This window comes from Clupea harengus, chromosome 11, assembly GCF_900700415.2.
Source record: "Clupea harengus chromosome 11, Ch_v2.0.2, whole genome shotgun sequence".
NCBI classification, from domain to species: Eukaryota; Metazoa; Chordata; class Actinopteri; order Clupeiformes; family Clupeidae; genus Clupea; species Clupea harengus.
In genome coordinates this window covers 17660584-18159623 of record NC_045162.1, presented here as the reverse complement: position 1 = coordinate 18159623, position 499040 = coordinate 17660584, and the positions used below count along the sequence as shown (strand labels likewise).

The 499040-nt window shown below is 42.9% G+C and overlaps 25 protein-coding genes, 1 long non-coding RNA gene, 8 other non-coding genes and 3 pseudogenes across 60 annotated transcripts; 21 read left to right on the top strand and 16 right to left on the bottom strand.

Moving 5' to 3' along the window:
* Positions 1–1227: 1227 nt before the first annotated feature.
* Positions 1228–14134, top strand: pnp4b (purine nucleoside phosphorylase 4b). Of its 2 annotated transcripts, none has more exons than XM_031576435.2 (6): positions 1228–1391; positions 2030–2202; positions 5405–5508; positions 9780–9955; positions 10713–10903; positions 11970–14134. In XM_031576435.2, exons 1-6 carry the CDS (start codon positions 1243–1245, stop codon positions 12206–12208), a joined length of 1032 nt encoding a protein of 343 aa, XP_031432295.1. In that variant the 5' UTR covers positions 1228–1242; the 3' UTR covers positions 12209–14134. The 2 variants fall into 2 exon arrangements, with proteins under 2 accessions (XP_031432295.1, XP_012678369.1); XM_012822915.3 differs by having other exon boundaries at positions 1294–1395.
* Positions 14135–20563: 6429 nt separating this feature from the next.
* On the top strand, positions 20564–37386 carry calb1 (calbindin 1). Its single transcript, XM_012822850.3, has 11 exons — positions 20564–20841; positions 21214–21290; positions 29679–29753; positions 31506–31586; positions 31819–31875; positions 32835–32912; positions 33630–33685; positions 33801–33840; positions 33950–34003; positions 35577–35648; positions 36175–37386. The coding sequence occupies exons 1-11, from the start codon at positions 20763–20765 to the stop codon at positions 36286–36288; spliced, it is 783 nt and encodes a 260-aa protein (XP_012678304.1). The 5' UTR covers positions 20564–20762; the 3' UTR covers positions 36289–37386.
* Positions 37387–38414: 1028 nt separating this feature from the next.
* On the bottom strand, positions 38415–47790 carry decr1 (2,4-dienoyl CoA reductase 1, mitochondrial). Its single transcript, XM_012822886.3, has 10 exons — positions 47519–47790; positions 46854–47056; positions 46399–46456; positions 44738–44824; positions 44160–44307; positions 42491–42590; positions 40832–40904; positions 39912–40058; positions 39019–39081; positions 38415–38902 (listed from the first exon to the last, which is right to left on the bottom strand). Exons 1-10 carry the CDS (start codon positions 47597–47599, stop codon positions 38843–38845), a joined length of 1020 nt encoding a protein of 339 aa, XP_012678340.1. The 5' UTR covers positions 47600–47790; the 3' UTR covers positions 38415–38842.
* Positions 47791–48116: 326 nt separating this feature from the next.
* pmvk (phosphomevalonate kinase) lies at positions 48117–50237 on the top strand. 2 transcript variants are annotated; one of them, XM_031575880.2, is made up of 5 exons: positions 48117–48474; positions 48822–48885; positions 49231–49383; positions 49728–49893; positions 49992–50237. In XM_031575880.2, exons 1-5 carry the CDS (start codon positions 48386–48388, stop codon positions 50165–50167), a joined length of 648 nt encoding a protein of 215 aa, XP_031431740.1. In that variant the 5' UTR covers positions 48117–48385; the 3' UTR covers positions 50168–50237. The 2 variants fall into 2 exon arrangements, with proteins under 2 accessions (XP_031431740.1, XP_012678343.2); XM_012822889.3 differs by having other exon boundaries at positions 48138–48474; positions 49728–49857.
* A 695-nt stretch (positions 50238–50932) lies between these two features.
* Positions 50933–76295, bottom strand: LOC105896158 (tropomyosin alpha-3 chain). Of its 7 annotated transcripts, none has more exons than XM_031575878.2 (10): positions 72235–72439; positions 71631–71832; positions 68951–69084; positions 65491–65608; positions 65096–65166; positions 63344–63419; positions 61123–61185; positions 60913–60982; positions 60678–60756; positions 50933–52628 (listed from the first exon to the last, which is right to left on the bottom strand). In XM_031575878.2, exons 2-10 carry the CDS (start codon positions 71760–71762, stop codon positions 52454–52456), a joined length of 918 nt encoding a protein of 305 aa, XP_031431738.1. In that variant the 5' UTR covers positions 71763–71832; positions 72235–72439; the 3' UTR covers positions 50933–52453. The 7 variants fall into 7 exon arrangements, with proteins under 7 accessions (XP_031431738.1, XP_031431737.1, XP_012678333.1 ...); XM_031575877.2 differs by lacking the exon at positions 63344–63419 and adding an exon at positions 64606–64681 and having other exon boundaries at positions 72240–72438; XM_012822879.3 differs by lacking the exon at positions 63344–63419 and adding an exon at positions 64606–64681 and having other exon boundaries at positions 72235–72437.
* A 5753-nt stretch (positions 76296–82048) lies between these two features.
* Positions 82049–86928, bottom strand: LOC105896126 (annexin A2-like). 2 transcript variants are annotated; one of them, XM_031575876.2, is made up of 13 exons: positions 86787–86928; positions 86096–86176; positions 85876–85972; positions 85662–85750; positions 85382–85495; positions 84528–84618; positions 84166–84245; positions 84004–84063; positions 83793–83883; positions 83599–83694; positions 83446–83504; positions 83234–83344; positions 82049–83008 (listed from the first exon to the last, which is right to left on the bottom strand). In XM_031575876.2, exons 2-13 carry the CDS (start codon positions 86120–86122, stop codon positions 82946–82948), a joined length of 978 nt encoding a protein of 325 aa, XP_031431736.1. In that variant the 5' UTR covers positions 86123–86176; positions 86787–86928; the 3' UTR covers positions 82049–82945. The 2 variants fall into 2 exon arrangements, with proteins under 2 accessions (XP_031431736.1, XP_031431735.1); XM_031575875.2 differs by having other exon boundaries at positions 86096–86928.
* A 155-nt stretch (positions 86929–87083) lies between these two features.
* On the bottom strand, positions 87084–134402 carry arhgef2 (rho/rac guanine nucleotide exchange factor (GEF) 2). 5 transcript variants are annotated; one of them, XM_031575871.2, is made up of 27 exons: positions 134302–134402; positions 133655–133893; positions 131159–131339; positions 130535–130628; positions 129432–129471; positions 128726–128879; positions 109155–109317; positions 98389–98456; positions 97998–98061; positions 97286–97418; positions 96940–97049; positions 96565–96708; positions 96051–96298; positions 95604–95729; positions 94886–95003; positions 94246–94494; positions 93464–93540; positions 93197–93369; positions 92651–92718; positions 91976–92164; positions 91311–91409; positions 91149–91198; positions 91002–91046; positions 90649–90699; positions 89969–90352; positions 89304–89475; positions 87084–88672 (listed from the first exon to the last, which is right to left on the bottom strand). In XM_031575871.2, exons 1-27 carry the CDS (start codon positions 134335–134337, stop codon positions 88590–88592), a joined length of 3558 nt encoding a protein of 1185 aa, XP_031431731.1. In that variant the 5' UTR covers positions 134338–134402; the 3' UTR covers positions 87084–88589. The 5 variants fall into 5 exon arrangements, with proteins under 5 accessions (XP_031431731.1, XP_012678302.2, XP_031431732.1 ...); XM_012822848.3 differs by lacking the exons at positions 133655–133893; positions 134302–134402 and adding an exon at positions 132511–132615; XM_031575872.2 differs by lacking the exons at positions 133655–133893; positions 134302–134402 and adding an exon at positions 131625–131983.
* Positions 134403–136716: 2314 nt separating this feature from the next.
* LOC105896151 (death-associated protein kinase 2-like) lies at positions 136717–149981 on the bottom strand. Of its 5 annotated transcripts, XM_031575867.2 has the most exons (13): positions 148089–148293; positions 147331–147440; positions 145081–145179; positions 144264–144485; positions 142841–142979; positions 141873–142002; positions 141079–141127; positions 140719–140745; positions 140468–140620; positions 140222–140267; positions 139997–140086; positions 139607–139693; positions 136717–138861 (listed from the first exon to the last, which is right to left on the bottom strand). In XM_031575867.2, the coding sequence occupies exons 3-13, from the start codon at positions 145140–145142 to the stop codon at positions 138781–138783; spliced, it is 1086 nt and encodes a 361-aa protein (XP_031431727.1). In that variant the 5' UTR covers positions 145143–145179; positions 147331–147440; positions 148089–148293; the 3' UTR covers positions 136717–138780. The 5 variants fall into 5 exon arrangements, with proteins under 5 accessions (XP_031431727.1, XP_031431729.1, XP_031431730.1 ...); XM_031575869.2 differs by lacking the exons at positions 147331–147440; positions 148089–148293 and adding an exon at positions 149889–149981; XM_031575870.2 differs by lacking the exons at positions 147331–147440; positions 148089–148293 and adding an exon at positions 149314–149338.
* tmem79b (transmembrane protein 79b) lies at positions 149463–153473 on the top strand. The gene is made up of 5 exons (XM_012822868.3): positions 149463–149586; positions 150168–150997; positions 151347–151541; positions 151826–152048; positions 152737–153473. Exons 2-5 carry the CDS (start codon positions 150325–150327, stop codon positions 152936–152938), a joined length of 1293 nt encoding a protein of 430 aa, XP_012678322.1. The 5' UTR covers positions 149463–149586; positions 150168–150324; the 3' UTR covers positions 152939–153473.
* A 4120-nt stretch (positions 153474–157593) lies between these two features.
* LOC105896170 (chaperonin containing TCP1, subunit 3 (gamma)) lies at positions 157594–164877 on the bottom strand. Its single transcript, XM_012822901.3, has 14 exons — positions 164738–164877; positions 163812–163873; positions 163656–163706; positions 163477–163539; positions 163093–163189; positions 162687–162804; positions 162134–162320; positions 160873–161022; positions 160462–160594; positions 160288–160369; positions 159666–159846; positions 159023–159268; positions 158422–158553; positions 157594–158050 (listed from the first exon to the last, which is right to left on the bottom strand). The coding sequence occupies exons 1-14, from the start codon at positions 164763–164765 to the stop codon at positions 157961–157963; spliced, it is 1620 nt and encodes a 539-aa protein (XP_012678355.1). The 5' UTR covers positions 164766–164877; the 3' UTR covers positions 157594–157960.
* Positions 164878–174679: 9802 nt separating this feature from the next.
* LOC116222577 lies at positions 174680–174845 on the top strand. Its single transcript, XR_004164738.1, has one exon. It is a non-coding gene; the product is annotated as a U1 spliceosomal RNA (small nuclear RNA).
* Positions 174846–176990: 2145 nt separating this feature from the next.
* Positions 176991–177165, top strand: LOC116222564 (annotated as a pseudogene).
* A 3193-nt stretch (positions 177166–180358) lies between these two features.
* trnan-guu lies at positions 180359–180432 on the bottom strand. The gene has a single exon. It is a non-coding gene; the product is annotated as a tRNA-Asn (tRNA).
* A 119-nt stretch (positions 180433–180551) lies between these two features.
* trnak-cuu lies at positions 180552–180624 on the top strand. Its single transcript has one exon. It is a non-coding gene; the product is annotated as a tRNA-Lys (tRNA).
* A 7171-nt stretch (positions 180625–187795) lies between these two features.
* On the top strand, positions 187796–187961 carry LOC116222576. The gene has a single exon (XR_004164737.1). It is a non-coding gene; the product is annotated as a U1 spliceosomal RNA (small nuclear RNA).
* A 4733-nt stretch (positions 187962–192694) lies between these two features.
* Positions 192695–192767, top strand: trnak-cuu. Its single transcript has one exon. It is a non-coding gene; the product is annotated as a tRNA-Lys (tRNA).
* A 3389-nt stretch (positions 192768–196156) lies between these two features.
* LOC116222562 lies at positions 196157–196322 on the top strand. Its single transcript, XR_004164725.1, has one exon. It is a non-coding gene; the product is annotated as a U1 spliceosomal RNA (small nuclear RNA).
* A 7069-nt stretch (positions 196323–203391) lies between these two features.
* On the top strand, positions 203392–203558 carry LOC116222565 (annotated as a pseudogene).
* Positions 203559–207711: 4153 nt separating this feature from the next.
* LOC105896124 (semaphorin-4A-like) lies at positions 207712–216662 on the bottom strand. The gene is made up of 14 exons (XM_031575840.2): positions 216121–216662; positions 212984–213138; positions 212430–212495; positions 212147–212245; positions 211901–211994; positions 211663–211782; positions 211394–211521; positions 210912–211093; positions 210460–210595; positions 210121–210310; positions 209881–209996; positions 209427–209590; positions 209155–209225; positions 207712–208947 (listed from the first exon to the last, which is right to left on the bottom strand). Exons 1-14 carry the CDS (start codon positions 216230–216232, stop codon positions 208313–208315), a joined length of 2268 nt encoding a protein of 755 aa, XP_031431700.1. The 5' UTR covers positions 216233–216662; the 3' UTR covers positions 207712–208312.
* Positions 216663–216759: 97 nt separating this feature from the next.
* adam15 (ADAM metallopeptidase domain 15) lies at positions 216760–247776 on the bottom strand. Of its 3 annotated transcripts, XM_031575836.2 has the most exons (26): positions 246938–247776; positions 244964–245067; positions 239029–239105; positions 238599–238677; positions 238304–238380; positions 229647–229857; positions 229258–229323; positions 228934–229005; positions 228077–228246; positions 227735–227819; positions 227343–227491; positions 226821–226998; positions 226249–226341; positions 225615–225810; positions 224831–224939; positions 224184–224379; positions 223825–223902; positions 223532–223643; positions 222918–223080; positions 222353–222409; positions 221530–221635; positions 220492–220557; positions 220042–220122; positions 219297–219353; positions 218848–219017; positions 216760–218646 (listed from the first exon to the last, which is right to left on the bottom strand). In XM_031575836.2, exons 1-26 carry the CDS (start codon positions 247212–247214, stop codon positions 218577–218579), a joined length of 3099 nt encoding a protein of 1032 aa, XP_031431696.1. In that variant the 5' UTR covers positions 247215–247776; the 3' UTR covers positions 216760–218576. The 3 variants fall into 3 exon arrangements, with proteins under 3 accessions (XP_031431696.1, XP_031431697.1, XP_031431699.1); XM_031575837.2 differs by lacking the exon at positions 222353–222409 and having other exon boundaries at positions 246938–247775; XM_031575839.2 differs by lacking the exons at positions 219297–219353; positions 220042–220122; positions 220492–220557 and having other exon boundaries at positions 246938–247775.
* Positions 247777–248260: 484 nt separating this feature from the next.
* Positions 248261–254755, bottom strand: dcst1 (DC-STAMP domain containing 1). Its single transcript, XM_031576531.1, has 14 exons — positions 254695–254755; positions 254467–254595; positions 254109–254248; positions 253833–254004; positions 253568–253711; positions 253176–253297; positions 252632–252789; positions 252375–252474; positions 252025–252120; positions 251672–251798; positions 251240–251356; positions 250649–250791; positions 248825–248935; positions 248261–248503 (listed from the first exon to the last, which is right to left on the bottom strand). The coding sequence occupies exons 1-14, from the start codon at positions 254750–254752 to the stop codon at positions 248270–248272; spliced, it is 1851 nt and encodes a 616-aa protein (XP_031432391.1). The 5' UTR covers positions 254753–254755; the 3' UTR covers positions 248261–248269.
* A 747-nt stretch (positions 254756–255502) lies between these two features.
* On the top strand, positions 255503–262649 carry dcst2 (DC-STAMP domain containing 2). The gene is made up of 15 exons (XM_012822843.2): positions 255503–255776; positions 255879–256049; positions 256429–256530; positions 256683–256877; positions 258399–258464; positions 258632–258845; positions 259108–259265; positions 259505–259669; positions 259956–260123; positions 260544–260644; positions 261092–261222; positions 261332–261459; positions 261542–261635; positions 262018–262236; positions 262375–262649. Exons 1-15 carry the CDS (start codon positions 255503–255505, stop codon positions 262574–262576), a joined length of 2388 nt encoding a protein of 795 aa, XP_012678297.2. The 3' UTR covers positions 262577–262649.
* On the bottom strand, positions 257173–257244 carry trnaa-cgc. Its single transcript has one exon. It is a non-coding gene; the product is annotated as a tRNA-Ala (tRNA).
* Positions 262650–269777: 7128 nt separating the features above from the next.
* Positions 269778–280635, top strand: trim33l (tripartite motif containing 33, like). Of its 3 annotated transcripts, XM_031576242.2 has the most exons (19): positions 269778–270320; positions 270437–270537; positions 270706–270844; positions 270946–271063; positions 271252–271368; positions 271602–271716; positions 271951–272094; positions 273838–273949; positions 274050–274717; positions 274766–275368; positions 275627–275914; positions 276019–276094; positions 276308–276441; positions 276897–276983; positions 277444–277625; positions 278017–278122; positions 279088–279156; positions 279267–279404; positions 279846–280635. In XM_031576242.2, the coding sequence occupies exons 1-19, from the start codon at positions 270086–270088 to the stop codon at positions 280065–280067; spliced, it is 3654 nt and encodes a 1217-aa protein (XP_031432102.1). In that variant the 5' UTR covers positions 269778–270085; the 3' UTR covers positions 280068–280635. The 3 variants fall into 3 exon arrangements, with proteins under 3 accessions (XP_031432102.1, XP_031432103.1, XP_031432101.1); XM_031576243.2 differs by having other exon boundaries at positions 274050–275368; positions 275627–275785; XM_031576241.2 differs by having other exon boundaries at positions 274050–275368.
* A 71-nt stretch (positions 280636–280706) lies between these two features.
* Positions 280707–282909, top strand: zgc:171704 (uncharacterized protein LOC100124619 homolog). Its single transcript, XM_012822874.3, has 4 exons — positions 280707–281313; positions 281437–281490; positions 281630–281706; positions 281822–282909. The coding sequence occupies exons 1-4, from the start codon at positions 281187–281189 to the stop codon at positions 282233–282235; spliced, it is 672 nt and encodes a 223-aa protein (XP_012678328.2). The 5' UTR covers positions 280707–281186; the 3' UTR covers positions 282236–282909.
* A 3004-nt stretch (positions 282910–285913) lies between these two features.
* plin6 (perilipin 6) lies at positions 285914–295297 on the bottom strand. Its single transcript, XM_012822842.2, has 8 exons — positions 295268–295297; positions 294759–294957; positions 294021–294103; positions 293339–293555; positions 292258–292439; positions 288053–288124; positions 287613–287807; positions 285914–286699 (listed from the first exon to the last, which is right to left on the bottom strand). Exons 1-8 carry the CDS (start codon positions 295295–295297, stop codon positions 285914–285916), a joined length of 1764 nt encoding a protein of 587 aa, XP_012678296.2.
* Positions 295298–300338: 5041 nt separating this feature from the next.
* syt11b (synaptotagmin XIb) lies at positions 300339–315593 on the bottom strand. Its single transcript, XM_031575919.2, has 4 exons — positions 315209–315593; positions 306293–307245; positions 304295–304415; positions 300339–303878 (listed from the first exon to the last, which is right to left on the bottom strand). Exons 1-4 carry the CDS (start codon positions 315240–315242, stop codon positions 303568–303570), a joined length of 1419 nt encoding a protein of 472 aa, XP_031431779.1. The 5' UTR covers positions 315243–315593; the 3' UTR covers positions 300339–303567.
* A 174-nt stretch (positions 315594–315767) lies between these two features.
* smad10b (SMAD family member 10b) lies at positions 315768–326451 on the bottom strand. Of its 2 annotated transcripts, none has more exons than XM_031575918.2 (12): positions 325782–326451; positions 324851–325091; positions 322065–322239; positions 321786–321809; positions 321249–321449; positions 320833–321015; positions 320363–320467; positions 320127–320180; positions 319827–320010; positions 319384–319552; positions 318403–318541; positions 315768–318001 (listed from the first exon to the last, which is right to left on the bottom strand). In XM_031575918.2, exons 2-12 carry the CDS (start codon positions 325085–325087, stop codon positions 317790–317792), a joined length of 1683 nt encoding a protein of 560 aa, XP_031431778.1. In that variant the 5' UTR covers positions 325088–325091; positions 325782–326451; the 3' UTR covers positions 315768–317789. The 2 variants fall into 2 exon arrangements, with proteins under 2 accessions (XP_031431778.1, XP_031431777.1); XM_031575917.2 differs by having other exon boundaries at positions 325692–326448.
* A 121-nt stretch (positions 326452–326572) lies between these two features.
* Positions 326573–331397, top strand: chtopb (chromatin target of PRMT1b). Of its 2 annotated transcripts, none has more exons than XM_012822916.2 (6): positions 326573–326651; positions 327149–327243; positions 328100–328256; positions 328546–328804; positions 329030–329167; positions 330192–331397. In XM_012822916.2, exons 2-6 carry the CDS (start codon positions 327179–327181, stop codon positions 330434–330436), a joined length of 864 nt encoding a protein of 287 aa, XP_012678370.1. In that variant the 5' UTR covers positions 326573–326651; positions 327149–327178; the 3' UTR covers positions 330437–331397. The 2 variants fall into 2 exon arrangements, with proteins under 2 accessions (XP_012678370.1, XP_031432539.1); XM_031576679.2 differs by lacking the exon at positions 326573–326651 and adding an exon at positions 326682–326805.
* An 11014-nt stretch (positions 331398–342411) lies between these two features.
* On the top strand, positions 342412–405328 carry npr1b (natriuretic peptide receptor 1b). Of its 3 annotated transcripts, none has more exons than XM_012822839.3 (23): positions 342412–342867; positions 343256–343368; positions 344062–344891; positions 359128–359315; positions 362335–362448; positions 365974–366109; positions 388142–388236; positions 389598–389733; positions 390021–390105; positions 390293–390413; positions 390564–390638; positions 390723–390800; positions 391082–391186; positions 393432–393503; positions 394507–394666; positions 395111–395266; positions 400745–400913; positions 401373–401519; positions 401753–401876; positions 402141–402209; positions 402423–402597; positions 403118–403216; positions 403920–405328. In XM_012822839.3, the coding sequence occupies exons 3-23, from the start codon at positions 344117–344119 to the stop codon at positions 404069–404071; spliced, it is 3231 nt and encodes a 1076-aa protein (XP_012678293.1). In that variant the 5' UTR covers positions 342412–342867; positions 343256–343368; positions 344062–344116; the 3' UTR covers positions 404072–405328. The 3 variants fall into 3 exon arrangements, with proteins under 3 accessions (XP_012678293.1, XP_031431689.1, XP_031431688.1); XM_031575829.2 differs by having other exon boundaries at positions 342412–342920; positions 343260–343368; XM_031575828.2 differs by having other exon boundaries at positions 342412–342920.
* Positions 405329–407214: 1886 nt separating this feature from the next.
* On the top strand, positions 407215–428317 carry gon4lb (gon-4 like b). Of its 2 annotated transcripts, none has more exons than XM_012822838.3 (31): positions 407215–407737; positions 408386–408627; positions 408799–408894; positions 409241–409497; positions 410633–410707; positions 410819–410869; positions 410955–410993; positions 411096–411194; positions 411299–411421; positions 411589–411765; positions 411939–412161; positions 413354–413455; positions 413826–413866; positions 414229–414347; positions 417463–417664; positions 418593–418679; positions 419265–419439; positions 419813–419951; positions 420449–420599; positions 420799–420915; positions 421038–423287; positions 423524–423794; positions 424129–424292; positions 424406–424612; positions 424884–425027; positions 425323–425619; positions 425753–425863; positions 425987–426146; positions 426362–426671; positions 427053–427155; positions 427297–428317. In XM_012822838.3, exons 2-31 carry the CDS (start codon positions 408396–408398, stop codon positions 427414–427416), a joined length of 6642 nt encoding a protein of 2213 aa, XP_012678292.2. In that variant the 5' UTR covers positions 407215–407737; positions 408386–408395; the 3' UTR covers positions 427417–428317. The 2 variants fall into 2 exon arrangements, with proteins under 2 accessions (XP_012678292.2, XP_031431687.1); XM_031575827.2 differs by having other exon boundaries at positions 407216–407767.
* LOC105896182 (protein disulfide-isomerase A3-like) lies at positions 427467–433501 on the top strand. The gene is made up of 13 exons (XM_012822918.3): positions 427467–428757; positions 429438–429516; positions 429715–429832; positions 429925–430032; positions 430241–430370; positions 430621–430734; positions 430898–431023; positions 431365–431547; positions 431698–431806; positions 432216–432344; positions 432581–432660; positions 432751–432808; positions 432884–433501. Exons 1-13 carry the CDS (start codon positions 428342–428344, stop codon positions 432971–432973), a joined length of 1740 nt encoding a protein of 579 aa, XP_012678372.2. The 5' UTR covers positions 427467–428341; the 3' UTR covers positions 432974–433501.
* Positions 433502–435780: 2279 nt separating this feature from the next.
* Positions 435781–435989, bottom strand: LOC116222563 (annotated as a pseudogene).
* A 12454-nt stretch (positions 435990–448443) lies between these two features.
* LOC116222578 lies at positions 448444–448609 on the bottom strand. The gene has a single exon (XR_004164739.1). It is a non-coding gene; the product is annotated as a U1 spliceosomal RNA (small nuclear RNA).
* Positions 448610–461776: 13167 nt separating this feature from the next.
* Positions 461777–466095, top strand: si:dkey-7j14.6 (uncharacterized protein LOC556585 homolog). Its single transcript, XM_012822869.3, has 7 exons — positions 461777–461919; positions 462662–462860; positions 463247–463348; positions 463691–463747; positions 463846–464010; positions 464259–464378; positions 465202–466095. The coding sequence occupies exons 2-7, from the start codon at positions 462675–462677 to the stop codon at positions 465271–465273; spliced, it is 702 nt and encodes a 233-aa protein (XP_012678323.1). The 5' UTR covers positions 461777–461919; positions 462662–462674; the 3' UTR covers positions 465274–466095.
* Positions 466096–476868: 10773 nt separating this feature from the next.
* LOC122133246 lies at positions 476869–477509 on the top strand. The gene is made up of 3 exons (XR_006152649.1): positions 476869–476961; positions 477132–477176; positions 477395–477509. It is a non-coding gene; the product is annotated as an uncharacterized LOC122133246 (long non-coding RNA).
* An 8789-nt stretch (positions 477510–486298) lies between these two features.
* Positions 486299–490152, top strand: nudt17 (nudix (nucleoside diphosphate linked moiety X)-type motif 17). Its single transcript, XM_012822870.3, has 8 exons — positions 486299–486624; positions 486740–486859; positions 486949–487132; positions 487236–487261; positions 487406–487498; positions 488396–488494; positions 489299–489435; positions 489710–490152. The coding sequence occupies exons 1-8, from the start codon at positions 486550–486552 to the stop codon at positions 489870–489872; spliced, it is 897 nt and encodes a 298-aa protein (XP_012678324.1). The 5' UTR covers positions 486299–486549; the 3' UTR covers positions 489873–490152.
* Positions 490153–499040: the final 8888 nt, after the last annotated feature.

Genomic DNA, 499040 nt, shown 5'->3' with positions numbered 1-499040 from the left:
CATAAGGCTGTGCAAATTGAGGATTATTAGACATTTATGTAATCACCTGCTGTCGGCCGCTGTATGGATTAACCCATAATTACGCTGGAGCTGCCAAGGCAGGTGATTTTATATGAAATAATGAGCATAATGGCTGAGGAAAATGGCGTGGTCTCACTCCATACCATGCAGTATGTACTGCACAGGCTCCTGAAATCAGGGTCCCTTAGTGGCATTTTCATACACTTATACAAATAATGTTTCGAATGTGGGTCTGTCTTCTTTGTTTCCCTCTTTTTCATTTCTGTCATACTGTGTTGAGGTGTGGGATTGGGTTTACCAGGACTCCTGAATACAAGGGCAAGATTATTTGTAGCATAATTCACACAAAGGTAATTCAAAAAAAAAAAAAAAAGAAAAAAGATGCCTGTCTCACTTCATATTACGTGTACTCATTACAGTGCACTTACAGTACTATAGACAGTGTACTAATAAAGACCATATGCTCCTCATGTGAGTACATGTCATTACATATTTACATTATTAATTATTAACACTAACCTTAGAATAACATTACATGTAATATTACTATACCTCCTGTAAAAATATATTTAATAATTAATTAAGTAATATGTACATACTACCTAGGCACACTTCAAGTATAGTTACTAGGGTGCAACATTTCCATGATTCACATCTATGAGGAGATAACAATGGTGCCTCTGATGCGTAGCCTGGTCAAAAGAAGGGGGGGGGGGGGAATAATTGTAGTTTCAAGTTCTGGGCAGAAGACTATCTTCTGTAGCCCCGTCCACTGGTAACACTTACAAGAATGTGATCTTCCACCTCACAGCCTGGACATCCAGCCCCCAGCACTCTGGAAAACCAAGGGACTTATCAGACTTCCTCATGGACACAGTGATGTGGTGTGGCAATTCTGATGACTGGTTCAACAGAAGGGCAAAGGAGATAAACCTACTAAAGTTTATCTTGACATCAAGGTTTTCACAGATAGTATTGTAAAATGAGAGATGGGGGGGGGTTGTGAAAAACTATTGTTCATGGTCACACTGTCCATGGTCAACGCCAAGGACCAACTCATTCATTTTTGAAAACATAGAAATTCACTTGCGGTTGCAGACACATCTGTTTCTGTCTTTATGGTGTGCAGACACTTTGTCCCTTTGATTCAACTGATACCAGAGTTGTTTGATCAAGTTCAGGTGCGTTTTCCAAGAACCCCTTGCACACTGAACTCCACCAATGACATCACACCAGGCGTATGGTGCAGTCTGCGCAGCCTGTCACCCTCCCTTATCTATTCAGTCAGGACGCCCCTTTCTACTCTTTCTCAAAGGCATCTGGCTGGCTCAACACAGACGTTTTTGGCACCATGCACACCAAAGAGAAATGTTGGTAATGTACAAATATCTGTATTTTCTTTTCAAAGCACAGAGACAGACAGAACAGAACTCGACTAAATCTCCAAACTGAAGGTGTCCTCATGTGAATCCTGTAGTATAAAATAAGCAGTACATAGCAGAATAGCGTGTGTTCTCGTGTAGTTCTTGCTGCCAAAAGTATGTGTGTCTACCATTACAGAGATGCAGATTGCATTTCCTCAGATAGTAAAAGAAATTAAATGAACAGAAAAAAAGATGATATTGCTATATTTGGCAAATAATGTAATTTCTGTGGTCACAAAATCAAGCCTGAGGTAAACTCTCACAGTCAGCTTGATTTTCATCTTCATGCAATTTATAATATCAACTCCTATAAAACAAATAACAAATAAATGAAGTTAATCCATCACTATTGGCCTGAAGACTATGATTATACTTCTCTGGAACCAGACCAGACCAGGGAACTGTTACGCATTTTCCCCCACACCTTAGCAAGCCAAATCCAGTATCTACACCTTGTAGTAACTACAACTACAACTAAACCTACACAGTCTATTCAGCATTTAAACACACTTAAACTAGCACTGCAAAATCCCATTAATGTTTGATTTCAATGTCCGCTGATTGTGTGCTTCCCTGGCTCCCAGCTGCTGCTCGTTTGAGAACGTCAAGGAGACGACCGACTGGCTGCTGAGCCGGACGCGGCACCGGCCCAAGATCGCCGTGGTGTGTGGCTCGGGACTGGGCATCCTGGCAGACGGCGTCACCAACAAACAGACCTTCAGTTATGAGGACATCCCCAACTTCCCTGTTAGCACAGGTGAGACAGTGAGACATGTGCAAACTCCCAAGTCTTTAACTGGAGGCTCACAGTGTGTAATCTAATGCACTGCATTAGTGTCAAATGTACTTTGCACAGAGTAGAATGACAAAGTCTCCTGACCATGGTTGCCAGGTGTTGTTTTCTTTGATCTATTTGCGTTCTTGCTTCAAGTTTCACTTTAGACTTGAAATGTACAGAAACCTATGGAATTAACAACGGCCTTCAATCATACTTTGTGTTACTATACCTGATAAAACAAAGCGGGCCCTAGGCATCTTTTGTAATCTACAGGGCGTCTCCTTCTTGGAACTGTCTGATTTAGTGTCCTTGCTCCCTGTATCCCCTACTTTACCTGAAATACTCCCTCAGGGCTTTCAAAATGAATCAGTTATATTATTCTTGTCCTATTGAAGTCATAAATAGCCTTCAGCCATATCTGTTGTCATTAGACTCTCCAGACTGCTTTTCTCAGTATATATAATGGGGAAGAGACAAATAAAAATATGTTTACAGCCTTCAGTCATAATTAAGGCAGAACAGCAGATGTGTCGCACTAATATGTTGCAAGACTAATGAAAAAAATGCATTCAGGTGTGTGGGGATATTGGAGAGATTCTGTTTGGTTCTCCAGATTTCTTAGAATTCTAACTAAGGGCAGTTATTGTGTTTTGCCAGGTTCCGCCTGTGGCTGAGATACAGAGACTTAAAGCTTGTTGCTAAATGCACTGTATGTCCAACAAATTAAACTCCACCCAGGTTAAAATGAACTACGAATGAATAACTACTGGCCATGAATAAAATATCATGACCCGAGTAAAAATAGACCTGAATACCTGCCACAGGGCCTTCATATGATGAAATCCCACAGATTTTTAAATATTTACGATTCAGAGGTGAATGTATAATCACCAGAGGATCAAATGCAACTAATGATATTTGCCCTCCACATGACACAGGGGACTGTGCTATTTGTGCGTGTGTAGTATGTTTGTATATGTGTAGTACCAGTAAGTGACCACCAGTAAACATGACTGACTGTAAATGTATGTGATGTCCTTGTGTGTTCATGTGTGCTTGTTTGATTGCATTGTTTGTCTGTTTGTTTACGTGTGTGTGTGTGACTGTGTATGTGTGTGTGTGTGTGTGTGTCAAAAAGGTCATTTGGTCATAGTGTAATGTGTATCAAACTGATGATTTATTGCACCTATTTACTGAGTCAAAGAAAATAGGTGTTGGAGAGGTGAAGTGTAATCATCCTTTTAATTTCAGTTGGTGTTGCAATCTCCCATCCAATCCCATGGTTAATTCCACTTGTCAGTATTGGTTAATGGGACCTCCAAGCCCCTAGATGTAATGCCTTATAATTAGGAAGACTAATTGATACCTAGTTAAGTACTGACTCCCTTGAGCACTCTTCCTTTGGAAATGGGATGGGAACAGTAAGCTGCAAACTCACAGCAATTCTTCTGACATTTGACTGCCCCCCCCCCCCCCCCCCCCCTCACAAAGCTTAGTATTGCCTCAGTAGACCTACTTTACGGAATAATATATTAATTCTCACCTCTGTCACAGAGAACTTCCTGCTTGTGATTGATCTTAGCATTTTGCTATATGACATTTCTTTAAAATGTGAAGTCTGACTGAGCTTGGTGTATTGAAAGTGTTACAAACGAAACATAAATAAAGTCGAGATTCACTGTCTGGGACTGTACACCGCTACCTTCTCTCTCACTAATGCATTTGTTTTGCCACCCTGCTAAGTTGTACCAAAAATGACAAATTGGGACATGCTCATTAAAATGTTAATGTGCTCATTAATTTTAGAATGTTTTTTTTAATATATATAAAATAAATTTCACGGACAGAGTAATAACCGCTCTGTGATTATCCCAGTGCCATTTGTCAATGCTCACAGAAGAAAAGAGCGAGTGACTTAAGAAACACAGTCACAATTATTCAGAGCCCAGTCTCATTACTCTGCACATTTTAGAGCCCAAATAAATCTCTCTAGGCAGAACTCAAGGTTATATTAACATAATCTCCCTCTACACATCCTGGGAGAACCTAAGGTCCAACTTTGCAATAAGTCCCTTTCAAAGATCCTGAATAATACTAAAGAGCAGAGGGGGGCAAACTGCTGCAAAGATGGTTCTTACGTGGGTCGTTCCTGAAACGTTTTCCGTAAGAAAAGCACATAAGAAGGGCTCTCCAAAGCTTAAAAGGATACTTTACAACTAAGACTTATAAGAGAGCAAAAAAGACATTAAACAGAATATTCTTCATGAGAGATAGAGCCTTTAAAGATTCTGTTTTGGAGGCAAGCCAAACCAGCCCTGAAAGGTTCTACATCACACTCTTTTGAAAATGGGAGTTGTGTTGCTCAAATTCTCTGCATGGTCTTTTTAGCATTGTTTTTTTTTATATGGCAACGAGCGTTCTAATTGGCTAATGCGTAGTCATGCCAGCCGCGTATTGCCCTCCTCACCGGTCAATACGGATCCGTATTGCCCTCTGACTAAATTTTTTAAATGAGCGAAAGCGTTCAGTCTGAGTTTTACTATCCAGACGAAAATGAAAACATCAACAACCCTGAGGAAATTCAGAAGAAGCGAAGATTTGTTATTGAAAGTGATGATGAAGACTAGAAACTATAGTTTGAATCACTTGTTTTGTTACTTTTAAAATTAAAGCCATTTTAGCTGAGCCGTTTTTTCCCATCCCCATCCAAATATGAACCAGGCCCAACACGCCATTAGGCAGATTAGCCATGGCCTTGGACAGCTGCTGTGGTTCTCACCCTTGAGAGTGAGAGAGTGAGAGAGCGGAGAGTAAATACTCACTGCAAGGAAGAGTGGATCTGATAAAGCCCTCTGTGGAGACTGGGATCTCTCTCCATTCAGTGGGATCCTTTGTCTCAAGGTATTGAAGAAATAGGGGACTAGAAAGGGAGAGGACCATCTCTCATGTTATTATCATTGTTTGAGGAAAACTGAGTGGAGCACCAGTGATACACTGCAGAACACTTTGTTAGTTATCAGAGGGAAAGATAACTTGGGAGCTCCTCTGATGTGTTAACTTAATGTGTTAATCTGTGTATGTGTGTGTGTGTGTGTGTGTGTGTGTGTTTGTGTGTGTGCGTGTGCGTGTGCGTGTGTGTGGGTGGGTGTGTGTGTGTTTGCACATGTGTGTCCCTTTGTAGTTCCCGGTCATGAGGGGCGTCTGGTCTTTGGCTACGTGAAAGATAAGGCCTGTGTTTTCATGCAAGGCCGGGTTCATCTTTACGAGGGGTACACATTGTGTAAGGTAAGTCCAAACTATCATCAGGAGGGACTATTATCTGCGTCAGCTAGAGTTCATATCCCACACTTCATGCTGTTACCACCATGTCTGAGAAATTGTATTTTAAACAATAATATTGTTACAAAGATACTGCCCATGTGCTTTTGACACCACGGAGACACTCAAATATGCACACAGTTCTCTTTTATTTTCTTTGGCTTTTTCTTTCCTGAATAATGTATCTAATACATCAAGCCATTCATTCAGTGTGCTTTAAGTAAAGGGAAGGATTACATTTTCATTGGCCAGCTATATTTACTCCACAGGAGCATCTCCGCTAATAACATTTCCATCCCACCGTGCAGCTAGCACTACATCAATATGGTGCAGACGTCGAGCTGTAGAGTGCGCCTCTCATTTGTAATCCTTAGACATGCAGTGGTTGCTGAGTCGGGATGTTTGAGAAATTCACCTGGAGAGCAGGCTTTACTTATAGTAGCAATCAGCAGTCTCAGATAAAAAAGATGCCAGTAGCAGTGAATGGGGCTTGTTCTCCTCTCCTGTCTCTCACCCCTCGACTCGTCCCCCTTTCTCTCTCGACAAGGACAAAGGAACTGGTGTGAAACGGCTCCTATTTGTAAAGCAGGGAGTACCTGGAAACTGTAGCATACACCATTAGCCTGATCCATCACAGTTCAAGAGGGGGGGGGACTAAAAAAAAGAAACACACACACATGCAGAGAAGGAAAGGGAACAGTGCTTCAGCTTCTTAGTCCATGGGGAAATCTACGCCCTTAACCACACTCTGTTCATTTTGTGTTTTCCCATTTGGAGGCGTGAGCAGATGTATGCCAAATGAAAGTTCCTTCCCTGTTTTTGGCAACATGAAGGCCACAATATAGCCTATTTACAAGTCTGTCATGTCAAGGGAATAGTACAGCACAATACAGAGGTATACAAAGGTGTTTAGTGCCAGTGTAAAACTGAGTGAAATCATTCATTAAAACAATGTTTAAGCTTTCAAATCCATACAGGACTTGTCAGTCAGTGTCAATAAATCCTGCTGTCGGGTGGGAGCTCTTGGTGGCATTGGGATGCCGCTCTCGTCTGCCCTCTCTGCCCCCCTGCCAGCGCTGTTGTGAAAACAGCATAAATTCCGGCTGCTCTTGGCCTGTGTCACCCCTGCGGTCTGAGGTGGCGAGAACTCAAATTTACACACGTCTCCCCCCGGGGGAATCATTTATCTGTCGCACTGTGTGCCAAGGATCCACTTTGTCCCAAATTGCTGAGGACCCATATCTTCCTGTCGTGGCTCTATCTCTCTCTTTCTCTCTCTTCTGGTGGGGGTAGGGGCTGCTGTCAGGGTAATTGTGACGCTGACAACATGACACAGCACATTATGGTCAAACGTCACGGACGCCGCATGCCACCGGAGGTGATGCAAAGCCTTCTTCGCTCTCAGCGCGGGACCCTGCAATTCAATCTAGCCATGCTTTATCTTAATCAGCACTAATGATATCTTGGAGGGGATGGGGGGGGGGGGGGGGGGGGGTGGAGGTGGTGGTGGTGCAGGTTTGCTAAAGATACTCCGACTCTTTGTCTTTTGCTTTCTGTGCTCAGATCCTCATTCATCCATACCCCACCTGATTTTATCATTCTCAATACAGCACCGAGTGCTGAGAAAGCCACTGAATGAAACTTCCAGCTCAGGCCTGCAGAAACACACTGGGCTCGCCTGGGAAGGCCTTAAAGGAGCATGGAAGGCTGGGCATGTTTTATGCTCTAGTGTTTTCTTGTGTTCTAGTAATATGAGACACTGGGGTTGTTATGATGCAGCACCACTTGGCAAGGTCACGAAGCCATATTGGATCTTATATGGTGGATGGAAACAGATATAGAGAAAGTGTGCTGATGAAAAGGTCAGATGCTTTTGCAATGATCGTCACCCTCGCGGGGCCAAAAGCATTGCCGCTTTCTTCCCGGTGCAAACATCACAGACACTAAATTCAATACCCAATAATTATGTCCTTGTGTGTATGTAAGTCAATATAAATGTAGGTCTTCTCTCCCTTCCTCCCTCTCCTCCCTTCTGTCACACACACACACACACACACACACACACACACACACACACACACACACACACACATACACACACATAAACGTATTCATGCAAAATCGATGACATTTCAGTGCACGGCAGTATTGTTACGTTTTAAGCTGTAGATAATTTCATTCAGCCTTCAAAAGTTCACCCTTCATAGTTCTCCAAAGGCGCACCCCTCGCAGTTGAGCTGTGTCGTGCGCTATGCAGCTCTCCTCTCATTTCTAAGGGCTACGTAGATGTGCATGAGCGAGCCCATTCAGGCCGCAATGTCATCTCTCCTCTCCGCAGTCACCCGGTAACGCAAGGCATATCTAGCCCCACGACTGCTTTTGTGCTCGCTAGCTCATTTGTTGTGAATGTCTTGTTGGCATGGGAAGTAATATAGAGGTTAATTAGACAGTTTGCTTAGTTAGCCCCTCTATGACCCATGTTTTTTCATCCCTCCTCCATCTCTCTCTCTCTCTCTCTCAATCTCTCTCTTCTCCTGTTGGAATGCAAAGACAGGCTTCCTGCCCCAGGTGGGTCTTTATCAGACTGCTGGGTTCAATCTGATAGTCAGTGCGGCGCTAAAGAATTGCATCACAGCTCGGCTGCACTCACCCTCTCCCTCTCACTCTCTCTCTATCTCTCTCTCTCTCTCTCTCTTCGTGGGTGGAAGTGATGGTAGGTAGGGAGGGGTGAGATGAGTGCCTGATGGAGGAGAGTTATAGGTCATGCTTTCCTGATTGCATTTTTAGGCTGTGCAGGTTTTCACCCAAACTCCTCTCAGCATCTCAGCTGCAGCTCCATGCTTGTGTTCCTTGTGCCTTCACAGGGAAAAAGCCTTATGGCTGCTGCGGGGCGAGCAATAAAACTGAGCTGCTTGACACAGGCCAGGTGAGAGCGAGAGAAGAGAGGGAGAGCGAGATGAGGGTGACCACTGAAGTGTGGATTTCAGGTCTTGTATTTCCAGAATCATAACCCTGCTATAAAGCCGTCAGGGCCCGGCATAAATTTCGGTTCCCTCGGCTCACTGCACAAGCTTACGGTAAAATTGATCGCGGGAAGATCCAGTAAAACAGAGCAGAGTTCATGAATTCAGTGATTTGATTTTCTTCCATGTCATGTGCAGTGGTGCGTCGCCTCTTCTGCTCTTAAACGTGCAGCCATCTTTAACGAGCGCAAAGCTAACGACGGGGCTGGATGCGAGTGGGAGGGGTCCCGAGGCATGACTTCTTTGAGGCTTTGCTCCTCCGAGGATTCAATTCCCTCCAACCTCCCCTCTGTCAGCTAGGGTTTGAGTCAATTCTGACCCCAATCCTTTAGTTTTTTTTCTTTCTTTTTTTTCAAAAATGCTTTTTTTTCCACCACCTGTCTTCCCATCATGTTTCGCCTGTGTGGAGCTCTGACTGTGGGTTCCACCGGTGGCACCGGCCGTGGCGGTAGCTTCGCCGTGTTCTTCTCGGGTCCATCAGAGAGAGTGAGAGAGCGAGGAAGAGCGAGCGGGGCTGACAGACTGTGACATCCCTATTGAGCTGTGCTATACTGAGCCCGCTAGTTCATTGCTCATCTCCCCCTTCAGGGTGACACGTCCCGTAATGGGGCTTCTGTACAATCCTATATTTATCTCATTTACAGAGCCCCAGACCACTCCATCACCTGCTCACGGCCACAGCGGCTCACCAACACCCTCACCCACCAGTACTGTACGTGTGTGTATGTGTGTGTGTGTCAATTGGACGGAAGGGGAGAGAGATTTGACATGTGGGAGGGGTGTAGGTGAAGGCATGGTGGGTCTGTGTGTGTATCTGAAGATGGCTGGGGAGAACGTGTTTGGGATAAATATGGTCTGTGTATGAACATATGTTTCTGTGTTTGTGTTTCAGTGTGTGTCTGTGCAGCTGTGTGACTTGTATGAGAATGTGTGTGTATGGGCATCTATGGAGAGGGCATTTATGTGCATCGTTACAGTCCCTCACAAGCCCTTTGTGTGCCACCTTCTCTTCAAAACATCGCCATCTCACCCCTGCGCACCCCTGCTCCACACCCGCCTTCATTTCCCATCATGCTGTGGGCCTGCGCATGCTCATTAGGACAGTCCCCTGCCTGCCTGCCTGACTGACCATTCGCCTTGTCCCACTCTCATGTTCCGTCTCCCTCTTTCTTTCTCTTTCTCCTTTTCTCTTCCTCTTTCTCTCTCTTCCTGCAGGTCACGTACCCGGTGCGGATCTTCAAGCTGATGGGAGTGGAGACCATTATAGTAACAAATGCCTCAGGAGGCCTGTGTGAGGACTACAAAGTGGGAGATATTATGATCATTAAGGACCACATTAACTTGCCGGGCTTTGCTGGACAGCACCCACTGTGCGGCCCCAATGATGAACGGTAGGAAAAACAGAAAGGAAGAGTGAGAGAAAGAGAAGCAGAATCAAATATAGAGAATTTGTGTGGGTGCGCACCTCCTGTGAGTTAAAGAGAGGGAGTAAGGGACAGTGAGACAGAAAGAGTGATAGACAGAAAGAGTGATCGACAGAAAGAGTGACATACAGAGAGAGTGATAGACAGAGAGAGTGATAGACAGAAAGGGTGATCGACAGAGAGAGTGATAGACAGAGAGAGAGTGATAGACAGAAAGAGTGATAGACAGAAAGAGTGATCGACAGAGAGAGTGATAGACAGAGAGAGTGATAGACAGAAAGAGTGATCGACAAAGAGAGTGATAGACAGAAAGAGTGATAGACAGAGAGAGAGTGATAGACAGAAAGAGTGATAGACAGAGAAAGTGATAGACAGAAAGAGTGATAGACAGAGAGAGTGATAGACAGAGAGTGTGCATTGGCAATAGCAACAAAGAGGGGAGGCTTTTTCTCCAGAGAGCGAACATGTAACTGAATCATTATAGTACTGGTTTCTTCAGTTGGTAAGATGAAATAGAAAAAAGTGTATAGAATTTGACATACTTCACATGACGTCAGAATTCGATAATACAGAAATAAAGTCAGTGTTGCTATTTACAATGACACAGTACAGACAGTCACAAACACAACCATAAATTACTTTTAGAGTCTCTAACAAAACAGAGAGGCATTTACTCAGCTTTGAGAGTGTCTGCTTTCCTCATCCACTCCTTACTCTGTTTCAGGTTTGGGATCCGGTTCCCCTGCATGTCGGACGCCTACAGTAAAGACCTGAGGAAGCTGGCCCTGTCAGTGGGCAGTGACCTGGGCTACTCCAACTTCATCCGGGAGGGCGTCTACTGCATGGTGAGCGGGCCCAACTTTGAGACCATCGCAGAGGCCCGCATGCTGCACATCCTGGGGAGTGACTCAGTCGGTAAGAGCACACGAGGCACATCACATGCAGCTGCAGCAATTAGTTAAGTTTGCTCACGCCTGGCAAGGCAATGGGTGGCCCCAGTGTCTATTGACTGTCTGCTTTGAATGAAATATCATCACCAACAGTAACTGATTAAGAGCCAAAATGACCTCTTCACACTGCTTCTCTGGTGTGCAGTGATTAGCATCAGATACAACCAGCAAGTTCTGTTCATTCTTACATTTCCATTGACCTCTTGAGTTAAACAGACATAGCAATAGAGAGAGTCATCCATTTTAGGAGCGCTCTTTGGGAATTGAACCAATGGCCTTTGATTCTGTGAACATGAGCTGAGTAATAACAGAAGTGCGAACAGTCCTCTTTATTAAAGGGGCACTAAGTGGATGACCTGGGGGCCTGTCTGTTGTTTGTTCTGTAGGAAATGGCACCTTGACTACTGTTAACTGTGCTAAATGGTACCTCATTAATAAATTACGGTTTTAACATCAGGCCATTTTAATGGAGGTTACCCATGCTAATTACAGCAGCATTTGACTCGCTCGGAGATTGAGAATCTGGTTTGCAACCACTAATGTTTGTGCTTTAGATTACATTACACAAGAACTGGTTAAATATGAATGCACAGTTGCCGTCTTAATTGTTTCTACAACCAGTGGTAATCCAATTCAGAAACGAAAACACCTTTGTCACTGTGGTATTAAAACCTGACAGCAGTTTTACCGCCTCGCCTCGCCATCCACAGCCAACGGGTGTGGTGCGTAGGGAACAAACGCCGCCGAGGGATGTTGGCATTTTTCAGTTACATGCCTCCATCATGGATGTGATGGTGGCCAGCTCCCTGCAGGGAGGCAAGCGAGTCCTCCTCATTAAGTATTAACAGTGAGAACGGCAGCAACAGCGCTCGCTTATTAATGATGCAGTGCGGGCTCCTGCCGGCTCTTTTTCCACCACAGAGCTAATTGCCATTTAATTAAGAGCCCCTGCTTTTTTCTCCTACTCTCTCGCTCTCTGTCTCTCTCTTTCTCTCCCTCTCTCTCTCTCTCTTCTCCACCCCATCCCCCAGGCATGAGCACGGTTCCTGAGGTGACGGTGGCCAAGCACGCCGGCCTGCGGGTCCTTGGCATCTCGCTCATCACCAACAAGGTGTCGCTGGACTACAGCCGTGAGGAGAAGGCCAACCACGAGGAGGTCCTGGAGACTGGGCAAATGCGGGCCGAGATGCTGCAGAAGCTGCTGCAGACGCTCATCAGCCGCTACGACCAGCTCGACAGCAACCAGATGGAGAGCCTCAACAGCCATTAGAACAGCAGAGCATCTCCCTCCCCAAACCCTCAGGCACCTCACTTCAGCTTTAGACCTCTGCTGCCCATAAAAGAGTGTTGCAGAGTTCTTTTGACAAACTACGCTATACACCATTGAGTAAAATGAAACTCCAACCAGCTATGGTTGCGAGAGATCAGCTTTTTCTTTATGTTTGCCAACAGTACCTATAAAGTATATGGTGTGTGTGTGAGTGTGTGTGTGCGTGTTTGTGTGTGTGTGTGTGTGTATGCAGAGAGCATGTTGAGAGGGGATTAGGAGGATGTGATACAAAGTCAAAGGACCCCTGTTTTTCTTTTAACTTCCTGATTACCATGACCTCTCCTTGACCCATAGAGGCGACTGCCATCCTTTTGAAACGAAACCGCATCTTGTCTGAAGGCTTCTTCCATGTCCTCCCAGGATCTTTTTATGCTGACTGAATGGCTAATTAAGAGCTGTCTCAGAAGAGAAAGCTCCATCATTGTGCCACCGACATCACCTTTGGCCTTCCACAGAAGCCCCCGACCATTAAGGCAGAGCTTTGATCAGGCTCATAAAAGTCCACCAAAGCACCTCTGCATGAGCTCCCAGGGTTGAGGTATGTTCAAGGACCAAGGACTAACTTCTTCCTCCCTCTGTGAAGATATCTTAAAGCAATCTGTTTGCTCCAGTTTAACATCATGGTGGTGGTGCTGGTGGTTGTGTGTGTGTGTGTGTCTGAGTGTGCAGGTTTTTGTGTGTGTGTAAAAGCAGCCACCCATCTCGCCATCAACCCACACACCTGCACCTGTATTCTGCCACCCCATCAATCACCTGCCACCGGCTGCCTGCTGATTAGACCTTCCTCTGACTAGACTGGACAGTGGACACACACAGACACACATGCATACACACTCAGGCAAAGGTAGAGCTTTCCCCGCAAATGTATTTGAAACATATTTAGCGACCCATGTTTATTTCCTGAAGGGACAAAAAAGAGGAAAAAAACATGCATTAAGGGCATGAATGGTGCTCATTCTATAGAAGGAAAACCTTGACCTCAGGAGGTACAGTATATTTCTGACCTGATTAAAGATATTACAAGCTATTTCCTTAAAATGTGTATTGTCAGGACACCACCACTCTTTAATAAGAGAATAGAGTGGTTGTGAACTTACATAGCAGAGATATCAACATACACAACCCTTCAGCGAGGGAACGGCCATCCACTTTCCCAACACACATACCAAGGAGGGAGTGAAACTCGCAATTCAGTCAAGATCTGCGTAGTGGCATCAGTGAGCATTGTAATGACATGATTACCTAATTAGTGGCTAATTGAGTCCTGATTGTGGGTGATGATTAGACAGTGTGTGGAGTGTCCTTATAGAATACAATGTCATGTGAACCTCATCGGTTTCCCTAAAGACATGGAAGAAGAAATGGGGGCTGCTATTTTACAAGGGCATATCATTCCTGCATCTTCACTTTATTTCTGGGATACAGCAGGTGCAGGTGTGCAGATCATTTTAATCTCCTGATCTCACTGTAGATAATCAGAAAACATGACTTCAAGTAGTGATGAACTAGTGGTATGTAAACATGATGGAAGGCACATGGGAATACGTCAATCAAAACACACCAGGAAACAAAAATGATTCACGTTCTTCTGGTTTGGAACTTTCTCTGAAATGTGACTACGGCAAAGCACTTTGCTATGAATTTGATTGATTACTTTCTAATTGTATTCATTCATGGTTATCCAAGCATTACACGTCTCTCTGTATCTCCAGACATTTATTTCCCAGTGCATTCTCAACACATTCAAACAGCATTGGAACACAGTGTGATAAGTCAATCACAATTGATCAAAATCATTTTATGGTTGGTAAACAGCTTTTCATTGTTGATATTGTTCTTCAGTTAATTAAAGCAAGTTGACAATAATTTCAAATCGTGTTGTTTCATGGCAACATTAACAAGGATAATTAAAGAAAAAGATTACTGTTGCATCCTTAAAAACAACATGAACATAGCTGAGAGGGGGCTGCATGGCCTGAGATGAGAGATGGTTGTTGCCTTTAATCTATTTACCTTGGGGACATATGGAAATCTAAAAAATATAATGTTTGCCAAAGATAAATTAAGGAAAACTAATTTATGTATTTGAAATCTTTATCAAGTAGGCATCAATAGTGGTACTGTACAAAACAGACAATTGCCCTCATGCCATCCTATTTTAATTGACTTGCAAACATTAATTTAAAGCTAATCACAGATTCCATTAGCTGAGCACTGAACTCTCAGGGTCTGACTTAGCCCTCTTTTATTTTCTTCTAATGTCAATATCCAAAAGGTAAAGACACAGAATGACTGTGTAAAAAAAAAAAGCAATGGATGGCATCTTGCAACCTCAGCATGAAAGAAACGGTGCACCTTCTCTCAGCCTCAAAGTAAGACCTAACGTGGGCTGGAATAAATCCTTCATCGAAATGCCATCTGAACTTTGACCCCTTAAGCTGTGACAGCCCCACCAGGAAATTAAAGAAACTGCAAAGGCTCCTGTATCTTTCGCAGTGGTGCAAGCTTCTGAATCACTGGGGAAAATGAAAAGACCAATCCTCAGCAACTTACAGGCCTGTCATGAGTCAGTGTGCCCAATCGGTGGAACTTCAATATGTCCAGCCGAAACTGTTAAATGCTCTTTTGCAAATGACAAACCTCTACATTTTCTCAAGGCTCTCTACTTCCACATTCATCTACTGCTCCCACAAAAAAAAATAAAATATCAAAAGCACAGTCTGGAAACGATGACAAGGGTACTCAAAATGGTACAAGATAATTAGATAGGGATCCCAGGTTGGGGATTGAAAACTCCTGTTATGACTTAACCTGCTAAACAAAATGGTGAAGAGAACTTAATGTTATGGGAAGGTACAGTAGCTTTACAGATTGGAGAGATACCCATTCTGAACAGCTTTCACCACGGAGCAAATCCATACATTGAAACCCAACTAAAAACAACTTCAACGTTTTGGTTGAAATCTACTGATGTGGACAAAAACATGAAAGAGTGATTTATACCACATGCAATTCACATTACCATGAAACCCTTCAACCCAGTATATGATAGGTGGATATTACCTGTGCCTTTAATGCCCAGAGCAGTGGTTTATTTGCAATACACTCAGGCCTCAAGAGTATTATTGCCACTATATATTTGCCAATCTCTAAAAAATCAAAGACAGATAGTTTATTTCCCATTCATGTCCGTGGTTGCTGGAGCAGAACTTCAGGTTGTTATTCAGTTACAGTCCATGACAGTCAGTAATTAGTTCCGAGGACATTTCATCATTAATACTTGACTTTTGCTAAACACAAGTGACCGAGGAAAAATGCAATGATAGGATTCGGAAATTGCTAAAATAACATTGAAAGACCGATCAGTGGTTTATGACTGTTATGCCACTACTGGACCAACACATGATAAGTGAGAGTTCTAATCAGCCCTGTTATAAAGTTTCTGTGTAATGACAGAAAAAACAGATGGAGTAGATGTGGCTTGCATTCTGGAGAACACACACACTGCTCTTGAAAAAACTAGGACTGCAGAACAAGGACAGGGATAGTCACAGGCACCAGGAGGGGGATCTCATTCACCACTACGCCAGCGATTAAACATCATAATCACAAACACAAATGATTTGCAGCAGTGCAGAAATGTGCACTGAATCAGGCCCAAGAATCTTATCCAAATTCTACTTTGTTTTATATCGGCCTCTGGATGAGCAAACCAGATACAAATCTATCGGCCCATGTTGTTCATTCACATTCAACCCATGTATTTGCCGATGCCAGGGTGTAGAATTAATGGAGTGTCACCGCCTGATGTTTCAGGAAAATAGACCCAGATCAGCACGATGCAAAACATATTTGCCCAAATTTTTGTAAACTAAGCAGAAAGGCCAGGAAGTCCTATGAAACAAAGTTGTTTAACTCTTTGTGATCCAGTCGATGATGTGGATTTTTTTACAATTTGGAGAGCTATTTTGATTAATAATTCACATTACTTTACTGATGTATTTTATTGTTTATGTTTGTTGTTTATTGCCTCACATCACATCCCACCTAATCAAGGGAAGGATTTCACTATCCCCTTATAGGCTAGTAGTTGTACTTGAAGGTAATGCAGATACATTGCTAAGATCCACGCACATGAATGAAAGAGTTTCTTGCCCCCGTGCAGCAATTTCTTTGAAAACATTAATGTTCGCAAAGTGACTGGAGAGAATTTTGATTTAAAAAAAAAAATGAGAAATATTCACTGTACAGTCAATCCCTCTGATATAGTCCAGAGATTTTGTGTGAGATTACGCAGATCACAGGAAAACCGAGTCTTTGAAGATGCTAATAGCTCCTCTAAATCCATTTGTTTATGGACATGATGTTTCAGTTGTTTTGCTAACGACTGTTCCAAGTGTAATGGATGGTGTGGGAGCTGATGACTTCACGCTGGCGGTGTGTTTCATATTCTTCAACGGCTGGCTCCTTCCCCCCACCTGTGCCCACCACCACTCGTCTGCTAGCACACCAGGCTGTCAGGTTGGTTCACACCCTTACTGTCAGCCCTGTTTGTTTATCGTCACTCCAGAGGGTCAGGCCACCAAGGATCAGAGCCCCACACACAGTAAACAATACACACTGGAGCCTGCTATGAATGGGTTAGGGTTGTAAACGCTTAACGACAATGTAATATAATGTAAACAATTGTTTTAAAAGATGAATGTTCATTTGTGTTTCCTTTTTCCAGTTTTATAGATACAAACAAGAATGGACTTGACATAGAGTTGTTTTGACCTAGATTTGTCAACTGTGCGTACACATATTTTGACTGCAACAGGATGGTCACGAATAGCATATACAGAGAAATCTTTGCGGTCCTGAGAAAAATATTAGGAGTAAAATATAATCTTCAGAAAGTGAGGTAAAAAAAAACAATAATAATGTAAAGAAGCATCTAGATGAAAATTCTGCAGAGAAAATGTGATCGTTTCAGTTGGTCCATTTATCAAGTTCTCTTAGGGCTACCTGATAAAATTCACAAGCAGACAATAGATGGTTTCATTTACACTGAATGATTTTTCAGAATGCTTAGAATAATGGCATGCAGTCTTCCGCAGTTTGTTCAGTAATGTATCTTTTATCAGCCTTTTAATTTAATAATTGCTAAAGCTACACATTACCCATGGTTGCACAGGATTTTGCACAGGTTTCCTGTAAGTGATAATTGTATGAATAACAAAAATACTTTTATAAATCTACCTGCTATCTACCTCTAAGTATACTAAAATCTGGTACTAAAATTGCAGACATTTACATTTACATTTACATTTACATTTAGTCATTTAGCAGTCGCTTTTATCCAAAGCGACATACAAGGGAGGACTCAACCGTCTGGCAAAATCCCATCCTGTAAATTACCACCAGGATCTGCAATTTGTCACTCACATACTGTCTAGAACTCCGGAGGAAAAAAACAAACACACAAACACAAAAGACTTTGAATCTTGGCAAAGGCACAGGTGTAAAGAGGCTGGATCGGTCGCTGTGATTCATGGCAGACAGGCTGTAATAACATCACAGTTGCCGGGCGGACTGGGGACTGTCTGCCTGCCAGCCTACCTGTAGGGTGAGGGTGAGAGGCTGTGACACAGCCAAGCTCCATTTGTCTGAGACAGATCATCATTAAAAACATATGGTCTGCTATCACCATCCAGACAAAACAACAACTTAGCGGTAGACAGTTACAGACCTGCGAGTCAAAATAAGTGGATGAGAAGACAACAAACTGACATAAACAACATAACTTAACATACATAGCCTAACATGAACACCTCACATAACAAAATGCATCTAAACCCACACCGTGAACCTATCACATAGTCTTGTACGACAGGACAATTTTCTACTTGTGGGACTTGGATTGATTGGATTTAAGACTGATTGTAATGGTCTTCTTGCAGTTATACCTCTAGTGCTCCTGTTTCATGTGCCTTGTTGCATAAGCCAGAAGCAGGGTTCTTGTCACTCTATTACTCACAAGCCCCATCTATAATGGGTTACCTGCATGGTGCCATGATAGGCCCCATTGAGTAATTTGTGGAGCCTCTTGTAAGAAACCTGCCCTTGAAGAAACATGCTATTGCTTGATGGCTCTACTGCCAGTAGGCTCTTTTCCCTGACAGCCATGCAGAAGAGGTGATTAGGTCCAGACACATCTCCAGAGACAAGCTGGAGTCAAATCTTCATTTCTCAAACAGACAGACAGGGAGAGAAAAAGGCTACACTCATATTTCTGTAGATGAGGCGAATATAGCCTAGCTAGGCACTGCAAGTGTTTTCACTCCAAAATATATAAGGTCTGATTCCCAGTTGAAATCTTTGTCAGAAAGCTTTGGGCTTTGGGCAGCAAGTCAGAAGATGACTAAAAGAAAGCAATGTGTGTGGTGTGTGAAAACCAGCTAGAACAACACTGAAGACACAGAAGATTTGCATAACTGTTCAAATGGAATTGTTTTTAATAGTCATTAGGTGGATACATTTGCTGAAACCTGAGCAAGAAGGGGTATTGAAAGCTTGTCTTGGAGGAAATGATTTTGTGTCTTGCTGGAACTGGTTAGAGTGTGATATGTCAACTGCCTATACTCAGCCTGATACAGCCACTTACAGGCTCAGTTTTCCCTACATGACATAATAGAACAAGCTGACCAAATCCGTTTCAGTGTAATTTGGGAGAAAGACCATTGTTGATGATCCTGATCAAACCTTACCAACTGCTTCTAGCGCCAGAGAACACGACAAAGATTTGTGGGATTGCAACGCAAGGACAGTCAGTCCAGCCCTACTACCCTCACCCACTCAAGGTGATCCATCCTTGTTGCTAAATGGTTATGTCCACCAGCTTTATTACTAAACATAATTTCTATGTTCAGCAATGTTGCAAGTCGCATTTTCATTGTCTTCCAACTATAATGAGAAACTATCCAACTACAGATTGCCAAGGTTTTTTAGTTATTGTAGCGTTGTAGATATCATTTCTATCATTCATCTATTTTGACTCCAGAAGTCCAGAAGTCATTCATCTATTTTGACTCCAAAAGTCTTTGCTGTGTTTTTTCTCTTTCTGAACTCCAGTCCAGTAGCAGAGAAAAGGTTTTTCTCTAGAATAAATGTGGAAGAGATAAACTATCTTCTTAATAAATTTACCTCCAAAGGAGTGGTGACTCCACCGCATTGATTTATCTGTGTCTGCGCCGGAACCAAGATGAGGCGTATTGAGTGGACGCCCATTTCATTTGAAAGTGAAACGTGTCTGCACACTTATTTTTATCCTCAACAGACATCGAGGTTGACAGGATGGAACAATTACCACGCCACACAGTAGATTTGAGGGGAAGGGAATCCAATGGGGTACATAATTGTAAATGTACCAAAGTGTGTGTATCAGAAGCCCTACATATGACTGACTGTGGGTTTGACAAACTTCCATCTCAGGGACCTGAGAAACAACCACTGGAGAGTTTGAGTGATTAGCTTTTAACCTTCTCATTTTGTCCACCCTTGAAAGTTTGACAAAGTTTTCATTTTACATTCCAAGATTTTTTTAATCTGCTTATGAGTTTTAGCTCTTAGAAGCTCCCGAGGGCCACACATCTTCAGTGGTGAGGCTGTGAGTGGAGAGAGAGAGAGAGAGACCTTAAGAGGAAAACAGGATCCCATGCAGGCTATATGAGAGCTGTTACTGAGATGTAAGACATTATGACTGAAGAAATTTCTAAAAAAGCTGGAGAAAAATCATATGATCTTATGGTGTCAGTGTGGTTCTCAGGTTATAGGAACTTAATTTCTTATCCCTTTCCCTGTGCTGAAGAGGTAAATGTGTATGTGTGTGTGTGTGGAAGGGAGAGAGAGAGAGACAGAGAAAGAGAGAGAGCGGGAGAAAGAGAAGCCTTACAGTGCTTACATTTGAGTGTTACATTATTAACACACTGAATCCTAGAATCATACCCATGTCTGAAATAAGGTTTAAGTGTAATTCGTGGTTTATTCAGACTGACAGTTGCAATGTCTGTCTGTGAATGACTTGGCAGTTTTAGTGCAATGTTACATTGAATACCAGCTGTATTTGAGCTACTGTGAATGTCAAGTCGTGGTCTTGATGTAGGTTTTAGAAATACGCATAAGAAAAGGTCTCACGGGAAAATGTTTTTTTTTTTTTGCCTGTTGACCAAATTTGGTCCCTTGAGGCCGTGAGCTCATCCAAATGCATGTCACGTCCCTGTGCACCCCAGCGCGTATTTACGTGCGCCTGCGCTACCTGCGGCACACGGCGACGGAGGTGAGCTGTGCTCTTGGCTCCGCTTCCTTACGCTAGGGAAGGGCGGTGCTGGGAGATCTGACCGATAGTGCGCGGTTAAATACAGAGACCAACAGATCAAAGCGGCTTAGTCACAACAGAGCATCATCAAGTGCAGCTTCCAGCGACGACCTGCCCGTCAATACGCACGCTGCTAACATGGCAAACGCATACCTGCAGGGAGTTGAGATCTCCGCTTCACAGTTCCTGGATATCTTTCATCATTATGACAACGACGGTAATTTTTTCCAGGTTGTTTTGGAGTGTTTCAAAAAGTGGAGATGATTTTGTGAAAAAGCTGTGAGGTAAACACCTGATGAGGGAACATGTATTCCATCCGATTAAGACTGTTCCTAAAGTTTGTAAAGCAGATGGTAAATGATTATCATGTGTTAACATGCACTCGGCTATACAGTGACTCCTGAAGAAATCACTGAGTGAGCAGCGAAAGACGCGGGGGAACGATGTAGTGCCCATCTGGACCAATAATGGATTGATTGATGTTCCCGAAAATGTGAATGAAGTTGCCAGACTCCACCTGTTTTCATTTAATCTAAAAATGAATGAGTATTGCCTCGTTTGACTAATTTGGCGATTTACGTCTTTGCAGGTAATGGATATATCGAAGGAAAGGAGTTGCAGAACTTTATTAAAGAACTTCAGCAAGCCCGGAAACAAGCGGGACTCGTAAGTAACATCATCCTATTGGTTTCTAATGTTCTCTTGGATTTAGGTACCGTAATCCATGGGTATAGACCGAAAACGATATTTGTGGCATATTGACAAATGTAAATGGTATAATGCTTGCGTTATCGTTTTTGTCAATTAGAAAACTGTCTTTTATTCTTGAGCTACGAAACTATAGACTTTCGTGGGTAGTTTTGGCTACGCTACAGAAGTAAGAGAAGGAATCCGATCACCGTAATTTGCTCTTTGTGTTCGTATCTCAACTCTGTAGTGGTTGAAGGTCAGACCCACTCCCGGGTTAAAGCATCCCGTATAGCCTGTGCAATATGTTTTACAAGTGCATTATACTACTGTGAACATATGGTCACCTATGGGGGAGAGAACTGCGCATTTTCTGGTCAGTGACTTCATATGTGCACTTATTTTATGGGATTTTGATGGAGTTTTTTGTTAATGACTGATGGTGAACCCAAGAACTTGTTCGGTATGTCAACTTACAGCGAATGCCAATCCTTTCTATTCATTATTATAACATTATTATTATTCTATTCATTATTATCATTATATAACATATGTGAAAATTGACAGCAAATGGAAAATGCATCTTAAAAATCAATCAACTGAAGCCCAAGCCAGGATTAATGTGCATAGCATGGTCATCATGATTGATTAATGATATAATTAACAAAACAGTGTGCATGCAAAAGCTTGCAAAATGTCCTCTAAACGATCCTTCATCTCCTATTGTGTACACTCCTGGCTGCATATCGACAGAGAAATGAGAGAAAGGTCACGGAGGACGATACTTTTATCCTTTGCCATTTTTATAATTTGGAAGCTGCACATTCCTATTTATCTCTCTGGCATTCTAGAGACTGCTGCCCAGTTCACATCATAGCTGTCTTACTGAACAGATGCTACAGCGAGCTTTGCCATTTTATATTTGCCAAAGGTTAAACACTTATTTGGTGCTTTGTGTAAAAGCAATTAACAAGGTTCTCTGTGGTTTGACTGTAACACTGCAATCTATAAACAACACAAATGGAAAGTAATAGCACATCTGCCAAAACAAAGATGAAAAAGGGCCCTTTAATTAACCTGATGAGAAGACAACATATTGGGATTTAATTGCGGAAAAAAGAGATTAGGTGCTTAATAGTCACTGCATTATTATTCAACGCTGTAGTGTCGTAGCTGAGTTCCTCGAAGAAGACAAAGTCGTTTGCATTGGTTAGCCCCGAGCCTTTTCTCTGAAAGCATATTCAGCAGGAAACACTGCTATAGAAGGTCAGGAATGACAGACAGGTCTATTCTCTACATCATTAAGACACTGACTGTGCACAGACAACTCTAACTAACACAGGGACTAACACACACACACACACACACACACACACACACACACACACACACACACACACACACACACACACACACACACACACACACACACACACACACACACACATTACACAGCATTACCACAGAGCACACAGATGAAGTCATTCACGTTACACTGGACACAAAAGGAGGGCAATACACACAAAATTCTAATTTAGAACACAAATATCCACATCATTCTAGCACACAGCATGATAGGAATCAACTCGGAGTCTCTTTAATTACGTGCATGGAAGCTCCACTACCCCTAGCACATTACTCCCTCACCAAGCGGGTTAGCTGTCCCCAGCAACCCAAGCACTCGGTACACAAAGTCCCACAAGTGTTATGGAAGAAGAGAGGAAGAAGAGAACACCCCTGCGGAGCCTGAGTGGCTTGGCACGATGGAGCGATGGTATGAGTACCACCGCACCGATCCATTTGACCAGCCACACCCTTATGCACAGCATCTGACAGTCTTCTGATAACAGTACATGGACTGACCCATTGGCTTGTACATTTAGGGGAAACCCCCCTTTTTACACTCAGGACAGAAAACCTGTGCGGTCGGAGCAAAGTCCTCTCCCCAGCGTCTAGCCCCGGCATCAGCCTAAGCTTGCCTGGCTAGTTCGCACATGTTATAGAAATAATCCAAGCCAGGCCCACCCCTCTGGTTCTAAATCCACAGGGGTCCGGCGCATGGGCTATACATGAGGGCTACTGGGTTGCACTTCGTAGACTCCTGAAACACAGAGGTCTAGATAAGTGCTGACTGTAGTTGGGTGAAGGCAGCAGCGCAGTCCTCACTCACACTGAAATGCTTGCCCCTTCTGCGTAAGTCAGTGTAGCGGGCTGGCAATGGTGATGATGTCTCTGATAGTAGGACCCCAATCCCAGGAAGCTCTGCCGCTCTCCGGCATTGCAGGGAGTGGGTCAGTATCTCACCGCCGCTTTCACTGGGTTGGTGGACACCCCCGCCGCCACCAGAACAGATGACACTTCTTTGGGTGCAGAAGTAGACCAGCTCGGCAAATAGCATCAAATACGTCACTCAGGTTAGCCAGGGCACCTTCGAAGTCTGCAGAATGAACGAGGAGGTCATCTAAGTAGACCACACAGCAGACTCTCTTCATCAGTCGCTTGAAGGTGGGTGGTCCATTGCAGAGCCTGAACAGAAGCACGTTCAACTGCCACAGACCCTGGCCAGTGGTTTAGTCAATGGTGTCGTCGATGAGTCTTTGCGAGTGACTTTGTCGGTCTTTGCGAGCGACTTTGTCGGTCTTTGCGAGAGACAAAACAAAAAGGCCAGGTGCCATCTTTCTTCTTGCCCAGGGACTGCTGCTGGATTTGATGACGCCTGCCTCTGCCATCTCCTAGATCTTCTGTTCAGCAGCTGCTTGCTTAGCTAAGGGTCTTTGGTTCCCCTCCAGGCCCTCACAGCATTGGTATAGGTCATCGACAGCTTGTCTGGTCTCAGCTGTCGAAAACAGCGGTGGTGTAGATGACCCTTGGGCTGACAGCGTTGGCAAAGCAGACCCTCAGGCAGGCGACAGCGCCATGGAACAGCCCTGGGCTGGCAGCGGTGCAGCAGCTCCCCTTGGCTGGCAATGACCCTCCAGCAGCGATGTGGGGGCTTCTCGTCAGCTGGCGGAAGCAATGCAGTGGACCCCTGGGCTGGCTGCAGCAGCATGAAGGACCCCTGGGCCAGCAGCTTTGAAGTGATAGCCCCTCTGGTCGGCAGCAGCGGTGTGGAGAGCCTCTACGCCAACAGTTAATCTCTGCCAGTGGCAGAGCCACGGTTTCAGTGCTCAGACATAACTTGGCTCCAGACATATCCACCATGGCCCCCCACCTGGCCAACAGATCCAGCCCAATGATGTGTTTTGGCCAGCCAGAACGGGTGGTGGACCACTTTACCAGCAACCATCACCTACAGTGTCTTCTTCCCCTACATCTGTGCCCACTGTCCCGTGACTGTGGCTATGTGGAGCGTGGTTGCCTTCCAGCTTCAGCTCACTTGTTGTAGGCAGCGCTTCAGATGGTGCCCACCAGGGTCTTACAGGAGGTCACCTACGGGTCACAGTTTACATAAAGTCCATGCGCTTTACCTAGCCAGCCAAGCCACAGCTGTTTGTGTATGAGGGAGGAAGAGGCGTTTGTGGGGGGCATTCCCCCCCGCTGTGCCAACCCTCTTCAGTTGAATGGTGGTTGAGGTGACACACTCAGTGCTTTACGCCAGGAGACTGCAGGACATGTTCTGCTCGCTCTGCCTCAGCCAGGGCTGCTGCCAGGGACCAGGGTACACTGAGATGAATGTGCTCCAGATGTTGCTTTGGCTGCAAACCCTGGACGAATGCCGGGAGCGCAAGTTCTTCCTGCTTGCTGTCATCGAAGTTAGGGTAGCCTTGCCAGGCATACAGGCGAAGATCAGCCGCATATGTGCCCAGACTCTCCTTCTCGCTTCGGCGATGGCCGACTAGCTTATCTTGGGCAGCACCTGGGCTCCCATCTCCTCTGCCGACCAGGTGTTTAACCTGCCAGCTGGACCTGGATGAGGTATGTCTTGAGCGGCTCTCTCCGTTGTAGCGGAGAAGCTTCATTGTTGCTCATCACGGTGATCCTACTGCCGCGGAATCGACTCCCAGTTGAGTTGCAGTGCCATTGGTCCTGAAGCCCCCAGGGCGTCTGCCTCCTCCGTCCTCCGCAGGCATGCTGGTGTACCTGGTTCCCGGTCCCGGTTCATAGTCTTTATGATGGGTCGAACCAGATGAGCATTCGCCTTTGTATGCATGCCAGTTTAACTCTTAGTGGTCAGGATAATGTAGGCGTCCACGCGAGGAAATTAGATTTGGAGAGGAAGCTTTCCTGGGTTGCATCACTAACACAGAGAGCCAAACATAGGTTCTAATACTGCTTCACTGTCAACATAACAGAGACTAAGGAGCGTTCACCTGTAATTAACCTTAGATTCCATTAAAATACTGCCAGTGAAGAACCTTTACAATTCAAAGATATTTGGCAGTTGGGATGCTGAATCAATTTCACTCCTTCTCTTGCACCTAGTGCCCCCGGAGTGAGATATGATCTATTTAATTTAGTGCTGATAACTATCCCTGAAAAAGAACGACTAGATGAAGGCATAAAATACCCTTTAACCTCCAGTCCCAGATCTTTTAAAATGACCAACGATTGACTGTTGACCAGAAATGAAAGTGCCGTTTTGATACCAAGTAATCAAAGCACAAAGCAAATTACATACATTGATTACATTTCAGCAGATCATTTTGGGACCAGCTGATGTTGTTGTTTATCCCTAAACAGCTGTTGTCTGACATCCATATTGCTTTTATTGATCCATTCAAGGAAAGATGGACATGATGTTAGAGAAATGTATGAGCTGGGGTGGACCAGTGCTCAGATGGGAATTGGTTATTTGACAAAGCTTCCAGAAATCGATGCAGTCACATTTAATGGACATAGCAGGGATGTTTTCATTTAAAATATTAAAAATATACAGTGCTCTGGACCTATCTGATTACTCTCTAGAGGGTGATTGAAGCAAATACCTTCCATAGATATATGACAAAATGCTTTATGATGATGTAACATATTTTTAAGATGGCACAATAACTGAAACAGCATGTATTTTATAGGAAGGTTTTGCTCATCAATGAAGAACCATTTCAGTTCACCATTCCACTCTGAACCATTCAGTGCCTCCCCAAGGTATTAGTTACATGCCTTTCATTTAGGCTCTAAGATTTTCTCCTAGAATTAATTTTAAAAGGCGTAAAATTGATCAGAGACATTTGAGAAGCCAACTCTAATGAGATTCAACAGTGCTGTGTACATTGAGAGGGAGAGTGTTCTTAGTATTTTGGGAACAGAACATCCACCTTTCACAAAATGTGTCACACAAAGACAATTCATTGGAAAAACTAAGCCTGAAGTGGTCCATATAGACCCAAGTGTTCAGCATTTTGGTCTCTGGATGTCGGATGGAAGCCTACGTAATTTTTTAGAACCTGTTGATGAAAACAATGAAACTCCCTTATTATTTGGAGATTAAATTGGCACATACTAAATATTAACATAATAACATACTAATAATCTAATGAATACAAATTAAACATGGAGACAACTAAACAATGTATTCAGTGTAAACTCATTTGGTTTCAAGAAAAGGTAAAGGATTTGTATACTAGCTGTAGCCTAGGCTATTAAACTTGTTCACCCCAGCTTTGCAAAGCTTGTTCTCAAAATTGGCATTCATGTGACATCAGAAACATGGGGATCTTGAGCAGGGGCGGATCTAGAAAATGTTTTTTTTTAGGCTGGCATGAGGATCTTAAGGAGTAGCAAAATCAAAGTTTTGTTTTCTATGCATGTGAACACACACTTAGTAGTAGGGTAACCCATATGCAATAGGATATATAACATTAAAATACATAATAATAAACATTATCACAGTAAGGGTAAGCAATTAGATCCAAAACTGTCGATACCCATAGCTGTGCCCATCCCCTAGACGTGAAAAGAAGTGTACCTTTTTATCTAAACGATGTAACAGGAAAAAAAAGAAATTCTGGTTTAACTCGCAATGGTGAAGTAGTGGACCATGGCCTTTATGTCAATCTATTTCCATGGGGATTTTACAGTTTAAAACGCACACTTGTCAAGCATTTTTAGATGAAAAGGGCCTCAGAAATCCATGGTTTAATGCATAGATTTCCTATCATTGACACTACTCAGGACGTGGTGAAGGCTTTGGGGGACGGAGCTCAGATGGAAGCTTCACGGAGAACGAAACGTGACTGGATAAAATCAGCTTTCTCCCCTCACAGTTTAGTGGGACTACAAAGCGACTGTGTTTTGTGACTTGCTTTATATTTACCGTTGTGACACTCAGACATCAAACATCACTAAAATACATACCTTAAAAAAAGGATCACAACTCAAAACTGGGGGAGCATTAGGGGTGGCAAGACATTGCCGTTATGGTGGCAGATGCCACCCTGTACCTCCACAGTAGATCCGCCCCTGACCTCGTGGCCTTTGGTGGCAGGGCTATCCATCAGCTCATAGGTTGGTGCTGGGTGCTGGCAGGATTGACACACAGTGTCAGAAAAGTAGGCCTGTTCAAACACATATACCTTAGAGAAAATATTTGCATTGTTTCTTATGGAAACTATGTGACTTATGGGAAACTAAACTTGTCTGTTTGTGTCCATTTTCATAATTTGTGATCTCGCTTCTATCAATCAAAATGAACTATTCAGCCTTGAGCTAATTTTAGATCTGGAATGAACCAAAGCCTATGTAAGCATAGTAAGGTACTAAAATATAGTAATTAATTAAGATATATTAAGAATAATTTTCAACTGTTATGCAAAGCACCTTCATCAACAGGGCGTTGTACTTGCAGGTAAAGCTGTTTGGTATTGGGTTTCAAAGAAACACATTTTACCAGCAACTGATTCTCTGAACTCTGAAAATATGCAGCATAGAAAGGAGAGAACTATTCAGAAAGAACAGATTTGCAGACAACTTTATGGTGCTCTCAAATTCCATAATTTGCCATTAAAATTTGGCCCACCTTTGTGGAGATGGGGGAAATTTTCAGTCTGGTATAATTCGGAGAGTATCTTTATGAGCCGTCACGGAGACCTGCTTCAGAAAGGTGGGCCAGAAGCTTTAGAGCATTTGTGAAGCCTGTTTTTCATGAGATCCTTAGTCAGCCTCAGAGTGACTCAGCACACACAGAATAGAGTGATCTGGATGTAGAGCTGTCTGACATAGCTAATTATACTACCAGACAAAAGATTTTTTATTTTGGGGATGTGTGTCTGAGCAGGTGCTTAGCAGCACAAGAGCACCGCAGGGGACTGGACTCTCACCTTTCCTCTTCACCCTGTATACCTCAGACTTCCAATACAACTCAGAGCCCTGTCAGCTGCAGACAGACAACAACCACTTTCTCTTAAATGTGGCAAAGACAAAGGAGATGGTGGTGGATTTTAGGAGGACTGGCACTAAGCTGAACACCATATCCATCCTGCGAGAAGAGATGGAGGTGATGGTGGGCTAGATGTGTTCACCTTGACAACAGACTGGACTGGACTGAGGCTGTCTATAGGAAGGGACAGAGCAGACTCTAATTCTTGAGGAAACTTAGGTCCTTCAATCAATCAATTAATCAATCTATCTATCTATCTATCTATCTATCTATCTATCTATCTATCTATCTATCTATCTATCTATCTATCTATCTGTCGATAAATCTAAGTTCAGATCTCTGGATCATATATAGCACGATGGTTATGTATTGAGGTGTTCTGACTTGACACTTGCTGAATAGCAGCATTAGTCCAGTATGTATTTCCACATGTGACAGGACATGACCTGTCAGGCCTGACTCTCCTAAAGAGTGTCACAATGCTTCACTTCAGCGCCACAGATTTGCATTACATCACCTGTGTCACCTGACAGGCCTGCCATGCTTGCAAATCAGCTGTTGCCATCTGTAGGCTACGTGTGTAGTAGTGATGCAGACCGACTGACCGTCACTCAGACCTCGATCAGGGATGCGTTTCCTGACGGCGTATTATGCTACAAACACGATAGCAAGGTGGGAATTGTTCAAATTCTAGTCTTTATCTCTACAATAGTAGTTGCACAACAACTCTTTGGCGAATGTACAATGCGCAATGAGCAATATTATGAAGATGATAAGGCTACTTCACGCACTGGTTTTTAGTTTGCATCGAATAATAGTTTCATAATCAGCTGCATGCCATTTCAATTTGGGTTTATTTCATGGTGCATTGTCCACTGCTGTAATCTCTTAGTTTCCCTGAGGCTGTAATTGAGAGAAGCGCCTGATAAATGGCGGGACACTCTCAGGTGGCCAACAAGCCTTTCAGACAACTTTCAAAACAGGCAGCCGCGACTGCCTGATAAGCGCGATTGGCTCTGCTTTGACGTTTTGTCTGTCTTTTCTTCACACAGGAGTTAACAGACCAGATGAAGGCTTTTGTGGAGGAGTATGAGAAAAACACTGATGGAAAAATTGGGATTGTTGAGGTAAGAATTGTATTGATACACAAACTCTCTTGCAACTCTGACAGCCACATCAATTCTGGATTGAATATTCAGTCATCCTTGCCAACAAACCCTTTCTTTCTTTCACTCTCTCTTTCATGCCCTTTCATATCTCAGCGCACTTCTTCTTCAAGCATCCAGCAACTTTGACCAATTCCAGCACTACGTGGACTGGCCTTGACAATATGAAAAATGGCCTTTCCCCATTTAGGAATGCTTGTGGTAATTAGTAAGACACACCATTTATGTCAGCTATAATCAGGTAGAGGACTTTTCATGGCCTTTAACTAAGTTATATAATATAACATATTAGTTGCAATAAGTGCAGTAGCCATTTTACAACTGGGCAAAAATGCACATAAACTGCTGGATAATATCTCGATGAGTAATTGGGTTTGAAGTAGGAAATGACTTTCACAAAGTCTGTGAAAATATGTGCAATCTATCCCAGTATCATCTCCACAATTCACTTGGGGTGTTGTTCTTAACAATTCTCACATCCAAAACATCGGCAAGAAAAATAATCACAGATTATACCCACCTCCACAGGCAATCCATAACATGAATATGTTAATGGCAGTTCTCCACAGAGAGCATTGGCTGAGTTTTTAATCCTGATGCTGAGGAAACTGGCTTACATCTTATTCTGACACCGGGCCTGCTGATAGAATGCCTTTGGGTTGAAAAATCAATTACTGCAGCTGTCGGGTGAGGCAGGGCAGTCACCTTAGAGATCTGCCATCTCAGAGAGGACATTTTGATATCATGCCCATTTAAAACATTGCCTGACATTTCAAATGACAATGCCTTTTCCCATTCAGCTGAGAAGCTGTGAGAAGAGTGTTTTTTAAGTGACATAACGTGATCTGTTAAATGGTTGCTGTTTGAAAAAAGGAGGGGCACTTTTATGACACTAGAAAATATCTCTCAAGACAATCCCAGTGCTTTTTGTTGGGTTAACTTCCACAGCTTGTGGAGGGCATACATTTAAAGGCTAGGGACATGTAATGTAAATTGAGAGGAATAACCTGAGGTGATTGAGGACTATAACAATGGTGGAAGCTGTTTCCTTAAACTGCTGAAGCCGTGTTTTACTCGAATGAAATTAGGACAGGCTAAATTTCTTCATTAAAAAAAAAAACCTCAATCTCAAACACTGGGGATTTTTGCGTATTGATGAATGTGCTTGTTAGCATACGTGGATTTATGTATATCAAATTAAAGTAGAACTTTGCACAGCCTAAGCAAAATCACATCAAGTTTCTATGTATCTAATGATTAAATTCCTGAGCAAAGGTAAAATGAAAAACAAAATGAGTGGGCAACTGAAGAAGTGATTTGTCCTGAGTCACTGACCATTGAGGACGAACAGCAGACCAACCCATGCCTGTGGGAAATAATCAAATTATTTACAAGATGTTGATGACTGCAGAGAATAGGACCCTTGGTACATTAACTCCTAGTAATTGCAATGTCTTACGATGGCTGCATCGGAATTCTTTCAAGGAATGTAACACCAGAGGAAATGAATCTGTAGCCTACATTACTGTGACTAATTGTTTTGTTTACAGTAGAGAAGAAAGAAAAGGTCATTCATATCTTTGCAAGAATTTGCAAAAGGAGATACAAAATAGTTATAAGATTAATATTTCATGGATAATTTGTGATCCTAAATGATTATTCCATCCCATGTAATTGTTGTATTGCTTGTATTTTTTTCTCTCTTTGCCACAGCTAGTGCAAATATTGCCTACAGAGGAAAACTTCTTACTATTTTTCCGGCAACAGCTGAGGTCCTGCGCAGAATTCATGCAGGTACTTTCTTCCACTGACATTTTATTGTTGTAATGACCAGGAATGCGCTGTTTGTGTGCCTTCTAAAGTGTTGGATATAAGCCCTGTTATGCTCGCAGTTAACTGAGAGAATCAATCATATTAATGTATTGGACTGGATGTAAACTCAATGATTACACTATATAATCTGGGGATATAAATCACCACAAACTATAACATGACCCTCGTTGTGTGACCCCCCCCCCCCCCACAGGCCTGGAGGAATTACGACGCCGACCACAGTGGCTACATCGAGGCTGATGAACTCAAGGTGAGCTAAATTTGTTCCACAGCTCGCCTGGACAAGAAAAAGCCTGGTGGCTTTATGATGACTCATTATCAGTGATGGGTGGTCTGACTCCTTCTGAGTCTACGAGTCGATAACACTATGGAGTAAAATCCCCCTTTTCTCATCTTGAAGCTGAAGCTTGAAGCTGTGCATCGAAGCGCTCTCTTGCCGTCACACTTCTAGGCTAGTGTGACACTTGTGACCTTTCTGAAGTGGCTGTGGAAGCAGAAGGATACGATTAAGGTTGGAGTGCAATGCCCCATGGGTAATTCAGGGCCAGCAGAGGAAAAAATGCTAAACAAAGTTCTTGGCTAGACCACCTCTATCTCACTGCTTTAAAGACTCAGTTTACCAGCTGGTATGGAAATGAGGTTTTTGTTCAGTTAAACTGGAGTTGAAGTGCAACGTGTCCCGTAAGTCGCCCCAGAGGCGGAGCAGCTCTCCAGCACCATGACGGACATATGCACACCTCACGGGGGCCATAGTGAAAATTTAAATTAACGACTCAAAATTTAGCTGTTGAACAGCTGTCAGATTTTCAGTCAGTGAGTTGATAATGAAGGCAATCTGTCACCACCAAGCTCTTTCTCCTTGCATGAAGGATTTCACTGATGGGTTTACAGCTGGTTTAAAAGGTCGCCAGCAAGTTGACCACACAAACAGGAGGAGGCAAGATTCACGGTCACAGTTACAGTTATTTGTGGTCACGCTCGAAGTTGCGCGAGTCACACTCAAAATTGCTATGTGAGTTTCTGAATAACCAGGGATTACTTTTAGCTGTATGGCCACTGACTATATATCCAAATTAAGATGATTTCGGACTAAGTTCTGATTTTAGCTTTTTTTTTTACGTTGCGACTGTTACTGTTATGATCTGAGGCTCATCACAAAACCTGACATTTTTTCAGCTGTGACGATGTGTTTATTTTCTCTCACTGTAGAGCTTCTTAAAAGATCTGCTTCAGAGAGCTAAGAAACCCTACGATGAGAAGAAGCTGGACGAGTACACACTAACCACGGTAAGGACACAGCGCCCACCGGCTCAGCGTCACTCACCGTGTCACTCTTTATATCCACACGTCCACCGGCGCATGGTCAGATCGATTCTCCTCAATCCTCTGTCTGTCTCCAAAGCTGCCACAGCTCACCAAAGTGATGCGCCTTTGAAATCACTTTAACAGCCAGGCTTATCAGAGATACGCGGCCAACAAAAAAAAGCCCTCTTCCATCTCTGCGATAGCTGTGGTTGACAGAGCAGAGCCAGAGCAGGGCAGGGTAGTGTAGGGCCACTCACAAGTGCACTTCTCTTGTGCATTCAAGACATGGCTGTATGGTACAGTGATTACAACAGACAGCCTTGACGATTGAGAATACAGTTACAGGCTGTGCATTTTCAAGGTCTCCAGCCAAATTACTAATGACTTGTCAGTTAGCTCCAAAATTAGGGTTTGATGAGTAAAAAGTCTGAAAGTGATATGCAAATGCATCTGAAATTTGACAGTAGTTAAATATAAAACTTAAATAAAAACTTAAAACCACTAGGAATTTTGAAATACTTGCTGAGCACATTACCATATTTTGATTTTAGGTCTTAAAAAGGAATAGGGAATGACGGACCAGTATAATTTGCTTGTATGAACACAAGGTAACCAAAGATGGTGTGCATTAAGAGGTGGCACTACAGGTTGACTGACTGCTGGGTATATTCTTTTAACAATGTATTGTTTCTATTTCAGCTGAAAATATTTGATTCCAACAACGATGGGAAGTTATGTCTTGCTGAGATGGCAAGGTTGGTCTGCGGTTAAAGCCTATTTAAAGCACCCATCTGTGTGAGACCAAACACCAACTTTACAGTGCAGATACTCATGGCGATTCTCTCATTTTCTCTTCCTCGTTTCCATCAGACTCCTGCCAGATCAGGAGAACTTCTTACTCAAGTTTCAGGTAATTTAAGTGGCTATGAGCAAAAAGGACAATTCTGCTGAAAACACAGAAACAAGAAATGACCTTGACTGTTCAGTTTGCTGAAGATTCTGCTTCTCCTCCCCTACAGGGTGTGAAGATGGACAGAAAAGAGTTCAACAAGATATTTGAGTTATACGATAAGGTATGCTACGTTCTTCTTTCCCAGCCCTGTTCAGGTTATATGCTCATACTATAAAAAGAACATTCTGCCTTTCATCGAACCCACCAGTACATTTTCAATCCCTATTGATTGTAGCCTCTCTCAGAAGCCATAGATCAGGTAGTGGGCCTTAAGAGATTTGCGAGCTGATTGCCCCCTTCAGCGTCTCTATTTACCAAACGCACAGTAGGCAGCCTCTGATTGGTATGCAGAGAGGAGGCGCCGTCTAGATATCACCGTGGTTGAATTGGAGCTCTTGGATGCGGCTCGGGTGTAATATACTGCCGTGTCCCTGAATGGGGGGGCCATTTCTTTGCCTCCGATGACAGCGGCCTCTGATGTGTGCTGATAGGCAAGGGTTTGGGTTGCACAAATGCACATCCGGCACGCAGGCTTCTGGAGGTCTCGCCTGTGCTATCCGGGGATTCAGACAGGCAATTTGGCTAGAGACATAGCTCATAGACATATGCTCATTAGCAGAGCTAGAATGCGATGCAGGGAGGGAGTGAAATGGCTGGCTACCCAGTCCCAGATTTAACATGCATCTGTTTTGTATTTTTGTGTTTTTGGCTGTTGCTTTTGTTTTGGCGTCCATTGAGTGCACTGTTCCCCTTTGTCACAGTCAGGTTTCATGCTTCTAATGAGCTCCTAATTTGTTTGTGTGGTTGTGGGATAAGATGGCTGCAAATGACATTCCGCCCCTTCTGACTGTGTGCTGTCCGTGTGAGAATACATTCTATAGGTCAGCCTATTAGGTCCGCAATGAACCATAGATCTCATCTGCACTGTTGGTGATTGTTTTGCATTGTGATCTGCTGACATAAAATGCAGGCCAGATGCGTCTGTAGTTTGATTGGCTGCTTGTGTTCCACGTGAGCACCCTGAGATTTGGCATGTCATTGCTTTGACTCTGTATGCAGAACCGATCATCAATGCCTCTCTGCCTTGACGAAACCCGTTGAGAATTTCTCATTTCCAAGATGAGATTAAAGGGGAAACCATTATGAAATGGCATGGCATCTTGTTTCCTGTTTGTTTGACACATCTGTGCTTGGAACATATTAGTGGGTCGCCATCATCCCCCCATTTGTTAAGCCTTTGGTCTTTGTTTTATTGTATGATGCATATTGCTGTCTGCATTGGCTAAGTCGTATGTGTGTGTGTGTGTGTGTATTTACAACAATGGCGCAAACATAATCCTCAGATTGGTAGGTGTACTCAATTTTCGCCCTGGCAAATGTTTTCACAGATGCTACACACAGAACTGTGAGTGGCAGGAATCTAAATTCTCTTGAGACTCTGAGATGTCGAGGCATACAGCATTAGAGGACAGCCACCCAGAGTAGTTTTCTGAGGTCTAATTGAAGCAGCCAAAGTAAGACTTCAAGGGACCTAGTATAAAGTTACTATGAGTAAGCAAATATCAATGTCAAGTTGAGTTTTGCACAACCGCTGTGCTCAGAGTTGGATATCAGTTTAGATCAACTTAGATATGCACTGAAAGATTTTGATGTTTGTTCTGTTATCCTTATCCTCTGAACTCTGCTGTTTCCAGGACAGAAATGGCTACATGGATGAAAATGAGCTTGACGCACTGCTGAAAGACCTGTGTGAAAAAAATAAAAGGGTAAGTGTTCAAATCTCTTGGACCCCTGCCCTCAACAGGGAAAACAGCTTGTCTGCTTTTAAACCATATCCATTCTTCGCCAAGCGAACAACACTGAACCATCATAGAAATGGGTTGGATAACAAACCTTAATATCTCTGGAAGTAGCCTAATAAATGCATGTGAACATCAGTCAGTTATCCAACCCCCCCCACCCCTTCACTCACTCCTCATACTCAGATACTTCTGGTCATCTTAGGAAAGACTTACTTTGGCCTCTGATTTTATGTAAGCCTTCTGAAGACCTAATACTATCCAGTTCACTGGCTCTAGCATATGTATGGCTATTTATAGTGGAGCCTGTTCTGATTCTGCGTATAGTTGTAACTGAAGATCCAAAACATTCACTGTTACCTTCTGAAAGCCTGAACAATCTCACAGCACCCATGTAATGACAAAGTCAAGTGTTCATTTGAAAAAGCACTTTGACAGCTGTGTCTGTGATGCCACAGGGAATAACATGAAAAATTTCTCCTCTGTCTGACAGGTGCTCGAAGTCAGCAAAATCCCCACATATAAGATTGCCATCATGGCCCTGTCCGATGGAGGCAAGCTGTACAGAGCGGAGTTGGCGCTTGTCCTGTGCGCTGACGAGGTCTGAGACAGACACCTACCCCCCCATCCACCCCCTTCTTCCCTTGTGCCCCCCTCTCCACAGCAATCTCTCCCTCCACCATCTGCAGACCCCCCATTCCAACCTCCCCGTTCCAAACGAACAGCCCCTTCCGCTCACTCGTGACGTGCGTGCCAGTAGCTATAGCTCTAGGGTGTTATTTATTTATTTATGTTGTCTTTATTTACAGGAAAACCAATGTAAATTTTACTGACGCGAAGTGTACTGTACGTAGAGAGGCATCTGATCAAAGACTGGTAGCAAAACTTTTCAACCTGTCGTTTCTATACTGTTTGTACAGCTTTTTGTAATGATGAGATTGATGCATTAATCAAGGACATGCACCCTACATAGCCACCCTGTATATGCCACGATATGGTGTCACGGCACCCTGCCGAGATCCGCAACAAACCAACCACCAAGCAAAATAATGATAACGATTACAGTAACATTATACTAACGTTCCTCGTTGCTAATAACGTTCCTCTGTAGCCAAAGCAATAACGTGTAACTGAGGGGATGAGCTCTGAATGAACCTGTCAAGAACTAAATCTGCTGGATTCTTTAAGACAAGTTAATTAGTTTTCTTTTGCAGTGCATGATGGTTGCTGCTGTTACAAAGTCCATTAAGGTACTGGTGAAACTACAGTATAAGCTCATGTCTACGAAACGCATTTGCCCCCTTTTGATCTGTTAGCCAAACAATGTCAGATCAAACTTTTTTGCACTGTAAAGAATGACATGCTCCACTATGCTAAACACCTGACACACTGTGTAAGAGGTCATTAAACGAAATTGAAACACTACCTAAAGGGGAAAAAAAAAAAAAAACAGCGGTGTGTAGTCGTGTGTTTCCGTCTCCATCCCACCTTACAAGTTCACAACACAATTAAATGCATTCTATGAACACCCTGACTTGTGCTTAATGTTTTTGGGTAACTCTCACAACTCGCCCCAGTTCCCCACTATGACAGCAGCACATCTTTCGGAAGATCACCACACACCCCACATAGCTATGACTGATGGCACAAAAGAAAGCATTATGAAACATCCCTCGAGTTCAAATAAAGCCATTTCAAAACTGTGGATGTGTGTTTACAGCTACTTTGCCAGTAAGAACAGATCTTGTCCCGAGGTTGAAAATGGGGCTGTTTCCTGCAAGACAAAGTGCTGTCAATGCAGCGCGAGCGAGAAGAGCCCCACGATCTTTATCATATAATTGAGCAGCTGCAGACCTCAAAGTTTTTAGACAACAGCACTGCCTTATCTTGGACTGTCCACAGTGGTGTGTACTGCATGGGATTAGCTCTCAGTGTGTGCGTGTGTGAAGTGTGTGTGTGTGTGTGTGTGTGTGAGTGAGTATAGGTGTAAATGATGCATCTGCTGCATCTGACAAGAGAATACTACTCTTGGGAACATCACCCCCTACACCTGATAAACTGTGCAAGGATTTCCACCCAAAATAAAGAGTGAACAATGACGGGACCAAAGTCAAGGCGGCTGCATCAGCAGGTAAGGTACTCGGCAGCTCTCTGTGTGGTTGTTATTGTGGAGATGTAAACACCACAAGTCAATGGGTATTCCGGTATTCAGCGCACAGATGCAGCACAACTTGTCCAGTGAGTGCAATACACTGGGGTCACTGAACCAACAGCGTCAAGGGGCTTTGTGAGGAGGTCAAAGGGATGCCTCCTCCTCCTCCCTCTACAAGAGGCAGCCCATCAATGGTGCATGCCATCACACAGTATCAAGTGGCCCCTGTTCAAAGGTGGCGGATGAAAATGGAAACAGACAAGCTGAAGTGGAACGAGGCAATGCAGCGGAACAGCCTGAGGGATCCCTGACTGGGGTGATAAGAAAGCAGGGGGCAGAGGAGGAAAAAAAGGAGGGCAAAAGAAAAGGCTATATATGGATTTGAAGAAAAAGGGTCAAATGGAAGTGTAGGATCTAATACTGATGTACAGTTATATCTGAATATCAGCACACTACATATTTCAGTACACTACATATTTCAGTAAAACTGGATCAAGGGGTATCACTAGGACGCCTTGAATTTGACACAATACATGACAGAAGCATTATTTAGTCTTATGTACAAATTAAAATGCTACAAATGGGTTTTTAAATGGTGTATTCTCATAGACCACATTTATTCTGTTTCAGGTTATGAGCAAAATAATGTTTGTATGGCACTTTTGTTCAAGACATTAAAAAACATTAGTAACAATAAGGCCTCAAAATTCACCACTCCCACATCTAACCGTACTTCAGGGCATTCCATTACATACCAGAATATGTTATAGTGCTGCGGATGATCAAAAGGCCACTGGCACTGTGCAAGGCAATCTCAGAAATAAAGGCAAATCTCGTAGACTATTCAGGAATAAAAAAAAATAAAAAAATTGATACGGTTTGGGGAGGCACTGATGCCTCAAAACTGTTAGAGAGGCTGACTCCAGAGGGAATAGTTTACCTACAAAACCAAAACAACAACAAAAGACTGAAGACACAGAGACAGTACTGCCATTAACAGTCAAATCCCTTAGGAGCCTTTAGTTTTTCGGATCAGGGTCTCCATCATAGCCCACTGCTCCTTGGTGACCTGCAGGAGAACAAACGGAGATGTAACATGACGTAAAACCATTCAATTTCACAGCAAAAGAGCTCATTCAAAAAAAGGGAGCTTTTGGCAAAACAGAGAGCATTTCCAGTTCTTACCGTTCTGAGTTCATTGAACTCCCCGGCCATGGACACATACTCTCCTCCATCTATCCGAATGATCTGTGCAGTGAATGAATGAATAAGGACTTTGTCAAGATTCAAGACGGAGGAGTGATATGAAATGTTCTGTCTCCAAGGCTGCTGTGGTGAAATGTCAAAGACCTCCATCTATCAGCAGGCAAGAATGTCCTTGTCCTGAGATAGTTTTATGGCTAATACAGCACCACTGAGCTGAAAAGTTTAGTTGTTTAAACACAAAGGGGCCTTGCAACATTTTCAGTGAGAAATATCAGGACACAGACAGCTTAAGCCTAGAAGTGTATAATTCTCCCTTGCATTTAAAAAATATGAACAAATAATGTATGTTTGTGTGTGTGTGTGTGTGTGTGTGTGTGTGTGTGTGTGTGTGTGTGTGCGTGTGCGTGTGCGTGTGCGTGTGCACACTGGTAAGCAAATGAGCAAGCCAGAGGGAGGGAGAGAGAGTGAGAGGGAGGGAGAGAAAGAAACAGAGAAAGCGAGGGAGAGAGAAAATTACTGAGAAAGAAATACACTACATCAACCAATGCCCAAGAGCCGTTAGTGCACTTATTTTGTGAGCAAGTCTGTGTGCTCCATGTGCATACTGTAATAACCTCCACATGACGCCCCTGAGATCGGAGCAGCACATGTTTCTGAGGCCAGCTGTTGAAGAGGTGAGGAGAGAGGTGGCAGCACTGCCCTTGCTCTCCCCTCCCTGCGCCTGAAACCGGAGCGCTCCTCTGGGGCAGACTCAGGGCCCTGGCCCCTGTGCCTCCCCGCCCTGCCTTGGAGCAGAGGAGAGCCCCACCACTCCCAAGGTCAAAACACACACACACACACACACACACACACACACACACACACAGACTCACCGCTCCAGACACCCAGCTGGCGTAGTCACTGCAGAGGTAGGCGGCGAGGTTGGCAATCTCTCCCGGCATTCCCAAGCGGCCAACCGGAATCCTGCCAAGCATCGACTCCTCGAAAATTCCGGTGGGATCCAGGCGGCTGAACGCACCCTTCAGAAGGACGGTGTACAGTTAGGTGTGGGTGAGAGAACGCTTTGGTGCACCCAGAGGCTAAATGTAAAGACTGTGTTTGCCAGCAACCTACCCTCGGTATATTTTCTGCAGTGCAGTTTGTAAATAGAAAAAAAGAACCATGCAGAGATTGACTGCTGATTAAAAATGGCATTATATTAATTAAGCAGCACTGACAATGCGACTCTCAAAATTAACCCTCTTCCATGGCCCTCAGAAGAGGCTTAGCAGAATCAGGTGACCTAAGGTTAAATCCTGGCATAGTATAGGAGCACAACACAATTTGTGAATGGAAAGCCAGGCTGACAGTGATTCATATAGGATGAGTGTGTTTCATGCAGGGCCCTACCCACTACTTTCACTCTGACTGCACAAGCTCATACAATAACAGCGCTCCCATATTTTAGCTCCTGTCGTGTGAGTGAGTCAGCTGATTGCACTTGAAAGATGGAATGAATACTTAAGCCCTCATGACACATACTTCTTCTGCATTCTGCACACTTCTGTGCTCTAAAATGGGAATACCCACCAGTGCTAAGATTTGGGTCAGAAATATAAGTAATCAGTTGCATGTGACAATAATACAATAGCTATAAAATGGCCATGGTTAGGATTGGATTGAGATATCACACTGAGCAGAATCTTATCACCAAGCCCCCGCACCCCACCACCGCCAACCCCATTGTATCAGTCCTCATTTGCAACAGAAGGAAATGAAGGGGAAAACAGGAAGCTTTGGTGTGATAACCTACCTTGGTCCTAATTGGTCCGGGCTGAATCACGTTGAACCTCATGCCGTAGCGTCCCCACTCGGCGGCCAGTGACCTGCGGCACAAACAAACACATCCTTCCTCAGACTGGGCGCGAGCGAGCGGGTAGGCATGCAGGCCAACGGCCAGTCCCGCGGTGAACCTCGCGCTCTTGCCCCTTTCTCATTAAACTCTCCTGATGGGGTTAACACTCTGGCTCCGGGTACAATTATGTCCAAGAGAGTGCCAGCGTTTGGCCCTTGTTTTCATGCTGTTTATTCCAACAACACAAACCAAGTGCCGGATGCATGGCGGGTAAGGAAGGAATAAGCGGGGGGGTTGGGGGGAGAGGGGCTTTAAGGGTCATTCCAAATCACTCAAAGAAAAAGAGCAGTAGAAAGGCGTGGGCAGGGAGGGGGTACTGCAGATTGATTTGTTCCTAGTCAGCATCAAGGATCTAATGCATACTAAATGAGCAAAATACCGGTCTAAAAATAGAACGTGCACGGAGAACGGCTGTGAAATAAATAAAAAGCTAAATCTGGGGGCCAGTTTCGCTGCCGAGCCCTGATTGCAATATAGATGTAACATTTAAAAAGAAAACTGTGGGGTCATTTTTTCAGGTGAACAATCTTGCACAAAAGCCAAGAGTTCCATTAGTGGAAAATGGATAGAGACAGATAGTGATCCCTAGACAAAAAGGAGTCTTGCACTTAGAATATAAATGGATCAGTCAGCTTTACCTCTGCAAATTCTCTACATATGCTTGAGGGAAAGTACTCCCCAACACATAGCTGGTTCTGTCTAAAGGCAAACCAGAAAACTGCCTACTACCTCCAGTATAGTCGGAGAGCCTCACGTGAGGCCATGCCACACACACAGTTTAGAGGTGGCCTCGGTGTGTTTTACGCCCGTGTCTGTGTGTGTCTGTCCGTTTCTCCTGCCCTGGCCTCTCCCCTCATTAACCATCTGTCTGAGGGAAGAGGTAGGAGCACAGTGACCCATTTATCACAGTAATGCCTTTTTTCATGTGCCTGTAAAAAGTGAGGTGTCTTACAAGGGGAGAGGGGGCGAGGGACACCAACTCACACACCGCTGTTCAAACACATTTCATGTCACAAAACAGCAAACTGGACTGACCACAGGTATGCATCTCAGGCAGAACCATAAACTTGGATTGGGATTTATATATTGCAAATTTGATATCAATCAGATGTATTAACTATGCTCGTGAACTGTCTTTGAGAGTATCCTTTATAGAACATTTATATCACATTTCGAGGAATATCTGATTTTTAATTTTTTTTTAATTGAAGGCGTCAGTCAGAATTCATGTTTTCTAATGAGAGGCCTGTCCACATAAAGGGAAAATGAAAACTGTCCTGTCCGTTGATGTAATTCTGCACATTCCATCCATCTTAATTATGGGCAACTTTCCCAGGGAGATCAAGACAGAGGCTCCACATTTAAGATGTAAATTAAAAGTGCTGGTACACTCATTAATGCTAATAAATGCCCTCCTTGAAAAATACATTAAGATAGCGTGATGGGTGATTTGACATGGGTGGGACCTTTTGTAACGTCTTCAAATGGGGACTGCACAGAGGCGATTACAATTTCTGTGTTTCTTTTGAGTAATATGCTTGCAGATGCTAGACATACTTGCACATAGCTTCCACACCGGCCTTGGCACAGGCACTGGGGACCACAAAGCCAGAGCCACTCTCCGCATAGATAGTGGTGATGGCCAAGAACGCAGCTCCTGGGAAAGAAGTAAGCAAACAAATCAATCAATAAGTAATCAAATCAAGTGTTGTTCAACCTCCTAGCTTCATTTGACCAGAGCAAATTGATGAGTCCATCAGTGACTCAAAAATCAGCCTCAGCCTAAACTCAAACGAATAACGGACAAACGTACTTGCAATTATAATCGTACCAAGCCTTTTCCAGACATGAGAATTAAAGGACATCATTCATTTAAATACAGCTTCACAGAGTGCTGCCACCAATGGCTAGACATGCGGCACAATCAATGAAACAAACATAAAAGGAGGGTAACCGCTCTACGGAAGCCTCTTAATTGCCCTACGGCTGAAAAGGCAAATGAGAGACACCGGCCCTTTATGTCTGTTATGTTCCCTCACAAAGGCCTGATTGCAATTTTATTAATAACTGTTTTCTGGGGAAGTGGAAAAGGTCACTACAATCAAAGGATGGATAGGCCCTCTGCAAGAACAACACCGAGTGAGAGGAGTTGAAGAGGAGGCCATTGGGGGGTGGGGCAACACTGGTGCTGGGGCCTAAAGCGAAACTGCATGGTGTGTTGTCTTTGAGCAGCCTGCTCTATGGTTTATGTAGAGCCGTCCCTTTGACTGTGCATGGCTAGTGTGGGATGAAGCACGCAACCCACAGAGAGCCTTGGGCGCTGGACAATAAGACCTGCATTACCACATACAGTGACTGCGGCGCCTTAAGGTCAAAGGAACACAAGGATGAATGATGTGTCGACTGAAAGGGTATGCAGAGTACACTGGTGCAGATCTCTATGACTGGTAGGGATGTAAAATGGCTCCATTGCTTTGTTGACTATGTGGTTTCCTATAAAAACCAAAATCTCATGGTTGCAATTAGTGTATTGCTGATGTTCCTACCACATCATATACACTGTATAACACTGATGAATACATACATTATCTTAATTACCAAACAGTGGCTGGTACAAATACAATATGAGTGAAAAGGTTACAGGGTTAGCTGGTACAACAGCATGCTTTTGGGAGCAGTTTTCAATGGATCAAGCATACCATTTCATTTTCAGCGCAGAAGAGTGTGCCTGCCACCCTGTGGTCTTAATACTACAGCACACCAACTGGGTTTGTTTGAGTTTCATTTGGAGTCTGTGAAATTACTCTCATTGTTCACAGACTATGGCGTCTCTTTAAAGAGACAGTATGCAATAATTTGCCACTTTTTTGCCATGTTTCTATTAGCAACTAGTAACATCTTCAAATGAATTGTCATGATATATGATAAAGTGAAGTACAGATAAACAAACCTGCCATTCCAACTAGACACCTAGGCTATGCGCTATGCAGTCACTCTCATTTTTTTTACTGACTACAGAATATGCACTTTACATGTGCCAGTGCAACACCTTCTCTTTGATTAGTAGCCTAAGAGGCCCACAGAAAACCTGCCAGCTGATTCTGACAAACTTAAATAAATGGTTAGGATTGCCAAGAAAACATGGAAAAGATGAAAACCTCAGGCAAGTTCATCTATCCTTTGAATGTGGGGGAGAGAGAAGGCAAATCAACATTTAAGAGATCACCTTTTTCAGCTTTAATAAGGCGCTTCCCGATTTCAAGAGTCACGTAGGCCGTGCCATTCAGCACAATGTCTGTGACGGTCCTAAAGGCATTAGCAGACAGCTTCTCTGAGGGAGAGATGAAATTACCAGCGGCATTGTTGATTACCACCTGTGGAATGGAAAAATCAGACAGACAACTATTAATGGACTCAAGAATAAAATGCACAAGTATGCAGTGGTTTTACCAGCATGAACATATGTGAGGTTTCATTAAATACATGATCAGAGATTCATAATTCAGGTTTCCATTCTTGTAAGTGCTTTAGAGTTTTAAACAATGTCAAGTAGAGTAGATTTATTTTTCGTGTGTCAACTCAAAGCAGCTTTGATATATTACCTACCAATACACCATGTAGCAAAGGTTATAGTACGTAAATTAAGTTGTTATATTTTTATAGAAAGAAACCTCTGCCAAATTGCATACCAGAAACATTGAAACATACATAATGAATCTTTTAGCAATGATACCTCAGAAAACACAGTGAAGTGACAGATCTGTGATGAGGCCTTTACAGTGCAGGCTGAATGTTTGTACCTACATCAGGGAGACCCACGTCATTGACAAACTTGGTCACAGCAGCCTCTACAGACGCTGGATCCCTCACATCACACTGTACTGCGTGGACCTGTTGGAGAAATACTGGCTGAGTGATTCAAAGGTTCAATATACAGTATATCGATACATATATATTTAGTGTATCAGGACATCATGTCCACCCCTGGGAAAAGCTTAAGATACAGACTGATTCATCTCTATAGCAGGTGGAATCAGCAGGGACCACACAATTCAATCAGGATCAAAATGTATCTGTATTCTCTGATCATCAAGGTTAATCAATAGCCAAAATGATTGTGATTCTGCAATACACTTAGATATCTTTATTTAAAGTAACACTATGGAGTTTCTGAAGCTGCCAGGTAGGGGGCTACTTTCTGCTGGACTATTCAGTAACTTATTTGCGGTCTTGCTTTGTCTTGTGTTGCACTTGCTTGATGTTTGACTGTGTTAGGAAAGTTGTTGACTTGCTAGTTTGTCATAAACAAAGTAAGCAAATTTCAACAGGTTTCGCTAAGTTTAGCTGCTAGCAAGACATCTCGTTAGCGATGTTAGCAAGCTTATTATAACACGCTTGGACATTGATGCTAGTAATAAGTGCTCTCGCGTCGGCTTCTTTGTAATGTTATTGTGATAGCTATGTTGGCTAGCTTGCCAACAACTTTCCTAACACAGTCAAACATCAAGCAAGTGCAACACAAGACAAAGCAAGACCGCAAATAAGTTACTGAATAGTCCAGCAGAAAGTAGTCCCTTACCTGGCGGCTCCAGAAACTCCATAGTGTTACTTTAAGCAATTTCAGATGTGATACAGTAACATAAACAAACAAAGCATCAAACAATCAATCAGCAAAGTATTGAAATGAAGACCTCTTAATGAGGGTTGTTATTTAGCTTATAAATAAGTTCAATGTGCATTCTAAATGTTATTTGCAAAGTTGCTAATTTAACAGTTTAAAAGTCAATTCTAGATGTCTGATGCAATTCTAAGTGATATTGGCAAAATAACTAGCCTGGATACCAGACCGAATTTAGCCCCGCCCACACATTTTTTGGTTGGGAAGTTCGGTCTGGCATTACTCCATTGAGGAGAAATTATCTGCGGCTCGATATCGGCCGTACCAATCAAATTGTTAAGGCGGGCTTTATACGATGATGGACAGATGATCAACAGTAACGTAACCAACCACGTCACCAACACACGAGTTGAATTCGTTTTCAACAAACATGGCTGCCGCTGGAGAGCTGAAATGTATAGATTTGAGTCCATTTAGACATTGACAGTGCATTCATTTTGAAAGAGGAACAGAGAAACGCGATTAAGGCATTTGTCAATCGAAAAGATGTTTTTGCCTTCCTTCCTACGGGATCCGGTAAAAGTGTAATGTATCAGCTGGCCCTGGTCACATACTAGTTGTTCTGATTGGTTGTAGGTAACCAATTGAGCGAAGAGGCATTTTTTCTCCTGGTTCGGTTGAAACACGCCCCATAATCACAGCCCAATGGAGCGATATCAGACTCATATTCTGACTAGAATTATGAGTATGACATCGTCAGGCTACAAAATAACACAAACCCATCCCCTAACAGACCTTGGAGTACTGGTCAGCAAATGCTGATATTTTTCATATACATTATTATTACCTTGTTGCCAGTCTGTGCTGAAATTTCTGCAGCAGCCTTTTCCAAAACGTCAAGCTTTCTAAAAACAAAATAAGATGCTTTAGCATTTGCCACAAGTTGTTCTTCTCCTACACTGAACATCATGAGTTCTCCAAAATTGTATGAGGGCATGTGGCAGGAAGTGTCTGTAATATTTCAGCTTGAGATAAGTAGAGAGCATTTTCAGGCAGTGTGCTGATATGAATCACCCTGTTCATCAAACAAATGGGTTACTCCCTGATTCATTCTGAGTGACTAAGTGAACCAGCACACAGTCAGGAAACTATAACAACTCAAAACATAAAAAAGCATTGAGAAGTTTATCCGTCTATCTCTGTGTGCTCTAATTTAAGCAATGCCTAGGTAAATCTTTCATAACTGATCAAGATGTTTAATAGGCACCTTTGACCGTATGACACGAAATCACTGATGCTGACCTGCTTGCAATGACACACTCAGCACCCAAGCTTGATAAGGTGGTCGTCATGCCTCGACCTAAACCCGTCCCTCCGCCTGTGATGAAGGCCACTTTGTTTTTGAATGTCCCTGGGAGCAGCATCGCCCCCTCGGATGGGGGAAAGAACACAGCTTGTGGAGGCGGGGAACTCTTGCACAGTACATAAGTCCCATTACTAAAGGCCTGAATGAAAATTAATGGAAGTTATTATTTCGCAGTGAAAAAATGTAATACATGCAATTAATGGGAGTTACTTATACCAATTTTATTTTATATCAGCCAAACAGGGCAATGTCTATACCAGACTTCTGTTCTAGAATACAATGTTTAAAAGGTTACTAAAGGTAAGTATGGTCAGCTTCCTAGATGGACACCTGCAAGTAATAATCATCTTTTTCGTTGCAGCTGTGACGTCAAACTGCTCACACATAAGAATGCACAAGACTGTGAGTTGTTCGCAACTTATGCTAATAATGCATGCATTGCATTAGCTAGCTGGCATTTTTCCATGTTCAGTTTCCTATCTGGCTAGCCATCTCTCACAACCCAAAGCAAGGTTACCACTAGGTTAACACTACCACCAGCTACCGGTTCACCACGTCTTTAAACACAAATGCAAAACTCTCAGGTACAAAACAATCTTACCCGTAAATGTGTGAGTACTTTGATTGGTAGGGTTACATTGCGTTTGTAAACTCCTAAGCGCCCGAGCAATGGATATGCCATGTTTTCAAAGTTACGTGAACTTTGACCCAGTACGAGGGTGAAGTGGTGAACTATTACCTACAAAACAGTGACTAAAAGGAAATCTCACCCTACAACTCCGCCAACAAATCATTTAACTATCTATGACAGATACAGAGGGGATACGCTGGCGAAGCTATGGTGGTGGCAAAAGTTCCACTTCAGTTTCTTCACAAATAATGTGTGTAGTGACATAACACGACGACTTTAAGACGCCGCCACCATTACTACAGATCAAAGGGAGAGTTATGGTGCCTCGGATTCATTTCTTCAACGTATACGCTTTAGTTTGATTGAATTGTATTATTGTTTTAGCCTCAGCTATTCTGTATCAAACAAAATGATTACGCAATTCTGATATATTTGTGTTTGCAGCCACATTTCAATTAGGTAAGTATAAACCACCCCCATTTCCACATTCCATGATCAAGCACGCCGTGGTCAGACGCTCATCCGATGATACCGTAAACACATGTAGACAAGGAACTACAGATAACATGCAAAGGTTTTCCGAGGACTTCCCCCCATTACGCCATAATCTACTGTGGCGACTTTATGGCAAATTAAATATTCAAGCTCATGTAGTACCGACACTGATGTAAACGGATCACTTAGTTCAACAAGTGCTTGGGTTTATGTATTTTATTTTTGCGCATTTTTTCGGTACACTAAGGTAAATATGTCAGTGGTGCCATCCGTTTGTATGAAAATGCCTAGTGAACATGCGGAAAAGTAGTTCTGCGAACATTGACTGCAAAGAAAGCAGTGATGTCCACCACAAAACCTGAATTGATACTTATATTTAGTGGTAAACGTAAATCCGGAAAGGACTATGTAACCGACAGAATTCAGGAAAGGTGAGGTCCTATGGTCTTTCTCTCTAATGAGATTTACTTTCACCCATTGCTTGAATCTTGTCAACAACTCATGTGCCATGTTTCTGGAATTAGATCTACCATAATGTAGCCTAATTCTGACAGAACAGTGATAGTCTTCAATTGTTCCCATGCGTAGTAGGCTACGTTGGAGAAATGTTACGTAGAAATGCACACATTTGTCTGAAACCAGAAAATAATAGATGTATTGACAGCAATGTTAGGAAACATGTATTTAGGTTTTAGAAATGAATAATTATTCCATATTGACAACAAACAACACAAATCCCTTCAAAGCTAAGCACAATGTATAATTTGCTTTCAACCAGGCTGGGTGCTAATGTATGTTGCATCCTGCGTCTCTCTGGGCCCCTGAAAGAACAATATGCAAAGGTAAATTAAAAGATCATCTCACATCAAGTCAGATTACTAGCTCTGCAATTAAACGCAACATAATGTTCTCTTGAATTAAGGTGTGACAATAATAGTGGTGTTAATTGTTTGGAATGTTTGTTGTTGTTGCACCTCTCAATGTGAAGTGTAAATCACCCATTATCCTGGACATTGGTATGTAGGATATAATATGGAAATGGTCATATAGCTACAGTCTACAAGGTGTAATTGCTGGAGTATGTTCTGAAAATATAAAAATACCTTAGGCATTAGTGTATACTTTTTGGCGGTGTCATCAAATTCAATGCAATCTAAGAGCCTTTCCTTTGATGGTCCTCATATTAGGATCATGGGTTGGACTACAGTGAGCTGCTGGGAGCTGGTCAGTATAAGGAAAAGTACAGAGCCGACATGATTCGGTGGGGGGAGAGGAAGAGGGAGGAGGATCATGGGTTCTTCTGCCGGTTGGCCATCAGACAGGCCAAACAGCCTGTGTGGGTAAGATGTTGATGATTTATCTTTAGTCTTCATCCCTGAAAATAGATGTGCTCTGAATTTCGTTGTAACCAACATGTACACTTTACTTACATGTTTTGGATTCTCTACATATGTTCAGTGTTAGGAGCCCAAAATGCTGCAATGTTAATAAAACAACATAAATCATGTACCTCTTCTTCCATGCGAAGGTTTGTTTGTCGTCAAAAGGGGTTGAAAGTGTTTGTTGCGACTTTAAAACTAAAGTGGGATCCAAGTGGAACCTCATGTTCTTGTGTGAAGATGAAAAAACAGATCTGAGAGATGTTTGAAGAGTCTACCTTCATCACACCATCTCCCCTCCCCAGATTATCAGTGATGCTCGGCGCTTGTCAGACCTGCAGTGGTTCTGGAGGGAGTTTCCTCAGCAGTGTCGCTGTGTGCGTGTGGAGGCCTCAGAGCAAACCAGATTACAGAGGGGGTGGATGTTCTCCCCAGGTGACCCAATTCCAACCAAGTGCACATGCCCAATCCGTGAATAATTTCATATTACCATACCAACTACACATTTGTAAGAGATCTTGCAACTGCACTGACGCCCCCCACCCAACCCCCATCCATTGTTTCCACAGGTATAGATGATGCAGAGTCTGAATGTGGTCTTGATCAGGGAGTGCAGTTTGACTGGATAATTAACAATGATGGAGATGCTGGCCTTCTGGAGGAGCAGCTGAAAGAACTGTTTGTGCTGGCTGAGGACAAATCTGGAGACAATGCTGGACAAAGAACTCTGACAATTAGTGGTTGAAAATGTTAATGATAGTTTCACAGTATATTTTTACCGATAGAAAATACAATAAATGTTCTTTTAATATTAAGTATTTTTCCTGTTTTCTCTTTTGTACATACGTATTTCAACTGACATTACCTTCATGGTCAGATGGTCATTGAGACAGTGGACTGCCTATGTGACCTAAACTGCATTTGCTCCAAATGAGAGAATTACTCAACTCTATGATCCACCCCCTGAAATAACACATAGGACATTGTACAAGCCAAGAAAGGAACTGTTAGTCCAAGGCTTTCAGAGTAAGGATGATGCTGTTACTTTCATACTGGGCACCATGATGTAATTAGTGTTAGTGAGAGGCAGGGATGTGTGGTCCAAATTAAACTACAAACAGGTCAGCAAAGCCCCAATTAGAGCATCCTCTTGACAACATACTGCTACCGCCATCCTCCACTGCACCACAAAGAGGACTTGTAATTACAGAAGAATCCACTAGATGTCCACTCACAGCCACCAGCTCTGAGCCCTTCATGTGGGATCTATTTGTGATAACCTTAAAACCTGAAATCACACGAAAGAACCTCGTGGAATCCATTACAAGGACAAAAGGACACTTATACCTTTGTACAGAGCAGGAAGAACAGTTCACTTTGCGTAAAATAGGTTAAGGTGACGTCATTCACATCATTACAAATATATCGGGGTTGTCTTTGCAATCATGTTAGTTTACCAGTGTTCAAAGATACAAAAGTCTTAACAAAAGAATACAACTAGGGTGGAAAGTCAAATTCAATCATTGTCCTTTATTGTTTTTTTTTAAAAAAGAATCTTATGTCCATGTTTTGAGTCATGATTGTTACAATGAAATACTGTTGATAACAAAATGTTTACATCTTGAAACTCCAGGATAAGTTCCAGTTAAAATGTTATTGATAAACTTTATTTCTCATTTAATTCACTTTAAAGATTTGCAGTTCTTTTGACTTGCAAAGACAGGGAAAAAAAAAAAACTTAGAGTGGCATTGTGAGATGTTTGGATCGCTCCCTCCAAGTTTGTATATCTCCCCTTACTCTCCACAGCGGCCTCATGGCTTCCAGTTTAGCAGTGGAATGTGATTCTCATCACCCCTTTTTATCTCCCACCCTCAAGCAGTTTCACCAAAAACAAAACAAAAAACATCTTACAACTTAACCAATACAGCAGAGGGGTAAAGGCTGGTAAACAGAACACTATGGAATTTACCACCCCTTGACCTCACCAGATATAATGATATACAATCCCAAAAAGTTAAGACTACAATGGAACCATGCACATTCTCCTGATCTTACAAGCAGTTGGGGGAATTCAATGAAACCGTTCAATGCTGCTTAGATAGCATAAATGACCCTTTGTGGGACATGGCTCAATATCTAGAAAAAAAGGTTTAAACCCAAACAGAAGACGTCTCCCTTATACAAGAAATGATATGCCAACCCCCCTTTCATTTCTATTTAAACAACGCTTAACTAAAGTAATACAATTATGGTCCCATTGTAATTGGCACAGTTAAGATATTGGTAATAAAATGGTGCTCCTTTAAGTAGGGGTGCATTAATGTTTTAATTGCATTAATGTTTTAATTGCATTAATGTTCTTTTTTTTTTTTCAAAGGACAACAGGTGCAGGAACTTAAAGCAAAAGGAAATTCAATAACAGGTTGCGCAATGAGTAAGCGGGGGAAGGACAATAGGGGTTGTGTTCCAAGATCCCGAATGGTCCCGTTGAAAAGCCTGCGCGGAGACCAGATAAGAGAAATGGGTCGCTCCATTTCAGTTGTCTCCACTCTGCCTGCTCTGCAAGTCTCCCTTCCCAGAGGACGCACTCTGCTCCAATTTTAGGCTCAGACGCAGAAAAACCCTCCAAACGCAATCTAAGACTGCGGGAGTGAAGACATGAAGTAGTGCTCTGGCAATATGAGATGATCCACTGTGTAACACCATAATCCTGATGGACTGCAAATTGCACACTTCGGCTGGAATGTATCAAAATCTGAAGTCTCACCGTGTGAGAGACGTTTAAGACACTGGTGCTTCAGGATATATGAATATATTGCCCTTTTTGGAAGGGAAGAGATAGATATATTTATATACTAGCGCACACATAAAAATAAAGCTAGAGGCAACACAAAGCAAAGAAAACTTCACATGCTGAGGACTGCATTGAGATCTTAGAACACAAAAATATGTGGACCCAGATAAGGACCGGAGCAAGTGCTACCTCCACCAAATACAATACCAGCCAGTTCTTACGAACCCCAACGCAAGTCATCCAGCACAGAGAGAGAGAAAGGGAGGGGTCAATGGGGTTGTAGAGAGGAGGGGAAGGGCCAGAGGCTCCAGTGGTAGCGCCAAGGGGCTTAGAAGCTGTTGAGGTCTTGCAGGGTTTGATCCAGGGTGGCATGGATCTTGACATTCTCTTCCTTGGCATTGGCCAGCCTCTCTTAAAAATAAAAAGATAGAAAGCAGAACATGAGACATTGTTTCCATACAGTCAACATTTATTTAAAAAAAAAAAAAAAAAAAAAAAAAAAAAATGCATTTCCACAATAAAATAGTTTGTCCTTTTTTTATTTGTCTTGTAGGTCACTTTGGACAAAAGCGTAGTTTAAAACATAGTAGTTAAATACTACAAGCAAGGCTTGAGGGCCATCTGTTGGAGCAGACCTGGGCAAAGTGCGGCCCAAGGGCAATTAACGGCCCTTTGGCTGTCCCTTTGCGGCCCGCGGAGGTCAATTGTAAATTAGGAATCAAACGTAAAAACTGTACTTATTATACGGCTCTTCAGAATGTTCCAAAACGTTCCTTTGATTTGAATGGGCCATCCCAACGTTCGCAGGTCTGTAATTTCTTTATATTCACTGCTGCGAAAAATGTATGACTGCGGTCATTGGCAACGGGTTTTGTGCTTATAATTCACATCTTTCATATCATTCCGCAACGCAAGTAGTCCGGTCATTTAACGTAACTGAAAGTCATTGAAACTTGAAGTCAGAAGGTGGGTTGCTGAGTTGCTTCGCATTTGCGTGAAGAACTAAACGGCAACAAAATCATTAAAGAGAGTTATTTTGGAGAAATGTCTTCTATTGTTTTGGCAAGTAACCGTATAATAAGCGGGATGTTTTTTTTTATTTCCGTAGGCCTACATTCGTGCGTGTGTGCGTCACTGCGACCATTTGCGCTGATAAAAATTGATATTACTATTAATTTGTATACTATTGCATTGCAAGCTTGCTCTCGTGTGTGTGTGTGTGTGCGCCATGTGTATTGATCGTCTGGGAACACCTTTAATACTGCAAAAACATGCTCATTTTCAAAATCGTTTTGGTGAATGTTGATTAAATAATGTTGGCGTTTTTACTATGCCTGCACCAATTTTTTTGATAGCCTAAATGTAACATCTACTCTTACCAGTAGCAGTTAATCAAAACCATACAATGTAATGTTTTTTTTATAAAGAGATACAACTTATATTGAGCAGAATTGAGTTCAGCCTATTGGTCCGGCCCTCCACAACAGTCCCACTATCTCATGTGGCCCCTTGGGGAAATTAATTGCCCACCCCTGTGTTGGAGTATTCTTGTAGATTTTGCAAGCAGGGTTTCCTGGTTGCTACAGTTGTCTAGTTGCTATGCCAGTTACTACCTAGTTAAGGAAACTTAAAAAGTGTTTCATTTGCATGAAGTGATAGCTAGTTATCTCCTTAATTTAATTTATAAAATTATAATAGGAAAAGGCAGAAACCCGTGGGGTGCCTGTGCAGTTTTTAACACAAGTTCATATTCACACGTAACCATGCGTTCATATTAACACACGCTAGCAACTACCAACTGATGGTTCCCCAAGCTAGAGATAGCTAGGATAGTTCATAGCTAGGTTAACTGGCATTAGACTTGCAATGTTCTACACCTCTTGCGAAAGTGCACGCCCTGCAGCATCCTGTTGAATAGGCTACAGTCGGGTGGGAATACAGAACAATAGTTACTTTATTATGTGGAAATTTGTTATCTATTCCATGTTTTACCTGATACATTGATCGGATTGGAATGTGAAAGAGGGAGAGAGAGAGAGAGACTCACACACTTTAACGGCGTGTGATACTAACTACCAGGCAAAACAAATGCATTCCTGTGTATAGACCGCAACCGAGTATTAACAGGAATTTTACAAAATCAATGTACAAAACGCGGTTAATAGTTGGGAAAATACAATAATCAATACATTTTATGTAGGTATTATTGCAGTCTGTTGGTGAATTTTTGTATATTCGCTTAGACAAAGTCAAATGTGTGTTATGAAGACAGATGGGTGATGAATGCAGTATTATTAGAGGGAAACTGCGCTAGTTAAACGGAGTTGGCAGTGAGCACAAAAAGCCAGCTGCCTTCACTTTAACGTTTCGGTCATAGCATTATCACTGCACACTTTTTGCGATAGGACGATGCACATATCCTAACCATATTATATTCTAAGATTATCAGATGCTTTTCTGTTTACAGGAGTCGTGCTTTTTCCACATCCTGGTCATCCATAACGAATAATGTAGCACCACAAAACATATTCAGTTTGTCACTACACATACTGGAAAGAGTGCGGTTGAACATATTTGCAGTCGGCCGTTTTAATTATATTTAAAAATTCGCTGAGTTATTGGAGGTTCAGAGGATTTATTGATGTGTAGGTTCAACGCATCACATAGCCCTACACGTCATCACCAACTTGTTGAATGTTTCTATTGGCTGTTAGAAGTTACTGCCCTGAAGTCAGACACATTCCAGCATAGGTATAATGCTTCTCCAGGCTTAGCGTTATGGGCATTTAACATAGTTGTGATGACTAAATCACTCAACTTAACATTTCCACTAATTATTTAATATCATAACAAGTTGGTGTCTATAAGGCTAGGTTTGAACAAACGCTTTGACGTAAACGTGCCATTCTCGAACCTCATTAGTCAGCTTGCATATTACAAACCAATACGACAGTGGTACATTGTGATTAACTGAATGTGTCCTAAAGACTACATATGAGGGCAAGCCTAATCACTTACGTTAAGTCTGTGTAAATATCCAAATCATGGATAATTACCTGAATAGACCGATATGAATGTAACGGTGTTGTTAATTTTTTGTATATTGATAAAAACAGACATTAAAGGATTATATTTACATTACTCCATGTTGCACCCTAGTGGTCAGATCCTACATTGGGTACCTTGCTATAAGAAATACGTTTAAAACATTCAAACATTAACATGAATGAAGATGAGAATGTAAATAAATAATGGTTTTCACGCAATGTCAAAAACACCTATGTACCATGTTGTCAAGATAGCTAAAGTTAGCATGCTAAGCGGCCATCGTTACTTGGGCCTCGATCCTGATACCACTGTACTTCAAGAGGCAATAGTGAATCACTGTAGCGAAAACAGAAAGTAAGCTTGGCTATCCTGTAGTTGGTAGCAAGCCCATTGGTTAACATTAATGGTTAGCCTATCAGCTAGTTTAAAAGCTAAACAATGCTTGAATGAAGACCTACAGGGCTCCATTTGCCTCAACTTAGTTAAGTAATAATAATAATGTATTGTCCGGAGGTCATTATCCAAAATTATTATACGGCTCTTCAGAATGTTCCAAAAAGTACCATTGATTTGAATGGGCCATCCCAACGTTCGCAGGTGAATATTGTCACATAAATATCAATCAATCAATGTCGATGGAGACACAAATGGTCACTTGGATATCTTCCAAATAAATGTTTTTATGCTACATACAGCCTTTAGCTCCTGAATCTTGGCCCATCATTTTGGAGGTACGGGACGACAAATCTAGTGATACACTGCCCCCAATTTTCTGGGAATTTGGAGCTTTAGGTGAGCGTACCGATATTGTAGATGTTTAAGAGGTAATCTCAGAATCCTCTTCTGCAAGTCCGGTTTTTGGATGCATGTTGCCAAGCCTTTTATGTGTTATTTGTGATGGTGAGAAGATCAACACTAATGAAGTCTTAAATGCACAGATTCTTCTTTTTCATTTTACAAAGCTTTTCCTTTCAGCTTTTTTGGAAGATTACTTTTTCTTTGACCAAAATTATTATTTTTTTTTTTAAATTCAGATGCCAAACACATCTGGATCATCTACATTTAAAGCAAGTGGAGAACTGGTCTACATTTCACTTATCAAACAAGTACTTCATAAGAGCTGCCACTACATTTGGACTGGGGGTGGATCTCCAGAGGGCGGGTTGAGCATTCATTCAGGCTTCCAAGCCACAAAAGCATTTGTGACAAAGGAATTTATGACAAACTCGGCCACATTGTTGTGGCTGCCTCACGTTCTACAAGGGGCCTCTATCATTCTGACAGCCGGTATGAGCTGGTCAACAAATCAATGGAGAGTATATTTAAAAGGCATGAGGAGTACATCAGTGTACTTCAATACAATTTTAAAGTATGTGCGGCACCTCAACGATTTATGTAAAAATTAATCTGCTGTATGAGGACATATGTCGACCTGTGCAAAGCATCTAGACTTTATGCTGGCCTTACATATGCTTTAGAAGAGGAATTCAATGAGGGCTTAATAGAAAGAGGAGTGGCAGCAACCCTAATGTGGTCAATCTAATTTACATATAATAAGATTCCAATGACCGATTTCCCTTGTAGAGATCTTGCTAAGGGTTTCTGGTAGTAAACAACCTCTAATCAAAATTCTTGTCTGAAAATAGACTCAGGATCATGTACAGACTAGGTGCCATATCTTTCAGCTCAAATTCCAGAACATCAGATAATACAACCGTCTGAAACGCCTGAAAAAACCTGCCAACCACACACCTTTTCAAATCATAGCCTTTGGCTTTGTGATCAGTCTGAGTCACACTATACTCAGAACAGCGCCAAACTCCCTCTGTAGGAAACAGAGCTGACATTCAGCTTCATCAAAGCTATCTGAAGGCATTGTAAAACATCCGTCACTAATATGCAAGTGACTTGCATTGCAAACAGGTGCACAAGCCTTTGTCAAGCCTTTATTTACAGTATCTGCCCATTGTTATAGCAGGGACAGATCAACATCAGGTTCATCTGAGATCTGTTTGACAGAAAAGCCTCCATATTGTGGGAATGTAGATTTGGTATATAAGCATAAGGAAAAGGGCTTACTGAAAATTCCCTCAACTGCTCCTAAAACTAGGATCTGAAGCGAGTAAAGGATTAAACTCAACTATATCTCTAAACCCCAAATATCTTTATCTCTGCAACACCAAAGTGTACGCAGGTCTAGCATGTTGCAAACTTCACTTTCTAAAGAGAAAACCGTCTGCTGGACATGACGTCACAACTAAGATATAAATACACGGATCTGAAAATGGACGAGCTTATACTGTGTATGTTCCCAGTCAAATGGAATGCAACATGAAAAGCTAATCTATAGGAAATGTATGTGTAAACACTTGTGCTGACAAAAAAAATGACTGATGGGGGAATCATCGTTACACATTAGTCATATAGCTCATGTCAAATCAAGGTGCTCGTCTCCATGGCAACATTGGCTGGAAAATGCATATTCAACAAACCAAAGTGTCCACAACTAAAAGCCCTACTGTAATGCACAAACCCAACCTCTGAAAGAATGCCATGTGAAGCACATGTAGGCTTTTTCCTCCCCAAAAACAGGAATCTAGGTTATGCATTTGGAATGCTTGTGTTACACAATATTCCAATCAATCAAACAAACATGTCAACTGTAAGTGCACAATTGTTTAACCCCTCATTCTGGTCAGGTTCAGGAGCACTATTGGCAGGTTGCATATTGTAACTTCCTCAATACTGATCAAGCACATTTTTGCATTTAGATGTGTACTCACTACATACGTTTAGCCTAGATAACTGAACATCATGGAATGGACAAGATTGATAACTGAATGGCTCTGTTTAAGCACAGTCGTGATTATGAGGAACTAGTCCTTTAACCTGCAGGTCTTCAGTTAGAAACCAGCCACCTCAGCAACAGCACAGGACCAGGGCGGTGTAGAGTTCAGTGCTCGTCCTCATACTCCAGATTAGAGTGAAAACGCTGCTAATAGACGCTTTTAATAAGCAACATCATACCGAATGAAACATTAACTTACTTCCCTGACCAATTATTCATTTTCAAACTTTTCATTTTAAGACATGAGGTTGAAGATAGTCACGGGATTAGAATGTATGCAGCATACCCAGGTGAATGACCATGTGAATAGCAGATGTAGCATGGTGACAGGCAATGAGTGTGAATTATGGAGACAATGTGGAGTGGAATGAGTTTTTTTTGAAGAAAGGAAGACAAGCCAGACAGTGAACACAAATGACACAGCTTAAGCCTTCTTTCCTGTTCTTCTTTCTCCTTCATTACATGATCGAAACAGGCAGTTGTGGTAAACACAGCGTATGGCGTGTATGGGGGTTGGGGAGGGGGGGGGGGAGCAGAGCAGTGCAACAACAGACACACATCCCAGACTAAAATGGGACAATGACAAGACGGTGACCCAGAAACTCTGCCAACCAACTACCTCTGTGCCAGAGATAGGAGATCGACGAGAGAGAAAGAAAGAAAAAGAGTGACGAAAGAGAAAGTGGTTTGAACAGATTCCACATGAAGGTGAGGTGATAAGCAATGGTGATGAAGGGCGATGGAGAATGATTCTTCCTCTCTAGACATGTTTGTTCAGGTATGAGTTGCAAACGAAAAAGGGAAGGCGAGAGAGATAGAGAGAGCGAGAGAGAGAGGCAGAGAGCGAGAGGCAGAGAGCGAGAGGCAGAGGAGCGAGAGGCAGACTGCAGCAGAAGTTCAGGCAGATCGAAATGGAAGTCTCATAGCCACAGCGCATACAGGGTTCCAAATACTTAAGTGCCAATTTATCTGAAATAGAGAGAGGGATGCAGAACTCTTAGCATCATAATTGACATAATACAAATAATAAATAGGATTACTTTAATTATCATTAGCAGAAGAAAAAAAAAAAACTAAAATGCACCACAAACCTTGCTCATGCATGCAAAACCAAAACCACTGACTGAAACCTCATGCAAACATGCAGTTCAACGCTTTTGGTAAATGGACCATTTGCTCCAATACATGGAGCAGTCTGTGTTCAGCAGCCTCACATCAAAACACGTTTGTTTAAGTGAATTAGTTAAACTTTTAAGGCATTTCCAGAACCACCAGCGGTTTATAGTACTCTGTGCTTCTAGGCTTCATTTAATGGCACTCTAAAAGCCTGTACATGCTGATTGAGGTTAGCCTTGGGCCTGTTAATTTGGAAATCTAACCCTCGTGGATGAGCCACACCCACATCAAAATGTCTAGAATGCTACCCTCGCCTTCTTGTCAACGTTCCTTCATGTGCCTAGTTTTGTCAGACAAAGAGGAATATAATTTGAGTGACAGAAACCTGCAACATCAATACATCTGTGACCCTATTCCTTACAAGCTCAGAGAGGAAGGAAGTCACGTGAGTACCTTCAACTCTAAGAAAAATACTGACATTACTTTGTCCATGTTCTATTTAATATGCAGTCTATAGGGGCATTGGTTCTGCGGGCCATTAACAGTTATGTGCAACAATGTACGGCCCCTCGCGGTTGCTCAGTCCTGTTAATATGCCCACTAGGACATATTTCAGAGGCCTTTAGAACATAGCACATCATGCCAGTGCAGCCAGAGGCAGTTGGTGTTCCTAATAATAGTGACTTATGTTCAAGGCACAAGCGGTTTCAACCTAGGCATCCGAGTGCCATTACAAAGAGAGATTGTGATGCAACCCTTATGCCTAAGATTGTTGGTTGCAAAAAATGGAATGTTGGAAAAATGAACACATACTGCACAGGAGGCATAGAAGAAGCATATCATAACTGTACAAGTCACCATGGATATGCAGGGGGAGAAAAAAAAAAAGTGTGCGTGGGAGAGCAGTGTGCTCTACACACAAGTGGAAAAAAGGGGCTGCAGAGTGGATCCTTGTGAGTTCTCGTGCGAGGACGAGTGGGAGTGAGTGTGCACGGCCACCACACTGTGCATTGACCCACGTTACACGTTTGGTTGGCTCTCAGCGATCATATCTGTGGCTGGTGAGCTCGTGTTGTTGCGCATGTTATGGGGTTGCCATGCCAACGGCCTACCACGGTGAAGTTCGCGTGAAGATAAAGGAACGCTCTTGGTATGGAAGACTCATCGCACAGACAATATCGTCCCATTCTAACCCTAATCTGGTCATGTTTTTTTTATGTGCAAGGAATTAGGGTCATACACATGCAAACAAACCCACCACTCCTGATGAATTGGAATGACAATACTTCAAAATGCAAGGCACAGGGTCGGTTTAGAGCCTCATTCAGATCATAACTGTCAAAGTCATGGCTCAAAATGAATTAGTCGCTCTCAAACCACAAGATTCAGTCAAAGCACTGCAACGCACTGCACACACACAAGAGGTCACACTCCAGTGGCGTATTTACATGGAGGTCATGTCATTGAGAGCATGGTCCAGCTCCTCGCTAACGGCCTTGTACTTCAGTTTCTGGGCATAGAGCTCGTCTGTGGGTGTACAAAGCATTGGGGTAAGGTAGGATGAGAGAGGGGTGATAAGAGGTAATGGACAACAACTGATCTGGGGTGATACAAGAGCTTAATCTGTCAATCCATCAATGAGGGAGAGAGAAAAGACTGGTTCTGGGGACAGATATGACATACCTTCCAGATCGTCAATGGTCTTCTCCAGCTTGGCCACGGATCTCTCAGCAAACTCAGCACGGGTCTCAGCCTGCGGATAGAAGGGTGAAGGGGGGTTAGTGGGATGAGCTGTGCACACTGGAGTAATCAGACACAGGTGGTGTCAGGATGCCCCCAGGGAAATGGCCAAAAGGGAGGGTAGAGGAGGGGGGTGGGGTAGAGTGGCCTCACCTCCTTGAGTTTGTCCGTCAGGATCTTAATCTCCTCTTCATACTTGTCCTCTTTCTGGGAGTACTGTTGGTGGGATGGGAAAGATGTATGCAATCAGAGAATGGCATGTTCTAATGCAAAAAAAAAAAAAAGGTACACTACAACACAGTAAAATATTACTAAGCGAAATGGTGCGATAATGTAGCCAGACATTAGAGAAAGCTGGTCATAAGGCGAGGTTTCTGGCTCGAGCCCACAGCCTGGTTTGCAAGGCCCCAAACAGCCGGAACATTTTCCTCTTTATTCAATAACTGTGGGCCAGGCCCCCGCCACGCACACCATGATTAACAGCACATGTGTGCCCAAAATGAGGAACAGAAACCCAGTCACAACAACAGAACAGACTCAGAGGGGGGGGAATAAAGAAAAAAAAGAAAATGAGGAAGGGCTAAAAGGACCAGTGCTGTTTAAATAAACGGCACTGTGCCCAACAACCAGCTCCGGCTGAATCAAATAAGGCAGAAACTGATTCTAACGAATCACAAAGTTTGCGGTCTCTAAGCAACCCCCAGCCTCAACTTGGCATCTCTTTACAAAAAGGAAGTGCAGTGATCTTTCGAAATAAAACGTTGAAGCTCCTTACACTTGTAGCAACTAGAAGAAAAGCCTTAGTAAACAAGGCAGTAAATCAAGGTTTCTGCCTGTTTTACCGCAGCAGAGGAGGCCAACTGAGGCGGAGTGTGTCAGAATGTGTGCTGGAGGGGCAGGGTGACATCAGCCGGCAGGCCTGAACGGGGCCCTTTCTCTTCATGAGGAGCAGAGTAGAGCATAAGTGCGCAGTGGAGCTGACGTCACTCACTCCGGGGCATGAGCCAGCGCTCCCCTACAGCTGTGTTAACTTGCGCGCGCGCGCGCGCTCTCACACACACACACACACACACACACACACACACACACACACACACACACACACACACACACACACACACACACACACACACACACACACACACACACACACACACACACACAGCAGTTAGGCCAAACTAGACACTCTGTTGCGCACACACAGCTGTGCTCAGCAGGCTGCGCTACCCCACCCATGTGGGACAGGAGATAAGGCCGGGTCTTTTTAGGAGTAGGGCGGGGCACAGAGCGGAGCTCGTCTGAGCGTGTTTCAATGCGCTCCAGCAGCTTCTAATTATGTCACAGGCCAAACCAGCCGTAAACATGACTATACAAAAAAAAAAAAAAAACCTACAGTTCTACTTAGTGCCGTTTCGCCTATGCTTCTGCCTCAGCCTAAACACACCACCACATGGAAGGTCAACTTCAGTTTAACAGTTAACCTTTGATCTGACCCCTATTGACACCTTCTCCAAAACAGATGTTTTTCTTCTTTTTTAACTCTGTCCAGACACACTTAAGGCTGACGAAAGAATGTTCCGGCATCAGGTGCAAACAGGTTCTGGTGCATGTTTGGACGTTGAGCTCCATAAAAGGCAGTCGCAGAGAAACTGCTGGGGGCCTTTCACAAACCATCAGAATGGAAAGGGCTGGAGCGAATGGCATCCGAATATTGTGACACCACACAGAGGCATTCCAATGGAGGCTTTAAGTAATACTTTGTTACTCAGTTGGTTTAGCTTTCATGTATTGGTGTTTACACTGTCACAGTCTGTCACTGTCACAGTAAAAAAAAGAAATGGTTCCCACAATTTATGAAGCTGTTACTAATTTAGAGGGCTTAAGGCCATCACTTAACAGCTCCTATGGAAACAATTATAAAGAGTCTGAGGCAAATTCCCCCAGCAGAGTCGTTCTGGCGCTAGGGAAACCATGGGTAAACATATCTAGAGAAAGAATAACGCCATCAAAACAACTTGCATGCACATGAAGATAAAACTTAATTCAGTTCTTACTATTCAAGAACTCATGCACTGAAACACAGGATATACTGAATACCTTTATACACAATTCACTGAGATTCAGAACATTTATATTGGCCAGTTCTGGGGAGACAAAGGTCTGGGTTTATGCACCTAAACTCTGAGGCTTGACCGACACACAGAAAATGCCACTAGTGGCAATAAAATGACTCAACTTCCACAGCTCCATCACATGTGGTGGAACAAGCCCCATATGGCGCTATGACTGAGACATGAGTCTCCTCAGAACTGGCTGTCCCAAAGCGAAACCCCTACCCAAAGGCATGCAGGATGCACGTCCCCTCCCCCGTTACCTTCTCAGCCTGGGCCTCCAGGGATTTTAAGTTATTGGTGACATTTCTCAGCTCCTCCTCCAACTCGGCACATTTGCTGCATTTGATTTTGTTTAATTACATTTTTTTTTTTTTTTGTTGTTGTTAGTTTAGCAGGAGGGAAGGGGGATGATGGGTGAGGTACCAAGGGGAATGAGGGAATAATGAGAGAAAAGAAGAGAAAGATAAAGTAAGGGGATGGGGGGGTGAGTGAAGTCAGTCGTTTGGTGGTGGTGGTGGTGGTGGTGGGGGGGGGGGGGGGGTCAAGGAGGGAGACAAAAGAGACAGAAATTTACAATGAGAAAAAACAGGAGAGAAAGGCATAACCTTTGACCCTGTGCATTGTTGGAAAATGCTGGAAACCATCCAGATTGGGCATCAACATAAAACACCACACACTAAAATGTAATAAACAAAAATATGATTCAAATCAACATAGGTGGTTTAGGATAGTGGATCGTTTGTGATGTGATGGAAAAGAAATAAATTAGCAACATGACTTTCTTGACAAGGCCAAATATGGGAATCACATGCAAAATGGTTGGTTAGGAAGTACGAGTGTGATTTGAGTATGCAGCAGGGGAGGTGGGTTAGGGAAAGGGGTCAAAGCGAAAGCAGAATGTGTATGCAGCCAGCCAAACAGCCAGATAGCCCCGAGTGGTGGTTGGAACTGAAACAGCCACCCCAACGTGGCTTAAGTTTCTTGGTGCAAACCTGCATCACATGCATTGCAAAGGCATAGGGAGAGGGTCTACATGCCTAGACCCCCAACCCCCTCAAAACAACACAAGAGCATTTCTCAGTCTTTTGAATCAGACCAAGGCCCAGTCACTTCAACAGAGAAACTCCAAGTCAGAATGACCACGGCACTTCCACTTCATCTGTGGAGATATAGGGCCCAGACTTCTCATCTCGCTCACAGTATCCAATCGCTTCAGCAACAGCTATCCATGCCAATGAAATCACAGCGTGCCATCCAGCACCAGCTTTCTCTAACCCAGTGAGTCAGTCCAGCTCCTCGGAACCCACAGCACTGCATGGCTCAGGGCCCTCCCAGCTCCAGCATCACCTGAACCCAGACCCCCTGATGAGCTGAGTCAGGCATGCTGGGAGGGCTAACCAAGGTCAGGTTTAAGCCATGAACAAGGCAGTGCTGTGGGTTCAGGGAAGCAAGATTTCCCCCGAACCCAGCTGTGCAGGCCCTTGCTGGCCTGCGGCAAGGACGTCGGTCTAGAGGACGGTACCTTGTCCTCTGCGGCCTGCAGACTCTTGAGCGCCTGGTCGTAACTCCTCAGCTGCTCGTCCAGCCTCCGTCTCGTGCTGTTAGTGTTGGGAGGGGAGTCGAAAGAAGGAAGGGGAGGAGGTCATGTGACAGAAGCGCATGCAGAGAGAGGGATGGGACTGGAGGTCAGGGGTGAGGTTTCAGACATGCACATACAACAGCCACTGCAGAGTACTGCCACTCCAGACCAGAAGCTGCAAATGGAGGCTTGGCTCGCTTCGCTTTGCTTTTTGAAGTGCGGTTAAAAAGATGGTGGTGTTGCAAAATGTTAATTAGAAGGTAGAGGTCCCTAGTAGATGTGTACAAAAATTATATGTTTGTGTGAGTGTGTAAAGAAACAAATTCCTACAAAATCAATCTTTTCTTAAAAGGGTAAATTCCTTCTACATCATCAATTAGTTTTTATGAAAGTGACTTTAGTGTGTTTGTAAGGGACACGGGGGCTGACTCACGCTTCAGCCAGCTCTGCCCTTTCCTCCGTGCGCTCCAGGTCTCCCTCGATGATCACCAGCTTACGAGCCATCTGTACACAAACACACGCAGTAAGAAGGTGAGAAGGGGGTTGTGTTGCTGGTCCGGGAGATCTGACCAAAGTACACAGCAGTGTGTGTGTGTGTGTGTGTGTGTGTTAGGAGAGAATGTCAAGTGTAAACGGTGTTTATGTGTGTGATGTCAATGAGAGGGGGAATATGTGAGATAAGGAGAAAAGCAGAGGAAGGAAAAGAGCTGGCGAGCAAGCCAGCAAAGGTATGAGCTTAGCTCTGGCCAAAACAAACCCTCTCCCATCTGTTCCAGGGTTGGCAGCGAGGGATCAGGCCTGGGGGGTGGGGGGTGTGGAGGAACTCACCTCCTCGTATTTGCGGTCAGCCTCCTCAGCAATGTGCTTGGCCTCCTTCAGCTGGATTTCCTGCAGCTCCATCTTCTCCTCATCCTTCGCGGCCCTGTTCTCAATGACCTTCATGCCTCTGGAGGAGACGAACACAGTTCAGAGTCACAACAATGACGTGTTGATGATTCTAGATGGCATGATTATCATTTCTTAACCATCACAAATATCCATCTTTGAGGGCCCCTTCCTAATAAAGCTTACACTATATGTAGAAGTTCAATTTAGAGCCCTTAGTTTATTTTGGCGGGCTTATGCAGAGCCTTTCTGCAAGTGTGAAGTGGAAGACCGAACACTATACATCACTAAAACACCACAATGATATGGTTCACTGTGACTTAAAACAAAACAGAAATCGAACTGAAACCAAACCTATCTTATGTGCTTTACTGTTAATATCATTGTTAATCTAGTGGTCAGGGATAGACAGCCAGAAGGAATTTCCTCTTTTTCCAAGTATTGCAGCCTATAGGGGGGTGATTCTAAGTGTCACAAGACTATCATATCGTCTCAGGAGGAATTGGAAAACAGCTTTGTTTCTAGGTGGAGCGCTCTCCCTGTTTACCCACCAAGGGATGCCAATCAGACGCACACCTGCTAGTACGGTCACCTCGTGGTCCGACGAAGCTGTACGGGTGCTTACGCAAATGCTAATCTCCTAAAGTCCGAGATCAACCTACCAAACCGTGGCACATCAGCTAAATACACTCACACCGTCTTCTGTGCAACAATCTCCATGACCATGAAGTGGCGAGGAGTGCAGTCTCAGGTTGTGAGACAACAAGTGACCAACAGGCTATATCAGTCCCTGAAACCCAGAGGCTCCATGTCTTATTTCTCCTTTCGCAGCAGTGCAATTCTTGATTTGAGAACCTTTAACTAGAACACTGAGAACAGATAGGCTTAACTAAACACATGTAAACCATCTCAAGTTCTTGCGGACACCAGAGAAGTTTGAAAGAGTGACTGATACCAGTGTGTTATATTTTTGGCATTTCTTTCCATTTCATGTGATTCTACCAGCAGATTTAGCAACTGCCAAAGATTGGGTCCTCAGAACTACAAGCGATGCTTTTTCTGTAACCCAATCACTGCTTACGTCAGAGTCCCCTAATGCAAACCAGATTTGTTTTGTGGTGGTGGTCGGGGGCAGGGGGCCCTTACTCTGGCCAAGGCCCAGTCAAGGGCTAGATAGTGCAGCGTCTTGTGAGATCAGCCTAACTAGAGCTAATACACACCATTCCACAGAATTAAAGGAGGGCTGGTTCACTACACAGCACAGAAGGCATGAAGGATTTCTGCAGTCACGATAAAAAAAAAGACACAAAGTGGACCTAAACAAAAAGCTCAGGTCACAGATACTGGTCCTAGTATAGATCAGGCATGAAAACGGGTCAGGGGTGAAAAAGATGAGAAGGATATTACCCCTCTAGGAGGGTCCGGGGGCATGCTCCCCCGTAAGAAACATTTTAATATTCCATATTTTAAAGCATCAATCTGATGCATTTTGAGATGCTTTTTTTGCCAACCTGGGGAGAGCTGGAGAAACTTAACTTCAGCCATGAGTCCAAAATTATTATGGCCTCCTTACTAAGTATTATGCACTGATGTCACTGGGTCTAACATACAGTATAAGAGGCACAATGAGGTAAGGGCACCACAAATGGCTTAATGCATAGCCCCCACAAGAGATGGTGGACATGCTGTAACTTAACTTGTCTACTCTTCCATCATGATTGACAGCCAATACAATGTTATGTAATTCAGACTTTAATTAGAGCTGTCAATAGAGACAAAAAAATTAACTAATTAATCTCACATTTTGAAATTCATTAATCTCAATTAATCGCGATTTAAAGTTGGTTTGACTTCTAAAGACTAAATCTTATAAATTAACGAGTAATCACTTTCAGACAGCGTGTATTTTAGACACTGTTGTTTAATTGTATTTTTTTTTTTTTAACACAAAACTACACGCAGAACTGTGTTTTCAAAGAGGCTCAGGCCTATAACTCATACCTATAAAGTGCCAGCCAGGTACAGACTGTGCGCCGCGCAGGGTAGATGTTAAAATGGAAGTAGCCTAGCAGCTGCCAACATAATACGGGCACTATCAGTGCCTAAAGTGGTCAGTCTGCCACTTATCTCCCATCTGTTTGAGACGTCGATGAATTCCTCTGCACAGTCCTCCGCTGTATGCCGCGAATGTTTTTTTTTTTTTTACTTCCAATGCAAAAGATCTCAATTTCCATACATTGTCAATAAAATGAACTGTGACACCCAGGTAATTGTCATTTCTGACTGACGTCCAGTTGTCACCAGTAAGGGCGACGCTGGCAGCTTGTTCGAGGAGCTGAATTTTTCGTGCTCTCTCGCCGTCATACAACGGTAAATCGTAAGAATTGTCCCCTGAAGCAATTCGAATCACCTCAGACAGCCCACCGTCCTCAACTATGTTGATGGGCCGACAGTCACCGGCAATCTAAACTGCCTAAGCGTTGGTAACCTTTTCACGGACTGGTCTAGTTATTTTCCTAGTGAAGTCGTGGATTGTGGGTTGGCGACCATCTAACCTGGGACTGCTTTCTGTCGGGTGCTTTGCATTAAGGTGATAGCTAAATTCAGCTTGACAAATGCTACATACAACTTTAGTTTTGTCGGTTGTTCCGTCATTTTCACTCTTAAACAGAAACTTTCCGCCCAACAATCCCTCTGCTCTCTCCATCTTCAACTACCGTCTCGGTCTCTCCTATTCCTGACTGCAGGCACGCGGCGGTTTCGTGCCATGTGTCAATGCACATCGGAAGTAAACAAAGTTGCGTTAACTGCCTTAAAATATTTTATCGCATTAATCTCGGCCTCAATAATCTCATAGATTAACGCGTTAACTTTGACAGCCCTAATTTTAATACATTTTATTGGCAAAGATAACAATTTACATTACAGTTCGTAATACTCTCAGAACCAGATAATTTTTTCTTCTTTGCCTGAACCACCAGTGTCTTCATGGCCCGCTTTCGCTGTTTTGCCACGTCTCAGCCTCGACCTTTTCTCTTCTTCAGCATGCGTGCTTTCAGCTTCTGATAGTGGTCTGCAACTTCGCGTTAATATTTCCATGCACTAGCGCCCCCCCCCCCCCCCCCAAAACCATTTCTCATCGAATCTACACGATTCACGTAGGTCACCTATTTTGGTTTCAAAACGGCGAATTTCGCCGAAAGGTGAAGGATTTTCATGCCTGATAGATACACATCTGATACATTTCTGAACTAGCCCTCTGTGTTTGGAGTGTGAGCAGCATTTTGTTGTGGTTGAATCCCAGGAAGTAGGCGGGCCACCCCTGCTTGGAAGAATACATGATTGGCTTTGGCTATAAGCCAGCATGCCTGGGGAGGAGGTGTGTGTGAGTGTGTGAGCGTACCTCTCGCTCTCATCTGCAGCCTTCTCTGCCTCCTCGAGCTTCTGCAGAGCAGTGGCCAGCCTCTCCTGGGCTCTGTCCAGCTCCTCCTCAACCAGCTGGATACGCCTGTTCAGGGAGGCCACCTCCGCCTCAGCCTGTGCCAGGGAGAGAGGAAGAGTCAGTGTGAGCCAGGCAGAGGAAGAGAGGCGGGGGTAAAGATAGTACAGGAAGGAAAGACAGGGAGAAACAGCAAGAGCAGTGGATAGAGAGAGGGAAAGAGAAAGAAAGAGAGAGAGAATCGGCCAGCAAGGGAAGTCAAAAGAGACAGTGGGAACCAGGACAGTATTGAGAGACAGAGGATTGTGTGTGAGAGGGGGCTAAATTGAGTCTGAAGAAAGGATTGCTAAGTCCTAGTGTAACTAATACCAGTCACAACTCATCCATGTCATAGCTGGCTTCACAGAGGGCTTAGCACTGGGTGAATCCCCCCGCTGACTGATCCGGGGGGGGGGGGGGGGGGGGGGGGAATCAGGCAGACATGCCAGCGGCCTCTCGCAACCTGATTGGCACTAATTGGGGACACTTCAGCTTTGTGTGCGTGAGTGGGTGTCTGCGCTAACATATCTGAGAGCAAATCAAATTCCTCAGTGTGTGGTGTGGAGAACCAGGGGAGGGGAGAGTAGGGCGGGGGTTAAACAACTACAAATGTTTTTGAATGTTGGAATCACCGCTCTTCCCACTGCTCTCAGGACACGAGGGAATGTGTGTCAACGGAAAGAGAGGGAGAGACAGAACATGAAGACAATGTGTGGGTGTGGGTGGCACCAGGAGCCTGAGCACTGCACTAACACTAGGTTTAGACAAAGCACAGTGATGGCCAGATGGGTGTGGGAGAATTAGTTTGGAGACAGCACCGGTGCCATAAGCAGATGGGGCGGATCGCTATGCACATTAAGTAGGTCAAAAACAGAGCAATATGGACCCGAGCACATAAGAACAAGTGTGATGTGTGGTGGTAGTCAGGATGAAATCACAATAATAATAAAAAAAATGCTAAATGTACCATCTCCAAGACCAAGCTACTGACACTGATCATATATGGGGAAATGCCATTGGCTAGGGAGGGGTCAACCACACTGGCAGCCCACAGTGTGGGGCGCGAGGGTGGGCTCCATCGCCATAGAGATATGCAAATGCTCACCCCCTCAGTGAGGCAGCACAAGATCGCTGGCGCTCTTGAAATATCACACAACGCATCTGTTAGTCATTTCCACATTTCCTGTCCTCTCTTCGGGCTTTCACAAACCCAGTGTTGGATAACCACTTCAACCTTCCCGCCAATGACTGGTGTAATCCCTTGATAACATTTTTACAGTTCTTAAAAGTATCGGACCTAATTTAGAGACATGCATATTACATTAAGGTGACCTAACAAAATATCAATGGTTCTGTGGAGAAAACTATCCGGATACAAATATTTCTATGAAATGCAAAAGTTTCATATGTGTACCTTCCTCAAAACATCCTTATCTGCCATCATGTGCAACAATGAACTTCTTAGTTCACCGAATGAGTTGCAGCACAGGCAGTCTGAGTACAAGACAATTAGGAGCCTTTACAAACAGAACCCATCATGCACCATGAAGCAAATTAATTGCTGCTCATACAAAAGCTCCACTGCTTCAATGATTGCAACATACTGCAAACTTTATGCCACTTCATTTTTTTGTAACCGTCTCCAGGATGAAACGAGCAATCACAATCAGTTGGCAAGCACACTTCCTGTATCAGTAGAGCATGACTCGAAGGGGACAGGGGGACATCCTTCTCTCGTTGTCCATTCCCTCCCCCCTGAATGAGGAAGCCCACTCTTGCATACAACTCCATTGGTGGACTGACAGACCAACTCAAAAGAACTCCACTGACTGTCACTCAACAAACAATAGTCTATTGCAACCTCCTCTTGGTCCAGCAAAAAAAAAAATCCTTTTGATGTCCTTGAGACAAAACAGAATGGTGTCTTCACAGATGGCACCCCATAAGTTAATCTTTTCATGGTTTAAAATGAACATCTTTCCATGCATAAAAAAGGCACACATCTTAAATAAGACATCTCCTCTCCAAACAAGGCTACAGCAAGGGCAACTTGGCACAGCTGGACACCTGCGAAATTCTGTGAGCAGTTTGGACCAGTGGAATGGGGAAAATAGCCATTTCTGAACTCATTTGTGGGGCCACGGGAGAGTTATGCAGGGCGGTTGACATCTCAAAGATAATTTTCAGCGGTTACATCATAGGTGAGTATTACACTTGCAGTAGACCAGTCCGCCTCAACCAACCCGAGACACTTCCTACCGGACTGTTGCAATCGTAGTATGCCCAACAAACATCACCGCTATACCGTTCAACCAGCTATTTGAAAAGATGAAGTTACCTATGTTGCTGGGTAAGCTAACCGTCTTCACAATCAAAACAGTTTACTGTGCACGCGTTGATACCCTGCATCAAATGAAACATTGGCCATTTAACAAAACGAATGGTTCTTGTAAAGTAGCCAGAAAGGCGTTTAATGTCAAAAGTAATTTCGTGCAAGCTGCCTAGGTCACATTATCAAGCCAGCTGGCATATTCGGCGAAAGACGTATACGGCGTTCTCAGGAGTGCTAAATAAGTAGGTTACGTCACCGTGTAGTTTTTATTACCTGTTCTCTTGCTCGTTTCTCTTCTTCGACCTGTCTTTGCAAGATCTCAGCTCTCTCTTCGGCCTCATCCGCCTGTTGCTGCAAAACTTTAATCTTGCGCTTCACCGCCTCGACGCTGTTCATTCCGGCCATTTTACTTTTTTAATTCAACAGATCCAAGGAAGGGACGATGGTGTGTCTTTGATGATTCTTCAGTGCAGATCTACACCGGTAAAATTCAGGCAGATTAATATCCTCGTTAAAAAGACAGCTAACGTAAAGCTTGCTAAACTTCAATGGTCCAAACTATAAATCAAAGCTGTCTCTTGGGTATTCAATCTGTGCACTAGCTAGCTAACCGAATGACAAAGTCTAGCATAAAAACTGTCGAACTATCTGGAGAGACGGATAATTATGTTTTCAGTTATGTTACTGTCTGTGTCGTAATTAAGACCACATGTTCATGAATGAAAGTTATAAATTCTAGCCAACAGTTAAGTTAAGCAAACTAACGTTAGCGTCCCTTGAAAACTTGTTCAGGTAGCTAAATGGCTAGCGGGCGATGACTTAGCGTTCTGGCTATGCCAATGGTTAGCTAGTTACAAAATTAGTTTAAACTATTAACCTTACTACTTTCTAAATTGCAGGTTAGTACATCCGATTCTCCGGTAAAGTGACGCTGGCGAACTTGGTCAAAATCCTTGGACTGGAATGTGAGCAAACGGAATGTAAGCAGTACGAAGACGGCGTTTCAATCCCTCTCTCTCTCTTTCCCTCTCACGTCTCCCTCGCCTTGCCCTCTTGTCTTCCTCATTCAACCCACTTCCGGTCTACTCCGCCCAGTTTCAAACAGGAAAGGACGTATGCTCCCGCCACACGGAGTTAGGTCAGGTTTTCTTTTGGTTTTTCTACGATACGTTTATATTTTTGGATTAAATTATATCGTTGGATAATGAATTTTGCCAGTACAACTACGGGCATTCTCTCCGATAGTCCTGAGTATTGTGTCATACTGCTTCAGCATATTGGAGGAGAAGAATGCAAATGTAACATTGCAGTTAACCTGTTGCGTCTTTGTACATACAAGTATTGCTGACTTAAAGGAATATTACGTGAACGATCTGTAATAACAGATACAGATACAGATACAGATACACAATTTTTTTGGTTGTCATTGCTCAATCATGCAGAAGATGCTCACTGTGCCATGTGTCCTCCGTAGTTTAAACAGCAGGATAGGACATATTTGCGCATTAGTTTAAGCGAATGCAGATTAAGCCTTGAGTGCACACAAAAGCATCAAAATTAAAATTTTGCGAACGTAGGCTAATGGGGGGTTCGAAATATGTGCTTGGCGTACTTACATATATTTAGATTTTCAAAAGAAAGGTTTCATGGTCTCTAAACCATTTGAAATTACATTCATCTTTTAATTTAGTGCTATCGTGAAGATGGAGGATAAGAACTACTATACCTTCAATGAAATGTCAAAGATTACATTTTAATTCAAAATATATATTAATAAATATATTGATGACAGTTTGTGATATGCAGGTTATCCCCAGGAGATGTTATGTGTTATTGATAGTGTGATAAGTAGACTACTACAACACATGTTGCATGTTGTTCCTCTTATGCAGGCCCTGTGCTAAATATAGTGTTATCATTGCATTGTGTTTTCCTCAAGGTTGATAAAGATGCATGGTGATATCACATTCTGCATTAGATAATAAGATATCAAATTAATTAGGGGGAAAAAAAGAAAGAAAAAAATTTAAAATTGGGTTGTAGGAAATGACTAATGCTGCAATGGTATAAAATACCATATCACTTATTAGAGCGTTTAGGGCAAAATAAAGCACTGATGACATCTACTGTTCACATTTGGGAGTAGCAGTAGTCTTGGTCAAACTTCACTACAGAGTATGGTTCTTGCAAAACATATTGTTATCTTTATCTCACATAATCTGATCATAATTTTTTGTCTAATCAGTGTAACATTTGACCCAAATCACTATAGCCATTGGACTACATTACAAATACAGCAGTGGACAGAAGTCACACTGCTGTGACAACAGTGACAATAGCCGTCATGACAGATCCACTAATAGCCCTCAGTCTCAAGTACTGCACCTACAAAGCCAGCTGGCTGTGCAGCCTGGCACACTGTTCACACCAGAGTTCTTTCTGGTCTTAGGTGTGTCATTAGACTATGAGTGCCTGGACCATGCTGAGCGTGGTAAGGGTAGGCATTCCTGGAACAAATGTCAAAGATGTCAGGTGTGCCAATGGATTAAAGGTGAAAAGAAAGTCCCTTTTCATTAATTCAAAGTGCTGGAAAATATTTCCTTTTAATTTCCTCCATAAATCAAGAGATTTCGGATGCAGACATCAATGTCCTGAAGTATTATCTAGTGTTGGCGACAAAATTTGCATCCTTATGAGGATCCTTCCAAACTGTCTGTATGGTGGTGTCCCCAATACAAATGCTTTCTAAAAGATGATCCCACCTGCTATATTAAAAAAGTAGAAAAAAAGAGATTTCCATTGGATGTGTACTTCCCACAAAATGCCAAATCAATCTCAGTCTCATCTCTGCCTTGGACAGACATGGAGCAGAGCCTTAAACTGTCCTCGTTCTCATGGCTCATCTGTGAACATCACATTACACCCTCTGACGCACCCATTTCACTCTCCTGGTCAAAATGTCCCAGGCATTTTGGCATGTGCAAACTCTGCATGACTTCGCCATAACAAGGCAAACTATTACGGTAGCAGGTGTGGCTGCTATATCCAGTCAGCACAGTTCAGACACAAATCATTTAATCATTGTCACAGAGAGACACAGGAGAAGGGGCCATAGAATGTGAGTCACAGCTCATGATGCAGTATTGTCTCTGATTTATCGGAGCTGTCATCCTCAAAAGGAGGACCTGGGCTTCTCATCTTGCAAAGGGAGACCCAGTACAAGGTCTCTCAGGGTAGTTGTCAATGAATGGATAAAATGGTTGAGAAGCTTTGTGTGCGAAACCAAAGTTGAAAATGTAACTTTGAATGGAGAGAAAAAGTGTGTGTGAGCAATCAGTGCTATTGTAAGTTGTATTTCAATGTTCTAAGGCCCCTAATGTCTTACAGCTAACTCCTGATAGAAAGAGCTTCCCATTCAGCATTGTAAGAGTCTTTTGTTTTTACGAAGATCACGTTGGTTTATTGAACTGGTTGGAAAGCTTTGTCTGTTGAACACTCAGGTTGTCAACATAAAGTATATCCTGTGTGTGGAGATGCATTAAATGCATCTATCGTGTGTGAGTGGTATTCCATTTTTCTTGATAATTCTATTACTTGTCAGCTGAGTGTAGACCTGTGTGTGTGTGTGTGTGTGTGTGTGTGTGTGTGTGTGTGTGCGCGTACATGTATGATAGAGAGGGAGGGTAGAAAGATGATGACAATGGTAAGTTACTCACATCAGCGGCCTTCTTATCTGCCATCTCCAGCTTCTCAGTGGCATCCTTCAGGGCCGTAGAGTACTTGTCTAGCTCGTCCTCTGTGCCTTTCAGCTTCTTCTGCATGACAAGCACCTCATCCTCATGCTGCAGAGAAGAACAGCACAGGACAGGACACAGCAAACATTCACAGAGGAAAAAGGAGAGAAAGTGAAAGAAAGAGAGAACACAATGAAACCAGGGAAGAGAAAAAAGGATCGGATTGGATACATTGGATCAATACATTTGTTTTTATTTGTGTGAGTGACCAGTTACACACGTATGGTCTGATACAAAACAGTCAGACCAATTTTGGCCACACAGGACACCTGCGAAGAAGAGACATGACAGTATTCTGTGTCATCACCAGATGAGTATAAATACTCCCCCCCCCCCCAACCTCACAGCCCAAGGCCCTGCTGTGTCAAATAATTCATAGCCTTTGTGTCTGACGGTTTTAACACTGATGCGACCACAACCTGCGGACAGCTGACTCTGTATAAGGTCCATGCTTGGTCTTATAATAGATTTACAGGGCATGCTTTAGGATAGTTCCATGCCATTGTGAAATACTGCCTCAGATTCAGTGAGACCTTTACCTGGTATGAATACATATATTTATATATTTAGCCTTTAAAGAAAATAATTTGGTATTAGTAATGAATCAATTGGGTTATTCGTGTAATTACCTGCATCCCTTAGTCTAAAGTCCACTACATCTACATAGAGTTTGTAATGTAGTCCATATTATAAAATGGCCACTATGTTTTAATCCAGAATAAAAAAATAAGCCGATACTGGTCATGGTTCCATCATCTTACCTCATCATTAATGAAATCCACACCTGGCAATGTGCCATACCATGGAACTTCTACTACAGCAAAATATACTTTTTTGATTATGAAATATATATGAATAGCAATACAGCAGAAACACTTTTACCATACACCTCATACTGTTTACCATACACTTCCGAGTGTTCTGGTAGACAGACCCACCTTCTTTGTCATTTCCTCTGAACCACTCCTGTCCACCTCTGCCTGCCCAGATTGTTCTAACGCGTTCTCCTTATCCATCTTGAGCATTAACATCTTCTTTTTGATGGCCTCCATCTTGGCAGATTTGGGTTGGACTTTCTGGAGCGAAAAGAGAGGAAACCACTATACCAGCAGAGGTAAGGAGAAAAGACAGCACGCTGGTCCCACCAAGACAGAGAGGGAAGAAGGGGAGAGAAGGACAGAAGGACACAGATGGATAGAAAGAGAGAGTCCAAACTCAGACTGGCATGCCACAGGAGTTTTTATATTTGACAGGGGCAGTTGGCCACTCCCAGAACGACTTTGGTGTCTGACCTCATTGTTCACTGCTCTGGATCCTATGCCATGCCAATCATATCCTAATGGTTATGAGTCTTATACTTACATATGCTGTTCAAACGTGCAGTCAGCAATTCAATACAGCTCTTGTCAAATTCAGTTTGAGTGCCGTCCGTAAAAAAAAATGGTATTCGTATACAGTCCTGGCCCTATAAATGGGAAACAAACATAATAGCTTGGACTAAGCTTTTAACAATTCCAACAACTTAACACGTTGCTTCAGGAGCATGGAAGGAAGGGTAATTTGATTTGCTGTTGAGCTCAAGTAATTACCTTTCGCCAGAGTAGTGGGCTTTACCTGTAAGTAACTGTAATGTAAACAAAAATATCAGAATACAAATCTTTATCACTGGTAATTGAAAGGATTTTTTCTTAAAAAACATACAATGCCTTTTAACACAATACAATTGGTATTGCATCTCAAGACCCTTAAGCAAGATGCTGCTGAAGAATCTCACAGCATATAGTGTTGTACAGGAATGATAAGACAAACACAGGTTCAAACAACAAATTGTGATTGAATGTTTTAGGCAAAAAAATGCTTTATTATTGAATTGATTTATTTTATTTAACATCTAGAGACTTTAGAAGTGAATTTACCAGTCTTACTTTAAGTATGTATTTTAATGTTAAGGTGATGGCATTACTGATTCCAAAAAGCCAAGAACTGGTGAGTGTACAGTATTCAGTATATGAATTACAACTATACATACAATTTGATACAACACAAGTACTGAATGGCAGTCCTCAAAGAGTAAAACTTTCAGCACAGGTCAGAAAGATTTTATAGACTACCTACAGTGCCGTACAGTAGCATACTGTACTTTAGTGATACATCTGGTGAATTTGTAACGAAACACACTTTATTTGGCAAAATGAAAAAAATATCTACTTTAACATGCATCACTGTTCAACAATGTTCATCATTCAATAATGTATATATGACTGAGACAAAATGGGAAACAGCAACGCAGTAACCAGTGTTCTACAGCGACTTTCTCCACAAGCCCCCATGATGCAGCAGCAGCTTGAGCCATCTTTGGGCCATTGTGCACGCATGAGTGCTATCTTTACACAACCTTCAAACTGAGTATGAGAGTAATGCTATTCTTTGGGCTTGGCACCGTCAAGGCCAGGCCACTGTCATGGCTGATTGGTTGGGGTGGGGAGTAGGGGGTGGGAGAGGTGAACACACTGAATGCCACCTGGGGATATTAATACTTGTCTCTTGGCTGACATTGTTCATTTGCCAGGCAAGAGGAAGGTGTGTGTGTGTATGTATATACTTTTTATTTAGAGATAAAAAGCAATGGTTTGGCTTGACTGATGCAGCATAGAACATTCATGTAAACATAAAAAAATGTGTGAAAAAGAAAAGTGTAGTGATTAAACATGATCAACACTGAAACTGGAGCCTTGTCAGCACTGGTCAACTGGTCCTTTGGTTAATCGTTTAAGACGTCTGTGAAAAGTGAACACACAAATAAAAATGAATTAGTACTTTGCATCTCTAACATTTACATATTCCAATAGTTTGGCAGCTTTTGTCAAAAACACTTATAGCAAAGTCAGGGCCAGAGTGCACTTCCTCTTGCAGTTATTGGCTGGGAAACACTAGAGGTATGGAGAGAACCATTTCTCACATTGTTTGTGAATGCAGGGACCATGATCCACATCCACGCAACAATTTACAAATGTGTTTTTCTATCCACAAATACAGAACTTACTCCCTACACCTGACTTATAAGTTATCATTTGAATAAACGTACTATGATTTGTACAAAGTAATGTAAAAATCCATCATACTTTGCATATGTATTTGTCATTAAATGTAATTTCTAAATCTGCGTGTGAAGTGTTGAATCCGCATTTGTGGATCATCCATTCATCTGAGCTTCAACTGACGTCATTTTGAGACATTCTTTTCACAAATAGGACTTGGTCCGCACAAATTTCCTGCCTGATAAAATCAGTTTAAAAAAAAGTCAACTTTTCATTGCTGATAAGGTAACACCTCTGACACACCCACCAAATGAGAGAAGACGTAGGCTGCGGTCGGATAGTCAAAAAATATATGTCCTATGTCCTTTCCTAACCACTTTTCCTTGACCTTGATGGAAAATGCCATGAGGTCAAGGAAACATGTAAAGCAGACCCGCTGGCTACATTAGCATTTGGCACAACAGAGAAAGGAAATAATGATGATAAATAATGGAATGAAATGTAAACCTGTGTCAATGTAAATACATATCACTGCAACAATTGGATATGGGTTGTTGATAGCAGGAAGGATGCTATCTGAGGGGAAGGGGTTCACATGCTAATGGTTCAGGTCTCAGTGAGTACACAGCCAGGGGTATGGGTTACAGAATCAGATGGGACTAAATTCATGTCTGTTATAATAGTAGAATAGCAATATTTGGTTCCATCAGTCCCCCATATGAGCATTTCTATGCTCACACAAGAATTACCATGTAATATCCAATTACAACAGGAAAACATCAATATACGGTTCCATCAGTCCCCCATATGAGCATTTCTATGTTCACACAAGAACTACTATGTAAACAACCCCCACCCATATGGAGATTCCTTTTGCCATGTATGTCTAACTGGATGGGCAGACTCTACCATAACAAGAAGTGCTGAATCAGGAACATTTTCCAGAGTGGTCTTCCAAGCACGTGGATGGAAGGTGGAAGTGTACGGGTGACCAAGAGCCATGTATCCATATTGATCATAGGTTTGTCAATAGTCATTCACTTTAGTGTGGATATGTGTATCTCTGGGGGAGGGTGGACAGTCCGTCACCTAAGCGGTCGGTAGGTCCGTTAAGTAGCAAGAGGTGATGCTGCTGTGTCATCAGTAATTGACGTCTCTTAAAAGTGATGAGTCATTTCTCATGTATGTTTGTCCTTGATTCCTCCATCCTCCTTGCATTCCTTCCTCGTTTCCTTCATGTTTTTATATAGGTAATTATTTGAGCTCAGTTTCCAATAAAAACACCCCAAATTGGCAAATTGTTGCAAAGTGTTGCTTTAAGGTAGACCATGATAATGCTATAACTTCATTACTGGGTCACTACTTGGGGTGGGCCCTGCACAGATTACTGGTATACGTTAGCTGGGAGAAAAGAGAGGAGCTACACATACATTCAGTGACTTAATATCTCTTGGTTCATTGACAGTCAATAGATATGTAATTAGATTAGATTCCAGTTAGCTGCGTCTGAAACCAATATACAGTAGCTTTAGAAATTGATGGTGACAGATGAAACTAATATGGTAATCAAAAGATGTAAGTGCCAACATGCAGGTGAAAGTAGACTGCTGGTAAACAAGTGAATATGACACTGATCAATTACTAAAAAATACCACAGATAAAACTCACCTCTGCCTCCAGTCGTCTCCTTTCCATTTCTGGAAGCATCGGCAGTGCAGAAGACAGCTTTGCTTTGGTCAAGTTCAGTTCCTTCTTTACCTCCGCCAATTCTCCCTCAGCCTGTAAAGACATGATACAGAGACCCGAGAGTTGGAAGGAGCATTTCAGCCTATTTCAGCCTATTTCAGCCTGTGTGACCAGTTCATCTTTTAGGCCCCCTTCCCCCAATTATACATTATGTTATTAGAAGAACACAAAATGATCTTTTGTTGTTTAAAATAGTTCTAAACGCAACACTTAATTCCTTATAGCGTACGGTTATATTTCTTTTAGCAAGTTTGGCAGCTACTCAGAATGTTTAAGGCCATATATTACAGAATATTTGCACATCCCTGAAGGCGAACGTTACGGTATCAATTGTCTTCTTTTTCTGTCCTGTGAGCCGTGCTTATTGGGCTACGTAGATTCACTCCACTGATTCTAAACTATCACCTATCCATACAAAAAATGTGTATGTAAATCATTTATACATTATTTTATATTCATATGCAACAAATTGGTGGTTTCATGGAAAGGTAATCCTAAGCAAAAAGACTCACCAGTATTTTTATAAATTATTTACATACACATTTTTTATATTTATATGCAACAAATTGGTGGTTTCATCGAAAGGTCATCCTAAGGGAAAGCAACACTCACCAGTTTTCGGGGCATTTTGGGAGAATTGTCATGCTGTTATTTTGACAATACACGGATCCTGACATGCAAACTACAGGAACTATAACGTTACGCCAACATCTGAATCAGCGTGAAGCGAATTTATTTTATTTAAAAATTAAAACCTACTGTTGCAATTGTACCTCACGTTATTCCCCACTGTGCATTTCAATATGCATAATCAATTCCAAGATAATAAGCATTATTATAATTATAATGGTTCTTATCACCCTTTCACGTAATCTTTTTTCTTCTTCAGCCATCCCCTTCCACATATTAGCTTTCTTCTCGGATTCGTCCACCTTCTCCTGTAAAGCTGTCATCTTTGCTTTCAACACACCTAGAGCCATCTTAATAGACGTGCTGCTAGAATGACCACGAAGCTCAGAGGTATGTCTCCCTAGCTTTGTTTTCGCAGTGGTTGAAAACTTTCTGGACGTTATAGTCAGGGCGGTATAAAAAAAAATAATAATGGCGAACTATATGGCAAGCCGTTTCAACATTTAAAAGCTAGACTGACTATAAATTGAAGATATCAATAATTCAATTATTCCAGTCAGAAAGAAAATGTCAATGACATTATTTCTATTCAAAATTGTCATTTCAGATATCCAGAACGTCAATCTTCTTAGGACAAATTACTTTTGCTTTTCATGTATATTGGGCTTGCGATTTCAGACATCCACAGTAGCATTTTTCATATCCACAACGAACATTCTGGATATCTGCAATAGAGTTCTTACTAGGAAAAAACAATGACTGTAACATGGCGTGGCGTCATGCACTTACATGACACTTACATTCATGAACACAAGTCGGTTGGCCATATTGGCAAAGTTGCAGCCAGTCTGCGTAGTAAACAGAAAATTGGACAGGTCTGCCCAGAACTGACCATATTTGGTGAAATCTCCGCTGTTTTCTTTCGCTAACTTCACTTTTGACTGAGCGTAAGCTGTCCATGCTCTTTACAGTGATTGGAAAACACTGCCACTTCAGATATCTACAATCCAGTTGTTACTAGTCATAATTAAAAAAAATTAGACATCCGAAGATGGCATAATGAAAAAACCATCCCAGATATCCCTAATGTCATTTTGAAGATCCAAAATACATTGTGACTAATACAAATGTAATTCCGGATATCCTAAATTGATATTTGGGAAGGGTAGGACTTCATAACACCAAAAGTTATGACTACCATTGACTATCCACAATTATGTTGTGAATATCCATAATAGCCCAAATCTCCAAGCCCAAATTATATATCATTATTAGTCAGAATGGCAGACATCCACAATCACATTCTAACTAGTAGAAATTGTATTTCAAGGTATCTAAAACTTTATTTTTCCTAGTCAATATCCTTAAATTAAAACGGCTTGTCACAAAAAGCCCCCCCCCCCCCCCCCACGAAGCAAACAGGAAATGGCTTAGATGCTCGGTTGTGCTGTTTGATTTGTGTAATTTTTCACATTAGTCTTGATTCGGTTTTTTGTAGATCTTTAATTAGTAAATCTTTAATGTATGATCTTCTTCTTCTGATCATTTATTCCAATTTGGTGCATTCACAGATACAACTGAAAGTTGAACTTTATTTTTGGAAACAAGTGCTGTGAGCAGCAGATGAAGTTAAAATGTGTTTTAGGAGATAAAAGGAGCGGCATTTGATGAAAAGATCCCTTTGACAACTATTAAACATGTGGGTGGATCTATTCTGTTTTGGGATGTTATAGTAGCCAATTGCACAGGAAACATCATATAAATGAAGGGAATTTAGGGTCCTCTAAATATCAGCAAATTCAGAATACAAATGTCACACATTAAGACAAGAAGCTGAAGCCTACAAGCTGTTGGCCTCTACAACTGGACAATGTTTCGAGTTATACCCCAAAGCACATAACAAAACAGCCAAAGAAAAGCAAACAGTAGCTTTTGGAATGGCCTGCAGTCCCCAAACTTAACAGCATAATTGAAAATATGGAGGTAAATGATGTGCATGCAAGACACCCTAAATGCTGAAGTGCTCTGCAGTGAATCATCTGAGTAGATACAAATTCATTTTAGCTGCCTACTAAAACAATTAGCAAGCTGTGATATCTGCCAAAGGAATGTCACTACGTAAGTCCTGACTTAGTATGGTGCCCACAGTTTTGCACATGCCACACTTACTGTTAGTTTTGTATTGTATTTTTTAAGTTAAAAAGTAACACAGCATTATAATTTGAAGGAATGTTTCTTCGCTGCAGGGGTTCTATTGACTTCTTTTCACGTCAAAAGTGAAAGCCATTCCCACAGAGTCGCCCAAACCTTTGCATACAACTGTACATATAAATGCGCTGTAAACAGGCTACTTATAGTCTGCATATTCGTCTCTCTTCCTCTACATGTCTTCTGATCGACACAAGGCCAACAGAGCTTGTTGCAGGTCCCCTTTAAACTCTTTCTGCAAAGTAAAGAAGAGATCAGGTCAGTAATGGTCAGTGTAAAAAAGAAATTGAAACAATAATGGTCAGCCATTTCCCCTTTTTCTGATGTGGGTTTAAAAGAGTGAGGCCAGACAGGATTTTACACTCTTAACCTCAGACATTCAATTTCAGGTTTGGTGCACCAATCCAACGTCCACAATGACACACGGTATTTAAAGTGGGTGAGAGAGAGAGAGAGACACCTGAATTGTGGAGTACAGAGAAGTGTTGGTGAGTTTTCTGAACTCTCTCCTCACACAAAGTAAGTCTTCCTCACTGCGGCCCACCATTATTCCACGCACTATGGTGCTTTTCTGCAAAAACAAAGCAGAGACCCACACAATGTATCTAAAATATTCTGACATTGGCCCAATTACATTAACTATGAAATTTTCCTTTATAAACTCTAGCTGACCTTCATGGAACCATGCAGACGCTGAGCCAGATACAGTGGAGTGTTCTGGATGCAACCCACTGGTGAAACACACAGGAGGAGGGATGAGATTCAATTAAATAAATCACACCCAGATACACACACACACTCACACACAGAGTTTGATTCACATACCTAGTGTTCGCAGACCAAGTTTGAAATCTCCTGAGAAGTGATTCTGGACCATTTTCTCCATAGTCTCTCCTTTTAGCATTTCCAGTCTTAGGAACACTGAGTGAAATGGCATACAAAGAACAACGACAGTGAGAGGTGGAGGAATGTATATGTGTAGTTGTAAGAAAAAACCTAAGGCTGATCAGGCAGCCTACCTCTGTTGAGATGGTCTGGGCCTCGTGTTGTTAATATCTGTATCCATGGAGCTGAATCCGTTTTTTTACCACTTATGGCTGCAGCAAGGGTCTTCACACACATACACGCACACGGACACACACACAGATTGGAGAAAAATTGAAAGATTACTACCTTTCTGCCTTTTTGTCAGAAGAGTACTATGATAAGTTGCAGGGAGGTCAGGCATACCTTTACATCCTCATCAATCAAGTGAATGTCTATCAATCCTTTTGTGTTTCTTTCCTCTTTCTACATGAGAGAAAACAGCACACATCTGTAAGGTACAATCCAGTGCACAACTGGGAAAACAAAGTACATTGAAATACCAGAAGACATAAAGCAATACAATACCATCACAAGGGCCATGACAAGCTTGCTAAAATCTTTGCTGGTCTCACTCTCCAAGTCATTCTCCAGATAACGTCCAAATGCTTTTTAAACAGATCACACAGACAACTTGTCAACAGATCATGTTTAAAGCTAAATTCTTCCCAATTCTCTCAAAACTGTTGAGGAATAATCTCCATAATAGTGATAGTTGTTTAATATAATATGTAAACTTACCTTGGCACCCCATTTATATCTACTTCTACAATATTATTCACTTATAAATTCACCAATGTATCTTTAAAGTTTTACATTTTATCTTTAGATTTGTCTATGTGTTTCCTAATTGGTGTGCACCCCCCGGCTCCCCGTCTCTTCTCTCTTACCTAGCTTGTAAGCCACCATGATGTCCTTTAGCTGCTGTCCTGTTCTGCTGCACAGGACCTCCAGTAGGCCCTCCTCGTCAGTGCCCATACCCTGCAAGCCATCAGAGGAACAAAATGAGCAACATACAATGTGAACTACATCTACCCAAAACTACATTGCATTCTACGACTCCACCTTCTTGTGCCCTGTAAAACATGTCATTATTTTAGTTACAGAATTTCTGCTTGGGTGATGCACCCTTGAGCAAAGTATTAACCTCAAGTGAAAAAAAATTGCATTTCATCCCGACCAGGAACCACTGCAACACCACAGTTATTCATCCATCAGACAAAGCAAACACAAAACAGTCTCTATTATTATGCAAATTCCCTGCATATGAAGCATTTGATAATACATAACATTAGGAGTTATTAGCTTCTGTGTAAGGATACTTGATTTAAAAGAATGCTTTATAGCTGTAATCATATGCTGTTCTCAAGCAAGACAAAGGATGTTCTAGTGATCAGTGTTAGTCTAGATACCGCAAAAGATGCTAATGACTAATAAAAGTCACATGGTACCATGAAGAAGTATATCATTTCCAGTCCTTTACTTCAGCTCTAAGCTAAACTTCTGCATATTGATAGATCTGTGAATATTTTGCCTCCAGGGAAGGTTGTTTTGCTGAAGTGTGGAAAAGTGCTTGAGTTTCTGACTGGCCTGTGCTTGTTCAGTCTCTGACAGAATAATTAGTTTCAGTTTGGATATCACTGAAACACTGCAGGAGCATAGACAACATGGTGGACAGATCCCACTTGAACACTAGTTCAGTTCACTTCTCTGTTTTTTGCTCATATCCCTGGTGTCCCCCTACCTCCATTGTCTGACGAAGGCGGTGGGCATCAAACTGAGCTGGGGTCATAATCAGAGCCAACATCAGGTCCTCTAGGGGTCCTGAAAGTGCTTTTTTCAGAACTGAGCTCAGGTCCTAGCAAGAGGGTCAAGATGTGATCAGAATACAGTAGATTTAATATTTTCACTGCAGCATACCAAAATGGGGAATGTGGAACTGCTCTCTTTGAGTGGGGATTAATGTTAAATTTAAAAGTAGAGTAAACGTGGACACTTTAGTACGCTTGGTACACTTTTGGTACCTTCTGGGAAACTTGTTGGAAGGCTTCGGCAACTTTTTGCCTCTGGGCATTATTTCGATTGGTCAGGATCCTCACCAAAGTGGCCACATCTGTTGGAAAGGCATTTGTTTTTTATTAAAAAAAACCCATCCCAAATGCTTACATGGCCAAATTCAGTATTCACACAGGAATAATTTACCACGCAATATGAGGATACAGTATTGTGAAAAAGCACCTTTTTTAACCAAGGCTGTTTGAAGGTCACGGGCATCCACATCAGGACTAAAGTCAGGGAAAGGACGGACAGTACCCAGGGTCCCCCACCACATTTCCTGCAACCACAGAGGAAACATGAAGGTACTGTTTGAATAGACATAGCCGGGCTAGGCAGCAGAACACAGTGATGTAGAGAACGGATGGGTTCTAATGAAAGAAGTGCATGATGGTCAACTTACATTCCCTGGGATTTTTTCGATGTCCATTCTTTTCAGTTTCTTTTGTGTTCTTCTCGGTTATAATGGAGGAAAGGAAGCTCACTTTTTAAGAAAACAGTAGTGCTGGAGTTACTAAATCAATATGTCACTTAGGACTGTGGAATATGTGTGAAAAATACTTCTGACATGTTTTCATAAATAAACATATCAAGGCTTTCACTTTACTGCCACCTACTGTGTAAAACGACCAGCAACAGTATAACTTGCCAATAAGTAATGCAAACTCATTTTGTTTTGAAAACAAACTACTAGGTATGTGTTCCGTATTTTGACAAGTCTTGTCAAGTTTAGGTCCGTTCCTCGAATATCTGTGGTTCCGATAGATCCGCTGTTGTCTGCTCACTATTCTAAGATACATAATCCTCTATATTCCTCTCACGATACATAATTTTAAACAATTAATCATGTGATTTAAAGCCTTGGTTTCTTTTAAATAGTCTGGAATGTTCCAATAGCAACAACCAATGTTTCTTTATATTAACCTATAGACAGTATGTCGACAATGCATTAAGACATAACGTCAACGGTAAATTGTCCATATATTTCAACGGCGTATACCTCAAATGTGTCCTTCCTTAGATGTCCAAACCGAGAATTCATACTCGTTTTCATTACGTTTTTTTTTCACACAATTTAGCCCTACCAAACTCACCTTGTTTTTCAGCTCCTCTCTTGGAAACCAACCAGATAGAGGACTAGACGTCTGTCACTGATGAACAGTTACGGAACTTACGTTTAACTCCTAACATAAGGGCGTGTTATGGATTCCCGTCGTCAAAAATTCCAACTGGCTTATCCCAGTGGACTTATCTCAACTACAGGATGGGCTGAACACACACTCAAACACCCCTCCCTCGTCGACTTCACTGCTTGCTCAATACCTTTATCCAGGAGATCAAAGACCAAAGACGGACAAAAGAAATTCCATGCATAGTCACATAGACACAGGTGAATTCTGTTTTCTCTTTATTATTATTATTTTAATTGAAAAGTGAGTTTAGGTAGCCTGGTTCTTTTGACAAATACCCTTTTGAATAAAAGTTTTCATATTTCCAACATAAAAAGGACTTTTAAGTCTGACTTGGTGCTGTGGTGCATGCAAGGGAAATGCCAGACAAGACAAATAATTTAAGCAATATTTATGAACAAGACATAAGAGCAAAGTTTGTAAGTCGATAAAAACAAAAATAAAAACAATAAAATTACATCACAGTTTAAAAATTCCACAAAATCTTTTTCCCCATGACAATTCAAATTTTTATACAGACAAAGACTTATATATAATATAATATAGAGTGGGAAACACTACTGTAGTTTCTCTTTTTTTGTATGCCATAAAGTAAGCATCTTACAAATACACTACTGTTGTGTCATCTCTACACTAGTAATTTCCAGTATAACAATGTCAAACATTTGACAGAACATTTAATTAGGGACATTCTGTTTACACGTATCCTCTTGACAAATTTGGTCTGGTTTTAAGACAGAGGATAACAGACTGGTTTCTCCAACAGTAGAAGAGACCAGGTTCTCACGTCAAAAATGAACAGTTTAAAAATACAGCGGAGCACCAACCTGCTACACTGACACAACACTAGTTAATGTTGAGGTTTGACATCAGCGCTTCAGATCTACTGTACACACTGAAATCAGTCAAGTTGGTTACGTCAAGTTTTCCTTGTGAAATTACTCCATTGCTTTTTTTTCCTCGTTGAAGACATGGCAATCGACTTTGGTTTATCTTAAGAACCCACACTCTGAATAGGTCTCTCCTTCATTTGAAAACCAAAGTCATTGCCCCTCCTATGACCTCCTCTTCAGATACAAATAACTGAAATATTTTGGTCATTGAAAAGCAAAGGAATTGTTTTCAAGTGTTTGTGGTTAAGAGGAGCTGGCGCCAGGAGTGGCCCCACATGAGATCTGGCATTTATATACAGTCCACTGCAGCATAAAGCTTCATTCCTGCATCCATGATGATTATTATGTCCACCACAGGCCAAATCCTACCCAGGAAGGGGTATTGACTCTTCACATAAAAACACTGCTGGGTAATGTTATCTAATGATTACATGAAGAGGACCTTTAAGTTCTGATGATTTTTTCCATCAGATGTCTAGCTGGATAGGAAATGTCTCCTTTACAAATTTCCCCCAAAATACATCCCTCTTTCCTTAAAGAAAACAGCAGTGAAAACATGGTGAAGATAAATTCATGGAATACGACGGAAGTCTGCTTTTAGACATCAAGAAATAACATGTTAATTAATAACGAACCAAAACACAACAAGTCAGCTATATTATACGATAGCATAGTGAGATACATAACATACATGGTTCCAGAATGGATAAAGCCATAGATACATTGATAGAGTCCTTTAGATATTTTGTATGGCGGTTGAGACTAGGTCCAGCCCTTGCGTCACCTCCATGGCTTTGAGGATCTGGGACTAACGTTAACTCTGAGACTCCCCAGGATTTCCCTCTGATTCCCGGGCCTCTGGTCCACATTCACTCTCCTCAGGAATGTCTTGAAGATCTGTGGAGTTGCACAGGACATATTGTTTTAATTAAAACACATGCTAACATATTATATAGCCAGGCACATCCCACCCTTGCCATTCAAACATATCTGTATCTCTGCGATGCTTTAGCGTCTCTAGGTGTGGTAGCTGTCTACAGTATGTACAGCTAGCTGTAGTGTCTTGCAATGCTTTCTTTGTTTGCTTTGGAGAAGAGAAACAGAAACGGTTAAACATTGGCAGAGTAATGTTGCCCACCCACTTAACATACAGAGGGCATAGTCACCGTGAACATTAGTATTTACTGCTCTAACACACCTTAGCTATAATCAGTGATACGTGAGGGTTGAAAGGTCACAAGAAGAGAATGAAAGCTGTTTGAAATTCAGCTGTGGATACATCAGCCTGCTTGTGGGTGGAGGAGACACTAAAACATTCACAATGGCTACCAAGGAATGTGGAAATGGGTTTTCTGGGAATTGTATTGTAGGTGGATGGTGGGAATATCATATATTGCACCATGATAAGAAGAGGCATAAAACATTTGTTTCTTGGACAGAATGCAGGTAGCTGTAGCAGTTGTAAGACTGTGGAAGAGTTACAGTGTAGCATCAAGTGCAGTGATGAGACATCCAAGGTTTTGCTAACCTCGGGGACTGTCAGACCGGGACGTGATCTGTATCTCCTCGTCCTCATCCTCGGAGTTCTCGTCATCCTCACTGCCCTCCTGAAGGCCGTCTAGCTGGTCGATGGGTTCCTGGGAGGCAAGCGGAGCGAGAGGGGCAGCATCTCCATTGCTGCTTCGTCGCTGGGTTGGAGCCTTGAGGCACACAAGGTCAAAAAGTCAAAGGTTACTAATGTCAATTGATGCAGATATCTCAGGCCTCATGCACAGATATGCCTAAAGGTGGTGATTATTGGTTAATTATCTTTGATCAAGCTATCTACATGGACTTAATTACATCGATTGAAACCATGCAATTGGAAATTGACCAAAATGGTTCTGATTATCATCCTTTACACACAGACACACACATACTGACAAATAAACACACACAGACAGACTAACACACACACACACACACACACACACACACACACACACACACACACACACTCTCTACTTTAAACCCAGTCTTTTGTAAGTGAAATTAAGTGTAAGTGAAAAGTGAAAAAAGACAAATATTGCAGCACAAATAGACTCTACCCTATCCCTCCACTCACACTCACACACACACACACACACACACACACACACACACACACACACACACACACATTCTTCAAATACTCCTGAAGTTCCCATGCCTCACCGTCTGTGGCGTTGTGGCTTCTGTCTCGTGCTGTCCTGTGACAACGGTGGCCGCTGCCCCATCCTGCGTGTCCCGGAGCTTCTGCTCCAGCTCGGCGCGGACCTTCTCGCTGTCCTTCAGCTTGGCTTCGGCTGAGCGCAGCCGCCCCACCTCCTCCTGCAGCATGCTGTTCTGCCGCTGGAGCAGGGCAAAGTCGCCACCAGAGGCGCTGCTGGACCCCGACCCAGGGCTGCTGGCGTCCATCCCGGTATCGCGAGACATGGAGCGGCTGAGCCGTGACGGCGGGCAGCCTGGCAGGGGCACCGGGGTGGTTGGGGTGGAGGTGGGCATGGAGCCTTCACGTAAGCAGAGCTCCAAGATGGAGTCCTGTCGGATGACTGCAGCCTGAGAGGGAGGAGGGGTGCAGGGAGGAGAGTGAGAAGGACAAGGAAGGTAAACTGTTGTGAATGTAGCCCTAATGAATCTAATGGTAGCCCTAATGGTCTTCCATATAAACAAATCACCTACATATTGCTGTTATTGAGTTGTTATGGTCGTTTAATTGGCTTATCTAAAGTTACCATTGAGAATGTAAAAAAACTGTATGATGGATTACTATTACATAAAGCATTTTTGTTATGGTTGTTATTCGCAGGAAGATGTACACAAGTTTGGCTCTGGGTGATGTCTTAGTCTCTCACCTGTAGTGTGTGTAGCTGCGTGCTTAGGTTTACCAGTCTTTGGCATACCTCCTGAAAGCCCAAAAAAGCCAAGTTAGAGTGAAACACAGCAGAGTGAAACCGCATTGATCCCTATGTTTTTGGATATTGAAAAGTTCTGAGAACTGAGATAGAAATCAGTTGTTTTTACTTATTTCACAAATGTTTAGTTAGCTCTAACTAGCCCTTCCACCAGAAAGTTCACTATGGCAGCAATTCTATTTCTGGTATTTAATTTCTAAGAGCAACATAAGTGTGTAGTTTCTCCAGGTGATCCAAATTGTAATCCAGTGATTTAAATTTGCATCTGCATGCTGGACATCAGGAGGACTTACCTCATTGGGTGTCCTGTTGTGCAGCTGGTTACCATTTCTGTCCTGCTGCAATAAACACACAGAGACATTAAAACCCCACAGGCAATGTTTACCCATGTACAAAATGAGTCTCTGAATGCAGAGCAAACTGTATGGTTAAGGTCATACCTTTGCGCTGTTCACATCATGTGTGCCATTGACTGAAATTGTCTCTCCATCTGAATAACACATTAGGGGAGAGGCATGTTAATAAAATACAAAATCCATTTGTCTATATGAACATCCATTCTTCTTGGTTCTATTCCTACAGAGGCAAGGCCGGGGACTTACTGCTCACTGGCGCCCCTGTGTGGTTCGGTTCACCATTGGAACTGCTTGAGTGAGGGAGCTCAATGGTAGAGCCTAGCAGCAACTCGCTCAATCTATCCACTGATAGGGAAACGACAAGAGGGAGGGAAGGAGAGGGTGTCAGAAAAATTCCACAAAATACACAAGCCATGTATTACTACACCTGCATTCAATGAGAGATCAAACATGTCTATTTTTTCCACTTCACAAGTCACATTTAATCTGCCAATAGTAAAATAATCTGAATGGTGTATTTTAGATTTAAAAGACAATAATGTTTGAGGATATCGTGGATCAGTATGTTCTTTTCACACTAACAGGCTTGCCTATTTCATGTTTGATGTGAACCTTAAACAAATAGCCTTTACAAATAAACCTACCACAGTTTGCTAAGAACGACAGATCTCTAATGAAAAAAATTCAAATATTTACTTTAGTCGGTCACCAGGATACTATAACTAAGCTCTTCATATTTATGTTACCAGGGTAACAAGGTGAGTTGCTCAGGGATATTATCACACCAGCGTACGATAGGAAGGAGATCTATTCACCTCAACCCTTCTCTATTTGCCCCCTTCTCTATCCCTCTCTCACACCATCTCTTTAACTCTCACCCCTTTCCATCACTCTCTTCTCCTGTCTCTTACCTTCGGCAATGGCGTCAGTGAGGATCTTCTCCGCTGGTGGCGCGTGGGGTGTGTCCGCCCTGAAGAGGTTTCTGTTGTTGTTGGGGACCGTGACCTCCTGGGTGCTGGTGACCTCGGCCAGGTCACCGAAGAGGGTCACCCGCTCCTGCAGGAGCTCCAACACCTCACGGTCTTTCTGCTGGATGTCAGCTGTTACAGAGGGACAGGGAAAAGAGAGAGAGGGAAATTCAGTACGTGTATAAAGAGGAACACAATTCTGTTTAAAAGTTGATCTATTTGAACTGTTTCCTACATTTTCAGAGAGACGAAGAGCAAGAGAGAGAGAGAAAATGCCTTAATTTGAGGGTGGAAATAGTCCATACATCTGAATGTAATACTAACCAGCCAGCATGCTCTCATTCACTTTCATTCATTTCTGGGTATTCCAAATTTAAGTGAATGAGTGTCTTAGGCAGTTTGTTTATTTTAGCAAGGGGAACACTAGGGCGTGCTGCCTCTAATCACAAGAACAATGCAAGTTTCATCTTTGAGTGTGACCCAGATAATTACAGACTCAAAGGGAGAGAGAGAGAGAGAGAAAAACAGGGAACTCAGAAAGGAATTAAGAGTTGAAGAAAAAATTGAGTAGAAGGGACAAGAGCACCATACACTGCGAGGGTTTCCCAGGGCACTGACCTCTAAGCCGGCGGAGTAAAGCCTTGTCCTCCGTCTCAATGAGGGGGAAGTCCTCTCTGGACGGGCAGCTGAGAGAGAGAGAGAGAGAGAACATGTGAAATTTTGAGCACTGGGCCCGAGGGGGCTTCTGGGCTTATGTGGGTAGTGTGGGTTTAATATTGAACATCTTGGTGTCTGGTAGTGTATGCTTTTCTATGCAGTGTATGTGTGTGGTGGTATGGATACAGCGGTAGGTCTGATGCCTGTCAAATATGTGAGGCACTTCCAGTTGCAGTTTCCTTTGAAGACAACGTTTATGTCTGTGGGTGTGCACAGATGTTTGTGTGTGTGTGTGTGTGTGTGTGTCTGTGTGAGTGAGCATGACGGTGGCCAGTGCTGTGCGGTGTGTAAACCCTCCCCGACCCTGACACCTTAAGATACGTGCTAGCGAAAGATGCTAGCACCCACGGGTTTCAGCCTCCTTGCTAGCGCGGCTGTTTGAGTTGGAGTCCGGTGTGGTACTGTGCTTGTCTACACAACACAGTGTACATAACCACACTTACTCACCAGCTGACTGTCTGCTGGATGATGCGCATCCAGCTCTTCCTGACGTCTTTGGATGCGGCGTGCAGTTCGTACATCTCTGGGGGGGTGGACCCACTGATGAGGAACATGCCTCGCTCCTGATTGGCTATGTCCCTAACGATCAGATTCTGCAGCGACAGCACTGCGGGCTTATCCTGAGAACAGACAGGGGGTTTTGTCATTAGTGCTACTGTTGTTGTTGTCACAGTTACCTGATACGTGGCGGGAAAGAGAGGGGTTGTGACTCACCAGACAGGGGAAGAAGTACTTCTGGTCTTTTTCTTGCATGAACACCAGGATGTCCGTCATCAGCAGGACTTGAACATCTACCAACACAACAACAGGTTTATTAATACACTGTTATAAATGGCAAGACACACAGTGAACACACTCACGCTTTTCCTTTCCAAAAAAGATGTTTGCCAAAGGCTCAAGACAGCACACACACACACACACAAAAGGCACACTTGCAGACACACATGCCATAATATGTAAACACACTCTCACCGACACAAACGTCCCCTTCCTGATTGCATTTGCCTATGCATTTCATCGTTCGTTGACACCTTTAACCACTTCAACATCAGATAACATAAGTGACTGGCTGTAATCCTGAGAGTGTGGATATGTGCAAGTGCCTCTTAGTGACATCTTATACCTGTGTCTACAACTACAGTGTGTTTGTCTTGTCTATGCATATGTCTATATGTCTGCCTAGGTGACTGTTTTTGTTGTGGTGTGGTATATGTTAATGTCTTCAGTTGTGGGGAAGTGTTATTGAAAGCTATCTCTATGTCTCTGTAACAGTGCCTATTTTTGTTGTTAACTCTGTCTCACTGGGTCACTGGAAGTGTCCATCTATTCACTACACTTGCACCTATCTCTGTATCCTGTCACCTTCCTCTGCCCAAGGCATTCCTCTGTGTTTCAGCATATACCTAATGATCCCTGTGCCCTCTGCTTATTGCTCATGCTTGTGTTCATGTCTCTTCAAGTCTCTTCGTCCCCTGAGCTCATCCCCCAAGTGTTACCTTTGAGCCGCGAGTTGGCCGTCTTCCACAGCAGCGTGCCCTCGTGCACCAGCCTGCGCCGGAGCAGCTCACTGCCGCGGAACACACCGCCGCCCCGCACCTCGGTTTCGGCACGGGGGTCCAGCCGGGCGCGGATCTCCTGCAACCGCTGCGTTTGCTCCAGCTCCTGCACCTGCTGGTCCACCGAGCTGAGCAGCTCCCGCAGCAGCGTCAGCCCCTGTGCCAGTGACTCCGACTCCTCCTCACTCCCTGTAGAGACGCAGTGGGACAGCACAGGGGTTACTTACTGTACTACTGCTATTTTATTATGCCTGTGATGTGACATGACTTGGTATGTCTGTGTTTTTAGGATACTGTGCTTTGGTTATTCGGTAATTCGGTAACATTTACTTCACTTAACAGAAATAGAGAGGCGTGGAGGTGATGAGTGGTACAGGAAAGATAGAGAGGAGAGACAGGATGCTTCGGTAGTATTAACACAAAATAAAAAACGACTGCCCAAAGTCTGTAGGAGGTAAACAAAGCATTTGATCTTGCAACGTATTTACATGAAGTCAAGCCGGGAAATACTTAAGCGATTTGAATGCACAATCTGTCACACTTCTTTAGCTGCTAAGAGCTCAGCAAGACCCTTGTTTACCTTTTGTGTTGTCCAGGATACGCTGAATGAGGACTGGGTACTTGGTGATGCGCTGTGTGACCAGCAGGATGCATTCTTGGACACCATGGCGACGCAACAGGGGTCCCCTGCTAATCCGCTGTAGAGGAAAGGAATCGCAGTAGAACCGGCCATGAGTGATGATGTCATAGGTTTCATCCATACACACATTACACAGAGTTTCTGTACTTCATTCAATCATTCACTTCATTTGCTTGTTCATCATGTACGCGTAACAGAAAAAGGGTGTAGAATGGTGTGAATTTCATGAACACACATACAGAAATCCTCAACTTTCCCAATTTCAAATATTATAGTTACACATCAGATACCAGACACCAGATACAGTGATGAGGTGAGATTTAATTTACATTTAGTCATTTAGCAGACGCTTTTATCCAAAGCGACGTACAAAGGACAAAACAATCAAGCTACGAGCAACAGAGACCTAGTGAAACAATAAATACTACTTTACATAAGGAATAAAAAGTGCAGGAATGTAACGACTGTGTGTGCGAGTTAAGCTCTAGTTAGAGGAGATAGCATTAGAGGAAAGATAAGGAGAGGTAGAGGAAGGAAGAGGAAGGGAGAGGAAGTACAAGTTAGGAAAGGAGGTGCTGGGTCTTCAAGAGCTTCACACCATTGTGTGTCTCTGTTACGGGTGTTTTACTCCTTCATCTCTCCCTCCTCTGTCTCTCACCCGTATGAACTGCTGGAATCTCTTGTCTCTGGCCAGGAGCTCCTTGTAGAGTTTGACAGCCTTTAGGTGGCGACTGCAGAACTCAGCATAGGACTTCCTCATTTCATCAGCATATTGGCCTGAGAACTGCAAGGGAACGCAGAGGAACAAAAGTGTGTGTGAGCGTGTGAGAGAATGCAGGCGTGTGTTGACCTGGGTGCTATGTGTTCGTGACTGTGAATATTATAATGTCTTTGCAAGTATTGTGTAGTTATTACTGATGGTTGTCATGTGTGCCAGCTCCTCCCTTCTTAAGCTTTTAATAGAATTCCTAGGTGTGTTTCTTTATGGTGTTAATCCATGTTTCCTTGTTCCACCAGTATGACTACGACATAATTCATAATGATGATGTGTGTGTGTGTGTGTGTGTGCCTGTGTGAGTGTGTTAGTGTTATTCCCCCTCTCTACCTGTTCCAACAGCACGTCTCCCAGCTGGTGGATGGTGAAGTTGGTGCTGCTGCCGGGGGCCAGGCTGTGGTTCTTCCTCATGAGCAGCTGTGAGACGAAGCGCTGGTGCAGGTCCAGCAGCCGGTCCAGGCAGGGGAAGATGGCATGCACCACGCCCGGCTCCAGCATCAGCTCCTCCAGCATGCCCCGCCGGAACAGCTCCATGATCCGCAGCGTCCGCACATGGTGCAGCTCTGTCTGGATCAGCTCTGGGAGGAGGAAGAGAGGTGAGAGAGGGTGAGAGAGAGAGAGAGAGAGAAAGCAAAATATGGAGAGGGAAGGGTTAGGTGAAGGGAGAGAGGGAGGAGGACATTCCACTTAGGACTGAATTATGATCAAATATGGCTCAACATCCCATAACTCTCTCCAGGGTCCAGGGTCAGGGTGACCAGGGTCATTTATAAAAACAGAGGGGAAGGATTAGGATAGATAGACACAGGGAAGACGGGAGTCAGAGGTGGTAGTCAGGGCTCACCGTAGATGACGTCCTGACGCTTGATAATATCTTTGCGGTGCGTCTGCAGGTAGGAGGAGTCGACGGCCATGCTCCAGGAGTCACCCACAAAGTCACGGCCCTCCTTCGCCAGTTCCTCCAGCACAGACGCGTAGTACGTCTCACCTGGGAGGGTCAGGAGAGGGGAGGATTGGAGAGAGCAGCTTTAACCTTCCCAACACATCATCTCTTACATTGAGTTGTCTTCACCCTCTCTCCATTTGTATCACATTCCCAGGATCTTTCTCTCTCCCAATTCACCTCTTTCAACTCCATCCTTCATCTCACTCCATCCCATCTTCCACCTAATTAATGAGTTTATGAATGCTTCCCTCTCTCTCTCTGTGCCTGTCTTACCCTCATCGTTCAGCGACTCCATGGACATGGCTCTGTTCCTGAAGTTCAGAGAGTCTGTGGACTGAGACAGGATCCTCCGCAGGCCCAGTGGGGAGTCATCATTCAAGTTCCTACACACACACACACACACACATAGATTTAAATCCAAAACGGTAATATTGTGCTGACACACACCTAGTCAAAGCAACGCTCCCTTCCTTATCTTCCATTTAATCATGATTGCTATTCATTGGAACTACGAGGAAAGCCCTTCCTTATGAGTTTCATCAGCATTCCTTTGGTGAGGAAGAGTGTAAGGGCGAGAAGAGAATGTATTGGTCAGCTGAACTGTGGCCAGTGGACTCACCCTGCGATGTTATTGGTGGAGACACTCTTGGAGAGTGAGAGTCCGGAGCGGACCCGTCGGGCTCCAAGCAGAGACTGCCTAATGCTTTCTGAGGGGTAGATGGCTGAGCTGGGCCTCTCCTTCATCATGGGAGCTGGAGAGGGACACAAATATGACTCGCTCGATTAACAATGACACCACAATTAGAACCACATCAGTCATCAATCCAGCAGCTATTATCAAGCAGCTGCACCACTGAATGTCTCTTGTTTTGTACAGATACAGATGATATTCTCACAGGTGCACAAATGGTCGGTTGTGAATGTCTGACAGGGCCAGTGATGTTTGCTGATGACACATATAGATAACAATGAAAGCCGCAAGCCAATAAAGACTAACTTATTTCTTTAGAAGGTAGTAAAGTCAACACAGGCTTTTCCTGTTCACTGATGAAATGGAACTGTCCAAACCCTCATCTGCTGGCAGGACTTCCCTGGAACATGGACCAGTTCCACCAGTTCCACAGCAGTGACAACAATACTAAACACTACTAAGTGAGACTCTACAAACTAAAAAACACAATAGACCGACACTGGCTGACAGTAGTGGCCTTTTATGACCAACAGGTGGTAGTGTAGAGTCTAACTGGCATGTACAGTTAACTACATAAACCTCTTGAGAGAGAGGAGAGAAAAAGAGCAGAGGGAAAACAGGGTGAAGGAGGAACACTCACTTTTGGAGCGCAGGGCGACGTTCTGGAGGGCTGAGCTGTTGCGCACCAGGGCCAACTTCTGTTGCTGTAAATAACAGGAGGAACAACAGCAGTTACCATCAATTTCAGCTACAGTAGCTGACAACATTACAGCCTAAACATGACTAAGATGTTAAATAACTGTGGCCGAACGCCCCCGAAAACCTGAACCTGTTTACGGTGATTGTGATATCCAAATTCTTTTTAAGCTTTTAAAAACATGTAGACTTAATTTGAGATAAAAAAAATAGGTGTGTAAACCAAAAACATCCATTTTTATTGTTAAGATATTTCAGCTTTATAGATGTTACAATTCCAATGAGATGTTGGACTCGGGCCCACATATACCATGTTGCCATGACACTCCACTTACCTTTTGTTTCATTTTGGCACAGTTGGGCAGTGTGTCTCGACAGCGGTTGTGGATGGTGACATTGCAGGCTGCGAAAAACAAAAGCACAGGGCAGGGCCAGTCAGCCTGCAGACTTTGGTTCCCAAAAACACCACGACCCAAACACACAAACGTATGCAAATGCAGTGGCGTTGGTTCACAGGAAGGGGACCATGCAAATTTAAGCTCTACGCCCTTTCTCAAAGAGGAAATTAATTCTATTCAACATCCTCGCTTCTGGATTAAATGTTGAACACAAAAACGTGTTTATTTGAGACCTTAGACATTCAAAAAGGGACATTCCTTGAACCTATAGGATAGTCATCTCAGTCCAAGGTTATCCTAACAAGAGCAGTGGGGAAGCAGGAGTGGAGAAGATACATACTGTTCTGTTCTATACTCTGTCTACTGATTCACTGTGTAAATAATATGACCCATGTTGATGCAAGAAAGCCAAGTGCACTCCTCCACCATCCCACAATTCCCTATTCAAACCCCCCATCCTCACCAGTATGGTATCAAATACAGCACATTAGCATGAACTGTATGGAGAGATTGGTGACGGATATCCCCACACTGCTCTTAGTGGGTTGAGTGGGTGCCTATGCTAATTCCCTGACTTATGAGTTCTTATAAGGTTCCTGGGCTAATTCTCCTCTAAGTGCCTGTGCCAGTGTTCTCCCAACAATCTGCGCTAACTAGGCCCCCCGCCCTTCACAAACGAACGCAGGGCCCCCACCCCCACCCCCTGTGGTGCTGCTGTCATCCCTCTTTCAGGAACAGCCTTCCTTTTCTGTCTGTCTCTCTCCATCTCCGACTCGCCCCCCTCCTTCACCCTCTCTTCTCCGCTGACAGCCCTCTCCATCCTCTCAGACCCCCCACTCTCATTTCTCCTCATTGTTAGATGGGCTACCCCTTCCTGTGAACTGTTTGGAAGGCAGGAAGTCCTCTTTAAACAGGGCCAAGATGAGGCAGGAGGTGAGTATATGTGTGTGTGGGGGTGGAGATGAGGTGGGTAGGGAGGTTCTGTTTGATGCCTGGTGGAACTGTGGGTTGGGGTCAAAGGAGGCGATCTGGGGAAGAGGGGGGTGAAGGAGAGAGGCCTTGTCTTTCATCCCTGCTATACAATGGCAGCATATAGCTCAGAATAGCTCATTTGTGGGTTCCTGTCTGCTCACTGTCTTGACTTTTTCATCTAAATACCTGTCAGTCAGTCATTTTTTAAATCATTTGAATGTGCTGTGGTGGGAAAGCAGGAAAATAAAGGTCATTTGAATTACATGAAGTAAATATTACTATGAATACTAAACAACACAGATAAAAAGACTTGCGCACTTTTTTTTTTACGCAAGACTTGAAATACCACCGGACCATCACCAAAGACCGGTTGTGAGCATGAATCATGAGGAAGATAACAACATGATTGCTGTGTCATGAGCTGAGTTTCTGAGGAACAGACAGATGCACTGATAAGATGACCGGGACAATGACGTCAAATCACAGGAAACACACCAACAGCTTTCAGCTTGCCTCAATCTGAATAACAACAATTATCCAGGCAGTGGTGTATAAAGTACCCAAAAGCCATACTTGAGTAAAAGTAAAGATACCTTACTGGAAAATGACTCAAGTAAAAGTAAAAGTAACCTTTTAGAATACTACTTGAGTAAAAGTCTTAAAGTATCTGATCTTTACTGTACTTAAGTATCAAAAGTAATTTTCTGACATTAAATGTACTTAAGTATTGAAAGTACAAGTACAAGTAAATGCTGTTAATAAAAAAGCAAAGGGTCAGAATTTTGAGAATTATGAAGTTTATTCCGACTAGAATGAGCATACTTATAAACTGGGCCTTATTTGAACACAATTTGAACACAATAGGAAATACTAAAGCAGCACCGAAAGTAACAACCCAGTCATACTTGAAACTGAAAAATGTTTTGTTCATCTTCAAACAAAACGTCCCTCTGCTGGTGGCATTAAATGAAGAGGTCATGGGGTTTTCTCATTTTTTGATTGAGACCTGTGTGCTTTTGCTTCGATTATTGTTGTGTCCCCTTCGTTGTTGATCTTAATGTTTTGGATATATCCTTCCACTGCATATTGCAGTCCATTTTGCCTTGATCTGGAGGATATCGCGGAGATATTACTCCAAAAAGAATCACTGACACTGACAGACAGTATAGTGCATGAACGAGTTCAAAAGATGTAGCAACAGTAACTAAGAGGACGGGGCTTTTGCGAACAGTGCGCATTAACGTGCGCTAGGACCACTGATTTGCCAAACCTGCTTGCAGTCTGTGTTCTACCCCAGTCCCCGACGTTGGTCTCGTCTTTTTTTCTAAAGATGATTTGATTTTGTAACGAGTAACGAAAGTTTCAGGGGAAATGTATCGGAGTAAAAGTATCAGTTTTCTTTGCAAAATGTAGCGAAGTAAAAGTAAAAGTAAACAGAAATATAAGTAGTAAAGTAAAGTACAGATATCCAAAAAAACGACTTAAGTACAGTAACGAAGTATTTCTACTTTGTTACTATACAACACTGTATCCAGGGTATTCAAATACTTTGCAATAACCAGGTTTTATACTCTTTAGTACTGCTACAGTTCAGGGGAGAGTTCAGTGTGTTGTGGTTGTGATGTCTGACTGCTTCAGTGCAATTCAGATAAGCTGTGATAAGACAGCAGGGACTATGTCAAACCTAGTCCATGCTCATGTGGATGTTGTGATGAGAAGCTGTGTGCAGAGCCTCTGTGCATATTTCTGTCAAACTGAGTGTGTGTGTGTGTGTGTGTGTGTGTGTGTGTTTGGATGTGTGTGTGTGTGAGCCAGTCCACAACTTTGCTCAACACAGGGATGTCTTTGTTCCCCTCCACAGCAGCCCCAGGCCAACACTTGTGAGCTCATGTGCGTGCTGACATACCCTCACACACAGACACACATGCATACACACACACACCTACTGACACACACACAGAGAGAGAGAGAGAGAGAGAGAGAAAGAGAGACAGAAAAATCACATTTTCGCTGTTTTAAAAGTCTTACACCCGAGCCATTTGAACTAAATTACACGCATGCTTCCAACGCAAGCTATAAGTGGACAAACAACCCTGCAGTATACTATTGGCGGCGTTTATTTCCTCCTAAAGATAGAATTTCCACTGCACTTAAGAGGGAAACACCCAGCTGAAGTGCATGTGCACATTTAGACCAGCTTTCATTAGAAACCTCAGAGAACCTTGGGTCCACATCAGGAACAAAGAGACTCCGCCAGTGCTCTCTCCAGAACATATAATGACAGACACACTGGTGACCTATTCTTGGCCTCAGACTCACAAACATGTAGCAAGAGAAACAGAGAGACAGAGAGAGAGCGAGAGAGAGAGAAAGAGAGAGAGAGAGAAATGCAAAGGAGAAATAAACACACACACACAGAAAGAGAGAGAGAGAAATAGTCTTTCCAATGCAGAGAAGAAACAGAGTTGAATACACAGACATACACACATACAGTGAGGAAGTGAGTGGGAGAGAGAGAGAGAGAGAGGGAGAGAGAGAGATAGAGAGAAATGCAAAGGAGAAATAAACACACACACACACAGAAAGAGAGAGAGAAAGAGAAATAGTCTTTCCAATGCAGAGAAGAAACAGAGTTGAATACAGACATACACACATACAGTGAGGAAGTGAGTGGGAGAGAGAGAGAGAGAGAGAGAGATGGAGAAAGAGAGAGAGAGATGGAGAAAGAGAGAGAGAGAGGGAGAAAGCACCTCCAACGCTAAACAAACAGGCCTTGCCCCGAATCACTAAACTAACATAACTGAGCCAGAGCTCAAACAATCACTGCCTTCACTGTGAGCTTGCTGTCTGCTCAGACACAACATAGAAACCAGACGTTGCTAATACTCCCTTTCTTCTAGACCTCATTAACCACCATTTCAGATAAGAACTGCTCTCAAAAAACAACACTAGATCTCTTAAATGCCACTTCAAGGCGCATCGACCCTATTCACTCCGGGAGAAATAGTGATGGGACTTTGTATTTATTAGGCATTGCATCTCTGCTGAAACAAGTGGGGGGGAGCGTGGATGACACAGGTGGCACAAGGAGTCCACTCTACAGCACAGGCGTGCTTGGAGCACCTAGGGCCCTCGCCATGTAACAAGCCGGTGTGACTCATGTTTAATGAGACAGAATTAACCCGAGCCATTCAGAGGCACAGCCATCACCAAAGCCCGGGGGACTCCTTTCCTAAAAAGCTGCTCTCATGAATCTCAGCCTCAAGTGCCAGCCAGGAAACTGACTTGCACTTGCTCTTCACGACACATGTTTCGGCACAATAGCTTTTTGTGTAACTGCTTTGCTCTTTTTTTTTTTTTTACTTTTCCTGGTTACTTGCATTGTTTATGATGATGCTCAGCAGGGATACATCCTTTGTAAGTCGCTTTGGATAAAAGCGTCTGCTAGATGACTAAATGTCTAAGTGTAAATGTACATCGATTAAATGGCAAAGAATCAGCACTGGGCAATAAACGTAAGGACTTGGATGGTTCTGCTATTGCTATCAGTCAGCGGGTTTCATGCCAGTGCATCACTGGCCTTTTCTTTTATTCATGAGTGCATTCAGTGGGTCATTCTCTTTACATGACACGCCATACTTCAGTAGACCTAGTGCAGGTCCAAGTGGAAAAACACTCAAAACTAGGTGCACCACAAAAACCATTAAATGGTTGATGTTTGTTGATTACAGAAGCAGTTGTACCAAACTGTCAATACCAGCATCACCATAAATCACATTCACTTCACACAGTCAACACATCTTATTCAGTCTCCAAACCATGGCTCACCTTGTTCTCTGCACCACTTAAACACCATGCCATTATTAACGCTTAACTGCTATATGAGGTTATGGTGGAATTGCATAGGATATCCTGCATAATCTGCATGTTAATATGAAGCTAAGGCCTCAGATTAGGTTAGAGGGGGGTAAACAACGGCCCAGTGGAAATTAATCTGACTGTTAATCAGTCTGGGAGATTATCTCCCATGTACTGACACAGCACAGTGGATCTGGCCGTGCATCGCACACAAAGATAAAGACACACGCACATACACAGACACGCACATACATATATATATATGTGCATGCTCACATACATATTGCTTGCGTGTATGGACCATTCTGCATCACTAAGGAATATTAAAATGATCCTGGCCATAGCATCCATGTTAGCCTAAAGCTTTTTTTGCATACACACACTCACATACACACATGCACACACACGTTCACACACACACAAACAGAGAGAGAGAGAGAGAGGTTTTAACACCTCAGAATCAATACGTCTTTATCATGATCCAAGCTCGGCTTGCCCAGGGGCTATGTGCTGGTGTACAACACTTACTTGTTCTCATGTCATTTGGGCCCATGGTCCTCCAGGGCCTGCTATGATCTGATTTACCTTCAGTGAGGGCATGCATAACATCATCCATTTGCAGATCAAGCCGCTAGTTGGTGTTGCAGGCGCTAATCCTCAGATCTATGCCAAGTGATGGATGAGCGTGTCACATCACATCACATTAAGACCAATCAGTGTCATTCCCTACATGAGGTCTCACTGGTGCTAATGCATGTTTATTATTCACCTCAGAGCCTCAGTCTAATGAAGAGCAGGCTCTATTGGATTGAATACTGAGCTTCTGACCACAGAAGTGATGTAAGACAGATCGAGTGTCTGCTATCTCGAGGTCAAGTTTGAAATCATTTAATCGTATGAAAATAACCAAGCCTTCCAACAACTATACACACTGGGCTGATATTCTGAGGTAAGGTTTTCTCTTAAGAAATTATGCACCAGATATGATCACAAACAAAACAGCTAAAGATATTATAAAATGCTTTTGAAGTTAGTAAATCTTGTGTTTTACCTCATAAGCAGTTCAATATTAAACCTGCCTATCTCCAGTCATTATCCATTGTCCATTACTTATGCATAATTATGCATGGCTCATATTCCATAAGAATCAGCCCAGGTTCAGGGGAGGGCCTTGACCCCCATTAAAACACCTCAGTGTCAGCTGCCTCGACATATGACCCTTTGCTTTTAACCATTCAAGCATGGGAGGGTCAAAATGTTAAGCATAACTCATCTATTATTTACATTTTTCAGAGCGGCCCTCTGTGTGTGTGGGCATGTGTGTGTGGTGTGTGTGTGTGTGTTTGTGTGTGTGTGTGTGTGTGGGTGGGTGTGTGCACTCAGTGTATTTAGTATGGGCCCCCAGGATATAGGTTTATGTATGTATGTAAGTCTCTGTAGTGTATGTGTGTGTGTGTGTGTCTATGTGTATGTGTGTCTCTCTGTGTGTGTGTGTGTGTGTGTGTGTGTGTGTGTGTGTGTGTGTGTGTGTGTGTGTGTGTGTGTGTGTGTGTGTGTGTGTGTGTGTGTATGCACGCACATGGTCAGTGTATTTGCCTGCAGCATGTGTGTGTGAGACAGACTGCTTGTTAATCTCTCACACTCACATCTCTATCCCCAGATGCACTAATTCCAGATTACAGTTGGAGGGGTTGGGGGTACTGGGGAGTGGATGGGTGAGTGTGTGTGTGTGTGTGTGTGTGTGGAGGGGGGGCGGACAGACAGCAGCTGTGGGGTGGGCACAGGAGGGCTTCATGGATAGTGCAAACAAAGGAGCCACATGCCAACCTAAGACTACGGCCTTTAGCACAGACTCCAGCCTAATCCCTGTGCTAGCAGCCTGTGCTCTGTAAGCAGTTTTCCAGGGATTTCATCCTCAGTTAATATCAAAACTGACACTGGACATTTCCAAATGGAGACACAGCAGAGGAAGACAAATGGGCACCGGCCAATCATATGGTTCATGGGACACCCAAGAGCAAAACACTTGAGCGTTCATGGGGCTAAAAAAGACATGAAACAAAGAAAGGGTTTTGAATCAGCCTTTGTCCAGTACAGTACAGAATGAAAGACACACACACACACACCTTTTTCTCTGTCCTGCCCACCCCCTCTCCTTTTTTTCTCTCTATCACTCTATTTCTCTAGCCTGGATACCAGACGAACTTAGCCCCGCCCACAACATTTTAGGTTGGGAAGTTCGGTCTGGTGTCGCTCCGTTGGGGAGAAACTATCTCCTCACAAAAATCTGTGAGGAGATAGATAGACCAATCAAATTGTCAGGGCGGGCTTTATACGATGATGGACAGATGATCAACCGTAACGTAATCAACCACGTCACCAAAGAGCTTTTGGGGTGAATTAGTTTTCAACAAACATGGCTGCCGTTGGAGAGCTGAAATGTGGAGATTCAAGTCTGTTTTAGAAAACATTGACAGCACATTCATTTTGAAAGAGGAACAGAGAAACGCGATCAAGGTATTTGTCGATCGAAAAGATGTTTTTGCCGTCCTTCCTACGGGATCCAGTAAAAGTTTAATGTATCAGCTGGCCCCATGGTCTACGTTATGGTCATACTACGCTGCTCTGATTGGTTCTAGATATATCCAATTGAGCGAAGAGGCATTTTTTTTCCTGGTTCGGTTGAAACACGCCCCATAATCACAGCCCAACGGAGCGGTATCAGACTCATATTCTGACTAGAATTATGAGTATGACATCGTCAGGCTACTATTTCTCCATCCCAGCAGCACTATCCAGCCTTATCGCTCTCTGTCCCTCTCTCTCACCTCCAGTGCCATCATCAATGATAATGTATTCATGCCCCACGTCGGTCCCAATGTCTCTGCTGCAGTTTAATTACCCCCTCGATTCTGAATCAATACCCTCTCACCCATGCCGGAGGCTACAGCTGTGCTTCCAAACACTCCCACAGAGTCGGTGCCCACTTACTCACTCTCTCTCTCTCTCTCTCTCTCTCTCTTCCGAACCAAAGGGTCTCCCCGATCGGCTCGTGGTTGGATGGGAAACCCCCCTCACCCCTCTGGCAACAGACATATGCGATTATAGCCCAATGTCGAATCCCTCCCCCACATCCTCTCCTCTCCTCTCCTCTCTCTTCTCTTCTCTGCTCTCGTCAATCCCTCCTCCTCTCCCCCTCTCGCCTGTACTGGCGCTCCTGGCTGGCTTGCTCATTTGAAAGCTGCACTTCAAAAGCATTGCAGGGTCAAGGTCAAGGGGTCAAGGTGAAAGCCTACCGGGCTGGTCGATGGCAAGACAAATCCGCCATGCCAGGTGAATCTGTCCGGGCCATTGTCTTGGAAGCACAGAAACGTATGATGCCATGAATAAAACTAAAAGGGCTTAACTGCTTTTTTCCCCCTACTTTGTCAAATTAGCTAATTTTTTTTAAGGGATAAAAGGCTCCCTATCTGCGACACATAGCTGGTGCCTTGTGTTCCACGTCACTAATTAAATCTCTTTCTTTCTCATTGTCTCAATCTGTTTGCCTCCTCCCTTGCTGTGCCTTCTCTCTCTCTCTCTCTCTCTTTTTTTTTCTTTCTGCGTCTCACCTTGGCTCTCCCTCCCTCTCATTAGCTGAAGTGGCATGTGCTTGACAGTGTGGAGGTGTTGAGTGTGATGGGAGGGTGCCTCTCTCACCCTGTAGTGTGCCTGAGCAGCAGAGAGGGAGGACAGTGAAGACACAAATCCATCCATCCCTCCCTCTTTCATTACTTTATCATATCTCTCTTCTCTTCTTCTAGCCCCTCATCCGTCTTCATCTCGACCATTGCTCTCTCTCTCTCTCTCTCTCTATCTTTCCTTCCACTCCATTATCCCCCTTTCTCATATTTCTGCTCCACATTCTCCTGATTGCATATTAATTCCAGCCATCACCCTCTTCGTTCCCCTCTCTTTATACACGTTTTATCCTCATCTTCCCATCTCAGCCTTTGTACTATTTTGCTGGCCTTGCCTTTCCTCCAGCAATGTCTATTGACATCTATTGATTCTTGTATAACTGTACAAGAACCCTGTAAACGCACATAATTATTTCTCGATCTTTCTTTCTTTCCCTCCCCCTCTATATCTTTCCTCCATCGATGTCTATGTCCTCATCCTCTTGCTTACATTCACACCTCCACCACACCGCCATTCTTGTCTCTCGGGCTCAGTCTTGCTATACAGTCTCCATCCATCTATGCGCCTTTCTATTTATTTTCCCCCCTCGTTCTCTTACTTCTACCCTCTAATGCTCCCCCTCCCCTCAGCTGTTCTGCCTGCTGCCCCATGGAGAGAGAGAGAGAGAGAGAGAAGAGAGAGGCATGCCCTCAGATCTGTCCTCCCCACACACTGCCACTATTGTCTGGGCAGGGCGGTGCGCGAGGGTGGGGGAGGCGTTGGAAGTCAGAAGCTTATTGATTTTCAAAGGTGTGGGGGGGGGGGGGGGGGACTGGAGGGGGGGGGGGTCATGGGTGGGTTAGAGCTGCAGTGAGCGGCTGCGGGAGGAATCCTTCCCTCCTGTTCGATCCCCTCCCTGCTCGACTCTCTCCTGCATGCTCATCTCTTTTCATATCTCTGTTGACTCTCCTTTTTCTCCCCTCTCTCTCTCTCTCTCTTTCTCCTTCACTTCCCCTCTCCTTTCCCTCACTATGTCTTTCCACTCCCTCATTTCCCCTAACAACATCAAACCTACCTAATCTTCCAAGGTTGAATCCCCCACGCATACCAACCACCCCTCTCTCTCTCACTCTCTCTCTCTCTTGCGCGGGCTATCGCCTTCATTCTTTTATACCACCCCCCCTTCGCACATTGATCGAGCACTTCCTCAGGGAGCCAAATCTGCTTTGCTGGGTAGAGTTGGACGATGACAAATGGCTCCGGTTTGCTGGCGCAGCGAGTTCCCATATGCGCCATAAATTCCCCCAGCAGCCACACGTTGCCAGATATAAAGCCACCAGCTCCACACGTTGCCAGACATTAAGCCACAAGCTCTCCCGCACAACCTCTGAATCTGATGAGTTCTCTGCACCAGCGCAGTGCTTTCTGTGAACTGCCTTTTGAGGACAAAGCATAATGCTTAGCTAGCATTGGTTCATTTCTTTTAAAGAATGAGCAGTGAAAAAGTGTTTCACCAAGATGGATGCCAAAACACACTCAGCCTGTGTTGTCTCTGAAAATACTACAATGAGATGCAAAGATGTCTCTGTAACAACGTTGTAAAGCATACTGGATTGTATGTCTTGGGTGTCTTAAGCCGCCATTTTTAGCAACATGCAATGAAAAAGCGCCGTGAGGTGTGGCATGCACTCCTGGGGTCTCCTACACAACAGCTGTTAGGCACTACAGCTGTTCAGAGAGATTTGTGCTTGTAGTTCAGTTCACTCTGCCAATGCTGTAGTGGAGTGCTAAGGACAAACAGGAGGGTGCTTATTGTGAATGGCTGCAAAGGACTGTGATGGGCGCTGACTGGAATCTTTTGAATTGGAAGAGGACCCCTTCTGCACATAAGGCAACGATCTAAATGTTTGTAGATGTGTTATAGGCCTTTAAGTAGGCTAAAAAGAAGTGTGGATATAAGTGTGTGTTAAGTTACAGCCTCAAAGTATGCAGAGATGTTTGTGGTCTCATCTTGAAAAACCGCTTTCTGTGTGTGTGTGTGTGTGTGTGTGTGTGTGTGTGTGTGTGTGTGTGTGTGTGTGTGTGTGTGTGTGTGTGTGTGTGTGTGTGTGTGTGTGTGTGTGTGTGTGTGTGTGTGTGTGTGTGTGTGTGTGTGTGTGTGTATGTTGCATATGAATGTCCCTCGGAATGTGCATGTGTTCACGTGCACTCACTGGGACAGCTGAGCGCCTCCTTGGCCGTGATGCTCTTGTTGCAGGCAGAGCAGAGGGTGGTGGCCGACACCGTGAGGGAGGTGAAGAGGTGGCCATTGCTGTAGCGCGCCTCCCTCTCGCGCGCCTCCTTCTCGCGCTCCTTCATGCGCTCCTTCTCTTTGTTCTGGGGAGAGAGAGATGAAAAGGTCAGAGGTGATGTCTCATGAAGAGAAACGCGGTGACTTCCTACACAACTTGAATTCCTTCACCCGGGTCAGCTCCAGGAAACGGTTTACTCCCATTTCGGACTGATTTCAAACAATAGAATGACATCACCAAGAGCAGGTTGTAGCGGAGAAGGCAGATTCAGGTTAACAGAGAAAACCGTAGAAAACTGTTACTAGTGCTGTAATATTTGCTCTTAAGATAGAAATACCAAGAGGACGCTTCTATATAGTGGAGTTTGATAATGTTGGATGGTCACACTGCATAGTAATGAGTTTTCATGATAGGTCATGACTGGCATATTGCCAGCGGTGTTTTTGAGATAATACTAATTAGCCACCCCAACCATATCAGGAATGTATGGATATCAAAAGCAATCTTCTTTAAGAGAGGTTAAATTGGCTAATTATGGCACAAGCATAGATCCAACTGTCAAGAGGGAAATCTGCCATGCATGTTGGCAGCCGCGAGCCCTTTGTTGAGCGCACACCTGGTGCACCTCCTCCCAGTCCAGCCTCAGCTAATAACACACGAAATACACGCAATGGTGAAAACAGAAGAAAATAAAACTAGTGCCACATTCTGCTGCACATCTCATAGATGGGGACCATTGACTGCATCAATCAAACTGACTGACAGACTCAATATTGTGTGACTGTGTCTTACACAGTTACACCGAGGTGTGTCTTATCTGACTGCTCGCAGCGAGGCTGGCTCACAAATCTGATTTGATTTGACTGTGCTGGCTGTGCGACTGCCTCCATAAAGCCATCTTCATTTATTTCGCCTTGCCATACCAACGTGCTGACTAAGCTAAAACACATCTTCAGCGCGTGTCTTGCATTTAGAAACGAAATCATCTGGATCTGAATTTTGACTGCTATCTTCTGAAAACCGCGCACGCCTTCCAATTGCAGGATCCAGCCGTTAGCCTGGCAGGTTCCCTTATCTCATCTGTGACACTTTTCGATCAGTTTGGGGGAGAGAAAAAAGAGTGCCAACTTGGAGGGACTCTTGCTGAGCTAGTCTGAAGTGCTGCTGGGGTTTAAAGCCGCTTTGTTCCCGGCCGCCTTTCAGTCGCTAACTAATCTCTCCTTTCAGGAACAACGAAAAACAGAAATGTTGAGATTTTTTTTCCTGAGGGTGTGTTCTAAATGAAGTTGCATAATCATTACTCACTCACTGCTGCCATTTGAATTCCTCTCTATCTTTTCTGGAAAGCTGCAGATGGGCTAAAAAACGTATCCAGGGCTGTCAAGCACCATGAGGGACGGGGTTTAAAGCTGTGCTTCACTGCACTACATTTTATGAACCTGCTAGAATAAACTGTTCTGCCCCTCCTCCCCCTTGAGAATTGTGTTTAAAAAAGACACAGATACTTGCTGTCACTTTAGCAGTGACACTGACAAGAGGGGGGACCCTCCCTAGAGATCAGCAGCATGGTTAAAATCCCATGGGGGTTCACTATAGTACATGATGCACAACCTGCTGTTACCTCTATGGAGGCGTACAAAAAGCGTGTGTGTGTGTGTGTTTTTGTGTGTGTGTGTGAGTGTGTGAGTGTGTGTGTGTGTGTGTGTGTGTGTGTGTGTGTGTGTGTGTGTGTGTGTGTGTGTGTGTGTGTGTGTGTGAGTGTTGGGGGACATTTCTTTCAGAAAACCAAAACAAAACCACCCTGTCCTATTGTTTGGGTGCCACTCCTGGTGAGTGTCTTGTGTATGATGTTTGAAAAGCCAAATGAAATTCAACCACCCCCACCACCATCCAACCGCCACCCGCTGGCCCTCTGGTCATGGAGCTCAAGGGGTAAAGCTGATCCATCCTTCCCATTAGATAACGGAACAAAAGAAGGAGTAAAGACGGGGATTTCCTTGAACAGGACAGCGTGGAGATGAGAGTGACAGGAGAAAACACTCAGAGATAACGACATGAGACCCCCAACCCCTAACCCTAACCCTTACCAATACTCAAACGCGCACACACAAACACACACACACACACACACGCATACACATACACATACACACACACACACACACACACACACACACACACACACAAACACAAACATACATACAGCCTGCAGGAAGACCTTGAGGGTTTGAGCCTCAATTTGCTAACAAGACACCATGGCTGAGCTAGTTGCCGTGGCATCTCATCTCCATGTGTGATCCTTCCGTTCAGGCATTTTAAAAGGCCTGCTCGTGAGCACTGCTAGTACACTGACAGACAACCAAGCTATCCAAGTGTGTGTCTCTCCCCCCCCCCCTCTTCATTCCTTCCCTCGTTCTTGCTCTCCTTTTCCTTCAGATTGTCTCTTTTTTCTGTCTGCCTTCTGTCTCTGTCTCTCTCTCTCTCTCAGTCCACTTATCCATCTATACTGGATTAAGGGGCAGGATTAATGTCATCTGACTTGAGCAATAAGTGGATAAATGAGGGGAGAAGAGGAATGCGCTGCACCAGCTTACAGCCAACGAGGGACTCAGCTGGGAGAGGCATGGCAGGGTGCAAGCCCCAAACTTGGCGCCGGTAGCAAATTACAAACACATGGGCCATAATGGGCGCATTAATGACAAGACGGGTGCCCGGTGGGGGATGCAGAGGAGTAAAGCTGCCATTACATGTATGGGATTAAGTAAATACTATTACTGGATGGGTCACGCTGAGTATTTTAACCAGAGAACCTGGTACTCGGAGTATGCCACGCTGCTGCTGTCTGCCTTCAGTGTGGGGGATGGTGGAAGACAACAAGGGACAGGAGGAAGGAGGGTCCTCCCTGCTCGGCATCTCCTGTCTTTGGCTGGCAGGCCGGTGGCATCCGGGATACGGCTCACACAGGCAAAACAAATCGACCTGTTTATTAAACTGGCACTCCATGCTGGCTATGCTGCGGCCCAGACGAGCTGTGACCTCATAATCATTCATTAATCAACTTGAAGGAAGGCAATGCCACTTGTTATCAGACTACAGTCCTGCTGCTGTAAGAGCCGTGCCCAACCAAAACCTCACGTTCACTCGCACTTGTGTAATACTCCTCTATCAAGTCATAATTGTCAATAAAACTTGTATAATGGCCTCACAAACATCCAAACACATTTATGCACACCACACACAAACACACTCACACCACACACACACACACACACACACACACACACACACACACACACACACACACACACACACACACATAGAGATAAAAAGTCCTGATATGGGTTAGGGCATTTCTTCCTCTTTCCCACAAGCTATAAACAAGAAGATAAAGATCTTCTGCCCCAATGAGGAGTAGGCTGTAATACAGTCAGACAGGTATCACTCATATCCCAGGGAAGACAACAAACAAGATCAAAGTCCCACTTTCATCCCAACTCCAAATTGCCTTAAAAACAAGTCCTCATAAATACGTCACACAGTCAGGGCAAAAGATTCACAAATAGCTGACACACCTGTGTGCAACCATGCCAGTGGTTCACTGAGGCCAGGGCTGAGGGCAGGCGGGGGAGAGGTGGTAAAGAAGTGCACAGAGGATAAATAAAATGGAGGCTTATATTTGTCATTTTAGGAGTGCAGCGTTCCGGAAATTTCGGTTTCGTCTGCAGACTCTTAAATCAGCTGTTTGTCTTGACTTTATTTGCAGATGTGAGCATGGTCGACACAAAAGTTAGTAGAACCCTTCCATACTGCATTATCCTCTCTCTCCTCTGTCCATGGGTATGACTGGGCTATTTCCCAATTTATATATACAGTTCAAAGATCAGTTTGAACTGATAGATACAATTACAGTTCAAGTACAGTACTGTAAAGAGGTTATGGGTCCATTCTGTTTGTTGTTAGTTACAACTAATATTGGTTTTGACTATAAACTTGTTTTGATTTGAATGGAAAAGCTCTGTAAAATGGTTTCCTCCTTGATATTGTTTAGTCTGCTGGGTGATATTTGGTCCTTTTTCATTGTTGATATGCAACACAGGAAGTCCACGAAAATAACTTCCTCCTTTGGCCTGGGGAGGTGGAGCCTGAAGTGCCAGCGGGAACAAAAGAGTGTGCATTGCAACACAAACCATAAAGGCAACAGAGGACATGAGCGTTGCTCAAATTCAGCTCTGGCTAGTCAATCCCCTGAAGTGTCTATTCCGACGTAAGTGTCGTAAGTCAAATATTGGAGTTCCTGAGTCGAATGCTCACTTTTAACCATCCACACTCCCTTCCACCGATAACTAATTAACCATGGCACTGACTGTTGACAAAGGGACAAGCTTGACCGACTTTAATTCCAGTTGAGTGGATTGCATTAACCCTGGGTGTGTCTGTTGTCCTTCAAAGTGCCTGAACAGACATCTGTGAGAACTCACACAGGCGGGGCGAATCACATGCTTTTACTCAGTTCACTGAACTGGAATCGGCCCGGTTACTAGCTAGACTGTATCATTTCACAATTAGCCCCACTCAGCCTCATGAAAAAGATGACACACATACACAGTGCTTGTAACTGTGTCAATAACTACAGACATCTGAGCACTCAAGCAATAAAGCAATACTGACACCAACAACACCTTTACTGATGCTTACTCCTCTCTGTCATCATCAGAAGTATAAAACATTAAGGAAAACATCAGGAAAGCGCAAAATGTCTCTATGGTACTAGTTATAAAGCTCACTAGCCTCCAAATGTTAGAACGCCTTGGCTAAATCGTGACTGGAGAGTCGGCGAGAGAGCGACCCTTTCAGCGTCGTTAAAAGCTGAAGCCCTCATTAAAGGGCATCAGCCTCGATTACTGAGCACTGCCCTGTCACTAGGCCAAGCAGACGGGCTGACAGAGGGTGGGAGGTTGCGCATGCAGACTCAAGGGGGGGTGGGGTGGGGTTAGGGGTTGGATAATATTAGTCTACTGGGATTTAAGAGTCTGTCTGAATGCCATCCAGTCAGTTTGCTCTCTCTCTCTCTTTCTGGGTCCTTAAGTCATAAAGAGCAGAGGAGTGACTGAACCCTCTCTGCTGTGACCCTGAGTGTCCACCTGACCGGCCTAATCACTTCTGAGAGCCAATCTGCTTCTTTCAGATTCCCAGTAAACACACGCACGTGAGGTGACCGGGGGGTAAACCCTAAAAACATCCTGCTGAGCACTAAGACAGAGATGCATTCACAGCTCTGGGTCGTTTAGGATTAAAAGCATTCAGAATAGCTAAACATAAACAAAAGCATAAACAATGATAATGACGATTGTGACTATTGTGCCTTGCTGATGCATCATTTATTTTTAGAGATGAAATGAGACTGTATTAACATTAAAAGATGCCAAGATACAGAAGCTTTTGTTTAGGCTGGACTCATTTTTGTTTGTTTGGTATGGGTCTGATTCCGAGATTGGGAGGAAGTGTTACGCGAGGCCAAGTGAAGTCATCACTGGTGACAACGAAAAACAGTCCCCTCCTCTTTATCCGAGAAGTGCCAATGAGAGGGAGAAGGTTGAAAGACAAACAAAAAAAGGAACAAAAAACAAACGGAGAGCTTTCAGGTGGGAAAAGAGAAGAGAGATCAGGGGACTGATTATCTCCCAGTTTTAGTCTTTGAGAGAGGAGAGAGAGATGGGAAGAGAGAGAGAGAGAGAGAGAGAGAGAGAGAGAGAGTGGAGGGAAGAAAAGAAAGGGATTGAAAGGGGCCTACAGCCACAGGAGGTGGGGGCAGACAGATGGAGAGAGAAACACGGCGAAAAGAGGAAACCCCAGAGAATGAACGTGGAGAAGAGACAAAAGATGGGAGAGAAAACAGAGAGAGGAAGAGATAGGAAGAGTGAAAAGGAGGATACCTGACAAAACGAAAGCGGAGCAGGCAACCTGACTTCAGAGGGGCCACAGAGAACAAAGGGGGGAGAGAGAGGCAGCACAAAAACAGGAAGACTATGGAAAGGGAACTAGGGCTGGGAGAAACTCAGGAGACAATGGCCTCCGGCAAAAAGAGCTATATGTGGAGCACACAGCCTTCTACAACTGTATTCACTAACCCCTTATCTCAAAACACAACAGTCCATAAAGCTCTCTGTGTGTTACAGTAACTGCCAGTACATATTAAAATGACTTAATTATGTGTTGGGCTGATCCCTCTCTAATTGCTCGTATTCAGCAGGACTGTCTATGCCATTTGTTTCGTTATGCATTCACTGCGTGCTGCTGAATGTATGCTACTGTACTTATTGTATGGTCTGAAATGTGTGTGTGTGTGTGTGTGTGTGTGTGTGTGTGTGTGTGTGTGTGTGTGTGTGTGTGCCTGTGTGTGTGTGTGTGTGTGTGCATCAATTGTGTTTGTGTGCTCATGTGTCTATTTATGCAGCCCTCCCACACACATCTATGTGTGAATGTGGGGCTGTGAGCATGTAGTCTGGGACAGATGGCGGGGGAGACATGAAGTTCAGTGACCCTCAGTGGTGGAGGTTTCCCATACAGATGGGCCGCCGGCACTAGCTGACGATGTGCCACTCGTTAGCACTCCCACAGAGATACAGCATGCCAGGTAGAAACCCCCTCTCACACAAACGCAGAACCCACACACACACACAATCCCCCCCCCCACACACACACAAGCACACAAACACACAACCCACACACACACAAACACACAACCCACACACACACCTACACTTATACTAGGGCCGAAATTTAAAGATAACCCCTTGCTAATCAAAACTCATTGTAATAAATTAGGTACGTCAGGTTGTGTAAAGCAAGCACACACATGTGTGAACACACAGCAAAACAGATGGGGATCTCTCACCAAAAACATGCACAAATGTACAAAAGCACAAACTGAGAAAACTACTCACACATACATACCTCCAGCATATGCTTCCTCTCACAAAAGACTCCCATGTGTAACAAATTGATTCATAAATAAATAAATACATACATAATGCCAAGGCCAACCATCCCAATTTGCTCCCCATTTATACCCTCTCATTCCATCTCTACCAGAGTCCAGTGCTTATATCAGCACTTGGCTTTCAGAGTCAGAGATTTTTTTCTGACTTGACAAAGACATACCAAAGGCAAAAATGTCCTCAGCTCACAGAGGGCTGCGGCTGCAAACTGGACCTTACTGTCACAATGCGTCATACTACTCTTCTACTAAAACAGACACTATTTCGTGGAAAGAGGCAGGCAATGGGGACAGTGGTCTGTGTTGTCAAGTCAAAGCTACAACAGCCTTCCCCTCAGAACTAGGGGTGGCCGTGAAGAGTGGAGTAGAGGAACCTGAGAAAATGTCTGTGATGTCACTTCTTCTTCCTTTCAGCCAGCATAGTATATATATTATATATACATATATATATATAGGACATTTCTATATATATTTTCTATATACTGTGTATAAACACTTCAGAATAAATGACTCCAACAGATCTGCAGACCAGGAAGCCCAGGAATGAGGCCTGTGAAAGTCATTACTATCTGTACGAGAAACGTAGCTGTGAAAGACACGCCCTAACCATTTTTGCCATTTAATTTGATAATATTGAGAAATAATGTATAAGAAATAGTGCATGATGGACATCATGTCAGAGAGGATGCACTGTTTATTAAACAAGTCAGCTCCATAACATGTCATTAGGCTGAGTTTCACAGATTGGATTCTACATTAGGTCATTTTTGAAAGACACACACACATCCACTATTGCTCGATTTCAGCTCTGTCACCTCTTAATTTCCGCTCACCTTCTCTTGCCCTATTGTCAAACCTTCTCCCCCATCTTACAGTCTATTCAGCTGTTGTGCCCCTCCACCATCGTCCATCACTGATAATGCTTCTCAAAGCTGTTTTAATGACCGAGTTGTTTACACAGGTGCACAGAGGGGCTAACTCACACCAGCGCTGCTGGTTTGTGCCCAGTTCTGCCACCCCCGTGACGCTAACCAGCAGGGATCCTTTATTGGAAGCTTTAGTGTGTGTGAGTGTGTGTGTGTGCGTGTGTGTGTCTGGGTTTATAGCATGCTGTGTGGGATTAATCTGGCCTGTCTTCTCGGTCTGTCAGTCAGACCTTTTTATCCGGTCCTAGAGGGGCCTGTGGGTGAGGTGCTCTCCATGGCCCCCGCCGCAACCTGACTCTCCCCCCTCTACTGTCTGCGTCTCCCTGGCTTATACACACCTTTCTCTTGGCCTCAATTCATGACTCTCGGGTTACAGCGCTGAAAAGGCTCACTGGGGACATTTTATTGTTTAGTGAATGTGAGCGAAACAGTGAGAGAGAAACAGAGAGAGAGAGAGAGAGAGAGAGAGAGAGAGAGAGAGAGATAAGGAGGGGGCAAAGACAGAGATGGGAAAGAGGTGTTAAACGGCAAGCTTATGAGCTAAAATGGCAATTAAGAGATAGTGGACAGACAAAGATGGGAAGAAGAGAGACATAAAGTGTGACATGGTGAGAAAACAGAGAAATGAAATTCTGAGTTACTGACTTAGGAAACCTCACCTCGGTTGCACTAAACTAATTGCCTTGGTTACCAATACATTACTTACAGTTCACAGACAAAAGAAAGTTAATGCCAGTAACAAGACAGCTGTAGCCTACTCATGCGGTCATCTGAGAAAGTAACCAGATTTCTACTGTCTCTTCACTTATCTATCAATACAACAGGGCAAGCCATTGTGAAGCCATTGTGAAGATTCACTTCTCTTACAGCTGTCTTGTTACAGAAGCACATAAACATAAGAATTTAATGAAAACAGCAGATATTTCATACTTTTACTAACAAAAAGACCTTCCAAAGAGCTTATAGCAACTTTATACAGGGATTGTAGCAGTACATTTTTTAAATATTGACAATTACCAGTCATTTAACACAGCACACTATTGTGCCAACCAAAAACGGTGTCAGCCAGTGGACAGAGATAAGACTCCAGGTCCAAATTTGGCCGTTGGCTATTTCTAACCATTTCTGTCAGTGTTGCCGTCTGTTACGTTTATAACATTGTTACCCAGCTCACACGTTGCCAAGGGTTCCGTGTTCTGTGTTCTACATCTGAGAGAACACCTGCGAGATCGCTGGGGGCCACTTGTCCACCTCTCCAGCCCCAGCTCAGGGTTGTGTGTGACACTGCATTTGTTTGTACAGTGCACAGGGTAGCCCACCAGATCATTAGTGCAACCCTGACATGAATTAAATGCCTGACGCCGTGGCTGATTGTGTTTTGTCTCCTTAGGTATTTATGGCTGTTGTCATTAACTACTCGTTTTAGGGGATGGTGGTCTCCATAAACCCGTTTGGGCCCTTTTGTCTGGCAGAGGTACCCCCATCTAGAGGTCCGTGTCCAGCACGCGTTAATGGCGAGCCCGGGCAGCACCCAGACTCTGAGCTTTTGTTCTGGATAGTTCCTGCCATCCAAGCACATAATGCAAACACAAAGGGCTGATTAAACACGCACACACTCTCTCAGACACACACATATGCACACTGACACAACTTCAGAGTGGATGCTGTCTTCCTTCACACACATGTGCACCAACACTCATTCACACATAAACCCACAGAAATACACACACACCTACACCTACACAGAAAGGGGAATTTTGATTCCACTGCCAAAAAAAGCAGAAACCTACTCATAGCCAGGAATGCAACCACTGAAAAAGTCTGAGTCACAGCAGACTCTTCAGACACCTACCCAAATGACTCCGCATTAACACTACACAGACATAATGTCACGTCAACATAGGTCAAAAGTCAAAATAGTGACAAACTCTAAACAAACTGTATTTTAAGGCAGGAACTTTTACACATAGTACCGCTACAAGGAAAAGGAACAATAAACTACTGCTGAATGCTAGAGCTGAAGGAGAGGGCATAAAGAGGGGCCTGTTCGATGGAGCTCTCCGACGGATCCTGCATCTCCAGTCCCATGCCTAGCCCCTAAGGCCCCGCGCACAATCCTCTCTCTGTCCTCCCCACTGGGCCTCTGGAGGACCTATTGTACACTGTGCCCTTAGGTAGGGTAAATAGTGCCTGCCCAAGAAAACCCCAAACGGACAAAAAAGAATGGGATGGCCTCGTTGTCTGGGACAAGGATGGCTAAAGAATGAAGGCTCTCTGTCAGCGAGGAGACCGTGTGCTAAGTCATTGTAGCAAATAGGCACAAAATAGGATAGCTGTTTTGTTCAGTGCTGGAGGTTATAAGTCAGTTCAGTCTCTGGTACACTGTATATGTAGCCTAATCCCTAGTCCTGCGCTGATATAGAAATTCCTAGCTGATACCATTTGCCGCTTATTGAGAAAGACCTACACCTCAGTTCTGTGATACTGCTTCTATTTTTCTTACATTTACACAAAATTACACACCATTTCATTTATTCTGGTAATTAGCAAATAATTACACTCACATAACTGTCGACTGATATAGGCAAATACAGAAAAAAAGCCTGACTTTAAGTGATGCATGAAAATAAAAATGTCTGACTGACACCGAACACTGATTCTGTGATTTTATGTTTTGCTGATACTGGTTGTTCTCTCTCCGTCTGTATCTGTATTCTACACATACACATTCACAGAAGCGTGTAATGAAGAGCCAAGAGGAGATTAAAGAATTCTTGAAAACCAGGAGATTTAAACCAAATGCCACTCTGCAGCTGCATAAGCAATCTGCTCCTGTGGTTGAGTTATAAGATTGTAAGAGACATGACCCATCACTCTCCTCAACAAACACTCAATGTAGAACTCTGGATGTGTGCTATGAGCCATATACTGTATATGAGAATGCATATCATGGCCACTACATAGATATGCCTACATGTAATGGTGTGTGTGTGTGTGTGTGTGAGAGAGAGAGAGATCAGAGAGAGAGAGAATATAGTATAGTAGAGTGTGCGTGACAAAGATAGTGTGCAAGTGTAAGACAGGATATAGTGAGTATACTCACATGCTTATGGCTTGTGTGTGTGTGTGTAAGTGTGTGTGTTTGTACAGTCCAGTATTGGCTCTGCTTGTTCTGGGGTTCACTGCCCAGGAATGTGCTATTAGCTTTGTAAAAACACGAGCAGATCCCAGACAGTTCACACACTGGGTCCTTCCAGTCCCTGAGTCACTTCACATTACCCAAAACACTTCCTCTGGCTCTGTATAGTCTCCCTCTCTCTACCCTGAGTGACCACAGGTCCAGTCATACACCCACACACACTCTCACAGTCTCACATAGCTCAGAAAGAGGTGAATCTGCATCGTCTTCCAGCTGTCAAACACATCAGCTTCAAGCAGATCTGTCCATTTCAAGCTCTCCCTTCCCAGCGACTGCTGTTTGTGCGTGCACTAGGCCTGTACCCACTCCACTATGACATCAAATATATAATTCTTGCTGAATCTGATTCACTAGTGAACTAGCACCACGGAAGTCATGGCCATACCCAAAAGGGGCCCGATGGTGCAATGCGAACTCTAATTACGGTCTGTTGTGTTACCGTAGAAACTATCACCTTCTGTACACTTCCTCTGGGCAGCTCGTACCAAAAACATTGACATAACTTCCCCACACAGAAAGCACACACACATATCATGATACGCTATCAGAGAACATACAAGGGCCTAGATCACAATCACAATGGCGCAATTATTTGTCATACAAATCTGAAATGTATAACATAAAGACATGCAACTAACGAAAACGGCGTTAGCCAACAGGCAAGTCGTAGTCTTGCAACGATGCAATCAGACTAGTATGACCATAATTAAATAGAACCTTTGTGCACCTGCCAAACCAGTCTGCACAAATCCCCCCCAACTCGCATCCACGAGCCATCGGCACTCACGCGCACAGTGCTACATTTACAATTACCAGATGAGAGTGGAATTGATCAATACACGTGCGACAAAGTTTCTGAGAATACAATGTAAAAACCGAAACATTGCAATATTGTACATTTACAACGAACGCCGGTTCGAACGTGGAATACGGAGCAGTCAAAGAAAGAGAAATGCATTGTGTGGTAGGCATCGAATTGGTATAGTCTACTTATATCATAAATGTATGCATCTGACCTTTCTAAAAGCCGTGAGGTACAAAGGGGACAGGGTACAACCCCTTCCCCCTACCAATTTCCTTCGAATCCTCTGGACAACGTGGTCGGCTTCAGAAAGCGGTTTCTGCTGCTACTGTGTCACACAATGAAGAGATCCCCCTCTCCCTCTCCCCCTCCCCTTTTTCCACGCCACGCTGTTCTATCGCTATACTGTAATCCACTATGGCATATGTAATGAGGGCTGCACCAGTGAATGTAGGGGAGCAACTATTCGAATGTATACCGAAAAAACGACAGATGTTCCAATCCGTATGGTGAGGGAGTTACAGAGACTAACAAAGTCAGAAGGACAGGAGAGTAAGAGTGCGTTGGTAGCCTACACACTATAGGCAAACAGCGAACGACCATACTCAGAAAGATAATTTTGCCGGTGAGGAGGATTTCCCTCATCTTAACATTTACTGTTATCCTCAAGAGGAAAGTCCACAAATTAAAAACCATGTAGTTAAGTTATTTAGTCTATTTAACATCAAGAATTATAAACACATAATGCATTACAGAAAAATAGTCTGTATTTACCCTTTGTTCCAAATAATTTAATTTAGAGCTAGACTTACCCGTAAATTGATTTCTTTCATCCTCTCTTGTCGCGTTTTTGGTAGTGGGTCCGTAACACGGGACATTCCGAGAAATGGATCAATAAAAAGTGATCCAGATGGGAATCCTTAGAAAAGTCTGCTTTTCAACGTAGGTAAAGCTTCTATCACATAAAAAGCCCAAAAATTAACATCCGTCTTCGGTAACAATTTAAATCACAAACCATGAATCCGTCAACTTTTCCCCTTTATTGTCACTGGTCCATTTGCCTCTAGAGAAATCGCTTGACTTTTTCAAACAGGAAACTCCAAGTAGATAGTTATTCTCCAGTGCCGCTTGATGTTAGGCCGCGCCCCGTGAGACCTTTTTCGTCCGTGTAATACTAACCTTCTTTCAGACTTGACCTATAGTGATCAAGTATCTCTCACTGCTGCCCGCCTGCTGAGTTGCTGCATGCGAATCTTATGTCCAATCATATTCGATACCCATTGCCTAATTTCCATAACCACGCCTACGCTTACACGTCTACGGCCGACGAGATAGCGGAACACCCATTTCCTCAGCACCGCCTACATACCGGTTTAAGAGAGGAAAACGCTTACCAAGTCTCGCGGTAAAGGACTAGAGGGATGTGAGCGGACTGTGAGATCCGTTATGTGGATTTGGAATGTGGCCATATATTGCGGTTGACTTCACCTTCATTTACATGGATGGAATTAATGTAACAGTTCCGAAACCAAATTTGACACAAAAGATTATTTTTTTTGTATTGCATACTGCCCTCTGAGCTAAACCAGGAGACAACGTGGCAATTCATGTTAGGCTATACTTTTCAATGCATCCGTCAAACAGTAGCCTATGGCATGTAAGAGCAGAAAATCCATACCAAATATCCATACCTATATCCATATCGATTTTTTTTTCATAAAAAAAAATGTAAAATCAGAGATGAAAGGAAAAATCGATGGCTACTAATAGGGCCTACAGTTTGTTTTATATTGAGAGAAAGATTTACACACACAAAGACACCACATCACTGTTTATGGTGATTAAGAGCTCTGTCTTAAAGTAGGGGTGTATGCGTGTGTGTGTCGCCTGTCTTTCAGAAGGTAATTTCCGTGGTACACCTAGAAAGGTAAAAAGGAGTGTCTGTTTGCACTGCCTGAGCTTTTCATTCACTATCACTGCTCCGCTCCCCCTCAGATGAACCTCCAGCTACATCCACATGCTTTGCTCGTTAAACAAAAATAAAGCCTCAATCTCAATTCCAACTCAATCTGTTTCTCTCTCTCTCTGACTCTTTGTGGTGTGTACGGGTTCCAAATACCACCACAACTATCCATCTCTCTCCTCATTGACCCCCTCACACATACACACACACACACACACACACACACACACACACACACACACACACACACACACACACACTCACAGTCAATTGTTTTATCAACCAGCCATTCTCAGTTTCCATCCATCATCTAACATAGAGGACAGCAATTACTGGCCTTGGAATTCAAACCGCTGACTAAACACCTCCAAGAAAAACACTTTCAGCACTCTGTCTCAATTTATTTGCCAAAAGTAAGGTCGCTAGCACTGTGGTCAACTTTAACCTCTGGCTTTGTAACATCCATGGATGATGATTGGTGATCTGTGCTTCTTGTCCCCCCTTCACTTGTGCCGTGAGTGGATGTTAGTGTTATTCTCTGGTGATTGCCCCCTACGGCAGCTGTAAAATTATTTCCTGCTGTGTCGTTCATTCTCTGACAATTTCCCACACTACTAGAGACTGCTTCAGCAAACACTTTAACCCAAAAAAGTAATGTGATATCTATATATCTACACATACACACATTGTTATTGGAGGTGCTGTTTTAGTATACTTGATCCATACTCGATCCATTGAAAGTATCTGAATGTCTTTTACACCATTTCATACAGTGCAGAGGTTTATATTTAGTTTCCCATTGGAGTCTGCTAACCATTTCTCTATGACTCTCTATGTTTACTTTACAACTAAAAAAGCACAACATGCATCAAAATAACTTTTAGAAGTCTACATGGCTTCCCCGCCCTATTCCCCTAGTAATTACAACCTGGTTCTCTCTGTTGATGTGCATGCTCGCCTGACATCAGACATACACAGCGGGGCACTAAAACACAATATTCACATACTGTATTTCTACAGTGGGAGAAAGAAAACATGCCAATGTGGTGCCATGTCTGAGCAGCCATTTTCTAGACACATTATACACACACAAAATCACATACAACCCCCTCAGACTCACCCACACATTTCACTAATGAGTTACTGTGCAGCTGGCCCCTTTCTTCTTCGCTTCATGTAGTCTCACACACACACAAGACACAAACACACACACACACACACACACACACACACACACATCAGTCAAAAAACAGATGCAGGTGTAAAGAGGCTAAGTGTGTGGGCTTGATCAGCCCCCTGCTGAAATCTAAGGCTCTACAAAGGGACTAACTTTGCCTCCCCTCTTCCGTTCACAGTGTCTACCAGACCCAGTCCAAGGTCAAGGTCACCTTTCCTCAACTCAAGAGGTTCCTGTCAACAGCTCATTCAGGTCATGTGGAAAAACCTGGAAGCTGTCAATGTGGGGGAACTCTATTCTGGTGAGGGCGCAAATAGAAGCACTGCAAATTTTAGCAAATAAACACACATCTCTCTTTCAGCCAGATAGAAAAAGTCAATAGCAAGACTGTAAATCGTTTTAAGAACATCCTTGCTTCTTGATAAAAAAGCTATGAGCTTTATTCATATTCTAGTGGATATGAAAGGTGCAAACTGGGGGCCACATTGATCTAGTGGCTGTGCTTTTCCCAAAGCATCCCAGTATGAGAGGACAATAATAGACATTGACACATCATTTAACAAAAACTGTGGCACTATACTGCTTTTGGGTGATGGGGCCCACAATGACAGCCATTTGGTTTGCTTCTGCCCTACATTTTTGTCTCTGCCCATTTATGTGCCGGAGCTTTAAGTGTTTTAACAGCACAGACATTTTACAAGGCTAGCAGAATCGTTGCTTAAGGGGATGACTACAAAGCTCTGGCAGTTGGTTCCAGTTTTTTTTAGGGTGTGAGAGTGCAGTGAGTTTGAAAGGTGTGTGGATTTCATCTGCATTCGTCAGAGGTGTCAAAAAGGTTCCCCAAGGGTTAATGAACTGTGAAAGCAGTCTGAGTAGAACAAGTAGGGTGTTAAAAAAACCATTGTTAGTTTTAATGTGCATGGCATCTGGTCACTGTGGAATGGGGTGATATTAGATAATGCACAGGTGTTAAGTGAGGCACAGGCCAGCTATTCAGTGCTGTCACCAAGCAGTGTGATCCTGATGCAGTGAAGCTACTGTTGTGAGGGGCCATTGTGAGGGAGACAGTATCTGACACTGAAGTGTGTGTGTGTGAGAGAGACAGAGAGTGTGTGAGAGACACACAAAGCAAAGAAAAGGAAGATTGAGAGCCAAGAGAAAAGGAGAACAAGAGAACAAACGAAAGGAATAATTCTTCATGGATTGGAGGGAAAAATAAAACGACAAGCCGTTTTCATGAACTGGTACCAGCTGTGATGAGAGGCAGTGGTGGTGGATGTCACAACCTATCACCATCACTGCCAGTCTGGTATGTTAGCAATGAGATAAGCAGAGTAGAACAGCAGAGAGAGAGAGAGAGAGAGAGAGAGAGAGGACTTCAAAACATTCACTTAAACTGTAAACATTTATTTGATGGCAGATGAGGAGAAAATTAAATAAACCTGAGCAAATTTGCTTAGTTAATATTCAATAGGCGCCCTATTCAGAGGCAAACTTTTATTAGTTTCCATGTCCACTGCTGTGACTGCCTCTGTTTGTCCACAACACTGTAGGGCAACAGCGCTGCATACTTCAGTCTACCTCCAGATGGCTTTTGGGTGGAAAACTAGGAAGGGGTGGAGGGAGGGTTAAGAGAAAGAGAGAGAGGGGGGTGCGGGGGGATGTTGGAGGCTCCGCTGATGCAATCCTGCCATCCGACAGAGAAACTGCCCAGCTGGGCCAGAGAGGAGTGCTGGAGTGGGGCTGGAGGAGGAGCGGACAGGAGAGGGGCGGGAAAAGCTGGGGGTGGGGTAATGGGTGGGGGTCTGTAGGAACTAAACTTCTGCCAGAAGCTATTAACTTTGGGTGGAACAAAACAAGCTCTCTCTATCTCTCTGTCTCTCTCTCTCTCTCTCTCTCACACACACACACACACACACACACACACACACACACACACACACACACACACACACACACACACACACAAACACACACACACACACACACACACACCGTGTGAACCATACATCAGTGTAAATTTTCTCAGGCTAGGTGGGAAGATAAGCTCTTATAACGCACTGGGCATCCAGTTTGACAAAGGAATATTTATGAAGACTACTGATGAGATTGTGTAACATAGACAGTAATGATTCAGATTAAGGAGTTACTTGAGTGAACCTGTTAGAATTCGCACACCAAAACACACTCACACACATGTCATCCAGATGTGTCTTGGCTGACCTGAGAGAGACTGTTTCGTAACCCCCCCCCCATCACATTCACTTGGTAATTCTTTAGTTAACACAACATGCCTTGAGAGCGCTTTGTCTATAATACATCAACAGTAAAGAAAATACAGTACAGATCACTTATCAAACTCCAATTTCAACAATCACCAAATTCCTAACATGTTCTTATCCCCAGCTATCACAGAAGATTAACAACATCACAAAACCTGTCTTCCCTACTTAATGTTAAAAACAATGCAGGCAGTAAGCCTCCTGGACCCAAAATGTATATTTCACTAAGTGACTTATATATTATGTTAAGCCTACTGTGCCTTTTTGGCAAGAAAGTATTTTGGTTTGTTGCATGGATGCCGGACTGTTCTGTTATCTTTTCCTCTTGTACTCTCTTACTTCTCCTTCTTAGCCAAAGCATACACACACAAACACACACACACACACATACACACAGACACATACACAGACACAGACACAGACACAGACACAGACACACACACACACACACACACACACACACACACACACACACACACACACACACACACACACACACACACACACACACACACACAGATACAGACACAGACACAGACACACACCGACACACACACACACACACACACACACAAACACACACACAAACACACACACACACAAACACACAGAGAAATGGTGCGTCTATAGCTGAGAGAACTCGGTACAGTTTGGTCCACCACACATCAAAACCCACAGACAGGGTGTGGATCTCAGCAGCCGTGGTAAGAGCACATAATGTGAAACACACACACAGATAGATGGACAAATAGAGATAGAGAGAGAGAGAGAGAGAGAGAGATATAGACACACACACACACACACACAGATAGATAGACAGATAGAGATAGAGATAGAGATAGAGATAGAGATAGATATAGAGATACAGATACAGATAGATAGAGAGAGAGAGAGAGAGAGGGAGAGAAGGACATACACACACAAACCTGAACATATACATACATCTGTCAATGTGCCTCACATACATCTATCAACAACACGCACACATTCACACACCACACAAGCACCGGATGGATGCTGTCATTAACCCAAAATAGACACATGGGGCGGGCAACTTTGCTCAAGCAGGCCAAGCCGCCGGGTGATGATGTCATTCCACAAACAAACTGTTGCGCTTCAGCAGCAGAAAACGAGCAGACAGAGGCGGCCTGACGGGCTCTCTCCTTCAGAAGGACAGCTGCAACCATCTGGAAAGGCACTGATAAGACACAACCAGCAACCCTCTTCCCTGGACAACAGATACCATTAAAGATCCCTTAATTCAGGAGGGATAATTAAAATGTTTGACCTTTAGCTGAGGACAAGGGGAAGCTGGTCATTATTTCCACCCTCAGGTCTTTCTGCTTGCCAAGACTTTTGTCAAGAAAATATACTGCTCTGCACCCAAAGGGATACTGATCTTGTCATTAGATGGGGCTACTTGATAATTGATCATGGGAAAGGGAATTAGCCTGTATCTCTGCTTCCCTGTGTCATGCATTTGTTTGAGTGCTGTTTTACAAAGACTGTTTGAGGAATAGTCCAGATGTGAATGGGCACAGTGCTTTTCCGCTTGTTATGCAGAGCAGGCGGGTGGTTTGGTGGCAGCGCCAAGAGCGTCTCTCAATGCACAGCTGCCCCCATCTGGCCAATCTGTGCTATTGCTAGCAAATAAATATCAATAGGGGCCTCATAATATTCCATAATCTCAATTGGAACTGATAACACTGGATTAATGAAAAGCAGCAGAATTATTTTGCCAACAATGCCTTGACTAGAAGTATTTTCCTCTAGCAAAGTCAGCTCTTTCTACTTGACACTACAGTGTGTGAACAACACCCAAAGATATCTCACTTCTGAAATGATACATTCATCAAAGTAGATTATCAGAGATCAGGGAGATTGATACATACAGATATGAGAGACACTGGGTATAAATAGAGAACCAGACCAAATGCAAACCTCGTCAGAAAAACAAGTTATAAAAAGAGTTATAATGAACTCAGAAAATACTGTGCAGCTTCCTCTTCAAAACACAAGTGGGCTAGCTCAGAGGAGGAAGTGATAATACCTTCTTTCTCCTTTCTCAGTCACACTCTCTGTTTCTCTCTGTCTATTTCTTTCTTACAATCACACACACTCACACTCACACTAAATCCTGCTGTTACCTTGCGATTCCCGGCCATCTTGCGCAGGAAGCTGAACGTTCGGCCAAGGGGGCTCCCGGTCTTGTCCCCCTTCTCCTCCCTGAGTCCGGCTTGGCCCTCCGTTCTCCCCTCTCTCCCCCACAACACAGAGCCCAGTTCACTGTCTGCATCCACACTAGACAAACACACAAACACATCAAATACATGAGCACACAAATACAAATAAACAGATTTTAACATTACAGTACAACATCCCTCAAGGTGAAGGTATACAATTCAGGTTTTCTATGCTCTCAGAGGATCATAGACTTATCTTCAGATTCTCAAATTACCTCTCATCCCATACACTGTAATGGCTACTTAAATAGCTAATTAACTACACCAAGAAGAAATTCATCTTCATCATATAACTGCAAAACCTACATTCTTTTACTCACAATAAAACATGACTTTGACTTTGACTTTGACTTTGACTTTTCCAGACCCTTGTTCTAAGAGTGAATGCAAATATGCGTGTCAAGAATCAAAAACTTAATTTGGACCACAGCTGCCATTTCCCACCAATCAGAACCACACACAATCTATAAACCACTGGACTCTTGCCCTACTCTTGCCCTACTCTTGCCCCTACTTAATACTAAAGTCAGTGGCGTAACTCTCAGCAGTTGTTATGCGTAGACCATTTTAAACAAAAGATCCCTTAGAGAAGACAAAACTGCTGACCTACCTCTGTGTGGATCCTCCAAACACAGATCGGAGAGAGGAGCCTGTGGAAAAGACAGAAACACCAACACTGAGGCGGTGGTTTCCAATGCAGGACAGAGAGAGCTGAACACAAACGTCAGGCCAAGTAAAAAAAAAACAGAAAGGCTCTCCCTCAGGCAACACAGGCTTTCAGGGCATCACCTCAGTCCTTGTACCTCAAACTCTAAGTCTGAGCAGGCCAAGAGGCACTCTTGCTTCTCACCAAATCATTAGTTGAAATAAGTACAAGAAAGAAATGAAAGAAATAAAACAGGTAAAAAACATTCAGCCAGAGGACAGATGAGAGAAACAGCTAGGTCTGTTTTCCCTGTTCTTTTGTCCGCTAACGACAGGCGCAGCCACAGCGAGAACAAACACAGGAAGAGCGCTTCCGCATAACTGCGCACATGCAGAGAACCGCACGCCAAGACACCCTCGCACACATCCTCAGATGTGTCACACACTCGGGCGCACACAGAAATGTGGCCCAGTTTGACAAACACCGCACAAACCCATGCTGTTAACATGCAAACCGATCTTGAAACACACACACACACTTACACACATATACAAGCCATAATCTAATTCACACTGATTAAAACACAACAAAAACCACAGACTCATGCCATGAAGACATACACAAACCTTGAATACACACACACACACACACACACACACACACATACACACACACACATACATTTGCATGCAATAGCCTTATTCACATACACTCACACAGACACATTCAAAGCATCAACAGACACTGTTCTGCACAGACTACTGAGGCGAGCACATGTACTAAAGAAGTGCAAACTTGAAGCAAATGGAGCTGTTTGTCCCAACACCCTAACCATAACCCACATTCCTCTCAGCCTGATGTCCTACTAGTCCACAAATCAGCATCTGACACATCTACTGCTAGCTTCCAGCCACTAAAGTTATTAAAGAGAGTGAGAGAGATAGAGAGCGTGAAAGAGTGAGAGGGAGAGGGAGAGAGAGAGTGATAACAGGCACACAAATGCTTCATTCTCACTGTTATGCCTGTTCTGGGCAGCTAGGCTACTGCGGGTGGGATGTAGTGAGTACCTGATGTGTGGTAATGAGGAGGCATCTGCTTGCTGGGAGACACACAGAGGGCAGGAGCTGAAGCACTGCAGCTCTGCATCTGAGACGCCTGCTCCTGAAACACACACAACACAGCACCCTTTGGAGTAATTACACAGCACCACACACACACACACAACACACACATCTGAGATTCAACCCAAACTACCTTGATTTAATCCAACCAAAATTACCCATTATATATATATAAACAAGCACTGTCACATTCATGTGAGGATACTCTCACTTATACAAAATGAATCAAAAGCATGCACAGGGTAAAATGAACTGCAACTTAAAATGTACTACCTTGTCACAACTCAGTAGAATTTCACGTCAGAGCAGGTGTAAAACTGAACACCTGAAGTCTCACTATCAGTTGCTGAAGCTGTCAAACAGTCACTAAAAGTTGCACTGACGCACACACATACAAAAACTGAAAAGCCCAATCTGAACCTGACAAGCACACACCCATATGTATGCAAATATTGCTCACACGGCTCTACACTATTATTTTATGTTATCTATCTATGACTCTCCTTATCAGCAGGCTGACTGGGGACACACCTCCTATTCCCTGCATTTGACCTTTGACCTTTATCTCACCTCCAATAGAGGGAAGATCTGTGGCTGAGAGCCCACCTCCTCCTCAGTGAGTGACAGAAGCGACTCCACCTGGTATTGGGTGATGGGGGCCCGACGGGGGTCCCTCCCCCCACCACGCACCCCCAGAGCCCCAAACAGCAACCTCTCCATCTCCTCTTGGTCCAGATTCTCCATACTCAGGCTACAGCACAGAAAGGTACAGAGAGGGAGAAATGCCAAGGAGGGCAAAGACAAGAAGATAGACAGAAATGACATGATGGGGGAAGGAGGGAGGAAGGAAAGAGAGGAGGAGAGAAGGAGAAAGAGATTAAACTAAGCACTCAAGGAGGAATTAGACATATGATGGAAAAACAATATGTGCCATATCAACCTGCAACCTATTTTGTCAGTGTATACAATTTACCTTGAGGGAAGATCTGGCTTAAACCTACTCTGTCCAACTCTTGTTAGAAAGTCCTTGACTCACCTGGAGTGATTACACTGACACAAACCACCCGGCGTTGGCGTAAAGGTACAACCACTCCAAACACGACCACCAGCGTGATCACTAATGCCAAAATCCCCAACATCCCAATAGTTGCAAATGGCAATAAAGCGAAGATAAACATCACAAAAAATCCCAGAGCATATCCTCCAATTAGAGCTAAAATCACCAGCATTGCTCTCAAAAAAATACATTTTAAAGTCACTTCCATTGTGCTAATTCAAGACTGCACTTCTGGTGAAGCACTAACAACCCAAAAGACATTCACTTCAGGAGATGCACAGTGAAGGCATACACTGACGGATGAGATGGGATTGGCCAGAGAGATGAGAGTACAATGGTAGCACACAGCCACCCATCACAATGAGCCTCAATGTTGCACTGCCAGTGTGTGTAGATCCTGAGTCAGAGCAAGACGAGAACACAATAGGGACCCACACTCCCCCCTCTATCTTTCAGCAATACGCACACAGACATGAGGAGAACTACAGAGAAATTCAGTGGCCCTGTTTGACTATGTCTTTCGCATATAAACACAAATGCTAATACAAGCGTCTTCTCTTTCTTTCTCTTTCTTTCTCTCTCTCTCTCTCTCTCTCACACACACAAACAAACACACACACACACTTCTTTTCTGACTTTTTCTGTCTTTCTCTCTCTCCTTTTGTACCCAACCAAACAGCAAAGTTGACATAACAACAGGGTTAATTCCACATTAATAAGACCGTAGTTACACTTTAATAAAGAAATACAATTTAGAGGAATTATCCATGCAGTGAGTTCAAATTCTCAGTGTCAGTTTCTGAAAAATTCAAACACTGAATTTATAAGATGAAGACTGAAAGCTAAAGAAGTAACTTGAACATACATTTCTCAAACCTGTACTTCACCCAAGCTCTCTGCACCAGCCCAGAGTCTCTCTTTCTTGTGACAAATACTTACAGTCAGCAGGTCTCAGCATTCAGCATTCACTTAGCGAATGTTTGAGAGAAAGTGAATGAGAGACCCACTCTACCCTGAGAGAGGAACTATGATACAGGAAGTAAGTGGTGACTTTAGGTGACAGCGACAGTGAGAGAGAGAGATAAAGAGAGAGAGGAGGCCTGAAGTGCCTTACTCTTCACAGGCAATACTGGCTGTCAAAGAGTAAGAGCAAGATAGAGAGAGAGAGAACAAAAGTGATTAGACAATCACGGAAAACAGAGGTCTTCCCGGGCCGGCTAAAACAGCAGTGATAAGAACAGAGGCATGGCAGCTCTGGTGATAAAGAGCTCTGACTGTTGCTGAGAGCACACAGCAGATAAAGTCCTATGAAAATATGCTCACAGTAAGAGCGAGAGAGAGTGCATGTGAGAGTTCATCACCACGCTCCCACAGCACAGTAAAAAGATGCAAGCTAATGTACGGTATAAATCTGTAACAGGAAACTGTACAGACTAAACATAACATAAACCTCACTAGTAGCTGAAAGTAACTGCTCTTATAAATGCCTTTGCAGCAATTAGAGCCATCAGTACTTCACCTAACCTTTCTTACCACCTCCATTGCTTCAGAAACATAGAAGGAAGGGGAGTAATTGTATTGGCTGTTGAGCTAAAACATCAACAACATTTTGCCAGAATCATGGACTACACCTTTAGCTAATGCTTGAGTAGCCGACACAGGACATTGCTGCCCATCTCTATGCCACTGTAGCATATATATTTATATATTTATCCCTGCACTTCTCGCACTCTCCACTTCTTCTTTGCACTACTGTTGTGCAACATTTCACAGCTACTGTATATAGCCATTCCGCCTTGTACATACTTTCTTAAACTTCTTAGACCTTTGCACTGTTGCACTGTTTGTTTTGTATTGTATTGTATTGTGTTGTATATTTTGTGTAAGCACACTGAGAGTCACTTTACCGAGTCAAATTCCTTGTTTGTGCAAACTTACTTGGCCAATAAAACCTGATTCTGATTCTGATTCTGATTCTGATGTCCCCCTTCTAACTCATGCCTATTTACCTGCGCTGATCCCATGGCATGTTCCCCAGCAGCACAGCTCCAGGTTGCCAACTATGCCTGCGCAGGGTGTCCATCTGCCCCGAGGATGATGCTTGAGGCCTCCTGAGTCTCACCCCTCCATCAGGGGGAGGAGGAGAGGGGCAGGGGGAGCAGGGCGGAGGAGCTGGGCAGGGCACGCAGCGGCCCACTGGCATGGGGGATCCTGGGATACGATAGGAGCTTGGAGGTGTGGTAATCATCTGTGGAAAGATAGGACAGGGAGTTTGGGAGAACTTGTAAAAATCCTAGTGATACTTGCATCACATTTAGTCATTTATTTTCATTTATCTATTAAGAGGCTTTTATTAAAGACAAATTATACAAAGAAATTCATTAGAACTTGAGTCTCTGGCACAGCCAATGATCTAATACCTTGTCTGTACCCTCATGTGTTCATGTGTGAGGAGGATAGGGCTGTCAGTGTGTACTCAGAAGCCTATTTTCAAAAGATTTACCTCAGTGCTTAATTGGGAGAAACATCCAGCTACTATGGCTGCCGTATATAATGTGAAACTAACATAGTGTCATCAGATACATTAAACTCTTAAAAACATAAAAACTCTTCTGGCTCTAAACGATTGCAAACTACCCCTCTGGAGAACCCTTACCATGTGTACCGTAGCAGGATTGTTCTCAGGACCCATTGGACGTTAGACTGATTGCTCCCTCTAGTGGCAGGAAGTCATTGTCACCGTTGCTTTTGAAGGGTCCCACCGAGTTTCCTGATAAAAACAAAAGACCTGTTGCTTATCTCTGTCACAGCATGCTTTTGTGGGTTAGCGAGGCATTTGCCATTCTCTGTATAAGCTTCCTGATTCAACTTCAAGATTTTGTTAAATAATGCTGTTATTCAGGTTTGTTCAGTGACAATGAACAGAGGTTGCAATTCATCCTGTCTTCTACGGAAACTAGATATAAGAATAGCCTCTGGCTATGAGTGAGAACAAGAAAGAAAGGGAGAGAGGCACCTAGACATAGTAGTGGAGACAGAAAATAGACAGAAAAAGAGGGGGAATTAGGAAAGGCAGAGAGGCCATGAGAGAGAAAGAAACATACGCCAAACCAGAGTACACTGTAAGTCCCCCACACCCAGTTGTACGCAGCACTATATGTTACGCTGTGAAAAGCCCATTAGGCCAGGTTACCTCAGATAAGGCAGATAGTTCCTCCAGCTCCGGATGGCACCAGAGGCCAGAGAGAGGCCCTGCACTGACAGACACATGGTCTCCATCACAGAGGAGACAGTGAGAGGGGGAGTGAACGACTTCATGGACATGGATTTCTCCTCCTGTGTTCGTACACGTGTGTATATGGGGTGTATGAGATGAATGCCTATGAGTGTATCCGCATGTGTGTGTGTGTGTGTGTGTGAGAGAGAAAGAGAGAGAGAGAGAAACAGAGACCGAGAGAGGATAAATTAGTTGATAGAGGTATGTGCATTCCTGCATGAATTACACTATTGGCCTCAACCTTGTGCTTATGAGTATAGCAGGATGTGTGTGCACGCATTTTACCATGTGCCTGAAAAAGCATGATACATGACACTTCATACCTTTGGGGATGAAATTATAGTGTGTATTTGGAAGTGCTATGTAAGGGGATGTCAGTGGAGGAGGGCTGGATGTGTATAACTTTGAGAGAATAAGGAAAGAATATCAAAACAAAGAAAAGAAAAGAAAAACAATAAAGAAAGACAGAAAGAAAGAAAAGAATGTAAGAAAGAAAAAAGAAAGATAGAAAGTTTGTGACTTCACTATTTCCAAGTTGGAACTGACCACAGATAAATATTAAAGATAAAAAGAAAATAATTTAAGAAAGAATGAGAGAATATGTGACTTGTCTTCACTATCTTCAAAGTGGAACTGACCACAGATAAATGTTAAAATACATGTGTCATTAAGATCACAAGCATGATCCTTAACCACTTAAGAACCCTCTCTGTAGTACACGTTTAGGATATCACTTTGCATCTCAGCGCAATCGACCATATGGCACCACTATCATTCATTCACAGATAGCACTGACCGTTAACTCTTCCTCAATAGGCCCTTTTTTCCTCTCAAAGTCGTTAAGAGACTATTTACATTTTAGTTATAAACATTCTGAACATTTTATTCAACATTTAGAGAAGATGGAGTACAGTACACACACATAACAGCTACATGAATAAACAAAAGACCAGCAACACAAAATGGCTGAGTTCCAAAACCAATGCTAAAAATTAAGGACAGGTTTCCTCAAGGTAAGACATCGATCATGTGTGTGCTGACACTGGACATTGCCTACGTTACAAGTTAAATAGGGAGGAAGCATTGGCTTAAAACTAGTTTCTTGCAGACATGCTTAAATTTAGACAAGGCCAGAGGCATACATTGTCTCTCCCTCCTCCCCCGACTTTTTCGCTATTGGGTCACAGACAACAAACCAGAAAGGAATGTAAACAGCGTGAGACGAACAGGTAGGACCGATGGCTTGTATATGACCCCACTCTAGGCGATGTCACTTCTCCGAATTGTGTATTAATCCCTACCTTCAAAAAAAGTTCACGGCTGTTGATATTTTGGTATTTTATTATTTCAGTCCGCATAGACCCATATCAGGCCAAAACGGTGTACTAAGCTTCAGCCATCAATGCAAACACACTTCGCATTCCAAGTTCTTATCATTATATGGCTCGTGTAGACCCAGCGCCTAACAGCTAACGTGTCATTACAAGGTTTCTGGAAATAGCCGTCCATTCCTTGACATCATAAACAAGGCGAAATCCAAACAGTTAGAGCAGCTCACATTTGTAGCTAAATATTCATACCAAATAGCCTATAGTACATGTCATTCTAATACTTTGTGACATTTCCCGTTGAAAAAATTAATAATCAACCTGAGTGAGAAATCTTGTGAGGAATCACCTATGTAGGAGTATGCCTATGTTTAAAAGGACCAAGTAACCCTCATTTTAATCTATTCATATTTGAACGGTTCTATAGCCTACTTGAGGTCAAGTCATTACACAGATATCAATCGCTGGAACAACAGAACAACTCACCTGTTCTGTGTTGCTACACCTGCAGTTTTTCTCCCCAGAGCTGCCAAAAGCCAATGGCACTGTGGGCTAATGTCTGACTTTGAATAAAAAGGAATTGACAGCGTCGTTTCGCTAACTTTATGATTTATTCCTGTATTAATTACACGCGTCTTTGCGCTGGTGACTTTCATTCGTGAAGCTCCGACCCGAAACCATTCCTCGGGTGCGTGTGTCATTTGATCTGGTCGCGGAAACCAGTTTAGTCTCTCGTGTGTGTATGCTTACTACCACTCCCACTCGAGTTACTTTTTCAAGTAGCCTACCTGACCGTATCCTGTTTCTTAAGTTTCGTTACACTGTCTGCGTTGGTGGATAATTGACTCACAGTAGCTGTATGAGTTCGTGTGTGCATATGTGTAAGGCGCACGCCTCAGTGCCAGTTACATTACAAAGGCTACACTTTCTCACAATATTAGACTATCAGTGACAACGCTTAAGTATTAATCACACATACCTCGTTGACAGGTACATTTTTAAATTATGAGATCACACTCACATTTGTCAAAGCTCCTTTTTTTGCGCAAGGCTGCGTCTGTTGTGAATCGCTCTATGGCAACGGCCTTCCTCCCGCGACTGCGCCGATCTGATGACTGAGTGCCTTTGAGGAGTGAGGTCTGAGGCGGGTCGTCAACTGGAGCACTTGCATGGGCAGCATACGGAATTTAGAGAGAGAGGGCTTCATTATTTCCCTTGTCTCCCTCTCCCTCAAAGAATGCTGACTCCTTGGATACCCTCGCCTGCCATGCCATTCCAAACCAGCATGTCACACTTCTGTCTCTCCTCCCTCAGAGGATCTTGTGCCAGTGTGTCCTTGTGCGAGTTCAGTTAACAACTACACCCACCCATCTGAAACCTAGAACTCGGCTGGAAAACATGTTCAAAACGCGTCCATGAAAATCCATGATGTGGTAAAGCTATATGTAGAAAAAGAGTATGTATGAGAATCTATTTAGTGATCCACGGGTTTTGTATACTGTAGCTTTCATACACAGTCAACAATGAACATACAGCTCCAGATTTTTTATGATGGACATTTATTCAGTCATTCGGTAATAAACTAAATTACACAGCAATACCAATACAAATGTTAATGATAAAAAAAAATAAAAAAATCACACATCGAAACTATCAACAAAAAACATCTGGAAAAGATGTTTTTTTTTTTTTTTTCAAACAAAAGTTTAAAATGTAACCAAGATACAGCTTAATCAAGAGTTCAATCAAGCCCCTTGTAAAACAGTCATATTTGTTGCAAAAGACAAATGTGCTGCATTGTAAAAAAAAAAACTTCTCTGTACTCTCAGCTTTGGTTTGATGTATAAGGCTGTCATATTACAGTGAGAGGTAGAAAGCATGATATACACTGAACACTATGTAAACAGCTTTCACTTCAAAACCCCACACTGTTGCCAAGGCAGAGCTTACAATCTCTGTTTCTACAAAATACATCTATCAAAAGGAATAACTTCAAATAACTCCTAAAATAAATAGTTTGCACTGAGCGTCTGGGGGGCTTCTGTGTGTGTGTGTGTGTGTGTGTGTGTGTGTGTGTGTGTGTGTGTGTGTGTGTGTGTGTGTGTGTGTGTGAGAGAGAGAGAGTTTGTGTGTGTGAGTGAATGTGTGGCAGTAGATTAAGCTGAAAACAATCAAAAATACTGCTATGGTTGATTTGCGGAATTAAATTCCCCAACCTTTTCTCGTCAGAAATAAGGTGCAGAAATTAGAAGCACAACAGTAGAACCTTCTTATCTCAAAACTGAATTCAACACCTGCATGGTTACCATAACTTCAGTGTGAACAACAGTGCTATACTCCATCAAAAAGCAGAAGTTATCACTCTCAAAATGTGTTCTGATAAATATGAATGGCAGTCTGTGTGTACTGTGTGGCACAGCCAGTGAACCTGCAGCAGTGGACACAGGTAGCTTATTCAGACCTCTACTGTCTCAGTTAACAGACTAGATGAGATCCTGTGAGGCCATGTGGCGCCATCTGTTGTCCATACTTAGGAGTTGCTGCTCAGCCTGCGGCGGAGGAGAGAAGCTGGCTTGGTCTCTGTATCCTCCTGGTCACTCTCACACCCCCTCTGTTAGGTAGACAGATTTTTTTAGTTATAAACAGGAAAATACATTTAATTCCTTGTGCTATTGGTTGGGGACTTCCCACAGCAGTACATGCAAGTACTCATCCCAACAACCTAGCCTAAGTATTATAACACAACAGGGTGCACTACAACCATCATACCAATATTTAACAACAACAACATTTCACTGGGCTAGTCAAGTGGGCACCTTCCTTCGTCAGTGTTTCGTTAAATTAGGCCCAGACCCAACCCCCCTCCACACTCATATATTATGGCATGCCACAGGCCACCCGGTAGGAAATAATAGTAAAACTCTTTAGACTTTTGTTCTCTTTGACATTTAAATAGTTTGTTGTTGTCTTTTATGTCTCCCAACATGTATTTCATTGCTATAAAAAACTGTTTTTGAAATGGACTACATCAATCAAATCCATCATAGATATTATGAAATATTTTGTGAAACCTCTCAGGAATGTTCTGGAGCAACTTTGTGCTAATAGGCTAAATCAGTTTAGTTAGCAGTGGGGTCTCATGCAAAAAGTGCTCTAGGATTAGGGTTGGCCCAAAAACCAACCAGTCATGTCTTAATGCTAATCAGTTTATTACATGACTGGAGTCAGTCTACTGTGGACTGCCTTGGTAGCAGTAAAAAAAAAAGCTGTAGTCATTTTGTTCCTTATTGGCTTCAACTGGCCACCTCAGAGCTACAGAAACAATTAGCTTCAAGGCTTAGAACTGGTGTTCTTACCAACTCCTCGTCAGCTTTGGCACTTGACTTGCACAGTAACTGCAAGCGACAAAACCTATTGCAAGCCCACACCATGTTATATGACATCTGTGGATGAAGAGAAGGACAGAATTAGAGATTTGGCAAAGAAAAGATGGCATAAAGATAATGAAACTGGATTAACAATGAGACATAACAATTGGATCCAGAAGATATAAGGAAATATCTGAGATCCAAAAAACTGTTGAATGTAATCTGTGCAACAGATGCAATTAGGAGTCAACATTATACAGTGTCATGTGCAACGTAGAACTGTTGTGTAATACCACATTTGTTCACCAGATGGCAGGCTTATCTCACACTCGTCTCAAAGGGGAACCCATTCCTACACCCAAAAGAATGGGACCTCACCTTCCATTTCCGCCTCGCGTTGAACTTCTTGAAGTTCTTCATGTTGATGGAGGAGCGACTCCGAGTGGCTGCCTGCTTTCGTGTCAGAGGCTAAGACAGAGGAAGCACATATGAAATGTAGGCCCAGTCATCGTAACAACAAACCATCTCTGCGAGTTCTAACACGCATACGAAGAGAGGACACTCACTCTCCCCTCCGCATCAGAAGAGATAAATCATCCTCACCTTGATCCAGGGGTGGATTAGGCATTCATCTGCTGTCATTCTCTCACTGCAGATATACACACAATACAATAAACACACCATCAAAGGCACTACATGTAGTTTTTGCTGTCACTGCAAAGTATGTTCGTTTTTCTCAGGGTTTGTCTTACATGTAAACCTTCACTCAATTATTTAATATGAGAGAGGAGGGAATCTAAATAACTAAGAGTACAATACAAGGCACACAGGAGCTACAAACACAGATACCTTGGGTTCTTGACCAGCAACTTCTCAATAAATTCTTTGGCCATGGCACTGGTGAGACTGAAGTACTGGTCTTCAAACTCATAGTTCATCGCCACAATGTTTCGTAGTGTCTCCTGATCAGTATCTCCTTGGAAGGGGGACATGCCACTCAGTCTGTGTGTGTGTGAAGAAAAATGAATACAACAAGATATGGTAAAGCTGTACAGCTATAGCGATTGACCACATGGTAGCTCAGGTGTTTGGATACTTACAAAATGTACGTTATCACTCCAAGGCTCCTGAAAAATAAGCAAAGGTTTGTAATGCTGTAACAGACTCCTTACTGAGCTCTAACTCTATTACATTTTCATGCTTAAGTTTATTTTTAAGGAAATAATATCATGTTTGCATGTGTACAAAGACACCTTTATGCTTCTCGTTTCACAGTTTTTGAGTCAGGGCAGTTTTAATACTTTGTCTAAAAATCAACACCAAACACCAAACTTTGAAGCAGAACACTCAAGCGAGGTCAAACCAATAGGAGAAGTGTGTGGGGGAAGGGGGAATGACACAATAGAGTGTGGTGGTGGGGGGTTCTATTGTGTGCTGCCTACGCTGTCTCGGAACCTTACCACATATCCGCTGCTGTGCTCAAGGCCTCATAGTTGATCACCTCAGGGGCTGCGGGAGGAAGTGAATACACACACAGTTCCTTCACATCACTTGTATAGCAAGACAACCCAAAAGCAGAAGCTAGGACAAAGGTCAGTCAGAGCTCAAATACTTTTCATTCAGACAGAACAAACTCTATGGTACCCACAATACACTTTTTGTCATACATATACAAACCTGAGTCGCCACCAATCTCAAGAACATGTTTCAAAATATTGACAAAAAGGCAGATATTCAGTTAGGGTGTTGCTGGGGTCAGATGTGCAACTAGCCATTGTGGGCGTTTGTATCTGCATAGTATCGCGGCGTTGTTGTGCGAGTCTCTATATCAGTATTAGCTGTGCTGTGATAGTGCTTTTTGCTTATCATGTTTGGACAGCGATAGAGCGCAACACACATGTCCATGCTAACCCCACTCTCTCGCCCTACCCCACATCCTGCTCAGTGTTCGACCACACACATCTCTATGACAACCTATGTTGGTTTCACAAACTAGACTGAGAAAAAAATACATCAAATGCATACACAAAAGGGGAAACTCACAAATACAGATACATGCATGTATCACCACCACTAACTGAACTACATGTTCACATAAATACACATATTTTCTGCTCCACTCCCCCACAGAAAAGCACATACATACCAAAGGCAACTCTCAAATCCAGACTTATGCACAGAATCCCATTCTCCCACCTCCTACATAAAAATCACTCTCACACAGAGAGAGAGAGAGAGAGAGAACTATAATTACCTATATATTGTGGGGTTCCACACATACTCTTATACTCCCCCCCTTGGGTGAAGTGATGTGCAAGGCCGAAATCGATGATCTTGATGTGGGGATGTTCCTGCTCCTTATCCAACAACATGATGTTCTCTGGCTACATACACATCACATAGAACAAATACAACAGTACAAAATGATGAGTGTGGGGGTATTATTGTAGCATAATCAGATATGTAAACATGTAAAAAACAAAAATTCTAAATGCGTCATGAGATTTGCAAGCGTCTTGAGATTTGTACATATGTACGTAGATACATCTGTAAATTGATTGAGATAACGTTACACAACTGTCCACCCACATTTGCTAATAATTCCACTACAATAACACTCCCAAATATGAGGCAGTGTTACTGAAGACAAGCAGTGATGTCACAACATGCAGCACCACTGGCACCCATGTTAAGTTGAACATCTGATGCAAATCAAGGACTCAGGCTATATAGTGACAAAAAAGAAACTACAAAGTCTTTACAGAGAGGACATATAAATCATGCAATCTTGACAGACTATGTTGCAAAATGTTTTCCTCTCAATAATCAAAAACATTTGGGGTAATGCCAGTGCTAGCTAACTACAGGGCTCAGTTGGAAATGTGATACAGATGGGTTTAAAATTCTTGCTAACAATGCTTTGAATGTTAGCAATGGTATGACTCCACGCTCTTAATACTTTCAACAGTATGAGATTGTGTAATAGTCACTTCCGTGACAGAGCACAAAAAGGAAAATTCTACAGTCTACCAGCTCTCCAATTTTCTACAAAAGTTGGGGGTCAGTCACAAAAACAAGACGTTGGTGATGTACTTGTAACTTACACTTGTATCTTGTAACTTCACATAAAAACAAAACATCTAAAACGGTTATCATATGTGACTCCATTCTAGTTTCTGTACATCATCACAGCGAGACAAGCAGAGGTGTGCATCCCCTCACCTTCAGGTCAAAATGGGCGATATGTTTGCCATGCATGAAGCCCACACCCTTTAAAATCTGCTTCATGAATTCGATTGCCTCATTCTCGGAAAGGTTCTCCTTTTCTGCGATGAAGTCAAACAGCTCGCCTCCACCGATCCTGCGTGGGATGAGAGAAGCCAGACAGGGAAGGAGGAACGTAAAGAAGCAGGGGTCAAGGGGGGAGGGAGAACGAGATAAATAAGGACTTTGAGAAACAGAAACTTGTGGCTTAGTGTCAAGTACACTATGTCCCACCATTATCTCGGGACGGTATTACATTCTTGAAAGAAAGACTGCAGACATCTCATAAACTGCATTGTATAAGCTGAGCGAAAGGATGGGACAGCTTCATAGATGTGTATCTCACAGTTATTTTCAATCTCTGGTTTCATAATATTTACCACAAAATTTCCAGTGGGTTGCTTTTTGGGTCTCAGTAGTAGAGAGAAAAAAGAAGAGAAAGAACAAGAAATACAGAATAGATCAGAGAGAAAACAAATTGTTTTAAACAGCTGCTCAGAGATCCTATTATAGATGTACTGTATTAGTTCTTGAATCTTCACAGCTTGAATCATCACAAACACGATTGATGACAAACCTTTCAAACTATTTCAAAACCTCAAGAGAAATTAAAATACAAAAGTCATGAGGTCATTAGAAATAGACACAAAGATGCCAGGAAGTCAGAAAGATTACGGGGGAGTCCCAAACAAGACTTGTCTGGAAACAGATCAATAAAGCCGAATCATTTTTCAGAGAATAAACTGAAAAAGTGGAATGGGAGGCCACATTTTAGTGAACTCAAGCCAATAGCATACCTTCACATTCTCTTAATCGTACAGTATGTAACGCACACCAACACAGGAGGCAGCCAAAAAAGAGATGCTCAGACAGAGGGACATTGAGGTCTAACCTCGAACCTTTAAATAGTCCGTCTGTCTTTCTCTGGTTACAGCGCTGGTGTGTGTCACCCCTGCAGCCTACAACAGATGCTCCCCCATGGAAACATGCACCCCTGGGTTGTTTCCCAGCCACAACTGTGACTAAGAGACAGCACCCTTGGCCATGTAATCCCCTCAATCACCTTCAGTATTAATCTAATATGTTCAGCTCAGATGGTGGCTTGCCGTGCAGGAAATCTAAATATAACTAAATGTAGACCCAGAATGCAGCATCACACAGTAACTCCCTTCTGTATGACCTGTCACTGCAGCATATGATGTCTCTATGACATATGTTTACTTCTGGTCCTAGTTTATTTTTTTTCAAGAGCATCTGTGATTATTTATATATGGAGTTACGGGTAAGTAATTACCAGGGCCCGGACTATATGAAGAAGAAGGAACATCAGTTAATTTGAATATGAAACACTCTCCACCCCAATCAGCCTCCGCACACTCACAGCTCCACGATGAGCACCACCTCAGCCTTGCTCTCGAACACATCCTTGAGGGCCATGATGTTGCTGTGCTGCAGGGCCTGCAGGATCTCCACCTCCCTCTCCACGCTCTTCCTCTCCAGGCCCAGGCGGCTACTCACGCTCCTCCGCAGCTTCAGGAACTTCCCCGCCCAGCTGGTGCCTGTCGCCAGCTCACGCACCAACCGCACCTGCCCATAGTGTCCGCTGGCAGGCCACCACAGAAAAGAGAAAAAAAGGAAGGCTTCAGTTTCACACTTGCATTTGTTCATTTGCTGAACATAGAAAAAAGACAAGGTCCTTACATTGGATAATTTAATAGAATGCTTTCAGTCAAACACAAAGGTAGAGAGGGCTAGGAACTAGTCTTTACATTAATTTGTTCATTTCATTTGTTGCCGTCGGTTGTTAGATTTGCAGTGTTTATGTTCTACTAATATCCAATCAGTTAGGGAGACTGAGCATGTATGCTTTTTTCAAAATAGGCTGCTATTCTGCTGTCCGATCTTGGATAACAGTTTTTTAAAGTCACATGTATTCTTGTTTACAGATATTAGCAAACGGATGAATTATGGCCTACAGATGCAACATGTGCAGATTTAAACTGATACACAAGGAGTAACCGTCCTGATGTTTGTTAGTGTGAACTTGTGTCTGACCACAGAACACAAAATGCAGAGCTCTTCAAGGAAGTGTGGCTCATGTCTTCTTATCCTGATCAAAAACACTCTTTGACTTTTGTTTATATATGGCAATAGTTTAGTGTGTATTTCTGAATGTTCTGTTTGTGTGTGTCACTGACCTGCCCAAAATATCTCCAATTTCATACAAGTCCTCCACGTTCTGAAGTTTAATCAGAGCCATGGCACTACTCCAGCTATCTCCACTCTAGCCACATGGACTGCAAAACACAAAGTGCATAACATTATTTACATGAGTACTTTTAATTCACTCTGCCCTACCATCACACACGCATGTATACACTCATACACAGGAGCCCAATCACACACAAATATCCACATGCTTGTCAATCCTGTCTAGAACAAACATTTATTCAGTGGTCCCTTTGGAATTCCATGTGATGATAAAAGCAGATTGAACCTAAATAAACGCCGCTGGGGAATTCTATTATAACTCAAACAACAGCTCAATGGACCCGCCTCAACCCCACTGTGCGAGCAGGAAGACTGCAAGTTCACGCCTAATTCACCAGCATGTCATTTTCATCCAGAGTTTCACACATTAGTCAGCTTCCGAGATCCTAGCGGAAAAATCAATTGGTTATTCCACTTTTCTTTTCTTGTCATTGCAGGTTTCATCTCATAGCTTCACAACTTCATACATTTTCCTTGAACAGTTCAGGAGAAACTGCATGCCATGGCCAGCTTGTGAGTGTGAGCAGTGTGAAACTCAAGAGTAAACGCCCACAACAGGGAAATGAAAAGGGAAACAATGGATGCTCTCAGTTCAAAAGGGTCACCAAGACACCAGCCACAGGAACAGGTGTGTTTGTAAGGCAGAAACCACAAAAGGCAAATATTATGCGTTTGTTAGTATGTACTTGTCTGAATATACTCTAAGAATGAGTGAATGTTTATTGTATATATATATATATATATGTGTGCGTGTACATGGAAGACTGTGTCATAATTGGGTGAGATTGAGTGTGCACATGTGTCTATGTGTAATGTGTAGGTGAGGGTGTGTGTGTGTCCACTGAAGTATGTGTGCGTGTCTGTATACATTAACCTTCTCCATTCCCTCCCCTCAGGCATCAGGGAGAGAAAAGGCAGCATCTGTATCAGTAAATATTTACTCAGGCCATTGGCAGAGCAGGAAGAATCCCCGTTTATCAGAAAACACCCTGACACGGCTGTCAGAGGAGCAGGGACACACACACACACACACTCACAAACATGCAACACACCATCACCATACACAACCCATGTCCCCGCAAAAGCAAGAGGGGAGAGAGAGAGAGAGCGAAAGAGAGGGAGGGGACAGAGAGAGAAAGTGAGGGGAAAAGATGGGGGAGAGAGATGAGTCCATAGCCAACATCATGCCTGTGGCATCAGCCAATTCCAGCAGACCAAAAAGGGGAAAAATAAGCAGGCAGTGTTGAGCATTCATTCTGTAGAATATTTAAAAAAAAATACTTTTAAAATAACTTGAAATTAAAAGAACACTAATAACTGGCAAAAGTTGAGATGGAGCAATTTGTCAAATAACTTGATGACTTATCTTGATGCAAAACTACAAAAGTAAACTTGTATATCCACGGCTTGGTTTTTACATCATTAACAGGACTGCGTATTTGTCATGTTATTCCCATACAATATGAACAACTAAAGCCAAAATATAATTTTGGAACGTGTGAGTGTGTGTGAGAGAGAGAGTCTATGTGTGTGTGTGTGTGTGTGTGTGTGTGTGTGTGTGTGTGTGTGTGTGTGTGTGTGTGTGTGTGTGTGTGTGTGTCTCTGTGTGTGCGCTTAAGAGTTTTCAACATGCCTGGTGTTGAAGGGGCTAAGATGCCATTTATGTCAAGGACAATGTGGTCAGTGGGATAGTATGTCCAGTTCATCCAACAGATTACCGGCAGAGAATCCAGAGGGGCCCAGAGAAAGAGAGCGAGAGCGAGAGACCGCAAAACAAGTCTGTAGTGATGATAGGACAATGGATTTAACAAAGGGCTATGCCTACTTACCATTCAGGTGTAATGTTCGCTGCAGAATAAGTAATTTATAACATTTGTGTAAGAGGAAGGCCTATAGTAGTTATAATAGTTCTCATTTTATATAAAGAAGCCTATACGATTTCTAACACAATTAAGCTCAAGTTTTGCGCATAAGAGCCAATAGAATATCAACCATATGACAAGGCTATAATTTATTATTTCATACGGTCTATGGCGAATCCTTTAAATATTCCGTATCCTACAATATTTGCGATTTCTGAGTGAGAAAATAAATGCTATTATTATGTATTTTTTGTACCAACATTTAACTTTTCTGCCTGGGATTTTTGAAAATGGTGTAGGCTATAAGCAACTCACCCAACTGTATAGGCTACTATAGTTGTTAATAATCCGTCCCCCGTTTGTTGCAGCTCCTTCATGGATAGGATTCCATAATCAATCACTTTGTTGTTACTCCCTCATGATATCTAAAAAACAATGAGAAACTGATGTTTGTTTTCCGATAATATTTCCAAACTATTTCCGTTTCCCAGTTCTACACGTGAGAAGTTTACAGGACCGGTCTAGCCTCTCCCTTTTCAGACTGTAGAATTGAAGCATCCCAAATACAGCCTACACATTCCACAGCAGAAGACACACACCCTTTGCTGGTTAGTCTTTGCGTCATGGGAACACATGCGAGGCGATGCCGTGGCCTTTTATGAATAGGTTACTTGGATTGGATGTCTAGATTATTACAATTAAAGTATTGACATTTGGGGAGAGAGAGACGGGGTGTTACTGACAAGGTTCTATAGAGAGAAAAGGGAGCAAAACATTTCCACCTGTCTTGAATGCATCTCAAACACTATAGCACATCATTAAATAAAAACACGATTAAACTAGCTATGAAAGAGAAGGCGTGAACCTATTTGTGCTGTGCTTCTTCTGAACAATCAGGAAGCGCCTTATTTTAACAACACGCAGTTCTGTCAATTATGAAACCACAAATGGTAGTTTGAGACAGTCTGGCTGCCATACGTCCATTAACTAAACTGACGATGGCAATCTTTCATAAATACAAATGAAATGATAGGAAAGAATTGCACAGTGGCCTCTTACGTAGGTTAGCCTACCTGTTGATTGCATTGAGGTTGCTGTGTGGAGAGATCTCCACGGCAGCTGTTCCGAGAACGGTGAAATGGATGAAGCTATGACCTAGGAGCGAGTTTGTCATTCCAAATCATGCCTGTGCCCCTGTTTTTTCATGCAGTTGAGGTCCACTAAGGCGGACTTGCTTTTGGTGTGTTTGCTAGCTAAAACTGCTTATCACTCAGACTCCCATAACTTTCAAGGGAACCTTGCGAACCCCGGTGGTCGCAGACCGTCACTGCATTTGTAATTAGAATCAGGTTGTATTTGCGCTATCACAATGGGCATTAGTTCATCTTCAACGCATGGTTGGTAAGAATTAGTCTGCCTTAACCCAACTTTCGTTTTCATGACGTTCTTCAATATTCAGTCAGAAAACGAATTCTTCAAGACTAGCCAACCTCTTATGTCACGTGGAATATGTTATGCAGGCCTACCTAAACTCATTACTTGAGGTGGGTTAACAAGTGGAACTCTTAAAGAGGGGAGGGGATACTGTTTTGTAGTTGTAGGGGAGCGGGGATGAAATACCTCTGAGTCAACAGACGCAGTTCAAACAATATGAGGCTTACCAGACAACACACTAGCACGTTGCCTTGTATAGTATTCTTTTGCGAGTATTCTTCAGTGTCCGTATAAATGGGTTTCCATCCAACTCATTCGCATATTTTAGGCATGAAAAATCGACTCAAATAAATGCGATTCCGTGCGCATTTCCATCCGCTGTGTTGTGCAAATCACTCCAATAATCAAGGAAAGAGTTATGAACAGCTGGGAGTTCAAAAATGTAATGAAAACATGTAATACAATCTCAACAAATGCGATTTCATGCGAATAAACCCCTGCGTCCCTATCAACTTTAATCGCATTGTAACCTATGTCAGTCAGGAGTTCATCTCCCCGTATGCAACCAAATGTAGTGAATTCATTTCTTACTCGATTTAGAAGTTTGTATGGGAATTTCAAGCGTTTCATCTCAGGATTTCCTATTCGAATGTTTGAAATTAGCATTAAAAGCTTGGATGGAAACCCAGCTTATGAATTCACGTCTGAGAGAGAACAGCTTTTACAGCAAGCCTATCAGGAAAACTAAAGTTTACATTTATTTTGTGTTTTGCAGTGCCAAGTAAGCATCTCTGAAGACATTAATCTGTCTATACTATTAGCGCACCACCATGTGAAAGCTGGCAATTCTCCTGTATGTATTACCTGTTTGGTCGTTATTCGGTCTATCATGGAATTTAATAGTTGTTAATGCCAATACATTGCCATTGACAATCAGTGTAAGGACAACGAGCAAAAACGGAGTAAAGCTATTTGGCGTGAATACGAATGCCCCTAGTGTGCAGTCGATGAAAAAGAAATCATTCCCTTTAAGAACACAGCCCTTTAACAATGATTTACCTGGCCACACCTGTCTGTCCACCCACAGACCTCTCGCAATAACAACAGCGTCAAACTCAACGTTGACAGGAGAGCTTGGTAAGAAACATTTACAATGTATACGTTATAGATAGGGTATTTAAATACATAGCCTATTTTAGTTGATATATTAGTATAGTTCAGTTTAACATTTAGTCAAAATGGCAGATATTTCACTTCCGTGTTACCAAAGTTCTGGGAACAACGTGCGTATTGGAAAGAAGAGGGCATTGTAAATTCAGGAATCCAAAGCAAAGACCGGACAAGGCAACTGAGGAATTACACGGCAATAATCGGATTTGTCGAAATAGTTTGAAGAAGTCTGAAACCATTTAAGCAGAAGAGAAAAAGAAAAGTCTTACTAAAAGCATTCATTAGGTTGTTTGCTGTTCCGAAGGGTCGATCATTAGGCTGGACCTTTCACAAAATTCTAACAAGTAATTTTGATTCCACAGGTGTTTCACCAGGTTTGGTTATTTGCGAGATATTCTTAATCAATCTAGGATGTAAGCCAGAGGCCAATTACTCATGTCATCTGGGTGGAAAGGGGTGTGCATTTTGAAAAATAATTCTGAAAAGGTGTAAAATATAAGTATGCTGTGTAACCCTAATTAACATTATTAATCATTATATCTTTCAAGGTACAAAAAGAAGACTAATTTACCAACAACAACGAATTAAAATAACAGTCAAGGAAATCTAAATGTCATCAGGAAAATACCTGTTGGGCATACAATATCGAGTGCAACTCGGGGGTCATTTAATTAATTTGTCTGATAATTAAAGTAATTACTGAATATGACAGATATCCTAGCAACAAATCTGGGGCCTACTGAGAAAGAGTCTCCAGAAACAACTGTAGAGCCCCAAACACCAGGATGGATGGCAGAAGGAAATGAGAAGCTAAAAGACGCTGAGAATGGTCTCGAGACCTCTCCTGAAGGGGAAGTCATGAGTTTTGCCTGTATGGAGCCCAGCACCCTACAATGGAGCTACCCTGGAGAGAAGGATGCTCTCAAAGAATTTGGGAGGTCTGTATCTCAGGAGATCGAAAGAGACAGAGGAGAAGGAAAGGAGGCCGACGGTGAGAGAGCGAGCATGCAGTCTGAGTGTTTGTCACTCAGGGGAGGGGAGAGCAGGACGGAGAGCGAGCGAGAGCTCAGGACGCGGGAGAAAAGGAAGACTGCAGATGGATGGCAGGAGCTGGAAAAGGAGAGGGAGAAGGAGAGGGAGGTAGAGTTGGAGCTGAGAGCACGACAGAAAGGATCTCACTTGGAGATTGAGATGGAGGAGGTCAACTCCTTGCCAGAGGAGGCAGCACGGGTTTTCAGCCCCAACAGGCTGTGTATTTCCAGTTTACCAGAGTCCCCCAGAGATTGGGAAGGTGCAGAGAAGAGCCCTTTCCTGGGGTCACATGGAGCTCCTCTGAATGGCTACTACCAAGACTGGGGACCAGAAGAATCACCAAAATGTAAACAACTATGTCAGTCATAATGTGTCATTTCTGGATCTATTCTAAAGTTTTATACAGCATCAATATCTTGAAACATTTAGTCATTATTCAGTCATAACTCCGGGTACCATAATGATCTGTCACAACCTCTATTTGACCATTTGAAAACATCTTACTTCCTAAAAGCCTGTTAAATGACTGATCTACTTTTGATTTCATTTGTAAAGATTTAGATGCTTGAAGTGTTGAAATTGTTGTGAAATAATACAACCATATTCAAGTGTATATTCATATTCATACTCAAGTGTCTATATGGACCTGCTGAGGGTAAAGGCACCTGTATGTGAAATGTTGCTTTATCCAACAGCGGGATGTGGTTGCTGCAGTCGTGATGCACTGAAACTTGCCGCCTCTGTGTTCTCGGGTGCCCTGCTGTTCCCTTTCCTGGTTTGGGGAGGATACGTCTTCCTCCCGTTCGATGCCCCTCTGCTGGAAACCGCACCCTTGAGGCTGGTCTACACACTCCGATGCTCAGTGTTTGGAGTTGTGCCCATTGTGCTGGGTGAGCAACTGAAGACTACTGGTCAAACCAGATCAGTTACTAGACTGGTTTTCTCTTCCTGGGTCACTCATAGTCAAGGAGGGATATGTGTAATCACTCTCTTGTTATTTGTGTTTAAGAAATAATGTCTTGATTGAGATTACTTGGCCTACCACTTTTTTGAATCTTTCTTTTTATGCTTGTGAATTCTGATTGGCAACTATATAAACACAAAATACTGAATTGCTTTTTGTGTAATGGCACTTTTCTCCTACACTCTTCTGCCCTCTGTCTCTCTCCCTCAGGATTGTTGGTGTTGGGGATATCACGTGTGCATTTTAATGTCTTAAGGCCCCAGTTTGAGAGTCAGACTGAGGTGAAGGAAGTGAGCGTGCACCGCCATTTCGTTGATGAATCTATCTCCTTGTTCCTACTGTACTTCATCCAGCTGGCTGTCTTGGCAGCTTATCTGAACCACGACCTACTCAAACTAGTGCCTCTGTTGACTATTGTTTTTACCTTTGGCAGGTAATCTCACTTGCTTCATAACTACGCCTATGACTATTTTCCAAAGGGTGTATGACAACAGATATCTTTTACTGATTGCAACAGGCACTATGTTGACTTAGTTACCAGACAGATTACACAATTGGTGGCTAATTATGGAAAAGACTGTTCTTGATTTAAACTATATTAGTAAGTGTCCATAATGGGAGCATTATATATTTTTTGTTGGTTAGGATATGTCTTTTCTATTACCCTCCGTTTTTGTTTTTGATGAAACAAATCTCTGAAAAATTTGTCTGCAGAGCATTTTATGTGCCCCTTGCTAATGAGCTTTTTGTAAACCAATTTGTAACTGTTTTTCACTCAAGATGGATTTTCGTCAAGGGGAGCACTAATACACAGAAAAATACAGTATATCAATTCTCCTTAAACTCAGTTGTGAACGGCACAGATTGCAACACTGCCAAGGTCAGGGGTTTGTACCCGAGAGCAGAAGTTTGGCAAAAGATAAACCTCTACAAAATGATCCAGAAACTTTAGGAACTCATTAGTTTGGCTTTTTAAGCAATTCCCTGAAGTTCTATGATTGTTAAACTCTTGAACCTTCAAGAGAATGTTTTATGTCGCTATGTATGCTGTTGTGTCTGATTAATGTGGTTAATCCCATGAAAAACTACTGACATTTCTCTGTTCTTTCCCCACCTGACAGGCTTTGCTACTGGGTGGCAGCAGCCCTTGGCAGTAGCCTCAGAGGGTTTGGTTTCGCTCTGTCCTTCTTGCCCATGGTCACCATGTTGGTGGCCAACATGTACTTCATCTTTGTGCTGGATGCTGAAGGCGGCCTCTTCGCCAAGGAGGCCCGTGCCGCCCAAGAGTCCCCTTCCACCTACCGGCAGAGATTCTGGGGTTGATCCGTTGCTCCAAAGGGGTTATGTTGCCAAATTGGGGTCCTTTCCATTCACTTTTTAAATTCAGATTACAAAGATCAAATTTTTTCTGAGCTGTTGAATGCCTCACTGTCAGTGATCACTGTCAGCATAATACGGCTCTGAATATGTTTATTATATGATGAACTAGACAAAATAACTACAATTTACATGATTGTGTTTTAATGACTTGCATCATGTTAGATTGACCTTTGGTGAACAATTACGCAGCCTTACTACTGCAGAAGATAAAGAAAACTAGTCTAACAGATTTTTTGATAGAGTGCCTTTCAGAAACATTTATGATTCTTGGAGATCGAAGGAGTAAGCATCCTTTTGAAGGTAGTAATGCTTAGTATTTAAGCTTCTTTGTATGTGAACTGGATTCCCTGTACTCCAAACCCAGTTTCTGCAGTAACTAGTAGATCTGTTTACTTTTCTCCTCTGCAATAGTTTTGATGTTTGTCATGCCTACATTGTTAATGTTTACATTTATAATAAACACACAATCCTAACTCTTTCTTAGACAGTTTCTCAGTTTTATTTCAGTGGTTCAAATACATAGCAAATTTAAGGACACCTAATCATATCTGCCAGTTATGTATTATTTAGTATACAATTAGACATTGATTATTATCAATGTCCCTGTGCAATGTAATGTCTATCTTTTTTTAATAAATATCTTTTCATACACTATAATACATGTATCGTGTGTTGTCATACACGTATTCTTATCCTTATGGTTAATGACCATACATAGGCATCTGCACTAAAGGATTTACTCGTATGTGCTCTTTCCTTCATAAGAACACTGAATAGCTCACAAGTATAGTTCGGATAACTCATGAATGGCAACATGAATCCAAACTTCGCCTCCGTGTTGAATAGATGAAGTCGAAGCGGAACCTGACGCCACAATTCAGGCAAGACAAACCAGTTTTCTCTACCTGTCGGAGGGCAAAAAGTCTGACGAGCCACCTGAGAGTCCATTAGGTAACGCACAACATTCAGCAGGCCTTGCCTGCTACAGGACGGCAGTCGAGTTTAAAAGACCACAGTGGTCAATCGACAACGACGACAGCCACCCAGGAATCACACATTTGTTTATTCATTTCGACTACAGAATGACAACTACACCGGGTAGACGGAAGCACAATGCATGTTTGTTTCGACTACGCGAGAACTGCCCGCTTCGGAAATTAAGGAAGAGCAAATGTCACGGTGAGTTGACTTGACAACTATTAAACTGTTTTTTTAGACGTAGACTAGAATTTGGTCCGTGAATTTGAACACAGAATTGGGATTCATTATAAAAGGTCTAATAACATGGCTTTAAATGTTGTAACTTACAACATTTAAAGCCATGTTATTCTAAGTTTACTTGAAGGGGCTGAGACAGAGAAAGTGCCTAGTGATATTGGGAAACTGTGTATTTGTAATGCCTTATGCCTTGTCAAGTGCAGAAGCGTTTTCATTTCTTGACAAAATATAAATAAATACGTTTCTAAGGTGGTGACTGGTTTCTGTGTAAGGACAAGGAGCGGTGCTACACCTACAGTTCTGAAAAAGAGAGCAGAAATACAACCTAAATCAACAAAGTCATAAATCACGAGTTCCACGTGAGAATACCTACAGGCAGTATATTACTATATACATACTGACTTGAGTAGCTACATAGCCGCTCCCATTCCATTCAGTGATCCTACGCAATGTATTGTGCTATGGTTTATCCTTAATGCAAGCAGTTAACAATAACAATGAAAGATGCTGTTCTCTGATCGTGGCTAAAATCACTTGACTTCACAGATGTACACAGCCAACCAACTCCTAATGGGGTACACAGCCACCCAACTCCTAATGGGGGGCATTGGACTGGATTTAATGATCAACCCAGCACTTCAGCAGGAATAACAGATGATAGTGCAATCAGTGTTATTTACGGGCAACAGCTATCGACTGTTCATTCTGACTGTGGCGCTCACAGGCTCCACATGAACTCAGGTGAACTAATATTCAATTTGTATTCCCCTTAGTTTTATAACATAGTAGGCTACTGAATGATTTTCTCAGCTCAGTGGGAACGTTATGATCTTGAGGTAGTGTTTCTCATTGACTTCCCTCTCCTTCAAATGGAAAAGATGCCATGGACACATACCCTGTGGTCCACCCTGGACCTAGCATCCCTGCTCTTCCAGCAGCACCACCCTCTGCCATGGCCCCTGCTGCCAGTAACGCTTGTATCGGTCAGCGCAATCCGTCAGAGGGCCCTAGTGATGCCAGCATGGGTAAGTCATTTAGGAAGTCTGCATACCTTCTGTGAATGTGAGAGGTTAGTCATCAAGTATCAACACTGAATTATACATAATCCATCTATTTGCAGCTCCCCCTTATTGTAATTGTACCCATGTCACTGAGAATATGCGCTGTACTGGAATGACCTATCTCCTCTCACTCGTACAGAACTTGACAGCAGTGTGGATCCTGAGACCGGGGAAAGGGCAATGGAGTGACCAGAGTTGTCAGGTGTATCTGGAGTAACTCCACAAGGGGACCTGCAGACAGAAGTTCCTACGCACTTACATGTACTACCGACATTTGGACTTAAGTCAAGTACTGTACTTTTTTACTATGTGGAGTGATCATGTACATAGATGGCGATTCTGCTGTTGGTTGAGGACACAGGGCAGCTACGATTTCTCCTCGAGACTCATTGAACATGTGGGTGGGACATGAAGCTGGCATAATGCTAAAGTGGTGGTCTGCTAATCTGTACAATTTGTCTAGGATATTATGGTTACTGGTGTTTTTTTTTTTTACAATTTAATTAATTTACTTACCACGTGGATTAGGAGAGGTTTATTAATGCTTATATTGTGATTTGCCAGCTATGGTTGCTGATAAGTGTGTTTATATTTTAAAGCCTTTGTGAATAACAACCATTAGCATTTGTACTGGGTAGCTTACTTATCACACCCTGCAACATATTTTCATGCTAGAAATCTAAAAGTCAAAATTGTAGATAACATTTGAAGTTAAGAATAACAATATTTGAATGAAATATAACCTTATGACTAGGCCATTGTAACATCCTGTAACAAATCCATGCCATGACATTTAAACAGCCTCCTACATACGCAGTTAGACTGGCGTTTGTTAACAAGGCACACAAAATAGATTGTAAGACACTGAAAAAAACGTTTCTAAACTCTGAAGTTTACACAGAAGAACTTATAGTGTCTAAATACTACAGCAAAATATGGCTCATCTGATATGGCCTCTTACATTGGGTCCTCAGGGTGGATATCAAATGAAAAGAGTGAAAATAGAGCTGAGATTTGGCTGCGGGGGAGACTTATCTCCTCTCTGAGCTTGAAACATTTGTAACAAGTTGACCAAAGCTAGTCCATAGAAATGTGAGGTGGGTGTTGTGCTGATGTGTTATTGCTGGGTGTTGAGTTGCTTCAGGTACTATATAGTACTCCACATCAACTTTCCAAGAGCACATTTTTAGAGAATCTTTTGAAATGGTTGTGTTTTTAATAAATGTGGTTTATGAATGAAATCAGGGCTTATTTCAGGGGTTCAGGATTTATTTCTTTGGTGGGGCACATGTTTGTTTGCAGAATAAGTTGTGCACAAGACGTTGTGCAGCATATTAAGCTCTGTGTAAGCTCTGATCTTCCAAATTTTACAGTGTTAACCAAACAAGGTCTCAAGACAGAAGCTACATGGTCAGAGAAATTAAGTTGGTCATCAATTATAACCCCCCCCCAAGTTTCCTGCAGTTTTAGTTAGGGTCAGTGTCAGTTAGGTTCTATTAGTAGTAGTCCGAGTTATTATGAGTAGTACCATGATACCTGTCTAACCATGTCAGTCACGTGGCATCATCAGGAACATAAACAACCATGCAATGGAGGTAAACATTGATCTGCAGACAGCTTCAGACTTAAAATACCCAGGAAGGACTGTCAAAGGAAGTTTTTAAAAACCTGTTTACATTCAGGTCAGTTTACTTTCAATTCAGTTTTTCCTCTCTATCACATCACAGTATTCTCTCCCTTTTTGTTAACTGCACAAACCAATTACATGGTCATGCTTTTGCACTGGAAATAAAACAATTAAATTCTTCAATTTTACACAAGTAAAAAAGAAAAAAGAAAAAAAGATTGAGGTTAAAAGCAGGCGAAATAAAACTACACTTAAAGAGGAAGTCTCCAACATTGTTGTTACAGGGGTTTAATTACGGAAAAGACCTAGAATGCAGTCACATAACTTGTTTTGTGGAAGCGTCTTGGGAACTTTCTAGTTTGTACTTCATTCCGAGGTTTATAGGTTGAGCTTTATCCCAATAAACTACCTGACACCAACCTACACCATTTTGAGTGAACCAGTAAACCCACTGTGTAGGACTCAAAGGATAGTGGTAGGGTAGTTGTTATATTACATTACTCTGCATGTTGGTCGCTCCGACTGCATCTAAAATATCCTGCCACAACACTGAAAAACCCTTAATAACAATGTTAACAGTCTGATGATCCCAGAGATTTCTATGATTCACAGCACTATACAGCAAATTGCATTGGGTCAGAAATAATTATGAACTTGTTCTGCAAATATGAGGAAAGAAAGTCAGAAAAATATTTGGTTTTGGTCATGTAACTTTATCACTGGCAGCAAATAAAAAGTAACAGTGCCATTTAACAGCCAATTTGAATTGAAGTAAACAGCCATGGAGTGAAGTCAGGATGAATATGACAAGGATGTTTATTCACAAGCCAAAGTTTCAGAGTCACCAAAAGCCCTTCTAACTAAGTCAGGCTTACATGTAAAAGACTAGCTCAGGGAGACACTGATTGGTTTATCAGAACAAAGAAAAATTGGGGAATACACGCAAGGAGACATCTTTTTACACGCTAATTTCTGTCTATACTTCACCCCTTATTCCCAGTCATCTTGGCCCAATCCTCCTCACCACACCACATCTTTGTGTAACCGTATACCCCTCCTCTACTCAGGGGCTCCCATCTGCTCGTCCCCATCCTTCTTTTTCTTGTGCCCAGACACAATGTCATCGATGCGCAGCAGCAAGATGGCCGTCTGAAACAAAGGAAAAGAGAAATGTAGTTTCTGGTGATTTTGCCTAGTTCTCTTGTTTGACCCTTAAGACCCTTTTCCACCGATTAAAGTAAAGAAAATTATGAAACCAACCATCTAAGTAAATGTGCCACCCATTAGGCCTTTAACATCATCGTTTGAGTAAGTGTAGTCAATTTAACTGTAGTTCCATAGATTGCTTCGGGTCTAAAACTGATGTAAAAATAACCCTGATGAATGCCAAATTTCCTTCGTTTCTAGCTGGGCAAGTACATTTTGTATGCGTGTGCAGTTAAAAATAAACCTAGGTCCTATGCCTTAGTGCCATGAGTAAGGATCTCATTTCACTAAAGCTGTATAGACAGCGGCCTTACCTCCACAGCGGTCTTGTAGGTCTGAGCCTTCACTGCCAGCGGTTCCACGATGCCGAGTTCAGTCATGTCTACGAGGGCGCCCGTCTCACCGTTTACACCCCATGATGCAAAGCCCTCCTGTGTGTGCTTCGCCTGCGGACAACAAAGAACAGTCTGAATCAGACAGGCCCAAAATGCCTTGCAGCAGAGCTCAAATTTGAGTCAATCATTTAACACCGTGCAGACAGCTTAATAAAGCTTTCCGCTGAGGGGCTTTCTTGACTGGGTTAAAAATTGATTAAAAATGGCAGCTATTCAAGCATGTACTGTTCAGCTAAAAAGCAAAAACTAAAGAAAATGACATGCAGTACAGGAATAATATAACAAACAGAACCCCCAGATGCACATACAGCACCTCCAATCACAAACAAGAGCAGTTCATGTTTTATTCAGTTGTGTGTTATCGGATGACATTAGGTTAAATTAGTGGAGCAGTCTTTCAACAATGCGAAAGTGATTGTTCAAGTAGTATCAAACGATTCAGGACATGAATAAACACAGACCTTCACTGAGAGAGCCATGTGTTAATACAGGTGCAAGACTGCTGGGACCCCTTTCTTACCCTGAGTGAGGTGAGCACTCTGATAGTGCTGGCCCCACAGTTCTGGATGAGTGTGCGGGGGATGACCTCCAGGGCCTGGGCCACGGCGCGGTAGGGCCACTGCTCCACCCCTGTGAGGGCCCGTGAGCGCTCCATCAGCTGGTGGGACACGGCCATCTCCACGGCGCCGCCGCCCGGCAGCAGGTAGGGTTCCAGGAGCACGTTCCTGCACACCTGCATGGCGTCCTGCAGGTTCCGCTCCACCTCCTGACCAAAGGGGATACCAACATCAGTCAGTCAGTCATGTTGGACATGAACACATTTGACATTAACTGCCGGTATCTGCCGTGCATAATGTCAGATCTGTATGGAGGCAGGGAATATTGAATAATGGAATCACCTGCACTAGTCTCAACCTGATCAAAGCCCTCAGGCTTAGACTTCGGACAGATAATCAATAATAAGACAGACATTTTGTAGCAGGAAAGCATAGGAGAAGGAACAGGAAACCATAGGAGATGGAACAGGAAACAAGTGCAACTGGAAACACTTTTTGTTATTTTACACTTCGCAGATTTTAAACTAGTCAACAATATGACTGCATGATTGATCGATCCTTACGAAGCAACTTGGCCATGATTTTAAAACCGCAGCATCGTCTTACCGCAAGGATTTCCTTGCTGGCTCCTCGGAGCAGGATTGTGCAGGCTTTCGGGTCTTTGCACTCTGTGACGAAGGTGAAGTACTCGTCTCCGATCTTCTTCACCTCAAAAAGCCCAGCCCCAGTTCCAACGTCCTCCTCCCGGAGTTCCTCTGTCCGGCTGGCAATGCGAGCTCCACACGCTCTGAGAACAACAAGCACTTGGTTTCACACTTCAGGATTCACATTGTCTAAACAACTATTTGGATAGAACACATCTTTAGAGTATACATCTGTAAAATAACTGTTCTGTGGGACGTGTACAGATGTGTGCTTCATATGTCATATGCATTGTCATCACACTAAAAACACTCCATGCAACAGGTAATAACACATTCTTCCATTATACATTCTCTCCTTGTTGTTCCAATTAGGCAAAAAAAGTCACTAACAGGTAAGCTAGATGGCATTCTACTATGTCTTGTTATAATCCATTACATCTCTATATTACAAGCTAAATGCATTGGGCTCTGTAAAGCACCTTGAGACAATTTTATTGTTTTGGCGCTATATAAATAAAATTGAATTCTCATAAATGTAAAACTCTTGTTGAAAGACAGCTGCAGAGTGCATGCGTGCTGTTCACCTGGCAATACGGTTGTTGTCGGTCTTCCTCACACGACGAATAGCGGTTATGTTGGCCTTTACCAGGTAGTGCTGAGCCAGGTCTAATATGGAGGGGAGAAAGAGAAAGCGAAGATGAAGAATATTTTTAGAATACTTTGAGACCTTTTTATTTTTTGCGAAGGAGAGGCCTTACCAGAAATGCCCTTCTCTGTGAAGATCAGGTCAGGTTTAAGACGAATGATGTCTTCACAGATCTGCTGGATGTACTCTTCCTCCATCTGCAGAATGCGGGCAAAGTCTTCCTCACGTGTGATTTCAATATCAGTCTGGAAAGAGAGAGAAGGGATGAGAACACATAAAGGATGGTTTAGGGGAGTTTATTAACATGGCTTATAAGAATGCCCATATAATTTCACTTACAACCATTAAAGAATCACAGTGGGAGGTATCCAACTCAAAGTAATATATAGATTCATAACTAAATATTTTTTTTCGTTTCACACACACCGTCCTAATGCACTTATATACCGGACACCCTAGCGCCACCTGCAGGCCAAATCCATATTTCTTTTTCAAAAGGAGTTCCCATATGGGATGCCCATACCTGGCTCTCTCCCTTCTTGTACTCCAAATTGCAGTCGAGGAGAATGATGCGAGGGTTTTTGATTAGGCGACGCATGCGGGGGTGTGTGATGTCCTTATTCACCATCACTCCTCTCAGCACACAGGAATCCTCAATGAATCCACCCGGGACCTGGTGTGAAAGAGAACACAAATGCAAAACAGATTGTCAGTGAATTTTCAAGGAGAATCGAAAAAAAAAGAGAAAAAAAAACCAGCAACCCTGTACAAACCAAGTAATATTTGGGAGTACTTACACAAACATACTACCATTATCAGTGCCTGAAACAATACATGACCAGGTGGAAATAATTCTCTACTGAAATTGTACAATACATTGTTATTAGGGCTGTCAGCGTTAACGCGTTAATCTATGCGATTAATGCGGCCGCGATTAACGCGATGAAATATTTTAACGCAATTAACGCGTTTTAATGCCTTTATTTGGAAAGTTTGAGAACCACTGCGGTAGTTGAAGATGGAGAGAGCTGAGGGATTGTTGGGCGGAAAGTTTCTGTTTAATAGGCAAAATTACAGAACAATCGACAAAACTAAAGTTGTATGTAGCATTTGTCAAATTGAATTTAGCTATCACAGAAGCAGCTCGTCTTTAAGTTATCACCTTAATGCAAAGCACCCGACAGAAAGCAGTCCCAGGTTAGATGGTCGCCAACCCACACTCTACGACTTCTCTAGTAAAATAACTAGACCAGTCCGTGAAAAGGTTACCAACGCTTTAGCAGTTTGGGTTGCCGGTGACTGTCGGACCATCAACATAGTTAAGGACGTTGGGCTGACTGAGGTGATTCGAATTGCTTCAGGAGACAACTCTTACGATTTACCGTCGAGGGGCACCATTGTGTCTCGCATACATTCCTTTTATGACGGCGAGAGAGCACGGAAAATTCAGCTCCTCGAGCAAGCTGCCACCGTCACCCTTACTGGTGACTACTGGACATCAGTCAGCAATGACAATTACCTGGGTGTCACAGCTCATTTGATTGACAATGTATGGAAATTGAGATATTTTTCATTGGAAGTAAAAAAAAAAAAAACAGACAAACAAACTTTTTATCGCGATTAATCTAGATTAATGAATTTCAAAATGTGAGATTAATAGTTAATTTTTTTTAATCTATTGACAGCCCTAATTATTATAGTTGCCTTATATAGTTAAGAGCGAAGAGTTTAACAATATAGTATTCACACTGTTAAAAACTTGCAAAGCCTGGAATAAGCCACACCTTCTCCACTTTGGCATACTTCTTGATGTCAATTTCCCTGCGGCCTCCCTCCGTCAGCTCAACAGTGCGTACGGCGTCCAAGGCAATGTTACAGGCCATATCAGCCCACTGGTTCAATGCTTTTGTGTTGACAGCAGAGTTGATTATCTTCAGCATCATTTCCCGGTTGTTCACATCCACTGGTGTGCTGTTTAATGCAACACAGAGACCATAACATTACACCACTAAAAAACAGCTCCCAACTCTGTATACGCATTAACAGACACACACAGACAGACAGACATCATCAATGAAGAACTCAAGAGATCACTCATGTTATATTATAAGTAGAGACAGACAGACAAATGGGCAGACAGATGGACAAAGGGACAGCCAGACAGACAAATAAACAGTCAGCTATACGGTGTGGGTGGGGTTTGATACAACATACGAATTGAGAACCGAGCTCCACACAGCGATTCAAACAGTCAGTGTGACACAGTCAAAACTGGATGGATGGATGGGAGATTTATTGATCCTGAATGAAATGTAGGAATATGTGACAATGCAATACCTGATCTCTTTGAGCATGCTGAGCATGTCATCCAGGGCTTGTCTATAAGCACTGATGACTATCGTGGGGTGCATCTGCTGCTCCAGAAACTGCTCAGCAACAGAGAGCATCTCACCAGCTATAGGTACAGAACACATGAGGCACGCATCATTCAGAGAACAACCGAAAATCACAAGCCAAGATACACGGGTCAGTGAGTGCATGCAGACACATATGAATCCAAGTTCAAAATAGATTCTCAGTGAACACCTTCCATACACAATGTGCTTTTGAGAGGACGTGGCCATCAAAACACAAAACCGTGGTGAAAAGAGATGTCAGCTTGAAGCCTGTCAGTTAAAAGCAGTCCGCACACAAGACAGTGTGCCATGAAGAACAACTGATGGGAGAGCCCTGGGAAGCTTACCTAGAATGATGACAGAGGTAGTACCATCTCCCACCTCCTCGTCCTGGGTCCGACTGATCTCAATCATAGACTTGGCTGCCGGGTGCTGTACCTGAATCTAAACAGCGGAAATGTACATCTGAATCTCCTGTCTAACATCAGCAATAACCATGAGTTCAAGTAAATCAATAGCAGAGCTAACAGACAAACACAGCACACATTTAAAATGACTAATACACCTTTGCCAAAGCTGGGGCTATCTTGGGGTTAAACATTTAAATGCAGATAAGTCACTTAACTATACATCAAGCTGTTTGGATAGAGGCATATGCCAACCAAATGCAAGTAATATAAAAATAAATCTGAGACACTGTCTGCTTAAACAATGTTCTAATGAATACATACCTCTCTGAGAATAGCATTACCATCATTGGTCATGACAATACCACCCATGGGATCCAAAAGCATCTGCAAAAACATACACCAGGATAAGAGACTACCCATTAAATGTCAAAAATAGTCCAAATATTAGTTTTTTTAACCTTGGCCTACGGGCTGGCAATACAGCTCAACTTAACACAAACCTTCATCATGGCTCTTGGTCCCAAACACGTCCTGATGACGTCAGCTATCATCTAAACATTGCAGACAAATATGTTAAGTTATTCCTTGATCATACTCAATACATAAACAAGAGTCTCAAAACTCGACCTCACATTCACACAGGACTACAATCTCACCTTAGCTGCGCTAATGTTCCCGGTCTGGACTTTCCGCCCAGACTCTCTTTTCATATTTTGACCTGTACAGAAAAAATAGCTTTAACTCCAGATACATTTACAGTTAGGTGACAATGCTATAATAAAGTAAGACAAAAACAAAAAAAAACACGTGCCAAATATTTCGAACTCTTCCCCCAGTAAGCTTAATCTAACTACTTGTTACCAAATCACTGACTTTCACTGATTTAACTCACCGAATTTAGTCGATTACCACCCAGTCATTATCAATGAATAATTCCACATTCAAAAAGACAAAATAACCACAGCATTTATTCTTTCAGTCAATCATCTTAACTGTTAGCTACTTGCTTAAGCTTGTTAGCTTATGAGCTTAGCAGTCAAGCTACTCAATGCAAGCTATGAAAATAAATGTTCTCTTGCAGCCACTTGTTATCATTCCAGGGCAAACAAAACCGTTACCGCTAGCTATACTCTACTCGCAAGAATAGACAGCTTTCTTCTTAATTATTCTCTTTAACGTACGTTAGCCATCAAGCTAACTTGTACATTTATGTGACAACGCCAAAGCTACCTCACCCAACCAGAGTTGTTCTATAGCTGCTAGGATGGCACGAGACTACTTTCCATCTTTGCCTTGAGACAAGCGTACAAGATAGCTGCCCATAGCTAGCAAGTTTCTGCACTAGTTTAACATAGGGCCCATTCAATGCTGCCAACTAGCAAACGTTAGCTTTCCTGGCTAGCTTTTGTGACAGCATGTTGGGGATGACAAGGAGAAACAGCTAGCAAGCTAGCCAAGTTAGCTGATGTTCCGCGTGCAAAGTGCGACACACACACATCAGAGGAACGAATTAGATCAAAACATAAAAACTTAATAGATAACAAGAAGGACATTCTGGAAAAAGATTATCCTTGGTACTCACTTAACACGAGAACCGGTCGGCCCATCATTTTTGCAGAGATCAAACTAACCGGCAACCAAAATCTACCACGGTGAAAGAAGGACCTGGAACGATTGTCTAGAAACTAGGCGTTGGCAAGACACACGTACCAATTAGAGCACAGGAACCTGTGATGTACAACAACGTACGCCAATCACAGAGACGACATCGTAACGTCACTTGCGCCTACCAGCGTGACACAGCACGAGCTGTGAATTGCACATCCTCGTCGTTTCCTCAGCCTCAGCAGCTTGCTTCAGAATCAGAATCAGAATTGTATTTATTGCCAAGTAGGTTTACACCTACCTGGAATTTGCTCTGGTGTATAGGTGCATACAGTAAACATAAAAACACAATAAATACTACACATAAGAAAAAAGTACTACACATAAGAAAAAAAACACAATATATAAGATACAAATATATATAAAAAAGTAAAGATAAAAGCAAAATACAAAACAGGAGTGCAATATGAATGTGCAATATGCAATGTGCAATGTAATGTGTGTTAATGTTACACAGACTTGAGGAATGGGGGCGGGATAAGAGTCCAAGTCAGGGCCTATAGCAGCTATGGAACAACTCTGGTCGGGCGTTGTTTATAAGGCCAACTGCAGCCGGGAAGAAGCTTGTCTTGTGGCGTGAGGTTTTGGTCCTGATGGACCGCAGCCTCCTGCCGGAGGGAAGTACCTCGAAGAGTTTGTGACCCGGGTGGGAGGGATCGGCCACAATCTTACCTGCACCCCTCAGGGTCCTAGAGGCGAACAGGTCCTATAGAGATGGCAGATTTCAGCCAATCACCTTCTCAGCAGAACGGATGATACTCTGCAGTCTGCCTTTATCATTGGCAGTGGCAGCAGCGTACCAGATGGTAATGGAAGAGGTGAGGATGGACTTGATGATGCAGGTGTAAAAGTGCACCATCATTGTCTTTGCCAGGTTGAACTTCTTCAGCTGCCGCAGGAAGTACATCCTCTGTTGAGCTATTTTGCTGAGGGAGCTGATGTTCAGCTCCCACTTTAGGTCCTGGGAGATGATGGTGCCCAGGAAGCGGAAGGACTCTGCAGTGTCGACTCTTAGGTTCCTGAGGAATCCAGGTGCTGGAGGATGAAGTGAAGGGCCATGTTTACTGCATCGTCTACAGACCTGTTGGCTCTGTAGGCAAACTGCAGGGGGTCCAGGAGAGTGTCAGTGATGGCTTTGAGGTGAAGCAGCACAAGGCGCTCAAATGCCTTCATCACCACAGAGGTCAGGGCGACAGGTCTGTAATCATTGAGTCCAGTGATCTTTGCTTTTTTCTGTGCTTGACTTCACTATGAACAGCACAACATAGCTTTTTTGTTGTAATATGCATTTACGTTACGTTTGAACAAATATAGCCAAGGGTGCAAAACTAAACTTTTCAAAGGAAGGTAAGCTAAATCCCTGGCTGATTAAGAGTTACACACAAGAGATGTGTCGGGTCTTTTGGATTCAGACGAGTCAGTGTGGTACCTTCCCAAACTGGGTGGACTACTCATGACACTGCTTTTGAGCTGTATCACTTCCCATTTCTAACATTGTGAAAAACACACATCAGCCGATCTATGGCACTGTGAGGATGGGACGGCTAAGGCTGAGTTTACAGACTTGACCTATCTGAGTAATGCAGGGCTCATGGTTGCACTCCTGTTGGTCTGGTGGCCACAGGTGCTCCTCACAGCCCTCTGGAGACATAATGTAGACAGACAATGCACCACCCTGATCCGGAAGCCACCCATGTTTTCGAGCACTGCAGACACAGGCACATACAAGTTAAAGTCTCGGAGCTGAACACCGGAATATTACAGTCAGTCACTGCAAATGCACACATTTCCACCCTTACATTGAACAGTCAGTCATGCAATGGATAAATACCTCCATACAAACATATCTAAAAATCTCTATTGCTAATAAGGACCCAAGAAGAATATTTGGTGTGGTCTTCATAACGGGTTACCGATCAGGTTAATGGCACCTCACTTCTGACACAACTCACTGCACTCCAATCAATGTGGTACCACTTGGCTCCAATTTGATCTGGCAGCTCCGCTTCCCAGGGAGTAGCACTCGTACTGGGCCATCACAGTGAAGCCGTTGTGAAAGCTCATCAGGCACGAAACTGACCTCTGCTGTGTCCCCTGGCCACAATCACTGAGGGAGACACCCTGAAGGGATGGGGACTACATGCTGGTGCGCTTACTGGGTATTTCCTATTGTGCATACAGAAATGATTGAGTAAGCAAAGAGAGAATAGGCGGTGAGAACATTACTGGAGTGTATACTAAAAGTGATGAATTGTTTTGGACTGTTTTGAACTGCCCACGCAGAAAAAAAAACGTATCTCTGCAAGACATGATGATCAGTTATGATAAACATGTAATGGTCTCACAGATTATAGAAAAAGGTTATACACTTAAAGTTGCAGTTGTATAGGAGTACATAAACAAAGTTTGTTACATCCATAGATTATGAAATAAAAATAGACCTTAAACTAACACTATGAAACAATTTGACACTTTTTGAGGTATGGTTTTATAGGCAACTAGTTTTGGTACCATCCTCAAATTAATTTTTATAGCATATGGTCATGGACAGATAAACATCTGTGTCTTTCACACTAGCCATCCAGGATATGCCCTGTGTAGTTCTGTGCACCTGGCTGGAATACCCTGCAAAAATGGAAAAAAGCTTTCACAGCATGACATTGCAGCTATACTGCAAAAAGCGGCCAGTTAGTGTGTTGGCAAGCTTCTACCAGTGTCAACTGGGCTGTTGGTGGTGTTTGCAAGGTTTTTGCATGCCTTTTAGGTAGTTAGCTTGCTAGTTTTGGAACAGAACTCCTTATTGCTGCTTTAAAGCTGGAGCAACACGCCTGACTCCAAGGCCCAGTGTACCATTTAATGTAGCTGCTGCATTGCCCACTGTTGCACACTTGACACTTATATTTTATTTTTATTTTTGCATCCATTGCATCCGGAAAGTATTCACAGCGCTTCACTTTTTCCACATTTTGTTATGCTACAGCCTTATGCTAAAATCATTTAAATTATTTTTTCCCCTCATCAATCTACACTCAATACCACATAATGACAAAGTGAAAACAGGATTTTTATTTTTTTTGGCAAATATGTTAAAAATAAAGAACGAAAATATAACACGTACATAAGTGTTCACAGCCTTTGCTCAATACTTTGTTGAAGCACATTTGGCAGCAATTACAGCCTCAAGTCTTTTTGAGTATGATGCTACAAGATTGGCACACCTATTTTTGGGCAGTTTCTCTAATTCTTCTTTGCAGGACCTCTCAAGCTCAATCAGGTTGGATAGGGAGCGTCGGTGCACAGCCATTTTCAGATCTCTCCAGAGATGTTCAATCGGGTTCAAATCTGGGCTCTGGATGGGCCACTCAAGGACATTCACAGAGTTGTCCCGAAGCCACTCCTTTGTTTTCTTGGCTGTGTGCTTAGGGTCGTTGTCCTGTTGAAAGATGAACCTTCGCCCCAGTCTGAGGTCCAGAGCGCATTGGAGCAGGTTTTCATCAAGGATGTCTCTGTACATTGCTGCATTCATCTTTCCCTCGATCCTGACTAGTCTCCCAGTTCCTGCCGCTGAAAAACATCCCCACAGCATGATGCTGCCACCACCATGCTTCACTGCAGGGATGGTATTGGCCAGGTGATGATGCTGCCTCCACCATGCTTCACTGCAGGGATGGTATTGGCCAGGTGATGATGCTGCCTCCACCATGCTTCACTGCAGGGATGGTATTGGCCAGGGGATGAGCGATGCCTGGTTCCTCCAAACATGACACTTGGCATTCAGGCCAAATAGTTCAATCTTTGTTTTATCAGACCAGAGAATTTTGTTTCTCGTGGTCTGAGAGTCCTTCAGGTGCCTTTTGGCAACTCCAGGCGGGCTGTCATGTGCCTTTTACTGAGAAGTGGCTTCCGTCTGGCCACTCTACCATACAAGCCTGTTTGGTGGAGTGCTGCAGAGATGTTTTTCAGAGGGGAAAAATGAATTTAATCAATTTTGGAATAAGGCTGTAACATAAAAAAATGTGGGGAAAGGGAAGCGCTGTGAATACTTTCAGGATGCACTGTATATTGTTGTTTTATGTCCTATGCTCAAACCAAATCAATCTCCTGTATGTGAATATACTTGGCCAATAAAATCATTCTGATTCTGATTGAGTCTCTGGGGGCACTCTGAGCCACAGCCTTCCAGTGGCAGAATGTTGATGTGATTCATAAGACCCGGGCTGTAAGAGTAGGCACACCCATCCCAAATTCGGCAAGGCACTTTGATAGAAAACAGGCCAGATACTGTATGTCACCTCTGTAAGAGTTCAATATGCTGCTATAGAAAATCTATACAATAGAAGTGACTAATTTCAGGTGTTCACAATGTATTACCCCACTGATATGATTGCTTTGTCATATGCATGAGGAAGTTTAATCACTCAAATTAACACAATGTCTTTACATGTTCTGTGATGTGTACTTGCCACTGTCAATAGAGACAGTTAGAGCTACAAATATCTGAGTCAAGTGAAGATGCCAAGCTGCTTGGCAATTGCTTGCAACTGCACCTCGTTGGCAACAGTGTTGCGTAGTTTCGCCACAGTGCATGTCTTCTGTCCCACTCCACAGGGAACTGAGCAAGCAAGCAATCTGCACCTCTGTAGGGGTACAGAAGTCCACAACCTCAGGGATGGTATTGCAAATGCAGCATCAATGTGCTGGCCTGTGCTGTGCAGCTGACTGAGGTCTTGACTGACATATTCAACCTGTCACTGGCCCAAGCAGCTGTCCCCACGTGCTTCAAAACCACCTCCATCGTGCCGGTGCCAAAGCACTCCAAGGCAGCGAGCCTTAATGACTTTCGCCCAGTTGCACTCACTCCAACCATCATGAAGTGCTTCGAGAGGCTGGTCCTGGCTCATCTTAAAACATGTCTACCACCCACACTGGACCCACTCTAATTCGCCTACCGCCAGAATAGGAGCACGGAGGATGCCATCTCCACGGCACTACACTCCGCCCTTTCCCACCTGGACAACAGTAACACCTACGCGAGACTGCTGTTCATAGACTTCAGCTCTGCATTTAACACCATAATCCCCTCCAAACTGATCACAAAACTCAGTGGTCTGGGCATCAACACCTCCCTCAGTAACTGGATTCTGGACTTCCTAACCAACAGACCCCAGTCTGTCAGGTTAGACAACAACACCTCCTCAACCCTCATCCTGAACTCTGGTGTCCCACAGGGCTGCGTGCTGAGCCCTCTCCTCTACTCCCTCTTCACCTACGACTGCACAGCTGTACATGGTTCTAATACCATTGTAAAGTTTGCAGACGACACAACGGTGATTGGCCTCATCAGCAACAACGATGAGTCGGCCTACAGGGAAGAGGTCCAGCACCTGGCAGAGTGGTGTGCCAACAACAACCTGGCTCTCAACACCATGAAAACCAAAGAGTTAATTGTGGACTTCAGGAGGACCAAAGGTGGCGCGCACACACCCCGATCTGTATCAACGGGACGGAGGTGGAGCGTGTTGCCAGCTTTAAATTCCTGGGTGTCCACATCTCCGAGGACCTCTCTTGGACCCTCAACACCTCAACCTTAGTCAAGAAGGCTCACCAGCGTCTCTTCTTCCTGAGGAGATTGAAGAAGGCCCATCTGTCTCCTCAGATTCTGGTGAACTTCTACCGCTGCACCAGTGAGAGCATCCTCACCAACTGCATCTCAGTCTGGTATGGCAGCTGCTCTGTTGCGGACCGCAAAACACTCCAGAGGGTAGTGAAAACTGGTTCCCCACTCCCCACCATCGAGGCTGTACAGCGCAAAAGATGTCTGCGGAAGGCGCACAGCATCGAGAAGGACAGCTCCCATCCCAACCACAGACTGTTTGCCCTCCTCCCCTTAGGGAGGCGCTACAGGGCGGCCCTCCGTTCCCGGACCAGCAGGCTCAGGAACAGCTTCTTCCCTGCGGCTGTCACCCTGCTGAACTCTGCACCACGGTGATAGCCCCCCCTGGCTACCCCCTCACACTCCTTCATACAGTGACTGTATTCCCCCCTCTACCCCGGCCTGACTGCCACACACCTCCCTCCAGCCACTGAACATTTGCACTAAAATTGTTCATTTGTTTATATCTATTTATTTAAAGTTGTTGTCCATATCCATATTCATCGTATTTATATCTTATCATGTCTCCTACCTCATTTATAACTTTATAACTTCTACTGCCACCTTCACCTGTACTTCACCTGCACTTTACATATATCTATATCACATCTGCACTTATCACCATTATGGTTGCTCATGTTCTTACTGTTCATACCACTTATATAATAAGATAATTTCCTCTATATGTAAATATACTTGGCCATTAAAAGAATTCTGATTCTGATTCTGATATCTTATATCATACTGTATATATCCCATTTATCTATATTTATATTACCATTATGCACATACTCTGCACTCTTCTGCTTTGCACTTCTGGTTAGATGCTAACTGCATTTCGTTGCCTCAGTACTCTGTGCAATGATAATAAAGTTGAATCTAATCTAATCTAATCTAATCAATGAATGTGAAGCAGTGACTATTGGCAGGCTTTGTTTGAAGTTAATAGTTAATGATTATATATAGGTAATAATTTGTTCTGTTATTCTAGAATAGCATGACTGGATATACGTCCACACTTTAATGATTTGTATGTGAAATGTGTAAAACAATTCCAGGGCTTATCAATGTCACCCCCTGCTATTACTGTAGAAAGGTCTGACGTACTTTCTATATTATTTCAGATGCATGTTGCCGGCTGACAAATAACTGCTTGGGGCTGTGGTTCGGCAGTAGTGTTCTGGACTGGACTGCAGACTGGGGTCTTGACTTTGATCCCGTCTTCACACCAGAGGCCAGAGGGCAACCCACAACTGTACATCAAGGGCACTGAAAATATCCATGGGGGACACACCTTTGTTTGGACACTGGCTCTTTAAGTGCTTCTCATTCACATGTATTGACAAGTCTCACACCTTGCAAACTGTGTCCTATAGACATGACTGTTTGCAGAAACAGATAATGGCTCTGCAATGGCTCAACCTTAGAGCAACAGTACACACTCCGGTACGTGACCATTATTCAGAATGAGTTAGAAATGCTGTCAATAATTTTTTCCCCATGGCCCTCACTCACTGTCAGCAAATGTAGACATGATCACATCGCCATGCTCAGTGCTGATTTAAATGGGACAGGATGCTGATGTACCCTTTTCTGTCAGCCTCTTGAATTTTCTTGTTTTTAGTTGAGGGCATCTTCAAGATCCTATACTTGGAGATAATGTTAACAAATGGTTATATACAATTGCAATTTTCACATTACTGTGCAGTGTGTTATGCATGTTAAAAAAACAAGCAGATTTTTTAAATATCTAAACTTTCTTTCTGCTTCCAAAATGTCTTGCTACCAGAATTTCACCTAAAATAAACACTAGAAGATAACTGCATGCCAGAGTACAAGTCGTGTGTAGTAGCCCAGAAATACTAAAATGGAAAGAAGTACTTTTTCTTTTCTTTAACTAGTCCTGAAGATGTAATCTGCCGCTGTGGTTGCTATGGGTCTTGGAGACGGGGAGGTCGCCGAAGTGTCTAGGACTAGGTGGTGGGCAGGTGTCTGATTGGCTAATTCTTGATGGCTCGTGAATTCTGCAGCCACACTTGGAAGAAAATGGCTTTCTGATTGGCCCATTCTTGGTCATTTTCGGTAGCGGATTGATACGTGATTGAATGTAATCACCAAGCTTGTCATCATTGAGTGATATTGCTCGACGTTGTTTTGTTGTGCATTTGCGTTGTAACAAAAGCATTTGGATCGAGCGGGTCAGTACACAGCGTTATGGAATACCAAGAAGATGCAGGCACCATTGCCACTTCCATGGAGTTTATGACATACTTCTCGAAGAGGTGCCAGTTGTGAAACTTTATTTTGGAGACAGGACACTGATTAGACTCATCGGCTCCTTTCTAGCTGGACAGGTAAGGTCTTTACTTCTTGTGGATGTTTTAGAAGGAGAGTTGGCAAAGGCCTCATTAGATGGGGTCACACATGCACAGACTGATGGCACGGTGGCTCAAGTGCTTGCACTGCCGCCTCACAGCAAGAAGGTCATGGGTTCGATTCCCACATAGGGCGCTGTTGGCTCCTTCAGTGCCCAGACCTTCAGTGCTCAGGTGGGCTATCTCCCAGGCCTTTCTGTGTGGAGTTTGCATGTTCTCCCCGTGTTCACAAGGGGTCTCCTCCACTAAGAACCCCAACAGAAAAACATGCAAAAAAAGAACAGAACACTCCTGTCCGTCCCTGACCGAGACGGACGGTTCAATTGGTCCCCGGGCGCTGAGAAGCTGCCCACTGCTCTTGGAGGATCCTGGAGGAGGGACGATCCGGGATGGGTTAAAGGCAGAAGTTGAATTCACGGCGACCTCAGGCGTGTGTGCGTGTGTGTGTGTGTGTGTGTGTCCTGTGTCGCCTACATATATATATGACACGTGTGTGTTGCAGTGAGTCGTTTGTGCAATAAAAAACTGACAGCAATCAGCCTTGTTTGTTTGATGTTATAAGTCTCTTAATACTTAGCCTGCGTAAAGCGCTGCTAATGAAACTTTATATATGTTATAATTTGTTAAAAGTACAGGTTTGCTTTATTAATGTATTGCTCTATTCAATTGTTATGTGATTGGATTCATACTTTCACTTATAGACGGAATTGCGACTAGAAAGAAAGTTATGTGCATGATGTAGACCTTAAATCTAAAGGCCTTATCTTGGCTGCTTCTTTCTCCTCCATTTTACAATTCCCATTCTCAGGTCGGGCACTAAAAAGCATCAGGCATGTGACGGGGAAAGGTGCTAATCAGTGATTTCTATCTGTCATATAATTATTTTCAAATCTTTTCAGGTCGACATTTCTAGATTGTATGTTAAATTCTAATATTTTGAGATACTGGGTTTTTGATTTCCATGGACTGTAAGCTATAATGATATTAGAATATATGAAGGTGTCACTTGGTATTAATGGGTGAGCCGACCACGACCTAGTATTTCCATATCTTGTTATACAATACGTTGTATATATTATCTGTAAACATCAGAAACGTTTCTAAACTGTCAAATATAGGCAACTCGTTGTGTTCCCTTCATCCTCGTCGCGGGCTGGAACCATTGTTTGGAATTGGATGTGAGGGTTCGTCGGAAGGTTTAAAAGCTGCACCAAACACGAGGCTTTTCCCGTTGTAGTCATTTAGAAATGCCAAATCATCTTTCAGAATACAACACTGCGTCTGTTTATTCACTATTTAAACAACTTAAACGTTTTTCATAAATATAATCGTAAGAAGCGTCCCAATATTTCACAGGCTCGCCTATTAAGACAGTTGCTGGACGTCTGAATGTAAACAATATACTATGCTGCTAGCTCGACCACGATCTGATCCTGACAACGTTTAAATGCATAATTAATGGTGGGCTGATGTGTTGATATAGCAATTGGTAGTTCTCTGGTAGTGCCTTTAAGTGTACAAATAGAGATGTATCCTTACATTTATGGTTCCGGGCATTTAGCTTTTTTATTTAGCTAAAATGATCAAATGGGTTGCTTTGTGTATAGCGTCATGGCTGATGGTACAACATGGTACACTCTTGTAGTGTGTGGTCTGTCTTACGTCTTATTCCCAGCACAATATGATTTGTGTATGGTCCAGTTAACATCCATTAAGTGCTTGTGAATATACGTACAACTAAACACCACAACCGGTAATACAGTCATAGTACCACCATCTGGGTGAAATGTATGGCAGTTAGTCTGGTACTCTCGCTTGACGTGAACAACTCATACTTACCTGGTAGGGGAGATACCATGATCAAGAAGGTGGTTCACCCTTGGCGAGGCTCGGCCATTGCACAACCGGCCGTTGCTGACCCGAGCGAATTTCTCAAATGTAGAAATCTCGACTGCATAATTTGTGGTAGTTGGGGACTGCGTTCGCGCTATCCCCTGACAGAATGTTTAAAGACAGAAATCGATCCTTTAACAGCGAGTTGTAGTCAATGGAGGGGAGCTTTAAGGATGTTACGTCCCTGGCATGTTTCGTTCCTGTACATCAGTTTTTGTATGAAATGCATTGATGCCAGGAGGTCATTTTGTTCTTCTGAGGTTTGAGTCCTATGCTACAAGCATGATGGCAGGGAACTTTGCTTATAGGAGTTGCTGTAATGCTAATGTAGCCAATTATAGTGTAATTTACATTGTTGAGATCCTAGTAGCTAGCAAGTATGTACACTCAAGAACATTCACAACTAAATATAGGAGTCATGAGGTGCCAATAAACCCTCTTAACCAAAGCCCCTCACTACGAGACATCCTGAAATGTGTATTTGATGCACTACTTTCATGCCTACATGTTGAGATTTTGGGCCCAAATGAGTCTGTCAACAACGTAACACAATGAGTGTCTGTCAATCACGTAACACAGATTCAGCAAGATATGGTAGGCATTAGACAATGATAGAGACTTGACTCATACGGCTCATTTCCAGCACTGGTTGTATTGAACTTGCTATCACATTTCAGTTATGCTCAAAAAGCTTCATTAATCAATATGATATGATTTGGATAGACATGAACTTCACGCAGTTGTTTATCCCCACTCCTGTTCGTTGCATGCATCGAACCGCTGGCACAGCTCTTGAGAAGGGATCAATGGATCACGGGCCTCAAGATCCCAGGTGGTCTCCAGGTAAGAAATGTTTTATACATGGACGACGTCACCCTTTTACTCAGACTTTTTATCGGTCCAAAGAGCTATGGAGGTTACCGAACGGTATGGAAGGGCCTCGGGCGCTAAGCTCAACAGGAGCAAGTCCGAGGCCCAGCTCTTTGGACCGTGGGGTGACGTCCCGACTGGACTTAATCTGGATTTTAAAACTGAAGACATCAAGATTTTAGGTATTAAATTTGACAAAGAGGGAGGGGGACGGGGAAACTGGACTGACAAGTTAGGGAAAGTTAGGCAGAGACTGGGCTACTGGGGACTTAGGGATTTGACTTTTGAGGGCAAAGTTTAAATTTACAAAGCGATGGTTTTACCCTTGTTTTTATTACTTTGCTCTCTTTTTAGTCCCCCTCGCTCCTTCCTCTTAGGTGTGGAGAGGGCGGTGTTTTACTTTCTGTGGGGGTCCAAGTGGGAGAGACTCAGAAGAGATACCGTGAAAAAGAGACCCGAAAACGGCGGGAAGGGGCTCCCAGACCCCCACCTGTTTTTAGGATCCAAATACACCGCCCTCCACATCAGATACGCGACGGCCCCATCCAGGGAGAATAAAACATCAGCCCTAGCCAGATTCTGGATGGGGTCGTACTTAAGGAAGTTGAGCATTTTAAAACCCAGTCTTACATGTCCAGTATCTTTTTATCTGCCCCCTCAGTATCTTTTTATCAAAAAGTTTTTAAAGCAATATGATCTGGAGGGGCAGAATGTCACTGTTTTAAGCAATTCTAAAATGCTTGTCTCCCTTGTGCAGGACTGGGAGAAGGTGAGCCCCGTTCCTGGCCTCCAATATGATCAGTATTTTGCATTTTACAAAGAAATATTGCACTTAGATTTTGATGACTTGTATAAATTGAACTTTGAAATTTGGTAAAGATTTCATTTTTATTGATTTCATTGTGAAAACCTTCAAGAAATATTTGTAAAAATACTCTTCAGAGAAGGGAAGGAAACACAATCTGAACAGGTTAATAATAATACGTTTTTCCTATAGTTTATTACTATGTTTCGGTAGTGACAATTTTTGGGAGAGGAAAAACATTCCAACACATTCTGAAAATACAATATAAAAATTGACGGTTCATTTACTAGATATGTGCACTTTAGATAATGTACAATATATATATGGACAAAGTTTTGGGAATAAAACATACAAATTTTCTAAATATTTCCAACCTGACTTTGCACCAATTCGGTAGAATGGCCCATACACAGAAACGCACACACAACCTGTTTTAATGTTTTATTCTAAAAAGACTTTTAAGAAGTCGAAAAAGTGTGCAAAAGAAATGAAGTGAAAAACCTGTAAAAAGGAATGTATAAAGTGAGATGAAACCAATGTAAAAATGAAATGGAAAGAACCGTATGGTGACAATAAACTTTTTTCGGAAGAAAAAATCTGTTCTTATCAGTTTAATATCTTATACGTCCCCTACGCGGGGACCATATATTAAATTGATTTTTGGAACTGAGAGATGGAATAGGGGCTTGCTCCGTCAACTCCACGCATCGACCTGGTATTGCAGTACCTCCAGGAACGGTGCACTCCCACCTAGGGAGAATAATCATGTGAAAAGGAAGTGTTTCGATCAGTAGGCTTAGGCCGTTTGAATAGAACAGAATTCGAAACAGCATGCAGGTAAGCCTCCGCTATAATTACGCCTTTCAACTCTTACGCAAACGCGCTTTATCTTCCCGGAGTACAGTTCACTACAACTTTTTTCCGGTTCACGGAAAGTACAAAACTCCAGAGACTACCTACCTACAGACTGCAAATATTTCATTATATATTGTCGTTGTCTTGAAATCGAGAACAGGCTTTGCAGCTTCAACCTTGACTGCTAATAACTTGCTCGCTGGCAGGGTATCTACCGTTTGTCAAAAATAGGTTTAAAACACTAGAATATATGGTGAAGCAATTGATCTTGGGCCTTGTAGTAGGAACCTGGAGGCCCATATATTGGCTATACTACTGTGTCCATCACGGGGCATACGTTTGAACAGTTAATGGCAATGATGGATAAGGACACAATGCTACTCCCTGCCTGTGAGCAGGGTGGTTGCTCAGCATTTTTTACTAGCCTACTCGATGCAGTTTCTTTCTGAGGTTTAAGTTTTTTTAATTCTCTTATCAAGGACACAATACATTCTGTATGGTATACTTAACCTTCGTTAAGTGGCTGTGAATGTGTTATTATGAAGGATGGAAGTGAAAAATTAACTGATAAAAATTAAGTTGATGATAAATGCATATGAATTGAAAAAGTTCAACCAATTCGATTAAAACGGTCATGAAATGTTTTGTTTTTTACAGGGGGAAAACCTAACAAAGTGTACATTTACACATGGCATTGTTACAGAAAATCAGTGTGGTCCAAATGTTTCCTTTCACCCCTCTTTGTTCATACTTCATCTTGTGTCTGAATATGTGTTTGTGGTGCTTCTTCCTGAAAGGGCTTTTCAGATCTGTGCCATCCCTTGATCCAGCAGCCTACGGTCAAGGGAAAGCCCCAGTGTTTCACCGTATGGTTTGTGGAATATGTATCTAGAATACAATCCCAGGTGTCTGCATTATCTCACCCCAACCACAGTACTGCAGATGCTCTCCCAGCTCTCAAGGAAGCGTGAGGATAATAGTGATGAGGTTTGTTGGTCAGAATGCCATAATCATACTCTCCTTTTACACATCATGAACTGGCTGGAATTGATTACACACATGGTACTGTACCCGGCCCCCTCACGGTCACCAGACAGGGCATTTACAGGCAAAGGTCCTACTATATGGGAGGGAACAGGGACAAGTTTGTAAACAGAATGTCACTGACACGCATGTAAAATCTTTTCTCATGCATGACTGTCATAAATGTCATCATACTGATGGGGTTTAACCCCCTCGTGGGCACGAACAAATGAATAGGAATTTTTTGGCTGTAGCAACATTGCGTAGACTAAACAATGATGTTTTTCAGATTCGTTTTGTATGCGAGTCAAAGCCACCAACTATTCTATCTATTATACTTGTGTTGGATGTCTGTGAAACTCCATCAAGAGTGAGTAGATGGCTGGATGGTGTAATTCTAAGATTACAGTTAAGTTTGAGGCCTACAATTATAACCTGAAGGACACAGTGCTAAATTCCAGAATGATACTCAGTTTAAAAGAAACATTTATGTAACAATTTAACCTAAAAATAACTGTTTCAAAATCATTTTGGTGATATACTGAGAGAAATTATTTGTATCTGTGTATTTTATGTGTGGGACTACAACCGTTGTGAACACCTGAAATTAGCCATTTGTATTGTATAGATTTTATATAGCAACATATTTAACACTTTACAGAGGTGACATATCTGACCCTGTTCTCTATCAAAAGTGCCTTGCCAAATTTGGGAAGGATGTCCCTACCCATGGAGTCCTGGGTCTTATGAATCACATCAACAGTTTGTAACTGGAAGGCTGTGGCTTAGGGCCTGTCGACACAGAACCTGGATTGCCTGAATCCGGAAAGAAATGTTGTCGGATCGGCCTCTCGTCCACACAAACCCGGCGGATTGGGTCACTGAATCTGCAACCTTGAATCCGGTCTCCAGAGTGGGTAGATTAGAACACGCTAGCGGATCTGTGTTCATGTGGACGCCCGATCCGCACACTTTCTAACCCGATGATGTCATTGCCCCATGCGAATGCCCCAAGCCCCACGCCTCGCAACCTCAGCCTGAACCCTTATTAACCCTGCTGCGTCACTTCATAACAGCAACAACGACAACAATGGCAAACTCCAGGCTTGTGTTCGTGCTGCAGCAGCTAATGAGTCTACTATAGGCTCACTGCTGAAATGTGTGTCCACTGAAAAAAAAAATCACTACAAAATCTTTTTATTTTTTATTGGATGTGCAAATGCAATATCAGAATAACTGTCCTAAGGACAAATAAGTGGTACTTAACAAATCAAGTATCAAAACTCAACACACAAAGGAATTAACTACATACAATACAAACTAAACAAAAGGAAGCATAGTGCATGGTCACTAAGCGACCACTTCAAAATTATCAGTTTCTCTGGTTTTACTATTTATTGGTAAGTGTTTGAGTAAAATTTACATTTTTGTTTTATTCTATAAACTACTGACAACATTTCTACCAAATTTCAAATACAAATATCGTCATTTAGAGCATTTATTTGCAGAAAAATGACAATTGGTCAAAATAACAAAAGAGATGCAGTGTTTCCAGATGTCGTATAATGCAAAGAAAACAAGTTCATATTCATTTTTAAACAACATAATACAAACAACACAATACTAATATTTTAACTTAGAGCTCAGAAATCAATATTTGGTAATTTACAATCACAGCTTTCATGTGTCTTGGCATGCTCTCCACCAGTCTTTCAATTTGCCGTTGGGTGACTTTATGCCACTCCTGGCACAAAAATTCAAGCAGCTCAGCTTTGTTTGATGGCTTTTGACCATCCATCTTCCTCTTGATCTCATTCCAGAGGTTTTTATTTGGATTCAGGCAGCTCAAATGTGAGGGTCTTTGAGGGTTGCTCTTTTTCGATCATTCTTCTCTGTTGACCCTTTGGCAAAAGCTCGATCTTGGTGGTTTCTTAGTTTTTGGCCATTCTTCTCTGTTAATTCTTTGGCAACAGCTCGATCTTGGTGGTTTCTCGTTTTTTGACCATTCTTCGCTTTTGGTGGTTGGTGGTTCAGTGGTAAAATTCTCGCAGAAAAGGATCGTGCCGTCCCTGGGTGGGCTTGAACCACCAACCTTTCGGTTAACAGCCGAACGCGCTAACCAATTGCGCCACAGAGACTGCGTAAGGCGGCGGAGGAATTCAACATACAACGTTCGACCTACAGGCAGACAGGAGTTTGGCCGTTTGGCCCGTGCATCGCTTTGCACTAAACCAACAGCATCCCACGGGCCGCAGAAGCCCGGCTAGCTCAGTCGGTAGAGCATGAGACTCTTAATCTCAGGGTCGTGGGTTCGAGCCCCACGTTGGGCGTTGTCTTTTCGCATTCGCCACGGTCAAAAAAGTCGTCTGTGCCAAAGACGCACTACTCCGAGAAATAGCACAAGGAGTCTCATGCAAGGCTCTGCCTGAGCAGGTGTCTGGTGATGAAAAGGAAGCATTTTACAGCCCAAGCCTCTGGAGAATGCGGGCATCGATCCCGCTACTTCTCGCATGCTAAGCGAGCGCTCTACCATTTGAGCTAATTCCCCTTGCCGGGGTATAGGTGCCCTGGGACACACTAGTTGGGAAAACACTTCGTGTGGAGATGCTCGCTTTTGCTCAGCATCTTTGATTCCCACCACCCATTGTAGCTCGCCATGCATTCTTTAGACGTGAATAACTCTCGACCTGGGCAAGATAGAAGCCCCATTCCAACGCCAATGGAATCCTCCAACAGAGGGGACACCAATGCACTATGATGAGTTGCAAAAATACTTTGGTACATAGATGAGGTGGCTCGTTTTTCGACCATTCTTCTCTGTTGACCCTTTGGCAACAGCTCGATCTTGGTGGTTGCTCGTTTTTCGACCATTCTTCTCTGTTGACACTTTAGAAACAGCTCGGTGGTTCTTGGTCGTTTCTCGTTTTCGGCCATTTTTCTCTGTATGTGGCGCGCATTGGTGGTTCAGTAGTAGAATTATCGGCTGCCGCGCGGGCCGTGTATTGTTGTAGGCGGATTACCGGACAATCGGGTTGAAGCATTTTCCTGGGTCCGTGCATTTAATTATTTATTTTAGATTCCCCAAGATAGAGGGTTCGTATCCCCATTGAGGTGTTATCGAATGTGAAATATATGAGTAGAAAGCATTGGAAATACTTGGGGATTCAAAAATAAGTACAACTTTCTATGTAAAATTCGTTTTTTTGGTAGTTTATATCAAATTTAAAGTAATGCTACTACTTTGAACATAGTACAATTAGTACTCCATCAGATTGTCAGTATCTTTGTAGAAATGTACTAATGTTTTTTAGTTCTTCCCTTGTTTGTCAAGTGTGTTTATCATTAATATCCCCTGTACTACTCCAATGAACTGAACCAGCAGACTTGGATTCATTCTTATGACACAGAACCTATTGTTGTAGATGGTATAATTAAGCTGAGAAAAAGCTATATTGTTTTCATTTAATCAGGACTAAAAGGCAGTGTGGAATATTTCAAAATAAGTTCCATTTTTATTAGTCATCATAGTTTTATTGACAACATCTGAAATAATTTATACTTGTCTCAGTATTTACACAAATGGAATAGCGTGGACTGTAATCAAAGATACATGTTTTAGAAATAATATGGATCATTTAAGGCCAATAATTAAATATAACTGCTTACAATGACAAAGGAAAATGACAAACAAACAGCTATTAACAATGACAAACTTTCCTTTAAAAAGAAGGAAACTTGATCAAAAGGGAGCATCTGCCTGGCTGGCCTGATGCATTGAGGTCAGTTTAACATACACACAGATAAAAGAAAGTCACATTTATAACAGACAAAATATATGTATAAAATAGGACCGCACATTTTATACAAATGTAAAAGTGTGGATTGTGATCATAAAGATAAGCATTTCAGAAATTATATGGAACATTTAAGGCCAGCATTCAAATATGACTTTTCACAATGACTAAATGAAAATGGCAAGCATAGACATACATCCTTGTGCTCCAAATGACTGTAAACAAGAGAGTACTATGTGCGTGTGTACAACAAATGTGAATGTGCACTCTCGCCATGGTGAAGACCTCAGCAGCAGGGGCAGAGCATGTGAGATTTCTGGAGCACAGTCCTTCATCAGTCTCATATCGAGACTTGGGCTGTCCACAGGCAAGACAGGTCTTTGTCTGTCTTCTCTTCTGTTCTGGCTGGTGCTACTGCTTCTCCTAGATGCCTTCCACAATTTTCTTAATGGAGTCTTGTGTCAGAGGTGTGGACAGGGCAGGTGCAGGTGCAAGTGGATTGACAATAGCTGGCCCCATACTGACCACAGGAACAGTATAGCCGTCTCACTCCCCTCTGTTAAAGAGTGCCACAGCTGCTGAGTCTCCAGAAGTTTTCCCTGGCTTGTGTTTAAAGACGAACAAGGTGTTAAGGAGTTTTACCAGTGGCTTCACATAGCTGGATATGTGCAACCTGGTCGAGGGGTGCAGCAAGCTGTTGGGATCTTTGGCAGACCGATGGACCATGTGCAGCATGCCATCAAACACATCTTTCATGGGTGGCGTCCAGCGTGTGTTGTCCAACACAGAAAAACGTCCACCTGTCTTGGGTGGGGGTCCAGTGCGGGCACTCCTCAGCGAGGACCTCAGCCGCAGGGGCAGGGCAGGGCATGTGAGAGTTCTGGAACACAAAAAAAGCAATAATAGTTCCTGAGTTAATCATGTTGTAACATTACGATATGATGCAAAAATGTACGTCCAAAACTTTATGTTAACTTACCAATTGCTGCTGGAGGTTCCTGGTGGTTGTCTGGCGGCATCTCCTGCTTTAGCAGTGCACCAGCAGAGAGTGGCTGGCCAACAGATTCTTGGAGGCAGACTTCAACTCAGCCATTACAGCTGGATCAAACACAGCAGGGAGGATGACAACTGGCTGCTTAAGGTCCACCAGCCGTTGGTAGTTCCACCGTGCCGCCCCGGTCATGCCCTGGGCCTGGAACAATTCAGTAGCCATCCACTTTCTTCTTGTGCACTGCTAAACTCTTCACACCTGGTTAGGCTGGAGCTATGGGAAAGTAAAATAAACCAGTAATTATTTTTATGGCACTGAAAGGAACACATTTGATTAGCAGGCAGGCACGCACAGCCACACGCAGGCAGGCAGGCAGGCAGGCAGGCATGCAGGCATGCACGCACAGGCACGGACACACAGACTTGCCAATTGCTGTTGGAGGTTCCTGGTGGTCTTCTGGCGGCATCTCCTGCTTTAGCAGTGCACCAGCAGAGAATGTCTGGCCAACGGATTCGTGGAGGCAGACTTCAACTCTTCACTACAGCTGGATCAAACACAGTAGGGAGGATGTCACCTGGCTGCTTAAGGTCCACTAGCCATTGACACACACACACACGCACTCCCTCCTCCACCCTGGCTTGGACTGCCACACACCCTCCTCCAGCCACTGAACATTTGCACTAGACTGTTACTTTTTTACTACTGTATTATCCCACTTATAGTGTATTCATATTTCTATCTATTTATATACTTATCCTGCTCATAGTGTTTTCACCATACTTGTCTCAGTACTTGTACTCTGTGCAATGACAATAAAGTTGAATCTAATCTCATCCAAAGATGCCTGTTGCGGGTTGACAAATAACTGCTTAACTGACTGTGGTTCAGCAGTAGTGTTCTGGACTGGACTGCGGACTGGGGTCTTGACTTTGATCCCGTCTTCACACCAGAGGCCAGAGGGCAACCCACAACACCACAGGTTGTCTGTAGCTACATCAAGGGCACTGGAAATATCCATGGGGGACACACCTTTGTTTGGACACTGGCTGTAGAGCAACAGTACACACTCCGGTAAATTACTTGACCATTATTCAGAATGAGTTTGAGACCTAAACATGACAATACAGGAGGTGGAAATACATGAATGCAAACGCCAAATACAGTACATTTCTGTTTCAAAGACTGTAGATTTACTCAAATAATAAATTGCTTGACATTGCAAGTTTACCAAAAACAAGTTGCTTCTCTTACTGTGAAGCACCACCTCAGTCCTGGTGATGTGAGGCATGATGACACTAAGTAATGCTGTCAATCATTTTTTCCCCATGGCCCTCACTCACTGTCAGCATGATCACATCGCCATGCTCAGTGCTGATTTAAATGGGACAGGATGCTGATGTACCCCTTTCTGTCAGCCTCTTGAATTTTCTTATTTTTAGTTGAGGGCATCTTCAAGATCCTGTACTTGGAGATAATGTTAACAAAGGGTTATATACAATTGCAATTTTCACATCACTGTGTAGTGTGTTATCAAAAAAACAAGCAGATTTTTTAAATATCTAAACTATCCCTTCTGCTTCCAAAATGTCTTGCTACCAGAATTTCACCTCAAATAAACACTAGAAGATAACTGCATGCCAGAGTATAAGTCGTGCAGTAGCCCAGAAATACTAAGATGAAAAAAAAGTACTTTTTCTTTTCTTTAACTAGTCCTGAAGATGTAATCTGCTGCTGTGGTTGCTATGGGTCTTGGGGACGGGGAGGTTGCCGAAGTGTCTAGGTGGTGGGCGGGTGTCTGATTGGCTAATTCTTGATGGCTCGTGAACTCTGCAGCCAATCTTGAAATGGCTTTCTGATTGGCCCATTCTTGGTCATTTTCGGTAGCGGATGGATACCTGATTGAATGTAATTACCAAGATTGTCATAATTGAGTGATATTGCTCGACATTGTTTTTTTTGTACATTTGCATTGTAACAAAAACATTTGGATCGAGCGGGTCAGTACACAGCGTTATGGAATACCAAGAAGACGCAGGCACCATTGCCATTTCCATACTTCTCGAAGAGGTGCCAGTTGTGAAACTTTATTTTGGAGACTGGACACTGATTAGACTCATCGGCTCCTTTCTAGCTGGACAGGTGAGGTCTTTACTTCTTGTGGGTGTTTTAGAAGGAGAGTGTGAGTTAAGCCTATGAGTGTTTTTGAAGGAGAGTTGGAATAGTCCAGGCAAACTAACCCCTTTTGGAGCCAAAAGTAGAATAAATTGTAAAAGAATTTTTTGAAGCTGAGATTATTTCTCTGAGGTGTCCAGAACATGTCCATACATGTCACCAGAGAAGTGTACAGTCACACCGGGAGTAGCACCTGTCCGACGCAGTTGAGTGGCGTCTTTTATTGATGGTTCTTCTTTGTAGCCATCAAAGACTATGATAGTAGTCTTACCATATTTCTGTGTGACATATCTGACTATACCGACGGGGGGTTATACCAAGCCAGGCAGTTTTCAGGTTAGAGGCTAGTCTAAAAGCAGCATTGCCATCACCCATTGGCAGTAGGATGATTGGATGAAGATTTGGCCGATGTATTTGTTATATGAATGGTGTTTCTGCCTATGCAAATTAGGACGTATTCAATAATTGTGGAGCTCATGTGCATATTCAAATTCATTTCAAAACAAACTTGTAATACAAAAAAAGTTACTTTTCATGTATACTTTTACTTTGTAAAGTTTTATTGTGGTAGGAGTAAAGGAAAAAATTAAGCCTATTTGGGTGTATTTTGGGCATATTCGATTAGTGTATAGCTCATTTGCATATTAAAATTAATTTTCAAAGAAACTTGTAATACAACATTTTTTACTTTCCATGGGTAGTTTCATTGTGTAAAGTTTAATTTTGATAGGAGCAAAGCCCCATTGGGGTGCAATGTTGCCTGGCCTTATTGGCACACATCTCGGATTGATGAGAATTTAACATATTTCCTCAACAAGGATTTCTTAGGACTTTTAGTATGTTGTTCTGGACACCTCAGAGAAATGATCTAAGCTGAAAAAAAATCTTTTACAATTTGTCTGTCGAAAAACGCTACTTTGCCTGGCCTAGAAGAGGCCTTATTAGATGGGGTCACACATGCACAGACTGATGTTATAAGTCTCCTCTTAATACTTAGCCTGTGTAAAGCGCTGCTAATGAGACTTACATATGTTATAATTTGTTAAAAGTACAGGTTTGCTTTATTAATGTATTGCTCTATTCAATTGTTATGTGTGATTTGGATTCTTACTTCACTTATAGACGGAATTGCGACTAGAAAGAAACTTATGTGCACTATGCAGACCTTAAATCTAAAGGCCTTATATTGGCTGCTTCTTTCGCCTCCATTTTATAATTCCCATTCTCAGGTCGGGCACTAAAAAGTATTATCCATGTGACGGGGAAAGGTGCTCTTCAGTGGTTTATATCTGTCATATAATTCACTTTCAAATCTTCTCAGGTCGACATTTCTATAATGTATGTTAAATTAATTAATATTTTGAGATACTGGGCTTTTGATTTCCTTGAGCTGTAAGCCATAATGATTCTAGAATATATGAAGGTGTCACTTTTTGTAATAAATTACGGGGAGAAAAAATATAGCTTGTAGCCATTTTCAGTAGCCACTTAATGAGTGAGGCGTTTACTTTTAAGGTTACCTTTTTTTTTATCGGTGACATTTCAGAAATTATCGCAAATTTATACTGGACAAAACTTCACTTTGTCAATTTTTCTCTCCAAAATATTTAGGTAATAAAACCAGCCTCGTGGGAATATTGCTTTGAAAAAACCTCTACTGCGTTTTGTTTGAAATAGTCTCAGCCTAGTAGCTGTAAAATGCAGTGTCTGGTGCTCCGTCCATTCCAGACCACGACCTAGTATTTCCATATCTTGTTATGCAACAATACGTTGTATATATTATCTGTAAACATCAGAAACGTTTCTAAACTGTGAAATGTAGATATACCGGTACGCACTTGTGTGCACTTCATCCTCGTCGCGGGCTGGAACCATTGTTTGGAATTGGATGCGAGGGTTTGTCGGAAGGTTAAAGAGCTGCACATAACACGAGGCTTTTCCCGTTGTAGTCACTTAGAAATGCCAAATCATCTTTCAGAATACAAAACTGCGTCTGTTTATTCACTATTTACACAACTTAAACGTTTTTCATAAATATGATCGTAAGAAGCATCCCAATCTTTCACAGGCTCGCCTATTAAGACAGTTGCTGGACGTCTGAATGTAAACAATATACTATGCTGCTAGCTCGACCACGATCTGATCCTGACAACGTTTAAATGCATAATTAATGGTGGGCTACATGTGTTGATATAGTAATATGTAGTTCTCTGGTAGTGCCTTTAGGTGTACACATAGAGATGTATCCTTACTTTTATGGTTCTGGGCTATTGAATCCTTTTTTTAGCTAATATGATCAAATGGGTTGCTCTGTGTATAGCGTGATGGCTGATGGTACAACATGGTACACTCTTGTAGTGTGCGGTCTGTTTTACGTCTTATTCCCAGCACAATATGATTTATGTATGGTCCAGTTAACATCCATTAAGTGCTTGTGAATATACGTACAACTAAACACCACAACCGGTAATACAGTCATAGTACCACCATCTGGGTGAAATGTATGGCAGTTAGTGTGGTACTCTCGCTTGACGTAAACAACTCATACTTACCTGGCAGGGGAGATACCATGATCAAGAAGGTGGTTCACCCTTGGCGAGGCTCGGCCATTGCACAACCGGCCGTTGCTGACCCGAGCGAATTTCTCAAATGTAGAAATCTCGACTGCATAATTTGTGGTAGTTGGGGACTGCGTTCGCGCTATCCCCTGAAATAATGTTGAAAGACAGAAAAAGATCTTGGAACAAAAAGTACTATATAGGGGGAAGCCTCTCACTATGAGATATCCTGAAATGTGTATATGATGCACTACTTGCATGCCTACATGTTGAGATTTTAGGCCCAAATGAGTGTCTGTCAACAACTGAAAGTTTCACAGATTCAGCAAGATAAGGTAATGTTAGAGACTTGACTCATGCGGCTCATTTCCAGCACTGGTTATATGGAACTTGCTGAAACATTTCAGTTATGCTCAAAAAGCTTCATTAATCAATATGATATGATATGGATAGACATGAACTTCATGCAGTTGTTTACCAAACATTTCAGACAGTAAATTGAAATTATTATTATTATTATTATTATTATAGGATCATTTTTTTTGTATTAAATATCTGCCATTCTAATCCCAAATATTTCTTGTCAAATTCTGTAAACTTTTCCTCACGGTCCCCTAGGTGTTTTGTTGTTTGTGTGCACTGAAAATAAAAAAACCTCTTGTGTTGGTCAAGTATTTTGAATTCTCTAATCAAGGACACTATAAATTCTGTATGGTATAGTTAACATTCATTAAGTGGCTGTGAATGTGTTATTATGAAGGATGGAAGTGAAAAATGAACTGTTAAAAATGAAGGTGATGAATGCATATGAATTTCATGAAGTTCAGCCAGTTCAATTAAAACAGTCATGAAATGTTTTGTTTTTTACAGGGGGGAAAACCCAACAAAGTGTACATTTACACATGGCATTATTACAGAAAATCAGAATGGTCTAAATGTTTCCTTTCCCCCTCTTTGTTCATACTTCATCTTGTGTCTGAATATGTGTTTGTGGTGCTTCTTCCTGAAAGGGCTTTTCAGGTCTGTGCCATCCCTTGATCCAGCAGCCTACGGTCAAGGGAAAGCTCCAGTGTTTCACTGTATGGTTTGTGGAATATGTATCTAGAATACAATCCCAGGTGTCTGCATTATCTCACCCCAACCACACTACTGCAGATGCTCTCCCAGCTCTCAAGGAAGCGTGAGGATAATAGTGATGAGGTTTGTTGGTCAGAATGCCATAATCATACTCTCCTTTTACACATCATGAACTGGCTGGAATTGATTACACACATGGTACTGTACCCAGCCCCCTCATGGTCACCAGACAAAGCATTTACAGGCAAAGGTCCTACTATATGGGAGGGAACAGGGACAAGTTTGTAAACAGAATGTCACTGACATGCATGTAAAATCTTTTCTCATGCATGACTGTCTAATTATCTAAACATAAATGTCATCCTACTGATGGGGTTTAACCCCCTCGTGGGCACGAACAAAGGAATAGGACTTTTTTGGCTGTAGCAATATTGCGTAGACTAAACAATGATGTTTTTCAGATTCGTTTTATATGTGAGTCGAAGCCACCAACTATTCTATCTATTATACTTGTGTTGGATGTATGTGAGACGCCATCAAGTGTGAGACGATGGCTGGATGGTGTCATTCTCAGATGTTTGGGGCCTACAATTATAACCTCAATTTTAACCTGAAGGACACAGTGCTAAATTCCATAATGATACTCAGTTTAAAAGAAACATTTATGTAACAATTTTACCTTAAAAAATAACCGTTTCAAAATCATTTTGGTGATATACTGAGAGAAAGTATTTGTATCTGTGTATTTCATGTGTGGGACTACAACCAGTCATGCTCCATGAATTGGTTGGCATGGCATGTTTAGTTTCTTCAGATAGTTGTTGACTGTCTGACACAATTTCTCTACATGTGGATGGGCAAATTCCACCTTTTTATTAAACTTGCTTGGCATCTTCAGTTGACTCGGATATTTGTAGCTCTGTCTTTACATTTCCTGTGTACTTAAAATACTGCAAAAAAAAAAGACTAAAGCACTGTCAATAAACGCATTGTGTTAACTCCTGCGGTTAAACTTCCTCATGCATATGGCATAGCAATAATATCAGTGGGGTAATGCGTTGTGAACACCTGATATTAGCCATTTGTATTGTATAGATTTCATATAGCAACCTATTTAACACTTTACAGAGGTGATGTATCTTGCCTGCTCTAGCAAAAGTGCCTTGCCAAATTTGGGAAGGATGTCCCTACCCATGGAGTCCTGGGTCTTATGAATCACATCAACAGTTTGACACTGGAAGGCTGTGGCTTAGGGCCTGGCCACACGGAACCTGGATTGCCTGAATCCGGAAAGAAATGTTTTCGGATCGGCCTCTCGTCCACACAAACTCGGCGGATTGGGTCACTGAATCTGCAACCTTTTGAATCCGGTCTCCAGAGTGGGTAGATTCGAATACGCTAGCGGCTCCGTGTTCATGGACGCCCAATCCGCACACTTTCTAACCCGATGATGTCATTGCCCCATGCGAATGCCCCAAGTCCCACGCCCCGCCTCGCAACCTCAGCCTGAACCCTTATTAACCCTGCTGCGTCACTTCATAACAGCAACAACGACAACAATGGCAAACTCCAGGCTTGTGTTCGTGCTGCAGCATCTAATGAGTCTACTAGGCTCACTGCTGAAATGTGTGTCCACTGAAAATAAACAAATGACTGCAACAGCTTCTAGTACTTTTTTTTATTGGATGTGCAAATGCAATATCAGAATAACTGTCCTAAGGACAAATAAGTGGTACTTAAAAAATCAAGTATCAAAACATAACACAGAAAGGAATTAACTAAATACAATACAAACTAAACAAAGCGAAGCATAGCGCATAGTCACTGCATCCTTTTGGACGCCTCAAGGCCAGATTTGCTCATTGCGAGTGTATGGGCTAAGTCTACACTTAAAGCCCAGAGGGATTGCTGACTGAGCACTTGATTGACGCGCTTGTTAGATGTAAAATAACGTTCCAACTTTGCGTTTTTTGTTATGAAACTTTATTTCCCACAGTAAGATCCAATCAATAAAGTTGTCCATACATCCAAACTTGCATCTCATTTACATGTAAAAGACCTTTGGTGGTACAAATCAAGCGGTCAAAAAGCTATATGCGCTCTCCCTTTGTCAAGCAACACCTCACCTGCATGACCTTTCCCACCTATATTGTGTGAGCCCAATTAAGGTGGAGCGCCATCTAGTGTCCCAACAAGATTAAAACATGAACCCCAAATGGCTCCTACAGCGAGGGCTTATGGACATCAATTTGAATGACCTGCCCCATGTAATTTACGCCCGCTTTGTTCTGCATCATTTCTGTGAGGTCAGTAAGGAGACTGTGGATGAACAATCTGTATTGGGAACAATACAAGGTGACAATGACCCGACACATAGGAAACTGATTTTTTTAAATAATTTAGACACACCACAGACGTGATACGAATCCATGACTGTGGAAATTCTAAGTTTCGGTTATATATACAGCTGCGGAAAGAATTAAGAGACCACTTCAAAATTATCAGATTCTCTGGTTTTACTATTTATTGGTATTTATTGGTAAGGTGGGCACGGTGGCTCAGTTGCTTGCACTGCTTGCACTGCAGCCTCACAGCAAGAAAGTCATGGGTTCGATTTCCGCATGGGGCACTGTTGTCTCTGGGGGGCAGGTCCTCCCCAGAGTGCACAGTGCTCAAGTGGGCCTTTCTCCCGGGCCTTTCTGTGTGGAGTTTGCATGTTCTCCCCGTGTTCACAAGGGGTTTCCTCCGCTAAGAACCCCAACAGAAAAACATGCAAACAGAACAATCCTGTCCGTCCCTGCCCGAGACGGACGGTGCACTTGGTCCCCGGGCGCTGAGAAGCTGCCCACTGCTCCTGGGGGATCCTGGAGGTGGGACGATCCGGGATGGGTTAAAGGCAGAGCAAAAATTCACGGCGACCTCAGGCCTGCGTGTGTGTCCTGGTCACCTCCATATATATAACACGTGAGTTGTGCGTGCAATAAAAAACTGACTGCAGTCAGCCTTGTTTGTAAGTGTTACATTACAATGTAAAATTACATTTTTGTTTTATTCTATAAACTACTGACAACATTTCTACCAAATTTCAAATAAAAATATCGTCATTTAGAGCATTTCTTTGCAGAAAAATGACAATTGGTCAAAAATAACAAAAAAGATGCAGTGTTTCCAGATGTTGTATAATGCAAAGAAAACAAGTTCATATACATTTTTAAACAACACAATACTAATGTTTTAATTAAGGAATAGTTCAGAAATCAATATTTGATGGAATAATTTACAATCACAGCTTTCATGTGTCTTGGCATGCTCTCCACCAGTCTTTCAATTTGCCGTTGGGTGACTTTATGCCACTTCTGGCACAAAAATTCAAGCAGCTCAGCTTTGTGTAATGACTTGTGACCATCCATCTTCCTCTTGATCACATTCCAGAGGTTTTCAATTGGATTCAGGCAGCTCAAATGTGTGGGTCTTTGAGGGTTGCTCTTTTTGGATCATTCTTCTCTGTTGACAAAAGCTCGATCTTGGTGGTTTCTTCGTTTTTGGCCATTCTTCTCTGTTGACCCTTTGGCAACAGCTCGATCTTGGTGGTTTCTCGTTTTTCGACCATTTTTCTCTGTTGGTGGTTCAGTGGTAAGATTCTCGCAGAAAAGGAGCATGTCGTCCCTGGGTGGGCTTGAACCACCAACCTTTCGGTTAACTGGCGCCGAACGCGCTAACCAATTGCGCCAAAGAGACTGCGCAAGGAGGCGGAGGGATTTAAGATTGGACCAATCGGAGACAGGAGTTTGGCCATTTGGCCGCATTAGCCCGGCTAGCTCAGTCGGTAGAGCATGAGACTCTTAATCTCAGGGTCGTGGGTTCGAGCCCCACGTTGGGCGTTGTCTTTTCGCATTCGCCATGGTCAAAAAAGTCGTCTGTGCCAAGGACGCACTACTCCGAGAAATAGCACAAGGAGCCTCATGCAAGGCTCTGCCTGAGCAGGTGTCTGGTGATGAAAAGGAAGCATTTTACAGCCCAAGCCTCTGGAGAATGCGGGCATCGATCCCGCTACTTCTCGCATGCTAAGCGAGCGCTCTTCCATTTGAGGTAATTGCCCTTGCCGGCGCACAAGTGCCCTGTGATACAGAACTTGGAAAACCAGTTCATTTTAAGTGAAGACGCTTGCTCAACATCTTTGATTGCCACCACCCATTGTAGCTCGCCATGCATTCCTTATACGTGAATAACTCTCGACCTGGGCAAGATAGAAGCCCCATTCCAACACCAATGGAATTATCCAACAGATGGGATTCCAATGCACTATGATGAGTTTGAAAAAATACTTTGGTACATAGATGAGGTGGCTCAAATGTGACCATTTGGGGGTTGCTCGTTTTTCAACCATTCTTCTCTGTTGACCCTTTGGCAACAGCTCAATCTTGGTGGTTGCTCGTTTTTCGACCATTCGTCTCTGTTGACCCTTTAGCAACGGTGGTTCTTTGCCGCTTCTCGTTTTCGGCGATTTTAGATTCCCAAAAGAGGACTCGTATCCCCATTGAGGTGTTAATGTGAAATATATGAGTAGAAAGCATTGGAAATACTTGGGGATTAAAAATGAATTACAACTTTCTATGTAAAATTAGTTTTTTGTAGTTTATATCAAATGTATAGTAATGCTAATACTTTGAACATAGTAAAATTACTAATCCATCAGATTGTCATTATCTTTGTTGAGCCACCACTCTCTCTACTGTAGAGGATGGAGGAGGAAAGTCTAACCAAACCAGACACTATCTGGTCTACAACAAGTGGAGTGTGTGAGAATGAGTGACAAAGAGTGTGTGTGTGTGTGTGTGAGAGAGAGAGTGTGTTTGTGTGTATGTGAGAGAGAGAGACAGAAAGTGAAAGAAAGAGTGTTAGTGTGCGCGTGTACACTCACTGGATCTGAAGCGGCGGCCAGGCATTTCAGGATGAGTCCGTCTTGAGCACCATGTGTTCCTCCGGGATGGGCTCTCAATCAAAGAGTCAATCAAAATGTCTTGCTACCAGAATTTTCACCTCAAATAAACACTAACTGCATGCCAGAGTACAAGTCTTGCAGTAGCCCAGAAATACTAAGATGGAAAAAAGTACTTTTTCTTTTCTTTAACTAGTCCTGAAGATGTAATCTGCTGCTGTGGTTGCTATGGGTCTTGGAGATGGGGAGGTTGCCGAAGTGTCTAGGTGGTGGGCAGGTGTCTGATTGGCTAATTCTTGATGGCTCGTGAACTCTGCAGCCAATCTTGAAATGGCTTTCTGATTGGCCCATTCTTGGTCATTTTCGGTAGCGGATGGACGTGATTGAATGTAATTACCAAGCTTGTCATAATTGAGTGATATTGCTTTGTTTTTTTTGTACATTTGCATTGTAACAAAAACATTTGGATCGAGCGGGTCATTACACAGCGTTATGGAATACCAAGAAGACGCAGGCACCATTGCCGTTTCCATGGAGTTTATGACATAGCCTATACTTCTCGAAGAGGTGCCAGTTGTGAAACTTTATTTTGGAGACTGGACACTGATTAGACTCATCGGCTCCTTTCTAGCTGGACAGGTGAGGTCTTTACTTCTTGTGGATGTTTTAGAAGGAGAGTTAGCAGAGGCCTCATTAGATGGGGTCACACATGCACAGACTGATGTTATATGTCTCTTAATAGCCTACTTAGCCTGCGTAAAGCGCTGCTAATGAAACTTTATATATGTTATAATTTGTTAAAAGTACAGGTTTGCTTTATTAATGTATTGCTCTATTCAATTGTTATGTTTGATTAGGATTCTTACTTTCACTTATAGACGGAATTGCGACTACAAAGAAAGTTATGTGCACGATGTAGACCTTAAATTTAAAGGCCTTATATTGGCTGCTTCTTTCGCCTCCATTTTATAATTCCCATTCTCAGGTCGGGCACTAAAAAGCTCTGATTAACTGTACGTGTCCACGGCACAAATTACATGCGTTAAATCGGATGCGTAAAGTCGCATGGGGGGCGTGGTCAGGAAAATCAAGTTTGGCTGGAGCAACGTTCAAGTAGCAAGTTCGGTTGCAGTGCTGCGCTAATGTTGCACATTAGCTTGTGAACTCCCCAAAAAATAATGATAGATGTTGCGGCAGTCAGTCATGGGCTGATTAATTAAATGTATAATTTGTTAATTTATTCTATCTGATTCATATAGGCATGTGGCGGGGGGGGGGTATATAGCTTGTAGCCATATTCAGTAGCCACTTAATGGGTGAGGCGTTATCTTTTTTTTTAATCGGTGAAATTTCAGAAATGATTGCAAATGTATACTGGACAAAACGTCACTTTGTCAATTTACCTACAAAATATTTAGGTAATAAAACCAAACCTTGTGGGAATATTGCTTTGTAAAAACCTCTACTGTGTTTTGTTTGAAATAGTCGCAGACTAGTATCTAAACGCAGTGTCCTGTGCTCCGTCCATTCCAGACCACCATATCTTCCATATCTTGTTATACAATACGTTGTATATATTATCTGTAAACATTAGAAACGTTTTTAAACTGTCAAATGTAGATATACGCACTTGTGTGCATAGACATATATAGATATGCTTGTGTGCACTTCATCCTCGTCGCGGGCTGGAACCGTTGTTTGGAATTGGATGCGAGAGGCTTTTCCCGTTGTAGTCATTTAGAAATGCCAAAACATCTTTCAGAATACAAACCTGCCTCTGTTTATTCACTATTTACACAATTTAAAAGTTTTTCATAAATATGATCGTTAGAAGCGTCCCAATCTTTCACAGGCTCGCCTATTAAAACAGTTGCTGGACGTCTGAATGTAAACAATATACTATGCTGCTAACTCGACAGCTATTTGATCCTCCTGACGATGTTTAAATACATAATTAATGGTCGGCCACATGTGTTGATATAGCAATTGGTAGTTCTCTGGTAGTGCCTTTAGGTGTACAAATAGAGATGTATCCTTACTTTTATGGTTCTGGGCTATTGAATCCTTTTTTTAGCTAATATGATCAAATGGGTTGCTCTGTGTATAGCGTGATGGCTGATGGTACAACATGGTACACTCTTGTAGTGTGTGGTCTGTTTTACGTCTTATTCCCAGCACAATATGATTCGTGTATGGTCCAGTTAACATCCATTAAGTGCTTGTGAATATACGTACAACTAAACACCACAACCGGTAATACAGTCATAGTACCACCATCTGGGTGAAATGTATGGCAGTTAGTCTGGTACTCTCGCTTGAGGTGAACAACTCATACTTACCTGGCAGGGGAAATACCAAGATCAAGAAGGTGGTTCACCCTTGGCGAGGCTCGGCCATTGCACAACCGGCCGTTGCTGACCCGAGCGAATTTCTCAAATGTAGAAATCTCGACTGCATAATTTGTGGTAGTTGGGGACTGCGTTCGCGCTATCCCCTGAAACGATGTTCAAAGACAAAAATGTAACTTACAGGTTTTCCCCATTGCTTTGACCCGTTTCACGAAACAGAAAATACATTCTCAAAACAACACGTTCAAACCTCCAAACAATTGTGCACTTGTTCACAACAGATTTTAATTTCTCATACCTTTAATCAAATTGCAATTGTATTAGTACATTCTTGTAAATAACAAGTACAATTGCCTACAGTTCGCACAAATTTCAAATGATTTAGCACATCTTTGCAAATGGTTAGGTTCAATTGCCTTCAGTTAGCCCAATTACCAATTGAATATATCTTGCTGGTCTAAACTGACTGTTGCTTCTCAGTCAAGTCGTTGGTCTCTGCAAAACATGTTGGCATAATTTCCTTATGTACATCATCACCTGCACAATAGTTCACTCCACTGTCAAAATCCTTCAGGCAAATAATACCATGGAAAACTTCATGGTATATGCTGTAATATGGATCTCTTGGATCATCGGCTTAATTTTCAGGTGCAACTAGAACTTTACTAATCAAGGGGGAGATTCACACATCCGATCACCGATCACACAGTAAGATTAGTTAGCTGACAGGTCCTATCCAGGAGTATAAATGCTTCCATCAAATAATGTAGAGCTTGACCAAGTTCAGTACAATTTATGAACATGGAAGCACCTGGCCAGGGAAACAACCAAGGGCAACTGCCTGCTCGAGGAAGAGGAGGAAGAGGAGCAAGGGTGGATGTCCCAGGCCAGCGTGGGGGCAACATCACCATGTGTACTGCCATTTCAGAGAATGGTGTAGTCACCCACATTCCCAGTCTTGGCCCATACAACACCCAGAAGCACCTGTTGTTCTTGGACCGCCTGCACTCTGATCTTATCCCTCTACATGAGGGGGGTTTGGTAGGGCCTCACTTGCCTACATTTGTCATTGTGTGGGACAATGTGTGAAAGAAATATGCTTATATAATTATTATCATGATATGTTTTAGTTTGATTTTAGTAGTGTTAAATATAAGACTAAGCTGTTTCCATTGTTCTGTGAGAGGAAGTATGAAACTGTGAGAAAAGGAGATTGGAATTCAGAGGTGTCATGAAATGTTTAGGTTAAGACTGATTTATTGTTGTAAGAGACAGAGTCAGGGTTTTTTGGGGGTAGGTAAACATTCTTATCTCTGGAACCAAGGACGAGATGGTACAAGATGGGAGTGTTTTCCTGCATGAACTGTGAACATTTTCTTTCCATAAAGTCTGTTACATTTGACCAGAGAGGCAGTGTATGTGGGAACAGCGGTCTGGAACCATGCACTCCTCTTTGCCAGAGTAAAAGTCAATTATTTATTATATTCTTGGTTGTGTGAGTCTTAATTCTGAGGTTAATACAGTCCTGATAAAGGGTGAGAAATTCCCTAACACAATGTTAGCTTCCACCGTGGGCCCGCTCATCAGGGAGTGGTTTACTGCCCATCCAAGGATGCTGATGGTGCTCTTATCACCTTACTCCCCATTCCTCAATCCTATCGAGGAGTTTTTTTTCTGCATGGAGGTGGAGGGTCTATGAGCATCGTCCTCTAAACCAGAGGTCCCTTCTCCAGTCAATGGATGCTGCTTGTGTCGATGTCACAGCAGATCAGTGTAAGGGATGGTTGCGGCATGCACAACGATTCCTCCCCCGTTGCATAGCAAGGGTGAACATCAGATGTGATGTTGATGAAAATCTGTGGCGAGACAGACAAGAGCGCGAGGATGAGCAGGAGAGTGAGGACGAAAACTAAACTCCAGCTTTGCTTTACTTTCCTACTGTATGTGTTGTTACAGTAGTGTAGGCTATACATCATTTTAGTTTTGATGTGCTTATTGTTTGACAGTATATTGTGCTGTACACATTTTCTGTTTCTGTTTGGCAATTACTGTAACAATTACTGTAACAATTTCCATGGCAGTATGAGTGCAATACTGTATGTGATGTGAAACCTTGTTGGCTCCTCTTGAATTCATCTTTTTTTGGTTTGATACACATAGTATTCTGGAAAGAAAACATCTACTACAGTAACCATTCAGTGTCAAAGGACTAAGCCAAGATTGAAATGTGCACATGAGGGATATTTCTATGGTCCACTGCCATACTGACAAAACATCTAAACGTTTTGACCTGCAGTGTTTAAACAATGCCAAAGGGACTTTTCATTTTGGGGGCACTGACTATTTGTATGAGAAAAGGAATTAGTTTTGACTGATGAGTTGTCTGTTTTGGGAGAGATATGACCTTTTGCAGGTGTGCCATAGTGTTTTACTAAACCATCTAGGTTATTTTGGCAAATGTATTTAAAGCTTTGAGAATGTCCTTTTTTTTTCGAGAGATGAGCCACAGCAATAGAGAAGGAACTTTTCATTTTGGGGGCACTGACTATTTATATGAGAAAATGATTTGGTTTTGAAGCTTGAGTTAACTGTTTTGGGTGTGATATGACCTTCTGAAGGTGATCTATGTAGTTGTGCTGAACCATATAGGCTATTTTGCCCAAAGCACTTAGAGCTTTGAGAATGTAATTTCTGTTTCAAGAATTGAGCCAAAGCAATGGAGGAAAACTGTAAGTCAAGAGTGGGTAGCAGTTGATGGCGTAGCGATTTTGTAGGGATGGTCTTGTCTGACATGTTGAGAGTTTAACAGTACCTCAATTGCTGATGAGGTATAGACTTGACATGCATTGCTACATGTACGTCATTTTTACGTTCTTCTAAGGTTTGAGTCCCATTCTATATGACAGCAGGGAACTTTGCTAATAGTAGTTGCTGTAATGATAATGTAGCCAATTATATAGTGCAATTTACATAGTTGAGATCCTAGTAGTTATGAAGTAGTAACACTCAAGAATATTTACAACTAAATGTATGAGTCAATAAACCCTCCTAACCAAAGCCCCTCACTACAAGACATCCTGAAATGTGTATTAGATGCAGTACTTTATTCCTACATGTTGAGATTTTGGGCCCAAATGGGTGTCTGTCAACAACAGAAAGTTTCACGTAGATAAGGTAGGCAGTAACAAAATAGACAATGTTAGAGACTTTGCTCATGGGCAGGACTGGTTATATTGAACTTGCTGAAACATTTCAGCTATGCTAAAAAAGCTTCATTAATCAATGTGATTTATTCCAGTTGCTTGGATGCTAAGCGCTTTATATGTATATACAAAGAATGTTATTTCCCCCGCCCCCAAGAATACTTTAGTGCACATACATTAGCAAAGTCACCCCCCCCCCCCGCCCCCTTTTATTATTATTATTGTTTTACTCAAATTACTATTTTATTGCCAGCTGTGTCTTAGACATGAGGCAGGGTTTACTTCAATTTTGAATTTTGGTTATACATGCATTGCTGCTAGTAAGTCATTTTGATGTTCTTCTAAGGTTTGAGTCCCATTCTACAAGCATGATGGCAGGGACTCTGCTTACAGGAGTTGCTGTAATGATAATGTAGCCAATTATGGTTGAGATCTTAGTAGCTAGCAAGTATGTACACTCAAGAACATTCACAACTAAATATAGGAGTCATGAGGTGCCAATAAACCCTCTTAACCAAAGCCCCTCACTACGAGACATCCTGAAATGTGTATTTGATGCACTTCTTTCATGCCTACATGTTGAGATTTTGGGCCCAAATGAGTGTCTGTCAACAATCGAAAGTTTCACGTATCACAGATTCAGCAAGATAAGGTAGGCAATAGACGATGTTAGAGACTTGACTCATGCGGCTCATTTCCAGCACTGGTTATATGGAACTTGCTGAAACATTTCAGTTATGCTCAAAAAGCTTCATTAATCAATATGATATGATATGGATAGACATGAACTTCATGCAGTTGTTTACCATTTACATTTCAGACAGTAAATTGAAATTATTATTATTATTATACGATCATTTTTTTGTATTAAAGGAGCAGTCTGCCATTCTAATCCAATTCTAGTCAAATTCAAGGCAAACTTTTCCTCACGGTCCCCTAGGTGTTTTGTTGTTTGTGTGCACTCAAAAAAAAAAACTCATCTCAACAGCCTTTCGCCAGAATCACAGACTGCACCTTGAACTAAAACCCAGCAGGTCCCTGTGCTTTGTCATTGCAATGTGGAGTAATCATGGAATTGGTTAATATGCTAACGTTGCAGTGCATGTTTCAAAAAGGATATGCAGTACCTATCCTGTTTCTCAACATACAGTAGGAATCCAGACTCGACTGATTTGAAGTTTTGGTTTTGGGAGTCAATTGTCTCAAACTTTATGGGGCCAGGGACCCCTCAAAGGGCAGAACATTTTCCGAGGACCCCCTCATAATCGCATCCAAAATTAAACCATATAGGCTTATAGCTATTTGTAATGTTATATGCTTTTGGACTCTTTTACTCTAAAATCATATAGTACTAATATCACAAGAGTTTTAGATAGTCATTTTATTACATTTGGCATTACTTGACAAGTATGTTGGATAGATTTTTAAATTATCTTTTTGTAAAATGTGCTTAGAAGCTAAATAATGTTTACCTTACATAAATACATATTGATGGAAAAACATTTTTTATCAAAGCAGATTGTAGGGTTTTCCAATACAACTCAGATTGTAGGGTTTTCCAACGGAGATGATTCTGAAGATTTATTTTTAACAAAGACATTAACAAACATGAAATATCCACCTAATGTTATCAAAAACTTGTATCCCCGACTGATACTCCGTATAAATCTCTGTACAAAAAATATGATTAACTCTTTTCAGTAGTGGTGTTGTCTGTGTGTGTGTGTGTGTGATCAATGAGAAGGGTATGCCTGTCTCTTAGCCCATGGTTTGTCCAGTCCAGTTTATTTACTCGGTCTTGTTGTCACTGAACGATGGCAACCTTTGAAAGTGAGATATCTGTTGAAAGTGAGATATCTTATACACGTATAGCGTTTTCTTTCTAGAGTTTCATTTTGACAATGACATTGAACTGGGCTACGTTCTTGTAGCCAATTTGAAAGCTAGATCAACGTCTTAAACGAGAATACATGCAATAGGGCCATCCGATATGCCCTCGGCTAACCTATCATTAAAAAAGGCCCTTCTGCAACTATAAACACGACCCGTAGGCTACTGATGGAAGATTAAATGCATCACTTGCAGATTATGGCAGTTAACATTACTAGCGTGAAAAATGCGGTTTAGTTACGTTAACCACACTGCATTCAGATCATTGTACTACGCATCGTCAAAATTCTGTGATGGGGATAATCGCTTGTCGCTAAACTAGGCTACTCGTGTTAGGGCTGAAACACACCAAACGCGTTTTTAAAACGCAAAGTGCGGCGGGCAAAACATTCGCAGGATCATCAGGCTGTTTTGCCCTGCGCCTAGGAAGCGGAGCTGCGTGCGCAACCTGCCTGGGCCGAGTGTGACATTGATGAGCGGTGCGCCTCCGCGCCTTGCGCTGGAAAGTTGAGAATAGTTCAACTTTTAAGCGCATCTAAAAAACGCTAGAAAGACGCAACGCGTGGCGGAGAAACGGCGCACACGCAAGGCGCGCCGTACCATGGGAAACAATGCATTTGCTAGCGTCCCGTTTTTAAAAACGCGTTTGGTGTGTTTCGGCCCTTAGGCTGTATATGGGTGACCTTGGGGGTGTTCATGTTTATAATCACATTTTCTAAGCTGTCGTTCTGAGAACTCTCTGAAAAGTTCAAGATGCATTTAAAACATTTTTATTTATTTTCATTCGCAAAAGGAGCCACTTGACTAGTTTATTACCTTGCAGATAGATGTGTGGTATGCCAAAGGCGAAAATCCAAAAAGTGCTGTATTTACATTGCAATGCCACTTTTATCCACTGGGGGGAGTGATCCCTATTTAATTAAATGTTAATCCTGAAACCATAGCCATTTGTAACAGCTTCTATATAATGCTTGTGTTTAACAGCCTTACATCCAGAGACATTATCCGTTAACTTCCCTTATAATTGCATTCATATTCATAGTTTCTTCATACGCGTATGTGATTGGTCGAGGGGTTGTCTCATGTAACGTCTCATTCATAACATTTGCTCTAAATGCCGAAACATGAAATGTTGTAGGGGATTTTCAAACGCTATAGGTTCTGCAATGTGAAGGAACACATTTTCCGGCGTCTTTGCCCAGAAAAATGTGTAAGTTATTAAGAATACCCTGATCGTGAAGATTAAGACGGCGAATCGGTTGCGTCTCTCATTGAGACAGTCGGCATCGCTTCTCGGCCTCTTAGCTAAGAGCACCTGAAGAAAAAAAAAATCTGTTTTGAAACTTCCGTCTTCCTTCTTTTCACATCAGATTTGCTCATATAGGCTATTGCTGACACTTTTAAAAACTGGTTTTTGAAAAATGGTCTGATGCAAATAGATTAAACAGTGATAGATTAAAGTGTGGCTTGTTAATGTCATCCCTTTCCTAACAGATAGATAGATACATTTGTATTAATCCCGTTAGGGAAATTCACGTGGAAAAGGAGCAAGGTAATAGGAAGAATTATTTTTTTTAAACTGGAGAGCTGTTATAACTGGCTGCCAAACTCACTGCGCCATGGCAACCCATTCAGTTATTAAATAATGCAGGTTGTGTCCGTTGTTCTGGCTGGTCTAATGATGCGATCACGTGGGGCAATCCGATTAGGTATGCGGATAGCGTGCAGACGAACACCAACCGCAACCGGATTTCGAGGTTACTCACTTTGGACCCCCGATTCGAGAGAGTGCGGATACAGTGTGCGGATACAGTGCGTTCGTCTGCACGATAGGGCTATCCGGAGACGGGGTTCTCCGGGTTCAGGCAAACTAGACTCCGTCTGCATTGGGCCTTAACCACTCACTGTTTTTACCACATAAACATGGTCTTTTACAAGCACTTCATGGACTTTTATATACACAGAAACGCACACACAACCTGTTTTAATGTATTTATGCTAAAAAGACTTTTAAGAAGGTGAAAAAGTGAAAAACCTGTAAAAAGAAAAGGAATGAAGAAAGTGAGATGAAACCAACGAAATGAAACCAATGTAAGAATGAAATAAAAAGAACCGTATGGTGACAATACATTTTTTCGAAAGAAAATATCTGTTCTTATCAGTTTAATATACCCTACCCGGGGACCATATATTAAATTGATTTTTGGAACTGGGAGATGGAATAGGGGCTTGATCCGTCCACTCCACGCATCGACCTGGTATTGCAGTACCTCCAGGAACGGTGCACTCCAGGGAGAATAATCATGTGAAAAGGAAGTGTTCCGATCAGTAGGCTGAGGTCGTTTGAATAGAATAGGGTACGAAACAGCATGCAGGTAAGCCACTACTATAATTTCGCTTCTGAACTCTTACGCAAACGCGTTTTGTCTTCACGGATAATTGTAGTACAGTTCTCTACAACTGTTTTGTACAAAACTCGAGACTGCATACCGTTACTATGTTTTTTACTCAATCACAACAGACGGCAAATATTTCATTATAAACATAGCACAAAAAGTAAGGACATTTAGTGTTTGGTAGATTATTTCCTTGTTGTAACAATGCTTCTTGGCAATACATCTTATACTGTTGGAAAGCCTGTTTATTTCCCTTTTAAATGGTACCACATTTGTAAGGAACTAGAAAGTACTCCGCGGCCCACTGATGTGCCAGTGATTCTCAAAGCATTTTACAGTCCCGTACCCTTCTTTTCATGTTTGTAACCGCCGCTGCCATGCCCCCTCCCCCGCACACATATTCTGCCTATAACACTTAAATATGTGAAATTATCAGGGTAGACAACTAACCGCCGCTGCCACGCCCCCTCCCCCCCCGCGCATGTATTCTGCCTATAGCACTTGTCAGTGTAATTTCGTCGCTAGATATCAGAATCAGAATCAGAATCATCTTTATTGGCCAAGTACATTTCCACATACAAGGAATTTTTCCTGGGTTTAATTGCTCTCAATGTACTTAAACTGAAAAATATGCATGCAACAGTTTAGGATAATAAATAAATATAATGTATAATATAATAATAAAATATAATAATCTGTCAACTGTTCACTAGAGTGACGGCAAGGGGGAAAAAACTGTTCCTGTGTCTGGTGGTTTTTGTGTACATAGTTCTGTAGCGCCTGCCAGAGGGGAGGAGCTGGAACAGATTATGTCCAGGGTGTGAGGGGTCTGCAATGATTTTCCCTGCCCGTTTCCTGGCTCTGGATGTGTACAGGTCCTGGATGGTGGGCAGGTCAGCACCAATAATCCTTTCTGCAGACCTGACTGTCCGTTGTAATCTGTTCCTGTCTAGTTTAGTGGCAGAACCGAACCAGACAGTAATGGATGAGCAGAGAACAGACTCAATGACTGCAGTGTAAAACTGGATCAGCAGCTCCTGAGGCAGGTTGTGCTTCCTGAGCTGGCGCAGGAAGTACATCCTCTGCTGGGCCTTTTTGAGGACTGTATTGATGTTTGGCTCCCACTTCAGGTTCTGGGAGATTGTGGAACCCAGAAACCTGAAGGATTCCACAGCAGACACAGTGCTGTTCAGTATGGTGGGGGGGGGGGGCAGTGATGGGGGGCTCCTCCTGAAGTCCACTATCATCTCCACAGTTTTGAGCGAGTTCAACTCCAGGTTGTAGCGACTACACCACAGGGCCAGATGTTCAACTTCCCTCCTGTATGCAGACTCATCTCCATCTCAGATGAGGCCGATGATTGTTGTGTCGTCTGCAAATTTCAGGAGCTGAACAGACGGGTCTCCTGAGGTGCAGTCATTTGTGTACAGAGAAAAGAGCAGTGGGGAGAGCACACATCCCTGGGGGGCACCAGTGCTGACTGTCCGGGTGCTGGATGTAATTTCACCCAGCCTCACCTGCTGCTTCCTATCTGTCAGGAAGTTCGTAATCCACTGACAGGTGGTGGCGGGCACAGTGAGCTGGGTGAGTTTGGTGAGGAGGACTTCTGGCATGATGGTGTTGAACGCCGAGCTGAAGTCCACAAACAGCATCCTTGCATACGTCCCTGGGGAGTCGAGGTGTTGCAGGATGTAGTGCAGTCCCATGTTTACTGCATCTTCCACTGACCTATTAGCCCGGTAGGCAAACTGCAGAGGGTCCAGCAGGGGGCCAGTGATGACCTTCAGGTGGGACAACACCAGTCTCTCAAAGGACTTCATGACCACAGACGTCAGGGCGACGGGCCTGTAGTCATTTAGTCCAGTGATGGAGGGTTTCTTGGGAACCGGGATGATGGTGGAGCGCTTGAAGCAGGAGGGGACTTCACACAGCTCCAGAGATCTGTTGAAGATCCGTGTGAAGATGGGGGCCAGCTGGTCAGCACAGACTTTCAGACAGGAGGGTGACACACCGTCTGGGCCTGGAGCCTTCCTGATCTTCTGTTTCTGAAAGAGCTGACACACATCTTCTTCACAGACCGTCAGTACTGGGGGGGAGTTAGGAGGGAGAGGGGAGGTGATAGCAGGGGGTGCAGTTTGTTGGGTGAAGTCTGAGTTGGAGCGGGGTGTGGATGTGGGGTGATCAAACCTGCAGTAAAACTCATTAAGATCGTCTGCTAGTTGAGGGTTCTCTGCAGTGTGGGGGGACGGTTTCCTGTAGTTGGTGATGTCCTGCAGGCCTCTCCACACTGACGCAGGATCATTGGATGAGAACCTGTTTTTAAGCTTTTCAGAGTAGCTCCTCTTTGCTACTCTGATCTCCTTCGTCAGTGTGTTCCTGGCCTGATTGTATAGGATCCTGTCCCCACTCCTGTAGGCCTCCTCTTTGGCCTTACGAAGCTGTCTGAGCTTTGCCGTAAACCAAGGTTTATGATATGGGTCTACATCAGTATTTTTGGCAATGCACCTTGGCTATTCAGACTATTTAGATTGACATAAATATGTCTTCAGTCCCAGGTATATTTATAAAGATAAAACAAGTCAATGGTGAACTGATCAACAGAGGCTCATGTCGCGGACCCCCTGCAATGCCGTCACGGACCACCAGGGGGCCACGGACCCCTGGTTGAAAACCCCTGATTTAGGGGATGAGCAGTAGAGCTGAGTATGTGGGTTGCACCAATGGAACATTTGCCTAATCTTCTGTTTTTTGGAATATGTATCTAGAATACAATCCCAGGTGTCTGCATTATCTCACCCCAACCACACTACTGCAGATGCTCACCCAGCTCTCAAGGAAGCGTGAGGATAATAGTGATGAGGTTTGTTGGTCAGAATGCCATAATCATACTCTCCTTTTACACATCATGAACTGGCTGGAATTGATTACACACATGGTACTGTACCCAGCCCCCTCATGGTCACCAGACAAAGCATTTACAGGCAAAGGTCCTACTATATGGGGGGGGGGGGCTGACTGCTGCTGCCTCCTCCCTGACTGCTTCCACCATGCTGCAGCCAGGTGTCCCAGCCTCTCCTGATGAGTCTGGGTTATGTAAATTCATAATTGTGTATAAAGAAATAAAATCACTGTATCTGCATTTTGTCCCACATCTGTTTTCAAAATGTGTCACTCATCAGTTTTTTCTTTCTCAGGCTGTGGATGACTCTGGCGTGCCAGGCATGGACCGAGTTGGCAGCATGGCAGAGTGGGGGAGCTGATGAACCAGCCCTCTCTGGCCCTCACCAACCAGCAGGTCAGGAAAATGGATTGTCTTACTACTTTCCCTCTGTGCCATGTCATACATATTCACACATATATTTTTGTCTTTTCTCACAGGCTGCTGTGTCTCTCTCTCTCTCTGTCCAGATGGGATCTCATCCTGAATGACTACAGAGGCAGGGCAGCGTGGAGGTGATGCAAGGACTGGACCTGCGACTGACCCTCTCCTCCCTGCTAATGTGTGCCCACTATCTGCACCCCCAACCAGGCCCAGTTCACCAGTTCACCTTCCCCTCCCAGTTTCACACTTTCTGTATATAGTTCTGTATATGTTTTCTGATATATATTATTATATATGTAGTATGCTATAGTTGTTGTTGTTTAATTGGTTATTGCAAATAAAAGTTTGTTTACAACAAAAATGTATATTTCTCCTTTGTTCTTTTGTGTTTTGTGAATAGAAGGATGTATTAACTGGAACTTAACTGGATTGCACAATAGCAGAGAACTGCTATTTAGGCGGGCCCTGCTAGAAAAGTTGCGCTAACGGAAGTTTAACCACCTCAACGGTCACGTGGTTCATGCACTGTCAAAGAGTATCAAACCAATTAATCAATGACTCCCTCTACACGGATAACGGGAGAAAATCAAATTGGTATCAGTAATGTGAAGAGATTGCACAGGTATGTGCTATAAATTATGGTAGATGCGTGAACCATAGCCTATTTTAAGAATAGGCTGTTCAGGTTAGGTTACTCTGTACAGTATTTTACCTCTGTCAGTCATTGTCGCATTCTCTTAAACATTTTTTATTAACTCTTGACAGACCATTGGCATGTGTCCATTTTAATTTACAGGATGTCAAATCGTTATAAATGTGCGTTCACAGTATCATAACATAACAAAATAATCAGATGTCGATTGCTTAAATTGTGAAGCTCAGCATATTTTAGAATTACAAATGCTATATGCAGTTCCATTATACCCACAGGAAAGAATGTACATTTTAAAAAAGTTTAAAATAGAAGAAATAATTGTCTAAAAAAATATATTTTACAATTGCTGTTCTCAATGGAATGGTCATCGTAAAAATAAACTACACCTGACAGAATGAAGTATCTCTAAGAGTAGTGAAAACAGCATGCTTCCCTGTGCCCCTTTTGTATTCAGTCCACAGTCTGTCTCAAGGGTTACAATTACAAGTAAAAAATGACGTAAATGCAATAAAATGCCTGAAACTGATAAACAATGTGTAGGCCTACTGTATACCTTTAGAAATGTGCAAGTAAGCAAGTAGAATCGCTATTCTTATTTCTATTGTTATATAAAACAAACCCTTTCATTCAGATGCCATTCCAGTTGCACTAACAATCCATACCCTCCGGATCCTCAAGGGTCAACTGTCCCCAGAGAGAGAGTTTTTTCTGGACCCAAACCTAACTGAACTCTGCGGAGGCTTCTCTGATGCCACAGGTAGAGCCCACCCAGCGTCAGCACACAGGCGGCCAGCAGGACTGAGACTGCCACCAGCTCTCCGTGGTAGCTTTTGACAGGTTTGAGAGGATTGCCATCATCAGTAATTTGAGCCTTGGATGAGTTCAGAGCTAGGTTCTCTATCTGCGTGGTGATGACATATCCCTGGCATGTACTGGAGTGGCTAGTCGTATGGCTTGTGCTGGGGCTCAGTCCAGGTGTCACTGATACACCCGTTTCTGTCGGAGTACCAGACTGTGAAGTGATGTATCTCTGTCCGCTGGTGGACCCGATCCCATGAGGAGTGACCCCCTGTTTCACTGAGAATATGGCCACTGTCTTCCCTAAGCCTTGCTCCACTGACACACAATGATAACGCCCGACAGTGAGTGAGCTGCCGATGAAGACGAGGCTGCCGTCTCCTGGCTGTAAGTAGATGGCTGGAGGCAGAAGACTGTCGTTCAAGAACCTCCAGGTCAGAAGTGACTGACTGGAAGGTTTGGCGCAACGTAGCCATGTCAGCCTGTTGAGTTCCTGGTAGAGTTCCACTACTGGAAAAGATGAATGAGAATGTAACTGTGAGACCCACATTATGATATCACTTAAGGTATGAGTCATGGGTCTCGCTATTTTGATGATCCATGACTCTAGCCTCAACATCCCCCGCTAAAAATGGACAATATATAAATACTGTAGTTGTTAAACTACAACAAAAGGATTTGAAACTCAATAAGAAATACAATATGAAACATTCATACCTTGGGGACCTTTCTCTGAATCAATGCCTTTACATTGCCCTTCTGTATTTCCATGTTCTACATCTTGCCGCCTGAAAAATGATGATAGGTTGCCATTTTTCTGATGTTACTTCAACAGATACTGTATGTATATAGTCCAGATATACCTTCTGTATGACAGGAAAGTGACAGGAATGTAGTGGATGCATTCAAAGAGTAGAATCTGAGACAAAACTGGTACAAATGTGGGCTTATGCAGGGAAGACAAAGATGTTAAGGTGATAGCTACTCACACATCAGATACGGTGGTGGAGACACTGTCACAGACTCCTGTAGTGGGAACCCAGCCACAGAAGGGATCTCTTGCCATCACACATTCAGCACAGGTTTGATAAAATGAGCAGTTACATACTGGCACCTGAGACACACCTTCTGGTGAGCCTACAAACACCATGCCCTGAAGACAAGAACAATATACGCCCATTAAAGGATGAATGTGACGATGTGATTGAGAAGCATTCTTTCAGAGGACCCAAGAAGACTGTTAAACACCTGACTTTACTTAAGCGTTTGGTACTTTCTGTGAAATAACAATGATAATAATAATAATAATACCAATAATGAAGATACGTATCACATAACCAGGAACAGAGTAGTTATTTTCATCAGTTTATCCGAAACCACAGATAAGGTCAAAGGATCCAGGGACTCAACAGGGAAAAATTCAAGGTATCAGCATAAACATACTGTGGATGTAGACAGAATGATGTTTTTCACTGTTTGTGGAGATCTGAAGACTTGAATCTCTTCTATGATGTGGGGACCCCTTTTGGACAACACCACCTTATGAAGGTATCCAGATTCTGAATGAATGGAAGAGAAGAGTTCAAAGAATGTACCAAGTATACGATGTAACATCAGAAATGATACAACACAACCAAATAATCTTTCAATATAGCAGAATCATGTCCTCGTGTTTATACACACCAGTGAGTAAGAAGAGGACAGTATAAGCTTGTCCACTGGCTGCCCGTGTCTGTTGACTCACTATACGACTATACATCTGGTCTGGAGATAAAAGAACCATTCTGTTGTCTACTGCCTGCACATTCTTCTGAGTCAGAAAAGTTTTCTTCACCAATTCCAAGCGCCCATTGTCATCATTAGACAAGCCACACTAAAAGAAAGAAACATCATATTCATATCATACTGAATGTATGTAATGTACATAGTATACAAAGTATACACTCAATATAATGTCAAATACATTTTATTATTTACCCTTGAATATCTGCTTAATATCTGTGTATGGTGTTGTGATCTCACCTCTCCAAACCGGAGACTTTTGTCAGGCTGTGAAGTATATCTATCTATGTTCCATGTCCTGTAGTTCCCTGAGAAGGCAGCCTTAATGTCCTGCAGCTTAAAAACACACACAGCAGACACTCCTGTGGCCAAGGACCTGGAAAGAAAGAGGGGGTTTGACCATTAAGTATAATATAAAATCTTTATTTAACTTTACTGTAGAATGTTTGACATTTAGAGCCAAGAGCATCATTATTTACTGAAGAAGATCAATAAATACTCATTCTCTTATCAGTTTTTTCCCCGTGGCAAACTAGAATGCAGAAGGACAGAACTCTCATTTTTCAAAACTCTAATTTGTGAAAGTCTGCTTTGCCCGGCACCAAAAATCTAAATGTGTGTGCGATATGTCAGTTTTACAACGGAAGATGATTACTGAATCATACACAAGTTGAGTTACTGAAAATAATGACCATTGAGAGCTGAAGATGCCATAGAAGGTGATGTCTTCTGAAGAGTCTCCCTCTAAAGGAGGCAGCTGCACGATGTCATGGAGGATATTAAATGGAAGCTCGTTTCCTTGCGGGCAGACCAGCTGAGCCTTAGCAAACGTGGTCCAGCGTTTCTGCAGGGTTAGCTTCCCACCAGCATCATCCTACCGCATAATGGACATAATGTTAAGAATCCATTTTAGACCTTCAACATCATGCAGTATGTGTTCACAATGAAACATAAACAGCTCCCTGAGGTATTTTAAAATCAACTACATGCACAAAATAGCAGCAAACACAAAGTGTTTCAATATTCTAGGATCTACTTCTCTAGGATCTCTAGAATTCCTGTGACAATGTAGGCTACTGGTTACCCCACACTTGACATGCTGTACACCTCATGTATCTTAGTTTGGGAAACGGCATTTCCACATCACCCAGGAGGGCAGACAACAGGCACCCACCTTGCAGACCTGGGCCACTCGAGACACGATCAGCTTGCTCATGAAGTGGTACTCATTACTAGTTTCAGTGAAGAAAAAGTAGACCTTCTCTTCACCAGGTATGGCAGTGGATTTGATAAAGGTTGGTTCTAGGATAGGGACCAGGACAAAGAGAGACAGAGAATGAGGATAGGACAAGTGATATTGAGAGCGCCATATATATGTGAGTGCGCTGTGCTCTGCCATCTGCAAGGAGGCTATGTGGCTGGCTTGGGGGTCTTCAAACGAACCTTCTAGAATTCTCATAGGGTGTTCAAGACTCACGTCCACACGTCCATTGCTTAGGAAACGTGACACACTTGGGGAACTCCCATGATAGTCTGAGGTTGTGGCTACGTACACCTCACCATCTGTGGGAGTCAATGTTGAAGTATGGTTAAAAATTCATGGACGATATTTGGGAAGATTTTGATGATCAGGAAACAGAGAAGTAGAATGCTTGATTTTGCTGTATCTTAATCTACCCACCAACTGAAATGGCTGTATTTCTTTCCACTGGGCTAAATGGACAGTGACCTTTGGCCTCTTCTGGTTTTCTAAGTTGCCTAAACGTTTCCATCTCCTGAGTGAAACAAACAGAGGGAGGGAGGTATACAGAACAAGAGAAGGGGGGACTGAGTGAGAGAGTGACACACAACAGGCAAATAAGATTTGTGAAATATGGACGGAAACATAATATTTTGACATTGTGTACGTTTAAATTAAGTGTCTCACAATAATTGTGTCATGTGGCTGGAAGGCATGGGTCCCACACACATAAAGGTGGGTGGCATTGAGGAACTGCAACACGCGGATGTAGTTGGGACATTTTACCTGAGAAGAAAACATAGTTTTGACCGTTTGTGTGGATAGATAGGTATGCCATCACACATTATATAATGTTTCCATGTACTATTTGAACAACATCAAGCGATTTCATCGACACATGATGCAAAACTAAGAGATCACATAAGTGAGTGAAAACACTAGCTAACACAAGAGTGAATGTGACAAATACCGTAGCTTTCTTGCTCCCTTGTCTGAGGCATTTATCAAGAGCAGTCTGAGATGGAGTCCAGTCAAGCTGAGGTTTTGAAGCAAAAGTGGTGGACAATGTAATCACATGCAAATAAGAACATGAATGCACTACTGACAGTGACAGAGCTTTTAGGTGAGAGAAGTGAGGTGAGTTAATGACTACGGTACCATACATTCCATTAGTAGTTAAAGCCGCAGTAAGGAGTTTTGGTCTAAAAGGGCTAACTACCATAGATGTTCATGGGGTGTTCCATCCCAGAACTCAGAACTATATAGTGGGGACTAATGGGAATGACAGATACGTTTATCTGACCTTTGCATGACCATACACCATGACAACGAAGTTGAAGATGATACCAAACCTAGTTGCCTATAGAAACTTAACTCAAAAAGTGGCAAATTGTTGCATAGTATTGCTTTAACAGTGTGATTTATAAAGCTTTGTTTTTGTGTAATTTGGATGAAAAGCTCACATTGCGGCAATACAGAGTTTATGGTTATTTAAATGACTATTTTTGTCCAATAGATACCCACCTTGTGTTTCAAAGTCAGAACACCAGGCTGGCTGACATTCAGTGAGAGAATAGCATTGCGTGCCCCTACATACAGAGTGGCCCCGTCGTCACTTAGCAACAGTGTGGTGGCATTTTCGACATCAGAGAAGTGAGCCGCGACTCTGACAGAACTTCCTGTGGCAGAGGAGTAACAGTTTTTCAGTCTCTCCGACAGGCGTAAGAAAAAATAACAAATATATGTAGCAGTCATCAGTAAACCCACAGCTGTTTGCCAAAGATAAATTCATGTTTACTTTTATTTATGAATAGCAAAAATCCAGGTTGAAAATGGAGAGACAAAAGCATCTCAATATATACAGTTCCTGTTTAGCACAGTATGTTTCAAACCACTCATGCTCTGCTGTGTTTTGTCACGCACATACATTCGTTGCATGCATGCAATCGGTTCAGAACTCTACAGCTATATTTATAGATCATTAAACCCCTGTCTATGTCTGTAAGAGGTGTCTTAGAGATGAGGCCTGTGGTTAAGCAGATCATTTTTTTGTTTCCAAGACCGACATAACCTCAAAGGCAACACACACACAAAAAGGCATATCAGTGGAGACATCATTTTACATATTTCATTGTAAGATTCTGCTGAAATGTTGCCTGAATTCTGATCTGACTTTATGGAATCTGCAGAGGGGTATTATTGCATGAATGTACTCCAGTGCCATGGTACACACTGGTTTAATACCACCCAAAATACATGAAAGAATCAGATGACACGAGTCAACAAGAAATTTCCACAAGAAGACGCTAATGTGATTGTACCGCAGCAGCAGCGTCGCAGCAGCGGCCATTGCATATCGTCACCTATGCAATTACCTGGACACTAACACTTTGCCCTACGAAATAAAGACTTGACTCTCCTACCACCTCTTGGGTGAACAATAAATCAGCTATTCTCTAACACCAATGACTCACTGACCCACACAGTCTGCTATTAAAACATGAATCAGTCAATGTACAGAATTAGTTGATGGTCTCCCTTCATTGTGTGCAATGCACCTTATTGAGATCTAAGAAGGACTTAATCACTTTGTTCCTCTGAAGAATGTCTGTTGTATTTGCCCTCTTTCCACAGCAAGAGATGGCATTTAAGATTCCTTTCATTAGTGGTATCTCGGTGGTGGAATGACCTACCTAGAGCTATCCGATCAAGTGACAGCCAAGGTACACAAGAAGTATCACAAAGTGTTTAAAGATTCACCTCTTAAAAACGTATCTGTCATATGTCATATTATTATAGCTAATGTTATTGTTAATTTTACTATAATGTGTATATATTTCCAATTTTATAGATGACTTTGGATCGTCATCTGAATACCATTTTCATCCTTTGTGTCTCACCACACAGAACAGATATAAGTTCAATAAGACGTGCATTTTGTGAAGGCTATCTTTTGGTGTGTTCTTGTAGATTTTGTTAAACACAAAATCAGTCGATTATTGAAGGGAGGCGCTCTTCTTTGAGTGCCCACTCCAGCATTACAGGGTAGTGCCAATCGACTATAGCCACTGCATAGGGTGCTACGTTAGTGACCAGAAGAAGAGAAAAGTAAAACACTGACTGAGCAAAGTAATTTCCTGTAGTTTCTTTACAGTTTTAAACAGATGCAGGTGAATCTCTGTAGGGATCCTTTCCATGTTGTCAGACCCTTACAATAACATTTACTAGCCCGTCAGGGGCTAAAAAAAGCAGTGTACTTTGATGTGCATGCATGCTTGATAGGATTCCATTGTATAGCTGTTTTGTAGTTGCCAGTTTTAGTATTCTAACTCAATACTGGACCAATTCAGAGCTATTTACTGATTGCAAACCAACACAAATGTGATATGCAAATCAAATTTCATAACTGGCTGGTGTTAATAATGCAAAATAAGGGCAGAAATAACTTTACCCATCTTTGTAAGCTGCTGTTTGCATTAGAGTGCTAATAGGGTCAAACTTCACAGCTAATTTACTGAAATAGTCCAGTGGCAGAAAATTAGCCTGTCTATCAAAAAGCTGGATATAAGCCAAGTACACTGCATTTGGGTGGACCTGTGAATCCTAGAATGGTGACAAAATAATAATAATAATAATAACAAAAATTAAGAAGAACAATATGTGTTGTACCTGTGGCACACACATAAATAAACAGAAAATAAACTGGATGGGTCCCAGAACTGGAGAAGACAGGCATCAATAGAAGGCAAGATATAGGTGTACAGGATCGTGCAAGCTGTCATGCTGTACAGGATCGTGCGAGCTGCCATGCTGTACAGGATCGTGCCAGCTGCCATCTTTACAGGATCGTGCGAGCTGCCATCTCTACAGGATCGTGCAAGCTGCCATGCTGTACAGGATCGTGCGAGCTGCCATCTTTACAGGATCGTGCGAGCTGCCATCTCTACAGGATCGTGCGAGCTGCCATGCTGTACAGGATCGTGCGAGCTGCCATCTCTACAGGATCGTGCGAGCACCATTGTGGTTTCAACCAGTCTTCTGAGAAACAGTCATAGTGAGAGGACCAAGAAGAACCCACTGAACTACACTTTTCAACAGACTATACTCCTAAAGAAGGGGGGTAAAATGGACAAAGTGGGCCATGATGTTTTTCAGAAAAATAGTAATAATTAACCATCAATCACACTCATTTTTAAAAATTAAAGTGTAAACGGACATCAGTTTTCAAGGTTTGGCAAAAACAATCTACAGCTCGAGATGTATGCACCAACACTGACCATTTCACATATCCTGCTATATGCTTTCATCATCCACAGATCAGGACGGAAGTCATTTGAGGTCACAGTTTTGAAAGAAATTAACCATTTCGCAGGGGAAGAAACATCAGTGTTAGCATGCAGTATCACCATACAATGCTGAACTGAAGCCAAAAATACTTGGACACATATCATGTGCACCCTCTGGATACAAAGTTGAAAGAAAAACAGCACGAGAAAGTTTCAAAGTAAAAAAGTTTCAAATATTTCCAAATAACTCAAACTCTCAGCCTGAATTCCTTCTTGTCCTCTTAGCTCCTTCATGTCGTACAGTGGAACAGTTAAATTTCAGTTGAAGTGGTAAACTAAATGCTTTAATCAACAAGAGACAAGATCTTGACTCACCGTTGTCATGAATGGAGAAAGAGGTACGAGGTGTTAACCAACCATGGGATACCATTACCCACATGAGCCCCACAAGGACTGCAACTACCCAGAGTCTGGCCATGTGCGCCATGCTGAACCAAACCCCCGTCCAGAAATCGAAATCAGCTCTTATGAGAAATAAACGGGGATAGCCAGCAAACTGAAAATCTCTAAGTTGCAATTCTGAAAAGTGGTGTTTCGTTGTTGCCTCAGATGCCTGACAATGTAGACCAGTGGCAAGCTTGTGTCATTTTCTCTGCAGTGCAGAGGTGTCAGCACAAGATGAGGAAGGAAAACAGTGGCACACTTCTCTGTAAGTCTAGAAACCACAGGCTGTTTGTTGGTTAAACGTGTTAGTGATAACTAAGTCTAACAATCTTCACATAATTCTTACTGAACTTTCAAGTCACATCATTTATGAATATTTAAGTTGAAGAATTTGAATTACATTTTAATGAAAAGCTAAAAACGTTCATACAAATAAAATATTTAGACACATTAAAGGGAAACAATTGGGTATATGCAAAATTCTAAACTGAATTATAGGTTTACACAGGTTTGGTGTTAACTGGGTTAATTTGTTCCTTTGAAATTTGCATTGATATTTAAGAGACTGTGAATTGTTCAGGTTGGTTTATTCACACATCCTTCATGAAACATGACATCATATCCTGCCAGAGTACAGTATTCTCTGTGGTCACTTCCATATTCTCTGAGAATGGTTTCCCAAAACGAGTGGCCTTCTGTGAAAGTATATCACACAGAATACGGTCATCTGTCTGGCAAACTATCTTGCTTTTAAACAAATGTCTGAACTTCAGACCGAGCCTTTAATGTCCATCTCTCCGTGTGTGTCCGTGTTAATCTTCATCTCACCCAACTGAGTTACCACACTATGACTCTTATTTCTTCATCTTTGTCTCAACATGAGAAAAAAGGAACAAATGACAAAGTGAAATCTCATGAAATACTGAAATCTCATGAAAGGTTTAGTGAGATCCTTCCTAAACAAGATTGATAAAACCACATATAATAGCCGAATAGCAGCCATGTTTGACCAAGGCTGCATGCACATTGAATTAAAAATGGATGGCAATAGTGGAGGACAAAATAGAGAAATGTATCTTCTTTTCCATGTTTGTTTTTTCACAACTGCACAGTGATAATCTGCTCTGACAACCAAGTGCAAAGAGTTTTTCTTTCCTTCATGACAGAGTTCTCAGTACATCTATCCCAAATGCTTATTACAACCTGAATTTAGCTGTGACTTTGTGGTTTGTATGATTGTGCCAAAACAGAAAAAAAAATAGATTTGTCAATATTTTTCTAAATAATTCAGAGAATCTTTCTTCCATAACAATCAAAAATCAATCCCAGAATGATCCTTACAAGAATGTAATATGGATACCAAGGAAGGGTGAACATTTGACACATTCTGAAATGAATGCATACAGAGCACAAACCAAAATGTCTCCAACTCTTTCACCGTGTTATTTGTAATGTACAACATCAGGCAAAATTAACAGATGACAAATGACTATATGTGAAAACGGAAGGCAACCATTTGCAAACTTGTGTAGAGACGTTCTTCAGAGAGACAAATTCACAGCCATTTCCTCTTGGGCTGCCATTCACACAGCCACTGACACGCTGCCTTGGGTCAGAATCTCTCAGATTTCCATGGCAACATTAACTTCAGTGCAGACATTCCAGTGTCTGGTTCCTGATGCAAGGGCAATCATGACACCTTTTATGCATTTATGTCTTTGTGAGAATTGTTTATGGCTAATTCAATGCGCCAGTGCATTAAGCGATCATAAATTTACCTGCATAGCCTAGGCCACTAAAGCACGTGTGAAAACAGTGAAAAGCTTAGCACAGCACGGTACTGTCAGAGTGATGTGAGTGCTGTAACTTCACATGACCACCAGTCAAAGATAGAAATGATAATGACCTGAGCTTACCCTAAAAAATGGGGCATTGCTGATAAAGTCACATAAAGTTGGAGCAGCTTGTATGTTTTTTCAACAAAACATTTCCTTATCTCTCATACTTTCACACCCACTGTCGATCAGAAACAGACAGAAAAAAATTGTTCTGCATTGGTTTTCACAAATGACTGTCATGTGACATGCGAAATCCCTTCAAAAAACATCCATGCTTTGACTGTTCACTCTTCCAGTGGGTCCACTTCAAAAGCTTGTCTGGGTTGTGCAAACAGACTCCTCTGCGCTTTTACACGCCATTAGGCAAGTTACTTATATGGCCAGGTTGCAAGAGGAAGCTATCGCGAGGAGGGAGGAAATGAGAAACATTTGGTTTCAGCGCAGTCTTAAGGCATCGCTTTTGCTGAACTCTCTCGTAGAATCAGTGCAGCGCAGGGTGGGTGAGCCCCTTCTCTCCCGTAGGAGGAGTCCATGTTCCCAGGTCCTTGGCTAAACTGGAGAAGCCAGGAAGTAGGGTTTCCTTGGCTGGGGTGCCCTCGTGGGGGGAAGAGGCGGATGCCTACGCAAGACAGAGAGAGGTGGGGAAATGGGATTGAAATATAGCTGAAAAATGTGCAAGCACACCCACACATACACGCGAAACCCACACACCCACACATACACGCGAAACCCACACACCCACACACGCACACATACAAGCACACACATGCACGCACACCCATAGACACACACAGTAGTTGTCAAATCAAGTACTCCATACCTAGTTGGGACTACACCAGCAGATGGTACACGCAGCCCATGGGTTGAGGGTGCAATCGATGCCCCTCCTGTCGCCAAACCTGGGGGGTGTCCGGGGGCGCCAGCAGGGAAGCTAGGTGGGTTCACTGGTAAAGGCTTCTTGGGCACTGGAGGCTTGGGAGGGGCTGGATTCTGAAACGGCACACAAAATACTTTGACCATACTGACCATACTGGTGTGAGACACCCGTAATATATTACATTTAGCATGAGACACCCTTCCAGCGTTCGAAGTCTTTAAATGTCTGTTCAGCGTTAGTCTGATGCTGGGCACACAAAACACTTCGACCATACTGACTAGCGTCAGCGTTAAGACTGGTGTGAAACTTGTGACTTCACACCATCACCCGTGAAAAGTCTTTAAATGTCTGTACAGCGTTAGTCTGACGCTGGGCTTCTGGTCCTGTGATACCTGGCTATTCGCTTGGACTGGATCGGGGGGGAGAGGCTTGTCTGGAGGTGCCGGTCGCTTCGAGGGCGAAAAAGAGAAGAAGTTGGTGAGACCGACCAATGGCTTTCCTCATCTCACCACATCCACAACACAACACCACACCAACCTCACCACATGCACACAGACACCCAGTAAGTCCCAGCATGCCCGAATCAACTCAACAAAATATAAATCACTGAGAATAAAAATCCCAGGAACGGTTTTCAAAAGACACGATCACACCAAAAAACACCAAAGGGCACCAATTTCTATTCCCAGCTTAATCACAAGCTTTGTTCTCTGATAGTTAGCATCTGCAGCAAGTGGAGATGAAGCAGGTTTAAGGACAGTGTATATGGTGTGCACTGAAGATCAAAATGTACAGAGATTTAAATTGAAATAGCATTGAGGAGCGCTACTGTGATGGTCTCCATTACATCCAGTAATGCACAGTGAATCACACCCGTGAAAACCTGTCTCATCTCCACATTCTGCTCTAGAGGCCGTCCCCATGCATCATCCAAACGCCTCTAGGGGAGTGAAATAGAAACATGGCCACAGATCACAGGGCACTGATCATGCAGGGCCACTAAATCAAGTCATGGGAGAACTACAACGGAATGCTAATGATTTGATGGATTGATTTAAGCAACAGACAAAATGTCAGGGTGACATGAAGGGGAATTATAAGCATGATGGTGGCTGTAAACTACTCGGCCCCGTGTACCTTGCGCTGAGTCTTCCCCTGAGAGAGAGGGGGATCAGGGGGAAGAGGTTTGTTGGGAGGGGTGGGTCGTTTTCTTGCCGACTGGGCAAGGGGAGGAGAGAGGGAGAGAAAGAAGCAAGAAGCAACATGGCATCAAGTTAGATCACATGGTCAACTGCACAACTGCACACAAGACCTCAAAGCCAGTTTTTCTACATAAATGGCGAATGTCAAAGTTCATCAAAAGGCTTTTTGACTGCTGTAAAGCACACACATACTGACAAACACACACACACCACTTCATGGTGACCAGCTTGTTCCTTCATGTCACATAACCACACCAACACAAAAATAATAAATGGAAAACCACAGCCACTGAAATTCAAAGAATCAACAGTTATCGCTAGTGAATCACTACAAACACATTTCCCATCCACTGGCCTGGGTTCTGAGCCAAGCCGGGGACTTTACCTGATTAGTCTTTACAACTGGGTCAGGGGGAAGTGGCTTATTAGGAGGAGCAGGCCTCTCTTGTACCTGAGTTAGGGTGAAATAGAGCAAGCAGAAAAGAAAACAGGTGGTCTTTTAAAGCAACGTGCAAAGTGAGTATCTTTTTTTTAACTTTTTTTGAGTGGTTGGTATCTACGTAGAGTGTGAAGTGAGTAGAGGCTATCAGGAACCCACATTTCCATTTCCACAGAAACCTATGATACGAATTTGGGGTATATTTATATGCTGTGTCTCTAGGCATGCAAGGCTTAAACACATGCGAACCGCAAGAGTTAGAAGAGGAACAGATGCTATACTGAGTGAAGAGCATGTGCTAGACATATTGAATAAGCTGGCTTTAGGCAGGATCAAGGGTACAAAAGGGTACAAAAACGTTGCTTCTCCTTCCCTAGAGTTGATTCCATAGTCTTTGCAATCGTGTTTAGTCTAGATACCTGTGCAGAGACACCCTGTTTGGATGTCATGGCAACATCAAAAATGGCACAAATAGAGACATACGACCACAAAACACAAAAAGTGCCCCAAGATACATCCTGTGCCTGGTAAGGTGGTAAGAGACACTGTGATAAAAATCACCAGCAACAATACAGCCAAAACAAAAGCATACAGAAAAACATGTGTAATGAATCTTGAGAATTTCCAGAAACAGACTAAACACATGTCCTTTCAATTTGTATTAATACAACGGTGTCAGCTGCCCACAGTAAACGGGGCCGATGTTTGATCCAGGACAAATCAGTCGGCAATTGCATGACCTACATTGTGTGGCAGAGAGTCTCACGCTCATTTGATGTATCATCATATGCCTAAAGACCCAAGCATTTAGCCTCAACTGCAAGTCTGCAAGTGACTCTCCAATTACCAGTTGACCAGACATGCCAATAGCGAAGAATCCAAAACTGGCTCCCAAAAATGTGATGGAAATAAGTGTTCATCGTCTTTTTGTTACTTTAACATCAGATACCATGCAGTCAGAGTACTGAGCAGTGGAAGTTGTACCTTATTGGTGGAAGTGAGAGGGATGTCATTCTGCTGCTTCGACTGGTTCCTCAGAGGCTGGACCTCTTCCCCCTTGTGGTCATCACTGCGCTCACCGGCTCGGGTCCTGGGAGAAAACACACCTATTACATCGGATACATCCAGCGCTAGTGGCACATGTATCAAGATATCAGAGACATGAATGCTATTACTAATGGTATTATATGAAACCAATGCTACAAAAGTCACACAGGTAGTAACATCAAGGCACTAGCACTTTTACAATGGAGAGAATTTTCCAGCACTAGTAATGCACTATTTCACTGCTAGCAGTGTCGTAGCAGGACTCACAGGAGTACTTGACAGATATGATAGTCAGATGTTCATTTAACCAGCAGTAGTACATACACAATGACAACTCACTGTCATGTGGCGCACTTCAAAATGGCGGTCAATGATTTGATGAGCAACAAGGAACAAGGACAAAAGGTAGGATGTTTCACTACAAATAACAATCAGACAAGATTCTGAGGAGCCACGGTAAATGTCCAATTAAGTGTGATTATGCAAATATGACCAGGGAAAGAAATTGAACCATGGAAAAGATTTCTTTTTACCACCAAGTGAACTCTTCAGAATGGTCAGAATCACATTTGGAATTGACTTTGGATTTCTACACAGACATTGACACACTCTTCAGTAAAATCAGTGACACACATGATTTTCTGGAGGACCAACACAAAAACAGAAAATGCTTGGGTGATGGAAGGAAACACAAGTCTGCATCTAAAACAAGAACTTAGATTAATGAGGGGTCATTCATCTCTTTTAACTATACCTTTACCTATACTTAGATGAGGGTTCTTCCAAATACATCTTGATATGGGCCACACTGCACACACTGTTTTTGAGGGCAGGATGAAATAAAATGTTTCCAAATTTATTTGCAAACCCTGTTGTTTAGTTGGCAAAAGAATACCAAAAATCTATAGTCTCAGTTTCCCAAGAGGATGTATAGCGATACCTAAACCAATAAGCCATTACTATCAGTCAGTTTAAATGTAAGCATGTGATACTTTAAACAACACAGATACATCCAGGAGGCAGTCCCGACTCTTGGTCATAAACTGAACAGCACTAACAAGGGCGAGGTTTACATTAAGGTCCCACTGACCACAAGTGTTAATTAGCATAACAATGCTTTGCTGTGGATAAAAGGATCAACAATCACTCTGAATAAGCGCATTTGCTAAATAACAACAAAAAAAACTTTTCCAGGGGATCACGCTGAGCCTTACGTTACTAAGACCGAGCCTGGCCTGGTCATTTGCCCTGATTGATAAGTTCTTCTTTAGTATGGTTCACACTGACACTAAGACCGATCCTGGCCTGGTCATTTGCTCTCTCACCGGCTTTGCTGGTGGGACTCTCCTTTCTGCAGTGGGCTGATGCCAAGGCACGACAGCTTGCGGCGGCAGCGCGGGATGTGCAGGGCGATGCACCACAGCATCAACGAGGCCGGCAGCACAAGCAGGAAGAACACCAGCAGGGCCACTTGCACCAGGTCAGAGTCTGAAGATAGAGATGGGGGGGGGGGGGCATGTTTTTAGGACTCACAAAAGGAGGCGGCTTATACTTACAGATCAAGGGAAAATAAACCTGTCTGGGCATGGTTTATAATCCCATGTAAAAAAATGACTGTTATTATTTCGAGTACTCTGTGGTAATGCCCTGACGCGTACATTATCCAAATAGTTCTTCACACAAATAGACTTTTTAAGTTTCAGGTGTTGCGTTGTAACATATTACTTGCTGACTTCAAGTTATACAGAGCAGCCATTACAAAAAGTGAACGGACTACTTGTGGAATGATACGAAAGACGTGAATTAGATTTGTGTCTTTTGATTTGTAAGTGAATAGGTGCAATATATCAGAGAAAACAAGGGGAAAGTCCTGTGTAGGTGGACACCATATGGCAGAGAAGCAGAGATTGTACAAAGACAGGTGGGTGTGGCTGAGCACCTTTAGGCTGTCTGGCAGGTCCGCTGTCCACACTGCCTCCTGAGCCTGAGTATTTACAGTCTGGAGGAGCCCAGCCTGTGTCGCAGTGGCAGTTCTTATTGCTGTTGCAGACCTGGTGAGAAACAACAGGAAGACAAAGAGAGAGAGAGAGAGAGAGAGAGAGAGAGAGAGAGAGAGAGAGAGAGGAAGACGGAAAGATGTTGTGGTTTTTCAACACCTCAATATAAGCTTGTCCTATTGTTATTGTGCACTGCATTGGAGATGGCAGTTGTACACCTGCAGTGAACTCTCACCCCATGACCATGGCATTTCCTCTTACACTCCTCCACTCCAAAAACAGACACATCCTGACAACGCTGGTCTACACATGCCTGAAAGAAAGGTTAGGGCATAGCGTTTACAGTAAGATCAAGCATAGCATTGACAGTATACAGTATACATATCTATACATATTTAAATATCTGTATCAGGGGATATTTACTTTAAAAGAACCTTTAAACTCTAAAATACAAAAACAATGCACACCCTGAAACAGTTTTAACAATTTAAAGGTATAACATGATTTAACAGGGGGTAAAAACTCAAATCAACTGTGTTTTATTTTTTTTAGAAAAGGCCAAAAAGCCAAATTATGCTGGGGTGGGATGCCTACCTTGCCTTGACCACAGGAGGTTCCCTGGGTTACCATGGCGGGGTCAGAAACATCGTCTCCGAGGTCAAAGAAGGTCCCGCGGCAGGTGAAGTCACTGTGGTTCAGGCGTACTTTAGTGGTGAGGATCTCTGCATTGGAGCCCAGCAGGGGGCGATCACTCCCACCCTTACATTGGATCCTCCCGCAAAGCACGTCTCTGTAAACCGTTCCAAGATATTAACTTACATTAAGAGTTTTTTTTTTACCCAGACAGGGCTATACGTGGACATGGTCTTTATGTATATCATACATGTATTATGTGTGGTGGCAGTGGAGTGCAAAAAAAAACTAAACGAAAAGAAAATGTGAAAACAACAGAAGTGCAGGTACACCGGTATACGGAAACTAATACGTCGTCGGACCACGGTGGTCCTCAAGTGCAGTTGCAACATCTGTGCCACCGCAACTATGCCATCTATATACAGCAATTAACATTGATAGTATCAGAAAAATGTGTCCCACTGAAAAAATGCTTAATAAAATTAAAGTTAGCTATAGCTGTCATGTCTTTTGATTTGTAAGTTTCAGACTTTACACAATAGCCTTGCAAACGCTCACTTACACAAGTTTTCAGTAATACAGAATGCATTAGCCCTATTGATACTTACGCACTGGGACATGGGATGTAGGAGCCATTGGCCATCTGGCCACAGTTGCCATACTTGCTGCCCTGTTTGTTGACAGAGGAGAAGCACACAGGTGGAGCTCGTGTGGCGTCTAAGGAAAAGGAAAACCATTCTTAGAGGATGCAGTAGTCCTAAAAGTACTGGAACACAACATTATGATGGGTTTCACAATTAAGGTTTGGTCATAAATGCTCATTGTTCCCCAATGACTTGTAAATGGGATAATTAATTAAGAGTAATCAAATACCAAGGTTATGTTCCCCACAGCACTAAGGCCAAAAATAATTCTGTATAATACATTCCTTAATTAGCCCATAAACTGTTTAATTACTTCATTGTACAAATACTTCAAATCGTTCTCAGCAAGACCATCATCCTACTCACAGGATGGGAATGCATTTGAGTCACCAGTGAGCTCATATGCTCTACCATTATACCTCTGGATCCCAACATGCATCTATTATGCATCTCAGCTTGGTTCTGATTACTGAGCTTGGAATTGTGTCATTATTATATGATTGAACCTATAGTCTTTCCATGCTTACACTTTCTTTTAAGTGTCTGACAGCTTCTCCAGCCACAGCTTTAACATGTGTGTGTGTGTTTGCGTGTGTAAGAGAGAGAGAGAGACAGCGAGGGATAGGAGGACGGAGAGGGATGAACAGAAAGAGAGAGAGAGAAAGAGACGTCCATCAATCTGGTCTCAGATTCTCTGATCAGTCCTATACTGATCTTTCCTCTATTGCAAAAAGCATGCGGTACTCACTGGGCCCCCAGAGCATCTGGCACTGAGCGTTGAGGCTGGCGCAGACGCCGCTGTAGCAAGAGGAGGTGGTGCCCTCGCAGGGCTCCCCGTTCTGCAGGAAGACGTTGGGGGGGCAGAAGGGCGAGTTGCCGGTGCAGTGCTCCGGGAGGTCACACTCCCCCAGGGGCTGCCGGCACACCCAGCCCGCCGTGCGTAGCTGCAAGAAGAGTAGAGGGGGCACAGGTGAGGGGGAGAGGGGGTGAGGGGGTGAGGGGGTGAGGGTACCAGGAGTGAGGAGGTTGCCAATGGGTGACCTAAATGATGGTGTCCTGGTAGAATGCATGCTAGGGCTCCTCTCAGGTATTTGCTTTCACTTTGCGCTGTTTCTTTGCACATAATGGATACACTGAAAACATAATTAGTACTAGCAATTGATCGGCAATAGTGTTTAAGCTATAAACCCAGTGAAGACATAGCTGAGAGTAATGGGCTGGCAGAGACTAGCTAGCAATGGGAAGGTTTGAGAAACTTCCAGAATCATTCCAGGAATGTGAGGTGATGACCACAAGAGGAGTTGGTAGCTTAAAGTACAGGTGAAATGAAATATGTGTTCATGAAATATCCATGAACAGACACACCTCTCAAGCACACTCACCTTGCAGTTCTCACAGCAGATGCCATCAGAGGAGCACTGAGCACCAGGCATCAGCTTACATGTGCTGGCATTGCAGCAAGGGTCATTACACTCCTGAAAACAAACAGTTGTGGGATAACGATTACAATGGAGGCCATACAGCTATGTGGACTTTGGCCTTTTTCACGCTGTTGACTCACGGCTTGCGTAGGCCTACGGTATGTCAGAAAGGAAAGCTGATAGACTTGCCCATTTATACAACTGCAGTGGTGCTAAACATCATACTTCATTTTGAAGATTGTGCCACATATCTTTGGCATTTTTGTCTGATACTGAGACTTGTGAAATATGGAATATGGTTTGCTATATACAAAGAATACAATAAACCACTTCTTAACTGGACTAACCACATGCAAAGTAACACACCCATAAAGTGTGAAACATGAGAATAGCTGAGTATTTGGCCCACAGATGCTTGAAATAAGGCATAATTGCTTTGTGCACAAAAGGAAAATATTACACCACCTGTTAACTGAATACATCACATGAACTGGGAAAGATAACAGCTGACAATTTGATTAAATCAAACTTACATCAAGAAGGCCGCAGTCACACTCCTCGCCCTTCTCCACGTATAGGTTGCCACAGCGTGGGCCGCCCAGGAGCATTTCAGGCTGAGGCACATTGAAGAGGCACATCCCTCCGCCGTGGAGCAGGCTGAGGGAGAGGTCCCTGGCACTGCAGCTGCTGAACAGCTGGCCTGGCATTAGGCTGGAGGGGAGAAAGCAGTCCGGTTTAGACCAGGAGGACAACATGGTTTCATCAAGTAGAGGTTAAACCATAAGTGACTTCTTTACAACCCCATGAACAGAAACCTTCTTTAGCAACACTATTGTGAACAGAGATAGAAGGTCTCAAGAACAAAGAGGCCACATTTTAGAAATAATGAATTGTTCTTCTTCTGAACAAAAAGAATAAAATCATGATCAAATGGAATTCTTTACAATTCATGAATGAAACCACCTAACTAAATAGAGGACCCTACAATATTCACACTGTATGTTAAGTTGAGGCGGCCTGTCGTTGCCGTTGGCATTCACTGAGTGGCTCCTCACCCTGTGGAGGGCTCCATGATGCAGCCTCCCATGCGAGGCTCATTCTGGCACTGGCAGCGCCGCTCCGCCGTGTCGTGGGTCATGCCCAGATTATGGCCCAGCTCATGTGCCACTGTGGAGGCCACGCCAAGCACACTGACCAGGTGGTCCTGGTTTAGAGAGAGAGAGAGAGAGAGAGAGAGAGAGAGAGAGGGAGAGGGAGGGAGAGAGAGAGAGAGAGGGAGGGAGAGAAAAAGAAATTAGTAAAAGAAAAAACAGAGAGGCACAGAGAGAATACATAATGGAGATGCAATAAATTAAATGAACCCTATATTCAATGTCCATTTCAAAATGTAGACATAAGTCATCTCTCAGTTCAAACAAGCATGGCACCCTCCCTCCACAGTACTCACCACATTGACCCCTCCAGATCTGTCCTTGGAACACATGGATGACTGGGATGCCATTCCCACTGTTGTCCCATCAAAGGAATCCCCCCTAAAAAGGCACAGCACCAGTCAGCCTAGGCAACCGCACACTGTCTGGTTATTAGACGTCACATTGCTGAACCGGCTCTAGATGAAAGATACTAACAGTAGCAAGTAACAGTAACACATTTGATTTGAAGGACCATAAAGGGAGCACAGAGAGAAAATGTACAACAATCTACAACATATTCTTTTCGATTTAAGAATCAACAAAACAGACATCTTCTAGACCTTCTTATTGGGTGCAAGGAGAAACACATCACTCACATGATCAGCTGAGCGTTGTCATGGCGTAATCTTGGAAGCAGCTCGCGTGTCCTCCACTCCAGGAAGCGATTGAGAGTTTCTGTGGGGCTCTTGTCCACCTGGATCCTATCCTGGTCGCTCCAGATCTCCAGGCCAAGAAGGGCCACACGCACATTCAGGGGTCTGTAGAACTGCAGGGGCATTGTAAAAAAGAGTACACTCATGATGGTAAAGGTTGAGAGAAGTATGGAAGGAATGTTATTCTGAGTAGGCTGCCACTGTGTAATGAACCTCATCTTTTAGTTCATTATCTTTTGGAATGCTTTCAGTACATTATGTGTTTCATCTTGATGGACTAAGTTGACCCACCACCTGTATCTGGTCAACCAAACACTATTTTTGTCATGTGACCCTAAATTTAGTTTGCATTCTCCGTTTTCATCTTGCTGTGGAAGAAAGAACCATGCTGATGAAGTGGTAAGTATATTTTTTTCACCAAAAAATGTTTTTAGCCTTTTTTGGCATATCAGGTCTCATATCAAATATAATTTATCACAGTTTAAAAAGTTTTATCAGATATGTTGATGAACCGGCAGAATGTAAAAACGTGGGGCAAGTTAAGCCAAGAGACCACTTTTTTATGGGACCCCTGTATTTTGTTATCTATATGAGATAGGCACTCTGCTAAGGTTTAAAATGATGGCACACATCCTGAACTTTTGCCGTATGCGGTAGTTTTATTTCCAACTCATATTCCCTTGGCTATAGGTTGACTTAAGTAAAAAACCTCCCCTACATATTGTTTAATGGAACACAAGCTCACAAGCAGGAACATGTCTCCTATATCATATAGGATGTAAAAAAACAGGACAGCATACCCAATCCACCTGGTTTGCCACATCCAGCATTCTATAGATTATGGTCTTGTTGTTCTTCTGGTAGTTCAGGAACTGCGTGACAAAACCATAGCATGACCCAATTATTACAAACACACCACAAACTAAAATTACAGATACATGCTCCTGCTAGACAGCCCCTCCACACATTTTCTATCTTCTGATATTCTATACAGCCTGTGCAGACTCTTTGATTAATGTTGCATGGCCCCAGACATGCGTGAGAGCAGTGATGATGGGAGTGATGAAGTGCTGGGCTTCATGTAAGCTGACACCTCATTTCACCCTCAGAGAGCTTCCTGTTACCTCTTTATGGTCTGCCACCAGCACCAGCTCAATGTACTTGGTCTCAGACAGGATGTCCCTCTTGTGCTGTGGGCGAGAGAAGCAAAGAATTAATAGAGCGGCCTGTGCTTGTGACCGACTGCATTACTATTATATTATATTGGATAAGCGAATAAACACACATATAATGCATATAATCACAAACATGCACACACAAACACATGCACGTACGCGGGCACAAACACACACACATATACATGTGTGCCTGCATGTGCACATATACAAAACCACACAGAAACTCATACACAAACCGGACATGCAACGGCACACACGAACACTCTTAAGTACCCTGAGACCATAAGAAAAGTACAAACGGTATTGCAACGCTTCCTTGAACACAAGCGCCTTACCCTGTGTACTTGTGGTGGGGCGTAGAGGGGGGGCACTGGGGTGTGCGAGACCCCGCAGCCCCCTGCTGAGGGGCCCCGCTGGTGGGCGGGGTAGAGCAGGTGCATCCCCTCCTCCTCAAGGCCTCCGCTCTGCTCCTCACTTTCATCCCACTCGCCGTCCTCCTCTGGCTGGAGCTCAAAGCTCAGGGTGGAGTTGATCACAATGACCCCCCTTTAGCGAAAAACAAAAACATAATCTGACTTGATGCACTGCATGACAACTTTTCATATTTGAGCTGATATTAATGGACGGTGCATTTCAAAGAACAGTTTATTCACAATAAAAGAGGAAGCTTTCTGAAATATAAATGATTAAATAGTTTTACCAAGTTTTCCAATGGAGTACATGCAGTATATAGGGTGTAAGACTACTTCCCCAAAACTATAAGATGGTTTGAAAAAAAAACTAATTGTAAACATAATCCCCTTAGTGTAGAATTGCATCTGAATAGACCCTTTACACACACAATAACTGCCAGTGTCTTGGAGAGTTTTGCTCAGTCATATTCTGAGGTATGTTTATCTGCTTCGTCAAAAGAATAGAATCCATTGAGTGAGGCTTTCTACTGAAAAAGCTGAATAAAGTGAGCTTAGAAAGAACCATTTCTACATCTACAGCTCTGTCCACAGCAATCAGCATCACAACATCTAGAGGGTATTTGAAGTTCACAGCTTAATATATCAACAACAAACAGAAGAGATATCCTGAAAGCTGACTCAGTAGAATGGCATCATCGGAGAGAGCAGAGGGAGCACTTCCTGTTTATTTAACAAAATAGAGAGTCGGGGTGCAGAAGCCTTAAGGGGAAGTATTCTGTACAAACATGTGCACTACTTCTATTTCTAGAAGTCAGCCAGACACAGCACAGCAAGTATTATTTGAAAGATTCTGGTAACCAACATGCCTTGCCCTATACTGCATCATAACCTACAGGGGTTAAACAATGAAACTAAAACCAATATGGTGTTTGAGGTTTTACGCCTTTATAAGCGTGGCCTGATGGCCAACCACTGATTTTACATTCCATCAGTCAGAGCAGAGTGTGAAGGTTGAATGAACAGCAATAGCACAGCTGTACATAAAATATTGCAATCCACACAACATAATGGGAGACAAATCAGAGTTCAAAAGAGGACAAATTGTTGCGTCTTGCTGTCAAGTCTTTGTGGTGTGTCGAGAGCCACAGTATCCAGGGTAATGTCAGCACACCACATGAAGGACGAACCACATCCAACAGGAGTTACTGTCGACGCAAGAGGAAGCTGTCTGAAAGGGATGTCCGGTTACTCACAATGTGAAACATGTATTGTTCTCTGATGAGGCCACATTCACTGTCTTTCCCACATCCGGAAGAGTTACAGTGTGGAGAAACCCCAAAGAGGCTTACCACCCAGACTGTTGCGAGTGAAGCACGGGGGTGGATCAGTGATGGTTTGGGCTGCAATATCATGGCATTCCCTAGGCCCACTACTTGTTCTAGATGGGCGCGTCACTGCCAAGGACTACCAAACTATTCTTGAGGACCATGTGCACCCAATGGTTCAAACATTGTTCCCTGAAGGTGGTGCCGTACCACTTTAAGTCCACACACTGGGAGAGGGTTTGGCTGTTTCAGTATCCTGCTCTCTGCCCAAGGCCCAATCTGAATTCTTTCTATGGGACTCTATCCGTGCTGCCCAAGTTGTTTTTCTAACGGAAAATTATCGGACGGCGTGTGTTATCGGCAAACGTTCGCGTTGTCATGTTAACCCATTATTAAACTGAACATATCGATTGTTAATCCATTATTAAACTAAGCATTTTGATTGTTTAACAGAATGGCCGATGTTTGACACTGTCCGATAACTGACATAGCTACGCTACATGGCATGATGACAGCTAAAATGAAACCAGGGCATGTGTTCCTTATCGCAGTTCACTGCGATATAACACAATGGTACATGACGAATGTCATGGCTACAAATCGAAGCATTTATCTATTCACGCCTGAAAGGCCGCGAGATCTGTCAGCGCGCGCTCCTGGCCCCGCCTGCCAGGAGTACTATAATACCATTACGCGCGCCCAGATCTGCCTCTTTTGAAACTTCGCAAGACGGAGTGAACATCTCTGAGTATATCTCAAACGCTTACCACAGTCAAAAGAGTTTTGTGTGCTTTCACTCTCTACGGGTTGGTGAGTTATCGGGTTCCTTAACCCTCACTAGCTCAGGGCGCCACGAAATTCATTGGCCTAATTCATTGGCTTAATTTCATTTTGAAAGTAGTTGCTGCTATCCTTGCTGCCTGGCTGGCTAAGTCTCTGACTAGCCTGCTAGCTTGCTAACAACGTGTTCGTTGCAGATAGTGTGCTTGTGTTTTAACATTCTTCTCTACTTTCAGATTGATAAAAGATGGCCAGACACTACCCCGACTGAGGTCACGTCCGTCCCAAGGGCGACCGCCACCGTCGGTGCGTGACCTGCCTAGGCAGGGACCACGCGGAGGGCGCCTTCTCAGGCGAAGCCCCTGTCTGTCCCATCTGTGCTAGCCTCCTGCTAGCTAAGGCTACCAGGCGCCTTGCGTTCTGGAAGCGCAAGGACGCCGAGGAGACTGCACTAGTTCCATCCGGGGCTGACGCCCCCGTAAGAATGAGTGCGTCTTCAGCCTTGGACTTGGTGAGCGTGAGCAGTCGCCTTGCGGCGGCAGCTCCGCTCCCGGGTCTCTCCCCGTCTCCGCCGCCTGTCAGCCCTGGGGCTGCGGGCAGCAAGGCGGAGGAGCTTCAACCAAGCGGTGTCCAGGCAATCCCCCACGATGCGCTCGAGCTGGACATCAGCCTGGATGATGATAGTCTGCTAGACTTCTCCGATGGGCACAGCTCAATCGCGGAAGCAATGCAGACGAGCCATGACGTCAGGTTGCGGGTGGAGACACCTCCTACCTCGTCTCGGCTCCTGGGCCAGTAGCTCCACGAGGTTGCGCTGAGAGCAGCCAGCTGCCTCGGGCTCCCTCTCCCTCCCCCTCCCAGTGTGCGGTCCTCGCTGCTGGACGGGGAGTTCTATGCTGGCCCCGCCACGTCAGTTCCCTCCAGCATCCCCTTCTTTGAGGAGGTGCACGAGGAACTGCAGGCGACATGGGCGATACCCTACTCGGGCCGAGCCCCGGTGCCGGGGTTCGCGCCCTACATGCAGCTCCACATGGCTAAGGAGAGGGGCTACCTCTCCTTTCCTCAGGTGGAGGATGCAGTAGCGGGCTACCTCTCGCCCGCATCCCCCACGATGCGTCTCGGCCAGAAGCCTCTCCTGCCCACGCGGGTGAGCAGACACCAGGCTCAGCTGGCAGAGAAGTCCTATTTGGCTGCAGGGCAGGCTGCCTGCACGACCAATGCGGCTGCATTGCTACAGCGCTACCAGGCAAAGCTCCTGACTGAGCTTGCCTTGTCGCTGGGGGAAGATCACCCGTCTGTGGCAGAACTCCGTCGCGCGACGGATCTGTCGCTCAGACTAACTCGGTGCACGGCACAGGCACTGGGGAGGGTGATGGGTGCCGCGGTGGCTACCCAGAGGTCTCTGTGGCTATCACTGGCTAAGCTGTCAGACAGAGAAAAAGCACCACTCCTCGACGCCCCGGTCTCTGTCCAGGGCGCCTTCGGGGAAGCAGTGGTCACAATGGCTGCCAAGTTCGAAGAACAGCAGAAGAGCAGAGAGGTATTCCAGGCTTGGATGCCTCGCTCTAGTGGCGCGGGTGAGACGTCCTCCTCAGGACACACCACACCCGCACCGGGCCGGAAGAGAAGCGGGTTCCGCTCGCCAGCGCCTCCAGCAAAGGTATCCACCGGGCGAGGCTGGCAGAGACATCCCTTCCGCCCTCCAGCGCAGCCTGCAGCACAACAACCAGCTGCGCGCCCTGCCCAGGGCGCAGCCCAGGCTCCGCGGCAGCACTCCGCTCGCCGCGGGCGAGGCAGAGGGAGACCTCAGGCTCCCTGACCGTGACAGTCAGCCACTCGTCACACAGGGGGGAGCGGTGGAGCCCACACCGCCTCCAAAGAAATCAGCCCGTCGCTCACATGTGGAAATCATGTCCAGCACGGTAAGCAGGTTTTCACAAGCACCACAATCATATGTCCTAACTCCTGTCCCAGATGGCGCAGTGCCCAGGCATGCTTGTGCAACTCCCCCCGCGATGCACACAGTGCAATCGCACCCCCAAATTTTTTTCGAAAACATGAGGGGGCAGCCCCAGATCTCGTCCCCCTCCCTAGGCGGAGTGGGTGTAGATCTAGGCTTAGACTCATTGACCATGAGCGGGTTAGTCCCCGACAAATTCAACTCAGAGCACAACCTCCCCGGTTGTGCAGAAAGTTGGCGCGCATGCGCAGTGTCACCATGGGTGCTAAAGACGGTCTCAAAGGGTTACGTTCTGCAGTTCGCCCGTTCCCCTCCGCCTTTCAGCAGAGTAATACAGTCTGTGATACAGCGAGAACAGTCTCACTTCCTACGGGAAGAGATTATCTCCCTGCTCAGAAAAAAGGCCATAAGCAGAGTTCCTTTCAAAGGAAGGAATGCAGGCTTCTACAGCCGTTACTTCCTCGTACCCAAAAGAGACGGGAATTATCGGCCTATATTAGATCTACGTGTGTTAAACAAAGCACTCATGCCGCTGCGGTTCAGAATGTTGACCCCACGCAGGCTTGTGCAGTTTATAAGGCCAAACGATTGGTTTATCACGATAGACTTAAAAGACGCTTATTTCCACATTCCGATCCACCACAGACATCGGAAATATCTGAGGTTTGCGTTCGGAGGAATAGCGTACCAATTCAACGCACTCCCATTCGGCCTGTCCCTAGCGCCGAGGGTATTCACAAAGTGCGTAGAGGCAGCTATCGCCCCATTACGTCTACGCGGCTTACGCGTGTACAACTATTTGGACGACTGGTTAATTGCTTCCCATTCAAAAGCTGCAGCAGTGCAGGATGGCCATCTAGTGGTGGCACACCTGTATCGACTGGGTTTTGTTGTAAACAGAGAGAAAAGCGTTCTCTGCCCCAGGCAAGTTACGCATTTTCTGGGTATGATCTTAGACTCCACCTCCATGGAGGTCAGGCTGTCTCAAGAACGGATAAGTGCCATCAAAGCATGCGTGCGCCAGTTCCGACGGGGACAGTCAGTCTCGTCGCTGCGCTGCCAACGCCTGTTAGGAATGATGGCGTCGGCCGCTATAGCGCTCCCGTTAGGGATGTTGCGTATGCGGCCATTCCAAATATGGTACCTGTCTATGAAGCTCAACGCAGTCACAGACAGGCATCGCAGAGTAGTGGTGTCCTCCAGATGCAGGAAAGCCCTGGCGATCTGGAGAACCCCCTGGTTTCTCGCCGCGTCAGGCACTATGGGCATAGTGTCGCGTCGCGTGGTGGTGACCACAGACGCTTCCACCAAAGGCTGGGGAGCGGTCTGCGAAGGGAGAGGCGTGAACGGTCTCTGGTCTGTGACAGAAGCCGCGTCTCACATAAATGTGTTAGAGCTGCGAACAGTAGTCCTAGCTCTACAACACTTTCTGCCCAGGCTGAGTGGTCAGCATGTACTAGTGAGGACGGACAACACTGCGACCTTGGCGTATATAAATCGCCAGGGCGGAGTGCGCTCCCCGTCATTACACCATTGGGCGACTCGCCTGCTCCTGTGGGCAGCGAGGCACGTCCTGTCCCTGAGGGCAGTTCATATACCAGGCCACCTCAACTATGGTGCAGACCTGTTATCGAGGGGCGATCCTCGAGCAGCAGACTGGTGCCTTCACCCACAAGTGATAGGTCAGATCTGGGTGCGTTTTTTCAAGGCGCAGGTGGACCTGTTCGCGAACAGGCAGAACACCTGCTGCCCGCTCTGGTTCTCGCTAGGGGGCGACGATCCCCCACTAGGCATAGATGCGCTGGGCCACCAGTGGCCAGCCCTACCCCTATATGCTTTTCCCCCGATCCCGCTCCTCCAGCAGGTGCTGTGCAGGATTGCGGGCGAGGGCAGGGAATTGATATTGATAGCCCCCCACTGGCCCAACCAGCCATGGGTGGCAGATCTGGTCAATATGTCAGTGCAGCAGCCTTGGGAGCTGCCTCTACGGAGAGACCTCCTAACGCAGGCGCACAGGACGGTGTGGCACCCCCATCCGGAGTGGTGGCGTCTCAAAGCCTGGCACCTGAAAGGTGCAGGCTCATAGCGTCAGGCTTGTCGGACGCGGTGGTGGCTACAATACAGAGTGCCCGAGCTGTATCAACACGGGCTCTGTATACGCTGAAGTGGCGCAGTTTTGAGCAGTGGTGTGCTGCGCGTCAGCACGACCCCGTTAACTGCGCGCTGGGCGTTATTCTCGAATTCCTACAGCAGTTGTTTGATGAGGGGAAGGCGGCTTCTACTCTCAAAGTGTACATGGCTGCCATTTCAGCCTGCCACGCAGGCATTAATGGCAGTTCTCCTGGCAGTCACCCGCTAGCGTCACGCTTTATGGCGGGGGTGAGACGGCTCAGGGTGCCAGAGAGACACCTCATACCCTCTTGGGATCTGCTAGTGGTGTTACGTGCTCTCACAGGGCCTCCATTCGAGCCCCTGGAGACAGTGGACATAAAGTTTGTCTCTTTAAAGACCGCGCTGCTGCTGGCGTTAACGTCTCCTCGCCTCCTCCTTTTGCGTCAGCAGAGGAGGAACGTTTGAATAAACTCTGTCCAGTGCGCGCTCTCCGCTGTTACGCAGAGCGCACTAGAGCTTTCAGACAGTCAGATCAGCTATTCGTGTGCTTCGGTGCACGCGCAAAAGGCAGACCTCTATCAAAACCGAGCCTCTCCCGTTGGATAGTAGAGGCTATCGTGTTGTCTTATAAGAGCTTGTCTTTAGATCCCCCGGAGAAGTTGCATGCGCACTCTACGCGGGGGGTCTCGTCTTCCTGGGCCTTACTAAAGGGCGTCTCAGTGGAAGATATTTGCAAAGCTGCAAGCTGGAGTTCTCGCCACACTTTCATTAGATTCTACATGTTAGATGTGGCTGAACCTAGTTTTCTTCATAGCGTTCTGCGGGCAAGCGATCTCTGAATCCCTTGGCCTGAGAACGATAGATATGATAAGTGTGTTCATTAGTGTCTACATGTTATGTTGCACATGAAACATCCCAGGGTTTTCTTACGGGCGCAGGATCACGGATCCCTGTCGCCTATGATAAAGGTGGCCCTGTTAAATTCTTGGTGTTCTGCAGGCGAGCGATCTCTGAATCCCCTGACCTGAGAACGATGTATATGATAAGTGTGTTCATCGGTGTCTACATGTTTGTTGCACATGAAACACTCCAGGGTGGTTTCCTACAGGCGCAGGATCGCGATCCTTGCCGCCTATGACAAAGGTTGCCCTGTTAATATGTTCACCGCCAGCGGCCGTATGAACCTCTATGAGGGCAAAGGCTTCAGTAGAGCTGGTGTGTGTAATTGGCTGCCACTGTATTATCACGCGGGAATGTATAGGGTCCCATTGTGTTATATCGCAGTGAACTGCGATAAGGAACGTCTCGGTTACTTACGTAACCTCGGTTCCTTAAGCAGGAACCAGATATAACAAGGTTGGCGTGTACAGTGTTACCTTGGATTGATTGTCTTGCTCAGTTTCTTTCCAAGGCAGATCTGGGCGCGCGTAATGGTATTATAGTACTCCTGGCAGGTGGGGCCAGGAGCGCGCGCTGACAGATCTCGCGGCCTTTCAGGCGTGAATAGATAAATGCTTCGATTTGTAGCCATGACATTCGTCATGTACCATATCTGGTTCCTGCTTAAGGAACCGAGGTTACGTAAGTAACCCGAGACGTTTCTAGGGTCGTGTAATAGGATTATTTTTATTTTTCTGTCTGCCAGGCTAAGGACATTCTGTGGACTTCACCCAGGTGGGCACACTCAACACTTCAAAATGGGTTCCCACAGGCACCCCTGTGTTGTTTTAAAAAGTGAGATTAGCAGTCAGCCGTAATGTTCTTGTTTTAATCCGGATTGCAGATGAAAGTGTGCCATGAGGTCTGCACACGCACTCCCGGCTCACGTTTCCATGAACAAGCTGGTCCCTAACCTGGCCCCTTGACAAAGGGATACGGTGCCTTTCATTCCAGTGTTTGGTCCTTAGGGCTAAGGTAAACCCAAGAAATAGGACAGACACATTCTTGCACTGAGGGCCAGCTTCACCAATTACATGACATAGTTTTGAGTGCATATGAGAGGGATATTGCCTGAATGCTTTCATTCAAACTCACACAGCACCTTTGGTATGTAATAAGAGGGAGCCTCAAGTGAATCTGTTGAAGTATTTGCAGAGTTTGTAAAATGTCCACGAACTGTATGAACCTAAAGTGAACTTACATCAACTTGCACTGACTTCATATTTAAGTGGAGTGGAGCGGAAAAGGGAGACACCTGACTAAACATTGCTATCATATCGCCCATATAAGGGCAAAAGAGAAGGAACTGCTCAGTAATGTACAAAGAACACCACAGCTTTGCATACTGAACCTGGTGAGGTAAATCTCTGGCAACTCAATCTTTTCACTGTGAAATTATGTGGCAATGGTCAGTCACTGTAATTGTTAAATGGCTTGACTTAATTTGCACAGCAAGTTCTTACCTGAGTCCAGCACAAGTACTGAGAGCCACACGGGACTGAGGAAACCCTTGCACAGAGCCATGGTAGTAACAGTGAGTCTGTGAGCAGAGGGACATGTGCCTTAGAGCTCGTTCAACATTTCTGACATTCTTTATAAACATCAGTGGTTTCACTGTAGCCCTCACTACTCTTTTGGCCTTCTTTTTCAAGCAGAAATTATTTTACAATTATTGTAAATATCTCAAACAAAATCAGTAAATAGCATAATATATAAATAATTTATAATATCTTAACCCCACACATAAATATGGCTCACCACAGGACTCTGTTCCATAGCAACCCCTGTTCCATTTGGGAGGTAGTAGAACACATTTGGTGGTTTGGGCAGAAGATTTCTGAGGGAGCAGAGAAAAGAGCAATCTTATGTAAAATCACAAGAATCAGTATTTAAACTTTTGGAGAATCAGATGGTGAGGGAAATAGACTGAGATCATGGGCAGTTCTGGTGAATGACCAAAGCTGACGTCTCAGGTTCAATCCCTACCGACTACATAATGCAGTATCAAAATGAACAGCTTCTCTGTGTTGTATGTTCTTCTAGAGGAGAGGCTCTACAATAACAGTCAGTGACAGATTTTATGTTCTCATTTCAATCAAAAGCACAGTGCTTTACTATTCGTCTAAAAGTAATGTCAGTAAAGTAAAGTTAGACCAAGTACCAGGTAAAGTCAGGTGTCTGTACTTACTGATTTTTCTCCAGGTCCAGCATGTAGATCCTGTTCCCAACCTCAAGGCCGCACTGGAGCCTCTCGGGGTGGCCATTCTGCATGGGCAAACACACTTGAGGTCAGTTACAGCTACAGTCCTAGGTTTTGTGCCATGTGCCAGGTCAGTCAGCTCTCCTGGCATTGTTGGCGAGGTCACTTGATTTGGCAACGGTACTTGATCGGTGATTAGACCAGTGGTTCCCAAAGTGTGGGGCGGGTCCCCGGGAGTGCGCTCAGTTACACCAAGGGGGACGCAGGTTGAGGGCTAAAAAACTGAACGAGAACTCTACCACGTCAAACTAAGTATGGCGGTTTTCCTCATTGACCAATGGGGGCCTGTCATGAAAAGTTTGCTAACCATTGGATTAAACAAACAAACAAAAAACCCACTTGGTCAGACAACAAACACTGTCTGTTTCATTGATGTGTTCAATCTAAACAGCTCTGCGGTCAAGGCTGTAACACTGTAATTAGACATTTCAGCCTGCTGAACTCTGTTTTAAACTGTTGTAAACTGTTGTTTTAACGTTGATTTTTAATTGTTTCTCAACATGTTGTTTTCACGATAAGAGTGCGAAAGATGATTGGCTTAGCAAATCAAAGCTTACTTGAACTAAACCAACTGTATTCTAAGCAGGTCATCACTGGGTCGTGGTTACATTTAGGCAAATACTTACAGAGGCCACGGCTCTGTGCTACAATATTTACCTTGTGATAAAACTGTACCGACAGTCTATCCATTCGTATTCAACTCTTAATTGGATTAACGACCAATCCGACTGGATGATCCTGTGACTGCCAAACAATCGTCTCCCAGACATAGCATTTCAGGACGCGGTTGCCTTGCACGATACCTCAAGTCTAAATGGGAGTTGTCAGGCTTGCAAGAGTAGTTGACGCCTAGGTGGTTCCTAAACTTGCATCCCTCGAAATCTCCATAGCCCAGCCTCCAACCGTAAGCACATTAACTGCCGTTGAGGCCACTTCTGCTGAACTAGCTGCTGACTGAGAATCTTTTGACCTCTTTAACTCTGGGTGGCATGGCAATAAGAACACATTTCCCTCCTTGTCTCTCCTCTCTCTCTCTTTAACCCCCTCCAACCCCCTCTATCCTGTGCTTTAGATTAAGTGGGCTAAAGCAGGAACTGGGCAAAGTGAGTCTTTCAGCTTCCCCCCCTAACACCCTCTACCCCTGCAGTTACGACTATAAGGATCCCAGGGTCTCCAACCAGCCCACAGCCTGGCCCTGCTTTCAACACCTCTTCCTGCTATTCTGCGCAGCCTGGCTGCCGTTGGGGGATGACAAAAGTGAAACGCGGAGGCTTCCTGCTACCCTGCTGCTGCTCCCGCCGCCGAAACGGCCGACAGTTTCCTGCTTCCTGGCTTCTGGGAACCGATCGGCATGCCTGGACAAAACCTCTTTTGGGAAGACAGACAGACAGACAAGAGTGAGGAAAGGGATGGCCTCTGCTGTGGCTGTGCTCTGCTGTGAGCTTTGTCTCTGAGCACAGGGAAGCAAGAGCAAACAGAGCAACACAAATGCTTTATGGCAGAGAGAGCGAGAGCATTCCGTTTGGGCCTCCCAATATCCCCAGAGCACAGTAAATCCACATGACCAGCAAACAGCTGCCAGAGAGGAGCCACGACAGACAGGAACACTTCAAGGAGAATGTCAGGAGGGGAAAAGTCAGCACAGAGTCAAGCATACCATCCATTACATTATCTGGCTTTTGCTGGGCCTCACAATGTCACTTAGTGGTAGGCAACAACACAAATCTATCAAGCGAGATCCCATAGGATAGTTCACTGTAGTTGGTGAGAAACAATTCCAAGCCACATCTAAGGAACCATGAAAGTAGTGACTGGTATAAGTAGAGACAGTACATTCAGAGAATAGTGCCCTTGATTGATGGTAGGACCACCGAGGCCTATTTGCAGCGTTTGGCTTTTTCACTTTATTGTTATCAGATGGCCTCAGTAAAAGATCTCCTGGGAGCACAACTGACTTGAACTGGGTGGGTCCCCATTTTTGAGCATGTTTCCATGACCGCGGAACACATCAAGTAAATGGGTGGACGTCTGGCTACAGCATTGGCAATTCAGCCTGAATAGTTAGGGAACCAAGGCAGGAGAAATGTGAGGCAGGAAGAGGGAGTCCCCTTTGACTGACTTGTCTTGAGGTTGAGGGAATGGTAACCAACTGACGTCAGCACAAACCAGCCTTTGCACATACCACAAAAGAAAATTACCCCTTCCAAATCTGACCCAAAGAAAAACAGCAAATACTGATAATTGAACAAGACGGACAAAACCTCAACGCAAACTTGACGTTCATCTGGAATTAAACAGCAAGTACAAAGGACAGGCTGCGCTCCAGAGCAGAGCAGAACACACAAGGCGTAGAGCTGTGTTTCCTAAGATGAATCTCTACAGCAAATATTTTCTAATCTCTCTCTAAAACCTAAAGCCACAGTTTTTAATTTAATTTCCCTGTCATCCAAACAGAAGGAGGGAGATTAACTCTGAATATATTTTTTGGCTTTTAACATTTAAATTTCTTATGTGTACATTTTCCCCCGATGGTAATTAAGCAAATCTGATTTGAGTGTAGGGGGGTGATGAGAATTAGGACAGAGAGGCAATAGTGAGACAGAGAGGGATGATGAAGAAAACAAACAAGAGAAGATCCAGAGAGAGGTGTGTGGGACTCGACATCACTGAAGAATGGCCCACCTTGTGCAACGTCTGGACTAACCACTTTCACATTATCACACTCAAACATCTGGCCAGATGTCAGCCCCTTCCCACCCTTGCTTCTGTGCTTTCCTCCGAACTTCTCCCTTCCCACTCTCTCCTTCCCCTATCCCACTTCTCTCTTTTTTTTTACCGCTTCTTCGTTTTCTTTTATTCCATGACTTTTAGTCCTTTTATCCTTCTTCCACACCCCTTTCATAGTCATCAACATCCTCAAATTCCCCTCAACTAAATATCACTGCATCCTTTCTTGTCCTTTCTTTTTTCCCTCTTCCTCTGCATCACTCCCTCCTCCCATCAATCCATCCTGTCTCCAAACCCCATCCCCCTTCCTTACATCTCACGTTCACTCCACCCCATTCCCTTTCTTTCACTCTCTCTCTCTCCTTCTGTGTCTGTATCTCTCACTCTCTCTTTCCCTCTCTCTCCACCTCACTTACTCAATGAGGTCATGTCCCTGATCATGTGCTTTTTCCAGTGAGATGAGCTCACTGCCAAAGGACTGCTGGGTGGGGTCCATTCACTCACGGCTGCCGTGGACAAGAAACGAGAAGAAAGAGCCGGAAGGGGAGGTGCAGGGGAATAACAGAATACAGGGGATGGGGTGTGGGGTGTGGGGCATAGACATATATACATATGTATATATGTCTATGGTGTGGGGTGTGGGTTAACAATTTCTTCCACACCGCACCTTTCGTCTCAATGCAATAGCATTCCCCTCCCTGATGAGGAAATACCTCCCAGAACAGACACAGCCCTGTTGATTCTCTTGTTAATTCATCTAAGGGTTGTTCCCATATGTTGATGGTTATTAGTAGTTACCCTGTCAAATTTCAAATATGTCCTTGTTTGTCTCATTCTTCTACTATTTCACAATCCTCAATCCAAGAATTCATGGCAATGTATTATCCAGTGATTTCAACCAAATGTAAGTCTCACTTTTGAAATTTCAACCAAGGCCATGACCATCGGCTTCTAGGAACCACTTTTACATCGAAGCTAAAAATGCCTAAGCTAGGGTGACATTTGTTATGCTGTGTAATTCAAGTCACGGCATTATCTGGTTAGAGAAAGTGCACCCCTGTGGTTTCAACTTAACCTCCCCCCCCAACATGAGATTTGCTTTCTCTGGGTGTTTTAAGGGGACCAGGCTGGGCGATTCTTATCCCCCTCCCTCTGCTTGTCTCTTCCATGAGCTGTTTCATCCTGAGGGGATGGGGGTGGGGTGGGGTGAGAGGGTGGACATGCCAGCTAAGTATGGAGGGAACCGTCCCCCGAATTAGATTAGAGAGCTGCTCCATAATCCGCCTTAACGTAGCATGCCCTGGTGCATCTCACACACCATCACATGTAAGTGTGTGTGTGTGTGTGAGAGAGAGGAAGAGAGAGACTATCTGTGTTTAAATGCATGTGTGCACACAGTCAGAACCATTCCCCATGTCTCACAGTTTGTGATCATATCTCATTTCCGTGATCTTAATGTTAGACAGTTTTACAGTCCACATGGTAAATGGCAGTTCAGTGTAGAAAAGGTGTACAGGCAAACATAGGGATTATGTTTGACAGATTGTGAGACTTGAAAATTACACTAGATCCCTTAGAAGGGCAGCCCCCGTGCAACAGCAGCAGTCACAGAGGTCTTTGATTGCGATGCCCTCTGGTCTTCTGATCTCAGAGGTTATCTGCTATGCTAAATCAAACAGGAACAAGACTGAATTCAACACCAGTAGTGCATGAATGGCGTAATCCACCCTCGAGGCCAACAACTACCACATAATATAAATAAACTTCAAACTTGCATCTCACTATTTTGTAAATCCTAGATACCAAATATCCAAAGTATTTACATTAATCACAGTGGTGTGTTGTCCTTATGGTGGTAGTATTTATATGACCATGTTTAATTTGGAGTGACCGTTGGTGTACTCAAGAGCGAGGTGAGGTCAAGACTTGGCTATAACCAGCATGATCTTTATCATTTGAATGCCTTGGACGGAGAAAGAGCTGCATGCTTTATTTAACAGATGGGTGTTGATGAGGGTGTAGGCAGCATATTTGCAGCACACGCCCATGCCATCCCCCACCTTTCCTTTCCTTTCTCCCACTCTCCCTTTTTTCAAAATAAAGCTAAAAACAGCTCTGTGTTGCTGGGCTCATTTGCTCTGATTAAATGCATATGTGGGCGAGACACACAGCCACAACAACATCCTCCATAACAAACTGTTAAGTGAGCACGGATGACTAAGAAGCCATGGAGAATCTATGGGAACCACGTCCTCCTCACAGTGCTCTGAGTGTGCTAAGCGCTAACACCAGTGAGTCAGCCTTGAAGCTATACAATCACTGCTGAGACACAGACATCTGTGAGATAGACCCAGTGCTTTTGCCAACAAGACCCACTAGCATGTGACTCTGTGATGTGAAGTTGGCCCTAATTACTAGTTCTGCTTGTATGACAGCTTAGCTTCCCTTTCTGAAGACTTAAAAAAAAATAGACAATATAGTGTGGCCCTCACACACATCCCCTGAATCCACCGTGATCTGGCTCAGTCACACATTTATTTTCTGCCTTCCTGAGTGTGAGTGTGTGTGTGTGTGTGTGTGTGTGTGTGTGTGAATGAAGGTGAGGAAAATGTGCCGCCGGCTTCCTTCTTTGCTCTCATGTAACGCAGGAAGGAAACGGGCCTCGCTGACATATTTCACTGGGGGCTTCCTGCAGAATAAGTATGATCTGAGAGTAGGGACAATCTGGCCACTCTGGAGGTATAGAGACACTTCCTCTGCAGCTGACAGGAGTTCTGAAATCACATCCTGAAGAATCCACCCCACCGCCCACCCCACTTTGCTTCTCCACCCAATGACACACCAGCCACTAGATTCATCATTTACATTGGTTCTGAATATCTCACTGAACCAACTGCTGAATTGGTTGAAGGATTTTAAGTACAACAAATCTACAGTCTCTCTCTCTCTCTCTCTCTCTTTTCAGATTCTTCACAACTGACATGCCGTACATGTGTGACAAACTAACTGATATTTTGGTCCAAACAATACTTGAAATCCCTGTGCAGGCAAAGTCTTTACTATTTCTGGAGATTTTTCTTAAGCTTTCTACAGTATTATCCACACTCAGAACCAGTATCTAGTCTTCTTTCCTTACCTGCAAAGCTTCTGTTAGACTCTTCCTGTGTCCGTTCACTATGGCAAAGGGTTTCGTCCTCTCCAGAGGCTTGCCTTTTCTTCCATGGTGATGGTCATCATTGTCTGGGATTTCGCAGGAAAAAAGGTTATTTTTAAGCGCTGCATATCAGTGACCATCAGAGGTGTAATGCTGTGACCTGGAAACATGAAGTCATTATTAAGGTCATTGGTCCCTGAAAGTGGCCACCTGCCCTTTGTTTTAGTTGGATATTGCTGCGCAGCCCTGGCAACCAGTGGCATGAAAGCCATTTGCACAGTTTCACTGCGGAAAACGTCATCATGACCGCATCACATGCCCTGGATTCCATCATGTTGTCACAGTCAGGTCCAGCATTCAGTTCAAATAAAAACTACACCCTCAACATCTAGGTGACTGATGAAGCTAAGCTGTTCTAAAATGTTAAGACATCTTATTCAGATGTCCTAAATGGCATTAATTCGAGGAATTTAGAGGGAGCAACATTAAAAAGTGGAAATCAGCTTCTAGCTGACAGAAAGACCATGGGATAGGATAGCCGTACAGCACTGACCTACTGCATACTTGGCTCAGTTACATACATCATTAATAAAGACATCTTGGCATGTGCCCAGAGACTATTAGCTGATCAAGTTGCTTAAGTGTGTGTGCATCAGACAGGCCAAGCTAAAGACTGAACAGAGTCTTTGGGCTAATACATGTCGGCATGCACTTGGATTGCTGTGTGTTAAAAGAAGGCAGCTGGCCACTGGACATGCCTAACAAAATGTGGTGGTCCGGTGGAGTTTTTTATTTAGCTTTTTACGTTTTCATTAACTGACTATCATATGCGATACATTTTGGGAAGCAGAAAAACCTTACCAGCAAGACAGCACATCCTTTGTCGAATGAAATGCAGTATTTAGCTAAAGTAGCAGAAATATGTTTGTTTGGCATGATTTGACAGTAATAACCCTGGGAACACTCGTGCCATTGTTGGAGCGGGCCAAACGCAGTGCTAATGGCTTCCCATTATCCAAAGCTGACGCAAGCTGTGACTTGACAGGGACCCAAAGGGCCCTGCGTAAACTGAACACCACTGTTACAGACCTGGAGTGAAACCACACAGGTCCCATAAGGTAAGAATAACAGGGTGTGGGGAACCTGAAGGAAACTCCATACAGGGCGTTTTTTTTCTTTCTTTCTCATGGAGAAAACTCCAAATAGTGCCTTTTCCCCGTGGGTGAAACCACAGGCTATGAATCTTAATGTGTCACTGACAGACTCCCAACAGACCAATAACAGATACATGCAAGGTGTCGGTGTCAGTGCCAGTGCCAGTGAAGAGACTGAGCAAGCCTCTCACACACATCTGTTCTTGGTCACAGCTGAACTAAGGCCACTCACTCAATCACAACGAAGTGTGTGTCACTGACAGTGTAACAGAGGGCAGCTGTTGTTATGGTTATGACTGGCTGTGAGTTGGTGAAAAAAAGCCTTGTTACAACTGTAAAATACACAATCACAACATACATTTCTGTCAGGGCGATTTTTACAGGCTGACTTGTAAGTTACTTATGATGAAGTCACTTCAAAATGAATATGCAAATCTAATGCAAATGGCACATATGGAGCAAAGACCTCAAACATTCTGGCCGCTCAGGGAGAATGCAAACACCATGTGGTGACCTGGTGTGTAAAGCACTGGCTAGGATTAGGCCACCTGAGGCAAATGTGGCCAGCAGCAGGCACTGGGCCGCCTGTCTTACAGGTAGGCTACTGATCCAGACAGTGTTCATTTAAATTAGGCTAAACTGTCTAGAGAAGTTACAATATAACTCATTACGCTGTTATTAGCAGTGTTACCAAGACATTTTGGGTGAAGTATCTTCATTTTGTATCTAGACAGACAGACAGGCACCATAAACAAATAACTCATGAGTACTTTCAAAGAGTTACAAATGTGTCTTGTCATACCTGAATGCAATGCATGGCTCGTTGCTGAACTTGTATTTCGCTGTGAAAGGGTCTCCTCTTTCGACTCTGTAAATATACTAGTGGAGGTGTCTGGAATTTCCACATGTACAGGCTGTAGCGCTTCAGTGTCATTGAAAAGTTCTAACCGGCTCTGCGCAGGTAACAGCACTGTCATGGATAGGGCACCTTTCAAAAAACCGCAAGGGCTACCCTGAAGTAATAACACAGTTAATAAGACACGAAGTGGGAGCACTACTGCGCAGGCACTAAGGCTCATAGTTGACGCTTTAGTGATAGAAACCAGTGTCTTCAAAGTGTCAATCTTCTGGTCCTGCTCTATGTCCACTCTAGACCCCACTGCGGGTGCTTGTCCGGACTCCTTATTCTACACAGGTGGAACTTCCATGGACTCGTTGAACCAACGTAGATGCGCCTGAGTCCTTCTGTGTTAGAGGCCAAGTGCAAAATAAGCTGTCCGCACAAAACAACGTCCACGAGGCAGCATACAACTGTACCTACCGGCTCTGTTCACACGAAATGTCACATTGTGTGGTCTGACATTAAAACCGCGTTTCGTCCGAGCATGGTTACACAGCTGACGCATACGACAATCCATTTGCTCGTCCAAACGACAATGAAGTTACTTTGTGTCCGATCCCATGTTCAGGTTCTCAGGTTGCCGAAGTTAAAATTAATTTCGATTCAAGCAACATCAGCTCTGCCAGTGATGTGAGGACTCGGTGAACACTGTTTACTCGGATGGTGTAACTGTATTTTGCTGCGTAGAAACCAACTAGGCGGGATTTCCTCTCGGCTTTTAACCCTTTGCCATCCTGGAGGTGGCGTCATGTTTCTGGTAGGTTTTACTTTAGGGTAGGGTATAATTTATCATTAGCCTACTCAAAAATATCGCAATAATTTTTTCAAGATAATGAATGAAAAAAAATGCAAACACATCATAGCAGCGTGTTTCTTATCCTTTGATAGATTTCTTGGCAGTTTTCCAGCAAACCAGCATCATCTTAAATTCATTTTGAGAGGTGCTTGAAGACATCCTGATGTGCAGAAGTTATGACTACACTGTGGACTGAACTCGGCCAATTGTAGGCTAGGCTTTGTTCAAGTGCAGGAAATTATCTATTGTTTTCATAACAATAAAACATTCTGATTGTTTACCTATTTAGATTTGATATACTGTTACAAAATAAACTTTTCACAGAATCGTATTAATCCATTAAAAGCCTTCAAACACATTTGAAATACTTCACATTCAATTGGAAATAATAAAACTGACAAGCACACAAAGGTAAAATTGTTCAGCTGTTAAAAACTTTAGTCAACATAATAAACATCTGTATCGTTGCCACTGTCCAATGGGTCATGCTGTCTGCATGGAGCACAGGCATAACAGAACTGGTCCAGGTCTCTCCAGCACTGAGGGCAGTAGACCACTCCACAACCAGGTCCAGGGCAGTCCATCCCCTGCCCTCTCCTCTGACGCTCTCCACACACACAGCACCACTTCAGGCCCAATCGCTTTATCTGGACAATCAGAACTGAGAATATCTGAGAAGAGGGAAGGGATGTAAAAACAGGAGGAGGGGGATGGAAATCAAACTTAGGAATAGCTTTTGGGGCTGTGTTGACCTTCCTGTGACACCTTTCCTGAGAACACTTTATGTCCTCACCTTTTCTGGAAAAGTTACACTTCCAAATCATTGGACACTGATTTACATAGTGAGAACCATGGTAGATGATCAATTCCATGATCTGACTATGATTTTCAAATCTTGTCTATTTTCACATCACTAGGCCACTGCACCACACCATTATGACTGGCAAGGCTTGCTGTACCAATGTATCACGTCAAAAGTTCTGGACACTCACAGACATCTGTGACCTTTGTGCAGTCATTAGCTTTCTGCGCTGGATATTGACAAACATCATGCGTTTCTGTATCTGCAGGTTGTAGAGGAACAGAATTCGCCTCTTCTCTCTCTGAGCATGAAGACATCCAACACACAGAGCACACAGAAATGGGCAGACATTAGATTTCAGAGAAATGTATGATGGTAAACAGTATGACAGTGATTAGCAGTACGCTCTATGTGACTGTTTATAACTTTACATAGGGTATCGGTGTCCCAGACAAAGTATTCTTTTCACCTTTTTGATTCCACTGACATTGACAGCCACATAATCTCCCTGAAGCAGGTTAAGACAGCTGCAACTGAACCAAAGCTAAAGGCCCACACTCTTGTGTGGCCCTCTTTGTGCATTTCAGCTGAGTTATTATCACACTTGAGCTATGGGTAATCCTCCACAGAGAACTGCATGAATGGAATACTGGTAAGAACAGTAATGACACACACGCTGATTCAGGACGAAGGCATGACAGAGGCGAGGGTAATTCCCCCCTGCCCCCCCCCCCACCCCCACCCCCGCCTTCAGAGAAAACACGTGCGCACACACACGCCGGCATACACCGGCAAGGTCTACACAGAATACAGTTGGCTTAATGCTATTACAGTAAGCCCTTCTCAGCTCAGTGCTACTTTGCTGGATGCTGAGGAAGAAAATGCATTTCTTACAGGATTGGAGAAATCCATCTCCCACCGTTCACCCCATAAATATATAAATTTAACCCAGAGGTGCATTGCTTGTTATGCAATAGTTAAAATATTATTTTGTGGTATTCTTGGCAGTGTTTCAAATGGAGGACTTAGTGGATTGTGTCTGTATAGAAGTATAAATCATTTTTCTTCATTTTGAGTAAGTTAGATTAAGTGGCCACTACAAAGTGTGCTCAATTGCTCAATACAAAGTGGATTTATCCGGAAAAAAAGTGGAAACTGCAGTTCCCAAATGTATGTCGAAGAAAATATCTGTGAGAAGAAAATCAAAATGAATCCTATGTTTGTTTTCTCATAGCTACAGTAAATCATATCTTCATAAAAAAAAATCATATTACACAACATTTTTTGACTGTTTTTGTTTGTTTTCATCAAGAGGGATGTAAAGGACTTTTCTGTATTTGTTCAGACTTTCCTGTGCCAGGACTAAAAAGGTTACACCATAATAAATATTCTGCTGTTGGAAAGGCGGGCTTGATAAACATGCGTTGACCGGGAAGCGTGCCAACATATCCATCTGAGAACGCAGCCGTTGCTTTTAACAACCTCTAACCAAAGGCACATCAAAAACATGCAAAACATTGCCACAGCAGCAGCATCTATTGTAATGTGTTGGAAAATGTCATCGCATCCTAAATGACAGGAAAGTAATTTTACTAAGTGGAATGAAATGTTTGTTTAGGGACAATGATGTTAAAATTTGTGATCTGTAAAATGGAGGCCACATCTGTGTTCATTCATATTTCATGTGGCCAGTTCTGTTAGCCATATATATATATGTACATACAATCATAGAGGGTGTAAGTTACAGGATCCTACAACAACACTGTCACTTTAGTGTGATCTAGCAGCCAGTCATTTTGAATCCATACACAGTCAATGAAGGTAACTCATTGATGGTAAAGCTGCAATTAACACCCCATATCAAATGTGAGCCCCATTTTTCCAACAGGAAGCAACAACATACATTGTATTATATATAATTTTGGTTAAAGGTGTTTGTTTTCATTTGGGATGAAAGCAATGTAATGTAAATGTAAATGACTATGTCACTGACATACGTACGTAACTCTCTCACCTTGGGGAAATAGAAGGCTGCGATGACCCGGCGCAGTCGGTTGCTGTACACCTGCAGGCAGCACATGAGGGCCATTATGAGGAGAGGGACAATACTCCACATGTACTCCTCCCAGGTCAAGGCATGAGGCTGGGGCAGACAGTCTGCGGACATGAGTACATTTCAGCACATCAGAGGGACACAAAATATGAAATGACATGACGCTGCACTGACACTGACCAAAACTGAATAATTAAGTCCACCTGTATGTGACTGAATTGCTGTTAGTATAGTGACTTAATAGATTTCATGAAATGGATCAGTATACATTTCAAGTCCTTTCCAGTCAACAAGTGACTAGAGAACGTTTTCTGAAAATACTATGCATTCATATCTGCTAATCTTATGTTGTGTTTCTGACACCAGCAGATGCAGTGACAGCTTGGCTGGCAATTCAATTGCTGAGTTTCACTGTCAAAACAGTGTCATTGGTTTTATTTATAATGGCAAATAACAGGATGTACAAAATTAGAACTCCACTGGACTCAGCTGATACAAATGGAGAGTCTGTTTTTAATATCCCATAAAAAGACATAACACAAGGCCACCTACGCTGGTTACTGGACTGCATATCCACACTGGAGGAGGTGTTGAAAGCGCCAATTGTTTTCCGCAGGATATTCGCCAGTATGGACTCCCCACCAACATCAATATCTATGTGGTGATGACCTGAGGGGGTTAAAATATCCCATTAGAAAAGAGTCATCTTTTATAATCTACATGCCAATTTATACTTTATTTTTCATATCTTTTCAAAAAAGGGATCTAGCCTGTTCTGTCATGTAGTAGATCCAGCTGGTAGTGTGTTGGAAAAGTGAGGATGTATGAATAATATATATGCACTCATAAACATAGTCTATTCCATATATTGTACTAATGTCAAGTCTATTCCATATATTGTAAAAATATCAAGTCTATTCCATATATTTTAATATTATCAAGTCTATTCCATATATTGTCAATCCAGAAACGAGCCCTACTCACTGGAGAAAGTATACTCTGTGAATGAGTGTCTACGGATGATGTCAAAGATATGATAAAGGATCCAGTCCACAGCCAGTAGCACACAGGTGAAGAGGGTGAGAGACAGCACCTGCAGCAAGCCAACCACCTGTAGAGAGAGTTATAGTCACTATCATTTACCATTCGTCAAAATGAAAAATGCTTGAATGCTTGAAAATGCTTGATAGGCCTGAAACTATATTTCTTCATATCTTCTAAATTATTAAGCATTTGAGAGGTTAGGCAGCAGTGATATGCAGGTGCTGTCATTCAAACAAACAAAAGTCAGACTGACTTTTAAAATTAAGAAAATGTGGAACTCTAAAGGGACAAACCACAAGCTTGAGCTCCGTTGGGTGGATGGAGAAGCTCCAGGGGTGGATGAAGTGTTTCTGCTCTGCCTTCTTCAGGGGTAAAATATACCTCTTACCCTAGAACAGCAGTTGAACTTCTCAAAAACCTTCAGTCATACAGACATGTTGCGCACATGCAGTGGTTTCCATATATGCAAACAAAATGAATGTATTACTTGGCCACTACATTTCTTTGACAATTACTATATCTTGACAAAAGTATACTTTCCTGGCTCAAAAGAATATGATGACACCAATGTGGAATATGGGACAAATAACTCAAAAGAATACGATGACATCAATCTAGAATATGGGACAAACAGCATCCTTACGGCTTTTCTCCTGCGTGCATCAATCTGCCTGAAGTATGTTGTAATGTAAATATTGTCGAAGCGAATATCCTGGCAGTACTGTCTTGCATATCCAAATGCACTTTGTGGATATTGAAAAACAGGAGAACATGAATGTTGCTGTGATTATAGTGTAAGCACAATTGAAAAAATCTTTTCATATGAACATTTATGCTGCAGTCGTCTCTTCATAATTATGGTAATTTAATTCAGCCATACAATAGAAACGTGAAACTTACGAAACAAACACAGCAATGACAGCAAAGGACAAAAGGACATGAACTAATTCCAACAGCTGGTCAACAACAGCCTTCTTCTCCTCAAATGTTTTGCTGAGTTCTGTGGAGAAATCCTCCTGAAGCATGGACAGGCCAAAAACCGATTGCTGCTCAACTTTCTATGCACAAAAAATATGGGAGAAGTGTTGGTAAATAACTGCGTGTTCTTTTATTTGATTTAGTAAAAATGATAAAGCATTGATATATCTATCTGATATCACAAGCAATTGTGTAGCCTTAATTATTTTGTTCAATATAAATATTATGACTATGTTACAGTTAAATATCTTACAATCTTAAATCCCAGGATGTGAAAACTATTCAGTAGCTTTTTGTTTGTCCCACAGTAATGTGCTGATGTAACGGTAATCTAGCCTCTCATCAACTGATGCTTATGGATTACATACAGGGGATTATGCAAGATAACACACAGTATGAACAACTAGAGGCAGGTAAGCAGATATACTGCATTCACAGTAGGTATGAGAGAGGAAATGGATTGGACCTGGAGGATCACATTAGTGGTGAACTCTGCTCCGAGTTTGTCTATGGACAAATTGAGCTTGTCAAAGGTCTGCCCAAAGTTTCCCTCCACAGGAATTTCATCTCTGCACCAAGGTGTCATGACTAAGGAGATAACAACAAACCTGATGTTAATCACCATGTGAAGAACTAGCACCAAACAGAAATAACCTACTGTTTTCCAAGGGTACAGGCAATATTCATGCAGTAAAAAAATGTGTGGAATTAATTTAACTGATTCATGGATATACAAATGGAATTTCATACAAATGAATAAATGATTGACATACTGTACTTCTGCAATTGTTAGGGAAGCTACAGTGAGACCTGATTCATGAGATGTATTATCAAAACAATCAACTTCTGGGCTCTTACCTTTCATGACATCACAGAGAATCTCAAATTTCATTGGCAGACAGAGCAGGTGGTTGATGAGAGGGACAGCAATGGTATTCATGCACTCTTGCCACTTGACGTCAAACCAGTCCCGGCAGCGTTCTATTCCCTGTTCCACCACATCTGCCACAACCACCATAATTGCAGTTGTTTAAATTGTCACAACATCCTGTACTTAAGACTTAAGGCAAATGATTGGTTACATGCCCATGTCATTATTACAGTGCTGAGCTCTGACACTCACAGTCACAGCGCATCATTGTTTTGGCGGCAAAGACTTCCTGAGTACTGTTGCCTGTGGTGACCAAATCCTGTTCAAAGTTGGTGTACCCATACCGTCCCATCACCTCATCTCTGATGCTCTGGAAGTTTCTAGTAATGTTCTTGGCTTCGCTCTGAAGCTCTCCAGTGTCGTCCTAAAATGAATGTAATGCTTTAACAGTGGATCAGTAACCAACTGGATAGTACATGAACAATGTGAGTAAAAGACAACAGCGGTTTTCTGTTTTATTACACATACCACAATCTCCTGGACAACTTGAACGAATGGGTCCATCACTACTCTCCACATAACTTTGCTGTGTTGAATCTGCAAGTCCATATTACAACCCATGGAGTAAGCCACATTCTGAATGTTGCGAGGAATGTTGGAGATGGGCCCTGTCAGAATGGAATTCATACACGCAGAGTTTTCAATAAGATCTTGAGTGATAACACTGAATAATGTTCAATGCAGATTTCACTCATGCAGTCTCCTGGCTCAAGACCTGTATAAACTATGAAACAAATCCAAGGGGATGAAAAAAAATAACAGGGATGCATTTTATTTCTTGAGCCTGCGCAATTACAGTAGGCTACACTTAAAATTCATAATTTACCCTGATAAAGACCAAAGAGGACAAACAGCATGAGATAAGCCCTTCCGTGAGAACCAAGGATGCTGGGGAACATCAGGAGGACTGAGCAACGGAAGCGTGTGGAAAACATTCCACCCAGAATGCACACACCTGAAAATTCACAATAAAGTTAGCCTTACTAAACCAGAATATAAGCCTGTGATATGTTTAGTGGTGTCTTACTATTTGAAAAAAGACTAGGCTACTCACCAACAAACACATAGCCAACAATTAATCTTTGACTGAGGGTCATCACAATGTTGTGCATCAGACCCAGATATAACCCTAAGAAAGAAATATTTGTGTGTTTAATCAAAATAGACGGCATCTCTTAAAATCTATGTACACTTTAAAGCATTCTTGCCTGCACCACTGACGATTCCAAAAATTGCACCAAACAGTTGCCGAGCCTGTGGAAACTCGTGAGCTGGACTGAACATGAACCTCAGAGCGAAGCCGGGAAGGATCCTCTCGCAGATTGTTTCGATGGCTGTCAGAAAAAATATCAATAAGAGAATGGGCCTAAATATAAACGTCATGTGCTATTCACGCTTACATGGTGTCTAAAAAGTGGTTGGCCTAAAAATAGCTGTACTGTAGCGGAGCAATGCATTCTCACTTGAGTGAGGTGGTTTTCGTTTTTTGGTTTGTAGAAGGTCAACCAGTGTGGATCCCATTGTATCTCAAGGTTTGCCAGTGTCAGGAAGAAGACATGAAGGAACACCACTGTATGGCTCAGAAACTTGAACCACGTACAGCAGGCACCTGAAAGCACTAGAAGCACATGCATCAGCGTTGGTGCTAGATTTGTGGTAGAATCTGTCGAATTGCTGATGGCGTCACAAACACTTTGCAGGTGTTCTGTTACTTTTAAGACAAAACTGTTTTGTTCCAGACTGCTCCACGCAACTGCAACACACCAATCCAATATGTAAAAAAAGATGTATGCTAATTTGTTCGTTGATTGATTGGCGATACAAGTCTGCACGTTTATCGAGCAACTGAGACGAACGGCATCATGGCTCTCAAGCCTAGAATAAAAGCTTACAGTCCGCGATACCGTGTATCTCACGAATCGCCATTCAAAAAAGTGAAGCGCAGTATTCGTAGTTTTTTGGTCGGCTTACTCATAGCCTCGGTTTATGGCATGATGGCGTTGTTTTTGCAAAATCACGGTCTGTTGTACAGCATTATCAGTACAGTAGTCATTGCTGCTCTTGCCGCATTTGGCATGGGCCTATCTAAGGGCATAAGGGCTAATGTCATGCTGATGCTGCCGACTCTGTGTTCAAGTACGTTTATAATCCTGCATGTTGTAATTAGGCTACTGTTTGTGGTTAATTCCAATTACAGTGTGCATTAAGAACCAAGAAATCATAATTTCACATTTTTAGAAAACGGGAAAAACATCTTGCTGTTCCTCGCCTTCTCGATGGTCGTCCAAGGCCCCATGAGCAACACGATGGAGAACTTTGACCGTGCGGCGGATAGTGTTGTGTGCGGAGCCGAGATGGCCATGAACCAAACTCAGGAACTGATGGAGCGCGCAGCGACACCTTTGCTCCGTGAGTCTCACATAAATGTGTACCTGTTCAGTTTGCAAAAGGCAGCCCTGCAATGTAGCCCACTTCATGGGTTTGAACTCAACGGTAGTCGGTAGATGGTAAGCGTTCTTAGACACCTTGAGTTGTGATCTTCAGCTGATGGTTTGTGGGCTGCTGAGCACATCATGAACAAACCAAATTTACAAACCAAACTAAATTACTTGGCTTCCGTGTTTGTAATTGGCACTTTGCGTTCAGATAGACAGTAAATATCATACAGGGTTGTTATTGTGCCTTTATTCTGTGTATCTGTTGGGTTGGGAATGAGGAGTATTTTCTATTTCTATTTTATTATTTACTTTTTAAATACACTTCTTGACATTTTTTTTCTTTTCTTTAGCTGTGTTAAAAAAGGTTAAGGAGGTGGCAAGGAATGCATACTCGCTGGCAGGAAGAGTGCAGAACTTTATTATGTCTCTCACTGAGTCAGTTCAGCACATCGGTGAGTCACAAAGAGTGGGCAGATAGATATTCATACTAGAGGGGCTTATTTGTTACATTTCAAGTGCTAAAATGTTGAAGTGCTTAAATCTGCATAGCCTATTTCTGAGAAAGAAAATATGTCATTGTACTAATGACTATCTGTTGTTTCAGCTCGAAGCCTGAGGAATGTGTTACATTTCCTAGCTGGAATTGGAGACGTTTGCAACGACAAACTCGGTACACCGTACAAGAGATGCAACCAGCTGTTTGACGAGGCTCGTGATGACTGCAGGGAGCAGCTCTCTGTGTTCGCCTTCCTATGCTACATCGTGGATGGCTTCAAGCCTCTTTGCCATCTTGCCAAAGGTCTGTTTTTAAATAATGAGTATCCCAGCCCTCCTGCCTCTAAAGAGTCCAAACATCTGCTTGATTTGGGTCTGCTATTGGTGTAACCCACCTCATGGAAATCATTGCACAATGTTTGTTAGTATTTCAATCAGATGTTCTCTGCTCTGCAAGCTCTGTTTTGTGCCTCTGATTCAGCAACTCATGGACGAAGTTGGTTGAAGAGTCCGAACATGTGTTTAGGTGATGAGTTAATTACCTGACAGACATAGCCAGCTTGAACCAGTTTTTCCTATTTAAAACGGCAAAGCCTGACTGGAGATGCCGGGGATTGAACCCGGGACCTCATACATGCGAAGCATGCGCTCTACCACTGAGCTACATCCCCTCTCACACAATAGGCTTTTGTTTTCTCTCTGTAGCCCAACCCCCTTACTATCTTTTCAAGATGGCTATGGAAATCCACCTTAGACATTGACTGCCACTGAAAACGTTTTAACTATCAAAAACACTCATTGTAACCAGCAGCAGCATGACTTTTGGATTAATGTTCCTGACATCAATAACCATTTTTACCACTTTAGAGGATAAAGATGCCATCAGTGTCCTCTAGAAGTTAAACGACATTTTAGGCCATGGTCTGGCCACAGAAAGTGTGTGAGCAGCACTTTCAGAGGGTTTCCATTGACAGTCCTGTGCTGGGTGCCCATGACTCACTCACTTCCTCCTTTAGAGCTGTGTTTTCTTTTCAAATGAATTATTGTTTGATATCCGCCTGTGCTCTCAGGTCAGCCTGACCAGCACTTTTCTGGCTTCTCAATCCAAACATGACCTCAGACTGGAGCCGGGGCCAGGCATGACATGAGAGAAATGATAAACTGAGATCTTAAATCATTTCACTGGAAGTGTTGTTGCCTACCTTTTACTAGTGTTGAGTGTAGTCATGCAATTTTTTTGTATTATATACTTAAGAATAATACCACTGAACCACAGGGAAAGATATATTATTTAAATAATCAGTGGCTTCCTGTTATGTTTTGTCAGAGCTAGAGGCTAGTCTAGCATTGAGAAAGCACTCATTTGAAAGTATATTATGGCCAAAAATGGGGAAAAGACCGCAGTCCACAATTTTTGCGAAAGGTTGTTCATGTTTGAGCTCAACAGCCAATCAAATTACACCCCTCCCTTCCGTACTGCTGAAGCACCAGGTTGATTGGCTGGGATTGTTTATGGCTCTATGTTTGTCTTATTTACAGAGCCAGGTCTGTGTATGAACACCAGAGTTTTTTTTTTTGCATAAAACACTGAACGGACAGCTAGAGAACCGTAAAGAGCAATTAGTTAAATTTGACAAAATGTGAATGGGATTAGAATTGTGGACCTCACCTGTAAAAGGAATAGTCATGATGTTGACTTTACATCACTTAGTTACTGTTATTAAATGTATTTAAATGTAATTCATTTATTGTGAGAAGTGAAATGTTTTTGGTGTGCTTTTTAGTTTTAGTGAGTCATGCACGATATGTCTTCCTTTTCACACAGCTGGTCAGTTTTTCTGCATCATCCCTTCATATATTGCAGATCACATCAAAACAAAGCTTGCTGACAGTAAGTAGGGCATTTCTGCTTTCAGATTGCATTAAACTATTTATTGAACAAAAGAGCCTTAATATTTCAACGTGTGGTCAATCTGTGTCATTACACACAGCATTTAAAGGCATTCTGATCATTATATAATGTAAAAAAAATACTTGTTGCCTTTGTTTATCCTCTAGTGACTGTGGAGGCATTTAAGAAACTAAGAAAACAGTTTGAGTTCAACATATCGGCCTCGATGCACTATGACGTGCAACTCAACAGCAGCCAGTCAATGCAAGAGGTGTCACAGAAAATCATGGAGGAAATCACAGAGGAACTATACCTCTTTCAGAAGCTTTCAGGCCTTCTGTCCTATCTGGGCCTCTTCCTTCTTGCTTACATTTACATTCAGTGAGTGGTTAGTTCAGCGTAAGCCTAGTGTAGGATAAAAGGCATTTATGCTAAATTAGGGGTAGCCAATCCCTCCCCTGACAGCCACACCTGGCTCTAATATTCTGATGCGCCCGAAGAACATTAGCTGAAACTGGTGTTATAATATGGCTGTAGCGCTGCAGGAAGAGAGAGCCCCTGCTGTTACGTGGCACTTTTGCCTACCCATAAAATGCCAGCTATGTTGTGTTTGCTCATTTGTTGAACATCTTGGTTTGTCAAGGGCGGTCATGTACAAAAACAGCTACCTGAAGCGCGACGACTTCGACAACAGCTACATCACGGAGCGGTTCGTCCAGCTGGACCAGAGGCGCTTGTGCGAGGGCAGGCCGACCCTGCTGCCCCTGAGCCAGAGAGAGGCTCTCGCTTACATCCAGCCACGTGAGTGTGCAGAAGGTGTCGGGTCAGCCACTCCAAAACACACAATAGGTTAGGAAAGAAGGGAAGGATGGGAGGAGAGAAACAGTAAAGGGGGAAGTGAGAAAGCCCTGATGGACGAAGCTGATAAAGTTCAGATCTAAACTCAGTGGGTCAGGGAGTAAACCTCTAAACCACTTTGGATGTGATGATACTGTTGTAATTTAGTCTCCACACAGTAACATTAATGATCTCTCTGGCAGTGTCTCTGCATCTGACTGGCAGAGAGAGAAGAGCAGCGATCACGAGCACGATCTCCGTCCTTCGGCACATTGCTGTGGGCTGCGCCATCATGGCTCTGGACCTCATTGTGTTCTGGGTGTTTGATACAATCCAGCATCTTGCCAAGGGAGAGATCGTTGCCAAAGGTAATGAGGTTGACGTGACTTAATAAAAGTCCAAGGTCTATTGTCTGATGAAACGCTGAGGACTACACTGGTGAGGCCTTTATCAACCTGTAAAGGTTAAGCTAAAGTGAAGATAATACATTTATCATCAAGAATGGCAGGCTAGCATATGTTCTATGTATGCGTTTTTCATCTACATATGTACATAATTCAAACATATGGACATTAGTATAAGATTTAGCAGTAGAACTGTGCAATTGTTTTTTTTTTCTTCTTTTTTTTCTTTAAATTACCACCTCTTCCTCAGCCCCTGTGATGGTCACAGTTGAAGTAAATGGCTCAGGCTACACATCAGACATCTTCAAGGATATTGTGGCCTCCTTTGACATTCTGCAGAGAGGCAACATCACCATACTAAGCAAAAAATGTCTCATGGAGCCCAGAGAGCCTGACTATACAGGATATGTGGTCATAGGTAGGCTCGCATTGGTATAGTATCAGCCGTACGCTGTATGCGCTTGTTGGCCATTTAGTTACTGTACAGCAGTGACATCTAGTGGTAGATATGGGTATCAATCTTTCACACACTTCAGAGTTTCAGACTGATTGATGACGAACATATGTAGTTTACACGGCAAAGGAAAATAAACTTAGTTCACATAGAGCGAATCAGAATGACAGATTCAAAATGTATGAGACTAAAGGAACCAAAACATAATATATGAAAATGAAAGTCAGTGTAGCTGTCCCAACTTCTCCAAAGGACATGAATCTGTTTAGTTTACACATCCAACTTTTTGGGTGGTGGCTTGTTTAGAAGTTGAGTTAGCAGCCGACAGATACTTAATGTTAAATGCATTGCATGGATTATCTTCCTGCTCGTCCTTTGTTACAGGAGCTCTTTATGGCCTCGCCCTTTTCATTGTTGTTGCTGGCAGCTATGTCAAACGTTTACGAAGGCTGATTTGTGCCAACTACCACCCCAAACGGGAGAGGGTAAGTCACCACTCAAATGCTCTTATCTACCCCACTCAACACCACTATTGTCAGTTATTTCAGTATGTTTAACCACTTAAAAACAAAAAAATATATAGTTTTTTGATTGTGTTCTGAGTGTAGATGTTCTTGCGACATGCTTTAATTTGAAGGAAATGCATGCAGTATGACTTCAGCTCCTCTGCGTTAATGCTAAAGACATGTATATGACTGGTTATTTTAGCAATGCTGGGAATCCATGCAATGCAGGTCAATGGTGCCATCGCCAATGACTGTGACACAGAGGTGTCTGTCTGAAAACACAAGACAGCATAGTTTCATTTTGAGTGTCAAGAGACTGTCATTTGTGTGTGTTTGTGTGTGTGTGTGTGTGTGTGTGTGTGTGTGTGTGTATGTGTGTGTGTGTGTGTGTGTGTGTGTGTGTTTTACCTCTTGCCTGTGGCACAGGAGAGGATCCATGCTTTGCATCAGCGTATCCTGACTCAGCGGTTGACTGTCCAAAAGAACTTGCTGAGGTTTGTGGCGAGGAGCAAGGAGGATGGACAGTCCAGTGGTTTCCTGAAAGCACTGGCCTTGGTGTAAGACTCAGACAAACAGGTCTTCTTAAGTCCTTGGTTGTCGTGTAAAGAGACTTTTCTACTTCTCAGTGGGCGTGTTGCCTCATGTTTGCCTTTTGTCTGCTCTCAGTCTCCCGGGTGGATCAAGGGTGGCCAGATTTTTGGGAGCCTTTGATCAGTCCTGCATGGCTTGTGGGAAGGTCTTGGAGGGCGAGGATGATCCTAACACCCACACCTGTTCTACCCCAAAGTGCAAAGGTATTTTAAAACACCTTCATAGGCCATTCACAACACAGACTATTTTAAGGGTACCATATTGAGAGGCCTATTTTCCTCCTAGGCCTGTACTGCCTCCAGTGCTTTAAGAGTATGGACAACATCTGTGCTGTGTGCATGAGGCCTCTGACATTCCAGGAAGACAGTGAGGAAGAGCTGTAAGTTATGGCAGGGAAGGCCAGATAAACTAACACAGTGGACTGTGTTGGGAGGAGATGAAAATCCAATATCAATATCAGCCTCAACCTGTTCTTTCTCACAACATCATCATTATCAATATACACATCATTAGTCAGTCAGTATGTAACCATTAAGTGTGTGCAGACAAACCAATCAAGATCATCTGTATCTACAAAAATGGCAATTTCTTTTAGATAAGGCTACCTAAATCCTTGTATTGGAATACTTTATGGACACCAAAATGATTTGGCTATTGTAATGACAGGAAAAGATCTGTAATTTTTTATTTGTTTGTTTATGTGTATGTGCATGCATACGGTTGTGTGTGTGGGTTTGTGTGTGTGTGTGTGTGTCCCTCAGAGACTCCAGTGATGATCAGCAGGTTAGCCTCTGGACCAGTGCTCTCACCTCTCCTCACATCAACCAGAGGAGAGACTGGAGGAGGCTGATGAAGAGGCGCATTTCCGTGGCAACAAGGAGACGATCGGTGACTGGCCAGCACAGGAGTAAAGAGCCGGAGGACACCGCTGAGAACAGTGACAGCAGTCCTGTCATCTTTGATTCTGATTCTGATACTAGGTATAAGAAACGGTTACTTAAACCTCACAAAGTAAATCAATATAGTTGATGTATTCTAATATGTATGCTGTCCTCTCTCTCTCTCTCTCTCTCTCTCTGTTTATGTGTTTATGTGTGCTTGTGTGTTCATGTCTTAAGTGAGCCAGACATGTCATACCAGCACCCAGAATCCAGCAAGTGGAACACCAAGTCTCTCCTCAACATTGTATCTGTTAAAGCTATGGAACCTCAGCAGAGGGACAGTGACACTCTTTCTCCCAATGCACACTCCATGAACAGAAGTCATTCTGAAGAAATGCACCTGGACACTGTTGTAGTACAAAGCTCTACTTCACAGTAGCACTTATAAGCTTGGTTGGTTTCATAATCCAGGACAAAGTATTCATTTGTTTGTAAATAAAGCCTATTTTTGAACGCCTGTCATAGACGTTTGAACAGTATTTGAACAGATTTGGACTTGAATTAAAGGGAAAACGGTTTACCTTTCATTTTCAGAGCTGCTGTGTTATCTAGTTTCAGCACAGACAGTTTGCTTCATCCGCAGAGTTTTAAAACAGAGCAAATTACATTTTTTGGAATGTACCCATAACAAATAGAATGTGGGTGAGCGAGTTTGGTTTTGGTTCATTATCCTGCATCGTACAGCAGCTTCAGGAATGCATGTTATGAGCCCACAGCGTCGTACGCGTCATTCCTTCAAGTTCAGGACAAGTGGTTTTGAACGCTTACAGTGGGCTTGAAATGTTCAACCACGTTAAGGGGTGTTTTCAGAAAATAATGTTCTCGAAATATTTAGCAAAAGCAGACATGGTAAACCCTAGGCCTATCAGTAGCACGAGTTTCCCGTCGTCTACTCCTTAATTTAGTGTGCCAACTCAGAACTTAGGATAATAAAAATAAGACAAACATTTAAATTCAAATCCGAGCTCTGGCTGTTGCGCAATTGCAAGTTGTAGCAATCGCTCTATTCTGTAGCGCATTTGCTTTGCATAGTTTCTTGCATTTCATTGACTGACGTGGAAGGTGGGATGGATCCAATTCTTTCAGTGGGAGGATTCAAGATCAGAGTTGGAAGGGCTGTTGAACGCCAAAGGGAAAGAGCCTGTAAAATATACTTCCTCAGAACTTTGAACAAGGTGGTGGTTGCTTCTCGACTTGGCAAAACGTATTCAAATGGCGACTAAGGTGGGTGCACTTTTGTTACTGTAACTTTTGGCGAGTGCGTGTTTGAGTGTGATGGATCATAGGGGAAATGTCTGTTTCAAGTATGCGGACCATGGAAAATGGTGTTAACAATTGATTTCAGGATGTTTTCAGGAACATTCAGTTCAACGTCCTGATGCGCCGATTTAACACATAAAACATAAACTCTACTACTCTCATCTCTTAATGCTAGGCAATTATTAGCCTACTCGTGCGATAAGTTGCTCCTATTGCGGTGTCGCATAACTTAAAATTTGGAACAGGTAACTTGTAATATTTCGCACATCTTCGATGAGTCAGAGAAAAACGTTCATGTCGCCATTCTTGACTACATGATCACCGATGAGTGTTAATTCTATTGTGTAATTCTTAAATATCTTGATGTGCATAGCCCAAGCTATTTGCACTGTGGCCGTCAGTGCGTATAAATGGAAAGCACGGGGAATCAATCAAATCCCTGCAGGCAAGTGCTTAAAGTGGGAGGCTAAGCTACTTGTGGCTTCTCGCGAAAATATAAAATGTATATAATAGACAGCACGAGATAGTACCTGAATAGAATAGAATGTGATATCTGGAACAACCGATTAAAGCATACAAATCCTACACCATACAATAACAGCCCGGGAGTTTAATTGATAGTAAATTAAACAATCAGACAGACATGATAGTCTCTTGCCCTAGTTTAAAGAAGGTAAGAAAATGACTGGCCAAACGGTTTTCTCAGGAACACCTTAAAAGTAAATACTGCACAGCAGTGTGTCAACAGATAGAAAGACACAGGTGTGGTGACTTCACATACGTCCTCCTGGTTTTATGCCTCTAAAGTATCAGTGAGTACGTTTTGTGTGTAAGTAGGTTGTAAGTGTTTTGTAAAAGCTTTACTATTCAAACAGAACAGTCTTCAGAGTGTTTTCAAGCTGTGAGAAGTTGTGAGTTGTGAGAAGCTAGTCGCATACACAAGAACAATTTACTATACAATCATTATGGCCATTTATATTGCACAATTAAAAAAAACTGTTTTGCACAGTAGTCTTTCAGGCAAAACAATGAAGTTTCCTTGTTTTGGGGATTTATATGAGTATGGATAGAAATGATTTACTCAAATTGAAATGGTCTACCTCTTCAGTACTCAGACTTGGAACAGGCCCTCTACACACTGGTCAGCAAGTTTCATGATGCCTCAGCTGATAACAGCCCCACCCTGAAAGTGGACGAGTTTCAGGGCCTTCTGAGCAGTCAGTTGCCAAACCTGGCCAAGGTAAGCACTGTCTCAAGTCTAGATGTATGTAATCATGGTGTGAGGACTATATTATGACTTTTTGTCTTTTTATAGGGCAGATAATGTATATGAAAAGTAGGTATTTTGGTTTAAAACAATGCAGTTATTGTAACATTCTATATTATATTGGTCTAGATATCTGTACAATTGTTTATTTTTTTTAATTAAAATGGTAATTTTCTTTACATCTACTGGTACTTTAGTAAGAGGGGTAGTGTAAAATGATCTACCAGACACCAATAGAACTGAGTATTAGAAGTTGAGGTTGTAAAGAAGTTGAAGTACCATACAGATCATGCCACAGAACATAACACCACACATTCAGAAAAATCATTGCATTCTTAAGACCTGTAGTAAACGGTTAGTGGGCATTCTTCCCTGTCCGCCATGATAAACATGGGTGTAATTTCATCATCTCAGACCACAGGTGACAACCAGGGCATGAGCACGATTCTGCAGGAGATGGGCGTGGAGGATGGAGGTGGAGTCAAGTTTTCAGACTTTTGGAAACTGATTGACAAACTGGCAACCACTCAGCTTGGCCTCCTTAGCCATGAGAAAACAGCTAAATGTATGAAGTGCATTCTGCTCTGAGCCTGGAAGTGATTTTATGCGTCTCTGAAACCGATCAGCCCCATGTTTAGTTATACCTGCCCAACCAGGTGAGGTGTTTTTAGTTTGGCACACCTGACCTGGCCACTAATTCCCTCATATCGATTCCACACTGCTATTCTTCACTCAGTTTCATAAAACCTTTGACATTTTCACCACTGTTCTCATAAAAAGGGACTCTGCATCTTGTTTTCCGAAATCCCTTAATGGCCTGACAGAACACTTTAAATGAGTGTGCAAGGGTTATGTCATCCTTTTATCTGGTGCTACAGTTAACATATTTGTGTTTCTACTATGACGTTTTTATGATGTATTAACAACAAAATTATGATTATAATAATAATAATAATAATAATAATGTACAACATGTATGAGTATGTATGACATATCCCTATGTGTGGTATGATTTTGTCATTTTAATAAAACTATTCCTTTTATTTAAATAGACTTTGTAATGGCTTTTGAAAATGTGTATACATTGCTGATGTTTAATTGTTTTTGTTTATTTTGTTGTTGGTAGACTGTGTTGAATTTTATATTTCAAGAGTTTGGTTATGTTCATTTTAGAATTTTATTTAGTGGGAGAGTTCTCAGAAGATTTGTTAGGTGAAAATTCACTCAGTTACCTCAGGACTCTGGAGTTGTAGATAAGTATATTTATTCAACAACAATTGTCGGGCTCACTCACCGCGAGAAGATGAGAGTGAAGCAATTTCACAAACATCGCACAGGGTTTATATACGTACATTAAGATTTATCTAACTCTGACGCCATAATTATACATGTCCACAGAAAATAGACACACATCTAAGGTCTCTCTGTGTTATCCCGGCTGCTTTCTGTCACACAAGCATTCAGTAAGAGATGGCAGGACAGGCACAGTTCGACCCTTCTTATCACCTCTGACCTCATCCAGACATGGACAGAAGGTTCCTTCTTTAATGCATGTAGCTTACACACATACGCAGACTAAGTGGCGTCAGCACTTAATAATCTAAGTTACACACAGAAACACAGAAAAGCCATGTTCCTGCTCACATAAGCACATGATTCATACAAAGTAATGAATTAATACAAAGCCATTGATTAACACATTCTTTGATCATGAACAGTGATCACAAAATTAATCCTATCAGAACTCTTCAAGCAATCACATCCACTTCCCTCATCTTTTCTTTTGAAATTTTAAATTTCATATGTGTGAATTTATTGCATCACTGGTAAGAAACCAGCTGCAATTCAATTCTTTTTTCAAAAGGCCACTTGTGAAATGTGCCAGACCAGTAGCCTCTTCTTTGCCATAAGGCAACAAAAAAAAAAAAAAACAGAAAGCTGCATGACATTACATTTTCTTAAATATACCCACAAAATATTTCAAATTGATTTGACAGTCTACTCGACAATGAAAAACATGTTTGAAGAAAAATGAGTAAACGTTTGTTGGCAAATGCCAAATTGCCATAATTTTTTTCTAATGGAAGGTGCTGCCTGATGTGCATTTAAGTGGTTATAGCTTTGGCTAAATCATTATTTGTTTAAATAGGCTGGAGCTGGATTTTGGGGTGCCACAATTTAGCAGTCAATACCAATACCAGTGAAATCCATGAGTCTCGATACCTAATTCAATACCATGGTTAAAAAAAAAGAATAAATTCCAACATACACTCCCTCATTAAAAACATTACAAGAACAGTGGCATGTAGCCTTCAAGGGCTTAATTACAATCAACTTTGTATGATGCCACAGCATGTCAATTGCAGTACACGGCCAAGACATGAAAACAAATATGGAAATAATAAATAGGCCTAAATAAAAATTATGAGATTTCAGGTATAGCTCAATGACTGTAAGAAAACAGCTAACGCTGCACACACACACAATGTAGGCTATTAGCACACACACACACACACACACACACACACACACACACTTCTATATACTGAGAGTACACGCAGGAATTTAAAAGACAGTCAAAATCTGGAAATATTTATTGATATATACAGTATATATCTATATATATATCAGTGTTCCGTGGTGCTAAGCGTTGTTCCTCTGGCTTTGCCATCAAACAGCTGACTAGCACACTTGTATGAGTATATGCTGCCCCCGTCAGGTCCGGAAGAATCGCAGCCTATGGTAGGTTACTGCAGAAAAAACAGTACTGTCATGTTTTTTTTTTTTTTTGGCATTAATTGGAAGTATCAATTCTTGTGACATCCCTAGCTGGGTTGTATGATGACAACCGTCAGATGAATCTCCAATCTTAAAAAAATCTGTGACTCAACTTTGTCATCATCCACAAACAAGGTTGGCTATATACTACTTCCAGATAGTACATCCTTATTGTACCCGAACACTGAATGAAGGGATGGATGAGACAAATGGTAAGGGTAGCCTAGGCCTATTAGGTTGTGAAGGAGTTGCAAGTCAGGGTTAAAAATCTAAATAAATAATGATTGACAATAATCAGTTATCCAGTGAATCTCATATTCATTTGTATTTTTGTATCTATCTTTTTAGTTAGACTTCTTCTCTCTGGTTAAAAGTGTCCTGCCATATGGATGGATGGATGGATGAATACTTTATTAATCCCGGGGGAAATTTAGGTAACATTTTATGAAAAACTGTGTTCAAAAGATAGCAGGAGGTCTGATAGAATGTGTGTTTTTATGACTTCTTGTCTCAGGTCATGTGTCCCACTGTTAATCTTTACACCCCCCAACCCCCCCCCCCCCCCCTTGTGACAAACATCTCTTCCAAGTGATCAGGGCAGCTTTGATTAGCCTAACATTTATTCGCGTGTAAGAGTGACCCCACTGATTAACATTCTCTCCTGTGAATAGATATTGTGGCCGTTCTTGTTTCAGAGTAGCTGTCTCATACATATTTATGTGGGGTTGGGGGTATTGGCTGACACCCCTTCCTTTGGTTTAGGATACTTAAACTTAAACTGTTTCATTGTCTATTAGAGATGCAGGCGGATCCTCATGTGAAACCATGCTCTCCCTTTGGTGTGCACCATTGTGAAGAATAAACCTTGTTCCTGATTGAAAAGCATCCTTCTGACTGAGTAATGAATCTCTGGTATAAGAAAATTAAAGTAGGATGATACAACTTGTCTCATGTTTTCGTTTTGTTTAAACAGGTAACTTATTTATTTCATAGATGATGCTGAGACTCATGGTTTGAATATTGCTTGTGGACTTGTAGGCTTTGTCCAGCTTTGTAAGACTGTTTTTACTTTAATACATTTTTACATTTTAACATATTATGTTTGTAAACAATATTTATTCATCATTATTTGATCAGTGGTCAACTATGTGTTTTTCTTTTAATTTCAGTGGATGGTGAAGAAAAAAAATGAAAGTAGCCAATTACAACTTTTCCCTCAAATGTATTTAACATTCAAATATCTGAAGATACATTTGAAATCGTTTCCCCTTTATTCAGCCCCTTCATCCCCCCAATATCTAATGTGCTCCCGCTTACAGTATGTGCTGCTGAGACATTTTTTCTGAAAAAGTACAAAGAAATACATTACCCCAGTAAAACATTTAATTCACATTTCTTAAACATATTTGTAGATGTTATTTACAAATATCTTAAAGTCTTCTTCTGAGGATGAAATGTAATGCTGCTATTGTCAAAAATCATCTTAAAATACATTTCAACAGTGTTTCCCCCTCATCCACACTGACACCACATTGTCAGCTAATGGCGATGCTCCTGCTGGTCGACTTTTTTTTTGGAGATGGGGAGCCTAAAAAGATTTCCACTTTTCCAGACATGCCCTTGTTGGAGCCCTAGCCCTGCTTTTCAAAGGCACATATCTTCATGTGGTTGTTTCTGTATGGCTGCTTGCCAAGGCCAATCAGAATTATCTTTCTACTGTTATATGATTCCTTAGTGTATTCCTATGGGTGTAAACCCCCGGTGTGGGCCATTCTATTCTGGGTTCCTGGTGGGCCCCTGAAATGTTAAGTGAAGATCAATTACTCATGTTGATGGCTGTTCAGCCTGCTCACCTCTTCTTCTATGTGTTTTAAGTGAGGCCTCTCATACTGATGAGTTAATCCATATTAATCTAGTCATAAAAAATATCCTACAAGGCCATCAGAGAAGGGTTCACCCACCTGGCAGGTACTTCTGCCTTACGCCATGTAGCCTGGAGTATTGCCTCTGGAAATATAGGACTCCTGTTCACTCAGGCATAAACTTCGACATTCGCTCCACAAATCAATTGGTTTCATTTGGGACTATTTTCATTGTAGCACTAATTCAGTTGTGCCCACCCTCCTCCTCTTTCAAACAACCAAAACAAATCCCCATAGGCCCAACCTTAATTCCACGCAGAAGTATCCGTCTGTGTGGTTCCTTAATATCTAAGTCAATCAAAATAACCTTTCCAAAATGGGCGTTCTCGTGGCCGTGACCGGAAGTTAGACTGTAGTTGCTCACGAAATGCTGTTTCCGTGAAGACGCGTCAGACTTTACAGGAATATGTCTAGCAGTGGTATGAACAACGAGTTAGGGAGTGCCTAGCTAGCCGGTGACTCTCAAAGTTTTTTTCTTTTAACCGTACAATCACAAGTTGTGACTTGTGACTTACGTAACCATATAGCTAATGCTTATAATAATCGATCAAAGAGATTCATTGCAAATGCAAGCTAAGATGTAGCGATAGCATCCATAGCTGAGTCTAACTTGGACTGCTAGTATTACGTTTTATGAAAACACCGTGGAATCCAAGAAACCATGTCCTTTGCCGGTGATCAGAAAAAGTTGGACAGCATTGGTGTTGTCCCAGTCGAACACGAGGTTTCGTCGCCGTTAGATGAACAAAGGAGATGTGTCTCTTTGGAAAACTGCTGTGTCTGTGATAAGCCATTACACTATAGTCGGTTACCACAACTCTTTCCATGTTTACATTCCGCTTGCAATACATGTCTGTCAAAACAGCATGTGGAGGTGAACAACAAAAAATCCATAGGTAGGTTATGTGTCAACTACCTTGTAATAGTGCCTTGTTAAATAAGAATGATGGTGATTGCCACATAGGGTTGACATTAAGGATAACTTGTTTTTGTTGTATGTCTTTCTCTGAAGAATGTCCCTCCTGCAAGAAGTCATTTGGTATCACAGAACTCACGGAAAATATCATCTTTAAGCAGTCTCATCCCTTGTCTGAGAAGGGTGATGTCTTTAAGGTGAGCAGTGTTGCCCTCCTATTGTCTCCCATTCATCAGAGAGGTCTCTGATCTACCCCGTTAAACCCCCTGCCCCATCCAACTCCAAGTGTTATCATTCCTTTGCTGACACTCGCTGAGTGTTATCTCTTTCACCATGGACTCTCCTTTTGTTGCCATTCTATGTAGTGTGGAGGATGTGATGAGCTCTCGATCAGTGGTTGGTGTAAGGACTGTGGGGAATTCCTGTGCTCTGATTGCGTGTCTGCCCATAACCGGGTCAAACTCACCCGGAGTCACACCATTGTACCACAAGAGCTATCCACAGGTGGCTATCATAACATCACCATCCTTGGAATTCAGTGTTTCCATTGTTACGACTGGGAAATTGGCTGACGCGAAGCGTGTTTAATGTTTTTCCTGCCACAGGTGCACATCCTACCCTGTACTGTCCCACTCATAGAGAAGAACCTCTGAAGTTCTTTTGTGTGACCTGCAATTGGTTGACTTGTCGGAACTGTCAGTTAGTTGACCACAGAAATCACAGGTATGGAGAAATGATTTATACAGTTGCATTTAAGCTTAGAGAGTGGTGCTAGAAAGTCTGCAAACCCCTTACAAATTTCTGAAAATGCAATTTTGAAGGGATGATAGATATTTGGAAAGACGAATGGAAAAATGTCTCCTCTGTGATTGAACAGTATTGAAACGTTCCCTGTCACGCTACATTCACAGCTACCAGATGATCAGTGAGGCCGTATCTGCTTCAGTGGAAAAGCTTCAGTCACTACAGGGGAAAGTGACCAAGCAGAAGCAGAGAGTGAAGCAGAGTCTCTTGGATTTGGATCAGAGGTAGTATTGTGTGGTTTTATTTGAAAGAAAACAGGGCTAAAGTAAGCCTCTGACAGATACCTTGTACTATATCTTGTTTTCTGTCATTACTCTGTGGTAGTTTGGTGATATTGCTGTTGACTCACAAGTGAGTCAGAGCCATTAAGCCTTAAGATATACCCTTGCTGGCGATGTGTTTGCATATTATTATTATTATATTATTATAACAGCATACGTACAAATGTTTCTCCCAGACTACGGAACATAATTGAGCTGAAGACTAACCTCAAGAAGAAACTTTCCCTGGTGGTGTCAAAGATCTATCGAGCCATGCTGATCAAGGCAGCCCAGGTCTTTGAGTCTGCCATGGTAATCATGCATTGCCACAAGTTACTCTTACTCTCACAACTCTTACTCTCTGATCACGCAAACACCTGCATGATCTTTATTATCCATATACATATGCAATGAGTATTGGGTCTGTTGGTCAGCAATCTGAATGCTCATTCTGTGTCCCTTCTACTTGTAGAGGAGGTTTTTTTGCTTATGCTCACATCCCGATATTTCTGATTGTTCGTTGCGGGTGGCTGTGCTTATGTGAAGGCAGTGTACGGGAGAGAGGAGAAAATTCTGTCCCTACGAAAGGCCAATCTGAGGAAAATGGAGGAGAGACAGGACTACATTGTGTCTTTTATTGAAAAAACTCTCAGCATGGAAGGCCACACTGGAGTGCTCCTCAAAAACAGGGTGAGTGTCATTTTCTACCAGCTTTGGGGGCGCATTTTTTTAAAAACAGTGCAGAGGATTCACGTTAACAAGTGGCACACGGACGAAACACAGAAAGCGCTTATGCACAAAAATATTCGGATTTATTGCATTTAGACATTTACATTTAGTCATTTAGCAGACACCAAAGCGACGTACAAGGGAGAGAACAATCAAGCTACGAGCAATGGAGACCTAATGGATCAATACTATTTTACATAAGAAATAGAAAGTGCAGGAATGTAACTGCTGTAAGTGCAAGTTAATAACTAGTAGAAGTGCAAGTTAAGTACTAGTAGAAGTGCAAGTTAGGAAGGGAGGTGCTCTCTGAAGAGTTGGGTCTTCAAGCGCTTCTTAAAGGTAGAGAGGGATGCCCCTGCTCTGGTAGTGCTAGGCAGCTCGTTCCACCAACGTGGAACTACAAATGACAATAGTCTAGATTGCTGTACTTGCACAGACGGCAGTGCTAAACGACGCTGATTAGACGAGCGCAGCATCCTGGGGGTAACATTTGCCCTTACAAGAGCATTTAAGTAGGTGGTAGCAGAACCAGCAATCACTCTGTAAGCAAGTATAAGTGACTTGGACTTAATGCGAGCAGCTACAGGCAGCCAGTGGAGCTCAATGAGTAGCGGATTTTCTAACACAGTGCGCACACACGTCCCACTCCGGTTTCCGTTTATAAATCGGAAACAAAGTCGACATTGGCGCACACGAGTGAGCGTCTTGTCCCACCCTTCTAACGCCCATAATTGCCTGTAAATAGTCAGTGAAACGCCCATTACATTCATCCAAACCGATTGCATGAATATTAAATATGAAATGTTTTGTGTGACATAAGCTGTACAATGAAAGACGTGGTCAATAAATAGTGTTATTTGATTCCATACCTTGTGGTCTTACAAAGTGCGTCAATCCAATTAGACACCCTAACACGTCTGGCATAAAGCGGCTAAAGGTTGGCTGAGAGATCCCTGACTTGTCAGCCAATTTCCTTTTAGAAAAGTGCTGGTTGACAGTAATCTGAGGGTTGGCAGAACTTGAAGTGGGACAGGCATGGCTTGGTTTCTGCGAGTGCTTCTCTGTAAAGTTGGGCCCACTACAACACAAAGATCCAAGAGAACAGCTTTTGGTAATCGGAACCGACTCATAAGCCACTCATCATCATTGGCCAATAAATCTTGCCGGTCTCTGAAAATTTGCTCTCTCCAAATTCTTCCATTCGCCATATCTTCCAACAGTGCCAAAGCAGCCATTGTGCATCATTACGCATTGCTATTGCCTGCCGTTTTATACTCACCCACGAATTTGTGAAAACAATATATGAAACTGCACTTGTAACAACAACAACTGCGGCATTGAAAATGGTATCAGTTTAACTGTAATTTGTCCTGCTGTTCACCTTATTATTTATGAAAATAATGCATAATTCATAACAGTGAAATGCAGGTATTGTTTAATAATTACAGATCCAATTAAATATGAATCCTGATTAAACTGTACAACATATCTAAGGGGTTCGGGTTACATATCATCCTAAATCATGTTTTGTGTGTTTGTGTGCGCTCTTTATTTATTATACGTGAGAAGTAATTTAAATAAGTGTTTCTCGAGTTTCATCCTGCCATCAGAGTCGGAACCTTCAGTGGAACTCCAAAGCTAGGACTACCTCGTATAATAACACTTGTTATCATTTATAAGATACATTTGTTCTTCCCCCCACAGATTGAAAGTCAGATAAAGGATCTCCTTTTCCAGAGTGTACTTCCTGCTCATTCCATGGTTGAATTAAATGTCAAGGTCAATCAGACGATCATGACATCAGTGGAAAATTTTGGTGAGTCTGGCTTTTACTAAATATTTGACTAAAATGCCTACACTGCTAAAAATGTTCATGACAAAGACAGTGAGTTTTAATGTGTTGGTTTGCTTTCCAGGAGGAATCTCACTCAAACAGGTCCCCTTTGCACGAAAACAGTCCAACCAGTCTGAATCCCTGCTTGAGAGTGTACCAGATCTACAGAATGTGCCCAGGAACTGCATTATCAACACATCGTCGTCCCCGGACTCCCTTACCCTAATGGCTCTACTTGGTCAATCCCCAAAGGGTCCCCACTCTCATCATAGTCAGTCTCACAACGCCCAAGGTGGTCTCCCTCAGTCTATGCCTGCCTCATCTAATGCTCCACAGCCTCAGTCTATGCCTGCCTCATCTAATGCTCCACAGCCTCAGTCTATGCCTGCCTCATCTAATGCTCCACAGTCTCAGTCTATGCCTGCCTCATCTAATGCTCCACAGTCTCAGTCTATGCCTGCCTCATCTAATGCTCCACAGTCTCAGTCTATGCCTGCTTCATCTGATGGCCTTCGGTCTTCTCTCGCTTCTTTGCCTCAGCCTCAACCCCACATTAATGGACATAACCTGCAGCAACATAATGCTGCTTTACTGTTACCTGTACCGACCACATCTTTCTACCAACATCAGGCTCAGACTGCCATGTCAGTTTTTCCATCACCTGTAACCTGTAGTCCTTCCCAGGCCTTGTGCACCCCCTTCAGCATCACGGAGCCATCAGTACCAGCACAGTCTGCACCACAAGTGCAGGCCCACTCTAGCCCATCAGTACCAGCACAGTCTGCACCACAAGTACAGGCCCACTCTAGCCCATCAGTACCAGCACAGTCTGCACCACAAGTACAGGCCCACTCTAGCCCATCAGTACCAGCACAGTCTGCAGGCAAGTGCAGGCCCATTCTAGCTCAGCTAGCTCCCAAACCAGCCATAGCCCACTCTAGCTCAGCCAGCTCCCAACCCTGCCATAGCTCATCTCACTCAAGTAAGCCTCACCCAACAGCATCTCCATTGAATCTATCCATTCCTCTGACTCATCCAAAACCCGCACAGCAACACTCTTTCACCAATCCCCCTCAAGCCTCGTCTGCTTCCACAGACTCAGGGAAAGCCCAGTCTCTACATTCTCCAATTCAGTCCAACACGCGCCAGTCCCCTCCCTCAGCATTGGTCCAGCAGATACTGATCTCCCAGTTTTCCAAAACGGCTTCCAATAAACCCTTGAGTGTTCAGCATCAGAGTACATTGAATTCGATTGCAGACCAAATCTCGCTGCTCCAACAAAGTTCTTCTTCTCACAACGTCAAACAACTTCCATCCAAAAAATGGAAATTCCATGGGTATCAACCCGCTCCTGGGCCCAAACAGACGTACCAACCCACGGACAGCGGCAGAATTGCTTCAGTAAGTTCAGTGATCTCTAGATTTGTTTAATGCAAGGGAAGGAAGTAAATGTATTTTGATGGTTATTTCCACTGTTTTGTTTCTAACCTGTAGACATGGATGATGGTTTGCCATGCCAGATATTCAGAAAGCATAATTTTTTATTCAGTGGAAAATATTTCAGATTTTGCCTGGATTTTCAAAACAAAATGCATCAAATTCTCTTTCTGTAAGAATGATTTTGATATCCTTTAATAATGATTTTTTTTCCTTTTTCAGGAATCAAGCCCAGCTGATTTGCCAGACCTTCAGAATAACAGCCATTTGAGCGACACTCAACCTTTGACCCTCCAGGGATCCACCAGTAAGACACAATGCCAAGAGGAGCCATCAGGACAGAGGGATACCCAGCCACAACTAACCAAGAAAGCCTTAAATGTACATAGTAACTGGCTCTGTGGACTTCCAAGTAGCTTTCGTGAAATATTGGGAGTTCCTCCACCTGAGGAGGTGGAGGACTCCCCTCAAACAGACCTTGTTACAACCGAAGATCTGCTAGAAATGCTAGTAAGGGACTATGTCCATTTTACTTGCTTGAATTAGTTTGTCTGACATATTAGGAATGGTAAATTACTGATGGTGACATTTAATATTGTTATTCTTATTGACAGGCTGGTGACACTGATTCAGTGACGTCTGACGAGGCTGTAAGCACAGTGGAAATAAAGAACTTTACACTTCCTGAGAGTAAGTTAGAATCAGATAACACTCTTTTTTTTATATAAACTGTATTCATGTGAAGACTGTTCTATGTGTAATCATTAGTGTCTTGGCATGCTTTTTCTCTATGGGATCTAAATCCACAAACTTCAGTGTTTTTCGTGCCAGTTTCTGTGAGTCACAGAGCAACATAAAATACCAATTTTCGTTTCCAATAACAAGTTTGATATTCACAAGCAGAGATGTTAAGCTGCCGAGTTGATCTGGTTCGACTGGACATAAAGTTGCCGCTTGCTGGACATCCGCTTCCTCAGTTCAGAGTTCGCACCGATGGATCTCATGAGATGATCTCACTACCGGGGATTAGAAACATGGTACGTCTCTCAGTAATACAAGTTTGAAGACATTAGGATTCATGTTTAGAATTCCTCTTTCAACGGGGCTTGAAGCTCTTTTGATTGGCCTTACTGATCTATGATTTCAGCTTGTAAAATAACATTTTTCACCTGGTTTGTTGAGGTTGTTAATCACCGTTATGCCAAGTGACTGATCAGTGATCGGTCAGACATACTCTGAGAAGACCCCGTGTGGTCCACCCTGAATCCAGTGCTAATCTTGAAATTCTAACACTGTATTTGTGCTGTAATTGAATCAACCTTGCTCAACTGAGCTAATCACTTGAATTTATTTGTGACTACCACACATTGCAGAATGTGATGCACCAGAAACTTTGGACGGACTTGCATGTGTATAGAGACAATACTCTAATAATATTAATAATTATGAATTCATATTATTAATATTTTCCCGTTATCCAACTGTATTCCAGGAGCTCTTGGAGAAACTCTCAGTCAACTCTGAGAACCCGAACTCCCCTCAGTCTGTTGGCTCTAAGGATATCAATCTCCACTGCGAGGTGTGTGACATGAACGGAGGCACCCTGATGTGTGTGACTTGTGGAAGGGGCTTCCACAGCATGTGCCATGTCCCGCTAATCACCACCCGGCTCTGGGGCTTGAAGCTCTTTTGATTGGCCTTACTGATCTATGATTTCAGCTTGTAAAATAACATTTTTCACCTGGTTTGTTGAGGTTGTTAATTTACCGTTATGCCAAGTGACTGATCAGTGATCGGTCAGACATACTCTGAGAAGACCCCTGTTGGTCCACCCTGAATCCAGTGCTAATCTTGAAATTCTAACACTGTATTTGTGCTGTAATTGAATCAACCTTGCTCAACTGAGCTAATCACTTGAATTTATTTGTGACTACCACACATTGCAGAATGTGATGCACCAGAAACTTTGGACGGACTTGCATGTGTAAAGAGACAATACCCTAATATTATTAATAATTATGAATTATAATGTATTCCAGGAGCTCTTGGAGAAACTCTCAGTCAACTCTGAGAACCCGAACTCCCCTAAGTCTGTTGGCTCTGAGGAGATCAATCTCCACTGCGAGGTGTGTGACATGAACGGAGGCACCCTGATGTGTGTGACTTGTGGAAGGGGCTTCCACAGCATGTGCCATGTCCCGCCAATCGTCACCCGGCTCTGGTGAGTGGGAGAATCAGCTCACTCAGCCGATGTCAGGTGGAACTTTTTAAACAGCAAGCTAGGGGGCTTTTGTTCTGCTATGTAGGTATAAGCTGGGTAGTTATTGTAGTAACCTGGCCAAAGACACGGACCACGAAGAATGATGTATCGAGTTTATATAGAATAGCAGATGTAGCAATACAGAATTACTTTACACTAGAGCTCCGCCTAGTGGTATAACAAAAGACTGATATCGTAAACATTACAAAAGTTATAATATATGTGTACACATGCAATTCAAATTAGAGGGTAGACATGATTCTCAGTTTCACTTCATTTAGCACCCACGGTTCCACATGGCTTTCGTGAGATATTTGACATTTCTCTTCTTCTCTCTGTCTGCGCACCTTAGCCGTTTCAGATGGAAGTGCTCCATATGCCAGGACCTGTGCGACTCAACAGACCCATTCAGGAAGGAGAGACGCTTGAAGCCCTGCCTGAGCTCACTGGACCAGAGGGTAGGGTGCACAGGGCCAGGCCATTTTAGATTGGAAAATAGATCATTATAAGTCTATGGAAAACATTCTTGCGTATTCGTCACATAGCAGGAACCTTATATTTTGCATTAATCAAGTAGACCTACTTTATTAATATAATCTTTACTTACACTCTGACTCGGTGAAGTGTCAGCTCTATAATGTGACTGCCTTACTTTGAATAAGCACTGCATTGAATTGGCTATTCGCCTTGTTTTCATATAATCGTCGTGATCTTTTGGACTAATTTGGCAATTGTTTGACAACATGCGGTTTAGAGACCAACAGAGGAACAAGCGTTGAAAAGTCTTAAAGATAGGGTGTTGGATAAACTATTCCTTATGGCTTTGAAAGTTGTGCTTGTACTTGGAGACAATTACCAGACTAATGTTTCCGACTGAGGAATGGGTGACTTCAAGTTCAAGAGGATTCACATTTACAAATGATTAGATTTGGTGTTCTTCTCTTTCTGAAACGGGTTACGGTATGTGCCACTGCCATCATCCATCCGGCTTGTAGCTGACAGCTTGCCAGGCATTGTTTTTGGCATCTTATAGCACCAAAGGATTTCTAATTTCTAGGTATCCAATCACGTTCAGTCATCATCACCTCAACTCACACGTACTGTGCCCCCCCCCCCCCCCCCCCCCCTCCCCTCGTTCTTTCTCGTAACCGCCAAACACATTTCAGGCACAAACATTTTCCTTGCTTTAAGCCCTGCACTCATCTGTTGGGTTTAACTTTATAGGAGTCAGTGGACCTCATTCACTAACGCACTTATAATCGGTAGACATTGAAAAAGTTGGTCTTTCTGCACAAAGTGGTGGTTTGACATTAGGCCACTGGCCTTGTGCTGTTCCGTGTATGGTTGTGTTACATTTTTTATCTCCATAGCACAGCCAGTATTTGATTGTAATTTCATTATATTCATTTTTTTTCTTTCGCAGAGATGTGAGCACCTCATACTTTCCCTTATGTGCAAGAAGTATAGCAGAATTCTTTACACCTCGAAACCGGTAGGCAACAGCATACACCCCATCTAAGTCTTCACACATGCACTTCTGCCTTTAAAACATATTCTGTGAAATAAACAAGACTTGCTTGTATGTTATTTTCTTTCGCACAGGAGTATACAGCGTTGTCTGTAGACTTTGATTTCATTCACGGACGGCTGCTGAGGAAAAGGTCCCCTCCGTACCGCACACCATCTGAGCTGGTTTCAGACGTCTGGGTGCTTTTGGATTCCCTTCAGTCCAGCTCTGAGGTTTGGCTTCGTCTAAGATTTTCTTTAGGATGACAACACCAGGCACTGATTTGATTGACATGTGTAGATTGTACAGGATTGTACAGGTGGCACTACAGGAGAATCCAAGTAACATAAACACAGTTATATATTGTACCTGTATTATTCCCTAAATAGGAAACAAGTGTGGTGAATGACAACATGACTAAAGCTACAGCAGTGGGTTATCCAATGTGCCCTGTTCATTCCCTTCTCAAAAAGGTAGCAATGGAGAGTAAGGGACATATTGGATTCTGTAACAGTGAGGTGAAAGAGATCAATATGATTTCAGCTCAGAAAGTTAGCCCACCTCTGACATTACTCTAACTATGCTGGTAAATCCAAATTGTTCTAAATTACAGCGATCACATTTTTTTGTGTTCTTTTTTAAACTCCTATCTATCATCCCTGCCCCTCTTACAGAAGACTGGTGATGTTCTCAAGATGCTGAAGACCTTTGAGAAGAGGGTCAACCAGGTGTTTGGAACCAGCCTCCACCATTCTCTTCTGACTCGACCCACTGTGAACAGAGAAAAATATCCGGACAAAACTAGAGGACAAATCAAGAGGGAAACGTTGAAAAGGGGAAATGACTCTTCAGAGGAAGGAATAGAGCCCGTTGTCAAAAAAACTCACCTGGACTAGACAGACACAGTAACGGCTCAATATATGTATGTATCAGACTGCAAAAAGGCACAAGTTGCTCTGTGTGACGAGGCAACAACTATAGTTCTACAGGCGTATCTCTAAAAGAAGAGATCTCTTGCAAGTGTTTAGGACAGCGGTGTTGATTGTGGACCTTCCAGTTACCAAACAGAGAGATGTAGACGGTAACTGGTAATAGAAACAATGGACACGTATGTGAATTTAAATTCTTGCACTGTATACACTGACACCTACCCTGCATTTATAATAATAAGTGAAGCTAGCAATTGTTGATAATGTGACATCTACACATGCCATGTTTAAGTACGACAGAGCAGGTTACATGTTTGCATGGATTCCACCTCAACAGTTTTAAATCTCTGTCTAAGCAACCAGTCCGTCTTTTTGTATTTCCTGGAATGGCAAATTGTATTGTTCATTTCTTGTACATTTTTTGTTAATATTGCTCATTTTAACTGCGAGAAATTGAATCACGTTCCTTCACAGATCAAAGTTCTGTTCACCTGTTAATAAATGGTCAAAATAGCCCAAGTTGGTCTCTTGAAAATGGCATCATTGTTTACATTTCCATTTACCGCTAGAGGACGCCAGTTTACCAACCTCTTTCCTTCCTACTCATTGTAAGAATTTCAATTCAGAGTTTTTTGTTGTTGTGTGTTTTCTAATATCCTCAACGTTATTTACTCCCTTTTAAGATATATGTATTTGCTCCCCGAGGTTTTCACGTATCCAAGTGGTTCAAAGACTGACCAAGATTGTTTTTAAACTTAATTCTCTAAGTTTTAATAGAGTTTTATAAAATGTCCTGAATATTTAAAATATGACACTGGTCCACTGTTGATAACTTGCATAATCACAACATTGTTCTTTTTAGGCCATGCCAAACTGACAAACACGCAGTTTTAAAATGAAAGTTCAAACATGTGTTCATAAACGGAGTGTGACACTGGGACTGCAAGCAAACCATGGAAAGGCTACACTTAGCACGGCCAAGTTAAGCTCCACCCACAGAACGTCTGCCCTGTCTAGTAGGCTATATAAACTGCAGTAACACTTCATCATATCCACTACAGCGTGCACGTACTGACAGAATTTTCAATGACAGGCCAAATGGTTGTCCAAGTCAAAAGTAACTCGAACCACTGCAGGAAGGCAATGGATGGCAATCAACAAAAGCTTGTTGCCAACATCCTGCTCCTTGGGGCAGAAAATGTTGGAAAATCAGGTGAGAATATCATACGTATGCTTAATAGTCAGGGAAAGACACAGTATGTTGATTTGTCATATTTACACGTTAATTAGCCTACGGATGGTTGGTGGTTTTGAAATCGATCTGTTTGTTTCACAGCTCTTACTGTGCGGTTTCTCACAAGGAGATTTATTGGTGAATACGGAGATATTGGTAAGTATTCTAAGCAACTCTAGGAATAAAAAACATCATCTGGGCAGATGTAGCCCATTTTATTTAGCAGAGGCATTTTCTACATGCTGCATGACGAATTAATTATACTGTACTTACTTACTTATCATCTTTCCCCCAGAATCAATATACAGTCATATTGACAAAATTGATGGCCGTGAAATTTCTTTCAACATATGGGACTCGTTGTATCCACAGGTAAGATGATGCGAAATGCCAGCACTCGTAGGCTATTTGTGTAGGCTATGTGATTGATTTAGTAGCCAAAGCCAGTTTGTGTTGAGCTCACTCGTTCCTCTTCTTATCCTCTCAGAACTGTGTCGCGCCCGAGTCTATCAGCGACAAACAGCTCCAGTGGGCAGACGGAGTGATTCTAGTGTACAGCATCTGCGACCGCTCAAGTTTCGAAGTGGTGCGGCAACAGGTGCATCTCATCAGGCAGTCGAGAAAGATGTCTGCTAATGCGCCGATTATTATCGTCGGAAACAAACGCGATCTTCAGCACCAACGAACAGTGTCCAGTGAGGAGGGTCGGCTCTTTGCCCTTTCTGCAGATTGCAGCTTCTTTGAGATATCTGCTGCCGAGACATACCATGGTGTGTTGCTTGTATTTCACGAACTGTTGGAACTCATCAAAGAGACGAGGGCACTCAAGAAAGCTGTTGTGAGTATTAGAGGGATTGTGAGGACCGTGTCTGCTGTATTTGGGAAGAAACGCGCTGAGTAGATATCAGTCAGTAATGTTTATTACAGAGAGTATAGATATAGGCCCCAGTTGGCCGGCAAAACTAAAACCGGTCGTCAAGAAAGCTTGGGCTGGCAGTGAGGGGGAGGGGGGGAGCAGATCATAAGGTAAAAGTAAGTTGGAAGTTTTCTGGTCACCTGACCGACAGAGCTGAAAAGTCCTCGGTTTACAGCGTGGTAAAACTGGCTATTGTTGAAGATTATGAGTAACTACGCTTGGAAGAGAGCTATGAAGGAGAGCTGTTGTTCAATGGGCACAGCAAGGTGCTTTATCGAGTGGACGTGATTTTAAGACATAGGCTATCATCTGATATTCCATGTGCGAAAAATCTGAAGACTGATTGACTTCTGAAAGTGCTGAAATCGTGACAACAAAAGAATTACTGTAGCCTAAGCTTTTCTCTATTGGTGCTATGCATCAGCATTTTGTGAATAAAGATTGCCTAAGAAGTTTTCTTTACGATGTCATTTGTCATGAACACACAATGGACATGGCTGTCATTGATGTATGCATAGCAGTTTTAGTGACTTTGTCATCAACATTTCTCTTGTTCAGTTATTGTAGCTGACCCTGTGACAAAGCAAAAGGGAGGATATGCCTTAGCATTTATGTATACAGGTCAATGTATAAATATACAACTGTAATGGGTTAAATGTAATAAATAACATTTCCTTATTCCACGACTTATGGTTGTCTCATTGATGAATTAATGGAGCATAGTGTTCACAGTAAAATAGATAATGAATTCAAAATTCTCCATCTGATGTGAAAGGGGTTCGACATTTTTATTTAATTTCTCATCCACACTAAAAAATCTTTCTTCATCAAGATGCTATTTTGAGGCCACTCTTAAAACAAACTTTTACAGATGATTTATATAAAATATAACCTTAATCTTAAGGCCCCGTCACACCATGACGTTCTGGTCAACGTTCTATGATCTTAGAGGAAACGTTGGTAATCGTCCATGGTCGCTGGTATTGCGCCAGAAGAGCTTTGTGTGAAAGCTGGTGAACGCTGTAATCGTCGGTGATCGGAGGAGAACGCTGGTCCAAAAAAAAAGTTTTGAACATGCACAAAAGTTCTCATGGAGATCAGCGTTCATCAACGTTTAATTTAAACGCTGGAGAACTTTCGTGGAACGTTTTATTAACTTTGCACGCGTTTGGCTATCGTAGTCAGTCGTTGGGTAGGGTAGACTGAGTACCTACAGTTGATGCACCCGAAATAACTTATGTGCGCAGCAATCCTGAGACGTGATTTTTAGTTTGGACATGCCTACTAACGTCCTCTTTGATCGAGGGAAATTTGAGCACCTAACCCATCTCTCGTAGGAAGATATTGGCGAAAGTTTTTTCCACCAAGGGAAGATCTTACATACAATTAATATGTTATTAACCATACGTGATCAACAAACGCAACTTACATCATTGCAAACGTTAGTCTGTGCACTATACATCTACATATCCAATGCTATCATGTCATGCAAGGTCATTGCATACTCTAGCGAAAAGCGGAGTGGAGGGTATTTGCTTGCTTGAGCCAGCATGAAGTAGATGTACTGAACTTGAACATAGCTGAGCACTGTTATAGCTGGTGCTGTTCCATGGCAGATGGATATGATATGAAGACTCTTGTGACATGGACAGTGTGTGTGGATGTGTTGATGTTTTCTAATAATAAACATTGTGAAACACAAATTCAGTGTCAAATTTAAATCATTTATTTTAATAACATAAAACCCCAGGAATAACGCCCGTTATTTCGTAAATCACAGTAATAATAACAGTAAATCTTCGTCCGAAGACATTGCTAGTGAAAGAGGCTTTGTATTCTTCTTACTTTCAGCAGCGCTAGTAGCAGAAGCCCCCCTCACACCTTTTCGTGGTCTTGGAGGCATGATGTTCACTGTTCAGATCAACTGAATCCACTATGATTTTCCAGCGTTTTATACCCGTTTGACCATAAAACCCACACGCCGCAAAACGCTTTTCTGTCATTATTCACACGTTAATTACACCTTTAACACGCTCTTCTAATGTTGACTTATCGTTTGTCGCGCTGGAGTGACACGTCAGCACACGTTTGTCGCGGACCAGTGACACGTCACTTGGTCGGTGTTACACACTCCTCATGCGTCAGTCCCACGCTAGTCATGTGTCAGTCCTACGCTAATCTTTTGTTAGTAACACGCCAGATGTGTCCACATCGCCCTAGAACGCTCGAAATTGAACGATTAGAAAGTTCAGAGAACGTTGACCAGAACGTCATGGTGTGACGGGGCCTTTACACTAAGAGACGTAATAAGACATTGTGGTAAAAGGTATGCAACAATAAAGCGCACAAATAGACTAACAGAAAGCTACAGAGTAACATAATTGTAAAGGCTTCTCACTGGGTGACTCACAGGCACACATCCCACTCCCCACCTCCACCTTGCAGAGGCCCAGACTGAAGAGCCCACATCAGTGCATCTTCCTCTGGGGGATTCACTCTGCTCTTGGCATCAAGGCTCCTCATCCCTATGGGTGCAGTGTCATTAACAGATCCCCTTCACTTTAGACCAATATACTTTCCATAGACTTTGGAAAAATAAACTACTAATTTAATACTTCTGTAAAAAGTAGGCAATAGTTCTATGCTCTAACTCTTGTCTCTGTACGTTCAAGACATGGAGTGAATACGTTATCTGTAGCATTGCCATACTATCAGTAGAACCCAATAGGGTAAGGGCAGTCAATGGTGCTAGCATGCCCATACTGAATTAGTTCAAGTCCTATAGTTTTTGTTGTTTTACCAAAATTCATCTTTTGTCAAAATTAACTTGCAAATACTAGCCAATACTAACTGCACTTACCAATAATCTTTTGCTAATACACAGATCTCTTTTCCCAAGTATCTCACACATTTCTTTCACACCTTTCACTGTTTCCTCTATGTAACATCTATTTTCTTTTCAAGGTCTCAGATTTATTTGTTTTGCCCATTTTCTGTCTTAAATGACTACCTAAGTGAACATGAGTGTTAGAACAAATGGTGCCTCACGGTCACTGTGAGTGCACAGCACAATGTGTATTTACAGCTTCGGATCTTATCATGACAGAATCTGCTGATAATAGCTTTAGATCTCAAACAGAGAGCCATGATGGGCAGCCTCAGACAGTTTTAGCTAAAGGAATGCAATGATGCGAGGCAGCATCTTCTACATTTGCAGAAACCTATTAAACAAGGTTAGTGATATAGAATACCCATTTCCCCTAAACTGCTCCCATAACTATGCATGAATACGTAACGTGTGGGGAATGTCGTAATCTATAACAAAGGTGCATTGGATTAAGGGCGTTTTAAAGCTTGTGTTTCTGACTATGCATTCAGATGCTGATTATATGCATAGTAATCTCACTACTTTAGATCTTTCAAAATGTTTTGCATTCTTATGATTCTGTTTCATAGTCATATGGCAAAATATTTTAGCATTTCACAATGTAATAACATCAAAATCAAGTTCCTCATTTGGAATTTACTATTTTAAATACTACTCTCTGCATCTGGGATTACATCTGGGATGCTCATGAAACTTGATAACTCTGAAAGGTATTGAAGCATGAGGGAGGCTTAATACTCTCCGGAGTCCCCCACCTGAGTCATGGACTACTCCACCTAAGTCATGGATTCCTCCACCTGAGTCATGGACTCCTCCACCTGAGTCATGGACTCATCTTGGTCTGGAGTGGAGCTCAGATACTTAAAGGCCGCGGAGGACTTGCGGCGGATCATATTGGGCGGGGGCAATGCCAGGGTTTCTAGCTCGGCCATGGACTCCTCCACCTGAGTCTTAGACTCCTCCACCTGAGTCATGGACTCATCTTGGTCTGGAGTGGAGCTCAGATACTTAAAGGCCGCGGAAGACTTGCGGCGGATCATATTGGATGGGGGCAATGCCAGGGTTTCTAGCTCGGTCATGGACTCCTCCACCTGAATCATGAACTCCTCCACCTGAGTCATGGACTCCTCCACTTGAGTCAGGGACTCATCCTGGTCTGGAGTGGAGCTCAGATACTCAAAGGCCCGTTTGCTCTGGGAGACCAACTGAATGATAGGCGCTAGGAGGACCTCTGCCGCGGAGGACTTGCGGCGGATCATATTGGGCGGGGGCAAAGCCAGGGTTTCTAGCTCGGGATGGCTGCCGTGCCTCAGGCTACCCCTGCGGCCATTGACCGGGAGGGGTGTGGAGGTGGGTGTGGACACTGCATTGGTCTGGGCAGAGGGGTCAGACGCAGGAATGGAGCACTTGCGAGAGCGCGCGTAGAAACTCCGGCGGCGCCGCGGACGGCCATCCATGGCCTTCAGGAAGAGGTTGTTGGAGGAGCCACAGCGTGCAGATTCCCCAGATGGCTCCTCCTGATTGAGGTAGTCCAGGAGCTCCGTCTCTGATGGCTCCTCCAGCTGTGGAGAGGAGAAGGGTGGAGACAGTGGTGGGGTAGTTATCAACAACATTACTTTTGTTCCAAAACTTGTGTTGAGTTTTGATCAGTTGAAAAATAAAACCTCATATTCTTATACTACTTGAATATATAGCAGAGGGATCCAAATAATCTTTTGATTTAGGGAAGTTGGCTGGTTTCTTTGTTCTTGAATTGCAAAAATATCCAAATTCAGAAATATTGGTCACTGAATAACAAAGCTTGTTTAAATTACCCCTAGTGTGAAATACTGTATGCAAGGCTTTAAGCTCTGTTCTGATCACTGGCTGTTATGGAGCTAAATGTATTCAGGCAAATTATATTCAGAGGACAGAAAGTACAGCAGCAGCTATGTTCCAAGCAGTCATTCAGAGTCTATTTTTACATCTTCTTATGTAAATGACCTACACTGCACTATAGTATTTTTTGGCAATTCAACCATGTCACTCTAACTATGATTGCTGAGCCTTTCCATATTCGTGTTATAATAATAATAATGGTATATAATAAGCCAACAACATTACGTACGACTACATTTGCTGATCTTAAAAACATGTTATGTCATCTCCGTATATAAGAAAAAGAAAAATAAGAAAAATCAGGGACCACAGCAAACCTTTCTACAAGTCACCAAAAGCGAAATAGCTCCCCAAAGTAACATCGGCCACTGACTGCAGTAGGAGCTTTGCTCTGCAGTATCCTCAATCTTAGTAGTGATGCTGTACCACCCCTTAAAGTCCATCCTTTTCTGTCTGAATCATTTGGACCAGGGTTTCAGTCTGCTGCTTCAGTGATACAGATACTCAAGAATATTTGATACGGAAGAATATTTAATATGACAGAGGCTTGGTTGTAGGGAATGTATATTGTGTCACACGTGTTGCGTGTCTTCTCACCATGTTGTAGAGGGGAGTGGTGTTGATCAGTAACTGGATGAGGACCCTGGTCAGCTCTTGCAGGTTGCTGACCACCTCCACCACCTGAGTAGGTAGAGCTTGGATCTGTTGCACAGGTGGCAGCTTCAGGAGGGTCTGGACCAGGGCAGACAGCTGATTCATTGCCAGGTCCCCTAGACTCCTCATCTGCTTCACCTGAAAGACAAAGTCCTTTTACTTAAAAAGCACCATCTAGTCCAATGTGGTGAGCATTCTTTTAGATATCCCATTGAAAAAAATATTGAGTTAGCTTCATTGATAGGTACGTTTTCTGGTAAAGAAACAAATAAATCCTAAATGTTCCTTTGCAATGACGTTGGTTACAAATCAATTGTTTCCTTGTTTACTTGCCGTTAATACCATTGCACATTTTTAAAATGCCACTGCACGAACCATTGTACCTGAGACATGTAGAAAGCCATCAGGTTCGGTAGCATCATGACCACCACCTCCATCATTTGAGTCAGCCCCACCTAAGAAAAGACAAACAACATGAAGATGTGTGACAGCAAGTTACTAGAAACTTAATGATGAAGACAGTGTGTCAGTGATCAGAGACCCATGGCAATGAATCCATTCACCTCAAGATACAGTCAATTATGTTCTCTCTCTTTTTCTACTTTCTATATTTCTTATTAAATCCCTACATACCCCCCACTTGATGTACCAACTACATCAGTATTGTGACAGTAATTATGACACAACCTGGTATTGTCAGGCATAGTGTTAGATGAGTGGGACATAACAACACAGACAAAAGCGATGGGTTTTTAGGACTACAGGCCCTCTGTCCTGAGTGATCCCACCAGTCTCTTCACAGAAGACCCAGTGACCCCTTCCCTTCCTCACTGTTTCTCTCTTCTGATCAACACTAATATGTTGGCACTGAAACCTGGGTATTCCCATAGGCTACAGAAAACAAGCCAAACCGCTACTTTGCACAGGGGTAGCTGTCATGTTTCCATTACCCCTTTAGACCTCAGCAGGGACACAAGTAAATGACCCGTGTAAATGAACAAGAACTGACAGCCTCGGCAAAACTAGTCATTAGCCTGAAAAAATATGAAGTGTTTTTCTCAATCTGAATATTCACATTGTTGTGCTGTTCGATGGTGAGAGGTTGGGGTGGGGGGTATAATTTAAAGCCATTCGAATGAAACTGGAAGTACCTGAGAAATAATTTTCACACTATGTAAAGGAATATCCACACATATGACTACCTGAATATGTGCGTTAAAAGTCATGTCTACCTGCTCAACAGTGAATTTTAAGCCTGTACCAGCACTGTTTAAAAACCACAAGGTCACGTGTAGATCTGAAGTAGAGCCAGCGCATCTTTAGGGGACTCAGCAACGTGAGCGTCAGCCCACGCTGCTTGTGTGATGGATTTTGCTCCAGAATGGCAAACGTGGCACACATATTTTACAGGCAGTCTCCAGGCCACCCCCCGTAGGCTCCATTTTTGTTTTTTAGGTGGAGGAAAAGTGGGTCAGCCAAAGTGAGACAGGGAGCCCGCAGTGCCCTCTGTATTCCTGTCCTGTCAAAACAAGAGGGCTCCCAGTCAAAAGAGGGGAGACAGGGGAGGCGAAACTGTATCTGAGTAAAACGTGACATGGTGCCATGGTGACTGCTGCCAGGTCCTGCCAAAGTGCAGCCAGAAGCCGGGCATGCCACCATGGAAACAATCACACTGGGAACACACAAACCGTCCCAGCGATGAACACCCACATTCTGATATTTCTACAAAGACAAGCATGATTAATGTATGTATGTACATTGTGTGTATGTTACTTGTCCTAACATACAGACACAGTCACAATCACCCACAAAGATGCAGACAAACACACACACACGTACACACACACACACACACACACACACATACAGACACACTGTAGAACACGCCCCCTGCCAAAACAGACATACACACACGGTAGCAGACGTCGCCAGCTCACGTTTTCTCTTCTGCTCACTCCCCCAGTCTCTCTGGGGTGTCTTCTGGCCTTTAATGAGGAGCTGTTTGATGTGAGCCGACCCTTATGGGTCTCACCGGTGGCCCACTCCCCTCCCGGCGACCCACCCCTCCCCTCCCTCACTGGACGACCGCTGTGCCACTCTAACGCGTTTATCTTCCAATTACCCACAGGCCAACTGCTGGGAAAATGGAGCCAGGTCTCTTTGAATGGGCTTGGTGGGCCTTCACACAAGCTTCATGCTTCCAGTTAGTGCTGCAAATGTATGGTTCATCTTTGTGGCACGTGAAAGAGAAAGTCTGGCCTTGAGATGTCCTCTCCTCCACTCTCTTTTGTGGAGATATTTGAAGGGTAGGCATATCACCTACGCTTGTTTCATCAGTTTTGCCCATAGTCCTGGCAAGTCTTAGTTTATATAAGAACATGATTATTCTCATTGCTGTTGAGGAAGGAAAAGTTCAGGACTGCTTTGCCTCCTACTTTTTACCAAATGTTTTGATAACTTTTTGCTACTCCTCAAAACGCCTTGCTTGTACATCATGATCAAGGAGTCAGAGATTCACTGAGATGTTGCACATTCTGGAAACTAACTGTAAGATTTTTGTTTGCTTGCCTTAAATGCTTGCTGTTCACTTCTGAAATAAAAACCATAATGATACAACATAGAACACTGAATTACATCTCTATTTTATTTAGAGTTAGAGTCTGTTACACAACTCAACAGATCTACCAAACATCACTTCAAACCAGAAACCACCCACTCTTAATCCCTCACATTCTCGACCTCCCTAGACTTCTATCTGTCCATCTCTACCGGACACCATCCTCCCTCTCTTATCTGACTGTCTGTGTTCTACAGCAGCAGCAGTGGGCTGTAATCGTCACGTAGTACCTCATCCCCCTGGGCGTACTGTAAACCAACCCAAACAGCTCTGCCCAAACAAACATGGATTCCTCTCCAGATTTAAAAGAATGTTTGCAAGAGATCAGAATGTACTGTGCACTTTGGTCACATTCACGCACACAAGAGTTAAAGGATGAGAGCATTTTATTTATCGTATTTATACTTCACTTCAAATCTGACATAATGATATGGTAATTAGCTAGTAGAGTGTGTTTATCAGGAAAAATAATAATATTCATTAATATGACTGACTTGTTTTCATCTCATTATCTCTGTAAATGCATAGCTGTCGGTCTGAAGTGGCAGTTCTCATAACATATATCATATCTTATGCATATGGACCTCAATATTGGCAGAAAAACAGTCTAAGCAGTATTTTGCATGGTGTTTTTCTTCAAATATCTAATAATACAACTAACCCTGCTTGGAAGTTTATAAGAATACTTTACAAGAGTTGAATGAACTCTTGGTTACGTACAACTTAGTATGGATTTCCGATTATACACCTGACCAACCATCTCTTGCTGTCTCCTTCTCTCAGTCTACATGTTTCTTTTTCCCCCCTCCATTTCTCTTTTCTCAATGTGTCTTTGTTTCTCTCTCTCTCTCTCTCTCTCTCTCTCACTCCTGTTCCTCTCTCACTGCCTCTCTATCACTCTGTATGAAACCGCAGAATCCCCAGGAGGCCCTTGCTCAAGGAACACCTAATGAGAGAGCCGTGCCTGTTGAAGGAGATCCCACTCTTGCTGCTCATGTAGGCAGGAAATCAAGGGAGTGCCAGAGGCCTTATGGGCCGCCCAACCATGGGGCAGAGCACGTAGCCCAGTTATTTTTTACTCGAAACCCAATAAGGCATGACAAGCAGAAAGTGGTGGAGGATGTTGTGATGTCTCAATCTGATGCTGCGATGTTTGGAGGAGTTCCATGGGGATTTGGAGGTAGACAGAACAGAAGGGGCCGGTAGTAGAACATTAGTCTGACGTTTAGATTGACAGGACTGTTGTAGGAGAAACGTCACACTCTGTTTGAAAATGTATTCGATTTTTAAAGATGTTTTATGCAATGAGATGATGCCTTACAAAATGTATTTTAAGGTATAAAGCCTACCTAAAATGAAATGTTTTAGGGAACTAATGAAACTTTAAAAGCAATAATTAATTCCATAAGGTTAACATAACCATGCCATACACAGGTCAATGCAGAGGCCCTGCTGTTGTGGTTTGGTATTTTTTCCAACTATATAGCAATGCCATTTTACCATAACTGGTAATTATCATGACAGCATGCCCACTAGTCCTGTTGTACATATTGAAAATGTCATAAAAGAGGTCCTTTGTTTTAATTTGGTTTTATCAAAATATGATAGGCCTGATCATCATCAAGACATTCTGCTCATAATATTGAAAGCTGCATAAATGTACCTGTCAGGACTAATTTGAAAGGACGTCAGAAAACGACCTTGAAGCTTTTCTTAAGTTCATCAAGGCGTTCACAGAATATGCAAGAAGCTCAAGAAAACGAAAGAGATCAGTGTATCAGCCAAAGTAAAATGTTCAGAAAAAAACTTTTTAAACACTTCTGCCAAAAGCTACTAGAACAAAAATGGTTAAAAAAGCTTATCCATGGTTCCATTAGCAAAAGCTTTCCCTCTAAGTAAACAAACGAAAGTGAACTGACTGAGACAAAAAAAAATGAGAAACTGGGATGAAGAAGACTACGGTTTCCTCACTGTGTCAGCAACGACCCCTAGTGGCAAGAGGACGCGGTACAGCTGCTCCCTCAATTTCAGGGCTCGGTGGTACAGTTGGAGACTCAGGTTTAGCAGAAGGCAGCGCACACGCGTCCACATCCCAGGTTCGTCATTGTCATCGCTGTCCTCATACTCCTGAGCCCTGATCTCGAATTCCTGCCCTGAAATACACAAGGACACACAGTAACGCTTTTTAAACAGTGCCTAGCAAAGCCAGCTCAAACTCTTATTCAGCATTGTCCCTCAGTGAGCAGCTCTGGTGAAACTTGTATAGGAGTAAAGGTGGTTGAGTGATGATAATTTCACCCTTAATAGTTTAAGCCCTGTCTTTGCTTATGTGCGCAGAGCATCTGTCTGTCACCTTGTCCATGACATGATCTACCACACTCTTATCTTCATGTGTCATTCCCTCCCACAAATGGATCTGAGTCATCTCAGGCTGGGAGTATTGGTGTACTCATTCATCTTTTCCTGTGGTAAGAAATGCTGGGCACTTTGGCATTGGACACACTGCATTATACTGATAATGCATGTGCATAATAAATCCCCCTTGACACAGCAAGCCGGCATCAGAGAAGCCCTCTGGTGGTTGGTTTTCCAATGTATTTGATCATTTAGAACATTCTTTATCTTCTTATCTTAAGAGGCTCACATTTTATAGAGTGTGCTTATCAGCACTGATTAGAATTAATGTTTAACCAATTAATTAAAAGTAAATGTGATATTAAAACTGACTGTACCGCAACCACAGATTACTCATTTATGGTCAACTCAAACCTCTCTGGAAACTGTGGACATAGCTCTCTATTTTAAGTATCTCATCAAGTTGGAACAAAATGTACCCGTCCCACTAGGGATTGATCAATGTGTGGGGCTGCATGCCAAGTCAGCTCTACGTTATTTCTGTTCCTAACAGAATGATTTCAAGTCTCAGACTGGGGTGTGCAAAGTTATGCTAATGCTACAGTCTGTGAATACATTTAGTGAACCACCTTAGTTTAGCTACCGCATACATTCTCTGTGAATTCTATGACTTTGAGTTTCCAATTTAGAGACTCACGCATGGTTGGGGGCAGAGGCAGGTAGTGAGAGACAGCCTCCTCGGTACGTGTGAGGACCTCGTCCAGACTTGAGGTCACAACCTGGCCCATTTCGGAGTTCTGCAGGGTTATCAGCAGGTCCCAAGTGGCATCCACAAGATTCTCCATCTCTTCAATTAGACGAGTCTGAACATCATCTACAGTCAGGTAAAAGCCGTCTTTCAGATGAGCCAATGCCTGTGAGAGATCGGAGAGATTCAGGGAAAGGCACAGTTACTTATGCTGTGAAATACTGGGAACAAGTTGTTAGTTGGAAGGGTAACTTCAAGGAACTGTGTCTGTATATGTGATAATGTTCATTGTTCACAGCATTCAGCAAACTGACTAGTTGAAAAAACAATAACCTGCAGCTTTACTACTGTAGAAATGAAACTCTACTGGAATGACATTGATGATCATATACTTTCTTAAACATTTGCAAACAGTTTGATAGTCTTCAGCTATTTTAGTTGGTCCGAAACTGATCTTACAGTGATTTCGCGACTTAAGGCAGTAGAGACTGGACCATCATTTACAATGACAGTGTTGGGTAACATGAATGTCTCTGATTGAAGATCATGTAAAATGGTTTGAGTCATCACAGTGGAGAGAACAGGGTGTTTCATTCCATTACCCAGAGGATAAGACATTGAGGACACCAACCTCCTCTGCTGACTGGTTCAGGACTGGAAAGTTTTTCTCCATATTGTCCAATCCCATACAAGCATAGTGGTTGACTGCATCAACTGTGACAGGAAGACAACCAGACAAGGAGTATGCTTGTAAACAACAAGTTTTGAAACAACAAGTATTTCGGAAAGGGCGAGTAAATTGCAGATAGTGCTCTATGGCCCAGGGTGTAGTGTCATCTAGCGGTGAGGTTGCAGATTGGTTGCAACCAACTGAATACCCCTCCCTTTCCAAATGTGTAGAAGAATGTATGTTAGGTGCCAGTAGACCGTATTGAAGAGCCATAAGTGATGAGGTTATTTTAGATAGATATTTAGAAATCGTATCTAATTATTTAGTCTGTCAAATTATAGGTCATAGGACATGGACTGTAAATTGTGAAGTTTTTCTATGTTAGTTGTTTAATGTTACACTTTTATTGGCAATCATTTTCAGCATCTGTGGGCTGATCCCAGTAACATCACCGAGGGTCTTTTGGGTCTAAATAACAAAGATATATTCCAGTTTTGGTGCATTAGTGAAAAATTACACTCCTAGTAGCAATTCGATTAGTAAATAAAAACAGTAAGTGTGCTGTTTTGTTTTGTTATTGTACTGAATATGTTACCTTTAGTAAGCTCAAATATCCATTGCTTGGGTTTTCATTTCAAATAAGTATACTGAAACCCTCCTACAATGACCCCCCTGTCATAAATGGCGGAGTAGACTCACTCTGCGGTTCGAGGCTCTGCATCAGGGGTCCGGCCCGCTGACGGGCAGTCAGGCGGAGGAAGTGCAGCCCGAGGCCAGACATGTCTCCCATGAAGCCCAGCAGAGGGTAGCGGTCTCTCAGCACCTCATACACAGAACTCACGTTCTGTAGAAAAGAGCTGACGAGGGGAAGGGCAGCTACCCGCTGCACTGCATTCCTCTGCAGAGGATAGAGAAAAAAACACTTCAATTTTACAGGAAAATCTCAATGTAATACACCATGCCATTGCATACTTTAACCAGTAGGTAGAATCAATTGGTGACTCATGCAAATATTTCTGAATACTACACCAAAAACACTGCAAACCTAAATGTCCACCATAAAGAGGTTTTGCTGGCTGAAAAGGGTTCTTGTCAGCTTAAAAAATTATAAAACTGATATCTTTGTAAAATATTTTACTTAAATTCTTCAATATCAGTGGAATTTGTGAATGGAATTTGACTCTGTGTTGCCCAGCTGGTCCACTCACCTCACTGTTCTGGTTGCTTGGATATGACATGACACCTTGCCTCTGAAAGAGTAAAGAAGTCAAAGGAGGACAGTGGTCCATTACATGGTGTTTAAGCCCATGTCTGACACTCATTCATGATACAAGGAAGATGTGAGGTCCTCTGAGAAACACCACTGGCTGTGAACCACATCTCCCATGAGGCAGTCAGCTGCTGAGCCATTACCATGCCTATTTGTGATTGACCATGACAGCATGGAAATCCAGTTAACTCGCAAGTCTGCTGACCTCCCATTTGGGTTCCGAACCGCAATATGACGCTAACGCTATTGGCATTCAAGACTGATAAGATATTCGCATTCAGATTTGTTAACTAAATGAGTATTTGTAGATACCACATATACAAAATTGCATAAATAATTCGCTTTATAAATGTAAATTCCTGATTTCTCCAGTAACAATTGTTTTTTCAGATATTTAAAACTAGCCATGTAATTCACATCTCCATTTGAAAGAGGAATTTGAAACATTGAATATCCAAACTTGTATTTTGGACTGCATCATTTTTAGACAGACCTGCATCAGTGCATCAGTGCATCACTGTTTTAGACAGTGATTTTGAAATATTTTTCATTTCAAATGAACGTGAAATCATGGAGAATCAGATGAAAGCATGCTACAAATGTCTATTATCACACTAAAGGCAGGCAATTTTACTAATTATTTATTTTGCACACATTGTTCAAGCAAATACAATGAACTCTTCTCCTAGTAGATGCTCTACTGGTGCCACAGTATGAGCGGTCATGAGACTCTCAGGACACATGGGATAGTTAATACATGTGCACACCTAAGACAGCTGGTAATGTTTCCATACCCAAAATAATGAATGCATGAATTAATATATATATTAATGAATTCATAATAATCTTACCTGCGAGATAAATGGAAAATGTGCAGGTTTAAAGAATCAGTCGCTTCAAGATGCTGTCAGGCTCTGTATGCTCTCTCCTCTTCTTATCAAACTTGTCTTCAGCGGCAGTGGATCTTTCTTAATTTGTATGGTGCCAGCACATGTGACGTGTGAGTCTAAGGCCACTTCTGATTCATAGGTGGAGCACAGCTAATTACACAGAGAAGAGCTCTGTTCTAGCACTTTTTATATACTGCGAGCATAATCATTTTCATAATCCTTAGAAATGCAAATGCTAAAATGTCATGATATCAAACTTAGAGGGGGAATTTTTTGTCTTGTCTGAGCCCTTTAACATACATTCAGTAACAACTGCATTGAGCTGTTTATGTTCTGTATGTCGTAATGACGTAATGCAGGCATATCTCATGAAAACGATTAATACAATTTAAGTGTTTACTCCATGATAAAGACTTACTCTGTGTTACTTTTCACTATTGACAGTGCATTGTACATTCATAAAGGGTTATAAAGTATTCATAATGCATCATAGCATATCCTGTATAAAGCATGTAAAGTGTTTTGATGCTCTAGTATAAGCCTTACTCAACTATTGTTATGAAAGCCTGTATGGAGTCACATATGGCTCCATAAAGAGCATTTGGTGAATAAACAGCCTTTGACATAAAGCAAAGATGTCATCTGTGCCATTGTGCATTCTGATACTTCAAGCTGTAATGGTTCATACTATGAGAGTGTAACACTTTACGAGTGCAGTCATTACTTTGTATGAATAGTTATATAGACTTATGTTAATCATTATCAGGCATATTAAGTAAAGTTTAATGTTATGTTACGTTATATACCTATGACACACAAGAATACCCCACCAACAACACCAGCCTTGTGGAATTAGGCCCACAACATCAAAGCAGTTTTTATTGGTTTATGTTGGTTTGTTGGTTTGAGTCCATTCAGTGAGTGGTAACAAATTCAGTCAAAGGTATGATATTCTGTTTCATTTTGGGAGAAAATTATTGGGTTGATTGTTTTCCTTTCATATACACAACTGAGCAGACAAGTCATCTTCACCAGTGTGTGTCATACTTTTATAACAGGCACAAGTTCTAGAAATGAATTCAAATCTTTAAATATTTCAACTTTCAAGTTAGTCATATATGACTGTATAATCATCTGCAAGAAATTCGATTTTCTAAGGCGTGACAGGGGAATTTTTCGACGTGGCATGGAATTCATAGGATGATTTGGGGTTTTCCTTTGAAAAAGGTCAAAGTATGACATCAGACAGTGGCAGATGGACAACAAACTGGAATATGACTTACAATAAATAATGCTAAAGAGAATATTCAGATAATGTCAATGTGGAACTTACAGTAAGTTTGTACCAGAATATCACGTAAAACATAATCACTGACTGCAGCCCAACATAATGCAAAACAATGAGATTATATCTCATTTGATAGTATAGGGTTATAGCAGGGGCACACTGTAAGAAGGTCCATTCATAACACAATGATCCTTTGGCAAAACTGGGGAAAAGGACCAATAAAGACACAGACAAGTCACATCAATTTCACACCCCATTCATGGAAAAAGATGATTTCCCCATTACACTGGCATATTTGCAGTCACTTGACTATAGCTCTTTTCATGAGGTCAGTCAGACACTCAACTACAGGCAAGGATTGGCCATTGGGAAATTCGGGAATGTTCTGTGTGGGCAGGTCTTGGGAGAGCCAGTCAGTTTTCTTTGTAACAGTATGAAGCCCAAGGCTAAAGCGACTATGGCTTTGATATAGCTTATACAAATTCTGGTCACTTGACAGCACATTTCTAGGCTGCTCTTTGTTGTCAGTCTGCCCCTGCCCAGCTAGATAACCTACTCATAAAACACTTTAATAATGTGTAATGATGTTCATAATGAATGTCCACAGCTGCTATTCAAAGCAAGTTCAGACCAGCAAAAACACTGGAAAACAAATGTGATTTCCTGTGTCTGTTCATTCTCCTCTTGTCAGATAGATGTGTCTGACTTTCAGCATCTTCTTCACCCACTTGTATATTGAATGTTACCAATATTATTTCACAGAGACATTATAGGAACTCTGATATTAAAGGAAATTGATCTGGGCAGCAAAAAGGCAAAAACTGGAATGCTGGCAACAACACCCCTAGTATGTAGCATGGCGTCCAAGGGGAACGAGCACACTGTCACCACTACAGACACCACCGTCTCAGACAGACCGATTGAATGCCGCTTTGATATCCCCCATCAGGACACCCCGCTAGCACTCCTAATACCACCATGGGGCCCGGGGGAGAACGTCCTCCAGGTTTTTCAGGTCTCTGCAGCAGTCAGCCCCCATAAGGCAGCAGGGCCGGACGCAGTGTCCCCTAGAGCTCTGAAAGCCTGCGCTACTGAGGTGGCAGATGTGTACAGACATCTTTATCACCTCGCTGGCTCAGGCTGTCGTCCCTCGTCACTTTAAACACTCGGCCATTGTACCAGTTCCTGAAAAAGCCACACACAACCTGCATGAACAGCTTCTGTCGTGGTGGTGCTCACATCAGTCGTCATGAAATCCCTCGAGAAACTGGTGGTGAGATTCATAGACTTTGTCATACCTGTGATGTCATACCTGTGACCACCGATCCCCTTCAGTTTGTCTACACTACAAATGTGGCAGATTAAGGGCTGCCCACTCCCACCTGCAACTGGACAGAAAGTGGGAAACGTGGGAAATACGATTTCAGCAGCACTGAACCGCAGCACTGGAATCTCCCAGGGCTGCAGCCTGAGCCCTAGACTCTTTCCCCTCTATACTCATGTTTGTCCACCCATAAACTCAGCTACATTTTCAAATTTGCAGATGACACAACCACCCTCTTATGGCTTATTAAGGGAAACAATGGATCGCACTGCAGGCAGCTGGTGGATGAGACACTTGCCTGTGGGGAGGAAAACAATCTCGTCCTCAATACTGACAAGACCAGAGGTATCACTGTCACTGTCACTGCTGAAGACCATTCAAACCGCAGAGAGGATAATTGGAACATAGCTCCCCCCCATGGACACTCTGATCGCCCACCGCTGCGGGGACAAACTGCGGCTATTCCCCGAGACTCGCATCACCCTGGCCACTCTCTGTATGACTGATGACCCTTCAGACACCAGCTGAGATACCAGAGAGCATTAGAACAAACAGGAAGTGCTTTCACGACAGTTTCTTCCCGGAGGCTATCAGACTACTTGCGACTGTCATTGAAGCTGGAAAGAAATACCCGGCCCCCAGTTAACTCACACACAGGCATACTTTTTTTTTTAAACTTTTTTTATACACACACACACACACACACACACACATGCTCTGTTGTTTTTGTGTTTCTTACTGATTGAGAGATCCACACAGGAATTCCGATGCTCTTACAAATTTGTACCTGAGCAAATGGCAAATGAAGTCTTGAATCTTGAGAAGCACTCAGTCTTGTAACAGCAAGTCACAAGTTCATAGTTTGGAGCTGGGAACAGACAGCGTTCATGTATGTGTGTATGAATGTATGTCTATATGCATGTCTGTGCATGTGTGTTTGTGTGTGTGTATGTGTGTGTGTATTGTCTCTACTTCCTGCATTCATTTTTTTTTCACTGTTTCTATCCTCTCTGAGTTGACATATTTTCTCCATCTAGAATGCACTTCTGCAGACTAACCACTAGGTGTCCTCTTGGTGCAGGTGTGTTTGCATCCGGCACTGTTAAGACCCTTACATCATATTTGGAAAGCAGCAATGAGGTCATGAAGAGTATTGTTACATAATTTCCAGGAGGCATGAGACACCATAGTAATTTCTCTGAATCAGCTCCTGTCAATCACATTATCATCCAACAAAGGATCCTTACAGCCAGAGGTGTGGAAGCATTAGTTTTTTATTTATTAATTCATTTTAAGCATTATTTTATTTTAATTCAGAGCAACATATCAAAGCTGACTTGTTTTCCAAGGCTGTACAAACCCAGTCAAAATGTAAATATTTAGAGCTTTATATATCATTTTATTCAGTAACGTTACAAGGCTTCAGTGATTGAAGAATTGTGTCCACTGTAGCTGTACATGCGAAATGGTGTGGTAAAAGTCAGAATAAATTATCAGGCGAATTCTGTAGTGTACCACTTTAACGTTTTATTTGCACATTCAATATGTGTTAACAAAACCAACAGACAGACTAGCATTAGTGTTATATTTTGCGTATTATTTCATGGCATTTTGCAGATTTGCAAAGGTCAATTTTTTCCCAGTTACTTCAGACTCACACTCCAAGTATATGCACAGTTTGCACAATTCAAAGTACTGTATAATTTACAACAATCCCTGGTCATGATCAGCACATTAATTAAATACAGCTTTCATTTGATTCCATTTTGTACATCTAACCACATAGTCCAAATCAGGTTGGTTAGAGTTCAAAATACAAAAAACAGCATTGGATGTGAAGGCTAGGCTCAGAGGAGTGAAGGGAGTTTAAGAGGGCGTTGACTTGGCAGGGAGTTAAGCTCATGTGTGTTATGAGAGCACTTAGCCTTCCAATGTGTCCAAATATCCCTTAGCACCACCTACAGCAGAAAGCTACAAGGAATCTGCCAACGCAGAAAACATCCATTCAGATAAAAAAAAAACAGCTTTCATTGTGGCAAAAAATGCTGATGTATGACACTAAGAAACACATGTAAATAATTGGCTCCCACGTGTGTCTCTGTGCACACAGACAAACAAACGAAATGTGCAGGGTTGGGTTATCAAGCTGAGGCTTTCTTAACACCTGGTAAATGATGATGAAACTGGTGGTGAAGTTCACAGGTGTTTCGCACTAAACTGTGCCACCTTCACAGGAGCCAACCGTCTTCACAGGACCCTACAGTTTTCACAGGAGCCTACAGTGCCTTGGCAAAAACAATACTATAATTCACACTACAGCACTGTTGACAGACTATGCGGATGTGTGCATACTTTTATCTATATGTGTGTCAGGGTGGCGTGTAAGGATGTGTCCGTGATGAGTAACAAAAGGAAGGCCTTTTCTATGTCCTCAGAGAACAGAGATGACACCATTTTTTCAGCATATATGTGTATTTTCTCTGCTTCCTGCGCAGATCGCAAATGTTTTGTTGTTTCACCGTTTCGTCCTCTCGTTCCTCTCTGAGTTAGCAGGAGGGGCCTCAGCTGTGTTCAGAGGCTCTGAGCGCTCGAGTGCTCTTGCTGCTCTCGCCATAGGAGATCCCCAGAAGCCTGTGGCCAATCTTACACACGTCATCTTGCAGACTGAAACTAATACAGCACAGGAGTTATGCAACATGTATTCTCATCTTTAATCCCAATAAGGTATACGTAACAGGTGTGATTATATAAAGACCAAGATGGGCGATGGGAGTGAGGAGAGGCAGACACTTGTCTATGAGAGAGAGAGAGAGCGAGAGAGGGAGAAAGAGAGAGGTCAAAGTGACTTCTTCCACGTCACAGCAGTGCTGTGGTGGTGGCCCACCTGTGTCTCATCCTTCTGGTGGGTGTGTGCCTTGCCAAACCCTAGCTCCGCTCTCCACTGCGCATCACCCTTGTGTCTGTCCCATCCACTGCAAGTCACACTGACTGACAGCAGGTAAAGGAGGCTATGAGGATGGGAACTTTCCACTGCAGTTCAGACTTAGTCATTTGAATGTTGCCATTACTGAACTAATACTGTCTTGAGACTGAGTAGAAAATAGCCACAGAGGGGGTTGGATGGATGGGTTCTAAGGGAAAATAAAATGCTAAGATGAGAAGAACTGATATGAATTCAAACCCACATACAGCAAGTCTTGACAAGATTTCCATGAGACATCCTGATAGTCGTCTATCATCCTGATCGTGAAATATAGAACAATTCAAAGGTTTTGCAAGGCAATGTTGGTGCACTAATTTCACTTTTTACAAAAAAGTCGAAACAAATACAAAAGGGCAACCTAAAAAAGTGGGAGGCCTTGACAAATTAGTGTAATCCTATACTGTACATGAAGAAATGCAGTCATTTCAGTCATGGGTGTCTGTCCTTCATTAAAATCCTCAATTGCGCCCCCTACAATCAGGACTATAGCTCATATGTAATAGTTTTTTATAAGCCGGTGAGATGGCTGTGTGAGGTGCAAGCCGTCGCGTCACAATGAGAAAGCACAGAAGACAGTGAGAGCTGCAGTTTAGTTATTCTGACCAAGACAGAGCAGTATTGGGTATGTTACAGTAGCTGAGCACAACCTTTTTCTACAAAAAAAACAGGGTTTGTTTATGGTAGCAATCCCAAGGCAGTCGCTGTCTAGTGGTATTATTGGTCAGAAAGTTCTGTTTTGAGTCTGATATTGAAGAGCCAGAGAAGCATGAGGGAAGGAGCTTGATTGGGGGCAATATGTCTGCTCAGAAATCGTCATCCCAACTCATTAGCAAGTCTTACAATGAAATAAATCTTCCAAAAGAAAAATAATTTGACATCACATTTTTAGAACGATTGCTGTACACCATCTGCCTGGTTTGCTATATTTGGTTGAACAAAAAAATATCACTCTATTTCAACAACAACACTTCTTTTTGCTCACTGGCTTTCTTTTCTTGTGGAAAAAAAACATCTGTTTCATTGATCTGACATGCGATACAACCAGTGCAAGGAGAGATTAGTGAATTCCGACGTTATACAATTATTAGAAAATGAAAAGCAAAACTTGGGCTTCGGTCCCCAAAACACCACCACCAAAAGATGATAACAGTCTTGTATTCATAGTCATATTTTGTTCTCCATGGTGACTATTCTTTTGTGACAGTGTAATTGTATATGTGTGTCACAACTTGTGTTTTTAGTGTGTCAGTATTTGTGTTCAAGTCCTTTTTGAATGGAAACTGATGTTTAGTTCCCTTTGTCCACTTTGTTTAGAAGAGTGAGATCACTCTCAGACAGAGGTCTTTTGCTTACATATGTCAGTGTGCATGAACTTCTGGTGTCCATGTATGTGCGTAAATGCATATGCATGTAGGAGTTTAAATGAGTGTTTGTGTGTATGAGCATTTGTGTATGGGTGTATATATGTGTGTGTATGTGCGACTGTGTTTGGGTGTGTATGTGAGACAGAGAGAGGAGATGAAGGCATCTCACCTGTACAGAGTTATTTTGCTTTCATATATGAACTTGCATGTGTGCATGTATTCTGTTTGTAAGTAGGCATGACGTTTGCATGTATGCATATCTGTCTGTGGGTTTGTTTGTGCATGTACGTTTAAGTGTATGTCGAAGACATGTTGGTGCGTGCATGCGTATGCGCGTGTACATCTGTGTGTGTGTGTGTATGTATGTATGTGTGTGTTCTCAGCCGGTTCTAGTACTCGCTCAGGCTGTGCCACTTGGACACCTCCCGGCGCGGGTTGCCGCAGACCTCATGCCAGTGGGCAGCGCCGGTCGGCAAGGAGCTCCGCGCCCCCAGGACCAGGCGGCCCACCACCTCGTTCTTAGTGGTGCGGTCGAAGTCCATGACCAGGAACTCCACGGAGATGTCGGGCAGCAGCTCGGCCGGCACGTCGTAGATGAAGGACTCGTTGAAGACGGGGTCCAGCGTGCCCTTCTTCACGTGGGTCTTTTTCTTGGCGATGCGCCGGCGACCGTAATACACGTTCACTTTCACGTACGGGTCTAGGGAGTACGGGGGTTGGGGGGGGATTGGGAATATGGAAAGGGAAAGGAGATAAAGAAGAGGGTAGGGAAGAAAAATGGGGATGGAAGGAGAAAAAAAGAGAGGAAAGAAGAGGAGAACGAGATGAGAAAGCAGCAACACACTAGGACACTCGCATAGTTAAACTGAAAGGATTGAGACAGCTTGCCTAATTGAATGCCTTTAGTTAACTGAAACCCGTGTGGTTTTAAACCTCTGAAGATTAAATCAAAGAGATCTCAACATTAAAAAATCTACATTAGTGACATACATGAATTTTTTTTTTAGTTTTTCTTTATACTTAAAAACAGCTAAAACTACCAGTGGTTTAGTCTACTGTATTATTAGAAATGTCCTGGCACAGAGTACATTAAATAGATATGACATTAACACTCACTGCCAGAGAGTCCGGTGATATCCATCTTGGGGAGGTGCTTGGCCTTGAGCACCACCACGCTGAGCCGGTGAGGGACAGGCTGGTAGGACAGAGACACCAGCAGCTCCCCGCGGCTCACACACTACACACACAAGACACAGGACATGGAATCAGTATGTATACTAACACGAGTACATATCTTCATCCTCCCTCTCTGTATCTTTCTCTCTCTCTCTCTCTCTCTCTCTCTCTCTCTCTCTGTCTAACATACACACACAATCAATACTTTTTTTTTTAAAGTATTAACATCAGCAAAGTCCATATCTATGGACTGTTGTATGCAATTCATTGCATGTATGCTGTAAGCAATATTGGATGTAATGCACGAATCACACCACAATACACACACACAGGGAGAGAGAGAGACACAGAGACAAAAACAAATATTTATTCTATACTACTGTATGCTATTACGCTATTATAAGCAACATCTATCATTTTGGCCACAGTGGATTGAGATTAACTTGACTCCAATGATGTCTTGTAGAGAAATTAATTACTGAAAAAAAATTAATGTAAAAAAATAAATGAATATAAATGAATCAGCATTCAAGCATTTCTACTTAGTGACATATCAAAACAGATCTTAATTGACTTCAGCCCAAACTGTTTCTAATTAAAATGACTTCATCTGCAGAGATTAATTTCTAAGATTCAGTCCCTGCTAATTGAATTCCACCCTTGAAAATACAGCAATGGCATCATGAAGGGCAGCCTTGCTGAGTAATACCACTATCACAAAGCACTTCCTAGCTAGAACACAGAGAAGTGAGTCAGACGCCATCGGATCCCATACTTTCTGTGAACCCACTCTTAACCGGTCCTCATTAGAGACCAGCGTTTATTAGAGGAGACAGCCTTGGTGGTGATATCATACGAAAGCCTGGCTGATTAGACGTACCCTTTTCATGAAAGTCCCTTTGTGCCAGAGATAACATGGGCCTTTAAGCATGTCTTCCTCTGGCCAGCTGCAAGTAAAGGCTTCAATGGCCCCTAAAATCAATATACACTGACCTTGCGGCTGGCCAACCCAATATACTGCATCTGAGAGATAGGGAGCTGTTTGTGTGTGTCCAGATGTTAAGGTGACTTGGCATTTTCACCGCCTCCACAAGATCAAGAAAGTAGGATAACACATCTATTTGTAGCGAGGCCCGGCAAAATCACTGAAAAATTGTGGACACTAGAATGTTAGCGTTGGCTAAATGTCATGTATTTAACTCGGCAGGCTTAAACACTATCCTCAAAAGTAATGGCAGCGAGGACAACATCACCTGGAGTGGATTCACCACATCTGCATCTCCACCAGCTGTATGTGATACATCTTATCAGTGGTGAAGTTAGGAGACCTCGAGACTGTTATTAGTTAGCCATAAGAATGTATGCAACTAAGGAGAAAAATCTGTTGTTTCTGTGAACGAGCTAGGTGATGTTTTATGTTTCAAACTTTCAATCTAAACTTCTCGCAAACTTCGAAACAACAGAATGGTGGACCAATATGCTTTTCAGTCATGGCCTTCATTCTCATTATCCTGAGAAAATCACACTGAGCCACACAGGGAATGACAGTGAGTGCCCATGACCATTGGCTGTGTAATGTAACAGCCCCCACCACTGAGTTATAGCATTGTTAACCACCCCCTCTCCTTTACTCTATCCAAATAAAGGTGGATTTTTTTCAGTCTGACTGGTAATGGACTGCATTTATATAGCACTTTTCAACTCATAGAGCACTCAAAGCACTTTACAGATGAATGCCTAAGACATCTACCCATTCATCCATCAATGGCAGAGGCTAATGTCTAAGTTGCCAACCTGCATCAGGAACTGTCTTGCTCAATGACACTTTGTTGAGTCGGGATCAAACTAGCAACCTTCCGATTGCTAAACAACTCCTCTACCTCCTGAACCACTATCACCCACTGGCTGGCACAAGTTGGCACCCACGGGCATCCTCACCTGCATGCTCCTCTTGCTGATGTATTGTGTGAGCTGCACTTTGCCCGTGCTGGGGTCAACGCCGGCCAGTGGCACCACGGCCTCGCCGATGACATCGTCGCGGGCGAATCTGTCAAAGCTGAGCACCAGGAAGTGCAGCGTGAGCTCGGGCAGGGCGCTGTACGGCACGCCGTAGAAGGTGAAAGTCTCGTCAAAGACGGGCTGGCGGGTGCGTCGGAGCACGCGGGTCTTGACGCGGTGCTTCTTCTCGGGCAGGATGGTCATCTTGACGTAAGGGTCAGCACTGTCGGCCCGCTCGTCCACAGCCGGGAGCCCGCGGGCCGCCTGGATGGTAACCACCAGGGCCTTCTTGGGGAAGTTGTAGTCCACGGCAAGGCTGAGCTCGCCCAGGCTTTGCAGCTCGTCTTCGGTGGCTGGGGTGAAAGGAGTGGCTGTGGCGCTGCTCTGGCCGCTGCTGCTGGTGCTGCTGGGGGCCGAGCCGCTCTCCAGGCAGCTGTAGTCGGCCCGGATGGGCAGGTCGCGCTCCATCCTTGGCGGGTGGCGGCTCACGCCCTCACACTGCCCGTCCTCTTCAGGCTGGTGGGTGTAGGGGACCTGCCCGTTTTCGGCCACTGCGGCTCCGTCGACCGCATCCACGACTGCTCCGCCCTGCTCCCCCTCGGTCGCCCCTTGACCCCCGCGCCCCCTCCATCCAGCTTTCCTGGCCAGTCGCACAACTCGCTTGTTGTTTGTCAGTGTCTCCGGGTAGATGCTGATGCCTTTCAGCATGTGGATAAACTTGTAGGGCGGGTCTGTCGAGGGGTTGTAGGGCTCTGATTGAATGCCGTGGAGCTTGTAGGCGCCCGTCAACCGGCGGCGCCGGCGCTGGCAGCACACCCAGAGGAAGACCAGTGTTACCACGGCGACCACCAAGACTCCTGCCCCAATGAAGCCTGCAAGCACTGGGGACATGTCTGAGAAGAGAGGGGACAGAGGAGACAACAGTTAATAACCTTAGCTACATAATCCACAATTACAGCCATTAGTCAATTTATTATTAATGTATTATTAATAATAAGGGGAAAGAAATATAGGGACAAAGTAATGAAGTCACATGGCACAGCAGGTGCTGGATTATTGTCCATATGGACAGTCTGTAGGGGGGGTGAGAGTCTTGGTTAGCTTCTCTGCAGAGGGGTGGTAATGAAGAGAACCACCTTGAATTCCCCCTCGAATGCCGACTGACATCCAGAACCTCAATGCACAGACCTAGGTGGAGCATCGCATTGTGCAGAGGTGGACTAAGCCAATGCCAAGATTGACTGCCGTGGTAAAAAATTCAGCCACTGTATATTGTAGGATCTCAATGACACCAGCAAGCAAAAGCTCTGTGAGACAGTGTGAATTTGGCCATGACGGCAGCACACAAGAGGCACACCACAGTTAGCTAACATGTCTCTCTACACAGCCCAGCAGTAAGTCAACCGACCGTTCAGCCACTGTAGGTGGCTAGACTAGAGTCTTCTACACTGTTATTTGAAGTCCATTATGGCCAATACACAATCAAAGACATAATAATTTGAACTTTTTTTAACAGATGTGTATAAAGTTGCTGATTGCCACACTACAATAGCTGCTCTCAATTGAAGGTTTTCACACTACTCAAAAACTATGGTGGAAAAATATAGGCTAGCATGGATGTCCACAAGTTCAGTTTTGCTACAAAATCTAGTTGATCCTATCACTGTCAATGTAAATTTAATCCACTGAATAGTGACAAGCCTGACCTTACAGGATGCTCAAGTGCTTTTGATAATTTTATATTTGTAGTTATCAATTATCATGCTTAAAATAGCCACTTTTGCAGCACTCTCTGCACTTTAATGTCCACATGAAGACTGGCTTTTGAACAATTTCAAAATAAAAGCCACAGAATACACACACTTGCAAATTCAGTGCCCACGTTTTTCCAGCTGCAAAGGTATTGGTGGTACACTGCATCTTTATATTTTTGTCATCTAAAATATTCTATACTTGTGTACACAGCCCATCCGTCAACATCGTCTTTCTTATATATAACTAATAAATTAGGCCTGATGCAATATGTCAGTCTGACACTGAATGTAAATCGGTGTGTTTGCCTGACTGCATATGTGTTTACATATATGTGCTCACCCAGAGATTTCTTTTAGAGCCAAAGGCCAGATCTTAAATAAAACAACAAAACCTCTCATAACTTCACCAAATTAAAGGATTGTAGGTGGTCTAAACAAGAAGGCTGAGGTACTGCAGTGACAAGATAAATGTTTACAGCCAAATGAAATAGCGACAGGCTGCTGCAAGTCTTTGGTCATGGTCACTAGCAGAGAATAGACTGTCTAGCTTACTGGATACAAACTGCATTGATGTGTACTTGTATTGCATTGTGTGATACATGTCTTATACTACTATATTTATTCAGATTTCAGATTGGGTATGTTTTCACTTTGCTGAGGCATTTCTGTACTGTATTTAGTGTGCGTATGTCTGTGCTCACGGCGAAAGATGCTACGGGAGTGAGTGGTTACTGGGAGTCAGTGAAGAAGTAGGGCGAGCTGAAGGCTGAGATAAGGACTTGTGAACAGCGTAAAGACGCAAGGAAAGGGAGGGGACGGGAGGGGACAGGAGGGGTGTCTCAGGTAGGTGGCCAGTGTCATAGGCAAGGACATGAAGAGTGTCAGTGTCATAAGCAAGGACATGAAGAGTTCAGCAATGCTCCTTTTAAATAGGACTCTGAGAATCTTAAGAACATCACATTCTTTCTATCATGTCCTCTAGGATCTTCCATTGCTGTAATTAGTGGAGCGAAACATGTTTTACAGACAAAACTAAAGACGTCGTAACATTCAACTTTCTCTCATATTAAATCTGAAAATATATCCTTATAGTACAAATCCATGGCACATCTACAGCACATCATATCAAGGGACAAGAAAAACACCTTCCTGAACCGCAAAAAAACCTGCAGAAAATCAAAACAGCATTGCAAAGACTTATTTTTGTCCTACAAACTGTCTATCCCCTGGCTTGTCTCAGGGCCCCTTCGCAGATGTGTGCTATTAGCAGCTCGTGAAGCGGACAGTATCCTGAGCCCTCCCACACAAACAGGCTGAATCATCAGCCCCTCCTGCGCGGCTCGCTGCTGCGGCCCCGTGGCATGGAGCCCGCAGCGTGACAGGAGCGCCTGCGAGACGTGAATCAGCACATCTGTGATGGGCGTACCGGGACGTCACTGTCTGTGTGGGCGCAGTGGCGGCATGAGAGATGGAGAGGCCATCCACTTTCACCTGCTTGTGGGTAAATGGTGCCTATATATGTATTTGTCCTGGTAGGAAGAATGGATTGGAAGGCAGGTTACTTCCTGTTGGAAGGGATGAGGGGTTGTCTATATATTGACAGTGGAGGTGGGTGGAGAGGTGACATGATTGATGAGAGGTTCAGTAGGTGCCTATGAGAGAGATAGGGTGGTGTCTACCTAGCCATCTAAGTGTGTGTGTGTGTATAAGTGTGTGTGTGAGTGTGTGTGTGTGTGTGTGTGTCTGTGTGTGTGTGTGTGTGGGGGGTGTGTGTGTGTGTGTGTGTGTGTGTGTGTGTGTGTGTGTGTGTGTGTGTGGGTATATAAGTATGTAGGTGGAACACTTTGCTTATGAGTGGGACAGGCAGAAACAGACGTGTCTCTAGGCGAAGTCTATGTGTAAGCATCATTACTGTCTGCAGGTAGGATAGGGCTGTGTGTCCTGTGTCTATATATAACAGCCTGGAGGTGGGTAGAAGGGAGAGGTGGCAGGTGGACTTTTCTTATCTGTGAGAGATAGACAGTTAGGGTACTGCCTGCAGAAGGTGTGAGGAAGGAGACTGTCCCTATCTCAGTGAGGAGAGTTAGACAGGTGGACAGACAGGCAAGTGAGTGACTGCTGTGAAGTGGTAGGAGATGAGGGAGGGAGAAGAGGTAGAGCTAGGAAGAGTTTTTGGTTGAGTGGGTTGTATGACACACAAGGAGATCTGATGTTGGAAATCACAGCACAGGCTAGTGCATTTCCAGAACTTTCCTTCACTGACCTTAAATTTGAACTGGTATTTTTTATGTGCATGTATGGATAAAGAGGCTTTGTTCCTGGGGCAGAGCTGTGTGTGTGTGTGTGTGTGTGTGTGTGTGTGTGTGTGTGTGTGTGTGTGTGTGTGTGTGTCTGTCTGTCTAAGGGGTGGAGGAGTGCTGGCAGGCCTGTGTTCTGGTTTGTGTGCCACCACTGAGGCATGATGGAAGAGCAGCTGAGCACACAATGCAGCATACCAAACAGCCTTGCCAGTCTGCAGCAGGGGAGAGACACACACCCATATGCACACACACACACACACACACACACACACACACACACACACACACACACACACACACACACACACACACACACACACACACACACACACACACACACACACACACACACACAAACACACACCCATATGCACACACACACAAGCAGACAGGATACACACACACACGTATATACGAGCAGACAGGACATACACACAAATGCATGCACACACACACACACACACACACACATAGACATATGCAGAAAAGACACACACACAGAGAGAGAGAGAGAGAGAGAGCAGATGTGGAGGACACATGAAACCTGACAGAACACACACTTGTACAAGAGCTGACAGGACACACACACTCACGGGACAGGGCACAGCAAAAATATGCTCCTTACTCCGAAATTCTACTCTGACAAGTATCATAACCAGCATAGAAACTCCAGGATATGCAGTATGCATCAGTGTAGGCATTTATTGCAGCTCTAGGATTACCCGCATAGCTCAGTAAAATATAACATAAAATGTCTGCATATGTCACTGTGTTTGTGGCCGCGCAGAGCTCACCAGCGACCTGAGGCAGGCTTGGTGCTCTCTGGGGCTGTGGTGGAGGCTGCTTGCTATGTACGCCCCCTCACTGTCACAGCAGTGACTTTTCTGCTGCGCTGATGAAAGACAGCGTAAATGTGCCAGCAGCATGTGTGGTGGGAGACTTTGGTTACGACTGTGGTGGGACCCTGGGCATAGCCTGGCTCTGCAGAAAAGGGCTGGTGATGTGTGTGTGTGTGTGTGTGTGTTTGTGTGTATGTGTGTGTGTGTGTGTGTGTGTGTGTGTGTGTGTGTGTGTGGGTGGGTGTGTGCATCTGTCTATACGTGCATCTGTGTGGTGTGTGTGCGTGTGTATGTGTGCATGTCCTTGTGTGTGTGTGTCCGCTGGATGTGCGTGAGTGTGTGTGTGTGTGTGCACGTGCGTCTGTCTGTGTGTGTGCATGTGTGCATTAATCTGTGTGTATGTGTGTGTGTGTGTGTGTGTGTGTGTGTGTGTGTGTGTGTGTGCATTCATGTGTGTGCGTCTACCTATGAGTGTGTGGCAGGGGGTTGGGGTTTGAGAGAACACCCCCCCCCCCCTCTCTACCATCCCCCTTGGAGTATATGCAAAGGCCTGAGATGAGATGCCATGGCTCTTATTTCCCGTGATGGCATCTCTGCCTGTCACAGTGCAGCTCAGTAACACACGGCTGTCATGGAATGATGAACTGTGGGTATGAGACACATTGGCTCACATTAAAGCATGTCTACAGGGCCTATAAAAAAACACACACACACACACGCTTGACTGAACACCATCTTACAACAGACCGGGGGTGCATTAGCATAACACAAAAAGGAAATAAGTAATATAGTCCGGGCAAAAAATGCTGCATACTTTCTAAATCATAGATTCATTTTACTTAGTCATATTATGGGATAAATTACAACTGGTACATTAAACCAAATAGCTTTATAGATGCTTGACTATACTATATTCATACTATTGCAACTAGATGTCAACGAGTCTAGTGAAATATGTCACGGCATGGTGGTGAGGTGATAGAAGGGTTCAGAGGTTAGGTTAAAGGTTGTAAGGTCAAGCAGTGTGTGTGAAAGGGAGGATGCTGAGGAAGAGAGACAAACATATACACTAAGGGTGTGTGTGTGATGTGCGAGCATCTCTCTCTCTCTCTCTCTCTCTCTCTCTCTCTCTCTCTCTCTCTCTCTCTCTCTCTCTCTGTATGTGTGTGTGTGTGTGTGTGTTTAGGATTGAGGAAGAGGCCAGTTGGCATCGGACCTTGAGCGACAAACAGACAAAGTCCCCTCAAGCTCACGGTTAACACCTACAGACACAGATAAACATAGTGAGAGAACCAAACCTGACATCTCATCCATCACCCATTTCTTCCAAAGAAAAAAACCCTCTCTCTTCATTGTGCCATGCTCTCTTTATGCTCTCTGCTGTCCGTGTTAGCTCTTGCCTAGCTCTGCATCCCTAGACAAAGAGACTGGCCTTCCGTCCTGTTATTGGTCACTGGCACCCTGCTCAGAATTCCAGCTGAATGATGTCACAATTTTGGAAAACAATCTGAGGGAACCAGCTGCTCCAGTTGCCTAGATACACCCCCCGGGGTTAAACCCCAGCCTTTACCCCAAACAAATGCACACACAGAGACTCTCTCTCTCTCTCTCTCTCTCTCTCTCCCTCTCTCTCTGTATCTGTCTCTTACTGAAATTCCCACACATTTCCAAGCTTGAATTCAAAACATCAGTCCATATCTTAAAATGAAATGCTGTTTCTGCACAAAAATGAACACAGTGTGCGATCCAATGTCATGTTCAGTGATGCTTGCAAATACACACAGTGACAGAAACGTGTTTGTTATTTTCAACTGAATATGAAAGTATGGTGATATATGCATTATACATCAATTGTGATGATGCAAAGCATCCAACCATAAAGCCAAGTTGTGAAATCCATCAGGTTCAAACATATGACCTGACTACATATTACATAATGTCTCCAATACTTTTCCCTTAGGCAGCCAATGAAGTGAGAGAAGAGGACTTGTTTGACTTGATTGAGATTCCTGCCTGCATTGCCTATTTAAAATCCTGAGTCCTGCTCATTCAGGTGGAAAGTTGGGCCAAATCTTAAATATTGCATGGTGCTCACAGTTATGATTTCAAAAAGTCTGAATGTCTACAACAACAGATCAAATATTGTACGTATAATTGTACACATACTCCAATGCCTTGTGCCCCTATTCCTCAAAAGGAAAAAAAAACAAAATTCCAAAATTTGGAATGCATCTACAAAACCAAATCAGAATATTAATATTTTCTACAAGGGTGCATGGAAATTGTAAATGTAGTTGTCTATGCCATGTGCTGCATTCAATTGCTGGACACTCATATGCTACTTGTAGAGTGATGTGTTTGACTGCCCCTCAGGGCCAATCACAGGATGTGGCCATATGGCTGGGGGCTCGCTCAAAACCAAATGCTTATGACACGTACCATGCATTATGTTGCTTTATATTAAAGCTGCTATGTAACGCAGATTATCTGGATGTCAATAGTTTGGTAATGGCATTTCTGCAATGTGCTATGTATACATTATGGTAGACATATACAGTTAAGTGCATTATGAGTCTCTTAAGGATTGAAGCCACTGCACATCGCAGTCATTATCAGACCCTCGTGACAGCTTAAAGCTGGGATGAGAGAGAGAATGGCTGACTGTTGTGGTCGCAACGGATTTCCAATCATGTTTACAAGAACACTCTCATCAAAGATAACATTATAGCCATGTTAAATCTGTACCCCAGTTATCACATAAAAGCTTACATTACAGCATGTGATCCTGTAACATCCATCATCAAGGTCCTCTACTGCAGCAAACATAGACTAACACAGACAGACCCAGAGAGGCACAGCACAGGCAAGGAAATATACAGTACACTGTAAGATTTACAGTGTAGACAACATTCTAAACATTTGTTCAAATACGGCCAGCAGAGATGACCAGTTAAGCTACAGGGGTCTCACTAATCGGCTTCACTTTAATGATGCGACGAACACTGACCAGCCACACAACAGAGCGTGATGCGTGACCTATTTTGTTCCATCACTCAGATCTCTAGTCCCGGAATTGTTCTGCTTGTATGCACATAATCAATCTGCTGTTAGATAGGAGCATGGCATCCAGATGTTGTGCTCTGGTGGAGTGACATAGGTTGGGGGTGAGTGGGGGTAGGGGGTGGCGGGGTGACATCCCTTGTTTCCTGAATAGGCTCTCACACCCCACCCAGACCAGAAGGATGAATCTATTCATGAGTTCATATTAATGATCATAGCTTATGTGACCGAAACTAGACAAAATGTCACTAACAATAATAAATACAGGCACCTTCATTGCAGGAACCCTCAGGAAAATCAAGCCAACCAGCTACTGTAGCGGTCTTCATTACCATGCTGTCATTTAAGGGCCTCTTTCCCCCTGTACATGATATTTAAAAGTGAAGTAAAACGCAGAGCTCCACCCGTTGTGCATACACTATGCTGGACAGCGACCAATTACACACAGAACCATTACGTATCGACCAATGTTTATCCAACTTTATCTGATAATAGACCGAAAACGCAATACCCTATTGATAAATGTTAGAGGGACAGCAGGGAGTGGACCGCGCATCCCACCCTTCTCCATGGGAGCGGTGTGCTTGTACGTTTTCAGGGAGCACAGGGTTTCTCGACCTCTCACCACACAACAAGCACAAAACAGAGATTCAATGCAATTTTGTGAACCCTGTTAAAAATGGCAAAAACCCAAGACGCTTGATTGCTGGGTTAGGCTGTAGTGTAGTAGCTTAATTCGGGTGATGAAACTGCCGTCAACAAAATTAACATGCCGATAGACCAATGCCATAAGGGTACTAAAACACACAATTCCTTACATAAAGGAATGACTTACACAAAATCACACGCTATTCACCGATAAAGACGACTAGGTTACGATGTAAAACCTGGCCTGTTACTTACCGTATGCTGCTCGGATTTCGGTGATCTCAGCCATTTTGAGAGACAAGGCGTTGATGTCTGTTGAAATAATCAAAATTGCGCCGCAGGCCACGGGATGTATCTTAGTCTTTGTTTTATTTCCCAATCTCGATACGTCTAATAGCTACATATCGTTAATTGTAAACGTTTTCTGGAATTGGATTTCGGCTCGGCCAGTCACGTTGGCGCTCCGTCCTGGCCTGGTGGTTGATGATGCTATGACGGCGGGTGCTCGGATGCAGCGACACACTGGTACTCTGTCAAACGCAGGGATTAGAACCGCCCATAGAAGTGTCAATAATGTACAACACGCCCTATTTCTCCGTGCCCGCTTTGCTAATGAGGCAAATGAACTTAGTTCCCACGGCTTTCTCATAGGACGCTTTGGCCATCAAGATGTCAAGGACAAACTCTTATTCTTTAAAACATAGATCTCTTTCAGAACCACAATTTTGTGGTTTACGTGAAGGCTTAATAAAATATTAGAAGTAGGCTCGAATACATCCGCTATGCCAAAATCATTTGTATTTTACAACACACATTTACCATCACTGATTTATTAAAAAGATGAAATAACACTGATTACATAAATTACAGTCCACACTCGTATGTAAGATTGGATAACACAACAATAATGGACAGACAGATAATCCGTAAAAAACACAATTTTTAAGGCATCATAATTCATTATTTTGGTCACCAAGCCATAACGACTCGTCGTCAATTGACATTTTCAATTACAAGGAAATAAATAAAGCCTTTGAAACAAGTTTGGGGAGGGTACATGAAGGTAGTATGTTGCTAATACCTACAAATACATTTTAAAGGCACCGTGTGATAAAAATACAGACACCATCCACGTCTGTAGCCTATGCACTAGGCTAATTATTCCTCGACAGAACAAAACGGTAAGTGCTGTTTAAGCACTGGCCAACATTAAAGGCTACAGAGCAATCTTGTGTTATAATGTCACTTGTTCAGATAAGGTCACGTCCAGATGGAGGAGTCGAGTAGGCCTACCAGTGCCCTCAACTGTCTGCTATGGGGATGACATATGAGATCATTCCAGAATAAGGCCGTTAAATTTGACTGGAATGGTCATCTGAATACCAGTGGCTATTGCATCTTTGGCCATTTAGCTTTAATGAGCCAATATCTATTACCATCAGGAAGGTTCTTTGGCAGTCAGTGGTGTTCAAGTACAACATGTAAGTACACATGTTCCATGAACTAAGAGAAAAGACCTCTACTAATATTACATTAGGCCATGATACATAATGACACAGGAATGGGCTTCAAATGCCTCTAGTTGTGACGGGAAGTTGTTTTATGTTGACTTTAGGATGTAAAAGTTGTATCTTCCCAATGAACAGACACACTTTAGGGCACATCTTAGAACCGTACGACAAGACAAACACTCATGTCAAGATCATACTAAATACTCTTTCATTGGGCTACAAGGGAAGAGAACCCCATATTGATAGCTGTTATGACATTTTCCCACAAGATCTCAAATGATTGTCTCTAATTTCACCCCAAATAATGGTACATTCTGAGGGAGAGGCATTCCTTCAGTTTCAGTAGGCTTGGTGCTTGCCAAGGTCATACAGTCAGTATCCAGCAGAAAGTACTGATAACATGTGTGCTTTCACTGGACTGTATGTGTCTTTGGATGAGAGAGTTTGCAACAACTAACATGATAATCAAACAACCAAGAGGTTAAGGACAACAGTCTGTGTCTCTGGCACATAACCAACCACTTTAATGCATATGGGGTGGGGTTTTTCCCCGTAATTTTTCTATTGTAGTCTATTTTCTCTTTTTCTTTTTAGTGTCTGTTGTGATCCCTCATGTATGGAATGTAAATCATTTTGTATAATGAATTTCTTTGACTTTTGTATTCTACTATGTATGTTTTAACTGCCAAATTAAATTTCCCGATCAAGAGTACTATGGAATACATTGACTTTACTTGAAAGTATGCATGAACCTGGAATGGACCTGAACAGCACTTAAAACCTCATGGATAAATGGATTCCAAGTCTGAGCAGTATGTTGTGTTGAGTGGACATGTCGAAATGTGATTATTTAGTCTGGACTCCTGATTGATCTGGTACACCTTGGGCTACCAGCATTCACCAGGAAAATCTCACCGCCACGGGTTATGGGTGACTGATCACTCTGGCCACCACGTGTGGAAACCTGACCATGCTGCTGCTGCTGCTGGCCCTGCGTTTCCACGGCAACAAGTCAGTTTCTCCACCAGGCAGCAGTAGACTAAATAGTGGGCAGGTCAATAGGTACTGTTTGCTGGATCTGCCTGTGGAAAAGAGTTTGTGTGTCTGAGAGTGTTGTGTGTGTGCTGTGTGTGTTGTGTGTGTGTTGTGTGTGTGTGTGTGTGTGTGTGTGTGTGTGTGTATGTGTGTGCGTGTGTGTGTTTCTTTGGTTGCATGAGTCATAAAGTCTGTGCAGCACCACGGTAGGGTGGGGCTGTTATTGCATACTGTACGCAAGGCAAGGAGGACAGGAGATGAGACAGGGGAAGATGGGAAGTGCTTCGCCCTCAGTTGGCAGGTCCTGGGTCAGCCAAGGGCATGGAGTGGAGCACCTCGTCCAGCAGCTGCAGCGCTCGATGCAGGTGGACCTCCACCCAGCAGGGGGTGTGCTTGATGCTCTGCCGGGGGTAGTCGGGCCCCCAGCCCTTCACGAAACTCAGCCGCAGGATACAGAGGCGTCGCAGGTCATCCACCCCAATACCTGCAGCTGCTGAGAGGCCTGGAGAAGGAGGGGCAAAGAGAGAGAGAGAGAGAGAGAGAGAGAGAGAGAGAGAGAGAGAGAGAGAGAGAGAGAGAGATGGGCAATTAGGTGAGATCTGAAATTGTGTTCATTAGAGGTAAGATGGAGTCGATAGTGGTACACACAAAGTAATTGCAATTTTATCAAGTTATATCATATTAGATTACAGTAAATTACAAGAGAGGTAGTTACTATTGATTACTTTTGGCTGATATACTATTGATTAATTGTGGCTGATAAATGAGCATAAACATTATTATTAAGTTGATTGAAGATGTATCAACTGCAGGTAGCTAAAGCTAAAGCTAAGTTTGAAAGTTTAGATAGAGATGGTTAGAGTTCTGATGGTGGAGAGGTGTTAAAGAACACTGGGGACTCACTGACGGCTGGGGCTATGCCCCCTACACTGCCAGGCCCTGGAATGTTGCCTGCCACGGCGGCGGCCTGGGCCGCTGCTGCTGCTTGGGCTGTGGCTGCCTGCTGCTGCATCTGCCTGTGGCACTGCCGTAGGTCAAACACCTGAGCCAGGGGAGACAAACAACACAGATAGAGAGAGAGATAGAGAGAGAGAGAGAGAGAGAGAGAAAGGGGGGTGTTACTGGATCTGCCTGTTGTTCTAATTCTGGTAAAACACCTGAGGAGGCAGTACAAGGTCCAACACATCTTTGCAACATTCTCTCTCCCTTTCAACATCAGAGATAACATCTACCATCTACAGAACTTGGAGATAATAACATCATAGGTACCTCCCTCTTTTTCTCTCTTCCCAGACATCCACATTTCTTTCTGATTCTTAGTGTCACCCTCTCCCTCTCAATCTCTCCCTACAGCTCCTTCACACTGCTGAGATCATATTCTGCAATACTGTAAACTGCCTTATGACTTATTCATAGATTTAAACTCTCCGTGACCGCCACTGTTGCCAATACGATCAGGTTTTGTGACAGGAGCCTAAAAGTTTTGGAAGTCCGCAAACTGACTAATATAAAAGTCTAGATACTTTACACAGTGTAGATGGAAAAGGTAAAGAAACTGTAGAAAATGACTGTTTGTGCCTTCAGTGTTTTACCTGTCTCGTTCTTCCGGTTTCTGACGTGGCACCCTATTCAGTGCCTGTAGTCTATTATCGAAGGGAAGGGCTCTCCTTTGAGTGCCTATTCCAGCACCACACATTAGGCCATGCATTCTAACGCAACACTGGACCAATTTCGATCATTTTTGTATCTAGTAAAAAATATGGACCCCATGTTGAAAAATCTGTTTCACTTCAATATCATTGTCTAAATGATTTTGCCTAAATAAGCCAGCATGATAGCCTTCATACAGATATGCTGCTTTGACACCCCAAAAGTTAGAATCACCTTGATATAAGCTCCTGGGTAAATCTTATGAACTGCATCACCCGGGGCTCGACCTGCTTCCCTGTCCAGGTAGTAGCTCTGCACGAAGACGGCATGGTCGCTCAGGCAACGCATCCAAACATCGCCCTCCCCACGACACTCCAGCTGCACCCCTTTCCCAATGTGTAGCCTGTGAAGGAGAGGAGGAGGAGCGATTACAGAAGAGAACAGACTTATTTCACATATACTTCCAGTGCCATTTCAACCACCACAGCACACACATCATACACTTCACTTAAAGTGACGATTCATCTTAAAATTGTGTGTGTGGCCTAATTGTATGTAAGCTACCATTACATCCTGGACAATAATTCATCTTGACACTTCTAGTTGAGAATCCTTAAAGGTAAAAAAATAAAAATAAATAAAAAACAGAAACGCAGTGCCAAGGTGCAAGGACTCACCGGGCCCTCTCACTAGCATCAGTGCGGTGGACGTTGCTAAGCTGGCCTAGACAGAAGCGGTCCCCTCCGGATGGATCCACGTAGCCATCCACGGTCACCACGGGGCAGTTTGCTGGAACTTTAAACATCTCCCCCACTTGAATGTCCATCTCAAAGTAGGAGATTGAGCACCAGAATTCTGGACCTGTTCAATGAGGCAGGTATTAATTTAGGATTTCTTTGCTACGACTAGGTATCAGAGGTGTGAGTGTGTCTTTGTGTCTAAGTGTGTGAATCTGAGTAAAATAGACTCTCAGTCACCTGGATGATTGGATACTGGCTGAGGAAATGAGGCAGGAGTGTGATGTTGGGACCCTAGAGGATGAATGATGAATGAAGAACAGTGAAAAAACATGATCCATGGAAACAAGAATAGATTTTAAAATCAAAAATAAATAATAAACATGAATACTGGTAAATATTGCCTTAAAACACAAAGAAAGCTGAGAGATCGCTCTTCAGAGTTCATCAGGTGATAGCTATGAAATCTTACATACAGAAGTGATGAGGTGGCTGCTGATGGGAAGACTGTGGGTGACTCCGTCCATTCTGCTGAGGTCCTACAGGTGTATAGGAGGCCGTACTGGAGCCTGTCCAGGTAGCTAAAAAAGTTAAATTAATTAAATGTCTCATCAAGCATTCAGGGGACGGAAAACCCTGTTACCTACTCCAATCTTTTCAGTGTACCTTTTTATGAGACATGGCATTATGTACATGAAACAGTCATATAGATTATTATAATTCCTATCCTTTTCAGTGCATTCCCTGGGAATGCAGTAGTCCTATTCACAGACCCAAAGCATGAAATTCTTTGCTCTAATGCAGTGTTCCATCACAATGTTCAGTGTACAGTAAATCAAAAGCAGGGATGAACCCAACACACTCAGTGCCGTCAGTTCCCCTGACAGCAGGACTGGGAAGCACTGCAGCCATGGAGCAAACAACCTGTCAGCAGCAGGACACTCACTGTGGAAGGAGCCCTGGGACTGGGAGTGTTTGGGGGTGCCGTAGTCGCTCTGACTGGAGGGGGTCTGCGGGGGGCCGTGGTTGGGGGTGGAGGGGGGAGGGGTGGAGGCCAGACTCCGGGGGGAGGCGATCTGTAACAGGCCCTCATTATGGCCCCCCTGCATGGACATCATCGGGCCGGTTGCTACGGAAACAAGCAAGCCAGATAATGCCATCAAACGAGGGCTTGAGACAAATGTACTTCAACTGTAGTCAATAGTCTTTACTGTTGAGTCAACTGTAAAGAAAGGGATACAGGTTCTAGGTGACAGCACCCACATTGTGGTGATAAAGAGTTTTTGTCTGGCTCTGTCTCCAGCATACGGGGTGATGGGGGGCTTTTTTGGACAGGTTTGGGGGGGGTGGGGAGGTTCCCACCTGGTGGTGAGTGGGGGATGTTGCCGTAGTGGCTGACGGGGGTAGGATGAGACGACTCTGCGTGTAGCTGCAGGGGGGGCAGCGGCTGGCGGTAGTGATCCGTGGAGTGGTGGTTGGACTGGGAGGGCATCCTGGAGGGAGGGATGTCCATCTGGATGCAGTCGTGGGTGTACTCCTCCTTGATTAGTCTCCCTGGGGGGCCTGAGATGGAGGAGTAAGGGTGGGGTGGGTAGTGGGGGGGGGGGTGGAATATTACCCAAAAACACAGCATGAAAATCCAAACATGAACCAGTGGCTTTCTTTCCTGTAAGCACACATTACTCTCCTGCACCTTGTTTTGCTCTCATGCTGATAGACAAGTCCTGGCAAGCACTGATCTGACTCTATGTTATTGGTGTTTTCTGCTTTGACTTGTTATGTGCACCAACCACAATAATCTCAATATATCAAATAAACTATGGATCGGTTACTACTGAATTAGAAAGATCATTACAAATATGCCATATAAAATTAAAATGAAATCTAAAGTGCCCTTACCAGTGTTTTGTATACTGAGTCCCACTTCAGGTTGAAGGAGTTGGATTGCAATGAGATAGTGACAAAAGGAAATGTTAGTTCTGCCCTGAATCACAACATACTAATTACTGCTGGAAAGGCAACACCTAACTTCAACGTGACAAATGACAGTCTTGGTTAAACCCCTGTCGCACTTTTGCAGTATAACATAATTGGACTCTATTTGTCAAGACTGTTCATGACTGCATTGTGAGCATGCTTGTTTTTTCTGCATAGCACCAGAGAAGAAAAGACACATACCTATGCCAGGTGACACAACCCTTTCATAATGGTAGGGGTTCACACAGACATTGTCATATTTGAGGTCGAAGGCATACTGACAGAACTTCACATGCTTGAGCTCATTCTTATGAAGGTCTGGCCAACGCCAGAGGCGAGCGTATATCACATGGGGGAAGCCTTTTCGCCCAGCGACCTGCAAAGGGGCGACAAAACAGAAATAGGGGGGAATGATGTTGGACAGCTGGAAATAGAGTTTATTCAGAAAGACAAATATGAAAATGTTATGTGTGAAAACTGTGTACTACTGTGTGTGTGTGTGTGTGGCGGGGGGGGGGGGGGGGGGGGGGGGGGGTTGTTGTGTGTGTGTGTCTGTCTGTCTGGGTCTGTCTGTGTCTGTCTGTCTGTCTGTCTGTCTGTCTGTCTGTCTGTGTCTGTGTCTGTGTCTGTGTCTGTGTCTGTGTCTGTGTCTGTGTCTGTGTCTGTGTCTGTGTCTGTGTCTGTGTCTGTCTCTGTCTCTGTCTCTGTCTCTGTCTGTCTGTGTCTGTGTCTGTCTGTGTCTGTCTGTCTGTGTCTGTCTGTGTCTGTCTGTGTCTGTCTGTGTCTGTCTGTGTCTGTCTGTCTGTGTCTGTCTGTGTCTGTCTGTGTCTGGCTGTGTATGTCTGGCTGTGTATGTCTGGCTGTGTATGTCTGGCTGTGTATGTCTGTCTGTCTGTCTGTGTCTGTCTGTGTCTGTCTGTGTCTGTCTGTGTCTGTCTGTGTCTGTCTGTGTCTGTCTGTGTGTGTGTATGTGTACATATGTTTCCGACTGTTGTGGGAGTGGACGGTTAATCATGGGAAATAAACCAGGAAATGTTGACTTGTTTCTTTGACCATTTCAGGGAGGCATACCTATGACCAGAGACATGCACAGAAGCAGATCACTAAAAAACAATGACGTAAGACATGAGTAAATAATTCATGGAGGAGGTTAATTTCGCCCAGGAAAATCTGAGGGACAGGAAGTTACATGGCCCTAGAGCTATCTGCACTTTCAGACACAGCACAATGCTCACAGGCTAACAAAACCGGACTGACTCATAAGCACTTCATCTCTGAATCAGACCAACGGGTTGGTATCAGCAATATCTCATACGAGACAGATGATAGACGACCATCTGCTAGAGAGTGTGAGTGAGAAAAATTATGAAGGAGAGAGACAGAGAGATCTGGGGAGAAAAGACAGGAGAGAAAAGGAGCAAAAGCAGGGAGAAAGAAAGAAAAGAAGATAGAGATAGACAGAAAGAGAGATTGTAAGATACATTGATGAATAGACAAGTTCAGTGTGATTCCCTCTCTGACATTCAACTTCCCCACTTTTCCTCTGAGACAGCTAGTATACATTTGGTACAGTCTTCTTGTAGCTAATATTCCAACAACTTAAAAAATCCCCACCCAATTGCCAACCTTCCAAGGAGAGAGTCAGACCTGGAACTGGGCCAAACCCATTACGTTTAAGTTACTGACACACAGGGTACACACTGTTAAACATATAAACGCACAACTAGTGCCATACACATTCCAGAATGCAGACCCTTCTTTACAGAGACACACAGTAACTTACACATGTTTCTAAAACAAGCCCACATCTACTGTCCTCCCCCCTGGGATCTTAAAGGGACAATACACAACACAACTTTTTATGACAAAATATTCAGTGTCTACTCTCTGTTTGAACTCACAAGCCCAAACGCACAGCACACATGAGTGTACTCAATCAAGTAGTCAAATTCAAAGGCAAATTCTGGACACACACACACACACTCAGAGACAGACAGGCTTAACTTAACCCTGCCCCTTTCCTGTGTCTCAGACAAAACAACCCTCACTACCCCTCCACCCTCCTCTCTCTGTCTCTCTCTCTCTCTCTCTCTCTCTCTCTCTCTCTCTCTCTGCTGGGGGAGGGGCACTGAACTTACTCTCTCTCATTCTCTTCCATTCCTTTGAGAGTCCAGTCTATGAGACCTACTGTAATTAAATCAACACGATTTCTCTCTGACTTATTAATGGCTCACAACAATGCACTTGCATGGAAAAGTAACTAAATAAAGACCACAGTAAACAGTAACAGTGAAGAAGTCATTACAGCAGCTGTAACTTTGGAGGCAAAGAGCTGTGGGATTTCTAGTTATGTGTCTGTAACAGTGATGATTTCTTCTGTCTATCATATCAAATTTATGAATTCACACATTTCACCACGGTGCAGCTGTATGAGGTCTTCATTGTCTGTCCTATCAGTTATGTCTGATATGTCAGTTAACTCTGCTTTCAGAAAATAAAACATATAAGAGTAGAAGCTTTCTTCAACAGGAGTGGGCGAACTACAATACCAGTGTCTCATCTGTTTAGTATTTAACATCACTCTATTTCCCCCTTGACTGGCCTCTTCACATTTCAATATGCTGATATGCATTAATACAGACAATAGCACTGTATAGACAGACTGATATTACTGGAAACACAACATGAGAGATACCATATTTGTGGCACTGCTGCAAACTTACAACATTGTACATCTAATCATTCAGTGGATTACTTCTTCTAACAGTCCTTTGTCTACATATATCGTGTCAGTTGACATACTGCAGAAAGAACTGACCCCATTGCCCTGGCACTATCATAATACTGCAGCAGTGCAGCAACTTCACACTTAACAATTTAGCCTCTACACATGGCATTAGTGCTTGTGCAACATTAGGAATGCAACCCCTGACCTTGTATCATTGTCACCATGTAAAGCCAGCTAAGCTTCAGGAGCAGGACCTTACCTGGAGTCTTCCATCCAGTGTCCTCTGGATGGTGACACACTTGCTCGGGTGTACACCATTGGTTGTGATAGCCGTGATGAGGGAGTCTAACTCGTCTTTCTTCTCCTTCAGTTTCTTCACCAGGCTCTCAATGGCTCGTTTGGCGAAGCCCTCATTCTCCCCTCCTTGCCGATGGCACATTAGGCTGTGCACGATGCTCAGACATGCATCATTACTATTGGGGGCATTCACAGACATTCTCCTGTGTGAGATGAGAGAGGGAAAAGTGTGGGAGAGAGGACATGTGGGTGACAGGGAGAATGATGAAGATTAGCTAATATAATTATCATCACTCAAACCTTCAGATAGATGGTAAACTTCTGAGACAACACAAGCCCAATGTCTTCAAAGCATGGCATCTGAGCATAAGTATCGTTTGGACATGGGTTCACCACGAAACAATTTCTTGTGAGCTGAGAAATAACTTCATACCAAACTAACTCAGGAGAACACTGTAAAATCAAAATCCAATCCTAGGTTTATAAAGGATAATAAGCACACAAACTTGCTTCCTTTGATGTTTATTGACCATGCTATTTTACTGTACTGTCCATGAAAGGTAAGCCAACTGGAAATGTCTAGCCATATTAGTTGAAGGCATCAGTTTCGTCACGCTTAGACAGGGCAGACTGACGTGGGATGAGACTGTCTCGCACTTCTCTGTCTGCATAACTAATTTCAGCAAACTTGTAATCAGGTAAGTTGTTTAAAACAGTGGCTGCATTGTGGTAGGTGTGATAGCTTACTTCTGATTTGGCTACTTACGACTACATTGTTAGATCACAACGAATAGCCTACTTACAAATCGGGAGAACTTGTACAAGTGAGACGAAATTGTAGCGGAGCTTCAAAGTTTCGTTCTTCCATTAATAGTTCCATCCACCGCTCTTACCATCACTTATCAGTTTATCACCACCCGCTCTATCTCTTGTCGCAAGTATCCAGACGCTGTAAGCGCCTATCCTCGCGTTGGCTACAATAACAAAAGCGGGGTAGTCAGCGCTGGAGTTTCTCGCTGCGAAAAGACCAATCACCGCAGCCGTCTATGCTCTGCCAACAATGACGCAGCCGCGGGGCTGATGTCTGTCTGGGTGCACTGAGATTGACAGTTTTTCTTTTTAGGTGGCGCCATTTAGATTACTCCACCTCCCTGCAAAAGCGTATACCCCCCTCCAAAAAAAAAAAAACAGTGGGACTGTAACGACATACGCCTTGTCTACCTCACAGGAGCCGTTAAGTCCTTGAAGTTTAAAGATAGGACTCACTAGCCTACAACTTCAATTCTGAACAAAGTTTTAGCCGGTGAAGTAGGCCGGAAGTTTCTTACTGATCCATTAACTCGAACCGGATAACTGATCTTTCAAATATGCGACCCGTGGCACTTTAACACTACAGAATAGGCTAATGTATAATCAGAGTTGGTCTTCTGATCAAAAATTCTTAACTCTATGTTTGTAACAAAAATGCTTTCAACTGGCCTAGCTAACTTATTAGGGTAGGGCTATCCCTGCAATAACAATATATTATTATCAATCGATTGTAAATGATACTTGCTGTTAGAGTGCTTAGAGTTATATAGATAGTTGAATAAAATATGATTATTAAAATTGTATTATTATACGTCTTCATTAGCTGGCCAATCAGCATATACTAATGTCCTTAAGTATCGCGAGGCTTTGAACCATGTGGTATTGCTGTTGCGTGCGCCATTTTGTTTAGCCGCAGCGACTTGTCTGCTAATCTTTTCGGTAACGTTTGCTAGGTAAGTGGTCTTCTTATGTCTATGGATAAGTGACAATAGTGAGTTTAATGCAGCTAACGTTAACGCAGGTTTATTCAGTGTACCAGACATGTAAGCTACGATGTTTGTGTAGATAATTGAGTAGATTTGGAATAGTGCTGTCATAAAACTAAAGGCAAGTTACCAATTCCACTCATTCATTCGCGGTATGTGTTAAAAACAAACTAACTGGTTTATGTCATTATTACATTTCTGCACCCTAGCTGTTAACCTTCTCAGTGGCGGGCCTGTAAAATGCCTTTCTTTTGTGCTGATGTCTATCTTCTTCTCTCCAACAGCAACAAAGTCATAAATGTTTACGGTAGTTGTTGCATTGGAAACTGAGATCTTGGCTAGCTTGGCGTCTAACGTTGGCTACCTTACTTAGCTACATCGTTAGCTAGCTGGTGTTAGCTAGTCAGCTAGCGTTACTTTACTCAAATGTGACTTGGGCTTGTTTGTGTATCTGTTTGTCGTAGGCAGAGGTTGATTACTACGTCGAGGGGAAAATGAGCTCTCAAGGAACAGCGAAAGTTCAGCTGAAAAGCACGACCAAAGTGTCTTTAAATGATCGGTAAGATGCATCCCACTTATTGACAAAGGAGTAACTGTTACGCCCATAGCTTGCCAAAACCAGTGTGTCCATCTTGCATAATGATTAGGGAAAGTCAAGAAAGCAAGAAATACGTCGAATTTCTAGCGAACGTTCTAATCAAACATGCGAATAGATGTAGTAAATGGGCCATAAGTTGTCTACAATATGTCAATGTTTTGATGTAGTGTGATTGATGACGCCAGGTGTAACCTCCTGCGTCGTAGAATCTGGCGGCTGTCTTTCAAATGGAGGGTGACGCACCATATGTTTCACCTGTTTCTGGAGGAATGGGTGGTGTAGCTGCCTGTCGGCTTTAGTGTGCTTTCTACCATTTATCTCCATTTTGTCATTGCCCATATCCTTTTCATTCTGACCTGGTCCCAACCACCTAGTCCAGGCTCAGGTGAGTAAATTGCTGCAATTGAAAAATCCCAAGCCACTATGATGGGTGCAGTAGTCTGAGCTGTAAGTGGCTAGGTATGGTTCTTCGATCTCCTGTCCAGGACTGGCACTTCTGTTTATGGATGAATGTTCAGCAGTCTGTAAGAGGCGTTTAACACCCCCCCCCCCCCATTCCTTTTCCATTTTTATCATTTTCACAATTGTGTAGTAGTTCCTTGACCCATCAGTCTGCCTGTGCCTAGTCTTGTGTTGTGCAGTATTTTGCCTTGTCCTCTCAGATCCTTTAGTTGAGAAGGGTAGCTCATTTTATTTGCTAGCTCTTGCTCTGTCATATGATGTGTGTGTGTGTGTGTGTGTGTGGTGCTAACTTAAAATGCCCTGAGACTCTTACACTCTACTCCCCTCCTTTCTCACTTAATTTCTTCCACCAAAGCTTCACTAGCATGCTGAAGAACAAGCAGCCTCCTTCAGTAAATGTGAGGGCCACCATCCAACAGCAGCATTCGGCCACTGCTCGGAACCGAAGGCTCGCCCAGCAAATGGAGAACCGCACCTCCGTTCAGGCTGCCCTGCAGACCAAACCAGCGAGGGTACGAAAGCCTTGAAATGACTCCTCATTTCTTTGTGAAAGTTTCTAATGGAACTATTGAAGTAAAGTCAGAAAGTCACTTAAACTGTATTTTGCATGACTCATTTTGTTTAGTCCTGAAAAGTGAAGTAAAGATGAACCAGATTGCCAAGTGGCATTTTGTATGAAGTTCAGACTTTTTTTTTCTAGTGTGCCTTTGTTGTCCATAAGCCATGGGTACAACGTTCTTTGTGTCCTTTCCTTCCAAACAAATGTAAAATGATGTGCTATGCTGCCTGTTCACCGTCCAGAGTCTAAAACAACGGCTAGGTGTCCAGGCACGGCTGGGTGTCCAGGCCCGAGGAGGTTTTGCAACCAGAGGTTTTGCGACGAGGGGTTTCGCTGCCAGGGGTTTCGCGACCAGAGGTTTTGCGACCAGAGGATTCGCAGCCGCCCGAGGAGGAATGATGACCAGGGGCTTCGCAGCGACAGGCTTCCGAGGGATGATGCGAGGTGGTGTCCGTGGACGTGGCAGAGGGGTTTTCCTTAGGGGAGCCATGTCCTTAAGAGGTGGGAATGGAGTGCACGATGACACTGTTGTCCTATAGGGAGCAGAGGGGGAGGGTGGGTGGTAGGAGCCACACTGCATGGTAATGGGTTATCTATTGTCTCTCTGTGTTCATTGGTATGCCATTCAGTGATTACTGACAATTCCCACTAAGAATTTAATTAATGTTTAAATGAGATTTAATGTACCATTATCACATGAATGCCCTGATTTATTTCTCCCGCCAGGTGTGACCCGTGGCCGTGGAGGCCCTACTCGGCTGGCAGGGAGACGGGGCATGAGGCAGCGTGGAGGCCAGGTGAACCGAGCAGGTGTACTGGTCAGCAGAGGAGCTGCTGGGATGGGAGGAAGAGGTAGAGGAAGAGGTAGGTGCCCTGGATCCGTGCTTGTGTGCACTTGCATGTCTCCGATTGAGTACATGTGTGATTGCATATTTCAGTACTATAGCAGTGTTGTGAAAATGTTCAAAGTGCTGATGCACAAAATTAGTTCACCAAGTATTATGTTGAAAACCACAAATAAAATTGGCAATGGTATGTGCTTTTTGTTTGCATAAACTAAATTCAAGTACGCTTGTGCATATTTCTTGAGGCTAACATGTAGATAATTTCAGAATAGCATAATGCTGCAGAGGCCAGATTAAATCTGTTTTCCAATGTTCAGTTCCCCATGACTGCAAAGAAGGCTAATTGACTTGGTTAAGAGCTCAACTAGTTACTGAACTTCAGACAAATGCAAACAATGCGGCAACATCCTAGTTACGTTGGAAATTCTATAGAGCAGAAGACATGGGCATTGTGTTTCGCTACTATGATTGGAAAGCTTTTTTTTTTTTAACACTTTTTATTGAAAAGTTTAGATTGCAGACAGTGATTTATATACATGAGTTGAAAAAGGAAGTTGTGTGTAACGTTGGTTTAAGTGTAACTGCTCTAACAGTTATGACCACACTTCAGACGTGGTCCTTTTAGGCTAAAAAATCTCGAACGCTGTCACTGCTTGCCTTGTTTTCACTGACAAAACAATCCCAAGTTTGTTGCGTTGTGCACCTGCACGGTTGTGCCTGCGAGTCTGCTAACTTTGGTTTATGCTGGACGTTATTTCAACGAGAGTCTTTCAAAGCGTGGTATCGGCCATAGTTTTATTACTTAATTTTAAATGATTGTGTCTAAAATGTTACCAGTAACCGTTTAATCGCCTATGCAAACATTGTAAAACTGGGAATGTTTTTAAAGTCCTTTACATCGGTTTTGTATCAGAATTTAACACTGCTGTGAATGCCTTCATGAAAAACAAGGTTCATTTGTCTCATGCGTCATTCAACTGCAACTGTACAATTAGTAGACTACATCCTTAAGCAACTTTATTGACCACCATACTCTTTTGCAGGTCGTGGTGTGGGTCTTCGTGGGCGTGGTGCGTTTGCTGGTCGGGGTGGAGGACGCGGTCGTAGCCGGGGTGGTGGCCGAGGTGCTGGCCGCGGTGGTGGCCAGGGTGCTGGCCGTGGTGCTGGCGGGGGCGCCCTCACCCGGGAGCAGCTGGACAACCAGCTGGACGACTACATGTCCAAGACCAAAGGCCACCTGGACGCCGAGCTGGACGCCTACATGGCCCAGGCCGAGGACATGGAGTGAATGTGTGTGACGGACTGACCTGCTAGAGGGATTCCAGAGATGGGTTATTTTCTCTGTTGGATTATGCAAAACTCTCCTTACCACCCCCTACCATCCTGCTTGACAGACTCTGAATTGAGTTTTCATTGATATTTCACTGCACAGCTGGAATGGTAGCCCATGTTCTCACTTCCTGTCTTCAGCGAGCACAAGACCAAGTAATGACGGGTCAAAATGCTATGCTTGTGTTCTCTACAAATGTACTGCCCTTAGCCATTTTTTTTTTTGTGCAAGTCATTAAGAGGCCAATCAACTGAGTGTTTGACAAGTGAACAAGGGATTTTTTTTTCTTCAGATTTAAAGACATCAGTCAGTGGAAGTTCAGTGTGTCTGCGCACTTTCCATCAGGTTTGGTACTCCAGTGTTAACCTTCTTTTTTTTTTTTTTTTTTAAACCACAGTATTTGCAATCCAAATGTTTTAGATTTATTTGTTTTTGCTTTTCGATCTTGTTATGGGAAAGTTTCAGACTTGACCACCAAAAGTCTTGAGTCTACCTCCAACATCTTATGTACTTTCAGAATGTCTGTTGGTGTAATATTGTTTCAAGGCTTGGGGGGGGGCCTCCTTTGACACTAAAGGACATCAGTCTAGCCCTTTGTTCTTGACCAGTGACTGGGTGCAACAATGGGGTTCCAGTTGATAATGGAACAACATTGGTGCTTCTAGAGTATTAACATTTCCAGTGCCTGTTGCTTTAGTTACTGGTCAAATTTTCAAAATTATTTATGTTGGCTGACATCCAGGCTTGTCAGGCAAACAAAATGAAGATTACCTTGGGTTGGTTGTTTGAGGAGCTCTAGTGTTTCAAGATGACGGTCAATGTGTTCTGTCGGCGATATCTGATGACCTCTTCTGCACTGGTTTTGTTTTTATCCTTATTTTATTTTGTATTAAACTGTAAGTCTTTTTTAAGAATTTAACCTTGCCTCGTTTAGCTGTTTTATTGAAGTCTACAGTATTTTCACAAGTTCAAAATGCTTTTCTGTCTGACGTCACAAACGATAGGTGTACCTTTTGGTGTAATGACATGAGAAACTGGCCAGGCTAACGTTAATCTTTAACTAGCTATCTACTAAATGTCAGCAATATTATTACAGGGAAAGTGTGCCACTTGAGTAAAGTTAACATCAGAGCAGACTAACATTACTTTAAAGAAACATTATGCAACAATTGTACCTTAAAATAACCGCTTCAAAATCTTTTTGGTGGTACACTGACTTGTAATACAGAGGCTCATGTCTGTGCCACTGCCACAGTGTGCTTGGTGCGCCTGGTAATGCTCTATGTAACTTTGGGGTACAGGGCACGAGAACTATGTAAAGCTTTATGGCACCACCTCACGCAACAACTAGACCCATGCAGTATTCTCTGTATGGACATCATGGCAAGGGTGACGAGAAACCGAGGAGGGTGCAACCGAGCAAGATGCCGAGCTCTCCTCCTTTCTGTTGGATTAGTCAGTAATAACTTTGCTGTCTTGTGTTGTGCTTGCTTGATGTTTGGCTGTGTTGGGAATGTTTTCGACTCGCTAGGTTTCATCATAAACATCCCTGCCAATGTTATTTATGAAGGAAGACAGGCTGTAACCTTATTGGTGTCATCCCTGTCAGAGATTTGTAGTTTCTTCAGATGCCCAAAGTCATCGATCTGTCCTGCCTCAGGCTAGCATCCAAATGAATTCATCTCGCATCAAAAAGTTTGATCAGTCTTTGTAAATCTCATGCCAATAAGCCTTGGGATATTGCAACCTTAACTTAACTCAGCCAGCTTGTAATAAATAAAACTGTCCAATGTATATTAAGCATGTCTCCAACAACATGAGCTGTATTTCAGCTAAATTAAAATGTCATCCATTTTTTTTATTTTATTCTTTGGTTATGTTGGCGTTCATCTCCGATGTCATAATGCTAAAACTTGATGCAGTTAACTTGTGACCTCTGTAACTTCCTTGTAGGCCTATTTAAGGTGTAAGAAAAGACGACATCTTCCACCACTCTATGGCACTCCCAAGACCACTGAATCGAACGAAATGTAGTTCCTCAGCATACCAGCAGAGACATAACTTCCGTCCATCCATTTTCAGAGGTAAAATAAGCAAATGCGCCAAAAAAGGCCGGAATAATAATAACAATTGGAGTCTCTGTGAAGTGCGCAGGACTTGATGGTTGGGCGTCATCTGTGGACATAAACTTGGCAAAGTGTGCACTATTGATTTTTAAGGTGTAGCTTGCTGTACAGATTGCCAAAAATGTAGCACTCGACTGAAACCCTCAGACACCAGAGGTGGGGGTGCAAATAATTATGCCCAAATCCCTGGATTCATTTTCTGTTGCTAGTAGGTGTGGTATAGTTTTGGGGAATGAGGTGTTCTCACTGCAAAGTTCTTCTGGTTAGAGATACATCCCATAAATGACAGAGATTCATCCCACTTCCACAGCCTTAGACAATCCCAGTAACCCATGAAATTTGGTACATTTGTTTTCGTGCTACGCTCATAGACCATTGACGGGTAGGATCATGTAATCCTACCTATGTCCTCAGCATTTTTAGATAGATAGATAGATGGATACTTTATTAATCCCGAGGGAAATTTAGGTCATCCAGTAGCTTATACACTTAACTTAACTCACAAACATACATACACAAATCACAGTAGAAAAACAATATACATAGGGAGAACATGTTCGCAGAGAAGTCCATCTCCCTCCCCCTCTCCCCTTCTGCGTGGCGTTGTAAAGTTGTATTGCCCTGGGGACAAAGGACTTTCTCAGCCTGTCCGATGAGCATGACAGTGACAGGAGTCTGCCACTGAAAATGCTCCTCTGTCCGTTAAGAGTACTGTGTAGTGGGTGGTGGTCATTGTCCAAGATGGTCAGCAGCCTACTCAATGTCCTTTTCTCCGCCACTGATGTTAGGCAGTCCAGTTCCATGCCAACAACAGCCCCTGCCCTTTTCAAACCAAACTGATGGCCATATGTAAATCGTTGCGGTATCATTTGTCAATATTCGGCTATTTTTGATAGCAAGGGATAGATGTTTGCACTGATACTCGAATATAGAGCATTTGATTTCAATGCAGTTGAATAAAACTTCCTGTAGATGGCACCAGCTACCTTTTCACCTGTGTCTGAGAAGTTGCTTTCCTTTATGGCATGTTATCTGGACATACTCCTGCAAATTGTGTAACAATTCTTTCTAACTGCTTGAAAGATATTTAATTTAATTAATTGAATGGTCTGTCACAGTCACAGTAACAGTAACTGGCAAACTTGAAGGATCTTATTTCTTCATACTAAACCTCTATGTGCAGTGCCTCTATATTTTTCTGCAAATAAACAGTGTCTGAAACTGCATATGTGATGCAGATTCAAGGCCATTTTGCCTCAGATGGAGATCCTTGAGAGTCGTTGGTTGATACTGGTGAGCTCTTCCCACAAGTTGTCTACTTGGTTATTAATAATAATAATAATAACAAACTTTATTTGTATAGCATCTTTCATGCAAAGCAATGCAGCTCAAAGTGCTTAACAGCAAAGAAATGACCTGCACAAAGAAATTACATGTACAGTGATCCACATCAAAATAGACATGAAATAAACATAAAACATAAAAACAGGGATAGAGTGCATAAAGATTTAAGATAAAAAATAGAATCATAAGATAGAAAATAAAACTCTGCAGAGATATATTTCATCTAACCCCTTAATATCACGATGAAGATCAGATTAAATGAAAAATAAATGTTATTATATATTTATTTATATATATATATATATATATATAGTGCGAAGTCGTAGCTAGTTAAAGGCTAAGGTGAAGAGGTACGTTTTTAGTTTACTTTTAAAAATGTTTAGCGAGCTGGCTTCCCTGATGTCTATAGGCAGTATGTTCCATGGCTTTGGGGCGTAATTGACAAAGGCTGCGTCCCTGATTTTCTTACGTTGCTGGGAACCTCCAATAAACCAGCATTCAAGGATCGCAGTGTTCTTGAACTCAAGTATCTGACAAGGGAGTTTGCAATGTAACTTGGTCCTAGCCCATTAAGGACTTTGTATATAAGAAGAAGGACCTTAAAATCAATTCTAAAGGTTACTGGAAGCCAGTGCAGAGCAGCTAAAACTGGACTAATGTGCTCTCTCCTCTTGGTTCTGGTTAAAAGCCGAGCTGCAGACTTTTTTATTAGCTGAAGTTTCTCAGTTGTTTTTTTCGGGAGGCCAGTTAGAATTGCATTACAATAATCAAGCCGGCTTGAAATAAAGGCATGAATCAGTTTTTCAGCATCTTTTTTATTTATAAATTGTAGTACTTTAGCTATGTTTCTAAGGTGGAAAAATTATGTTTTCGTCACCTTGTTAATGTGAGACTTGAAGCTTAAATATGAATCTAAGATAACACCAAGACTTGTAAACTCAGATTTAATCCAGGGAGTTAATTTCCCCAGATTATTAAACAGCATTTCTCTTTCTATTTTAGGGCCGACAAGGATCTCAGTTTTGTCCTCGTTTTACTTTAATGTTAAGGGCATGAGGCTGGTTCATCACAATTTCTTGGGATGCCAATAACTCACACATTAAAAAAAATATTTGAATTACATATTTTTAAATCATTTTTATTTTGTTTGAATCATTTGAGTGTCTGATATAGACAATAAACAGCCAAGACATGTTTCATAACCCCTTTTGCTTATATTTGCCAACAATGGAGGGTACTATTGTACTATTGACATTTACAATCTGACATTATCCAAATTGTTGTTGGCTGTCCATGCATATTTCACCATCTTAAAATTACAAGGGGCTCCCAAACAGCCTGTTGTCTTTGTATGACCATTACTTTCATGTTTTCTTTCATTTCATATAAGTATATTAAACCCAGATTTTAAATTGAAATATAACGTACGTTACATAGTTGTGGGTTGTGTTGTATGGGGCACATTGCTCACTGATTTTCTCTGGTTATTTTGACTGACAACTGTTGGTAACCTCTTTGAGGTTTGACACACCTGCTGTGTGTAATTCAATGTTAGCTCTCCCTCTGTCTGTGTGCGTGTGTGTGTGTGTGTGTGTGTGTGTGTGTGTGTGTGTGTGTGTGTGTGTGTGTGTGTGTGTGTGTGTGTGTGTGTGTGTGTGTGTGAAACAGTGTAATCAAGTTAGAGCAAAGTGTGTGTCAGTGTCATTTTTGGCTCACAGAATTAGTACGACTGTCAACCACCTACGATAGATGTGAAATAGATTCCCTTTCCCTATCAAGGCAACACTGCTGGACTGCTGTTTTTTATAATTGGTGGAGGACTGTCAGTCTTCCACACAGTCTGATTTGGAAATCTGATAGAAAGAACAAATGATGACTTGGTACATGAAGAACAAAACAGATACAAATTGCAATTAGAGGACAAATGCAGTGGAAGATCATGCTTGTAGTGCTTGTGTTATAGTGTCAAGATTTAAAGATAACATGGTCTCTATTTGGAAAGTATTTGAATTAATTTTTTTCTGTGTCACTGAGAGGATAGCATTCATCAGACTTAAACTCACCAGTCTTACCAAGTTCATCCAGAGTTTGAAAAACTGCACTCGTTCATCTGCTTGAGAATAGAAAAGGACACATTTTGTAGGGAACATTATCCCTTATAAACAAATAGGGGAGAGTGGGGTAAGAGGAGCCAGTGGGTAAGTTGGTCCACCACCTGTATCTCAGCAACCATATACAATTTTTGTCTTGTGACCATTTAGTTTGCATTCTGCATTTTCACCGTGCTGTGGAGGGACCATGTGGATGAAGTGGTAAACATGTCTTTTGCCTGTCAAAGTCATTTTTTTTTGTATATTTGGTCTCATATCAAAAGTCATGTATCTCAGTTTAAAAAGTCATATCAGATATATTGATGAATGGGCAGTGTGCACAAGGATGTGTGTAAATTAGTAAAATGTCACTCTAGGTTGCTAGACTAAGCTCTTCTCCCAAAATGATGGCTGTGGGGCAAAATGAGCCAGAGCCTTTGTGGTAAGTTCAACCGGTGGTTCATATCCCCTCATGTTTACATGAGGTTAAGTAAAATATCTGGTATTTTAAATAAGTGCTGCATCCTAACAATTAATAACTTTCATTATATTTAATATGTTAGATGTAGCATAACAGCTGTCCCACGTAATTACAGAAGAAAAACAGATAGTAGCTCCATAAGTCTTGCAGCCCTAACTTTTGTTTGCTTTTGTGGATGAAGAAGAAGTATTACTCGTTTTGCCATTTTGAATAGAATTTTTCGTACATACTGTATGTGGCATGTTAGTATTCTTGTTATTGGCTACAAAGTTTGTGATATATGGATATTCAGAACATTATGTGACATGTTGATGCTATGTAATGTTTATAGGCTAAAACAGTCTCCAGGTATAAGAACTGTAGACAAATTAGTTTAAATATTTATTTTATGAACACAAATAAAATCAACAGATTGGGGGATTTAGTTATTATATATAGAATCCTAGTTTAAAATCTGATAATACAATAGCTAGTAACTATTGGCTCAACTTACCTCTAACATGGAGTTGAGCCACAAGACCACCTTTATGGGAGACCCGAGATTTTGTTGTCTATTTGAGTTAGGTATGCTCCTAAGGTTTCAACTGATAGCACCTGAACTTGGGCTGTATGCATTAGTTTTATTCCTGTCTCGTATTCCCTTGGCTATAGGTCGACTGAAGTGAAACACGACTCATCTTACCCCACTCTCCCCTACTGGAATTTGATTCTTTATATAAACTAGGAGTGGAAAAACAGTCTTTCATTATCTCTTATAAAGCAGTCCTTTTCCTCAGGGAATACAAACAGAGCTATAAATGTATGCCAGAACTCAGAGTGGTGGAGGTAAGATGGCTTTGTTGCCTCGTTGCTAATGATTGTATCAAAAGGTTATATACTGCTTTGTTGTATTTGTCAGATAGTGAGGAAAGGTCGTCATGATGGGTGGTGTCATATGGTGGTCGGTATCAGTATCATTCATCAATAATTTCCAAATAGGAACTGAACAACGGTAGGTTTTTATGCTTTGCAAAAATCAGATTACCACAGATTTTTTTTTTTTACAGAGTCAATCATGGAAAGGCAGCTAAACTGCACAAATGGTTGATATAATAGATGATGCAATATAATACATGACCAATGAGGGGAGCTCTGAGTCCTACATAGCTGTCTTGGGTAATGTGAACTTTACTGCTAAAGCATTGTATCCGCCGTGGTAGTCTACTTCCTAAAATTGCTGAAATTGGCAACATGTGGTTCCATGCACTGCATTTAGAGCTGCCTACAATCAGTTTAATAAGCGTGGGCCTACAGAATGTAACATAATGACTTAAATGTTAAATGTAAAATTGCCTGCATTCTCACGCTGTGGAGGTCTTTAGTTTCCATTTTATCGTTTTACAATCACTCCCATGCAGACTAAACCAGAAATAGAAAATGAAACAGAGCTAAAGGATGGAAACAGCACTGTTCTAAACAGTGTGTCTTGTTAAATGGTAGCTATCTGTGATCAAAGCACTACAGGGCTGGGAACAAAACATCTATTCGTAAAATGTCCATTTGTAAAGGCTTGTTTTCATTATGGCTGGGGTCTTGTCAAAACTGTTTGGAGTTCCATTCCTGTTACAATGAACCTGTGACACAAAAGATTTTCCTCCATGCTAGGTACCTCCTACGGTATACTGTCTGCTAATAAATTACAAACGTGTTCATGGCAGTTGTGTGACAAAGCAATCAGCAACCTATGAGCAGCAGAGAGTTTTATTATGTCATTTAATTCTGAGGAAATAGTTGAGATGACAGAATTATCCATCAATTCCTTTTCTTCATCCATGCTTTCATCTAGCCTACAGCTATATGACAGTCACACAGCAATGTTTAATGGCTTTAATTTTGTAACCTCCCAGACAATGGTAATGTGAGACAGCCCGATGCACCCCCCTGTTAGTGCCACTGTCATGTCAGCACCACATGTAACAGGCCTCTGAAGAACAGGGTTGTCTGTCAGCAGCGACCATAAGAAAAACCCAGAGACCATCAGTCACTGCACAGTTTAATAACGCTGAGTGACTTTCAGTGATTCAAAGGGGTTCCAGGTCCTAGGGTGATGTCATCAAAGTGTAGAAAATGTATTAATTCCTAGTATTTCAACTTGTTATTGACGAAGAACTCAATTGAAGATCATTTTAAGCTATCAATGTGTGGTGTGTAGGACAAAAGGTCTCATCCATAGAGGGGGAACCAGTGCGTCACTAAGAACTAATATAAACACCAAATCAACAAGAATGGATCAGAGGTAGAATTTTTGAATGAAGCCGATATTTGATATATTTTGATTAAATGGTTTTGGGTGTTACAGTCTTCATATATATCCAAGATGTTATTGGATTGCGTTTGTTTTGTTCTTTATGTGTGTATTCATCCCCATGGAAGCTCTCATGCTATGTGTGAGTGCCTGAGGTATTTAAATCCCTCCAGAAATGGTGTTTTATCACCGGATCAGAGGTAAGCGGAAGACAAACTGTTGCCCAACCCCTTGCCTTTACGTTCCAGTGGAATTGAAGAAAATTTAATTTCTGAGTGCCCCTGCACTTACCTCTTTGACGTAGACCTTGGGCCTCAATCTGTCATGCTGTCACTGCATTGGTGACCCCATGGCTTTTCAAGTGCCTGTGGCGCCCAGTTTGATTGATATATAATCTTGCCCAATGTCTCATGAAACCAGGTGTGTTTTTTTGCTTTGATGTCCAGCACATCCATATATGAGCATGCAGCCAGAAGTGACACCCCCTCCCCCACTCCACAACTCCATCCACCACAGCAGAAAAAAAAATGCAGCCCTGACATGATTATTTTTTCAGCCTCCTGGAAAAAAAAACTTTGCAGAACCAGCTGATGTGTGGTTATCTTCCTGGAATTATTCATGTCCAGGGTAGATGCAATTGTTTTTGAGCGCAGGGTATAAATGCTCATTTCTATTCCCCTATTCTCATTCATCACAACGTTTCGCTTTAAATAATTCAGCCAACAAACAAACTTGCCTGTCTTGTTTTCTACATCTGATGTTCTGCAATTTGTACAGTATAAATGTCTGCGAAATGTAGAGGGGGAAAAGTCCTTGCAGTGGCTTGGTATGTAGATATCCTCTGCAGTTGTTGAAATATTCGTTCAATACTTTAAGCCATTTGGACAGGTTGCATTACTACAAGCAGCAGTGGCTAAAAAGCAGTTGCAGAGAGCTTGTGGGCAAAGGCTTATGAGGTTACCATGGCAGTGGCTGTGCCACCTTGCGATTGACACTGAGCCAGCAACTGAAGTGAATGCCATTGCCATTTGCAGATCGCTCTCTAGACTCCATTATGTAGCCTGAGTTCAGTTCCATAGAGTTCCTAGAGGCTTTCTTACCATGTACCCACAATGTATATCCAATAACTTGAGTCTGTTTGTTTATAATTCTTAGTTATTTTATTTAGATAAATGTATTTTAGATTGGGAAACCTACAGAATGACAAATAGATATAATGAGCAAATTGATCCATGAATAAATGGCACTGGTTTGTCTAATATTGCTTAATGTCTGTCTGCTGCTGTCCCAGAGAAATCAGGCTGCTTTCCCATGTTTATTGTTTACCTCCTAGTTGTTTGTGAAGACATAAAAAAAAAAATGCTTCAAGTCTATGGTATGTTTTTCGGTTGCAGAACTGTCTGAGAAGTACATTGGCATTTGGGTCAACCTCTCTGTAACTTAATTTCCCCACACTTCAGAAACACACAGCCACACATGCATGCAGGACTACATTGCTAAAAAAACAGTATGCATAATTAACAGAAACGCCTGAAGAATACTAAAAATCAAGGTAGGGTAGGTACTAGGTAGGTACCACTTCCAAAGAGAGACTTGTTCACTGGATACAAACAGATCCTACTTCAGAAACTGGTTACCTATCCATACTGACTTTTCATTATATGATAAACGTATTTGTTTATAACTGTTAATGTAGACAGGGAAGCATACATTGCCTCATTGGCTTGCCCAGGTCATTGAGTTGTCTCTCAGACAATTGAATTTCATGGACGGAGGGCAAGGGGAGGATATAGGATGTGTGGTATGCTCTTATTCTGCTGAGTCAGATGTGCTAAACTAAAGCCAACCACTCAGGAATCCCATCCTCCTTCCTGGTCTGCTTACATAGGAATGACACTGGAAATATGTACTCTCAACTGAAATGTTCCAAAGCAAACAACTGTTGCAAGCAAACATGCTGACAGTCACAAACCATAAATACTCTTTGGTACACTATTATGGATTGGTGAGATTTCTTTCCTGCCCGGAATATGTTTTGAGTTGGATTTTGACAGAAAACGACAAGAAAATACAGAAAATCTCGACACTCTTTCTTCGCCACAGCTGTGTGCTTGCAGGAGTCAATTAGGTGTATGTGTGCGCCTTTGGCTCCTGCCAGTCAGAAACCACTGGTTCAGGGTAACTCCCACATCTTGGCTGATAACGGGGAAAGGAGCAAATGATGGCGCACTCCTACGCCCCGTCAATCTCCCATCTCAGTGGCCTACTGACAGCTCCCTCGTTCTGTGGGGGTTAGCGTGTCACTACGGTTGAATCAAGTAGGATTGTATTGTGTTCGAAGTTTGGGCAACGGCCACTCTAGGCGGATTTATTTGCAGTTTAGCATTGCATAGCGGATTTTGCTGGGGTGTAGGGTTAACATTTTTATCTATGACGCATTTTTTTCGCTTCTCAATACAAGGAGCAAAACAATTTCATATGTGCCGCGTATGTTAGGCTTCAAAATAGGGTAGGGGTTAAAAGGTTAAAAGGTTGGCAACAGATTGTCAGATGTGCAGATGCGGAGACCGAGGAAACGGAACAACCAAATGCATATCTCACTCAGTCAGACAAATGTTTGTGGTCAAAGTCAGGTCACTGTTAAAGTTATTTTTTTTTAAAGACGACTCATTGTTGTGAAGCTCTGCTATTAGTGTGGAGCAGACAGAACATGTACAAACTACGTTTAGAAAAACTAAATATGAGGGTATGTAAGAGAAATAAGAGGCAACCGATATTATATTTTCGCATTTTAACGAATTGGCTATAGTGTTGCAGTTGTTCACAAAGGGAGAAATGAGTGAGGACATGAAACTTTATGAACATACCATATTCATTTAATGCTGTGACGTGAATCCCTAACCCTAACTCAACACACACACACACACACACACATACACACAAATAGCAACACGTGTTTTATTCAAAGCCTCAGTTTCTGTGCTCAACGCACTGCTATGATCGGCAATGATTAATTTATTTCATTTGCATTTTTTGTATTTGTACTATTCCTTAGATGTCATGAGCGTGCGCGGCACAGCAGAGGGCTTCCTGGCACACGGTGCGCGAAGGAAAACCTGTTCATACGGCACAGCGGTGGAGCCGCTCCATGGAGACGCGCACATCAGGAACCCATTCATGCCACAGACACTTGCACAGAAAGCCTCTATTTGCACTTGCGCGGTGTGGCTCTCTCTCTCTCTCTCCTTTTAAAAGATTGAGGGAGATCGAATTTTGAGAAAGAGAGAGAGACAGATGGAGAGAGAAAGAGAGAGATATCGTGTGTAAAAGAGAGTTGTCAGTTACAGCTGCTTTAGTCAGGGGGGATAAGCACTTTATTAAGCAACCTCCACCCCATTTGCCAAGGGCTATGTGCCAGGGTGTGTATAGATATCTACAGCTTGCACAGACAAGAGTGATTACAAATATGTGAATCAGAGCCCTGTCTCTGCCTCAGTCATCCTCATCAGAGCCCACCCCTTCAGTTTCTCCCTTCCTCCTTCCCTCAGTGGAAACGGACGCCTACCCCTGTGTCTGAAAGAAAGAGACGCCTCCTCCCTAGGTGAATAAACACATCCAGACTCACTCACTCACACACACCCACACACCCACACACGCACACACTCACATTCTATTCAGAGTGCACCACTCAGCGACCGCTCCACTCATTCAGCATTGGCTCTAGATGCCTCCTGGCTGCTTCCACAGGAAAAGAGGCAGAGGCTGGCTGTGACTTATGCTCCTCCAGAGGGAATCAGAGGCGGCACAGCACACGCAGCATGCCGTAACAGTCTCACACACACACACTCTCACACATGGCTCACACACAAACAGCAGGATTTATAGCTCAGGAGTGCCGCTGAGTTGGATCCTGTGCCTGTGACTTGACCTGGCCGCTGAGGGAGTTCCTGCTTTTCGTGCTCTGGTTTGATGTTACTCAACTGTCCGATCCCCGGGCACTCTCTCCACCACACGCTCAGGATTTCTGCTGGTTTTCCCAACCTGAGGACATCACCTCCAGACCTGTAAGGCCACTGACCTCCTCAGCTTTAAGGACGATTTTTGTTCTGTGAAAGCGGTTGGTGGTTCTCTTTTTCTAACGTTGTGACTAATGAAGCTCAGAGAGTTGTGACAATTGCTGACTAAAGACTGTTTGTTCATGTGACTGGCATTAATAAGCAAGAGAACTCGTACTGTCATTGTCGTTTTTACCTTTTTCCCAATATTGTCAGACTTCTGCCAGAGGGAAGATAATCTTTTCCCCACCCAACTAATCCTCCTGTTGGAAACCCAGCCTTTCTGTGGATAGACATTTCTCCTTGTCTTTTTCAGAACTGTGAGGGCTTCTTGGTTTGTCTCTTGCTCCCTCTCTCTTTTTTCCCTCACTGTCTTACTCTTTCTCTCTCTCTCTAGTCAGAGAGCCTCTGGCTGTGTGTGCAGCAACAGCTGAGAGACATTACCCACAGATGCCCAGACCACCACGGGAACTGAAGCTGACATGGAGATAACACACTCCTCCATTTGAGGTAATCAGATTTCATTATTTGGCGAGCTTCTGGGCACTTGGTGACGCAATGTCTGTACATAATAGAGGTTATTAGTGTAAGGTTGACGTGTAAATCAGTGCCAGTAATGTGCTCTGTTCAATTGCATCAGGAAAAGGTTGGCTTTAGGAGTGTGTGTGTGTGTGCGTGCACATGTGTGTGGTGAGTGTGTGGTCTTATGAACTCATTGGCTGGACTAAAATTAGATGAACACAAAGCATATTTTAGTTTTACACTTTTCCTGTACTATTGGTAGACTGACAACATGCTTAAAATATTACTTCCAACATAAAATTATGTTTGTACTGCTTGCGAAACAATGGTTTTGATTTGGTTTTAAAATCATATTTTAAAAACTCTCAACATGCCTTGTTTGGTTTAATTAGGGTGATTTCCCAGCTTATTTTTTAGCTTTTATTCAGTTGATAGAAATGGCTGCAGCTGAACTGTTTTTACATGCCTCAGGTTTTTGACATAAACAATCATCATGTTTAATAGAACTTCAATTGTAATTTGCTGCACATATCTCATCCTTTTTAGTGAGGTGTCTCAGACCTATAATTTAGTGATCAGACACATAACCAGTGAAATTCAATTCAAGCAGAGGAAAGAGTGATAACGGTCCCTCATGCAGAATGAATGGTATAACTTGTGTATGCCTGTGTATTTTTCTAGTCCATCCACCTGAATAATTAAATCCCAAGACCCCAGGAGTGTAAGCCGTAGAGCCATGCGTCTGCCCTCCTGCACGGAGGGAGGGAGACTCCTGCCGCTCCTCCTCAGTCTCCTACTGTTGCTGCTTTTCTGCGGGCCCCAGCACTGCCTGTCCAAGTCCTCTCACCACCACCGGGAGCACCACCACCGCAGCCGTCAGCGCCACAGCCACCACGACATCGTCCTGGCCGTGGTGCTGCCCCAGAACAACACCTCCTACTCATGGGCCTGGCCCCGGGTGGGCCCGGCGCTGGAGCGAGCCATCCGCCTCATCAACCAGGACAACTCCCTCCTGCCTGGCCGCAACCTGAGCATCGTGTTCGCCAACAGTGAGGACCACCGCGGCATCTGCTCTGAGTCCGTTGCACCACTCATGGCTGTCGACCTCAAGTTTGCCTACGACCCCTGGGCCTTCATCGGGCCCGGGTGCGACTACACCTCATCGCCTGTCGGGATGTTTACCAAACACTGGGGGATCCCCATGGTGACGGCTGGCGCCCCTGCCGTGGGGTTCATCCAGGCAGACGTGTACACCAGCATCACCAACACAGGTCCCACCCACACCAAGCTGGGGGAGTTCGCCCTCCACATCTGCCGCCATTTTGGGTGGCACCAGCACGCCATAATTATGTTCAGCGATAACAAGATGGGGGACCGCCCCTACTACTTTGCTGCCGAGGGGCTGTACACCAAACTACAGGAGGGGAACATTACTGCAGAGGATCTAGTGTTTGAGGAAGAGTCTGTGAACTACACAGACATCATCTTCAGGATAAGGCAAGGGGGCCGAGGTATGTGTCTTCATGTGTTTGCTTTTTGAAAGAGGTGTAGAAGGTGTAGAACATCGGTTCCCAAACTGGGGTATGCGTACCCCCAGGGGTTTTCAAAGTGAAAAAGCCCATTACATTTTCAAACGGAGCTATAAATGGACATGAAATCTTAAATAGTCCGAATAGCCAAGTCGCATTGCCAGAAATACTCATGTATGCCCATATTCAGCGAAATAATGACACTGCCAAAAATAGCTACAGGTAGGTAGCCTGACAGTGTTATAGGCTAAATATGTGCGCGGGGGGAGGGGGCGTGGCAGCGGCGGTTAGTGACCTACCCTGACAGTTTGAAGTGTTATATGCTGAATATGTGCACGGGGGAGGGGGCGTGGCGGTGGTTACAAACATGGATTAAAAACGGGGGGGGGGTACGTAGCTGGAGATCGAATGTCTGAAGGGGTACGGGACTGTAAAAAGTTTGGGAACCACTGGTGTAGAAGGTCAGTCATTAGGTGTAAAAGGCCCTGGCATGTTTTTCTCCATTCATGACAAAAGAGCTAGCTGATACATATACACATACTTTATACATCCACCTTCTAGAATAATGCTGATTGGCAAAATGAGGGTAGGTGACAGGAAATAAAGTGATTAAATATCACTCTCTAGATTAGGATCTTACATTTCATTATGGCACTGTTGCCGATGCATCTACTGTCTTGCACCATCTTCCTCTTTTGAGATTCTCTGACAGCAGTGAAGCAGGAAGAGCTGGTCTGCCGGCATATTTAAGACTCTCTCTTTTCACCAGCATTCACCCCTATCAGCCTCATCCGCGATGTTTACCGAGGGTCAGTATCGGGTATCAGCTCTAAATCCCTTCCTCAGGAATTGGCCAATAGACGTGAACACACAGGGTTGCTATTGCCACTCAATAGCGGTGAACACCTCTGCACCCTGCGTAGTCGATTACAGGCGTCTGAGACAAACAACTGCAGTGAGAAGGGGGATAAGATAAGATACAAAAAAACATGAATTCATATTTGTGCTCATGTCTCACTTCAGCAGGATTATCTGCAGTCCCTATTCAAGGATTCCATCCACACTTTGTATCTGATTGTGATGGGATTAGTGTGATGGCGGTACTGTGCAGTTTGAGTTCATTTTACTCTTCCATTCCATTTAGTCGATTTAGGCTCCATAGGCTCGATTCAGACTTTTCTGGGTAATGTATTCAAAATCAGGCACCCTATATCAGTGCTTAGGCTCTCTGTCGTCGAATCATCCTGCACACACATATTCAAATTTGGTCTGATTGGACTATTCAGCCGACAAACAGCCTGTTGGTTGGATTAAAAAACATCTCTCCTTTTTTGTCTGTACAAATGATTATTTGCTTTTGTTTAAAAGGTGACTCTCCAGCCTCCCTGCATACATTTCTCTGTGTCTTACTCATCTTTGTTTGCCAACAGGCAGACTCGCTCAGTGGTGTGTCACTGCATGAGGGAATAAATAAATAACCCTGTGATTGGATACCTTAAGCCTTCTCTCGCATGGTTCCCACATGGGTATAAAAACATCCCCAGAAAGACATTCATTAACAGAGGTTAAAAGTCATGTTTCCAAATAAGGGAAACGAGTGCAGCATATCAGATCTGCCGGCATTTCCTGTAAAACCGAATTCGTCATTGGTCAGTTTTTGTAGTGTTTGTGACTATCGTTCAGTTTTATTGTCCGTAATTTGTCAAGGCTGAGGGTTTTCTGTTAATGTGCAAACAGTACCTCTGTTGGATGGACAATGGAATCCTGGAAGCATAATTCCTCAAAAATGTCCATATGGTTTTTATGGTTTGGCTGTCATGGCGTGTTGAGATAAGTGACCAGTGTTGTTATTCCAGATAAGAGTCAGGCTTGGCTCCTCAGAGCCCACGTATTCCCTATAGACAGAATCCTTTCATGAGAGAAAGACTATTAAAAAGTAGGCTGCAGCCTTGTGAATGTTCTACTTGACATTTGTCTTCTTGCCACATGGTCGGTTGTATTTCTGAATGCACCATACAAAGCCTAACCTCAAAGAGGATATAATTCACATAATATCAGGTGGCTTTGTTAAGTGGCCACCTGACACGACACAACTCATGAATCACTGGAAAAATCTAGGATTCCAAGAACCAAACAAAGGCAAACAAAGTCATAAAGGGATAACGACTTCAGTGAATTATATGGGCAGAATACACAGAGAAACAATGCGTTTCCCTGGGACAATACTGTTTACACCACAATGCGTCCTATCTATATCCATACTTTTACACACTCACTTTTTTTTACGAGATGCTAGGAGAGTGAATAGAATCGATGAAGGTTGTGCTCAGGAATAAAGATGTCATCAGTGATTCCCCACCCCCACACGTAGCCGTTAGGGGGGCCATAACCTTTTCCTTTGGACTTAGGTGTGTCACAATAGGCCCTCCCCTCCTCAGTCACTTCAACATTCCCTCAGCCCAACAACCCCGATCCACTGCCTTAAGGGAGCGAGATTAATTAATAATAACATCACGCACGGTAGGAAAAGACGACAGGGGTACCGGGCATAGCAGGGTGTTACTTAAGCTTTGTCCACATACTGTGCACCAGCCAAACTGATGAATGTTACAAAAAGTACCTGCCCACACTTAACTGCAGCTACTACATGGCCAGTGTAGGACTTTATTTTGTATGTCAGTCATTTGTTACATTAAACATTTTCCTCTCGACATTTAGATCAATTTTACAGAAGGTCTCTAGATGCCTCTTTAATATACTGTACCTGAGACCTAATACGTAATATGTACCCTGAGACCTTGGTATGTTGTTTTCAGTATAAAGACAGTAGAAAGCCACAGAATAGCCGGTCCTTTGAGCCAGGACAAACCAAGCTGACTCTGAACTGGATCTGGGTCTGATCTGTCGAGAACCCGCCAGATCCAAATCCAATCAGGGCCCTGATCCGTTCTAGTGGGCACTGCTACATGGGCAGCTGCTGTGCTAAGGGAATTGGACTCGTGTGAACCTCTGAAATGCCGCAAAGTGCAGTATGTTATGGCTTACAGACTGTCACCATGCAATGACTTGCCAGACTTCCATGACAGAAGAATACAATTCCATTTGAGTGGGGACTAGTCACTCATCAGCGTAATGACTCATGGCCTGATTAAGATGGTGGTCTCAGAGACTCCTAATTTAGAAGTAATTGGAGGACTATGCTTTTGAAGTAAAAACTGCAGTTAAGATGAAAGCTGAGAGAAGACACTTCACCACGAGGAGGTTTGACACACCCATGGGGTTATCGGCGGAACGCTTACATATCTACTTCAGATACATTTTGCAATTTGTTGTAATTATGAATTTCCAGCTTTCTGTCTCCCTTTTTGTGCATTTTTGTGTGTCATTTTAATTCAGTGCTTGATTGCCTTCTATTTCTCTTCAGAGAAGCTGTGCATTGTTGTGAAAAGTCATTGCCTACATTATGTATTCAAAAGTGCTCAAACACATTTACATTGAACAGCGATAAAAAATGAGGATTTGGCACAGTGTTAACCATGGCTGCCATAGCTCAATAAACTCTGTTTGACCTGCATCTCAGCCAAAGCATCAGCCATAACTCAGATTAGGTAAAGCATGAGCTAAATAAAGACTGTGTGACTGGCTGCCACCTGACCCCCTATCTTGCGTTTCCCTCCATCTCTCCGAGACTCCCGCATCTGTCACTGCCGCTGTGCAAGCTCAACTTCTCATTTAGTCATTCACGTCTTTCAGGTCATGATTTAACGTCTCTAAGCACAAGTAATACACGCCAGAGGGCCTAAAGAAGACTGTACCTCAGATCTATAATGTATATTATTACACAGTATATCAGCGGACTGGCCAAAACCCAGGAAGAGTTAGTGGGGATGCTTCAGTCTCAAACATTGATTCTGCATTTCAAAAGGGTCCAGCCAGTTTTTTTCACAAGCTTTGTGAAGTCTTCACAGACAGTGTGCGTAGATCTGAGTTGAACCGAAGTAATTGTGCCACCGCCTGCAGCAAGTCCCACTCCCAGGGTCTGGCTAATCAAGCTTGTTTGTTGTCGGGATCTTTTAATCACGGGCCGGTGATGGGCGGCACACAGCAGGTGTCGGAGCATCCACCCATCTGCTCAGAGTCGTAGCTCCGCGTCGTCGTTGCTAATGACAAGTTGTCTCGCCGGATCACTGCCTTCAGTTTTCCCGTCTCTTTTAATCATTCCTGTCACACCCCTGCTTCTGCCACGGCCCCCACTTGGATAGTGGAGAGGAGCGCTGGAGAGGTAATAAGTCAGAGAGGAGTGTGCCCATAGGCTGACACACTGCATTTAGGCACTGGACATCACATGGCACACACCTGCTGGGGGTGGGGGTGGTGTGTGTGTAGAGGTAATTGGGGCTAATGGGGGGCACTCCCTCGAAAGCGACCTGGATTTGGATCAGCTGTCTGCCAGAATCTCTCTAATTAGCGGGGCCTTGTTTGAAGAGTGGACTCAAATGGTCTGTTGCTATGTGAGAGTCACAAGCAGTGCAATTAGGGCGAGAGGAATTGGTCTCGCTGTGACAGCTAGTGCTAGACGGTGCTAACGTTGTTTCCTGTTAAAACAAAAACAACGCTGACATCACACTGTCTATCACTTCCGGAAGGTTACGGCGTCCGGCACCACCTGGTTCTCTTGTCGCCATAGTTGCCTGCCAGACAAGAGATCACCCAAGCTGAACGAAACACCACCCGCGAGGCTGTGCGGAATGCTGCATGCGTTGCCTCCCTCCTTCTTCCCCTTCACCCAGTCCATCTGGCCCCAGTTAAAAATTAATCTTGCTGTTTAAAAAAGCTTAAGGAGGTGGAAAAGAGAAATCACTCAAAAGCCACAGAAGATTCGCCCCTCTGCGCCAGGACAAACCAGGCTGCCTCTGAACTGGATCTGGGTCTGATCTGGCAAGAACCCGCCAGATCCAAATCCAATCCGGGCCTGATCCATTCTAGCGGGCACTGCTCCATGGGCAGCTGGTGTGGTTTTGATTGTGGGCTTGACTTGCATGAGTGAACATGGCTTCTATGTTTCCAAAGGCACAGACCTGTTCCCAATTATAGCAGGAGGATTGCAAGAGCACTCGCCACGGACTCTTGTATCCTATTAGAATTGGGTCAGAGCCAGGGTCAGAGCACTGTTTGTAGTTTTTAGTTAAAAATCTGCACTGGGGAATGTCGTCATAAGTGGATATGTCATTGAGGATTATGTCATTTTTGGTGTTATCTTTCTTTCTTAATGTAAATATAAACTCCTTGCAATATGGATATGTGTGTCTCGTGCTTACACCCCTCTACATACTTAAAACATTACATATACCACAGTTTTACCATATTTACCATATACCTATTTCACTTTTCCGCTTCCAAATCAGTTGAAAATTAGGTTTACTGATTTGTATTCTTAAAAAACAACTCTGGTGGTTTTGAAGATTAGATCAAGGTCCAGTCTGCAAACCCCCAGGAGAGAGACGAGGCACATCTGGCCAATCCACACTAATGGGATTCAGCTCACAGCGATATTGCAAGGCAGGCCAATTTGAGATCATGAGTAATTCTAGACAGTGAAAATGATGTATTGTCACATGTGACACACACACAAATGTGATACACACTCACACAGGAAGCAGTGATACACACTCACATAGGATTTTAAATACACACAGTGCATACACTAGACAGACCATTTTGCTCAATGACGTAGAAGGTTGGGCATGTTTTATTTCAAATTGTGTCAACATATTGAATTTGTTTCTTCTGGCATTGTCCAAATGTGTTGTTGTGAGCTGGCCTTGAATCCAGCAGCACCGTCAGACCATCTGTGCACATGGATACAATTAGCTTTTAACTGAATTTTAACCATCAATGTCAGCAGTAATGTTTTGCTTCACAAACCATACTGAAAGGGCTTGAAGATCAGTTTCTGGGGCCCCTGATCCTCTCAAGAAATAAATCTGCAGTCACCCTCTGAAGCATGGATTGCAACGGGCTAAAGCAGAAGTAAAAAAGTGACAGGCTGAAGGACTTGCTAGATTGGCTTGTCATCTCCCGCAAAACGTGTTATTCTGTCCGAGCTCCATGATCCATGTGTCACACACTGAGTGCTTGTCAGCCGAAGACTGCCTTTCGGCTATTTCAAAGTACCTACTTCAGTGCTTACTGCTGGAGCCTCTAGAGTGCTTCTTTTGTTGTGACTTGTGGTCCTACAAAGGTGGGAATCAGAATCAGAATCAGAATCAGAATTGTATTTATTGCCAAGTAGGTTTACACCTAACTGGAATTTGCTCTGGTGTATAGGTGCATACAGTAAACATAAAACATAAAAACAAAATAAGTACTACACATAAGAAAAAGTACTACACATAAGAAAAAAAAATACAACATAAATAAATATATATAAAAAAGTAAAATGCAAAATGCAAAACAGGAGTGCAATGTGAATGTGCAATATGCAATGTGCAATGTAATGTGTGTTAATGTAACACAGACTTGAGGCGTGGGGGCGGGATATGAGTCCAAGTCAGGTGGGAGTCCCGGGCCTTGTTAATAAGACCAACTGCAGCCGGGAAGAAGCTGGCCTTGTGGCGTGAGGTTTTGGTCCTGATGGACCGCAGCCTCCTGCTGGAGGGAAGTACCTCGAAGAGTTTGTGACCCGGGTGGGAGGGATTGGCCACAATCTTACCTGCACGCCTCAGGGTCCTAGAGGCGAACAGGTCCTGTAGAGATGGCAGATTGCAGCCAATCACCTTCTCAGCAGAACGGATGATAGAAAAGTGAATGATATCTCATGGTGGCCATATAGAGGAAGTGCAAGTAGGTCTGTGAAACGTACTTCTTTCCATCCAAACGTTAGTTCGTCATTTTGGATAAAAACTTGACCTTTACCTTTGAAACCTGAAATGGTTTGTAAATCATGACTAATTTGTGAATAGCAGATCTGTGGGACCAAAGACTTTTATGAGTTCCAGAGAGGGTATGGTTAAAATGGGCATACTGTATAAAGCCAGTCCATCCTCACTGGAACTGGAAGGTAGTGGCAGCCTAGCAGAGAAAGTGTGGTTGGAGTTGATAAAGAGGTTGCAAGGTTCTAGTTGATGCAATCATTTAATATTGCTATGCATTTTATCTTCTTAATGAGGAAAAGGCAAACGCAAACAATTAATCTTTCTCTGAGTCATGCTTTTCCAAAATGAAAAACAAACGCTTTTGAGAATGCAGTTATTGAGCTACTCCTCAGATGTGATGGCCTGGTCTAAAAGCTTTAGAATGTTCTAGCATAAACCTGCATGTGGGCGCGATATTAAAATGAGCAGTGTTCAGGGGCACTCACAGGAGAGGAATGCAGATTGAGTGCTATGGTGTGCTCACCAGAGCTGCTGTCAATTTCTCTGCCTCAAATTCAGCACTTTGTGTAGCATTTACATAGACATGAACACCTGCTGTTTACTGTGTATCTAATTATTTTTCCTCAGTGGGGGGTTGTTTTGAGATTTTTAATTATTTAATTATAAACTTATATCTGGGATTTGTTAGGTATATTGTGAGGTAATTTTCTCGTCTGGGCTGTACCATTGTGAGGGTGTGATAAAGAGGGGGTGGTGCTGCATATAAATGTAGTTTCTTCTAGTGCAATATATGATCGAGTTATGACCCAACCCAAGGGTCTGATGTGTAAACAAGCAGCAACATTCACTGATATAACAGAGACTGTGGCAAACAGTAATCAGTTGAGAGCAAATATGTGCATCCATATATGAGAGGGAGAGAGAGATAGAGAGCTAGAGAGAGAGAGAGAGAGAGAGAGAGAGAGAGAGAGAGAGGGAAAGGTTTGGAGATGGAGTGAGAGGAATGATGAGTGTATCGTAAGGTCTCATTCAGCACAAAGATACTCAGGCCTAGTCTTGAGCCATGACACATTTGTAGACTGCTGTTATACCATCTTAAAAAGGCTTGGCCTGCCTGTGGGCTGACGTTTTCATATGGAATCACTGCCAAGCTTCCATACACGCAACATGCATACCCATGGTATCAGTAGAAATTGTAGCACCACTACTTTCAATCTATTTCTGACACGAAAACCAATTCCATGTTATTGAATTAATATTCCTTAACTATGGCTGCAGTTCCTAACCACTATTTCTTGACCTCGATAGAAAACGTCATGAGGTCAAGGAAATATGTGAAGGAGAATCCATAAGGACAGCAGAAAAGACAACTGTGGTGCTAAGAGAATCTGACTGAATCTACACTTGGCTACGCAATTATGCAACAACAGACAATGAATGGAGCGGTATTATCAATGTTCCTTTCGTAAAAGATGGTCCTGTGTCCTTGAAGCACCTTCCCTAAGCCTTTAGAGAATTCGACCAGCTCTTATCATGGCTGCCACTTAGATACTTCTAGGTCATTTCACTCAGTTAGGAGCACTTCCTTTACAAAAAAGGTGATCTGACTGCAGCCCTTGGCTCTGCATGCACCAATACTGTTGCAAAGTTGTCATGGCAACTACATTCATTACTTACATGGAAAACTTATATTAATACTTCCCTTGAGCGGTCCCCTTCCAAATGATAGAAGTCAGATCAAAGTAAATTTTCTTAATTTTGCACAATATGCCCATGGAAAATAATAATAATGGAAAATAAATACAAATAATAATACAAACATGTGTCATTCCTCTATTCCAACTTGAATAACTTTTGATTTGGATGAGATTTGAGTTTGAGTTTTTCAAGTGATGGCATACCCCTGTGGGCACACATTTATATGAAAAACCTCAAGTGCCTACATTTTGGGAAGGATATCAACATCTTTCAGACATTTCTTCTAGCATTTCCAGTATTTAAGTGGTAATTCTTGATATTTTGAGGTTATCTGTACCATGACCTTTTGACCTCTCATGAGCTCATGACATACATTTATAGGCGGAAAATGCCAAGTTTCCAAGAGACCAGCTTAGTATATACTGACTAATTGGGAAATAAACTGCTGCCAAAGCCTTTAGCCAGAGTCTATGAAACACACTTGCTCTCTTGCAGTTCTTAATGATGAGTTCTTGTGCTATAAGCATCTTCATCAAGGGACATAGTTAGTTCTCTGTAGTTGATGAAATGGTCATGAAGTGGTAATTTAGCTGACCACAATGTCTGGGAAGTATAACCATGAACCATGTCATATCAATCTATATCCCATTGTATTAGACTCAAAGGTTTACAATTTACAATTTTCAAACAGGTATTTTAGAAAAGAAAAAACAGTGCATCCTGTTACACTTTCAGGAACAATTGAAAAAACACACACACTGATTTGCTTTTACTCAATCCACAGTTCACAATTCAATTACTATCTTGCTCGGTCAAATTTTAAACTGAGTACTTAAAGAAAGTTTAAGGTTAAGAAAGTTGTTTTGCTCGATTGACAGGTCATTTTGCGTGAAGAGTGAAGGTTTAACAAACATCTCCAAACTCTCTTGGTGGCCAGTCATATCCTGTCATTGTGGCTACGGGCCCTCAATGTCCTTGTTTGTTGGTTGGTTGTACTCACTAGAAAAATAAAAATAACAACTAACTACTGATCCTGGCAAATTTACTGAAACCTCTGTTTCTTTGAAAAATCCATCTCTTCTTGCCATTACACACATCATTCTGCTTGTTACCTTCTTGATCTCATTCACAAACTGCAGCCTGCCCCCCCCCCTCGTCTCTCCCTCCCTCCCTCTATCCCTTTGTCCTCTTCACTGGTTCTCAATTTTGTGATTGAAATTACTTCAATTTGCCTCACTGTCTCCAATCTTTGTCATCCTGTCATTATTCTGACATGACAAGATAAAGACATGCATCAAAGGGGTGCACTCAACTGTTGATCGACGAAAAGCATTAGTATCCAACTTTGAAAAAAGGGGTATTTTCCTTATGTTGAAGGGTAACCAGGGTGTTATTTAGATATAATATGGTGTAATTGGTTATTACTAGGGTTAGCACAGCATGTCAAAAAGACCATGTGCTTTGTCCTCTGCAGTACTCAAATGTATATGCTGTAACATTGTTTGCTTGTAGCTATAACAGATCCTTTAACTCACAATGACATAACACCTATGTTACTTATTCAATATGACTGAAACATGTTAGCATTACATTCTGTGCTGTTACCAGACCACTATTCGAAAAGTTTTCTAGTGAAATGGCAGTACTCAAACAAGTTATTTTGGCATATTCTGTTCACATAGATTAAGTGTAGTTGTCCCATGGGCACATGTCAGGTCCTGGCTCCAGCTCTGGTCTTATACGGCCTGGCAGGCCTTCTTGCTGTGTGTCCTTGTCTCTGGCCTTCCCAGCCCTGGTTGTTTCAGTCCCTTGTTAGCGCTAGGATCTGTTTTGGGCTTATTTGGCAGGCTTTTGCTGCTTGTTTCCTGCCCAGGCCATTAGACCTGAAACAATAGTGTTGGGCAGGAAGCCAGAAAGGCTGGAATGTCATCACGCCCCTGGAGACTTCCTCAGCGGCCTCACTGTGTCAGAGTGGGTCAGCCAACACCCCACAGAGTGGGACAGCATCCTTGTCTCTCTCTCTCCTTCTCTTTTCTCTGTCTCTCACTCACACACACACACACACACACACACACACACACACACACACACACACACACACACACACACACACACACACACACACACTGGCACAGACACACGTCTCTCTCTCTCCTTCTCTTTTCTCTGTCTCTCACTCACACACACTCACTGGCACAGACACATGTCTCTCTCTCTCTCCTTCTGTCTCTCTGTCTCTCACTCACTGGCACACACACACTGACACACACACACACACACACACACACACACACACACACACACACACACACACACACACACACACACACACACACACACACACAGACACACACACAGACACACACACACACTGCATAGACACAGAGCACTACAGGGAGTCATGCTGTTGCAAATCATTTGGTGTCCTTCTGTCTGTTGGTCTATTGATTTCTCTTTCTCATCATCTCTGTCTTACTCCCTTTTGGCCTCTTCTTCTCTTAAGCAGGATTTCCCCCTGTCTATTTATGTTTGTCTGTGTGCTGTGTGTGCTGTACATGCTGTGTTTCTGTCTTCCTCTATTCCTCTATACAGTATGTGTCAGGAGAGAACTGATATATTGCCTTCACTGCCCATCTCTCTTTCCTTCTCTTTTTTCCTCTCTTCCCTCCATCCTTAATATGCTTGTTGAGCAACATCTAGAGCTGAAAGCCCATGTCTCTGTCATTGCCTGGGTAAATATCTTACATGCATCCATCATCCAGACAAAAGACACACAGTATAATTTTCCTCCACTTGTATTTTTTCTCCATGTAATCACCTGAATAGCTTGTTGTGTGTTTTTGCTCTTAATGCAGGACAAGCACACACCTGCTGCTAATTATGCCTCTGGGATACAGTTGTATGAATGTGTATGTCTCTTTCGTAGAGCATTCTCTGTAACCATACACATGCTGGACAATGAGAAGGATGAGAGTTGCATTTTAATTCATCCCAGCATCATGTGGAAAATTAATGATAAGCAATACTACCAAAACAATCCCTCCCAAAATGGACCGAATTGAAGTGAGAAAAAAAATGTCCCAATGTATTTGACTGTCCTTTCATGTTAATGCAAAATGTTTAGCAATTCTGGAAGGATGATGGATGACGGGCTACCATTCTCCTCTCCACTTAATACATCATTACAGCTACAACAGGCCCTGTGTTATTAAACCAGATCAGAACACAGGACGTCAACTCTTGACCTGAACTCTTCTGTGCTGAAGAGTTTTAGTTGAGTTATTTTTCTCCGTCAAAAGGTTGATGGGTTAGAAGATCATGAGAAGAATGTGCCTCTGTCGTTGAACAAACAATTCAAAGCACAAAGCATATGTGCACATACAGATTTATGAAGCTGTGTCTATTGTGTACGAGCGAGCAACTGAACTTTTGACCAGGTTTTTAGAAGACAAGGTTCTTTTTAATGGCTATGCCTATTGATCTGTAATACATGGAACAGATATTATGCCACAACCAAACACTGGGTTTGATGACAGGTGAGATGGAAATGGTTCATTTAGGTGTTTGAATAATTTCAGACATTAATGAGTCACTTTATGTTGGGCATTTAAACCGTAGATATGAAATGATAGGTATAATCCTGATATAAGGAATATGATGTACATAAGAGAATCGTAAGACATTTTGTTTAAAATGTATTCATTGGTAAAATAAATGGGATTAATTTACAGGTACAGTATCTATAAATTGGATAGGTTGGATTCAGATTACATATAAAACATTATATTTAGTTTTAATTCCAGATTCCTCACAGTTTAATAACTAATACAAGTAATAAATAATAAAAAATACTAAGAATGTCGCACCTTACAAACATAAGTGCTATATGCCTGTCAGTGTAGTGCCTGCCGATTTACCACTCATTAGATGCAATGAAATTGCTTACATGGAGGTGAGGGCTTTCGAAATTGCCATTCAACTGAGACAGTTACAGCTTCCTTGTAACGTACTGGTTCAGGTCCGCGGCCCATAGTTTGAATACACAGCAACTATTGTGATTTCAACTGGTATGTCACACATCACTCCCGCTCACAGTTGCTGCACAGTAAGTCTGTGAAGTGGCCTTTGGTTATTACCATTGTTCTTTGCAAATGAGGATCTCTCAGTGGGGCGAATCTCTGCTGAGCAGCTACACTGTTATTACCTCCACTGATTAGATCAGGGTTAATGGAGCCTGTCGGAGCCGATTGAGAACACTGAGTCCCGCTTGCTTTCATCATCACCATCTCTGTCTCTGTCATTGCCTGACTGTCCCTCTCGTCCACTTTCTCTTTGTTTCTCTTTATCTCTTTCTGTCCTTGTCTCTTTCCCTTTATCAAATTGTCCTTTTTTTCTGCTTGCAATTCAGACCCAATTCTCATCTCACCTTTCTCACTTCTCTCTCTCTCTCCCTCTAATCCTTCTATTAATCTCTCTCTCTCTCTCTCTCTCCATCTCTTTCTGTATGTATCTATCATGTATCTATTGCTTCCTATCATCCACCACCTGAAACTCACAATTAGTCTCATTATTCACTCTTGCATGTGTCTCCTTGCCAACATAATTATCAGCCTAGGCTGACACCCCCTCTGTATTCATCTCAGCCCAAGCATGAGGGTGTTCTTTTTAAATGGGACTCATATTAATCTTGATGCATATTTAACAAAATACTGTTTATAGTAAACATAGTCTGCTGAACACAGGGTGTGGAACAGAGGTGTTCGGTCGAGCCAATTATCAGGTCCTCGCTAGTGAGTCTTCAGCTCTGCTTACACAGAAGCTCCGTTGTTCAGGGCGACTGCAGAGCCTTGTCTCTATTTCCAGCACTTCCTATTTCTGTTCTCCCGTTTCTGGAGTGACTTTGTCTGCTCACTGAGCCATTTCTCTTAACAGCATTCAAACACAGACTGGAGTGCCTTACATCAAAGAAAACAAACATGAGCACAGCTGTTTGGGGCATGAACTTTTTTCTTCCTTTTTTTGTGTATCTCTTCCTCTTTTGGACTCCTTTCTTTCTGTTTTTGTCCTGCTGATTCATCACATGAACGTCTTTCACTTTTTCGCACTCCTCTGCCTCTTTGTTTGTTGGTCAACCTTTGGGTAACCTGTGGGTCTCAAATGTTCTCACACTTTACACAGAACACTCATTTCAGGTCAGGAAGGGATTGAAGGTGAAATGAATTACCTGCATCTAGACTGGAGACCTGTGTATTCCATCATCACATTGGAGCAGCCATTTCACAAATAGTTACAAAAAAGAACAGGTGCTGATTTCTCCACCAAGACACAATCACAATATATTTTTCTGGCATTAAGGGGCTTGCTTTGAAATAATCTGAATTTGCAGATATGTACAATGGTATAAATACTATTATCACACTCACTTGCAGCCATGTTATGTTGATGCCAAATTTGCCAATAAACACACATTGGTGGTAGCAAGGGAATGGACCTAGGGCAACCTTCAGCCTTAAACGGCAATGTACTAATTTGGGTTGAGAGAAGGCTTACATGTAGCCTACTAGGCTGTTGTGAGGACTGAAACAAAGTGAATGTGTGAACCCCCTTCTGCCCTACACCTTACTGTCCTCTTCCCTGCTCCATAGTGGTGTTTGTCTGTTGTTCACCGGACATATTCCGCCAGCTGATGGTGGTGTTCAGGAAGGCAGGACTGCCTCAGGAGGAGTTTGTCTTCTTCTATATCGACGTGTTTGGACACAGCCTCAACTCCCAGTACGCCCGCCCATGGGCCAGGGATGACAAGGATGATGCCATTGCTAAAGAGGCTTTTCAGGTAGGAAGTCCACACATGAGAAAGTGACACATAATGTACACAAATGGTATATGTCTTTACAGGGTTTTTAGGCAATGTTCAATATTTGTAAACAGTTCCTTTTAAAACTGACAGAAAAGAAAAGAACATTTCTTAACTTTATATGTAGATTTGTCCATGTGACAAAGTTTCCTTAATTTGTTCCTCACCAGATGCTGTAAAAAAACCACACAGTTCGTCTGAACCATGGTCCCTGAATAGTGCTCTTTCACAAAAATAAACAAATGCACTGAAAACCATTGTGGAACCCTCTAACCATTTTTAACTAATCACAAGTACATCAAGTCTGTTATTTTGTCGCTTGCAAATAATTATTTGTCCCTTTGTATAATTGTTTTCTCATGAATGACTGATGAGTCATCAATTTAATTAGAAATGTATCATGGTTAATGATAATTATCGTAAGTCAATAGGTTTCAATTTGGCAGCAGTAGTAGGGTGGCTTCTCTTTGCTACTGATAGCAGGTAATTTCCCATCACTGCTGAGGTGTAGGAATGGTGCAAAATCCATGACTATGTCAACAATATTTCAAATATATTTCCAAGTTTTAATTAAACCAATGCTATGCTTTGATGCCCAGAATAGCTATGCATTTCAAACCTGCAAATAAATGTTATGTCCATCTCACACTTCAATGTATAATTACATTATACGTAAGCAATCACAGTATTGCTCTTCTTAAATTTCATTAGTGTGATTGCTTGCATAATTTTAGCGATCAGAGATCCGAGACTTTCCCGAACCATTTGCTTACATTGAGATTTTAACCCACTTCAAAGACATTCATCTGCTGTATTTTTGAAGAAGTTTTTTTCTCATAACAGTAGTTGTGATAATGGAGACTTACAATAAAGGGGATTATGATATTTCTGAAGTCCAGCAAGTTGGCTGGTATTTTGTCATATAATCTGTGATGGTGCTTTCATCATTTACTTCAGAAATACAGCAGATGAGTGTCCTTGATTGGGGGATTTATGTAGCTTATTGTGCTTAATTAATGGCTGTCAACTCATTTTGAATACTGTTTTATTCATCTTAAAGCGTACTGTGTGCTGTAAGCTCATAATTATAGTAATCTGCATTGGGGCTGTATTAATTATGGTTTGCTGGGCGAGGGTCTGCTACTGTTGAGCAATCACAATTTGCATTTTCTTGCGGAAAGGCATCTCTAGTTATACATATTACCTCCACCAAGGAGTTTATGCTTTCACCCCTGTCCGTTTGTTTGTTGGTTGGTTGGTTTTTTGTTTATTTGTTAGCAGGATTATGCAAAAACTACTGGCCCGATTTTCATGAAACTTGGTAGAGAGGTGTAGCGTGGACCGAGGAGAAACCCATTCAATTTTGAGAGATTCACAATTAGTTTCGCTAGTTTCGCTAACGTTGCAAGATACACCATTAAAAGGGACTGTTGGACCTTGCCGGAGGTGTGAGCTCTACTGTGTCATTCTAGTATTATAATTAAAACATTATTTAATGTAACCTTTGGAGATGGAGAAAATATATGAGTATAAGGACACTTCTTCAGGAAAGACTTGGATGAGACTCTTGAATGTGTAAATGATCGAATGAGAATCTCGCCCAACACCACCTCCCTCTTTTCGTCAGGCACTTACTGTCTGAAGCTGAATTCCAATGGAACTCAAACACTTTTTAAAGCCCTACTTTCTCTTTTTTATTTGTATTATGGCAGATGATTTGCATAAAGTCAGCAAGGTCATAAGAGTCCACCAAAACAACTAACCTTGACTGGTGTATGTCAGCTTTATACTTCCTGTCTGTGAATGGAAAATTGCTGGAAAATACATTCATGTATTCATGAGCCTTTCATTGGTGTTTCCATAGCTTAGCTCAGTGGACTTCAAGTTCTGCCAGGCCAGGGTCAGCAGCTTAAGTGTTTTTCTTAAAGGTAGACAAGTGCTCTCTGTAAGCATGTCCATATGCTCTCTGTAAGACAGTCTTTGTTAATGTTAAGGAAGGAGGAATGACAAAATGCTATTAAGCAAACCTGTAGGTGGAACCTGTGTCTGGGGAAATTAACTTCTTTGTTTCGTTACCATAATGATGTGTATTCCTGTGAGGTGTTGGATAGGGTATAGAATGTTTTAAAAGGCATATCTTACATAAATAGGCATACATCTTTCAACTCCTTTCAAAGTTTCTCTAAATTGATTCACACATTTATTATGTTGTTTTATTGATTGTGAAGCTAATGCATCAGTGGCAAATTATCATGAAAAAGTTAGTAATTTCTAACTACTAACTTCAAAACAAAACAGGGGTTTTCATCCTTTGAAGTGCTTAGATATATCTGAAAGGAAAGGAAAGTGGACAAGATGGACAGTTTCAATAATGGTGGGAAATAAATCAGTGTCTTACAAATGACAGAGGACAGGAAGATGTGTGGAGAAAACACACCTCTGAATGATATATGTGCCTGACACCTCTACCCACCACTTACATAATGTCAGGGTTTCCTTGAGTCCTATTTACTCTAATTAAATTGTCAAAATAATAGTTTTCCTTAAAGAGACAGTATGCAACAATTTTACACTTTTTGAAGCGTGTTTTTACAAGCCACTAGCACTGGTATCATTTTCAAATACATTTTCATGGGGAAATTTTAAGAACAAATAGACACACCTGTGCCGCCTAGGCTATGCAGTATGCAGTTCTGTGGTCCAGGTCTCACCACCCTGCGAAAATGTAAAAAATGCTTTAACAGTAAGACATCACAAACTATATCGCCAAAAAGACACGAGTTAGCATGCTAGCAAGCATTTTTATCATTGCCAACTGTGCTGTTGTTGGTATTTGTAAGTATTTAGCATGCCTTTTCAGTAGATAGACAAAAACAGACCAGAAAACCTTACTGCTGCTTTAAATGTACAATGTTTCATCAGAGGTGGTGGTGTGAATAGTGTTTCACCAAGGTAATTCTTAATCAAGAATCTGTCTCCTTTTCTTGTTAACTTTCAGAGTGTGAAGATCCTCACCTACTCGGAGCCCCAGAACCCAGAATACAAAGATTTCGTGATGAATTTGAAAACCGATGCCAAGAGGATGTTCAATTTCACCGTGGAGGACTCGCTGGTAAGAGAACACTCTAAACACTAAAAAAGAGGAAAAAAGGAATGAGTTATAATGAGATATGAAAAAGGACATGGGGCAAGGCTGAAGTATTGAAGATTGGAAATGAATCATATGACAACAGAGGATTTGTTATCCATGGCACTGGGATCAAGGATCTGAAACAATTTGGGTATAAAATCCAAATTCAAGTACCCGTTTCTAGACCCAGGTTGATATTTTCATGAAAACCTTAATGTAGCTATGTGCAAATGTATGACTGTATTGTACTTTGGACTGTGGACAATGGTAAGTAGGAGTGTTCCCCATTGGTGCACACATAGTCAAACCAGTAACACAGATCATAGGCTTCACATTTTATTCCAGACTCAAATACTGAAGTGATTAGGCTGATCGTTTTTCACTGTTGTACTCAGCAAGCACAAAAATGAATGTTGAATCATATACTCATGGTACATGAATTGCTTAAATGTACTATATACACTATAACATAGGTATGGACATAAGACATATCAGTGCAGATTACACATGCAGGGAACATACCAACCATACTGAGGAGATTCCTGAAGGATTCGTCTCCTTTGGCCATCTAGAAGAATGAATCTGTGCCATTACCCAACTGTCTCTCAATTCAATCTGCTGTGAACTTGTACAGGCGGCTGAGTCACCGGTGCTAATGTACATCTTTGAAAGGCCACAGCGAAGAATAAGACTTTTTGCAAGCAGCAGCGCTTATGCCGTATTCACCAGCCTTATTTAGCTGTCACACGGAGCTGTGTCCTCAAAATGTATCTCAGGTCCTGCTCGCCTGTCACAGGCTTTTTATGTGCTTGCCTGGAATGCTTTCGAATGGTTATTTGTTTGATAACACAATAATGAAGAGGAAGTCAGGTAAGGGCAGGGTCCTTGATGTAGGCATCCAGCTGTCAGTAGTCCATTTGTGATTCAGCATTCAGTGAGCAATCAGTGAGCATTTTAGGTAGAGGTTGGATGGGAGAGAATCATGTCAATAGGAGGAGACAGGAATGGTGAGGCATGTGGTGAGCTCTGGTGTTTCTCATGAAATAAGGGAAAAGAAACTCCATTTTCTGATTTGGCTGTCTGGAAATCTTCATCAGCCAATCTATCAATCAATCAATCCAAGACAGCGGGTGGTGGCCGTGGGAGTGTAGTGGGGCAGTACTGCAGTGTTCTAGTTCTAAATCTGGAAGTCTTTCTTCATGTAATGTGTCTATCAAATAATGTGTCCATGTAATTCAAATTCCCTTCAGTGAAATTGACAGCTGTTTGTTTTTAAAAGCAACATGTTATCAAAATAAACCTATTTGTTAGGCCAAATACCAGTCATACCGTTGCATTCTCTGTCAAGAAATGTTTTCATTTATAAGCTTTAAGAAATTGCAGACACTTTCTCTACCACAACATTGCTATTCATTTGTTGTTGATTTAGTGAATGCTGAGCAGGTGGCCCGAATGATGATTAAAAAAATCTTACCTTATTACCCTTGGCCTCCCACCCAACCCATTAGCGAGTGGCCAAACTTAGCTAATCACCACTCCAACCACGATCCAATGAAATCCCATTGGATTTAAATCAAGAACTGCGTTGCCATACAAGCTGTTTGAATTAACTCTTTCATTCAGACATACAGTACATCATTTGTATGATTCCATGAGTGTATGCAACAGCTGAAAAGTGTCTTTTGTGCTGTTTCTATTTTTGGGCCCTCTTGTAGTCTTGTTCTCCAATTATATCTCTATTCTCCAACTGTTCCATTCAGACTCAAGACCGAGGAAAAGTTGTTATTAAAGATGTGTTAATGACAGTTGGAACTCACTTGATTAGAGTGTCAACTTGTAGTTTGATGAAAGGAGTTTCTGAGTGGATGAGACAGAACAAAACAAGTTAAATGAAGATTGAGTGTGTAAAAACTTTTTGAAAAACGCTTAAAGTAGTAAAAGGACAAGCCCTTGTGAATTAAGATTAAGATGAAAGTAGATTCTGGGAAATGTAAGAAACAGAGACGTAAACTCAAAAGCTGACCTCTCTACCTACAGACAATTTTTTTTCTCACCCTCTCAAACCTGAAATATTAATTAAGATGAATGGCTGGCCTACATTAATATGTGTGTGTCTTATTATCATCCATCCACAATATTTGTTACCTATCCCTGTACTAACAGTCTAGGGCAGGGGTGCCCAATGCGTCGATCGCGATCGACCAGTCGATCGCAAAGCTTATGGTGGTAGATCGTGTCATTTAAAAAAAAATAATAATAATAATAATTAAGTTTTTTTTTTTTTCTATAAATCGCCAGATCACAACGGAAGTCATTTAAGGTTACCTTTCTTATTGAAGAGATATAGCTTTTTCGTGTGTTAAACAAAATAAAAAGCCTTATGTTATTTAGCCGTGAATAATGAAGGAAGCAATAAATCCGATTATTATCCAAACCCTTGAGAGCTGTTGCCATGGAGATTTAACGTTACTTTCTGTTTGAAGATAAGGTAGCAGCGAGTGTTGAAGAATGGATGACTTAAAATTGGATGACTTTAAATTAATATATGAAATTGAACAACTTTACGGATAAAATAAATAAACAAGGATAGCAAAACAGATTGATATGCATAGAATGAGAACGGCATAAACGCAGGCAGGACGTCAGATGACGAGACAGATCACAGTGACACAGGCTGTTTTTTCCCCCTCATGTGTGAAGGCTGAGACATTCATAACATTTTATTCAGTCTTACTGATAGTCCTTCTGTAATGCCAACAGGTGCATTGTGTTGTGGATAAGTTTTGTAGTCCTGGTAATCTTTTGTTTAGCATATTGGCAAGGTTATTTATTTTTGTTCTTGATGAATGAATGTTTGTTTATTAATCAGTTATTTTTCAACAAATAACTCAATTATGATTACAAAGAGGAAAATTCGCAACAAACACCTAAAAACACAGCAACTTTCATCTGAACTTTTTGGAAAAGCTCCCTCAAAATCAAGAATTTTAGGCCGCAACTATCTCAAATAATGTCACCAATATCACCATGATTCCTTTAAGTGTCTGTGTCGGTGCCCCCCCCCCCCCCCCCCCCATAGTCTCTATTTATGAACATGTTTTGTGGTAGATCATTTTTAGTTGGTCATTTTAAAAGTAGATCACAAGCCAAAAAAGTGTGGGCACCCCTGGTCTAGGGTCTGCAAAGTGCCACTAGGTAACCCTTATTTTAGAAAAAAAGGTAGGTTGAAAATTGAGGCAAGTAGTGACTAAATTGGAATGTCTGGAATAGTTAGCCTCACTCAGTAAGTGTAAATGTAGAACTAAAATCTACTTAATCTAGTGTGTGTTTGGATAGAATTTTCACTTTACATAAATATTATAAGTGGTCCATCCGTACACAAATATTTAGTTAATAGATTAGGCTGCATACAAATAAATAAAATATAACATATTGAAAAATATTTGTCTGTGGTCATTCTAATGAGCAACCTGTTGAAAATCCCTCGTCTCCCTCTCTCTCATACAGATGAACATCATCTCTGGAGGATTCTACGATGGTCTGATGCTCTATGCCCATGCTCTTAACGAGTCCATGGCAGGAGGAGAGGCTATGCCTGTGGCCGAGAATGTCACCAAGAGGATGTGGAACCGCACCTTCTATGGTGAGTTATGCTGTTTCACAGTGTGCTCAACTCCTCTAATGCTCTGTGATTTTCAGCAGTGTGTTCGGTTGTGCCCTCGAGATTTGTGTTGTTCTTTTCTGTTGGGATGTTTGCTGTTGCTCCTTTTGTGCTTTGGTGTGGCCTGCCATTCCGTTGTCTGATGATATTGCCTGCAACTCTGGATCGAGGCACACCGACTTTCAGTGAGCTCTGTTTTTTCTGTGGTGAATTATGTGGTCCTGTTTTGGATGCTGAGTAGGAATGATCTAATGTTTAAACCAGAGCTGGAAAGGTCTAGACTCAGAGGGCAGAAATCTTTCCAGGACTTTGTTCAACTCATGTTTCAAGCCTGATCATTTTTCAACAAGTTTTTCACTTCACCCTTTTCCACTGCTCAAATGCATCATTTAGGGTTTCCAAATGTGAAGAAGTAGTCAAATTGAAAGGAATCTCCCATTTCCACACTGTCCTTCCCATGTCTGATATTTCAATCTAGCCACGGTAGATATGGAGTGCTTAAAGAAATCTCCCTTTCTCTCTGGTGCTCCTTTTTATACCACTCAGTCTTGGTACTATTGATTTGGTTTTCTCATCAAAGTCAAAGTGTCCCTGTGTGGATGAATGAATTATTGAGTGTTGCTGGGTAAGACCAAGCTGCAGAGTGATGTTACACTCTCACCGGCATGCGGCAATGAGACAGAGGTCTATTCACAAACCTACAACCCCTCAAGCAACAACTTGAATTTAGCAAAAACAGCCTACCAGATGAGACGGTTAAAAAGATATGTTAACCTCTCCTGCTTTAGAACAAGAACTAAACATGACTGTTTCTGGTGAGTCTGAATAGGGTTAGATAAGTAAAAGAAGAAGAGAAACGAAGGGTGGGATATGAAGTATGCAGTGTGTTCTGTGTGAACACTGCTGGTAAACATCTTGACTAGGCCTGGGGAGTATTCCAGAAAGCAGGTTTAACAAAGTTTGGGCCTAACCTTGAACTCTGAGTTGATGATGAACCCTGTTTTCGGTTCCGGTTACAGCTGATCTGAGTTAATTATCAATGGATCTGTAACTACGAGTCATCATGGCAACCAGTGAGAAAAAAAGGGCATCCTACTTCACCTCACTGGAGTTAAGGAGTTCTGATACGTGCTTATGGACATTTTAAGAAAAAAGGCAACACTGCTGTGAAGTTGGTCCCCCATGTCAAATTAATAAAAGTATCGCTGTTTGTTTGCGCTGTAAAAATCTTTTTTTGTGCTGTTAAGGGCTTTAAGTAATTCATCTTTACATTTTCAGACCTTAAAAATGACTTAAAACCCTAACAAATTATGTGTTTTGCAGCACAAACGAACAGCAATGCTTCTATTAATTTTCTGATGACATGGGGGACCAGCTTCACGGAGGTCAGCTGCAACATTAATCGTTAAGCCACACTTTCTTTTAATGTTCCAGGTGAAACAGTGGTGGAATATTATTGAATACAATTTTTACTTTAATTTAAAAAATGGTAACGTTTGATTCGGTAGCCTAGCCATCAGGGAATGATGACACATCTAATCGGTGTCTCAAAATCCTCTCCCGAGGTAAGGCTATGCAAATTAATTTGGCTTCAACATTGATCGAGTTAAAGCAGCAATAAGTCGTTTTTGGCTTGTAGCTCCCCCTAGCGGCAAAACCTGTTGAAATGTGCTTTCCTCGTTTATGACAAACTAGCGAGTCAACAACTTTGCTAACACAGTCAAGAAAAGATGGCTAGCTCTGAATCGAACTTGTATCCAAATGTGTCTTTCAGCTCTCGCCAACGAGTAAAAGCTGTTCCGATAGTGACTGTGACTACCCGATCCTAGTCGCGCATGCTTAGACACAAAGGACCTGGTGGCTCCAGAAATCCTACATACCGCAGTATTTTCCCTACAGACCCCCGATGGCAATGGCGGACAGGCCATTCTCCATATTAAAAGTAATTGTAGCGGCACAATTTATTTCAAGCTGTTATTTTAAGGTAAAAAAGTTACATATTGTTACTTTAACGAGGAAAGGACACCCCATGTCCAATAGCTGCTGCAGGCTCAGCAAGAGGGGGGAGAGACACTCAGGGTTTGTTACAGAAAACCTGCCAGTGAGCAGGTTAGGTTCACAGTCAGTTACCATGGTAACTGACCCAACGTTTGAGTTCCCTCTCTTTCTGGAATGGAACATTTCCCTCCTGAGTTCCCCTCATGTCAGGGTTAACAAACTAACAAACCCTAACAAATGTCCCGCTTTCTGGAATACCCCCCTGGAGATAGATAAATTAAGTGCTGTATTACATTCAGAGACTTAACTGCCCCCTTGAAAATATGCAAACTGATTTTATAATATGTTCTTTGTGTTCTTTCTTTTTGATTTTCATCCATAACCCCCAAAATCTATTAAACAACTCCCTTCAAAAGTGCAAAGAAAATATAAAAAATTAGGGCTTCATGGTGATTCATCAAGCTTTGGTTTCTGTTTTTCTGTTCAGTTCTGTTTTAAAAAATCCAGACACATGAAGTAGTTATTCAATTAACTGAACTCACAATAGCCCTGGAGTCCGCTGTGTCAGAGTTGAAGCACACACATAAAGCAGATAGGGATAGGGACACACAGGGATCAATAATGAGAGGTGACAATATATAAATAATTGCTTTTAACCCTGGCATGCTTGTGCTCAAGGCCTTCTCTGTGTTTATTTTGTATCTGTACAAACTGATTGGATACAGGCAATATACACTCATTAAGGCAAAGTTTATAGGTTGTAGAGACAGTCAGCTAGTGCTGTTAAAGGGCTTGTAAGTAAATGAGGTTCCCTGAAAACAAACCATAGAATGTCATTGTGGGTGGATAAAGATTTGTATAATGTTTTTTTGTAAACAAAACAAATTAACAAAATTGAACTGAATTCATTTAGCAGATCTATAACTGGTTTCACTTGCTACCAGACCATACTATACAATACATCTATGAAGAAATGAATCAACAAAAGCTTCTAAGATAACATTACCATGTCTTCAGGAAAGGCAACCAATTCTTCTCACACATCCTTGTATGAAAAGACATGTATAAGGACTGAGTGTCTGAAAGTCTCTCTACTTAGTGCCTTTGGGCTTCTCTGAAACAAGCCAATTGACTCAGAAACAACGCACAAAAGCAGAAATAGGTGCATGTAGTCTTTTTGTCTTGTGTAATTGGCTAACCCGCTAATAATCAAAGCAAAAGTCACAGGGCCATACTGCAAATTACTGGTTCTGCGGTCCATTATGGAGCATTTAGTCCCAGTGAATGTCTATAATTGTATGAAATGGCCATAATTGCACCGCAACCAGAAACATGGCTTCTTGGAAGTTCTGAAAAACACTCTTCCATATGCACGCAGGTTTTATAAGCAAAGTACATCATCAAAATGGATGTAAATTGCACCTGTCCAAAGTCTGAGAAGGTGGCTTATTTAATTAGCCTTATACAAGGTCTTATAGGTCTTACAGCCTTGGAGCACTCTGGTACATGTGGCCTCCACTACGGTGTTCATTTTAGGACATCCTCAGATCTCAGACTCAAGTGTCAGACTCAAATGAAAAGGCGTCAGGTCTCAGACCAAAAGTCGTCAGACTCAGGCGAAACGGCCAGTCTCAGAAAAACCTCTGTCATTCTCAGACAAAACGGCGCCATTCTCACACAAAACTTTGTCAAACCAAACGCCATCATTTTCAGACAAAACGCGTAAAAAAAAACGGCGTCATTCTCACACAAAACTTTGTCAAACCAAACGGCGTCATCCTCACAAAAAACTTTGTCAAACCAAACGGCGTCATCCTCACACAAAACTTTGTCAAACCAAACGCCGTCATTCTCAGCAGAACTTTGTTAGAAAAAAAGTTGTCAGAGCTAGATGAGGGAGCTGTTGACTAGCTTTCTGAATGAGCTAAAGTAGCAGCTTTTACATTGAATACCGCTGTGGTGTTTCTGTTAACTGGTACAGCAAGAAAACGTACTTTTGAAATACGAAATAGTTGTTTTCTGCAAGCTAGTTCACTCGTGTAAAGTAAACCCATGTTTAGTCCTCCGTTTGCCGACTTTGCTAGAAAGTTTTGTGTGAGAATGACGCCGTTGGTTTGACAAAGTTTTGTGTGAGGATGACGGTGGTTTTTCTGACGTAGGCTACATTGCGTTGAAGATGTTGTAGAATGGCGCATGTTGTAAAATGTCTTTTACTGGCGGTCTAAGAACAACTTGTTTATCAAACAGGCTAAGGTAGGACACAGTAAATATGTCACCCTGACGTCTTTCTTTCTATATCTCTCTCTGTTTCTCTCTCTCTATCTATCTATCTTTCTTTGGTTGTTTGGAATTACAAACAGGGCATGTTTGCAACATCTCTTTGAACAACTCTCAAGTGTTTGTTTGGCTCTCCATACTCTCCTCTCTAATTTCTTAGCCCATATATCTCAACCACCTGCTGCCTGTTCCTCTCAGCTCGTTCTACTCTCCCACATGCACGGTCAGAGATTCAGCACACACTATAAAATAGCTGTTGTCTCCGTAATGAGAATGCCTGACCAATCACAGGACTATAATGAATGTGCTCACTTCATTAGGATGATGGGTGGGGGGATGAGAGGCTTCCAGGCATTTTAATGCATTTTATTTTTGGAGTTTGGAAAGTGTGTGGTGAGTGTCCCTGACAGGCACTCCGGGGAGTGTCCCCTCAGTGGCTGTTTTCAGCATTTGGTCGCCTCACTGAGAAACATGCTGTTGTGTCATTTGTCTGACACTGTCCATTGTGCCCTGTTCTTCATGCCTCTCCTCCACACCTGTGGCACCTTTTTTGTCTTCTCCTTTTGTGCTCTATTGTTCAAGAAATGTTTTTTTTTTCTCTTCAAAGTTATGTCCCTCATTCCTTTCCCATCTTACTCTCTTTTTTGTGCCTTTTTCCTTCCCTCTCTTGACCCATGCTGCATCTTGAGCCCTCAGATAAACAGTGTGCAGCCAGACCCCCGTGAAGCCTTGTCAGAGACAGCCCGAAGGACATTATTAAAGCAGACCTTCCAAAGCCTATCAGGCTCACCCAGACCTTTCACAGCTGGAAACGCTCTTGTCAGCCTGCCCTCAATTTCACTCACCAGCCTGACTCCTCTCATTCTCCCTATCTTCTCCTGTCCATCTGTCTCATCCTCCCTAATGCCCATCCTCTCCTTGTCATCCATCACTCTTCAGGCTTGCCGATCACTTTCCTCCTACCTGTATCTCTCCCTTCCAGTGGCCGGTTCGCAACTGAGTATACGGACATGTCTTGGCCTGCGTTGACAATTAGGGATGCTGATCCTCATGTATTCTCAGCAGAGCCACTGGCTGTCCTCTCAGTTACCCGTTGCAGGGCCGCGGAAGCTCGGTTTGGCATGGCTGCCATCCTCTGGCTGGGGTCTCTTCCAATCACTACGTACACACCCACCTTCCTGATGCAATTGTGTGTGTTAAAGCTGTTTCACATTTTGTGGTCTATTTATAGCCAGCACATTGTGAATTGAAAATACCCTGACAGGGCCAATTTATTAGGTGAGTGTGTTTCATTGACGGAGATCTTACTGATGTCTGAAAGATCTATGCTACCTTAAAGTAACACTATGCAACAATTTGACACTTTTTGAGTGTCAAGTGGGCTGGTGGTTTTTGTAAGGTTTTTGCATGCCTTTTAGGTAGTTAGTGTGCTAGTTTTGGAACAGAACTCCTTATTGCTGCTTTAAGTGGGATAACCAATAACCAAGATCCTTATTATTTGGATCAAAGAGCCCTGTCGTGTTTTAACCTATTTTGTTAGTCTGCCATTGCCTACACACACACATAGTGTGTCCCCTGTATTTCTCATTAGTAGGGAATGGTGTCAATCCATTGATCAAGAATGTGAAGTGTAGCTCTAACATCCCCACATGTTATGTAGAATGTTGAAAATGTATTGAGTAGGGTTTTTCCTACCTTCCATTCCCTTCCTTTGCTCAAAGCTGTATTTGCTTGCAATGGGGCTGTCTGATTGAGACATTATTGGCATCATATGCTGGTTTCCATACTCTGAGGATAGGGATCTGGCTGCTGGTTGCATTCACCCACTGTGTATTGTGAGCTGTGACGGCATTTCTGCTTGTCTACATCTTTAGCTCTCTTATTCTACACAGAGCAGAGTGTAAACAGGATCTTGTACAGCTTGAGCCAAACCTTCCACATATACTCTACACTCACAGCATTATATGGAAATAGCCCATCATACAAAAAACAAATAGGAGGATTTGGTAGATCCCAACTCTTTTTATTTTTTGTTGTAAATGATGCAGTATGCATATATTGTTAGAATTAAGTGAGAGTTTGTTCAACGCTGAGGAACATTCAGTAGAAATCCAATGTTCTATCCTGAATAGGTTTTTTTGACCAAATATGCAATCCCACATGCACCCCCTATCGAAGACTGCACTCAAAACATCTGCAACTAGGACAAATTAGGTTACTGCCAGCTGCCTGTCCACTCCAGCTTTTCAGCCTCATTTCCCATTTCTGTTTGATCCCACTGATCTTTATACTCACCCCAGCACCTTTCCATTTTCAGCCTTTGCTTAATGAATACTGAGTCCTTGCTCTGTCCTCTTGATTGGTAGGCATTTTGAAATCATATTTTATGCAGTGTTTTTTTTTGTAAGTTAACGATACTGCACTAGAATGAATCTGAGCGAGGAAATAAGCACATTCAGTATCATATTCAGTATTCACATTCACATGGTGACGGAATAAAATCACATCATTTTCAAAACAATAAGCAAGAATTACAATAAGAACGCACACATGAGGAGGACGGGAGGAAGTGAGAGGGGGATGGAAAAAGAGGGTCAGAAAAGGGAGTGAGAACTAAGGGGGAGACGGTGGGTTAGATGAAAAGATCAAGTTGCAACATGTTTCCCTTGGGTTGTACTCCATTCAAGAATGAGCAGCCTCTCTGGTGCAAGTTTGAAAGGATTTGTGATCATGCCTAATCCAACTTGTCAGCTTTACATTCTGGAGTTACTGTGCATATTTTTTGAAACTTTAATAACAACCATCTCCCCGTTCCCTGCAAGTGCTATATCGATATTTACATATAAATAAGTGTGTTGCAGATGCACACATGGTGTTTCTTGTTGATGACGTGCATTTCTGTCAGTTTGCATGGGGAACCCATAAGTCAGGAGAGCCATAACAGCTGGATTCAGATGTAATTATGTGATCTCGTAAGACTGAAATGGCGTCATGGCGTCAGAATTGTGATGAATATCAGATTAAAACCCAGGGCTGCGGATGGCCTGATAATAGATGCATGACGTGCAGGGACAGGCACTAACCTTGACTCATCTCCCTCCCCCACTCAATGTCTTTCCACAACACTTCAGTTCGCCAACCCCCTCCCTGCATCCATTTCATCATTCAACTGTGATTTTCCTAGAAACCCGGGTTAATCATTCTCTTTATAGCCCTTGCTTTTTTTCAAGTCTTTCGAGAAGTTGCTACAGTGTGGTATGCCCCATGCCCCATGACAGTTAATCAGTTTTTGGCCTCACAAACCTTGTCTGTCCAGACCAAGGGACCTGTGTCTCTATCACACTTGACCCCCTCCCACCCGTCTAACCCCCTATATTGCACATGGGATTTTGACATTTCCCTTGACGCTAATAGCTTAGCTTTTCATACGGGACTAAATGTCAGAAGTCATTTCCTCAATACATTGTAATCAGAGTCTCACCCACTTGTCACGTGTCCCATTATACCTGGGTGAGATGATGAGAGGCCTAGTCATATCTAGACAGGAAATTAAAATCATGGCCAGATTGCCTCTGAGTCTGTCAGATGGAGTGAAAGACTAATATTGCTGACAGACTGAGTGAATAGAACCCTTACAATGGCTGCCATGCTTTGGACACCATTTTACTGATTGTTTTAATTACCTCTTATTCTATTAAATTTTTTTCTTCAGAATTTTTTTTCTTCATTCAAACAATGCAGTGGGCATTTTAACATGCACGGGGGCACACTGAATAAAGCAAAAACAATTGCCAGCATGGCCCTAGTCAGGAGTGAAAGTGCCAGTTAGGCACACTTGATTACCTATTTCTCTTCAACTGAAGTATAGCTGGAAATTGTTAAGCTTTGTTCAGGTGATGTAATGATTAAGGTACAACCGTCTGCAACTTTATGGAACCTGCATTTATTTTTTTTATTATTATTTAAGCACCTACTGTATGTGCGTAGCGATTCTTTTGGGACTAGGTCATACCGCTATAGAGCAACTGTGTCAAATGTCAAACTCTGTCAAATACTTAACTGCCATACTTTGGAGAGTGGATTGTAATGCTGACACACTGAAGTATTGGATAGTACAAGCTTGACACACTGATATGGCCAGTTGCCCTATACAGTATATATGTAATTTATTAACTTTATTTATATCTACTGAAGGGACCGGCATAGGTCATAAGAATATGCCATAGTCAATAAGTCAATGATATTATACCTAGTTATAATTGTTACTTTTATTTGGATTTAACTAGCCATGAGTGGACTTTCCTTGGTGAATATACTTTGGGCTGACCTGGGGAGTGAGGTGTGATACTAGACTCTCACCTTCCCCCCCAGGTCGAGACAAAGAACCCTGCATGCATGGCCCATTTGAATAGAAGGTAACACCCCTTAGATATCAGTGTATTTAACAGACTGTTCCTCAAGGAACAAGTCAGATATACTGAGGTGAAGTTCTGTGAGGGAGGATGGATCCTCAGTCTCTGTCTCACAGTGGTCCGCCGCCATTCTTCAAGAATAAACCTGAATCCTGACTGATCAAACCTAAGACTGAATCTTCAATATATGGTATAAATTATATTCCATCACTACACACATGTCTACATACACAACACTGATTGATCTGCTCTCAGAAAAAAATATGAGAGATCATGGGAGAAATAACAAAATGTAAGTACATGCACTCAAATTACATAAGAAATGTGAAACAAATGAAAAAATAAATGAATGAAGTTCAGTCAGGAAACTCTAAAGGGCTCTTCGATCGATTCTCCTGCGCTCATGTTCTCTATAACATTACCTTGTTAAGGAATCCACACCTGCAGTTTAGACACCAAGCAGCTCTTGTTTTACACTGTGAGTTTTCTGGTTTTCCATCCCCAACACCACCTGCCTAGAGGGGTCTTGTTTACACACAATACTTTGTCTTGTTTTATTTTCGCTGTGTTTGTTAAACAGTAGCAGCTGTAGGTATGCAGTAGTAGCCACAACACCGGCTTCTGCATCATTTAACAACATCAGCTTAAAGCACATCTAGTCCAAGACCTAACCACCATGTCATTTATATCAATAAATCATATCAACATGTTGTCACATCCGCGCACGGTCGCCAGTCCTCTAGAGGGCGACACTCATCCTAGAGCACATAGCACTAACCTTTTCTTCTACACTGGGCTACACCTGCGGTGATCACCACTTCCTACTTAAGCACTGGGTGCCCTTCCCTCTTCACTCTGTCATGGAGTTTCGTGAGTACACTTTCTCTTGTTCCTTCTTCTCTCAGGAAGACTTTGTTTGTGGGTCTTGACCCCGTTTGTGTAATGCTAATGTTATCGCGGGTTAGCTTAGCATAAGCTAACCGCGACAGCCATTGACTATCACTAGTGTTGTGCATCTACGCCGAAGGGAATACTTCTTTCTTGTGGATCATACTTTCTCTTGTGGATTACCTCATATGGATTACCTTCTGTTGGACTAACCATTCTACTGTGGAATGTACTGTTGTTAAGTGAGACTGTTAGGCTATGAACTTTGCTAACCTAGCAGTGTTTGCTACTGTGTAGATCTGGCTAACTAGCCTACTGTGAATAAACTCTTTTGTTGCACCTGACCTGCAATCTGCGTGTGTGGCTGAAAACCCCGGCCGGATAGCATGACAGAGTCAAGCCAAGGCACAGCAGAGCTGCAGGAGATCAGGGATGCGATAACTCAGCTGGGCACTATCATCAGCGCCCATGCACCGCGACTGAGTCGTTTGGAGCTAGCACTGCAGCAACTGAACACCACTGTTCAGGGGCTGTGTGCACGACCTCCACCTGATCCACCAACCTCAGATCCTAGCCGTGGGGCTGGACCCAACGCCCATGCTGCCCCTGCGCTGCTTCCCATCTCTCCCACCATTTCCATACCTCTATCCGCCCCCCAATTATTCTCTGGGGAACCTAAAGCCTGCCGGGGCTTTATGCTTCAGTGTGCACAGATCTTTCTCCACCAAGCACGTCTCTTCCCCACCGAGCCAGCGAAGGTGGGCTACATCATCTCCCGACTCTCGGGATCAGCCCTGGAGTGGGCAACCGCTGTCATGGATTGCCAGCGGCCCGAGGGACATGACAGCCAGCTGTTCCTGCGTCGCCTTGGGTTGATGTTCGACACAGGGCGCACCGAGGACCAGGCAGCACAACGAGTCCTTACCATCAACCAGGGGACTCAATCCGTAGCCCAGTACGCCGTATAGTTCCGCACCGTGGCAATTCGGAGTGGCTGGGAGGACCAAGCCCTGCGTTCAGCCTTTTACCGTGGGCTACAGGAGGCGGTGAAGGATGAGATGGTCAACCGTGACTGGGGACAGTCGCTTGACGAGCTGATCAACTTAGCAATCCACCTCGATGCTCGCATTCAGGAACGTCGCCGTGACCGTCGTGAGACCCGGGCACCCATGACGACCTTCCTGCCAAGGCCAGCCACACCCATCACCACTCCAGCACCGACCCGGTTACCGGAAGAACCCATGGAACTCGGCCGCCTCCGGCTGAGTCGCGAAGAACGCAGCCGCCATCTCCAAAGAGGCCTGTGCATGTACTGTGGGTCCTCCGGGCACCAGGTACAACACTGCCCAGATCTACAGGGGAAAGACAGCACTCGTCAAGGGATCCAGGGCCTCTGATGAGTGGTAGCGCTAAGACCCCTGGACCCGCCAACCGTCTCTCCATCCCCATACGCCTCCGTCACATCAGCAAGAACAATTCCATTGTCTCCCTCACTGCCTTGGTGGACTCCGGCGCGGCAGTCAACCTGATGGACATCACCCTGGCTAAACAGCTGGGGATTCCAACCACCCCGGTGGCCGTTCCCCAGGCAGTCCAGGCATTGGATGGTCGCCCTTTGGGCTCTGGACATCTGGAGCGGGTGACGGTCCCTCTCATCATGTCCTCTCATAATGATCACCAAGAGACCATCCGCTTTTGGCTCACCACCACCCCGCAGGACCCGGTGGTGCTGGGTTACCCCTGGCTAGCTGTCCACGAGCCTCAGTTTGCGTGGAAGGTTGGCTCGCTACTCCACTGGGGCCCGGCTTGCTCCACTGCGGGTCATCTCCCAGCTCACACACTGACAACACCCTGTGTTTCCCGCGTCACCACTGCGGAGGAACACTCCAGAACCCCATTTCCCACCACCGTGTCTCCTGTTCGGTCGGCTGACACCTCTCCAAGGGTGAACATCTTGGCCCCGCCAGACAGAACAGACCTGACCACGGTCCCGGCCTTCTACCACGATCTGGAAGAGGTCTTCAGTAAGGAGAAGGCCACCACTCTCCCTCCTCATCGGCCGTACGACTGCGCTATCGACCTCTTGCCTGGAACCTCTCCCCCTAGGGGGCGTCTCTACTCCCTTTCAGTCTCGGAGAGCCAGGCAATGAAGGACTACATCAAAGATGCACTGCGCCTTGGGCTAATTCGCCCATCTACGTCTCCGGCTGCAGCGCCCTTCTTCTTCGTTGGGAAAAAGGATGGCGGACTGAGGCCGTGCATCGATTATCGGGGTCTGAATAACATCACCCGGAAGAACAAGTACCCTTTGCCCCTCATGTCTACCGCCTTCGAGCGCCTCCAGGGTGCCACTGTCTTTTCTAAACTTGACCTCAGGAACGCATATCACCTGGTTCGCATGCGGGCCGGAGATGAGTGGAAGACCGCCTTTATCACACCCAGCGGACATTATGAATACTTAGTGATGCCGTTTGGGTTGTCAAACAGCCCGGCGGTTTTTCAGAACCTCATCAACGACGTGCTGCGCGAATTCTTGGAGGTGTGCGTGTTTGTATACTTGGATGACATACTCATCTTCTCCAAGTCACTCCAGGAACATGTTGGCCACGTCCGAGCCGTCCTGAAGGCCCTTCTACAGAACAAGCTGTTCTGCAAGGTGGAAAAGTGCATGTTCCACTCTGCTTCCACCACCTTCTTAGGGTTCGTAGTCGGGCCTCAGGGGCTCTCTATGGACTCTGAAAAAGTAAAAGCCATCGTGGATTGGCCGATACCCACCACCATCAAGCAGGTCCAGGGGTTCCTGGGATTTGCCAACTTCTATCGGCGGTTCATACGGAATTATAGTGCCCGGGCGTCCCCTATCATAGCTCTGCTTCGGGGGGGTCCACGCCGGTTGTTGTGGACGGAGGCTGCTCAGAAGACCTTCGAGGACCTCAAGCAAAGGTTCTGCACAGCACCGATCCTCACTCTCCCAGACCCAGCCTTGCCTTTTGTGGTGGAGGTAGATGCTTCAGACTCAGGCGTAGGGGGGGGTGCTGTCGCAACGTGCAGCAGAGGACGACAAGCTCCACCCATGTGCTTTCTTCTCCCGAGCTCTCTCCCCGGCGGAGAGAAACTACGACGTGGGTAACAGGGAACTGCTAGCCATCAAACTAGCATTAGAGGAATGGCGTCACTGGCTCGAGGGCGCGCCAACCCATTCCTCATATACACCGATCATAAGAACCTGGAGTACATCGGAGAGTCCAAACGACTGAACCCCAGTCAGGCCCGCTGGGCCCTTTTCTTCAGCCGTTTCGACTTTGTGGTCACCTATCGCCCAGGTTCCAAGAACGGTAAGGCGGATGCCCTTTCACGCCTCCACACGACTGAGGCCGAGCCAGCAGCGTCGGAACCCATCATTCCTTCCTCTAAGGTTGTGGCCGCCGTACGCTGTCAACTGGAGGAGGAGATTCGACAGGCACAAGGACCGTCACCGGCTCCCTCCGAGACTCCTCAGGGCCTTCTGTTTGTGCCCCCATCCTGTCGCACGAAGGCCTTAGAGTGGGCACACGCCTCCCGATTGGCCGGCCATCCAGGGGTCCGACGCACCCTGGAATTACTCCGGAGACGGTTCTGGTGGCCGAAACTCCGCCAGGATGTGACAGGGTATGTGGGCAGCTTGCACGGTGTGCATGGTGGCTAAACCAGATAACCGCAGACCTGCAGGACTCTTACAACCCCTTCCGGTCCCACGTCGCCTCTGGACCCATATCTCCCTTGATTTCATTACGGGGCTTCCCCCGTCACAAGGGAACACCGCCATCCTCGTGGTGGTGGATCGCTTTTCCAAGGCTGCTCGCTTCATTGCCCTGACCAAACTCCCCACGGCCAAACAGACGGCGGAGATTATGGTGAGAGAGGTGGTGCGCTACCACGGACCCCCAGAAGACCTCGTTGGCGACCGAGGTCCCCAGTTCGTGGCACGATTCTGGAAGGCTTTCTGGGGTAACTTGGGAGCTTCAGTCAGTCTGACCTCGGGCTACCACCCCCAGTCCAACGGGCAGACGGAGCGAGTCAACCAGGCACTCGAAATTTACCTCCGGTGCTACACCTCAAAAGACCCCACCAAGTGGAGTCAGAACCTTCTGTGGGCCGAGGTTTGCCACAACCAACAGTGGAGCACTGCCACGGCTACCTCCCCCTTTGAAATCATGTGGGGATATCCCCCTCACTTGTTCCCCTCCTCCCCAGAGAATGGGGATGTGCCCGCGGCTCGCAGCTTGGTGGCTCGCCTCCGCAACCGCTGGCAGCAGGCTCGTTGGGCCCTGCTCCAGTCACAAAGACAAATGAGGCAACGGGCAGACCGGCGCCGACGACCGGGTTCGACCCTGAAGATTGGCCAGCGAGTCTGGCTGTCCACAAAGGGCCTGGCCCTGAAAGGGGAGACCCGGAAATTGGCCCCACGGTACGTTGGACCGTCCGGATTCTCCGGAAGATATCCAAGACGGCTTTCCATCTGGAGCTACCACGCTCTATGCGGGTTCACCCCGTTTTCCCATCGGTCCTACTACGCCCAGCCACCTCCTCCCCTCTGTGTCCAGAGCTCCCAGCCCCACCACCACCCAAGTTCATCGCCGGAGGTCTCACCTACACCGTTCACCGGATTATGGATGTACGCAAGGTCGGGAGGTCCACGCAGTACTTGGTGGACTGGAAGGGCTATGGGCCGGAGGAGCGCAGCTGGATCCCCGCCAAGAACATTGTGGACAAATCCCTTATCCAACAGTTTCGGGCCTCTTCCCTTGGGCCGTCAGGAGTCGCCCCTCGGAGGGGGGGTTCTGTCACATCCGCGCACGGTCGCCAGTCCTCTAGAGGGCGACACTCATCCTAGAGCACATAGCACTAACCTTTCTTCTACACTGGGCTACACCTGCGGTGATCACCACTTCCTACTTAAGCACTGGGTGCCCTTCACTCTTCACTCTGTCATGGAGTTTCGTGAGTACACTTTCTCTTGTTCCTTCTTCTCTCAGGAAGACTTTGTTTGTGGGTCTTGACCCCGTTTGTGTAATGCTAATGTTATCGCGGGTTAGCTTAGCATAAGGTTAGTAGCTTAGCATAAGCTAACCGCGACAGCCATTGACTATCACTAGTGTTGTGCATCTACGCCGAAGGGAATACTTCTTTCTTGTGGATCATACTTTCTCTTGTGGATTACCTCATATGGATTACCTTCTTTTGGACTAACCATTCTACTGTGGAATGTACTGTTGTTAAGTGAGACTGTTAGGCTATGAACTTTGCTAACCTAGCAGTGTTTGCTACTGTGTAGATCTGGCTAACTAGCCTACTGTGAATAAACTCTTTTGTTGCACCTGACCTGCAATCTGCGTGTGTGCCTGAAAACCCCGGCCTGATACATGTCCTGTGAGTTTTCTGACTGAAATGGTATGGAGTTCTAACATTGGTCACTAACATAGTGATCCAGCATGCAGTAAAGGTAGTATAAATACCACTCTATGCGGCTCTAGTATGTAAAAGTTTAGAACAGCAGGTGTTATAGAGGGGGGTCGGGAAATTTGTTATCACTGAGGGGCATCCGGTTAGAATGGGAAAGAATGGAGACTTGGATATCCAGTTTGATTATTTGCACTTTGTATTGAATGATTGAATGAATTGTAGGTGGGTGTATGTTTGTATGTGTGTGGGATTGTGGTTGTGCATGTGTGATTGTGCAAGTGTGATTTGCCAGTGTGATTCGCAAGTGTGTGGTTTTTTACATGGACGCACACGAGTTCAACAACGTCAACATTCAATCGTATGATATTATTGCTTGAAGCAAACTGCCACTCTATTTCTGCCGTGAAGCAACAAACTAAAACTATACCGTGTGGAGTGAAGTCACATGACCTACGCAAATACCATATATGGTCATAAACAGAAACATGCTCTACTGGGCAACTTAACAATAGTTTCTATGGCCTTTTTAACAATGCCGCCCCCAAATATACACTGTAAATTTGCCCAAAGGTGAGGCCATAACAGTCTAATTAGTCCTGTGGAGAACAAGAGATTAGTGGTGTCTGATCATCCTCAGGCAGGGCTGCCAGACGGACCAATCTGGAAACAGGTCTGGTATAGTCCCGGTCCTTCACTTTCACTGTCGCCGATCTGATCCTCCCATCAGCTCCCGCAGTAGTGTGGGTTACCACACCCACTGGCCACAGGGCGCGAGGCAGGCGCTGATCAACGATCATCACCACAGTTCTGGTCTGGAGGTTGACGGTTTCCTTGGTCCACTTGCTTCTGGGCTGAAGACTAGGCAGGTACCTGCGGATGAAGTGTGACCAGAAATGGTCAGCCAGGACCTGACTGTGTCTCCAGCGTTTGCGTGTCAGCATTTCAGAGGCAGGGTAGACTATCTGAGGTAGTGACGAGTCGGGCCGCCCCATCAGAAGGCTGTTCGGGGTCACTGGGTCCACATCTGCTACATCAGATGACACATAAGCGAGTGGTTTTGAGTTCAGTATCCCTTCGATTTCAGTCAGGACTGTTCTCAGCACTTCCTCTGTGACAGACTGGCTGCCGAGTGTCACCTGGAGGGCTGCTTTTAAGGACCTTATTTCTCTCTCCCAGGTGCCTCCGAAATGAGGTGCCCCAGGAGGATTGAACTGGAATCTGATTTGCTGCTTGGCAAGCAAAGACTGCAGATCTGGCTCGAGGGCAGTGAAGGCCTCCTTCAGCTCCTTCTGGCCACTCGTAAAGTTTGTCCCTTGGTCAGACAACAGCTCATAGGGCTTCCCTCTCCGGGAGACAAACCGGCGGAGTGCCATCAGGAACGAGTCCGTGTCAATGCTATTCAGCAGGTCTAGGTAGACTCCCCTTGTGGTCAAGCACTTAAATATTATGCCCCATCTCTTCTCACTGCGACGACCAACCCGGATGATGAAGGGCCCGAAACAGTCAACACCAGTAGAGTGGAAGGCTGGCTTGAACAAGCGGAGGCGGGAGGGGGGCAAGTCAGCCATCCTTGGAACCTCTGGTTTCCCTCGCCACCTCTGACACTGTGTGCAGTGGTGCTGATGTCGCTTGATGGTCTCCCGTCCTCTCAGGATCCAATATTTCCTGCGAAGCTCAGCGAAGACCCGCTCCACTCCTGGGTGACGTAGGTCTTCATCATACTTCTTTATGAGAAGGGCAGTGAGAGGGTGTTTGGGGTCTAAAACCACCGGGTGTGTTACTTCTTGGTCCAGTCCCTCTCCACGGCGCAGGCGCCCACCAACGCTGAGAAGCCTGTCAGCATCCAGCTCAGGTGATAAGGTCAGGAGTCTGCTCGTGGAGGGCACGGGTTTCCCTGCGGAAAGGGTTTTGACCTCTTCTGGGAATGTAGATGCTTGGGCATCTCTGTAAAGGCTGATCTCAGCCTCTCTGTAGGTATCAGCCGGAGGCTCCCCCTGGTGGCCGGCCGCCCCGTGTAGGCCCTGCGCTGTAGCATCGACAAGATCTTGAAAGGTTTGAAACTGTGTGATGTCGGGCTGATTGCTGACTGCCACCACGTGCGCACAGAATGTCGGCTTCCTTTCTTCATCGTCGCTGCTACTCGCAGTGATCTGGAGGGATGCTGGCCAGGCGTCAGGCTGCTCCAGCAGAAAGGCTGGGCCCTGACTCCAGCGGGATGGCTCTGCCAGCTGCAGCAGTGTCTTACCACGTGTGAGATCATCAGCTGGGTTAGCGTTCGTGGGGACATAACACCACATGTGGATGTCTGTGAGCTCTTGGATCTCAGCAATCCGTGTGCCGACAAAAACTTTATATCGACATGAATCAGATGTAATCCAAGTGAGCACAGTGGATGAATCAGTCCACATATGCACATGGCGGACGTCCAAAGTTAGCTCTCTCCCGAGCGTTGTGGCCAGCTGGGCTCCTGTGAGGGCTGCACAGAGCTCTAGTCTAGGCATGGACTGTTGCCGCTTCGGTGCTACTCTGGAGCGGGCTGCTAGGAAGGCCACCTGTACTTGTCCAGAGGCATCCTCTGTGCGCAGGTAGCCTACCGACCCATAGGCCCGCTCGGAGGCATCGCAGAATATGTGGATATCTCTCCAGGCATTGGGTGAATCCAAGACAGCTGTGACATAACATCTGGGGATGGAGATCTTATCTATGTGCTTCAACTCACTTTCCCACTCCTTCCATGCTTGCAGAATGTCAGCTGGCAGCAGAGGATCATCCCAGTCTCTCTGTTTCTCCCACAGCTTCTGGACGAGACTCTTCGCTCTGGTGGTGAATGGGATGATATATCCTAATGGATCATACTGGCTGGCCAAAATGCGGTAGATGATCTCATAGTGGGGGCTGCCTGGCTCTCCATCTGACGACATTTGTAGGTCAGTGTGTCAGACTGACAGTGCCACTGTAGGCCCAGGGTTGACTCCTTGGCATCTGACTGCTGGTGGGAAAGCCAGAGCTCGGTGCTGGCTGACCGGTCTGCGGCAGGGAGATGACAGATGACCTGAGGGTCATTACTGGCCCACTGTCGCAGAGAGAACCCTCCTTCTTCCAGCAGCACTCTGAGTCTGTCAACCAAACCTTTGGCATCCTTCACGATGGCACAGCTCTGAAGCCAGTTGTCCACATAAAAATGGTGCTCCACTGCATTGCGCACTTCCTCCTGTGGGTCACTGTGGTCAATGACATGCTTTTGAAGGGCGAATGTTGCACAACAAGGGCTGCACGTCGTCCCGAAGGGAAGGACATTCCACTGGTAGACTGTCACTGGGGCGTCACGGACCATATCCCGCCATATGAATCTGAGGAGGGGTTTGTCCTCAGGCAACAGGCGTATCTGGTGGAACATCCCCTTAATGTCGCCAGCAAAGGCAACTGTGTGCTCCCTGAAGCGTAGCAACACTCCTAGGAGGGATGCACCCAAAGTCGGCCCTGCCAGCAGACACTCGTTTAGGTTGCCACCTTGGTACTTGAATGAGCAGTTAAAACTACCCGATGCTTTCCATTGTGGCTGACCAGATGATGTGGGATGTACCACGACTCAGGAGACTCGTTCAGTCTGTCTGATGGCAGCCTGGTGACATATCCAGCATCCTCTAACTTCCTAATTTCCTCATTATACACCTTGGCGAGCCCTGGGTCTTTACTCAGGCGCTTCTCAGTTCCTCGCAGCAATGGCAGGACTGCTTGAGGTGGAGCCCTTAACAGTGGTGTGGATTTCTTCCTCAGCAGAGGGTTGCATACCTGAGTATACCATCTACGTCCACTCTCACTGTTTTAGCCTGTAACAGCTGCACTGCTTCTTGGTCACACCTGGAACGGACCACCTCCTTCTCACTCTGTAAGGAAGAATGTCCAGTTGCCACAGCTTCTCTACGTGCTCACGCAGCTCAACAGCGGGAGACTTAAGAGCTGTGAATAAGCACTGTTGAGGGGACAAGCGGTGCTGTAGCAGCTTCGTTGGTCCTTGTAATGTCCATCCCAGCCTGGTCTTTAGGCAGCGAGGTCCACCGGGTGGTCCCAGGCGCACTGGCTCTACGGGAGTAATCAAGTGGGGGTAGTCTGATCCTATCAAGAGCAGTGGCTGGACATTGTCGAGGGGCTGGAGTGGAGATCTCGCAGGTGATGGTACTTTGCCACTGGATGGCTGTGGCGGGCGAGTCCAATGCTTCAGCTGTAAAGGCACCCTCTATCTGGAACTTCTCTTAGGCTGTGAGGCGGTGAGAGGGTGAAAGTGACAGTCGCTCCTGCTATGACCTGGGCATCATTCTTCACAGTCCTCAGAGAGAGGTTCTCTGGCTGTCCCACTAAGCCCAGCTGTTGGGCAGCAGCCTGCAGCAAAATGGTCCTTTCGGATCCATCGTCCAATATGGCATAAGTGGTTAGTGTGCGTGGGCCATGGTACAGAGTACTTTAACTCTTTCAACAGAACACTGTTACTATGACCTGGTCTGTCTAAGTACAGTGTCCCAGTTGAAGTCTCTGCCACCACTGGTGGTTTCTCACCTTCAGTGTGAGGTCTGGCGTTGATTTTGTGGAGTGCATGTTAAGTGTTTTGCCTTTGGCAGTTTTGGCAGGTGACCTTTAACCTGCACTTGGCAGCCTGGTGCTTCCGACCACATCTCCAACACCGGTAATTGGTCTTAATCCAGGCTGTCTTCTGCACACTTGTTAACCCTTGAAATTACTGCACTGATTAAGATAGTGACTATTGGCTGTCACAGTAAGGACAGGTAACTCTTAACTGTATCTGAGTCATCACGGATGCTGTGGATGGTGAGGTGCTTTGTAGGAGAGGGGACTTCCATCACTGTGGTGGAATATGACGCTGACTTGCGCTCCCTCTTCTCTTTCACCTTTCTGAATGCATCTCCACTGTCTGCACGTGCTGGTTTGACCTCTGTGCCCTGCACCTCCAGTTCAAATTCAAGCCAAGTCAGCGAAGTCCAATAAGGTAGGCACAGGCTGCTTCCGTGGTGGGTATGCCTCCTAAAATTGCTGCGCAAGTCGTGTGGGCAACTTAGAGAGAAGCCTGGCAACATGTGAGCCACAATGGAGTTCGATGGCTCCCTCCTCCTCCATCTGATCCAACATTCCAACCAGGGCCGCGTACTTTAAGTGCGAATCTCCGAAAGGCTTTGAAGGTCTCCGCTGCGAACATCTGGCTCATCCATCACCTCCGCTATTCTCTTAAGTGATAACTTGTGGGGCTGTCCATAGTGCTCTATCAGTGAGCGCATGGTGTCACTATAAGGGCGGTGTGAGTTACAGTATGAATCAGCTATTAGCAGAGCTTCCTCAAATCTTAAGTGGTCCACCAGTACCTGATATTTAAATCTCTCTGTGGCATCTTCTGGCAGTAGATTCTCTAAGGCCAGCTTTCAGCCTAGCGAACTGACGGGGAATCATCACTGGTGAACTGCGGTAATGGAGGGCTTGGGGCCTCGGTAGGTTGTCTCTCTCCTGGGTGGAAGAGGCGGAGCGTGACAGGCTATGGACGCTGGACTGTGGAGGGCTTGCTGGTCGTAGTGCCCGGTGAGTCACACGATGTGGCACAGGCCTGTATGGACCCTCATCAGAATGGCCAGACCTGGCGTCCCTCTGACGTGGTGGAGGTGGATGTGGCTGATGGCGGACTGCATGCAAGTTCAGGCGTTCCATGGCCTCAGTGAGGTAGTCACGTCCACTTGGCTCTGCTGATTGATGGACTGGAGCTTGTGGCAGTGGGTTTGGAACAATGGTATATGGGCAGCACGCCTATAGCTGGGTGGCTGCGAGAGTGGCATAAGAGGCACATTTGACTGGCAACTGAGGTCTGAAAGCGGGGGTGCTGCTGTGTCTCACTGGAATGAGCAGGCGGGTTAGGATATGCTGTTGAGGTGTGAATGTGAGGTGCTTGACGAGGGGTAGAATTAACTGTTCTGTCACTCTGCATCCTGTCCGTCAGAACCTTAACTGTCTCCATAAGTATCCTATTGTGCTCACTCAGGGCGCGGATTGTGCTGTGCGCATCTATGGCTGCATTTGCAGGTGCTAGGGGAGTGTGCACAGTACCTCTGGTTGCGCTGGCAGCTCCTTGCACAGGCCTCTGTTGTTCAGTCTGTTGGCCACGAGTAGCATTAGGCTCATCCTCATAGTCTTCCTCATCATCCTCCGATAACTGGGTGTAGCTGGGCTGACGACGATGAGCTGCATACTCAACTTCAAAGTCAGCCAGACGAACTGGCGGTCTGATGATGCGGGGTGAGTGATGTCCTGCCTCCGGATCAAACTGGTTTTCGTCTCCAAACATCTTTTTCCTCAGTAATAACCTATCCCGGGTTTTGGCACCAAATTGTTATAGAGGGGGGTCGGGAAATTTGTTATCACTGAGGGGCATCCGGTTAGAATGGGAAAGAATGGAGACTTGGATATCCAGTTTGATTATTTGCACTTTGTATTGAATGATTGAATGAATTGTAGGTGGGTGTATGTTTGTATGTGTGTGGGATTGTGGTTGTGCATGTGTGATTGTCCAAGTGTGATTTGCCAGTGTGATTCGCAAGTGTGTGGTTTTTTACATGGACGCACACGAGTTCAACAACGTCAACATTCAATCGTATGATATTATTGCTTGAAGCAAACTGCCACTCTATTTCTGCCGTGAAGCAACAAACTAAAACTATACCGTGTGGAGTGAAGTCACATGACCTACGCAAATACCATATATGGTCATAAACAGAAACATGCTCTACTGGGCAACTTAACAATAGTTTCTATGGCCTTTTTAACAGCAGGAGACCATCAGCACAATCCCTCACATATTAACATGACAGGTAGAAGTCAACAGTTAGATTTTTTGGTTGTTGTTGTTCTAATGCTGAAGTGTGAAGGTTGGTTTGTATCCACTTTCTTCCTGGTGTCTCTTTCTCTCGCTCATCCAAGCTCACCATCTTGTCTTCCCCCACAGGAGTGACAGGATTGGTGCAGATTGATGAGAATGGTGACCGTGAGACTGACTTCGCCCTCTGGGACATGACGGATACCAACTCCAGTGTCTTCCAGGTACCTTGGAGACACCAAATCAGACGCAACAAAACACACTTAACAGAACCTCTTCACCTCTAATTTTCTCACATTTGTGGAAAAACAAATGTTTTTCAAAGAAAACATGATTTAGTAAGCTCACACACTGAGCCTGTTATTTATATGCTACCACATTTTGTTTGTATCTTTATTCAAGAATATGGTAATGAATATGTGTTCTCTCTAACAGCCACACTGATATCTTGTCAGTATTGCGTGCAAATTATATAAATGAATATAAAATGCATTGATTGTTTACTTGCCTTGGACTGAAGAGAGAATGGGAGAGAACTCACATGGTCTCACGTGCATAAAATCACACACAATATAGTCACAGCAGGATATGTGTTTAGTGTGCCTGTGAGGTCTGTGTGTGCATGTGCCTGTGAAGTCTGTGTGTGTATGTGTGATTATGTGTGTCTGTGTAACCTGCGTTGTGTCTCTCACCGGACTGGAACTCGCAACCTTGGGGCAGGCGTGCTAGCAAGGACGCTAAAACCATGGCTACTAGTGTCTGTCACTGTCACTTTCTTAAACTGTCAGGGATTGACATCACTATACTCGCTGGCTTCCGTTACAACTGCATGTCTCGGCATGTCTGTGCACAATTCCATGAATGCTTGTTTGCTGTTTGTGTGTGCAGACGTGCTTACATACACCGACACCTTTTGTGTACATGCTTGTCCAGTACAGAAATCACAGCCAAATCAATACATTCATCAACATACCTATCTCCCATGTTCTGTGAGTCAGGCTGTTAGAAATCAATGCTATGTGCAAGGCAGGCGGTGCTACAAGGTGACACTTGAGCGGTAATTTGGAGAGTAGCTGCTGTGAGGATAAATACTGGCTGTTTATGTCATCCACTGAGAGGCTCCAAGGGTGGAATACAGAATTACTTTCTACCGCATCTAGACAAGGATCAAGCCCTTGTCTTCCCTCTGATTGGCTACTTGTCAGAAGCCCTTCATCTCAATGATTAGTGGCCCTTCTCATCTGTTGTTACAGATTTTTTGTTCTTTAACTTAAAGTTGTTGTTTTTATTTTTAACTCCCCCTGCATCTACCCACCTTCTCGACCTGAAAACCCTGTACTTTCTTCAGGTTCAGGCAGTTCGATCTTCAGTTCGGTTTCACCAAGGTTTTTTTTTTTACACCATATATTGTGTCAATGTGATTGGGTGACAGAATTTAAGTCAATTTACTTTCTCTTATCCTGAAGTCCCTTCTCTCAGTCTCTAACCTTAACCCAAGTAATTTGTTCTGCTCTGCATTGTTCTGTCACTATATGTATGATTTCTCTCTTGCCCTAACACGTTATTGTTGTTGATTGGTTTGTAGATTGTGATGGTCTACAATGGCACTCAGAAGCAGATGTTCCCTGTGCCAGGGATGGTCATCCAGTGGCCTGGGGGCACCATCCCGCCTGACGTGCCCGCATGTGGCTTTAAGAATGACAATCCGGTCTGTATGGCCAGTATGTATGCCTTATCCTCTAACACTTATTTTATTTATATATTTACCATTCGTTCATATATGGAGTATTGCGTTTTTCTTTAAATGTCTGTCAGGTGGTTAACATCAGTCAATTTAGTCCCCCTTCCCTCTTTGAGGTGCAATAGAATTATCACTTCTTCTAAGCTTCCTTATATCTTCAGTGTCTCTTTAACTGGTTGTGGAGGACTTGCTGTTCTTGGCCTGCATTCCTTGAGTGCCATTGAAAGGCATGAGTAATCTATTTTCTTTTCTCTCCCTGTCTCTCAGGAACTATCACAGTGCATCAGATGGTTGCCATTGTGGTGTTCTTCGTCATCATCATTATCCTCACCGTCACTGTGTTCGTTTACAGGTGAGCCTGGGCTAAATATGATCACATTCACACGAACATACCCCACAGTACGTAGAAAATGGGCCTCATGTCCTCTGTCAAGTTTCTGTGTCACATGAATATTCGTTTCTCTCTCTTCCTCTCATGCGCACACACACACACACACACACATACATATATGTGTGCCCACGTAAATGCCCATGCCAAGGAAGCTGAAGCTGGAGAGTGAGCTGGCAGCTCAGCTGTGGAGGGTCACCTGGGAAGACATTCAGATGAGCAATCTGGAGAAGATATTGCGCAGCGCCGGCAGCAAACTGACCCTCTCCCTGGTGAGCCATCCCCAGCCGTACTCCAACAACAACTAGAAATGTAGATATACATATAGACATGTAGATACATACGTATATGGGTTGTTAGTAATACTCACGACCAATGATGTAGACGGAAAATCAATCCCATGCTTGTCTTGTTCACTCTAGAGAGGCTCCAACTATGGCTCTCTGCTGACTGCTGATGGAAACTTCCAGGTGTTTGCCAAAACTGGCTACTTTAAGGTACTATTACAACAGCACTGAATCTATAAGGCAGTAAAAGATATGAACGTATCTGGACTGGAAACTGTTTTGTGTTTTTCTCAGGGTAACCTTGTCGCAATCAAGTACATCAACAGGAAACGCATTGAGCTGACAAGAAATGTGCTCTTTGAACTGAAACACGTGAGTCTACTCTGCACAGAGTGCTTAAAAAAGACTGTGGATGTGTGTGTGCATGAGGGAGAAAGAGATTGTGTGTTTGCATTTAATTGTGTAATTATAGCTGAGCTTGTACTCAAGTGTACAGACGTATGGATAGATCTGTAGGCCATGTGTATGTGTGGGTGTTAGTATATGTCTCATATATGTATTTGCATAAGAACTTGTATACATAAGTGTTGTATGTGCCTGTTCCTGTGCCATTTATGTCTTCATCAAAACCCATCTCTCTCCTTGAACTCCAGATGAGAGACGTCCAGAATGAGCATCTGACGCGTTTCATCGGTGCCTGCATTGATTCTCCCAACATTTGCATCATCATTGAATACTGCCCACGTGGAAGTCTGCAGGTAATGTCCACAGCTACCACAATTAGGTCCTACTAAATTCTACCTAGTTCAACTCATCTCACCACATCACATTTTCTTACCTTTGTTCAACTATGTTCATTTCAATGCGATTTAATTTAATTCTTAATTCAGCTCTTGGCGTGGTGCTTGGTTTGCCTCCACCTTCTTTGATAAACTGAAGGTGATGACCCATTGGTGGACGATGACCCCAGCTCCGCTGCGCCTCTCCAGTACCTCCGCCAATCTGCTCAGGACCTGGTCATGTCACCACCTGTAGCGTTCATGGGAGGGCATGATCTAACAGCCTGACAAGATGTGCTGGAGGCTTACATTTAGACTGCTGCAAAGGGGGCAGCTTTCTTCCTGGCCAAACCACAGGTGCAGGTTCAGTGGACAGGGGACCACAGGTGCAGGTTCAGTGGACAGGGGACCACAGGTGCAGGTTCAGTGGACAGGGGACCACAGGTGCAGGTTCAGTGGACAGGGGACCACAGGTGCAGGTTCAGTGGACAGGGGAGTGTATGTTGCCCTGATGAGGAAACTGAGCCTTGCCTCTGAGATCTTCCACAGATCCGCCATGCTGAGCCCCCCTGTCGCACCTGTGTTATGACCTTGATCTTATAGTGCTCTTTCTCCATCCTTGACACCTGAGACACCACCAGTTCCTTCCACTCTTTCTTGCTGGCCTTGGACCAGATCCACGGGGCATCTGCCCACCCAAGACCTGTCCTTCCTGTCCTGTGCTAGTGTGCTGTAGCCTGCTAACTGCCAGGTCAACTTCAGCAGGGGCTTTCCACCTGCGACCAGTGCTTACCTGGACGTTTGGAAATCACAGTCTACAGCTGCCACTGTGAGAAATACAAAGAGACTGGTTTCATAGCGGCATCGTGACAAGCCCAGCCGCTTTTGGATGAAAGTTGGCTTTCCCATCCATCTTGCTGACTGTGGATAAGGGGATTTCACACAGTTTCAGCAGCCACATAATCCTCTGGTAGAGTGTGTTGTGGTAGCACCACACCTTAGACTTTCCTGGAAGCTGGCTTTGATGGCCTGGCAAGGATCGACCAGAGAGCTGATTCAGATTTTCCCTGCATGCTTGTCAGAGAGCTCTGCTGTGTATTCTTTCCCAAGGTTTTTGATGGGCTGTTCAGCCAGCAGCAGGATTTTCTCACCACCCACAACAAAGATGGTGCTGTTGTCCATGACCCCTTTACTGAACACAAGACTTTGGGACTTGGCAAGCTTGATCTTCATCCCTGCCCAGGATGTCAACTCATGCATTCTTTTTCGGCAGTCTTCATGTACAAGGCGCTGTCGGCAGGAGTCTAGTAATGTCGTGTGTGTAGCTTCTCGGGGGGGGGGGGGCAGTTTCTTCCCTGATGGCAATCTGACTTCTCCCACCATCTGTCTTGCTCCAATGAGTATTGCCTGGAAGCCGGACAGCTTCCTGGCATACTTGGGTTCTTGAAGAAGTTCCTTCTCCTTCCTCTTCCAGCACTTTCGGATGCGTCAGCCATCTGCTAGCCACGGCTTGATGTCCTCCCACAGCACTTTAAGACCTTCTTTCTCACTCAGAGTGGTCGTTGCCGTTGCACCGGCAGCTCGACCTCTCTTTCTCGCCTCCCTTTTTATCGCAGTATTGTGGTTTTCTTGGTAATACTTATACCTGAGTGGCTTTACATTCAATTCAACTCAATTAATGCTAATACCAATAGTTCAACACACCTCACCACATCACAGTATCCTACCTCTCTTCAGCTGTGTTCATTTCAGTTAGATTCATTTCAATAATGTTCAAACTAATTCAGTTCATTTAAGGTCAATTCATTTTCATTTAAATAGATTCTTTTTATACCACCACTCAGTAGCGGTTGGGTGTTTCGACTGCACATATCTAGTTTCCAGCACGATATATTGGTTGACATTTCTTCTCAGATGTCACCCACCACTTTCCTTATGAAAAGAAGATTGACAACTGTTTACTTTTTCATTTTGTTTGTGTATTGCATATGGCATTTTTACTTGCAAGATTTTTAAACCTGTAATCATGGTAACAAAAACATGGCTTAATTTTGTGAGAGAAAATTTGCCTGCTATTAATTTAACATGGTGTAATTTGCATATCAAGGGGAAAAACATGCAGTGGAGGAAGTAGGATCTGTACGAAATAAGGCATGCTTGCAATCATGTTGAATGGAAGATGTTGAAAGAATGGTGTGTGTGTTTGTCTGTATATCCTGCTTAGGACATTATGGAGAATGAAAGCATCACGCTGGATTGGATGTTCAAATATTCTCTCATCAACGATATTGTCAAGGTACTGTCTACAGTTGAGTTTATTTTTATAGCACGGATAAAACAAATCCTTGACAGAGGAGAAACATTGTAAATAAAAAACCCTCTTTCTCTCTCTCTGTATATATATATATTCACGATGAATGTAAATATTAAAATGAATGAAGCCTTTGATTTACACAACCATCACCATTCAGCCTTGTTTTGTTTTTCCTTCCTCTGCCTCTTATGTAATACTCCTCTTTTCCTTCTATCTTCTCCTGCATCAACCCCACCACAATCCAAGTCCAAGGGGTGGACTTCAACCACCGTTCAGAAATATTTATCACAACCATCTCTGTATTCAGATATATAAGTTTATTTGGACTTTTTGACCTTTGCTGAGAAAACATTACAGATAAGATGAGATGGTCTTCAAAGTAAACACGAAAAAGGACTGCAAATACCAACCTTTAAGAAATCAGTATGTGGCATGCAAGCAGTCTCAATAAATGTCAGTTGCTAGAAGAGTGATAAATCCCCTTTCTTCTGGCACAGGTTGTGTGCTAGGAAGCAGGTTTAATATGAATGTTTCCCTAATTGCTCACACAGTGTCACTGCTGACATCACTCCCAAATTATGTAAGGTCTGACTTTATATACCGCTGAAATAGACCTCATCTTAGAAATACACCTCTGGTGGGAGGGCCGTTTGGTGTGGACAAGATAGATGGCAGGCAGTGTGACCAAGTCCTCTTGGAAAGGACATAGATAATGAATCCCTCTAAATGTCTTCACTGTGTGTGTGTGTGTGTGTGTGTGTGTGTGTGTGTCTTTACTTCATATATCCTCATTTTCTGAACTGCTCCTGTTTTCTCCTGTCTGTACGTCACATTACCTGGTACACGGACACCATTGTGAGCATATTCAATAGAAGTGGAATGCATCGTGATGCAATGCTGTGGAGTGCTGCCTCTTAACCTTTGTAGCCTCTCTATGCATTGCCTCTCTCATATCCAACACATTCTCTCTGTATCTCCTCTCCAGGGTATGGCTTTCCTTCATAACAGTGTGATTGTCTCCCATGGCAACCTCAAATCCTCAAACTGCGTGGTGGATAACCGCTTCGTGCTGAAAATCACCGACTACGGCCTCTCCAGCTTCCGAACCGAATTCGACATCAATGATGCCCATTCATACTATGCCCGTCAGTGTCTCTTTTCTTGTATCAGTCTGTGATCAAATGTTCTACTCGGTTAAGGGCCCATAAAAAAATGGAATTTCTATGAATCATAGAGCTATTTTATCCTCCTCCCAATTTAAGGAATCTCCTCCTCTCTGATATTTTTGTAGCGAGTAGATGTGCCTCTTTAACACTATCTGATCTGCAGAAACGCTCTATATCTTCAAGAACTGCTTGTAGCCTCATCTTTTCTATACCACTTTTTGACTGTTGCATCTTCCCCCACAGAATAGGGAAGAAACTATGTTATTATTGTGTTCACTGCTTTTATTGATGTAATTAGTCTTATTGTATTATCACAGCTATATGTTGGTTTGTACGTTATTTTGGATAAAACCATCAGCTAAATATATAAACGTATACTTAAACGTAAACTTAAATTGAAGCCCTCTCCCTTCCACCGAATAGGGAAGCTGTGGATGTCTCCAGAGCTGCTGAGGATGGAGTGCCCTCCGCCTGCAGGCACCCAGAAGGGTGACGTCTACAGCTTCGGCATTATCCTGCAGGAAGTGGCCCTGCGTTGTGGAGTCTTCTACGTGGACGGGGACTCAATAAGCCCGAAAGGTCAGAGGTCAAACTCATGTGAGATGACGAAACTGCCAGAAAGCGCTAGGATAGGGGAAATATAAGCAAAAGTATCAACATGCATCCTAACAAATTGCTAGACCAAACCAGAGGACACATCACAACCATACGATTGAACACAAAACCACACACACAAACACACACACACAAACACACACACACAAACACACAAACACACAAACACACACACACACACACACACACACACAAACACACAAACACACAAACACACAAACACACACACACACACACACAGACAGAAGAAAAAAAGCAACTCATTTGTACAGATGAATGAGAGAAAATGAACACAATAGTTCTAATGCAATAATGGGGTTGTGCAGCTGGGGTCAGTTCCTCTGCAGTCTGGTCCCAGCCTAGTGATTGCTTATTGTAGCTTTAATACGGTCATGACCTGATATAATAATGCATGACCTACCATCATCACACCTAACTCTCAGGTTAGGATTGGCTTAAAAAATGTTAATTAAGGAACACTGGTCTATTCAGTATTGCTATCTTAATCTTCCAGACATGGTTCCACTAGTTCCACTACATAACATTTCCATATATTTATAAGATCCGTTAACCCAAGTACTCACAAGTGAATTTATTACCATTTCATTATTACTTCCATTGTAATTATATTCATGGCCTTAGCAGAGGCTACCAACATGTTCTGTCAGTTGAGCAGGGCCACCAACATTTACATGGCTAGAGTTTAAAGCATTGTCTTCACAACTGACCGATTGAGTGTCATTTAGTCTGTGGCTCAGTAATGGCACAGTGGCTACTTCTACTGATTGGATAATCTTCAGAGCAATGCATTGATCAGAGCCTGATTTTTGTGGGACATGGTCATTCAAAAAGGTCCTTTTTGTGCAACATCCAAATGAAAATGCAGGTGCTCTTTCATAGCTGAAATAGTATGACAGAAATGTTTGTAATTCCAAGATGAAGTCAGTCCTCGCTATTTTCTTTTTCAAAGAATACAACGAACATCCTCAGTGTTCATTCAGTTTGAACCTTTTAATGAAACATGTCAACACATGACCTAATAAAATAACAGTTTTAACATCAAAATAGTTCATCCAAATTAAATAACAAATTGAATTTCATTAGCAGTTAGAAAAGAAGACATAATAAAATATCAATACTATGCATGAAAAAAATCTAATTAAGAACGAGAGAGTTTTTGGAATACACCTCAGCTGGTAAAAAAATCTTAGCTTAATTACAATATGCAGCAGATTAATGACCTAAAACACAAAATAAATTAGAAGTAACCTAATTAAAAACTAAAGAATGAACTGGAAATGCCTGGAAACCCATCACAACATTTGAAATGCAAAAACTAATAATTAATAATTATGCCTACCTGACTGGGCCATGCTGGAGTCTGATTAAACAAATGCTATGAACTGTGATGATAGGCCTTAAAAGCCTTGACTCATTTGAGGAAATGTAATTTGTGGAAACACGCGGAGATGCTTCAAAAAGATATTGTTTTAAAAATAACCATTGATTCATTTTCAAATACTAAAGAAATGTAGAGATCCATGGGTTTGTCTCCCTGAAACCAATACTTCAAAATCAATCATGCCTGCTTTTGATATTAGTTTTTCTTCCAGTGATCAGACACATTTTCTTTTGCTCAAGTGTAACAATGAGTGCAATGATTAATCACTCAATTAGGCTAATCAAACACACTCACACATAATTATTTTTATTTTTCACACACAGTTTGTTTGATTGCACATTTTTCTTTGGACTATTACTGGATAATGTTAATTGTCAATATTAAAACTCCCGGTATAATCTACAACCCCATTACCTCCTTGGCAGGTTCCCAGCACAACAGTACAAAAACAAAACATTATCTTTTCATGAACTTTGGAATATGGTAGTGAAGTGGTGCTTTGATGCATTTCCAATATCTACTCTGAAATCATTCTCCTTTTTCTTGTTTATAACACACGCCTCACAGTGTTTACTCAACCAATACTGTTTTTCATGAGATCAACACTCTTGATGAGACCATGCTGGTCTAAACAGAAATAACACAGACTAACATGTTTTCGTGGCCTAACACACACACACTGGTTTTCGGCTGTCTGGTTTGGATGATTCTGTGTCTGTATCTGTATGTGTATTGTTTGCTATGATCACTTTCCATTTTCCATGACTGTTAAAATGGGTAGATTTGGCCACAAGGGTGTAATAAGAGACAACCACACATCAGCACCCACTTGAGTCCAGTGAGCCGGAGAGAAATATGAGACAGAGAAAGGACTTATGCTTACAGCTGTAAGTAAAGCTAAATGTCAGCAAGAGGCTAACATTAGCTCTTAGCCCTCAGCAGCTTTAATTAAAATGACACCTTAATGACAAAAACAAACTGGGCAGCGTTGCAGCTTCATCTCCTCGCTCTTTGGTGTCATGCCTCATTGCCCTGCAGTAATAACCTGACGCTGAGCTCAAATACCAAAGCTAGACTGTTTTAATCTTAACGCTGTCCGTATAGCCCCTTATTGACACATGAGACCAGTCTATTGCCGTGCTGCTAAGAAATGCAGACCTCTTGAAAAGTCGTAAGAAGTCATGGATTCCACACATGTTCAAACAAATACACACACAAATGAACTACTTCCCACCATCCCCTCACAACAATAACAATAACAATAATAACAACAACAACAACAGCAAAAGCAACAGATAACAACACACACAAATACAATTCCCCTCCCTTATAAAGCTCGCAGGCACATGCTTTTTCTCTTGTAGTAATGTCGGAACATTACTACAAGCACCCTGGCAATGAGACTATTGAAGGGGAAGCCCATTTCTATCTGATCCATTAAGTTATTTGCTCATTCTTGGCAAGTAACCCATACATCATCTCAGGCTCTCTGGTAGCCCCGCTCCCCCCGGCAATTATCACGACGAGGCCACTTCAGTGCCTGAGAGGAGAGATACACATGTGCTTTCTCCTGCACTTGTCTGTATGGATACAAATAGACAAGCACATACACACAGCCCTAAGCCTCACGTGTTTGCCTTCTCCAGATCTCCCATTTCCTGCAGGGTTGCTTTGGCTGCTGCCATTCTCACTCAACACACTTGACATTAACTGGTGAAGTCAAGCTATTTTCTCAGCTGGTCATGATGAGCCCCCTTCCCAGATATCCCTGAACCAGTGCACCTGTTCAGATTGGAAGCTGTAGTTTTCTGTGAACCAGACCCATTATGTGAAACTTCCTGTCTCTGTGTTGACCGAATGTTGTACTCTCCTATTACCCAGTACCTGTTAGAAATCTGACCTTTCTGCCCGTCAACTGACGCATTTACTTGCAGTCAACAAAAGTGTTCTTTATCAAACAACCATCCACCTATGTAGTTTGAAGTGAGGCTGTGCCAGAACCCCTTGCCTACTGCTTGTAAATGCACCATTTGACAACACTCTGAAAATAATTTAGAGCACTATCATTTAAACACAGAGTGGTTGATGGATGTGGCCTAATATGTAAATATACTGTATAAAGTCATGTGCAAAGATGTTGTGATGTTGAGTGTCAGCATAACAGCTTACAGGCAAACTGCAGAACTGGTGGGGGGAAAAAGACAAGCCAGGCCCGGAACTCTCTAAGTGACTTGCGATTTATCCTGCGAAGAGTGGGCTGGCATAAGCCACACCAGAGACTGAGATGCTGTTTCTTTGTGCAGCTGCCTTTGCTATTTTTGTTCCACTAAACTCATTAGCCATCGCTAACAGTGCTACATCCTGCTTTTAACGCACACCATTCGAGCAGATCCCCATTAAGATGGGATGGCCACTCACATCGATCATGCCTTCTCTCAATATAGACTCTCTCTACCCTCAGATGTAGGCAAGGAGATATGACAGGAAGTGAGCAACAGGAACATATGTCAGAACATATATTTGATAGATCATTGATACTTTGAATTAATTAAATATTAAATAGCAATGATACAACTGATACTTTAAACAAACAAAATACCTAACAAAATATTAAAATAAGAAGACACTTATTGCTGGGTTGCAGCAGGGCCAGAATTAGTTCTGTGTCAGTTCTGAGGCCAGAGACACCCAGTGATGCAAAGGTGAAGGAAAGTGAGAGGAAAATGAAAGTGTTTCAGACTTGCATCAGTGCTGAACTGTCCACTCAAACTTAGCTGGCCATCTGTTGGAGTCTCACTCAGCTCTACGCCACTCAGCACATCCAGCACACAGGCAAAAATAAAGTTTGAGCAACACAAACACAAGATTTTATAAAGCTTTTCTCTTTGATTACTTTTTTGTGGATTATCCCATGAATTACCTGGAGAATTACAATGAAATTCAGACAGTATCCTCAGCAAAGCTCAGACTCGCATATGTGGTCTGTTATGACTCAGCTGAGATTCTCTCCTTACAGCTAGATTTCAAATAGCACTATAGTGAATGATTTTTCAGACATGTTCCACAGAGATAAAGATTGGTCTATTGTTGCATCGGGCAAAGAAAACCCTGGAATATTTTTTCCTTCCTTAAAATGTTCCATCTTGTTATGTCTGTCATAGGAAGTTTATATATACGGAAAAAAACTCCCAGAACCCCTCTTGCATTAAAAAAAGACACTGATAATGAGAAATAAAAAGAAAATTACACTATAGATGCAGAAAACCAAAACATGGTTGGTTCATTCTTGTGAAAACCCTTTATTGATGAGATACTCTGACGTGATATGCAAACAAACCTAAAGATGGATAGAATAGGTAATATAGAGAAAAAATAGACAAAGAGAGAAGAAGAGATGACTTTCCTGAATATTGAGTAATATGCACAAAAACAGGTGAGATGATAAAAAAGAAGGGAAAAAAAACAACCTGAGCAATCAGAGCATGTGTATTCCCTGAATAGCTGAGAGACAGAGATAGTGACTCATGATTGAAATTATGTATTATGGGGCAGATGCACTCATTTATGCTTTGACACTGTCTGGAAATCATACATTTCCTGTCTGGGACTGTCATTAGCGGGGTTTCCATCCAACTCATTTGCGTATTTTAAGTGCATTCATAAAAATTCAGTCAAAGAAAATGCAAGTCTGTGCATATTAAGGTTAAGGTTGTCAGGGCAACACATAACATCACAACAATTGCAATTTAATGCAGATAAACTGGTTTTCATCCACCTTACTCATATTATACCCTATGCGAATCAGGAGTTAATCCATTCTCTTCTATCGAATACATTTCTTATTCGATTTTCATGTGAGTTTCACATCAGGATTTCTTATTTAAATGTTCTTAATTCACATTAGTGTGGACGAGAGTTTGTTTTATTAGCTGGCACATGTTCTTTGTGAGGGATTCTGGAGCTCAGAGTGGACATCTCGAGTGCCCCTTACCTTAAAGTCCCTTTCTCTCTTATGTCCTCCCCTCTATGTTCCCCCGTAGAGATCATTGACCGCGTAGCCCTGGGCGAATGGCCGCGCCTGCGGCCCACTGTCAACCCCCAGATACACAGTGAGGAGCTGGGCCAGTTGATGCAGCGCTGCTGGGCAGAGGATCCGTGCGAGAGGCCAGAGTTCAACCACATCAAAGCGCTGCTGCGCAAGCAGAACAGGTTTGTGGACTGACTGTACACAATGCTTAGGTCCAGGGAAGCACCTGTGCTCCACCGAGCCAAGTGATTGCATTATTGCATTCCAGCTGGTTCGATTCACAGTTCGGCACAGTTCATTTGTGCCAATTAGCAAGTTTACAGGGCTGAGAGCAAGTACTGGGAGTTCTTATCCCTTCTCGACTTGGTCTTCTTCATTGTAGGCGTAAAGAGTTTATAACAATTAAATGAATGTATTTCATTTACTATTATTTATATTTACCATTTTGGATTTGGACCTGCAATGTCAAGCCATACTTTTGTGCTCGATCTCCATAGTCTGTATCAAAACAAATCACCCATCTATCTTTATTCATGTTCCCACTGTCCTCAGTGATGCAACCCTCTGCCTGTTCCCTGTCTCTGTTTTTTTGTGTGGTGCTATTCGCTAACTAGCCTTCCCTCTCTCATATCTGACCAAAGGGAGCACAGCTCCAATATCCTGGACAACCTTCTCTCGCGGATGGAGCAGTATGCCAACAACTTAGAGGAACTGGTGGAGGAGAGGACGCAGGCCTACCTGGAGGAGAAGCGCAAAGCAGAGGCACTTCTCTACCAGATCCTTCCTCAGTGAGTCACTCGCTCGCCAGCCTTGAGTTTCAAGCACTGTGTGATTCAGCTTGGGTCACTGTTGTGTCAGTGTGTAATTTAGCTTCTCTGCTGTACAGTGTAAACACCTTAGTATGGACTCATGGTGGAAATCATTGTTTATAAACCAGAGGTTGGTTCTGAGTGTCCTGCATCAATACTCCAGAGGTGCAGACCCTACACTGTGATTAATTCCTATATTGTTTCTTCTGCAGTTCAGTCGCCGAACAGTTGAAGAGAGGAGAGACGGTACAGGCTGAGGCCTTTGACTCAGTTACCATCTATTTCAGTGATATTGTTGGGTTCACTGCCATCTCTGCAGCCAGCACTCCCATGCAGGTAACAGAAACCAGCGAGCACATTCCCTCTCTGCCTTGTTTCAACTAGTCTGCTGTACTGTTTTTTTTTTTTTTAACCTCACTCAGACTTTAGCAATACTACTGATGTCAGTTCAATGTTCAGTCCCACAGTGAAGTTCTTCCAGTTCTTTGATTTGTTTTCCAGTCTATCTATTTGTCTCATACTCTTCCTCTTTGTCAATCTGTCTTTCTTTCTACCAGTCCCTTTCTAACAACCTTTTCACTATGTTTGTTTATCACTCAGGTGGTGACCCTTCTCAATGATCTCTATACTTGCTTTGATGCCATCATTGACAACTTTGATGTTTACAAGGTATATATAGTCAATTCTCAACCACTCAAATGACACCCCTTTAGCCAAAATGATGCAAAGATAGTTAAATGTGGATGAAATGAATCACTTAGGCCAAGAATGATTGATATTTTATGATGAAGAAATGTACTGAGGTTGTACTTTAAAACCCTGTAAACATTATGAGGGAAACCTGAATGTATATACATTTCCTGTTTTCTGTTTGGCCACCAGGTGGAGACTATTGGAGATGCCTATATGGTGGTGTCAGGTCTCCCGGTTCGCAATGGCAAGCTTCATGGCCGAGAGATTGCTCGCATGTCATTAGCTCTGTTGGATGCCGTGCGGACGTTCAAGATCCGCCACCGGCCGGATCAGCAGCTTAAACTGCGCATAGGACTCCACAGCGGTGAGCCCAGCCTTAGTGCTGCCATTACTGTACTTCACCCATTCCTAATGGAACAGTCCTGGTTGAACATCTACCCTCAACCCATATCTCACAGTCCAACTTGTTCAAATGAACATGCATATTTGCTAAATGTCATGTTCATAGTATTATAGTATTATATTATATTATATTATAGTATTTCACAACAAACCACCTGCAACTCGGATGGTATGAACAGTCCACATCCTCTATACTGTGACAAAGAATACACATGGGTACACACATGTGTGGAGGTATATATGCATGTCATTACTGGTTGGAGAGATTGCTGATGAGTTATCAGTCTTGCTTGACAATAACCTCCAGACCACTGGTACTAAGAGAAGTAGTCATGTATCTGTCTACTGAGATTTTACCCCCTGAGCCAAAAGAGGAAATGCTGAAAGTAACTAAGTGTTTTTATCTGTATTGTCCAGCTGTCCCTCCCATCGACCTCTGTACCAGACAAGTGTCAATGTTCTTTGTTTGTGTGTGTCCACAGGCCCTGTGTGTGCTGGTGTGGTGGGACTGAAAATGCCCCGATTTTGTCTCTTTGGTGATACGGTCAACACGTCCTCTCGCATGGAATCCACTGGCGAAGGTAATGCTGAAGCCCCAAATTTAAACTACAAAATGGGATTCATGTCAATTTTAGTGAAGTGATAGTCTTACTTTATGTTCAATCCCATTCCCTTGCTGTGCGCTCTACCTCTCAACACATTCAACGTTGTGAGCAGTCAGCACATTATTAGGCACTGAGCTGGCTCTTTCCATTTTTGTCTCTGTACGGTAATATAAGAGAATGGAATAGAATTCAGCTGACTGGGGCCTCTAAGAATGAGACAGATAGGAACAGGTTTAGATGGCACAAGGTAACTAATACCCTCCACCCAGAGATAGATATAGCCTCATTCAATATGGATCAAAGAGAGTGTAATTGCAAGGGAGGGAGAGAGGAGGGGAGAGGTCTGGGTGAAATCAAATTAGAGATCACCTAAATGACTCATCTGAATAACACAGACACCTTATTACGTTCCATAGTGGGCCGTGTGCTGTATTTGTCAGGCAGCCTCAGTCAAAAGAGTGGTTGAAAGTGAGGTTAAAAGTGGTCCAGGCTGGGCTCATGATGTTCTTCAAACAGCACATTCACGCCTAGCATCAAAGTCGATTTTGACATGTTGCAGCTGATAGTGTGTGACTCCTTCTCACGTTTCAATGACTAACAGACTCTCACTGCTTCAATCTCTCTTCCTCTCCCCTCCTTCCTCTCTCTCTCTCGCTTCCATCCTCTCCTCACCTTCTAGCCTTGAAGATCCATGTGTCGGATGCGACACACAACGTGCTGCTAGAGTTCAACTGCTTCCAGCTGGAGCTGAGAGGAGATGTGGAAATGAAGGGGAAGGGGAAGATGAGGACGTACTGGCTGCTAGGAGAGAGCACAAGTGACAGTGACTGAACACTTGCTGCAGCCTCTGATGGAAGGGGTAGTCGGGGGTGGACCGGGTGGGGGGGGGGGGGGGGGGGGTCTCCTTTTGGCTGAGACACAAAACTGTAGAACTACCATACGCCTGGATCGCCACCCAAGCCCCCCTCCCACACACACACACAAAACATTACGCTTCATATTATTTCTCATAACAAGTGTTTGGATTTGGCCTTTGTTGCTGTGTAATTGTCCCCGCAGTAGGCTATCTTTCACACAGCTCATATGGTTTTGCAGGAATTAAATATCCTGTCCAGTGGTAACAGCTGCTCTTTATTGTGTGCAGGTTGATGAGACTTAGCATTGCCATCTAGTGGTCCTGTAATGTAATTAGGCTGGTGTGACACATTGGAAAATATTTCAGCGATTCAAAAAACAGCCAACAACTGAGCCTGATATGGTATGAAATGTTGAATACACACTGTATCTGCATGAGTGTGTGCGCGCATGTGTGTGTGCGTGTATGTGACTATGTTGGTACTCATACAGCATGGCCCAGTAGGGCTTTAACACTAAAGTAAATCTCACTAAAGAATAACTGCATAGAAACAGAACACCACTAGCTCACTGATACTAAATGTCATTATTCACAACTATGTGAACATGTGACAGATATGTACAAAACATGTTGCCAAGATGTGATTCTTTGTAGTTGTATCATTGTATCTCTTTTATGTCACACAACCTGGCAATACTTTGGACATGCGGGGATGGTACTCCAGTTTTTGCCAATGCCAGAACTGTCATCCATCATCTTGGAGCTTACTCAGTTCAATGTTTTGTTGTCCAGCGGGAGAAATGGATGGAGTACTATGCCACAACACTACAATACATCAGCAGGACTGTTGGGATGACCAGAAAACAATGAACTCTGGCTTTTGGTTATCGTTAATTCATGAATTCACAGATGAAAGGACGCTGCTTCAGCTTATGTTCAAAAGGCTTATAGGGACGAAGCTACTCTCCATCATCGTGAAAAGCTGAGGTTGCTTCTAGTAATAGGATCCTTCAGCAATAGAATTGCAGTAAGAATGTCTAATAGGAGATTGTGTATTTTATGTTCCATACGTGTGCCATATGGTAGTTTAAAGTCTATGCTACCTTTGATGTTGGTTGTCCATTGTTTAGGTAGTCCATTGTATAGCTTACATAATAATGTAGCTTTTCAAGGTCTTTTACTCTGTTTTTCCTGTCAGTGTTTGTTTTTTAAGAATTAAAGGATCAAATGCCTGAAGTGATTTTTCTGTGGAGGGTGATCCAAAAAGGCAGCATCATTTTTTTAAACAGTTGTTTGTTCAGTGTTCTGCATTAACTTAATACTTACCTGGCTAGACCAATTGCAACCATAATGTCTTCCCATTCAGAATTTATTTTATACACCTCTTAAGGCCTTCCCCATTCCTCACAAAATCATCTCTCTAATCTTGAGCTGTAATTATGTGTCTGGCAGAGAGATGGGAAAAGGAAATTATGGATCCTTTTAGGAGATTCATACCTAAGATATTTTTAGGTATTGGTCAGATAAATCATTCTCTTTAGCAACTGATACATATTTGTATGAGGACAGTCACATAGATTCAATGTGCAGACAAAACAATGTATACTAAATGTATTTTATTTTCCATTCACACATCTTCAACCACATCCCTTTCCAGAGATACAAACTAAACAGTGATGAGTTGAAATGCCCATTAGACATCCCAGTGGTCACAAAATCTACATGACAGACAGTTGTGAAGTCACTAGCTGGGCTCAGACTACTGGCATATAAGTGAGACACAGCAGCATAATTGTTCAAATATTTCATTATTATTCTGAAGACATTTTTATCTCCATTGCTGTTGCAGAGAGGGTTTCACTCTTGTCTGTCTGTGTACTGCCTTATACAAAGTGGCAACCTACGAGGCATTCAGACAGAAAAATGTGCACTGGTGAAGAAAACAAAATGGCAAGAAGGCAAACTCGGGTGCAGTTTGTTGTTTGACCACTTCAGAGAACAATTTCGATGTTTTACTAGTGGGACAATGATCCTAATTAGTTTTAGATGCATATTAACTCATCGGTACAATAAAGTATTTCGTTTATTATTCACTGAATGTCTCTTGGAGTCGCCAAAACGCACTTAGGAATATCTCTTTTGGAGCACGGACATAAAGCCCTGACCGCTGCCAACTGCTTCTTGAGTATGTACTTTAATCGTCCTTTTCCTGGAGAGCCAGGCTGAACAGGTGAGGGATGGTAGGAGTCTGTAAGTCGATAAGAAGTAAGTGGCAGATTTTCTGCCTGACCGGTCGCGCAGCGGGGACCACTGGCAGCATAACAGGACATTGAACGCGCAGGGGTCCTCACTTCATGTGGAATGTTTCCTATATCGGTTAAAGAGTAAGACTGGCGTCTCAGTGCTGGATGGCCAGGATGCCGTAGGCCTTTTCTGTTCTCAGTGGCGCACATATTCTGTGCATGGCATTCGAAAAATAACGACTCTCTTCTTGGAACGCACGGACTCTCTCCCAACGCGAGAAATCCATAAGGAGTGGTGATTTTTGTCAGGTGAGGAAGAGACATTGCTGCCCTGGTCGCTGGGTCAGCTGAAATGTAATCAGAGAATTGAGACAAGAAGTCCGCACGAGCATCTGATTTAACTTGCCTATCTCTGAGAGATGACAACGTTAACCATGGCATTGTGTGCCGTCGTGAGCTCCCAAACTCAGTGTCCTCCCGGCCACTCGGGGTTTGTAGAAGACATGGACGGCGTGATTGACAGAGTGGTGGAATTGTAAACTTTGGAACACGGTCAGGTGTCACCACCATGTCGCGCAATGACAGATGTTTCGGTGCGAACGGCTGTGTGTCTAAATAGATATGACGGACAAAGTTGTCTTGGCTGAGTTTCTTAGTGAACTGATTTTCTCTCCCCATGATGAAAAAGTTGTATTAATGTGCAGATGAGGCTGCTCAGGAAGATCAGCTTGGAGTTTTGTAAGTTGCACTTTGAGTTGTCCTTCTGCTCTTCTCCTGTTGGCGTGTCCCTGATGTAGTCGCTCCCCTCATCGCAGTTAACTAAAACGTCGCCTGAAGTTCCACCTTAGGAACTTAGACTTGTATGAACTGGGGACAGATTATATAGCCTAGACCTACCGCTTGTCGTGTCATCAGGACCAAATAGTCTAACTCCGCCCAGTCTACCAGACTTATCTGCGTGAAAGGCTTGCAAGTTCTTTGGTGTCCATGTGGCAACATAATTTACCATTGTAAAGAATTTAGTTACGATTAACTGAATATAGATAAAAGAAACGCCAAGATGCCAAAGTAATTCCAATTTCTACACAACTCACCAGAACACATTCTACCTAGACAAATGTCTGAACCTCAGGATTGATTTAATTATTGTTAATTAATTATGATATGTGCCAAAGCTAAAAGTTAGAAGATAATACAGTTTGCAATGCTTTTGTTTCCTTATTCCCTATTCCTAAATCCAGTTTAAAAAAAATTTGATCCGAAGGGCACACATGAATGTGGAACATAGTATATGGCTTGTGATGCACTGGGGAATAGTATCAGTGTCACACCGAATGAAGCAAAGCATCACTAGCTGGTTAGGTATAGCCACTGATGGCTACAAACAAACCGGTCTGGGTAAGCGGCTGGCTTTCACTTTTCGTTATGGTATGTTTGAAAACACTATTAAATATATCCTGATTGAACGCAATAAACTGAGATTTGGGTCTTTTTGAAAATCCATCCATTTTCAAACAGCTGCGTTATCATTGCTAGCTGGTTAGAGATAAGCTATCGATAGCTGGCTAACTGTATCTGAGCGCACTGCTTACTTTAGCGGTATGCTAACATGTTTACAATGGTTTTTGGTTATAAATAAATGGTTCTGTCTTTTTCAGGTCTGTTAGTATTGGTGGTGTAAGCAGACTAGCTGTAATTATATTGTCCCAGCTAAATAAACCCGCCAAGCACTTGAATGATGTCAAAGTTAGCTTGATATCGGTTTGATATTAACTCAGCTCTCACCCTCGGCTGCAAACAACAGTGTTCATGGCTCTGAATGTAACCAGTTCCTCAGCTGTACCAGGTTTTAGCAATAGTACTCGATCGGAAATCTGGTAAAGTAAGGTGTTCAGATACTTTCCGTTTATGCGGTTTCGCATACAACTTGGCTGTTTAACAACAGCAGTCAGTTTCGCGCCTATTGTTGTCGCTTTCTTGTTCGGGCCAATGACTCGTGAAGTAACCGTGTTGTTTCTATTATGTTTGTTCCTTCCGGTCAACCAGCGCCGTGAAAATGGGCCAGAAACGGAAGACCAGTTCTCCAGAACCAAAGTCTACTCGCTTGAAATTACTTAAAAGGGTTGTCAGGTCGAAGTCCCCAGCCAGAAAGAGACTGCGACTCAGTCCCAAGAAGAGGCTTCCAATCACTCCGACCAAACAGAAGTTGAGGAAGGGTGCGAAACATCTTCAGTCAACCAGAAGGCAATCCCCCAGATTCAAATGTCAAAATCGTATAACCAGCTCGGGTGAGTAGTATATTGATTCATGAAAAAATAATTTCCACATAACTTCACAAGATGACAAAACATTGAGTATTGACATAGTAGGAAACAGAAACTGTCTTAAAATGATCTGCTATGATTGTGGAGGTTAGTTGTGTTTGGATATAGAGCTACATGGTATTTGTGTGTTGCCAGACCACAATGGGGCAGAGAACCAGCAGTCCTCCAGCCCACTGTCATCCCCTTTTCAGTCAGAGGAGGACACAGAGCCAGGCTTGGTGATCACTCTGGGTGAGCTCTCCTTGTCAAGAAAGAAAATAAGAACAAGAATGTCTGCTGTTTACCTGCCTCTGCCAGCCTATTGTTTTCCAGACCAGTTTTCACTAGCATCCGCACAGTAAATGTTTCTGGTCATACCGTGCTAGTCTGATGTTGCTTTGATGAAATATTCATTTTCCATGAGCGTCCAGCTCGAGTTGACTCTTTGTTGTCTGATGTGTTGTGTTTCCAGCTGGGTATCTGTTTGTTATATTATATAAGGATATAGATAAGGAAGGATATCAGATAAGGAAGTACTTCAGTACTCAGGAGTATGCCATCACTTCCTTTGTTAATTTTTGAATTTATGTATTTGTAGATGAAGAGCTGCGTAAGATACGGAAACAAACGAGGAAGAAGAATGGCAGGAGGCCAAAGACAGCCTCCACAGACAGAAAAGAGGAGGAGGAGGAGAAGAAGGAAGAAGAGAAACCGGGGAAGGACTCTGAGTGTAAAACAGACAGAGAAGGTGGTGAGGAGCAGTCAGATGACGACTGTGGGAAGCTGGACAGAGACCTGGAGAGGAAGTCACGGCAGCTTAACCTGACTGCTGTCAATGTCAGGGACATTCTTCATGTGGGTCTCCTGAATAGTTTGCTTCTTCGACTTCTTATATTGCTTATTGCCGGCCTATCTGATAAAAGCAGTTGGGCTATTCCATGTCAATTCAACTAAGTTTTTTTTTTTGTTTCCCCGCCTCAAATTTAAAATAGGGGGGGGTCATAGAGCTACTTAGAAGTGTAGCTTTGGCGGATAGATGTGTACTTGGTCTACAAGGTTTTGGGCAGTTTGGCACATTTCATAGGGATTAGTGTCAGACACTGCTCCTCAAATAAGAAAAAAAATAACACATTGTGTAAGATCTTGAATTTTTTTTCCAAAGTTTTAATCATCCACTGCTCAAAAAGTATTTAAGATATCCAACTCGTAGTGTTCCTCCTGTAAAACAACTTTTTGTGTGTGTCCGCAATTTCAAGGCCATAAGTGATTTAATCTCGCAGACACTTGTCTGTAAAGATGGCTCTAGAATGAAAGTGTTAAATTTAGCATATTTTCAAAAATCCGATGGTTAAAAAAATCATATCAATTCCCATAAAGAACTCAATTTGGTGATACATTATGTCAAAATGTAACCCCTAGTTTATTTCACATGGAATGTTCCAGTTGGCAGTCTTTTATCAAAATTATAGAATAACAATATAGACATGACATTATGTTTGATATAATGAATTTATGGTCTATCCCTACTGTTCTGAAGGATGACATTGAACAGTTGAATGTATATTGGTTGTCCCAATGAACAGAAACATATTTACTGTGCACTGAATTTCTCATTACTTGGTATGCAATTGGGTGTTTGCCATGCAAGATCTGGGGGAGGTGTTACTGTTGTTATTTCAGTTTTGTTGTGAGAAAAAATGAAATGCTTTTAGACCTACAATGATGACCTGATTCTGACAGTATGCTAAAAAGAGTGTAGCTGTGTTTTCTCTGGATGTTTTATCTTTGTTTCAAACATTTGTAGTATTTGTTTTCATATCTCTGGCTTAGAAGAATATTAAAATGTATATATATCCCACCGAGGCATGCAAAGATATATATTTTTAAGAAGAATCTTAAGAAAACTTTAGGGAACTTCAGCTTGCTTCAGAATTACTTGTTGTTGCAAGTATGTCATGCCAACTAAACTTGTTGTGTTATTTGTTTACAGGAAGTTATAACCAATGAGCATGTTGTGGCCATGATGAAAGCTGCCATCATGGAGACTCAAGACATGCCATTGTTTGTGAGTGCCCACATTATACTAACTCTGACTAGACTTCACTAAACTTCCAGTTTTTAAACATTTGTTCTTTTGCAGTGTACATAATAAACATTTTGTGTTTTTAACTTGCAGGAGCCCAAAATGACCAGATCTAAGCTAAAAGAGGTTGTTGAGAAAGGAGAGGTAGGGTTTTGTTTTGATTATCTTTAAGGTTAATGAAATGTGTGTTTTGCAGGGGTTTTATTTTCCTTCTGCTTTTTTGTTGCAGGGGAGTCCAACTTGGATCAAAAAGTCCAAAGAAGTCAAGGTATGTACACAAATAAATAAACTTCCTGTTCCATGAACATTTTTTATTTTTTTTTTTCTCCTGACATGCGGTCATCTCTTTTTACACTCTTTGTCTCACAAGCCACCACAGTTTGTAGACATCCCTCTTGAGGAAGATGAAGACTCCTCTGATGAAGAGTACTGTCCAGACGAGGATGAGGAGGATGAAACCGCAGAAGATGTGCGTGAGAGCCTGCGCTCATCTCTCCATGGTTTTGTTTGCTGGGACTCAGCCTGGTTGAGAGTGACAATCTCCTTACATTGTTGTGGATTTCTCCTCTCCAGACCTTTCAGGAGAGCGATGTGGACAGCACGGCCTCGTCGCCCAGAGTTAGCAGAGCAGGACGTGCTAGGACCCCCGTTGAACACTCCGAGGGTGATGAGGAGAAGCACCACAGTCCCAGATTGGTAATGTTGACGATTTATAAAAAAAAATTACATTTCATGTACTTAAACAGTTGAATACATGCCCCTTTGATGTTTAGATGCTTTAAATAAAAAGTAACTGGTCATTGTCTAAATATGAACATTAACACCTATAATGCTTGCTGCTTTCAACACTACCCCCCTTTCAGAGGCCAAAGACCTCCAAATACCTGAGGATGGCAGCAGTACCCATGGGCCCCCCTCCTCCCCCACAGTCCTGCAGCTCTCCACGGGCCACTGGGCCTCCTGACTGCTCCTTCCTGGAGAAGCTCCATGCTGTGGATGAGGAACTGGCTCTCAGTCACATCTGCCTGGAGCCCTTTCAGGTACGGACAGTGAGACTGGTGTTGTAGAGATGGCAGTGGGACAGAAGATACAGAGAACAAAATACACACGCACACACACACCCACGCACACACACAAGCAAACAGGGTTTTGCATGTTGCTGTGTTATTCTGTATTGTACTATATTACTTATCATCTAACCCCGTGCCCCCAGGCCTTGAGTAGTGCCGGTGGGGCTGAGTGTGCCAATGACAGCCTGGTGTCGTGCCGGACACGCTCCAAGCGGCCGCTCAGAGGCATCCCCCTGGGCATGCTGGAGGCAGAGCTCCATGCCCCCGACATCACACCGGACATGTATGACTGTGGCTTGGCGTTAGAGGACCGTGACTGGAGCGAGTGGCTGCAGGGCCTCATGATCTCCGACATCGAGTACGAAGGTGAGGGTCCACAGAGGAGCTAGCTTCAGCCAGAGACATGACCACATGTGGGGACTGTTATGGTGCTGATTTGTGAATGGAGCCCTGTTCTTGGTCACACAAGCTGGTGTGGATTCTGGAGTGTTTAGGTCTGTTGAAAGGTAGCTTCAGAGGTTTAAATATATGAGCTAGAAAGATCAGAGTGAAAAAGTCTATTTTAAGATTCAGATGTGAGTCATTATATCATTCGGGTGATGGATTTAAAAAAAAAATTGCCGTGTCTACAATTCAATGAAGCTAGAAGCCTTTAATCAGCTCTCACTAGAAAGGGAACCTCATTAACATTGGTAATGATACAGCCAGTTAACCTGCATAAGACATTTTGAAATGCCAAAAAATCACTGATGAAAGTGGGTTGCTCAAAGGGACCAATGTGAACCAGTATTGAGTTCCTGTGTCAAAAGGGTGAGAGATCTGATTATTAAAGCCAACAAAATGGGATGAATACAAAAGCAGGAATTAGCAAGGGAAATTGAACTTTTTCTTGACTAATGTCAGGTGCAAAGTCATTTTCAACTTTCACCCTTTTTTTATGTTGAGGGAAAGGGGGAGAGGGGGAGAGGGAGGTCTTCTGTATGTGTGCTTGTGATTGACTAATGGCACCCACCTGGCCCATATTGCTCCCCCTCAGCACCTCTCAGATGGCTGGCTTTAAAACTCCTAATGGCCTCGTATTTGCGTGCGTGTTGTGCGTGGATGGCCACTTTAATGGCTCTCACTCTGTTTGCCTAGTCATGTTTATGTTCTGCTGACCTTTTCCCCATTTCCTGTGTCTCACTCAATCTCTCCTTCCTACTTTCTCTCTCGATTTCTCTCTTTCCCTTTCTCTCACTCTCTTCGCCGTCTTCTTTTCATCACTACACCAGTGCTTTCAGAACATACAGTGTAGAATTACTGTTCCCATATGCAGTCCCTGTGCGACCTACTCACTGACATGTGCATATTCACACTCAGACACTCACTCACAATTTTACCCACATCTTAACAAACCATTATAGTATTGTTGTGCCTTATATTGACGCTTTAACTAAAGTTATACCAGGCCTCAGGCTCAGTCCATGCATGCACTGTATTATTGTTTTGCCAGATGTGAGGTCTGGTCATTAACACATTGGTGGTTTCATCTTGACACCCCTCTCTGTTGTCTCTGCAGAGGAGGGTGATGATGAAGATGACCCTGAGTATAACTTCCTGGACGACCTGGATGAGCCTGACCGGGAGGACTACCGCACTGACCGCGCCGTCCGCATAACCAGTGAGTTCATCTGTGACGAGCGCCTCTGGAGGATGGTGGTTGTGATGGTCCCACCTCCTGTGACCTCTGCTTCTTGCTCGCCATCCTCCATTACATAAAGATGCTGAGACACTCTTACCATCGGAGGCCGTGCTGCATTATTTGCAGGAATGAATGGTTTCAGGGCCATACTTACAGCTCCTTCTGTTCACTGGGCCAGCTGATTCATCTTAGTATTAACAGTCCTCCTTAAGGTTCTTCAGAAGTTCTGACTCATACATTTTTCATTATGACGACAATGATACAATGACACAGCTTCATTTTCACCTTTAGCTGATACTGTGGAGTGTTAGTGGTGGCTAATAAGATATGCTGTGTTTCTCTTTTTCAGAGAGGGAAGTGAATGGGTTGATGGAGGAGTTGTTTGATACGGTAAGTAACCCCTCAGCTCCATGAGTTCTCCTCTTACTCACCTTGTAGAGCAGGGCCTCTTCACATCAGGTAGTTCAGAGCTGAATGCCTCTGTTCTCGCATGTCCCTACTCCCCTTTTAATGGAGTTCATTTGAAATAATATGATTTATTTTCTAATGTAAGATTTATAGGCTTGTCAGGGAGCATGTACTGATTTCCAGAGGACTGTTAGGATGTCTGGTAGGTAGGGATGGGGGTAGTATTTGATTTATGGAGGGCACCAAATTAAACACTTGCTCATTCTTTACCTTGTCGAGGCGGTTCTATGACTTGTCACTGATTTTCCTCTCTGCTGTCTTTTGTCTTTCCTAACCTTCCTCAGTTCCAGGATGAGTTGGGGTGCCGTGAGCAGGATGAAGAGGGGCGTGATGAGGATGAGGAGAGAGATGGAGAGCCGCCGCCACCCACAGCTCCCAACTTCAACGTTCCTCAGGCCATAAGGTAAAGCTCCCCAAGTCCTCTGTTCAGTCTTCTTGCCCCCCTCTCTGCCTCCTCTCCACTATCCTTCACTTCTCTCATACCCTCACCGTGTCAGACCTCTCCTGTCTTTCTCTCTCCTCTCCTCCTCCCCTGTCACCTGTCCATATCCTCTCCTCCTTTTTCACATTTCATCCTCCTCATTGCCGTGCTCTACCCTTTCACCTAAAGCCCGGCGGATAAAAAATCCCCTGCCTCAGCCCGTCTGGCTGTTGACAGTATGTCTTAGTCAGCGTCCTCACATACGCGACGGTCGTTTACTCAGTGGAAGGATAAGTGCCAGCTGCCGGGTGGCTACGTGACCAGGTACTCACATGTGACAGTTCAGGACGGAATGTTACCCCCCTCGCGTGAAAAACAATTTGTGCCTTTTCAGTAAAGCTGTAAGATGTTACCTCACAGCTGTACATGTCTCCCGTTCCTGGAAATACCCACACTTGTTAAGTGTGTGTGTGTTCTTTGACACGCAATGAATTTAGGGAGAACTCACCTACACACACACACGCTCAAACACGGATACACACACTCACACACACACACACTCACACTCACACTCACCTTGTGATGTTAAAGTATTAAACTCCTAATGTACTTCATGCATCTACAGTATGTTCACATTGTTTTATATTTGCACTAAGGATATGACCGTACACTGTCTTGTTTGTTGGTCAGGTGAAACTAGTTATATGCAGTAGAATTAGGAACATGCATGAACATAAACTGATTCATATACATGCAGACACAGTCACAGTCACACTCACATACACAGGCCTCCCTATGGGACAGTGCAGCTGAGATGTGCTGTGGCTGCTTGGGTAGGGAGGCAGAGAGACTCTCTTTGGTGCAGGAGCGAATTCACTGTGAAGACTGAGTGTGATCGCTCCTTCACAACAGAGCTACAAGACACCCTTATTATCAACATGTCACTTCTAACAACATTTCGCCGACTTTCTGGAAATGTGTTTTGTGATCTCAAGAATACAAAACATAATAGTAGAGCGCATACCTTTTTGGAGGAGCAGTCATTGGTAATCGACGTTTAAGAATTTAAAATTGAAGTAACAAGCATCAGAGAAACAAAATCACATTTGCCGTCACCAGACTCATGCATATTTAGTAAGATTCTAAGTGTACCATCAGTCAAATGGCATCAGTCACACATTTGCTAACAAGTTATTACCAGAAAATATTCACAATTTGTTAAGAGCCAGTGATTGTGTGTGTCAGTGTTTCTCTACTGTGATGTTTTCACTCTCGACTGGCAGAGCTTCTGTGTCTCAGTTGGCAGCGTGTCAAAGCTGCTCCAGGTGCCAAAGCGTTAATCAGTGTGTGGGCTCAGATTGAGCGAATAAATTAAGTCTCACGTTGAAAGATGTGTGTCTGTGTGCGTGTGTGTGTTCTGGGGGAGATATGCTGTCATCAATGCAACCAAGCAAGAATAGCCTAGGCATACGGGAATAGACAGCAGCTGCCTGTCCTTCCCGCTACCCCCCTCCCCCAACCTAACTCTCTCACACACACACACACACACACACGCACACACACACACACACACACACTCAAGCTCTATGAGTCTCAGCATCACGTAAATCCCTCACGTACCTTTCCCATCTTTCTACACCACTCACACATTCCCCACCCCCAACCCTGTCTCCCTCTCGCCTCCCGGTCCTATTTCTCACCCTCCCTCTCTTCTTTGCCATCTCTTATCAATGATATTTGCAGGGAGCTGTTTGTTTCTCCCCTCTGGCTACACAGCTCTGTTTAACAGAGTTTGGTTGGCAGTGGCCAACTTTATTAAACTCCTCTCCCTCCTCGAAACAGAAGTTCCAGTAAGACTTCTGGGATAGCTGTTAACGCAGCTTTGGACAGTAGGGACAGCAAGGACGATAAACTGCTAATAACTCTGCTTTCCAAATACCCCATGCATTTTCAGTATCAAGAGCATGTTGGCAATCCTCAAGCTTTTATCTTAGCCTCGGGGCTGCATTTGTGTGCAGTTCCCAGAATTATTCAACGATCCTGTCTTCTATCAAACGGATTATAACCAACTTTTAATAACATCAGCAGAAGTAAATATTTAATGTCATAGAGGGGTTATTTGCTTTACAGGCAGTGTTGTATAAAGGCCATCAATTCAAGTCTGCAGGGAAAAGGGAAGTAATCTATGAAGGAGGTTAGCTGTCCAGTTGGCCACTGAATCTATATTGATGGAAAGGAAGGGAACAGCATATAAATGAAACCCATCTGAATGATTTTAGCTTGTATGTGAAAAGGAAGCAATAAGTAAAAAGACTTGCAGCACGAGTAACCACAGTATATAACATCCAGCATGCGGTGTATGTGGACGTGGTCAGAAATCAAAGGCATTGCCTCATGTGAAAATGTAGCTTCACACTGAGTTTAATTAACCTGGCTGGGGCCAAAGCTTGGCTGCGCCACACAGGGCACCGCTGCTGTCGTCACTGCAATGGTTGTCCGGGGCACAGATAGGGATCTGGGCTCCCGACAGCAGCCTGTAAATGTTAATGAGGGTGGGTGTGACGACAGCACCGGAGTCTTGTTTCCATGGGGGCCCTGGCCAGTCGCCGGGTGGTGTGGGCAAGGCTGCCCTGAGGGTGATAGAGCGGTGATGGAGGTGGCTGAGGCCTCATGTAACACGGCACCAGCAGGAGAACAGATACTAGTGCCTCACAGATGGACACTCAATATGAACACAAACACAATGTGCTGTTGGATGGGCAGTTAATGTCTGGTGTCACTATTTGTGGTGTTTTATTTTTTGGGAAGTGAACAACTTTTATGCGGTTTCGCAAGGTTGGGTGTGTGTGTGTGTGTGTGTCAGCATGATTTGAACAGAGAGCACCACAACTCCCGTAGAACCATTGTGAAACATCTCTTTTTAAGTTAACCTTATCGTAAAGCTTTCATTGTCTGTTCATATGCCATGAATATAATTTTAAGCACAAAGTAATTTCACAACTAAGATAGCTCTAACATTTCTTACACCTCACAAAAGTGAGATCCCACTGAACCTCCCCTGTGCCACTGACTTCTAACCCCTAGTATCCCTCTTCAGATTTGAGGAGCCTCTGGCCAAGATGCTCACCGCCTGCCGGCGCACTGTTATGGGTCAGCAGGACTCCCCGCCTCAGTCCAAAGAAAGTCAGCCCAGGGTTTCCCACAATGCACCTGTGCCACAGGTGCTCTTGATTCCCCCACCGTGCACTCTGGTCCTCTCAGGCGCACAGAAACGGCGGCTACAGCAGCAGGTTCAACAGGTGAGGTGTACGCATTCAGTCTTTTAGCACACACTCAGATTCAAAGCAACTTGCTATAATTTGAAGGGGAATTTTTCTATCCATTGTTAGACTCCCTGGGAATTTGTGTTGCTAGTGTCATGGCCTTCTGCAGTGATTGGTTGTCAGTGCTACTCCAGGGAACCTACTGCGCAGTATGTTTGGACTTTTACCGGTTCTGATACACAGGCCTCCCTATGGGACAGTGCAGCTGAGATGTGCTGTGGCTGTTTGGGTAGGGAGGCAGAGAGACGCTCTTTGGTGCAGGAGCGAATTCACTGTGAACCCTGAGTGTGATCGCTCCTTCGCAACAGAGCTACAAGACATTCTTATTAATAACATGTCACTTCTAACAACATTTTGCCGACTTTCTGTCCATCGTTAGACTCCCTGGGAAATTGTGTTGCTAGTGTCATGGCCTTCTGCAGTGATTGGTTGTCAGTGCTACTCCAGGGAACCTACTGCGCAGTATGTTTGGACCTTTACTGGTTCTGACACACGAGACTAAGTTCATCAAATTATCAAGCCTCAGGTTGAGTCAGGTGTTTTTTCAGCTGATCAGGTGAAGAGAGAAGCAGAGCGCTTGCAATACTAAATACTGAGGCTTCATTGGGAACCGTGTTGAAGCAATCGGGTTCAGACAAGTTAAGTTCACGTGTGCTTGTATGTGTTGGGAATTTAGCAAGACTTTGCTAATTTAGTAAACAAGACCCACATAACACAATTATAGCTTATTGGTTATGAAGTGTCGGACTTCGACACCTGTTCTGTTGACTGTTCTTGTCAACCTTTGCTGACCAAACACAGACTAGGACTTACAGGGACTTGGTTATTATATTTTATGGGCTGTTACTGGCATGTGTAATTGGCTGACTGTATTTAATATGTTTCATCCTTGTGTACCCCCCAGCACGTCCAGCTGCTCACACAGGTAAACATGCTGAGCGCCCCAGTGGAGGCCCTGCACAGTGACGCTGTCACCACCAAGATGTACCTGGTGAGTTCTGTGTGTGTGTGTGTGTGTGTGTGTGTGTGTGTGTGTGGATGGGCATTGTGGGATGAGAGTGTGTGTGTGTGTGGATGGGCATTGTGGGATGAGAGTGTGTTTGTGTGGATGGGCATTGTGGGATGAGAGTGTGTGTGTGTGGATGGGCATTGTGGGATGAGAGTGTGCTTGTGTCTGTATGGAACCACTAACATGCTGGTCACTATCAGCTGTGTGAGACTCACAACAGAATACCCAAAATTCGTGGTGTATGTTACTGTGTCTGCTCTGAGTAAAGAAGATTTTACTGTACATAAGATCCTTTCCTTTTTTGTGTAACATTACCAAAAAGCATAAGCTTTAGTTAAGCATCAAGTATGCAACATAAAAACAAATGCCTTGAGTTTTAACATTCCTTCTGTGCCCTGTTTTCTCTTCATATTAGTGTTCTCTAGAACTAAAATATCTTAATTCTTCAGTCCCCCTTTTTAATAATTATAATAATAATAATACATCACATTTATATATCACAGTTCTCATGGAATTTTAAAATAAAGACATAAAAAAAAACTTGTCTAAACTCTTATCCTGTCGCAGTCGGAGCTGCAGTCATTTGCTGAGCGCGGAGAGCAGATGAGGGCCGCCGTGCAGCCAGGCTTTGTGAGTGCGTTCCGGGCCTGCAACTTGCAGCCCTCCCTAGAACTGCTGGAGGAGCTGAAGAACACCCCCTCCATCCTCACGCCTCTCGCTAAACCCCTGCGCTCACACTCAGGTGAAGAAACAAGTCAAGGCCTAGAATTAAGAACCTGAGACGTGTTAGAAGGTCTCGGTCAGGGAGGTAGAGGTACAAAAGTAGTTTCATTAGAATTTGAAAATAACTAAGCACACCATAGATATTAAGGTTAAATCAAACAGATGCCAATTTATTGAATGCTTTAAATACAGATTTTTTTGAATTTTTTAAATACATTTTATTATTAGTGTCATCTGTTACCTCAGGTGAAAAAGACTTGCGCAGAGTAACTTGGACACAACAAACACATGCACAGACACTCACCACATAGATATAAACTTGATTAAAATTCAACATGTGAATTTTTTTTGGCATTTGGCATGATGTTATTTACCTCCTCTTTATACTCCAGCGGTGCTCCCCCCAAAGCTGGCCTGGCTGCTGGCGACCCGGCCAGTGTTCCTGTACCCAGAGCTGCTACCCCGTTGCAGCCTGGATCCTGCTCTACAGACCACTCCCTGCAAGGTCACCTTCACCAAGGGAGAGGACGGGTATGTGCACAGATGTTGTCTGTCTATCTGTCTGTCTAACTTTCTCCATCTCGTCTCCCAGTCTGTTTTAAATCTTTGCGTCATGTTTATTGTTGACCATCTGCTGGCTTCACCTTAATTTTTCTCTTTGCATCAGCCTGTCATTTTATTGGCTTCTAATCTGTGTTTATCTATAGTGCATTTCAGTAATGAGCCCATCTGCCACACAAGTAAAGTTCAATATTATGCTCAAAACAACAGAGAAAGGAATATACCATGTGACGCTACTTAGAGTGACTCATCAACATAATGCCGGTCAGTTAGCAAAACAACCTCTTAAAAGCCTACTTTCTAAGGGAGATTCCCAATGTAACCCTATGGAAACAGGCCAGCTATAAACAAGCTAAATGTCTGCTATGTAGCTAGAGGTGTCTCATAGAGGGAGTAAACACTTGAAAGCCCAGTGAAGCATACTGACTGCTCTCCTTCCCTATCCCATTTCCTCTGTACCTCCCTAGTCTAATTGTTCTGGGCCTGAAGCACCTCAAAGACACAGAAGTGCCTCACCATCTGATTTGCCGCTACTTGCTCCGGAACAAGAAAACGGAGAATCTGCGCACTCATATTCAGGACCTGTGTGTCCCACGTGCCATGGACAATGTCATCAAGGTCTGTTCAGCTGACATCTTCTGTGGTGTGTGGTTCTGTAGTCATTTAACACATTTTATCTGCAGTAATTGGACATAACATTTAATTGAATACCATCACCTCAAACATGATGCTCTATCTGTTTTGCTATATGGGACAGTTATATCTCTTCAGAAATCCATGCATTATTGTTGTAAGTGCATTTTGTTCTCTTATACAGGATTACTTCAAACATAATGTGGTGCCTCCTTTGCAACTGGCTTGTGTTCCTGTGCTGCCTGGTGAAGAGCGCCCTCCTGTGGAGAGAAAAGAGACCCTTTTTCCTCACTGGCTTAAGGTATAGTAGCACCTGTGTCTTTTGCTTTGAAATAATGTTAGAAGACTGCATGTGATAGGACACTGAACCTACTCAATTGTCAAGTGAATATGTCATTCATGCCTGAAATATTCCTCCCACAGAAAAGTTTACCACATATCCACAGGGCTGTCTTGGAGTACAACAAACTGCTGGAGCCAGCCTCCCCTGAAAAGACCCGCATATCCCCTCCTTATATCTTCCCTAAAGACATACGTTACCCTCCATCCATGCCAGAAAACCTTACCCTACACATGCATCCCTTAGGGAAACATCAAGCCCCAAACTCCAAATCCAAGGTAAAACCTTTCCGTGCTTTTTCATGCTCTTCCTTGGCACCACTGGCCAAAGCTCCTACCCATTCCACAGGCATACCCAGCCTGGCGAGAATTCAAGGGCAAGCCCCGTCACAAGGAATAATTTTGTTGGCTAATGCTCCCTTTCAAGGGGCCCTCCCAATGGCTCAGGCTATGTTGACTCCCGCCCATGGGACAGTCCCAGTGAACACACATGGTCCTGTGAATTTGCAACCTTTTACTCGATGCATTGTTCAGGGTTCTGGACCAAGAAATGCAGCAGTTGGCTTTCCAACTGGCATAATCCAGATTCCCAACACACCATCCCTGGGTGCTCCTGTCTTCCGCCAGGGTGTTCTTACATATATGGCGCCACCGACTCAAAAGCCAACCAAAAAACGAAATCCCCCAAAGCGGAACCTCCTTCAGAAATTGCTCCCAATTCAACCGGCGCCCCTCAAGCAAGCCCCTCAGCTGCCTCAGCTGCTCTCCATCTCGGCTGAACACGGAGTGAGGGTACTGAGTGTGAAAAGCCTGGATGCAGAAGCTGCGCCACTTACGGGAGAGGAAAGGGTCAATGAAGGCCTGGACGCTGTACACAATCCTTCCTCTGCCATGCCTGTAACAACCATTTCTTTGCAAAGTCCCAATGGAGACAGTCTTGTCACAAGCAATGAAGTATTAGTTGAGACATCCACTGCTTCCCTATTTGTCAGTGAATCCATCAGTGACCAACCACAAGACTTGGCAACAGCACTGTTGCCCATCCTTTCTACTTTGGATCCTTCCCAGATAGCGCTCCCCACACCCCCAGATAGTAGTGTCCATCTTAAGGCTGGTCAGATGTTCTTTTCTCACAATCCATCTTCTCCACTTGTTGCGTCCACCGGTGGGAAAACAAGCCCAGACATTCCCAGAGTTGATGACCATGAACAAACCAGGAACCACACTGGAGGGTCAAGAAGGGAGATTTTGTGTAGCCCACCAGCCACTCCTACTCTGCAAGGTGGTTCTCCACAGAACAGTGATCAGGCCTCAAGTTCTGATGCCACCAATTGTTCTGTACATCAGTCCACGGCCCACACTAACACAGCTGTAATGACCTCTACCATCAACATAGGCTATCATAATTCTTTGAATAGTGTATCACAACAAGGATCCCAGCTGGTTACTTCTGAAAGTGCATCCCAGTTCTTTCTGGTTCCTCAGAACTGCTTGTTGGCAAATGGACCAACTGTTCAATCAATTGGAAATGGTGTGTCCCTTACCAAAGAAGTGCCAAACATACCTCCCCTAACAAAGATCATAGAGCCCCAAACTAATGGTGATTTTCAGCCCGGCAACAGTGTTCAGTCACCAAATGAAGGACCGTCTACAGACAATGCGTTGCGGGAAGTCCGTGAAGGGATGGTGAAACTTATCGAGGGGATCAAGGAATGGGATGATCAACAGCTGCAGAGACAAGAAGAAGAGACAGAAGAAACTGGAGTAGACCAGTGGGGAGAGGAGGAGGAGGAGGATGGTGGATGTATGGGAGATCCTCTTCTGACACTTTCAGAGTCCACGGGAAGCCCAGTCTCGAGCTTGGACAGCCATTCTGATGCCATGGAGAGGATGACCGAGAGTGAGGAAGAGTTGGGATTACCCATGGCTGAGCACAGACAAGAGGTACATAGCCATCCACAGTTACTTGCCTTGACTGCAGGAACTGAGGACAAACCTTCAGGGGAAAGTAATGGAAACAGTGAAGGAAGAGAAAATGGAAATGGAGAAGAACAGCAGAATGGTCGAGAAGGAAGTGGTGGAGAAAAACATGGGAATGAGGATGGAGAGCAGAATGGCGGAAGAAGAAGTGAAGGGGGGGAGCAGGACGGAGCTGGAGATAAGAACGGAGAGGGGGCTGATGGAGATGGAGAGAAGGATGGAGATGGAGATAGGGACAGACCTGGGGAGGAGGAGGAAGAAGAGGACTTCGATGACCTCACTCAGGATGAGGATGAAGAGGAAGTTATGTCATCAGCCTCAGAAGAATCTGTTCTCTCTGTTCCAGAACTTCAGGTAGTAATCATCATTCATTCAGCATCAAAAAATATAGGACAGATGGAATCTTTATTGTATATGCATCATTGTAAGTTCCATTTTGATGTATAACTTATTGTGCTTTTACGCTGCATTGTGTCAATTTAAATGTCTTTTTAAAAGCGACACAGATGACAGTAGATTCTTATGCAATCTACAAATGCAACCCTTAGAGTTGTTAGTACAAATCAAATTGGTTTATTTCTTCTGATAAGGAAACAATGGAGAAACTTACATGGCTTGCATCTGAGAGAAGACTCTGTGGAGAGGGTGATTCAGAGGAGGACAACTCTCCAACCTCACCCAACTCCCCAGTGTCCCAGAATTCTCAGGAAGAGATTTCCGAGGAAGAGGAGGAAGGTGCTGTAAAGGGGGAGGAGATGGAACTGGGGGACGGCGGTGCAAGCAAACTCCCTGAAGGAGATGCTCCACAGGAGGAGGATGGCCCACCACAGGCCAGCGGGAAGGGGGCCGGACGGGGAAGAGGTAAAAGTTGAGCAGTGATAAAGAATCCGCTCTCATTTTTTTTTTTTTTGTCACGGACTTGTGTCCTGGCACCATTTAACCCTAGCTTTAGATACACTAAGTTTCTTCAAAAAAAAACTAAAGGAACATGACCCTAATTTAACAATTGAAAATGAAATGTAACGTCATAAATAAATAATGCAGTTTTGTTTTTATGCCTGGTGTGAAAGTCTGTGTTTGGCATGCCTCATTATCCACAGTCTCAACAGAGTCAAAAAATAAGGTTACTTTGATGTGAACTTGAAAGTTTGGTGTCCTGACTTGTTTTCACCCTGTGCTGCTTCTCACCCCTCAGGCCGTGGCCGTCCTCCTCCACGTAGTCTGAAGCGAAACCGTCGCCAGGAGAGATGCAGCAAGGACACAGCCAAACTTCTGCTTCTTTATGATGACCAAATCCTTGACAACGATCCCATGAGGGAAAGCAAAGATTTCGCCTTTGCTCAGGCCTATCTTAATAGGGTAAAGAACACAACTAACATGCATCACCATAACTGTCAAGAACACAAGGCATATAGTTCTTAATGTTTTTATTATTTCCTTATACCATGTTTGTATGTTCCTCCTCTCCGTAGGTGCGTGAGACTCTGCAGGAGGTGCCGGGGAAGGTGGAGGAGGTTCTGTGCCTGCTCTATGAATTTGAACAGAGCGCCAAGGCTGGCGAGGCCCGCAGTGCTGTGGAGCTCTTCTCCCAGCTCAAGCCTGTGCTCCGAGAATGGCCAGACCTCCTGCAAGATTTTGCTGCGTTCCTGCTGCCTGAGCAGGCCCTCGAGTGTGGACTGGTAAGGGTCTCTGGTGCTGCCTGGTCCACTTTGAATTGAGGTTTTGTGTGGACCATGGAACACAGGGCGAGATATTAGCTTAGAAATGGAAAAGCTTGTTATATGAGGTGTTAGAAAGGTAAGAGAGGAAAATCTCTTTAGTGTGGAAAACTGCTTAGTGAGTCAGAATCAGCATGTGTTTGTAGCATAATCTCATCTTATACGTGGTGCTGTCTGTATGTGTTCTGTTGCATGTGTCATGTCTCCTCTTTTTCTTTCATTCTGGCGACAGTTTAAGGAGCAGCAGGCGTTTGAGCGTAGCCGGCGTTTCCTGAGGCAGCTGGAGATCAGCTTCGGAGAGAATCCCTCGCACTACCAGAAGATCGTGCGAGCGCTGCAGAGTGGGCCAGGGCTTAGCCCTGCAGGCGTAGATGAGGTACGCAACTGGCGGTAGATTTGTGTAGATGTAGGTTTTTTACATGGAAATTGTTACTATGGCCGTTTGTCAATATTGGAGGCCAATAAGCATTCTGTCTGTAAAGTTAGGCACAGTACATTGAGATTGCATTGATATAGAAAAAGAAAAAATATTAATATTGAAAAAGTAGTGCAGAGGTGGGGTTTTTTCCCGAGAAATATGCAAATTATTAACAGTTAAATACAGTTAAATAAGATCAATAACACTGTTAAAGTAATGAGGATATGAACCACCTCTGCCTTTTGTTTCGCAGCTTAAACAACAGATGGCCACTCTGCTGAAAGGCCACACCCATCTTCAGGGAGAATTCTGCTTATTTTTTGATGGGCTCCGCCCACCACCAGCCCGCCCTGGACAGTTTGAGGAAGCGAGTTGGCCAGAAGATGATGGGGGGGAGGGCATTGGCCAGGGCTCAGGGGTGGTGGCCAATCGAGGGTTTGAGGAAGTAACTCTTCCTGATCTAGAGGAAGAGGAGGAGGTACACAAAATTCCGCCAATGGCAGCTCGAAGCAGAAGGAGGAAGGAACTGGGACGACATCGGAATTACAAGGTAGGGAATCTCTTTTTGTTTGAATCACTTTTCTTTCTTTCAGAAAGCAAAATTATGAAAAGGTAATTTATATTGATTCTTACTTAAAAAAAGAATTTTAAAAGATTGATTCCCTGTCTCTTATCAATGGCAGGCTTGTGATTGGCCAGAGAAAGACTGTCCCTGTTCCTGTCATGACACGGCCCATGACCCTAAACTCCGCAAACACAGGAGAAAGGGCTGTTCTCACTGCCATAGCAACAAGGTGACTACTTCCCAATCTAATGTGATATAAAGGCACTAGTACTGGTGCTTCTTAAATAGTCTGTATGCTGTGGCTGGATTTAAGGTGAATTGAGTTTAACGTGATTGTGAAATGGTCCCTTAGGCCTCTGATGTGTCCAAGGTGAAGAGCCCAGACGCCACAGTCACAAGCCCCACTGCTGGGACCCCCTCAGACAGAGGCGGAGAAGAAACTGAGGAGGGAAAAGATATGGACTTAGACATTAAAGATGAAATAGGAAGTGGAGCTAGCAGTCCCCACCATGGTATGGATGGTTTTATTCTCTTTGCAGTGAGAGCAAAATTCAGTCGCTAAGCTTTTGTCATACCGTTACGTTTCGTGAACTCATTAATAGTTTTGCTATTAGTACCTGACATTTGTAACTGATTTTGTAATTCTGAACTTAGACAGTGTTAGCAATGACAAGGTATGTCAATTTGTAAGCCCTCCAGAAAGACGCAATGACTGTCCTCCCAATAGATCAAGGTTGTCCAACATGGGACGGCAGTGAGGGAGACCCTCATCCTATCACCGAGGGCAGAGAGGAGGATGAGGAAGAGGAAGATGAGGAGGAGGAGTGGAGGGAAGGGGATGCGGAGCAAGGCCTCACCCCAAGGAAGCGCATCAGGACAGAGGAAAGTTTGGCAGTGGGGGACAAATCTCCTACACCTCCCTGTGGAGAGAGCAACACGCCCCCGCAGCCACGCCCCAGCCCAACGTCTGACACCCCAGTCTGTGCCAAAAACATCTCCCTCACCCCCAGTGGAGAGAAGGTCATCCTCTGGACCAGGTGAGGAGGGGACATAATTCAAGATTTTTGGGGAAAGAAAGTAAGAGGTGAAGTCCTAAATCCTGGCAAAAGCTTGGTGATATTTGAGTTCAACACCAATCAAATACATGGTTCCCCTCTGTGTTCCTAAAGCAACATTGTTGATTGGCTTGAATATTGTATACTGCAGTCCGAAGCCACTTTGTCGGTTTCCCATTTACAGAGAAAGGACAGCACCTTTTTAAGATATATTTCTTATTTCAGTTTGCACTTGTGCTTCTGGGGATTGAACTGATGACTTAACATGTTGTTGCAAGTGTCCAAAATCTCAGGCTACCATTTGAATCATCAGCATCAGCCCAAAACACCGCTTGTAATGTTTCTCTCATCACTGCGATACAGGGAAGCAGACCGGGTGATTCTCACCACCTGTCAACAACAAGGAGCCAGTCAGAGTACTTTTCAGGCCATCTCTGCTGAGCTTGGCAACAAGACTGCCAGCGAGGTACACTCTCACTCATACACAGAACCATTTCCACATTACGTTGTCCTTGTTCCTTTGTTTTAGCCAATTGTGCCATATGTACACAAAGATAAAATATTTGTATCAATTGCATTGTTGACTACCCTGCCCATCTTAATGCAGATCTCCCGGAGGTTCAGGGACCTGATGCGTCTCTTCCACACCTCAGCACGCCAGGCCAGCTCTGAGGACGAGGCCAGCAACCCAGAGCACCACTCGGCTACAGACGAGGAGCAGGATTGACCCGCACCCAAAATGAGTCTGAACCCATCCACAGCACTGCTGAACTTTTACTTGTTGAGAGACACAGTGCAAGACTGTCCTCATAACAGCATTGCTGATGCATGAGAGGGGAACTCATGAGTGGTTTACTGAAAAATGCTAGAAACTTGTTTTATTTAAAGCAGAATCGGGCATGGAAACCCATTGACTTCACCTTGTCATTCGTGCCAACCTCTTATCAAGCTCTCACCTCAAAATATGGATTTGCTCTACCCTCCTCTTTGATACAAAGCTGGTTGGTTGTTGTCAAGTAGCAGTTGGAGATCATGGGAAGAGATAAGATCATTGCTGCCTTATATGAAACATATCTCTTGCTTCATGCTGGTTGGTACAATATTCATGGTACAATATTCATGATGTTGTGAATGGGCTGCACAGATGTAAATGTTTTGAAGTTGCTTGTTTTAATGCTATTTGCGTTGCACCTCAGTGTTAGTGTCATTGGTCTTATCTGGCTTAGTCTACATACAATCGGATATATGCAGTAACATATTTTTGTACCCCACCAGTGCTTATAACCAGTGCAATAAATGAAGGTAGGTGCTAATTCAGGCCAGTGAACACGAGCCTATTGCACCCTTCATTGAGCACATTCATTGATGAGACACATTCATCAGTGTGAAACACCAGCCAAGTTATCAGCCTCTTTTCTTTCCTTCTCTTGTACGTATGTAAGTAATGTAAATAAGGGCTGTACAAGGCCCTGCAATGTACAGTATTTTTTAATATGGTGACATTTTTTTTATTATTTCTTTGTGCTATGTAATGTCTTTAAAAGTTGAAATGTCATACGAAAATGAGTGGACTTGTTTAAATAAAACGCTGCTGTATAGATATTTATATTAAACAGGGCATTTTTAAATACTTTATCGATTCAATTCCTCAAATGTGCAAACATAACGCAGACGATGATCTGAAACTGAATGATAGCATGAACCGTAGCCAAAGATGGAGAATGGTGCACTCCGAAACGCAGGTGCTGGCCAATCAGCGTCCCATACGGTATGCTGTCTGCTGGTGCCCCCACTTGGCAGGGGGAGGACCACACCGCGAAGCGTCAAGCCTAGTGCAGGGGCACAATACAAAGCCACGAGGGGGGAATTTGTCAACTTCTGGAATCGTTAACGGTTTCTTTCTCAATATGTCGCCGTCCAGCCTGTGCAAAACCCTTCTGTTTTTCTTTGCCCTTACCTCGCAGCACGACTTTGCAAAGACCAGCGATGTATTCGAGCTAGGAGACGCCGACTTTGATTACATTGCGGCCGAGCATGGGACCATGTTGGTGGAGTTTTTCGCCCCTTGGTAAGACACTGCATATGACTGTATTTGTGGAATAAAATATGTTACCATGTCTAGTGTTTTGCATGGATATTGTCTTCTCAGTAGGTTCTTGTGTTTATGTTTGTGTTAGCAACGTGGCTAAGTTGAGTGCTAGTCGTTACCAAATCTAGTTTTGCGGCAAGAGCGATGACTATTCCTCGAGCTTACATAATGACAGGAGACATTTATCAAGGGGAATTCACTATTAGGAGAAATGCCGTTCAAGGTGTATTTTGATGATGGCGTTACATATAGATGATCGTATCTATTAATGAGGATGTTTCAGGGAAGACTAGACGGGTCATTTGAGAAATGTTACCTTGTACCATCCAGTCCACCAAGGTGGCATCTCGGCGTTCAAGGGCTTTCTTTACTTAACGTTAACCTTACTTTGCCCATTTCACTGCCAAACAATGTCATGCAAATGATTTGCCTTCTAAAGCGTTTTCCAGTTTACTTAATTAATTAATTGCACAGATATAACTTATGAACAATGTTCAACTGAGAGATTATACCATAAGTAGGCTAAAACTGCACTTTGAAGTCATACTTATTTGAAATCTGTTATTGTATAGGTCCTTCTCCCTTAATACATTTCCTTTACACTGTTCCTTTCCTTTCGAGGGTAACGCGTATTTATGATACTACTTTTTTCTTCTCAGGTGTGGTCATTGTCAGAAGCTTGCCCCGGAATACGAAACCGCTGCGACACAATTAACAGGCAAAGTGTCCTTAGCCAAAGTAAGTTTTGTATACCTATGACATAGATGGGTCGACAGTAAGTTGCCTGTACTTGCATCGATTATGACCATTACTGTCATCATCACTTACTGGTTTTTACATTAAACGTGCTCGTTTTGTATTGAGCCTGCTGGAGCACATAATTATGGGTCATGTATTTGTGTTGTTCATAGTAAATGTGACGCTTTGCTCCTTTAGGTTGATTGCACAGTGAATTCTGAAACTTGTGGACGTTTTGGGGTCAATGGGTATCCCACTCTAAAAATATTTAGGAATGGTGAAGACTCCTCAGCATATGATGGTCCACGAACGGCAGGTACTCTAGCTTACCTTCAACCATGGTTTGTGCCGCCTCAGCTTTTTAAAACGGATGTTGAAAACTAATTTGGTTGGTCTCGTTATTCACAGATGGCATTGTAAGCTACATGAAGAAGCAAGCAGGGCCTAGTTCAGTGCCACTTCTAAGCGAAGAAGACTTGGATGGTTTCATTAACAACTTTGATGCCAGTGTTGTGGGTGAGTTTATGAATCCATTAATCATCTTGACCTAACATTCCTCTCCTGGCAAAGCTGTCCAGAAAGAGGCCATAAAAGGTAATGGAACAGTTTATTAATACACAATCTGTTTCAATTTTCCTGAAAAGTAAGGGTGCGTACTGAATTGTGAACAATTTTGATCCAAACAGATGTCTTCACATGTTTTTTTCTTTCCATTCCATCCCAGGCTTTTTCTCAGGGCCTGAGAGCACCCAGCTTGCTGAGTTCCAAAAAGCTTCCAGCACCTTGAGGGACAGCTATCGCTTCGCCCACACCACTGATCTGGGCCTTGGGCACAAACATGGTGTGGAATCAGAGTAGGTCAGAGAAATGTGGTGGCATGAGCTTGGTTTATTCATATGAAGTCATCAATGATAATTGCATTGATTTAACTTGCTGAATTAACAAAAATGAACTGTGTCATAGCACAGAAAAGTATTTAAAAAATGGTGTCTAAGGTACCATAGTTCTCCTTCCCTTACTGTGCCTTTTGTTCAGATTGAAATTGTATTGAACTTGCTTTATGAATTGGTGGGCAGTGATCTTTCACATATTTCTGATCTGCAGGTCGGTGTTGCTCTTCAGACCACCAAGACTGAACAGTAAATTTGAAGACGGTGTAGTGAAATTCAGTGATTCTGTTTCAATGTCAGCTCTGCGTTCCTTCATCAGGGATAATGTGTAAGTTCACATGTCTGATCGCTTTATATAAACCCGTGGCTTTCACTGTCTCACAGGTTCTGTCCATGTGCTCCGTCTTAGGTTTAAATTGTACTGAAATTTGTAACCTCTCAAGTGCATCACATTGACCTCTGTATTAATGTGAACGCTCTCTTCCTCATAGGTTTGGCCTGTGTCCTCATTTAAGTCCAGAAAACCGAGATAATTTAAGGGGAAAGGACATGCTTGTTGCTTACTATGATGTAGATTACCTGAGAAATCCAAAGGGTACAAACTATTGGCGGAACAGGCAAGTGCTGCTCCTAATTCTTCAACACAGTATCAGTATCAGCAATAGGACAATAGGAGTTGTGTCTTCATCCTCTGCGCTCTTTTGCTTCTATGGCAAGAAACATTTGGCATGCACAGTACTTTTATAACAACGGTTTTCAAAGTTTTACTTAAAATCTGAGGATGAGGATTGCTTTGTTGAACATGTCAAACAGCTAGATATAGATTGGCTTTCAAATGGCTTTTACCCTTTACAGGGTTTGCTGTATGAAGAGGTTCTTTGAAGGATCTCAGTCATGTTAACCCATGAACCCAGGACAAATACTTGATATGCTTAGAGGTGCCATCTTTGTCACACAGAATCATGAAAGTGGCAGCTCAGTTCCAGCTGCAGGGACTGAGCTATGCGGTGGCAGACAGGCAGCAGTTTCAAGACGAGCTGGAGGATGAGTTTGGCTTTGGGGCCTCAGATGGAGGGGAGCTGCCCCTCATAGCCATCAGGACGCAAGAGGGGCACAAGTACTCTATGCAGGAGGAGTTCTCGTAAGTTATTCTGGGGAAGGCCTCTTTTTGACAAGCCTGTTTTTATGTGCTTCTTCCACTAGAGGGCAGCATACATTCATAAATTCAGCATGTAAATGCCGTGTTATTCTGTGATATTCATATTATATAATGATGTTATCAACTCTGCAGGCGAGATGGTACATCCTTGCAGCACTTTTTGGAGGAGTTTTTTGCTGGTCGGGTGAAGAGATATATAAAGTCTGAACCGGTCCCTCAGTCCAATGACGGCCCAGTCAAGGTGTGTGTGTGTTGGTCCAAATTTGTGCATTATATTTTATCACAGGTTTCTCCCTTTCAAGCAGTGTGTGTTTGTGTGTGTGTGTGTTTCAGACATCTTAGCAATACTTTATCTGTATTGACCTTATGGATGTTGTTGGATAGGTGTTCTTTCATCAAAATGATCTCAAAGAATATGGGTAATTCCTACTACATCAGTATAAATCATGGCAGTGCATCAGAGCACTATTATAAAAAGGTTATTTGTTCATGCCAAGATGTACTTTGACTCAAATGTGTGTGTACTGTGTAGATCGTAAACTTGTAGTTTTGCCTTCAAACATTTAAATTTTACTTGAGAATGTACATACGTTTAGATACAGTATGTTGTGTTGAATTCTGTCACTGTTTTGTCCTCTATTTTATAACAGGTTGTGGTAGCAGAGACATTTGAGGACATTGTGAATGATAATGAAAAAGATGTGCTGATTGAGTTTTATGCTCCATGGTGTGGCCACTGCAAAAGTCTGGATCCCAAATACACTGAACTTGGGCAGAAGGTAAGACCAGTCCTTGGCAATAGTCCGTGCTGGCAAAGCCCTTACACCTATTGGGTAGTCATATTTCATCTGTTGGTCAGAAGTAATTGTTCATCAATAGATCAATTGTTAATTGGAAATATCTAACTGTGGGGGATGGTTGTAGTTCATTTGAATGGTATTATGAAATAATCTATTTTAATATTAACATATGTTAATGAACGTTACGTTTTGTCTGATGTTTTATGCTACTCTAGCTCTCTAATGACCCAAATGTTGTAATTGCCAAGATGGATGCCACTGCGAATGATATTCCACCTCCATACGATGTTCAGGGGTAACAATTTCCAAAGCTCTTTTCCACATCTTAAATGTTTTTTTTTTTCTCTGGTTGGGTACTAATCCTCATTGTCCCCATCAACTGTAGATTCCCTACAATATACTTTGCGCCTGCAGTACAGAAAGATCAACCATTGCGATACGAGGTTAGTTCTTGATCAGTCTGTTTACCAACTGAAAACTTGTTAAAAAATTATTTCTAAATCACTACTTCTTTCTAGGGGGGCCGTGAGGTTGCAGATTTCATCAACTACCTTGAAAAAGAGACTACCCATCCCCTTGTGTTGGACAGTGCACGGGAGGATTTGTGAAATGGAACAAATCTGATTGACTTGAGGTGAAAAACAAAGACTTGGAATTCTTGTGGACTTTTATTGAATGCAACAAACACACAGTTCAGAGATGTCCGTCTGTGCCCTATGGAAAGCACTGAAACAAGCAATACTGAGGATGTGAAAAATGTAAACATTTTCAGAAAGCCCTTTATAGTTTGTACAGTATACAAGGACATAACGGGGCAGATTCATTGCTACTGAGAAGTTTAAATGGAATTGTGTAAAGTACACATTGCAGCTCAAGAGAAAGCAGTGCCTCTTGCCCTATTTTGTCTGCTTTTCATTTCTTGAGGCCTTTACTTCACGTGATATTGAGAGGAACATTAGATCATAGAGTAGAGGTCCTCTTGCTCATTACGTGAACCTCTTAGTTTTCAGTCTCTACTTTTAATGTATTGTAAAATAATCAGTGAGGTACTGATAAGATGCAGACAAAGTTGTACCGTTAAGAATGTAGAGGGCTCTATGCCCATCGAAAATAAAAATAAATAATTTTGGCCACTTTATTTGCCTCTTTCTTTAACTTGTACTTAATGAAATGTGGAAGTGTGACCATGTCCCTTTCATAGACCTGTTTCTTTCAATGTCCTCAATAGTGACATTAGATCTCTACCCTACTTGAAAGATGGGCATCTTGAGCTCATTCCACAATTACAGTTAGCAATAGGCTACAGCTCAGTTCACCTCATCTGATCCCCAAAAATGTTAAACCCCTACCTCAGTCACACTTAATCCAGGATGTTATTTGGTCCATTACTATGCCAAGAACTTGTTGGACCAGTGTTAGACAAAAACATGGTTGTCAAGAAAACCTATTTAGAACCACCTTGCACTACAGGTGGAAACAAAATAACATGCATCCAAAAGTTGCCTTGTATACCATGAGAGTGTACCTGCAGACCTGTACCGCATGCAATTACCTTTATCAGTGTGTGAGAAGGTGAAATCCCTCCCCCCTCTCACTGTGGCCCAAAGGGAGAGAAAGACTGGACTCCCCTACCTGAATGGTTGGATCTGGGTTCCCCCACCTCTGTGGAGGGGTCCAATTGACTCTTTGGACCAATTTAGCCCAATGGGCGGCCTAATATAAGGTGCACCTCATTGTCTAGTGAGGGGAAGACAGAGTGAACATGCTGGGAGAAAGCGGTGAAAAGGTACATGGACCAAACCTGTGAGATTCGTGACCACAGAGTTGTACCTTGTCTGTTATGGCCTTAGTTTTGTTCAGTTTGTGTATATCTGTTCTGATCCCCTGGTGTAAATAAATAGTTATTTTTACTCAAAGCCACCATCTCCTGCGCCGTATGTTTTCCTATACTGCAACACCCGTTCCAACCAGCCTACATCCCACATCGTGGGGTAGCCGACTCGGGCCATCTTCACATTCAGTGCCACTGAGAACAACATTCCAAGTCAGTTAACATTTAGCAGTGAGTTATAGTGCAACAACAATTGCAGAATTATAGAATTATCTTGCAGGTATTGACATTTACCTGTGAGATGTCTAAAGTGTATGCCTTCAGCCCCGTCTGTGTGAAACTATCCACTCAGCCAATTCTGGACCCTTGACCTGAACCAAGAATAATAATGGACTAGGGAACTAATACTAGGGAAACTTTCCTTGACCTTAGGCTGCTGGATCAAGGGATGGCACAGGTCTTCCTTTTCAAGATCCATCATCTCAGACACAAAATGGAGAATGAAGAAAGGAAGAAAAAAATGCTTTTTGGATAATACAGATGATACCATGTATAAATGTACACATTTTAATATATATTTTAAATAAAATCTTATTATCATCAATTACTGTCTATGATGCAACACATACTGCCACTTCTTAGGTCACTAGAGTAGCATTTTGAAAGGCCATTGCAGTAGTGGATGGTGGCCCTAAAAGTAAGCTGTTCCCCTCACCAGAGAAACAGCAGCCAGGACTCCTGTAGAAACAGCGTTGATGCCCTAGCTCTGTGGGTAGTAAAACACAGTCGTAATTACTATGAGAATGTGGTCTCATGTCTGCAAGTTTGGCCAAAATCTCGGATCAGTTAGTCCGTGGGGGAGGTCTCAAAATTGCTTGCTGTAAAACAATAAATGTCAGTTGAGTTAAATCAGCAGAGCAACACCATTTCAAATACAATGTCAATACAGTCACACAATTTTTCAATTCACATGCATTTATCACATCCATTTTTAACAATTCATTTGTTACTTCCATCCTTAAGGCGACTTTTCTTAAATGACAAATGGCAATTTTGTGTTGTGAAGGAGATGAAACATGACTGTTTTAATCAAATCCATTTAATTTTTTATCCCACTATCAATTTACGTACATTTTCATCACCATGTTTTTTTGTTACTTCCACCCCTATCAACACATTTCACAGAAGTGTAATGAATGTTAACTATACCACACAGAAATGAAATGCTTGAAATCAAACAAAAAACAGACAATGAATCCAAAGAGTGCACCATGATGTACCATCAGGTGAGGCTGTACGTTCACAGTAAAACTTGATGCATTGTCCATTACGGCATTTATGTTTTTGTGTTGTCTGGACCATGCCAACATCCCATAGCTAATATTACAAGTTACTTGCACGTTTCCTTAAAGCATGCTGTAGTGACGTGACACCAATTAGCTCTGACGTAGGCCAAGAGTAAAATGCGTAACGTAATTATAGTGGAGGCACTCATGCATGCTGTTTCGAACCCTACACTATGCAAGCTAACGATCTCAACAAACTGATCAAAAAACTTTTTTTCACATGATTGTTCTCCCTGGGTGGGAGTGCACCGTTCCTGGAGGTACTGCAATACCAGGTCGATGCGTGGAGTGGACAGAGCAAGCCCCTATTCCATCTCCCAGTTCCAAAAATCAATTTAATATATGGTCCCCGGGTAGGGGACGTATCAGATATTAAACTGATAAGAACAGATTTTTTTCTTTTTTTTCTTCTGGTGCTTGCTCTTAGCCAAAAGGCCGAGAAGCGATGCCGACTGCCTTAATGAGAGACGCAAGCGATTCGCCGTCTTAATCTTCAAGGTTAGGGTTTTCATAATAACCAAGACACTTTTCTGCGCGAAGACGGCAGAATATGTGTTCCTTCACATTCCAGAACCTATGGAGTTTGAAAATCCCCTACTACAACCCTTCATATTTCGGCATTTCGAGCATTCAATGTTATGAGTGAGACGTTACATGAGACAACCCCTCGATATATACGAGTATAAAGAAAAATGAATCTGAAATCGGTTTGAAGAAAAGTTTACGGATTATGTCTCTGGACTCAGGCTGTTAAACACAATCATTATAGCAGCTTTTATAAATGGCTATTGTTTCAGATATAAAGTTAAATTGAAATGTAAAAGTAGGGATCACTCCTCCAAGTGGAGGAAAGCGGCATTGCAATGTAAATACAGCATGGACAGATGTTCGCCTCTGGCTCTGGCAGACTCGACATCTATCTGCAAGCTAATAAACTAGTGAATTGGCTCCTTGATGGCTCGTGAACTCTGCAGCCAATCTTGAAATGGCTTTCTGATTGGCCCATTCTTGGATCGAGCGGGTCAGTACACAGCGTTATGGAATAACAAGAAGACGCAGGCACCATTGCCATTTCCATGGAGTTTATGACATACTTCTCGAAGAGGTGCCAGTTGTGAAACTTTATTTTGGAGACTGGACACTGATTAGACTCATCGGCTCCTTTCTAGCTGGACAGGTGAGGTCTTTACTTCTTGTGGGTGTTTTAGAAGGAGAGTTGGCAGAGGCCTCATTAGATGGGGTCACGCATGCACAAACTGATGTTATAAGTCTGCGTAAAGTGCTGCTAATGAAACTTATATAATTATATAATAGCCAATCAGATAATAATAGCCAATCAGAAAGCCATTTCAAGATTGGCTGCAGAGTTCACGAGCCATCAAGAATTAGCCAATCAGACACCTGCCCACCACAGACACTTCGGCCACCTCCCCATCTCCAAGACCCATAGCAACCACAGCAGCAGATTACATCTTCAGGACTAGTTAAAGAAAAGAAAAAGTACTTTTTTCCATCTTAGTATTTCTGGGTTACTGCAAGACTTGTACTCTGGCATGCAGTTATCTTCTAGTGTTTATTTGAGGTGAAAATTATGGTAGCAAGACATTTTGGAAGCAGAAGGGACAGTTTAGATATTTCAAAAATCTGCTTGTTTTTTATATGTGATAACACACTGCACAGTGATGTGAAAATTGCAATTGTATATAACCATTTGTTAACATTATCTCCAAGTATAGGATCTTGAAGATGCCCTCAACTAAAAACAAGAAAATTCAAGAGGCTGACAGACAAGGGTACATCAGCATCCTGTCCCATTTAAATCAGCACTGAGCATGGCGATGTGATCATGCTGACAGTGAGTGAGGGCCATGGGGTAAAAATGATTGACAGCATTACTTAGTGTCATCATGCCTCACATCACCAGGACTGAGGTGGTGCTTCACAGTAAGAGAAGCAACTTGTTTTGGTAAACTTGCAATGTCAAGCAATTTATTATTTGAGTAAATTTACAGTCTTTGAAACAGAAATGTACTGTATTTGGCTTTTGCATTAATGTATTATCACCTCCTGTGTTGTCATGTTTAGGCAAGGTCTCTAACTCATTCTGAATAATGGTCACATAATTTACCGGAGTGTGTACTGTTGCTCTAAGGTTGAGCCATTGCAGAGCCATTATCTGATTCTGCAAACAGTCATCTCTATAGGACACAGTTTGTAAGTTGTGAGACTTGTCAATGCATGTGATGGAGATAATTTCCAAACACTGTTAATGACTTAAGAATATAATAAAGTGCCTTGTATTATTAATTACCTTAAATGAATCATGTACTTATGTAAGCAGGAACATGGCTTTTCTGTGTTTCTGCATGTGTGTAACTTAGAATATTAGTTGTATTCCAACAACCTCATCGACTCTCCACGCTGGGCTAATCATCAGGACCTGAACCATCTAAAAGACCTCCAACTTGAATTGGAAGGAGGCCAGGGCCTGCCAGCGAGGAGAGCCGAGAGTGAAGGAATTGAATTAGACTATAGGGGTTGGACTCCGAGCTGTTTGTGAGTATATTGTTTGTTGGTTGTGTGTGCACGCTAGTATAGTTTTTCTTGGGGTTGAGACCAACTTTATGCTTTTTACTAAAGCATTTTATTAATTTTAACTGGCACTATTTTTACTATTTCTCTGTAAAACTGTTTTAAGGGTAACATGGCACTGTCGGAAACCATATTGTGGCTTCAATATATCACATGTTATTCTCAGAGATATTCCCCTAACAAATGTTCTAGTCCCCTGGGCGCAGTCACCTTCCTTAAGCCTGTAAAAGAGAGCTAGTGTCTCTCCCGAAGCCCCGAAGCGCGTTCGGTGGAAAAAGACGAAAAGGCCTCTGAAGGAAGGGTATAGAAGGAAGGGTGGCCTCTGGCCGCAAAAACATAGCTAGGGAAAATATTTAACAGGGTAAGGTGGAATCTATGAAGCGGCACTATGGTTCCGACTGAGCTTAAGACCAGGCAGAAGGGTTTTATTACTTTTATTCCTTTTATCATGATTTTAGTAATCCAAGAAGCCTATCGGAACAGCAGGTTCTGATACGATGTTGATAATTTTTTTTACTCCATGTATTGCTTTTGCTGCTTACTTTTATGGATTTTATGTAAAGCACTTTGAAGAATTAGATCTCACAATACTAAAAGATATGCTGCAATATTGAGCCATGGTGAAAACATGCCTCAATAAGTAGGGATAGAACCTGTGAGGCTGAAACCAAGGTTGGGCCAGGAGATTGGGTCCTAATCAACAGCCTGTAAAGAAAACACTGCCACTTGCCCAAGTGGGACAGATCATACAAAGTGCTACTGTCAACATCTACCACAGTCAAAATAGCGGAGAGAGCCACCTGGATACATCTAACACATTGTAAACGAGTAAGCCTTCCTTAGAAAGAGACAGAGTATAGGAGCTGTCTTCCTCTACAGTTTTCCAAGGCCGGAACACTGTGACAGAAGTCCAGCTACAAAGGGGATTCTTTGCGTTAGGCAATTTTTCGTCTCAAACCTGGTGAAGAAAACTACACTGTTCAGTGGGGTAAAAGAGCCTAGTGGATACTGGGAGGGCGGGGCGGTCCTATCTCTGTGAAGTCATGGGGAGTAACAAGGGGAAAATGAAACAATGTGTGAAACTTTTGATAATAACTGTACTGCTCTACATTTTGGTACTGTTAAACAAATTGATCACAACAGGCACGGATCTTGGTCAAATGTCCGCGATGGGGCCTACCTAAAGATCATCCGTGGTGGGGGAACCAGACTGCCCAAACACACTTTCCACAAAGAGACTGTTTACATTTTCCTGCCCAGTAATATTCAACAGCCGATGTGTTCTGCAGAAGACCTTCAAGGACACAGCAAAGAGGCCTTGTTTGAATGTTATCTGAAGCCTAGGCGAGCTAATGACACACACACAGTCGACATCCACTATGTTGGCCTACAAATGCAAAGTATACAAATGTGTGATGAGAAATATGATGACATTTTAAATGATTGACTTATGATGATATGGAGTGATGCTCAGTAATGATCTCTGTTCCGAAAATCCATGTGATGAAGCTCAAAGTGATGATTTTGAGGTTATCCATTGAAATTGATAATTGACTAATTAAGAAAGATGATTTGTGATTTTGATTTGAATTGTGATTTTGAATTATCCATTGAAACGGATAAAAGGAGGGACTGATGGAGATAATTTCCAAACACTGTTAATGACTTAAGAATATAATAAAGTACCTTGCATTATTAATTACCTTAAATGAATCATGTACTTATGTAAGCAGGAACATGGCTTTTCTGTGTTTCTGCGTGTGTGTAACTTAGAATATTAGGTGCCACTTAGTCTGCATTTGTACAAGAGCATGTTTAGACCAGAAGTGATAAGAAGGTTCGAACTGTGCTTCTTCCGACCTTGCAAAACTTCCATCCTTGCCTCGGACATCAGAAATCCACCACGTGGTTTTCCCTGCTGAACGCTCAACTTCTGTCTATATAAACCTTGTGCGATGTGTTTATCATTGCTTCACTTTCAGCCTTGTGCTGGGAGTGAGCCCGATTGCAATTGTTGTTTGTCTAATAAATATACTTATATGCTGCTCCGGAGTCCTGAGGTAACTAGGGTGAATTTTCACCTATCAGCATGTGAATGAGAAGCACTTAAAGAGCCAGTGTCCAAACAAAGGTGTGTCCCCCATGGATGTTTTCAGTGCCCTTGATGTAGCTACAAACAACCTGTGGTGTTGTGGGTTGCCCTCTGGCCTCTGGTGTGAAGATGGGATCAAAGTCAAGACCCCAGTCTGCAGTCCAGTTCAGTACACTGCTGCTGAACCAAAGCCCCAAGCAGTTATTTGTCAACCCGATACAGGCATCTTTAGATGAGATTAGATTCAACTTTATTGTCATTGCACAGAGTACAAGTACTGAGACAAGTATGATGAAAACACTATGAGCAGGATAAGTATATAAATATGAATACACTATAGGATAATACAGTAGTAAAAAAGTAACAGTCTAGTCTAGTGCAAATGTTCAGTGGCTGGAGGAGGGTGTGTGGCAGTCCAAGCCAGGGTGGAGTACAGTCACTGGAGGAGGTGTGTGTGTGTGTGGGGGGGGGGGGGGGGGGGGGGGGGGGGGGGGGGGTGTCTATCGCCGTGGTGCAGAGTTCAGCAGGGTGACAGCCGCAGGGTAGAAGCTGTTTCTGAACCTGCTGGTCAGGGAACAGAGGACCCTCTAGCGCTTCCCAGAGGGGAGGAGGGCAAACAAATAATATAGAAGGGGGAAACTTGTGCTGTGGTGTTTGTGTGTGTGTGTGTGTTTGTGTGGTATGATGTACCATCTTTGTTCTCACAGAAAGATCGTCCCTGCCCCCACCCACTCTTCTTCTTTTCTTCTTGCAAACAGGCCAAAATATTGAGGCGCTAGGAGCCAGACTCTAGCACAGACCAGGGCATTGTACTGCCCCCGGGCCACATCCGGCCCGTTGGCTGCCCCTGACCGGCCCGCGTGAGGTCAATGGTAAATTAGGAATCAAACGTAAATACCTGTACTTATTATACGGCTCTTCAGAATGTTCCAAAAAGTTGATTTGAATGGGCCACCCCAACGTTCGCAGGTCTGTAATTTCTTGATATTCATCGCTGCGAAAAGTTAATGGCCACTGTCATTGACAACAGGTTTTGTGCTTCTAATTCACATCTTTCATATCATTCCGCAAGTAGTCCGGTCATTTAATGAAACGGAAAGTCATTGAAACTTGAAGTCAGAAGGTGGGCTTGCCACGCAACACCTGAAACTTTAAAGTTCTATTTGCGTGAAGAAAAAACATTTTCTCAGCGGAAATCACAAAACGGCAACAAAATCATTAAAAATAGGTATTTTGGAGGAACGTCTGCTATCGCTTTGGCAAGTACCCGTATAATAAGCGGGATATTTTTTTTATTTACGTAGGCCTACGTTCGTGCGTGTGGGCGCCTTTACTGGCGAACAGACGTTTACGAGAGAATTATACTTCTCCAACTCCGTTGGACGGCTGGACGGATTCGGACGGAGTCGATGGACTCTTTTTGATTGAGAGCCCATGCCGGAGGAACACATGGTGCTCAAGACCACGTTTGAAGGACTCATCCTGAAATGCCTGGCCGCCGCTTCAGATCCAGTGAGTGTATACGCGCACACTAACACTCTTTCTTTCACTTTCTGTCTCTCTCTCTCACATACACACAAACACACTCTCTCTCTCTCACACAAACACAAACACACTCTCTCTCTCACACACACACACTCTTTGTCACTCATTCTCACACACTCCACTTGTTGTAGACCAGATAGTGTCTGGTTTGGTTAGACTTTCCTCCTCCGTCCTCTACAGTAGAGAGAGTGGTGGCTCAACAAAGATGCTGACAATCTGATGGATTAGTAATTTTACTATGTTCAAAGTATTAGCATTACTATACATTTGATATAAACTACAAAAAAACTAATTTTACATAGAAAGTTGTAATTAATTTTTAATCCCCAAGTATTTCCAATGCTTTCTACTCATATATTTCACATTCGATAACACCTCAATGGGGATACGAGCCCTCTATATTGGGAATCTAAAATTGCCGAAAACGAGAAGCGGCAAAGAACCACCGTTGCTAAAGGGTCAACAGTCAAAGAACGAGCAAACACCAAGATTGAGCTGTTGCCAAAGGGTCAACAGAGAAGAATGGTTGAAAAACGAGCAACCCCCAAATGGTCACATTTGAGCCACCTCATCTATGTACCAAAGTATTTTTTTCAAACTCATCTTGCCCAGGTCGAGAGTTATTCACTTCTAAAGAATGCATGGCGAGCTACAATGGGTGGTGGGAATCAAAGATGTTGAGCAAGCGTCTCCAATTAAAATGAAGTGGTTTTGCAAGTACTGCATCACAGGGCACTTGAGCGTCGGCAAGGGGAATTAGCTCAAATGGTAGAGCGCTCGCTTAGCATGCGAGAAGTAGCGGGATCGATGCCCGCATTCTCCAGAGGCTTGGGCTGCATATTGCTTCCTTTTCATCACCAGAAACCTGCTCAGGCAGAGCCTTGCATGAGGCTCCTTGTGCTATTTCTCGGAGTAGTGCGTCCTTGGCATAGACCAGGGGTCTTCAACCTTTTTCAGCCCAAGGACCCCTTGGCTGAGAGAGACGCTGAGCAGGGACCCCCACCCCCGCCGCCCCAAATTTGGGCCTGATATTCATATAATTTATTTGGAACTAAGTGTCAGTCACACACACACACTCCCCTACACATGTTTGAACAGAATTACAAATCATCTGTGACACACAACTAGTTTCAATTTATTCTGTTTATTATTGACATTTGTTCTTCCTTACAGTTAGTCGTCACTCTATATTCAATTAGGGAGGGACAAATAATTGAGTAGCTTGAGAAGCTTAAGTATGGATGAAATATCTCATACCTAGTGAGAGATCTGACGTTTGAGAATTCATCATTCATGTCTTTGGCAACGACATTCTCCCTATGAAGCATGCAGTGCGTCATACATGGCTCTTGCACCGTCTGTGCACATCGCGACACATTTTGGCCAGGGTATATCATGTTCATGGAAAAAATTGTCGATCACTTTGAAAATCTCTGAACTTTTTTTTACCTCCAGGCAGCTGCTTACAGAATGGTTTCATAGTTTCGTTTGATAGCACGGAAGAGCAAACCACGCACACTGCTAATTCTTCACCATCAGTCTCTTTGTAGGTGAAGGCAAACTTCAGAAAATTCTCTGAATATTTACCTGTCTTCTCCCGTTTGCGCTTTTGGCTGTTCATGTTGGCATCCTCTGAAGGTAGATCATCTGAACCGCCATCAGTGGTGTCTGACGCGGAGCTTTTGTTCCGAGAAATTACAAACGATCAATTATTTCAAATTGTATGGTTATGGCAGGTAACGTCTTTTGGCACCAGATTTTAGCTAAATATGATCGCCTGAAGACTCATGGGTAGCCTGTGTATTATTTTTAAGGAATAGAAAGCAATTTTTACGTCCTGTTTATGTTCATGTAGTCTTTTGGACGTTGTACATTTTTGGAAGAGGACCCCCGGTTGAAGACCTCTGGCATAGACGACTTTTTGACCGTGGTGAATGCGAAAAGACAACGCCTAACGTGGGGCTCGAACCCACGACCCTGAGATTAAGAGTCTCATGCTCTACGCTAGGGCCAAACGGCCAAACTCCTGTCTGCTATTGGTCGAATCTTAAATCCCTCCGCCACCTTGCGCAGTCTCTGTGGCGCTACTTCGGCTGTTAACCGAAAGGTTAGTGGTTCAAGCCCACCCAGGGACGACATGCTCCTTTTCTGCGAGAAGCTTACCACTGAACCACCAACAGAGAAGAATGGTCGAAAAACGAGAAACCACCAAGATCGAGCTGTTGCCAAAGGGTCAACAGAGAAGAATGGCCAAAAACGAAGAAACCACCAAGATCGAGCTTTTGTCAACAGAGAAGAATGATCCAAAAAGAGCAACCCTCAAAGACCCACACATTTGAGCTGCCTGAATCCAATTGAAAACCTCTGGAATGTGATCAAGAGGAAGATGGATGGTCACAAGTCATTAAACAAAGCTGAGCTGCTTGAATTTTTGTGCCAGAAGTGGCATAAAGTCACCCAACGGTAAATTGAAAGACTGGTGGAGAGCATGCCAAGACACATGAAAGCTGTGATTGTAAATCAAGGTTATTCCACCAAATATTGATTTCTGAACCCTTCCTAAATTAAAACATTAGTATTGTGTTGTTTGTATTGTGTTGTTTAAAAATGTATATGAACTTGTTTTCTTTGCATTATACGACATCTGGAAACACCAATTGTCATTTTTCTGAAAAGAAATGCTCTAAATGACGATATTTTTATTTGAAATTTGGTAGAGATGTTGTCAGTAGTTTATAGAATAAAACAAAAATGTAATTTCACATTGTAATGTAACACTTACCAATAAATAGTAAAACCAGAGAATCAAATCATTTTGAAGTGGTCTCTTAATTTTTTCCGCAGCTGTATATATAAACGAAACTTAGAATTTCCACAGTCATGGATTCGTATCCCGTCTGTGGTGTGTCTAAATTATTAAAAAAAAATCAGTTTCCTATGTGTCGGGTCATTGTCACCTTGTATTGTTCCCAATACAGATTGTTCATCCACAGTCTCCTTACTGACCTCACAGAAATGATGCAGAACAAAGCAGGCGTAAATGACATGGGGCAGGTCATTCAAGTTGATGTCCATAAGCCCTCGCAATGAGCAAATCTGGCCTTGAGGCGTCCAAAAGGATGCAGTGACTATGCGCTATGCTTCGCTTTGTTAAGTTTGTATTGTATTTAGTTAATTCCTTTCTGTGTTATGTTTTGATACTTGATTTTTTAAGTACCACTTATTTGTCCTTAGGACAGTTATTCTGATATTGCATTTGCACATCCAATAAAAAAGTACTAGAAGCTGTTGCAGTCATTTGTTTATTTTCAGTGGACACACATTTCAGCAGTGAGCCTAGTAGACTCATTAGCTGCTGCAGCACGAACACAAGCCTGGAGTTTGCCATTGTTGTCGTTGTTGCTGTTATGAAGTGACGCAGCAGGGTTAATAAGGGTTCCGGCTGAGTTGCGAGGCGGGGCGTGGGGCTTGGGGCATTCGCATGGGGCAATGACATCATCGGGTTAGAAAGTGTGCGGATTGGGCGTCCACATGAACACAGATCCGCTAGCGAGTTCGAATCTACCCACTCTGGAGACCGGATTCAAAAGGTTGCAGATTCAGTGACCCAATCCGCCGAGTTTGTGTGGACGAGAGGCCGATCCGACAACATTTCTTTCCGGATTCAGGCAATCCAGGTTCCGTGTGGACAGGCCCTAAGCCAAAGCCTTCAAGTGACAAACTGTTGATGTGATTCATAAGACCCAGGACTCCATGGGTAGGGACATCCTTCCCAAATTTGGCAAGGCACTTTTTCTAGAGAACAGGCAAGATACATCACCTCTGTAAAGTGTTAAATAGGTTGCTATATGAAATCTATACAATACAAATGGCTAATATCAGGTGTTCACAACGCATTACCCCACTGATATGATTGCTATGCCATATACATGAGGAAGTTTAACCGCAGGAGTTAACACAATGTGTTTCTTGACAGTGCTTTAGTCTTTTTTTTGGGGGTATTTTAAGTACACAGGAAATGTAAAGACAGAGCTACAAATATCCGAGTCAACTGAAGATGCCAAGCAAGTAATTAAAAAGGTGGAATTTGCCCATCCACATGTAGAGAAATTGTGTCAGACAGTCAACAACTATCTGAAGGAACTAAACATGCCATGCCAACCAATTCATGGAGGCAGGGTTCCATGATGTTATACTAAAACAGCATGACTGGTTGTAGTCCCACACATAAAATACACAGATACAAATAATTTCTCTCAGTATATCACCAAAATGAGTTTGAAACAGTTATTTTTAGGTAAAATTGTTACATAAATGTTTCTTTTAAACTGAGTATCATTATGGAATTTAGCACTGTGTCCTTCAGGTTAAAATTGAGGTTATAATTGTAGGCCCCAAACATCTGAGAATGACACCATCCAGCCATCGTCTCACAGACATCCAACACAAGTATAATAGATAGAATAGTTGGTGGCTTCGACTCACATACAAAACGAATCTGAAAAACATCATTGTTTAGTCTACGCAATGTTGCTACAGCCAAAAAAGTCCTATTCCTTTGTTCGTGCCCACGAGGGGGTTAAACCCCATCAGTAGGACGACATTTATGTTTAGATAATTAGACAGTCATGCATGAGAAAAGATTTTACATGCATGTCAGTGACATTCTGTTTACAAACTTGTCCCTGTTCCCTCCCATATAGTAGGACCTTTGCCTGTAAATGTTTTGTCTGGTGACCATGAGGGGGCTGGGTACAGTACCATGTGTGTAATCAATTCCAGCCAGTTCATGATGTGTAAAAGGAGAGTATGATTATGGCATTCTGACCAACAAACCTCATCACTATTATCCTCACGCTTCCTTGAGAGCTGGGTGAGCATCTGCAGTAGTGTGGTTGGGGTGAGATAATGCAGACACCTGGGATTGTATTCTAGATACATATTCCACAAACCATACAGTGAAACACTGGGGCTTTCCCTTGACCGTAGGCTGCTGGATCAAGGGATGGCACAGACCTGAAAAGCCCTTTCAGGAAGAAGCACCACAAACACATATTCAGACACAAGATGAAGTATGAACAAAGAGGGGGAAAGGAAACATTTAGACCATTCTGATTTTCTGTAATAATGCCATGTGTAAATGTACACTTTGTTGGGTTTTCCCCCCTGTAAAAAACAAAACATTTCATGACTGTTTTAATTGAACTGGCTGAACTTCATGAAATTCATATGCATTTATCACCTTCATTTTTAACAGTTCATTTTTCACTTCCATCCTTCATAATAACACATTCACAGCCACTTAATGAATGTTAACTATACCATACAGAATTTATAGTGTCCTTGATTAGAGAATTCAAAATACTTGACCAACACAAGAGGTTTTTTTATTTTCAGTGCACACAAACAACAAAACACCTAGGGGACCGTGAGGAAAAGTTCACAGAATTTGACAAGAAATATTTGGGATTAGAATGGCAGACTGCTCCTTTAATACAAAAAAATTATCCTATAATAATAATAATAATAATAATAATAACAATTTCAATTTACTGTCTGAAATGTTTGGTAAACAACTGCATGAAGTTCATGTCTATCCATATCATATCATATTGATTAATGAAGCTTTTTGAGCATAACTGAAATGTTTCAGCAAGTTCCATATAACCAGTGCTGGAAATGAGCCGCATGAGTCAAGTCTCTAACATTGTCTACTGCCTACCTTATCTTGCTGAATCTGTGAAACTTTCAGTTGTTGACAGACACTCATTTGGGCCCAAAATCTCAACATGTAGGCATGAAAGTAGTGCATCAAATACACATTTCAGGATGTCTCATAGTGAGGGGCTTTGGCACCTCATTTAGTTGTGAAGGGACCGGCATAGGTCATAAGAATATGCCATAGTCAATAATTCAATGATATTATACCTAGTTATAATTGTTACTTTTATTTGGATTTAACTAGCATGCAAACAGGGTGAATATACTCTTGGGCTGACCTGGGGAGTGAGATGTGATATTAGACTCACCTCCCCCCCCCCCCCAGGTCGAGACAAAGAGCCCGGCACCCATGGCCCATTTGAATAGACGGTAACACCCCTAAACTCAGCTTTTAAGAGCAAATCCTACAAGGAATAGATCAGACGAGTCTGAGGTGAAACTATGAGTGGACGTTCAGGCTTTGTCTCCCTTGGTTGGCCACTATTGTATAAGATTAAAACCTGGATCTTGACTGACTAAAACCTAAGACTGAATCTTCAATATATGGTATAAATTATATTCCATCAGTTGTGAATGTTCTTGAGTGTAACTACTTGCTGGCTACTAGGATCTCAAGAATGTAAATTACACCATAATTGGCTACATTAGCATTACAGCAACTCCTATAAGCAGAGTCCCTGCCATCATGCTTGTAGAATGGGACTCAAACCTTAGAAGACCGACAAAATGACCTCCTGGCATCAATGCATTTCAAACAAACACTAGAGGATCAAAACATGCCAGGGACTTATCATCCTTAAATGATGACAATTTCATGCCCTCTGTCTGGCTATTAGGTACTTTCAATATCTGCTACTGGGATCACACTCAACATGGCAGTACACTCCTCTAATTGCTGCCCACAATAGTACTTTTTGCTCCAAGATCTATTTCTGTCTTTGAACATTCTTTCAGGGGATAGCGCGAACGCAGTCCCCAACTACCACAAATTATGCAGTCGAGATTTCTACATTTGAGAAATTCGCTCGGGTCAGCAACGGCCGGTTGTGCAATGGCCGAGCCTCGCTAAGGGTGAACCACCTTCTTGATCATGGTATCTCCCCTGCCAGGTAAGTATGAGATGTTCACGTCAAGCGAGAGTACCACACTAACTGCCATACATTTCACCCAGATGGTGGCTCTATGACTGTATTACCGGTTGTGGTGTTTAGTTGTACGTATATTCACAAGCACTTAATGGATGTTAACTGGACCATACATAAATCATATTGTGCTGGGAGTAAGACGTAAAACAGACCACACACTAGAAGAGTGTACCATGTTGTACCATCAGCCATCACGCTATACACAGAGCAACCCATTTGATCATATTAGCTAAAAAAAGGATTCAATAGCCCAGAACCATAAAAGTAAGGATACATCTCTATTTGTACACCTAAAGGCACTACCAGAGAACTACATATTGCTATATCAACAAATGTAGCCCACCATTAATTATGCATTTAAACGTTGTCAGGATCAGATCGTGGTCGAGCTAGCAGCATAGTATATTGTTTACATTCAGACGTCCAGCAACTGTCTTAATAGGCGAGCCTGTGAAAGATTGGGATGCTTCTTACGATCATATTTATGAAAAACGTTTAAGTTGTGTAAATAGTGAATAAACAGACGCAGTTTTGTATTCTGAAAGATGATTTGGCATTTCTAAATGACTACAACGGGAAAAGCCTGGTGTTTGGTGCAGCTCTTAAACCTTCCGACGAACCCTCGCATCCAATTCCAAACAATGGTTCCAGCCCGCGACGAGGATGAAGTGCACACAAGTGCGTACCGGTATATCTACATTTGACAGTTTAGAAACGTTTCTAATGTTTACAGATAATATATACAACGTATTGTATAACAAGATATGGAAATACTAGGTCGTGGTCTGGAATGGACGGAGCACCAGACCCTGCATTTGGTACAGCTACTAGGCTGAGACTATTTCAAACAAAACGCAGTAGAGGTTTTTTACAAAGCAATATTCCAACGAGGCTGGTTTTATTACCTAAATATTTTGGAGAGAAAAATTGACAAAGTGATATTTTGTCCAGTATAAATTTGCGATAATTTCTGAAATTTCACCGATTAAAAGTTAACGTTAAAAGTAAACGCCTCACTCCTTAAGTGGCTACTGAAAATGGCTAGCTATATTTTTTCTCCCCGTAATTTATTACAAAAAGTGACACCTTCATATATTCTGGAATCATTATGGATTACAGCTCATGGAAATCAAAAACCCAGTATCTCAAAATATTAATTAATTTAACATACATTATAGAAATGTCGACCTGAGAAGATTTGAAAATGAATTATATGACAGATATAAACCACTGAAGAGCACCTTTCCCCGTCACATGTTTAATACTTAATCAGAGCTTATTAGTGCCCGACCTGAGAATGGGTATGTGTGAAAGAAATATGCTATATAATTATTATCATGATGTGTTTGTAGTTTGATATTAGTCTCAGAGGTTCCTTTGTTCTGATGAGAGGAATTCTATCTGTGAGAACAGAGATGTTAAACTCAGACCTGTCATTTGATGTTTAGGTTAGGACTGAATTAGGAGACCATGTGTTTATGTGAACTCATTCTGGACTGTTGTGTTAAAGTCTGGGTTTGGGGGTCTTAGGTAAACATTCTTATCTCTTGGAACCAGAGTACGGGATGGTACAAGGGGGGAGTGTTTTCCTGCATGTTCTGTGATATTGTCTCTGCATAAAGTCCGTTACATGGTACCAGGGAAGGCAGTGATGGTTTGAACAGCGTTCTGAAAGCACTCCATTCCTCTTTGGAGGAGTGTAGGTTGAAGAAGCGGTCTAACACCATTCACTCCTCTCTGACAGAGTAAAAGTCAATTATTTATTATATTCTTGTTTGTGTGTCTTAATTCTGAGGTTAATTACAGTCCTAAAAAGGGTGAAATAAATCCCTAACAGTATGTATGGGATACGTCCCATGATATGATATGAATGAATATGTCCAAAGGTCGTTTGGACAAAATATTTTAATTGCTGTCTGCTCCTGCTGGGCTCTGGCACTACTCTGCCATATGCTGGCGCTCATGTGGGTTTTAAATATGGCGGTATTGTGATATATAGGGAATAAAACAGGAAACGCAAGATCCAGAAATGTGAGATTCCGGAAATGATGTAGTTCGGAAATTATGTCGTAGCGGACCAATCACGGCCAAGGGGTATCCGTCGCTGTACAGCACGTCATGACGGACCGACAGGAATTTCAATGGTGCACGGGAGGGCTCTCCGAGGGCCCCGGAGACGACGGAGAGGGCGTTCCACCTACGTGTAGGCTTTCCCATGTGTCCGTAAACGTGTAGTACGGAGTACCATATAAGCGCCCTTAAAGAGCCAGTGTCCAAACAAAGGTGTGTCCCCCATGGATATTTTCAGTGCCCTTGATGTAGCTACAGACAACCTGTGGTGTTGTGGGTTGCCCTCTGGCCTATAGTGTGAAGACGGGATCAAAGTCAAGACCCCAGTCTGCAGTCCAGTTCAGCACACTGCTGCTGAACCACAGCCCAAAGCAGTTATTTGTCAACCCGCAACAGGCATCTTTAGATGAGATTAGATTCAACTTTATTGTCATTGCACAGAGTACAAGTACTGAGACAAGTATGGTGAAAACACTATGAGCAGGATAAGTATATAAATAGATATAGATATGAATACACTATAAGTGAGATAATACAGTAGTAAAAAAGTAACAGTCTAGTGCAAATGTTCAGTGGCTGGAGGAGGGTGTGTGGCAGTCCAAGCCAGGGTGGAGGAGGGAGTTCGTGTGTCAATGGCTAGTGGACCTTAAGCAGCCAGGTGACATCCTCCCTACTGTGTTTGATCCAGCTGTAATGGCTGAGTTGAAGTCTGCCTCCAAGAATCCTTTGGCCAGCCGCTCTCTGCTGGTGCACTGTTAAAGCGGGAGATGCCGCCAGAAGACCACCAGGAACCTCCCGCAGCAATTGGCAAGTCTGTGTGTCCGTGCCTGTGCGTGCGTGCATGCCTGCCTGCCTGCCTTCCCATGGCTCCAGCCTAACCAGGTGTGAAGAGCTTAGCAGTGCACAAGAAGAAAGCGGATGGCCACTGAATTTTCCCAGGCCCAGGGCATGACCGGGGCGGCACGGTGGAATTACCAACGGCTGGTGGACCTTAAGCAGCCAGTTGTCATCCTCCCTGCTGTGTTTGATCCAGTTGTAATGGCTGAGTTGAAGTCTGCCTCCAAGAATCTGTTGGCCAGCCGCTCTCTGCTGGTGCACTGCTAAAGCAGGAGATGCCGCCAGACAACCACCAGGAACCTTCAGCAGCAATTGGTAAGTTAACATAAAGTTTTGGACGTACATTTTTGCATCATATCGTAATGTTACAACATGATTAACTCAGGAACTATTATTGCTTTTTTGTGTTCCAGAACTCTCACATGCCCTGCGGCTGAGGTCCTCGCTGAGGAGTGCCCGCACTGGACCCCCACCCAAGACAGGTGGACATTTTTCTGTGTTGGACAACACACGCTGGAAAGATGAAAGATGCGTTTGATGGCATGCTGCACATGGTCCATCGGTCTGCCAAAGATCCCAACAGCTTGCTGCACCCCTCGACCAGGTTGCACATATCAAGCTATGTGAAGCACCAAAACTCCTTGTTCGTCTTCAAACACAAGCCAGGGAAAACTTCTGGAGACTCAGCAGCTGTGGCAGTCTTTAACAGAGGGGAGTGAGACGGCTACTGTTCCTGTGGTCAGTATGGGGCCAGCTATTGTCAATCCACCTGCACCTGCCCTGTCCACACCTCTGACACAAGACTCCATTAAGAAAATTGTGGAAGGCATCTAGGAGAAGCAGCAGCACCAGCCAGAACAGAAGAGAAGACAGACAAAGACCTGTCTTGCCTGTGGACAGCCCAAGTCTCGATATGAGACTGATGAAGGACTGTGCTCCAGAAATCTCACATGCTCTGCCCCTGCTGCTGAGGTCTTCACCATGGCGAGAGTGCACATTCACATTTGTTGTACACACGCACATAGTACTCTCTTGTTTACAGTAATTTAGAGCACAGGGATATACATATGTCTATGCTTACCATTTTCATTTAGTCATTGTGAAAAGTTATATTTGAATGCTGGCCTTAAATGTTCCATATCATTTCTGAAATGCTTATCTTTATGATTACAATCCACACTTTTACATTTGTATAAAACGTGCAGTCCTATTTGATACATATTATTTGTGATTTTCTTTTATCTGTGTGATTATTTCACATGTTGTCAATAAAACTATGATGACAAATACAAATGGAACTTATTTTGAAATATTACAAATTGCCTTTTAGTCTTGCTTAAATGAAAACAATATAGCTTTTTCTTAGCTTCATTATACCATTTACAACAATAGGTTATGTGTCATAAGAATGAATCCAACTCTGCTGGTTCAGTTAATTTGAGCAGTACAGGGGATATTAATGATAATTAAACACACTTTGACAAACAAGGGAAGAACTAAAAAACATAAGTACATTTCTACAAAGATGCTGACAATCTGATGGAGTAGTATTTTTACTATGTTCTAAGTATTAGCATTACTATACATTTGACATAAACTACAAAAAATGTAATTTTACATAGAAAGTTGTAATTCATTTTTAATCCCCAAGTATTTCCAATGCTTTCTACTAATATAATTCACATTCGATAACACCTCAATGGGGATACGAACCCTGTCTTTTGGGTAATCTAAAATAAATAATTAAATGCACAGATACAGAAAAAGGCTTCAATCCTATTTTTAAAATAGGGTGATATTTGAATTGAATGAAACCCAAAAGGACTGTATTACTGGTTGTGAAATAGGTGACAATCGCCACAGGTCTGTCCGGTTAGAACAAGAACGGATGCCAATGTTCAATGATGATTGATTTATTTCCACACATACACACTCAAGCCTTGAATGGCAGGATGGACATGAATGAATGAAGATGAACGGTGATTGACTATCCGTGATTTGAACGGTGGAATGAATGGAAGAATTATCCGTGTAAAGGACTTCTAACACACATGAATCCGTGAATGATTGAAGACCATGAACCGTGGTTTCTATGAATGATATGAATGACAAACATATACAATATTAACAATCAAATACAATAAAGCTGAATATAGTATACATGATGAATATTACGGCTTTGCTGTAAATACGGATCTGTCCCTTTAAATACCGTGCCGTGTAACGGCAAACATTCCATATCTCCGTAACAAAAGTAACTGGTTGAACTGGCCTCGGGGTGAAATGTGAATGCTACAGATGATGATGATAAATGTAAATAACAGATACTATTTACAATGAATGAACGGACTAAAGAGCTAAATGACACATCTCATCACCCCAGTTGTTGCTTACTTGACCCACAACTGGCCAGTGGTGGCCCAAGCTTATATAGGCCATAGGGGGGGATGAGAGGGCATGTTCAGACCTGCTTTGGAAACCCAGCATGGGGTGACCATCTGGCCAGTGAATTTCCACTGTGCACGAGCCCCACGGACTCCTGGGATCAAATGATAGGATGACCTTTCATGGACCCCAGGTCCCGTGAGTGGCCGGCACAGTGGGGGTGCACAGCTGGATGCAACTGATGAGACAGCCCTTTTTAACACTATTGGCTGGTTGTCCGTTACAGCTATACGCGAGTGTACTGGAGTGTTCTTTTGCAAGTCACTGTAGTTCATTGCACCAGTCATGACATACTCCTTTTATGCGATATGTTGGCTCCCGCATGCAAACAGACTGCTGACGCCTTGCACAATGAGCCGGGTACACGTCTGTCCTGAGTGCAGCCAACAACATCTTGCAGAAGGCTGTCCTCATGGAGATCAGAACATGGTTCTTCTTCATCAGGGCTCAATGTCTAAAATGGCCTGTACAGGGATCAAACACACGACCTTGGCGATAATAGCACCATGCTCTAACAAACTGAGCTAACTGGCCACAGTCAACAACAATCTCTTCGCAACAACCCTGCCCAAAAGGACGCACAGACACACGCAGGCGGGCACGCACAGACAGACGCAGGCGGGCAGGCAGGCACGCACAAACAGATGCACGCACGCACGCACGCACGCACACACAGACGCACGCAGGCACGCACAAACAGACGCACGCAGGCAGGCAGGCACGCACGCACAGACGCATAAACAGACGCACGCACGCACGCACAAACAGACGCACGCAGGCATGCACGCACACACAGACGCACGTAGGCAGGCACGCACACACAGATGTACGCATGCACGCACAGACACAGGCAGGCACGAACAGACACACGCAGGCAGGAAGGCAGGCACGCACACGCAGGCACGGAATCACAGACGCACGCACGTACAGACACAGGTACGCACGCATAGAGCTACAAGCCAGAGATGCAGGTATAACACGCACGCACAGACACAGGCAGACACACATGCACAGACAGACGCAGGCAGGCAGGCACAGACACGCGCAAACAGGCACGCACAGACAGACGCAGGCACGCACGCACGCACGCACACACAGACGCACGCACGCACACAGAAATGCACGTAGGCAGGCACGCACACACAGACGTATGCACGTAGGTAGGCACCTACAGACACAGGCAGGCACCCACAGACTCAGGCAGGCACGCACAAACACAGGCAGGCACGCACAGACACAGGCAGGCATGCACAGACACAGGGAGGCAAGCACAGACACACACAGGCACGCACAGACACACGCAGGCAGGCAGGCACGCACAGACACACACAGGCAGGCAGGCACGCACGCACACGAAGGCACGGACACACAGACGCACGCACGCACGCACGGACGCAGGTACGCACGCACACCTCAACTCAACAGAGGAGGCCTACAAGATAGAGATTCTTGACTTGGGGCTTCACCAGAGTAGACAGATTGCCTCTGGTGGTCAGTTTGATGGAGTCAGAGGGGGGAAAATATAACTTCAGACTTATTCTCGTTTAATTGTAGGACATTTTGTGCCATCCAACACTTGATGTCCTCAAGGCAGTCCAAGAGACTGTTTAGATTTTGCCGGTCGTTAGGTTTTAGGGGGAGATAAAGCTGTGTGTCATCTGCATAGCAATGGAAAGAGATGTTCTGCTTTTGAATAATTTGACCAAGGGGGAGCATGTAAATAGAAAACAGGATGGGACCTAGGATGGAACCCTGTGGAACCCCGCAGGAAAGACTAGCAGATGAGGAGGAAAAATTACCTATTTTCACAGCAAAACTTCTATTGGTGAGGTAGGATGAGAACCAGCTCAACTCCAACCCCGCACTGGAGACGGTCAATCAAAATGTTGTGATCCACTGTGTCAAAAGCTGCACTGTGGTCAATAAGAATCAGAACAGCACAGTCACCTCTCTACCTTCAAGTAGCTTTTGAAGACCCAACTCTTCAGAGAGCACCTCCCTTCCTAACTGGCACTTCGACTAGCGCTTAAAGTAGCATAACGGAACAATTGCTAATCGCTAACGATATGCTAGCGACTAAAACTAACGAAATCTCTTGAAATGTGCTGACTTTGACATTATGACGAACTAGTTAGTCAACAACTGTCCTAACACAGTCAAACATCAAGCAAGTGCAACACAAGACAAAGCAAGAACGGCAAATAAGCTACTTACTAGTTCGGCAGATAGTAGAAACCGGGCAGCTTCAGGCAAACCTACATTTAGCAGTAATATGCCAATGGACCCTGGTATGGCAATGGCACGAAGGCGATTCTCCATATTAAAAGTCATTGTAGCGCCCCAATTTTTTTAAAGCTGTTATTTTAAGGTAAAACTGCTTATCCTAACCCTAATCCTGATGTACAATTACTGCATAATGCCACTTTAACTTGCACTTACAGCAATTACATTCCTGCACTTCTTTTTCTTTTCTATTTAATTTTTTCTATTTCTTATGTAAAGTAGTATTTATTGTTACACCAGGTTTCTATTGCTCGTAGCTTCACTGTTCTCTCCCTTGTATGTCGCTTTGGACAAAAGCGTCTGCTAAATGACTAAATGTAAATGTAAATGTAAATGTACGTCAACACACTGGACGTGTAAAACACGTAGCGGGAACAGTACACCTCCCTAACTACACTTTCATTCTCCAGGAACGTTTTTTTTTTAATTGTCCCGCTGCAATTAATACGCCGACGTCAATCATAAAATCTATTGTCTAGAAAGGAAAGCATTGCCACAGATCAAGGGTAAAAAAAAAAACCTCCCGTTCATCGCGTCCATTCGCACCCCACCTGGTACGTCTCTGCGCTAGCCTGACGATGTCATACTCATAATTCCAGTCAGAATATGAGTCTGATACCGCTCCATTGGGCTGTGATTATGGGGCGTGTTTCAACCGAACCAGGAGAAAAAATGCCTCTTCGCTCAATTGGTTACCTACAACCAATCAGAACAAGGTAGTATGTGACCAGAGCCAGCTGATAAATTAAACTTTTACCGGATCCCGTAGGAAGGATGGCAAAAACATCTTTTCGATTGACAAATGCCTGACAAATGCCTTTCTCTGTTCCTCTTTCAAAATGAATGCACTGTCAATGTCTAAATGAACTCGAATCTATACATTTCAGCTCTCCAGCGGCAGCCATGTTTGTTGTAAACGAATTCAAACCAAGCGCCTTTTTATGACGTGGTTGGTTACGTTACTGTTGATCATCTGTCCATCATCGTATAAAGCCCGCCTTGACAATTTGATTGGTCCGGCCATTTCTGTCCGCAGATAGTTTCTCCCCAATGGAGCAATGCCAGACCGAACTTCCCGACTTCAAATGTTGTGGGCGGGGCTAAGTTCGGTCTGGTATCCAGGCTATCTCTGCGCCCCACACTTTGAGAAACGCTGGACTAGAGCAACTGAGCCGCAATGCATCACAAGACCACGCCCTCCGGGCCGGAACACTCTCATGGTTCAGAGTTGACATCACTATGCGATGAAATTGTTTCAATCATGGCCTAGTTAGAATAGCCTTCACTATTTTGACAAGAGACATTAGATTAAATCTTGCGTTGCATTAGTTGGTTCCAGGAATAACCGGCCGGTGTAGGTTAAAATCTTTACATAGGTGGGGGTGTATGGGTGAAACACATGTCGTGCAAAATAGAAGTGGTAGTCTAGACAAAGTGGAATGGAGATGAATTCCTAATTTATTTATTTTTGTTCTGCTTTTCTCTGTACAGCATAACAATTGCAATCGAAGGCCTTAGAACAAGGCAAAGTAGACGTGCGCCCTCGTGTGGGCATTCTATGATGTTCAAAGTTTGCCTAGTTTGTCTAAATGTGTACTTTCACAGACTAATACATTTACATTTTCAATTAAGTAGTTTGTGCTTATCCCTATCATTCCCACCCTCATCCACTTCCCCTAGATATCCTCTCTGTCTCCCTCATATTTATAAACATTGATCGGAATTACTTTTATGTAATCAGGTAATTTATGGCTTTTGAATAAAAGACAGTAAACCTAATCAGTAAGACATACTTAAACATAAGAGAAATAAGATGAGATTTGTTGAGGCCTGTCTCCATCTACCGTTCACTGTTTCACTTTGAGAGTTATACTGTGGACATTTCAGAGAAACATGTAGTGGTGTCCTATGTGCACATTGTGCAGACATTTTGTGTGACATTTAATATTGTATGCTTTTACATAATGCAAAGGTTGGTTTGTCCTGGGTCTGCGGCTGTTTTTCAGTGACATTAGATAAGACTCACTATGTTTAATGCATATTAAATGCCCGTTGGTTTTGCAATTTTCAGGACTTTTGTAAATGTCCTCGCCGCCCTCATTGCCAGTGTACTCATACTGTAGATGTCACAAGTTAGTCCATATGAACCACTATGGTATTTTCACGACAAACACTTTTCCACTTAGCACTTTTCAGACTGTAAAAAGCAGACCACGTTAAACAAAAAGTAACTGAAATGATAAGGCTTTTCCAAAAAGGCAAATATACGCCTCCCAGGGTAAGTTTTAAAAGCAATTTTAAGCAGAGCCAGAGTTGCAAGAGGAGCCACCATAGGTTTTAAATGCAATTTTTTATAATGTTAACATTTTTGTATTTAATGATATATTATTGGGTTTCTTATTGTGCAGATTCTGCAGATACACCTTGGAATGATCCTCTGGGAGTTTCCTTCTTGCCCTGTCATCTGAATACAGTGCGGGAGTCCCTCTGTGTCTGGGCCTCCTTGTAGATATTAAATGCAATAGAGATTGTCTGTTTATCTCACCCTTCTATAGTGTTTCTCTGCAGAAGATGGAGATCTGTAGAAATGTTTGTGCACACACAGCTTCAGGGTTTCAGTCAAAAAGGTTGAATTCCATCAATAGTAGAATGTTAATTAAACCTAAAAATCCTTGACAGCAAAGCAGTATTACTCTCTTCTTTTTGGTGGGTATATAGTTTGGTCCATGCTATTCACATAACCTTTTCAATATACAGGTACTGTAAATACACAAAGTATATTAATGTGTTAGTAGGCAATATCCAGTTTGTTGAAATATTAAGAAGTTCAACCTCATTTTAAATTCACAGTTCACAATATCAGGATCAGCACTAGCTGCTATTGGATATTTCTGCATTGAACTGACCAAAAAGCCATATAATATTGGCTGCCAAAGAGACGATTTCATACAACGGACCTGTGGAGATGTAAGAATGAAACATGATGGAACAACTGATAAGAATACATCGTACTGTGCAATCATTGAACAGCATGATTATTCTGGTTATCTTTTCATTGTCTTTTGTTTCTGTACCTTTAAGAAGAATACACAAGTCACACTTAGTCCTATTAAATCCCAGTTAATTCATTATGTAATGTACAAAGTACCAACTGTTGCTCACATGTTTGATTGTCTTAATCGAAAGATGTGATCTGTTTCTCTCCATCAGGCCTTCCTCCTTGTAGTTAACGGATTATTGTTGGTGATGGGCGTGCTTGAGTGCGGTATCTCCATCATGATCTCTGCCAAAGCCATCAGTTTCCGTCGTGATCTCTGTGATCGCGGCCAAAACCATCAAGTTTCTGCTAATAAACCGGTAAGATCTATACTTGAATGCCACCTCTGATTAAAGTTTGATGACCATGACAGTACCGTTGCTCCTGTCAGTAAGGGCGAAAACACTCATGACCCATGACATTATTTGTGCCCTTGTCGTGATATCAGTTATTGAACTGAATGTTATTAGAATCTCCATCCACATACCTGAAAAGGTTGGAAACACATGTTCTATCATTTACCTGCAGATGTTCACCCCGTGGAGATTTTATTCTGTATAGAACAGGAGAGTGTGACATATGTGTACACTCACTTAAGTGGCTGTTGCTGGTGAATTCAGCCCCTGGCATTTTCACACATTTACTCTCATGATGCCGCAAACGTCGCGTGACTGTTTTACAGATTTCCTAGAAATACTGAACACTGGTGAGACAGAGCAATACAACAAATGATTAGAGAATGAAATTTGGTTTGTAATCACCTTATTTCACTAGAGCAGTGGTTCCCAAACTTTTTACAGTCCCGTACCCCTTCAGACCTTCAATCTCCAGCTACGTACCCCCCCCCCCCCCCCCCCCCCCTTTTTAGGTGAATTCCGTTTTTTTTTTCGTTTTCGTTTTGCCTCATTTTGTTCACCATGAGGTACATTGATGGCTTAAAATGAGTGAATAATATGTGCCACAAGTGACCCAAACCTTCTAATGTTGTTGTTTGCCAGCCATCAACAGAACAGAAGACTAAAAAAAACATTATTTGCAGGCGATTGGGAAGATGAGCGAATTAATTTTACAGGCCGTTGGACAGGGGGGCGTGGCCAGAGCGGAGTTCAGCACAGACGTGACATTTTCTTAGTTTTTTAATGAATGCTTGTTCATCATTGCATCGTTGTTGTGTTTATTAGAAAGAAATACAGCCTTGCAGGGCAAAATACAAGGGAATTTGGGCGATTTTGATGCACAAAATTATGTTTCCGTCTGAAAGTTGCAATTCTGTTTCAAAGGGTAATTCCGTCCGTTTTCCGTTATCGCGGACATTTTCTCCCCGCGTACCCCCTGAACCACTTCGCGTACCCCTGGGGGTACGCGTACCCCAGTTTGGGAACCGATGCACTAGAGGATATGCACAGTTTTCTATAGCAGTCTGGAAAGACTTATGTTTTGCACCAAAATGGTCTCCAGTTGTTCAAACCAGAAGCAGGCTAGCTGAGGCTAACTGTCTGAAGCTAAACCCCTGAGGTCTGCCCCATGGTTTGTCTCTCATCCTGTACATCCTGTATTTTCATACTTATTCATGCATATTGAAGTTAAGCAAACAGACATATTTTACTACATATTACTGGACACCAGTACTCACTCATTCAGTATATCATGTATTTTACTACATGCACCTTTGTAATGCTTCACACTCACAGCACCTCTGAGCTGAGCTTCAGTACCTACATGAATAAAGTTGATGAATTTGTATTCTTAATTTTTGTATTCAGTCCTCATGCTGTAGATGTCCATTCAGTCCGTCAGTGTTGTAGGAGTGAGGTTACTCAGTCAAGAGAAATACCTGGCCAGGTGCTGTCATGATGAACCATGACACTTACTGTCCTTCAGTCCTCCGTTAGGTGGTGGGTTAGTTTGGCTCGTAGCTCGTGGCTCTTAATGAGACTTTTTTTCTTTTATCTGACCACAAAGTTTACATATTGTAGTTTGTCTCAGATGCTCTGGCATAATTCTCAAATGACAGTATGTTAACTTGTTAAAATCTCCACACCATCGAGTAATTTGTTCGCTCAGTGATGATGTTATGGCACATTCATGCACATAAGTCATTAGTAAGTACAGTTGCATATATTGTTCAGAATGTATTATGTTGCTTCTCAACTGAACAGTTTTACCCTTACCCATTTTATGTTTTTATTTGTCAAGTAGAGTGCGTTGCAAGCCTTCGTAGGTGATCCCTCTATTGTGTTGTACATATATGCATAGATGCGTGCAATCAATTGAAACTTTAACAGTGTGCTTAACTCAAATACACAATAACATACTGGGTCTCAAACAACTGATGTTGTGGCTGAGGCAGGTGCAAGCGATCAGGGGATTGTGAAGGTGATTGAGGCTATAGCGGAGGTGTGTGAGTTGAAAGTCGAAAAAAGGGGCGCGGCTGGAGCTGGGTTCGGAGCAGACATGACAGCAATATACAGTAATGGGTTAATAAAACTAAGGGGACGAAACAATTGAGGTAGATCACTTCCGTTTTAAAACCGAAAGGTAATCGCAGCTCGGAATCGCTCAGATTTCGTTGTATCTGAATTACTTCTTACATGCGCCTGTTTTCCAAAGGTGAGAAATTCAACTTTTTTCACTTAGTCTTTTGAAACATCATTGGGTATCGTATGACAGTAAACTATCGAAGGGAAATGCGTATGGTTACAACGTCACAGCTCCAAAAACCTCGGCCTGTCCGAATACTAGACAGAAATAAAACGAATGCATACAGCACAAGTTCAGGATGCGTACAATCAATTAGGGAATGGAAGACATGGAAGTCTTAAATTGAATGACATTTGTATTCTTTTGAGGAAGATCCACAGATTATTAGTTTTTTGAATTTCAGTGTGGACTCTTAACTGTATGTCTGGCACAATAGCAAACTTTTTAGTCTATAAACATAACATAGCCACCAACATGTCACAAAGTGCTATGAATATCTGTATAATCGCAAATTTTGTAGCCAATAACACAAACACTAACATAATTTATGTATAACAAAATGTAATTACCTGGCATGACCGCTGATCATGTCAGTTATTCATTGTTAGCATGCAACACCATTTTAAACACCAAATATTTGACTTAACTTCATGTAAACATGAAGGGGTAAGATATACCACCGGTTATTTTAAGGGAAAGTGTGTGAACTTCAAGGCGTATTTACGGTTTTATAATTATTTATGGTTTTATGGAGTTTTATGTGTTTTGTGGAAACAGCTGTTGACTTTGAATATTGTGAGAGGATGTGGTTTCATGTTTACTGCACATTAGATGCAAGCTAATTTTCCTCTTTTGTTTTTCCTATTTTCAGAACTTTTGTGAAAATGCCATCAACGCTGTCCACTAGCAAAGGCCTTATGGTTGTCACAAAGATCGTTCCATTGGAGGATCACTGTGACATCCCCATCACAAATGTTGTCAATTCAGAATCTAAAAAGCCGACCACGCAGAATGAAAAACTGCCTGAAATGACCCGTCTCTTTCAAAAAGGCTATCCCATGCCACTTGGAGTATGTATTCAGGACAACTTTAGAAGAGCAGTTACAAGTAGCAAGAAAATTCAACTAAATGTTTTAAATTCTGATATATGTTGATGCATATCTTTATCTGCAGTGTCCTGTATGTACTGACATACAATATATACTGAACACATCTACCTGTTTTTCTTGCACTCATACATGCGCCATCACTTTTAACTGCCTCGGGAAATGTGTCTCTGTATTAAGTGCGTCCCTAGTTTCAAGCGTGTGACATTCTGTAATGTGGAGAACGGTAACGCGCTCCTATTCTGTTCTGTGGAGAACGGTATTGCGCTCCCATGTATGCTGAGTGTGTATTGTGGATGTGACAAATAAACCAGATTCTGATTCTGTTACGTCGGTTTTTCTTTGTGCAGATTGTGCAGATATTCCTTGGAATGATGACTCTGGCCCTTGGTGTGCTTGTTATCCTCTCATCTGAATTCTTTGGGGAGGTCCCGCTGGGTCTTGGAATATTTGTAAGTATTGAAATAATGAGAGGTTATTGATTTATTTTGTTTTTTGATCCCCAGCTTTTGTTTCTCTGAAGTGCACATGGTGGAACATTTTTGAACTTTTATTCTTTGTGCATATAGATGTATTATGTTTAGAGTTTCAAACAAAAGATTTTAATTTATTGAAAGCCAAACTGTGATTCAAACCCTTTTATTTCCAACACAGTAATGGACACTTTTATTGATGTTCTGATTTTTTATGGTTGATGCAGCTGCTCCATCCTGGCAATTCATACCAATTGTACTCATGTAGCAGATGATTACCAATGTGGTGGTGCATGAAACTGCTCTTATTGAAATTCACAGTTTATGATATCAGGATCAATATCTGCAGCAGCACATGAAGGAAAGCGCATTTGTCTGGTAATAATACATTTTTTTTTAGGAGTTAGTTCTGACAAAAATGATAAACTTCAATGTGAACATGATGTCGAACAGATTAACATATACTCAATTGTCAGATTAAAGGAACTTTGGCCATGAACATCATCAGTTCTCTGGTTGCACTAGCTGGCATTGGATACTTTTGCATGGAACTGGCCAAACAGCCTGAGGAATGCAAAAGGGAAGAATGGGATCAGAATTATAGATACTGGCAATGCATGGCATCTGTCAATCAATACAAGGTAGGTAGAAGAAATTGCCAATTTCAAGTTGATTTCACTGTACTATGGGTAGGGTAACAGTACAAGTACTCTTGTTATGTTTGCATTTTCTTTGTTTTAAAGGTTCTTTTAAAGGAATATGTAGGTCATGCGTTTCATTGAGTTCGTTTTCGAATTAAATTGCTTACCTACAGAAATGTTTAAAGCAACAGCTTCTGCACACAACCAAATTGTTTTTTACATCAGGGTCTTGTGTTTCTCTCAATCAGGCCGTGGTCAATGGAGTGAAAGGATTACTGTTGGTCATGGCGGTGTTCCAGTTCTGTGTTTCCACCACAATCTCTGTCTTCTCTGCAAAAGCCATCAGACAAGATTCTGCTGATCAACTGGTTAGAGCTTTACTTGCATGACACCACTGTTTGAAGTTTGCCATTATACCCTGCTTTGCGTTCAGTTTGATTTTGTAGTGCTATTGAGACAACATTGTGTGTGGTTTTACCAACGAGTTACTATTGTCTCGGGTATCTCAGTTTTACAGGTGCTTTTGGTAATACTGAAAAAAGAAAAACGATTCAAGCATATCATCCATTTAAATCTATTTTATTGATAGAAAAGGACTTGCAAATCAGGATTAAAGATCAGAAATAATAATGATTGACAATAATCAATAAGCCAATGAATCTCATATTCATTTGTATTTTTGCCTCTTAGAATGTAAGGGTCTCTGGTTAAGTGTCATTTGGAATACTGTGTCCTAGAGAGGTGTGATACCATAGGTGTCTTCACCACCTGTCATCTCAGGTTATATCAAAGTGTCATTGTATTCCTTATACCCCCACCCCCTTGATACAGACCTCTGAAACATTTGCTCACGGCTGGATCCTCAAATGAACATCTTCCCCCAACATTGTGGCAGTTCCCGTATCAGAGTAGCTGCCTGATACATAATCATGTAGGGTCGGGGCTATTGGTTGACACCCATTATTCGGTTTAGGATACTTCAACTGGGACTGTTTCAATGTCTAATCAGAGACACGGTTGAATCTGCTGAGTGAAACCTTCCTCTCTCCCTTGATGCACATCATTGCAAGAATAAAGCCTGTTTCCTGATTGATCATTCTCGGACTGAGTCTCCACCAATCTTTGGTATTGGAAAAATTACCAACAATAGATAGACCAAATTTTCTGAAAATATTTCTCTCTGTGTTTTAGGGGGGTACCGTTCGTTTCGACATCACTGGAACCGGTGCTGACGAAAGCAGTACTGTTCCTCTGCTACCTTAGGAGGAAGTCACCGCTCCTACATCACCTTAAAGGAGGGGAGGGGGGCCATCAGCACACCACACAGCACTTATCGTGATATTTGTCAATGAACTGAAAGTGAAGTAAATTTCCTATGCACATATGTGTACATTTAATATGCACATTGATAGAGAAATGTGAAACTCTGACTTTAATCAAGTATGTATGGGTGTTAATCATATGCCTTTGTGAGCTGAAACATGACATTTTTGTCTCTGTATGTCTTTGATTCTTAAGTGCTGACGTTTCAAACGCTGTATGTGTGCTTAAAAGTGTTCCCTCTGTGTGTGCGTAAGCGAGGGCTGAGAACTACTAGTCCTTCTTTTTTGCCTTGCTGATGCATTACGTTGCAAAAAGCATAGCAAGATGACCTCGGAGGTGGCAAACCCACCATGTGGTTATCTCAGTTGACATAATGCTTTGGCGTCAGAGAAACACTAATCTCAACCTATATAAACCTTGTGTGTTGTGTTTAATTTAGCTTCTCTCTCGTCTGCTGCAGTCTGGGAGTGAGCCCGGGCTCTCTCTTTCGTCCTCCAAGATGAGAGTGAGCCTGTGCTTTTCTCTTGTCTGCCAAGACCTGAGTGAGCCCGATATGATAAAAAGATACTTATACAAGACTCTGGAGTCCGAGGTAAACTTGAGTGTGAATTTTCACCTAACACACATATTCCTGTTAAACTTGTAAGCACACATTCTAAACTTTGCCTTTTTGTTAGTCTACCATTAGAGCATTGTGTATTTTGTTAAGGTAGCTGATGTATTTTACTAATTATACTAATAAATAGTGCCTTTTTCTGATCACTCAATGATGTTTTTCTAAACAAAGCTTGGGAGGAGGCCATAGGGATAATCGTCAACTGTCACTCACCCCACTTCTGCATTCATGTATACCTGCTTTCTGGTGTTGCATTACCACTTATCAGGTGTGGAAAAGTTACTTTTGAGATAAAATAGGTTATAGATTACTAGTTACACTGTTAAAAAGGTAATGAGTAATGTTACTATTTTAATTACTTTATCAAAGTAATGTAACTTATTACATTTGATTACTTCCGGTCACTTTTTGATTGGCAGAGGAGAGGCAGTGCAAATTCAAACAAGAGAATCTATCAAAAACAACACAAAAAATGTGAGGCCTAACCGGATGCCAAATCATTGGGGCGAAAAGATGCAAAGCAACAGAATGAATGTTATAGTCCACAGATGAGCTTTATAGATTTTTACTGAAAATAATATATTTGGATGTGACTCCTTTGTAATCACCAAAATTGATATTAGTAACTGTAATTTTGTACAGTTGTAACGGATTAAAATTACTTTTTTGTCATTTAATTAACTCTGTTACATGAAACTAGTTACTCTCCAACCCCTCCCCTTATCCATGGGGGATGTGAACGGACATTGCAAACGCGTGATCTCCCTTATATGCTTCCCAGGACCACGACCAGCTACCAAACCAAACATGGTTATTAACCGTGCAAATTAAACATTCCGATGGGCATACTAGGGAACCCATCAGAAGTGAGGTTCCAACGAGGATGTGCCCTCACTTCTCAACATGAATGTATTACTGAGAAATAAAGTTGCTGTCATTGTAACATTTTCAGTCCAACCAATGACAAGAGTTTAGCAGCAGACAACGCTGAGAGAAAAGTGAGTAGAATGTATATTATTTTCATTTTTACTCGTAGATTTTAAGTTCAGGTCTCATTCTTCTGCGTGCTGGGATAATGCTATCACAGTAAGCCTGGTCTAGAACACACACACACACACACACACTGGGTGGATAGATATCCTGCCGATCAGCAGACATTTCTCAGAGAAATGTTAGATGCTGGTGAAAATAATGTTGGGTCACCTTCAATTCAGTTGAATTCTATCGTATTCATTTTATATAGCGCCGATAACTATTGAAAATGTCTGAAAGGCCTGAACATGTAATGCCCAGCAAAAACGTTAGTGTGTACAGAAGCATTTCCAATAAGATGTCAGAACCACAGATGCCACATTTGGAAGGCATCTGGAAAGGATTGATTTCCTGGAAAATAGTGCTTCCAGGTTACAGAATTGTCCTATAATGGCTACATAATTGTCTGTCACATCTGTGTCTTACTGATGTATATCTGACAGAAACGGTGCTGAGTCATGTCTCCTTCTTGCATGTCTGCTACACCAGTTCATTGTTTGTTTGCAAGTCTGTGACTGTAACATTTTGCATTACTGGTGGTCATATCAAAGTCCAATTCATGTTGCTCTGAATTAAAAATAACATAATAACTAAAAAATGTAGGGAACAGTCACATGTGATCTGATTTACCAAAGATATAAAATGATAAAAAAAGTAGTGCTGTCAGTTTAACGCGTTATTAACGGCGTTAACGCAAACCCATTTTAACGCCGTTCATTTTTTTTATCGCGAGATTAACGCGAATTTTTTATTTATTTTTTTATTTATTTTTTTAGATAAACATTCTTTTTGGCCTGCAAACTGTGTAGTAGGCGAACGTTACGGTTTGAGTGAATGGTGAGCCCGATACGGCGAAATGGATGATAAAAAGCTTCTGAATGGAAAGTTTACTTTTAAAAGTTGTGCAAAAGAAGCGAGCTTCACTGTTGTCTGAAAATGTCAACAGGCAGCTGGCTGAAAGTAAAGAAGTAGTAGGCTTACCTTTTATTGGTAACCTAACTGTTACGGTTCAATGTTTCTGAAATAAGAGGCCTGACTGCTATGTTCCCAGCAAAATTGAAAAAAAGAAAATATTAAGCCATGGTTTAACTGCACTATAGGCTGAGTCCTTGTTTACCTGAAATGTGCACTTTATAATTTTATTTTGTACCGCCCTGTTTGGCAATATTGGTTTTCAATAAAATAAAACATTCCAATTCCAAGCCAATCAACTTTTCCATGTTGATAAGGGCATTCAAATAAAAATAAAATGATGGGAAAAATAAATAAACGAAGGGACATTTAGAATAGATAAAAAATTGCGATTAATCGCGATTAATTTTGAGTTAACTATGACATAAATGCGATTAATCGCGATTAAATATTTTAATCGTTTGACAGCACTAAAAAAAGTCATTATCTTGAAGAATTACGGTGCAAACCCATGACACCGTTACCAGCGACGCAATATCTAAATCCCATACATTTCAACGGGAGCCAATCCATTGTGACGTAGACCATCGTTTTGGGCGACGCGACCGATAAAAGTTAGCCTGGATACCAGACCGAACTTAGCCCCGCCCTCAACATTTGAAGTCGGGAAGTTCGGTCTGGCATTACTCCATTGGGGAGAAATTATCTGCGGACAGACATTGCCGACCCAATCAAATTGTCAAGGCGGGCTTTATACGATGATGGACAGATGATCAACAGTAACGTAACCAACCACGTCATAAAAAGGCGCTTGGTTTGAATTCATTTACAACAAACATGGCTGCCGCTGGAGAGCTGAAATGTATAGATTCGAGTCCATTTAGACATTGACAGTGCATTCATTTTGAAAGAGGAACAAAGAAACGCGATCAAGGCATTTGTCAATCGAAAAGATGTTTTTGCCTTCCTTCCTACGGGATCCGGTAAAAGTTTAATTTATCAGCTGGCCCTGGTCACATACTACGTTGTTCTGATTGGTTGTAGGTAACCAATTGAGCGAAGAGGCATTTTTTCTCCTGCTTCGGTTGAAACACGCCCCATAATCACAGCCCAATGGAGCGATATCAGACTCATATTCTGACTAGAATTATGAGTATGACATCGTCAGGCTAGATAAAAGTTGGAAAATGTTGAATCCTATGCAAATGAGGAGCGATTTTTCCGGGCAGCGGCCAATCAGATTGTTGGGTGTCGTCTCTGACAGTTTAAAAATGCTATTTCCACACGGTACAACACGCACACTCAAAGCGATGGAAGCGTATCGCGTCGCTGTCATGGGTTTGCACCAGGGCCGGCGATTGCTCTAAACCATCTGGAGCACAGGGACGAAAACGAAGAAAGGAAGAAGAGGAAAAGAAAGCCAAGTATAGAGGTAAGTCTTCTCATCTCAGCCATTAAGGTGTCAAACGAAATAAATGTAGTATTGTGCATCACCTAATATTGGACGTTTCATTGCTGTCACTTAGGCTAGCTATAGCTAGCTAGCGACTGTTACTTTGCTAATTTGCTACGTAGGCTATTACTAGCAAACGTAACTTCACTGATAACCTACATGGATGTAAATGTCAAAAGACCAGTATCTGGATAACGTATGCTAGTTATGAAAACTACAGTTGCTGTCTACATTCATTATAAATGGCATAAGTTCTGTTTAGTGAATTCACAACTAGCAGGTGCATACACACAGTAACCATTTTGGGGATAGTGGTGTTCACCCTTCTGTACAGTTCCTTCCCAGGAATATACTAAAATATATATGTTTTTTGTTTTGTTTTGTTCTCATTTTTTATTTTTGTTTTAAATTGGCCAGATGCACTCAGGCAATTTTTGCAGAGGCCGGCACCTGCTGGAGAAAGGACGCCTGATTCGCCTCTGTAAGTAGCCTACACAACTAGTACTATTGTTGCTGTTTTTGTTATTGTTATTATTATTATTAGCAATTATTACTTTCATAATCACATCACATTAATACTACTAATTGTAATCAGTAGCCTAGTATTATTTAGCCTTGTAGCAGTGGTGGCAGTAATTGTAATGTATCTACTACAAGTTACATGGTCAGATAAAATGTATTAATGCAACTATGTGGTAGGATGATAGAAATGAACAGCATGGATGAATTCTGTGTTTAAATACAGCTGCAGGAGAAGGGACATCCAGTAGTTCTCAAGGGGCCAGTAACACACAGGCCAGGAACACACCGCCTGCATCAGGTGAGTCTATTTAATAGTATTTATTCAAGCCACATCCATACTTTAAAGTACAATAGAAACATGTTAGCATGTATTAAATACAATAGCTTGTTTTCTTAAAGAAGTTCAACCACATTCATGATCATTTCACTTATTATATTAAACACTGCTTGTCTGGCTATACAATATGCTTGAATACAGGTGAAGGTGAAGGGACATCCAGGACCACATCAAGCACTCAGGGCACCAGTGAAACTACACTGCCGCCTGCAGACACCTCACCCTCCGCAATTCCTGATATCCAGGGAGAACCTATAGATCCTGCTGACTGGCCAGCCCTCTGTGATCCGGTAAGGATAGTTAGTTAGTTTGCAGAGGACCATACCAGACCAGTCCAGACTTTACATTTCCAAAAAAGAGATGATGGGAGAAGCTGCCACCACAACCACTTCTACAGGAAATTAGTAAATGGGGAGAAAATCAAGAGAAGCTGGCTTGTATATTCAAGGAAAAACAATACTCTGTATTGCTTCTGCTGCAAGCTATTTTCACAGAAAAATGACCACCTCATTAGTAGTGGCCTAAATGACTGGAAGAATTAGTGAGGTATTTGAGATATTTTGTAGTGGTACGTACAGTATCCATAAAAGCTCTTTTGTTTGTAGAGGGTATAGTTAGGGTATAGAGGGTCATAATTTGCTTACAGGTGCTTAAGAGTGTTTTGCACAGTTTATGGTTTTGCACAGTTTATGGAGTTGATTTAGTCCTAACTTTGAGTGTGTAATACATTATTTTAAATAATAAAAAAGAAAATGTTCTGAAACTATTCCGGTGTTTTTTGTCCATGCACCATTTATTGTTGAACTGCAATGTAGAATAGTAGAATTATAAGTGGGTGAAAAAACTGCTATGCAAAGTAAAGCGGTTAAGTTAATATATGTCTCTTCAGTGATGTTAAGTATTGTGTGTGGGGGGGGGGGGGACGCAAAACTCAATCTCGCCTAGGGCAACCAAAGGGCTAGAGCCGGCCCTGGTTTGCACCGTTAGTGTAATTTTGCTTTTACAGACAAAGATGACCTTATTCCAATTAACCAATCCTTTCGATATGTTTTCAAGGTTCATGCTTACAATACCAGGCAAAACAATTGAAATTGCACATGGTATTTCATTTTGGCTTTAGAGATTCTGCCAGTTATAATGATTCACATCAGTGGCGGCGCCAGACATTTTTTTCTGCAGGTGCTATGGGGGAGCTCGGCGTTTTAGTGAGGGTGCTATGAAATGAGGATGATAGCCTATGTGTCACATGGTTCTCTACTACAACAACTTTACATGTTTGCCTCTGAAGCGTGTTTGAGGTCCATGAAAAGCGCTAAACAAACCGATTGTATTATTATTATCATTATCTAGGCTTCTTCCGACAGACGCGCACATCTGCGACGGTCACTGACAAAATGCATACAGCATGTTATAGAGTCCGCAATCCCAAATACCTAACTTACTTTAAAACACTTGTGGTAGTGAGGATTAAAGTTGGGCGACAAGTGACCACTACCATGTCAGATAGAGTGAAATGAATCTTGGAATAGCAGATAGAATTAACTAAAACAGTCAAAGAGTCAGAAATGCGTTAAAAAGGTATATATTATTTCAGTTCACAATCATCAGTAATTACATAGAACCTTATGTATACCTAGCACACAGACAGACTGCTTGTCTTAGGCTAAAGCAGGGGTCTTCAACCTTTTTCAGCCCAAGGACCCCTTGGCTGAAAGAGACACTGAGCAGGGACCCCCACCCCCGCCGCCCCAAATTTGGGCCTGATATTCATATATTTTATTTGGAACTAAGTGTCTGTCACTCACACACACACACACACACTCCCCTACATATGTTTGAACATAATTGCAAATCATCTGTGACACACAACTCGTTTCAATTTATTCTGTTTATTATTGAAATGTTTTCTCCCTTACAGTTAGCCTTCACTCTGTATTCAATTAGGGAGGGACAAAGAATTGAGTAGCTTGAGAAGCTTAAGTATGGATGAAATATCTCATACCTAGTGAGAGATCTGACGTTTGAGAATTCAACAAAATTGCAACAAAATTCTCCCTATGAAGCATGCAGTGCGTCATACATGGCTCTTGCACCGTCTGTGCACATCGCGACACATTTTGGCCAGGGTATATCATGTTCACGGAAAATAATTGTCGATCACTTTAAAAAAAAATCTCTGAACTTGTTTTACGTCCAGGCAGCTGCTTACAGAATAGAAATTCCTCCTGCATCTCATTTTGGTCGACAAATCACAAAGCTGAGCGTCGTTTGACACATCGGTGGATTCAACTAATTGTAGTGCAAAATAATCTGCCTTTGGGAGTTTTGCGACTAGTAGTGCCCTCACATCAGCTGCCAATTCATCAATAGCATTGGGATGCTTTTCAGTTTTTTTACGTACTCATCCTTCCCAAACATTGTTTTGCACATATAGCTGCTGGCAATATTAAACTTTCCGCAATTATGTATGGCTGTTTGGTCTGAGCGACACGTAATGCAACTTGATAAGAGGCTTTTAAAGCTAGCTCGCACACTTTGGCTGATTGTCTCATCAAGGTCTGCTGGCCCTCGAAAGATTTTAAACAGGAAATATGTATAAAAAAATATTTCAAGTGAGCATGGGTTGTCTTTAAGTGTCGTTGCAGCTTTGATGGTTTCATAGTTTCGTTTGATAGCACGGAAGAGCAAACCACGCACACTGGTAATTCGTCACCATCGGTCTCTTTGTAGGTGAAGGCAAACTCTGAATATTTACGTGTCTTCTCCCGTTTTGGCTGTTCATGGAAGGGGTGTTGGCATCCTCTGAAGGTAGGTAATCTGAACCGCCATCAGTGGTGTCTGACGTGGAGCTTTTGTTCGGAGAAATTACAAAACGATTGAGGCAGGTAACTTGTTTTGGCACCAGATAGCTAAATGTAGCTAAAAGTGCATAGGCCTATGTTGCCATGGTGATCAAATGATCGCGTGAAGACTCATGGGTAGCCTATGTATTATTTTTAACGAATAGAAAGCCATTTTACGTTCTGTTTATGTTTATGTAGCCTATTGGACGTTTTACATTTTTGGAAGAGGGAAAAAATGCTTCAGATGAAATAATTTGGCGGACCCCCTGCAGTACCTCCGCGGACCCCCTGGGGGTCGCGGACCCCCGGTTGAAGACCTCTGGGCTAAAGAGTCTGATTTTTTTAAGGGGCTCCAAAAAAATCCAAAAAAGAGGAAAAAGGCAAAGCTAAAATCTTCGGCAAAAAAGGGCATCTTCGTTGCTAATCAACCGAAACGAGTCTTCAGCGACACAGGGCAATCAATGCATGCAACAAATCAGACAGCTTTCATTAATGTTACACAGCTAACACTACCTTAGTTGCATTGTACTCAAACCACGCAAACTGTCCCAACCAGCTTTTACAAAAACTCCTTTGTTGGACACCAAACATGCAAGGTGGATATTTCTGGAGTTTTGGTCTTCTCGGACCATCCTGAGCGTTCATGCTAATGTCACTGATGCTGCTAGCACCATGGTTAGCACCCTCAGTAGTGGTGGAGGGTTGACCATAGACATATATACATGTAATTTGTAACATGTATATATGTCTATGGGGTTGACCTCCTTGACCACAACGTTCCTCTCCTTAAAAATTCACACCAGATACCCCTAGCATTTCTTCTTCTTCTACGTCACTCTTGTTTCTTACTCGTTCTTCCAAACATGGACATTTAGGTAGCAAAAACCGATGCATTGTTGATATTCACTTAAAACTAGCACGCACTAGCTCGCTTTCTCTTTCAACCGTCCGGTAACGTCAACATTCAAGCGTGCAACGTGAAAGTTGGGTCAAAGGTTATGACAGAATGATTGCTCTGTGTCTAAAACAATCTGTTCATTTCAATCTGTTATTATTTTCTTTTGTGAGTTAAATATTATTATCACACAATAAATAACGCAGAATGAAATTAAATAACAATAATAAATCAACCATTATTTTCTTGGGGGTGCTATGGGGGTGCTATGGCTAATCCAGGGGGAACTAGAGCACCCCCTAGCCCCCCCCTGCCGCCGCCCCTGATTCACATTACAAATGCAGTATTTGATGTGCTGAGTCTGGCTGTAATGGTCATGTACATGCCACCGAACTGGAAGAGGTCAAGAGGCCCTGAGGTAGGCTGTTGGAAACCCTGTAGTAAAATATGGTTATATCTATATATCTATATATATATTTGGATATATTTTCTATATATATATATATAGATATATATATATATATATAGATATATAGATATATAGATATAACCATATATCTATCCATCTATCCATCTCTCAAGTGTTGTACTTTTCCAAGCTTGTTCAAAACCTGCATTCATCTGCCCTGATGGCTTCTGATTTACTTGAATCTGCCCCATTCATTATTTCATGTTAAATGTTGCGTCACTCGTCTGCTGCAGTCTGGGAGTGAGCCCAGGCTCTTTCTCTCTCTCTGAGACTGGGCCCGTGCCTCTCTCTTGTCTGCCAAGACGTGAGTGAGCCCGACAAGCTTGTTGTTGTTGAATAAATATACTTGCAACTCTGGAGACCTGAGGTAACTTGAGTGAATTTTCACCTAACAGTGGTGGTATGCAAGTATATCCACAATGAATCAATGCCAGAGCACGGTGCACTTTGCTGCACACTTCCTGTACAAATGATCTGTGGTGTGGTAAGTGCACCATGGAAAATACATCACTAGAGTGCATAAATACATTAGTGGGGATATTAGAACAGACTCTTTACAATTGCTTGCAGCTCAATAACTGTTGGATGCCTTTCATTTTCCAGGAGGATGGTGCAAAGTGACCTGTGTCATGCTGCTGTGCCTCAATTTGCAATCCATGTGATGGAGGCACGAAACTGATATAAAAAGCTGATTAGTTGTGTTAATGTGCTGAGATTGTTATCACTACAGTAACTCTACAAAATTAAACAAGCAAGGCTGATGGCTGCCAAACGTTATTGTATACATTTTGACCATTATTGTGTATTGTGACGTACAGTTTATCGTACACAATTTTGTATTGTGATATAGAGTATATCGTAAGTATATGCCTGTAATGCCATGACATTTCATATTAGTGTTTACAGACATAGGGTATACGTAAGCAACATATCTCTGATCGTAGATTCATAAAGACTGAATTGTCCCAAAATATAGAAAATATTAAATGAAGGATTTTGAAACTGATAGCAATTTAATGGATAGCTCTTGAATCCATCAGCATGTCCTGAACTTCAGAGTCTATTTTACATATGCCAAAGAACATGTGTGATACCAAGCTTTTTGTTGAAATTTCGCTGGGATTTGCACTACTTTAAATGTGTAGTAGGGTTGTTTAAACATAAAAAAACAATACTGAAGAACTTATGTTATATCCAGCAGCTCATTCATTTCCAGTTGTGTATATATCTAGCTTATCTGTTCAAGTTGCTAACAAGAGTCACCACTTGTATTTATTTCTTTGTTTTTATTTGAACGATTTGGAGAAGCATCTGAACTATTGAAAGCAATGAAAATGTACCAAAATAAAAGTAAGTATGACAATGATTTTTTCTTGCATTTGTACAAATTTCACTAACTAAAGAAAAGCACAGACTAGGGAGTATATAAATCATATAGCAGAAAACATGAACATTTCCACCTGCCTGGCAAGATAAGGAAAGGCTTGCCCGAGAGAATGCAGTGGGTGTATGAGGTAAAATAAGCTTTTGTTTGATGGTACTAGCATCCTCACAGTTTGATACCTTGAAATTTCTTCTTCAAGAAACATGATGGCATTTGGTATGTCTGCATACCTTCAGAAGTTTTTTTTTTAAGTTTAGATGCATGATTTATGACAGTAAATTTAATGGAAACATTGCCTTGGAGGAGCTCCCTATTGTATCCCCTTTGATATGCATAGAAATGTTAATGTTTTGAAAAAAACCTACGTAAAGGTTCATTGATGGTGATGCAGTACAGATAGGACACACCTAACATGCAGGGCTTTGGATCCCCAGAAAAAGAACTGGGAAACCCGAACCTACATCTTCATGAGGGTTGGGGAAGGTGAGGGGAGCGGCTTTTCCAAAAGCAAAAGAATAGAAAAGAGGGAAGAATTCATTAAAAATTAGTGCTAAAAAATGTAATGTACTTGCAGACTGAGTTCTGGTATTTGCATATACCTATTGAAAATCCGTGTTTTACGATAGTTCATTTGGTGTCCAGAAAGTGCACACTACATGACTATATGTAAACTATAAAATTGTTTGTACCATGCAAAGATTTTCAAGGGATTGGTTGGACAGGGGTGAATGGAAATGTTAGGCATAGGGGCTCCCTTCTTATATGCGGATGTTCAACTGAGTTCACTGGCATTTATGAATTTAATAAATGTACATATTTAATTTATGAATGTGAGTTTCTGTTTCATGGTGATTATGTGTTTCATGTGGGTGGGTACATGAGTATATTTCAAGAAGTATTTTTGAGTTGAGTATATAGAGTAGGCTGTAGATATCAAACAAATAACGAATATAATGAATATAATTATTTGACATAAAGAACAGAGTAATGAGAGTGGGAAGGAGCAGGGTAGTAGTACTGCCTACTGTACTCTGAACTATCCAACATTATTTCACCTGGGCGTGTTCATTAACTGATCTTTCCGCGGATCAGTTGCTCTGAGAGGAGGTCTTCATGCTATGCTATATATCATCGTTTTGTGATTGACAAGCCTGTGCAACACAAGGTAGGTTGATTCAAACACTTTGTTTGTTGACTTAATTACGGACATCGATGTCTCCGTTGTTAGGTAGCCTAGCCACAGGTTGTCATTTTGAACAGTATGTATTTTAAAAGCCTGGATGTTTCGCATGTGACTCGATGAATTACATATCTTTTTTTTATTTTGGCTTACAGGTTGTTACAGAGATGGCCATGAAATGCGCATTTGCATTGTTTGGGGTGAGAAAGTTGACTTAAAAGCATTGACATTCCCATGTCAGGTTTACTTTTCTTTATAACAATTGAACACTCGTATAATGCAAGTGTTGCGCTTAGCGTTTACAAAGTTATATTTGTCGTGGAATTCCCGGCTGATTATACTTGCACAAGATGGTACGTGGTTGCTGGAAAATATGCATCATTATTGTTCAATAATTGTCGTTGTATTTATTTCCCAGTTCATTGAACTTGGCATTGGGGCGTTGGCACTTGTACTAGAGGAGAAGCTGAGGCGCTTCAACATTGACATCCTCTTGTTCGAACGGGAAATATTGGTGGTTATTCCAAATGAAAGCTTGGTAAGAGTGTGAATGCAGATTCAGAAAGCTATTACTCAGATTAGTACAGAAGAGTCATCCTTTGGTTTATTCAGTCTTATTAATTGCTGTCAGGTGGGATGTCCTGCCGTTATATCTTTTGTAAGATTATGCCTCCTTCTATGGCCTGTGTATTTAGGTCTTGGTCTCAGGACTCTTTCTTCTGCTTGCTTGGGTAATGCCAACACGTTGTTTGGTAGGTCCTTCTCTTTCTCTTTCTCTCACACACTTACACACAAAATCTGAAACTTAAAGTTAATTTCCTAATAGACTTTGCTTTCAATATTGTAACGTGCAAGGGGTATATACTTCTGCAGACACAGCTTTTGCAAGGCAGAAACAGCTTCTGAATGTTCTGGAATATTTTGGGAGTTGGATGTTACATTGCTCAAGGAGAGTTCAGTATGTTCTTGAATGAAGGGGATAAGTGCTCTGGAGGAATTGCAAATATTCCTTTTAACATGATAAGTTGAGAGCACAATAGGCGAACCAGACAGTGTTGTTCAGGGACAGGTGTGGATGACTGAACTTGCCACCAGAGTATTTTTATTAGTCAGCACATGAGAACAGTGCAGTTTCATTTGTAGTGCAATGACAAATGGTACTGGGCCAGTGGTTTAAAAATGTCCTTCTGTATTTCACGGCAAATGACAGAATACGTGCCATCAGAACCATGTGAAAACCGCACGCAGGCTGTGTCCGCAGAAGTATACTAAACGTTTAAGAGTTATTATCATCATGCTATTGTGATTGTTAAACTGTTTAAGTGTGCCAAGTTACAATATTGTCTTTTATGTCTCCCTTTTGTGTCCAATGTTAGTGTGTGGAATGTGGGCCTGTTTATCTGTGTTGTCATTTTGATGACTTAGTTTAGCACCGCTTCTGTTAGCATTATCTGTCTACTTCGCTAGTGTGAAATAAGACCTGTCTGCCGTCTTCCCTGCTTTGTATCAGTGTTTCCTTCCTGTAGGCCTATGTTTTTCAAAATAAATGGCTTGCAACCAAACAACATTGACACCCGCAATCGATCCTCTCCGAAGACCCCAGCTACACTACATTGGTGTCTGAAGATCTCATCGGCCAGCTGCAATGGGGTAGATCACGGGCTAAAGCCAATATTCCAAAAGCCCCGATGAGGCTAAGCCCAGCTGTATCACTGCCTTTGAGACGGCAGGAAGGAGCAGTCGAAGGAGTCAGCGATCCCTGCCTGGGACGGCAAATGAAGCAGCAGGTTGGCGAATCTGCCACCCCACCAGGACCCGGGGGGCGATAAGTAGAACATGTCCTGTGTTCCCCTGGCCTAAGGCTCCGCACGTCTCCAAGTCAACCTAGAGGGGCCACAGCCCTCCAGTGATCGAGGCAGGGACCATGAAGATTGGCAGGGCAATTCACAGAGAGGTGCCATTGCTGCGGCAAACCAAGGCATGCCGCATGCCACTGCCCGCCACCAGTGCCTCGCAACCCAGTGCCCCAGCCACGTTAAACTGAATAAGTATGTTATAGCAGGAGGACTGCCGCCTTCAGACACTTTTCCCTTCCTCAAATACGTACAGCTGCGGCTTGTCTGGCCAGATCGAGCGCATGGACTATGTGGACTGACCTGGAAGACACCTCCTGCCAGGGCCTAGTGGACACAGGTTCCAACATCTCCCTGGTCTGTTCTGGAACGCTGCCCAAAACAAGCTGACACCAGCTAAGAGCTGAGCGGAGGGCTGAGAGGCAATCGTGCTCTGCATAGTCACAATCATGGAGGAGCAGGCACAGATGCAGGGGAAGAAGACGCTGCAGGTGATGGTTGCTGGTAAAGTGGTCTATCACCCGTTCTGGCTGGCCAAAACACATGCATCGTTGGGCTGGATCTGCCAGGGCTGCTGGTCTAGAGCGGACCAGAGACTAACGGAGCGGTTCACCAACATTTGGCTGGCTGGTTTCCGACTACAGGTATTCTGTTAAAGAATTTGCCACCATCCCCAGCCCACTGCATTGACTGACACAGAAGGAGCAAGCATTCCAGTGGAGTGAGGACTGCACTTCAGCCTTTGCTTGACTCAAGACCTGCAGTGACCGCTCATCCTAGACAGCAATGGCAGCAATATGGATCTCGGTGCAGTGTTGTCCCAGGAGGGAAAGCACGGTGAGCAGATCTTTGAGCTGTGCCTTCAGCCACCATGAGCCGCTGGCTGGTATCCTGGGGTATTGTCACTTCAGAGCACTACCTCTATGGGAGGCCGTTTCTTCTACGCACTGATCATGCTTATCTCACCTGGTTCCTCGACTTCAAAGAGCCGGAGGGGTAGCTGGTTCACTGGCTAGAGATTCTGCAGGAATACAACTTTTTCCACACCAATGCAGATGCTATGTCCCGATGGCCATGTGAGGAGGATAGGTGCTTGCATTGTCAGTGCATTGATGACCGGGACGCAGCATCTCCAGTGGTGGCAGCTCTGCGGGCCGCATCTCTGGGTCTCCAGGCTCCATCAGCAGCAGCAAGTGACGACAGCAGACAGGATTTCCTCGACCACCAGCGGCTTTGACGAGACCAGAGCCTGGACCCCGTCCTCTCCCAGGTTTGGGTGAGGGTGGGCCAATGGCCACCCTGGGCTGCAGTCTCAGCACTGGATTCTGAGACCCTCAACTCTCAGTAGCCCTGCCTCACCAGCCAGCAGTAGCCTGCAACAATACCAGGTGGGGCCCCCTATACAGCGTGTGGGCGAACGGTTATCCTGAGCCCCTTCCCCACCACCGACCAGGGGATCGCTACATCCTCGTGGCCATGGACTACGTCGATAAGTGGCCAGAGGTGTATGCAGTCCCCAACCAGAGTGCTGCCAACACCGCTGAGTGCCTGGCTAGAAGCTGGCATGTTCAGCGAGGTCTGCCAGCGGCTAGGCGTAAAAAAGACGCGGACTACACCATTGCATCCCAAGAGTGACGGACTAGAGGAATGTTTTAACTGCACTCTGGTCACCCAGTTCGCCATCTTGACCAGCTGTTGGGATTGGGACTCGCTTCTGCCCCTGGCCCTGTGGACGTACCAGACGGCAGTTCACAAAGTGCACTCCCGTAGATTCCTGTGGATTTAAGTGTTCAGGCCTCCCCATAGCCAGAGGTGGGCCTGGCTTGGACTACTTCTACAACCTGCATGAACATCTGCAGGAGATGCACAAGCTGGCCAGGCAAGCTCCTGCTGTCACTGGGGCTAGACAGAAGCAGGCTTATGGAACTGACTGGTGGGAGAAGACTTCGCAGGTATAGGTTTTTCAGTCCTCAGTGCAAGAAGACAGTTTCTCCTAAGCTGGCGAGCCAATGGGTCATTCCATGTACTGTTATTGAGAGACTTTCGGATGCTGTTTATAGGGTGCGGCTGGTCAGATGGAACTGGCTTGCACCCTACCAGCTTCGCCTACTTACTACCCCCACTTACTGGGGCGTTCTCAACAACAGCAACAGCTTCCCAAGCACTTGCAGGACTTTGTGCTAAATGCTTTGGGAAAACTAACATGCTAGACGGGGGTTGTGTCACATGCAAGGGGTAGCAAAGTGTCCGCATTACGTAGGTAAAAGGAGACTTTGAGTTATTCCCATCATGCTATGTGGTAAAATAGTTATTGTAGAACTGTTTAAGTGTTCAGTCTTCTGTTAGCATTGTATAGCATAAAATCCATCTCCCTGCTCTGTATCAGTGTTTCCTGCCTGTATGCTTTTCAAAATAAAAGGCTTGTAGCCAAAAGACACAACACTCACAATTGGTCTTTTTTGAAGAACCCACCAACAATATTTTTTCCTTTGTATTACCGATTATCTTGCATTGTCAATTCAAGCCACTTTTAAGAAAAGCATCTATCAAATAACTACATAGAATGTAACTGTAGGTAAAACAGCGAGTTGAGCAATAAGAGAAAGCTGAAAACTGTAATGAAGCCTTTTCAAATTAATGTGATTATGTTTGTGTCCACAGATAAAATTGAACATGAATATTCACATTCTGACTAGTATGTTCAATGTTGCATGTGTTGCACTAATGGGCAAGAATCTATACGCCTTTCAGGAATCACAAATTACTACGGTACGTTTTGTCTTCTCCTCTTTAAAAATAAGTTCTTGGTTTCACAAGTTTTTTTTTGTCATAACAACAGTTCTCCTTAGATCCTGTAATATGGTTCTTCCAGAATGTCTCTGGGTTTTCCAGGGAGCCCCACGAGCCAAAAAGTCTTAACCTTCTAGCGCATTTTCTAGAGTGCTATGTCCTTTTTGGGAAAAAAATGCGCTGTGAATTGAACATAGATGCGTAACTAGGTAGTGACTCCAGTGTAACTGCTCTGGGGCCCACAGTCACGAGGGCGGGGTTGGGCTTAGAAATATCTTTTACTGGGTTAAGGTTAGAATTTGCAGAGCTTTCAAATGTTCACCAATTGATATGTTGGAAAACACCATTGTTTAACATCTTAAGTACACATGACTGAATATTTTTAATGAATGAATATTTTACAGAATGTTTTTATTTCAGCATGCACTATACATTGTTCTTTTCAATTGATTAAGGGAGTATGTCATCACCTTTCCTTCACATGTCTTATTGATATGCCTCTTTTCTTTTCTTTGCAGTATGATATTAATATGACTTTAGGTGGGCTGATTGGTATCTTGGTGTTTGAATCTCTTCTTGCCATTTTCATAATATGTTATTTGTTGGTTGTACTGCCTCCAAGTGATTCAGAAGTAAGTATGTTTTATATCCATAACAAGTATTTCAGATGTGTCACTGTTTTATATGGCTGTATTGTTGTTATTTTCTAAATGACATACTGTAAGTATTGTTATGTTATGAAAAATACCCCTTCTGTCCATATATTAAGACATAAACGGATGGCTATTATGGTTGTTATTCTCCATACTATCTCAGTGCTATTTGATGTATAGCCTCAGTTATTCCCAATGTGACTCTGCATACTACTCTCATAGTACTCTGGTCATAGTGTAAAAAACGAGATCACACACCAATGTACTGTGAGTAAGCACAGGTCTGAAAGACTCATTTGAGCCGTACACAAGATACCTCTGCTATCTACCTGCCTACTCAATGTACATCTGTAGACTGCCAAATATATAGGAGTGTAATAACATATTTACAATTGCATATACATTTACATTAACATTTAGTCATTTAGCAGATGCTTTTATCCAAAGCGACGTACAAAGGAGAGAACAATCAAGCTACGAGCCATAGAGACCTAGTGTAACAATAAATACTATTTTTTAATAAATAAAAAAGTGCAGGAATGTAACTACTGTAAGTGCGAGTTAAGTACTAGTTATAGGAGATAGCATTAGAGGAAGGAAAAGGAGAGGTAGAAGAAGGAAAAGGAAGGGAGAGGAAGTGCAAGTTAGGAAAGGAGGTGCTCTCTGAAGAGTTAGGTCTTCAAGAGCTTCTTAACGGTAGAGAGGGTTGCCCCTGCTCTGGTAGTAGGCAGCTCGTTCCACCAACGTGGAACTACTAATGAGAATAGTATTAATGTCATGTGTATGAGTTGTTTGCAGAGACGTGCTTTCAGTCTTAGGGTTGTGTTTTATGTCTTCTCTCTATGTAGGACAGCCCTGTGCCAAAGACCGTCTCCAGCACCACCACTGACCCACTCTGTCCTACGGAGCCTGTAGTCTGTAGTACAGAGCCTAAATCTGGTCCACTTGAGGGGGAGACAGCGAACTGATCAAAAAGCTTATAAGCTGTATTAATATATTTCTCTAACAGTATTTGCATGATTGACATTATACAAAAGGCAATATTAAGCAGGGAGGTGCAAAACACAGTTGGCTGCTATCTCTCTTAAATCTATTTATGTTATGCATTGTGATACACATATCGTATGTATATGCCTGTAATGCCTAACATGAAGGGCAAAAGAAAAAGAAGAAGAAATAACCCAGTCAAATTGGCCGATTTTCTGTTTACTACGCATGCTATGACTCCAAAAAGTGCTTACTGCACAGACCCAGGCTCCAATTTTGCCAATATGGCTGACCAATTTTGGCTTAATTTCTTCAGAACGCACGTGCATGACCCCAAACTGGCCATCCTTTTTACAGTCATCGGTTAAAACCAGTGAGACTGTAGAGATTTTGTGTCATTTTTTCTCACATTGGCAGTTGGACTGAAAAATTGAAATATGACATATTAACAATAAATAAGAACAACTGACACCAAAAAAGTTGTTTTGTGCACACCACTCTGAAGTCTTTCATTTGATCTTGGAATTATATTATTGAGGAAACAGCCACTGGCTTGCACAAAATACGTATGATTATGGAGTCTAGATTCTCTCAACACAAATACTGTCCTTATCTTATTCTAATCACTAAATATATGGCAGAAGCATACGTATAAGGATCAGTTTGAGTGAGTTGTGGAGCATGATGAATTTATCCCCTCATCTTTAGACAGTTACAATATTACAAGACTCCTAAATGGAACCATCATCTGACTCTATAGCTTCCAGGGGAATACTAAGCCAAAGGCATAGAGTGCATAATGCTAATTGGCAATGAATATTTTATGAATCTTTGTACCATCAGTTTACTGTGTGCCTCATCTGCTGAAACACCATAATATGGCATGGAGAAATATGACATATATAATAACAATATGACAATACACAATATATATGTTGTGACATTGTACAATATGACATTGTTTTTTTTCTTAGAGCACAGGTCTACTACAGCACTAGTGGAAATCCTTATGTAGTGACGAGGCCATTCATTTCTCTTGAGTGATAAAAAAGTACTAAGTGAAGTTCTGTGCTCGTGTGCTCATTCACAGTCAGTTTACTGGTTACTTGTGAACATCCATAGAAAAGGAAGACGTATTCAGAAAGTAGTAGTTACGTACGTCACACCGAATGCCTGTCAGCAGATGGCAGCAGAGAGAGAGAGAGCTCCAGAGACTTTTGTGTTTGACCTCAGCTGGGACAGCTCCACCATCAAAGTCCATCATACTTTTTGATCATTATTAAGTGTTTAAGTAGATGGGGTGGGGTGGATGGATGAATGCTGTGTACATCTCACAATAACAATGATTTTGAATAAAATACTGATGAAAATACTGACCAACAAGTCACACTCTCTTGCCAGGACTTGCACCTGTAATATTCTACCAAAAGGATGAATGTCTTAATGTTACACCCCATAGAGTTGTGTTTTTTTCACAACACAAACACAGCAGATAAGAACAATACTAAAAATATATATACAACTACAGTATATATCACCTCAGTGATGGTTCAGCCCTAGACACATCTTCTCTTCCTCTCTCTGGACAGTACCATTTCCCCTGTACCTGGGTATGGCCAGTACGTTTACTCTTTGACTGATCCCATGTTTTGCATTGATAGTGGTAGCTTCCTTTGCAGTGTTGTTTCTTTGGGGGGCTGCCCTCTTGCCACTCACTCCTGATCCTCAAGAGCTGCTTTTCACTGCCTTGATTTTGAGAAGCTGGTGCTGGAGCTGATGAGGACTGGAGGTGTTGGTGCTGAGTCCTGACCCCGCTGCCAGTAGGTAAGGTCCAGTAGGTAAGGACAAACCATTGTAAGCAACCTACCCAGAATAGTGCTATGCCTCAGGCCAGTCATGTGCTGCTTGGGTGGATCTGGTGCCAGGTGCAGCTCCGCCAGTGTCTGTGTGTGCAGTAGAAAACACTGCTCTGGCCTAGTGACGTCGGCAAATCACCGCCTCACCCTCATGGTTTTCATCTTCCTGGAACTCCATAACTCGATGCCCATGTTGTACAAGTGCAGATTGGAGGTCCTTGGCCTTGGCGATTTACCAAATGGACATGCTGGGAAAGCTGTACTCCTTGAAGCAAGGAATCCCGATCAGTTCTCTTCTGCCGACTCTGCAACCTAGAGAACATTTTTAGAAGAGCATGTTTGTATGAATATAGAATGTGTTCATATCCAAGTGAAGGTATGGAACCAAAAAAATCCACTCACCAGGAGCACACCAAGTTGGCATGCTCCAGTATCTCCTTGCAGTCTTTAGTGAGCTGTTTGATGTGACAGTACATTGCACATTATATAGAAGATATGTTGCATATTATATTACACACGTATAAATTATCTTCTAACTGCTTGATGGCCAGGTGCAGAGCCTCTACAGAACTCTCCATGGCCCCAGCCTTCTTCAGACAGTTGAGTGAATATTTGGTAGGAGACTGGTCAGTAGAATGCAAACAGCAATACAACCTCAATGTCTCCACTATTTTGGAGGTTGACAAAGCAGTTATGGTACGGTTGAGGGCAAAAGCTCCTCTATCTGGGCCTGGCTGCTTATTATGCAACACAAGGATGCAACAGGTTGAGAATGCAACCATGTGTGGAACCAAATTAGCGTGTATAACTGCAAAATAAGAGTTAAAAGAGTAGTTTTTTTTTAAAAACTAGAAAATGGCATTGGGTATACTTACACAAAGCTAGTCTCACATTTACACAGACTTACATATTTTTTACTTTATCTTGTTTTTGTTTTTGTTGTTGCCTAAGTTCGTGTTTAAGAAGTAGAAGTAGTAAGCCTTTACAGTTATCCACAGAAAAACAAGAACATTAATCAAGGAAAATCAATCAACACAGCGAAAACAATTTCCAGATGGGTGGAAATGTTAATAATAGATCCACAATGTAGCCTCTGGGTAGTATTACTAGAAATCATCTTGTGTTAGGCTACATGTAGGTTACGTAGATTTGACACAGCCAATGAGATTTCGGCACCATTCTGACATAACCAGGAAGTATAGTATTCGGGTTGACACTGACACTGCTAGTTCGTGAACCAACGCGTGTAGAAACTGTAACATAGCATAACTTCGCTTTATTTTTCCAATAGTATAAACAGGATTTTCCAACAGTAACCCTGCATACAACCTACCAGACTAGTTTTCCCTGCAAAGCCGATATGTGTCAGTGTAAGAACTACTAAGCAAATTTTACTTCCTTTTGTTCCAATGTATGTAGCCTAACGGTGTCTTGATGGAAAAGGTTCGGAAAATTTTAGTGCATCTGTCTAGGGATAAGGATGTTCCGCAGTGCGCGCGGTTCGTACAGGTTAGTTGTGTGTTTGGTGTTAGTTCCTAATGTAGCTGCAGGCTACCTGTAGTCCTCCAAGTGTCAGACATTGTGTACCTGACAAAGCAGTCATGATCCTTTTGCTTTATTACAGAGCATCACTGGGCATTTTGCTCGCAACAGCCTCGACGACAATGTGAAAGTTAACTGCTCCCTCGAGAATAATCGCTTTATTTTATGTGACAATGAAAATGGAAGCCGGACGCAACTTAGGGTAATGTCTGATTAGTTGACCATATGGGCAAGATACAGTGGGAATCAGAGTTGAATATGAGCGATTGTGAATTCATTTTATCATCACAGAGGGCGCGATTCTGTCCATTCAAACATCTAACAGACACGGAGGCAGCTTCTCTTCCTGATGACGTACTAAGCCGTGGGGTGGACGTTGGAGTCGCCGTCCTTTTACAGTCAGCAAATCAGAAGTTGCTGTTGACCCGACGGGCGACCAGTCTCAGAATTTTCCCTAACACCTGGGTTCCACCCGGTATGATACTGATGTGTTATAGGAGTAAGATGTCTAAAATTATTGAAGGACGATAGAGTTCTGGTACTATCTCTAATCACATAACATTCATTCATTTTTGCAGGTGGTCATGTTGAACTAGATGAAACGGTAGGCTACTGTATTAAATTTCTCTACATTTATATGGGACTTATTAGCCTAGTCCACGTAAAAGAAACATATTGGTACTCCTTGTAGGTTAAATTTCATTAAGGAAAAGTAAGACCATAGAATTTTGTTTTGATTTCTTGCTAGTTACTGGATGCTGGACTGAGGGAATTGAGAGAAGAGACAGGACTTGAGCTGGATTCTAAGGATGTTTCCTCTCAGTTGCTTGGCCTGTGGGAGGTAAAGAAGAAACTGCACTGCACCTGTCTGCATTGGTCTTAAAGACCACAATGCATTCTCTCAGTTTAAAAAATCATTCCATTGTTGTATGCTATCACTGTTTCATTTCTCATTAGCATGCTTAAATTCATTGCTTTGCCCTTTTCCCTTTCCCTCTTGTGGGTGGGTGTATTTGCCATATGATGTGTCATGAGGTTAACTGTATTGTTTGTGAAGTCCTCATGCCCTGTACTGTCTGTATATGATCATGATTTTAAGAACAACAATTTTCAGATGACTGGAAACACAAAGAAATTAATGTGGGTATGCATTTATAAAATAGAGTGTCATTTACCAATAACTAATATTAACTTGCTAACATGCTAATCAGAAAGTAGATAGACATCTGCTTCCACTTTGTTTAAATCATCGGTTCCCAAACTGGGGTAGGCGTACCCCCAGGGGTACGCAAAGTGGGGTACACAGGGAGAAAATTAGATTTGCGTTTTCAAAGTGAAAAAGCCCATTACACTTTTTTAAACGGAACTATAAATAGACATGGAATCTAAAATAGTCCGAATAGCCAAGTTGCATTGCCAGAAATACTCATGTATACCCATATTCAGCGAAATAATGACACTGCCAAAAATAGCTACAGGTAGGTTAGAGACCTACCCTGACAGTGTTATAGGCTGAATATGTGCGCGGGGGGAGGGGGTGTGGCAGCGGCGGTTAGTGACCTACCCTGACAGTTTGAAGTGTTATATGCTGAATATGTGCGCGGGGGAGGGGGCGTGGCGGCGGTTACAAACATGGATACAAAACGGGGGGGTTACGTAGCTGGAGATCGAATGTCTGAAGGGACTGTAAAAAGTTTGGGAACCACTGGTTTAAATCATTTGATGTGTATCTTAACAGTCGGTGTACCCACCCATGTTGTCAAGAGGGCTTCCCAAGAGGCATCACATAGTCACCTACATGCTGTTGCACAGCTCACTCTCTCACGTCCAGCTTCAGGTAGGTATGGTGGACTTGGAGCAGATGTTTTATTTGCGTGAAATAGTTCACTGTAACACATACCAGAATTGAAAGCAACTATCGGTGCAATCAGTGAATGTTTTAGTTTTTTGCTGGAACTGTTCTCCAAATGATTTTGGTATTGATATTGCAAGAGCTATAATGATAATCCAAGTAGGCTGCTTGCTTGGTGAAGAGCACCGAAGCTGAATTAGATATGTAGTATGTAGTTGTACTTTTTCTTAAACAATGTTTCTAGACATAATTCTGAAGGCACGGTGAAAATACAATTATTCACACTTTAATGCAAATTGTGGGACCATTTCAAGCCTTTTAATAGATTTTTAATGTATTCTTTGCCCTGAAAATACACCAATTCATAAGAAACTTTATAACACTATACAATAACTGTATTCTATGTTCTGTGGGTATTAACTGTTATTCTTGAAACTGTATTAGAAGTACATGAAATTACCCAAACTTTTTTACTGAGTACATCTTACATCTGTCATGCATATTTCACATGCATCCATGTCATGAATATTTTACTTGATTCAGGACTAACTTAATGGTCTTCAACCAAACAATGAAACGAAGTAGTGTGTGTTTCAGTCACCATTTGTAAGATACTGAATCACCATTTATAAGATACTAAATCAGCATTTAAATTACACAGAATCACCATTTAAATGATACTGAATCACCATTTATAAGATACTGAATCACCATATATATGATAGGATCTTGAATTGCGAGTGAGTGGCTCAGTCCAGCTCTCTGGAATGCCTTTCTTTTAATCCCCAGGCATTCCTGAAACCAGAGCCTGCAGAAGTGAGTGGTTGTCTATGGGTGGACGCCAGCCTGGTCAAAGCCATAGTATCAGCAGTGGACGGTGAAGAGGACACTGTCCATTTGGCCACTAACTTGCCTCAGTCTGTCAGGTACAGTTGACCATATTCAATGCACTTGTGTAGTTGTGGTCTTTATGTTAAGTCGATAAAGTTTGAAATTGTCTTCTCAGATTCCACATCTTGAATGTACAAATCCATATACTATATACAACCATAGATTGTTATTACCAGTGTATATTGAGCATCAGCGCCATTGTCTAATATATGTAGTTCCTCTCTCAGATCCTCTGCACCACATGTGCCATCATAGTCTTAATGTCTTACAAATCATCACACAGTCTTTTTGTGCGTGTTCATTTTCCAGTGTCATGGAGGTCTCCTCCACGGGAGAACTGAGCGAGTCTGCCATGCCCGTATCTGTTCTCTGCAACCGAGCACCAGCCCAAGGCGAGGACGTGGAGCGTGTCAGCACTGGCACCAAGTTTGCCTTAGAGCTGTGGCTAAAGACCTTAGAGCCCCAGTGTTAAAAAAAACCTCTGATGAGTTGTTGATGCGTTATTTCTTTAAACAGCAGTCAAGCAGAAGTGTTTTTAAATGGCAGGGGGAATTTTTTTGAAAACACAATCAAGGAATACTAGAGTGTCCTCTCCAATGAGCGATGAAAATACATGCTGCCTTTGATATGCCACTAGCAAAAGACATATCAGTATTATCCTTTAGATTAGAAAATGTCTCTTGTAGCCACATGGTGGCAGTGTAAACACAGTTACCCAGCTGTATGTGACAATAAAGACCTCACCATTGAAACATGACTTGGAGTGATTGTTCTTCAAATTGTTTGAAAAGTTTATTTTAAGCCCATAAAAATATCAGCCCTGTTTCATATTGAATATGGTTGGGACTTGATTAATCGTTGAGTTTTAGTTAGTAATGGTTAATTGCATCTAGTAATTAACTAATTCCATCAGTGGTAGCTAAGGACAGGTAATTCTAAATAGAATTAAGGCACTGTGTATTTTGACTGGATTTTGTCTTTGCAGTTAATGATAGAGTTTAGACCTCCATGAGAAATGAAGAAATAAACAATATTCACCCCATGCCTCAAAAACCTAAACTCTTCACATTGCCCATTCCAGTGTGAGTCATACAAAAACTGTTTTAGTGGTAGAGTTCGCACAAATATACATAGCAGATAGGTTTCTAGGTCCATAAAACATAACTTGTCAAGGCATCCATAAAACTGGATTTATTTTCATTAATTTAAAATCCTGCCAAATTTTTTCAACACCTGTTGTCTGACATCTGTTGATTTAGTTAACTTAAATCAATCGTTTAATTTGATGTCCTTGTCAAAAGGTAATTTAGTGTAGTGACACATAGGAAGGTCAAACTCTTCCTTGCTTTCCAGCGTCATGTATTTTATATATAGTTATAAGTTGTGTTCTTTGTAATGGCTCACATGCCCCATTAGTGGAATTAATGAGACAGTATGAAGACATGCCCAAACACATAAAATGCAACTCTTAATGATTGTGTCCACCCCTTTATGACTTCACCCGGGCATACCAGTACCAGGCCTGTGCAGTACCATAAATTTGTCATTCTTTTAGTTCCCATTCATTTCCAGACAAATTTCTTTACAACAGTGCAGCCAACAAGCATATAATTTAACAAAACAACACTGACTTGATGACTTTAACTGTTATTGTGCTCTTAGCTTTCTTAATTATCACATCCAAAAGTCAGACTTACTCAGATGAAACAGTGAAAATAAGTATTTGTTGGTAATTCTTTTAACAGTGCTTGATAGTACAGTCAGTCCATGTTATTTTCTTATCATTATTACTATGTGTCCTAAACAAGTGTTCACGCCTATTTAGCCAGAAATTTTAATAAAGACATTCAGGTGGCCTTGCCTTGATCTTTTGTTTGTTCCTTTGAGATCAGATTAATTGAACCATTCAAAGTCACAATGAAGTATTAGTAAGCACCCTAAAAGCCTCATGTGTGGTAAAGGAGCTCAGCCTATTTATATTGGCACCAACTTTGTGCTTCAGAAGCCCTAGAAGTGTGCATGTGCCTGAGACTGCACCCATACATGATGGTTAAAGAAACAGCTAATAATTACAGTTAAATACATTTTACAATGTCAATTTTCACATCAGGGAATGATCTGCAATATACCAGTACAAATGTATCTGTTGTGACTTACACTTCACATTACATACATAGAATACATTGCATACTTTTTGACAGACACAAAATTAAACGATTGTTCTAAATTAACATTTTCATTGCAAAAAAGTTACTGAGAGGTTATGAGTTTCTTAACTGAATCAACAGGTGTCAGACAACAGATTTAAGACAATTTTGCAGGATTTCAAATTCATGAAATGAAATCCAGTTTTATTGATGCCTTGACAAGTTATGTTTCATGGACCTAGAAACCTATCTGTATAATTGTGAAGACTCCACCATTAAAACAGTTTTCCTATGACTCACACTGTAATGGGCAATGTGAAGAGTTTAGGTGTTTGAGCCATGGGGTGAATATTGCTTACTTTTCAATTTCTCATGGAGGTCTAAATGCATTTTAACTTTGAATGTCAATCTTTGAACATTCATTTAATCACACCAGGGTACAATCTGCAATATACCAATAAGAATTTATCTTTTGTTTGTTCCTTTGAGATCAGATTAATTAAACCATTCAAAGTCATGATGAAGTATTAGTAAGCACCCTAAAAGCGTCACGTGTGGTACAGGAGCTCAGCCTATTTATATTGGCACCAACTTTGTGCTTCAGAAGCCCTAGAAGTGTGTATGTGCCTGAGACTGCACCCATACATGATGGGATGGGTTAAAGAAACAGCTAATATTTACAGTTAAATACATTTTAACTTAAAATGTCATCCTTTGAACATTAATCAAATTAATTCAGGGTACAATCTGCAATATACCAAAAGGAATTTAACTGTTGTGACTATTACAAATCACATTACATACTACATATCTTAGAACACATATCACACACATAGCTCATAGAGTGGTTTGACATTAGGGCTGTTTTTCTGTAATATGTAATCTGAGATACCATTAAAAAGTAGATGAGTAAAAGAGATGGAAGTGCACTGAAAGTGAATTGGAGATGAAGAAGGGGTGGTAATACCAAGGTTTAACAAGAGCATAATGTCATTAGTCTAAATCAATACCCTTTAAAATAAAATGGTGAAATAAATGATTCTACATATCACTTGAGTCACACACGGATGTCTTATCACAGTAGTAGGGGGTGGTTATTTAATTAATCTTCAAATGTTATCAGATTCCACCCCGCCCAAACCTCACCTGCTAGTGTGAATGCATATGGTGTGTCCACCTGAAACACCTGTCCATAAGTGTGACTATACCCATTGCTTACAGGCAACACCTCTGGGTTTGCACGTGGACAGAGTTTAAAACGATATGCACTATACAAGGCTATACGGAAAATATATACTGTGTGGTTTACACTGGATTTAAATATTTGTAAGCGATACGATGCAAGAGACAGTGATATACCACTTATATTGGTGTTGTTGGTTCACCCTAAAGTCGTTATGATGCAAAGTTGTCATAAGAATGTATGTATTTATATCAAAGAAATCTAATGTTGTCAAAACATGTCTTAAGTTAGCATTGTTAGTCAAGATACAATGACTAACATAGTTTCCATTGATACATGATAATGTTCATTCATCCACCTTTTACCCCAGGACCAATCTACACATTCAATTACGCACATCAAGAATAGCAAGAATACTTAATTATCCTTCAGCTTTATTGAATAGATACACAAAATATACATAACACAATATATAGCATAACATTTCTAAGCCAATGCAACACATAATTTTTTTTTTTTTTTTAAGAATCCCATATTCAATGAAATGTACAATACACAATACAATACAATAATGAGATGAAAATGTTCTTTGATAAAACTTTTACAAAATTCAATATGTTTGTTTTTCTACATTTTGTGAGTCCAAAAATAAGTTGTACTTATTTTACAGTGATTGTTGTAATCAGACAGTACATTTTGATGATTCTTTAGTGGGGCTGTATTTTGTGGTTGAAACTTCTCATACCTCCTCAAACCTTCCTCTGTTAAAAGACAAAGTTGGTACAGCAGACCTATGAATGATCCATGTTAACAAGTTAAAAAAACTGCTTTTGTTTGTTTCTTTGTTTCATCTACATTGAAATTAATTGCAGAAAGAGCAGTTTGATATGTCTTCTACATTCACAGATTTATGATATAAAAGATATATAATAGGTCTGTTCTACCACATAATCTATCAAAAAACCCTTAAATGTACAAACCTGTAAGACAGACATCCTGGCCCTCACTGGGCACCGGGGTTCACCACGTACCTTCCACTTCTGTTCTTTGTAGGTTTATCATCCTGTTGAAAGTAAGATATTTAGGGAGTAGTAGTAGTAGTAGTAGTAGTAGTAGTAGTAGTAGTAATAATAATAATAATAATATCGCTGTTTCGGTTTGGAACTCCAGGGTCAACAAAGCAGTCTTTTGCAAATATCTGAATTTTTTTTTTTTTTCACGATCAAAGATGATACATTGCCGTCATGTAGATGCAAAACCAATTCAGCTATGCATCATGGATTGTACCGCCAAGGCTGTCCGCAAAAAATAATGACTGTATTTCATGTCATGCAAAATAGTGTTTTGGTCTTTGGGCTTCAGAGTAAAGAGCAGGTACAATTTCCATAAGGCTAGCACGTTTCCATGGTTACGTGACTTTGAAGAGCCACTTGAGCCGGGTTTTTTTTATATCTCCAGGTGTCCATTCATAGAACTTGGCCGAACCCATTACCATTAAAACTAATATCTATCAGGGGCTTGCTGACGCTGTACACAATCACACAATCCCATTCCAATTCCCAAGGGCTGTATCCTCACTATCTCAATAGGTGTTCTACTAATTTTGAGAAAGTACTTTTAAATTCAGCCCAAAATTCATAATCATCAGCCATTCTCATGGCATGAACCCAGAGCATCTTCTAACGGTTGGTAATGATGCTGGCTTTGCTGTTAAAGTGCACCTGCACAATCAGCATGGTCTCCACTCCCACACGGTTCACCTCACCTTTTCCCACCGACTCTGTGAGGACGGGGCATAAGCTAATGTGACGTGTATATATTCTTACCTGCACACAGTCAATGCAGTCTTTGTTCTGATAAATCAGGACTGGAGTTCGGCTAAAGCGAAATCCATTATCCATTGTATATCACGGAGAAGGAATTTTATAAACTTTTCAGAAGCAACTGCCTTGTACAAACCCAAACAGTTTTTTTCCCCTGTCAAACTTTTTTTCCCAAGGGGTGTGGTATGTTTTGGCTACTCTCAATTGTAGAAAATGTACATGAAATGCTTCATGCATCATTTCCGTCTCCTAGTGCATAGCATTTGTAGATTTGTCGTATTTATGGTGTTGGCATTTCAGCATGCCCCGTATTGTTCATGTGTGAGTTAATCAATGAGCAGCTGCTGTAACCGTCTCCCTACTAGAGGCTGGGATGGAGGGTAAATGAAGGCAGGCCAGTACCTCTGTGAGGGGGGTAGTGTTTCCCACGCCTCAGGTTTCCTAGTCAAAGAGGAAAGGGGGACAAAGAGGAGTCTATGAAAGCCGGGGGGACTTGAGAATGTCTGCAGTACAAGGCCAAACTGCACCAAAGCCACGTCTGTGCCCACAGCTTTTTCCAGTGGTGTGGACAGAGGCCACATGCACAGGACTGAAAGCCTTCTTGGAGATTACCTATGATTTTTATCAGTTTCATTGTCTCTATTTAGCTGGGGTTATTCACTGGGTTATTCTTCTGTGGTATTGGGGCTCTGTGCTCCTTACCCCTTGGCAATGTCTTTTCAGTACATTTTGAGAAAATAAAACATGTTATGTTCGCTCATAATGTCGTAGTCCTACACATATTAAATGAACTGGACTGAATTATGTGCTGGATAATGGATAATGGATTTAGCTTAAGTAGCAACAATTAATAATGCAGTCACTTTATGTCATAGTAAACGGTACTTTCAATGATTTCAGAGAGCTAATTTCGAACAAAACATACTGTTTACTCTTCAGGTATTGATAGAGTGTTACTCACATAGGGTTGTCCATTGGGTAGATCAATGGTGGTTTGAGTTGAATACATGGGGATGTCTGGGTTAAAAGGCATGTAGGGGGTAGGATCAGACACGCTCATGAAACTCCTCTCTCCATGCCGGCAACAACAGAAATACACCTGAAAAAAAAAAGATGAGGAAAGTAAAAGGCCTCTAGACAAGAGAAAATCTGTTTCATTTGTAGCGATGGAGACACATCCATCACTGTTCTGAACTGCTTTTTGGTAATTGTAAGGGCTAAGAAGTCAAGTTGAATTCAGTTGCATCTCAACTTGTATAGTCCAGGACTAGTTACATTAAGCTTACAGGATCAGGATGGAGATGTCTGTACAATACATAATGGTCAAGTCATTATGGCTCTAACTCTGTTCTTTATTTATTATTTTAAAAACATTTCTGGGGGTTGGCTTGAACTCTTCTGATGCAAAAGCTCTGGTAAAATACAGGATGTGGATGGTGGAGATGGTGGACTCACCAGGAGAATACAGAAGATCAGAAGGATCAGAAGAATCAATGCAGCCAAGACCAGGAGGGCAATGCCCCAGCCAGGAACCCCTCCTTCTGAGCGGTCTGCTAGAGCGCCGGACTGGGTTGTGACTGCTCTCGATGTAGGCCGTTGTGTGGTGGATGATGCTATATCATGAGGACTGCTTGTTGATGAGGTGGCCAAAGAAGTGGGTATGGGGGAGCTGTTGTGCGACATGGTTGGCCCATCGGTTCCCATCGATCCAGTAGGCAGGGTTGTTGTGTTGATGGTCTGGCCGGGTGACTTGCTTGTATTCATTGCTCCTGTTGTGGGTGTTGACTTGGTTGTTTCATTATTTGTGTCTGTATTTGATGAGATGTTGTGCTCTAGAACTGTAACCATGGTCCTGGGGTGACTTGCTGTATAACCTGTTGTTATAGTACTCTCATCTGAGGTACTTCTGGCATGCTTGGTTGGTTGTGAGAGATTAGTAGCATTTGCATTGCTTGTTTCTGGGTGTGCTGTCATGTTTGCCAAAGGTAGAACCGGAGAAGTTGTGCCATTAAATGAATTTACTGGACCTCCTATTGTTGTATTTGAAGGAGAAGTAAGGTTACTGGTTGTTTGTATTAGCACAGTTGTACTAAAATCCACCGAAGGCCTATTAGAGTCTTCCATATGTTGAGTTGTAAATGTATGATGAGGTTGAGATGTTGAGGGAAAATGTTGAAGATCTGTAGTGGTGGTTGAGATGTCGAGTGAGGCAGTATCAGCCCCAGCAGTAGATGAGGCAGCTACAGACATTGTGGCCATGGCCCTATGAGTGCTGTGGAGAACACTACTGGAGTGCTCCGTTCTACTTGAGACTGTTGTCATGGTATTGACTTCTGGAGGTGTGGTACGCAGCACAGCTGTAGTTGACGAGTGCTGAGGAGTGGTTGGGGCTGAAGCTGGTGCAGGTGGAAGAACTAGATGACAAAAGGAGTTTGGTGTTTAATCATTTATTTGATTTATTAGAATACTGTAAGAAAAAAAAATGGAAAATATACTTTACCGTCAGTAAAATTTTCTTGTAGATCAAGCATGGATGTATTTACCCTATTAAGGATATTTATGATTACTGCTCGATCTATTTGGGCCGTTCCAAACTGTGCTGTTGAATTCGCAATAACTGATCCATTGCTGTAAAATATAGAAAAATCCAGGCCAGTTGGACATCTCAAATTCAGATAGGGACATGGATGAAATTTACATTATTTCTCATTTAGAATAATATCTGTGTGTTGTTGGAGCATTTTGTTATTGGACCATTCAATGTGTGCAAACTTATGTCCACACCCAGTGGAACTCTCACCTGAAAGTCATTTGTGTTATTCCTTGGTAATTACGGACATTCTCTAACTGAAAGAGAGCCCAGTGACATGTTAATTCACATTTGTCATACTCTCCTTACTTGTATGCTTGTAACTTACTTTCCTTACTTGTATAAAGTATGTGCAGATGTCGCCTACACCAAGAAAGGACAAGGAGCCTTTGATCAGTTTTATAGCTGTTCAAAACTCTGGTACCTGTCTCTGTTATAGTCAGTATACATGTACAGTTGAAGTGGATGCTGAGCCCCACGGTTTTTGATAGTCTTTAGGTACTCTGCACCAAATGACAAGAATAGGAGTATGAACCTGGTTTGATCCCAGAGGTCAGTTCAAATGTGTCCTGGACCTGGCCCAGTCACAAGCCTTTGGCGAGTATACTGTAAAAAGAGTACCCCTCAAACTAGAAATTTAAAAATACTAAAGCACTGTTGATATACAACTTTAAATCTACAGATAAGTCCCATGCTTCATACGCTTTCACACTGCAACTAGGCTTGAGACTAGCTAGACAGACTTCTGTGATGGGATGCAGAGAATGTGCTCAGATAACTCTTAGATTTGGTACAACATGGAGAAACTCTTCTCACAACAAATGGGAAACATTTAAATCACTAAAATACTGTTAGGAATCATTGATATTTATATGTACGGTTATATTCTGATGTTCTTCCAGATAAACATAAGCAGGAATTATGACAAATGTGTGAACTTTGACAGCTGTGCCTGTGCCATATTTATGACAATCACATAATGAGAACTACATTTCAGTCAGTTCACAAAACATGGCTCTTACCAATGTTTCAACTTCCCTCCGGAGTGTTTTATAGTCTGATGAGGTTGGATCTTTGAGAGTGTCATTGTAAAATCGGTTAGTTATTTTAATGCTAATTAAGTAGGTGGTGACAGGGGATGAGGTTGCAGTGCTGTCACCTACAGCCAACGAAGGAGGGGGGCCAACATCTGCATTGTGAACTCCTGTGGATAAAAGCTCAGACTGATAACTGTATTCAATTCAGTTCACACTTTTTGTTGTTTGGCTTGTTTCTCTTTCATGTATGGAGGATAAGTTAAGTTAATTATTTCGAATTCATTAACATGTGAAACAAAACTTTTCTTCTCTGTTTTACCTTTTCAACAAAAATGGTGAGACCACCATGATTAAATGTACAACACAATATTATAATACAATTTCTGAACTTTGGATGCTAAGGAAAGGGGTCCTTGGAAATGTATCATGTTATGTTTAATGTGTCTAGAATGAGAGAGCTGCTGTACAAAAGAACACAGATGAATCACTGTTTCAAATAGAAATGAATTACTGTAAAAGTCTACTTGTGTTTTCAATAGATTACAAATATAATAAAAACGTAAATGCATTGGTTTTAAATTGATCTTTTTTTTTACAAATACAAAGCGTTCTCTTACCTGAGAGTATTAAAATAAGGAAAACGAGTTTAGTGCCCAAATGAAAAGTTCCAGGCATCATAGTGTAATCCATATCAACGAAAGAATTCTCCATAAATATGCATGTTACATAAGGAAAACGTTATAAGTGTGGCGGGTGAAATTAATCGTGTGCTCTGCAGTAGAAAAGGAGTTGGTCTTTTATCACCAAGATAACTGCAGGTGCAACCTAAAAGGTGGGGCCGAGATGATGCATGATGCGTC

Excerpts from the sequence above, each read along its gene's own strand:
- pnp4b (XM_031576435.2), top strand. The coding sequence starts at position 1,243 with ATGACATCACACCAGGCGTATGGTGCAGTCTGCGCAGCCTGTCACCCT. Across the intron at positions 2,203-5,404 it reads CAACTTCCCTGTTAGCACAG|TTCCCGGTCATGAGGGGCGT; the intron begins GTGAGACAGTGA and ends GTCCCTTTGTAG. Across the intron at positions 10,904-11,969 it reads CCTGGGGAGTGACTCAGTCG|GCATGAGCACGGTTCCTGAG; the intron begins GTAAGAGCACAC and ends CCCATCCCCCAG.
- calb1 (XM_012822850.3), top strand. The coding sequence starts at position 20,763 with ATGGCAAACGCATACCTGCAGGGAGTTGAGATCTCCGCTTCACAGTTC. Across the intron at positions 20,842-21,213 it reads TCATCATTATGACAACGACG|GTAATGGATATATCGAAGGA; the intron begins GTAATTTTTTCC and ends ACGTCTTTGCAG. Across the intron at positions 34,004-35,576 it reads TATTTGAGTTATACGATAAG|GACAGAAATGGCTACATGGA; the intron begins GTATGCTACGTT and ends TGCTGTTTCCAG.
- decr1 (XM_012822886.3), bottom strand. The coding sequence starts at position 47,599 with ATGGCATATCCATTGCTCGGGCGCTTAGGAGTTTACAAACGCAATGTA. Across the intron at positions 42,591-44,159 it reads CCTTATTAAAGCTGAAAAAG|GAGCTGCGTTCTTGGCCATC; the intron begins GTGATCTCTTAA and ends CTTCTTTCCCAG. Across the intron at positions 40,905-42,490 it reads GGTGTGGAAGCTATGTGCAA|GTCACTGGCCGCCGAGTGGG; the intron begins GTATGTCTAGCA and ends TTTGTGCCGCAG.
- pmvk (XM_031575880.2), top strand. The coding sequence starts at position 48,386 with ATGTCCACCACAAAACCTGAATTGATACTTATATTTAGTGGTAAACGT. Across the intron at positions 48,886-49,230 it reads TGAAAGAACAATATGCAAAG|GATCATGGGTTGGACTACAG; the intron begins GTAAATTAAAAG and ends TCCTCATATTAG. Across the intron at positions 49,894-49,991 it reads CAAGTGCACATGCCCAATCC|GTATAGATGATGCAGAGTCT; the intron begins GTGAATAATTTC and ends TTGTTTCCACAG.
- LOC105896158 (XM_031575878.2), bottom strand. The coding sequence starts at position 71,762 with ATGGCCGGAATGAACAGCGTCGAGGCGGTGAAGCGCAAGATTAAAGTT. Across the intron at positions 69,085-71,630 it reads AGAAACGAGCAAGAGAACAG|GCTGAGGCGGAGGTGGCCTC; the intron begins GTAATAAAAACT and ends TCCCTGGCACAG. Across the intron at positions 63,420-65,095 it reads AGGGCAGAGCTGGCTGAAGC|CAAATGTGCCGAGTTGGAGG; the intron begins GTGAGTCAGCCC and ends AATCAAATGCAG.
- LOC105896126 (XM_031575875.2), bottom strand. The coding sequence starts at position 86,122 with ATGGACATCGAAAAAATCCCAGGGAAT. Across the intron at positions 84,619-85,381 it reads GCCTTCGTCAGACAATGGAG|GGTATGGGCACTGACGAGGA; the intron begins GTAGGGGGACAC and ends GATGGCTTGCAG. Across the intron at positions 83,009-83,233 it reads CTCTGTACTCCACAATTCAG|AAAGAGTTTAAAGGGGACCT; the intron begins GTGTCTCTCTCT and ends TTTACTTTGCAG.
- arhgef2 (XM_031575871.2), bottom strand. The coding sequence starts at position 134,337 with ATGGGTCCTGAGAACAATCCTGCTACGGTACACATG. Across the intron at positions 95,730-96,050 it reads GAGACGTGCTGTTGGAACAG|TTCTCAGGCCAATATGCTGA; the intron begins GTAGAGAGGGGG and ends GTTCCCTTGCAG. Across the intron at positions 94,495-94,885 it reads TATCCTGGACAACACAAAAG|GGAGTGAGGAGGAGTCGGAG; the intron begins GTAAACAAGGGT and ends GCGTCTCTACAG.
- LOC105896151 (XM_031575869.2), bottom strand. The coding sequence starts at position 145,142 with ATGGCTCTGATTAAACTTCAGAACGTGGAGGACTTGTATGAAATTGGA. Across the intron at positions 140,746-141,078 it reads AGCACAGCAGCGGATATGTG|GAGCCTTGGAGTGATAACGT; the intron begins GTAAGGTTCCGA and ends CTTATTTTTCAG. Across the intron at positions 139,694-139,996 it reads ACGCGAGGCGGAAATGGAAG|ATGTCATATAACATGGTGTG; the intron begins GTGAGGTCCCAT and ends CTTCATCCACAG.
- tmem79b (XM_012822868.3), top strand. The coding sequence starts at position 150,325 with ATGACAGATATCCTAGCAACAAATCTGGGGCCTACTGAGAAAGAGTCT. Across the intron at positions 151,542-151,825 it reads AGTTGTGCCCATTGTGCTGG|GATTGTTGGTGTTGGGGATA; the intron begins GTGAGCAACTGA and ends TCTCTCCCTCAG. Across the intron at positions 152,049-152,736 it reads ATTGTTTTTACCTTTGGCAG|GCTTTGCTACTGGGTGGCAG; the intron begins GTAATCTCACTT and ends CCCACCTGACAG.
- LOC105896170 (XM_012822901.3), bottom strand. The coding sequence starts at position 164,765 with ATGATGGGCCGACCGGTTCTCGTGTTAA. Across the intron at positions 162,321-162,686 it reads AGCATGCTCAAAGAGATCAG|CACACCAGTGGATGTGAACA; the intron begins GTATTGCATTGT and ends TGCATTAAACAG. Across the intron at positions 159,269-159,665 it reads CCAGCAAGGAAATCCTTGCG|GAGGTGGAGCGGAACCTGCA; the intron begins GTAAGACGATGC and ends CCCTTTGGTCAG.
- LOC105896124 (XM_031575840.2), bottom strand. The coding sequence starts at position 216,232 with ATGGCGCACATGGCCAGACTCTGGGTAGTTGCAGTCCTTGTGGGGCTC. Across the intron at positions 211,783-211,900 it reads AAATACAGCCATTTCAGTTG|ATGGTGAGGTGTACGTAGCC; the intron begins GTGGGTAGATTA and ends TGACTCCCACAG. Across the intron at positions 210,596-210,911 it reads GGCATCTTCAGCTCTCAATG|GTCCTTGGCCACAGGAGTGT; the intron begins GTCATTATTTTC and ends CTTTCTTTCCAG.
- adam15 (XM_031575836.2), bottom strand. The coding sequence starts at position 247,214 with ATGAGCCTTAGTGCCTGCGCAGTAGTGCTCCCACTTCGTGTCTTATTA. Across the intron at positions 228,247-228,933 it reads TGGCAAACCAGGTGGATTGG|TTCTACAGACCCCTGAATGT; the intron begins GTATGCTGTCCT and ends ATGCCCCTGCAG. Across the intron at positions 220,558-221,529 it reads CTCTCACTTCCACCAATAAG|GTACAAGAGAGGCCTGCTCC; the intron begins GTACAACTTCCA and ends ACCCTAACTCAG.
- dcst1 (XM_031576531.1), bottom strand. The coding sequence starts at position 254,752 with ATGCACAACATTGTGATGACCCTCAGTCAAAGATTAATTGTTGGCTAT. Across the intron at positions 252,121-252,374 it reads ATGCACGCAGGAGAAAAGCC|GGTAAGAGGTATATTTTACC; the intron begins GTAAGGATGCTG and ends CTGCTGTTCTAG. Across the intron at positions 250,792-251,239 it reads TATGCAGTCCAGTAACCAGC|ACTGTCTGCCCCAGCCTCAT; the intron begins GTAGGTGGCCTT and ends TCATGTCCGCAG.
- dcst2 (XM_012822843.2), top strand. The coding sequence starts at position 255,503 with ATGGCTCTCAAGCCTAGAATAAAAGCTTACAGTCCGCGATACCGTGTA. Across the intron at positions 255,777-255,878 it reads GCTGCCGACTCTGTGTTCAA|AAAACGGGAAAAACATCTTG; the intron begins GTACGTTTATAA and ends TCACATTTTTAG. Across the intron at positions 260,124-260,543 it reads TACAGGATATGTGGTCATAG|GAGCTCTTTATGGCCTCGCC; the intron begins GTAGGCTCGCAT and ends CCTTTGTTACAG.
- trim33l (XM_031576241.2), top strand. The coding sequence starts at position 270,086 with ATGTCCTTTGCCGGTGATCAGAAAAAGTTGGACAGCATTGGTGTTGTC. Across the intron at positions 271,369-271,601 it reads CTCTTGGATTTGGATCAGAG|ACTACGGAACATAATTGAGC; the intron begins GTAGTATTGTGT and ends TGTTTCTCCCAG. Across the intron at positions 272,095-273,837 it reads GAGTGCTCCTCAAAAACAGG|ATTGAAAGTCAGATAAAGGA; the intron begins GTGAGTGTCATT and ends TTCCCCCCACAG.
- zgc:171704 (XM_012822874.3), top strand. The coding sequence starts at position 281,187 with ATGACAGGCCAAATGGTTGTCCAAGTCAAAAGTAACTCGAACCACTGC. Across the intron at positions 281,491-281,629 it reads TGGTGAATACGGAGATATTG|AATCAATATACAGTCATATT; the intron begins GTAAGTATTCTA and ends TCTTTCCCCCAG. Across the intron at positions 281,707-281,821 it reads GGGACTCGTTGTATCCACAG|AACTGTGTCGCGCCCGAGTC; the intron begins GTAAGATGATGC and ends TTATCCTCTCAG.
- plin6 (XM_012822842.2), bottom strand. The coding sequence starts at position 295,297 with ATGTCATATCCAAGCAACCAGAACAGTGAG. Across the intron at positions 294,104-294,758 it reads GCAGAGCCTCGAACCGCAGA|TTGATGCAGTCAACCACTAT; the intron begins GTGAGTCTACTC and ends TTCCTGTCACAG. Across the intron at positions 286,700-287,612 it reads CCACTCCCCTCTACAACATG|CTGGAGGAGCCATCAGAGAC; the intron begins GTGAGAAGACAC and ends TCCTCTCCACAG.
- syt11b (XM_031575919.2), bottom strand. The coding sequence starts at position 315,242 with ATGGCTGAGATCACCGAAATCCGAGCAGCATACG. Across the intron at positions 307,246-315,208 it reads CGAAATCCGAGCAGCATACG|ACATGTCCCCAGTGCTTGCA; the intron begins GTAAGTAACAGG and ends CTCTCTTCTCAG. Across the intron at positions 303,879-304,294 it reads TATCACCGGACTCTCTGGCA|ACCCGTACGTGAAAGTGAAC; the intron begins GTGAGTGTTAAT and ends CGTACTCCCTAG.
- smad10b (XM_031575917.2), bottom strand. The coding sequence starts at position 325,768 with ATGGAACTATTAATGGAAGAACGAAACTTTGAAGCTCCGCTACAATTT. Across the intron at positions 321,810-322,064 it reads GGTTGTGTCACCTGGCATAG|TGGGACTCAGTATACAAAAC; the intron begins GTATGTGTCTTT and ends TTCAACCTGAAG. Across the intron at positions 318,542-319,383 it reads ACCCAGGAGCTTATATCAAG|GTGTTTGACCTACGGCAGTG; the intron begins GTGATTCTAACT and ends CCCCTGGCTCAG.
- chtopb (XM_012822916.2), top strand. The coding sequence starts at position 327,179 with ATGAGCTCTCAAGGAACAGCGAAAGTTCAGCTGAAAAGCACGACCAAA. Across the intron at positions 327,244-328,099 it reads AAAGTGTCTTTAAATGATCG|CTTCACTAGCATGCTGAAGA; the intron begins GTAAGATGCATC and ends CTTCCACCAAAG. Across the intron at positions 328,257-328,545 it reads TGCAGACCAAACCAGCGAGG|AGTCTAAAACAACGGCTAGG; the intron begins GTACGAAAGCCT and ends TTCACCGTCCAG.
- npr1b (XM_012822839.3), top strand. The coding sequence starts at position 344,117 with ATGCGTCTGCCCTCCTGCACGGAGGGAGGGAGACTCCTGCCGCTCCTC. Across the intron at positions 390,106-390,292 it reads GTCACTGTGTTCGTTTACAG|GAAGCTGAAGCTGGAGAGTG; the intron begins GTGAGCCTGGGC and ends GCCCATGCCAAG. Across the intron at positions 395,267-400,744 it reads GGACTCAATAAGCCCGAAAG|AGATCATTGACCGCGTAGCC; the intron begins GTCAGAGGTCAA and ends GTTCCCCCGTAG.
- gon4lb (XM_012822838.3), top strand. The coding sequence starts at position 408,396 with ATGGGCCAGAAACGGAAGACCAGTTCTCCAGAACCAAAGTCTACTCGC. Across the intron at positions 410,994-411,095 it reads AAAAGTCCAAAGAAGTCAAG|CCACCACAGTTTGTAGACAT; the intron begins GTATGTACACAA and ends TTGTCTCACAAG. Across the intron at positions 425,864-425,986 it reads CTCACTGCCATAGCAACAAG|GCCTCTGATGTGTCCAAGGT; the intron begins GTGACTACTTCC and ends ATGGTCCCTTAG.
- LOC105896182 (XM_012822918.3), top strand. The coding sequence starts at position 428,342 with ATGTGCAAACATAACGCAGACGATGATCTGAAACTGAATGATAGCATG. Across the intron at positions 430,735-430,897 it reads TCCTTCATCAGGGATAATGT|GTTTGGCCTGTGTCCTCATT; the intron begins GTAAGTTCACAT and ends TCTTCCTCATAG. Across the intron at positions 432,809-432,883 it reads ATCAACCATTGCGATACGAG|GGGGGCCGTGAGGTTGCAGA; the intron begins GTTAGTTCTTGA and ends ACTTCTTTCTAG.
- si:dkey-7j14.6 (XM_012822869.3), top strand. The coding sequence starts at position 462,675 with ATGCCATCAACGCTGTCCACTAGCAAAGGCCTTATGGTTGTCACAAAG. Across the intron at positions 463,349-463,690 it reads CGCTGGGTCTTGGAATATTT|TTTATGATATCAGGATCAAT; the intron begins GTAAGTATTGAA and ends TGAAATTCACAG. Across the intron at positions 464,011-464,258 it reads CATCTGTCAATCAATACAAG|GCCGTGGTCAATGGAGTGAA; the intron begins GTAGGTAGAAGA and ends TCTCTCAATCAG.
- nudt17 (XM_012822870.3), top strand. The coding sequence starts at position 486,550 with ATGGAAAAGGTTCGGAAAATTTTAGTGCATCTGTCTAGGGATAAGGAT. Across the intron at positions 486,625-486,739 it reads AGTGCGCGCGGTTCGTACAG|AGCATCACTGGGCATTTTGC; the intron begins GTTAGTTGTGTG and ends GCTTTATTACAG. Across the intron at positions 489,436-489,709 it reads AACTTGCCTCAGTCTGTCAG|TGTCATGGAGGTCTCCTCCA; the intron begins GTACAGTTGACC and ends TTCATTTTCCAG.